The sequence below is a fragment of the Myotis myotis genome, unplaced genomic scaffold (assembly GCF_014108235.1).
Source record: "Myotis myotis isolate mMyoMyo1 unplaced genomic scaffold, mMyoMyo1.p scaffold_m19_p_2, whole genome shotgun sequence".
In the NCBI taxonomy this organism is placed as follows: domain Eukaryota; kingdom Metazoa; phylum Chordata; class Mammalia; order Chiroptera; family Vespertilionidae; genus Myotis; species Myotis myotis.
Window position 1 is genome coordinate 63,681,398 of NW_023416324.1, and position 473,578 is coordinate 64,154,975.

General features: G+C 39.8%; 8 protein-coding genes, 2 long non-coding RNA genes, 1 other non-coding gene and 2 pseudogenes across 26 annotated transcripts; 10 read left to right on the forward strand and 3 right to left on the reverse strand.

Annotated features, from left to right (window-relative positions):
* Positions 1 to 1,574: 1,574 nt before the first annotated feature.
* Positions 1,575 to 41,801, reverse strand: ODF2L (outer dense fiber of sperm tails 2 like). Of its 7 annotated transcripts, none has more exons than XM_036351855.1 (16): positions 41,621 to 41,799; positions 33,102 to 33,264; positions 30,442 to 30,571; positions 27,922 to 27,981; positions 27,729 to 27,800; positions 27,105 to 27,221; positions 23,681 to 23,866; positions 20,192 to 20,301; positions 19,631 to 19,766; positions 12,597 to 12,707; positions 11,019 to 11,123; positions 8,752 to 8,910; positions 7,425 to 7,510; positions 7,180 to 7,342; positions 4,364 to 4,489; positions 1,575 to 2,139 (listed from the first exon to the last, which is right to left on the reverse strand). In XM_036351855.1, the coding sequence occupies exons 2-16, from the start codon at positions 33,209 to 33,211 to the stop codon at positions 2,011 to 2,013; spliced, it is 1,800 nt and encodes a 599-aa protein (XP_036207748.1). In that variant the 5' UTR covers positions 33,212 to 33,264; positions 41,621 to 41,799; the 3' UTR covers positions 1,575 to 2,010. The 7 variants fall into 7 exon arrangements, with proteins under 7 accessions (XP_036207748.1, XP_036207749.1, XP_036207753.1 ...); XM_036351856.1 differs by lacking the exon at positions 41,621 to 41,799 and adding an exon at positions 41,022 to 41,486; XM_036351860.1 differs by lacking the exon at positions 27,105 to 27,221 and having other exon boundaries at positions 41,621 to 41,801.
* Positions 41,802 to 57,519: 15,718 nt separating this feature from the next.
* On the forward strand, positions 57,520 to 99,684 carry LOC118676966 (calcium-activated chloride channel regulator 2-like). Of its 2 annotated transcripts, XM_036351639.1 has the most exons (14): positions 57,521 to 57,844; positions 58,738 to 58,875; positions 71,537 to 71,687; positions 74,680 to 74,788; positions 75,764 to 75,923; positions 77,902 to 78,129; positions 81,834 to 82,064; positions 83,128 to 83,305; positions 84,152 to 84,258; positions 85,970 to 86,194; positions 88,443 to 88,713; positions 91,520 to 91,693; positions 95,371 to 95,604; positions 99,156 to 99,684. In XM_036351639.1, exons 1-14 carry the CDS (start codon positions 57,659 to 57,661, stop codon positions 99,596 to 99,598), a joined length of 2,835 nt encoding a protein of 944 aa, XP_036207532.1. In that variant the 5' UTR covers positions 57,521 to 57,658; the 3' UTR covers positions 99,599 to 99,684. The 2 variants fall into 2 exon arrangements, with proteins under 2 accessions (XP_036207533.1, XP_036207532.1); XM_036351640.1 differs by lacking the exon at positions 91,520 to 91,693 and having other exon boundaries at positions 57,520 to 57,844.
* A 14,814-nt stretch (positions 99,685 to 114,498) lies between these two features.
* Positions 114,499 to 148,110, forward strand: CLCA1 (chloride channel accessory 1). Its single transcript, XM_036351068.1, has 14 exons — positions 114,499 to 114,660; positions 122,276 to 122,416; positions 122,588 to 122,732; positions 125,046 to 125,151; positions 129,229 to 129,406; positions 132,701 to 132,919; positions 133,423 to 133,650; positions 137,528 to 137,702; positions 139,539 to 139,645; positions 141,812 to 142,027; positions 142,584 to 142,845; positions 144,317 to 144,487; positions 146,486 to 146,725; positions 147,678 to 148,110. Exons 1-14 carry the CDS (start codon positions 114,499 to 114,501, stop codon positions 148,064 to 148,066), a joined length of 2,739 nt encoding a protein of 912 aa, XP_036206961.1. The 3' UTR covers positions 148,067 to 148,110.
* A 16,449-nt stretch (positions 148,111 to 164,559) lies between these two features.
* On the forward strand, positions 164,560 to 165,283 carry LOC118674948 (annotated as a pseudogene).
* Positions 165,284 to 167,701: 2,418 nt separating this feature from the next.
* On the reverse strand, positions 167,702 to 247,221 carry LOC118676538. Its single transcript, XR_004974147.1, has 3 exons — positions 247,039 to 247,221; positions 234,277 to 234,373; positions 167,702 to 167,857 (listed from the first exon to the last, which is right to left on the reverse strand). It is a non-coding gene; the product is annotated as an uncharacterized LOC118676538 (long non-coding RNA).
* LOC118676537 (calcium-activated chloride channel regulator 4-like) lies at positions 172,320 to 216,955 on the forward strand. The gene is made up of 14 exons (XM_036350640.1): positions 172,320 to 172,495; positions 179,092 to 179,232; positions 179,377 to 179,524; positions 182,762 to 182,870; positions 184,488 to 184,665; positions 184,994 to 185,212; positions 187,125 to 187,352; positions 194,807 to 194,984; positions 208,790 to 208,896; positions 211,605 to 211,820; positions 212,394 to 212,661; positions 213,577 to 213,747; positions 215,242 to 215,475; positions 216,301 to 216,955. Exons 1-14 carry the CDS (start codon positions 172,337 to 172,339, stop codon positions 216,714 to 216,716), a joined length of 2,772 nt encoding a protein of 923 aa, XP_036206533.1. The 5' UTR covers positions 172,320 to 172,336; the 3' UTR covers positions 216,717 to 216,955.
* On the forward strand, positions 243,989 to 244,710 carry LOC118676536 (annotated as a pseudogene).
* A 6,021-nt stretch (positions 247,222 to 253,242) lies between the features above and the next one.
* Positions 253,243 to 295,954, forward strand: LOC118676964 (calcium-activated chloride channel regulator 4-like). The gene is given in 14 exon segments (XM_036351638.1): positions 253,243 to 253,411; positions 263,565 to 263,705; positions 263,847 to 263,994; positions 267,494 to 267,602; positions 269,244 to 269,421; positions 269,753 to 269,971; positions 271,911 to 272,138; positions 278,566 to 278,743; positions 287,746 to 287,852; positions 290,446 to 290,661; positions 291,232 to 291,499; positions 292,425 to 292,595; positions 294,123 to 294,356; positions 295,122 to 295,954. Coding segments are annotated over 14 exon segments (2,793 nt in total). The 5' UTR covers positions 253,243 to 253,252; the 3' UTR covers positions 295,559 to 295,954.
* Positions 295,955 to 302,306: 6,352 nt separating this feature from the next.
* LOC118677473 lies at positions 302,307 to 370,245 on the reverse strand. Of its 3 annotated transcripts, XR_004974403.1 has the most exons (4): positions 369,988 to 370,245; positions 369,517 to 369,601; positions 304,169 to 304,230; positions 302,307 to 302,853 (listed from the first exon to the last, which is right to left on the reverse strand). It is a non-coding gene; the product is annotated as an uncharacterized LOC118677473 (long non-coding RNA). The 3 variants fall into 3 exon arrangements; XR_004974402.1 differs by having other exon boundaries at positions 369,517 to 370,245; XR_004974404.1 differs by having other exon boundaries at positions 302,307 to 302,893; positions 369,517 to 370,245.
* LOC118677470 (calcium-activated chloride channel regulator 1-like) lies at positions 303,151 to 330,848 on the forward strand. The gene is made up of 14 exons (XM_036352596.1): positions 303,151 to 303,319; positions 304,142 to 304,282; positions 304,482 to 304,629; positions 304,970 to 305,078; positions 307,300 to 307,480; positions 309,467 to 309,694; positions 312,906 to 313,130; positions 317,326 to 317,503; positions 322,935 to 323,035; positions 323,851 to 324,075; positions 324,357 to 324,627; positions 325,162 to 325,329; positions 325,872 to 326,111; positions 329,628 to 330,848. The coding sequence occupies exons 1-14, from the start codon at positions 303,161 to 303,163 to the stop codon at positions 329,966 to 329,968; spliced, it is 2,715 nt and encodes a 904-aa protein (XP_036208489.1). The 5' UTR covers positions 303,151 to 303,160; the 3' UTR covers positions 329,969 to 330,848.
* On the forward strand, positions 361,638 to 362,186 carry LOC118677472 (zinc finger protein 706-like). The gene has a single exon (XM_036352605.1). The coding sequence runs from the start codon at positions 361,647 to 361,649 to the stop codon at positions 361,875 to 361,877; it is 231 nt and encodes a 76-aa protein (XP_036208498.1). The 5' UTR covers positions 361,638 to 361,646; the 3' UTR covers positions 361,878 to 362,186.
* A 120-nt stretch (positions 370,246 to 370,365) lies between the features above and the next one.
* On the forward strand, positions 370,366 to 405,090 carry SH3GLB1 (SH3 domain containing GRB2 like, endophilin B1). 7 transcript variants are annotated; one of them, XM_036352597.1, is made up of 11 exons: positions 370,366 to 370,594; positions 380,069 to 380,210; positions 383,168 to 383,296; positions 385,686 to 385,819; positions 388,721 to 388,813; positions 390,567 to 390,653; positions 392,437 to 392,460; positions 396,712 to 396,801; positions 397,178 to 397,278; positions 399,878 to 400,103; positions 400,469 to 405,090. In XM_036352597.1, the coding sequence occupies exons 1-11, from the start codon at positions 370,523 to 370,525 to the stop codon at positions 400,574 to 400,576; spliced, it is 1,206 nt and encodes a 401-aa protein (XP_036208490.1). In that variant the 5' UTR covers positions 370,366 to 370,522; the 3' UTR covers positions 400,577 to 405,090. The 7 variants fall into 7 exon arrangements, with proteins under 7 accessions (XP_036208490.1, XP_036208491.1, XP_036208492.1 ...); XM_036352598.1 differs by having other exon boundaries at positions 390,567 to 390,605; XM_036352603.1 differs by lacking the exon at positions 370,366 to 370,594 and adding an exon at positions 371,618 to 371,754.
* A 5,534-nt stretch (positions 405,091 to 410,624) lies between these two features.
* Positions 410,625 to 410,754, forward strand: LOC118678015. Its single transcript, XR_004974704.1, has one exon. It is a non-coding gene; the product is annotated as a small nucleolar RNA SNORA33 (small nucleolar RNA).
* Positions 410,755 to 473,578: the final 62,824 nt, after the last annotated feature.

A 473,578-nucleotide genomic window follows, 5' to 3' on the forward strand; every position in this document is an offset into this window, starting at 1 on the left:
TATAAAAAAGAGAATGTATTCATAGGTGAGGTAAATGCATGACTGTTGGACAAAAACATTACCTTTATTTATGAAATATATACTAGCTGTGTGTCTTTGGAGAAGTTACTTAACCTTTTTATGTTTGGGTTTCCTGAAAAGTAAGTGGAAAAAAAAAGTTAGTAGCACTCATCTCAATCAGGCATAAAGATTAAATGAGATACTATATGTACCACACTTAGAACTTTGGTTCTCAATAAATAAGAGCAACATTGCTGATGGGTGGCTGCTCTTCCACTGCTCCCAACAGAAAAAGAGCACTGTACATAGAACTTTAATTTTAGAATCAGAAGACTTGAGTTCACATGTGGATTTTAAAACGTAAAAGTTTTATACCACAACCATGGCGGTAACCCCTCTATGCTTATATTTTTTCATACCTAAAACAGGAATATGAACACCTCCTCTGCTCAACATCTATCCATCTAGCTTTCCACAAACATCAACTGAGTATCTACTATATTCTAAATATTGTGTAATGGCTGAAACAGAAATATGAATAAGATAGACTTCTACCCTAAGGAGCAATCTAGTGAATAATAAATACTCAAGAACCTTAGTTCCTTTCACCTGAGTCTTTCTTAAGGCTCACTTTGCCTTAGGACAGTGGTTCTCAACCTTGGCTGCACATTAGAATCACCTGGGAATCTTTTTAAAATCCTGATTTCTGGGCCTCATCCTCCGGAAATTCTGTTTCTTTGTTATGGGGTGGGGCCACAACATTAGTAACAAAGAAACAGAATTTCCAGAGGATGAGGCCCAGAAATCAGGATTTTAGAAAGATTCCCAGGTGATTCTAATGTGCAGCCAAGGTTGAGAACCACTGCCTTAGGAGATGAAAAAAGGACAAGGGTCAAGCATGTGTTTTAGTACAAGTACTATGATTTTTTTTTTTTTAAAGCAACACTAACATTGTCAGCAAATGTTGGGAAATAAAATTACTATATTTTGCTATTTTAAGAAAAATACCATGAAGTAGTTGGGTCATTGGGAAGTAAGCCCCTGCAGATGATATGGCATTCTTAGGAGTGAGGGGACCGGAGAAAAGCAGGCCCCCATTTCTGATGGGAGAACATGAAACATCTTGGGAAGATTGAGCTTTGTTCATAAGCTGGGCTGCGTAGTATACAACTTGCCTCTTAGAATGATCTCTTGAGACCCGAGTGCCCTTTGAATAAACAGCTCCACTGTCTGAGAGGAATCACTATTACATCCATCCCCTTTTAGAGCATTCTGTGTTGGCATGTAGGGGGGAGATTGTGGGAAGCATGTTCTTGTTATCTCTATGTCATCTCAAAAATAAAGACTTTATCCTAAAGCTTATTAGGGTGCTTATTTTGATCATCTCATGTGAGTTGGCCTTGGGACAATGTATTCAAATGTAAGTTTGCATTTAATAGTTATGACTGAAAATTGTATATTTAAACCTCACACAAATTATAATGGTATCTTAGCATATACCTGAAACAATATTAAGTACATCAAGACATGAGGTATCTTTAGAAAGTATATAACTATCCATTATTAAAAATTCATATCCAGAATATTTTCCTTTATTATATTAATACATTTATAGCTACACAATGTAAAACAATGATCTACATTATTTAAAATCATGTATTTGGCTCATAATTAACATAGATTACAATTCACTTGGATGGTGGCTACAGACACACAAAGAATGATTCTGGCTTCTTTTGTGTATGTATAAAAAATATTCAAAAAATCAATATAACTTAACTAGAAATTAAACCAGAGCTAAGTAAAAATTATCCAGCAAAAAAGAATGCTAACATCTCTTGTTTTAAGTTTCAACTGGATAATAATTTTTTAAAAAAACTTTACATAAAAATTCTAATACCACCACCCACAAATCATAAAGTATAACAACAGATAGTATATTTTTTACCTAATCACTTTTTTTTGACTCACAATAAAAACCTGTTGCTTATAGAAAATAAATTCAACAATTTATCCAAACATTGTTACATAAGAAGTTTTAAGAAACTGTAAATAATTCTTAATACTCTCATTTTGATTCTCCGACTTTTCAAGACTATGTTGTATTTCTTTCAAACATACTTCCTGATGTTGTGTTTTCTAAATAAAAAAAAATAGATAATCAATAATGACATTCATATCAAAGGATAGTCATAACATTTTATACAATAACTGACTACATGAATTTTAATTTTTTTAAAAGAAAGACTCCTAACCATCTGATGTGTTTGTTAATAACTTATCTTAGAGCTCACTTTTCTTTAAAATAAAGAAAAAGTAAATGGGTGATATTTACTGTGATATATTTTTTGTACTACATATTCTTTTAGCCCCAAATTATTACACATTTAACATAATTAACTTAATAAGTGGGTTTTATTTAAAGCTGTCCTAATTTCTCACATCTAACATGACATTTTAATACTAGTTTTTGCCATTTTCTCTACCTAAAAATTCATATTTTATAACATAAAAATGACTTTTGCTGTCTTAAAAATGGACAGAATTCCAGCTTTGATAATACAAACATTTTATTTTTAGAATCTTTCATAAATAAAATGAACTCTTAATATTATCGGTATTCTTTATTTAAAGTAAAAATTAAAAACATAATAAAGTTTTAAAATATTCAGTTGCATATAAATTTCCAAGGTATCATTTAGCTTCCAACTAAAATGTAGACACCTTGACAAGAAAAATCTTTTATCTCCCTCCCATCTGGTGTTCAATAATACCAGACACCTTCTGAAACTGAGCAATGCTCAATGTCCCTCAGGTGAAGTAGGTGGGATGAAGAAACGTGCTAGTCTAGGCTATACAAAGTCACAGAATGAATATAATGCATCTTTGCAGAACATCAATGTTACTCAACAATTCAGAGGAAAAAATACTAATACAAACCACATATTGTGAGGCAGAATGCAAAATGTGCATATATTTTAGGATAAGACTCCAAAGTCACTTCAGGCTTCAGGAAGGTTGGCCTGAGTTAAGCTGCTGAAGACACCCTTTAGTCTGTGCACCCACTCTGCCCCCCACTGGAACACTTGGGCAAAAAAAATCTATGAAAGCCTGCTACATGGGCAGGGCACTGTGGTAGACACCAGATACAATCAATTATGAGACAGGCTCTCTGGGTGTTTACGATTCAATTGGAGGTAAGGTTATGTATACAAAATAAATACTGAACTGCCCACTGAAAGGGACAGAATACATAAGCTCCCTTTTTAGCAATGTCTAAATCTATGCTTAGAATTCTAGATTTTTACTACTGTAAAATTTCTCAGGGTTAATAGAGCATCAAATATTAAATCTATTTATTTTGGCAGCTTTAGCCAAGTACTGGGAGCATTAAAGCAAAACCCATCTCATCTTAGTGTACTTATTTTATTTTTTCAGAAGCTTTAACTATCCAAAGGACATGACATATTTACAATATCAGCAATTCTGATGGTGGATAAAAAAAAAATTAGAAATAAAGGGAAGGCCTGTGCTAAATTCAAAGTGAAATATGTTTTGTTCTGATTGAAATTGCCATGGAACTTTTGATGGCAATAAAATTAAACTAATATTACATGCTAAAAAGTCATTTAACTTTTGAACCTTTCAGGTTTTCAACTCTTTAGACACTTGGGAATGAAAAATTAATTTTCCCAGAGTCTCCAGCTCCTGGAAAAAAATTAAGTATCATTATTTTATATGTCATTGTTAAGCAGACAGTTTTCAAGTAATTTAGTCATGACTAGTGCTAGCTTTCATACTATCTTATGCCAGTTGGCTGTTTCAGGAATATTTAGGAAAAAACATTAGAAGACTAATTAAACACAGACAATTTCATAATCTCATTTCATGGCTGAGTGGACCAAAGCAGCCATATCCTATGCAGATATAACAATAGTGAATATTTACTTAATGCCAACCTATAACTTTCTAAGATAGAATATTCATTATTCAAGAAAAGTATTAAAGTCTAACTCATAATAATAATTGTGAAATGAAATGAAAAATTCATAACAGAAAGAAAGTAGAATATCTGTAACTTTCATTAAGCAACTGTCATGCTAAAATAATGTGTACAGAAAGGACCCAATGATACCTCAGGCAGAAAGGTAACAGAAGCTATCGAGGATGAGGATAATAATTCTTTGGCATAACCCTACATTTTTAATTTGTGTGATTTATAGTTATCTGTAATAGTATCAATAAAGAAATGGCTCTGATTTCCCTCACTTTGTACTTTAACTGTTTAAGCAAACTAACATGGTAAGAATGTTAAGTGCTAATTTATTTTTTATGAAAATACATAAGCTATACTAATACTTACACTGTTTATTTTGCAAACAAGTTGATTTTGTTCTTCATTTTTCTTTCTAAGTTCAGTTTCCAGATCTAATATTTTAATTTGTAAAGCCCTCTCTCTAGATGACATTTTCTCTATTTCTTCAGAAACCTGTAATTTTCATTAAAAAAGTAAAGTAACTAAATGTACTTTCTTTAAAGTATAAAGCCTTGACATAGTTACATTATACCTCTTTTTTCCAAGTAGATTATTAATTGGATGCTAGACAATTTAATTAGAAAGTGTTTAAAGTTGTTGTATGTTAAGGAACACATGTAGCATAGTATCTGAAAAATGGCTTAAGATACAAGAGGTATATGCATTTGCACTATTCTGTAACTTTAGTACGTTTTCTCCCCAATACCATATTTTTATATCTTACTGAGACCAATCTCCACTTTACAGTATTTATATTCACCGTCGTGTCTAGACTGGTGCTAGAATCTAGGAAGTTCTCATTAAATGCTTAGATGGATAGAATTGGGGGACGGCAGGTGATATATACACTTCATACACAACAAAAGAGATTGAGTTTTCATTCATTCACTTTCCAAGTGGTCTGAATTTAAATTCTCACATTTCTCTGACTGCTTATTTAGTAGAAAGTCTCACTTAGCTATGTTCTTCCAAGGATTCAGATATGTGGGAGCCTATTTGCAAAAGGGTAGGGTTGGAGCCACAAGAAGGCGAGTGGAGGCAGGGACTACTTAAGGAGCAAGGAACTAGTGGGAAGAACTATCCTCTAATCTAATTCCTATGGACTAAGTTCTAAGTTATTGTAAAGTGATTTACCAAGATATCTTGTGCACAAATTCTGAGGGCAACTGTGACTGAGGCGTGCTGGCAGTTATGGGAGAAAGCTGTGGGAGAAAGAGCCCTCAGAACAAATATCCATGTCCGTGGCCATGTCCCACAGTGTGGACAATGGTGACAGTGCAGTGACAGCACGCCTCATGAAGCAGGAACTAGAGACAGCCCACAGTCCAATGCAGTGGAGGGAAAGGAAAGGGCACACGCATCTCTGGGGACTCTGAACACTATGAGCACGAATCTGAGGTCATTAGCATTTCCAAAGTCCACTTAGGCTGAACCCAAGATAAAGTCCCTTCTTGTTTTCCTCCTACAGGTTGGTGGCGCTGAGAAACCTGGGTTACAATTCTACCAATGGCAGTACATTTTATTACTTAGCTTTTATTCAATGATGTGTCCTTCAACATCCATTTAAATTAGTTTCCCAGAGTTAAAAAAAAGTATATGACACTTGAGATACAAGAGCCACATATCAAGGATATTGGATTTTATCTGACTTTTGTGGAACTGCCACTAACACACTTTGGAAAGACCATGGGTGGAAGGGAGTTTAGAGGGAATGATTCAGAATCCAGTGTTGGACAGGTTCAGTTTGAGATGCCTCTGTTAAGTGGAGATATCAAATAAGTAGAATGTCTGAGTCTAGATTTCAGAGGACAAAGAAGTCTGGAGTAGAGAGAGATATCTGAGAATCATCAAAGTATAGATCAGTGGTCGACAAACTGCGGCCCCTTGAGTGTGGCTCTTCCACAAAATACAATGTGCGGGCGTGCATGTACAGTGCGATTGAAACTCGGTGGCCACACTCAAGGGGCCAAAGAGCCGCATGTGGCTTGCGAGCCGCAGTTTGCCGACCACTGGTATAGATGATCTCTTTTTATTTTATTTTATTTTATTTTATTTTATTTTTTTAAATATATTTTATTGATTTTTTACAGAGAGGAAGGGAGAGAGATAGTTAGAAACATCGATGAGAGAGAAACATCGATCAGCTGCCTCCTGCACATCTCCCACTGGGGATGTGCCCGCAACCCAGGCACATGCCCCTGACCGGAATCGAACCTGGGACCCTTCAGTCCACAGGCCGACGCTCTATCCACTGAGCCAAACCGGTTTCGGCAGATGATCTCTTTTTAGCATCATGCAATCCTAGGAGGAAACTCATGACCCCCATTTTTTCAATTAAGAAACTAAAGTTTAGGGGAGTACTTGTCCTGGGTCAGGGTATAATACACCAGAGACAGAATTCAAATACTGTTCCTGGTGGACACCAGAGCCCACCTCACGTCTTTTCAAATCATTTCATAAATTTACCTCTTCTTTGAGATCTTCCTGAATCATTTCTCCTCGCCCTCAGGTTGAAGTACCTTGTACCCTCCCCCTCTACTGTAGCACCTACATGCTGGATGGCATGTTTGTTCACCTGTCATCTCCCTCCTGGACTATGAGTGTCCTGAGCCAGGTCTTATTCATCTTTGCATCTCAGGACTAGTAGAGACACACAGTGAGATACTTATTAAATGCTAACCAAATGAATTTAACTAGAATTTAATTCTTGCATGTATTTATGTATGCAACAATGTTTGCCCAAAGAAAAGGGAGTTGAGCTTTACTGCTCACTAGATCCTGATCGAAAACAAAATGTTCAATAATTTGCACATATGTTCTGGTTTTATTTTACTCATTTATTTATTTTTTAATGGGAGGGTAAAGGTGAGAGGAGGAGAATACTCCTTCAAAGTGTTTTCCATCTCTGCCCTTTATCCTGCCACATCATCATGATCTGGTAAAGAAACTCTGGTCCAGTAAGATATCTGTTTAGCTCCAAAAGGCACAAGTAGGTAAAAAACAAAATGTAACTGCTCTCTTCACCCTGTCATCAGGATAAAAACAATAACTAAATGTAGGTTTGGCAAGATGAGATATTGTCTGTTTAAAGAGGACTCTTTGGTAAACTAATTAAAAAGTTTCTAAATAAAGGCCATCTGTACCTTTTGTCTTCCTTCTTCTAAAGCAGCTTCCAGCTGTCTAGCCAATGCTGTATATTCTGCAGACTTCTCTTTAAACTTAAGATTGCTGTGCTTAAGACATTCTTCTTGGTTTTCCAGCTTCTTTTCAAGCTCTTTATTTTCTGCATCCATCTGTTCTAATTTTCTTTTTACAGAAAACATATATTTTAAAATTACAGTGTATAGAGAAAAATGCAACACCAATTATAAGTCAATTTAGTACTTACTGTTTAAGGTTTTCACACTTCAACTGAATAAGATAATTTTCCTCTTCCAGAGAAAGCTCTGTCAGAAGATTTTGATTTCCATCAAACTAAAAGAGAAAAATTTTTTCTTTATAATAAATTTCTAAAGAAAATATTATTATTACTCCTACACAGAGACACCAAGAAATATCACATTGGTTAAGTTTTTAAAAGCTATGCTACCTTATAAAAAATCATCTACTACAAATTTTTCTGAAAGATGGCTATTAAAACATTCTGAAAAAAATGTTCCATTGCAAAAGGTCATTTATTTTATTAAGTCAGTGTGAAGATTTTAAAAACTGTCGAATACTTAGAGTTACTCTTATAATTTTTGTTTCACTTAAGTAGTGATTGATAATTGAATATCTGTGAAGCAACTATGAAGAAAAAACATATTTGTGAAAAGCAAATTAAATTAACAAGGAAATCAATGAAAATACACTTGCCTACACCAAGACAGAATGTTCTTCCCAATGCTTAAAAAAGCTGTATTTAAATTGTTTCAGAAGCTTTGAAATAAATAAAAAAATTTTCATAATTTCAATTAGTAACTTAGGTTATCTACGTAATTTGACATTTTCTTAGAAATCTCTTATCAGGAATTTAAATTCAGCAACGTTTTGTTTTGCATGTTTTTAAAAACAGGATGCATTTCAAGATTAAAATCCAAACTACATTTGGAAGATAGGGAATCATTCCTAAAATTGTTTTGCAAATACGGAAAAATACTACCATCCTTGGACATGCTTCTTTGAAAAAAAAGTACTTAATTAAAAAATATATTTATTAAGTGCTTACTATATGTGCTAGGCATTGACTTAGAAGATGGCTATGTGGTGTTAACAGGGCATCCTTGATCCCTGCTCTAGTGAAGTGAAAAAGTATGTCCAAAAAAATTGGAAATAATCCAAGTAAACTTGATGTGCAATTCTAATTGAAATACACTCTAATTTTTGTGAGATAAATGACAATAATTAACCTTATCCTGACATCAAAAAATATATATGTACTAGTAAACATAGCATTGCTCCTTCTCTTATGCTATTACCATGTCCTCAAATATCTAAATATAGATTTATATGAATAAACCAAACAAGCAATTAATTCTGCTTACAATTTTTTTACTATAAAATACTAGCAAATAGCTTGCAAAATAATAGTACTGTATCTGATAAACTGGTACTTTATCAACTGATATAGATGGCAGTAAAATAAATCAATCCCTGACATGAGTGCCTCAATTGGTGAAAGCATTCATAAGCGTTGCTTTAACACAGGTAGCAAAGTGAGAATGACGGCTGGACACCTGGCCCTGAAGCTCCCTAATGGTGTGCGCTTGGTCCGCACACGTCTCCTTGTAGTGCTCCAGACTCTCCTGACACTCCTGAAGCCTCCGTTCCGCCGCCGTCAGGGAATCTCGGACGTCCTCTAACTCCTTCAGATGAGACTCCATCTGGCCTCTCATCTGAGGTGCGGCATTAGGGAAATAAGTGTAAGATCACACAGCATTACTGTTTTCACTACCTTAAATACTAGATACGCTGATAACATAATATATAATTTAGGAATAATGGTTTTAAACAAAAAGATTCCATCAAATAAATGTGAATTAACATTAAGTTAGACTCTGCTAAGTAAGAACATATAACTCAAAAAGTGGGTTATACTTTAGTTTTCAAAAAGTTTGTTGAATAAATGAACATAGTAATATTAGTGTGGAGGGAGAATGTTTAACCTCCTTAGGAAAAGAAACTTTTGAATCCTGTCATTTATGTACTGATAAAGCTGGCATGGTAGCTTTCTAGCCTTCAATCTAAAGTAACTGTCACTTTTTGTCATTCCATCTTCTAATTCAGATATTTCAATTAGAGCAGCCTTGCTGCACTCATCTTAGTCCAAATCGGTGGGCTTTACTGTATATTATTTTAAGATAGCTAATATCATCAGTCCTCAGTAGACTATTTGATCATTAATGGTACTACGAAGTAAATCTCTTTAATTTTACCTATGTTAATCTCTTTGGCTACTGCAGTTCCTTACAGTAGCACTTTTGTAGAGTTATGACAAGAAGCAACCCTAAGATATGCTTGTACTGTTAAGAAAAAAAAAATAACCATTTAGGACAGGGGTCCTCAAACTACGGCCCGCGGGCCACATGCAAATACAAATATTGTATTTGTTCCTGTTTTGTTTTTTTACTTCAAAATAAGATATGTGCAGTGTGCATAGGAATTTGTTCACAGTTGTTTTTTTTAAACTATAGTCCGGCCCTCCAACGGTCTGAGGGACAGTGAACTGGCCCCCTGTTTAAAAAGTTTGAGGACCCCTGATTTAGGATGTTCATAGGGAGGAAAAGCAAGCACCATCTCTTTCCCTGACATAGGGACCACCTAGAGCTACTATGCAACATCTGGCATTCTTAATCACAAAAGGTAAAACTAGAACAAAGCACACCTTCCAAACATCTAAGAGCCCATCAGAAAACCAGGAGACTTAAAACAGTGGAAAAATAAAAGGAAGAATTTCACTTAAAAACAAAGAATTTTCTGGTTTAATACAAATAAGAAATCACTGTAACCTCACAGTATCTGAAAAACTCAGCTCCTGCTCCATCTGCCTTTGGAACAGGGTGTGTAAATGGGCTTTTATTTACAGTGCTGCCTAGCGAAACAGGAGACAGGTGCATTGGTAAGTCTCATGAGAAAAGGAGACCAAGATATATGAAATGATTTTTCCTCTAAGGTGCTAAAAATAGGAAGAGTAATTCTAGGAAAGTAGTAAACTGCACATTTGGTGGGTTATCTATCTCTGTCTAAACAGCAGAATGCCTGTGCTGGCTGAACTCTCACACTGATTCCTCACTTGAACTTCTCAGTCCCAACATATGGAGAAAATCCAGAACAGAGACCATGTTACACTCAGTTGGAACTGAACAGTAACATCCCATGACCTCTCCAGCCAGGAGCGAGCATCCCATGGCTTTCACTGCTGCTTGACCAAAAAACATAAAAAGACCCAAAAAGGGATGTGGTTTCATTTAAAAATATTCACAAAAACATCATAACTTGCCAACATTGGCCTTCCTCTCATTCTGTTGAAATAGGGTGAAAAAAAGGAAATGATGTGGGGTTTTTTTCTATGATATCATTTTTCTTCCAACAAAGCATTTGGCAGAGAATATTTACTTTGCTTTTTTAGACACAAAAGATTTACTGTCAGAAAAACAGGTGAGATTAAAAATAAGAGGTACTCAAGTTTGCATACTTATGGTTGATGAAGCTCAGTGATAACCATTTATTTAGCTATTTAAGTCTGCTCTTGAGTAAAAATAATTAAATGTTTATGTGATCTTCCAAATATTAAAGAAAAAGTGAAAAAACATTCATAAAAACAAACACCATTTCAAGCCTGGAAGAAACATTATTTCCTCAGAAAATAAACTCCTACAGAGACGGAGAACAGATCATTCCTAGGTCTAAAATAGAGAAAATAACCACAGTGAAAGATATTTGTATAATATTTATAAAGTCTAAAACATAAATATTACTTTATTATTTAAAATGTCAAACTTACCTTCTCTAATTTTTTATTTTTGTTTTTTGTTATAAGGTTATTTTCACTTAGCAAATTTTCACATCTGCTTTTCACCATTTCAGCTGCTTCTTGCAATTTTTGTACCTGATAATAGAGTATTATTAGAGTAACATCTATTATTTTATTATTAGAGCCATAATATAAAATTAAAAGCTAAAAGTTTGAATTTTCAATTTCAAACAAATCATTATTTCCCTGTTAATATCTCAGTAGGTTTATCTAATGTTACTCTTTCTTTAAATACAGGAATCACTCAGTGCTCTCCTCTAATTAACAATCCTTTTATGATTTACCCGTCTTTTCCCATTAATACTTCTAGACCAGGGGTGGGCAAACTTTTTGACTCGAGGGCCACAATGGGTTCTTAAACTGGACCGGAGGGCCGGAACAAAAGCACGGATGGAGTGTTTGTGTGACCTAATATAAATTCAAAGTAAACATCATTACATAAAAGGGTACGGTCTTTTTTTTCAATAGTTTTATTCATTTCAAACGGGCCGGATGCAGCCCGCAGGCCGTAGTTTGCCCACGGCTGGTCTAGACTCTTCACTTGAGCTCTGAATATTAGAGAGATCTTCACTTGCAGGTCAATGTCACTTTAAAGAACCAGCCTCTGGTTCAAACTAGCTCCCATACCAATTGTTTTACCCTCCAAATCAAAACCTGCTAAAAACAATAGCTGACTGAGCACTTTGTGCAAGGCCCAGAGCCTAGAGTAAGGTAACTCACCCATGATATTCCTACAAAGGAATTAAACCCAAACAACCAGTTGGGATGACATTCTTAGTAACATGTGCCACCAACCTTCATAGGCTCCATTTCTACCTCTGGCTTGGATGACTCACTGGATATCTCAACTCCATCTTCCCATCTAAGCCATCCAGATGCAGCCCCTTCCTACTTACCTACACTATGCCCCCTTTAAGCTTTTATTTTTAGTTCATTACTCTTTAATTTAAATGTTCTCTTCCCATAAAATCAAACTCTTTATTGACTATTGTTACCCATTATTCACAGACCTACATAAATCCCATCTTTCTCATAAAGTTTTTCTTGAATACCACATTTCCCAAACCTACGATTTTCTGTAAATTACGATTCAGCACATGCTCTACTCCATATATATTGTCATATGTACTTTTCAGGCATTTCACAGGAGTAAATCTGAATGAAACTTTGTTTATTGGGAAAAAGGGAGTCTTGGGCTTTAATGACCCTAGAAAGGAGTCATATTCCAAATCAATACCATTAAATATACAAGATGACAAACATAAACAAGATTATACATGAGGTTTACATTACATCTATGTAATTAATTTTAGATCTACTTTTAAGAATATCCAACACATACATAGGCAATGAATGTTTAAATCAGGAATCAGCAGTCATCTATTAATACAAATATTTGGGACCTTAAGAAACACTTAGGACATGTCATGTTCTATCACCTTTCTAATAATAGCTCCACCTTTCTTCAGTTCTGTTTATGTAGATCATAAACAAATGCAGTGTTTTAAATTGTCTACCTACAAACATTAAAATAATTGCAGTGGTCACCTGAGTTTTATACATTTCAATAAGGTTTTTCTGTTGTTTTTCTACTTCTTGCAATTCTGAGAGTTCATTTTCAACAGAAACAACCTCGTCCTTCAAAGCAGCAAATGAAGTCTAACAAGAAATATATAAATAGGAATTATAAATTATTAAAATTAATTTGTCCTCCAATGCTATAGGATTATAAAAACATAACTCATTTATCAACAAAGTTAATAATTATTTTTGATTGAATATAATTACCATCTAAAAATTCATAAGTTTATAAAAGTTAGTAAAACTTATAAACAACTTTAAAAGATTTTTGCAAGACATATTTTTAAAACTTTTAAAATTTACTGACAAAAACGACTTGGAAAATAGACCAGGTTCCTAGATGGGAAGACGCATACCAGTTTTTTCCAAATCAATAAAACTTTAATGCAATTTCAAACAAAAGTATAACAGTTGGGAGAAGGGAAATATGACAAAATTAATTTAAAATTCATATAGGAAAATAAATAGGAAAGACTAATGAAATTTGAAAGAAATACTAAATGGAAAATCTCAGTACTTATTACATATTAAAATGTATAAAAAACGAATAATAAGATGTTAATATAAGAAATATAGAGGTTGATTGAACAGAAGAATGCACTAAAATTATATTTAGTATATGACAAAAATTGGATTTTTAAATCAATGAGGAAAATATGGATCAGTAAATAACAGTAGTATATAATTGTTTAACTATTAGAATAGATTACTTACCTCCATGCAACATTATTTTTTAATTTTTTTTTGCAACACTATTTTTTATATGTACTAAAAATAAAAAACTGCACTGGCCAGTATGGCTCAGTTGGTTGGAGCACTGACCCATAAACCGAAACGTTTAGGGTTCGATCTTTGGTCAGGACACATATCCAGGTTACAGGTTCCTCTCAGTTGAGGCTTGTGCAAGAGGTAACGTATCAGTGTTTCTCACATCGATCTCTCTCTCTCTCTCTCTCTCTCTCTCTCCCTCCCTCCCTCCCTCCCTCTCAAATCAATAAAAACATATCCTTGAGAAACGAAGATGGCGGCATAGGTAAACACCGGAAATTTCTGCCTCACACAACCACTTCAAAATACAACTAAAAGACAAAACGGACATCATCCAGAACCACAGGAAGGCTGGCAGTGTGGAAATTCTACAACTAGAAGGAAAGAGAAAAGCACACTGAGACTCAGAGGAGGTGCGGAAGTAAAGTGCAGAGGTACGGAGGCACACGTGAAAAGGGCTGGCAACTGAGGACGTGGTTGTCTTTTTCAATCGGGAGGGAGACACAAGCTCCCGACTACTCTGAATGCCAGTTCTGGGCCAGTCTCTGGGGACCCAGACTCATACGGAGAGAAACTGGACTGTCTGGCATCAGGCAGAACTTGAGGGCGGCTTTCTCTCAGAGGAGCTTGCAGCAATTACCATGGAACAGTGAGACCCGGGGCCGCTTAGAGCAGGGCTGAGGATCAGCCATAGCTGTTTGCTCCACCCTGTTGAGTCCCCGAGACACCGCCCCACCCAAGTTGTGCGCAGAGGCTTTTGCATATGAATGCCCTGGCCCTTTGCATTCTAAAATTACCTAACTAACTGCAGCTGGGTCAGAGAGACCCAGAACATCCAAAAGAAGGCCCAAGGCCCCACAGCAGCTTGCATTGCTTCACAGCTGGGCCTCATCTGGGCACCTCCAAACTCCAAACAAAGAAGAGGAATCTGAAGATCTCTCCATAGCTCCTGCTGGGTAGCCTCAGGCAGAGGCTAAATTAGCACCTCTTTAGAGATCCAAGAGCCAGTATACCCAGTGGTCAGAGTGGACCATCCAGATTACAACTCCTCAAATCCATAAGGGACACACTCAGGGGGCAGACTCAGTGAGCATCAAAGCCCCGCTGAAGCAAGTCTTGCCCCATAAGTGTGTCTCCAGCACAGAAGTTCTCCCACCATAACCACAGCTGATTCTCACAGCCAATTGGCCAGGAGGTCAATTCCTCCCAGTGATACCTAGAACAATCAAGGCTTATCTACAACAAGACTGTGCACACAGCCCACAAAGGAGTGTACCAAGAGTGTCCACCTCAGGTAATTGGGGAGGCTGAGCCACTGGGCCCTATAGGACACATAGCATAGAAATCCACTCTACCAACACAGGGAAGCAGGCAAAATACGAAGACAAAGAAACAGGTCACAAATGACAGAAATGGAGGAAAGCAAACAACTGGATATAGAGTTCAAAACCACAATTATAAGGTTTTTCAAGAATTTTTTAGAAACCGCCGATAAATTTAGTGAGATCCTCCATAAATCTAGTGAGACCCTCGAGGATACGAAAAAGGACCAACTAGAAATTAAGCATACACTGACTGAAATAAAAAATATTATACAGAGATCCAACAGCAGACTAGAGGATCCCAAGAATCAAGTCAAAGATTTGAAATACGAAGAAGCAAAAAACGCCCAACCGGAAAAACAAAAAGAAAAAAGAATCCAAAAATATGAAGATAGTGTAAGGAGCCTCTGGGACAACTTCAAGTGTACCAACATCCAAATTATGGGGGTGCCAGAAGAAGAGAGAGAGCAAGATATTGAAAACCTATTTGGAGAAATAATGACAGAAAACTTCCCCTACCTGGTGAAAGAAATAGACTTACAAGTCCAAGATGCTCAGAGAACCCCAAACAAAAGGAATCCAAAGAGGACCACACCAAGACATATAATTAAAATGCCAAGAGCAAAAGACAAAGAGAGAATCTTAAAAGCAGCAAGAGAAAAACAGTTTGTTACCTACAAGGGAGTACCCATACGACTATCAGCTGATTTCTCAATAGAAACTATGCAGGTCAGAAGGGAGTGGCAAGAAATATTCAAAGTGATGAATACCAAGAACCTACAACCAAGATTACTTTATCCAGCAAAGCTATCATTCAGAATTGAAGATCAGATAAAGAGCTTCACAGATAAGAAAAAGCTAAAGGAGTTCATCACCACCAAACCAGTATTATATGAAATGCTGAAAGGTATCCTTTAAGAAGAGGAAGAAGAAGAAAAAGGTAAAGATAAAAATTATGAACAACAAATACATATCTATCAACAAGTGAATCTAAAAATCAAGTGAATAAATAATTTGATGAACATAAGAAACTGGTGAATATAATAGAATCAGGGGCATAGAAAGGGAGTGGACTGCCTATTCTCAGGGGGGAAGAGGTGTGGGGGGTGCGGGAAGAGACTGGACAAAAATCATACACCTATGAATGAGGACGGGGGCGGGGGTAAGGGCAGAGGGTGGGATGGGAACCAGGTGGAGGGGAGCTATGGGGGGAAAAGAGGAACAACTGTAACAATCTGAATAAAGATTTAATTAAAAAAACAAAAACATATCCTTGGGTGAAGATTAAAAACAAAACAAAAAAACCCACAAAGCTATAAAAATTTTCGCAAAAAATTTTATTGAATCTGAAGATAGCAAAACCCCATTAAACATAAAATCAAAAAACGATATCAAAAACTTTAAGGATCTGAGATTTTACCCTCCAAGTTAACTTGTGCTATTTTACAAGTCAACCGAGCACAGTTTCATAGATGCCAGCAAAAAGCATGAGATTCATAGATTAGAGACACAGGACTTTATTACTCCCAGCAATAGCAATGGCCATGTATCAGCATTTGTGTTAGTTTCCTAAGCCCCATTTCCTACAGGGCAACATAAAGAAGGCTGGATGACACTTGTACATATAGTGGGATGCATTACAGAGAAGCAATGCTGAATTTAGGGGACTCAAATCTCTTATAACAGGCAGCCATCATGCCTGCCCTTTGGTAGAAGGAAATAATGCTATCTTCCAAGCATTTGCAAGCAAGCATTGCTATTTTTCTCTATACAAACTGAATGCTTACTGCAGGGTCAACGAAAGCAGCAAAGCAGGGTCAGTGTAGCAGCCAGATGATGGTGGCTTGAACCAGGATAATGGCAGTGGTGCTGGTAAGAAGTGGTCAAATTCTTGGTATATATGAAGTAGATTTGCTGACATACTGGAAGCAAATGTGAGAGAAAGGAGTGAAGGAGGACACTAAGTAATACAAAGTATGATTGGCATTAACTGAGATGAGGAAAGAGTAGGAGGAACTATTTTGAGAAATGCAGGAGGTTGTTTTGGACATAACTTTGAAATACCTGTTAAACATCCTAGTGGAGATTTCAAGTAGGCAGTAGAATACATGTTCGGAATTTAGGGTCAAGGTCTAGGCTAGGGACATAAATCTGAAGCCTTAGGATATAGATGGTATTTAAAGACCCAACACTAGATGAGATCACCTATCAAATCTGGAGAAATTTGTTTTAAAATTGCCTAATATTTCCAGAAATATCGGTTTTAACCAAACCTCTGTTTCCAGGCACAATTCTGCACATAAATCTGATCTGTGTTGAGCAGTAACAAATCCCAATTTTTAATCTGGATTGTATTACTCTCTTTGAAAGGTAACTCTAACACTGTGATACAGGGTGGCATCCATTCAGATCATCAAAGGATAAGGTCAGTTGAACTTACGTTGAACTTCTGAGAAAATAGTATGTTTTAAAATAGAAAGAAAGAATAATAGACATTACATGTTGAAATGGGGCAATCTCTAGAACAGCGGTTCTCAATCTGTGGGTCGCGACCCCTTTGGCAGTCGAACGACCCTTTCACAGGGGTCGCCTAAGACCAGCCTGCATATCAGATATTTACATTACGATTCATAACAGTAGCAACATTACAGTTATGAAGTAGCAACAAAAATAATTTTATGGTTGGATCACAACATGAAGAACTGTATTTAAAGGTCCAGAAGGTTGAGAACCACTGCTCTAGAAGGATTGACATGAAACTGTGAGCAGTGGTTACCTCCTGGGGGGTGGGATTTAGTACTATCTATGTTTCTGTATTGTCTGAATTTTTACAATGAAGCATGTGTTGCTTTTATAATCAGAAAATGTAAGAAAGATATTTCTATACTGAACAAAACTAAATAAAAGGAACAGTTATGAATGATTTTCACAAGCAAAAATACATACATATATACATACCTAAAATTACCTAATATTGAAAAAAGTATAGGGACCCATTTATGGCTGATAATTTAGAAAAGTAAACCAACATTAAAAACGGGCCTCCCTTTGACCACGTAATTCCAATTCTAGAAATTTATCCTAAGAAAATAGATATATTAAAAGACTGAAACTTTTAAAATTTATAACTGCAAAAAAAATGGAAGTAGTCCAAAATCCCAAAAATTATATATATGCTAAAATAGTAACTTTAGTTATATTGTTCTGAGGTTACAGGTGATTTTAAATGTTTTCCTTTTGTGCTTTCCTGTTTTTCCAACTTTCTGTAATAAATAAATAGAACTGTATAACCCTCTAAATAAACTTGTGTTCTTTTTAATAGAGGAGTTCACTGGGCTTGGAAGCATTAGAAACTTTAAAATATAAAATTATCCTAAAGCAATTAAAAATAATAAAACATGACTTTTAGGCAATTATACATTATAAATAACATATACCAAACATACCTGGATTTTCTTCTTAAGTAAAATTCAAAGACTAATGCATTAAAAATACATGTTTCTGCATTATTGATAAAATATGATATAAACTTCAACTCAATGACTTTATACCTATGTAATACAAAATAGAATTCCCATGTAATTAAAAACTAGATTTATAATTAATGAAATATTCATCTAATCCTTTATCTCCAAAAAATATCAAGGAAATTAAGAAAATAAACATAATAAATAAAATTTCCTGTTCCTGGATGAAACATTTAAAGCATTTCTTCAATAAATATTCATTGATAGGTAAGTATATGCCACACCTTCCCTGGGCATCCTATGCTGACAAAGATAAGAGTTTATAAGGAGAGATTTCTAAAGATTCTGAGCTGACCTTTAAAGGAAAGGTTAGATTTAGATACTGAAAAAAAAATAGAATTCCAAACTTTAAGGCTAATTAAACTATAGGAAAAGATACAAAACACCTTGAACAAATTGCAGGCTATCATAAATATTCAAATTTGGCTAGAGCTAAGGAGAACCAGTATACTACATCCCCTAGTTTCCTTTGCAGCTATGTGGGACCATATGTCTAAATAAGTAGAAAAGTAGAGTGACATATTGCTTGAAACCTGACTACATGGCAGGAGCTCCAGGACCCATTTTAACCATGAAGGATGAGCTCCACAACCTTGGAATGGCAGAGTAGTAATATCTCACAGAGGCTAGGTTATCTGATGCCATATCAGCTTTGAACTGCCAACACTGGCCTTGTTTTACATAAACAGATTCTTTTCTGTTTTCTACTTACTGTCCTCCAAAAATAACATTATGAAATTGAAAATTATACCATCATTTTTAGTCAAGTCTCATCTGGTTACATGAATCTCTGATTGAGAACTCAAAATATCTTTTTTCTCAGAAAACATAAAAGCTTCTTCCTCATCTATTCTCTGGTACACATACAAACCAATCACCCCTTGGATTTGATTAAGTTGGAAAATTCTTTCTGGTTATGAAGCAGCCAAGAACATACTTTCTGGTTTCAAACAGACCACGGCAGAGGTTATATCATATCGTAACCATGACACCTACAAATAAGCTTATGCATTAAAGTTCATGTAATTTTGAATGGTTCACTTAACTGCTAAAATTGTAGAATAAGTAAATTTTTTAGGTTGAGACAAAGAGAGTCATTCAACTTCTTAAATCTTGTTTAATACTGCTAAAAACAATTTTAACATGTACCTTTATATACAACTATAAAACTTAATACTTATGTACAAATATGTGTGTATAAATATGTATAATCAGATATGTAGATAGATGTAAATTTTTAGAAGTTTCTTATTGTAATACACTTTAATACTCTGAGAAACATAAAGGACAAAATGATATAACAGCATTATTCTAAATATACTATTATTTTAAGTTACTTGTTCTAAGTAGACTAAGTGTCATCACACACACAAACACACAGTACCTTTAATTTTGTATTCTCGAGATTCAGAATTTCACTTTCATGTTCAATAGAGTGAAGTTTTCTAAGAATTTCTTCACATGAATTTTTCCCCTGGTCCTCCATTTTCTTCAGGTCTTCCAAAAGATTATTGATTTGCCTTTATAAAATAAATTATATATTTTATAAAAGTTACTAAAATTTCAAAGAATACATTGTAAGTGTTTCTGAAATTATTTTGGTAGGGATCACTGTTTCAAAATTAATAGAAGTCATAGAACAAGGGAAATAGGAAGCATTCATCTATATAAAGTTACTATTAAGAAACCTTGAAAATACCAATGAAAAATTATACAACATTCTCTTCGCTATTCAATAAAACAACTAAATTCTCATCTAGAGATATGTCACTCTCTCTCATTCACACACATACCATTTCAGGACAAGATTAAATAAAAGAATCAAGTGAGGCAATAACTAATCTTTTGAAGCAAGTTATATATGATAGTTTTCAATGATAATACTGAAGAGAATATATAGAAAATAAGACACTTAAAAGCAAATATTCAGGGTTTATTTTCTTACTTTTTCATTGTTTCGATCTGAACTTCCAATTCGGTTTTTTCTATTACAATTTTCTCATAATGACTTTTCCAGGCATTGGAAGCTGAAATTGCTTCAGACAACTTGGCTTCCTAAAAAATACATAAAGTACTCATCTTGTAATTTAATAACACTCTGGTTTTGTACAGGGCCCTAAACACAAATATGTTATAAACAAGGAACAATCCTATAAAGCATGGAACTATTCTTATAGAAAATTGCAGTATACAACTCTGTATACAGGAAAGAATAATATCTTTATGTAACTATTATTTTATATGCACGTAGTGGCAGTTCTAACTTAACATTTTAAGGATGTTGCTGAAACTATTTTCAAACAATGTTTCCTAACTAATGAAGATATCTATTTACTGTAGTTTTCATTTTGCATTCTATATACAGAAGACATCAACAACCACACAAACATCAGAGGAGAAAGAAACTATCTGTAATTCCATAATTCCACAGCATTTAATAATACAGTCTTATTTTATAATGATGCCAAGCTGTTTTGTAGAGGTCACCCCACTGGCCTTCAAACACTGTTACTATCAGCAAAGAGATGAAAGTGGTAGTGGTGGCTTATCCACTTTGAATGTGAGCTCCCAAAGGTAGAGATTTTTGTTTTATTTGTTACTAGGGCCTTGAATAGTGCCTGGCATAAAACAGATTCTTAATGTCAAATGAATCCACTCTTTACAAATCCAGTGAACTGTATAGCCATTGTACCCCATCTACATTCTATAGAAAATCAAATTCACTGGAATGACAACAATGCCAACAATCACTAATCAGAAGATCCAGAAGTAAGTAGTCCCTCCTTAGTTGCAGGGGATCCGTTCCAAGACCCTGAATGAATGCCTGAAACCACAGATAGTACCGAACCCTCCATATACTATGTTTTTCCTAACATACATATCTCTGATAAAGTATAATTTATAAATTAGGCACAGTCAGAGATTAACAACAACTAATAATAAAACAGAATAATAACAATATCCTATAAAATAAAAGGGTAATATGCAAATCAACCGAACGGTGAAACGACCAGTCTCCATGATGTGCACTGACCACCAGGGGGTAGACACTCAACACAGGAGCTGCCCCCAGCCCGCAGGACCCGATCGCCTGATGGGGAATGGGGAACTGGGGAACTGGGGATGGGTGATGGCGAACACGGGCCAGAAGCCAGGAAAGATGGCCCTGATCGCAGGCCAGGCCTAGGGACTGTACCTGTGCATGAATTTTGTACGCTGGGCCTATAGTACTGTAATAATAGTTATGTGAATGTGGTCTCTCTCTCAAAATATCTTATTGGACCATACTCACTCATCCTTCTTGTGATGATGGGAGATAATAAAATGTCTTACTAAGTTGAGAATTTCACCTTTTCTCTTAAAGGAAGCACTTTATGGTTTCTCTTTGGAGTACCAGAATTGCTAGCATACTTAGGGATCATTATTAAGTAAAATAAGGGTTACTTGAACACAAGCACTGCGATACCATAATAGTCAATCTGATAACCGGGGCTAAATAAGTGACTAAAAGGCAGGGAGTGTATACAGTGTGGATATGCTGGACAAAAGGATGATTCATAACCCAGGTGAGACAAAGCTGGACAGCACGAGATTTCAGAACGGCAAGTGATTTAAAATTTATGAACTGTTTATTTCTGGAATTTTTCATTTAATATTTACAGACCACAGTTGACTAAGGGTAACAAACTGTGGAAAGTGAATCAACCGATAAGAGGGGGACTACTATAGTAATGGTAATAGTTAACACTTATTGGGTGCTTGCGCCTTTCCTTCCATCATTCATCTGATCACTGAATAAATACTTACTGAGCATCTACTGTGCACAAGACATTTTTGTTTATATTTGTAGTTACATTTTTGCTATATTAAAGAAGAGTATTCTGTTTTCAAATTCTACGTAAATGAATTTTAATATGCACTGTGAAGTGTAAGTTGGTTAGTTATGTTATATTATAAATAAACATACTTAGAAATTTTACCTATAAAATAAATGCTATGAAAAAGTTAAGACATGATATGATTAATTGTTGTGGGACTACTTTAAAAGGAGTAGTCAAGGAAGGTTCCTCTGAAGAGATGTCAATTTAAAAGACAGCTGAATAATGCTGCAACAGCAAACAAAACAGTGAAACAAACCAACTCCACACATTAGAGGGGTAGAAAGGAGGCTAATATTGCAATTTATAGTATGGCCATACACTGTGTTTTGACATATATTTTCTCATTGTTTTCCTCCCTATAGTCATATGATAGGCAGAATTATTATGACATATATTTTCTCATTGTTTTCCTCCCTATAGTCATATGATAGGCAGAATTATTATTCCCTATTTTATAGATAAGAAAAGTAAAGACTAGAGAGATTAAGTACCTTACCCAAAGTCACAAGGTTAACAAGCAGAGGAGCTTTCCTATACTATTATCTGGGGTCTGGGGGATATGACGCTTTTTAAATAGGAAATCCCAAGAATGTTAATGAATTTATTGGTTTGATTTTTATCACTCAAGAATATTTTCAGGCTTTTAACTAGGTCTACAGTCATCTAGATTTTGAACCTAGTCTTCAACTCTTTTAACTAGTTAAAGTCTTCTGAATGTAGGTAGGTTAACTATTAGTCTTAAAATGTTAATAATTGAGCTTATAAAATGTTGTGTTGTTTACATAAGTGTTTGTGCAAGTCTGTTTTCACTTCGAAAAACCTCTAATAATTCTGTAAGTCTTAACATAAGGTTCTAAGAGGTGGGATACCAATGAGACATTAAAAAGTAAATATTTTATTAATTGGTATCTGAGTAAATATAATAATTTGTTAAAAACAACAAAGCACTAAGTCCATTTGCAACTTTGTACTACATGCAAAGATAACTTTCACATGGTGTGTTTACGTCAGAGAATGGTTTTAAATGCATTACAGAGTTTAAATGAATTACTGAATAAAGACATATGGTCAAATAACATAAATCAGCATTTCCCAAACTGGTGTTCCTCAGAAGCAGTTCCAAGAGTTGTTTTGTGGGTAAAAGAAGAGTTCTGCGGTTAAGTAAGTGGTGGGAAATTCTGAGTTCAATACCCTTCATTCCACTGCTTCACTCTTACTGAAGTCTTCGCTGGGCCTCTAATATGCTAATGTGCACTGTAAGTTTCCAAAGGGAAATATGTATGAAATGTTACCCTTAGTTGGCCATAGAAGCTTTGGGACACACTTAACATAGCCTTGAAGTTCCCAAGGAAATGCTGATATAGTTCCATATGTAAATTTCACATTTTATGTAATCTTTCAAGAGAAAGACTACAGCAAAAAACTATGAGTAGAGTTTTTCTAGTATCAATAACCTTAAGAGAAGAATAAAATTATTATATTAAGCATCATGACATTAACTGCATAAACTAAGTACATAAAATAGTTCAGTAAAAAAGAATCTATATACTAACCTGGTTTCTAATCTGGGAAGTAAGGTTTTCAATGTCTCCAGTAAAATGTTCAAGCCTTTGTTTGTATATTTTAGATGCCTTTTTCAGGGCCATAGCTTTTTGCCTACTTGACTCTTTCACTGCTGCTGTCTCATGCTTATTCTTTTTCACTTGCAAGTTCCATTGGGCTATCTTGGTCTCTAAGCTCTAAAAAAATATTAGCAACAATTAAACTTTTAGAACTCCAATGTTTATGTAAACATTGCAATAGTATGTAAATAATCTTCCACATGAGATTATTAAAGGATTCATCACACGATTAATAAAAAACAAAACAGTGAAGATAGATGATTTCACCAGTGTTTATCTCTAACCAGTTATAGAATGCAAATTTAAAGTACATACTCTACATAAAACAAATGCTACTCTCACTATGGATAATAATATTGCTGATTATAGTACAAACACAAACTTCCTTGAAACTGTTGTGATTAACTAGAAATTCACATCTAGACTATTACACATAGCACCAGTTATCTTGAATTTAAAAAAAGAACAATAGTTAAGCTAGAGACAACTCAAACAATAGGTATACAAAGCTCAAAGGAATTGGTAGTTCACCAAAAATATGATCAAAATCTATAGATCATGAAGGGCATGGATGAGATAAGCATACAGGTATTTACCAAACTTTAATTTAGCAGAATTAAGGGGCATGCCTTGACACTTAAAAGCGTTCATCAAGGACAATAAAAGTACTGCTTTACCCAATGAGTAGTAGTTGAAGTTATTCTTCTAACACTGAATGAGGTTACATAAAGGAATGACTACCAGTTCTGAAGAGTGAGGGTAAAGAGACGTCTGAAGGCATGTTTCAGTCTATTGAGTTTGATGGTATTAAAGAGCATGACTGTTTTCTTGACATATCTCTTGACAACATAAGGAGAGAGGCTACTAGGCTGGGTTAATGATGAATATGATTTAGTGTGACTACTCTCATGCTTTTCCCCAAAATAATTTTAAGAGTTTGTATTTAAAGTATTGGAGTACTAAGTATCTAAGAATTTAAAGAATTAAGATTTTAATGCTTTTATGTATTTTCAGAAAGTTGTGTAGTACTGAAAAGAATTTAGTCTCAATGAGACAATCATTTTAATTTTTTAAAAAGCAAAGAAGTCACAGTAGAAAATGGGGCTTTCCTACTTAACTCTATGACCAATAACTAACTGCTTTATAACTTCTACTAAAATTGAGATCTTAAATAAGATTTAAAGACTTGATTTCTTTGAAGAGTGACTAGGTAGATAGGAGAAGCAAAATATTCTTAAGCTGTCTTTAAAAATCTATCTTAAACTAAAAACCCCAGGTAATGTTTTAATAAGTAGTTGGGGGGGAACAAATAAGAGCAGTACCGTGTCTACTTAAGAGAAACAAAGGCCCCACAGGAAATACAGCTGTCATTCCTCTATGAGACCACAGGATGTCATCATCACACCATGAATAATTGCTATACTATTAACCTTTTAAAACACCAAAGGTGAAGCACATTTTCTTTTAACAGGTTCCAGTCAAAGCTTTCTCACTAGATTTATCAAATCCCACACTTAAGCACTAGGAGTATAACGAAACTATTGAATTATTTTTAGTTTCAGAAAAAATAACCCCTCACAGTCATTTGCCAAATAAATAGACACACATTTAAAATCAACTATTTGCCTTTTCACAATTCCAAAGAACTATTAACACTGGATATTATAAACGTAATTATTCTCTGTCTCTTCCAAAATGTGAAAATATTCTAATAAAGATCTAGAAAAAAATGAGTTCAAAGAAACTTTGGGGTAGTTCTCAGAGAATTATAATGTAACTTATATTTTTAAAAGGTCCAATATAATGAATTGCGTCAACAATACTAAAAGAACCTGAGATTTATGTTGCCAAACTGAGTTCATTTAGAGTTGTTACTCTAAAATAAGAACTTGTTAAACCTAAATCAAAGAAATGAATTCTGACCTGCAATTACTTCTTAATGCCTTAAATTCCAAAAGTGTGTGGAAGATGGGATGTAGAAAAATCAGTAACCAAATGCAACTTCTTTTAATCATTTATAAACAGTTTAATTTTTAAAAAGTAAATTGAACTTCAATTATTGGACAGGAGGCTGTCCTTGCAAAATCTTAGGAGTTTGGCCTTCCATTTTTTTCCTCAAATTATCAGGAATATAAAAAGTAACTGTTAACTTCTTAAAATCACTTAATAGTTCATTTCTGAATTGAAGAAAATAATTTCAAAAATTTCCCCAACTGCTGCTTGAGGGCATAATTAAAAATTGTGTAAGTAAGGTAAATTATAGTAGATGATTACTTGAGATATTAAATCACATGTAGTCCCTTGTATTTACCATCATGAGCAATGCAAAAGCAACTCTTAATTGATAGGCAGTGCCCCAAGACACTGATGCAGAGGACACAGGGCATCTATGGGGGAAAGTGCTTAAAAGCATACGTAGGGGGACAGAGGACAAAGTTTTCCATCCCCTATAAGCCTGTTAATGTGCCTTTGATGGGCAAAAGCTCATTGAAGGAAACAAAAGAAACACGCCAAGTGTCCTCTTGAAACATGTGCCACAGATTGCAGATGTCTGCTAAGATTCAGGAGTGCAAAAGCAAACTAATTTAACCCAGAAGTCCTCACCCTCAGTAGGGGTTTGTACACTTCTCTTCTGAAAGTGAGAACACTACTTATTTTCCTTTGGCAAATAATGGCAGCAAATCCAGATAGCTAGTGTCGTATCATAGCAACCTCAACTTCTTATAGCAAGTGACTGTGAGGCTTCCTAAACAATATTTAAACCATCCAGTTAAAACCAAAAAATGCCTCTTATTTATACTGCTAAACTACATAACAAGGAGATCACTTGCTTATCTAAACACCAAACCTAGGATGACTGATTTTAAAGTTATTACCATTAATGAACACAAAAATAATAAACATTTATTGAATGCTTACTAAATATGTGTGAGAGTATGTATGTATGCATAGATGTGCTCTCCTCCCCCCCAATAAAGACTGGAATGCTATATACCAAAATGTAAACAACTGTTTCAGTTTGTGAGTTATTTTAATTTTCTCTTTAATGTTACAAATAATTCACAATAAACATAAATTAACTACATAATGGAAAAGGATTTTTAAGTAATTCAAGCTCTACAAACCCTTCCTAGAGTGGTATTAAAAAGAGATAGCATTTTAATATTAGGGTTTGAAGGCAAGTCTTTAGGCAGCCCAGAAATCTTAAGATTCAGATTTGCCTCAAATATACATTTCCCATAGCAACACTTAAGTTGAATTCTTTCAAAACCACCAAATTCCAGAATTAAGGAAAGGCTTTATAGTAGACCATTAATTTAATCACAAACTATAAAAAAGGATTAATATTTATAACCTTTATGTACTCTTTTAATTTATCATTTTCTGCTTCCTTTTTATGTATTTGGAGCTGTAGTCGTTCATGAACTACTTTAACTGATTGTGAAAAACGGCTAGCTTTCAAAGCATTTTCCTAAAACAGAGAAGAAAAAATGTGTTATTTGATCTACTTCTCCACAATCTTTAACTTTACCTTTATTTAAACATTAACTAAAAAACTGATAAAAAGCAAAGTAACACTTTACATAAACCATGATACTCACACCCAATTACATATGTATTTTATGCACAGCTATCTGGGATGTTTTCTCCTCCCTCCTTTTATTTAATTATCTCTTTTTAAAAATTCCCATCTATGCTCCTAAGTAAAATTATGGGTATGTCTAAAATGCTCTATAATACAAATTTATACACAGTTCCTAACAAACAGTGATTTAAGCCAAGTACCCCAACAGAACACCATAAAAATCTAACAGAAAAAAACTTTTAAAAATTAAGATAGGCTATTGCTATGTAAAATACCCAAAAAAACCAAAAAACTTTTTTGTGTCTATTTCTGAGGATATGAGAGCCAGGATGGAAAGAAGGGAAAGGAGTCAATATTAAGAAAATAAATGAATTAAACTCAAAATCTGCTTACCTTTTCATTCTGAAACAAACATAAAAGTTCTTGGATATAGGTCTCCTTTTCAAGTACCTTCTTCTTAAGATCCTTCAACAAATATAATGTTAGCGTTAGGAATATCATAACTTAACATTAGTTAATTTTATAAAGCAGAGCAGCATACAAACAAAAATGTCAGGAGAATAGACACAAGTGTAAAAAGACTTACAGTATTTTCACTTTCATTATCAGTTAGCTCCTCTAATATGCTGGATAAACTGTCACCTATCTGTGAAAAAAATGCTATAATCATTTCTCCATATAAATTACATTTCTCCATATAAAAAATAGAAAGTGGAATAAGCATCAATTAAGAAATTAATATGAACAACTGCAATGCACAGTGCAGATTTTTTAAAATGTTAACATCAGAAGAATTTTTTTTTTTTAAATATATTTTATTGATTTTTTACAGAGAGCAAAGGAGAGAGATAGAGAGTCAGAAACATCGATGAGAGAGAAACATCGACCAGCCGCCTCCTGCACATCCCCCACCGGGGATGTGCCCGCAACCCAGGTACATGCCCCTGACCGGAATCGAACCTGGGACCCTTCAGTCCGCAGGCCGACGCTCTATCCACTGAGCCAAACCGGCTTCGGCAACATCAGAAGAATTTTTGCCTAAGTGTCCGAAATGATGTTTTGTCCACAATTCATTAAATTAATCAATTTACTAAATTAATCTCTAAATAATGTCTCAGAAAGTAAAAGGTAAAGTTAAAGATTGTGGAGAAGTAGATCAAAGAACACAAGCCAATGAAATAAAAATCACTAAAAAATCTTGCATGTAGAGGAAGCTCACAGTGCTATTAATAAACAGGTAAAAAGTAGAAACAACCTAATTTTACCAATAAGAATTACTTTTAATTATGGTAAGTCAGTAACAGAATCCTATGTAGACATCTGAAATGAGAACAAAGAAGAATGTTTATCCATTTGAGCATTATACTTCTGCTTGAGAATGTGAAAAAGCTATGTATTTCTTGCACCTACAAGCACTTATGCTTGTAACCTGTAATGCAAACTGTATACACAATTTCAGAGAGTTCATGAACTTTTGTGAAACCCTTCCATATGCTCTATAAGGTCACACAGTGGAATTGCTTGGTACACGTTTTCATTTCTCTGCGTGTACACAATTTATAAATGAATGTTCACAGCAGCTTTATTCATGACAGCCAAAAAGTAGAAGCAACTCAAATGGCCATCAACTGAGGAATGGATAAATAAAAATGGTATATCATAAGTACTGATACATGCTCCAACATGGATGAAACTTGAAAACACTATTAAATGAAAGAAGGCAGTTACGAAAAACCACATACTAAATGATTCCATTTGTATGAACTATCCAGAATCAACAAATCCATAGAAACAGAACGTATATCATAGGCTAAGGAGGGCTGGGAGGTGAGCTTCTAAAGGGCATGAGTTTCTTTCTGTAGCGATGAGATGCTCTAAAATTGATTGTGGTGATAGCTACACAATTCTGTGAATATACTAAAAGTCACTGAGTTGTATATTTTAATTGGGTGAATTGTATGGAATGTGAATTATATCACAACAAAACTGGTACCATGAAAATACATGAATGTATAAATGTAATGTACACAGAGCTTAAATTCTGAGTATTTTATTATAATCGGCTGAAATGAATTATAACATTATAACAAAGTTTTTGAGACAGATAATGAAAATATATTTCTACAAAAATATGCTGCTCTCACGTAGAACTATTTCTGAAACATTAACAGGGTTAGTTTAATGTTTGCCATTTCAAACAAAAATTCAAAAATTCCACCTCAAATATATCAACATTTTAATTTCTACAGTTTCAAAAATAATATAGCCTTAAGTGAGACATATCACTATTAATTAGTGATTAACGTTCCTTAATTAGTGATTAACATTCCTTACTTGTAGGTATTCTGTCTAAGAAGGTGTTCTAAAGCTCGTTTCACACGTTTAAAAGTATCTAATTCTTTTGTTAATACTTCCTTCTGTTTAAAAGTTCTTCTTCATATTGGATGCAGAAAGGTTAGCCCGACAAAATATAAGAACCACATACATAGTTAAGACATAGTATTAAGACACTCTAAAATATACTACTGTTATCAAAGAATACATTTTCCTTAGTAACAAAATCATTCTTTTGTACATAGTAATAGTAAATACTGCCAAGTTTATTAAGAGTAATAGACTCTATTACATAGTACATTAAGTAAAATGAAATCAAAATAAGAGCTTAAACTATAAAATATTTCTGGCATTTATTTTGATAAAACCAATAGTTTACAATCTATTTTGTGTCCCTAACTCAAACTTTAGTGCACTGAAATTTTAGAGATTTCTATTCCACAAAACATTACAAAAATAGATATATTTCATCTTTCAGAATATTTTGGTTTTAAACTCACTCTTGAGAAAAGCTGACTCTCTAATTCAACTCCAGGTAAATCAAGCACCAAGGTAAACAGTTTCTAGCTCAGCCTCTTACCAAGTGCATGCCTGAGACTATCTCTGAGGAAAAGAATTGTGGAATAAAGGACACTGGTAAGCCTGCATTTTTTTTTATGTCAAATACCAGTATATGAGCATAACTACTTTAAGGTATGAGATCTCAGTTAGTGCAAACTGAATATTATGCTAACTTTTCATTTTATTAGATGTTCGCAAGTCAAGTACTCACATTTTCAAAACTAATTTCTTCAATGGTGTCCTTACATGATGAAAGTGATTCTACAGCATAGGCTGCCACCTCAGCTTCCTTAAATGTTGCTTCCAACCCAGTCTTTTCATTTAGGATGTCCTCCTTCCGACTAATTAGATATGCACAAACAAAATTTAAGTTAAATCTGTTACATAAATGAGGTATATTTTTATGCATATATAACATAGCTGACCTAAATATTACAGTTCCATAAATTGCTCTGCAAAGTATAACAGTAAATTATCACTGAAAATGTAATGAACTTTTCAATACTCCCATATTTTTTCTACATTTACTGTAAACAGAAAGACAGCTTTTAAAATGATAAGATATATAAAACATAAAGAGCACCAACAGCAGTGTTTTCACTGTGCCATTTGGTCATTATTCAACACCCCTTTTCTGGTTTGTAAAACAATTTGTGGGAGTGTTTGTCTTTTTTTTCTTCCCTTCCTTCCCAAAATATTTCTCTTTCTAGACCTTAGGCCCAAACCCTTTCTTGAAACTTACTACTCTTCAAACAAAAATTGCCCAGGGAGAATGAATACTCTAAACAAGTGGAAACAAAAAACTACAGCTCTCCAAATATCTAAAAATCCTTCACATTTGGCTTTATCATAATTATCATTCAGGACAAAACTGATAGTATTTGCCTTCTTCATTATGTTTTACCTAAACACTACTGGTTATCAGTCTAAATTTTTTTGGTGGGGGAGGTCACATTGTTGTACCCTGAAATCAGGATGCTTTTCACCACCTTTGTCACTCAGGAGGAAGTCTTTAGCTGTCTATCCTGTACGTGCCTCATGCTTATAGAATAAGGGTCTCATGCTTTGCCAAATATCCCAGAGATGGGGTGCAGCACTTTTTTAACCTCTAGGAATGATGGGTCATAGAAAAGGGCTGAGGGAGCTGGTGAACAAGGAATGTTTAGCAACATTACAGAAGCAAGACTTCAATGTAAGCTTGCTGCATATTGAAATTTAGAGTGTAGCAGCAAGAAATTTTATTTCAGTTAGAGATGCTCCTAAAAAATGCCATTATCACCAATAATCTTAAAAGCAAGGACAACTCTTTTTTTTAAAATATATATTTTATTGATTTTTTACAGAGAGGAAGGGAAAGGGATAAAGGGTTAGAAACACTGATCAGCTGCCTCCTGCACACCTCTCACTGTGGATGTGCCCGCAACCAAGGTACTTGCCCTTGACTGGAACTGAACCTGAGACCTTTCAGTCCACAGGCTGACGCGCTACCCACTGAGCCAAACCGGTTAGGGCAACAAGGACAACTCTTGAGTCAAAAAGTGACTTAGAAGAGTTGGACTTAAGTACAGAGAAATTTTGAGAATACCTAAACTCATTTATTATACGTACATTTTTATAAAAGCACAGTTATTTGGAATAAAAATCTATGTATAACTAAGGAGCTTTTTCAATATTTATAAATAAAATCCCATGTCTTTCTTTTTTTTTTTTCAATATATTTTATTGATTTTTTACAGAGAGGAAGGGAGAGAGATAGAGAGTCAGAAATATCGATGAGAGAGAAACATCGATCAGCCGCCTCCTACACATCCCCCACTGGGGATGTGCCCGCAACCAAGGTACATGCCCTTGACCGGAATCGAACCCGGGACCTTTCAGTCCGCAGGCCGACGCTCTATCCACTGAGCCAAACCGGTTTTGGCCCCATGTCTTTCTTTAATTGGCAGCTTTTCTCTTTCTTTACGGAACACATATAATGGCTCATCGGCATTTGATGGCATCTTAGAGACTATATAAAAAAGTAGATTGTGTTCTTAAGCACCACTGGCTTAAAGTGATGGGCCTAAGAACATGCTGGCCATTAATGACAACTGCCTGTTATTAAAAACCATGGGCAGAAAGTCAAGAATGATTACACATGACTGAATATTTTCATTTATAACAAGCTAAACTAGAAGCTGGACCATACCAACCATACTAACAATGGTATGTTAAGATTGTCATTTAGGGGAGCAAGATGTCATATAAATAATGAGTATATGCCTCATTCTAAAAAAGCAAAATATGGCAGGTATTTGTTGAATAACAATATAGCAAGTGACAGCAAATTGGTGCTCATGAAGTACATTTCCAGTATTTCAGAATTTATATCTTCATTTACCTTAGTTAAAACACTTTATACCTTATAAATTCTTAATAAATAAGGTTTTCGTTTTTAATTTTATTCAATGAGATCCCAAAAAACAAGCCAAATTCTGCTAAATGAGTATATTGTAATAAGATTAAATAAATGGCCGAAACCGGTTTGGCTCAGTGGATAGAGCGTCGGCCTGCGGACTGAAAGGTCCCGGGTTCGATTCCGGTCAAGGGCATGTACCTGGGTTGCGGGCATATCTCCAGTGGGAGATGTGCAGGAGGCAGCTGATCGATGTTTCTCTCTCATCGATGTTTCTAACTCTCTATCTCTCTCCCTTCCTCTCTGTAAAAAATCAATAAAATATATAAAAAAAAAAGATTAAATAAATGTTAACTACTAGATTTGAAGATGATATTCTAGGAAGAATGCTGTATTTAATTCAAATAATTTACAATATAGGCAAAACATGAAACACTGAAATCAGAAAATTAGATATCCCCTATTGTTGAGAATACCAGCTGAGATGACTTTCACTGATGTGCTGTGGTAAATGTTCTTTTTCTGGTCTACTTTTAAAATGGGAAATCAGTTCTGAATGACTTCCATCATTTGCAGGCTTCTCCATAAATTCGGTCAATGAATTTATAGATGGCTTCCACAACAACTTCTCCACATAAGCTGAAAGTTAGGAAATAATTTCGTTATTAAACTTATCATTTCATTAGATTCTTTTTTATGTCATTACCCTATAATAAAAATCTAAAGATGTGTAAAAAAATATTTCACAGTCGAAACTCAACAAATAGGGATTTTAACTGCTACTAATTGTGATACTAATTTAAAATAGTATCAAAATTGCACAGCACACCCATTCAACAATTGTCAATATCCATACACAGTTTCCAAAAGGTCCACTATTTTCTATATGATCACAGGATGTAGAAACTTTTATAAATCAATTTCTTGAAGTATTATAATATCTTAATCCAGTCAGACTAGAAAACGGATATAAAAAACATGGGTCACATACCACAGTTTACCACACATTAATGAAACTCCAAAAAAATATCTTTAGAGTATATTTGTATTTATAAAAAACATATTTATATAAAAAAAACACCATGGGTTAATGATAGTGCTATTTCATTAGATCCATCCAATAAGAAATACATATTAATTATCATAGACCAGTAAAATTTAACATATTTTTGAAAGTATTTGACAATAATAGTTACAAAAAAAGGTAAGTCATTTCTTTGAAAGTAGACCTTTCAAAATTAAATTCACTTACTCCTATTTCCAAGCTTAATCTAGGATAGTTTTTGGTGGTGATGATTAGAGAGATGCCATTCCTTCTAAATTTTACTAATCTAATTTTTTCACCCAAACTTGGAGATGTCATTTTTTAAATGTGAATATTAATTCCTTTAAAATGGTTCCAGCCCTAACTGGTTTGGCTCAGTGGATAGAGCATCGGCCTGCGGACTCAAGGGTCCCAGGTTCAATTCCGGTCAAGGGCATGTACCTTGGTTGCGGGCACATCCCCAGTGGGGAGTATGCAGGAGGCAGCTGATCGATGTTTCTCTCTCATCGATGTTTCTAACTCTCTATACCTCTCCCTTCCTCTCTGTAAAAAACCAATAAGATATATTTTTAAAAAAAAATAAATAAAATAAAATAAAATAAAATGGTTCCAGTTTAAGTAATGTGTTAGTATTTCAGCAATCATGAAGGCTGTTTTCACAACTCTAATATATAGTAATGTGTCTTGACTTCAGTTTATACAAAATCAAATATTATATTTAAGACTTTCTGCATTTCTTCAGAGATAGCTCTTTGTAATTTATTTTTATATATTTGTGTTATAAAATACATATGTTTAAGAATTTTCAATACTTTAGGTAAATGGAAGATTACATGTTGAGAGTTATTCACAATATTTTATTAACAATTCATAAACCTTCCAAAGTGTCTGTAAAAAATGTATCTACTTTTGTGTGAAGATTCTATATGTATCAGAGAGGCAAATATTTAGGATACAGACCAATGAAAAGCATACTCATATTTTGGAAATACCAGAAACTCATGTCCAAATGGAACTGCTGAATAAACCTACAGATAGTCTAAGATGATCTACTTGAATGCTGCCAACATGCAACATCCATTATTAGGGAGTAACAATATTTGAGCTATCTATAGTTTAGAAGAATTAAAAACACACACATACACAAAATTAAATAAACCAACTTAAGGATGAAAAGAGTATGCTCTGGATAAGTCACTGCAATCAAGAGAATTTTATCATCTACTGCTTTGTTCAGTTGCAATAGCTACTCCACTCAGAGAGGAACTATATCTTTCAGGCATTAATTTGTTTAAATATTTGCTTCTCTGTACACTAGAATCTCAAGAAAGAATGTCTTATTTATATTTGAATTCTCAACACCAATAAGCCTTGTACAAGTTAAGCAATAATTGAAAGAGAGGACTCAAGACTTAAAGCAATTAATGAATAGGATGAATAAAAACTTTACTTAGTCACCCTTTGATTGATCTTTTGGGGGATCATTAAAAGAAAAATGGTTCCTATATTTGGAATAAAATTTTTAAAATCAATGTGAGGGGTTAGGGATCTTCAATTTGTAGGAAATATTTTATAAGATTCAGTTTGGTATTGTATTTTTAATGAGTTCTTACTTGGTTTTGTTGGCTACTGACAGCTACTTATACAATTTTTCTAAAAGTTTTATCACAAGATAAAATCATACAACATTTTTCTGCTTCATCACCTATGAAAGTAATTATGTCTTATTTTAAAGGGTAAACAAATAAAATTAAAACATTGTAAAAAAATAGAGACTTTAGAATGACTTTTAGCCCAACATTAAAATGGTTATCTTCATTACTGATTCCTCAAAACAAAAAAATATAAATCAAATCTCAGATATTTCCACTGAAATATCAACAATCACAGTCTTACAATCTAGAAGTATTTTCCAGGGTAAAAATTGTTCAGAGGTTCCAAGGCACTCCACTATTTTTGTGTTGTGACAATACTATAACCAAAAGCATATGTGTGCTGAACAACAATGTAGTAATTTTCTTTAGCATAAAAAGCCCTACCTTCATTAAAAATGCTATCATTATAGTGGACCAAATGTATTCTTGTATGAAAAGCAGATGTTTCAAAAGAAAATAATTTCAATTATGTAGAATATACTGCCAATTGACAAATGTATAAATAATACTTTTGAACAACTTGTTTGTGGTTAAACAAAGACACATATTTTGCATATATACTTAATGATCAAATCCCTAAAGATTAGCAATTTTAAAATATTTTTAATGTTTAAAGAATTAAATTTCCTATACAGTAATGACTTTACCAGTCCTCTACCAAAAAGGCATGTTCTTAAAGTTTTTTCCAGGAGTGGTCATGGGTTTATGCTGATCCAGCTACACTCACTAAACTATGTTCCATTTTGGACAGTAACAAACATTTGAGGGATGGCTGTTCAGGGACTGTGATGCTGGCCATGGTCAGAGAAAAGCAAGATCACAGTCCATGAGACCTTTCTTAGCACCTAGATTGTTCTAAACTAACCATCTGCAGACAACTAGGTATTTAAAATTAATCTCTCTGATGAAAAAAGCATATTAATCTTGCAGATATTTTTTTGCCAAACATTAATTCTTGGAAAATTAGCTCCCATTGGCTTCAAACAAAGGCACACAAAGCTTCTACAGAAAATTCACTATGAAATATTCAGCAAGGAACACAAAATAGATATAGGAAAGCTTCTCCTTTCTCTCACTATTCTAGACACTAGTCAAAAGTTTACGAGAGAAGTAATTGTAAGGCTTTTTAGACTCCATAATGGAAAAAAAAAATGTACGTATAAGAAATTTGAAAATAGGCAAAAAGTAAAAAATAACCAAAAGTAGAAAATTGATCTTATGAGTAAAAGCTACTATAAATAGAAAAAAAATTTTTTCTCATAGAGAATTTCATACACCACTCAGTGATGGGGATACATTCTGAGAAATGCGTCAGGTAATTTTATTGTTGTGTGAACAACATAGAGTGCACTTCACAAACCTGGATGGTATAGCCTACTGCACATCTGGGCTCTATGGTACACTCCATTGCTCTTAGGCTACAAACTCGTATAGCATGTTACTGTACAAAACAACTTGAGATTACGCCAGACACAAGAGAAATGAAATAGTCAAGAAACACGGTAAATAGATATATGAGGTTCCTGCCGGCATAACATGGCATACTGTTTTACAGCAAATTTTTTTATAAGTAGAAAGAATACACTCTAAAATAACAAAAAATTGTAGTACAGTGAATATATAAACCAGTAACATAGTCGTTTATTATCACATATTATGTGTTGTACAACACTGTATGTGCTATACTTTTATGTGACTGACAGCACAGCAGGTTCATTTCACCAGCATCATCATCACAAACACGTAATGTGTTGTGCTCCAACATTAGGATGGGTAAAACAGCACTAGATGACAGAAAATTTTCAGCTCCATTTTAATCTTACTAGAGGCTCGGTGCATGAAAGTGTCCCTCAGCCCAGCCTGCACCATCTCCAATTTGGGACCCCTCGAGGGATGTCCAACTGCCCGGGATCAGGCCTAAACAGGCAGTCGGACATCCCTCTAACAATCCAGGGCTGCTGGCTCCCAACCGCTCGCCTGCCTGCCCGATTGCCCCTAACCACTCCCCTGCCAACCTGATCGACGCCTAACTGCTCCCCTAATGGCCCAATTGCCCTAACTGCTCTCCCCTGCAGACCTAGTCGCCTCTAACTGCCCTCCCCTGCTGGCCTGGTCACCCCTAACTGCTCTCCCCTGCAGACCTGGTCACTCCTAACTGCCCTCCCCTGCAGGCCTGGTCCCCCTCAACTGCCCTCCCTGAAGGCCTGGTCCACCCCAACTGCCCTCCCCTGCAGGCCTGGTCACTCCTAACTGCCCTCCCCTGCAGGCCTGGTCCCCCTCAACTGCCCTCCCCTGAAGGCCTGGTCCACCCCAACTGCCCTCCCCTGCAGGCCTGGTCCACCCCAACTGCCCTCCCCTGCAGGCCTGGTTGCCCCCAACTGCCCTCCCCTGCCACCCTCATCACCCCTAACTGCCCTCCTTTGCCAGGCTGGTTGCCCCAAACTGCCCTCCCTTGTAGGCCTAGTCCACCCCAACTGCCCTCCCCTGCAGGCCATCTGTGTCCACATGGGGGTGGCCATCTTGTGTGTTGGAGTGATGGTCAATTTGCATATTATTCTTTTATTAGATAGGATGGGACCATCATTGTGTATGGGGTCCAATGTTGACTGAAATTTCATTATGCGGAACATGACTGTAAATAATTACCTAACTCCTCTGTCCAATAAATAAAGAAATTTAAATATAAAAGGGTTGCAGATTTGATAATATAGGAAAAAGTTGACATCAGGAGAGACTGATTTGTAAATACTGATTACTTCAAGGCCCGTCCCTCCTCCTTCCCAAAATATCCCTGATTGCTCCAAACCACCAAGAATCCTAAACGTTTAATATTTGAGAATCATGCAGTTTAGAATTAAATTACTCCATAAATGCTCAAATTTTTGTTTTCTTTTAACTTGCTACTAAATCTGTAGTAACAAATATATCCATCACCTTCTGCCCTAAAAAATTACCTAACACACTGAAGGACATAGTTCAGGATCTAATATATGTTAGGGTGATCAAATAATTTAGACTCAAATGGGGACACTTTTGAAAAGGAAGGAGCCCCATATAAAACCCAATTATCCACTAGAATACTGGCCAAAAATTGTTCAGGACATTGTCTAATACCAAGTAAAGTCAGCATCCTTTGCCAGATAAACAGAAAGCTTTTTCCATTTCTTCAACATGAGGACAACTTCTGTCATTTATTAATGGAGCACTGACTGACCTTATACACATCATCTCACATAAACCCTAATCAGGTTGCTATTAATATCCAAAAGCTACAGATGAAAAAAAAAACAAGTTTTAGAAAAGTTAAATAGCTTGCCCAAGATACAAATAAGTAAGTGATAGAACTCAGTTTTCAACCAAAGCCATAAGATACTAAAATATTAATAAAAATAAGAATCTATACAGCAGAAAATAAAAAAAACTTGCCTTAATCCAGTCAGGTTTTAATAACACTAGTATTATAAATTCTGTTTATATTAAAAAGTAAAATATGTTCTGTACAAGGAAATGAAGGATGAATAAGATTGGGCTCCTGGAAGGCAGAGAGTGCAGACAGTAAGCAGACCACTAAAGTCTAGTGTGCTAAAGGCTGTGACAGGGAACTCATGGGATGCCATGAAAACATGTAAGAGGATACCTAACACCAACTGGCAGGATCCTGGGAGACTTCCCGGAGGAGGTGGAACCCAGCTGAGTCCTGCAAACAAGTTTGAGGGTGGCAAAACAGAACAGCAAAAGTCATTCCGGGTAAAGGGTAAAGCACCAACCAAAGCAAGGAATCATGGGGGAACATGAACTGCAAGGGCAAGTGGCAAAAGATGAGACTGGGCACACTGAAAACAGTAACTGCATGCCAAACTCAAGAGCTTGAATTTTTTCCTAAAGGTTATAACAAACTATCAAATAAGTTTAAGCAGGGGAATGACAGATCAGAAGTGCATCTTTAAAAGACAAATACAGGGGTATTTTGGAGAATGGAACTAGGCATATGGAAGGGGGGAGAACAAAAGCAGTGAAACTGGTTATTAGGGTCTCAGAGAGATGAAATTTCAACATCTTTCTCTATAAAAATTTTTGAAGAAATCAAAAGTTGTTTCCACTGGTGATAAAAACATGAAGAAGAGCAAAGGAATTAGAATTAGAATGCCAGAATAGCAAGAGATCAGTACAGAAAGAAGTAATCAAATGTAACACTTCATTTACCCATAACTATCTGAATCAATTGCTCCACGTTTCAGAAAATGATAGCTTATCCCTTTAAGTATCAAAATTAACTTAGACCAGACTGAAGAAAATCTTTTAAAAGTATTATTTCTTCCTTTTCAAACAGAGTACAGGGCAGAATATAATTTAACCATTCCTCGATGACCCAGATGCAGCATATTAAAATGAAAGAATATTGAGCAAGATTCATCAGTTTTTTGTCCTTGTGAGCCACCTGACATGGGCAATCCTTAGCCACAATGTGCCTGGTTTTTTCCTTTTGTAAAATGAGACTAACCTTTGCCAGCCAAAGCTGTGGTGAGGTTCAAACAAAACTAAGCTGAAGCACTTACAGGCGAGGGTTTTTGTGTTTGTTTTATTTAGGACCTCTTTGGCTCATTCTGTTGGGGCTGCCCCCCCCCCCCCAGTCTTCCCTTTAAATGTTTTCATCTTTTTTTTAATTATCATCCCAAGTCAATCGATAATGATTCCTAAAATACTTGCAGGCCTGAATCATCTGTACAGAACCAACTCTATCTTTAAAACAGTTTTTGAAACCTATTCTTTGCAGAACTGTTACAAATCATCTTCAACGTAGTCATAAACTGACTACTAAACCAGAGCCCCGGGGAAAACAATTATTGACTTCCAACAGAATTGTGCTCAGTGGGTAGATGTTATGTCAAATTCATTGCTATACCCAGATTTTTGGGTTTCATCATTTGTACAGACCAAGCACAATGATTAATAATAATATAAACAAAGCCATTTGCTCATACCTTTGGGTGTTTAGGATACAAAAACCACATTAATACACGTCAACTGCTAAATCAAAGGAAAGAAAGGAAAAAAATGGACACCTAGATGTTAAAGAATTAAAAACATGACCATGGCATTTTTATTGCAAGCAGAAGGGAACCAAACTAATTTTAAAAGCAAACAGGCTCTCTGCGGCATGTTCCTTTCACCACAATGAACCCAGTGGTGCTTCAAACTACTCCAAGCACTTCATTCAAAACCACCTGAAACCTTTCTAAGCATGAGGCTATAGGGCAGTGGTTCTTAACCTTGGCTGCACATTAGAATCACCTGGGAATCTTTTTAAAATCCTGATTTCTGGGCCTCATCCTCCGGAAATTCTGATTCTTTGTTACTAATGTTGTGGCCCCATCCCATAACAAAGAAACAGAATTTCCGGAGGATGAGGCCCAGAAATCAGGATTTTAAAAAGATTCCCAGGTGATTCTAATGTGCAGCCAAGGTTGAGAACCACTGCTATAGGGAAACTGTCTCCTCAACAGAGTTGATTCCCAGCATCAGCCACCTCTGGCTTCTAGGTCAACAAGCAGCAACACCTACTAAGCACCTGCACCCGAAACCTGGCCCTGGTTGAATCTCCTGTGTTACAACCACTCCAGAGGGGCTGCTGTCCTCATTCCACAGCAGAGGAAACTGAAGCGGGGACGTTACACCACCTGCCCAAGGCCACACACCTGGAGGGGTTTCCTAGCGCCTGGAACATAGGACCCTGGAGAAGGGATTGTGTCCCGAGGCTTCCAGGAGCATTTCCCACGCACAGCGCCCAAGGGCCTACGACGCACGGACGGTCTGCTACGTCATAAGGCGGGCGCTTAAAAGTCAGCCGCAAGGCTAAGAGCGCTGTTCCGTGAAGAAATCCCGCCGTGCCCGGCCGGCCGGGTCAGGACTTCGTTCTGAAGGCCGCTCCGCTGTCCCAGGGACTTACACCCCTCCTAGGACGAGCCTCCCGGCCCTTCTCCCAGCACAGGCTGCAGCCAGGCTCGGGGAGCGGAGGGCGTGGGCCCAGCGGGATGGGGTCTAGCCCTGGGTGAACGCGAGAGTCTTCCACTTCCGGGAACCATCACTGCCCTTGGCCCCTTGGCCCCAGACCCCCAGACCCGCCGCTGGAGCAATCGCCCACCCGCCTGGCAAACTCAAGCTTCCCTCCCCCATAAGCGCGCCTGCGCTCCCACCGCTGCGTCAGCACGTCGCCGTGACGTCAGCCCGCCGCCCAGCTATGAAAGGGGTCCCAAAGGGTGGGTCCGCGAGTGTTGGGGAGACCGGGCCAGAGTACCTGTGCTCTCCAGCCCCAGGTCGGCTGGGAGGGGGCGGGTCGCAGCGGGCAGTGCAGCAGGTGAAAGCTAAGAAGGAAGGCAGGGACCTGAGCGGAAGCAGGCGAGCCCCTAGAACTGCTGGCCGTGGGACTGTGCCCGCTAAGGCGCAGAGGGACCAAAGCAAAGCTGGTAACCAGCGGGTGGCTTCTCTGGCAACCGCTGCCCCGCCCCGCCCCGCCCCGCCCCGCCCCGTCCCGCCCCTTCCGTCGGGCCCGCAGCCGGCGCAGCCCATTGGTCGGACTCGGGAAAACGGGCGCCGGCGCCTGTTGCTATTGGCGGGAGTGAGGGGCGGGGCCTGGAAGCGGTTCTTTGTCTCTTTGTTGCTTCTCAGTTTAAACACTCCGCGCCTTCCCCTGCCCTCCAGTCTTTTGTTTTATGGAAGGAACACAATTTGTTACTGAAAGTCTTACCTGAACTCAACTAGAATGGGAAATAAAGTTGATAGATTCAGAATTATCTGCTTGGCCTGGAAGTGCCCTGCTTTTGCTTGTTAAAGGGAAGATTTGAAAAAGCCAAAGCAACCACCACTGGAAGACCTCATTTTAAATATGTGGGCCTCTGTTTTCTTCAGTTAAATGAGAAAATAGGGCGGTTATCTCCAAGACGCCTTCACGTCTCAAATTCTTTTATCTGTGCTACAATCAGCTGCTATGGTTTATAAACACCAGAACAAGCAAGCCAGATTTTATTTGGAAAAGTATAAAACTTTATCCAACACTTCAACTTAAAATTTATGTTAAGGATGTATGCCATCATATTCACAAATAGAACAACAGTCAGCTGAGCATTTTAACTGTAGTACTGCTCATTATTGATTTTACTAAAAAATATTTTCCATTGATTATTCCAGCAACACACTTTTTCCCCAGCAGTGTGATTGTCCAGCCAAAAGTTCATGAGAATTACAAGTTCATTCATAATAAACACAACTTTCATATATGCACCTGGTAAAAGCACTAGGGAATGGAGATATAAGTATCTACTCTCTCACTGATGTATCTTGACCTCCAACAAGTTAACTAACTTCTCTGGGCCAGATTAGTCACAAAAAAAGAAAATAAAAATAAAGACAGTGGAGTTGGGGCAAAATATGTAATTTCGAGGGCCTTTCCACCACTAACCTAGGATTCTAGCTAACCTTGCTAATTTGTCACAATTAGAAAAATAATTATATGTCTCTGGATATATTTTGTGCATTAGTTTATTTTGCTCATTAGATTCCACATATGAATAAAATCATGTGATACTAATAGAGTATAGAGACATTGAAGCATGGAATAGACCAGCCGTGGGCAAACTACGGCCCGCGGGCCGGATCCGGCCCGTTTGAAATGAATAAAACTAAAAAAAAAAAAAGACCGTACCCTTTTATGTAATGATGTTTACTTTGAATTTATATTAGTTCACACAAACACTCCACCCATGCTTTTGTTCCTGCCCTCCGGTCCAGTTTAAGAACCCATTGTGGCCCTCGAGTCAAAAAGTTTGCCCACCCCTGGAATAGACTGTTGCATGTCAGAGGGAAGGTGGGGATGGGAAGAGATTAACTTAAGAATTTATATACATATATGCATAACCCCTGGACACAGAGAATAGTGTGGTAAAGGCCTGGGAGAGGGCTAGAAGGGGTCAATGGGGAAAAAAGGGGGCATAAGTAATACTTTCAACAATAAAGTTAAAAAATAATAATTGTAAATATAAGTTAGGCTAATCTTATGAAAACTACTTATTTTTAAATGGTATTAGAGGAAACATTCACAAAATCTCAAAAAGATTCCATAAGATTCACAAATTAACTATTTTAACCGAATTGTCAAAGTAAATATGGGATTCCTCATCCTCTAAATCTAATCTTTTCCTGAAATCTGATTGGATATGAATTTTTCTTAAGACTGCTTATTCTATTGTTAGTTAAATGAGCAATAATTCATTCCAGCACAACCAAAAACCACAATCAAGAGACCTAGCAAGTTCTGCTTTCCTTTTAGAACCCAGGTACCATATAAGAAATCATCTGATTATCTTGCTGTAGAGCAAAATGCAGCCAGATCCCAGCTATTTAAGCCACACACCTGAGGTGCCAGACACAGGAGCCATTAGCTCTCCAGACCCAGCCATGTTCCCATCGAATGTACCTCTGTGAGTGACCCTAGACAAAGCCATGAACTAAGGCAGTGGTTCTCAACCTTGGCTGTACATTAGAATCACCTGTTTCTTTGTTACTAATGTTGTGGCCCCACCCCATAACAAAGAAACAGAATTTCCGGAGGATGAGGCTCAGAAATCAGGATTTTAAAAAGATTCCCAGGTGATTCTAATGTGCAGCCAAGGTTGAGATCCACTGATCTAAGGGGATGAACAGTGAAATAGCTTTCATTTTGAAAGGACAAACTAATATGTCCCAGACCATTAAATCCAAAAAAATTCATTGAGGTACCAGAACCCTAAATTTTCGTAGGGTTAATCCTCCATTATCTTTTCCATAAAGCAGGGGTGGGGAACCTTTTTATTGCCAAGGGCCATTTGGATATCCTATCTAATAAAAGAGAAACATGGTAATTGGCGTACAACCGCTACCCTTCACATTGGCTAATCAGTGAGATATGCAAATTAACTGCCAGCCAAGATGGCGGCCGGCAGCCAGGCAGCTTAAACTAAACATGAGACTTGCTTGCTTCAGTGACGGAGGACTCCAATGTTCCCTGCCTGCTTGCCGGCCTCTGAGCCTGCAGTTTGAAACATAGTTACAAATATAGAAGCTAAACAAAACCACAGAAACCAGCTTTCAGTGAGCTGGGATCTCAGAGCTGGAGTTGATACAGAGTTTCGATTATAGAACGCAAACAAACCAGATACCTGCTTTCAGCAGCAGAAGCCTCAGAGCTGGAGCCAGGCTAAAGCTGGCCCAGAATAAAAAAAGAAAAGAAAAAAAGGAGCAGTTGGGAGCTTCAGTCCCAGCCTGAAAAAAGCCCTCAGCCCCTCACCCAGACTGGCCAGGCACCCCAGTGGGGATCCCCACCCTGATCCAGGACACCCTTCAGGGCAAACCAGCTGGCCCCAACCATGCACCACGCCTCTATTCTATATAGTAAAAGGGTAATATGCCTCCCAGCACCGGGATCAGCGGAGCCGCGAGGCCTCCTGGCACCAGGATCAGCGTGACAGGGGGCGGGGCCACAACCTCCCTATCTGCCCTGCTCTGTTCCTGACAGGGGAAGGCGCCCCAACCCCCTGATCGGCCCTGATCTGTGCCTGATAGGGGGGAGCTCCCCAACCCCCTGATCGTCCTGTGGCTCTGTGTGTGACAGGGTGCGGTGCCCCAACAGCCCCCCCCCCCCACGGGCCCTGCTCTGTGTATGATGGGGTAGAGCCATAACCTCCCCATCGGCCCTGCCCTGAGTGTGACAGTGGCGGCGCCCCAACGCCCTGCTCGGCCCTGCTCTATGCGTGATAGAGGGCGGTTCCCCAACCCCCTGATACGCACTGCTCTGTGTGTGACAGGGAGCAGTGCCCCAACTCCCCTATCGGCCCTACTCTGTGAGTGACACAGGGGAGCTCCTCAACCCCCTGATGGGCCCTGCTCTGTGCGTGACGGGGGGGGGGGGGGAGCTCCCCAACCCCCTGGTGGGCCCTACTCTGTGTGTGACAGGGGGGAGCTCCCCAACCCCCTGATCGACCCTGCTCTGTGCATGACAGAGTAAGGAGCCCCAACCACCCTGATGGGCCCTGCTCTGTGCATGACGGGGGGGGGGAGGTGGAGGGGGGCGGGGGGGCGGTGCCCCAACCCCCCAATCGGCCCTACCCTGAGCATGACTGAGGGTGGCATCACAACCTCCCAATCCGCCCTGCTCTGTGCATGACAGGGGGCGGCGCCCCAACTCCCCAATCGGCCCTGCTCTGAGCCCGACCAGGGGCTGCACCTAGGGATTGGGCCTGCCCTCTGCCACCCGGGAGCAGACCTAAGCCAGCAGGTCGTTATCTCCCGAGGGGTCCCAGACTGTGAGAGGGCACAGGCCAGGCTGAGGGACCCCCCCCCTCCCCCCCCGAGTGCACAAATTTTTGTGCACCAGGCCTCTAGTTGATAATATAATTCAGTTAATATAAATCTATGTTGCTATTTTTTAAAAAGCCCCTAGATTTATTGAATTTCGGAGTCCCACCTGTGGTTGCCTTGTCAGGGCCAGACCAAATGATTTCACTGGCCTTAGTGGGGGAGAGGGGGGAGATGGGGGCAGACAGTCCCCACCTCAGCTATAAAGGATCCCAACAGAACCACCTCCTTCTCCTCCATCTGCCCACTGCTAGCAAACTACCCCTTGGATTATTGGCTGGAGTCAGGGTCACATAGTGGTACCCCAGTAAGAGGGAGGCTTGGGAAAATGCAGATCAGACATGTTTGAACCCTGTCATAAGATGGGCTCTGCCAGCATGAAAGAGGAAGGCTGGCTCTCAGGGTAGGAAACTAACAGTGCTCAAGCAGGGGCCACACACACAGGAGAAAGGCCATAATTAATAGGGATTAATATTTGTTAAACTGTTACTCTGACCTCAATGCTGTTTCAATCACTATGTGCTCTTTAAACTTTACGTCAATTTTACAGATGTAGAAGCTGAGGCATAGAGATATTTAATAACTTACCTAAGGGGCATGCAACCAGTAAAAAGCAGAACTGGGATTTCAATCCAGGCCATCTAACTTCAAAGCTCAATCATTTAACCACTTAACTACTGCTTCTACACAATTGTTATTATACAGGATTAAAGGTGAATGCCAGTAAAAATTTATATAATTCAAAGCAAAAGTGGCAGAAAATGCTAACATATTCTGAGACTCTGACATTTTAATATTTTGACTTTATCCCCTGCATAGTAAGCCATCTACAATGTGTGACATATTGCTATAATCTGTGATAGCTCATCCATGTGGAGATAAAACATGTATGTGATATAAAGGCATTTAGGATAAATCATGACACACAAAAAATTCATGTATTTATTCTTGGCTGAAAAAGACAAAATACTCCCTGAAAATTTTCTTTTTCTTTATTTATTTTTAATATATTTTTTTTATTTCAGAGAGGAAGGGAAAGGGAGAGAGAGATAGAAACATCAATGATAAGAGAGAATCATTAATCGGATGCCTCCTGCATGTCCCCCACGGGGGATCAAGCCCACAAGCCCGGCATGTGCCCCAACCAGAATTGAACCCTTCAGTAAGCAGGCCGACATCCTACCCACTGACCAAACCAGCTAGGGTGAAAATTTCTTTTTATTTATTTATTTTTTAAATATATTTATTGATTTCAGAGAGGAAGGGAGAGGGAGAGAGAGATAGAAACATCAATGATGAGAGAGAATCATGGATTGGCTGCCTCCTGCATGCCCCCCTACTGGGGATCGAGCCCGCAACCTGGGCACATGCCCTCGACTGGAATCGAACCTGGGACCTGTCAGCCCACAGGCCGATGCTCTATCCACTGGGCCAAACCAGCTAGGGAGAAAAGTTTCTGTTTAAAAATTTGTCAGTTCCTTATAATGATTGGTTTTTTAAATACTCTTAATACTTTTATAATATGAACATTTGATTTTGGCTAAAATGTATCATTCAGTATATTTTTTATTTTTAAAATTATTATCTTTTAGGAACCAATTCTAGCATTATATTACAAAATTGATTTTTTTAATTTTTTCTACCTTTGTGACCCTAGCAGCCATGGGCAAACTACGGCCTGTGGGCTGGATCCGGCCTATTTGAAATGAATAAAACTAAAAAAAAAAAAAGACCGTACCCTTTTATGTAATGATGTTTACTTTGAATTTATATTAGTTCACACAAACACTCCATCCATGCTTTTGTTCCGGCCCTCCAGTCCAGTTTAAGAACCCATTGTGGCCCTTGAGTCAAAATGTTTGCCCACCCCTGCCCTAAAGAATCATTACTCAGAAACATCCCATTACTTTCTTTTTTACTTCTTTATTGTTGAAAGTATTATATATGTATCCGTTTTCCCCCATTGACCTCTCCCAGCCCTTCCCCCGCCCCCCAGCACAGGCCCTCACCCCCCTACTGTCTGTGTCCTTTGGTTATGCTCATATGCATGCATACAAGTCCTTTGGTTGATCTCTTATTCCCCCCCACACACACACCACCACCACCACCCTCTCATGCTTTCCCTCTGAGGTTTGACAGTCTGTTCGATGCTTCTGTGTCTCTGGATCTGTTTTTGTTCATCAGTTTATGTTGTTCATTATATTCCACAAATGAGTGAGATCATGTGATACTTATCTTTTTCTGGCTGGCTTATTTCGCTTAGCATAATCCTCTCAATGAAGACAGCTGTATAGTAAAATATGCATTCTAATAATATATTTTTTTAAACTGCTCCCTAGCCTTTTTGGAGGAGAATAGAAAAAGGCAGAGGAGTTTATTCATATGGAAGACAAAAAAGAAAAGGTGAGTAGTAAGGACTAAAGAAAGGAGATCAAAGACTGTCTCAATTTAAGCAGGGCCTTCATTGGAATTTTCAAGTAAGCCACAGCCAAACCTCTTGAAATAATCACAATTGGAGATTATTCAAGAAAACTGGAATCAAAGTAGGATTCTAGAAGCTGTGGGATTTGGGAAAAACTTGAAACCTAAGCCATGCCCAATTAGTTAAAGGGAAAATAGTAACATTAAAGAATAGAAATGACAGCACAAGAAAAAAGAACAGAAGAGTCATTTTTTTTCTTTGAAAGGTTATTTTCATTAGAAGTGTCACAATTTTCTAAATTCGTGGGAAACTTACAAGAGCATGGTGCACAAAGAAGAAAAGGTCGTTATTCTGATAAAAGGTTCTCAAATTTACCTCTTTAAAATAAGATACTTTGATTTCATTTTTTAAATTTATTTTCTTTATTGATTACGGTATTACATATGTGTTCGTATCCCCCCCCATTACCCCCCCCCCACTCATGCCCTCACCCCCCTAGTGTCTGTGTCCATTGGTTAGGCTTATATGCATGCATACAAGTCCTTTGGTTGATCTCTCCCCCTTCCCCTCACCTTCCCGTGGTTTGACCGTCTGCCTTTGAATTCAGAGGAGAAGAAATAGAGATGAGCTGGAGTGGCTTTGAAGCCATCCAGGAAAACGAGTGCCTAAGCCAGAATGGTCTTTAAAAACTCTCATGGGCTATATCCCTCTGGGGAGAACACTTTAGACATGTTTGAGGTTGGGGGCGGGGAGGGGGGGGGGCTCCGTCTAACCCTGCCTGCAGGGTGCACAGGATTGAGAGGAGCAGGGACCTGGCTCTGCATGAGGCCAGGCATGGATTTTGTTGGTGATGGTTAGCTGGTTGAGTTTTCTCCTGAAAGGAAGGGAAAGAGAGAAAGAAGGAGATGAAGACCCCTCGAGATAGAAAGGTGCTGAGGTAACTTGCTTGGAGGCCAGGGTAACTTGCTTGTAGAAAATTATTTAAAGAATGCTGATACCTTCAGTGATGTAAAAGTTTTGTTTTATTTTCCTGTGACAAACACCTCTTTAGCTTTCCCTATGAACTCTTCAATGAAGTCTAAATTTCTCACAAACAAAATTTGTATCTGTTTCTTTGGAAAACTCTAAACAATACCTCGGAAACAATGTGAAGCACAGCAGCAGCACATGTGGATCTAGGAAACAGGACTTTTAATATGTCAGGTGTCCAGGTAGTTGCAGGGATCTGGGAGGGGGACTTGTCTTCCACAGGCCATGGAACCAACATGGGTAAAAGCCAATTATACATAGGCCTCTGAGGAGCAAGGGGACCCCAGCTGGCAGTAACTGATAATTACATTGATAATATTAACTATAGCTACCATTTATGGAGCACTGTGCCTTGTGCGTTTGGACTATATTTTTACATCATTTTGTTATTGGTGAAAGTGAGGGATACCCTTCCCCACTGGGTGCTAGTGGTTGGGTCCTTATGATATCTTGAGAAAAAATAATTTTCTGACACTCACACAGGAGGATGAGTGATTTTTATTAGCATGGAATTACATCTCCATGCTAATACAATTTCTCTTAATCCAGTCTGGGGACTCAGCAGTGCTAGAAGTGAAGCCAGTGTCCAAAGTTTCCTGTCCATGATGGAGCTGGGCCCGACGCAGCATTAGGCTAGTTGCAGTCCATCAGTCCATTGTGTGGGGTCCACATGGCTGTGAACCATGCAGGTGAATGCAGGGAAGCCAGAGCAAACGCCTTTGTTTAGTAGATTAAATATCTTAAATCTTCTGGTGCTTGCCGTGGCCACTCCTACTCTGGCCAAGGACCTGTTCCCAGGTGTGACTGACAGACAAGTTCCTTTCCTATTTCAGCCAGACTTTACTGGGCATGCGTCTAAACAGTTTCCTGGCAAAGCTGCACAAATGAATGCCTATAATATTTGGCCTTCCCTTTGCTCCTTTCCAGTTTTTAATAACTAGGTTAAATTACATGGTATTGCTCAGTGTGGCTCAGTGGTTGAGAATTGACCTATGACCCATGAGGTCATGGTTCAAGTCCCAGTCAAGGCACATGCCCAGGTTGCAAGCTTAGTCCCCTGTAGGGGCTGTGCAGGAGGCAGCCAGTGAATGATTCTCATCATTGATGTTTCTATCTCTCTCTCCCTCTTCTCTCCTCTCTGAAATCAATAAAAATACAGTGGGGCCTTGACTTACAGTGTCCCAACTAATGAGTTTTTTGAGATACCAGCTGTCTCTCGGCCGATTTTTTGCATTGAGTTGACAGAGTAATTTGAGTTAACGAGCTCCTTAACGAGCTCGGTCTCAGAATGAGTTAAACTCGTAAGTCAAGGCCCCACTGTACATTATTTTAAAAAATTACAATGGTATCAATTTGACTACAGATAACTACAAATCTCAGGTTATTTTCCTGTCATTGTTTCTCATTTTATCTCTCTGTTGCCAACATTATACCAGGCACCTTTCGGCAGTCAAATAAATACTTAGTGATTTTTCTCTTATTAAGCTTATGAGCTGAAGGGCTTTTGTTTCACCTCCACAGAAAAATTAGTTAGTGCAGAGGAAAAAGAAACTCCTAGGAAGCTGAAGAAAGGCTAAATGAAGATAATCAAAACTGTTCGCTGAGCTCTGAACACCTCCACTGTCTCACCTGCATCCAACAATGAACCCCTCGCTGGCCCCTGCTTCTACCCTTGGCCTCCTCGCAAAAAAAATTGGAAGTCTGAAAGTCAGATCAAATCTACCGTGTCACTCCACTGTGCACTAGACAGGACCTCCGTGCCATGGCTCCCTCCAGTCCCAGGACTCCTCTAAGGCAACTCTCGGGGCTCTCTCCTGTGCTGACTCCCCTCCAGAAACCCTCCAGCTTCAGGGCCTTCCCACTTGCCCTGCCCTCTTCCTGCATTATTTATCTCTCAGATATATGCATGGTTCCTTCCTTCACTCCAATGATCTTATCTGTGAGGCCCACCCGACCCCCTGATACAAAATAGCAGCCCCCAACTTCCACTCTCTCATTTCCTCCTGCCCATTACCTGGTTTCTTATTCTCCATAACACCTTCACTACATATCCCAGTAGATTTGTTTGCTGTCTCTCTCCCTTATCTGGGATGTAAACTTCCCCAGAACAAGGACTTGGCCCGTTTCATTCACTCTTCTATCCAGCACTTAAAACAGTGGCTGGCATCAAGTAGAAACAGTGTTATCTTTTTAACAGCTTTCTTTGGGTAGATTGGGCACAATTTAATTTTTGAATAAATGAATGAATTAAAAAAGAAAGAAATAAAAGTTAAGGAAGCATTCCCCAGTTGTGTAATGTACATCTTTGGGAATTACTTGCTTGAGGCTACAAATTGGAGGTCATTAAAAGAACCTTATCACGGCTCACATATGATTAATAAGAAAAAAAGATTGAATTTGAGGCAGAAGCTTTAATAATAGTGATTGTGACTTTTGAGATTTAAAACCTATATGTCTGTGTTGTTGGGCGTTGTTTTTTTAACTCTATTCTGTAGTTGTTTCTTTACAAATAACAAACACTGGTGTCACCATATAATGCATAAGTAATAGAATATTTTTTTTTCCTTAGTCCTGAAGAAAACACAGGCCTTTCCCATCAGATAAAAAAATATATTTAAAGACTACAAAGACTGCCACTTTCTGGTGAAAGGGCTGTAATCACCAAGTACATCCCTGGATGTTCCCTGGGAGCCCTTCTGATACAGAGTTACTCCAACTGTATGGCTCAAGGACCAGCAGCCTGAGCAGCACCTGAGAGTTTGGTAAACCTGCACTATATTGGCCTCACCTTAACCTACAGGGTCAAAATCTGCATCTGAACAGGTGATTCTTAGGTACATTAAAACTTGACTCAAGTATAAGCCCTGACCTGGTTGCTCAGTTGGCTAGGGCGTTGTCCCCATACACTGAGGTTGCAGGTTTGCACTCTGGAAGCAACCAATGAATGCATAAATAGTGGAACAACAAATCAATGTTTCTCTCTCTCTCTCTCTCTTCCTCTCTCTCTCTCTTTCTCTTGCCTTCCCTTCCTCTCTCTAAAAATCAATTTTAAAAATACTTTAAAAACACTACTCTAAATAGCACTCTTGAAGGGAAGCTCCTGCAGATCAATTTTGTCTGGAGTTTTTTCTGGAAATTCAGAGCTCCAGGTACCTGCACCCCAAGAACAGAAGGGGGAGCCCTAGTGCCCCAATTGCTAGACCTTTTAACTGGTTGCAGTTGCTTTCTGCTTTTCACGGGGCTGGTGTGGTTAAATGGAGTATCAGAAGTAGCAGAGGAGAGGAAGGAAAACCAAAAGACCTGATGCCCTTCGGGGTGGAGTTGGGGCAGCGGGGAATTCTGGCAGAGCCCTTGAGCTTTAGAGACTTATTGAGGTCAGAATCAGAGCAGGAAGAAAACAGGAGGGGAGACTAGGAAAATAGAGTTCAAATTCTGTGCTTCTGCTTTCATTTATTGTTCTCTGAGTCTCCCTGGTTATTTTTCATCTCTTTAAAAAAGTTCCCTTACATTTCTACTTTCTCTTTCTTTTTTTCTCTGCAACATGATGATAGGAATAATGATAACAGCTTATCTTGACATGATGCTATTACAATCAGATGTAACAGAGAAGAGATTTTATACGAGGCAGTTTTATGCCCATTTGGCAAATGAGGAATATTCCACATTTTCTTTATTGGCTTATCATTAAAAGTAGTTCTTGTTTCCCATTTATTTTGGCAAACTTTGGAGGGGTTTTTTTATGTACATAGTCATCTGCAGAGTTATTGCCACAGTGTGGGTGTGGAGGAGGCTTCATAGCAAAGGCCTGGAGGTAAAAGGCTGCATGGGAAGAATTCAAGAAACTAGAAAGGAAGTGTAAGAGCTCCATGCTTTGGCATTGTGGTGAGTCACAAAACACTTCCTGGACCCCATCTGGACCATGCACTTCACTCCTTTGCTTTGAAAATGAGTACAGTATTTCCCCTCTACCCACAGGGTGCAGTCCAAGCCCTCTAGTGGATGTCTGCAACTGTGAACAGTACTGATCCCTAAGTATACTGTTTTTTTCCTATCCATGCATATCTGTGATAAAGTTTAACTTATAAATTAGACATTGTAAGAGATTAACAATAACAATAAAATAGAATAAGTATAACACTATCTTATATAATAAAAGCCTAATATGCAAAGGGACTGAATGGCAGAATGACTGGTGGAACAACCGTCCACTATGATGTGCACTGACCACCAGGGGGCAGACGCTCAATGCAGGAGCTTCCCCCAGTCCGCAGGCCCCAGGCCAGCCAAGGCGGGTGCCAGTGGGGATCCCCCCATAATCCCACCAATTGCACCACAGAGGGAGGCGATTGGTGGCGGCAGTCGGGGGTGGTGCCGGCCAGCGAGCGAGCCAACGCCACCCTCCTGATCACCCCGCTGGTCACCTCCAACACAGGTGCCAGCAGGGCCCCCCTGATTGCCCTGCTGGTCGCCCCATAGATCGGCCCTGATCGCGAGCCAAGCCTAGGGACCCTACCTGCATGAATTTCATGCACCAGGCCTCTAGTACTATAATAAAAATTATGTGAATGTGGTCTCTCAAGATAGCTTACTATACTGTGCTCACTTTTTCACTTAAAGGAAGTGCTTTATGGCTTCTCTTTGGCATATCCAGATTGCCAGAATCACTACTCTTGACATTTTGGGACCATTCTTAAGTAAAATACAGATTACATGAACACAAGCACAGTGATACTGTGACAATCAATCTGAAACCAAGATGGCTCCTAAGTGACTGAAGGGTAGGTAGTGTACACAGCGTGGATATGCTGGACAAAGGGATGATTCACTGCCTGGGCAGGCTGGCGCAGGACAGCATGAGATTTCATCACGCTCCTCAGAACGGAGCACAATTTAAAATGTATTAATTTATTATTTTTGCAAATTGTCACTTAACATTTTCAGACTGAGATTGACTGCAGGTAACTGAAACTGCATAAAGTGAAACCATGGATGAAGAAAACCGGTGAGGAAGGTATGAAACGTGCCTTCTGAGTCCTCGGCAAACTTCGGCTTTCAGATTCTTAGTCTTAACAGTTTGTCTCACTTCCATTTTTTATTTATTTCAAAAACTATAGTGGCCATAAATCTTATAGCCCAGTTACACAGTGGACTCTCCTCTCCTCTTCTGAGTGGGATTGCTGCAAGAACTGTAACAAAAGCCTGAGACGTAAAAATCCACAGCCTTTTTGGACTCCTTGGGATGTGAAATCGCCTGACTTCTCTGACACAAGATACATATTTTACTCACTTTGGTTGTGGGTCTCCACCAGCAGACTCTAAAAAGAAACAGACAGAGAGGCCTTTTGGGAGCAGGTTTAACTGTGCCAACAGACAATGAACAAAGATGTGCTTTAGATTCTTTAGTTACTGAAACTGAATAACTTATTTTCTTGAAATCAGATAAGAACAGAGCAAATTCCTATAGTTTCTACAACATTGAATAAATGCTTAACATTTTATTCCCATTTTTTTTCACTTCAGGCATATTTCATTTCTTTGATATCATAAAATCTGAGGACATGAGCATTCAGATCTAAGGGCATGAATATTTTTTTAATGAAAGGATATGTTGTTCTTTCTGTTCTCAAAGTCACACTTTATCAGAAGTGGATACTCTGTTCAGAAATAACTCTTAAGTCACTTAATCAAGTCAGTTTTCTCCTGCAGGGTCAGCCCGGCCAAAGGAGAAGGCTGTAAAAAGAGATCTTCAACAGGCCTGGTTGCTGACAGCAAAGAATTGTTCTGAGGGCAGGTCAAAACAGAGGTGGTGGGAACAGGCTTTCAGGAGTGAATGTGGCTCTCCAAGAGAATAGGTCAGTGACTGGGAATCTTGTAAGGGACAGATGATGAAAGTGAAATACAGCCAAGTGGCCAGACCTGGGGATTGGGTTCCAGAACCAAGGAAGCAAAAAGCAGATAGACAGCAATGAATGTCATGCCCAGGCTCTCGGCCCAGGGTAAGCAAGGCCTGAGTAGCTTGTTCAGGTTTCAACCCAGGTGGAGTTGAACAGGATTGTTCACTTATGTCTGTTCTTTATAGAGCTGCATGCACTCTATAGCCAATATTCTCGCACCCACATTCTAGGAGAGCCATTGTAACTGTCAATAAGTGAAGAGCCCGGCTGACATGGCTCAGTGTTTGAGCCTCTTGATCTATGAACCAGAAGGTCAGGGCACATGCCGGGTTGCTGGCTCAATCCCCAGTGGGGGGCGAGCAGGAGACAGCCAATCAGTGATTTTCTTTCATCATTGATGCTTCTATCTCTCCCTCTCCATTCCTCTCTGAAATCAATAAAAATATATTTTTTTTTAAAAAAAGAATAAGTGAGAAATTAGTCCTCAATGGCCCTTCAACCAGTGAACTACTTATACAAGTTTGCATGGTGGCAAGAAGAAACTCTTCCCTTATTCTTGGCCAAAAGCTACTCTCACATTGTGGCTTACAAGTTGAATTTTTAAGCGCATTTCTTTGCTGATGGAAATAATGTTTTCTTAAAGTCACAAGAGATTGGCATAAGAAAATAAACTGCCAAGGAAAGTTGAAAATAAAGAGCATTGTTCCATTCATTGAGTCACAGTTTCAGGCAAAGCCTTTGGACTTGCCACGCCTATGGATTTCCATTCTGCAGACACAGTGAGCGAGCAGGAAAAACCCACAGCTGGGAATGAGCCGCTGAAGACAAGACAGCTAAGCCGATTTCTGAGCAGTAGAGTGAGCAGCTTTGGCAGCAAGTGATGACGAGCGACATTCCATTCTCCTCCACACCCATGGGGAGCACCAGTACCAAAGAGCTGTCTGCCAAGAGGGAGCAAGAGGGAAAGTTCCAGAACTTTCTGGAAGGGACACCTTCTGGAAGGAATACCATCAAATAAGGGGCAGGGGGAGTATTGTCACACTATAATTCATGGCGCTTTCATAATCTGGCTTTTATTTACTTCTCCTGACTCCATTTATTCAGTCAACACGTATTTACTGAGAGTTTACTGAGCTAGGTGCTGAGGAGGTAAATGATCAAAACAGAGGCTCCTCTCTCACATGCCCTTCAGCAGGAAGCAGGCAACCAATTGCACAGTATAAATGTGACATCATAACCATAAACATGCTTCAGAGGAGAGGGGTCTGATGCTAAGAAAGCGGGGGTTTGAAAGTTAGGGAGCTCGGGGCCAGGATTGGAATGTGAAGGAAAGCAGGTGAGAAGCAGTGAGAGAAGAGGTTCTAAGCAGAGGGACAGCAAGAGAAAAATAGCCTTCAATACCCGTCAACATTGCAGCTCTTAACATTTCATTTCTAGTGTCTTGAGAACACGCGTGAACATGATATAGTGGAAAACAATGGAATTTAAAGTTAGTTGGTCACATTCTTGCACTATGACAACACCTGTGCAATCTTGAACAAGTTACTTAGATTTTCTGAGCCTGATTTTTGTCATAAACTTGGGGCAATAAAACCCGTCACACAATAAATGCTAGTTCCCACCCCCATTGGCTAATTTTCATAATCTCTATGAGACTCAGTGCCTTCATTGAAAAAGTAAAAACTATACCTGCATCAGGGAATTTACATTTAAGTGTGTTCATTTGTAAACTCTAAAGCATTATGTAATTACCAGGCATTATTGACCACTCATAAAATAGTTGAGAGGCCTACTTCAGTCCAGAACCTGTAATAGGTACTGGAGGAATGGAAGGCTGACTGAGGTAGAGTCTCGCCCTCAAGAGAGTTGCTGAAGGAGAAATTCATTGTTTCCCCAGCTCCAGAGGAAAGAAGGCAGACAGGGCAGAGGGACAGGCCCCTGTGGTCTGTTCAGGCATCCAAGTTCCCGGCACTTGGCGCTCCCTGGGGGATACCTGATACCCTGCCCCAGCCATTAGCTGAGAGCTTGCTCAGACTATCTGACCCAAGGCCCTAGGCACAGGGCCGCAGGATGGCTTTCTAAATCTTCAAAATAACCAGACAGAGGAATCTTAACAACAGAGAAAATATGACTCGAGTGCAGTGGGGAAGTAGTTGTGCTGACGGATGGAGAAGGCTGTCAAGGATAAAGAGAGGAAAATCACTGTAGATTTTTGTGTGTCTGGTGAAAGTGGAGAGACCAATCCAGATTCTCTGATTTCCAGCCCGGCCACCCAGGCCTCTCTCTTTCAAGCTCCTTTTGTCTTATTTTCCTCTTCCTTCAGAGAAATATAAAATGAATATGAGGTGGAAGATACATTGCCCAACTATGATTCAGGAGAAAGCTCAGCCGCAGAACAGGCAAGTGTGGCATTGCCTGGAGAAAAGGGACTTGCAGAGGCAGGTCTCAGGTAGATCCACCCCTGATTTTGCAAAGAAGGCACCTCCTTCACTACAAGTTCTAGGGCCTTCAAGTTCAGAAGGAAACTATTTTGCCCTGTCACCTGGCACAATGCATCTAGCAGGACCAGTGTGAGTAAACCAGTCTGAGGCTTCTCTACAACATGACCCACGGGGACAAAGCAGGTACTGTTTGCTGCCTGAAGATTGCGACTCTCCTGGTGGCTCTAAGTCCAGAACTCCTATTCCTGGGAGCTGGAGTGCAGCTTCGAGACAACGGCTATGATGGGTTACTCATTGCAATCAATCCTCAGGTGTCCGAGGATCAGAACCTCATCCCAAACATCAAGGTGAGTGGCAAAAATGAAGTCAAGTTCATTACCCCATTTGAACAGACCTGTAGCCTTCTGTAAGGAGCTAACAACCCCGTCTGATTTGTAATTTGAGTTGTAAAGAGAGCAGCATTTCTGAACGATTGCACCAAACGTTATGATTATGGGCAAGCCAGAGTGTTCACCTAATTCTGTGTAGTCTCAGTTCACAGACTGTTGATCTAGTCCTCTTTTATTTTTTGTTGTTGATTACTACTAATTTCAGTGTTTTTTGTGTTCCTGCATGACTGTTTTGGGATGGCAACTTAAGAAATAATGTACTGTGGCAACAAAGACCAGATGTTTGACTGATGAATAAGCATGATTTTGTGCTTATTAAATCATGTGCTTGGATTCCTTCCTGAGGGTGCGAATTCTCAGACAGAAAGAGTGGTAGTCTGGATGGAGTGCCAAAGAGCAAAGTTCTTGCTTTTTACCTGAACGTTCTCTAATTGACTATTTTCACCTTACAACAAGGAAGGATCACAACTCCATTACTTATGAGCCTCCTTTCATTAATGCTTTAGTGAAATTAGTAACATTTATAAGGTGTGGTCTTGAACATGCCCACAGGTGTGACATGAAAAGGATTTGTTTGGTAAAAGCTTAAAAGCCTTTCACAAAATTGGAAAATTATATAGGCAAGCCCAGACACCCAATTACTGTCCTAAAAATCTCTTCCAGACAACCATTTAAGTTTAGTTTGTTCCTAAGTTTTCACAGTCTAATGCTGTCTCTAACAGAAATGGGCTCCTTCAAAATGTTTCCATTATTTGTTACTATTACTTTATTCAAGTGTGACTAGCAAACTCAACCATAAAAGACTTACAAGGATAAAGGATAAAACAAGCTTTTCTTGTATTTGGTTATAGGAAATGGTAACCGAAGCTTCTTTTTACCTGTTCAATGCTACCAAGAGAAGAGTGTTTTTCAGAAATATAAAGATTTTAATCCCTGCCACGTGGAAAGCTAATAATTACAGCAAAGTTAAACAAGAATCATATGAAAAGGTAAGAATTCAGATTCATTAAATGAGCTTAAATCAAGGGTGGGAAGGTGAAACAACCAAAATATACTGTATTTAAAAGTAAGGACTTAAGCAAAAACAAATCATTGATATTAATATGCAAATAACGGTATTGGGAAGATTGTTAACCATAAAATATATAGATATATAATAAAGGAGTACAAAATTTGCACTAAAAGGTAAGCAAAATGCCATTGCTCAGGTAGCCTTTCAGATCGCTTTACTTTGTAACCTACAGGGTCTTTCCTGAAATTTCTGGTTAAGGACCAAAAACTAGCTTTATCTACGGAGTCTGAGTTGTAAAGGGAGCAATTCCAGTTATGACTATCTTTATAATCTGTCAGTCAGGGCAGTAAACAGGCATGTCCAGAGAGAAACATTGGCCACCCATGCACATAAAAATATGACTGTCTTCTGCCAGAGTGTAAATTAGGAAAATTTCACATTACCTCATATCGAGGACAGCTTTCGAGGAGTATGTTGGAAAGAAGGAAGGCAGAAAGTGAGGAGGGGTGGGGTGGCTATTTTCTCTTTTCCAACCAAAAATGAATTTAACCTTCAAAGGACTCTGATAAGCTATAAATCATAGTTAAACATCCATGCTGATGTCTGGCATAGACTAGTGTGCATGCTATAAATAAATGGTAAGTAAATCTGGTAAATCACTGTTTGAAGTTATTGTGAACAAGAGCCATGGCAACTGCCCATAGCCACAGAAGCAGAGGCATTGAAAACGTAGCTCAGGGCTCCAGCAATGGAGTGGGTTCGAGATCTGTAACTACAGCTCAAACAGAAGGACTGGGGCATGTGTAACCATTTCCCCTCTGCTCATTTGTGTCACTGGTATGAGACTTCCTAAGCCTGTTTTAATTCTTAGCCCTCCTTTGAAGTTACTCTCTCAGTAATGGACTGGTATAGCAATCTAGATAGGCACCTCGGTGTCCTGAAAAGGTTACAGAGGCTCTGAGAAGCATTTGATTTATGACCAGAGGAGAGCCTTTTGCAATTCTTGAGCAGAGGTAGGAGAGATGGAGGACCTGGGATAAACTGGAGAGAGAGCTGCTGATTTTTTAAGCTGCAACTAAGTGCCAGGAATTCTACACATACATATTGTATAATTCCCCCACACCCTAATATTGGTTGTTATCACAAATTGGGAAATTGAGGCTCAAATAAATTAAGGATTTTGTTTCAAGTCAAACAGCTAGTAAATTTCAGAGCCACAATTTGGATCGGTATCTATTTGATTCCCAAACCCATGTTCTTTGCACTTAGCCATGTTGTCTCTAGCTGTCTATACAGATTGCATTAACCAGTTTGGCCATCTGTGGAACAAAGAAGTATTGGAGATAACCAACCCCCTAACCAGGTAGTATTCCTGATCCCAATGAAGAAATAAATAACCAAAGCAAAAATGAGAATATGACTGAACAGAAAGATTAAAGGAAATAATAGTCATTAAAGGTTGTTCATATATCTGTTGGATACCAATTTCTTTAACCTCATAATATCAATTAAGGCAACTCTTAGTGGATAATAATTATGCACAGTGTCCATTCTAGGCACTATGGAGGACTCAAGGACAAGCAAAGTGATTCCTGTGAATCTAGTTTCATGTAGGTGGGAAGACAGGGAGGAGAGAAAGCGTTAAGAATAGTAGGCTGGTGCTGGGTTACTATGGTCTAAGGTAGAATGTTAATCCTGAACAGCCTGAGTATTCCATCCTATGCAAAGCACCTTCTCTTTTGCTTTGGGACAAATTTCAGGAAATAGGAATGAGATTTTGTCCAAATGACAAGGGCATGGCATCTGTAGCTCTTTTTGTAGGTGTTGCCTTGCATCCCCATGACATGCTTTATATCTGAAAGTTTATACCTTGATCCCCTTTACCCATTTCCACACCCAACCCCCCTCTCCTCTGACAACCACTAATCTGTTCTCTATGAGTCTGGTTTTGTTTTTTAGATTCCACATATAAGTGAAATCATGCAGTATTTGTCTTTCTTTCTGACTTCTTTCACTTAACGTAATGCCTTTCAGGTCTATCCATGTTGTCACAATGGCAAGATTACATTCTTTGTCATTTCATTGTGTGTGTGTGTGTGTGTGTGTGTGTATTTATTATATATATTATATATATAGTACATCTATAATAATAAAAGCCTAATGCACTTCCTTCCTTTCAGACAAAGCCACAGTGGTGGCAGGGGCCAAGGCAGAGGCAGCCACTGTGTCAGCGGGGGCCAAGACCTTTGCATGACTTTCGTGCATCAGGCCTCTAATATATATATATATATATATATATATATATATACTAGAGGCCCGGTGCACAAAAATTTGTGCACTCAGGGGGGAGGGGTGTTCCTCAGCCCGGCCTGTGCCCTCTCGCAGTCTGGGACCCCTCGGGAGATAACGACCTGCTGGCTTAGGCCTGCTCCTGGGTGGCAGAGGGCAGGCCCAATCCCTAGGTGCAGCCCCTGGTCGGGCTCAGAGCAGGGCCGATTGGGGAGTTGGGGCGCCGCCCCCTGTCATGCACAGAGCAGGGCGATCGGGAGGTTGTGATGCCACCCTCAGTCATGCTCAGGGTAGGGCCGATTGGGAGGTTGGGGCACCGTCCCCTGTCACACTCAAGGCAGGGTCAATGGGGAGGTTGCAGCGCCACCCCTGTTACACACAGAGCAGGGTCAATCAGGGGGTTGGGGCACTGCCCCGTCACTCACAGAGCAGGGCCCGTAAGGGGGATTGGGGCTCTGTACCCTGTCACGCACAGAGCAGGGCCCATCAGGGGGTTGGGGCGCCGCCCTCTATCACCCACAGAGCAGGGCCAATCAGGGGGTTGGGGCGCCGCCACTCTCCCACTCAGGGCAGGGCTGATGGGGAGGTTATGGCTCTACCCCGTCACACACAGAGCAGGGCCCGTGGGGGGGGGGGGGGGGTTGGGGCGCCACACCCTGTCACACACAGAGCAGGGCCGATCAGGGGGTTTGGGCACCGCACCCTGTCACACACAGAGCCGCAGGGCGATCAGGGGGTTTGGGCGCTGGCCCCTGTCACGCTGATCCCGGTGCTGGGAGGCATATTACCCTTTTACTATATAGGGTAGAGGCCTAGTGCATGGGTGGGTGCCGGCTGGTTTTCCCTGAAGGGTGTCCTGGATCAGGGTGGGGGTCCCCACTGGGGTGCCTGGCCAGCCTGGGTGAGAGGATGATGGCTGTATGCAGCTGGTCACACATCCTTCAGGGTGGGGGTCCCCACTGGGGTGCCTGGCCAGCCTGGGTGAGGGGATGATGGCTGTTTGCAGCTGGTCACACACACTTCAGGGTGGGGGTTCCCACTGGGGTGCCTGGACAGTCTGGGTGAGGGACTGAGGGCTGTTTTCAGGCTGGGAGTGACTGAAGCTCCCAACTGCTCCTTTTTTTCTTTTTTTTATTCTGGGCCAGCTTTAGCTTTGAGTCTTGGCTCCAGCTCTTAGGCCTCCACTGCTGATAGTAGGTTTCTGGCCTTTGCTTACAATGTTGCGATCTTGCTGGCTGAAGCCCGGTGAACTAAAGCAGGTTTCTGGGGTTTTGTTTAGCTTCTATATGGGTTACATAGTCGCTTAGAGTTGCAGCTCAGAGGCCTGCAGCGGCAGGCGGGGAACGTTGGAGTCCTCCGTCACTGAAGCAAGCAAGCCTCATGTTAGTTTCAAGCTGCCTGGCTGCTGGCCGCCATCTTGGCCGGCAGCTAATTTGCATATCGCCCTGATTAGCCAATGTTAAGGGTAGCGGTCGTACACCAATTACCATGTTTCTCTTTTATAGATAGGATAATATTTATAATATCTTCTTTATCCATTCATCCTTTGATTGACACTAAGGTTTTTTCCCATATGTTGGCTATTGTAAATAATGCTGAAATGAACATATGGTGCATCTATCATTTTAATTAGTGTTTTCATTTTCTTCAGATAAATATCTAGGATTGGAATTGTTTGATCATATGCCAGTTTTAGTTCTCATTTAATGAGGAAACTTCATATTGTTTTCCATAGTGATTGCACCAAGTTACATTCCTGCCAACAGTGCATAAAAGATCCCAGGTCTTTACATCCCCATCAATTGTTATTTCTTGTCTTATTTAATAACTAGAAGCCTGGTGCATGAAAATTCGTGCTCTAAGGGAGAGGTCCCTTAGCCCAGCCTGTGCCCTCTCACAGACAAGGAGCCCTCGGGAGTGGGCCTAAGCTGCAGTCTGGCCTCCCTCTGTGGGAGGTGACCCATGGGCTGATCGAGGGACAGGGCCAGCTGGTGAGCGGCCAGCCCCACCCCGACCACCCCTCTGCCACCACTGGTTGCTGCTGTGCCCCCACCCCCCCCACCACCACCACATCGACATCCCCTCCCTCTGCCTGCTAGCACCCGCTTTGGCTGGCCTGGAGCCACCTGCTCGCCAGCCCCACCCCCCGCTGACTGGTCGTTCCACCATTTGGTTGATTTGTATATTACGCTTTTATTATATGGGATAACCATTCTGACAGGTATGAGGTGATAGCTCATTGTGGTTTTGAATTGCATTTTTCTGATGATTAGTGATGCTGAGCATTTTTTCATGTGCCTATTATCCATCAGTATGTCTATGGGAAAATGTTTATTCAGATACCCTGCACATTTTTTAATCAGATTGTTTTTTTGTTACGGAGTTGTATGAGTTATTTATATATTTTTATATTAACCACTTATTGGATATATGGTTTGCAAATATTTTCTCCCATCTTGTAGGTTGCCTTTTGTTTAACTGATGGTTTCTTTCCTTCACTGTGCAGAAGCCTTTCAATTTGATATAATTTCATTTGTTTATTTTTGCCCTTGCCTTAGTGAGATGTCCCCTCCAAAAAAAACACCCAAAATTACTATGTATTAAATTCAAGTCATTAATCAATGTTGAGTTAATTTTTCTATGTGGTGTAAGATAATAATCCAGTTTACTTCTTTTGCAGGTAGCTGTCCAATTTTCCATCACCATTATTGAGAGATTGTCCTTTCCATTGTATATTTTTGCCTCGATTATCATAAATTAATTGACCATATATGCATGAATTAATTTATGAGCTCTCTAGTCTATGGATCTATGTGTCGATTTTTATATGGATCTATGTGTCGATTTTTATACTATTTTGATTATTACTATAGCTTTGTAGCATAGTTAAAAATCAGGACGCATACTTCCACCTTTGTTCTTCTTTCTCAAGACTGCTTTAGCTACTCAGGGTCTTTAGTGATTCCATACAAATCTTAAAATTATTTGTTCTAGTTCTGTGAAAAATGCTATTGGAATTTTGATAGGGATTGCATTGAATTTATAGATTGCTTTAGAGAGTATGGATATTTTAACAATATTAATTGTTCCAAAGTATGAGCACAAAATAGCTCTGCATTTATTGCTGTCTTCTTCAGTTATTTTTATCAGTGTCTTATAGTTTTCAGTGTACAGGTTTTTAACCTCTTCGGTTACTTTATTCCTAGGTATTTTATTCTTTTTGATGCAGTTGTAAACTGATTGTTTTCTTAATTTATCTGATAGTTTGATGTTAGTATATAGAAATGCAATCAATTCTTATAGTAATTTTGTATCATGCAACTTTATTGAATTCATTTATTGGTTCTAACAATTTTTGGTGGAATCTTTAGGGTTTTTTTATATATATAAAGTATCATGTCATCAACACATAGTGCTAGTTTTACATTTTCTTTCCAGTGTGGATGCCTTTATTTCTTTTTCTTGCCTAATTGCTCTGGCTAGGACCTGTACTAGTGCTAGAATGTGGATTAAAAATGGTGAGTGTAAAAATCCTTATCTTGTTCCTGATCTTAAAGCAAAAGCTTTTAACTTTTCACCACTGAGCATGATGTTAGTTGTGAGAGCTTATTGTATGTGGCCTTTATTATATTGAGGTACATTTCTCTATACCAACTTTATTGAGAGTTAATGTTTATCATAAATCAATGTTGAATGTTGTTAAACACCTTCTTTGCATTTATTGATCATGTTATGATCATCTTTCATTTTGTTTTATTGTGGTGTCTTACATTGATTTGTGGATGATGAGAAATCCTTGTATCCCTGGAATAAACCCCACTTGATCATGGTGTGTGGTCCTTTTAATATATTATTAAATTTGGTTTGCTGATATTTTGTTGAGGATTTTTGCATCTATGTTTATTAGGTATATTTTCTTTTTTTGTGGAGTCCTTGTCTGGTTCTGTTATCAGGGTAATTCTGGCTTTGTAAAATGAGTTTGGAAGTATTTCCCCCATCTCAATTTTTTTTGGTGGTGTTTGAGAAGGATAGTTATTAAATTTTCTTTGAATGTTTGGTTGAAATGATCCATTAAGCCATCTGGCCCTGGATTTTTCTTTGTTGGGAGGGTTTTGCCTACTTATTCAATCTTCTTACTAGTAATTTGTCTATTCAGATTTTCTCTTTCTTCATGGTTCAATCTTGAGAGATTGTATGTTTCTAAGAATTTATCCATTTCTTCTAGGTTGTCTAATTTGTTGGAGCATAATTGTTCATAGTAGTCTCTTATGACCCTTTGTATTTCTGTGGTATCATTTGTAACTTCTCTTACATTTCTTATTTAATTTGAACTTTTTCCTCTCTCTCTCTCTCCCCCCCCCCCCCACCTCCATCTCTCTTTCTCTGTTAAGTCCAGTTTAAGGTTTGTTAATTTGGTGTATCTTTTCAAAGAAGGAGCACTTAGATTCATTGATTTGTTTTTATTTTTGTTTCATTTCCATCTTATCTTTAATATTTCCTTTCTTCTAACTTTGGGTTTTGTTTGTCCTTCTTTTCCTATTTCTCTTAGGTGTAAAATTAGAATATTTCTTTGAGGTTTTTCTTGTTTCTTGAAGTAGGCTTGTATTGCTGTGAACTTCCCTCTTAGAAATGCTTTTGCTGCATCCATAGATTATGGGATGTTGTATTTCTCCTTTAACTTTCCTCTAGGTATTTTTTATTTTTCCATCGAGTTCTTCAGTGACTCAGTAGTTTTTCAGTAGCATGTTGTTTAATTTCCTCATATTTATGCTTTTTCCAGTTTTCTTCTTGTAATTGATTCCTAGATTTATACCATTGTATTTTAAAAAGATGCTTGATGTGATTTCAGTATTCTTGAATTTATTGAGAATTGTTTTGTGGCCTAACATGATCTATCCTGGAAAATATTCCATGTGCACTTGAGAAGAAGGTGTATTCTGCTTCTTTTGGATCAAATGTTCTGAATATATTTTTTAAATCCAGCTTAATAGATCTAAAGTTGTCTTTAAGACTGATGTTGCCTTATTGATTTCTATATGGATGATCTCTCCATTGATAAAAATGGGGTGCTAACGTCTCTACTATTATTGTATGCTGTCAATTTCTCCCTTTAGGTATGTTAATATTCACTTCATATATTTTGCTACTCCTATGTTGGATGCATATATATTCACAAATGTTATATCTTCTTGCTGGATTGGCCTCTTTATCATTATGCAATGACCTTTGTCTTGTATTACAGTCTTTGTCTTTTTAAAAAGTCTTTATGTCTTATATGATTTGATTTTTAAATTTCTATTATGTGAAACATTTTTTCCCATCCTTTCACTTTCAGTCTGTGTGTCTCCTTACATCTGAAGTAAGTCTCTTGTAGGGAGCAAATAGACACATTTTGTTTATTTACCCATTTATCCATTCTATGTCTTTTGATTGGATAATTTAGTACACTTACATTTAAGTAATTATTGATAAACTAGAGGCCTGGTGCATGAAATTCATGCACAGGGGTGGGTCCCTCAGCCTGATCTGCACCCTCTCCAATCAGGGAGCCCTGATGGCTTAGGCCCACAACCCGTGGTTCTCTGCTCTCTGTGGGGCCTGGCCGCTCCATGCCCACTGCCCAGAGGCTCTCTGTGGCCCAGAGGCTCTCTGCAGCCCAGAGGCTCTCCACGGCCACCCCAGCTGCTCCGTGCACATGCGCGCGCTGCCGAGAGGTCCTCCGCAGCCGGGACGGGACGCTTGCCTCGTCGCTGCAGCGATGACGCAAGCATCCCGCCCCAGCCACTTCGCACCTGCTGCCCAGAGGCCCTCTGCAGCAGGGGCGGAACTCTTGCCTCCTTGCCATGGCGACGAAGTAAGCATTCTGCCAGGCCACTCATGCTGCCCCCTCTCAGTGGCCGCCCCCAGGACTGGGAGACTCTGGCAAGGCTGAGGGGACTAGGCGCTGTCATCTTGTGGCTATGGGCACCACCATCTTTGTGATGAAATGATGGTTAATTTGCATATTCCCCTTTTATTAGATAGGATATGTAATTATTGACATTTTGTTAATTTTTTATTAGCTGTTTTGTAGTTTCTATGTGTTATTTTCTCTTCTCTTGCTCTTTTCCCTGTGGTTTGATTATTTTATTTGCTATTATGCTTACGTTCCTTTCTCATTATCTTTTGTGTATCTGCTATGGGTTTTTGTTTTGTGGTTACTATAAAGCTCACATAGAGCAGCCTATATCCATAAAACAGTCTGCTTTAAATTGATAGTAAGTCACATTTCAGCACATTCTAAAACCCTACACTTCTACTCCCCTTACCATGTTTTATATTTTTGATGTCACATTTTATATCTTTTTATTTTATGCATACCTTAACTAATTACTGTGATTTTAATTTTACTACCTTTTCCTTTTAACTTCATAATACCTTTATAAGTGATAACTCCATTGCTTTAAGTATATATTTACCTTTATCAGTAGGATTTTTACTTTTATGTGTTTTCTTGTTATTAATTAGTGCCATTTCTTTTCAGCTTAAAGAAATCCCTTAACATTTCTTGTAAAGATAAATTAGTGGTGAAAAACTTCTTTGGATTTTGCTTTCCTGGAAGACTCTTTATTTCTCCTTGAATTCTGAATGATAACCTTGCTGATAGAGTATTCTTGGTTGAAAATTAATTTTTTTCAGCACTTTGAATATGTCTTGCTACTCCCTTCTGGCCCATAAAATTTCTGCTGAAATATCTTCTGATCGCCTTATGGGGTTTTCATTGTATGAAATAAGTTGTTTTCTCTTACTGCTTTCAAAATTGTCTTTATCTTTTGCCATTTTAATTATAATGTGTTTTGGTGTGTATGTCTTTGGGTTTACCCAGAACCCTCTGGGATTTCTGGACCTGGATGTCTGTTCACTTCCCCAGATTAGGAAGTTTTCAGCCATTATTTCTTCAAACACTTTTCTGCCCCATTTCTCTCTCTCTTTTCGCCTTCTTGGATCTGTAAATGCAAATGTTATTCCTCTCAATGCTGTCCTATGGGTCTTTTAAGCCATATTCGCTTTTTAAAAATTATCTTCTCTTTGTGTTGCTCTGCTTGTGCAAGTTCCAATGCTTTGTCTTACAGCTCACTGATCTGTTCTTCTGCTTTATCCCATCTGTTTTTGAACCTCTCTAGTATATTCTTCAGTTCAGTTATTGTATGCTTCAGTGTTATATCTTCTGTTTGATACTTTCTTTTATATTCTCTTTGTTGAAGTTCTCACTATGTTCATCCATTCTTTTCCCAAGTTTGATAAACAATGTTATGACCATTCATTTGAATTCTTTATCAGGTAGATTACTTCTTTATATCATTAAGATTTTTCTGAGTTTTTGTCTTGTTCTTTTATTTGGAATATATTTCTTTGTTTCATCACTTTGTTTAACTCTGTTTCTTTGTATTAGGCAAGACAGCTACCTCTCTCAGTCTTGAACGAGTGGCCTTGTATAGGTGATGAACCTGGTTATTCACTTTGCCCTAGTTCTTGGTTGTCTCTTAAATCTTTGTGATGTTTAAACAGTCTGATTTATTCTTAACAGGTCCCCATTGTTGAGGGGGTGGCAAGACCTGTCAATTTCTCAAGGAGAAGAATCTTATTTAGCACCTAGTTTCAAGTCTTTTTGGAAGCCAGGCTCTCAGGCAGCAGCTTTTAAGGTGCTTGAATATATCCACAATCATTAGCCCTGCTGGTCTCCAGATCAGGAGATCTGGAAGAGTTTCCTAGGTGATGCTGCCTGTCTTCAGTGAGGCAGCAAGAAACCCTTAACTGTCATGCCTGGGCTTCAGTGATGCCTTGAGAAAATGTCTTGTCTGTGTGTGCACAAGCACACATGCTGCCTTTAGGGAGGGAGCAGGGGGATGCTGTGATGTTGGTGCTCGCAGGCCCCAGCCAGGGAGTGGGAGAGTGTTGCAACTGGCTTTGCTGGTGGCTTTCTGCTCATCTTCTCCAGCCAGGGAGTGGGAGAGTGTTGCAACTGGCTTTGCTGGTGGCTTTCTGCTCATCTTCTCCAGCCAGGGAGTGGTTGAATCTTGCAACTCCACTCTCCCATTTCAGCAAGGTGGTGGGAAAGTGTGGAAACTACTCATCCTGCCCGTTCCAGCAATGCAGGGTGTGTGTGTGTATGGGGGGGGGGGGAGGGTGCAACACCCAATCTCACTCACTTGTGCTAGCAGGGCAGGTGGAGAATGCAAAAATAGAATCTGCCAGTGCCTCCATCTCCAGAGAGAGTTTCAACTATTCTCTGCTCCATCCACAGGTGCTTTAAGATTAGTGAATGAATCTCCTTCAGCAGTTCTCAACCTGTGGGTCACGAGCAATAAAAATACATCCTGCATATCAGATATTTACATTATGATTCATAACAGTAGCAAAATTAGTTATGAAGTAGCAACAAAAATAATTTTATGGTTGGGGGTCACCACAACATGAGGAATTGTATTAAAGGGTTGTGGCATTAGGAAGGTTGAGAACCACTGGTGGTGCTTTGCAAACTTCTTCTTTTGTATTGGGTCCCCGGACAAATGAAACCTCACATGAGCCCTTTAAAAGAAGAACCTCACTTCCCTAAAGCCCTTTGGGCCCCTTGAACATCAGCCCCATTGGTTTTCTAAGCCAGACATGTGTGGGGCTTGTCTCTCCAGTGCAGACCCCAGGTGATGTGAAGCTCTCTCCTCCGGGGGAAGCACCAGACTGGTGTATCCTCCCTATCGTGTGTCGCTACATTAGAGATGCTTGTCTCCGCTTCCCTACCCATCTCAATGTGGTCCTTTTATCTTTTCTTCATGGAAGAGCAGTTTAGTTTGCAGATTTTTTGGAGGAAAATGACCCATATGTAGCTATAGATTCTGTGTGTCCATGTCCAAGGGAGGAGGCGAGTTCAGCATCTTCCTGTGCTGCCATCTTGGACCCCCATCTGAAGGTGGCACAGCTCAGTGCAATTTCAGAAAATGTTAATCTGGGAAACTGGGAGGGCAAATGGAAGAAATGAAACTCTGTGGGAATTTGCTAAACTGTTAAAATGTAGATGGTTTGTGTTTTTTAAAAAAATTTTATAGGGGTGACATTACTCAACATGAACATATAGGATTCATGTGTGGATTACTAATTGACAAAATTTGTATATAAGACCATGTGCTCACCACCCAAAGTCCCAAAGTCAAATCTCTTGTCATCACATATTAGAACCCCTTTCTTCCCCCACCGTCCTCCCTCTGGCAACCACCACACTGCTGTTTGTGTTCATAAGTTTCAGTATTATATTCCACATATGAGTTAAATCATATAGCTCTTAGCTTTTTCTGTTTGACTCATTTCACTTCGCATAATATTTTCAAGGTCCATCCATGTTGTTGTAAATGATGCTATTTCATTCTTTCTTATGGTCGTGTAGTACTCCATTGTGTATATATACTACATCTTCTTTATCCAGCCCTCCATTGTAGGGTACTTTGGCTGTTCCAACTCTTTGGCCACCGTGAATAATGCTGTAATGAACATTAGGGTACATATATCTTTGCATATAAATTATTTTGAGTTTTTTGGGTATATACCAGGAGTGGGATTGTTAGGTTGTATGATAATTTTTAATTTTTTGAGGAATTGCCAAACTGCTTTCCATAGTGGTTGTACCAGTATACATTCCCACCAGCAGTGAGTCAGGGTTCCCTTTTCTCCACAACCTCTCCAACACTTGTTGTTGCTTATCTTGTTGATAATGGCCACTCTAACTGGTGTAAGGTGGTATCTCACTGTAGTAGAACATTTGATGGACTTGACCCCAAAGGCAAGGGAGTTAAAGGCAAAAGTAAATGACTGAGACTATATCAAACTGAAGAGCTTCTGTACAGCAAAAGAAATGGACAACAAAACAAACCAGCAGCTAACAAGATGGGAGATGATATTTGCAAACAGTAGCTCTGACAAAGGTTTACTTTCCAAAATATATAAAGAACTCATAAAATTCAACACCAAACAAACAAACATACCAATCAAAACATGGGCAGACGACCTGAAAATACACCTCTCCCAAGAAGACATACACCCAATAGATATATGAAAAGATGTTCAACCTCACTGGCAATCAGGGAAATGTAGATGGTCTTTAAAGTGCCAAATAATTTTGTTGATATTTAGTTGTGAATGCATTTTAAACTCCATCTATAAGGCACTTTAAAAATATGTTTTTAAATTTGAATATAATTCATACAGTAAAATGTACAGATCTTAAGTGTACTGTTCAAAGTATTTTAATGTGTATATGTTTATGTCACCAACATCACAGTTGAGCTATAGAGTGTCACAAGGTATTTCTTTTAATTTAGGCAAATGTTATAGTGGCTGCCTCATCTGGGGCACATGGAGGTGATCCATATACCCTACAATATAGAGGGTGTGGAAAAGAGGGAAAACACATCTATTTCACACCTGACTTTCTACTGAATGATGACTTAACAGCTGGCTATGGATCACGAGGTAAGAAATAGACATTTGCCATTACTTTTTACAATATTCTGGGCTTAGTGCTGAAAAGGACTCAGAGGACCTGAAATTTGCCAAAGACTTCCCATATGGTTGGGAGATAGGCCACACACCCATGAAAAAATGAAGAACAAAGTGGGCCAGAAAGAATTAAGCACCAGGTTAATGGTCCAGACAGTTAGTACTGTAAGAATTTAGTGAAAGGAGAAAACACTTTGAGCTAAGGATGGTCAGAAATGGCCTCTTTGAGCAGAGGATCTTCAAGGTTGAATATCATTTTGATAAAAGGAAAAGGGGGAGAGAACAGTGGAAATAGTATGGATAAATTTGTTCTAGCAGAAGAATCCAGGGCATATTTAGACATGTGAGCAGTAGATCCTATGAATGGGGCAGAGTGACTGTGGGCAGTGAAGTAGTAGGTGGAAATGCTGAAATACACATGGGGGTTAGTGATGGAGAGCTTCAAATGCCCAAATTAGTAATTCACCCCTGAAAGTTTATAAACGCAGAGGTGCCAGCATCAAAGCAGTGCTTTGAGATGATGAACTGGACTGTGAGGATAATCTGGCTTCCTCATATCAATGAGGGAAAACCGGATAAAAGGAGAACAGCTAAGAGAAGGTCAGGTACAAGGCCATGAGACTGGAATGTGGAGGCAGTGAGATGAGAAGGACAGGAAAGGTAGTAATAACAACCATGAGAATTTTCCATGTTCTAGGTGCTGTGCTGTTTGCTTTTCAAATGTTATCTTGTTGAATCCTAACAACTAGAGATAGATATTCCAGAAGGGAAAAGGAGAACTAGAGGTCTGAAGTGCTAAAGTATGAAGGTTAAGGGGGATGTATGTGAGCAGCATTAGGGACACACCAAGTTTTTGGCAGAAATAGAAGGAACCAACTTAAAGGGGGAAATCCACAAGTATGGATCAAGGCAAGTTGATTGTGAGGAGCAGTGAACTATCCTGGTGGGAAATAAAAAACAAAAACAGCCTGTGGTTGAATGTGTGTGGCTGAGGTTTGGGAAAGTAGTCAGGTTTGGAAACGCATTTAGTGGGTGAGATCTAAGGGAGAAACTATGGTGAGAAAAGAGCAGCAGGTCAAGGACCAACCATCCCAGTCTTAATTTTTTGTTTTTTATTTTAACATACTAGAGGTCCAAGCCATGAAATTTGTGCAAGGGGCTTGGCCCTCGCAGCCCCGACTTCATCTGGAAGGTCGTCCAGAAGGACATCTGGAAGGTTGTTCGGCTGTTTGGTCTAATTAGCATATTAGCTCTTTATTATATAGGAGGATAGTATTGCCTTCCAATGATGTTACTATGATTACCTCCATTTAAATCTAAATAGATTCTGTTATCCTCTATATAGCTAGCAGGAGTTGGGGCAACATGCTCTATAAAACACATTTTATAAGACACTTAAAACTTTGTAAGATTTTTTTTTCTGGTAACTGTTGCTGATAATCACTGCATAAATATATAACTTCATCAGCATTTCTAAATTCCATGAGCAGGCACAGACTTTTCCTTAACACTTTCAACTTACACTATTCCCTTCCTTCCTTTGTCCCAAGGTCAAAAAATTGCACAATATGCCACAGCTTGAGTCAACTGAGCAAACACTTCCTGGGTTTTCATAACTTTAACAATTTTTTTTTAAAGTGCACTTTGAAAGGGGAGTTAAACTGAAAAGCATCATGGAGGGAGAAGTCAGTTTTGACCTGAATGTTGAAGGAAATGCAGTATTTAGAGAGGTAGAGAAAAAGTTACAAAGGATTGTATGCTGAGGATGAGGGTTTCCATGAGCTAAGGGTTGCAAATAAATATAAATGTGAAGAATCAGGTATAAAAAAAAGGAAACATCTATGCTAGAGAAGAAGTTCTATGATTTCTTTGTTCCTTCTTTCTCCCTGACTGCAATATTTTAATCATCGTTCTAAATAGAATTATTCTTCATCATTCTGAAGAATAAGAAAGGTTTATTTGCTTATTTGGTATCTTAGTTTGTCTGGGCTGCTATAACAGACTATCACAGACCAGGTGGCTTATAAACAGCAGAAATTTCTCACAGTTCTGGAGCCTGGAAGTCCAAGATCAAGGCACCAGCGGTGATACTGAATATACCCTTCCTGGTACATAAACAGCCATCTTCTCATTGTGTCCTCACCTGGCAGAAAAGGAAAGGGGCACTCTGGATTCTCTCTTCTTTCTTGTTGTTCTTAATCCTCACCCAAGGATATTTCTTGCATTGATTTTTTTTTTTAGAGAGAGTGGAAGGGAGGAAAAGAGAGAGAAAGAGAGAGAGAGAGAAACATTGATGTGAGAGAGTCATATCAATTGGTTGCCTCCCACACACGCCCCAACTTATGCAGGGGATGGAATCTGCAACCCGGGTACGTGCCCTTGACTGGGAATCAAACCTGAAAACCTTCTGTGTGCAGGCCAACACTCTAACCAACAAGTAACATCAGCCAGGGCTGGAATCTCTTTTATAAGGTCACTAATCAATTATGGGGTTCCACCCCCAAAAGGTCCCTACCTCCTAATACTATCACATTGGGGATTAGGATTTCAACATCTGAATTTTGTTGGCATGTAAACGTTCAGTTCATTGCACTTAAATATGCTTCTTTTCTTTCCCCCAAATCCTGACGTTATAGGCCTATATGAATCTCAATAGAAGCCTGTTAGGCAGCTTCATTGAGGAAATGAGAAGATGTAGGACTGCTCACTAGTTTCAAATAGATGTACAAGTAAATCACCAGTTTGCATTTATGGGACTAGACATGTGGGACTCTGCCTCTTTTATGATGGTTGGGGTAAAGGAGAGGTGATGAAAATGGGGTGAGAAAGATGAAAGTGGAAGAGAGAATTGTACTTCAACCCTTTGGCATGAGTATAGATAGTCAAGTACTGTTACATCTTCACTGATTAGCAAGTCCATTGCTGAGATTTTAGGAACTCAAAACAAAAGCTCTCTCATCCACAGGCAGAGTGTTTGTCCATGAGTGGGCCCATCTCCGTTGGGGTGTGTTTGATGAATATAACCATGAAAAACCTTTCTACATAAATGGGCAAAATCAAATTAAAGTAACAAGGTTAGTAATTTTCTCATGCTAAAAATTCAGTTTATTTATTTTTTACTCTACAGTTAAGCTTATAATGGCAGCTAAAACTTAATTGACATTTTTAGTTTTGTAATGTTATTACATTTTTAAAATGCTTACGTGACTCAAATATCCAAAAGTTATATTCTTAGATATCTCACATCCACCATTGTCTTTACCCTGTGCTCTCTCATTCCCTCTAGATAACCATTTTTATTAGTTTCTTATTTTTTCATGATTTTGCTAGAAGATTTTTTTAAAATGTGTATTTTTCTTCATTCTTTTTTTATAATTACATAGTGTTTTATTATGTGGATGTAACACAATTTTTCAGTCACTCTCCTGTTGTATGAGTGGGTTGTTCCCAATCTTTTACTACCAATATCACTACAGGTGATAATGCCATATATGTGCCACTTCTCATGTATGCAGGCCGATCTGCATATCTATTAAATAACTTCCAAGAATTACTGACTCAAAGGGTACGCCGAGCTGTAATTTTGGTAGGTGTTGACTGAGTCCTCTCCTAAAGGTTGTATTGTTTTTCACTCCCTTCAACGATTTGAGATTACCTATTTAGGAAGGAATCCTTTCAAATATCATTACGTGTCCATTCTCTTCTTCCTCTGATGTCCAATGGCAATGAGCTCAAAGGAGCCCTGACTTGGGATACTGCCTCTCATGCTCTTCCATGGACTTCCAAAAGTTCACGTTGATTTCCTGGTAACTTTTGCTTTGACCTTGTTTAGTTGGTAAAGCCCTTGGCAATACAAAACCTCTCATCAAGATCAAATTCTTTAAAATAAAGTGGAGGCCATTTCTAAATTGAACTTTAATAGAGCAGTTTTAAAAATATTTTATGTGTTTTTAGCAAGCTACAGTCTTTGCAACTCATTATTATATGAGCTAGTGAAGAAGAAACACAAGTATTTCTAAAATAGACCTAATTTTTCTTTCTATTTTTAGGTGCTCATCTGACATCACGGGCATATTTGCGTGTGAAAAAGGCCCTTGCCCCCAAGAGAACTGTATTACCAGTGAGCTTTTCCAAGGAGGTTGCATGTTTTTATACAATAGCACGCAGAATGCAACAGCATCAATAATGTTCATGCAAAGTCTATCTTCTGTAAGTATGGCCTTAGAATGACACAATTCTATAAGATCTCATCTCTTCCCACGGCAGACTGATATGTTTTAAACATTTAAACAAAAAATATAAGATTCACTATTTTTTAGAGCTGGGGGACCTTAGAATTCATCTACTTTTTATTTTACCGATTATAAAGTAACTGAGGCCCCAAAGATGATCACCAAAAATAGATTCCTTAAGAAAAGTGATTATTTGCTTTCCAGAGAAGGTGTTTTAACAATGAGAGCCCTATAAACCCAAAAATAAATTGCTCACATGGTGGTGTTCCTGTATCTTTTCTCAGGAAAGTGAACTGGGTTAATGAGGGATATAACATAGATCACTGCTCTCTTTTGAGGTAGCAATCTACTCTTATTTTAATTGCACTAATTCTCTTCCCATTGTTTTTGCATAGTCTAGAACTTAAAAAGAAATTCAGGTCTACCAAGGGAAGTCAACTAACCCCTGGCTTTGCAGGTTGGGAAACTCAACCTTGTCATCATTACACACCAACTGGCAAGAGACTAGTGTATAAATTCAGAACGCCATTCTAAAAATTATTTTAAAAGAGTACTCTGCCCTGGGCATCCAATACTTGCCTCCTTAGTCCAGTCCATTTTCTCTCTGAAGGAAGCAGCATGGAACAGTCCAGTCCTCACCAGAAGCCTGCTGTGAGAGCTTGGAATCAGGAAGGAGGGACTTAGGTGATACAGGGGTTCAGTGGCATCAGCCTTCCTGACTAGATGTATCTATCCATCTTCACAAAAACCTGAAGGTCATGTCTGTGAGTCATCTCTGCTCCACGGAGTTTAAAGCACCGTGGGCATGCGTCTCTGTGAAGTTGTCTGTTCCCACAGCCGACCAATACCCCTTGGATGGACACACTGTTTTTTTAGATAAGTTTTTTCTTCAGTCTGGTTTTAGTCAAGACGGAGTAATTCCCTAAATTTGAAGTGATATTTCTTAGTATTTTTTTGTGATCCATTACGTTTTTAATTTATAGCTTTAGTGTATGAAGCCAATCTAATTACATGTATTTCACCCACAGACACTGTGGGTGACTAGACACTGTCCTTGTGATCCTTTGAAAGATTGACGCATTAATACCCAGTCAGATAAGCTTTACAATCACCTAACCACAGTCATGAAACAGAAAGTTAAAAACAAATAACAACAAAGAAAGTAGGTTCTACTCCTGACTCCCCATTCTACTAAGAAACTTGTGTTCTTACGCAATTATTAAACCTTTGGAGCTTCCATTTCCTCTTTTATGAAATTAGAACTGGGACTAAGAGATTCTTCTGGCTGTAAGTGCCCCTGGTTCCATTAATAGGAAGCAGCCATTCTTTGAAGGAATATAGCCATTGGGAATAGATGGTAACACATTACTTTAAAATGCAAACCACACCCTTACAGGGCTGTTGACACAGGCCTAGTATTATTAAATGAATTCTACCTATATTTCCAAATAAGGAGAAAGATCAGGAAGTAGATTTAAGTTGGTTTGCTCCTTATCCTGTTTTTACAGAGATCAATATTTGAACTAGGTCAATATATGTTGACTGATCCATAAAGGAGCAGTAGTCATTAAACATGATTTCAAGAAATAAGCTGACCAAGATATCATCTCCAAGGGTGTTTTCTTTAACACAATATCATGCTAAGGAAGGTGGAAGATTGTTTTGTTTTTTTTAGATTAAGATATATATATGTGGTCTGCTCTCTATTATCCAAGTGCAAATAGACTATAACAGAGCTTGATCTCGGTACAAGGGTGCCAGTGTTTCAAGCAAAGGGTGCCAAAGGTTAGGTATATATTTGATGTCAGTTTTGAAGTAAAGAAGAACATTACTGTGGCACTTATTCCCCATGTTTCAGCTCGCCTTCCCTTTTACCTTTAGTTGCTTGAACATTAGCCGCATGGCTAGCATGACAGAAGAGCTTTAATCTCTCACAGGTTTTGCTCTTCTTCCAGGTGGTTGAATTCTGCAATGCAAGTACCCACAACCAAGAAGCTCCAAACCGACAGAACCAAATGTGCAGCCTCAGAAGTACGTGGGATGTAATCTCAGACTCCACTGACTTTCATCACAGCTCTCCCATGAACGGGACTGAGCTTCCGCCTCCTCCCACCTTCTCCCTTGTCCAGGCGGGGGACAAAGTGGTCTGTTTAGTGCTGGATGTGTCCAGCAAGATGGCAGAGGTAACATTTTTGAACCACAATGACTGTAAAACACTCATCATTTTATTCCTATCAGTTTTTAATTCTTTTTTTATTTTCAAAGTCTAAGGGCAGAGGAGGGAGAGGCCAAAAATTTGAAATAGTCATAGACATCATCTTTTCCTGGGGGCAGGAGGAACAAACTCAGAATGTATCCCAGAAATTGAGATAATGCAGATAAATGAAATATACAGATAGTTCCTAACCTTTATTTTTATTACTAATTGCAACATTTTCCCACCAAGACCCTTTTCCAAAACTCTTACATGTAACGAAAGGCTCTGGTCTGTCCACATTCCACTCACTAGGCAAGATCCTTGGTGGAGGCAAGAGGCTGTGAATTGGCAGCGAATGTGCATATCCATTATGTGTACATTTTCCATGTCACTGTGGACAGAAAGCCGTATCTCAGTTGTCTGACAATCTAGCAGCCCTCCAGAAACCCACCAAGCCTGAGACATCTACTACCTACCCTTTTGCGGAAAATGTCCACTGACCTCTGATCTATGCTCTTGAGGTCATTTCTGCTCTATTATATACCTGTATGGGTCTGCTACACATCTCTTCCAACTGTGCATTCAGTGACATCACATGGACAGCTTGACATCAGCCTTAGTGGGAGTATTTACTCCACAGAAATTGTCAACTGCAACAATCAGGGTTTTCCACTTTCTCTCTCTCTCTCTCTCTCTCTCTCTCTCTCTCTCTCTCTCTCTCACACACACACACACACACACACACACACACACACACACCAGAAAGCCAGTTTTCAAACATTTACAGCATACCACTATCTACTTCATAGGGTTGTTGAGATGAAATAAATGAGATAATATTAAGTTTTTGGTTCATAACTGGTAGCTATTATTTTATAATAATATTTGTCCTAAGGGAGAGTTTATCCTCTTTTATTGTCTGAATCAGCAGTCCTAGAAAATTTGCCTTTCCTGGCTGGTCTCTGAAATATTAGGAACACCACTAATACATTCAACTTCTAGGTAATTTTGCAATCTTGCCTACCTGTAGTTTGACAAGGGCATAGTCTTCTCCAATATGGCCTCAGGGTAATTTATATCAGCTATCTGCCTGTGTTGAGTAAGCATGGATTTAGTGAAAGGAAAGACAGGTGTACTTGAAAGAAGCAGATGAGAAATAAGCCTAAAGTAACAAACTCATGGGAAAGCCTACTTCCCTTCCTTTTCCTGATAACACTGTCCTTGATATTAATTTACTTACCAGGGGCCTAAACCATGCTGGCTTGGGGGATACAGAAATGACAGAATAGTGTCTCTGCTTTGAAATACAACGTGGTGAGGGAGACATGACATGTGTGTGAATAAATACAATTGAGTGTGATGAAGCTTCACAGAGTTGTGAAGCAGCGTCTAGCTCTGTAGAAGAAAGGGACAGAGGAAGACTTCACTGAGCAAGGGAACTTAGCATTGAAACTTGAAGGATGCAAAAGTACCTGCTGGGTTGGATGAAGTGAGGGAGGTGAGGGAGAAGGACATTCCAAGGTAGGGAAGAGTATGTGCAATGACTGAGAGGCAAAATTAGAAGGATTTGTTCAGGGAAGGTGTATCAACTAGTATGGCTATCACTGACATTGGGTGGCTCTAAGGAATTGGCAGGTAAGATGGAGATATGGAATGAATTTGAGAGAAACTGAACATATCAAGTTGATAGGACATGGTTAGGGATGTGGGGGCTGGCTGGTAACAGGGGACAATAAAAGAGAGCTCCAGCCTGCTAGTTTAACTTGTTAGGAGTAGAGGGCATAATTGAAAATAATGAGATGATGACTGTGATGTGAGCAAGAGCAAATTTGCTAAATGGTTACTATGTATCCATTTTGCAGATAGAAACCTGAAGCTAAAAAAATAAGTAATTTCTCTCTGGTCACATAGTTAGCAAAAGTTGAAGGCAAGTCCTTGTTTTATCCACTCTACGAACTTACCTCTCAGTATTCTAAGAGAAATAATAGTTTGGAAAGAAGGCAATGAAGTCAAAGTGTGTAGAGTTTGAGATACCCGTGGGGCATTAAATTGGTGATGTTTCCTAAGCAGTGCAAAGTGCAGGTACAGATGTTGAGAGAGATGCCTGGGTTCTAGATGGAGACCATGGTTATCACTGAACAGGTAGTCACTGAAGCTCAGCTTCTGGTTCATGGCCATCAAAACAAGTGACCCTAATGAATTAATCAGCATCATCACCTGCCCCAGACTGGTCACTAATATTACTTTATACTTGGTTAGTAGTTCAAGGAGTAACAGTAGTCGTACATATATCTCAGTTGATCCTCATAGCAATTCTATTTTAGGAAGTAAGAAATATATTATTACTAGAGGCCCAGTGCATGACATCCATGCATGGCTGGGGGGTCCCTCAGCCTGGCCTGCACCCTCTCCAATCCGGGGCCCCTGTGGGATCAGGCCTAAACCAGCAGTCGGACATCCCTCTCACAATCCAGAACTGCTGGCTCCTAACTGCTCTCCTGCCTGCCTGCCTGATCACCCCTAACTGCCTCTGCCTGCCAGCCTGATTGCCCCTAACTGCCCTCCCCCCCCCCGTCTTCACCCCTCCCACCCCCCCGCTGGCCTGATTGTCCCTAACTGTGCTCCCTGATGGCCTGATCACCCCTAACTGCCCACCCCTGCCAGCCTGATCACCCCTAACCACCTCTCCCTTGGCCCCTGCCGCCATGGCTTTGTCTGGAAGGATGTCCAGAAGATGTCTGGTCTAATTAGCATATTACCCTTTTATTAGTATAGACTAGAGGCCCGGTGCACAAAAATTTGTGCACTCGGGGGGGGAGGGGGGTCCCTCAGCCCGGCCTGTGCCCTCTCGCAGTCTGGGACCCCTCAGGGGATGACCACCTGCTGGCTTAGGCCTGCTCCCCTAGGGGTTGGGCCTAAAATGGCAATCAGACATCCCTCTGGCAGCCCGGTAGCCCTCGGGGGATGCCCACTTGCGAGCAGGGAGCAGACCTAAGCTGCAGTCGGACATCCTTAGCGCTGCTGAGGAGGCAGGAGAGGCTCCCACCACCACCGCTGTACTGGCAGCCATCAGCCTGGCTTGTGGCTGAACAGAGCTCCTCCCATGTGATAGCGCCCTGACCACCAGGGGGCAGCTCCTACATTGAGCGTCTGCCCCCTGGTGGTCAGTGTGTGTCATAGTGACCAGTCATTCCCAGTCCTTCTGCTGTTAGGGTAAGTTTGCATATTGCCCTTTTATTATATAGGATTCCCACTTTACAGATGATGTGCCCAGCCTAAGATGAACACTATAATAGAAGTTAGTGCCAGGATAGATACTTCTGAGTGCCACTCTCCACTTCTTTGCAATATTTTATCTTACCCAGATTGAATTTTAAAAGAAACAGCTGAGTTTTAAAAGAATTCTGAGTTGGAGAGAAATGGTGAGGATGTGTATTCTGAGAGAGTGGTAACTATGAACAGTTTGTCAGGGACAGAATCCCAAACTACTCTCTTCTCCCAGAAAAGCATCCATTTTTGAGCCTGGAGTTAATCTAACAATATTCTATCATGGTGTCACTCTTTACAACTCAAAAAACTTGCAAATCAAAACTCTAAAAGATTAGCAGAGATCTTTGCTTATTAGGTAGCTTAATCATACTTTTGTTTACCAACCAAATGTTGTTACCTTTCCTCCTTTTGGGGACATAGGCTGACAGGCTCCTTCGACTGCAGCAAGCGGCAGAATTGTACCTGATGCAGATTGTTGAAAGTCATACCTTTGTGGGCATTGTCGGTTTCAACAGCAAAGGAGAGATCAGAGCCCAGCTACACCAAATTAACAGTGATGACGACCGAAAGCTGCTGGTTTCACATCTGCCTGCCACTGTGTCAGCTGACCCAGAGACCAGCATCTGCTCAGGGCTTAAGAGGGGATTTGAGGTACAGTACCCCAAGTCTGGGATCACTATCACATTCCTTTCCTTCATTTTTTTATCCGATTTGGGGCAATCTGTTACAATGTGGTCATACAGCCTCACTATAGGAGAGCAATGATGGCTCATCGTTAAGGTCAGGAACTATGTCTTGTTCACAATTGTATTCCCTGTGCCTAACAAAGTACCTGACATGCAATAGTTGCTTAATAACTGCTTGTTGAAGGGAGGAGTGAATCAATGAAAAGAATGGCCCAGATGGGGAGACTTCAGCATCATCTGGACACTTGCTGAAACTGTCCCTGTCAATTCTGGGACTATCCTAGCTGTGGTCAATCTTACCCTTGGGTTTTCCAGTCAAAATCAGCCTATTGGCTCCTGCCTGCAATCATACTAGACTTCAAGCATATACAACTCAAGAACAGAGATATGTTTCAGGAATGTTAGAGTTCATCTAAATTAGCATAAGTTTGGATTCAGCGTCTGGGATGCAGCCATCAATCAAACATCTGGTATCAAGCAAGACACATCAATTGCCATTGTTGCTGCCTATAGGCAAATGTTGCTCAACCTTGGCTGCCCATTGAAATCACTTGGGAATTAAATCCTGATGCCTAGGTCTCATCTCCAGAGAGTCTGATTTAATTGATCAGGGGTGTGGCCTGGCCACTAAAAATGTTAAAGCTCCCCATCTGATTCTAATGTGAGCCATAGCTGAGAACCACTGTTCTAGGGCCCTATTGGTCACTCACTGGCTCAAAAAGGCCAGATCTCACACGGTCAAGTTCCCTCATATCCTCCATGGGGCACTCTATTCTGAACTAGTGGCACATCATGGTGACTGGAACAGAAAGAGTCCCTGAGCACAAGCACACGGGCGAGGGTGTGTAGAATGACAAGTGCTGTGATGGGTGGTGAGGACTAAATGAGGATGAGCACGGAGGGCAGGAGCTACAGAGGACCTCAGAGAGGCATAGGCCCACTGGTGGGGAATTTCAGGATGAATGTTTCTCCTCAATAAGACAATTTGAATTGCATTTCCTTCCGAATGACTGATACTCCATGTTCAGGTAGCTGAAAAACTGAATGGAAAAGCCTATGGCTCTGTGCTGATATTAGTGACCAGTGGACATGATGAGCATATCAGCAACTGCTTACTCACTGTGCTCAGCAGTGGTTCAACCATTCACACCATTGCCCTGGGGGCATCTGCGGACAAAAACCTGGAGGAACTTTCACATCTTACAGGTAAATAAATTCCTAAAAACTTATGTCTTAAAGCACTTCCTTTCAATTTGAATATTCAAAGCAAATATTATGCTTAGATTATGCTTTAACAGTAACACCAGATTATGCCAACAGAATAGATGGCTGAATTGAAAAAAATGCAAACCGCTTTCTTAAGGAAAAATACACACGAATCGTTGCTAAAAGTTGCCTAAATTTTGCTGAATATTTTTTTCCATTTTACTTGGAAGGTGACAATTATACTCATCCAATGAAAATATTTTTTTATAATTTCTTTGTTAAACTAGCCTGAGCATGTATGATCAGGGAACTAAAAATATATTTAAGATGAAATGCACTGACTTCTATGATAAAGACACATATTGTATTGTAAGCCACATGTCTTTTTCTAAATGAGGCATAGAATAATCTTATCTTACATTCTTATATTCAATAAAAATGGGTATGCTGACTTGAAAACTGAAAGTTAAGTTTTACTGAATTACTTCTGAAAATGTTTTCAAAATGTAAATATAAATATATAGCAGTATAGGTCACAATTAACCTAGATTATCCAGGAATTATATTCATTATAAGACTAATAAACATGTATTTATTGAGTTTTTACCATGTACGGAGTATAGTTCTAGACCCTCATATTACATCTGTGGACAGAAGAGACAAAACCACCGCTTTCTGCGGCTCACTATGTGATTGTGAGGGCGCCATGCAAAGCAAATCAAGCACTGCTCTAGCTCTCCCGAATCAACCCCCTTATGCAAAGAAAGGTTGTTGGAAACGGCCTAAATTTTATTTTTGTATTCTGTAGTACATTTTAAGAGTTAACATCCAAATCATGTATTTCAGGAGGTTTAAAGTTCTTTGTTCCAGATAAATCAACCTCCAATAGCATGATTGATGCTTTCAGTAGAATTTCCTCGGGAACTGGAGACATTTTTCAACAATGTATTCAGGTCAGAATCCCCTCAATGTTATACTTACAGCTGGTGGGGGGAGGAGGAGGAGGACAAGGAAAATAGATGAATTGGGTTCATTGCCTCATTCACCTTATTTGAATATGTAATGAGCTTCCTGGCATCACCAGAGCCAGGCTTTATTTCTACCTGATGTCCGTACTTCTCAGCCCTAGGAGTCATTTTCTGTAATTGCTTTTCAAGTTCTATAAGCAGAACTTGCTCCTTCCTCATAGCTCAAAATGGGGGTGAGGATGGGAATGCAGTGGAGGTAAGGCCCAGAAGAAAAATTAAAAATCATGTATTTAGTTTCAGTTCCATAATAACTTTCCATAAATCAGAATCCATTTTACTTTAGCTTATCCAAAAACTTCTTTGAAGTTCCTCTTGCATATAAAAAGTATCAACTATTCCATTAAATTCTAAAAATTCCTAAATATCTTTTTAACAACCACAGTTTATTTGATTTTGTTCACAAAAGCATCCTCTAATCAGGCTAATTTTTAAAAGTGCCCAAATTTTTCTTCTAAGTAGTTTAAAGATATTTTGAACATAACTGAACAAAATTGCATCTGCTGTTACCTCACAGATGGTAAGTGAACCTGCCAAGTTAATGGCTTCACAGGAACAATGAAGTCAGTAAATTATTCCTAGAAAAATTTTAACATAATTATATGTACACAGTAGAGGCAATAACCATCATCCCATGATTAGAAGTGTAAAAGGGAGAGGGTGTTGGGGGTTATCTGTAATACTGTCAACAATAAAAAAAAATTTTTTTAAAGAGAAGTGAAGAAAGGTGAATTATAAAATGACAATATATATTAGACTACAATTAGCTTTCTGAATGATCTTCCACCTGTGATTTCCTTTTTGATAATCCTATATAATAAAAGGGTAATATGCAAATTGTCCCCTCTACTGGGAGTTCTACTGGAGTTTGACCAGGGGGTGGGGCCAGCCTGCCAACTGCCCAGGGCCCTTCCCCCTGACCCTCTCAGCCCTATTGGCCCTGATGGGTGCTGGTTGGCTGGACACCATCTGTGCACGAATTTGTGCACCGGGCCTCTAGTGTGAAATAAAAACAAATGTGTTAAAAAGTTATTATTCATATGGCTCAAATCAAAATATTATTCATATGGCTCAAATCAAACTTATGTTTCCAAATTTGGCCACCTCTCCCCACTTGCTTTTGTCATTAGCCCCACTAGACTGTGAGCAGAAACCACATCTAAGCTCCTCCAAGAGCTCAGGGCCCAGCACAGAATATGGTACAGAGGCCAGCAGTTCACAAACACTTGTTAAACTGATTTTAGCAAATAGCCCACAATGTCTCTGCTGTCATCCACCAAAAAAGTTTATATGCTTTCCAAGTTTTAGAATTTTACAGTGTTACTAATGTATTTATTGAATAAGTATAATTTTTCAGTTATTTATAAACTTGTATCCATTGTGAATACACAATGATTAAATGCTGTTGTGTGACACTTATATTAACTGTAACAAAATATTTTATATCTACTATACTTATATAATATACTATATTTTGCTTTGGCAATAGATTTTTACATGAAAAATGATTTATGTAAATATAATATATGTCAGAATTAAGTGATTATTTTTTACTATTCATTTTTGTCACAAAAGAAAAAGATGGAATGATTATGCATACACTAGAAACCTTCATATATATATGTATTCTTTTGAACAGCTTGAAAGTATGGGTGAGAATGTTAAACCTCACCATCAATTGAAAAGCACCGTGACTGTGGATAACAGTATGGGCAATGATACTACCTTTCTAGTCACATGGCAGACCAGTGGGCCCCCTGATATTGAACTGTTTGAACCTAATGGGAGAAAATACTACACACATAACTTTACCATCAATCAAGCTTTGAAGACTGCTCGCCTCTGGATTCCAGGAACTGCTCAGGTAGGTGTTCTGAGCTTGTTCATAATGACAACATTTAGTCGAGTAAAACACTTTCAGTTGAATCACATAATTAAATGCATTGTGTAAAGGAAATCCTATTCTGAGATAGCAAAATTTTACTTTAAATTTATGAGGGCATTTTGTGAATGCTAAAATTTTAAGGGGAACAATTAATGTATGTTCAAAACTTTAACAAAGGAAATTAGTATGTATGCAGTAAAAATAATTTATTTTTGCTTACTTCCTTCTTTACAAAATCTACATAGACAGACTTGTCTGTGCACTTAGAAAAACCCTCTACTTAGAATTTATATTATGAATACATGCAATACATATTTTTGAGCACCGACTATGTGTTGAGTCTTGTTTTAGGTGCTTCATAATAAAATGCCATGACATGAACAAGAACAGGGTTCTCAGACATACAGGAGGGATATGCAGATGGGATGGGTGTGGGGGTGGGCGAATGCTTCCCGAAGTGAAAATATAAAAATGGAAATATGGAGGATAAAGGGGACAAAGGGGTGAATGACATTCTGAGCAGAGGGAACAGCACACAGGAAGGCTCAGAGAAAATGAATATGGCTCCTTGTGGAACTGCAAGTGGTTCAATATGGATGAGCTACTGAGTAGCATGTAAGATGCGTATTTAGGGGGAGAAAAGTGGAGGGAGTGATGAGACCAGACAGATAAACAGGAGGGGGCTCCGCAGGACAGTAAAGGGAGTAGAAGTTTGAATTCTAAAGGTAAAGGGAAACCACTAAAGGTTCTAAGCAGGGTGGTGAATTGACCACAATTACTCTTGCACTAACTGAATGCAGTCTCCCCTCATAACTGGTGGTTCTCCGTCCCCCAGCCTCCCTGCCTCTAGCATTTATCTCTCTATCAGGTGATCCTTCTGAATTGAAGCACTACCCAGGTCAAACCTGCCTCCTATTCAAAAAGCTTTGGTGGTCTCAGGATAAAACCCATGTGGTTACTTTTATATACCAAGCCCTTCATCTTCCGGCTTCTGCCCAAATTTATCTCTTAACCCTTCTCCCAAAATCCTGTGCTCTGTTTCTACTTAACTTTTCTTCAAACTCACACGTTCGTACACACCTGTGCACAAGGGCCAGGAACACTTTACCTACCTCTCACTGCCTTTGCCTGACGTCTTAGTCTGGATGAGGTGCCCTATAAGGCTTATAGGGACGCACTTATTACACCCAAAGAGTAGTTTCTGATGTGAAGGTTCCTGCTATGTATCTGTTACTAATTTCATAATTACAATAGAGATAGGTAGGTAGGTAGATATAGATGATCTTGATGCCTGAAACGTGACTTCACTGGAAAATGGTAAAGCACGTGGATCTCACAAAGAAGGCTGGGTAAGGTGTGGCGGCGTCTTACCTTTCCACACTGAGTCACAGTCACACCCCAACCCACTGTTTCCTCTCTTGTTCCTCCTGCTCGATTGTGTCCCTTCTCCTACTTCCAGGGTTTAAGGAGCAGCAGGGGGAAAGAGAGGAAAAGGAGGATTTGTGTACAGTTTAGTCAAAAGAACAAATTTCTGCTACATTGCAGTTTCAGCTTTTTTTCAGACATTATTTTGTATGGCTCCCCCGCCCCCGTAGTTTAGACAAGCAAAATAGGATGACATTTAGCAATATTTTTATAAGGTACTGAACAAAGATGTTATGGAATCCTGACCAATTAAAAAGACTATTCCTTTTCTTCATCCCTAATAGTGTATGTGAGCTTTGTTGCTTGAGATTTTGGGGTATGTTGAGGGTTTGGGGGAAGTGGAGGAAAGGGAGGTTACTATTGCCTTTAGGAAAGGTTATCCATGTAAATCACAATTGTCTGCTTAATTTACCGTAATTTTCTCCCTTACATAAAAGGAATAAAAACATTGACTATCCTTTTGGATGAAGGGGCTCAGATTAATATTTGCAAAGTACTTTAAAGCTCTGAAACACTGTTATCATCTTCTAAAATGTGACTCAAGATGTGTTCTCCACAGATAAATCAGGTTATAATTCCTTAAAGAGGTGCCGAGTAATGTAAATGGGTTGTGCTGTGAGAGCCATGTAAATACTGAATTTTAAGCAATATTACTATTCCTGACATTCTTTTGTGGTATTTTAGAAAATGCAATATCAATAAGAAAAGAACAAAAAACTCTAGGCACCTAGATTTATGGTTTAAAATGAAGGGTTTACCTTTTTCTTCACACCTGACCAAGCAGAACCCCTTTGTTTTGCAGCCTGGACCCTGGACTTACGCACTGAACAATACCCACCATTCTCTTCAGTCCTTGAAAGTGACAGTGACCTCTCGTGCCTCCCACTCAGCCGAGCCTCCTGCTACTGTGGAGGCCTTTGTAGAAAAAGACAGCACCTCCTTTCCCCACCCCGTGATGATCTATGCCAATGTGAGGAAGGGGTTTTACCCCATCCTCAACGCCACTGTAACTGCTTCTATTGAGTCAGAGACTGAAGAGCCCGTTACGCTGAAACTTCTTGATGATGGAGCAGGTAACAAGCAATGTCATGTCCTTTTTCATGTGCTCAGGAGCTGCTGTGATGCTGCAGCATCCTTATCAAGCTCATCTTCAATATTCTTTCAGTTCAATCATTTTGCTCACCAAGTCGTGTGAGGTTCTCAAATTCTCATAGCATCACTGATACACAAGTAGCTACAGGTTACAGATGCACAAGGAAAGCGAACGTGAACTTGGAAAAGAGAGTATCCATGAAGTTCTGCAGTGTCTGTGCGTGATCGAACTGGTGGGAGAGTCGCTAGGTCTTGGCTTCCACCTGCCCAGTGACGCTGGCCACACTCAGTGAGGCCACACACGGGAGCAGGTCCTGTGCTCCTGTGACATGCCCACATTCCGCCAAGACTCACCAGCTTCACTGTTCACTGAACTCATCAGATTGAGCAATTAAAAGAGCAAACGGAAACCCAAGAAGGGGGATGCAATGACAGTGAACCCGTTTTTCTCTCCTTGAACCCAATAGCGAAGAGAAAATTGCAAATTGAACTTGTGACCCACAAGATTACCCTGGACTTTCTTTAGCCAAGTAGCCGGGTCAATAAGAGGGCATGGCCAGTGCCTTTTGCACGTGTGATTTGGTCACAAGAAGGCCAAGCCAGCAAGCCTAGTGGAATCCAGATGGAGATTTTGCCACTGCTGGGGAAACCTCAGTAAATTACAGTAAAGCAAAACAAAACCCGACTTTAAAGCACTCACTCCGCACGGGGAGAGTTCGGAGCTTCCTCCTCACACACAGACGGCACGACATCCAGCTGGCAAACGGCAGCATCTGGGGCTCTTCCTGATGAACTTTCCTGACCTCCAAAAACAAACTCCTTGGCTGTTTTATCTTTCCTGTTCTGGTCTTTTTTTTCCTAAACTAAATTCTCAGAATGACAATGGGCCTCAACGTCTATGTTAGTAACCCCAAAGTGTATGATCTACTGATAAAATCATTTTCCTTCCCTCTATTGTTTCAGAGAATACCCATTAATATGTTGCCATGGCAATCTTGTATGCCATTTATGAAACAAACATTCATTTAAAGGATTTTAGTTCAAGTCTACCTCAGAGAAGTCCTCTTGTTTTGTCCATTGGAATGGATCCGAAGGACCTTGCATACCCTTGATTGCTTACCCTTGGCCACACCTTTCATTTTTTGTATGGAGTCCAAAACTGCACTTTGCAGAATGTTCCCACTTTGCCCAGCCTGCAGGCTGGCCTCCAGGAGAATGTTATCTTAGGAAAGATCACTTGAATAGACTCAATAGGCTTTAATATTTATTCCCTGGAACCATTTTGTTTGATGTCTAAATTTATACTCTAATGAAAGAAACAATGAAAAAAGATTGTGTAGGCATTAAAGTGTCAATTTAGATTTTTTTTCCTTAGCACACATGTATTGTCTAGTACTTATTTTTATATTGGAAGTGGTATTTATCTGCTAAATGAAATCGATAAATAAGCCACGGCTTAGAGAAATTTTCCATTATCATTTCTCAACAACGATAGACCTTATTCAGCATTAAATCACTAGTCAGTACACAAAACAATTTCTAAACCTACTATGATCATAAGTTGCTCAGCACTTTTTATTTTAATTAAATATATTCTTCCTTTTCTCGTGCTGAGGAGCAGCCCGTCCTCTGCCGTAGGGACTCTAGGACACTCACTTCAGTGAAGATGCAAAGCCAGAGGGCAGGCTGGGTGTGAGGTATGGGAACAGGACAAGCTGCTTGACCAGTGTGGCCACTACACTTGCACAGGGACTGTGATCTGCACTTGGGCTGAGCTGTACCTCCCGGCTGCGCTGCAGTCTAAGCCTTCCTGCCATTCAGTCCTGGACTTGGTTTGGAACCGAACTGCTCCCTGAGGTTCCATACAAAAGGAGAAAAGTCGAGCGCGGGCCAAGCTTTCAGCATGTCTCCTGAAGCAAGGCAGCATTGGGTGGAACCAAACCCTGTCAAACGCCAAGTCAGTGAGCCCCTCCCAATCAGAACAGCAGTTCCATGTGCCCTCTAATGAAAAAGTTAAGTGATTTCACCCTTTAAAAAATCAACTACAAGTATTTTTTTCAATCAGGATTTTTTTTAAATCAGGGCTTCAAGGATATTCATAAACTCCTTGAAATTATGTGAACATATGCATGTGGGCATGCATATTAATTTCCTGGGAACAGATCACTTTTATCTTAAAAGGATCTATGACTGTAAATAAGCTTTAAACTATGCTTGGTTTCTGTGGGAAACTAGTATTATTCAGGGATAGGAAGGAGAGCTCTAAAGGTGATAATTAAATGCTTTCTTAGCACTGAAGCAGGTACAACTCATTTACCTTTAGAAAATAATTTTTCATAGGTTAAGGAACCACAGGGAGAAATTATGGAGTCATTAGATTTTTAATCACCTGATAATATCAAAAATAGTTATGACCATTGCTATGGTCATAAGGGGAGTGAATCTTATTTCTTTTTTTAAACATATTTTTATTGATTTCAGAGAGTAAGGGAGAGGGAGAAAGAGAGATAGAAACATCAATGATGAGAGAGAATCATTGACCAGGGCTTCCTGTTGTACGCCCTCCACCCCCCACCCCTCCTCCTTACCCTCCTCCCCCGCTCCACTGGGGATTGAGTCCACAACCTGGACATGTGCCCTTGACCCAAATCGTTCAGTCCGCAGGCCAACGCTCTATCCGTTGAGCCAAACTACTAGGGCATGACTCTTATTTCTTAATGATTTAATTAAATATTAGTATTCAGCTGTGATGACATGTTGACACTGAGTTTTTTTATATACCTACAGGTGCTGATGTTATAAAAAATGATGGAATTTACTCGAGGTATTTTTTCTCCTTTGCTGTAAATGGTAGATATAGCTTGAAAGTTCATGTCAATCACTCTCCCAGCATAAGCGCCCTAGGCCTCCACTCTTTTCCAGGGAGTCATGCTATGTATGTACCAGGTTACATAATCAATGGTAAGAATCATTAGCATTGCTATTTGAGTAACATCATGTAATATGTATATAACTGATGAGTGTGTGTGTGTGTGTGTGTGTGTGTGTGTGTGTGTGTGTTTGAGAGAGGAGAGGAAAAGAAGTGAAAGACAAAGAGAAATGGAATTTCAAAACTTTATACTTAAGTCAGTGCATAAGTTGTTGACTATCTCTTTACTCTTCAAAGATTCATGGTAGTAGATTACAGGAAGGGAATAGGTAATTACCACAGATGTCTCCTACCTCCATTTTAGTCATTATTTTGAGCTCCTTCTTGGGACTGTTTCATCAGAATTACTAACAGATAAAGAGATTTATTGAGTTTTCTCAGTTCCAGCTCCTGCATTTCCTCTACAGAGGTTTAGGCAAGAGAAAGAGGCACTTAGTAGTTAGCAGTTATGAGAGGGAAGCAAATAACACAAACAATCCACACAGGAAATGAGTTCCTGAAAAAACAAGAGTTTGGATATTACAAATAACTGAGTGCTTCCTGAAGATGCTACGTCTTCCTTCAAGATAAAAGGGCCAAATAAATAGAAGATTCACATCTTTTCAACACCATTATTATAGTTCCTGATAGGAAACAGTGAATAAAGTATAACAAACAGAAATATACTACATTATTTTATAAAATAAATCTCAGAAACATTTCTAAGTGCTTTTATTTTCAAAACTGCATAATGTTTACGAATACTTTTCATGTATTTTATCAGCTGTAATGAATTATTTTGTATCTAAATATAATACTTCATTTCTAAATAGAAATTCCCTCTTTCATTTATGAATCAAAGATTTTTGAAGGCCTACCAGGTGACAGGCTCAGTCCTAGGATCTTGGTATAGCAGGTAGAATGAGACTTGATTCCACTCAAGGAGTTTACAGGTTACTGACTGGACTGAGAATCTTTTTAAAACTCATACTCTGACAGGATAAAAATATCATCATCTCGCGTACAGTGAGATTAGAAACGTAATATTCAACTGTGTTTTTATCTTTGTCCTTCATATGGGCCCTTAATAGCCTAGAAAGGAAAGTTAGGTTTCCCTCGGCATGCCTGCCATACACAATACTCACTAATTTTCAGCTAATTTTCAGATGATGACCTTGAGCACACACTTCACTGAAAAGTGAAAGCTGCTGTTTACACCACCAAATCTCCAGACACAATAGCATCTACTCCTTTCCTCCTCCCAAGGGCTGGCTCTGCCTCGTGTGTGCGCCCCTCATCCCTCTGAGCAGCAGTCAAGCATGATGTATTACTTCCTGTATTAAAATATTTTTTGTTGGTCCCTCTTCAGCTACTGTCCACCTTTCTAGTCCCCATCGTCAGGTTCCTTGAAGTAAACCTGCTGTCTATACTTTCTCACCTCCCATTTACTACTCTGTTCACTGCGACGACTTCATTCGAATCACTCTCCTATTCAAATCACTCCACTGGCCTAGCTCTGGCCCTAGTCACCAATAACCTCCCTACTGTTAAATACAAAGGACACAGTTCAATCCCCTTTTTACCTGACTTTAGCAGTATCTGACACAACTGATTGATTTCTCCTTTGTCATTTCCTTGTTTCTCTGATAGGACCCTCTCTTGATTACCTCTTATGCTCCTGAATTCTTTGCTGTGTGACTTTGGGCAAGTTACATAGCTTCTGTGTACTTCAGTTTCATCATTAGTAAAAATGGGGGTAATAATTATACCCTCCTCATAGCATTGCTGGGAAAATTAAATATTTGATACACATCAGATACTTAGAAAAGTGCCTGGCACATGGTAAGCCAGGCACTCAATAAATGCAAATTATCATTATAGTTGAAATTGTTATTAGATAACCTCATTAATCCATATAGTTTTCATAATATCTATAAGACTCTAACTTCCAAATTCATAACTTCTAAATTATTAAATCCAGCTAAACCCTCTTTGGGAGATTACAATCTGTCTCTAACTGACTGACATTTCGATTAGATGTTTTCCAGGAATCACAAACCTTGTAAACCTTACAGTTTCAGTCTCCTTCACTTTAGCCTGCTTCTCCTCCCAAGTAGCTCACCCTTTTTGTTGTTTTGTTAACCCTCACCCCAGGGTATTTTTCCCTTTGATTTTTTTTTAAAGAGAGAATAGAAAGGAGGGAGGTGGGAAGGGGGGAGAGAGAGAGAAACATAGATGTGAGAGAGACACACCATTGGTTATCTCCCACACATGCCCCTACCAGAGTCGGGGATTGAACCTGCAACCCAGGTATAGGCCCCAAACTGAGTCAAACCTGCAACCCTTGGGTGTGTGGGCCAACTCTGCAACCACTGAGCAACACTGGCCAGGGCCCAAGTAACTTGCTTTAAAAAAACTGGGAGGTACTTTTTGTTGTTGTTGTTCACCAATTTTCTCTTTTTTTTTAAAAAAAAAAAATATATATATATATATTTTATTGATTTTTTACAGAGAGGAAGGGAGAGAGATAGAGTTAGAAACATCGATGGGAGAGAAACATCAATCAGCCGCCTCCTGCACATCTCCTACTGGGGATGTGCCCGCAACCCAGGTACATGCCCTTGACCAGAATCGAACCTGGGACCCCTCAGTCCTCAGGCCGACGCTCTATCCACTGAGCCAAACCGGTTTCGGCATCTTTTGAAAGATTCAAATCTACCACCAGCTTTTGCTGATTTCATCTCCAAAATACACCTCAAACTGCCTACTTCTTGCCTCCTCTCCACTGCTCTCGCCCAGCCCAACCTGCCATCTTTTCTCGTCTGGACTGTCGGCAATGGCTATCTCAGTGGCCTCTTTGCTTGCTGTGCTTGAATCCATTCTCCATCGAGAGCAGCCAGAGTAACCTGTTAGACTCTCAACCTTCCTAATGCCGCGACCCTTTAATACAGTTCCTCATGTTGTGGTGACCCCCAACCATAAAATTATTTTTGTTGCTACTTCATAACTGTAATTTTGCGACTGTTATGAACCATAATGTAAATATCTGATATGCAGGATGTATTTTCATTGTTTGCGACCCACAGGTTGAGAACCGCTGTGTTAGAGGACAACTGTGATCATGTTACTGCTCTGCTTCTGCAGTATGAAAGATTAAACTCTAAAACCACTACATGGCCCACAAGGTCCTGCATGAACTTTTCTCCTGTCTCAAGTCAACCTACTATCCTCCTCACCCTAATTAAGTTTTTCTAATCTGCATATCTCTTCTTCACCTCAGACTTTTATACAACCTCTTCCCTCAGCCTAGGATATTCTTACTTCTCCACTCTTTACCCAGCCGACACATACTCATACTTTAGGAAACCTTTAAACATAACTTCCTTGATAACACTGTAAATTATATACTTGTTTTGTTTCATTTTATTTTATAATACCCTGCCTTTTTTCCTTCTTACATTTATCACAATTTGTAAACATATGTTTACTAATATGACAATAAATTCCATATGGTACTGTTTTGTCCATGATTACTGGCACAGGATATGCCCTCAAAATAGTTATTGAATGAATGAATAGATGAATGAATGAATTGTGGACTAAACAAACTCAGTTGTTCTAAAAATGTAGTAAAGAAAAAAAGTTTTAAAATATCAACAATCTGTCAAAAACAAGCTATTCAGGAGGTTGTAATTTGTTGTTCTGTCTATTCTTTTCTTCGGTGTCCCAGGTAATATTCAGATGAATGTCCCAAGAAAATCACTGGGCAGGAGTGAGGAGGAGCAAAAGTGGGGCTTTAGCCGAACAAGCTCGGGGGGCTCCTTTTCCGTGCTGGGAGTTCCAACTGGCCCCCACCCTGACGTGCTTCCACCATGCAGAATTCTCGACCTGGAAGCTGTACAGGTGGAAGAGGAGGTGACTTTATCTTGGACAGCGCCTGGAGAAGACTTCGATCAGGGCCAGGGTAGGTTTCTTGGTTTCATTACCTATTTTTCTACCAAGAGGCATTTCTAATAATTATATCAGGTGTTAACTGAATAAGAATAACTTCGGGAGTTTAGAGATGACAAAGTGACAGGGGGTTGTCATGAAAAACTTTTTATTGCTATGGCTTCATATCATGAAGTCCAGGAATGAGAGTGTGCCAGCTCCCTCAGGATTGGAGAGGCCTTCGTATACTGACCAGCACTAATCAAACAGAAACCTTGACTGGAAACATAAATACCACATGCAATGGTGGTCTTATCAGCAGAAACAGATTCTGTATCACAGCATGGACTGCAGGAAATTCGTTTTCTGAAGATTGGATAGTGACTACTTGTTCAGATTTAGAAGAATGGGTTTAAGACAATAATTTCCATAAGTCATGTAAAGTTGGCACATTTTCCTCTCCCACTTCTGGCCATCGTTTTGTTGGGAAGGCTGGGACCAGTTCCCTGGCTCAGGGCTTTCTTACCATTGCTTGGGCGAATGTTGATGAAGTTCCTTTTTAACTTTCCAGCATTCAGGCTCCCACCTACCTCATCTTTTGATCTCCATGGTAATTCAACAGAATAACTTTTCTCAAAGAAAATCTTCCCAATCATTTTGCCGTCACACACACAAAAAAGGTTATCATTGATTACACATTAAATGGTTTATTTCCTGATGCCTCTGGAAGCCTAGAGGAGCCAATTTTATTGACTGCTGGTGTTTTGTTTTGTTTTGTTCAATATCTGACAATGATAGTGACCACCTTGAACCTTTGCCAGTCTTGCTCAACTTTGACCATCTTTCTTTGGCTTATAAGTCTCAGTTTACTACACTGTTGAAAAGTCTCAATTACAAATAATTCTGTGCCGCTGAGAAAAAGTTAATATTGTAGGTTTATCCTCTATTCTTTTATCAAAATCTCTGTTCTTGCCAGAGAAGAAAGGAGTGAAACTGTGGGATGGACATGCCCCTTACATAGTGGAAACAGCTGTAACTTAGATGTAAGGGGAAAAAAATCATTCCCACTCTGACCTTAGGTTTGGCTGTTTCCTCTTTGGCAGGTTGCTTAAATTCTATTGGCCTCGGTTTCCTTATATGGAAAAGAGGACTAAAGCTCTCTATTTCATAAGACATTGTGTATAAGAAATGAAATGATACATATGAAATCAGAAAAGGAAGAGAAGGTGTGCCCAGTAAGTTCCCTGGGCTACTAGTTTGCATTGCTAGAAACTTCTCTAGTGTCTTATTCGGCATAAGGGCCACAAACACTCAATCCCATTTCTATTTAAAGATAAGAGTGAGCCCAGCTGGTGTGGCTTAGTGGTTGAGCATCAACCTCTGAATCAGTAGGTCATGGTTCAATGCCCAGTCAGGGCACATGCTCAGGTCGTGGGCTAGATACCCAGTGTGGGGCATGCAGGAGGCAGCCAATCAGTGATTCTTTCTCATCATTGATGTATCTATCTCTCTCTCCCTCTCCCTTCCTCTTTGAAATCAATGAAAATATATTAAAAAACAAATAAATAAAGGGAAGAGTGATGCCTTCTCTCTAGTATTTCCCCTTTTTCTCACTGCCCTCAGAAGCATGGCAGTGTGTCAAAAGAGACAAACAGGAGCTCAGACTCCCATTACTTCTAGGAACCATTTTTTTTTTTTCAAAACCCCCAATAGTTTTGACTACACCACTGTTAAAAGAGAAGAAAGAAAGTGAAGATGTGGAATTATTGGTTTTTAATGGCTTGAAAAGAGTAACTACAACCAAGTGGGACTTTAGTATATAATTGATATCATAATGGACATTAGAAGGGAATAGAGAGAACTTTTCTCCAATAGAGAGACCTTATTGATAAACATGATGATTCAAACTTGTTACACAAAACCTCAGAACACAAAAAATACCTGGGGGGAATGGCTGGATTAAGTTGCTGAGATCACTCAGCCATAACTGATTTAGCAATCAGCAATGCTAAACTTAACCAACTAGCCATGAATAAACCAACTAGCAAGAAGGTAAACGTTTAACTCATAAATATGTGCTTTTGTCACCTCTTTCTTTTTTCACAAATTGTTGGCTAGTAATTTTTTGGTATATATTGGACATGTGGTTTCAAATTACAGACTCTGGAATCCGATATTCTTCTGAAGAGTTTTGCAGTTTTTCTAACTTGGCAAGACTCATACTCCATACTCCGTATCTCCCCTGTGGTGGGCATTAGCATAAAACTCTGCTCAGTTCTCAGCTTCCAGCTATTGCTTTTCCCTTGAGCCCTTGATGTTTCACCCACACATGCATAATATTGAGTCTTCAAATGATCTGAGAGAATATTTTGAACTCGTCCTTCTGGGCCTCCTTCCACTTTCAAACAGTCTGGTCATCCCATACTTGGTTCTCTCACTTCTTAGCCCAATAAGATAGTGGCTTTTTGTATCAGTGTCAGTTATATGTGCTGAGTGGTAAGTGCCCTCAGAAGAAGAGCTACATAAATATAAATCATTTCCAGTCTGGTTCCCTTCTTTTAAAGGTTATCTTTCCTCTGGTTTCTATCTGCTTTTTATCCAAGTCCAGTGCTTCTATAGATTTTTTCCTTTCTTCAGAGTTCATGCCTGTTATCTGCTGGAGAGTTAGTCCAAGAGAAGCCACTCAGCTATTACCAGAATTAAGCTTTCCATTTGATTTAAGTCGTAAATATTTTTGTGACTTAACATTTATGTTTATATTTTGCTTAAGAGGTGGGAATTTTTCCCCATGCAGAAGTTTTTCATTTTATGTACTCAAATTTATCAATTTTTTGTTTATGTCTTCTGAATTTTGTATTTTAATTAGAAGAGCCTCTCGCATTTCAAGATTAACTGGAATTCATCCATGTCATCTACTAAATACTTAATATTTTTATTTTTTACATCAAACTTTTTGATCACTTCAGAATTTATCCTGAAAGGAAAAAGTTTGTAGTATAGGTCACATTGTTTTTCCAGCTTTTTACCCAATTATAACACCACCATTATCAAGAAATTTGTATTTCCCCCATTAATGAATTCTATCTCTATTATTTATATACTAAATTCCTGAATGGATTTAGCCTGTTTTTGGTATGTCTATTCATGTACCAGTACTGCCATTTTTTAGTTATTAAAGCATCATAGTGTTTTTATATCTGATAAGGTTAGTCCTTCAACATTGTTATTTTTTAGACTTCATATGGCCAATCTTGATTATTTATTTTCCATTAAAACTTTGCAATAAGCTTGTTAAAATAGAAACTTGAGGCACTATTAATAGAATCCTATAAAATTCAAAAAATAAGAGAAAACTATCTTTATTATGCTGAATCTTACTATTCAAAAAAAAATGTCTTTCCTCTTGTTTAGGTTTTAATATTAGTTCTTAGATAATGCATTAAAGTTCTGTTGATGTGTATATTTCTTGTTATGTTTGTTCTTAGATATTTTGACTTTTTGTTGCTATTCTCATTAGTCATTTGTACCAAATTAAAAAACCTACTCAGAATGACTTAACCTTCCCATTTATATTTTTCATTTCAGCTAATAGCTATGAAATAAGAATGAGTAAAAGTCTACAGAATATTCAAGATGATTTTAACAATGCCATTTTAGTGAATACATCAAAGCTAAATCCCCAACCAGCTGGCACCAAGGAGATATTTACATTTTCACCAAAGCTTTTCATAAATGGACCTGAACATCAACCTGATGGAGAGACACAAGAAAGCCACAGGATTTATGTGGCAATACGAACAATAGATAAGAGCTCCTTAAAATCTGCAGTATCTAATATTGCTCAGGCATCATTGTTTATTCTTCCAAATTCTGCTCCTGTACTTGCCAGAGATGATCTTATATTGAAAGGAGTTTTAATAGCAATGGGTTTGACAGGAATCATTTGCCTCACTATAGTTGTAACACATTGTATTTTAAACAAGAAAAGGAGAGCAGACAGAAAAGAGAATGGAATAGAATTACTATGAACAAAATTACCTTGGTTCTTAAATGTAAAACCCATGCCCTTTGCACTTTACAAAAACATACCAATAAAAACAAATTAACATCAAAACTGTTAAAAGTGCTTTGAATTTTGCATACTACAAATCATGTTTTTACATAATAAAAAGACAAAAACTCTTTTATAACCCTCATTTTGAGGGTAAAGTAGAAAGCCCTTACGTTTAGGCTATGAATAAAATAATAAAAATTATTTTCCAAGATAATTCTTTAAAGACAAACAACGCAAGGTCAAAGTCGAATCAGAGTCAAGAAAAGCTCCTTTTATTGAAGAGAAAAAAATAGCCCAAAGTAGAGAAGAGGATGTTATGTCTGAATGATATAAGCAATTGTTTAGTTACTTTAATTTTTCATTCTCTCTATCTCTTCAGAACAGATTGCTTGTTTATGACTAAAGATCAACGTGCATTATATATATATGGTGCCTCTTGTAAAATTCTTTACCTCTAGCCATTTGGTTAGCTATACACAGATCACTGTGAAAATTAACCTTAAAATTAACCTTTTCCCCTGACACTGGTTTTGTAACAGAGGTCTGTTGAATTTATTGTTTCTCAGTTTTTACTCTCATCAAAGTAGCTTTCCAAGTTATTGTCTTAGGTGTTATTTGAAGCAAATGGTTATAATTTTCAGAAGGCTTTAAGTAATAAATAAAAGACATAGTTCTAAACTTATTTTAATACATACATAGGCTACATAGTTTCATTCAATTTCAACCCAAGAAGAGGTCACAGGAGAAAGGCCTTTAGAAATGATTAACTGATTCTGTTTTTTGTTCAACTAAGACTCCAGGAATCCTTTCTTAATCGGGGGTTATTTATATTGATCAAGGGGATGGGAAACAAACAGAGAGGGAAGCATAAGTCAGAAGGAATTAAAAATCATCTTTCATCCAATCTTATTTCTCTTATTTTTAAAGAAAGATTATTGAGCAATAGAATCACTTGCATTATATATTAAAGAACTGAAAACTTTCTTGGGTAAATACAAACAACTATGTGGAATAGATGTTTTACAATCAGGACCAAATAAAAGAAAAAATTAGGTTAAGTTTTGGGGATGGGGGAAGAAATTGTGGTGAATTGGGACAAGAAAAAGCAACAGAGAGGGTGAAGCCTTGAGTAAGAGCCTCAGAGCAGCACCGGGGGAAAAAACAACCAACAAATCTCTCTACCTAAGCTGCCTCCTTGCAGTTCAAACTACACCCCAGGTCCAGCCTATCACATTCTAAGTCCATAGTGCCTAAATTCTTGCAGATGGGAGAGTTTCAAGTACTCACTTGGTAGTCAGTCTCTCCTCCCTCTAATGCCTGCTAACTTGGGATTTGCTTCTCTGTAATTTCAATAGGCTGGTAAAATATTAAAATGGGGAGTGGTAGGTTTTATGTCCCCAAATGTTTTCCTTATTTCACAGAGAGGGAAATGGAGGCTAAAGTGAGTAAACCAAAATATTGTGCTGGTTAATGGCAGAGCCATATAGGAGTGCTGCCAGGTTCTCACACTGCTCCTTCACTCCTGTATATAAGAAGGTGTGGGCCCGGCCTATGTGGCTCAGTGGTTGAGCATTGACCCAAGAACCAATAGTCACTGTTTTGATTCCTGGTCAAGGCACATGCCTGGGTTATGGGCTCGAGCCCAAGTAGGGGGCATGCAGGAGGCAGCCGATCCATGATGTTCCCCTTATCCATGTTTATCCGTCTCCCTTCCTCTCTCTCTAAAAAAAATAAAAATAAATAAATCAGTAAAAATATATTATAAAAAAAGAAGTTGTGGGAAGATGCCAGGAATTATGACTAGAAATATTTAACCTTTTCAAGCTCAATTAGCAGATGAATGGGTCTGGGAACTGGGTCGTTGTTTTTCTTTTCCATCTTGGTGTTGGAATGAAAAATAAATGAACTTAAGTCTATGAATTAGTGATTTGGAAAAGGCAGAACAAAGTAAAGGATGCTAAGTGACAAACTAAAGTATATCATAGCAGGATAGAAAGGGGGATTGTATCAAATGTTTAGGCCAAGCAATATTCAGTGGCTGTGAGGGAATGAAGCATTATAGAACAAAATAAAGATACGGTAAATGTGGAAAGCTATTGATTTAGAGAAAAAGAAAGTTAACTTTCAATGAGAGGGAGATGGAAGCAGGAGATAGGAGATTTTTTAGGGGATAAATTAGTATAGCCCCTGCACTGAGCAGATTGCTGTTTATGGGTGCACTGTTGACTGCTCTAAAATTACCTTTCCATCTGCATGTTATAGTACAAGAAAGCTTACAAAAAAATATATGTTATTTGCTTTTGCCTTCTGCTATAATGTAATTATTCTTAGAAGAGCATTCATTTGAAATTTAATGTGACAAATAATGATAGCATTCATTTAAAACATAATGTGACTAATTCAATAATGGCAGAGTTGCTCATATCAAACTAATCCTTTTGCTGATAACAGTTATAACTCTAGAAAAAATATAAAACACTCTTGGAAGGCACTGGACACCAACAAAAACAGGTAGAAACCGAAGGCACTACGGCCTTGAAAAAAGGCAAGCGATCTCAGTGAGATCCACATTTAATCAGCTTCCCACTTAAAGGCATTCCCAGTTTGCTTAGAGTGTCTGGATAAGCTCAAGCAGAGTACAGCAGTCTTACTGGGTTGACTAGACAAAGGTAAGAGTTCTGGGGCACCAAAGCACTTGGAAACCCCAGAAAGAAAGCAACTGCCAAGGGAAACTTCCCTAATGTCTGCTCAATCTTTGGGTGAGTTCTAAATTGCAAAGGAATCTAAAGCAGTGGTCTCAACCTTGGCTGCACATTAGAATCACCTGGGAATCTTTTTAAAATCCTGATTTCTGGGCCTCATCCTCCGGAAATTCTGTTTCTTTGTTATGGGGTGGGGCCACAACATTAGTAACAAAGAAACAGAATTTCTGGAGGATAAGGCCTAGAAATCAGGATTTTAAAAAGATTCCCAGGTGATTCTAATGTGCAGCCAAGTTTGAGAACCACTGATCTAAAGGAAAACAAGAGATTGGGAGCTAAAATTGCTGAACAGAGATTTCAGCAACTGCCCACTTCTGGAGAGAAAATGTTTATTTTTTTAATCCTCACCTGAGGATATTTTTTCATTGCTTTTTAAAGAGATTGGAAGAGAGAGGGAAAGACAGAGAAATATTGAGGTGAGAGAAACACATTGATTGGTTGCCTCCTGCACGAGTCCTGACCAGGGCCCAGACCAGGAAGGAGCCTGCAACTGAGGTACGTGCCCTTGTCCAGAATCGAACCTGGGACCCTTCAGTCCGCAAGCCAATGCTCTATCCACTGAGCCAAACTGGCCAGGGCGAGAAAAAATTTAAGGTTTAATTTCATCAAAGTTAGAAAGCTTGATAAGCACCGTGTGTTTCCATTGAAACTCCATAAGGGTCACTCACATTAGAGGTAAGAACCATGTACCCAGTCTAAGAATTATGCCCTAGAGCCAATGGCAAAATTGAAATAGATTTGCTTTGACAAAACCTAAAATCACATCTCCACAAAAATCAAGATGATTTACCAATAATTTAACTGCTACTATAACATAACTCAGAGGAAGATAAAATAATACAGCCTCTATAACATATCATCTAGTATATAATAAAAATTTAATAGACATGCCAATGAGCAGGAAATGAGTCCCATTATTTAAAAGAATAACATAATTAACACGAAGGAGGTAGGTAAAAAGCAATAAAGGCACACAAAAAATAGAGGGAAATTATAGAAATCAAATAGCAAGATGGTAGACTAAAGCCAGCTAATCCTATATAATAAAAGTATAATATGCAAATCAACCCAACAGAAGAACCAGTTGGAAGGGGAGGAGTGTTGGTGGTGGGGCTGGTGAGCAGGCAGCGCCAGGCTCACCAAGGCGCATGCCAACAGGCCGAGGGAAGGGACAGTGATGGGGGGCAGGAGGCAGCAGCAACCATGGCGGAGGAGGGGCAATGGGGAGGGGGAGGGCATGCCTGCTGGTGCCATCCCCTGATCACCTGCCCGGTTGCCTCCGGCAGAGGGAGGCCAGTCTGTGGCTTAGGCCCACTCTCTGGGCCTAAGCAGTCAGTAGGACATCCCTTGAGGGCTCCCGGACTGTGAATTTTCATGCACTGGGCCTCTAGTTAAATAGAAATGGATTAAACATTTTAACTGAAAAGCAGAGACTTTCAGATTTAGTAAAAAACAAGACTCAGTCATATGGAATTTATAACAGATGCATTTTAAATGTAAAGACATATACGTTGCACCCTATCCAGTTTGGCTCAATGGATAGAGCATCAGCCTGTGGACGGAAGGGTTCTGGGTTCGATTCCAGTCAAGGACACATGCCTGGGCTGTGTGCGCGATCCCCAGTAGGGGTGTGCAGGAGGCAGCCAATCAATGATTCTCTCTCATCATTGATATTTCAATCTCTCTCTCCCTCTCCCTTCCTCTCTCTCTGAAATCAATAAAAAAAAGACATATAAATTGAAAGTGAAAAAAATGAAAATGATATGATATGCAAACACTAAGCATAAGAAAGTTAGTGTTAGTGTATTGTTATGAAATAAAACAGACTTTGAGAAAGAAGAGACAAAGAGGGCCATTCCATAATGATAAAAAAATAAATTCATCAAAAAGATATAACAATCCTAAATGTGCATATACTCATTAATAGAGTTTTAAAATACCAAAAACAAACAAACAAAAATCTAGAACTAGAGAGAAATAGACAAATGAACAATGGAAGCTGGAGATTGAACTCTCCCACTATCAATAATTGTAGACCATCCAGATGGAAAAACTCATTAAGAATGGAAAATATTTTAACAATACTATCAACCATTTGACCTTGACATTTACAAAATACCACACCCAATTAGTGCAGGATACACATGATTTTTAAGTACGCATGTAACATTTACCAAATTAGATTATGTGTATAAAATACATCTCAGAATATAAAGTTCAGAAACAGATATGCACACCTATGGTCAATAGATTTTCTATAAAGGCATGTGCAAGTCAGTGGGGAAAGGCAACCCAATGAGTGAAAGAGTTCTTGTCAATAAATGATATTGGAACAACTAGACATATATTTGGGAAAACATTTTTATTCCAACCTTAATAAAATATGAATTCACGGTAGATTATAGAAATAAATGAGTTAAGATATAAACTTCTAAAAATAGAAAATAATATCTTCACAGTTATAGTGTTGAAAGACTTCTCAGAACAGACAAAACACAAAGCATAAAAGAAAACATTAGTTGGACTGCATTAAAACTAAATATTTGTGCTCATCAAAGGTCAGCATTAATGCCTGGCCAACATTGCTCAGTGGTTGAGCATCAATCTATGCACCAGGAAGTCACAGTTCGATTCCCAGTCAGGGACACATGTGGGCTTGATCCCCAGTAGGAGGCATGCAGGAGGCAGCCAATCAATGATTCTTTCATCATTGATGTTTCTATTTCTCTCTCCTCCCTTCCTCTCTGAAATCAATACAAATATATATTTTTTAAAGGGCAACATAAATAAATGAAAAAGGCAAGCTACAGAGTGGAAAAAAATATCCACAACACACATATCTGACAAAGAAATCATAACCAGAATATATAAAAAATATTATAAATCAGTAATAAAAAGACAAAGAAGCCAAAAAAAATGGGCAAAAGATATAAACATCATACTAGTGGCTATCTCAGAGCGAAAGTGTGAAAGTTGACTGGAAGGGGCACAAAAAACATTCTAACATTCTGGATCAATGAAAATGTTATATTTATTGATTGGGATGTTGGTTACATGGATGTATATATTTTTCAAAATTAATTTATCTGTGTATATTTGCTAAGTGCATTTTATTTTATGTAACTTTCACTCCAAGAGAAACTTAATATGAATAAATTTATTGTATCCTTATCTGTTAGCAAGCTTTATAGCAATGGTTCTCAGCTTGGTTGATTTTATTTCCCAAGGGGACATTTGGCAATGTCTGCACACTACAGTGGATCTATTGAGTAGAGGGCAGGGATGATGATAAATATCCCACAATCACAGTAGAGTCCAAACAAAAAATTACTTGGACAAAAATGTCAACAGTGCCAAGATTGAGAAATCTTGCTTTATAAAGAGGAAGAAAATGGGTCATTTATAAGGATATTTGATTCATGAAAATAAAGTGGCCTTAGTGAAAGGAACAAAGGTCACAATACTGAGCCTGATTTAAATGAAGATGAGAATACAAGAAAGAAGAGAAAAAATATTTTTGATAAAATGAAGATGGTCCATGTTAAAGAATTGGATTCATAAGGCTGGTAGAAATTCCAACTGATGAAAAAATGAAGACAGGGAATGGATATAAAGTTGGGTAGATGCTGCATTATGTGTTAAGATCTGTGTTATGGCCCAGCCAGGGTGGCTCAGTTGATTGAGCGTATAGTCCCTGCAGTGAAGGGTTGTGGTTTGATTCCTGGTCAGTTTACATACCTGGGTTACTGATTTGATCTCTGGTTAGGGAGCGTGTGGAGGATGGCTGATCAATGTTTCTCTGTCAGATCAATACTTCTCTCTCTCCCTTCCTCCCTCTAAGCATATCATCAGGTGAGGATAATAATAATAATAATAATAATAATAATAATAAATAGATCTGTGAATGTAAAATACAGGGAAATAGGAATAGAAGCAGAGAGGAAGTCAGATGAGTAGTGGGCTCTGAGGAATTGAGAATCTGATTTACGGTGTATGTATCATAGGAAGGAGAAAAGGCACAGATCAGGCACAAAGAAAAAGACAAAATAAAACATGAAAGTGAGGGATACAGATGATGGTAGAGTGAGAAGCAGTCAAGGACAAGAAACAGATGATCATATTACCAGGAAGGTAATTAGAGCTTGTCCCCCAAAGGTCAAAAGGAATGGCACCCTCTGTAAATCCCTCCTGTGTGTAAACGTCTAGCTCTTATCAGCAAGAAGGTTTCTGGGATGAGTGGGGAGTGACCCAGATGGTGGCCAATTTCATTTCCCACTCCCTCTCAGCTACAAGCTGATGAGTCTTATCAAAACACTACTTTCTGAGATCAATTGCCTCAAAGCAATTGACTCAACTGCACAAAAAGAAGAAAGCTATCCCGTACAGTGGGCAATTGCTTTCTATCTACTTGACACTGTGGAACAGAAGCATTATAAATGAACAAACACCCAAAAGAAACATTTCTTAAAATTGACATGACCTTATTTCACACCAATAAAGGAAAGAAGAAGCGAGAGCCCAAAAAAAGATAAAAGGAAAAGAAGAGAGTAAAATGGAAAAGAGGGGGGAAAAAAGATTAGAAATTAAAAGTAGAGAAGACAGGACCACCACTCTTGTGTTAATATGTTAGGATTTCAAAATGATGGCCGTTAGTCCAATATTTTTATTTTTATGTATAAATTTATTTCCATTACAAAAGTAATACATGCTATTATAAAAAGTTCAGATGTTTAAGTAAGATGTGACAAACAAAATAGATATAAAACAAATAAGCTTACTTCTTATTTTATTAATGGACATTGGTAATTCAGTTTCTTATTATTATAAGGTAGGCTTTGAGACAAATTCTATTACCTTTGTACATATAATTGTATGTTCCTGTGTGTTGTCCCTTGAATATGTAACCTTGTGTACCTGTGTGAGTATTATCTGTAGGGTAAATTCCTAAGAGTAGAATTGCTATGTTAAAAGATACACATCATTGCCTGGCTGGTGTTGCTCAATGGTTGAGCACTGACCTATGAACCAGGAGATCATGGTTCAATTTCTGGTCAGGATACATGCTGGGGTTGCAGGCTCAGTCCCTAGTAGGGGGCATGCAGGAGGCAGCCAATTAATGATTCTCTCTCATCCTTGATGTTTTTATCTCTCTCCTTCTCCCTTCCTCTCTGAAATCAATAAAAATATATTTTTTAAAAGGATACTCATCCTTAAATATTGATAAGTATTTCCCTCTAAAACATCTATACCAATTTTTCTTCCACCAGTAATTATGAATACCTGTTTCCTCATGGCCTGAAACAAGTAATGAACTGGGGGTTGCACATCAATGTCCTTAAAATATACCTTGGTCATCCTTACGTGTTGCCAACTAATGTAAAGTCCCAGCTTTCTCCATCTTAATGGATTCTCTCCTATCTCTCCTTTCAAAGCTAAGACTTAGATAATTGAGAGGGAAGGGGAAGTGTAAGGATGTTTTGCTTACTGAATGAATTATGCCTGTCAGGCATTGTATTAGTTGAGTTGTAGTTGTTTTGTTTTAAATTTTCAACCTTCAAAATACCAGTATGCCATAGCAAATATCCTATAAACTAGATTTTGATACAAGTGATATTATTAGAGATAGAAAGACATTTTGTAATGCAATCCAAAATTTGCATGCACCAAAAGCAAAGCCTTAAAATATATAAAGCAAAAGTTGATGGAACTAAAAAAAAAGAAATGAACAAATTCGCAATCATAATTGGAGATTTTAACACACCTCACAGTCACTGAAAGAATAAGCAGACAATAAATTGATAGGAATAGAGAATATATGAATCACATGATTAACCAACTTGGCCTAACAGACTAGAATGCTTTCCCACCAACTACAGCACACACACTTTTCTCAAAAGCATATGGAATATTTTACCAAAATAAACCATAAGCTGAGGCAAAAAGCAAGTCTCAAAAAATTTCAAAGGATTTAAATCTTAGTATGTTTTCTGACTATAGTGGAATAAAAATAGAAATCAATAATGGAGTAACTAGAAAATCCCAAATGTCTGAAAATTAAGCAACACAGTTCTATATAACTTATATGAAAAAGAGAAAGAGAGAGAGAACTCAAAATGAAAGTTAGAAGATGATCTGACTTTGGGTGGTAGGCACACAACTCGATATACAAATCATGTATCATAGAGATGTATACTTGACACCTATATGATCTTATTAACCAATGTCACCCAAAAAATGTAATAAAAAAGAAAATATTTGGAATGAAATGATAATTAAAATATGGCATATCAAAACTTACATGGTAAAACTAAAACAATATCAGAATGAAACTTAAGAAGTACTACAGTTTTAAATAAACTGTTCCAGAGAATAGAAAAAGAGGAAACATGTCCCAACTCATTTTATGAGGCCAGATAGCCTTAATACTAATATCTGGCAAGGACATTATAAGAATGGAAAAGTAAGACCACTCTCTCACATGAACATAGGTGCAAACATACTGAACAAAATCTTTGCAATTTGAAAAAGATACAACATCATGATGAAGTGGAATTATTCTAGAAATAAATAAAGAAGAAAAATCGCACTGCCCTCTCAATAGATGCATAAAGAGCATTTGATAAAACTCTGCACCTATTCATGATTTTTAAAAATGAAACTTCTTAGGAAACTAGGAATAGAGACTTTCTTAATTTGATAAAAGTATCTACAAAATATCTCTAGATAATAGTATATTTAATGGTATAATATAGAATGCTTTTCCACCTGAGTTTGTAAACAAGAAAAAAGATATTTTCTCCATTTGTAATCAACATTTACAGGAGGTCATAGCTGGTGTAATAAGGGAAGGAAACAAAATAAAAGATATGAGATTGGAAAGGAAGAAGTATTCACAAATTACATAATTATCCTATATAATAAAAGCCTAATATGCTAGGTGTCCAATTGTCTGGTCAGTCATTCAGCCAAAGTGTAATATGCTAATGATATGCTAAGGCCACTCAACCTCTCACTATGATGTGCACTGACCACCAGGAGGCAGATGCTCTGACGGGTAGGTTAGCTTGCTGCTGGGGTCTGGTTGATCAGGACTGACCAAGATGAGCCGGACATGCCCTGGAGCCCTCCTGCAGTCCCTCCCCAGCTGGCCAACCTCCTGCATCCCTCCCCAGCCCCAATCCTGCACCAGTGGGGTCCCTCAGCCTGGTCTGCGCCCTCTCATAATCCATGCTAAGGAACCCCTCCCCCAAGTACATGAATTTCATGCACCAGGCCTCTAATTAACATATAAAATACAAGAGAATCTACAAAGTACATACTAGAAATAATAAGTGAATCTAGCAAGCTCACTAAATATAAGGTCAATACATAAAAATCTATTATATTTCTACATACCACCTATAAACAATTAGAAAATGAAATTTTATAAAAATACCACTTACAATAGCACCAAAAAAAACCCCTAGAAATAAATCTAATAAAAGATGCACAAGGCTTCTACCCTGACAATTATAAAACATGGTTGATATTAATTAAATAAAACTTAAAATGAAGAGATATGCCATGTCCATAGATTAAAAGACTCAATATTATAGAGGTGTCTGTTCTCCTCAAACTGATTCAATGCAATTCTATCCAAGCATGCAGATTTTTGGGGGTAGAGTTTATAAGCTGGTTCTAAATGTTATATTGAAATAAAAAGGATCTAAAATAGCAAAAATAATTTTAAAGAAAAACAAATCTGGAGTGTTCACACTACCAGATATCAAGACTACAAAGCAGCAGGAATTAAGACACTATGACACCGAGATAAGGACAGTCACATAGACCGTAGAACAGAACAGGGAGTCCAGAAAGACTTGAGCATCTGTGGTCACATCATTCACAACAAAAGAACAACTGCAATTCAGTGGAGGAAAGTGTTGTCCTTTCAATAAATGATCTGGGCCTATTGCTGTCCATAAAGGAAAACAAAACAAGACAAAAATCCTGAATTTACATAATATACACAAAAATAATTTGAGGTAGATCATGGACCTGAAAGTGAAAGGTAAAACAATAAAGCATCTAGTACAGAATATTGTATAATATCTTTAAAAAATATATATTTTATTGATTTTTTACAGAGAGGAAGGGCAAGGGATAGAGAGCTAGAAACATCGATGAGAGAGAAACATCGATCAGCTGCCTCCTGCACACCCCCTATTGGGGATGTGCCCGCAACCAAGGTACATGCCCTTGACCGGAATCGAACTGGGAACCCTTCAGTCCATAGGCCGATGCTCTATCCACTGAGCCAAACCGGTCAGGGCTGTATAATATCTTTATGAACTTGGTAAAGCTATCTTAAATATGACCACATAAAACATTATCCATAAAAGAAAAGGCTAAATTGGACTCCATTAAAATTAAGAATCTCTGCTCATTCAAGGGTACCATTAAGACAAGCCACAAACTTGAAAAAGATATTTGCAATACATATATCCAATAAAGGACTCAATAAATCAGTAAGATAAAGACAACCTGATTAAAAGTTGGGCAAAAAAACTTGAACAGGCACTTCACAATAGAGGATATCAAAATGAAAATAAGTATCTGAAAAGGTATGTAACTTCTATAATAATAAAAGCGTAATATACTAATTAGATTGGACATCCTTCCGGACGACTTTCTAGATGAAGCCACGGCAGCGGGGGCCGGGGCAGAGGCCGGCAGCTGCTGCGGCAGGTGGGGGCTGAGCCCCTTGCACAGATTTCATGCATCGGGCCTCTAGTTAGTTATAAAGGAAAATGTAAATTAAAACCACAGTACAATATGATTTCACTTGTACCAGGGTAGCTAAAATAATAAAAACTGGCAGTACCAGGTACTGGTAGAAATGTGGAACAACTGGTACAATCACTTTGAAAAGAGTTTGGCAGATCAACTGAAGTTAGGCATATATACAACCTGTAACCCAGCAATTCCACTCTTGGTACATACCCAACTAAAATCAATGCTTGCACCTATGGCAGTTTTACTTATAATAGCCCAAACAGGAAATAATACACATGTTCACTAACAGGAATTGGTAAGTAAATTGTGGCATGTTTTTATGATGAAGTACAATGAAAAAAATAACATATTACTGCTACCTAAAATAACATGGCTGAACTTTATGCAGAAAATCTTATGTGAAAGTAGCCAGACACAAGAAGACATACTGTATATTTCTGTTTATATGAAATACAAAAACAAATAAAATTAATCTATGTGGCAATGGAAGTCAGAATAGTGATTACCATTTGGGGGTTTTCCCTAGAAGGAAACATAAGAGAGATCCGGCATATCTTTGGTAAAAGTTTGTCTCTCAGGGTGTTAACTGCCTTTTCTTCAAGTTTCCTCCCTGTCATCTTGCCCATCTGAACTGCCTCCAAGAAAGCCAGATTCCAGGTGCCATGGTGCAATGCTTTATGTGAGCAAAAGTCTGAGAATCTGTCTAAACTGGACTTGGGCACCAGAGATTATGGTGCTGCCATCACAGCCTGCCCAGTGGAGGTCATGCCAAACTAGGCTCTCTCCCTGGGGTAACAGAGACACGCCTGTAGTGTTACAAGATGAAGCAACTGTGGCAGCAGCAAGGACTCTCCACTGAGCAAGCAGCAAAGGCCTAGCCAGCAGGGAAAGCCAAGCACCTAAACTGGGTCCGTCACACCAGGTGACCCTATCATAGGCAACTGCGGGAGCTACAGCCCAACAAGAGTTTAGAGCCCTCAGAAGTGAAGGGTTGAGTTACAGCAACAGGCAAACAAACAACACAGATCAGCCAAAATGCTGACTAAAAGAGGGAGATTGGTGATGAAGATGAAGGAAGGAGGAAATAAATATCTATAATGGCCTTGATTCACGCTGTAGCATTAGGCACGACCATTTATTTCAATAACTCTTGCTCTAGGTTTCTCAGGAGATTGCAGTTGGCCACCACCTGGAGGAGAATCTATGAATGATTGGACCTGTACTTTCTCTCAGGGTATAAGTGAAACTGCTTGCACACACACACACACACACACACACACACACACACTAACCCAAACTCTACATTATAATATTGGAGCTGGACATGAAGGAAGGGTATGAGTGGATCTGAGCAGTTCAAGCAATGAGTTGTATTGGACTCGTCTCCTGGAACCTCCCTGGGCTTGGCTTCCTCTAATCCAGTGGTTCTCAACCTTCCTAATGCCGCGACCCTTTACTACAGCTCCTCATGTTGTGGTGACCCCCAACCATAAAATTATTTTTGTTGCTACTTCATAACTGTAATTTTGCTACTGTTATGAGTCATAATGTAAATATCTGATATGCAGGATGTATTTTCATTGTTCGCGATCCACAGGTTGAGAACCGCTGCCTAATCTACTGGATCCTCGGTCACTTGCTCCACCTCTATCACTACACACTCCTTGCAGGCCTGAGTGGTTCCACTGCCAGAGACCAACCAAGCACCACTGGGAATCCTTGACTCCTTGTACACCACAGGGCACGGGATTTCTCTGTACAGTAGCTATTTGAAAGACTGGATGGCCCAGCCAGGAAGTTCAGGGAGGTTGATCACCTGTAGGATATGAGAAGGAGGCAAACACTTTCCCTCCCTCCCTCCAATGGACTGTCCCAAGGCATGGTTTCTTTGTATATATAGCCTGTTAGGAGACATCCCAGATGGCAGGGCAGGTGCACCAGCAGGTTGATTTGCTGGGTTTCTTCATTGTACCCCAATAGTCTCTTAGTAACACTTTATCTTTCATTGCTTCTCAGCCTTCCCTGACTCATTTCCCCTTTCCCTCATTCTCACTGCTCTGGGAACAGACTCTCAAATCATTAACACATAAGCTTGCCTTATGTTTTTTAGGGAACCCAGGAAAGATACCTGTGGTTGGGGGTTTGAGATATTTTAGAATCTAAAAATTTTATATCATATGCATAATAAATGCATACATTTATTGAATAAATTATTTTTATATAAAAGCATTTTAGGATTATCTGGACAAACAACTTTAAAATTGAGTACATCCACTCTATTAAATGCTTCACTTTTGATTGCTTAAGTATTATATACTTAAGCAATAATTATTAGTGGTAAGTAATAATTTAATTTTTATGAGCCAATGTTAACAAAAAGGAACAGACAAGTTGAAACTGATGCTTAGCATCCTGTGAAGACCAAATAAAGTGATGGGATGAAGGGCTATTTCAAGTAATCTGAATACTACAGGAAAGTGGTGAACTAATTTGATTTTTCATCTAAAGTTTGGCAAACTTCAATGAATCTAGGTAGTAGCTGGCAGCCCATAGTTCATGTTCTGAGAGACATTTAATTTCAGTAAAATAATGGTGTTAATTTGAATTTCAGTAAAATAATGTAATATTGCTAATTTGAATTTTATTGAGCAATAGAGGTCTGATGAGAAAACTTGAGTTTGCTTTGCACAGTGATATATAAATTTTTATCTATTCTCACAAATAGGAAATATTCAATAATATCTATGTTGTTTGCTAATGCTTTTGGTACAAGTGGACTATCTAAGGAAGCACCAAGAAGTGCTAAGGTTATGTCAAGATCGATGAGGATAAAAATGACCACATTGAGGGATAACTGGATATAAGACTCACACTTAATGAATAGTTACTGTACGCATAAAACAGCCAGGCCTCCCCGGGGCAGGCAGAGGTGGGAGGGTGACCTTGTGTGGGCCAGTCTCCCTGGTTGGGCAATCATTTATAAGAAGTAAACATCCTTCAGTGGCTAAGCCGCTTGACACCTGTGAATCCTTCTAGGGAACCGGATGTGGTCTTCCCACCCTTTCCCAGCATCTGGCAAAGGTGAGGGCAAGGCTAATGATCCTCTCAAACAAAATATTTAAAGTACACAAAATTTAAGACTAAGGCATTGTTCCTCATATTGGAGACAAATGCAAAAGTGAAACAATTTTGGGTCCAGGGGTTAAAGTCTGGTGATAAACCACCTCTGATAACTTGGGAAAATGTGTGTCTCTCTAGTCATATAAATAGGGGTAAAGAAGGATGCCTCTAGAACCAAAATTTTTCCAAGAGAATAATCACAGGGAGATGTGTAGTAATGGGGCCATTTAAGAGTTCTGTTTTCATCTTGGTCCTTCACCTTCTGGAAGGGGCCCTGAGCAACTCACTCATTCAGCTGAATAACAACGGCTATGAAGGCATTGTCATTGCAATTGACCCCGATGTGCCGGAAGATGAAACACTCATTCAAGAAATAAAGGTAAGGTGGAAACGGTAACTACCCAGGCTTTAAACAATTTAAGTGTAATGTGTGGAGGGCAAGCATGAGTTCTCTAATGCATCTGTGTGATATTGGCAAAGTATTTTTATGTCTAAGTCTCAGTATCTTTGGTTGCAAAATGAAAATAGAATAGTTGACCATTAGGATTCTTCTTAGGGAGAAGATAATAAATGTAATGCACTTAGCTAAGAGTTTCATACATTGTTGGCGCTTAATAAATGATTTTCCGCATTTATTGATTGGGGATGATTCCGCTAGGGCAGAGCCAGTGGTATTTGGTAGATATTGAGATGTCCAGAGAATAATTCCTTTGCCTGGCTCATGTTAGATGTCTCCTTGTGTTCTTCTAATTACAACTCTTTTCTCTGTGATTTTAATAGAGAAGCCCAGGATACAAACCTCTAATTTAAGAACAGCCCTGATCCTTTCAATGAGAGGAAACTCTGCATTTTACCAGCCCCGATGCAAGGGATCCTCTTAGATTGCTGAGCGGCCTTGCCTTACTTATTACTTCTTCTCTGGGGGAAGGAAGAACTAGGGAGGAAGACACTCCCTGTCTAGGGCAGAGGGCCTAACTGTTATAAGGTGGAGAGGTCATGTACAACAGCAAACAACTAAGAATAAGAGGGAAATGCCTTATAGATAACCACCCGGGGATCTGGCTGTAGCACATCCAGAGGCAGTAGTGTGTAATGAGGAAAAGTACTGGTGTGTAAGATGGGGCAATAAGCTTGGCGAAGGGTATGTGGGAACTTTGTACAATTTTTGCATGTTTTATAAGTCTAAAATTATCTTGAAATATGGTAAAGAACTTTAAAAATGCATGCATAGCGTCTGGCATGTAGTAAGAGCTCAATTAATGGTAGGCATAACCATAATTCTTTTAGATAGAAAGGGTTCAATTTTTTAACCAAGCCAAAGTTCCTGAGTGTGAGCCCAAAAGTTAATATCACAAGAGTTCCATCGGTTGCCCTCAAGTGTTCCTTGCTCTGAGCAGAAACAAACCCAGAAAGATGGAGTTTGGAGAGAGAACCAGCTCTACCATCTGGAGGAGTTTGGGGCTGGAGAACCGCAGTAGTTGAGGAAGGAGGGGGATCTTATCTGTTTAACCTGTCAGATACTACTGCTACTGATGAAAGGGAAAGCTTTACCTTTTGAAATCTCTCAACAATCAGATAGCTTGGGTAAGTTTTTGATTGCATCTAACCTTAGAAATGGCATCAGCAAACATGAACGTGCCCCTTGGAGCAACAGACAAGGAAAGTGTGGGAGAAAAAATATAGCCAACAAGTTTCTGTCTCTGGCTAGACAGTCAGGAATGTGCCAGAAGAACATAAATTCCTTACCCAGAATGGCAATGCTAATGCACATTTACATGGTGCTTTAGAGCTTCCAGACGCTTTTACCTCACTCTTGGGGGTTTTCCTCCTGAGAAATCTACTTCTTATCACAATTATTAAATTGGTTTTCTGGTATGAGTCCTACTAAATGAGTTGGGTTTGAGATAAGTTGGTTTCCACATATTGTAAAGTATATGATGGTCTAACCACTGTGCTATACACCTGAAACTACTACAAAGTAACATTGAATGTACACTATAATTGAAAAATAAAATTAAAAAGTTAAGGGCAATAGTGTACTCAGAACCCCTAACTAAGTAGTTAATAAAAGTGAGTTCCTTACTACTAAGGTTCAGCTCTGCAGAGTTAAGGACCTTAATTGTGACCTTGTCTGCCTTTCCTGGCCATCCCTCACTCTGTTTTCTGAGAGGAGACTCTCCTCTGGTGCTCTTGTGGGAATAGAAGCCTTTAAGTCAGCTCTTAAATACTTGCTTCTGTTCAGGGCATTATGCTAAGTGAAATAAGCCAGTCAGAGAAAGACAAATACCATATAATTTCACTCACATGTAGAATCTAATGAACAAAATAGAAACAGATTCATAGATGCAGAGAACAGACTGATAGCTGTCAGAAGGGAGAGGGACTGGGGGGCTGTGTGAAATAAGTGAAGAAATTAAGCAAAAAAAATAAAACCCTCATAGACACAGACAACAGTGTGGTGATTACCAGAGGTAATGGGGGGATGAGAACAGAAATGTACACTTGAAACCTACATAATTTTGTTGACTAATGCAACCCCAATAAATTTAATTTTAAAAAATTGAATGACAGTCCCTAAGGTTTGTCCACCTACAAATTGCATCCACTGCAATTGCCCTGTCAGTGTGAGTTGTAGAGGCAGAGAGAGCACACTCCATAAAATGAGAGAGTGAGAGTCAGGAAGAAACACTCTCTGTGTCTCTGTCTCTAAAACTCTCTCTCTCTCTCTCTCTCTCTCTCTCTCTCTCTCTCTCTCTCTCTCTCTCTCTCACACACACACACACACCCACACACACACACACGATACACAATGGGAGCAGTGTATCTTGGAGGTATCCTCAATGTATGTGGGTCCAGGAACCTCTTTTCTTGGCACTCCTGGACAATTTGCCATTCATCACAACCATTTCATTCATTCATTCATTCATTCATTCATTCATTCATTCATCCAACAAATATTTACAAAGCTGGTACCAGAGGAGAAAGGGACCATTTCTTTACCATTATGTCAGGTACCAGAAATCCAGTGGTGAACAATATACCATCCTTATCACTAAGGCATTTCCAGCCAACCCTATAAACTGTCATCCGTGACCTCTCCAGGCCTCAAAAGTTTAAATGTCTATTTGGATACGAGGTTGCCTTCTCAAAATCAGGAACAGAGGCCAAAGCAAAAAACCATTATTGATGTTTCTGTTAAAACATGGAAGACAAGTGCACTTCATGCTGCTGCTGCTGCTTCCTAGGAGACATTGAAAATTCACATTTCACTAGTCAGATTCTAATATAATGCTCTAACACAGAGAGCTTTATACCTACTTTTTAACTTTTTGGTGATTTTGACTGCGTGTTTTTATTTTTAAAATGATACATTGTTAAATCTGCCAGTGGTTGATAAAAATCTCGCTTTTTGGAGTAATGAAATGCAAATCATTATAAGAAGCTTTTTAGAAGGAACAAGGCAACCATTATTACTACCTGAAAAGAGGGAAACTGAAGCTCGGAAAATAATATAAATTCCCCAAGTTTATCCCCTTAGGAAGTGGTAGAGAGGGATTCACCCGGCACCAATGCCCACGTGCTGCTTCCCCCTGTGAAGGGGGACTGGTTCTGTGCCTCATGCCCACCTCATGTATAAGTGAAACTGCTTGTACACACACACACACACACACACACACACACACACACACACTAACCCAAACTCTACATTATAATATTGGCGTCTAAGCACTCTGGTCTGCTCTGGGAAGGACTTTCCTCCTGCAATGGTCCCTTTTTTCTCTGGCTTTACCAGTGTTCCCCCCCCCCCCGGCCATTATCACATGCATATGTTATAATAGTTCCCATTAAAAAACAACAACAACAAAACCAAAATTCCCTTGCCCTGAAGTGCTCCTTCAGCTATTGCATCGTGTCTCCATTCTCCTTTAATTTACAAAAAAAAAAAAAAAAAAATCCAAAAACAAACCTGCTTGCACTGTTGTCGATATTCACTGCCTCCATTTCACCTCCCACTGTCTTGAATTTACTCATTTGGAGCTATCATCTCCATTCCACTAAAATGGCTCATCCACGCTGCCAAATACTTCTTATCCTCACCTTTCTTTTTTATTATTATTAAATTCATTGGGGTGACTTTGGTTAATAAGTTTATATATGTTTCAAGTGTATATTTCTATGGTGCATGATCTGTATATTGTATTGTGTGCTCACCGTCCAAAGTTAAATCTTCTTCTGTCACCATATATGCAGTCCTGCCCCCCACCCCCTTCTCTCTGGTAACTACCATACTGTCTGTCTATGAGTTTTTGTTCGTTTTTCCTCTCTTAATTGCTCAGCATCCTTTGACACCGATAATCATTCTCTTCTCCCTGAAACACCTTTACCCCGTGCCTGCTGATTTCCTTCTGAGTCTCCTTGGCTGACTCCTCCTCTTCCTATCACTAAATACTAAATGCCTGTGGCTGCCAGGGCTCAGTCTTCAGCCCTCCCCTTTCCTCTGTCCACACTCACTTTTGAGGGCAGTGATTTTCAGTCCTAAGAGACCCTATGCCTTTTCCAATAATAAATCTCCTATAATACCCTCTCTACTGTCTTCATAATGCATCTCAGGGGCATTTGTAATTAAACTCTACAGCTCCTTCATTTTAGAGAAATAAAGTTGGGTATAATTTGAAAATAAATTATATAATTGTGCCACTTCCTTAAATCTGACAGTACTACACTAAAAATAAATACTACCATAACATTTAGCTAGTCCTAAAATTACTGCAGGATCCAGCAGGTGAAGTCATATTCATTTTAATTTGAGTTTCTCTCCACTATAAGCTGGTGTGAGACCTTGATACTTACACACTCTAATTCTCAGCTTCTCCCTTAAAGGTTTATTGATCCTCAAAGGATCAAATGAGATGACACTCACAGCTAACATTTCACAAACATTTGTGCTAAGTAAACATGGTTCCCAGGACTTTCTTGACTTTACTTGATCCCCACAATTTCTTATGAGCTAATCACCATAATATTTTCCATTTTATAAATGGGATAGATAATTGAGGCTCAGGAGGGCTCAAGGAAATTGCCAGATGACGCACAATAAGTGCTGGAGCCAGGATTAGTGTCAGCCTCTGAAATCTGCATTGTCAATCATCACACTCTGACACAGAGCATGTGATAAGTGCTCAAAAAAGGTTAGCTATTATCCTATACTAGGGGCCCAGTGCATGAATTCATGCACCTTGAAAGGAACTGTGAGCTGTGAGGCTGCGGTGGGCACAGGGGCGGGCGGGTCTGGCCCCTGCCTGGCCCCTCCTGGCACAGACCCCAGTCTCCTGTCTGCTGGCAGCCCCACTCCCACTGCCATCGCTCCCACATGCTGACAGCACCAGCCCTGCTTGTACCCGCTGATGGCACGGAGCGATTGGGGCCAGCACCAGCAGTGGGTGTGAGCAGTGGCTGCTGCCCCGATCGTCCCTCAGGAGCAGGGGGAACTGGAGAAGCCCTCAGGGGTGATTGGGGCCAGCAGCTCTTGCTCGTACCTGCTGACGGCGCTGAGGGATCCGGACCAGTGCCAGGTGCCCGCAGAGGGTGCGAGCGGGACCATTGCTGGCAGCAGGGGCAAGAGGCGGCTGCTGGCCCTGATCGCCCCTCAAGAGCAGGGGGAGGTGGAGAAGCCCTGAGGGGTGATTGGGGCCAGCACCCGCCGCTTGCCCCCGCTGCTGGTGCCCGACGCCGGCCCCAATCGCTGGGCACCATGAGTGGGTGTGAGCAGCGGCTCCCGATCCCGCCAAGGCTGACACCCACCTTGTTCTGCATGCACCCCCTGGTGGTCAGTGCATGTCATAATGACCGGGTTTTTAGTTGTTCGGTTGTTTCAACGTTCGGTCTATTTGCATATTAGGGTTTTATATATCCTATATAATAAAAGGCTAATATGCAAATAGACCGAGTGGCAAAACAACTGAACAACTGGTCTCTATGACATGCGCTGACCTCCAGGGGATGTGCATGGAACAGGGCGGGTGTCGGCAGCAGGCGGCAGAGCGTGGAACATGGCAGCTGTCAGCCACGGCGAGATGGTGGAGCAGGTGAGCGGGGGTGCCAGGCCAAGGCAGGGCACCGGTTGCTGTCATTGAGCAAGCATCTGGTGGTTACTGAAAATTCTTTGCTCCCACACACTGTGGTCCTGCCTGGCGCTTGCATCAGCTGCCAGCACAGGAGCCACTGCTCTCACCTGCTGCTGGCGCCCGGTGCTGGCTCCAATCACTCAGCACTATCAGTGGGTGTGAGCAGCAGCTGTTGGCCCCTATTGTCCCTCAGGGCTTCTCCATCTCCCTCTGCTCCTGAGGGGCAATCAGGGCTGGCAGCTGTCTCTCACACCCTCTGCTGGCAAACAGCCCTGCTCGCACCCACTGCTGGCACCAGAGCCACTGCTTGCACCTACTGACAGCACCAGTCCCGATTGCTTGGCACCATTAGTGGTGCAAGTGGGGCTGGCACCCATCAATGCATGGGACTGGCAGCAGCAGGGGCGGGGCTGCTGGAAGATAGGGGACCATGGGCCATGGTGGGAGGGCCTGGGTGGGAGTGTGGAGGGTGGGCTGAGACCTGCCCCTGTGCCCACTGCAGCCTTGTGGCCCACAGTTCCTTTCAAGGTGCACGAATTTGTGTACTGGGCCCCTGGTATCCTATATAATAAAAGCCTAATATGCTAAGTGTCCAGTCATCCAGTTGGCCATGCAACCAATTAAAGTGTAATATGCTAAAGATACACTAAGGCTGCTCAACTGCTCGCTATGACATGCACTGACCATCAGGGGGCAGACAGTTGGCTGGTTGACCAGTCGCTATGAACCTCCCTGGAGGTTTCCTAATCCTCCAGGGGACAGACGCTCGGACCAGTAGGTTAGCTTACTGCTGGGGTCCAGCCAATCGGGAATGAGCAAGACAGGCCAGACATGTCTTGGAGCCTTCTCGTAGCCCTCCCATTGCCCCTCCCTGGCTGGCCAACCTCTTATGTCCCTCCCTGGCCCCAATTGTGCACTGATGGGGTCCCTCAACCTGGCCAGTGCCTTCTTGCAATCTGGGACCCCTTGGGGGATGTCAGAGAACCAGTTTTGGCCTGATGGCAGAATGACTGGTCGCTTTGATGCACACTGACCACCAGGGGCAGACGTTCAACACAGGAGCTTCCCCCTGGTGGTCAGTGTGCTTCCACAGGGGGAGCACCACTCAGCCAGAAGCTGGGCTCACGGCTGGCAAGCACGGCAGCAGTGGTGGGAGCCTCTCCTGCCTCCGTGGCAGCGCTAAGGATGTCCAACTGCCAGCTTAGGCCCGCTTCCATGGGCCTAAGCCATCAGTCAGACATCCCCTGAGGGCTCCTGGACTGCAAGAGGGCACAGGCTGTGCTGAGGGACACCCCCCCCCCAAAACACACACTCACCAGTACATGAATTTCATGCACTGGGCCTCTAGTAGATAATAAAAGGCTAATATACAAATCGACCGAATGGCAGATCAACCGGTCGCTATGATGCGCACTGACCATCTGAGGGCAGACACTCAACACAGGATCTGTCCCCTGGTGGTCAGTAGGCTCCCACAGGGGGAGTGCCACTCAACCAGAAGCCGGGCTTACGGCTGGTGAGCACACTGGCAGTGGCGGGAGCCTCTCCCGCCTTCGTGACAGTGACAGTGCTGAGGATGTCCTACTGCTGGCTTAGGCAGGCTCCCCATGGACATCCCCTGAGGGCTCCAGGACTGTGAGAGGGTGCAGGCTGGGCTGAGGGACTCCCCCTCAAGTGTACAAATTTTGTGCACTGGCCTCTAGTTATCAATAAAAGGTATTTCTACATCTCCCCTTCCAGTCTTATAAATAACTGGTCTTTACTAACTAGCTTTTCTAATGTGAAATACAAATGTAAATTTGAATGATTGATAATTTAGTCTACAGTCCTACTTGTGCTTGCTAGATATGTTTTCTTTTTTTCCCCCAGGACATGGTGACTCAGGCATCTCCATATCTGTTTGAAGCTACAGGAAAAAGATTCTATTTCAAAAATGTTGCCATTTTGATTCCTGAGAAATGGAAGACAAAACCTGAGTATATGAGACCAAAACTGGAGACCTACAAAAATGTGAGATTATCAAGTTCTTCTTTCAAATTCAATTTCCTTCGGCGATTTAGATTTTTTTTTCATCATAATATTCTAGAACCAAATGAAATTTGTTCACAATACTCCAGTGTGAATAAGGTCAATTCATTTGCTAAAATTTTGTAATGATGAAAACATTTTCTTAAATTTCAGGCTGATGTTCTAGTTGCCGAACGTAATCCTCCAGGAAACGATGATCCCTATACTGAGCAGATGGGAAATTGTGGAGAAAAGGGTGAAAGGATTCATTTCACTCCTGACTTCATAACAGGAAAAAAGTCTCAATATGGACCACAAGGTATGGGTAGAGAAGAAACATTCCACTGTGTTCCTCATAACTTAATAATTTTATATTCAAAGTAGATCAAAATAGCATTATCTTTCCGAGTAAGCACATATAAGCCAAATAACGTTACAGCATGCATTTTCACTTAAAGCAGGGGTTCAGAATAGTGTGTTTCTCGGTTAGAAATTTAATTTTTCATATTCTGCATAAATGTGTAACTATAGTGTTTTTAATTTTAAAAAGTTATTACTATCAGAAAATAGCTGTAATCGTTTATTGAAATGTTATTAGGTTTCTATGGATCTGATAAGGAGACTGCTGAATTAAACCTCCTGCCTGTAATTCACATAGTAGCCACCAGATGGCGGAGACTCACAGTGCTCTCAGACTTCAGCTCAAGCAAATTGAAAAGGAGGTTGTTAATCAGATTCTGATTCAGTAGGTGTGGGGTGGGACTCAGCAATTTGCATTTTTAACAAGCTCCCAGGTGATGCTGATACTGCTGGACTATGGACCACACTTTAAGGAGCACAGAGAATATCCTTGCAGTTCAGCTCGCAAAAAAAACCTGTAACTAAAGAAAAACATCCAATTTTCCTTCACAAAATAAACTCTTTATCATGCCCATGAGCTATATAGAACAATCTTTAGAAGAAAATATTAAAACAAACAATAAGGAAGTATATATAAAATATGTACGCTCCAGGTATAATCAAATGTGATTAGTATTAGCTAATTAGGTTACTTAATAACTACTACCAGGTATCTTTATTATCTTGAAAGTATTAGAACCAGCTTGATTTTCTTCACTCAAGCAAAAGGGCCCTGGTACCTCCATGCCCCACCCCGCACTCACTAGAGCACTACAGACTTATCAGGAAGATGTATCAAACATACCTCTTGTGCTTCGACAACACTCTATTTCATCTCCATAACAGAACCAGAAAATTCCCAATGTATGGCTCAATCAATAGGTGCTGAATTGATATACTAATTGCCCCATCTCACTTCTGGGCCCACTCCAGCCATCTGAGTCACCATATAGAATGGCAATCCTTCATAATCTCTCCTTTCTGTACTGTGACTCCACTTATGTTCTCTCCCATCTTCCCTTACCTCAAAGAGGCCATCCTCTGCTCCCAGCACCTACAGAATAGGGTCCAAATCCTCAGCGTAAGATACTAGCATTTCCTCAGGTGTACCCCCTCACCTAACCCTCCAAATGCAGCCTATCTGGGAATTTACATTCCAGGAAAACTGAGCTGTACATAAGTCACTAATTCCTCTAAATTTAACAAATACTCACTGAGTACCTATTAAGCTCTGGACATTATGCACCCAGGCATGACAATGAAGAAGTCATGGAGCCTGTCCTCATGGAGACAAGCGTTTAGTGTGGGAGACGGGCAAGAAAGCAGCAACTATAATAGAATGGAAGTGCCATATGGAATATAATGACAGAGTAAAGGAGGGATACTGGGTCTAGTCTGGGGATGTCAGAGAAGGCTTCTAGGTGGATATAAACTTGATTTTGAAAGAAGAGAAGCAACTATCCAAACAGAACTAGGGAACGTATCCCAAGCAAAGAAAGACTACATGAAATGAACCAGAGATGAGAAGGGGCCTCGAGTGGCTCTGGAAAGTAAAAGCAGTGCAGGAATTCCTTGTGATTATAGAGTTCTGGAAGTAGGTGAACAGCAAGAAATATGGGTGCAGAGAAGAGCAGAGCTGGGGTCATCAGGGACCTCATACTAAGGAGCGAACTTAACCCTGAACACCATAAGGTAGCCACTGAAGACTGGAGACATGGAGAGCAGCTGGGTGGCTATGGCAGTAACTCAGGAGTAAGTGGCAATAAGATTGGAAAGATGGGAATAGAGAAGAGGTGAGGTAGGCAGACCTTGGGGTTTGAGCCACTGGGGGTGCTGCCTGGCTGCCCTACCAAAGCTCCAGACCTCACAGTAGCATGTACTGCCCTCCATCACTGCACTTGCCCCAGTAAGGATTTTAGTTGTCTGATTGGCATGTCATCCACTGGACTGTATGCTATGCAAAGGGCAAAGCAGTTGTTTTATCTTTGAATTAAAAACTCTCTGGCACTTCCTATGTGCCTCATATGCATTTTGTGAGCTAAAATAAGTAGTTATATTTTTCAGAAATGTGGCGTTGTCATATTAGAGTTTTCTTTCTAAGGAAGTCAAAACTTAAAAAAAAAAATTAACATAGCAAAGCATAATAAAAGTCTGGAGAATTACTTTCTCCCAGCATTAGGAAGTAATTTTGCCATTCTTACTGTAACCGGGTATTTAAAACATTTTCTCACAGGAAGGGTATTTGTCCATGAATGGGCACATCTACGATGGGGAGTATTTAATGAATACAATAAAGACCAGAAATTCTACTTATCTAATGGAAGAAACAAAGCAATAAGGTATGGATATATTGACTTGACTTTTCCCAAACTATTTTAAATCACAACCCATTTTTTCTTGATTGCTTTAAAAATGTCCCATTTTTTTGCCTTGTTTTCTGTCTCTCATTCTTTGTTAGTGCCTCCTGTTGCAGAGTTCCACAAAACTACCACTTTTGCTTAGCTTACAAGCACTTCAATTAGTTGAGTTCTTTATTCTTCAGTTACAAACCATTTGCCTTTGTGAGTGTGCATATACAATTATAAGAAATCCACAGGTGCTATGTTCAGTGACTCCATCTTCCTGTGTCTGAGTCAGTAAAATAAACAAAGCTAATGGAGCTATTCAATGCCTTGAAAGCAGAATGATATCTGTGTGGACTTTGTCAGCATGAATGGGCCTGGGAGAGACTGTGGAATTTACCTGAAAGACAGTCAAAATATTAAAAGAAAGCAGAAAACTTCTCACAGTTTAATTAACTATTTCAATGCCAATGGAAAGCAAACTGAACATTTGGAAAGTAACCTTGGCTTCCATGATTGTATGGGTGAATTCTTGCAACCAACAGTTTCAGTGAACTGTTTTAGTACAACATAAAAGATAGGGAACTTCACAATTTATTTAAAAGAGCTAGCACATTTCAGATACTAAAACCCAACAGAAGACATGAAAAAGAATTCTGCAGATCAGATACAATTTTCTAAAAATATTTTAAATAAAAGAACAGTAAGTTATATCTGACAGAATCAAAGGACTAACAAACACACCAAGCCCACATAAGAAGTCTTCCAGAAATCCCAAAATGCTGTGATATTAGGTAAGTAATTAATATAGTATTTTGAGTCAAGAAGACAGATAAACGATTTTTCCAATAGATTCTCAGGAGGAACTTGAAAACCTTGAACACTTATGCCTGAGTCAGAAAATAACAACTGCTTTTTTAAGACGGGAAATTGCTGCACCGCCCCTCTCCACTTTTGCTTCCAGTTCTCTTGCCTGATGACCCCGTAAGGAGATGTGCTCAGCTTTGGTTTGGTTACTCTTTATTTGCTACTTGCTTCCAAGCAGAGCTCAGCCTTGGCCTCCCATTCTCCCAGAGGGACATTACTGCTCTCCACTCCTCCCTTTCTTCATTACATTCAGACTCTGTCAACTTGGTCCACTTCCATTATATTCCCCCTCATTGTTATATCACTTCAGGCATAAATAGACTAAGTGCCACGTAGAGCCACGCATAGTGTACCAGAGTCCTTTAGCTGTTCCCTCTGCACTGTATAAACTACAACCCAGGGCCACTTCCCTGATGTGATCATTTGTTGGATTAACCTCGCAAATCCCAGCCAATGAATGTCATTCTACATCTGTACCTTTCCCACTTCTCTTTTCTAAGTTTCTATTCAATTAGACACTGTATATTCCTTCAAGAGAAAAGCTGAATAATACATATTCCTTTCTAGAGATATTCTAGAAATATCTACATATGTAGCATGTTCTTCCTTCCACAGATAAGATTAGCAAATCTGGCTAATTACCATGTCCTCTGAAAAAGAAATTTTATTGTAACATATTAATAATTTATTGATTATTATCTTCTAAATTTAAAAAATTATTTTAAGGCCTAGAAGCAATCACAAAATGACAATACTGCCCACAATAGAAGGCTATTTCCTTAATATGATACAAAACATTAATTGAAAGCCAACAGCCTACATCGTATTTAATAGGAAAATACTAGAAACATTACCAGGGATAACATAGGATGGCCACTATTAGCACAGTTATTGAACCTTTTTTAGAAAGTGGTATCCAATGCAATAGCACATGAAACCGGGGAGGTTAAAGAATGGGAGGGTGGGGGAAAAGCTATGAGAAAGAGAGAAAACTGCTTTTATGCAGATGATATATGGTCCACTTAGAAAACCCTGGGGAATAAATAGAATTAAAGACAGGGGGAGTCAACAAGGTGACCAGATACAAAATGAAAATTCAAATTGTCTTCCCAAATATTAACAAAAACCAGTTCACAAATATTATGGACAGAATACTCCATTGAAGATAGCAATTAAAGGTATAATGAAGTGTAAAACTCTAAAAAAGGTAGATGTCATATTTTAAGAAAACTATAAAATCCTTCTAAAGGCTTTAAAAGAAAATCAAGAAAGATTGAGAGATTTTTCCATTCATGAATGATTTAAATTCAACCTAAATTAATATACAGGTTTTATAAAACTAGTCAAAAGCACATCCATTTTTACCTTATTTTTAAAAAATATCAGAATTCACTCAATAGATAGTACCTAAGAACATTTTTTTAAAAAGTAGTAATAAAGGGAATTTTTACTTGCTGAATTTTAGATATATATAATAAAACTATATTAACTAAAGCAATGTGAATTGACAGACACATATACAATAATTTACTATTTAATACAGCTAGAATTATAAATGTATGAGAAAAAACAGAATTTCTTAAGATATCAGGACAATTTGAGCTGTGTGGGGAAAATATTAACAGATCTTCTTCCAATTGAATAGACTCATTAAATATAACTATCATAGTCACAATGACAACTAAAGGAATATTAATAAAAACCATACTCCTATGTGGTGAAGGTCTTTCTATGCATTCAAGAATTGTACAAAGATATAACTAAAAGAATAATAAATTTGGCTATATAGTCATTAAAAATTTTGTTGCATATAAATCAAACATAAACTAAATAAAGAGGTAAAAAATAAAAAACATTATTTGTAAAAATTAATAAAAAACACCTTTTAAAAGCTTAGTATTGTAACACATGAAGAACCTTTGAAAACCAGTAGGAAACCAATAACATCACAATATAGAAATAGACACAGGAGGAGAATAAATAATCCACAGAAGAAGAAATAAAAATGGTGAATAAACATATAAAAATGTTCAGACTTACTAGCGATCACAGTGGTGCAAATTTGACAAAGATAAGAATCGTTTATTACCTAGTAAGTAACTGTTAGTGGGTGAGATCTCCTACAAATGGTTGTTAGAGACATAAGTTGGCACAAGTATGGAAAACAATTTGGTGACACATATCAAATCTCCAAAATATTTCCTTTTTCTTCATCCAGTAATTTCATGCTTAAAGCCCATTATAAGAAAAATGGTAGAATAAGCTGTATCAGCAATCTATAAAATATTCACACTTTTGATCTGATGATTTAGTCTGAGAACCAATCACATTGCAAACTTGGAAATAGAGTCAAAATTTTATGTGAAATTTTATTTATTCATTGAAGTTTTATTTTTAGTCCTGACAAGTTGGGGGAAATCAAGTGAAATATATTAAGCTAAATTTATTTTATACTATGAGAACATGCAATTATTAAGATCACAGTTTGAAAGAATGTTATAAAATTATAATTAGGTATTAAATTTTTAATTATACTAACATACTACGTTTTTCAAAAGCCTGAAGCAAAACTCTATGCGCCATGTTATGCTGATACAGAGAGAGGAAATGCTTCAACATGTTGACAGTAGCTTATTTCTGATTGTGGAACATGATGTTTTTCTTTTCTTCTTTATACTTTTTTGTAATTTTCCAAATTTTCTATAGTGTTCATATATTGTTTATATACTCAAATAATAAGATGTTAGAGAAAAGCATTCCACTTATGATAGCAATAAGACTCACAAGCATATAATATAAAGGAAAATCTAAAATACTTAGGAACATATAAGAGCTATGTAAAAACTGTATGACATAAACTAATGAGAAACACAAAACCCAAGCCTTTTGAGGGAAACAGAGGCCAGATTTTCCAGGAAGGAGGGGACTACATTAGGCGGTGCCTCAGGTCTGCAACCCTTGTTTATCCTAACAGCAACCATAAACCAGACTTCGCTTTTCTGCTGCAGAGAAACAATTTCTGATACCATTTGGGGACTCTTCAGATACATTCTGGCAAACAGAAATAATTTTTCTGTTTAAGGATATATCTGTCTCTTGAATTGTGAGAGGACATCGTGGACAAGGTCATCGGTGGAACTCGACCACAGAGTCAAGCCCTTTGAAATAATTATGTCACTTGAGTATCCAACCTTAATATATTTTCAGGTGTTCGGCAGATATTACTGGTAAAAATGTAGTAAAGAAGTGTCAAGGAGGCAGCTGTGTGACCAAATCCTGCAAAGTTGATAAGGTAACAGGGCTGTTTGAAAAAGGATGTGAGTTCCTACCTGATCGTGAGCAGACGGAGAAGGCTTCCATAATGTTTTCACCAAGTGTTAATTCTGTAAGTATCTTTTTTTTCTCTCAACACTATGAATCAATGAGGTTTTTATCCCAGATGCTGCAGGAGAGGATCAAATTTTAGGAAGGCATCACTGAGCAGCTGATTCTCTGTGGGGCCAGCCAAGAATGCACAGTCAGGGCAAAGTCCTGTCTCCCCCTTCCTCTTCTTCAGGTTTATTCTTGCTTCTCCATCCTCTCCTTCCCACTAGCTTTTAGTTTCAGTGTTTAGAATGACTTCAAGTATCCTTAAAGGCAGACAAACACAAAGTTTTTTCATTAAATAAGAAATTTAGCCAGGGGGATTCTTTTAATTAGTTAATAAGGACAAGACCAGTAGCCTTTAATTTAATTTTCAGAGATCTCTTTTCAGCCTGTCTATTTACTTTTAGTTGTTAAGTAAAATTTTCTCTCTCCTTTGTTTTTTGTGTGTGTTGTTTTTTGTTGTTGTTGTTGTTGTTGTTGTTGTTTATAAGTTTATCTGAGCCACGCTGACAACATATGCAAGGGAGCAAGATCTCAAATGCTCCTGAAATTTTCTCTTTTTAAGAGTGTCGGTGCCCTTACGGAGTTTGTACATAGTTTTAATAGCTTACAAATATTTCTTAATGGTTTTTTAATGACAAGTTGGCCATAAGATAAACTTGAAAAAATTACCCTTATTAATGCTAAATATGTACATCAATGAATTTGCACAAACTAAGATTAAGTGCTTCAGTTAACTGACTTTAGTGAGGAGTCCCTCTTATCTTCCAGGCTCTTACATAAAGTGATGTTTTCCTCTTGGAATAGAGCAGCGGTTCTCAACCTGTGGGTCGCGACCCCTTTGGCGGTCGAAGACCCTTGCACAGGGGTCGCCTAAGACCATCCTGCATATCAGATATTTACATTACAATTCATAACAGTAGCAACATTACAGTTATGAAGTAGCAACGAAAATAATTTATGGTTGGGTCACCACACAAGGAACTGTATTTAAAGGGCCAGAAGGTTGAGAACCACTGGAATAGAGGGTGAAGTAACTTGTCAATAACAACATGATACACCATGGTTCCTAGGCCCATCCTTCACTCTGGTTTCGCAGTCCACCTCCAGACTTGCTCAGGAGTTTTCCAGAATATATGTTCTAAATTACCAAGCTAGAGTTGAAGTTGATGCACAGTGAAGTTTGGGAACCTCTGCCTGGGGTTTTACGCAGAAGTTTTTCAGATTCCCTTACTCAAAAGTAAATAGAATGATAACATGGAAACACTACCAAAATGATCTGAAAAATGCAAAGAGAAAATTGTTTTACAGCTAATGATTGCATTCTAAATTATAGAATCACAGGTATTTAAGATTTTTAATTGAATGATAATACTATAAAATCACTGAGAAGGAGGACCTAAATTATACCTACTTTAGGTATACTATGCTTCCTTTTTTAATCCCCCAAATGCTAGCAATGAAAATGCTAAATAAAAGGAAAAAACACTATCACTTATTGGCTGCATTAGTATTGACCCTATTGCATATGTTCTTATGTAATTCTTGCATGGTAACTACTACCATTTTGTAGATTAAAAAGCTGATGTGCAGGTTTTTTTATATTGAGCTTTTATTACGTGTCACATACTGGACTAGGTTTTGAGGAAGCAAAATTTAATAAGACAGGTTTCTGACATAGGTGGATTTACAGCTCAGTAAATGCATTACAATGTTGAAGGGGCCTTACTAAAGTTTCTATAGGGCTCCGTGAGGCCACAGGGTTGAGTGAAAATTTCGCTTTTCTTTGGTGGAAAGGTAGAAAATGAGAAACTATTTTGAAAATGAACTTTTGGCTGAAACATGAAGGTGAGGTTCACAATGCAGAGGACAGAAGAAGAGGCATCGTTTACAAATGGGGATCATGAGCCAAGTCAAGATATACAACAGCCTGACAAGGCTACCGTGGGGGAATCAAAGACTTGGACTGCACAGCCAGAGTGAAGTGGAGAGTGAAGGAAAAATGCATTTTATAGAGACTGCTGTTTGCTATGTGACGTAGTACAGACTACTTCACAATTATGAGCCACCAAAGGGTCTTAAATACAGGAATAAGAATGAAGATGCCTCTGACAGCTATGGAGTGGACCAATTGGAAGGGGAGTGAACCGTGTCCAGCACAGCCAGGGGTGAGCCTAAGGAGGGGCAGTGAAGGATTAAAGAAAACAGACAAGAGAATACAGTTGGGGCTGGGTGGATCACTGCCTGGATGAGGAAACAGTGACATAGCCTGTAAGCTGAAGCTTTATTTTATAGTCAGATCACACAAAGCAAAACAAGGGGAGTGGTCAACATGTTTACAATGTTCTTATAAGTTTCAAATATATTTTGTTACTCAAACCTTGTTTTGGCAGCACTTGCTGCACCTCTCACAGCTCATTAGCTACCTAGAAACAAGGGAGGACTATCAGGTCAAGCTTAATTGTGCTAGGAGGGCTCTGCCCTCCAAGCTGGACTTGTATGTGGCTCTGCCACAGGTCAGTCCGAGGCTTGACCCTATAGCCGCTCCGTACAGGGGAGCAAGGGAGAAAAGTCAGCTAGGAGACTGCAATAGTGTGATGAGGGACCGTGAGGGCTTGAATGATAGAGAGTCCATTGGAAAAGGAGAAAAGATGATGAACTGGAGAGACAGTGAAATGGTTATTTTGTAGGTGGGGGAAAGCTAGAAAAACTCTCAGGTTCCTGAGTTAGAAGACTGGGTGAACAGTGGTGGCATCAAGCTAGGAAATACATGAGGAGGAGGAACAAAGTTGGCGGAAAGGTGACAAGGTGATGAGTTCAATTATGAACATGTGCGGTTTGAGGAGCTGGCAGAAAATCCAAGTGGATTTTGGAGAGAGCTGAATGTTGGGTGTTAAAAGTTGGACTGTGAGGTGTTGGCAAGTGACTGGGAAGGAAAGAAGTGAGTGGAAGTGAAAGGATGGAAAGATAAGATGGTACCACGAGAGAAACGTTGCAATGCAGTTGTCTTGGTGATAGTGGTGATGGCTCAAAATAGAAAAGTAGGAAGGAAGCCAAAAGCAAGCAAATGATTGCTGTGAAGCCTTAAGGTTTCCACAAGGTTGAGCGCATGTTTGGAGATAGGAATTCTAATTGTGACTGTGATTTTCTCCAGCAGTTCTCTGCAGTGATTTGGAGATTGGACCAAGATTATGAGTGAACAAAGCAGACTGGGGAGGAGGGCAAGGAATTAACATACTTTAAAATAATCAAATCATTAAAGATTTTAACCAGTAGTTTATTGTTGTCTATGTCATTTTACTGACAATTTCAGGTGGTCGAATTCTGTACAGAAAAAAACCACAACAAAGAAGCCCCAAACCTGCAGAACCAAAGATGCAACCTGCGAAGCACCTGGGAAGTGATTAGCGGCTCTGAGGACTTTAAGAAAACCACTCCTATGACGACACCACCACCCAAACCCACCTTCTCATTGCTGCAGATCGGACAGAGAATTGTGTGCTTGGTCCTAGATAAGTCTGGAAGCATGAAAGTACGTGCAATGAGCCTCAGTCTCTGGATGCAGACCTCATATTTGCATACAGTATAATCTAGCCAGCCTAGAGAGTCCGATGTTACAGCGCTCACACTGCCATCAGGAAGGCATACCGCCACTTTAGTCAACAAACATTCAGCATCAAGTGTCTCATTTGCCAAATTAAATTAGCTTTCGATTTGTGAATGACACAGCCTTAACATATATGTTTCCCTGACAGTGCACAGGTCTATAGACCTGTTTCTAAAGCCTAATGATTGAACTAAAGCCTAATCTGGTTTTACCTTTTAGGGCTATTTTTACAAAGGCCCAAAAATTCTACTCCAAAATACTACTAAATATAAAGGAGAGTTCTCCCATAGAAGGATATGCCTTGAGTAAGCTTGCTGCCATTTACTCTCTGTTGAGACAACCCCTTCCAAATTCCCTCTAACCTGTTCTGTTATTAGTCTGCCCACCTAAACACAACCTGACTGCCTGTCTTCTGCTTCTCCCTTCAGAGTGGTGACCGCCTGAAACGAATGAATCAAGCAGGCAAACTTTTCCTGCTGCAGACGGTTGAGCAAGGGTCCTGGGTCGGCATGGTGATGTTTGACAGTGCCGCCCAAGTCCAAAGTGAACTTGTACAGATAAACGGTGGCGCGGAAAGGGAGGCGCTCATCAGAAAGCTACCCACAGCGGCCTCAGGAGGAACATCCATCTGCAGTGGACTTCGATCAGCATTTACTGTGAGACAAGTTCCCCTATTGAAGTTCGGCAATGGTTACAACTTATGGTTAAGAAATCCAGTGTTTCCATACATGCCTAGTATCTGGTTGAATTAGACAATTAAGGGTAGAGCAGTGGTTCAAATGATACAAAGACACCGCCCTGCAAAACTATTGTTAACTAGTTCATTCATGCTTTCGTGCTTTTCTACATCAATGCATTCCTGCTTTCCTACATGCATACCTGCATTCAAAATATTCATGTGTGCCTGCGATAAGCAAGGCACTGTGTTGGGCATTAAGAATACCATGAGGGCCAAAGAGACACCACACATCCTCCTGTCACAGAGCTTATAATCTTATTGGGCATATACATTAACCACATAGTCACACAAATAAGTTAATATGCATAAGCTATAATGATTGCTATGAAGGAAGGTACACAGGGACACAACAGGGTATCTTCTATGAGAAAGAAACATGAGCTCTGAGTTATGGTTAAATTTTGAGGGAGCTTAGCACTCCAAACTTCTGGGCACAGAAGGACCTCCTTTTGTGCAAGCAAATGGTTTATTTATTGAAGCAGGAGGCCTTAGGAAATATAACTATAAATGTATCGGGGGTATAACCAAAGGTCCCATCTGACCACACCCCATCCCTCTACTTAGATATCAATATCTCACCATTTTCAATAAATTTAAGTAAAAATTTCTCCATCTAACATTTAAGGCATTCAAAAAATAATCCCTACTTCCCTCACAAGTCTTAAGGACCAGGGACTCTCTTCCAGATGTTTAAGCAAGTGAGACCACTCATCCTTCAGAGCTCCTGCACCTTTGCCAGGCTAGCTCCCCACTTAGAGTACTTTCTCCTCCCTCCTGTGCACCTCAGAGCACTCTTGTTCTTCAAAGGGCCATACTTCTTGACATCTTTCCTGATCCTTCTAACTGTGTAGAACTGCTCTTTCTGAATCCTATGACCTTTAAAAAAAATAGCTCTTATGACTTCAGGCTCTTCTCTCTCTTATTTTCTAATCACGTGCTTCTCTTAAGCAAACTTTAGGAGTAAGATTTCTCTTTTTACCTCCGAGGAAGCTGGCACAATATCTTGTATGCAGGAGGTTCTCAAGAAATAAAACTGAATTGAGTCAATTGATTGCATCTGATGCTTAATTGCTCTAAATACAGAATATAATATTCTGTATTATTTAGAGGCTATTTAGCTCCATGAAACAAAGCTGGCAGGCCTAAGGGCTGAGAGTCTCAGCAACGTCTCAGGCAGGTCTGCACGTGCCTGCTGTGGACACAACACATCATTGGGGCTGTTCCAGATTCCCAGGCAGCAGCAGAAACATTGAATTTCATGTGGACAATGGCTCAAACATTCCCTCAAATGCAGTCTGTCCCTCTGGCCCTTTTATTCTACTTTGAAGGCCGGTTCCCTGAAAGTAGTTTCTATTGTGTACACAGTCAGCTGGAAAACCCTTAGCCAGATGCCTATGTGCATCTGGGTTCTCTTGCCTCTGCCGCTCATTCAAGCATTGATTAAAGAAGCAAATGAGGGAGGGAAACTGACAGTGAAATCACTGACGTATACTGAACTCCTGTTATGCAAACCCTGAGGGAGATGACTAATGCCAGATGGCCTGGCGATGAGGAGAGAATGGTTCTGCATTTTCCACTTGGATGGGTGACACAGTGTGAGGGATGCAGTTGGAGTTTAAATGCTTCTCTTTCCCTATGGAATCTGAGTGCAGGGTCAGAAGGAGCTTATGGGCGGCTTCAGGGTGATGAGGTAAAGGCCTTGGATCCTACACTGTCCTCAAAATCCCCCACTGGTCCTTGCTAGAGGACCCTGGACAGGTCTGTCCTGGGCTCCTGGGAGTGGTGTCTGGTGAGGTGTGGCCTCTGTGCTTTGCTTGTTCTCTTGGCTTGATTGGGCCCAGTGGTCCTCCCCAACTAACTCAGCCCTACCCTGGCTGTCACTGTTGGAGCAGAGCCTTGAGCATACCTACGTCCTCCATTCAGCCCCCAAGGAAGGCTGTGCACCTTTTTTTTCTTCCTTTATTGATTAAGGTATTACATATGTGTCCTTATCCCCCCTTTTCCCTCCCACCCCACCCCCACTCATGCCCTCAGCCTCTAAGGCAAGATAACCTGTTCTCTTGCTTGCCGACTCTCATGTTAGCTGTCTTCTATCTCCCCAATAGTGTGTGTGTGGGAATGTCTGCATGTTTTCCATGACCTGTAGTAGTGATGGGGAGTGTTGGCAAGGGAATCCAAATTAAGCTCTTTCTCTAGCTTCTAAGATCCTACAGCTCAGGCAGACCAAGCTCAGGCAGACCAAGCCCATGGCCATGGCTGATAGGCTCCTGGGCTCTGGGCTCCTTCACATGGCAACAGTCTTAGTTCTGCTCTCTTTCCTTGTGTGGCTGCCCCTCTCAGAGTTCAAACAGAGCGGGGAGAAAGTCTTCTCTGCTCCCAGCTTTCCTTTCAACCTACTTAAGACACATTCGCTTTCTGAGAGTCTGGTCCAGAGAAGGGAGGCTTAATTGCTTGTTTTCTCTCCTTCTGGGTCTTCCTTCCACTCTTTTTTGAGGAGTGGGACTCATGCCTCCCTCTTCTTAAAAGGATAACACTGTTGTTTTATGTGATTTTCCTTGCATCATAATCTTATTCAATATTGTCCTCTCTACACCACATAACAAACTATAGTCCATGTCTAGCAGTTACAACATAGGTGTCATAGGACAAATAGGAACTGGGATTACTAGGAATAAAATGTTTTGCTTTAATCACAGGGTACATTAAATTTTTTATGGCTACAATTTCTTTTCCTTTATTGATTAAGGTATTACATATGTGTTCTTATCCCACCATTGCCCCCCACCCCCCCGCTCATGCCCTCACTCCCCTGGTGTCTGTGTCCATTGGTTAGGCTTATATGCATGCATACAAATCCTTTGGTTGATCTCTCCCTCTTACCCCTGCCCTCCCCTACCTTCACTCTGAGGTTTGACAGTCTGATCGATGTCTCTCTGTCTCTGGATCTGTTTTTGTTCATCAGTTTATGTTGTTCATTATATTCCACAAATGAGTGAGATCATGTGATATTTATCTTTCTCTGACTGGCTTATTTCGCTTAACATAATGCTCTCCAGTTCCATCCATGCTGTTGCAAATGGTAGGAGTTCCTTCTTTTTTCTTACCACAGCATAGTATTCCATTGTGTAGATGTACCCCAGTTTTTTTAATCCACTCATCTGCTAATGGGCACTTAGACTATTTCCAAATCTTAGCTATGGTAAATTGTGCTGCTATGAACATAGGGGTGCATATATCCTTTCTGATTGGTGTTTCTAGTTTCTTGGGATACACCCTGAGTGGCACAAAGGATACATTAAATTTTTTTAACAGCTCATGTGAGCTGGGTATTGACCAGTCAGAACCAATGTCAGCCATAAACCATTGGTATGCTCAGACAGGTGAGTATCATACAAACTAAAATCTACCCTAGGTCTAATATTACCCCAATATTATCCCCATTAAAAGAGGATGGTTTCTGAGGGTTTCTTGGAACCCCTGAAAGCTCTTGAGGAGAGATTATGTGAAGGAAACTTCTTTCCTGCGTCCCCAGGGCTGCTCACCTCTGGAACTGCCCTGAGCCACACTTTATAAAACTCTCACTGCAGCAGGTTCGTCAAGAGAAAAGAGCACAGAAAAGTACCATGAATGTTTCCCATTTAAGAGTGTGTCATTTCAAAAGGGAGAGACATTTGACCATCCCCAGACACTTTTGTTATTTTGGAATTCCTTTTCTTGTTCTCTATACATGCAATTTTCACAAACACTTTGTCCGCCCTGAGTTTGGTAACTCACTCTCTTAATTATGTCCTTAGGTGATTAGGAGGAAATACCCAACAGATGGAGCTGAAATTGTGCTACTGACTGATGGGGAGGACACCTCCATAAGCACATGCTTTACTGAGGTGAAACAGAGCAGAGCCATCATCCACACTGTTGCCCTGGGGCCCGATGCAGCGAAAGAACTGGAGGAGCTGTCTAAAATGACAGGTGAGGGGCAATCTGCTGAGCCCCACTGATTGTTGCTTCCACTGGACTGCGAGCTCCAGTGAAGTGGGGAAGAGGGGAAAAGTGGGAGAGGGACAAAAGGGGTCATTTTACTGGCCTTATCCCCAAATAACCATTATAACCTACTCTACCCATTCATTGTAAGGCCTTGGTTCTAGGATTAGGGCAGTCTGGAGAAGATGGGACCAGATGGCACCCTAATGAGGACCTGGAACTCTCTTCCCAGGAACTTTATAAGAGCTGGAAGGAATCTACTAGTTTAGCCAGGAACCACTCACTTCCAGTTGGCAGCTGCCAAGAGACCCATGAGAGACACCAATTACATTATACCATGACACAGTGCTCTGTTGGCAATAGAAAGTACAATGAGGCACAAAGAAGGGAAGGAGGGGGCCCAGAAAGATGACATCTGAGTTGGGACTTTTAACAAGGAGTAGCAGGGGGAGAGCAGAGGGTCTGCTCAGCCACATGGAAGGTCACTCTGAAAATGTGGAATACAAAGCACTTCTCTGTAAAACATTAATCAACTGTGCTTCTAACACAACAGATGGTAAAAATAGATCCCATATGCCCCTGGCTTCTTTAGCGGAATGGATGGACACGATTTCTTTTTATGTATTTGTTTTACTTAGGATCAGCATTATGGATAGCAATGATTATGCTGGGTTTCCTTCTGAGGCAGCTAAAATGACAGGGAGGTTTGCTCTTAATACTAGCTGTCGTAGGCTGGGTTTCCTAGAGAAAGAAACTGAGGCAGGGATTTAGGTGCATGTAATTTACAGAGGGAGACCTCTCATGAGAGGGAGGGGGAACAAAGGGTAGGACAGGGGAAGGAGCTACGTATGGATCCGACTGGACTTGGAGTCCAGCTGAAGCCTGACTCCACAGAAGACTCAGAGCTGGAACTGCATTGCAAGCTTGGTCCAATTTTAAAGCAAGGGCACTGGCCTTTTGTGCCACTGTGTCCATCAGTCCATGGCTGTGGACTGTCAGGGTGGGGCAGAGATGAGGGGGCAGGTTATTTCCTAGCTTGGGGCTTGGGTGTCCCCTTTTGGTAAGGCCATTCTCTGGAAAATGGGGCAGCTATATGCCATTAGCAGCTAACAGAGCAGCTAAGAAAAGATGCACTCACCTAGATAAAAGGATCTAGGTAGAGCACCAATTGTATTATCAACAGTATTATCAAAACACTTTCCTTAGACTGGATGACATTAATAGTTTAAAAGTGCTTTCATATCAACTATCCCAGTTACACCTATCCTAAATAGCCCAAAACTGCTTGGTGTAGAATAGTATCATTTTTATTGCATGTTGTACTTTTCTATAACGGTTCCTCGCCAGCTGTTATTTCTTCCTTTGTCACATGCACAGCTTTTCTGATTTAGGAGAAAACGCAAAAGTCATCCTTCTTAGAATTATGTCTGAAATAAGAATAAATCAGTAGGCTTAGAGTAAGGCTTCGTGGATTCTCTACTATGAAAGTGCATGGTCCATAGGTCGACGCTCAACCACCAAGCCACACCTTCTGGGCAAAACAAGAATTTTATATCAGTTTGGGCTTGTCAGCTTCATGGTTGCTTTGCATATAGCTGAAGTAGCCATACAACGGAGATGTTGCTGGAGTTATTATTTAGTAGGATTAAAAAGCTAGTATCAACTTCTGAGTTAATCTGATTACTTATTTGATTTTGATCTGTTCATACTTTAATAACACAGTAGAATATTTATTTTGTGTATTCTGTTACCTTAAGAAGAGCAAAAATGTTGCACATACTTGATTTCTACCAAGTAACTTCTGATGATGTAATTTCTTCTCAGGAGGTTTGCAGACATATGCTTCAGATCAGGCTCAGAACAACGGCCTCATTGATGCTTTTGGGGCCCTCTCATCAGGAAATGGAATTGTCTCCCAGCGCTCCATCCAGGTCAGACTTCTTCCTCTGCGAGTTTTCATGTTTATAAATAATGCTAGCCAAGATGGAGAGTTTACTGGTTAAAAGTTTTAAGTTCTACTTTCTTCTACTAGTGACTTAAAATTAAAATACATGTTTCAGGCTGATATTAAACATTAGTCCTAAAATGCAACACTACTCATTTAAACAAAGCAACAGTGTTTACTTGTTTGGAAACAGTACTAAAATGACTTCCTCATAAAAACCAGCAACATAAAATATAATGGGTCCAAGCATTCTTTTTTAACATCTGTTAACAAGCACCCATAGCAATCTAATTGGCTCAGAATTTTCTTCAGAGTAGATCATCTCAATACAAATTTTCCAGGAAAAGTGTTCAGGGATTACTTGCTCTATTTTTCCATTACCACAAATCTCTGATAGTGGCCAAGATTTTCATATAATGGATGGAAAGTGCTTTGTACTGTGAAAAGCCCACGCCGTCAGTCCAGACACCTGGATTCTTGTCCAGGGTCGGTCATTAACTCTATGACCATGGGCAATGAACTTCATCCATCTGGGCCTCATCGTCTCAGTCAGATATAAACCCGAAAACTTCTGTTTTTCTGAAAAATCAGGCCCTTCTGATTCTAAAATTTCAAGAAAATAAAATTTTCTTTTAAAAATTATGGTACTATTTTTTAAAAAAACTGGACAAACATTTTAAAATGCTCTTCTCTAATAGTGCAAAAATTACTCACATGATTTTTTTGAACTAGAGAGAGTAAACAGTCAATACTCATACCTGTGTGAATTATAACTTTTATTGTGAAAGTTTGGATAAAAGTAAAGGAATGCCTGATGTCAAAGCCAAATAATGATAAGAGTTCAAAACAACAGGCTTTCTGGTCTACCAATATAGCAATTATTCAGTCAAAGAAGAAAGCAATTATACTCCGTTGGGTTATCCTAGTTCAAATTTAGAAAATGAAACTCAAGAGCCTGGTTTAGAAATGGGAGGAACGTGTCTTAGAAAAGTATTAAACTGATGAAAGGGTAAGTTCACAATCAGGCCATTTCTGCCCATTTGTATTTTATTTAAGAAACCTAACAGGAAGAGTGATGAAGAAATGAGTGTGATTCATTTACCCACTTGTCATAAGAATCAGATCCAAGATCATAATCTCCCTATGGAACTAGAAATTCTGGCTCCATGACTAGGCCACCCTATCTTCTAATACAAGTTCAATTTAAGGACAATAAGTAATAATCTAAGCCATAATCCTCAAAATCACACTTTTTACAAAAGTCTTACTAACCCTTCCCCATCTTAATCCCAGCTTCTCAGCTCCATTCTACTCCCCCAAACAGACAACCTTGGCAACTGACTTAATTTATCTCCACAGGGACTGCAGAAATACTCAACTTAACACTTAGTTATTTGCAATCCAGACAATCCATACATGGGTGAAAATAAGTCCCAGTCACAGTTATAGGATAGTAAGTAAGATGAGCTCTGTATACCAGTAGGTATAAAGCAAAACACAATGTGAGAATATCAAAGGACTGACAGAAACAGTCCTCTGTGGGAGCTCACAGGAGGGAGCAATTACTCTCAACTGGTAAGTGAGATGGACATCTGAGAAAGCTCTGTGGAAAAAGTGACATTTGAAGTGAAACTTGAAGGATAGGTAAGGCTTACCTGTGGTTCTCAACCTTCTGGCCCTTTAAATAGAGTTCCTCATGTTGTGACCCAACCATAAAATTATTTTCGTTGCTACTTCATAACTGTAGTGTTGCTACTGTTATGAATCGTAATGTAAATATCTGATATGCAGGATGGTCTTAGGTGACCCCTGTGAAAGGGCCGTTCGACCGCCAAGGGGGTCGCGACCCACAGGTTGAGAACCGCTGGCCTAGACAAATACAGATGAGCACACATACTTCCAAGAGAAGTGACAGTGTGATAGTCACAGGGTCACTAAGGAAGTGGTCTGGTTTGGGTGCAGGGATCAACATTCTGGTAGCTAAAGCTGGAGAGGGAATTTAGAATTAGATCATAATAGCAAAATACCAAACCAAGGGCTTAAGCACTCAGGGCTTTTTAATGGGACAACTGAATGTTGGGGGGCAGAATGGAAGAGACCCTGTGATGGGAGCTGTAGTCTCCAGAAAATAAAGAGTTGTTTTTCTGAACAGCTTGAGAGTACAGGAGTAACTCTCCAGGCCAGTCAGTGGATGAATGGCACAGTGATTGTGGACAGCACCGTGGGAAACGACACCTTGTTTCTCATCACCTGGACAATACAGCCTCCCCAGATCCTTCTCTGGGATCCCAGCGGAAAGAAACAAGATGGCTTTGTAGTGGACACAGACACTAAAATGGCCTACCTCCCAATCCCAGGCACTGCCAAGGTATGGACTCAGCATTTCCGCTTCTCACAATTTGACAAGGTAACGTTTTTATAGAATAACCATAGCTTTTTAAGCATGGATAGTTGCTAAAAGGAAAGTCAGTGTTGAAGGAAAGAGAGCACCACGAAAAATCTCCATCCAAAGGAGATCACTCAATATGACAGCAAGTCAAAAGAAGGAAAGCGGTGTTGTTTTCTCCAGATACTAAAAGGAGAACCTTCAAATTACATGGTGGTCACGATGCAACATCATCCTTAAAGAGTCAGGTTCATGAAAACCGTTTCTTCTACCCCAAAAACCCAGCCATTTGATCCTGCCCTTCAGAAACCAAGGCAAAGATAAGGATAGTTTTCAGACTTCATTTTCCCCAATTAGGGCTTTCTTGACAGTAAGAACCATGTAGTTAGCTCACGCATACCAAAGTTTCCCTTGGCTGCGAGTAGCAAAGACCATCCTAGATATGCTTTAACATGCTCATATGAGATAGGCTCCTCACAGAAGTCAAGTCTGTGTCACCCAGATCCTAACTGCAAATGTTTCCATTTGTTGTGGTCAGGTTGGCATTTGGAATTACAGTCTGCAAGCAACCGCCCAGACCCTGACTTTGACTGTCACCACCCGCGCATCCAGTGCTACCTTGCCTCCAGTTACAGTGACCTCTAAAATGAACAAAGACAAAGGCAATTTCCCTAGCCCTATGGTAGTTTATGCAAAGGTTCACCAAGGAAACTTGCCGATTCTGAGGGCCAGTGTCACAGCCCTGATAGAATCAGCAAAGGGAAAAACAGTTACCTTGGAACTATTGGACAACGGAGCAGGTAACCACCCAAGAAATTTGCAAAACACATCTTCCTTTTCCAAGAAGCAACAGCAGGAGGGCGTGGCCTGCTGAGGACACTTAGAAACAGGGAGTACAGCACTGAGGGTCTGGTTGGGAGAGCTTTCTGCTCCCCCCACCAATTCCTGTATTTCTAAATGTTGGACATGAAAAAGGACCTACTTTTAGCTTCTGCAAAGCCCAAACATATTGGTGGCTCAAGCTCAATAGCTCAGAGATTCTAGGGAGCTATCAGAGTGTATTCATACACTCCAAAAATTTAATACCTATCTTACATTAGGGTTTGTGTGACCAAATATATGTATATACAGTGGGGCCTTGACTTATGAGTTTAATTCGTTCCGAGACTGAGCTTGTTAAGGAGCTCGTTAAAACACATTGTATGCGGGAAACGTATTTATACGTTTTACTTATACGTTTTACGTTGACTAGTAGTAGAGTGCGGGACACGTATTAATACGTTTTTTATAGACTAGCGGTAGGATGCGGGTAACATATAAATACGTAAACTAAAGTTATCGTAATTTTACTGAACGTTGCTATTTGCGCAAAAAATTAGCAAAAATGGCCTGCACCACCTGTTATTGTGCGATAAAAACTACCCGCAAACAATGTGTTAAGGAGCTTGTTAACTCAAATTACTCTGTCAACTCAATGCAAAAAGTCAGCCGAGAGACAGCTGGTATCTCAAAAAACTCGTTAGCCGGGACATTCGTAAGTCAAGGCCCCACTGTATACATTTTTATCTGTACCCCACACTGTTGAGATATCACTATCCCTACGTTACAAATGAAGAAACCGAGGCTTTCACATTCGGAAAGCATCAGAGATAAATTCAAGTACAGTTATATGTGACTCCTATATCTATGCAGACTCTATATTATCTTGTTCCCAAAGTGAAAATCCTGCCCATTATTTTTTTTATTTAAGAAATCTAACAGGAAGAAAAGAAGAAAAAATTCTACATTTCTTTTTAGGAGAAACTTTGCTGCTTACTGTGATGCAAGTAATCTTTTTAGGACAAAATCTATAAATGAATTTCCTTCCTAAATCCACCCTGGGAGAAGCCATGAATTTTTGAAAAATAATCACATAACATTTTTTTCTCCTCAGTAACATACAGCAATTCAATTCAATACAACAGCTACCTATCGAGTAGTTAGCCTGCACTGTGTTGGATATAATACACATGTCATGATCTCTGATTTCAAAAAGAAAGACAACTGTTCAGGAAGCTAAGGTGTACACATATGAAACTATACACACTTACACATCACACACACACGTAAAAGAAGTTGACCTTGTTCTTTACATAGTCAAATCCTAAACTCCCTTGAAGAGCATGCTGGATTCTCCTTACTTTGAAAAAGTTAACTCACCTTTGATTTGGAAATATACAAATGCCCAGTTATTTTTAGGATATTCATTAATTCCTTCATTTCCCTATCAAGGTGCCGATGCTACTAAGGATGATGGTATCTATTCAAGATATTTTACAGCTTATGATACAAATGGTAGATACAGTGTAAAAGTGCGGGCTCTGGGAGGAGTGAACGCAGCTAGACGGAGAGTTACGGCCCAGCAGAATGGAGCCATGTACATACCTGGCTGGATTGAGAATGGTAAGCAATCTGTAATGACACACCTGACTTGAGTAAAAGGCTTGTGATCAAGAGGAAACCGTTAAACCTGTGGGGAGAATGGTGCAGGATTAAATTAGGGTTTCTCAGCCTTGGCACTATTGTTCTTTTGGGCCACATAATTGTTTGTTGTGGGGGGTTGTCCTGTGCTTTGTAGGATGTTTAGCAGCATTCCTGGCCTCTACTCACTAGAAAACAAAAACAACTCTCACAGTCATAACAATCAGAAATGTCTCCATACAAAACCCACTGTCCCCTGGGGGCAAAATATCCCCCAGTTGAAGACACTAGGTTGAATGTATTTGTTGACTGCCTCAGTTCAAATTCCAGCCCTCTATCAAGTCAATTATTTTAGTTAAATTCTTTTTCTTCATTTTCCTCAGTTGTAAAATAGGGATATTAATGGTTACTACCATATAGAATGGTTATAAGGAATAAACAAGGAACTATATATCTAATAAGCTATTGCCGGTAAACAGTAAGTATTCAATAAATGCTTATTATATCTAATAAATTTAAAAATATTTTGTAATGAAGCTCTTTCCACTGATATAGGCATTCCCAAAGAATAAAAATAATAATAACAATTTAAGGCTTGTTATTTATATCAATGTTTTCATAAGCCCACCTTCTCCCTTCCTTCCTCTCTTCTGCACAGACCAGGAAGAATAGTAGGTGAATGTATGCTTCTCGGCACTTGGATGTATGCTTAGGAAAGGGAGTATCCTGAGACATGTGGTGTCTCCTCATGCAAATATGATCATAGGAAAAAATGCTTTAAAAGATACCACTGCTTGAAAAGCTCTGTCTAAAATTGTAGCTTATTTTATTCTCATGTGTCCTTTTTTTTGTCTTAGGAGAAGGCAAGAGGGGACTGATTTAGTGGCTGTATCTGGCCTATGCTCAGTGTCTTAATTACATTATTACATTTCATTCTCCTAATTATCCCATTTTACAGATAGAGAAACAGGCTATAGAAATTATTGATTCACATAACTAGTAGTAATAGCACCAGGCTTGGCACTGGGAAGCCATGTTCTTCCCTCTATACCTTGATGAACCTTAATAACAAGAGAGATGGTCTCTACTGGTGAATCCAATACTAACCCTTCACCTGCTGAGGTACCTACTTCATGTTTGCCCAAGCCCAGATTCATGGGTAATTTTTAAGGGCTAAAAAAGTAGAGTTTATGAGAAAGTGAATTTGCTACAAGAACTAGGTTTCCATACATTCATTGAGAAAATCAGAAGTCATTCAAAAGCATCAAATTTTAGAATCCCTAACACAGAACATTTCATGCACAGAACAAATAATCAAGGCAATTCTTAAAGGTCCAGGTGATTAATTACCAAATAAATAGAAAAGATAATGGAACCCACAGTATTGTTTAGATCAGCCGTGGGCAAACTACGGCCCACGGGGTGGATCCAGCCCCTTTGAAATGAATAAAACTATTAAAAAAAAAAGACTGTACCCTTTTATGTAATGATGTTTACTTTGAATTTATATTAGTTCACACAAACACTCCATACATGCTTTTGTTCCGGCCCTCCGGTCCAGTTTAAGAACCCATTGTGGCCCTCAAGTCAAAAAGTTTGCCCACCCCTGGTTTAGGTGGAAGAGACTTCTTAAGGGAATCTGAGGAGGTTTAAAAAAGAAGTAGTATTTATACTGCCTGTGGAAGGGTACGATCAGGATAGGCTAAAAGTTGTAAAAAGAAACAATTCCAGGACAAATGTCATGAAAATAAATTATGAAAGTCATTCCACTAAATATCTGTGAGATAAAGAACTGGGATTCTCTCTTTGCTTCTTCCTCTCTGATCTGGGATCTTTACACCAAATAATTAAAATGAATTTTGTGTGCGGGAGAAAAGAAGGGGAAGGGTAAAGTCGGAAGAGGTTAAGCCAATAACAAAACAGAGGAAAGTGTAGCCAGTTTGTGCAGCTTACCATGTACTGAGGAATATTTTAATGCAGGCGAAGTAAAATGGAATCCACCAAGACCTGAAATTAGTAAGAATGATCTTCAAGGCAAGCAAGTGTGTTTCAGCAGAACATCTTCAGGAGGTTCTTTTGTGGCCTCCAATGTCCCAAAGGCTCCCATACCTGATCTCTTTCCACCTTGCCAAATCACTGACCTGACCGCAAAACTCCAAGGGGACAATCACATCAATCTGACATGGACAGCTCCTGGGGATGATTATGATTACGGGAGAGGTAAGCTGAATGCGGTGTGGACCCTGTGAAGGAGTTTAGCAGCCCAGCAGAGGTGCAGAAGGGAGTGAGGCAGGCAGGTGTTCTGTGATGCAAGTGGAAGACAGGGGGCAGGAAGGATTTTGATTGTTCTCTGAGATTAACGGGGGTGGGTCAAGGGCAAAATGGGGAAAGCGGCTCTAATATATGATAAATAATGGAAATTAGACTTTTGGTGGCGAGCATACAACAGAGTATACAGGTGGAGAATTATAATGCTGTACATCTGAAATTTGTATAATATTATTAACCAATGTTACCTCAATTTAAAAAATTTATTTAAACAAAGATTTAAAAATGGGAGGTTTAGAATCTGAAGAGCTGGCCTACTTTAGGTGTCAGAGGTTTCAACCAGGAAAAGGCTATCTTCAGTTTTTTCCTGAAATCTTGCCAAAGTGCCCTTTAATAAGCCCCATGATTAGTAATGACTCCTCGAGAGGATTGAGAATAAAGCACAGATATCTATGGAGCAGAGCTCTCCTTTGGAAGAAGCCTGCCAAGGCATCGTTTTCAAGGCTGCAGCCTGGGCATCACACGAATCCTTGTTAGACACTGTACAATTTCACCCCCAACCGAACTAGAATCTGCACTTCAAGATCTGTATGCACATTAGAGTTTAAGAAGCACTGGTACCAAAAACTCCTGTAGAAATAATAAAATAATAATCAAACAACCTCCTGTCTTGGCCAGGTACTATGCTCTAAAAGACTGACTAAACCTGACCCAGCTTACATTTATTACTCTGTCGAGATACATAGACAAGAATGTAAAAAGATACTACTGCTTGTAAAAATGAAGCATCAATTGCATTTACCCATTGGAACTTTATGGGATGGCGATATAAAGTTTCTAATAGCCTTTTAAAATTTGAGAATTGCAAGTTATGTCTTTTTTTTTTTTTTTTTTTTTTTTTTAGCTTACAAGTATATCATTGGAATAAGCACAAGTATTCTTGATCTCAGAGACAAGTTCAATGAATCGGTTCAAGTGAACACTACTAATCTCATTCCAAAGGAGGCCAACTCTGAGGAAGTCTTTGTGTTTAAACCAGAAAGCATCCCTTTTGAAAATGGCACAGATCTCTTCATTGCTGTTCAAGCTGTTGATAAGGTCAACCTGATGTCAGAAATCTCCAACATTGCACGAGTATCTTTGTTTATTCCCCCACAGACTCCTCCTGAGACACCTAGTCCTTCCCTTCCTTGTCCTGAAATTAATGTCAACAGCACCATTCCTGGCATTCACATTTTAAAAATTATGTGGAAGTGGCTGGGAGAATTGCAGCTGTCAGTAGCCTTGGGTTGAGTTTTCATGAGGTAAATAAAGCATCCATCCTTTGGATCATAAAAGTTTCTAAAGTGTATTTTAGACTTCCTGCAGGGGATGAGTTAATGAAATAAAAGGCTAAACAACTGGATATGTATGTATAAAAACTATCCATTCACATCCAAAGGTTTAATCATCACTTTGAATACTAGAAAGGAATGCTTACATTAATAAATAAAAGTAAGTTTTAATTCATTTTAAGGAGTGTTGCCAGTTAAAAAGAACAAGTAATTACATATGAAAGATGCTATAAATGTCCAACTAGATCAGTCAGTGACGGCCAACCTATGACATGCGTGTCAGAGGTGACATGCAAACTCATTTTTTTGGTTGATTTTTCTTTGTTAAATGGCATTTAAATATATAAAATAAATATCAAAAATATAAGTCTTTGTCTTACTATGGTTGCAAATATCAAAACATTTCTATATGTGACACGGCACCAGAGTTAAGTTAGGGTTTTTCAAAATGCTGACACGCCGAGCTCAAAAGGTTCGCCATCACTGAACTAGATCAAACTATCTTATATAATAAAAGGCTAATATGGAAATTGTCCCCTCGGGAGTTTGACCGACCAGGAGTTCAACTGCTCACTATGACATGTGTTGACCACCAGGGGGCGGTGTGGAACAAAGGAAGGCCCCGACCGGCAGCTGGCAGCTGGCAGCTGGCAGTCGGGAGAAGGAAGGCCCTGGCCTGCAACCGGCAGCTGGGGGAAAACCCTGATTGGCCCTGATCACCAGCCAGGCCTAGGGACCCTACCTGTGCATGAATTTTGTGCACTGGGTCTCTAGTTTAAATATATGTCATAGCTTGTTATAGAGAAAATTTGAACCAACATCATCAGGAATATGTATTATTTTCTCTGGGTTTGAGCAATTATGATGCATTTAAGGAAGAGACTACATGTAGAAAGAACAGCATTTATATTCCATAGGCATAGAAATGTATTTTATGTGCATAAAATTATGAATCATTGGTGATTAAAGTCACAGTGGTGGGAGATAAGGTGGGAAAAGTAGGTTCCTGTAAAGTGTGAAGGGAAAGAGATTGAGTAGTAAACTTTTTTTGTGCCAAGGGCTCTACTAATGCCTTACATGTATTATGTTATGTAATACAATTCAGTCCATTCAACATTCATCAGCTGCCTATTATATTCCAGGCCTATGCTAGGTCTTGAATACAAAAAGATGAGTGAAATCTGGCCTTTTTCCTATAGGCAATAAAAAACATTTGACAATTTTAACTTTAAATCAGGGGGCATATATAATCAGAACTATGCTTGGAAAGGGGGACTTTGAGGACCACATGAAGGACTGACAAAGGTGGGAGAGTCTAGGAGCGTGATAGACAGAGGAGGAAAGAGAAGAAAAGGAAAAAGGAGCCAAACAGACTTAGCAGTATAGTAGTCCCCATCAAGAACTAATCACAGACACTAGTGTCTCCAACAAAAAGTATTCAGATGAAAGACTTTTTAAATTCTCCATTTTAGCCTGGCCAGTGTAGCTTTCAGTGGCTGAGCTTCAACCCATGCACCAAGAGGTCACCAGTTCGACTGCCAGTCAGGGCATGTTCCTGGATTTCAGGCTCGATCCCCAGTAGGGGGGGTGCAGGAGGCAGCCAATTTGTGAAAAGCCACATCCCACGTGGCTTAGGGTTCAGGATCTTGAGAAGGGCTGCATGCAAATTATGAGACTAGATAAGAAATATGAATTTGGAAACAGGGGCCAGGCGGAGAGTCTTTCTGAAGAAGAAAGACTTTGCTGGTGTCCAGGACCTGCCAACCTTCCATTCAATTCTAGATACACATATTGCCCTTAGTCAGGCAGGCAATTCCAGTAGCAGACAGACTATCTTAAAGGTCAGTATATATTAGTAAAGATTTACTTTGAGACTGTTTGGTCAGGAAATTGATTGAGCCACCATTGTCTTGACTAAACAATCAGTGCATAGCTTTGGCCCTTGCCAGAGCTCAAGTTCCACCAGCATTCTGGGTTCCTTGTTTACACTTTCCTGATAGCATAGACAATGGGTAGCTTCCAACACCAATTGATGTTTCTGTCTCACTCCCTACCCTTTCCTCTCTCTCTAAAACTCAATAAAAACATATACTTTAAAAAATTTTTCCATTTCATTAGCATAATGAGCTGAAGCTGTGGGTGACTCTCTGATTAAAAACAAAATAGACGATTGTTTCTGCATATACCCCAATTTTATTTATTTATATATCTTCCTTGTTTCCAAACAGAACTTGAGGTACTTTACAGATACATACAAAACATAAAAAATTATTTAAAAAGGAAGTGGAGTGAAGTAAATATATAATGAAAACTAAAGGAAGGTTCAGCACATTCAGGCCTAATATAATGTTCTGTACAATTGCTACAGCTTTGTCACACATTTCATTTTGAGCTTCCCAGCTGGCATAACAAAGGAGACAAAAAGAGTAACAAGATTAATTACAACGAAAAACAAACCTGAGGCTCAGGAGAATGGCTTTTTCTAGTAGAGACCCATGAGAAGTTTCATCTATAGATCCTCAATACATTAGGGTACTGTGATGTTAAAGACAGTAGTCTGAGCAACATCCAGACAATACTCACAACAAGTGGAATATAGCACACTGATCACAAAATCCTTCACCGTAACCACATTTCACTGCAGGGTTACAATGGAGTGACACCCCAGCACTGTTCAAAAAAGACAGTTATAAAGGGGTTCAAACAATGCAATTCTAGCAAGTAGCTCTTAAGTTTGCTCCAAAGATAAAATTTGTAGTGAGTGGATTACATATACTTCAGGCCATTTTCTATGACTAGTTTTGTTTTTTTAAAATGTATATATCTATATATATATATATAAAGGGCTAAGCAACCAGCTGACCAGCCAACCAGCTAGTAGGAATGACACACACTGACCACCAGGGGGCAGATGCTCAATGCAGGAGCTGCCGAGGGACAGCAACTTTGCAGAGTGCCCTCTTGTGCTCCAGGACCTCTTGGTGGATGTCGGACTGCCAGTTTCGGCCCAATCCCCTCAGGCCAGGCCAAGGGACCCCACCTGCTGGAGGGACCCTGCTCACTTTACAGATGCCCTTCAAGCTCCAGCACTGCCCCAGGTGTGGCTGGACAGGGAGGGACTGAGGAAGGTTGGCTCCAGGGCATGTCTGGCCTGTATCACCCAGTCCCGCCCCACTGGCCACCTTCTAATTAATTTCCTTTCAATGTGCATGAATCTGTGCACCAGGCCTCTACTCGTATCTAATAAAAGAGAAACATGCAAATTGACCATATCTCCGCTACACTCACAAGCCACGCCTACCAGCCAATCAGAGAGACTATAGGCAAATTAACCAAACCAAGATGTTGGCTAAGATGGCCATCCGCAGCCACGGAGCTGGAGCAAGCAGGAGGAATTTCTGGTCACTATGATACACACTGACCACCAAGGGCAGACACTCAATGCAGGAGCTGCCCCCTGGTGGTCAGTGTGCTCCCACAGGGGGAGCTCTGCTCAGCCACAAGCCAAGCTGACAGCTGCCAGTACAGTGGTGGTGGTGGGAGCCTCTCCTGCCTCCTCAGCAGCGCTAAGGATGTCCGACTGCAGCTTAGGCCTGCTCCCCACTGGCAAGCGGGCATCCCCCGAGGGCTCCTGGGCTGCCAGAAGGATGTCTGACTGCCAGCTTAGGCCTGATCCCTAGGGGATCGGGCCTAATCCAGCAGGTTGACATCCCCCAAGGGGTCTCAGACTGCGAGAGGGCACAGGCTGGGCTGAGGGACCCCCCCCCCCACCAAGTGCACAAATTTTTGTGCACCGGGCCTCTAGTTTATTATAATAATGGAACACCAGAGAGTTCTGAGGCTAGGAAGACACTGATATCCTAAAATGCAGTATTGTTTGTTGTGGGCACATCCAAGTGGTTTGCCAACAAATGGACAGAGGGTCAGATTAAAACCTTCTTCTGAAAGTTATGAAACCAAACTAGAAGCACATGCCTGACTAGGGAACCATTCGCCTGCCCATTTGGATAAATGAGTCTGAGGCTCCAAACTCAGCCCCATGAATATGGCTGACATGAGTTTTGCCTTGAAAATTCCTAAGTCAGAGAGAAGGCAGGGGAGGGTGGGTGGGTGGGAGGTAATCAACCAAAGACCTTGTATAATAATCTATGGACATAATTAGGTGGTGAAAGCCTGGGGGAAGGGGAGGGGCCAGGCTAAAAGGGGTTAATGGGGGGGAAAGGGGACATATGCAATACTTTCAAAAATAAAGATTTTGAAAATAATAAAATAAAATTTCTAAGTCACTAATTAAGATTTTTAATTTCCATTTGGGTAAACTCAGTGGAATGTACCTTGGGATATCATGAGGAACTGCACGGGGATATATAACGTTACTTCAGAGAAATGAGGTAAATGTCAGTATACAAATAAGACAGAAAGTAAATAACAGAAAAGGAAACATTCTTATGTACTCTGGGTTAAAGGCCAGCTTATTGCAAAGTGAAAACTGGGTTGTTACATATCTTACCTAATAATATACAAACATGCAAATTGACCAGCCTGTGTACTTTTGCTATGCCTTAAGCCATGCCCACCAGCCAATCAGAGCGACTATATGCAAATCAACCCAACCAAGATGGCGGACGGTAGCCATGGAGCTGGAGCGAGCAGGAGGCTTGCTTGCTCCAGTGATGGAGGAAGCCAGCCTGCCGTGGGCTCTGAGCTCTACTCAAAAGCAACAAAGTTTCAATTATAGAAGGTAAATAAACCCCAGATACCTGCTTCCAGTCACCATGGCCACGGAGCTGGAGCGAATAAAAAAAAAAAAAAAAAAAAAAAAAAGGAAAGGCTGGGAGCTTCAGTCGCCAGGGGGCTTGGTCAGCCTGAAAACAGCCCTCAGTGCCTCACCCAGGCTGGCCAGGCACCCCAGTGGGGACCCCCACCCTGAAGGGGGTTTGGGCAGCCGGAAAACAGCCATCAGCCCCTCACCCAGGCTGGCCAGGCACCCCAGTGGGGACCCTCACACTGAAAGGGGTTTGGACAGCCTGAAAAAACATCCAGACCCTTCCATGAGAATAAGGAGCCTGTGGGGCAAAGTACAAATAGAGACCCACATACCATAGGTCTAAGTTTGCAAATATTATAAATCAGGTTAACCAGCTGTTAAAATGTGTAATCTCCTATTTTGACAAATATACCCTCATAATGACTTGGAAGGCCAGGTTCCAATTTAAAACTCTTGGACCCCTCCCATATCCTGTTGGAACATGGTGGCTCAGGGACAGATGAGCCATGGAGCACTGTCTTCTTCCTATCCTGCCCAACTCCACTCCTCACCCTCACTCACCCTCAGGTACCTCACCTACACGGGTGTGGCCCCATCAGCCCACATACTACATCAACACTTGCCCTTTATCCTCTCTCCTGTCTGGGCATTTATGCACCATTGAGCAATCAGCTCTAGGCAGGACTGACCCTGGCATCCAAGTCAGTTCTAGTCTATGCAGGTCATGAATGGATCATGACTTATCAGGGAATATCAGATGTCAGGTATTTGCTGTGTGTTCTCAAAGGGATGATAGGTCACTCACTGGGTGGGCACAACCCTTGGCCTATGGACTACTCACCCCATAGAAAGAGCATGGGGCCAACTCATTAATTTGGGGGACCAATGCAAAATGAAAATGCAGGACAACCTTGTTCAACAGCATTGAAAATGCTGTGATCAAAGCTACTAAAATATAAAGACTTTTTCCTTTCTTCTATAGTTTTTCTAAGCTTGTCATGGTGTTTTCTATTTGTTCTTTAAAGTTGTTCTCAATAAAGAAAAATTGCTATTTTAAAGTATTCATATGACTTTTACCATTCTTCTTTATACTGTGCAATGTCAGTTCTAAATGTGAGTATAAGACATTTAACTTGTATATTGAATACACAATTTATATATTTTTATAGCTCATTCTTGCATGTGTATTTCATTCTTGCTAAAGCAGTAAAAACACTGCACAAAACTGACTCCAGTATTTTTATATATTTTTATAGCTCATTCTTTCATGTGTATTTCATTCTTGCTAAAGCAGTAAAACACTGCACAAAACTGACTCAAGTGTTTTTATTTCATGTATTGCTATATGCTACTTACCTTAGGCTCCCTGATAAGGAAGGAAGGGCTGAAAGAAAAATATACTATGGGTTGTCCTCGTTTTCTCTTTTCTTCTCGGTCATCATCTTCAACGTAACTAGTTGGATACAAAGGGAAATAGCATAAGTAATAAAGGATACGATACAATTTCTGGGGCATTTGTGGTTCTCAGAATGTCACTGCCTTCTTTCTGCATTCAAACAAAGTTCTTAATCAAACTGGAATCACAGCTTCACTAGGCTGACAGAGAACTGCTTACTCAGCCACAAATGCAGCAGGTTCACTTTGTACTCAGTTCGAGTCTCACTGAACTCCACTACATTGGGTATCTAACCAAATTCTGTAGTCATGAGACATCATGAATGTTATTATAGGCAAATGAAGTGGCAAGAAATGGAAGACATACCTATTGCATGCATCTCCTCTACTTAAATGCATGATGCAACTCAGGAGGAAAAGGAGACATATGTAGTGCTTTAAACAATTAAATAAATAAATAAATAAATAAATAAATAAATAAATAAATAAATAAATAAATACATGATGCATTATCCCATCAGACTTCACTTACAAACATCAGCCCAAAGACAAAATCGTTAAGAATTTCAAGACAACTACAGCAGAGCATTAAACCAAACACAGATCTTTCTGAGTGCAGGGTCGTCTCTAACACAGGTCTCTCGTCCATGAAGCCAGGCCTGGAAGAGGCACAGTCAGCAAGGCGCCAAACCACTGCCTTCTAAAGGGAAGTCATGTCACCCTAAAAGGCTGTAGAGATGGGCAACTAGAGCTCAGAGTGAAGTAATCTGCCTGCAATCTGATATAAGTAGTATTTACAATGAAGTTATTCAAAATCTTGAGACCAACCTCCATAATGAGAAACCATACTCCCTCTTGAAACAGAAGCCCAGCTGCATGAACTGGGCCAACACTGTACGAGCCTCAGATGTTCAGGTGTTCTTTTCGCCATGACCAAGAAGTACTTCCAGGTTGACTAACTGGCAGACTGACTCCAGAAACATAGTTGCAATTATGCTAACACTATGTATAAAGCCTTAGCCTGACGAAGAGGGAGGAGTCAAGCAACTTTCTTTAGTAGTAATAGTTGGAATACATAGAATAACAATATCAAGAATACTTATTATTTAGTAACTAGAGGCCTGGTGCACAAAAATTTGTGCACTTTGCCCTCTCACAGCCTGGGACCCCTCGGGAGATAACGACCTTTGGCTTAGGCCCACTCCCGGGTGGCCGAGGGCAGGCCCAATCCCTAGGTGCCTGCCCTGCAGCCCCTGGTCGGGCTCAAAGCAGGGCCGATTGGGGAGTTGGGGTGCCGCCACCTGTCATGCACAGAGCAGGGAGGATCAGGGGGTTGGGGCGCCTTCCCCTGTCAAGAACAGAGCAGGGCGGATAGGGAGGTTGTGGCCCCACCCCCTGTCACACACAGAGCCAAAGGGCGATCAGGGGGTTTGGGCGCTGCCCCCTGTCACGCTGCTCCCAGTGCCGGGAGGCCTCGCAGCTCCGCTGATCCCGGTGCTGGGAGGCATATTACCCTTTTACTATATAGGATAGAGGCCTGGTGCATGGGTGGGGGCTGGCTGGTTTGCCCTAAAGGGTGTCCTGGATCAGGGTGGGGGTCCCCACTTCGGTGCCTGGCCAGTCTGGGTGAGTGGCTGAGGGCCGTTTTCAGGCTGGCGGGTAACTGAAGCTCCCAACTGCTCCTTTTTTTCTTTTTCTTTTTTTATTCTTGGAATTATGGCTGTCACTGGAGCTGAGAGACGGCTTTAGCTGTGAGACCTCACTGCTGAAAGCAGGTTTCTGGCTTTGTTTACTTTCTGTATTTGAAACTTTGTTGCGACTCCAGCTCTGAGATGCGGGCTGACTGAAAGCAGGTTTCTGGGGTTTTGTTTAGCTTCTATATTTGTAACAATGTTTCTTAGCAGCTCAGAGCCCAGCAGCGGCAGGTGGGGAACCTGGCTTCCTCCGTCACTGAAGCAAGCAAGCCTCCCTGTTCATGTCAGTAGCCTGGCTGCCGGCCGCCATCTTGGCTGGCAGTTAATTTGCATATCGCCCTGATTAGCCAATGGGAAGGGTAGCAGAGGTATGGCTAATTACCATGCTTCTCTATTATTAGATAGGACTAGAGGCCCGATGCACAAAAATTTGTGCACTCGGGTTGGGGGGCAGGGGGGGTCCCTCAGCCCGGCCTGTGCCCTCTCGCAGTCTGGGACACCTCGGTAGATAATGACCTGCTGGCTTAGGCCTGCTCCCGGGTGCCAGAGGGCAGGCCCAATCCCTAGCTGCAGCCCCTGGTTGGGCTCAGAGCAGGGCCGATTGGCTAGTTGGGGCGCCGCCCCCTGTCATGCACAGAGCAGGGCGGATTGGGAGTTCATGATGCCACCCTCAGTCAAGCTCAGGGTAGGGCCGATTGTAGGGCTGGGGAACCGCCCCCTGTCACACTCAAGGCCGGGTCGATGGGGAGGTTGTGGTGCCACACCCTGTCACCCACAAAGCAGGGCCAATCGGGGGGTTGGGGCGCTGCCCCCTGTCACGCACAGAGCAGGGTCAATCAGGGGGTTGAGGAGCTCCCTCCTGTCACTCACAGAGTAGGGCCGATAGGGGAGTTGGGGCACTGCCCCGTCACACACAGAGCAGGGCGGATCAGGGGGTTGGGCGCCACCCTCTATCACCTAAAGAGCAGGGCCGATCATGGGGTTGGGGCACCACCACTGTCACACTCAGAGCAGGGCCGATGGGGAGGTTATGGCTCTACCCCACGACACACAGAGCAAAGCCCGTGGGAGGGGGGGGAGGTTGGGGCACCGCCCTCTATCACCTACAGAGCAGGGCCGATCTGGGGGTTGGGGCGCCGCCACTCTCACACTCAGGGCAGGGCCGATGGGGAGGTTATGGCTCTACCGCGTCACACACAGAACAGGGCCCGGGGGGGAGGGGGGGGCGCCGCACCCAGTCACACACAGAGAAGGGCCGATCAGGGTGTTGGGGCGCCGCACCCTGTCAAACACAGAGCTGCAGAGTGATCAGAGGGTTGGGGAGCTCTCCCCTATCAGGCACAGAGCAGGGCTGATCAGGGGGTTGGGGCGCCTTCCCCTATCAAGAAAAGAGCAGGGCGGGTAGGGATGTTGTGGCCCCGCCCTCTGTCACACACAGAGCCACAGGGCTATCAGGGGGTTTGCGCGCTGCCCCCTGTCACACTGATCCCAGTGCCAGGAGGCCTCTCACCTCCGCTGATCACGGTGCTGGGAGGCATATTACCCTTTTACTATATAGGATAGAGGCCTGGACCATGGGTGGGGGCTGGCTGGTTTGCCCTGAAGGGTGTCCTGGATCAAGGTGGGGGTCCCCACTCTGGTGCCTGGCCAGTCTGGGTGAGGTGCTGAGGGCTGTTTTCAGGCTGGCGGGTGACTTAAGCTCCCAACCTGTCCTTTTTTTCTTTTTTTTTTTTTTATTCTGAGCCAGCTTTAGCTCTGGCTCCAGCTCTGAGGCCTCTGCTGCTGAAAGTAGGTATCTGGTTTGTTTGGGTTCTATAATTGAAACTCTGTATCAACTCCAGCTCTGAGATCCCAGCTCACTGAAAGCAGGTTTCTGGGGTTTTGTTTAGCTTCTATATTTGTAACAATGTTTCAAACTGCAAGCTCAGAGGCCGGCCAGGCAGGCGGGGAACTTTTGAGTCCTCCGTCACTGAAGCAAGCAAGCCTCATGTTAGTTTCAAGCTGCCTGGCTGCCGGCCACCATCTTGTCTGGCAGTTAATTTGCATATCGCCCTGATTAGCCAATGGGAAGGGTAGTGGATGTACAGCTAATTACCATGTTTCTCTTTTATTAGATAGGATAGTAATAAGAATAGGTAATATTTATTTAGCACTTACTGTGTGCCAAGTACTAAGAGCTTCTGCTAATTATCTCATTTTTTTCCTCACAGAAACTTCATGAGTTTGATAATAGTATTATCTCCATTTTACAGATAAGTAAGCTGAGGCAAAGAGTACTCCAACAAATTGAGTAAAGTCACACAGCTAAGTCAGCATTTTTAACACAGGCAGTTCTGCTACTTTGAACCATCTCTCTCTAAACATAAATCCATCCCTATATTAGCGACATCTACTTGAAGGCAGTTGAAACTAAACCAACAGACCCAACAAAATGATCAGTAAATATTTCTAGAGTAATAATACAGGGAACTTTAACAGCATTTTAGTTTAACTGACATAAGTACAACCTCACATTAACCAGTTTTTTCTTGCATGTTAGTTTTCAGAAAAGAATTTCCAAATACTGCCATTATAGGCCCAAGTTTTACCATGTAGCCAACATTCCATATACAGGAAACATTGTATATTTAATTCAATTTCCTGCATACCTTCCTTATCTACACTTACTGTACAGCCAGGAACCAGAAAATTAGGGGAAATCCCTGCTGACTAACAGAACTGTTACAAGGGACTCTTCTCAACATTGCTATTAACTTTTGAATTGAGTGCCAATCAAATTTGCTAACAATGTACACAGTTCATTGCCTAGCTTGCTTGCTTGTTTTTCCTGTTTTAAGGCTGGATAATGTGTGTATCAAACTTAATGTAGTGTAACCTAGTTGTCTAGTTAGGTTGTTTTGTTCCTCTCTTTTACTACTAGATAGGGTTGCATCTATGTAGAAACTCATGTATCAAATATGCATACCTGGTAGTGAATCAGTGCTTATGAATAACAAGCAGTGACCAAGGTTACCAAGAAGAATAAACAGAAGATACTAGGCTCTAGAACTGATTTATTCATTACATTTTCTCATCGGAGATTGGGGGTGTCGTCCATCCCTAATTCTCTGTGTGCTGTGAGCAGTCCCACTGATTGGTAACAACAACAACAATAAAATTCATGTTACTAAATTTAAAAAATATATAGGACGTATTTTTACTTTTCTAACTAATAAAGATATCATTAAATGTTAATACTTATAAAGTGTAATAGGATAAATATATCCTCATATACTATCTCATGGACTATAAGTGGAAACTGTCTTCCTAGAAAGCAATTGGCAATGTGAAGGGCCATAAATATCTTCAACCCTTGGCACATCAGTTTATGTCCAGATATCTATCATGAGGAAATAACTAAAATTGTCAACAAAGATGTTCAGAACAGCATTATCTGAAAGGTACCCAAACTGGAAATAATCTCAATATCTAACAATTATGATGTATTCATGCAATAAAACTCTACTCAGGCATTTAAAATGAGATTTATGAAATATTCAATATCATAAGAAAATGCTTTAAAACTATTCAATTACTAGTTATGGAACATTGGACAAACTACCTACCTGGCTGTCCTACTACTTTCTTATCTGTAATAGAGGATAAAGACATCACAGGATTGATATGGAGATTAATTTTAAAAATATATGCAGAATGGCTAAAACAGGGCCTGGAACATATGAATCACTAAGTCAATATTATTTATCTCATCACCTTCATTATCTTCATCCTCATTCCAAAAATGTCTTTCAAAGGAATGCTTATATGTACCCAGTTTTTAAATGTATGCAAAAATAAACAGCATAGTACTCGCAATCAGTACTCACAATCTCCCACAACCCCATCAAAATGATAACTAAGTACAGAACAACCATTATTCAAGAATTGCTTGAAATCTAGAACAGCAGTCCTATAACTGAGGCTATAAGGAAGCAGCCACATTGAGACTGGTAGGAGGGGTGGAGACAAGGAAGAGTCTGGTCCCACACCCATGGGTGGTAGTTAAAAGTTGGGAGGGTTATTTTGGCTACAGAGGCTCCCCTGAGAAGTGAGGGGTCCCAGGCCCACTGCAGGCACCCCATCCCAGAGTTCCAATGCCAGAAAGAGAAATCCTAATACCTGGCTGGGTTGTTCAGTTGGTTGAGCATCATCCCATACAGCAAAAGGATTGCAGGTCAGTCCCTGGTCAGGGCATGCATTGGAGGCAACCAATTTATGTTTCTCTCACACATCAATATTTCTCCTTCTCTGCCCCCTTCCTCTCTCTCTCAAATCAATAAAGACATATGCTTGGTGAGGCTTGAAAAAGAGAGAGAGAGAGAGAGAGAGAGAGAGAGAGAGAGAGAGAGAGAGAGAGAGAAGTCCCCATAACTTCTGGCTATAAAGACCAGCAGGGATTATGTCTGAGTGAGATGGAGGGCTGCTGGAATCTCAGGCATTCTTCTTAAAGGGTCCCACATACATGAATATAAACTCAGTAACTCTGAACTCCAGCTTTGGGCAGCAGCTCAAAAGCCACCAGAGACACATGGGAAGGAACTGAATTGTCTGGCTTTGGGGTAAGAGTTGGAGGTGAAACCTTTTCCCAGACAGAGAAGTTCTGGCAGAGTCCATTGTTCCTTGATGAGTCCTCCCCACACAGAGATGAAAGGCTAACAATGTTCCCTCACCTTGGTGATTCCCTGAGACCCACCTCACCTAAGTTATGGGCTCAACAGATCCTTTTCCGTGGCTTCTCCATACAAGTGGCCAGTCTTGGCTCATGCTGTGGACTTCCCTAAAATCTCTCAAAGATTCACAAACCCCAAACAAGCAGTATCTGGCCTTAATATGCCCCAATCGTCTTGCTAAGTTACCCCATCCCCAACACTAGTGGCAGCCTGCCTTTGTTCTCAGTTTGGCCTCACCTAGGCACCTCTAAGCCCAGCATAAGTAGCAGCCAAATGCAGATCCCTCTGTAGCTCATGCTGGGTGGCCCTGAGCTGAGCAGAGGTGGCAGATGGTCTTGGTCTGTACCTCCCAGGAGGCCCAGAACCAGTGGTCAGCTACAGACCACACCAGAAGACCACCCAACCACCTCCACAAATGACACACTCAAGGGGCAGACTCACTGAGTACCAGAATCCCACTGAAGCAGTCCTGCTCTATAGGGTTGAGCAGTTCCTCCCCTGAAGTCACAGCCAGTTCTCCCAACCTATCAGTCTGTTGGGGGGGGGGGGGGGGAGGGAGCGGTAATTCCCTCAAATTGACATGCCAATAGCAATCAAGGCTCAACTAAAACAGGAGGATGCACACAGCCCACAAGGGGACATACCTGGAGTGCCCAGCTCGGGTGACCAGGAATGTGCCACTGGGCCCTAAAGGGTACTTATTACATAAGACTACTCTACCAAGATTGGGAGATGCAGCATCTCTACTTAATACTTAGAAACAAAGACAGGGAGATAGACAAAATGAGAAGAAAAATAAACATGTCCCAAATGAAAAAAAAACAACAATACAACAGAACAAGCCTCCAGAAAAAGAACTAAATAAAATGGTGACAAGCAATCTACCAGAAGCAGGGGCCAAAAACACTGGTTATATAGATGTTCAATAAACTTAGGGGAAGAGTAGATGCACTCAGTGAGAACTTCAACAAGGAAAGAGGAAACAAGGACAGGGATAGAAAATATAAAAAAGAACCAGTCACAAATGAAGAATACAGTTACTGAAATGGAGAATATATTACAGGGAATCAACAGTAGGTAGATGAAGCAGAGGATCAAATCAGTAATTTGGAGGATAAGGAGGCAGAAAATACCCCATCAGAACAGCAAAAAGAATCCAAAAATATGAGGACAGTTTAAGGAGTCTCTAGGACAACTTCAAGCATACCAACATTTGCATCATGAGGGTACTAAAAGGAGAAGAAAGAGAGAAAGAAATTGAAAACCTATTTGAAAAACAATGACAGAAAAATTCCCTAACATCATGAAGAAAATAGACATATAAATCCAGGAAGTACAAAAAGTCTCAAACAAGATGAACCCAAAGAGGCCCAAACCAAGGCACATCATAATTAAAATGCAAAAGGTCAAGGACAAAGATAGAATCTTAAAAGCAGCAAGAGAATAGCAGTTAGTTATCTACAAGGGAGCTCCCATAAGACTGATTTCTCAAGAGAAGCATTTCAGGCCAGAAGGGATTGGCACAAAATATTCAAAGTGATGAAAAGCAAGAACCTACAACTAAGATTACTTTGCTCAGAAAAATTATCATTTAGAATGGAAGGACAGATAAAGAGCTTCCAGACAAGAAAAAGCTAAAGGAGTCTATTACCACCAAACCAGTATTACAAGAAATGTTAAAGTGTCTTCTTTAAGAAGACGAAGAGAAAGAGGAAGAGGAGACCGAGGAGGAGGAGGAGGTGGAGAAGGAAGAAGAAGAAGAAGAAGAAGAAGAAGAAGAAGAAGAAGAAGAAGAAGAAGAAGAAGTAGAAGAAGAAGAAGAAGAAGAAGAACAACAACAACAACAACAACAACAACAAGAGGAAAAGAAGATAAAAAACATGAATAACAAAATGGCAATCCTATCTAATAAAAGACAAATATGGTAGTTAACCGTACCTCTGATATGCTTCCCATTGGCTAATCAAGGCGATATGCAAAGTAACTGCCAACCAAGATGCTGGCTGGCAGCCACGCAGCTGAAGCGAGCAGGAGGCTTGCTTGCTCCAGTGATGGAGGAAGCCAAGGTTCCCCGCCTGCCACAGCCTGGCTCTGAGCTCCGAAAGCAACAATGTTTCAATTATAGAAGCTAAACAAACCTCAGATACCTGCTTTCAGCTAGCTGGCCTCAGCGAGCAGGACCGCAACAGTGTTTCAATTATAGAAGCTAAACAAACTCCAGATACCTGCTTCCAGCAGCCGAGTTCTCAGAGCTGGAACTGGGCCTCAGAACTAAAGCCGGCTCTCAGCTCCAGTGACAGCTATAGTAGGTAAATAAATCCCAGAATAAAATTTTAAAAAAAAGAAAAAAAGGAGAGGTTGGGAGCTTCAGTCACCCACCAGCCTGAAAACGGCCCTCAGCTCCTAACCCAGACCAGCCAGGCACCCAAGCGGGACCCCCACCCTGATCTGGGACACCTTCAGAGCAAACCAGCTAGCTCCCACCCATGCACCAGGTCTCTATCCTATATAGTAAAAGGGTAATATGCAAACTGACCCTAATAGCAGAATGACTGGGAATGACTGGTCACTATGACACACACTGACCTCCAGGAGCCAGGCACTCAATGCAGAAGCTTCCCTCTGGTGGTCAGGGCGCTCTCACAGGGGGGGAACTCTGCTCAGCCACAAGCCAGGCGGCCAGCTGCCAGTACAGTGGTGGTGGTGGGAGCCTCTCCTGCCTCCTCAGCAGTGATAACGATGTCCGACTGCAGCTTAGGTCTGCTCCCTGATAGCCAGTGGACATCCCCCGAGGGCTGCCAGGCTGCCAGAGGGATGTCTGATTGCCAGCTTAGGCCAAATCCCCCGAGGAGCAGGCCTAAGCCAGCAGGTGGTCATCCCCCAAGGGGCCCCAGACTGCGAGAGGGCACAGGCAGTCTGAGGGACCCCCCACCCTGAGTGCATAAATTTTTGTGCCTGGGGCCTCTAGTAGATACATATCTATCAATGATTACTTTAAATGCAAATGGATTAACTGCTCCAATCAAAAGACGTGGGGGCTTGAATGGATAATAACATAAGACCCTCACAACATGCTATCTATTGGAGACTCATTTCAGATCAAAAGACAAACAGACTGAAAGTAATGAATAAAATGTTTCATGAAAATGGAAATAAAAAGAAAATCCTGGGGTAGCAATACTTATATCATACAAAATAGACTTTTAGACAAAGGCTATAACAAGAGATAAAAAAGGACCCAGGATTCTACTTATTTATCCAAAGATACCCAAAACAGTAAAGCAAAAAGACATATTCATTGATATGTGCATTGCAGCATTATTTACAACTAGAGGCCCAGTGCATGAAATTTGTGCATGGGTAAGGTCCCTAGCAGCTTTTGGCTGCCAACCGGGGCCTCTCTTACTGAAGTTGGCCAGCTGGCCCTGCCCCCTGGTCAAACTCCTGGTCAAGGGGATAATTTGCATATTAGGCTTTTATTATATAGAATAACTAAGACACAGAAGCCATTAAAAAAATGAAATCTTATCATCTGCAACATCGATGAACTTAGAGGTACTATGCTGAGTGAAATAAATGAGACAGAGAAAGACAAATAACGTTTGATTTCACTTATATGTGAAACCTAAAAAAATAAAATAAATGAACAAATGGACCGCATAGATACAGAGAACATTTTGATGGTTGTCAGATGGGAGGGGGCTTTGCAGGATGGGTGAAAAGATTAAGAAGTACAAATTGAGGAAGAATGTGAATCCTGGTGGCCTAGAAACATGAGGGTCAAGTGACACAACCAGCTGACTCCTGTAGAGGAAGACGCTGTGGCTGGGTCTGTGGCAACCAGGACTGCCAGGCCTAGCACCGGAGCCGAACAGTCATCGTAAGAATGTCGGGCAAAGACCGAATTGAAATCTTTCCCTGTCAAATGGCACAGACCATCATGAAGGCTCGATTAAAAGGAGCACAGGCAGGACGAAACCTCCTGAAGAAAAAATCTGATGCTTTAACTCTTCGATTTCTGTAGATCCTAAAGAAGATCATAGAGACTAAAATGTTGATGGGTGAAGTGATGAGAGAAGCTGCCTTTTCATTTCCTGAGGCCCTGTTCACAGCAGAGAACTCAGCACCAGTTATTCAAAATGTAAATAAAGCCCAAGTGAAGATTCAAGCAAAGAAAGATAGTGTAGCAGGTGTTACTTTGCCAGTGTTTGAACATTATCATGAAGGAACTGACAGTTATGAACTGTCTGGTTTAGCCAGAGAAGGGGAACAACGGGCTAAATTAAAGAGAATTATGCTGGAATTCGCCTCGCTGCAGACTTCCTTTGTTACTCAGAATACACGAAGCTGTTAAGATAACAACAGTCATGTAAATGCCATTGAACATGTCATCATTCCCAGGATGGAACATACCCTTGCTTATATCATCACAGAGCTGGATGAGAGAGAGTGAGAAGAGTTCTATAGGTTAATGAAAATACAGGAGGAAAAAAAAGATTCTTAAGGAAAAAACTGAGAGGGACTTGAAGAAAGGGAGGGGAGCTGGAGAGGTGATGGAGCCTGCCAATCTTCTGGCTGAAGAGAAGAATGCGGATCTTCTGTTAGAATAATTTTTCCTGCTCTGCTTCTTTCCGAAGTCCTAAATTTAATGACACCAGTTTAGTTCAGTGTGTAGGTTTGGTTCATGTGGCTATTTATTGTTTGGCCTAATTTCACTGGTGGAAAAATTTCCCTGCATGTCCATTTAACCCAGTGGTTCTCAACCTTCCTAATGCCGTGACCCTTTAATACAGTTCCTCATGTTGTGGTGACCCCCAACCATAAAATTATTTTCGTTGCTACTTCATAACTGTAATTTTGCTACTGCTATGAATCGTAATGTAAATATCTGATATGCTATATGTGTTTTGCGATGATCGCGACCCACAGGTTGAGAACTGCTGAATGGGATTACTTTTGCAGAATCCTAATTTACCAACCATTGATCACAGATGAGATTTAGAGAACCTGCCCAGGAACTTGTAGAATTTATTCTGCAGAAGTGTCTCCCTACCCCAATTATGAATGGTTAAAAGTGATCAGCTTACCAAGCATATTAGGAAATTCCCCTTAGTAACCAGTAGTGGTCTCAGGCCAATATAAGTAGGCCAGCTACTGTAGGAGCACCCTCCATTCCTCCCACTCACACCCCCTGGCGCTGTTATCAGAGGGAGCTGCAGCCATCCTGTGTTTCTGTGGTACTTCTCCAGCTTTAGGAAAGCCTTCACTTAATTTTACTTTGCATGACAGGTCTCTGTTCTCTCTGTCATGGAACAATTTTGCCAATTTGAATGTGACTGTGGTATAAATAGTAAAATGATTTTTTAAAAAAGAAGTTCAAATTGATAGTTACAAAATAATCATGGTGATGTAAAATACAGCATAGGGAATATAGTCAATAATATTGTAATAACTATGTATAGCGTCAGATGGGTACTAGATTTATTGGGGGGCACACTTTGTAAGTTATATAAACATTTAATCACTGGGTTGGACACCTGAAACCCTGAAACTAATATAACATTGCAGGTAAATTGTAATTGAAAAGTAAAAATTATTTCAAAATAAATAAACATACGGTATGGTCTTAACGATTCAAGAAATTATATATATATATATATATATATATATATATATATATATATATTAATAGGTAATTAAAATTTCCTTCTCTAAATGTTGTAATGTCTTCTAATTTTTTACAATAAGCACATATTATTTATAAGCAGTACAAACATTTTCACATATGAAAAAGAAACAATCTCAGTAATACAAAAGCCAAACATGATTGGGGGAGAGGGGAGAACCACAGAAGGATAATGTCAGAAATTCAAAATGGCAACAAAAAATGGGTATTAGGAAGACAGAAAATAACAATAAATGAGGAAAAGGAGAATATACAGGTCTGCAGCATAAGGACAACATTTCAGCAGTGCCTTCAGGGGCCGATGTGTCATGCTAAGGCCACATGGGACACCACACACCTCTGAGATTAACTAATTTTCTTCCTGAAGGAGAAACAATTCAGCTGCCTCCAGTACATCTTCGGACCACATAGAGGTGGCCTTTGGCTTCTCTAGTTTCATTACAATTCAAATGGATAGTTGCGGCTTTAGAAATAGTACAGCCATGTGTTCAGAAAATGAAAGGAAAATGCTTCAACATAGAGAAGCCATATTCCTTAAAATTACTGTACCACTAGAATAATACAGTCAATGAAATTGCAGATCATGTAATAATAACAATCCCAGAAAGTGAATTGATATCACCACAGGATATCATGGAACAATAGAAGTTACCATGTTCAATATCCAACAGTTTAAGAAAGACCATCTGGGGAAAACACAATGGGAGTGGGGAACAAGGAGGAAACAGATCACTGGTTTAGAAAATGAGAATTTCCAGGAGCCAGTAATTAGTGTTTGGGCTATGAAATAAGAGTAAAGGAACTTGTTATAAAAAATGATGGGACAGTAAAGGGAGTTGAAATGTCTATTCCTTTGCATATGTGACAAACTATTCCAGAGAAAAATGCGAATGATATTTCTCTGCAACACTTGCTCAAAAAGAAAATTCCAAAACTTTTTTAAAACATTATATTTTATGTTTTAAACACGTAGGATGATCTTGCAAGTATTTTCACGAATTATTTCTGCTACCACCTAAAACCAGGTCTAATTCTCCCAACCTCTGAAGAAATAGAGAACAATTGTCCCTGGTTAATGTGTCCCATGCTCCTCAAATTTGAGTGTGTACATAAATCACTTGGGGACCTAAATGCAGATTCCTGTTCAGTAGGTCCAGGGGCCCAAGATTCTTAATTTCTATCAATCTCCACATGATCTGGAGGACCTCACTTTGGGTGGCAAGGATTGAGACTGTCCCCACTTCTCATGTCTTTGCTATTTGAACCTGCCCTCCTTGCTATCATGGATTCACCCAGGATAGGCACCTGACTCGGGCAGATCAGGGCGTTCTCCTGGCTGCAGATGACTCCTCGGGATGGCCACTTGACTCAGAACAAGCTCATCAGAGCTCTTCTCCAGGACTTTTGAACCCGAAGTAGGGAGGATGATTAATGTCTCCATGGCAGCAAAGCTATCTGTTGTGAGGCTCAGGACTGGTCTCTGTCCATTTTTTTCCTGCTGAAAGAGGGAAGGCCAACAGGCCGAGAAATGAGCATATTCACATCCTTAGCATTCCCAGCTCTGGGGCCAACTTCACCTTTGCAGTGTAATGTGAGTTTTGCCCAATAGCCTTCCAATAAATAAGTAAATAAATATGCAAATAACTTATTTGAATTGGTTTTCTGTCACATGCAACCAGAGTGCTGCTTAAAATACTCATACAATTAAGTTTTAAAAAAATAACTTGTTTCATTTGATTCTTTTTTTTGGAACTGGGAAAAAAACCAACCACATTCATTGTAGACTTTATACACAGAATCTATTTTCTAAATTTTTGTTTCTTGCCTATTGGTCTGAATCTAGTATCATAGAGCCTGGAACATAATATTTGTTGACATGGATGCCTTTAGTCATTGTATTTTATTGTATGAGAGGCATCATGCTGAAGACTGGGACCACATAGTCCCTGCTCTTCCAGTGACATAGAGTTTAGTCAAGGAAACAGACAAAGTAATTTGATGTGATGAGATGTGATATCATATACATAATTATAGGAGAATAAGGGAGAAAGCACTATGGAAGAGATTGTACCATATATAAGTCTTGAAGGACAAGTAGAAAAGAAAGAAGGAAATTCTAGTCAAAAATTGCCAATAGACAAAGGCATACTGTTCCGTTTGGAAAAATGTGAACCTTCTGTTTGCCTAAGGCAGGAATTGTAGAGGGCAGGTGGCTGTATTGGGAGGCAATGGGGAAGTACCTAAGCTACAAATCAAGGAAGGTCCTGAATAAAAGATTTAGGACTTTACCCTGTGGGGGGATGATAGTAAAAAAGCTACAGCAGTACAATTTCATGCTGTAGAATATATTGGGATCTATCAGAATAGAAATAAGGAGTTCTGTAAAAACAGAGATTGCAGTCTTTGAGTTAATCAGTTAGTTATTGTGTAAAGTTATAATGAAGTAAAATAAAATTAGCGTCAACTGATTTTTTTCTTTTTTACTACTTACTGTTACAAGTATCCTATCTTTCTTACATTTCTTTACACATATGCAATGCAGGAATTGTTATAACATTACCATTTTACATATGTCTCTAAGGACAGCATATTATTTCATCTTTTCAAAATCTAAGCTGAGATTCTGTCTTACCAAAAGAGTTTAACCAATTCACACAGGTTTAATGATTTTTTAGAAATTATTTGCCATCTTTTTCCATTTCACATACTTTTTGTGTGTCTCCTGTTCCTCTCCTTTCCTAACTTCCATCGAATAGATTAAATTTGACACCGCTGGCTTAAAAATTACACATTATGATTTTTGTCTTCTGATAATTATCTCAACTAATTAAGATCCATTCTTATATGTACTATTTATTTATTTATTTCCCATGGTAATAGAATTCAAACACTTATCTATATTCCCCTTATCCACTTCACTTCCAATAGCAATGCCTTAGCAAGCCCTTGTCTCTAACTGGATTCTGACACCAACCTCCCTCATGTTGGCATTTTCTGGCTTAAATTGTGAATTAATAAATGTTTGTTGTTTTATTTATTGATTATTTAGATAATAAATTTTACTAAATTATTTATTTCTCATACCTTATTATTTTTTATTTATTTTGCTTCTTGCTGGAGGATTTCCTTCAAGAGTGTTTTTAGAGTGTGTATTAGATGGTCTGAGGCTAACCTGAAATATTAAGTTTAACTTTTTTCTTTCAACACTTGGAAAATATTATTCCATTTCTTCTTTCACCTAGGGTGGTTGGTGAGGAGTCTGGGCTGGATGTGTACTTGTTCATCATCAGTGTACAGAGGAGAAGTAAAACCATGCGTAAGAGTGAGATCCCCATATGGAACATAGAGAGAAAGAAGAGAAGGGAGTCAAAAATGAACTCTTGGGAAGAGTCTACACTCAAATGGGGGATAAAGAAAGAGGCATTGTGAACTAGACTGAGAAGGAACAGCCAGAGATTTACAAAGATCATCAGGAGTCTGTCTCCCAAAGAAAAAAGGCTGTTTCAAAGAAGAGGGAATGATCAACATCAAATATTACAAAGAGGTCAAGTAAGATGAAATACTCCAAACTGGTCACTGCATGAAACACTATATCTAAGTTACTAGATTCTCTTTTTTAAAATGAAAATGGATTGGAGTAGGAAGGCAATAGAGAGGGAGATACAGAAAAGAGAGTGGACAAATGGTGGATACAAGTCACTAGTAGCAAGGAAAGAGAAACTGGTTTCCAGATCTACCTCTACAAGGCAGGACAGGAGGCTTAGCACAAGGAAGCTAGGATAGATTAAACACAGGGACAGAGAGATCCAAATGCAAAGGAGGAGGAAATGAAGTCTCACCCAATGAATCCCAACCTATTTATACCCCAGGTTCTGTGTTAATGGTGAAAGAAGTCAGTCAGAGAAAGACAAGTATCACGTGATCTCACTTATATGTGGAATCGAATGAACAAAATAAATTGACAAACAAAATAGATCCAGAGACATCAAAGCATGCAACAGACTAAGGATCCTCAGAGGAAAGTGGGCGGGGGTTGGCGGGGGGGGGGTGTTCAACCAAAGAACTTACATGCTTATATGTATCACCCATGGACACAGATAATAGTGGGGTGAAGGCCTGGGGAGAGGACAGGAGGGGAGGGAAAAGGGGGACATCTGTAATACTTTAACAAGAAAGATAAAATTTTAAAACTAGTTAATAACTCATAATAGAATTCAGTGTTGCCTTCAGAAAATTACATAAGGATGAGTAACTGCTTTGCAATTCAAAAAGAAGCTTTCATCTTTTAAAATGAAAATATCCCAAGTATTTTTCCATGAAATCATAGATCATATTCCTGCCTCAATAATATTAATCCAAATCGTCTTCTCATAAGAAAAAAAATTGGCTATTATTACTCTATTAGCATGTTACTGACCCACGATTTAAAAGTCCCATGATAAGAGACCTCTGTGTTGCCATAGTTCATCAGAATCCTGACCCTCCCTGAAGAATTCAGAGTTATTCAGCTAAATTCTTGGAGAAGAGAAGAATCTGAGATGAGATGTTAAAAAGAAAAAAACCATAACATTAATATCCCATTTTCTTGACTTGCCATATTCATTATCTCTGTGAGGAATACAAGATACTTTTTTACAGAGAGGAAGGGAGAGGGATAGAGAGTTAGAAACATCGATGAGAGAGAAACATCGACCAGCTGCCTCCTGCACACTCCCCACTGGGGATGTGCCCGCAACCAAGGTACATGCCCTTGACCGGAATCGAACCTGGGACCTTTCAGTTCGCAGGCCGACGCTCCATCCATTGAGCCAAACCGGTTAGGGCTTGAATTTTTATTTTAAAGATATTTTCTTACTATGATTCTTTTTTTTTTTTTTTTTTTTTTGGTTAGTTCTCTAGAGTTTCTAATGAGTTCTGGCTAATTTTGCTTTAGGTCTAGACATTCTTAATTCATCGTCACAACTCCTAAAGTGACTCCCTTCCTCCTTTTTTAAAAAGTCGTATTATATTATTTGTCATATAAAACAGCATTGCCTTATTGTGAAGTAATTAAATCCATGGACTCTAAGGTAGGAATGCTGGGTACAGAGCCTGACTCTGCCAATTACGAGCTACTAGATCTTGGCAAGTTCCTAAAACTCTGTGTTCCCCATGCTTAATGAAGATCATATTCAGGCTTAACCTTAGAGAGTTGTGGTGAGGATTAAGTGAAAGAATCTCTGCCCTGGTTGGCACCAAATAAATATTATCTATTAATATTATTCATTCTGCTTTCAAAGAAACCAGTACACTACCAGACTCTTTTTTGTTGTTGTTGTTATTTATAGTCCACATTCTATCAGTCTTTTTTGACATGCTTATATAAAAGCTAATTCTATTCATTATTTTCTGGGCAGGAGTTGTTAAAATTTTACTCTAATAACTTTATCAAATCTTCCTTAATTTATCAAACTACTTAAATTTTTTTTTAATTTATATTTCAAAGACATCTTACCTAATTTGGTGTTATCTACATTTAATAATCTTACATTTTCTTCCATTATTTATACTTTTGGTAAATAATTAAAATAATTCGGTTCCTTTGTAAAACTAAAAAAAAAACATTAGCATTATTTCATCTATTCATTTCATTATGAAATTTTATTAATTTTCACATTGTACTCTACAGAAAATACAAAGTATATGTTCATATTTAGGAAGTTAAGCAAAATTAGAAAATATAGAAAAAACTTCCCAAGTAAAAAATTGAGAATGTATTTTATAAAATGATCTGATTACTTCTATTTTTCTTATCACTTTTACAGTAACAGACAATAAAATGATTACGTAAGTTCAAATATTTTGTCTCATATGTAACACTGATCTTTGTGCAGTCTGCAACCCATAATCAGCCCCACCTATAAGGATTAGGAGTATATATACAGAGAGAGAAGGGTCTAGGAAAGCCCCTTCAGCCAGGATCAACTGGAGAGGAGCAATGGTGTTATTCAGAAGTTTTGTCTTCCTCTTAGTCCTATACCTGCTGCAGGGGTCCGATACTTCCTTTGTTCAGCTGAATAACAATGGCTATGAAGGCATCATCATTGCTATAAACCCTGGTGTGCCAGAAAATGAAGCACTAATTGAAAAAATAAAGGTAAGAAAGAAATGGGATCTTCTTCTGTTTGAATTCTAGAAAAGGAAAAAAAGTTAGTTGTTAATAAATATTATGGAAACTTCTGAATGCTCCAGAAAGTTTAAAAACAGCATGTGCAGTGAGGGCAGTGGGAATTGGAGGCTGTACACGGGGTTCTCCACTGTCTCAATGGAAGACCAAAGACAAGGCACAGGACCTCCCTGATCCTGTTTCTTCATGTGCAGATGAGCAGTTGGACTTGTCTGTTCTTTGCTTTTGTTTTTTTAATTTATTGATTTGAGAGAGAGGAGGGGGAGGGAGAGAGAAATATTCGCATATTTGTTGTTCCACTTATTTATTCATTCACTGGTTGATTCTTGTATGTGCCCTGACCAGGGATTGAATCAGCAACATTGGTGTATCTTGACAATGTTCTAATGAATTATGTTACCCAGCCAGGGCTTGGACTTGTCTGTTCTTTAAACAATTATTGAATGCTTATAGCAAGACAACAGTGAATGAAAGAGCCCCTTCCCTTATGCAGTGTACATTCTTTTCAGATACAGATAATTAAACATATAAATGTATAACAGAACAGTTGGTGGTGAGTTGCTATGGCATAAAAATAAACCAGCAAAGCGGGGTAGGCACTGTTGGTCGGGGTGGGATAGGGGGAGAATGTAGGGAAGACAGGGAAAGCCTTGATGTTGATGTGACCTCCAAGCAGAGACCTGAGATGAGTGGGGGAGGGAGCCCATTGAAAATCTTGGGTACGGAACAGAGGGAGCAGCAGCATGGAGATGATAGCATGCTTATTTGGACCAAGGAAACAACTGTAAATGAGCAGGAGGAAGGGTGGGAGAGCTGAAGTTGGAGAGGTAGCAGGGCCCAGGCCCATGGAAAAAAGTGGGCTTTTACTCTGCGTGGGACAGGAATCCATGGAAGGATTCTGAACAGAGGAGAGGTGTGCTCCCTCATACATGTTCTAAAATCACACTGACTGTAGTGTTGAGGAAACTCGGTAGACAGCTTCCACTTGTCACTAATCCTGTATAAGCTCTGCACAGCATGGAGGTGTAGAGGGACATCAGGTAGGAAGCTGTTGTAGGGGGGAAGGGTTGGTGATTAGGAACAAGGATATTCTGGTAGAGATCTATAAAGTGGTGTGATTCTGAACATATTCTGATGGTGTCATAGACACATTTGTTGATGATTTAGATGTATGTGGAGTAGGGGAAGGTAGGAAGGCGAGATAGGAGTCAAACAAGACTTCGGGGGTTTTGGCCTATACACTTGGAAAGATGGGATTATCATCAATAGGGAAAGAGAAGACTTCAGTGATCATCTGGCAGCTGAGATATCAGGAGTTAGTTTGGGATATTTTGAATTGAGATGCTTATTAGATACCCTCGTAGATGGAGATAGGAATCAGAGTTCTGGAGGAAAATCTGGGTGCAGATAAAAATTGGGGAGTCATCAGTGTGTAGGTTAGATTTAAAGCCAGGAGAACCAATGAGTTCATTAGGTAGTGTGCACAGTGAAGAGAAAGACAACAGAACTGAACCAAGAACTGTATTTCTAAAGGTTCTTTCAATTGTAACATTCCTTGTAATGAAGAGATTGGTGTTATAGTCATGTAGATTTCCCCTGTCCCTGACATCAACATCTACTAACTCCTTCTATTCAATTCCTCCACTACTGCGGCCTTATGCTCACTGTTTTAGCCTTCTGCATGGATACTGTTATCCAGCAAACACTGATAGGCATGACCTGAATTGTGAGCAGGTGATTCTGTAGGTGCCATTTATCACTCATTCTGTATAAACTCTTTAAAATATATATTGATTTCAGAGAGGAGGGGAGAGGGAGCGAGAGAGAGAAACATTAATGATGAGAGAGAATCATTGATCAGCTGCCTCCTGCATGCCCCCTGCTGGGGACTGAGCCTGTAACCCACGCATGTGCCCTGACTGGGAATTGAACCTTGACCTCCTGGTTCATAGGTCAATGCGCAATCACTGAGCTACACCTCCCAGGCTGTATAAACTCTTGTAGCCTAGTAAAAAGTCACTTACTGATACCTTTTGAATTCCAGGGGAAGATGAATATCCATTACTAAAGAACACAGGCTTGAATAGCAGTTAATGCAGCTGATTCTGAATGATGGCTTCTTCGTGTCCAGGGACAATAGATCAGTTTGAAATACTTCTGAACCTCAGAAATCAGTATTTGGAAGACTTATTTGTAGGGGTAAAAAGAATTGCTAAAATGGTCCTCTACTGAAAACATAGCTAAAAATTCAATTGTTAGCAGACATTCCTAGATTACACAATGTTTCCTAACATTCATTCAGTCCTCTATGAAGTCCTTGCATTTACAATATCAGAAAAGCATGTAAAACACTATCATCCACATTTTAGAAAAGAGAAAACTTGGATTTGGGGAAATTAAATGATTTTTCAAGGGTTTCCTATGTAGCACAATCAGAGCAGAGATCCAGTACATAGGTTTTAAAGACTTACAAACCAGAGTTTGAGTTCTGGCTTGTGTAAGATGACAAAAATTACTCTTTTTATGTAACCAGTGAACCAACATGTGAACATAACTTTACTCCTGGAATAATATCTGATCACTATAAAATTTATCATGAATCAATTCATAATTTATGACATGAGATGTCAATTGTCAACTTTCCTTATTCCTTATTTATGTCTTTTTAGTTTGAGAGTACGTAGTTTTGGAAACACTGATATCTTAATCTTCTTTAATACAATTAGAATACTATAGGAATTCTGAGAAACAATTTAGAATGAAATTATAGGGATTTTGCTTGAAAAGCTTGCAGGAACAATTATTAGCCACCCTACTATGCTCCAGGAGATCACAGTTATCTGATATAGGGTCTCTGAAATACCTCCATGACCTGAGAACAAACCACTATCCAAGACTGTCTAAAGGACCATGCAGACTCCAAGTAAATAAATTCCTCTGGAGTTATACAATGCACAGCCCACACAACTGTATGTTAACAACCTTACATTTCCAGTTGTTACTATATTTCAGACCACCCTCTATACCTTTTAAAAATTTTTGAGATATAATTGACATATTATATTAATTTCATGTGTACAATGTAATGATTTTATATTTGTACTAGAGGCCCGGTGGACAAAAATTTGAGCACTCCGGCAGGGGGGTCGCTCAGCCCGGCCTGTGCCCTCTCGCAGTATGGGACCCCTCAGGGGATGACCTCCTGCTGGCTTAGGCCCGCTCCCCAGGGGATTGGGCCTAAGTTGGCAATCAGACATCCCTCTGGCAGCCTGGCAGCACTCAGGGGATGTTCACTTGCCAGTAGGAAGCAGGCCTAAACTGAAGTCGGACATCCTTAGCGCTGCTGAGGAGGCAGGAGAGGCTCCCACCACCACTGCTGTACTGGCAGCCATCAGCCTGGCTTGTGCCTGAGCAGAGCTCCTCCCATGTGAGAGCATCCTGACCACCAGAGGGCAGCTCCTGCATTGAGCGTCTGCCCCCTGGTGGTCAGTGTGTGTCATAGTGACCAGTCATTCCCAGTCTTTCTGCTGTTAGGGTCAGTTTGCATATTTCCCTTTGACTATATAGTATAGAGGCCTGGTGCACGGGTGAGGGCTGGCTGGTTTGCCCTGAAGGGTGATCCGGATCAGGGTGGGGGTCCCACTTGGGTGCCTGGCCAGCCTGGATGAGGGAATGATGGCTGTTTGCAGCTGGTCACACCCCCTTCAGGGTGGGGGTCCCCCACTGGGGTGCCTGGCCAGTCAGGGTAAGAGGCTGAGGGCCGTTTTCAGGCTGGCGGGTGACTGAAGCTCCCAACCTCTCCTTTTTTTCTTTTTTTTTTTAATTCTGGGATTTATTTACCTTCTATGGCTGTCACTGGAACTGAGAGCCGGCTTTAGCTCTGAGGCTCGGCTCCAGCTCTGATACCTCAGCTGCTGAAAGCAGGTATCTGGGTTTGTTTAGCTTCTATAATTGAAACACTGTTGCAACTCCAGCTCTGAGGCCCGGCTGGCTGAATGCAGGTTTCTGGGGTTGGTTTCGCTTCTATAATTGCAACATTGTTTCTTAGAGTGCAGCTCAGAGACCGGCAGCGGCAGGTGGGGAACCTTGGCTTCCTCCATCACTGGAGCAAGCAAGTCTCCTGTTCGCTTCAGCTGCCTGGCTGCCAGCTGCCATCTTGGTTGGCAGTTAATTTGCATATCGCCCTGATTAGCCAATGGGAAGCGTGTCGGAGGTACAGTTTATTACCATGTTTGTCTATTATTAGATAGGATAGGATAGGCAGCATGCTGAAGACTAGGACCACATAGTCCCTGCTCTTCCAGTGACATACAGTTTAGTCAGGGAAACAGACAAAGTAATTTGATGTGATGAGATGTGATATCATATACATAATTATAGGAGAACTAGAGGCCTGGTGTACAAAAATTTGTGCACTCAGGGGAAAGGAGTCCCTCAGCCCGGCCTGTGCCCTCTCGCAGTCTGGGACCCCTTGGGGGATGACCACCTTCTGGCTTAGGCCTGCTCCTCGGGGGATCTGGCCTAAGCTAGCAATCAGACATCCCTCTGGCAGCCCGGCAGCCCTTGGGAGATGTCCATTTGCCAGCAGGGAGCAGACCTAAGCTGCAGTCAGATATCCTTAGCGCTGCTGAGGAGGCAGGAGAGGCTCCCACCACCACTGCTGTACTGGCAGCCATCAGCCTGGCTTGTGGCTGAGCAGAGCTCCCCCCGTGAGAGTGCACTGACCACCAGAGGGCAGCTCCTACATTGAGCGTCTGCTCCCTGGTGGTCAGTGTGTGTCATAGTGACTAGTCATTCCCAGTCATTCTGCTGTTAGGGTCAGTTTGCATATTACCCTCTTACTATATAGGATAGAGGCCTGGTGCACGGGTGGGGGCCGGCTGGTTTGCCCTGAAGGGTGATCCGGATCAGGGTGGGGGTCCTGCTTTGGTGCCTGGCCAGCCTGGATGACAGGATGATGGCCGTTTTCAGGCTGGTGGGCGACTGAAGCTCCCAGCCTCTTTTTTTTCTTTTCTCTTTTTTCTTTGTTTATTCTGGGATTTATCTACCTTCTATCGCTGTCACTGGAGCTGAGAGCCGGCTCCAGGTCTGAGGCCATGGCTGGCTGAAAGCAGGTATCTGGGTTTGTTTAGCTTCTATAATTGAAACACTGTTGCCATCACTGGCCACTCTAAGCTCTGAGGCTGTGGTGGCTGAAAGCAGGTATCTGAGGTTTATTTAGCTTCTATAATTGCAACATTGTTGCATCCGGAGCTCAGAGCTGGGCCACGGCAGGCGGGGAAACTTGGCTTCCTCCATCACTGGAGCAAGCAAGCCTCGTGTTTGCTTCAGCTGTGTGGCTGCCGGCCGCCATCTTTGTTGGCAGTTAATTTGCATATCCTGCTGATTAGCCTATGGGAAGCGTAGCGGAGGTATGGTTAATTACCACTTTTGTCTATTATTAGATAGGATAGTCACCAAGCTATGCATTTTATTACCATGACGTATTCATAACTACAACTTTGTAACTTTTGACCCCCTTCACTGATTGAGCCACCTCTCCCACCCAAAAGCATCTGAAAACTACCAATTTATTCTCTGTACCTATGAGCTCAGTTTTTGTTGTTGTTTTTCTTTTTTTATTCCACATATAAGTGAGATTGTGCCATATTTGTCCTTCTCTGATTTATTTTAGGCATAATAACCTCAAGGTCCATCCATGTTGTTAGAGATGGCAGGATTTCCTTCTTTTTAGTGGCTTAATAATATTCCACTGTTTATGTATACCACATCGTCTTTATCCATTCATCCATATATGGACACTTAGGTTGCTTCCATGTCTTTGCCACTGTAAATAATGCTGCAATGAATATGGGGGTACATATATCTTTTCAAATTAGTGTTTTTATTTACTTCTAATAAATAACCAGTAGTGGAACTTCTGTATCAAATGTTAGTTCTATTCTTAAGCTTTTTCTGGAACCTCCATACTGCATTTCATAGTGGCTGCACCAACTTACATTTCAATCAACAGTGCACAAGGGTTCCCTTTTTTCCACATCCTTGCCAACACTTATTATTTCTTATCTTTTTTATGACAGTCATTCTTACAGGGGTGAGGTAATGCCTCTTTGTGGTCCTACTTTGCATTTCCCTGATAATGATATTGAGCAACTTTTTATGTACCAGGTGGCCATTTGTATGTATTCTTTTGAAAAATGTCTTTTCAGATCCTCTGCCTATTTTTCAATTAGTTTGTTTTTTGTTTCTTTGTTTGGGTTTGTTTTTGTTTTTTTGCTATTACCTTTGCTTTTTGATGTAAAAAATTATTGCCAAGACCAATGTCAGAGAGCTTATGTTTTCTTCTAGGAGTTCTATAGTTCCAGATCTTTAATGCATTTTGAGTTAGTTTTTGTATATAGTGTAAGATAGTGGTTGACTATCATTCTTTCACATGGGTATTCCAGTTTTCCCAACACCATTTTTTTTAAAATTAAAACAAAAGTACTTTTTAAATCCTTACCTGAGAAATGCCTGTAATGAACCTCTGCTCATTCAGTTCACTGCCATATATTCTTTTATAACAGAACATGGTGACTGCAGCTTCTACTTACCTATTTGAAGCCACAGAAAGAAGATTTTTTTTCAAAAATGTATCAATATTAATTCCTGATACTTGGAAGGAAAACCCTCAATACAAGAGACCAAAACATGAAAGCTACACACATGTAAGAGTAAAAACAAGGCTCTTAAAATATTATATCTTCTGGTGCTCCTCCATTGAACTGCAAAATGATTGTTTTACAGTTTTTCTGACTAAATGTTATCATTTCTATTTCTGATGTTTTAAAAATCTTTTTAAACCTTCTCAGGCTGATGTTTTAGTTGCACCACCTACCCTACCAGATAGAGATGAACCATACACCAAGCAATTCAAACTCTGTGAAGAAAAAGGAGAATACATTCATTTCACCCCTGACGTTGTACTTGGAAAAAAACAAAATGAATATGGACCAACAGGTAAGAATTAGGTTAACATATTTTGTAGTGATTCCAATAAGCAGGTGTGTACCCAAGTTAAATGCACAAACCCTAGAGCCAGTGTCTATAGGTTCAAATCCTGGCTCCCCTATTTATCAGCTCTATGTGACCTTGGACAAGTGAGATGGACTCTCTGTGCTTTTTTCCTGTAAAATGGTGAATAGAGGAGCTACTACTGTATAGAATTGTTGTGAATATTAAATTAGGTAATCCATGCACCTGTTCTCAGTAGAGTGTCTACAGAGATTTGAACACAGGGCAATAATAATAAATATTTTTCTTAAGAATACTTTTCAAATCTTAATATTCCAGTTCTTCACAGCTGGATATTAATCACATGCCACCTTAATGGAAGGCAGATGTGTGAAAAGCTGAAAAGAGACAAGATTACAGTTCCTGGCCAAGAGAAAACACTCAGGGGCTGTAATTGCTATACTATTATTCAACCTATTTGGTTGAACTAGATGTACTTGTCTGTCAGTGATCATTTTTACCTATAAAAAACGGTAATTTCATCTAGTTCAGTCTAAAAGTTAAGGTCATTGGTTCAAATGAACTTAAAGCGCATCATTTCACATGTCACTACACAGGAAAACATTCCTGAACACACATACCCCAAGATCACCTCTCTTCCACTGTCCCTTCAATGAGCATTCATTAAGTCCCTTGTTTTTGTCAAACACTCAACCCTGGTTCTCATTACCTGTTTCCCAAACACTCTTGAAAGATCCATCATCTCATGCCATCTGAATTTTAACTCTCCTCATACTTTAGTCCAATCACATTTCTTCCTCTTGGCACCTCTAACCTTTGCTTCCTTCTAACTATAATTTTTTCTTTATATGGCAGGTCCAGCAAAGTGTAAATAGCTCAATTCCCTCACCACTCTTATCCTTATGTTTCATTCAATTTGCCAAATCCTCTCTACTAAATTTCCAGCTAGTTTCCTTTGCTTCTGTTAATGTTTTCAAGATTGTGAAAGAAAATTACAAAGCTAATCGGTATCATTGCAAAAATACATTTTTCAAACTTAGTGAAGTCCTCACAGCTACTCAACAACGTTGTACTTGCATCTTCTCAACTCCCTTTCTCATTCCTAAGCAGCTGTTTTAAAACTTGTACCATTTTTCTCAAGATCTGTAGCCACTTTTTTTCAATCCCATCAATCAACAGATGCCTTGATTGAGAAATGGAACCCCTATCTTTTTCTCTACTTCCAAATTCATGTCTACCTGCACCTATATTAGACAAGAAGGATTTTCTCTAATTTTAAAGCTAACATCCCCACTTGAGCTCTTGCTCTTTTGTCATACCCCCACCTCAGCCCTATTCCATAACGGGTAGCTTTCCCCCTTGCTCTTAGACAGGAGCTTTTCCTATAATGTGATACATGTGTTTGTGAAAAACTCACATGCTGAAAAACAATGTTCTAAAAACAACACGGCTCTTGAACAACAAGATTAAGAAGAGAATCCTCAAAATATATGCAATTTGTAATAAATATAGTAACAACAATAACAATAAGTACCTGGAAAGAACATTTAAACAATCTTGGCCATAGCTCAGTTTGGCTGGAAGCTGCCATCATAGTAGATATTAAAAGTACAGATGCAAGCACACCCATAGAGTGAAATGCTATTAGAAATGAGAACAGGGCTAGTAGGAATTGAGAAAATGATATAGACGTGAACGAAATTCTGTTAGAGGTGATGCTTTTCTTGCAATAAAAAATTATATACATTTAAGGTATACAACATGTTTATTTGCTATGCGTATACATAATGAATGGTGAAATTAATACTATAGTCAAGCTAAGTAGCATAACATCTCCTCATATAGTTACGTGTGTGTGTGTGTGTGTGTGTGTGTGTGTGTGTGTGTGTGTGTGTGGTGAGATCCGAACTCTACTTTCTTAGCAAATTAAGATGGGCTTGGGAGGCAGGGCAACCTGCCATGAGCTGTGAAGAAAGCAAGTGTAAGAGTAGACCACTGCAAAAAGGAAGCCACAGGTGCAGGCAATTTTATGTTTTCTTAAAATTCACCAAATTTCTATGATCTGAGGAATTTAAGTGATATGAGGGGTTTTTTCCCCTCCTATACTGAAGGTTATATATAATTCCAAAATCACTAATCTGACTCCAGTTGCTTAGAAAATCTTACACAAGTGCTTTTAAAGTTTAAAATTTAGAAGAATTACTTAGGGACCAGTTTCTGATTCAGTAGATCTAGAGTAGACCCGAGATTCTGCATTTCTTGTTATCTCCCCCATGAAGCTGATACTGGTGGGTCAAAGAAAATATTTTGAGGAGCAAGGACTTAAAGAAGAAAAATGACTTTTGCTTAATACTGACATTTTCCTCTAATTTTTGGATCTTATGAGTTCATTTGAGTTAGAGAAACACAAGGTAGCAGAACAAACTATATTTCCATCTTTTCCTTCTCCATTTCTATTTCCTTTGAAGTTTTTCCTAATATTGATAAAGCAAAAAGTCTACTCATTTTTTCTTTCTGCATTTCAAGCTATGGGTGTACCTTGATTCTTCCATTAATTCTGAAATTATTAGAAAACATTTTTTTAATTCTGACTCCTTCTAAGTCTATTCTAGTAAAGGAATACATCCTACTCATATTTATATTTCCTAGTATCTAGTATAGTGTTGAAAATATAATTAATAAAACTTAATTTCATATAATAAATTAATCACTTCATTTAGATAGCCTCAACATTATATATAATCTATAGCTATAGATTTTATTTTTCATTATCAAATGCCTTAGGAATATTTGTAGACATTTTTAAACATTTAATTGTTCCCTCATGAAATTTTAGTACCACAAATTTTATATATCTGTTTATGTTGTCAGTAGGAGTGAACTTTGTAGAACCATAAAACCATTGTAATATGTAAGACTTTTTGTTCTCCACCCCCATTACCAAAACCTAAAGCCCAGTCTATTCTGTCCATAGCATATACATACATACACAAAAAAAGTTTCATTGATTTAACATTATAGAATAAAAAGATAACATACTATATACCATATTATAATTCAATATAATGTTATATGCTTTTTTACAAACAAAATATAAATATTGGCAGTTATTTAAAACCTAAGTATAATTATTTTTTATTTAAAAACCCATTGCTTAAAATATTTGAAGGGCAAATTTTGTCACTTGAATTATGATCATATATTTGAAATATTTTCCCACAGACAGACTACTTGTCCATGAATGGGCCCATCTCCGCTGGGGAGTTTTTGATGAGTACAATGAAGATGAACCTTTCTACAGCGCTTCGTCTAAAAGAATTGAAGCAACAAGGCATGATCATTTACATTTTCTTCAGTTACTGCAAGCTATCACTTTCTTAGTTTGATTTATATTTATTTGAAATGCCAATCATTCCTTTGTCCCAATGCAGATACTAGACGCTATAACATAAAAACAGTGTCCTTTAAAAAAAAGAAAATGTATCTAAAAGTGGCTAGTTTCCCATTTAAAATACACATAACTTCAAGAACATTTGGAAGCCAAGTTGACATATTTTTATACCTCTCCACCATGGCTACCAGAACTCATTAACATTAAAGTTGGTCTCTGTGTAAAGGATTGTACTATATGCTGGGAGATCAAAACAAGAATGAAAAAATGGTTAATAAACTGTGGTAACTGTAGGCTGAGTAAAAAAAATCAACCAACTACAAGGAACCATAACAGATATTTCCTGAGATTTATAAAATTCACTTTAAAAATACCAATCTAACATCACAGTTAATAACAGATAATCCTCTTGGTTCTGAGGTTAAGAGTGCAGAATGGGTGGAGGAAATCTATCTAAAATTGTCCACCATCAGTTTACTCAATCTTAAATGCCCTGCTGGGGCTTGGGACTTATCAAAAATGTATAAACTCTAAGATATATGATTTCAATGAAAGCCCTTTATTAGCCATAGCACCACTTTCAGGATACATATTTTAGAGAATATTACATTGATTATATTTGTTTCATTATATTCCCCCTAAATGTCTAGTTTATACTGTGCAAAATTCATCATGATTGTTAGTAGAGATAACATCATTATATTCACTGAGTTCTGAGGCAATAGTAGCATACATATTTGTAGGAGACTCTCTAAATTACTGAATGAAAGCTAGTCATTGTTTTTTTAAATTAACTTATTATTTAAGGTATTACGAATACTAGTACATATGTCTCCTTTTTTTCCCCATTGACCTTCCCCCAGCCTCCCCTACCCGCCGGCCACTTGCCATCACCCCCCATTGTTTCTTAAATATGAATTGGAAACACATTGAATAGGTGGGATATATTCACACACCAGCATGTTTGTTATAATCACTGACACCTGTGGCCAATTCCATGCAACAAAACCTATGTCTAAAATGCCTCCACCATTGTTTACTGTCCTAGGCAATACTTCAGTCTTTCCTTCAGGCCACATTTCACTTTGGACAAAAATGCTCCTTGAGTAATCAAAATACTTATAGTTATGCCACATCCCATGGTTTTAGAGGTAGCTTTTGGGGGGAAAGGAGGAATCTATAAAGAATTTTAAGCTAAGGTGGTACCAAGAGGAAATGGTTTCACAAGTTATCTTGCCCAGATGCCTGCAATGCATTTACTTCCACAAGGCTGCCAGGAGAGATGTTTGGAAAAGGGGAGCCTAGAGTCATCAGTGTTAACAGGTCAGCAGCAACAATCTCAGCAGATAGCTCAGCCATTGCATACACTGGGAATACCACTTAAAATTTCCCTCTGAAATTTCTTGGAGAACTGCTCTGGTAGAAATCCTTACACTTTACTGTCAAATAAGAATAAAAACCTTGATATAAGGATCATTGTGAATAGAAACACTTAAGATTTTCAAGAAGTTGTTACTGGTTAGATTGCCTCAAAGACTAACTGTCACTTATTTTCAGGTGTTCCACAGGTATTACAGGTGTGAATAGAGTTTATAAATGTCAAGGAAATAGCTGTGTATTTAATAAATGTAAAATTGACCCTAAGACAAAACTATATGAAAAAAATTGTCAATTTTTCCCTGACAAAGATCAAACTGAAATGACATCCATAATGTTTATGCAAGGTATTACTTCTGTAAGTATGTCAATTATTTCTTCATATAGTGTATTTATAATCAAAGGGCATGTTATCACGTTTATAAAATATCTGTGCAGGTGACCTGAGAGATTAAATGTATTAATACAGAGTTCTTTGAACATTGACTGGCACATAATAAGTACTCACCTATTGCTATTTATTATTACTACCATTGAAAATCCACTTTAGTATTCTATGATTCCTCAATGAATCAAATTTCATTAAACAAAATGCCTATTTGCATAGATTTTATATTTTTATCAAATTTTTAGTTGAATGTTTAAATGCATATGTAACACTTTTTTTCATCTTATTAACCTTTTAGGTTGTTAAATTCTGTAATAAACAAAACCATAATGAAGAAGCTCCAAGCCTACAAAACAAGAAGTGCGAATTCAGAAGCACATGGGAGGTGATCAGCAATTCTGAGGATTTTAAAAACACCACACCTATGGTGGAATCACCCCCTTCACCTGTCTTCTCATTGCTGAGGATCAGAGATAGAATTGTGTGCTTGGTTCTTGATAAATCTGGAAGCATGGGGGTATGTTCATGGGCCCATTTTTCCTAAATATAGTGACTAATGGATGATTGAATGCCTAAGAACACTCTGAACTCTACCTTCACCTGGGTTGTTCTAAATTGCATGGTGGGATAAGACCCGTCATGTGCTATGATTACGACCTCAGGATGGGCAGTGAATATTGTAATGAAAGCAGGATGACAATACAGTTGAAAAGACTTAACATTAAAGACTCTTTTTTCCAGAAAATGGAAGGTTTACTAAGGAGAACTTTTAGGCCCATTAGTAAAGATTTAGTTAGAAGATCAGAAGGAGAAATTGAAATACAGAAATGTTTTCTTACCCGCCTCTTTGATCTCCTGGAAATACTTGACATGAGGATACAGTGGATTGCTGAACTCCATTCAGAGTCAATCTTATTTATCATCTATATAAGTGACTCTTTATGATCAAAGATACAAACAAAAAGCACCACCATAAGGAAGCTATGGTCAGATTCAGCCACTTATGCCTTCTATCACTTAGTAAACAGTAAGCCTTGTGCTAGGCTCTAGGAATAAAGACCCATATCCTTGAAGGGTTCACAGAGAAAACTTTCTTTTCCCCATTACCACATTAACTCACACTCCTCCTTCAAAATTTGGTACAGGCACCCACCTCCTGCAGGAGACGGACTGGTCTTCCAGGCTGAGCTAACGGCCCTTCTGCTGGTTTCCCACAATAAACTGCAAACCTCTATTCTACATATTATATTGAAATTACACATTTTTCTCCCACTAGACTAGGAGCTCCTCTAGTACTTGGAACTGTATCCTCTAGAAACCATGTCCTCTAGTACTTGAAACCATTTCTTATTCATTTTCATCTCCCTTTTGTCTAGAACAGGGTTTATCACATATAGGTGCTTAATAAATAATTATTGAAATGAATGGACTATAAAGAGCAGGCATAATGTGATAAGGCATCCAGAAGAATGGCACATTTGAGACAGGACTGAGCATACTGAAGACCAAAAAGAATGTATTCAACAAATGGGGGTTTGCCTGGTTACAGAAAGGGCAGAGAATCATCCACAATAGCACAGGTCTTCAGAAAGAGCATCAGTGCTAGACACCAGCACATAGAAGTGTTCTAGGAGGTGTCATTGGGAAGAGATGACAGAGCCTGGTTTAAAGGTAAAGCAAAGTGGTAAAGAGAGCCCTCAAAGATGGGGCTGAAGAAGTCTCTCACTGTGACTTGGATCTAGGGAGTTCGGAAGGAAATTTTGGCATGTGTTAAGGGGAGGAACTACAGATAAGTTGGTGTTGAGGGATTGAAAAAGGCAAATGTATGAAGAGATTTACTTCCTGGGCAATCACCTAGGTAAGAGGGATTGAGTCTTAATGGGTTACCACAGAACCAATGCCAATTAATCTATTGCTGGAGAAATGTTGGAGAGAGGTTAGGAGCAGAAGTAGGAACAGAGCCTCTCAGAAATTTGGTGCAACTCAAGAAACTTTTTAACTTTTGAGTTGTCTAGTCTCCAGTGGGTAGGGAGATTTAAGTCTCTAGTTGGAGTCCATGACAGTCTGGTTTGATATTGTGGGACATAGGGAGTGATTGCATCTTGACATCCCAAGAGTAATTAGGAAGTCTCTAGGATGTGAGTCATCACCCCCTCAATTCCAACCCAAACCCCTGAACCTGCACCTGTAATTTGGGTGGTAAGCAGCCAGGAATCCCTTCTAGTTAAAAGCCTGTGTTCCTTTCCATATGTTCCATAATACATGTAACCATGTTTTTAAACTTTATCAATTAAAAAATTGCTTTCTTTAATGACACCAATTACTAATAGAAAGTTCTTATTAAATTCTGTTTACTCGTTTTATGTAATCTACTATTATTTTCCAGTCAAAACCAATTGGTTGTTTTTCTTTTGTCCTTTTTCATTTAGGGTTATAACCGCCTAAATCGAATGAATCAAGCAGCAAAATATTTCCTGCTACAAGTTGTTGAAAATGGAACCTGGGTGGGGATGGTGCATTTTGATAGTACTGCCAACATCAAACGTAAGCTAATCCAAATAATAAGCACCAACGAAAGAAATATGCTCGTGAACAGCTTGCCTACAGCAGCTAGTGGGGGAACTTCCATCTGCGCTGGAATTAAAGCAGCATTTCAGGTGAAAATCATACTGCATATAGTATAGTTTGTTTTTTATCATGGAAACATTTTTCTGTTAGTGCTGCTGCATATACTCACTAATTTTAACATAAATAATTCTAAGAAATACAGAACTAAGAACTTTAAAAAGTCACTTGATTTTCTAAATGGGTCAGTGAATCAATGAATAAACTGATGGATAAATATATTACTACTAGAAGCCCGGTGCATGAAATTCATGCATGGGGGAGGGTCCCTCAGCCCAGCTTGCACCCCCTCCAATCTGGGACTCCTCAGGGATTGGGCCTAAGCCAACAGTCAGACATCCCTCTCACAATCCAGGACTGCTGGCTCCTAACCGCATACCTGCCTACCTGCCTGATTGCCCCTAACCACACTGCCTGCCTTCCTGATTGTCCCTAACCACTCTGCCTGCATGCCTGATGCCCCTAACCACTCTTCCTGCTTGCCTGATGCCCCTAACTGTTCCCCTGCCTGCCTGATCACCCCTAAGTGCCTCTGCCTGCCTGCTTGATCATCCCTAACTGCTCCCCTGCCTGCCTGATCACCCCTAACTGCCCTCCCCTGCCAGCCTGGTCTCTCCTAACTGCCCTCCCCTGCTGGCCTGATCGCCCCTAATCACCTCTGCCTTGGCCCCGCCACCATGGCTTTGTCTGGAAAATGTCCAGACTAATTAGCATATTACCCTTTTATTAGTATAGATAAGAATGCCACTAGAATATAAGTCCAATAAAGTCAGAAACTTTATGGTTTGTTTATATGTTCTTTTACCTTGCAATAGTCAGTGCTCAACAAATGTTAATTAAATAACTGAGTGATTGAGCATCAAAGTCATCAACTTTTAAGGCAATGAAACAAGTTAAATGGTGTGATTCTACTTTAGGCCAATCGTCATTTCAGTCTCTGTGACACTCAGATAATCTGATGTTTGTCTATTAAGCAGATGTAGCAGGGACTGTTAGTCATAGGGAAAGAATACTGGTGAGAACATGAGTTTTAACATCAAAGTACTGACTGCTGTTTACCAGTTTTGTGGTCTTAGGCAACATTTTCAGTATCTTTGACTTTCAATGCCTTATCTACAAATATAGGCAAATAAGAATGTCTACTTCATAGGATTATCATGATAATTAAATGCAATTATATATTTACATACATAGAATAATATTTATTATATTACACAGTAAATATATAATTTACAACTATTATTATAAACCTTATTTTCTTCCAAACTGTATATTGAGCTTATAATTAATATTAAACGTGTCATTTTCCTGCTTAGAAATCTTCATGCTTCCCTCACAGTCTATAAAATTATATCTGAATTCCTTAGTCTGATGCTATTCAAAATGTCTACCACCCCCTCAGTAAAACTGCTCTCATCTCTTTCTCCAGACTATAATTCTCAATTCTCCTTTCTGATGCCCTATGCTTTAACCCAGTGGTTCCCAACCTTTTTTTGGCCATGTTCCACCTAAGCATCTCTAAAATACAGATTCCCCCTCCCCACCGTGACATATAATTCTTATTATTCAAAAATTGAACTCATATTCATGTGGAGGAAGCTTAAAAGGCCATTAACTTGGTCTGAACAAGCTTCCAAAGAATATGTTATTCATGAGAGAGAAAAATAAAAGAAAGAAAGGACAGCTGAAGTACTAAGGAAGAAGTCACTAGGAAATTGTTAAAAAGAATAATAATAATAATAATAATAATAATATGAAGTGATATGAAAAGATAGCAAATAAAGTCTCAAAACATATAATAGAGTACTGAAATGCATAAATATCTCACAATATGTATTTACATACTGTGTATGATGCCCTAGAACCAAAAAATTCACTGTTAATAACTTAGTCTCGAATTGCCCCCTTCAAAATCAAATTACCCCCTGTGAGACCTGTGCCCCATGTTGGGAACCACTGCTCTAACCCAATTATTGCACACATTGTTCTCCAAGCCCACCATGTACTAACAGCCTCTATTCCTTTGCCCAGGCAATTCCTCTACCTAAAATGTTCCCTTCTTTTCATTTTTGCGTGTTAAGATTCTACCAATTCTTCAAAATTCTTGCTCCTTCATGTAGCACTTCCTGCTATTCTCAACCCTATTAAATCTCTCATTTATAATTTGCATGGCATTTTAGTGTAGCTTTCCAGCATGAAGTCCCACTTAAAACTAATTATCATTACTAGTTGTAACACTAAGCATGATTCTTCATCTCTATAGTCATCAATTACCTCATTAGTAATAAATATATGTTTATAATGGAGTAATAAATACATGTTTGTTCATGTTTTAGTTTATTTAAGATACTAGAGGTCTGGTGCACAACATTCGTGCACTGGGTGGGGGGGTTCTCTCAGCCCAGCCTGCACCCTCTTGCAGGGAGTGGGCCTAAGCCGCAGTCAGACATCCCCTGAGGGGTCCTTAGTGCTGCCACAGAGGCAGGAGAGGCTCCCGCCACCACTGCTGCCCTTGCTAGCATGAACCTGTCTTCTGGCTGAGCAGCCCTCCTCCTGATGGAGCACACTCACCACCAGGGGGAGGCTCCTGCATTGAGAATCTTCCCCCTGGTGGTCAGTGTTCATCATAGCAACTGTTCGTTCCACCATTCAGTCGATTTGCATTATATAGGATATTTATTATATTAAGTAGAAGGTAAACATTAATATATTATAATTTATTCAAAGCTTCCTTGTTCTTATGGCTTATGCAATTTCAGCAGGGAACCGATAGTACATAGGTAGATAAATGAATAAAAAAATAACTATAGATTGTGAAGATAGTATTGTGAAGAAACCAAACAGGGTGATGTGACAGACTAACTGGGAAAGGAAGGGCAGTGCCTACTTTAGGTGAAGAGGCCACTGAGACTCTCTCTGAAGAGTAACATTTAAGCTATGACTTGAAGGATGAGAAAGCCATTGTTTCAGGCAGAAAGGAAAGTGCAAAGTCCCTTAAGAAAGAGGTGGAAAAGGAGAAACTAAGATGGCGGCATAGGTAAACACTGGGAAATTGCTGCCTCTCACAACAATTGAAAATTACCGCAAAGGACAGAGCAAACATCATCCAGAACAACGGGAAGGCTGGCTGAGTGTAAATTCTACAACTAGAAGGAAAGAAAAGCACGCTGAGAGCCAGAGGCACTGCGGAGGTGAAGTGCAGAGGTACGGCGGCTTGCGCGCGCGCTCGCGCGAGGAAAGGGGGTGGCACCTGAGGACGCGGCTGTCTTTTTGAATCACAAGCTCCCAACTGCTCTGAACTCCGGTTCCGGGAAGTCTCTGGGGACCCAGGACTCATACGGGGAGAAGCTGGTCTGTCGGGCAGCGGGCGAACTTGAAGGCGGCTTTCCCTCAGAGGTGCTTGCAGCAATTAGCAGGTCACTGAGACCCGCGACTCCAGGCGGAGAATCAGCCATAGCTCCTTGATCCGCCCTTTGATTCCCTGAGACCCCGCCCCACCCAGGCTGCGGCAGAGGCTTTTGCATGTGAATGTACCTAACTGCAGCTGAGCCAAGCAGACCCGGAACTTCCAAGAGAAGGCCCAAGGCCCCGCAGCGGCTTGCATTGCTTCACAGCTGAGCCTCTTCGTGGCTCCTGCTGTGTGGCCTCAGGCAGAGGCTGAATTAGCACCTCCTTAGATCCAGGAGCCACTGTACCCAGTGGTCAGAGGGGGACCATCCAGACTGCAACTCCTCAGATCCATAAGGGACACACTCAGGGAGCAGACTCAGTGAGCACCAAAGCCCCACTGAAGCAAGTCTTGCCCCAGAAGGGTGTCTTCAGCACAGAAGTTCTCCCACTTTAGACACAGCTGATTCTCACAGCCAATTGGCCTGGAGGTCAATTCCTCCCAGTGATCCTACAACAACCAAGGCACCAAGAGTGCACCAAGAGTGTCCACCCCAGGTAACTGGGGAGGCTGAGCTACTGGGCCCTACAGGACACCTGGCGCGCAGGGCCACTCTATCAACACAGGGAAGCTGCCAAAATGCGGAGACAAAGAAACAGGTCACAAATGGCAGAAATGGAGGAAAGCAAACAACTGGATATAGAGTTCAAGGCCACGTTTATAAGGTTTTTCAAGAATTTTATGGAAACCGCCAATAAATTTAATGAATCCCTCAATAAGTATAGTGAGACCATGGAGGACATGAAAAAGGACCAACTAGAAATTAAGCATACACTGACTGAAATAAAGAATAATTTACAGAGATCCAACAGCAGACAAGAGGATCCCAAGAATCAAGTCAAAGATTTGAAATACAAAGAAACAAAAAATACCCAACCGAAAAAGAAAAAAGAAAAGAGGTTCCAAAAATATGAAGATAGTGTAAGGAACCTCTGGGACAACTTCAAGCGTACCAACATCAGAATTATAGGGGTACCAGAAGGAGAGAGAGGGCAAGATATTGAAAACCTTTTTGAAGAAATAATGACAGAAAACTTCCCCTACCTGGTGAAAGAAATGGACTTACAAGTCCAGGAAGCGCAGAGAACCCCAAACAAAAGGAATCCAAAGAGGACCACACCAAGACACATCACAATTAAAATGCCAAGAGCAAAAGATAAAGAGAGAATCTTAAAAGCAGCAAGAGAAAGACAGTCAGTTACCTACAAGGGAGTACCCATACGACTGTCAGCTGATTTCTCAACAGAAACCATGCAGGCCAGAAGAGAGTGGCAAGAAATATTCAAAGTGATGAATAGCAAGAACCTGCAACCAAGATTACTTTATCCAGCAAAGCTATCATTCAGAATAGAAGGTCAGATAAAGAGCTTCACGGATAAGAAAAAGCTAAAGGAGTTCATCACCACCAAACCAGCATTATATGAAATGCTGAAAGGTATTCTTTAAGAAGAGGAAGAAGAAAAAGGAACTCTTACCATTTGCCACAGCATGGATGGAACTGGAGAGCGGATAAATACCACAGGATCTCACTCATTTGTGGAATATAATGAACAACATAAACTGATGAACAAGGACTGATCCAGAGACGGAGAGGCATTGATTGGACTGTCGGGACTTGGAGGGAAGGTAGGGGAGGGTGGGGGTAAGGGGGAAAGATCAACCAAAGGACTTATATGCAAGCATATAGGCCTAATCAATGGACATGGACAACGGGGGGGGTGAGGGCATAAGCGGGGGGTGGGGGTGGGGGGTAGAGGGTAACGTGGGGACAAGGACACATATGTAATATCTTAATCAATAAAAAATATATTAAAAAAAAGAAAAGCAAAAAAAAAAAGAGGTGGAAAATAACTGGATTATTCTAAAAATTGATAGAGCTAGTGGCACTGGTGTTTGATAAATGAGGGCAGGTGAAATGTAGTTGGCAGGTAGATAATGGCTAGATCTTTCACAGCTTAAAAAAAATAAGAAGTTTTATTTTATTTTTAGCACCACAGAAGGGTTTTAAGCATCAGAAATAGATCATTGCCCCAGCCAGTTTTACTCAATGGATAGAGTGTTGGCCTGCACACTGAAGGATCTCAGGTTCAATTCTGATCAAAGGACATGCCTGGGTTGCAGGCTTGACCCCTAGTAGGGGGCCCGCAGGAGGTAGCCAATCAATGATTCTCTCTCATAATGTTTCTATTTCTCTCTCCCTCTGCCTCCCTCTCTGAAATAAAAAAAAAAAAAAATTTAAGTGGTCATCAGTAATGATTTAGGAATATGATTCTGGTTGCCCTGTATAAAATGAACTGTGGAGAATAAGAGCAATAGTCAGGTAGTGGTCTAGCAACAGATTGGAAGCTTGGACTTGGATTGAATTACACGTTATATAAGATACATTTAACACTTAGCAAATGTTCCAGGAAATGTAGCACTATAATACTGTGTTTTTCTGTTGAACTACGGAATATATTAATTGTGTCTTCATCAATCATCTCTGTATCTCCTTAGTCACTCACCTATACCTCAATACATATTTTTTTAATTTAATTCCATTCTTTCCAGGAATGCAGGAACCATGTAGTTCCTGTTGAATCTCCAGCAGCCAGGACAGTGACTAACATATATTAAATGCTCAGTGAATAACTAATACAAGAAAGGGAGAGGTGAACAAAAGAGAAATCTATTTCATCTTTGGATATTTGTTTTTCAATGAAATGTGTAGGGGGGAAGTGATGGGGATGCTATATAAATATTATAAATGTATAAAAACATTTCCTACTTTCCAGTGTGGTTTTAGTGCATGTCAGAGCATATTTCCCCAAAAATGCCATATATATGTGTGTGTGTGTGTGTGTCATTATTTGCCTCAAAACATGAAAAAATTTAACCGAGGATGTTCATATTGTTCCCCGACCCCAAGTTTATTAGGGATTTCTACATTCAAACCCTTTTCTGCAAATCTCCATTCTAAGTCCATGAAAGCCACTGATAAATCAGTCATATTTACCTCTTGGCCTGCACTGTTTCTCAAAATGGTGCACCAAGAAGAAACTGCCAATTAAACCTGTCAGAGAAAATGAAATGTAGTTGCTATCCTGTGACAAATTCTCTTTATCCTTTTCTACAGGAGCCTAGACTCAGAAATCTGAGTGTAAACTGATTGGCTCCATAGCAGTGGTTCTCAACCTTCTGGCCCTTTAAATACAGTTCCTCATGCTGTGACCCAACCATAAAATTATTTTCATTGCTACTTCATAACTGTAATGTTGCTACTGTTATGAATCATAATGTAAATATCTGATATGCAGGATGGTCTTAGGCGACCCCTGTGAAAGGGTCGTTTGACTGCCAAAGGGGTCGGGACCCACAGGTTGAGAACTGTTGCTCTATAGGAAAAGGGTTCAAGCTACCAATAGAATTCCATCTCAATAACCATAATTCATGTAATCTCGGAGCACCATCAATATTCTTAGTTTTGTGCTTGTTAGATTTAGAAGTAAAATAAAAGTTATATAACAAGAACCCTAATCTTGACCTGCTTAGAATTTCCTATACTCTTTTTCTATAAGTATACTGAGGGTTTCCTAATTTGCAATCATAATGTGTTTTTTTAATGTTGAAGTGGTTTCTTAATGCATTTAGCTGTCTATGCAACAGATTTTATACACTGAAGCCTTGTCAGAGGGAAGTCTGGTCAAAGAAAGAAGAGAAATATTTAATGCCACACTGCAATTATATTTTTGTTATCTGGTTGACCTGAGTTCCCAGGCTGAGATATCATTGATTCTTAACCCAAGTAAGATGATCCAAAGCCCTGCTCCCTCATAACTTCATTTGAGCAAACATTCCCTAAAGCAGACTGACAGAAAATAGAGTCATGTTGAAGTTACCTTGGGGGTTGCTGACTGCAGATCCTACAATTTTAAAACAGAAGCTTTCTATTCTTTTCTGGATACTTTTGTTTATTTTCTCTGTACACCTTTTCCTAATATCCCATAAGTCTAATTGATTTAGGAACCTGTGGTAATTATTCTCTGATTATGTTTACAGACAATAAGAGAAATATACTCCCAACTAGATGGATCTGAAATAGTGCTGCTGACGGATGGGGAGGATGGCTATGCAAAAAGTTGTCTTAATGAAGTAAAAGAAAGCGGGGCCATTATTCACTTCATTGCTTTGGGACCATCTGCTGATCATGCAGTCATAGAGATGAGCGATGTAACAGGTAAAATATGACCTATATATTCTAGTCCTTTAATAGCAATGTGTAAGTGTAGAGACTGACAACTCAACTTCTCTTGAGTTCTGAAGGCACTGTGCCAGGAACTAGGGAACACAGTTAAACCAGACCTGATCTCTGTTTTCAAGATGCTCAGAGTCCTGCTGGCTAGAGACAAATAAAACTACTAATCAGGTACATATTCAGAAAACATTCCTCCATAACGGGGGAATCTATAGAAGTCAAGCACCATGTGAGTTGAAGAAGCCATTAATTCTCCCAGGGTTGTGTAAAATCTGAGAAAGAAGGCATGAGAGACAAAGTGACTTCTAAGCTGGGACTTGAATAAGATGTTAAATTTCTCTAGAGGGAAAAGGGGTTAAAAAGGTGATCAGGTCATGAATAAAGAAATCATGTTGGGATGACAATGAAAGGCACAAGGAGGGATAGTAAGAAATCCATGAGATGAGAGAGTCCTTTGGCTACAGGTGTAGGGGGGGAATGGGATTCACAGAGGCTCAGAATGAATAGATGTTAATAAGTTTTTAGATAAACATTTACACTGGTAGCTGTGATCTTAGATACAGAGACAAATGTTTAAAATAGACTACATGTGCCTTCTTAAATATAGTAGGGAATACATAATTTACAACTTTATGAATATCAATTATTATATATTGAGTTGGCTTCTATTATTACCAAATACATACTTGCTTTTAAAAAAATTCTTTATTGTTTAAAGTATTTCATATGTCTCCTTTTTCCTCCATTGACCTCTCCCTGGCTCTTCCCACACCCCAGCATATGCCCTCACCCCTCTACTGTCTGTGTCCATGAGTTATGCTTATATGCATGCATACAAGTCCTTTGGTTGCTCTTGTCCTCGTCCCCCCCCCCCCCCCCCGCTTCCCCTTCTGACTTCCCTCTGAGGTTTGAGGGTCTGTTTGATGCTTATATGACTCTGGATCAATTTTTGTTCATCAGTTTATGTTGTTCATTATATTCCACAAATGAGTGAGATCATGTGATACTTCTCTTTCTCCGACTGCCTTATTTCACTTAGCATAATGCTCTCCAGGTCCATCCATGCTGCTGCGAAAGGTAAGAGTGCCTTCTTTTTTACAGCAGCATAGAATTCCATTGTATAGATGTACCACAGTTTTTTAATCCACTCATCTGCTGATGGGCACTTAGGCTGTTTCCAAATCTTAGCTATTGTAAATTGTGTTGTTATGAACATAGGGATGCATATATCCTTTCTGATTGGTGTTTCTGATTTCTTGGGATATATTCCTAGAAGTGGGATCACTGGGTCAAATGGGAGATCCATTTTTAGTTTTTTGAGGAAATGCCATACTGTTCTCCATAGTGGATGCAACAGTCTGCATTCCCACCAGCAGTGCACAAGGGTTCCTTTCTCTCCGCATCCTCGCCAGCACTTGTTTGTTGATTTGTTGATGATAGCCATTCTGACAGGTGTGAGGTGGTACCTCATTGTCGTTTTGATTTGCATCTCTCGGATGATTAGTGACTTTGAGCATGTTTTCATATATCACTTGGCCTTCTGTATGTCCTCTTTCCAAAAGTGTCTATTTAGGTCCTTTGCCCATTTTTTGATTGGATTGTTTATCATCCTTTTGTTAAGTTGTATGAGTTCCCTATAAATGTTGGAGAGTAAACCCTTATCAGAGATAACATTGTCAAATATGTTCTCCCATGCAGTGGGCTTTCTTGTTTTGTTGATGGTTTCTTTTGCTGTGCAGAATCTTTTTATTTTGATGTAGGCTCATTTGTTTATTTTTCTCTTTAGTTTCCAATGTCCTAGGAGCTGTATCAGTGAAGAAATTGCTTCGGCATATGTCTGAGATTTTGTTGCCTTTGGAATCCTCTAGTATTTTTATGGTTTCCCATCTTACATTTAAGTCCTTTGTCCATTTTGAGCTTATTTTTGTGTATGGTGTAAGTTGGTGGTCTAGCTTCATTTTTTGCATGTATCTGTCCAATTTTTCCAGCACCATTTATTGAAGAGACTGTCTTGACTCCATTTTATGTTACTGCCTCCTTTGTCAAATATTGAGCATATTGGTTTGGGTTGATTTCTGGGTTCTCTATTCTATTCCGTTGATCTATAGGTCTGCTCTTGTGCCAGTACCAGGCAATTTTGAGAACAGTGGCTTTGTAATACAGCTTGATATCTGGTATTGAGATCCCACCTACTTTGTTTTTTTTCAGGATTGCTGCAGCTATTCGGGGTCCTTTTTAAAAAATTAAATCTTTATTTTTCAGATTATTACAGTTGTTCCTCTTTCCCCCCCACCCCCATTGCTCCCCTCCACCCAATTCCCACCCCACTCTGTGCCCTTACTCTCACCCCACTGTCCTCCTCCATAGGTGTATGATTTTGGTCCAGTCTCTTCCCATACCCCCCACACCCCTTTCCCCCTGAGAATATTCAGTCCACTCCCTTTCTATGCCCCGATTCTGTTATATTCACCAGTTTATTCTGTTCATCAGATTATTTATTCACTTGATTTTTAGAGTCACTTGTTGATAGATGTGTATTTGTTGTTCATAATTTGTATCTTTACCTTTTTCTTCTTCCTCCTCTTCTTAAAGGATACCTTTTAACATTTCATATAATACTGGTTGGGTGTTGATGAACTTCTTTAGCTTTTTCTTATTTGTGAAGCTCTTTATCTGACCTTCAATTCTGAATGATAGCTTTACTGGTTAAAGTAATCTTGGTTGTAGGTTCTTGCTATTCATCACTTTGAATATTTCTTGCCACTCTCTTCTGGCCTGCATAGTTTCTGTTGAGAAATCAGCTGACAATCATATGGGTACTCCCTTGTAGGAGTCTGGCCCTTTGCAAGAGAAAGAATGACTGTCTTTCTCTTGCTGCTTTTAAGATTCTCTCTTTGTCTTTTGCTCTTGGCATTTTAATTGTGATGTGTCTTGGTGTGGTCCTCTTTGGATTCCTTTTGTTTGGGGTTCTCTGCGCTTCCTGGACTTGTAAGTCCATTTCTTTCACCAGGTAGGGGAAGTTTTCTGTCATTATTTCTTCAAATAGGTTTTCAATATCTTGCTCTCTCTCTTCTTCTGGCACCCCCATAATTCGGATGTTGGTACGCTTAAAGTTGTCCCAGAGGCTCCTTACACTATCTTCATATTTTTGGATTCTTTTTTTTGTTTTTCCCTCTGGGTGTTTATTGCTTCTTCATATTTCAAATCTTTAACTTGAGTCTTGCGATCCTCTAGTCTGCTGTTGGAACTCTGTAATATTCCTTATTTCAGTCAGTGTATGCTTAATTTCTAGTTGATCCTTTTTCATATCCTCGAGGGTCTCACTAGATTTACTGAGGATCTCACTAAATTTATTGGCGATTTCTAGAAAATTCTTGAAAAACCTTATAACTGTGGTTTTGAACTCTATATCCAGTAGTTTGCTTTCCTCCATTTCTGTCACTAGTGACCTGTTTCTTTGTCTCCACATTTTGGCTGCTTCCCTGTGTTGATAGAGTGGCTTTCTATGCTAGGTTTCCTATAGGGCCCAGTGGCTCAGCCTCCCCAATTACCTGAGGTGGACACTCTTGGTGCACCCCTTTGTGGGCTGTGTGCACAGTCTTGTTGTAGTTAAGCCTTGATTGTTGTAGGTATCACTGGGAGGAATTGACCTCCAGGCCAATTGGCTGTGAGAATCAGCTGTATCTACAGTGGGAGAACTTCTGTGCTGGAGACACCCTTATGGGGCAAGACTTTCTTCAGTGGGGCTTGGTGCTCATTAAGCCTGCCCCCTGTGTGTGTCCCTTATGGATCTGAGGAGTTGTAATCTGGATGGTTCCATTCTGACCACTGGGTACACTGGCTCTCGGATCTCTAAGGAGTTGCTAATTTAGCCTCTTCCTGAGGCTAACCAGCAGGAGTTATGGAGAGATCTGCAGATTCCTCTTCTATGTTTGAGGTTTGGAGGTCCCCAGATGAGGCCCAGCTGTGAAGCAATGCAAGCTGTTGTGGGGCCTTGGGCCTTCTTTTGGATGTTCTGGGTCTCTCTGACCCAGCTACAGTTTGTTAGGTAATTTTAGATTGCAAAGGGCCAGGCCATTCATATGCAAAAGCCTCTGCACACAGCTTGGGTGGGGCAGGGTCTCAGGGAACTATCAGGGCAGAGCAAACAGCTATGACTGCTCCTCAGCCCTGCCCTAATAGGCCCAGGGTCTCAGTGTCCCGCCGTAATTGCTGCAAGCACCTCTGAGAGAAAGCAGCCCTTGAGTTCCGTCCGATGCCAGACAGTCCAGTTTCTCCCCGTATGAGTCTGAGTCCCCAGAGACTCACCCGGAACTGGAGTTCAGAGAAGTTGGGAGCTTGTGCCTCCCTCCTGATTGAAAAAGACAACCACATCCTTAGTTGCCAGCCCTTTCCTCTTGTGCCTCCGGAACTCTGCACTTTACTTCCACATCTCCTCTGAGTCTCAGTGTGCTTTTCTCTTTCCTTCTAGTTGTAGAATTTCCACTCAGCCAGCCTTCCTGTGGTTCTGGATGGTGTCTGCTTTATCTTTTAGTTGTATTTTTGAAGTGGTTGTGTGAGGCAGCAATTTCCGTTGTTTACCTAAGCCGCAATCTTGGTTTCTCCTCTTGGGGTCTTTATTTATTCCAAATAAATTTTGGAAGAGTTTGTTCTAGGTCTGTGAAATATGCTGTTGGTATTTTAATGGGCAGTGTGTTGAAATTATGGATTGCTTTGGGTAATATGGATATTTTAATGATGCTGATTCTACCAATCCATGAACATGGTATGTTCTTCCATCTGTTTATTTCTTCCTCTATCTCTTTTTTCAATATCCTGTAGTTTTCTGAGTAGAGGTCTTTTACCTCTTTAGTTAAGTTCATTCCTAGGTATCTTAATTTCTTTGGTGTTATGGTAAATGGGATTGCTTTTTTAGTCTCTCTTGTAAGTTCACTATTGGTGTATAGAAATGCCATAGGTTTCTTGGCGTTAATTTTGTATCCTGCTACATTGCCAAATTCATTTATTAAGTCTAATAGTTTTTGATGGAGGCTTTAGGGTTTTTATGTACAATATCATGTCATCTGTGAATAAGGGCAGTTTTACTTCTCCTTTTCCAATTTGGAAGCCTTTTATTTCTTCTCCTTGTATAATCACAATAGCTAATACTTCCAGTACTGTCGAACAGGAGCAGTGAAAGTGGGCATCCCTGTCTTGTTCCTGTTCTTAGGGGAAATGGTTTTGGTTTTTGCCCATTGAGTATGATGTTGGCTGTGGGTTTGTCATATATGGCTTTTATTATGTTGAGGTATGATCCTTCTATTCCCACCTTGTTGAGTTTTTATCAAAAATGGGTGTTGGATTTTGTCAAATGCTTTTTCTGCATCAATTGATATGACTATGTGGTTTTTTTCTCTCAATTTGTTTATGTGATGTATCACATTTATTGACTTGTGGGTATTGTACCATCCTTGCATCCCTGGGATAAATCCTACTTGGTCATGGTGTATGATCTGTCTGATGTACTGCCATATCTGATTTGCTAAGATTTTGTTGAGAATTTTGGCATCTATGTTCATGAGGGATATTGGCCTGTAATTCTCTTTCATTGTGTTGTCTTTACCTGGTTTTGGTATTAGGGTGATGTTGACTTCATAGAATGAGCTTAGAAGTGTTCCTTCCTCTTGAATTTTTTGGAATAGTCTGAGGAGGATAGGTTTTAGTTCTTCCTTGAATGTTTGGTAAAACTCCCCTGTGAAGCCGTCTGGCCCCGGGCTTTTGTTTGCTGGAAGTTTTTTGATTACTGCTTCAATATCTTCCATTGTTATTGGTCTATTGAGATTTTTAGATTCTTCCTGATTGAGTTTTGGAAGGTTGTATTTTTCTAGGAATATGTCCATTTCCTCCAGGTTGTCTAGTTTGTTGGAGTAGAGTTGTCCATAGTATTTTTTGACAATCATTTGTATTTCTGTGAGGTCTGTTATTTCGCCTCTATCATTTCTGATTTTGTTTATTTGGGACCTTTCTCTTTGCTTCTTGGTGAGCCTGGCTAGAGGTTTGTCAATCTTGCTTATCCTTTCAAAGAATCAGCTCTTGGTTTCATTGACCTTTTGTATTATTATTTTTTTTTTTTGGTCTCTATGTCATTTATTTTTGCTCCAATCTTTATTATCTCCTTCCTTCTGCTCACTCTGGGCTTTTCTTGTTGCCCTCTTTCTAACTCTTTGAGTTGTAGAGTTAGATGATTTACTATCATTTTTTCTTGTTTTTTGAGGTAGGCCTGTAGAGCTATAAACTTCCCTCTCAGGACTGCTTTCATTGTGTCACATAGGTTTTGGATTGCTGTGTTTTCATTGTCATTAGTTTCCAGGATATTTTTAATTTCTTCTTTCATCTCATTGGTAACCCAATTAATATTTAATATCATGCTATTCAGCTTCCAAGTGTTTGAATTTTTTGGATTGTTTTTATTGTAGTTTATTTCCAATATTAGGCCATTGTGGTCTGAAAAGATGGTTATCAGAATTTCAATCTTCTTGAATTTGGGGAGACTTTGCTTGTGACCAAATATGTGGTCTATTTTTGAAAATGTTCCATGTGCACTTAAGAAGAAAGTATAGCCCTGATCAGTTTGGCTCAGTGGATAGAGCATTGGCCTGGGGACTGAAGGGTCCTGGGTTCAATTCCGGTCAAGGGCATGTACCTTGGTTACGGGCACATCCCCAGTGGGGGGTGTAGAGGAGGCAGCTGATCAATGTTTCTCTCTCATCGATATTTCTGACTCTCTGTCCCTCTCTCTTCCTCTTTGTAAAAAATCAATAAAATACATTTTTTAAAAAGAAGAAAGTATATTCCATGGCTTTGGAGTGAAATGTTCTGAAGATGTCAATTAAGTCCATCTGATCTAGTGAGTCATGTAGGATTGCTGTTTCTTTGCTTATTTTTTGTCTAGAGCCGTGGTCGGAAAACTGTGGCTTGCATGCCACATGCAGCTCTTTGGCCCCTTCACTGTGGCTCTTCCAGAAAAATACCACGTACGGGCATGCACGTACAGTGCGATTGAAACTTTGTGGCCCGTGCGCAGAAGTCGTTGTTTTGTGGAAGAGCCACGCTGAAGGGGCCAAAGAGCCGCATGTGGCTCGCGAGCCGTGGTTTGCTGAGTTGCAGTTTGCCAACCACTGGTCTAGAGGAGTTATCTAGTGATGTCAGTGGTGTATTAAAGTCCCCTACTATGATTGTATTGTTGTCGATCTCTCCCTTGATATCTTCCAGGAGTTTTTTTTTATGTATTTGGGTGCTCCTGCATTGGGTGCATATATGTTTATCAGGGTTATATCCTCTTGTTGTATCAATTCCTTTAGTATTATGAAGTGGCCTTCCTTATCTCTTGTTATGGCCTTCACTTTGAGGTCTATTTTGTCTGATATAAGTATTGCTACCCCAGCTTTTTTTCATTTCCATTTGGCTGAAAGATATTTTTCCATCCTTTCACTTTCAGTCTGTGTGAATCCCTTCTTCTGAGGTGGGTCTCTTGTAGACAGAAAATATATGGGTCATGATATTTTATCCATTCAGCCACTCAATGTCTTTTGATTGGAGCATTTAGTCCATTTACAATTAAAGTTACTATTAAAAGGTACTTGTTTGTAGCCATTTTTATTTTTTGTGCCTGTTTTCTTTCTTAGCTTTTTATTTCTTCTTTTTACACCAGTCCCTTTAGCATTTCTTGCATTGCTGGCTTGGTGGTGATAAACTCCCTTAGTCTTTTTTTGTCTGTGAAGCTTCTTATTTCCCCTTCAATTTTGAATGATAGCCATGCTGGATAGAGTATTCTTGGATTCAGTCATTTGCTTTGCTTCACTTTGTAAATTTCCATCCATTCTTTTCTTGCCTGATCTGTTTCTGTTGAGAAATCATTGGATAATGCAATGGGAGATCCCTTTTATGTAACTTTCTGTCACTCTCTTGCAGCCTTTAAGATTCTCTCTTTGTCCTGAACATTTGCCATGGTAATTATAATGTGTCTTGGTGTGGGTCTTTTCAGGTTCATCTTGTTTGGGACTCTCTGTACTTGTGTGACTTTTTTCTTCCTTACCTCAGGGAAGTTTTCTGACATTATTTCTTCAAATAGATTTTCTAAGCCTTGTTTGCCTTCCTGTTGTTCTGGCACCCCTATTATTCATACGTTGCTTCATTTCATGTTGTCCCAGCTTTTGTTTTATTGCTATTTGCCTGAAAATTTTTTCCCATCCCTTCACTATCAACCTTTGTGAGTCCTTTGTTTTGAAGTGAGTCTCTTGTAGATATCAAATATATGGGTCATGTTTTCTTATCCATTCAGCTACCATATGTCTTTTGATTGGAGCATTTAATCCATTTACATTTAAGGTTATTATTGATAGGTATTTGTTTGTTGCCATTTTTATGCCTGGGTTCCTTCTTCCCTTTCTATTTCTTCTTTTTATAGAAGTCCCTTTAGCATTATTTGCATTGCTAGCTTGGTGGTAATAAACTCCCTTAGCCCTTTTTTGTCTGTGAAGCTCCTGATTTCACCTTCAATTTTGAATGATAGCCTTGCTGGGTATAGTATTCTTGGATTCAGTCCCTTGCTTTGCATCACTTTGTATATTTCATTCCATTCCCTACTGGCCTGATATGTTTCTGGTGAGAAATCAGTTGATAATCTAATGGGAGATCCCTTGTAGGTAACTTTCTGTCTCTCTCTGGCAGCCTTTAAGATTCTTACTTTGTTGTTGATGTTTGCCAATTTAATTATGATGTGTCTTGGTGTCAGTCTTTTTGGGTTCATCTTGTTTGGGACTCTGTGTGCTTCTTGGACTTGTGTGAGTTTTTCTTCCCCAAACCAGGAAATTTTTCTGTCATTATTTCTTCAAACAGGTTTTCTATTCCTTGCTCAGCTTTCTCTCCTGGCACCACTATTATGCAGATATTGTTTTGTTTCATGTTTTCTCAATGCTCCCTTAGGCTCTCCTCCTGCTTTTTAAGTTATTGTTTTGTGTTTGTTTGGGGTTTTTTTTTTAGTTACTGCTCTGCTTGTGTTGTTTCCTACCTTGTCTTCTAACTCACTGATGCAGTCCTCAGCTTCTTCTAGTCTACTGCTCATATTTTCCATCGTGTTCTTTATTGTTCTTTATGTCTTTCTTCATTTCTTCTTGATTCTTCTTCATTTCCTCTTGATTTTTACACGTGTTGTTGAATTTGTCATCCATCCTTTTGTGTCCTTTAACCATTGTTCTGAATTCTTTCTCTGACAACTTGCTTGCCTTCATTTTGTTTACTTCCTTTTCTGGTGATTCTGCCTTTCCTTTTTTATGGGGGTTCATTGTCTCCCCATTTTTGCTGTTCCCTTGTGACTGTTTCTATATAGTAGATCAAACTTGTTTGTCACCCAGGTTTTTTTGAGTTTGTCTTATATAGTAATAAAAGATGTTTTGTGATAAAAACAAGCACAGAGAGTCCCAAACAAGATGAACCCGAAAAGACCCAGACCAAGACACATCATAATTACCATGGCAAATGTAATTGTAATAAAAGATGTTTTGTGGGACCCCGTGGTGCAATCTCTCAGGTCTTCTGGACTGGGTGTCCTAGGGATTCCCTGTACTTGGTGTAGTTTTTGTCCTGTTCATGGATGGAGTTTCCTACCAGGGTGTCTGGTTATGTGGCTCACTTTCTACCACATTGACTGAATAGCACAAAATACAACTCGACAAGACATGACACAAAGGGAACAAAACATAAATGTACTCATGACACTGATAACCCCAATAAAAGTGACCAACAGAGAAAAGAGAATTAGGAGAGGGAAAGGAGAACAAAAATTGTATTGAGAAAAGGAAAAAAATGTAATAGAGAAAAGAAAAAGAAGAAAAAGAAAAAATAAATGGGGAGAAAACACCAGAAAACAAATAAACCAAAAAAATGCAAACAACAAACACCCAGAAAATGGGGGGAGGGGGGTTGCAGAATCTGTAGAGGCAGAGTTTATATATGGAAAGTAAGGTTAAGTAATTGAATGAATAGGGGAAGGACCATGGTTCAGTATAGAGTAGGTAGAAAGAGAATGAGTGGATGAAAAGAAAATAAAAAAATCAATAAATAAAATAATAAACAGATTTTTTTTAAAATTTTTAAATTTACCTATTTTTTCAAGAGTTTTTGGAAAAGAATAGAGGAGAGAGCAGACAGGCTTGAGTTTAGTGAGTTAAACTAATTAAACAATTAGGAGAAGAAGAGATAAAAGTGGAGGGGAAAAACAAAGGCATTAAAAAATTGAGTAGCAAAGAAAGAGAAAAGAGAAGGGTGCATGGACGTGGAGCAGTGGAGAGGAAATTAGATACATGAGTAAGCCAACAAAGACTACAATAATAATAACATGTCAATAAAGCAGATAAAGGTCAATTTTTAACAAAGGATAAAAATAAGGAGAGAGAAAAACTAAAGTGGGGACAGGAGCAGAGAAAACAGGATGAAAAAGGGAGAAGTGAGGAAGAAAAGGGTGGGCAAAAAAATAAAATAATGATCAAAAATTTAAATAGAATAAATAAAAATAATACAAAAAATATATATAAAAAAACAACACAAAAAATAAAGAAAAGAAATTGTAATAAAAGATGAAAAAGTGAAGTGTCGTTCGCTTTGCTGAGTTTTAATGCCCCATGGGGGCTGGTTTAAGACCCCACTCTTCTGTTGTGCCTCCCACTTCTCAGTTTCCTGTTGGATAGTCAGCACCGTGTTGAAGTTCCAAGAGATCCACCACTCCCCTGTGTCTGTCTCCACAGCCTTGGTTGCAATCAGGCAGGACCAATATGCCCGCTTTGCCTATCTGCCAGCTGTCAGTTTTAATCACTCAAGCATCTTATACACTTGCTTTTTAAATGCCTAGTTGTACAAACTTCATAGATTCAAAGGACTTTAATGGTCACTGTAAAATTTATTTCTGTCTCAAGCCCCCCAAAGTAGTAATTCTTTTGGACTTGTCTCCATTGTTTACTGTTTTTCTATCTCTTTATTGCCAGCTATTGTCAGAATACCTCAATATGGCATCTCTTGAACTATCCTAGTTTTCTGATTCTGATCCACTGTGGCTGGAATACCTGAAGTCCACATTGTTAAGAACCATATCAAAAATAAAAATGAATAAATCCCTTAAAGAGCTTTGTGAAGTCTGTGAGCTTTAATGTATGGAATTTTAACATCTTTTTTTATTATTACTACTAGAGGCCCAGTGCACAAAAATTTCTGCACTAGGGGGAGGGGGGGTCCCTCAGCCCGGCCTGTGCCCTCTCGCAGTCTGGGACCCCTCGGGGAGATAACGACCTGCTGACTTAGGCCTGCTCCCGGGTGGCAGAGGGCAGGCCCAATCCCTAGGTGCAGCCCCTAGTCGGGCTCAGAGCACGGCCAATTGGGGAGTTGGGGCACCACCCCATGTCATGCACAGAGCAGGGCGGATTGGGAGGTTGTGATGCCACCCCCTGTCACGCACAGAGCAAGGCCAATCAGGGGGTTGGGGCGCTGCCCCCTGTCACGCACAGAGCAGGGCCCATCAGGGGGATTGGGGCTCCATACCCTGTCATGCACAGAGCAAGGCCAATCAGGGGGTTTGGGCGCTGCCCCCTGTCACGCTGATCCTGGTACCGGGAGGCCTCGCGGCTCCACTGATCCTGGTTATGGGAGGAATATTACCCTTTTACTATATAGGATAGAGGCCTGGTGCCTGGGTGGGGGCTGGCTGGTTTACCCTGAAGGGTGTCCTGGATCAGGGTGGGGGTCCCCACTGGGGTGCCTGGCCAGCCTGAGTGAGGAGATGATGGCTGTTTGCAGCTGGTCACACACACTTCAGGGTGGGGGTCCCCACTGGGGTGCCTGGCCAGTCTGGGTGAGGGGCTGAGGGCTGTTTTCAGGCTGGTGGGTGACTGAAGCTCCCAACTGCTCCTTTCTTTTTCTTTTTTTATTCTGGGCCAGCTTTAGCTCTGGCTCCAGCTCTGAGGACTCTGCTGCTGAAAGCAGGAATCTGGTTTGTTTGGGTTCTATAATTGAAACACTGTATCAACTCCAGCTCTGAGATCCCAGCTCGCTGAAAGCAGGTTTCTGGGGTTTTGTTTAGCTTCTATATTTGTAACAATGTTTGAAACTGCAATCTCAGAGGCTGGCAAGGCAGGTGGGGAACGTTGGTTTCCTCCATCACTGAAGCAAGCAAGCCTCAAGTTAGCTTCAAGCTGCCTGGCTGCTGGCCGCCATCTGGGCTGGCAGTTAATTTGCATATTGTCCCGATTAGCCAATGGGAAGGGTAGCGGATGTACCCTAATTACTATGTTTCTCTTTTATTAGATACTAGAGGCCCAGTGCACAAAAAGTTGTGCACTCGGGGAGAGGAGGGGTCCTTCAGCCCGGCCTGTGCCCTCTAGCAGTCTGGGACCCCTCTGGAGATAACGACCTGCTGGCTTAGGCCTGCTCCCAGGTGGCAGAGGGCAGGCACAATCCCTACGTGCAGCCCCTGGTCAGGCTCAGAGCAGGGCCGATTGGGGAGTTGGGGAGTTGGGGCGCCACCCCCTGTCATGCACAGAGCAGGGCGGATTGGGAGGTTGCGATGCCATCCTCAGTCACGCTCAGGGTAGGGCTGATGGGGGGTTGGGGCGCTGCCCCGTCACACACACAGCAGGGCTAATCAGGGGGTTGGAGCGCTGCTCCCTGTCACACACAGAGCCAGAGGGTGATCATGGGGTTGGGGAGCGCCCCCTATCAAGCACAGAGCAGGGCTGATCAGGGGGTTGGGACGCCTTCCCCTGTCACGAACAGAGCAGGGCGGATAGGGAGGTTGTGGCCCCGCCCCCTCTCACACACAGAGCCGCAGGGCGATCAGGGGGTTTGGGCACTGCCCCCGTCACGCTGATCCCGGTGCCGGGAGGCCTCTCGGCTCTGTTGTTGATCCCGGTGCTCAGAGGCATGTTACCCTTTTACTATATAGGATAGAGGCCTGGTGCACGGGTGGGGGCTGGCTGGTTTGCCCTGAAGGGTGTCCTGGATCAGGGTGGGGGTCTCCACTGGGGTGCCTGGCCAGTCTGGGTAAGGGGCTGAGGGCTGTTTTCAGGCTGGCAAGTGACTAAAGCTCCCAACCGCTCCTTTTTTTCTTTTTTTTATTCTGGGCCAGCTTTAGCTTTGAGGCTAGGCTCCAGCTCTTAGGCCTCCGCTGCTGAAAGCAGGTTTCTGGTCTTTGTTTACCTTCTGTATTTGAAACAATGTTGAGATCCTGCTGGCTGAAGCCTGACGGACTAAAGCAGGTTTCTGGGGTTTTGTTTAGCTTCTATATTTGTAACATAGTTGCTTAGAGTTGCAGCTCAGAGGCCTGCAGCGGCAGGCGGGGAACATTGGAGTCCTCCGTCACTGAAGCAAGCAAGCCTCATGTTCACTTTAAGCTGCCTGGCTGCCGGCCGCCATCTTGGCTGGCAGTTAATTTGCATATTGCCCTGATTAGCCAATGGGAAGGGTAGCAGTCATACGCTAATTACCATGTTTCTCTTTTATTAGATAGGATGATTCCATGATTATTTGATGCATTTCAACCAGGTGAAATTTCTATAAGTGAGGTATAAAGTTAGCTTACACTTTCTGGTTTTGACATTTTTAAGTTAATGTTTCAGAGTTAACCTTTACACTTATCTGGTTTGGGTCTATTTTAGTAATATATACTGAAACTATTATTTTGTTTACTGTTATCTTAAAAATCACTAAATTGTGATAAGTACTATTTTCTAGAAAGCAACCTAATAAATATATTTACATTTTAGGAGGAAAGCATTTGTTTGTCTCAGATGAAGTCCAGAACAATGGCCTCATTGATGCTTTTGGGACCCTTGCATCAGGAAATGCTGATATTTCCCAGAAGTCTATTGAGGTCTGAGTTCCAATTCCAGATTTTTGTGTTTGTATTTAGTCATATCAAGAAAAATACTTTGGTTATTATAATTTTGAGTTCTATATTTTCTCAAAGTAAGTTAATAATTAAAATCAAAAGTAAGTATGTAATGGAAATTCATGGCCATTCTTTAGATATGGCCAAATTAAGTAGTGAAATAGATTTTTTTTTTTTCTTTTTCTTCTTACATAGAGTTTGGTTAAGGAATAACATCAAAATGTTAAATTTTGCCCTAGTCAGTTTGGTTCAGTGGACAGAGCATCAGTGTGCGGACTGAGGGTCCCGAGTTCGATTCCAGTCATGGGCACATGCCTGGGTTGCAGGCTCAGTCCCCAGTAGGGGGCCTACAGGAGGCAGCGGATCAATGATTCTCTCATCATTGATGTTTCTATCTATCTCTTCCTCTCCCTTCCTCTAAAATCAATAATAATATTTTTAAATGTTAAATTTTTCATAAAATATAGACTTTGCCCAATAATTCAGCATCCATTTTTCTATGAATACATAAAAATATATCATACTTTCAAGATTTCTCTCACCTTTCACTGCTGTGAAATAAATTTAGGTTAGATGAATGAACTCAAGAACCTGGATTAGAAAAGGAAGAAAATTATCTTAGAAATTTATCCAAAGAAAGAGAATGAATAATCATTACAGATCTAAAAATTAGGGTTTCCTTTATGTCTTCAACCACACTTTTCACTGGCTTTCTATTTTATTCATCTCTCTTCTGAACCCCACTTATTTTTTCACCTGTGCTTAAATAACAGCCTCATTTTCTGTTACTTAGATTCAAAAACTTTGACTAAACTTTGATTCTTCATTCATGTCCAATGTAAAATGTCAATGTAGACTTTCAATTTCATTGAAAGTATTTTTTACAAAATTCTGTTTTTATCCCTATCCATTCCCACATAATCTACATCTTCCAGTTCATTGGGTCTATGCCTACATTAAAACTTGACATGATCACCTAAACAAAACTATTTTCCTCTCGTCTCCAACAGTGAAGAGCACATAAATTATAGAATGCCGGATTAGTGCAGGTTGATGTTGAGATCTGGTTTGTAGCTTCACCTTGCAAACAGATCAAAAATCCATCTGGGATCTAGCTAGGCAATGTATAGAGAATAAACTGAAGGAGAATAAAACTAATTACTGAGGGTTTCAACCTGGTTGACTTAGAAAATGATGATACTACTATCTAAAGTTAACAAGTAAAGGGGGAGAACTGATCTTGAAGATCTTGTTTTGTGTTCTGTTTAAACCTTAGTGATTTTTAGTGGATGGTGGGACATTAAAATGGAATATCCTAAACAAATTTTAAATATAAGAGTGGGACGTGGAAAATCAGCCAGAAAAAAAAGGTCATTTGCATATAGGAAGTGGTCATTTTCTGGATGTTTGTTGTTTGCATTTTTTTGGTTTATTTGTTTGTTTTGTGGTGTTTTCTCCCCATTTATTTTTTCTTTTTCTTCTTTTTCTTTTCTCTATTACATTTTATTCCTTTTCTCAATAAAATTTTTGTTCTCCTTTCCCTCTCCTAATTCTCTTCTTAAACTGTATGGAAGGGGCAGAAAGGTTTTGTTTCCCCCACTTAAAATGGCAGCTGGAATACAGAGGAAAGGTTGCCTCCCACTCTTTACTCAGTTATTGTCCCCTAGTACTGCTATGTAGTCAAAGCTTTCTAACTTTCTTACACGTTCTTGATAGGGAGTCTAAAAAAAAGTCACTCACATTCAGATTAACTTGATATTACTTTGTCACTTAACATAGGACTGAGATTTTTGACATTGCGATGGTGTTCCAATGGTAGAATTCACTCTCTTATCTCAGTACTGATATGGAGGTATTTTTGGTTAAGGACTAGGTTAGAATAGAAGTTGAATTTCCCATCATTTCCTGGAATGACACATCTGTAGAAAGCACTTTCTTTGTCAGTAGATAAAATTTGCTGTACTTGACTAAGAGCCATCCTCAAAATCTTGAAAAAGTTTCTTTGAGGCTCCTCTCAAAGAAAGATCCTAACATGCACTTCTCAATATTCCAACCTTCATAAATATCCTTTTGCCCTATTTACACTCTTGCTGAACATGTTTATTGTTCAGGGCTATTAACTCTAGGATGTGTGAAAAAGTTCATGAAGTTTTCACATCAGGAAAATATCCATGAGTGCTGGTCTCATTACTTGCTGGTCCTTACCTAACTATGTCTCTACTCAAATACTAGTACTATAGCCACCATCATGAAGATGGGTAAACTGAGGATATCTCTCTCTCTCTCTCTCTCTCTCTCTCTCTCTCACACACACACACACACACACACACACACACACACTACAGCTAATTCTTCTTTTACATTGTAGCATCCTTAAATGCTAAAATCTCAGGTGGGTGTATACAAAAACAACTAGGAAAAAAATAATACAGCCATGTCTCCAAATGTAAAACCAATTCTCCTGCTCTAATGGTTTTAACTCAGATCCTATATGTCCATACTTTCTGACTAACATCTGTCACATCCCAAACAGCTTTCAAAGAGATCATAAGGCTACGGAGGTATGCCCTATATAAGCTTGTTTGCAGGCCAGGAATTAAGAACTATGTTTTTTAAAAAAAGAAAAAAAGAAAAAAGAATTAAATTACTATTTTCTCCAGTCACTAATTTTAAAATATATATTTATACAGATCGAAAGTAAGGGATTAACACTCAATGATAATCACTGGATGAATGGAACTGTAATAATTGATAGCACTGTGGGGAAGGACACATTCTTTCTCATCACATGGCTAAAACAGCAGCCCATTATTTCTCTCTTGGATCCTAATGGAACACCAATGAACATTTCCACAGTGGATGCTACTTCCAAAATGGCCTATTTCAGTATTCCAGGAACTGCAAAGGTAAGCAATCAGATTTTTTATTTCCACATAAATCTGTTTCATAGCTAAAAATACATTGTTTAATATCATAAATATGAGACCAATACTTGTATGATCTTCAAAATTTAGATAAAATACAATGTGCATTCTATGCCTGTATGGTCCTGAAAATTATGGTGGCAGGAAAAGGAAAGAAGAATGTATGCATTAGGAGGAAGGAAGAGAAGGGGAAAATTAGATAGGCTAAGAATAACTTTAAGGAGGCAATGTAGGGAATTGTACAGCTTATTAGATTACCAGATCATAGAATAAAGAATTAAAAATCTCTGAACTCCATAAGGCCAAGACCAAGGCAAACTTTCCAAAACTTATTTTTCCCAGCTGAGATTTCACAAAGTTTGGACACCATGCATGACAATAGCCAGGATGCCCTGTCCAAATTGCCTTGCTTTTCATCCATTTACCTTAAAATAAATCTCAAAAATTTCAAAACCCTGTTTCTCTGCAACATATTTCTAAGATTGATTTTAGAGTTAGATAATGGAAACACAGAAAATAGCTTGATCTGATACTCTACTTCCATTGAATTTTTAGGTGGGTGTTTGGACTTACAGTCTTCAAGCCAAAGCAGACTCAGAAACATTAACTATAACAGTTAATTCTCGAGCAGCAAATTCTTCTGTGGCCCCAATCACAGTGAATGCTAAAATGAATAAAGACACAAACAGCTTCCCCAGCCCAATGATTGTTTACGCAGAAATTCTACAAGGGAATATACCCATTCTTGGAGCCAATGTGACTGCATTCATTGAATCAAGTAGTGGAAAAACAGAAGTTTTGGAACTTTTTGATAATGGTGCAGGTAATTTACAGTGTTTCCCTTTTTTAAAGAATAAGCCTATATTTTCATAACTCAGGATATGTTATGGGTCCCGTGACAGTATGGGGGAGTGAGAAACACCAAGAAAATTGATGCAGATTGTGAACAACAGGGACAGCAAGAAATTCTGTTCAGGTAAAACCTACAAAGTGATTAGCAAGTGTCTTGCACATAGTAATACTCAATAAATGTTATTTACTGTCATTATTGTTCATCATCTAGGGAACCAATGTCTATCACCAGATAGAAAGGTCTCACTCAACAAACTGAGGACAGCATCAAGAATTCTGAGCAAGTGTTTCTTGGGGGCACATCATCAAGAAAGTCTGGCCAGAGAGAGTGAAACACAGCGGCCATGAGGGGTTAAGGGATAAACCTGGGCCCCCAGCAGGGAAGAGGGACAGGAAATAGTAATTCCCAAACTGCAAATACAGTCCTGGGAACTGAGGCTCAAGGGCAGGCAGAACTGCCGCAAGACAGGAGGGGACATTACAATGGCATCGGATACCAGGTTTGACTGGCATGAAACAAGATACAGTGTGGGCCGTGCTCTCTCCCTGGTGTGCATGGGTGAGCAGTGCTTAAAGATCTTTTCACAGACTCTGGGTTATTCTGGGAACTGAACCTTCTTTTGAGAGTTCAGTGAGCAAGGGGGAAAAAAAAAACAAAAAACCACCACCAATTTGATAGACATCCGGATTACCATGGATTTCTATCAGTATCTTATGCAATGGTATTAATTCAGACCGTTTATAATCCTATCCTCAAGAGCTGGCCCGTGAAAAATAGGGAGCTCATTCTAAGGGGTATGCTTACAAAGGATATATGCTTGACTTGGAAAATGCATAAATTTCTTTTTCTGACAATAATAATTCATTCCTTAATTTCTATAACAAGGTGCTGACACTTTCAAGGATGATGGGGTCTACTCCAGATATTTTACAGCTTATTCAGAAAATGGCAGATATAGTTTAAAAATACGAGCTCATGGAGGAGCAAACACTGCCACACAAAATTTAAGGCATCCACCAAATAGAGCTGTATACATACCAGGCTGGGTAGTGGATGGTGAGTAACTCATGATATCTGAAACACAATGCTGGCCAGAATACTTGTGAGATGATATGGTTAAGGCTTCAAACATTTTACAACTCAAAGTATAGCTTTTCCCATTTCTGGAATGAAATATTCAGTCATACTGAGATTTGCCTTTAAATTAACCTATGTTTTGGTACAATGTCTGGCATGTAGTAAGCATTCAATAAATGTCAGCCATTAAATTAATTTGGAACACCTTACCTACAGCAACAATAATATGCCAGATTTTCAACTGAGGGTGAAGGAAATAGGCTAATATGTTATGTACCTAAGCATAAGCCAGTGAGTAAACATTTATTTTGGATATTTTTATTAAGTCAAAAGAAATATGAGAAAGGTGATGATAAGGATTAAGAATTTATTCCTTATTAATTTTCCTTTGTTTTGTCTCTTATCTTGTGGCTTTTCATGGGCTTTCTGTTGACAATTGGAATATAACCTGAAGTATTACCCCTCAGCACTTGCAACAGGGAGGAAGGGAAGAACGTGGTACAGTGGTTAGAGGGAAACCAGAACCAATTTATCCAGGTTTATTCCCAGCTTAAAGATAAATTGAGAAACAAAGAATTTCCATTAAAAGCATACATTGAATTTTATAATATTATTTCCATTCAGGGCAGCCTTAATTCCTTAGCAATTCATATCCAATTATATCCTACAATTCATTATCCTACAATATCCTGGTCAGGATACTAAAGAAAACAAGTTCTCCCACCAATTGGATGCTTATGACTTTGTCACTAAACTTAGTAAAACATATATATATATATATATATATATATATATATATATATATAGGCAAAAGTAGATTTACAGTTGTTCATGTGGAAATAAAACAATAATAAATAATATAAGAATAAACTCTGTTTTGCTTAGTAATATATAATATGTATATGTTATATATATATTATATATGTACATATATATATATAATGGGGCAAAAGTAGATTTACAGTTGTTCATGTGGAAAATAAGACAATAATAAATAATATAAGAACTCTGTTTCATATACTCACAACTGTAAAATTACTTTATCCCAACCCTTTTATATATATGCTAGAGGCCCGGTGCATGGATTCTTGCATCGATGGTGTCCCTCGGCCTGGCCTGCACCCTCTTGCAATCTGGGAGCCCTCAGGGGATGTCAGAGAGCCAATTTTGGCCCAATCCCTGCAGGCCAGGCCAAGGGACCCCACCTGTGCATAAATCTCTGCACCAGGCCTCTAGTATGCATAAAAGATCTTCGGTTAATCTCTTCCCGCCCTCTCCACTCCCTCCTTCCCTCTGAGATTTATCAGTCTGTTCCATGTTTCCATGCCAGTGCACTGAGTGTCTGCCCCCTGGTGATCAATGCATGTCATAGCTACTGGTCAAATGGTAACTTAGGCTTTTATATATATATAGATTCAATTGAAAGTACTAGTAGTGCTGTGCTCATTATAAACAAGGAAATTTTTAATGCAGGGAAAATTGAAGGGAATCCACCAAGACCTGAAATTAATAAGGATACTCAGACAAATTTGGAGAGTTTTACCCGAGCAGCAATTGGAAGTGCATTTGTGGTTTCAAATATTTCAACATTTCCCTTGCCTGACCTGTACCCACCAAGTCAAATCACAGACCTTGAGGCCACACCTGATGGGGATATGATCAATCTAACATGGACAGCACCCGGAGACAATTTTGATGTTGGAAAAGGTAAGGATGAGGTGTCATGCAGTGTTGATTAGGCGAAATATGCTCATGCAAAAAAACAAAAGTATAAGGGTGGATGGGAGAGCAATTTTTAATTAAAAACTCAGTAAAGTATTAATTTTATAATCTGACTAGAGGCTCAGTGCATTAAATTCATGCACAGGTGTCCCTCAGACTGGCCTACACCCTCTCCAATCTGGGACCACTTGGGGGATGTCCAACTGCCAGTTTAGGCCCAATCCTGCAAGTAGTCAGACATCCCTCTCACAATCCAGGACTGCTGGCTCCTAACCACTCGCCTGCCTGCCTGCCTGATTGCCCCTAACCACCTCTGCCTGCCAGCCTGATTGCCCCCTAACTGCTCCCCTGGCAGCCTGATCGCCCCCAACTGCCCTCCTTTGCCAGCCTGATCGCCCCAACTTCCTTTCCCTGCCGGCCTGATCACCCCCTAACTGCCTGCTCCCCTGCTGGCCTGATCGACCCTAACCACCTCTGCCTCAGCCCCTGCCACCATGGCTTTGTCCAGAAGAAAGTCAGATGTCCAGAAGATGTCTAGTTGACCTGGTCTAATTAGCATATTACCTTTTTATTAGTATAGATATTCTAAATCAATCAAATATAACACATTTTAACTGGTCCCATTTTTAAACAAAAAAAGGTAGTAATGGCAGTTTAAAAATAAGAATTCAGCTTATATTGAAAATTATTAAAGCTTTGGATATGAGTATAAACATGGAATAACTAACAATATTTTGAGGAGAATGAATAAAAAGGAATTTAACATGGTATGATCTAGTTTCTAAACTATATGTACTTTTCTTTTTTTAGTTAAACAGTATATCATAAGAATAAGTGGAAGTATCCTGGATCTAAGAGACAAGTTTGATGATGCTCTGCAAGTAAACACTACTGATCTGCTACCAAATGAGGCCAACTCCAAGGAAACCTTTACATTTAAACCAGGAAATATCTCAGAAGAAAATGCAACCCACATATTCATTGCCATTCGAAGTGTGGATAATAGCAATTTGAGATCAAAAGTATCCAACATTGCACAAGTAGCTTTGTTTATTCCTCAAGGAGATACTGATGAAATCCATCCAAATCCTAATCATGGAATTAGCATTTCTTCTTTGGTGCTGTTAGTGGTTGGATGCGTGGTCCTTGTTAGTATTATTTTAAGTGTCACTATTTGTATCTTAAACAAGAAAAAAATTCCAAACCAACCTAGAACAGCGTTTTAAAAACACATCAACAACAAAAGTGAAGGATATTTCTGAATTTTTAAATTCATCTTGTGTGATCATGAACTCCTAAAAATAACTTCAGAAGTTCTAGAAGGGATACTTAACTATAAACACTCAGGAGTATTTGAAAAATTGTAAGTCAATGCTAAAGTTATTAACTTTGTTTACTCATTATTTTGTTTATCAGAAAACGTGATGAATAATAACATTTTTTACATTCATGCCAGGTTGTTTGTTATTTGATACAACAGCTGTCTAGAATAATACTTCAAACTTCATGAAAAAGTTAAAATTGTCTATGTGAATAGTCAAATACAAGTGTAAGAAAGCAAATAAACTATATTTGAGTAAAAATGAATTTAGTCTTGGAAGTTTTAAGTGTAAATTGATGTTATTGTATTTGCCCAAAGTTTCCAATTATATTCTACTATATACAATATAAGTATAATGGCATGTTTACTGCCATTCACTGACATGAAGGAATCTAGCAAAAAAATCAGTTACTACGTGTCAAACCATAGTCTCCCTTATTTTAGTTCAATATAATCATATATACTTCAAATAAAGAAAGAAAACTAAATTTTAAAAAATATCTAATTATCACTGCATCATAGCCTAAGATTAACAACCATAGTGATGAATAAGATCAATTAAAGAGAGAAAGTAGGTTGGGATGAGCAGGTTCACATGGTAGGCCATGGCCAACCCTGCCAGAAATCCTAAAGATGCAAACAAAATGAAACATAGAGCATATAACCATGGGCCTATTATGGTACTGAAAGAATTTTCATCCAGGGAGTAGGAGGACTTAGGAGTCCAAGTTTACAAGCATATGGTTACCTTGTTCCTCCAAATGATGGCTTTTTCACTTTGCAAAGAGTTTTGCCACCAGAACAGGCACGAAGATCAGCAGCGTCACTTGTATCCTTGTCTACTGTAGCCTTGGCAGGAATTATTTATAGGTTTGGAAGTAAAGCAAAATGAAAGCCATATAAACTGAGACCTGGGGTCACTTTTAACCATCTTTAGACATAGAACAAACTTTTTGACCTGACATATTTAATTTGGTATAATTAGCAGGGCTGACAAAAAGGGCCTTGTGGTTTAAATTGAAGGTAGTAAAGCAAAGAAAGAGGAAATAAGTGGGAGACCTCTAATTACTGGATAGTTTGAATTACTCTCAAAGCAATCTTTGGAAAAGAAGCTGTGCAGTAGGGCACTGAGACACAGTGCTGATGAAGCAGAAGGTCTATTAGCACTTAAGTTCCTTTAGTGGGCTGGCACCTACTCAGCCAGTGCTAATGGTTATGGATGCACAGGTGAACCTGAAGAAAATGTAGAAAAGGGGTAAGTGTAGGACACCTGGACCTTTACTGAGAGGGGACTAAAAGCCTGAAATTTTGTGTTGGAAACAGAAATAATACACAACAGCTAGACTTTCCTTGTGTCCTTCCCACCCACCCACCCCACAGCTCTAGCAAAGCCTTCCAGCCTGGTTATTATTACCCTCCCATATGCTCTGGTGCAATAACTATGCTCTGGTGAGTCTCAGTAGTGGGCTCTCCCCTTCCAGATCAGGCGTTGGTTTAGATCTATCTCCAGGACTGCATCCAGTAGCTAATTGTGAATTAGTAAGATTCAGAAAAATAACAATGACTATCATTGTTGTAGCCCCTGTTCAACTAAGACTCCACGTTCAAAAACCAATAAGACTTTTAAGACAGCAACAGCAAAGTATTAAACCCAGTACAGGCACCTTCTAAGCACAGGATTCTGGACAAATGCATGGATCATGCCCACTAAGCCACCCTCTTTCACTATGGCACAGGATCTCTCATTGCTAGGATGTGAGGTACATTTCAATTCCAGGAAAACCCCTTGCCACCACCCTACACTTCTAATTTCTACAGTCACATGGATGATACATGTTCATCCTTCAGTTCTTAGAAGAGGTGTCACTCTTTTGGGAAGCTTACTTAACTCCTCCAGTCCCCCTCTGACCAGGTTAAATTTCTTTCACAATGCTGCTGGTGGAAATGGGATCCTTTTATGGGATTGCTAAAAAAGCATTTCAGGAGACTCACACATGGGAGGTTGAGGTTTCATGGTAAGATTCATTGTAGAAGCTAAACCAAAGGACTACACCTGGGTTCCCAGTGTCTCATCTCTGTTCCACCACGGACAAAGTTCATCCTTGTCTTCATCAGGCCCAGAAATAGGGCCAGTTTCCAGACATTTTACGCCCAAAATAAATCCAAGCTTACACAGTCAATTAACATTTGACAAAGGAAACAAGAACAAACAATGGAATAAAGACAGTCTAGTCAATAAACAGTATTGGGAAAACTTGACAAATACATGTAAAAAAAAACCTATATCACTTTCTTACCTTCTTATACAAGAACAAACTGAAAATGGATTAAAGACTTAACTGCATAATTAATAGAGATATAACTAGAAAAGGCAGACATGCTCATGAAGGTTGATGGAAAAGAGCATTGAATACACCACTTTATTGTATACAGTGTTTCATGTGCTTATATCAGGCAGAAGTAACCCAGTCTAAGGGTCATAGAAAGTCTCTCTGAGAATGTAAAATTTTATCTAAAACTTAAGGGATGAGTAGAAAATCACCAAGAGGTTAGAAAGTAGTCGCCCAGGCAAAGGAAATAGTATGTGCAAAATATCTGGGAGAAAAGCTTCAGGCCATTGAGAAACAAAAAGACTAGTCTGATCAGAGTGGAAGACAAGGATAAAGAATTAATATGTGGGTTTTAGTGGGGTGGGGACCTTGCAAGCCTCACTAAGGATTCTGAACTTTATCACAAAGTGGTCCAATCATAACTTGTTTCCAAAAGCTCACTAGGTGGTTTAACATATCATTAAAAGTGTCTGTGGGGACACAGAAATGGGAAAGATCAACTGACTTGGTAGCCTTCCCAGAGAAGAAACATTTGAGTTGAGCATTGAAACATTTGAGTTGAGCTTTGAAACATTCATGAGATTCTACCAGGCAGCAAAAGAGAAAGGGCTTTGCAAAAAGAGGGAACAATGACAAAGGCACCAGCATATAAAAAGAGCTGGGCATGCTGGGGAACCGGAAGCAACTATACAGTACTATGGTAGAAAGTGGAGAGAGGACAGTGGAAAATAAACCTAACAGGCACATCCATAACATTTTTATGTATAAATGGTACAATATGGAACAAATGCCATATGTTTAAATATTTAAAAGTTAAAATCATGCTAACAAATTATATGAAATTTGTTCTCCCTACATACTGTCATATTCAAAAGATGGTGAATGAGAGTCTGTATAGTGTAGGTAAATACGGTAAATTTACTTTCATATAGGCCTTTATTTACACTTAACAGTCTAAATGTTATTATATCTTAATGGGAGACTTGCCAAGTCATACAGTTCTAATGCAAAAGTTCATCAACTTTATGACTAAGAAAATTACATAAATCTCCTCAGATCACAATGACTAAGAGTCACCACCAGGTTCTACAGCTAGTTGTTTTTTGTTGGTGGTCGTTTTTTTTTTTTCAAGTAATTCCAGTAATCACTGCATATCTGACATGAATATTTGGATACAGATGTGAAATACTGAAAAGTTTGTGAAACTGTTTATTAAATGTAAAACTAAAAACTGCTCTTGAGTGAGGTTAGCCCCACTAGAATTTTATAGAGTCTTGCAAGATATCTAAACAAATTATATACCATGAAAATCCAATTATTTCATTTTTTTATAACAAAGTCTAACAATATCATGGTTTCTTTCGTCACTTCTGTTGATTCTTCCTCAAATTCTCTCATATCTACCTTTCGTTTTCTTTGTTTATTACTCTAGTTCATTTACACCTCACTAATTACAATAAACTCATGTCTGATGTTTCTGTTGCCTAATTCTCCACGTCTATATTGAAGCTCATATATCTTTCCTAAAACATAATTTTTATCATGTCACATCTCTGCTGAAAATCAGCAAGCTTCCCCTTTCCATATGATAAAATTCAAACTCCTCACTAAATGTCCATCTTATCTACCTCCTTTCCCTCCTTGTACTATTTTCATAGCACAAAATTAGGTATCCATCTTTCAAGCCTGTATTTCAGTCATATCTTCTTACCTTATCCCTGAGTCTAAATTCATCTCTCTCCCTTCTTTGAATACTATCTGAATCACACATTTTAGCATTTAAATATACAACATATGGGGGTGATATGTACATACAGTATATTAGAATTTAGAAAGTTGTATGTACAAAAAGTATAAAAGAACTAAATTGCAGAGAGAAACACTTCTTGCTTCAGGCAGAGGGACTGTGCTGAGGAAAGGCGAATCCACCAGAGCCTTTTTATTTTTTTAAATATATGTTATTGATTTTTTGCAGAGAGTAAGAGAGAGGGATAGAGAGTTAGAAACATTGGATGAGAGAGAAACATCAATCAGCTGCCTCCTGCACGACCCCTACTGGAGATGTGCCAGCAACAAAGGTACATGCCCTTGACTGGAATCGAACCTGGGACCCTTCAGTCCGCAGGCCGACACTCTATCCACTGAGCCAACCTGGTCAGGGCAACCACCAAAGTGTGTGTCATAGTGACCATTGATTCCCAGTCTTTGTGCTGTTAGGGTCAATTTGCATGTTACCTTTTCTATATATAGGATAGAGGGCTGGTGCATAGTGGAGGCTGGCTGGTTTGCCCTGAAGGGTGTCCTGGATCAGGGTGGGGGTCCCACTGGGGTGCCTGGCCAGCCTGGGTGATGGGCTGATGGGTGTTTGCAGGGTGGTCACACCCCCTTCAGGGTGGGGGTCCCCACTGGGGTGCCTGGTCATCCTGGGTGAGGGGCTGATGGCTGTTTGCAGGCTGGTCAAGTCATCCCCCCAAGTGGGGACCATTACCCCATGGAGGTTTGGCCAGCCTGGGTGAAAGGGGCTGAGGGTCGTTTTCAGGCTGACCAAGCCCCACGATGGAAGCTCCCATCCTCTCCTTTTTTTCTTTTTTCTTTTGTATTCTGGGATTTATTTACCTTCTATAATTGAAACTTTGTAGCTTTGAGAGGAGCTCAGAGACAGCCAGGGTGGGTGGGAGGGAAGCCTCCTGCTCAATCCTGCTCCGTGGCCACGGCCTGCTGAAAGCAGGTATCTGGGGTTTATTTATCTTCTATAATTGAAACTTTGTTGCTTTGAGTGGAGCTCAGAGCTGCCCATGGCAGGGGGGAAGCTTGGCTTCCTCCATCGTTGGGGCAACCAAGCTTCCTACTTGCTCCAGCTCCATGGCTGCCGGCCAACATCTTGGTTGGTTAATTTGCATATAGTTGCTCTGATTGGCTGGTGGGTGTGGCTTAAAGCATAGCGAATGTATAGTCAATTAGCATGTTTGTCTTTTATTAGTGTAGATAGGCATAGAAATGTATTTTATGTGCATAAAGTTATGAATCATTGGTGATTAAAGTCACAGTGGTGGGAGATGAGGTGGGAAAAGTAGGTTCCTGCCAAGTGTGAAGGGAAAGAGATTGAGTAGTGAACTTTTTTTTGTGCCAAGGGCTCTACTAATGCCTTACATGTATTATGTTATGTAATGCAATTCAGTTCGTTCAACATTCATCAGCTGCCTATTATATTCCAGGCCTATGCTAGGTCTTGAATACAAAAAGATGAGTAAAATCTGGCCTTTTTCCTATAGGCAATAAAAAACATTTGACAATTTTATCTTTAAATCAGGGGGCATATATAATCAGAACTATGCTTGAAAAGGGGGACTTTGAGGACCACATGAAGGACTGACAAAGGTGGGAGAGTCTAGGAGTGTGATAGATGGAGGAGGAAAGAGAAGAAAAGGAAAAAGGAGCCAAACAGACTTAGCACTATAGTAGTCCCCATCAAGAACTAATCACAGACACTAGTGTCTCCAACAAAAAGTATTCAGATGAAAGACTTTTTAAATTCTCCATTTCAGCCTGGCCAGTGTAGCTTTCAGTGGCTGAGCTTCAACCCATGCACCAAGAGGTCACCAGTTCAACTCCGTGTCAGGGCATGTTCCTGGATTTCAGGCTCGATCCCCAGTAGGGGGTGTGCAGGAGGCAGCCAATTTGTGAAAAGCCATGTCCCATGTGGCTTAGGGTTCAGGATCTGAAGAAGGGCCTCATGCAAATTATGAGACTAGATAAGAAATATGAATTTGGAAACAGGGGCCAGGGGGGAGTCTTTCTGAAGAAGAAAGACTTCGCTGGTGTCCAGGACCTGCCAACCTTTCATTCAATTTTAGATACACATATTGCCCTTAGTCAGGCAGGCAATTCTGATAGCAGACAATCTTAAAGGTCAGTAAATATTAGTAAAGATTTACTTTGAGACTGTTTGGTCAGGAAATTGATTGAGCCAACATTGTCTCGACTAAACAATCAGTGCATAGCTTTGGCTCTTGCCAGAGTTCAAGGTCCACCAGCATTCCAGGTTCCTTGTTTACACTTTCCTGATAACATAGACAATTGGTAGCTTCCAACACCAATTGATGTTTCTGTCTCACTCCCTACCCTTCCCTCTTTCTCTAAAACTCAATAAAATATATATACTTTTAAAAATTTCTCCATTTCATTAGCATAATAAGTTAAAGCTGTGAACTAATTTTACTCATCTCTGATTCAAAACAAAATAGGAGATTGTTTCTGCATATACCCCAATTTTATTTCTTTATTTATAGATGTTCCTTGTTTCCAAACAGGCCTTGAGGTACTTTATAGATACATACAATAAACATAAAAAATTACTTAAAAAGGAAGTGGAGTGAAGTAAATATATAATGAAAACTAAAGGAAGGTTCAGCACATTCAGGTCTAATATAATGTTCTGTACAATTGCTACAGCTTTGTCACACATTTCATTTTGAGCTTCCCAGCTGGCATAACAAAGGAGACAAAAAGAGTAACAAGATTAATTACAATAAAAAACAAACCTGAGGCTCAGGAGAATGGCTTTTTCTAGTTGAGACCCATGAGAAGTTTCATCTATAGATCCTCAATAAATTAGGGTACTGTGATGTTAAAGACTGTAGCCTGAGCAATATCCAGACAATACGCACAAGTGGAATATAGCACACTGATCGCAAAGTCCTTCACCATAACCACACTTCACTGCAGGGTTACAATGGAGTGACACCCCAGCACTGTTCAAAAAAGACAGTTATAAAGGGGCTCAAACAATGCAAGTAACTCTTAAGTTTGCTCCAAAGATAAAATTTGTAGTTAGTGGATTACATGTACTTCAGGCCATTTTCTATGACTAGTTTTGTTTTTTTTTTAAATGTATATATCTATATCCTATCTAATAAAAGAGAAACATGGTAATTAGCCATACATCTGCTACCCTTCCCATTGGCTAATCAGGGTGATATGCAAATTAACTGCCAGCCAAGATGGCGGCCGGCAGCCAGGCAGCTTGAAACTAACATGAGGCTTGCTTGCTTCAGTGATGGAGGACTCCAATGTTCCCCGCCTGCCTTGCCAGCCTCTGAGCTTGCAGTTTGAAACATTACTACAAATATAGAAGCTAAACAAAACCCCAGAAACCTGCTTTCAGTGAGCCGGGATCTCAGAGCTGGAGTTGATACAGTGTTTCAATTATAGAACCCAAACAAACCAGATTCCTGCTTTCAGCAGCAGAGGCCTCAGAGCTGGAGCCAGAGCTAAAGCTGGCCCAGAATAAAAAAGAAAAAGAAAAAAAGGAGCAGTTGGGAGCTTCAGTCACCCGCCAGCCTGAAAACAGCCCTCAGCCCCTCACCCAGACTGGCCAGGCACCCCAGTGGGGACCCCCACCCTGAAGTGTGTATGACCAGCTGCAATCAACCCTCAGCCCCTCACCCAGACTGGCCAGGCACCCCAGTTGGGACCCCCACCCTGATCCAGGACACCTTTCAAGGCAAATCAGCCAGCCCCCACCCATGCACCAGACCTCTATCCTATATAGTAAAAGGGTAATATGCCTCCCGGCACCGGGATCAGCGTGACAGGGAGCAGCGCCCAAACCCCCTGATCACCCTGTGTCTCTGTGTGTGAGAGGGGGCGGGGCCACAACCTCCCTATCTGCCCTGCTCTGTTCGTGACAGGGGAAGGCACCCCAACCCGCTGATCAGCCCTGCTCTGTGCCTGATAGGGGGGAGCTCCCCAACCCCCTGATCACCCTGCAGCTCTGTGTGTGACAGGGTGCGGCACCCCAACCCCCCCACACACACACTGGCCCTGCTCTGTGTGTGACGGGGTAGAGCCATAACCTCCCCATTGGCTCTGCCCTGAGTGTGAGAGTGGCGGCACCCCAAACCCCTGATCGGCCCTGCTCCGTGGGTGATAGAGGACGACGCCCCAACCACCCCCGCCCACGGGCCCTGCTCTGTGTGTGATGGGATAAAGCCATAACCTTCCCATCAGCCCTGCCCTGAGTGTGACAGTGGTGGCGCCCCAACCCCCTGATCAGCCCTGCTCTGTGGATGATAGAGGGAGTCGCCCCAACCCCCTGATCTACCCTGCTCTGTGTGTGACAGGGGGTGGTGCCCCAACTCCCCTATCGGACCTACTCTGTGAGTGACAGGGGGGAGCTCCTCAACCTCCTGATAGGCCCTGCTCTGTGCGTGACAGGGTACAGAGCCCCAACCCCCCTGATGGGCCCTGCTCTGTGAGTGACAGGGGGAAGTGCCCCAACTCTCTGATTGGCCCTGCTCTGTGCGTGACAGGGGGTGCCCCACAACCTCCCCATCGACCCTGCCTTGAGTGTTACAGGGGGCGGTGCCCCAACCCCCCATTCGGCCCTACCCTGAGCGTGACTGATGGTGGCATCACAACCTCCCGATACACCCTGTTCTGTGCATGACAGGGGGCGGCGCCCCAACTCCCTAATCAGCCCTGCTCTGAGCCCACCAGGGGCTGCACCTAGGGATTGGGCCTGCCCTCTGCCATCCAGGAGCAGGCCTAAGCCAGCAGGGTGTTATCTCCCGAGGGGTCCCAGACTGCGAGAGGGCACAGGCCGGGCTGAGGGATGCCCTCTCCCCACCGAGTGCACAAATTTTTGTGCACCTGGCCTCTAGTATATATATAAAGGGCTAAGCAACCAGCTGACTGGCCAACCGGCTGGTAGGTATGACATGCATTGACCATCAGGGGGCAGATGCTCAACGCAGGAGGTGCCAAGGGACAGCAACTTTGCAGAGTGCCCTCTTGCACTCCAAGACCTCTTGGGAATGTCGAACTGCTGGTTTTGGCCCAACCCTCGCAGGCCAGGCCAAGGGACCTCACCTGCTGGAGGGACCCTGCTCACTTTACAGATGCCCTTCGAGCCCTGGTACAGCCCCAGGTGTGGCTGGCCAGGGACGGACTGAGAGAGGTTGGTTCCAGGGCATGTCCAGCCTGACTCACCAAGTCCCACACCGCTGGCCACCTTTTAATTAATTACCTTTCAATGTGCACGAATCTGTGCACCAGGCCTCTAGTCCTATCTAATAAAAGAGAAACATGGTAATTAGCCGCATGTCCGCTACCCTTTCCATTGGCTAATCAGGGTGATATGCAAATTAACTGCCAGCCAAGATGGCAGTTAATCGCCAACAAAGATGGCGGTTAATTTGCAAAAGTAGGCACAATGCTGGGAGGTGAAATGGGAAGGAGGGAAGACGCCGCCTGCCGCTGACTGCAATCAGAAACCCAGGTGGCAGCCAAGAGCCAGAGAACAGAGCTGCCTTTGCTCGGAGTAGCCAGGCCGCCTTTGCTGGCTTCTGTGATAGGAGAACCTGGCTGCCTTTGCTGGCCCTGGGCCAGTAATCAGAGAAGCCGGGTGGGGCAGGGAAGAGGCAGATGTCTGCCTCTTCCCTGCCCCGCCTGGCTTCTCAGATCACTGATCACCAGGGATGGGAGAACACCCAGAGGCAGGGCCAGAGACCAGGCTGCATAGCTGCCTGGGGACACCATCTGGACCCCAGGGGCGATGCAGCCAGGCCCCAGCAGGAGACCCAGGCACCCGGGCTGCGTTGCAGCTGGGGCATGCGATCCGGTGCCCAGGCTGAGGAGACCCAGGGCCTGGGGCTGCCTCGCAGCTGGGGCACGCGATCCGGTCCCCGGTGGGTGACGCAACCAGGCTCCAGAAGGAGACCCAGGCACCAGGGCTGCATCGCTGCTGGGACACGCGATCAGGTGCCTGGGCTGAGGAGACCCAGAAGGAGACCCAGGGGCCTCCCAAGAGGAGAGTCTCCATGGTCAGATGGCGTGGTGTCGGGACAGGAATAAAGACCTGAGGTTACTCAGATGCCTGGCCACAGGGTTAGACCAGCCAGCAGGGCCTTTCAGTTGGGACTGGGGTGGAGGTGGGACGAGGGAGGCAAGCTGGAAATAGAGTACAACTCCCAGGAGGCTTAGCAGCCAGGCCTGGGTGCCTGGCTGTGAAATCGGATGGGCTGTAGTTTTGCAAGCCACTTTAAACTAGAGGCTTGCAAGGTTGGAAGTTCTGCGCTGGGAGCCAGGGAGAAATGGAGCTGGAGCAGAGAGAGGGGTCCATGGCAGCCGTGGGCTTTGAGGAGTTCTCAGCACCTCCCGGCTGGGAGCTGGCGCTGCCTCCGCTGAAGGTGGTCACATCCTGGAGAACGAACATGAGACCCAAGTAGAGTTCGTGTCTGGGGGTCTGGGCAGCTCCAGCCTCCAGGAGTGAGATGAAGAGGAGGAGGCAGCCTGAGGCCGGCAACTGCAGCGCCCACGGGAACTCAATCCCAGGAAGTACCAGGCGCTGGGTCGGCGCTGCAGGGAGATCGAGCAGGTGAACGAGTGGGTCCTGAATAGGTTCCATCAGATACAGAGGATAACACGGAGACTCCAGCAGGAGCAGAGGTTCCTCATGAGGGTGCTGGACTCCTACAGCAACAACTACCAGGCCAGCCAGTTCACCATCTTACTGGAGGACGAGGGCAGCCAGGGCACAGACGCCCCCACCCCAGGCAATGCTGAGAACGAGCCTCTGGAGAAAGAGGGGCTGTCCCCGCCCAGGAGGACGCCAGCGCCCACAGAAGCCAGCAGCCCGGCCCCAGGCGAGGGTCCCAGCGGTTGGAAGAGGTGGCGAGTGCCACCGGAACGGGGCTGGGCAGGAGTCCCGCTGACTCCGGAGCTGGCCCCATGCAGATAAAGGTGGAGGAAGACTTTGGCTTCAAAGTGGTGGAGGCTCTGGACTCAAGTTGGGTTTCTCGGGGGCCAGACAAGTAGCTGCCCTACCCCACCCTAGCCAGCTCCCCCTTTGACTGACCCCCCAATAAACGGACCCCATGCTCTCCTCAGCAAAAAAAAAGCGTATAGAGGCATGCTTATAGGATCAAATAGTATAAATATAGATGTAACAGGATAATAAAAAAAGAACCTGGCTATGATGATCACCTGAACGCTGCCTCTGTGTCATTCCTTCTTCACTGACTCCGTCCACACCTTTGGGAACCCCTGGACCTGCTGAGGCAGGACCCCAACATTCCTCTTCTTATAAGGACTTCAGTGAGATGGGCTAAGGGTCCTACTGGAACTGCCTCAATTTAATGTAATCCCCTCTTTAAAGATCTTCTCTCCATATACAGGTACATTCTGAGGTTCTGGGGATTAGGATTTTAACATACATTTTGTTGATTACCCAAATCAGCCCTTAACAACCAACATGTTTCAGAAAGTAGATTCCTACAGGGTTATTTACCAAACATTCAGAAGTATTTTTAAAAGAGCTAAGCCCCTCGCCCACTGCACGGGTCCCTCCCAGCGAAGAGCGAAGGCCTGGGTTCCAGGCACCGGAGGAAAACTGGTGCCAGCAGCCAGGGGAAGGGGCCCCAGATTGCGAGAGGGCACAGGCCGGGCTGAGGGACCCACCCGAGTGCACAAATTTTTGTGCACCGGGCCTCTAGTTTATTATAATAATGGAACACCAGAAAGTTCTGAGGCTAGGAAGACACTGATATCCTAAAATGCAGTATTGTTTGTTGAGGGCACATCCAGGTGGTGTGCCAACAAATGGACAAAGGGTCAGATTAAAACCTTCTTCTGAAAGTTACCAAACTAGAAGCACATGCCTGAATAGAAAGCCAGTCACCTGCCCCGTGTGAATAAAGGAGTCTGAGGCCCCAAATTCAGCCCCATGAATATGGCCGCCATGAGTTTTGCCTTGAAAATGTCTAAGTCAGAGAGAATGCAGGGGAGGGTGGGTGGGTGGGAGGTAATCAACCAAAGACCTTGTATGTATATATGCATAATCTATGGACATAGATAATTAGGTAGTGAAAACCTGGGGCAAGGGGAGGGGCTGGGCTAAAGGGGTTAAGGGGGGGGGGGGGGAAGGGGACATATGTAATACTTTCAACAGTAAAGATTTTGAAAATAATAAAATAAAATAAAATAAAATTTCTAAGTCACTCATTGAGATTTTTAATTTCCATTTGGGTAAACTCAGTGGAATGTACCTTGGGATATCATGAGGAACTGCACAGGGATATATAATGTTACTTCAGAGAAATGAGGTAAATGTCAGTATACAGATAAGACAGAAAGTAGATAATAGCAAAGGAAACATTCTTATGTACTCTGGGTTAAAGGCCAGCTTGTTGCAAAGTGAAAATGGGTTGTTACATATGATAAAATAAACCAACGTTTTGCTTTAAGCCATCATTACTGCACAATGACCTTAGTTTTTTTTTAGTGTCTGATAGGTCACTTAAGTAAATGGGTAAATCTGGTGAATAGATCCTATGCATTGGTAACTTAAAATTTTCAAATTAAAGCTTCTCTCCTACCTAGGCTTTCTCTTCTGGAAACACAGCTTTATCCTCCTTCCTCTGAGAATGTCTTCTCTGCCTCCTTTACTTAACTGAGCCTGAACTTTGTTCGTTTGATAATCCTCACCAAAGGGTTTTTGTTTTTTTTCATTGATTTTTAGAGAGAGTGCAAGGGAGGGGGAGAAACAGAGAAAGCGAAACATCAATGTGAGAGAAACACATCGATTGGTTGTTTCTTGCACGCACCTCGACAGGGGCTGGGGATGGAGCCTGCAACCAAGGTACATGCTCTTGACTGGAATCAAACCTGGACCCTTCAGTCCACAGGCCAACACTCTATCCACTGAGCCAACCCAGCCACGGCTGAACTTTTATTTGAAGACTCCCTTTCTTCTAGAAGAGTCTGCTGGGGAGAAGTATTCTCTAAGTTCTCCTCTGCAACTTCCAAACGAGGCATACTCCTATGGTCTCATGGCTTTGTTGGTGTTGTTTTCAACGCTTCTATCCTATACCATGCCATCCTTCATCCCTCTCTTCACTGTCATCTACCAATCTCACCCAAGACAGGCACCTGAGTCACAACACTCCTCCCCACGTAATCTCCTACAGTCACTCTACCTGGTGTCAGAACCTATATGAATAACTTTATCAATATCTTAATTTTAAAAGTTCATGATATTCACCCCATCTACACTAGACTTCATCAAACTATTGGACTTCATCATGAAAGGGCCTTTTGTAAATAAAAAGCGGGAGAATATTAGCAACTCCACATGGTTTGACCTTAATACCTCCAAGGCATACTACAATCTAGACATAGCAATGACCTAAAATCGCTCCCCCAATGAAATCTTAAAATCCAGTATCTTACTCTGGCCACAACCTCTCCTCTGAGTTGTTCACTTACTACCCCAGCGAACTGGTTTTTTTAATTTCATGGTGACCTCTCATCATTTGATTGACTCTTTTTACCCTGTCCATAATCGCCTCCTCTATAGAGCCCCTACATATCTTAGTGTGTCATTTCAAGTCCCTTCAATTGTCCAATAAACTTGTCTTCTCATGACACCTGTCCAAAACACCCATAGCTTTGCATTAAGCGTACTGTCTATGTACTTGAGGTAATTATTTATCTAGTCAGCCAAAATTTTAAGTATCCACATAGTACTGCAAGTGCTGTGTTAGATGCCAAGGACACAATGGGTAAAGAAGCCAGGTACGGATTCCACTCTCAAGGAGTTTATAGCCAGTTGACCTATAAACAAGCAAGCAGGCAATTAACAATGCAAGTAGGCACTATTGTATGAGAAGCATCTATTTCAAGAGTCCAGGGTTTGGGAGGCTTTTACATGTGGTGTCTGCCAGAGAAGTGAGGATTCCACTTTCATGATGTCTGGCTATAATTATAAAACAAGGAGGTGAAACCAAGTGGGAGAAACCTCAGAAGGAAGGTAGGGGAGGGTGGGGGTAAGGGGGAGAGATCAACCAAGGGACTTGTATGCATGCATAAAAGCCCAACCAATGGACACAGACAACAGGGGGATGAGAGCATGAGTAGGAGGGGGGTAGTTATGGGGGGATGAGGTCACATATGTAATACCTTAATCAATAAAGAAATTAAAGATTGGAGAGAAAAAAAACTCCATCTCTGCATCTTACATGCCGGGCAAATTCTACTGCCAAACGTCCTCTGGAATGATCCTAGAGATCTAATTCTTTCCATTCGCTCAGTGATAATTGGTGATATCAACAGCAGCAAAAGAATGAGAGAGAGAGAGAGAGAGAGAGAGAGAGAGAGAGAGAGAGAGAGAATATAAGCACTGTGCTTTTAAAACTATACTTTAAAAAACTACTAGACATATCGGGGGGAGGGGGAGGAAGGGCATGTGCTGGGGGTTGGGGGTGGCTGGGGAGAGGTCAATGGGGGCGGGAGAAGGAGACTTATGTAATACATTAAACCAGTGGTTCTCAATCTTCTGGCCCTTTAAATACAGTTCCTCATGTTGTGACCCAACCATAAAATTATTTTCGTTGCTACTTCATAACTGTAATGTTGCTACTGTTATGAATCATAATGTAAATATCTGATATGCAGGATGGTCTTAGGTGATCCCTGTGAAAGGGTCGTTCGACCGCCAAAGGGATCGTGACCCACAGGTTGAGAACCGCTGCATTAAACAATAAAGAACTTAAATTAAAAATCTATCTATATAAAACCCTAATATGAAAATCGATGGAACAGCAGAACAACTAGGGAACAACTGGTTGCTATGATGCACACTGACCACCAGGGGGCAGATGCTCAACGCAGGAGCTGCCCCCAGCCCGCAGGCCCTGACCAGTGGCAGCGGGGGTGGGGCCAGCAAGCAGGTGGCACAAGGCCAGCCAAGGTGGGTGCAAGCGGGGCTCCTAATCACCCCGCCGGTCGCCCCACAGATTGGCCCTTATCATCAGCCAGGCCTAAGGATGCTACCCATGCAAAAATTTCATGCACCGGGCCTCTAGTAAATAAATAAAATAAAAAATAAAAAATAAATAATCAACTACCTGACATATGGCCTGAAAGGATTCTACCTACCCCCAAATAATTCTACATGGTTTCAGATTTTTGAAGAAAGGCCAAAATCTTTCCAAAGAATACACTTCCCGACCATGTTTTTCAGAGGGATTCATAAAACAAAGAAAGAGAAGGCAAATCAACAAAACAGTGTTCAAAGAGGTTCACATTACATTTTCACACAAGCCATCAAAGATGACAATCTAGGTAAGAAGTAAATAATGAGGACAGGAAATTCATTGAATTATAAAGCCTAAGCAATGCATAGTTATTGTAATTCAGAAAAATCTTTTTTAACTCAGTTCCTGGCACCCAATTAAAATGTGAAACATGATAAATGGTTCTTCTTAAGCCTATCTTAACTGTCACAGAGATAAATCTTTCCTAAATTTCAAAAATAATTCCAAATGCATTAGGAGAAAAACAAAATGCAGGTGATTAGCTGCAGAAAGGACAGCACAATTCAAACTGCAGAGGGCATGCTGGGCTCATGCGTGATTCAGGCAGGCCCAGGACCCAGCTAATCCTACTCACAGGGCGTGGCTGTGGGACCCAGGGCAGTACTTTAAAGATCCAGGCAACCCATCCAGAGCAAGGCCTTAGTAACTGGGGTCTGTAAAGCAGAACACAATACTGCCACTATCACGATAACCCCACTGACTGGAAGTGAGGAAGAGCTGTAGAGGGGAGAGAGGTGAGCAGTGTTTCAGGACCTTGGCCAAAGGAGAGAATGTGTATTTCGTATCTTTGGGGTGAAATGTTCTGAAGACGTCAATTAGTTCCATCTGATCTAGTGAGTCCTTTAGGATTGCTGTTCCTTTGTTGATTTTTTTTTGTCTAGAAGATTTATCCAGGTGTGTCAATGGGGTATTAAAGTCCCCTACTATGATCGTATTGCTGATGATCTCTTCATTGATAACTTCCAGAGGTTTTTTTTTTTATGTATTTGGGTGCTCCTGTATTGGGTGCATATGTATTTACCAGAGTCATATCCTCTTGTTGTATTGATCTCTTTAGAATTATGAAGTGGCCTTCCTTATCTCTTCTTACGGCCTTCACTTTGAGGTCTATTTTGTCAAATATAAGTATTGCTACCCCAGTATGGTGTTACATTATTATCATTGTTATTTGTGATATTATCTGATACTGATAGTGGCCAACATTTACTGGGTTTTTACTAAGTGCTAGGCACTAAGTGCTCTACACACTCCATGAGAATAAGGAGACCTTCCATGAGAATAAGGAGCCTGTGGGGCAAAGTACAAATAGAGACCCACATACCATAGGTCCAAGTTTGCAAATATTACAAATCAGGTTAACGAGCTGTTAAAATGTGTAATCTCCTATTTTGACAAATATACCCTCATAATGACTTGGAAGGCCAGGTTCCAATTTAAAACTCTTGGACCCCTCCCATATCCTGTTGGAACATGGTGGCTGAGGGACGGATGAGCCATGGAGCACTGTCTTCTTCCTATCCTGCCCAACTCCACTCCTCACCCTCACTCACCCTCAGGTACCTCACCTACACGGGTGTGGCCCCATCAGCCCACATACTACATCAACAGTTGCCCTTTATCCTCTCTGCTGTCTGGGCATTTATGCACCATTGAGCAATCAGCTCTAGGCAGGACTGACCCTGGCATCCAAGTCAGTTCTAGTCTATGCAGGTCATGAAAGGATCATGACTTATCAGGGAATATCAGATGTCAGGTATTTGCTGTGTGTTCTCAAAGGGATGAGAGGTCACTCACTGGGTGGGCACAACCCTTGGACTACGGACTACTCACCCCATAGAAAGAGCATGGGGCCAACTCATTAATTTGAGGGACCAATGCAAAATGAAAATGCAGGACAACCTTGTTCAACAGCATTGAAAATGCTGTGATCAAAGCTACTAAAATATAAAGACTTTTTCCTTTCTTCTATAGTTTTTCTAAGCTTGTCATGGTGTTTTCTATTTGTTCTTTAAAGTTGTTCTCAATAAAGAAAAATTGCTATTTTAAAGTATTCATATGACTTTTTGCCATTCATCTTTATATTGTGCAATGCCAGTTCTAAATGTGAGTATAAGACATTTAACTTGTATATGGAATACACAATTTATATATTTTTATAGCTCATTCTTGCATGTGTATTTCATTCTTGCTAAAGCAGTAAAAACACTGCACAAAACTGACTCAAGTGTTTTTATTTCATGTATTGCTATATGCTACTTACCTTAGGCTCCCTGATAAGGAAGGAAGGGCTGAAGGAAAAATATACTATGGGTTGTCCTCCTTTTCTCTTTTCTTCTCGGTCATCATCTTCAACGTAACTAGTTGGATACAAAGGGAAATAGCATAAGTAATAAAGGATTCGATACAATTTCTGGGGCATTTGTGTTTCTCAGAATGTCACTGCCTTCTTTCTGCATTCAAAGTTCTTGATCAAACTGGAATCACAGCCTCTCTAGGCTGACAGGGAACTGCTTACTCAGCCACAAATGCAGCAGGTTCACTTTGTACTCAGTTCGAGTCTCACTGAACTCCACTACATTGGGTATCTAACCAAATTCTGTAGTCATGAGACATCATGAATGTTATTATATGCAAATGGAGTGGCAAGAAATGGAAGACACACCTATTGCATGCATCTCCTCTACTCAGGAGGAAAAGGAGACATATGTAATGCTTTAAACAATTAAATAAATAAATAAATAAATAAATAAATAAATAAATAAATAAATAAATAAATAAATACATGATGCATTATCCCATCAGACTTCACTTACAAACATCAGCCCAAAGACAAAATCATTAAGAATTTCAAGACAACTACAGCAGAGCAGTAAACCAAACACAGGATCTTTCTGAGTGCAGCGTCGTCTCTAACATAGGTCTCTCATCCATGAAGCCAGGCCTGGGAGAGGCATAGCCAGCAAGGCACCAAACCACAGCCCTCTAAAGGGAAGTCATGTCACCCTAAAAGGCTGTAGAGATGGGCAACTAGACCTCAGAGTGAAGTAATCTGCCTGCAATCTGAAATAAGTAGTATTTACAATGAAGTTATTCAAAATCTTGAGACCAACCTCCATCATGAGAAACTATTCTCCCTCTTGAAACAGAAGCCCAGCTGCATGAACTGGGCCAACACTGTACGAGCCTCAGATGTTCAGGTGTTCTTTTCGCCATGACCAAGAAGTACTTCCAGGTTGACTAACTGGCAGACTGACTCCAGAAACATAGTTGCAATTATGCTAACACTATGTATAAAGCCTTAGCCTGATGAAGAGGGAGGAGGCAAGCAACTTTCTTTAGTAGTAATAGTTGGAATACATAGAATAACAATATCAAGAATACTTATTATTTAGTAGTAGTAATAAGAATAGGTAATATTTATTTAGCACTTACTGTGTGCCAAGTACTAAGAGCTTCTGCTAATTATCTCATTTTTTCCTCACAGAAACTTCATGAGTTTGATAATAGTATTATCTACATTTTACAGATAAGTAAGCTGAGGCAAAGAGTAGTCTAACAAATTGAGTAAAGTCACACAGCTAATCAATGAAAAGTCAGCATTTTTAACACAGGCAGTTCTGCTACTTTGAACCATCTCTCTCTAAACATAAATCTATCCCTATATTAGCGATATCTACTTGAAGGCAGTTGAAACTAAACCAACAGACCCAACAAAATGATCAGTAAATATTTCTAGAGTAATAATACAGGGAACTTTAACAGCATTTTAGTTTAACTGACATAAGTACAACCTCACATTAACCAGTTTTTTCTTGCATGTTAGTTTTCAGAAAAGAATTTCCAAATACTGCCATTATAGGCCCAAGTTTTACCATGTAGCCAACATTCCATATACAGGAAACATTGTATATTTAATTCAATTTCCTGCATACCTTCCTTATCTACACTTACTGTACAGCCAGGAACCAGAAAATTAGGGGAAAACCCTGCTGACTAACAGAACTGTTACAAGGGACTCTTCTCAACATTGCTATTAACTTTTGAATTGAGTGCCAATCAAATTTGCTAACAATGTACACAGTTCATTGCCTATCTTGCTTGCTTTTTTTCTTGTTTTAAGGCTGGATAATGTGTGTATCAAACTTAATGTAGTGTAACCTAGTTGTCTAGTTAGGTTGTTTTGTTCCTCTCTTTTACTACTAGATAGGGTTGCATCTATGTAGAAACTCATGTATCAAATATGCATACTTGGTAGTGAATCAGTGCTTATGAATAACAAGCAGTGACCAAGGTTACCAAGAAGAATAAACACAAGATACTAGGCTCTAGAACTGATTTATTCATTACATTTTCTCATCGGAGAATGGGGGTGTCGTCCATCCCTAATTCTCTGTGTGCTGTGAGCAGTCCCACTGATTGGTAACAACAACAACAATAAAATTCATGTTACTAAATTTAAAAAATATATAGGACATATTTTTACTTTTCTAACTAATAAAGATATCATTAAATGTTAATACTTATAAAGTGTAATAGGATAAATATATCCTCATATACTATCTCATGGATTATACGTGGAAACTGTCTTCCTAGAAAGCAATTGGCAATGTGAAGAGCCATAAATATCTTCAACCCTTGGCACATCAGTTTATGTCCAGATATCTATCATGAGGAAATAACTAAAATTGTCAACAAAGATGTTCAGAACAGCATTATCTGAAAGGTACCCAAACTGGAAATAATCTCAATATCTAACAATTATGATGTATACATGCAATAAAACTCTACTCAGGCATTTAAAATGAGATTTATGAAATATTCAATATCATAAGAAAATGCTTTAAAAATATCCAATTACTAGTTATGGACATTGGGCAAATTACCTACCTGGCTGTCCTACTACTTTCTTATCTGTAATAGAGGATAAAGGCATCACAGGATTGATATGGAGATTAATTTTAAAAATATATGCAGAATGGCTAAAACAGGGCCTGGAACATATGAATCACTAAGTCAATATTATTTATCTCATCACCTTCATTATCTTCATCCTCATTCCAAAATGTCTTTCAATAGAATGCTTATATGTACCCAGTTTTTAAATGTATGCAAAAATAAACAGCATAGTACTCGCAATCAGTACTCGCAATCTCCCATAACCCCATCAAAATGATAACTAAGTACAGAACAACCATTATTCAAGAATTGCCTGAAATCTAGAACAGCAGTACTATAACTGAGGCTATAAGGAAGCAGCCACATCGAGACTGGTAGGAGGGGTGGAGACAAGGAACAGTCTGGTCCCACACCCATGGGCGGTAGTTAAAAGATGGGAGGGTTATTTTGGCTACAGAGGTCCCCCCCTGACAAATCCTAATACCTGGCCGGGTAGCTCAGTTGGTTGAGCATCATCCCATACAGCAAAAGGATTGCAGGTCAATCCCTGGTCAGGGCATGTATTGGAGGCAACCAATTGATGTTTCTCTCACACATCAATATTTCTCTCTCCCCACCCCCTTCCTCTCTCTCTCAAATCAATAAAGACATATCCTTGGTGAGGCTTGAAAAAAAAAAAAGAGAGAGAGAAAGAGAGAGAGAGAGAGAAGTCCCCATAACTTCTGGCTATAAAGACCAGCAGGGATTATGTCTGAGTGAGATGGAGGGCTGCTGGACTCTCAGGCATTCTTCTTAAAGGGTCCCACATACGTGAATATAAACTCAGTAACTCTGAACTCCAGCTTTGGGCAGCAGCTCAAAAGCCACCAGGGACACATGGGAAGGAACTGAATTGTCTGGCTTTGGGGTAAGAGTTGGAGGTGAAGCCTTTTCCCAGACAGAAAAGTTCTGGCAGAGGCCATTGTTCCTTGATGAGCCCTCCCCACACAGAGATGAAAGGCTAACAATGTTCCCTCACCTTGGTGATTCCCTGAGACCCATCTTACCTAAGTTATGGGCACAACAGATCCTTTTCCAGTGGCTTCTCCATACAAGTGGCCAGTCTTGGCTCATGCTGTGGACTTTCCTAAAATCTCTCAAAGATTCGCAAACCCCAAACAAGCAGTATCTGGCCTCAATATGCCCCATTCCTCTTGCTATGTGACCCCATCCCCAACACTAGTGGCAGCCTGCCCTGGTTCGCAGTTTGGCCTCACCTAGGCACCTCTAAGCCCAGCACAAGTAGCAGCCAAATGCAGATCCCTCTGTAGCTCATGCTGGGTGGCCCTGAGCTGAGCAGAGGTGGCAGATGGTCTTGGTCTGTACCTCCCAGGAGGCCCCAGAACCAGTGGTCAGCTACAGACCACAGCAGAAGACCACCCAACCACCTCCACAAATGACACACTCAAGGGGCAGACTTATTAAGTACCAGAACCTCACTGAAGCAGTCCTGCTCTATAGGGTCGAGCAGTTCCTCCCCTGAAGTCATAGCCAGTTCTCCCAATCTATCAGTTGGGGGTGGGGGGGGGAGGCGGGTAATTCCCTCAAATTGACATGCCAACAGCAATCAAGGCTCAACTAAAACAGGAGGATGCACACAGCCCACAAGGGGACATAGCTGGAGTGCCCAGCTTGGGTGACCAGGAATGTGCCACTGGGCCCTATAGGGTACTTATTACATAAGACTACTCTACCAAGATTGGGAGATGTAGCGTCTCTACTTAATACTTAGACACAAAGACAGAGAGATAGGCAAAATGAGGAGACGAATAAACATGTCCCTAATGGAAAAAAAAAGGAATAGAACAGAACAAGCCTCCAGAAAAAGAACTAAATAAAATGGTGACAAGCAATCTACCAGAAGCAGGGGCCAATAACAGTGGTTATATAGATGTTCAATAAACTTAGGGGAAGAGTAGATGCACTCAGTGAGAACTTCAACAAGGAAAGAGGAAACAAGGACAGGGATAGAAAATATAAAAAAGAACCAGTCACAAATGAAGAATACAGTTACTGAAATGGAGAATATATTACAGGGAATCAACAGTAGGTAGATGAAGCAGAGGATCAAATCAGCAATTTGGAGGATAAGGAGGCAGAAAATACCGCATCAGAACAGCAAAAAAAAATCCAAAAATATGAGGACAGTTTAAGGAGTCTCTAGGATAACTTCAAGCATACCAACATTTGCATCATGAGGGTACTAAAAGGAGAAGAAAGAGAGAAAGAAATTGAAAACCTATTTGAAAAACAATGACAGAAAAATTCCCTAACATCATGAAGAAAATAGACATATAAATCCAGGAAGTACAAAAACTCTCAAACAAGATGAACCCAAAGAGGCCCACACCAAGGCACATCATAATTAAAATGCAAAAGGTCAAGGACAAAGATAGAATCTTAAAAGCAGCAAGAGAATAGCAGTTAGTTATCTACAAGGGAGCTCCCATAAGACTGATTTCTCAAGAGAAGCATTTCAGGCCAGAAGCGATTGGCACAAAATATTCAAAGTGATGAAAAGCAAGAACCTACAACTAAGATTACTTTGCTCAGAAAAATTATCATTTAGAATGGAAGGACAGATAAAGAGCTTCCAGACAAGAAAAAGCTAAAGCAGTCTATCACCACCAAACCAGTATTACAAGAAATGTTAAAGTGTCTTCTTGAAGAAAGAGAAGGAAAAGGAGGAGGAGGAGGAGGAGGAGGAGGAGGAGGAGGAGGAGGAGGAGGAGGAGGAGGAGGAGATGAGGAAGAAGAAGAAGAAGAAGAAGAAGAAGGAGGAGGAGGAGGAGGAGGAGGAGGAGGAGGAGGAAGAACAACAACAACAACAGCAACAACAACAAGGGGGGGAAAGATCAAAAACATGAATAATAAAATGGCAATCTACACTAATAAAAGAGAAACATGGTAATTGGCGTACGACTGCTACCCTTCCCATTGGCTAATCAGAGAGATATGCAAATTAACTGACAGCCAAGATGGCGGCCGGCAGCCAGGCAGCTTGAAACTAACATGAGGCTTGCTTGCCTCAGTGACGGAGGAAACCAACGTTCCCCGCCTGCGGCAACAGGCCTCTGAGCCTGCAGTTTAAGAAACTATGTAAAAAATACCTCTGGACTTCAGCCAGCAGAATCGCAACATTGTATGCAAAGGCCAGAAACCTACTTTCAGCAGCGGAGGCCTAAGAGCTGGAGCCAAGCCTCAAGCTAAAGCTGGCCCAGTATAAAAAAAAAAAAAACAAAAAAAAACAAAAAAAAACAAAAAAAAAAAAAAAAAAAAACGAAAAAAGGAGCAGTTGGGAGCTTCAGTCACCCCTAGCCTGAAACAGCCCTCAGCCCCTCACCCAGACTGGCCAGGCACCCCAGTGGGGACCCCCACCCTGAAGGGTGTGTGACCAGCTGCAAACAGCCATCATCCCGTCACCCAGGCTGGCCAGGCACCGCAGTGGGGACCCCCACCCTCAACCGGGACACCCTTCAGTCAAACCAGCCGGCCCCCAACCATGCACCAGGCCTCTATGCTATATAGGAAAAGGGTAATATGCCTCCCAGCACTGGGATCAGAAGAGCTGCGAGGCCTCCCGGCACTGGGATCAGCGTGACGGAGGCAGCGCCCAAACCCCCTGATCGCCCTGTGTGTGACAGGGTGCGGCACCCCAACCCCCCTCCCCCACGGGCCCTGCTCTGTGTGTGATGGGCTAGAGCCATAACCTCCCCATCAGCCCTGCCCTGAGTGTGACAGTGGCGGCGCCCCAACCCCCTGATTGGCCCTGCTCTGTGGGTGATAGGGGGCGGTGCCCCAACCCGCTGATCCGCCCTGCTCTGTGTGTGACAGGGGACAGTGCCGCAACTCCCCTATTGGCCCTACTCTGTGCGTGAAAGGGGGGAGCTCCTCAACCTCCTGATGGGCCCTGCTCTGTGCATGACAGGGGGGAGCTCCCCAACCCCCTGATGGGCCCTGCTCTGTACATGACAGGGTACGGAGCCCCAACCCCCCTGATGGGCCCTGGTCTGTGTGTGACAGGGGGTGGCGCCGCAACCTCCCCATTGACCCTGCCTTGAGTGTGACAGGTGTCGGTGCCCCAACCCCCCAATCGGCCCTACCCTGAGCATGACTGAGGGTGGCATTGCAACCACCCCATCCGCCCTGCTCTGTCCATGACAGGGGGCGGTGCCCCAACTCCCCAATCAGCCCTGCTCTGAGCCTGACCAGGGGCTGCACCTAGGGATTGGGCCTGCCCTCTGCCACCCAGGAGCAGACCTAAGCCAGCAGGTCGTTATCTCCCGAGGGGTCCCAGACTGCGAGAGGGCACAGGCCGGGCTCAGGGACTCCCCTCCCCCCCGAGTGTACAAATTTTTGTGCACCGGGCCTCAAGTAGAAACATATCTATCAATGATTACTTTAAATGCAAAAGATGGAGAAACCGAGATGGCGGCATAGGTAAACACCCGAGTTTGCTGCCTCAAAAAACCACTTCAAAAATACAACTAAAAGACAGAACGGACATCATCCAGAACCACAGGAAGGCTGGCTGAGTGTAAATTCTACAACTAGAAGGAAAGAGAAAAGCATACCGAGACTCAGAGGAGGCACAGTGCGGAAGTAAAATATTAAGGTACAGAAGCGCACGCAGAGCTGGCTGGTGGCTGAGGGAGTGGTTGTCATTTTTAACAGGAGGGAGTCTCAGGCTCTGAACTCCAGTTCCGGGTGAGTCTCTGGGGACCCAGACTCATATGGGAGAAGCGGGACTGTCTGGCATCAGTCGGAACTTGAGGGCAGCTTTCTCATGGAGGGACTTGCAGCAATTGCGGAGACACTAAGAAGCGGAGCCTCTGAGAGCAGCCATAACTGCTAGCCCTGACCTGTTGATCCTGTGAGACCCGCCCCACCCAAGCCCTGCAGGGAGGCTTTTGCTGGATAGCCTAAGGCAGAGGCTAGATTAGCACCTCCCTAGAGATCCAGGAGCCAGTGTACCCAGAGGTCAGAGTGGGACCATCCAGTTTGAAGCTCCATGGAACCATAAAGGACACACTCAGGGGGCAGACTCAGTGAGTACCAAAGCCCCATTGAAGCAAGTCTTTCCCTGGACGGGTGTCTCCAGCACAGAAATTCTCCCACTGCAGACACAGCTTATTCTCACAGCCAATTGGCCTGGAGGTCAATTCCTCCCAGTGATACCTACAACAATCAAGGCTTAACTACAACAAGACTGTGCACAAAGCCCACAAGGGGGTTCACCAAGAGTGTCCTCCTCAGGTAATTGGGGAGGCTGAACCACTGGGCCCTAGAGGACACTTAGCACAGAAAACCGCTTTATCAACACAGGGAAGCATAAAAAAAGTGGAGACAAAGAAAAAGGACACAAATGACAGAAATGGAGGAAAGCAAACTACTAGATATAGAGTTCAAAACCACGGTTATAAGGTTTTTCAAGAATTTTCTAGAAACTGCCGATACACTTGATGCGACCTACAAGAAATCTAATGAGATCCTCGAGGTTGTGATAAAGGACCAACTAGAAATTAAGCATACACTGACTGAAATAAAGAATAGAGAAAGAGAGAAAGAAAGTCAGTTACCTACAAGGGAGTACCCATACAACTGTCAGCTGATTTCTCAACAGAAACTTTGCAGGCCAGAAGGGAGTGGCAAGAAATATTCAAAGTGATGAATGCCAAGAACCTACAACCAAGATTACTTTATCCAGCAAAGCTATCATTCAGAATTGAAGGTCAGATAAAGAGCTTCACAGATAAGAAAAAGCTAAAGGAGTTCATCACCACCAAACCAGTATTATATGAAATGCTGAAAGGTATCCTTTAAGAAGAGGAAGAAGAAGAAAAAGGTAAAGATACAAATTATGAACAACAAATACACATCTATCAACAAGTGATTCTGAAAATCAAGTGAATAATCTGATGAACAGAATGAACTGGTGATTATAATAGAATCAGAGGCATAGAAAGGGAGTGGACTGACTATTCTTGGGGGTAAAGGGGTGAGGGGGATGCGGGAAGAGACTGGACAAAAATCGTGCACCTATGGATGAGGACAGTGGGTGGGGAGTGAGGGCAGAGGGTGGGGTGAGAACTGGGTGGTGGGGAGTTATGGGGGAAAAAAGAGGAACAACTGTAATAATCTGAACAATAAAGATTTAATTTTTAAAAATGCAAAAGACGTGGGGGCTTGAATGGATAATAACATAAGACCCTCACAACATGCTATCTATTGGAGACTCATTTCAGATCAAAAGACAAACAGACTGAAAGTAATGAAAAAAATGTTTCATGAAAATGGAAATAAAAAGAAAATCCTGGGGTAGCTATACTTATATCATACAAAATAGACTTTTAGACAAAGGCTATAACAAGAGGTAAAAAGGGACCCAGCAATTCCACTTATTTATCCAAAGATACCCAAAACAGTAAAGCAAAAAGACATATTCATTGATATGCGCATTGCAGCATTATTTACAACTAGAGGCCCAGTGCATGAAATATGTGCATCGGTAAGGTCCCTAGCAGTCGCCGGCTGCCAACTGGGGCCTCCCTTACTGCAATTGGCCAGCCAGACCTGACCCCCGGTCAAACTCCTGGTCAAGGGGACAATTTGCATATTAGGCTTTTATTATATAGAATAACTAAGACATAGAAGCCATTAAAAAAATGAAATCTTATCATCTGCAACATCGATGAACTTAGAGGTACTATGCTAAGTGAAATAAATCAGACAGAGAAAGACAAATAACATTTGATTTCACTTATATGTGAAAACTAAAAAAATTAAATAAATGAATAAGTGGACCACATAGATACAGAGAACATTTTGATGGTTGTCAGATGGGAGGGGGCTTGGCAGGATGGGTGAAGAGATTAAGAAGTACAAATTGAGGAAAAATGTGAATTCTGGTGGCCTAGAAACATGAGGGTCAAGTGACACAACCAGCTGACTCCTGTAGAGGAAGACGCTGTGGCTGGGTCTGTTGCAACCACAACTGCCAGGCTGGGAACCAGAGCCCAACAGTCATCATCGTAAGAATGTCGGGCAAAGACCGAATTTAAATCTTTCCCTGTCAAATGGCACAGACCATCATGAAGGCCCGATTAAAAGGAGCACAGGCAGGTTGAAACCTGAAGAAAAAATCTGATGCTTTAACTCTTCGATTTCTGCAGATCCCAAAGAAGATCATAGAGACTAAAATGTTGATGGGTGAAGTGATGAGAGAAGCTGCCTTTTCATTTCCTGAGGCCCTGTTCACAGCAGAGAACTCAGCACCAGTTATTCAAAATGTAAATAAAGCCCAAGTGAAGATTCAAGCAAAGAAAGATAGTGTAGCAGGTGTTACTTTGCCAGTGTTTGAACATTATCATGAAGGAACTGACAGTTATGAACTGTCTGGTTTAGCCAGAGAAGGGGAACAACGGGCTAAATTAAAGAGAATTATGCTGGAATTCGCCTCGCTGCAGACTTCCTTTGTTACTCAAAATACACGAAGCTGTTAAGATAACAACAGTCATGTAAATGCCATTGAACATGTCATCATTCCCAGGATGGAACATACCCTTGCTTATATCATCACAGAGCTGGATGAGAGAGAGTGAGAAGAGTTCTATAGGTTAATGAAAATACAGGAGGAAAAAAAAAGATTCTTAAGGAAAAAACTGAGAGGGACTTGAAGAAAGGGAGGGGAGCTGGAGAGGTGATGGAGCCTGCCAATCTTCTGGCTGAAGAGAAGAATGCGGATCTTCTGTTAGAATAATTTTTCCTGCTCTGCTTCTTTCCGAAGTCCTAAATTTAATGACACCATTTTAGTTCAGTGTGTAGGTTTGGTTCATGTGGCTATTTATTGTTTGGCCTAATTTCACTGGTGGTAAAAATTTCCCTGCATGTCCATTTAACCCAGTGGTTCTCAACATTCCTAATGCCGTGACCCTTTAATACAGTTCCTCATGTTGTGGTGACCCCCAACCATAAAATTATTTTTGTTGCTACTTCATAACTGTAATTTTGCTACTGCTATGAATTGTAATGTAAATATCTGATATGCTATATGTGTTTTGCGATGATCGCGACCCACAGGTTGAGAACTGCTGAATGGGATTACTTTTGCAGAATCCTAATTTACCAACCATTGATCACAGATGAGATTTAGAGAACCTGCCCAGGAACTTGTAGAATTTATTCTGCAGAAGTGTCTCCCTACCCCAGTTAAGAATGGTTAAAAGTGATCAGCTTACCAAGCATATTAGGAAATTCCCCTTAGTAACCAGTAGTGGTCTCAGGCCAATATGAGTAGGCCAGCTACTGTAGGAGCTCCCTCCATTCCTCCCATTCACACCCCCTGGCACTGTTATCGGAGGGAGCTGCAGCCATCCTGTGTTTCTGTGGTACTTCTCCAGCTTTAGGAAAGCCTTCACTTAATTTTCCTTTCATGACAGGTCTCTGCTCTCTGTCATGGAACAATTTTGCCAATTTGAATGTGACTGTGGTATAAATAGTAAAATGATTTTTTTAAAAAGAAGTTCAAATTGATAGTTACAAAATAATCATGGTGATGTAAAATACAGCATAGGGAATATAGTCAATGATATTGTAATAACTATGTATAGCATCAGATGGGTACTAGATTTATTGGGGGCACACTTTGTAAGTTATATAAACATTTAATCACTGGGTTGGACACCTGAAACCCTGAAACTAATATAACATTGCATGTAAATTGTAATTGAAAAGTAAAAATTATTTCAAAATAAATAAACATACAGTATGGTCTTAATGATTCAAGAAATTATATATATATATATATATATATATATATATATATATATATTAATAGGTAATTAAAATTTCCTTCTCTAAATGTTGTAATGTCTTCTAATTTTTTACAATAAGCACATATTATTTATAAGCAGTACAAACATTTTCACATATGAAAAAGAAACAATCTCAGTAATACAAAAGCCAAACATGATTGGGGGAGAGGGGAGAACCACAGAAGGATAATGTCAGAAATTCAAAATGGCAACAAAAAATGGGTATTTGTGAGATAGAAAAAAAGCAATAAATGAGGAAAAGGAGAATATACAGGTCTGCAGCATAAGGACAACATTTCAGCAGTGCCTTCAGGGGCCGATGTGTCATGCTAAGGCCACATAGGACACCACACACCTCTGAGATTAACTAATTTTCTTCCTGAAGGAGAAACAATTCAGCTGCCTCCAGTACATCTTCGGACCACATAGAGGTGGCCTTTGGCTTCTCTAGTTTCATTACAATTCAAATGGATAGTTGCGGCTTTAGAAATAGTACAGCCATGTGTTCAGAAAATGAAAGGAAAATGCTTCAACATAGACAAGCCATATTCCTTAAAATTACTGTACCACTAGAATAATACAGTCAATGAAATTGCAGATCATGTAATAATAATAATAATAATCCCAGAAAGTGAATTGATATCACCACAGGACCCTGACTTAGAAGTTACCATGTCCAATGTCCAACAGTTTAATAAAGATCATCTGGGGAAAACACAATGGGAGTGGGGAACAAGGAGGAAACTGATCACTGGTTTAGAAAATGAGAATTTCCAGGAGCCAGTAATTAGTGTTTGGGCTATGAAATAAAAGTAAAGGAACTTGTTATAAAAAATGATGGGACAGTAAAGGAAGTTGAAATGTCTATTCCTTCGCATATGTGACAAACTATTCCAGAGAAAAATAATGAATGATATTTCTCTGCAACATTTGCTCAAAAAGAAAATTCTAAAACTTTTTAAAAACATTATATTTTATGTTTTAAACACGTAGGATGATCTTGCAAATATTTCCTTGAAATACTTTCTGCTACAACCTAAAACCAGGTCTAATTCTCCCAAACTCCGAAGTTTAATGCGTCCCGTGCTCCTCAAATTTGATTGTGTACATAAATCACTTGGGGAGCTAAATGCAGATTCCTGTTCAGTAGGTCCAGGGGCCCAAGATTCTGAATTTCTATCAATCTCCACATGATCTGGAGGACCTCACTTTGGGTGGCAAGGATTGAGACTGTCCCCACTTCTCGTGTCTTTGGATTCACCCAGGATAGGCACCTGACTCAGGCAGATCAGGGTGTTCCCCTGGCTGCAGATGACTCCTCGGGATGGCCACTTGACTCAGAACAAGCTCATCAGAGCTCTTCTCCAGGACTTTTGAACCCGAAGTAGGGAGGATGATTAATGTCTCCGTGGCAGCAAAGTTATCTGTTGTGAGGCTCAGGACTGGTCTCTGTCCATTTTTTTCCTGCTGAAAGTGAGAAGGTGGTATGAGATGATAAGGCCAACAGGCCAAGAAATGAGCATATTCACATCCTTAGCATTCCCAGCTCTAGGGCCAACTTCACCTTTGCAGTGTAATGTGAGTTTTGCCCAATAGCCTTCCAATAAATAAGTAAATAAATATGCAAATAATTTATTTGAATTGGTTTTCTGTCACATGCAACCAGAGTGCTGCTTAAAGTACTCATGAGCCTAGAACATAATATTTGTTGACATGGATGCCTTTAGTCATTGTATTTTATTGTATGACAGGCATCATGCTGAAGACTGGGACCACATAGTCCCTGCTCTTCCAGTGACCTACAGTTTAGTCAAGGAAACAGACAAAGTAATTTGATGTGATGAGATGTGATATCATATACATAATTATAGGAGAATAAGGGAGAAAGCACTATGGAAGATATTACACCTTATATAAGTCTTGAAGGACAAGTAGAAAAGAAAGAAGGAAATTCTAGTCAAAAATTGCCAATAGACAAAGGCATAATGTTCCGTTTGGAAAAACGTGAACCTTCTGTTTGCCTAAGGCAGGAATTGTAGAGGGCAGGTGGCTGTATTGGGAGGCAATGGGGAAGTACCTAAGCTACAAAGCAAGGAAGGTCCTGAATAAAAGATTTAGGACTTTACCCTATGGGGGGGATAATAGTAAAAAACCTACAGCAGTACAATTTCATGCTGTAGAATATATTGGGATCTATCAGAATAGAAATAAGGAGTTCTATAAAAACAGAGATTGCAGTCTTTGAGTTAATCAGTTATTGTGTAAAGTTATAATGAGGTAAAATAAAATTAGGGTCAACTGATTTTTTTCTTTTTTACTACTTACTGTTACAAGTATCCTATCTTTGTTACATTTCTTTACACATATGTAATGCAGGAATTGTTATAACATTACCATTTTACATATGTCTCTAAGGACAGCATATTATTTCATCTTTTCAAAATGTAAGCTGAGATTCTGTCTTACCAAAAGAGTTAACCAATTCACACAGGTTTAATGATTTTTTAGAAATTATTTGCCATCTTTTTCCATTTCACATATTTTTTTTGTGTGTCTTCTGTTCCCCTCCTTTCCTAACTTCCATCGAATAGATTAAATTTGACACTGCTGGTTTAAAAATTACACATTATGATTTTTGTCTTCTGATCATTATCTCAACTTATTAAGATCCATTCTTATATGTACTATTTATTTATTTATTTATTTCCCATGGTAATAGAATTCAAACACTTAACTATATTCCCTTTATCCCCTTCACTTCCAATAGAATTGCCTTAGAAAGCCCTCATCTCTAACTGGATTCTAACACCATCCTCCCTCATATTGGCATTTTCTAGTTTAAATTGTGAATTAATAAATGTTTGTTGTTTTATTTATTGATTATTTAGATAATAAATTTTACTAAATTATTTATTTCTCATATCTTATTATTTTTTATTTATTTTGCTTCTTGCTGGAGGATTTCCTTCAAGAGTGTTTTTAGAGTGTGTATTAGATGGTCTGAGGCTAACCTGAAATATTAAGTTTAACTTTTTTCTTTCAACACTTGGAAAATATTATTCCATTTCTTCTTTCACCTAGGGTGGTTGGTGAGGAGTCTGGGCTGGATGTGTACTTGGTCATCATCAGTGTACAGAGGAGAAGTAAAACCATACGTAAGAGTGAGATCCCCATATGGAACATAGAGAGAAAGAAGAGAAGGGAGCCAAAAATGAACTCTTGGGAAGAGTCTACCAGGGGTGGGCAAACTTTTTGACTCAAGGGGCACAATGGGTTCTTAAACTGGACCGGAGGGCCGGAACAAAAGCATGGATGGAGTGTTTGTGTGAACTATTATAAATTCAAAGTAAACATCATTACATAAAAGGGTACGGTCTTTTTTTTTTTTTTTTTAGTTTTATTCATTTCAAATGGGCAGGATCTGGCCCGCGGGCCGTAGTTTGCCCACGGCTGGTACACTCAAATGAGGGATAAAGAAAGAGGCATTGTGAACTAGACTGAGAAGGAACAGCCAGAGATTTACAAAGATCATCGGGAGTCTGTCTTGTAAACCAAGAAAAAAGGCAGTTTCAAAGAAGAGGGAATGATCAACATCAAATGTTACAAAGAGGTCAAGTAAGATGAAATACTCCAAACTGGTCACTGCATGAAACACTATATCTAAGTTACTAGATTCTCTTTTTTAAAATGAAAAGGGATTGGAGTAGGAAGGCAGTAGAGAGGGAGATACAGAAAAGAGAGTGGACAAATGGTGGATACAAGTCACTAGTAGCAAGGAAAGAGAAACTGGTTTCCAGATCTACCTCTACAAGGCAGGACAGGAGGCTTAGCACAAGGAAGCTAGGATAGATTAAACACAGGGACAGAGAGATCCAAATGCGAAGGAGGAGGAAATGAAGTCTCACCCAATGAATCCCAACCTATCTATACCCCAGGTTCTGTGTTAATGGTGAAAGAAGTCAGTCAGAGAAAGACAAGTATCACGTGATCTCACTTATATGTGGAACTGAATGAACAAAATAAATTGACAAACAAAATAGATCCAGAGACATCAAAGCATGCAACAGACTAAGGATCCTCAGAGGAAAGTGTGTGTGTGGGGGGGGGGGGGCGGGGGGGGGAGTGGGGAGGGAGCGGAAAGATCAACCAAAGAACTTACATGCATATATGTATCACCCATGGACACAGATAATAGTGGGGTGAAGGCCTGGGGAGAGGACAGGAGTGGAGGGAAAAGGGGGACATCTGTAATACTTTAACAAGAAAAAATTTTAAAACTAGTTAATAACTCATAATAGAATTCAGTGTTGCCTTCAGAAAATTACATAAGGATGAGTAACTCCTTTGCAATTCAAAAAGAAGCTTTCATCTTTTAAAATGAAAATATCCCAAATATTTTTCCATGAAATCATAGACCATATCCCTGCCTCAATAATACTAATCCAAATCTTCTTCTCATAAGAAAAAAAATTGGCTATTATTACTCTACTAGAGGCTCGGTGCACAAAAATTTGTGCACTTGGGGCGGAAGGGAGTCCCTCAGCCTGGCCTGTGCCCTCTCCCAGTCTGGGACCCCTTGGGAGATAACGCCCTGCTGGCTTAGGCCTTCTCCCGAGTGGCAGAGGGCAGGCCCAATCCCTAGGTGCAACCCCTGGTCGGGCTCAGAGCAGGGCCGATTGGGCAGTTGGGGCGCCGCCCCCTGTCATGCACAGAGCAGGGCGGATCGGGAGGTTGTGATGCCACCCTCAGTCACAGTCAGGGTAGGGCCGATTGGGGGGTTGGGGCACTGCCCCCGTCACACTCAAGGCAGGGTCGATGGGGAGGTTGTGGCGCCACCCCCTGTCACGCACAGAGCAGGGCCAATCAGGGGGTTGGGGCGCCACCCGCTATCACCCACAGAGCAGGGCCAATCAGGGGGTTGGGGCACCGCCACTCTCACACTCAGGGCAGGGCCAATGGGGTGGTTATGGCTCTACCCTGTTACACACAGAGCAGGGCCCATGGGAAGGGGGGGGATGGGGCACCACACCCTGTCACACAGAGAGCAGGGCCGATCAGGGGGTTGGGGTGCCGCACTCTGTCATACACAGAGCCTCAGGGCGATCAGGGGTTGGGGAGCTCCCCCAATCAGGCACAGAGCAGGGCTGATCAGGGGGTTGGGGCGCCTTCCCCTGTCACAAACAGAGCAGGGCGGATAGGGAGGTTGTGGCCCCGCCCCCTCTCACACACAGAGCCGCAGGGTGATCAGGGGGTTTGGGCGCTGCCCCCTGTCACGCTGATCCTGGTGCCGGGAGGCCTCTCAGCTCCGCTGATCCCGGTGCTGGGAGGCATATTACCCTTTTACTATATAGGATAGAGGCCTGGTGCACGGGTGGGGGCCGGCTGGTTTGCCCTAAAGGGTGTCCTGGATCAGGGTGGAGGTCCCCACTGGGGTGCCTGGCCAGCCTGGGTGAGGGGATGATGGCTGTTTGCAGCTGGTCACACCCCCTTCAGGATGGGGGTCCCCACTGGGGTGCCTGGCCAGACTAGATGAGGGGCTGAGGCCTGTTTTCAGGCTGGCGGGTGACTGAAGCTCCCAACTGCTCCTTTTTTTCTTTTTTCTTTTATTCTGGGCCAGCTTTAGCTCTGGCTCCAGCTCTGAGGCCTCTGCTGCTGAAAGCAGGTATCTGGTTTGTTTGGGTTCTATAATCAAAACACTCTATCAACTCCAGCTCTGAGATCTTGACTCGCTGAAAGCAGGTTTCTGGGGTTTTGTTCAGCTTCTATATTTGTTACAATGTTTCAAACTGCAGGCTCAGAGGCCGGCAAGGCAGGCGGGGAACGTTGGTTTCCTCCGTCACTGAAGCAAGCAAGCCTCATGTTAGTTTCAAGCTGCCTGGCTGCCGGCGGCCATCTGGGCTGGCAGTTAATTTGCATATTTCCCTGAATAGCCAATGGAAGGGTAGCGGTCATACACTAATTACCATGTTTCTCTTTTATTAAATAGGATTAGCATGTTAAGGACCCACGATTTAAAAGTCCCATGATGAGACCTCTGTGTTGCCATAGTAATCAGAAGTCTGACCTGCCCTGCAGAATTCAGAGTTATTCAGCTAAATTCTTGGAGAAGAGAAGAATCTGAGATGAGATGTTAAAAAGAAAAAAACCATAACATTAATATCCCATTTTCCTGACTTGCCATATTCATTCTCTCTGTGCAGAATACAAGATGCTTCTCCCATTGATAAATTTAACATGGGAAAGGACAAATCTCATTTTTTTGTGGCTTTTGAAAAAGTGTTACTCATTCAGCTGTGAACTCCACCCTTCCTTATCACAGCAATAAAACATCCATTTGAGACAGAAAGAAAGTATCCTATTTGAATTTTTAGTTTAAAGATATTTTCTTCCTATGATTCTATTTTTTTTTTGGTTAGTTCTCTTTTGAGTTTCTAATGAGTTCTGGCTAATTTTGCTTTAGGACTAGACATTCTTAATTCATGGTCACAACTCCTAAAGTGACTCCCTTCCTCCTTTTTTAAAAAGTCGTATTATATTATTTGTCGTATAAAACAGCCTTGCCTTATTGTGAAGTAATTAAATCCATGGACTCTAAGGTAGGAATGCTGGGTACAGAGCCTGACTCTGCCAATTACGAGCTACCCAATCTAGGCAAGTTCCTGAAACTCTGTGTTCCCCATGCTTAATGAAGATCATATTTCAGGCCTAACCTTAGAGAGCTGTGGTGAGGATTAAGTGAGAGAATCTCTGCCCTGGTTGGCACCAAATAAATATTATCTATTAATATTATTCATTCTGCTTTCAACCAGTACACTACCAGACTCTTTTTTTGTTGTTTCGTTATAGTCCACATTCTATCAGACTTTTTTGACATGCTTATATAAAAGCAAATTCTATTCATTATTTTCTGGGCAGGAGTTGTTAAAATTTTACTCTAATAACTTTATCAAATCTTCCTTAATTTATCAAAGTACTTAAAGTTTTTTTAATATTTCAAAGACATCTTACCTAATTTGGTGTTATTTACATTTAATAAGCTTACATTTTCTTCTATTATTTACACTTTTGGTAAATAATCAAAATAATTAAATTGTTTTGTAAAACAAAAAAAAACATTAGCATTATTTCTTCTATTCATTTCATTATGAACTTTTATTAATTTTCACATTGCACTCTACAGAAAATACAAAGTATATGTCCATATTTAGGAAATTAAGCAAAATTAGAAAATATAGAAAAAACTTCCCAAGTAAAAAATTGAGAATGTATTTTATAACATGATCTGATTACTTCTATTTTTCTTATCACTTTTACAGTAACATACAATAAAATGATTACGTAAGTTCAAATATTTTGTCTCATATGTAACACTGATCTTTGTGCACTCTGCAACCCATAATCAGCCCCACCTATAAGGATTAGGAGTATATATACAGAGAGAGAAGGAGCTAGCAAATCCCCTTGGGCAGGATCAACTGGAGAGGAGCAATGGTGTTATTCAGAAGTTTTGTCTTCCTCTTAGTCCTATACCTGCTGCAGGGGTCCGATACTTCCTTTGTTCAGCTGAATAACAATGGCTATGAAGGCATCATCATTGCTATAAACCCTGGTGTGCCAGAAAATGAAACACTAATTGAAAAAATAAAGGTAAGAAAGAAATGGGATCTTCTTCTGTTTGAATTCTAGAAAAGGAAAAAAAGTTAGTTGTTAATAAATATTATGGAAACTTCTAAATGCTCCAGAAAGTTTAAAAACAGCATGTGCAGTGAGGGCAGTGGGAATTGGAGGCTGTACACGGGGTTCTCCGCTGTCTCAACATAAGACCAAAGACAAGGCACAGGACCTCCCTGATCCTGTTTCTTCATGTGTAGATGAGCAGTTGGACTTGTCTGTTCTTTGTTTTTGTTTTTTTAATGTGTTGATTTGAGAGAGACTGAGAGGAGGGGGAGGGAGAGAGAAATATTCGCATATTTGTTGTTCCACTTATTTATTCTTTCATTGGTTGACTCTTGTATGTGCCCTGACCAGGGATTGAATCAGCAACATTGGTGTATCTTGACAATGTTCTAACGAATTAAGCTACCCAGCCAGGGCTTAGACTTGTCTGTTCTTTAAACAATTATTGAATGCTTATAGCAAGGCAACAGTGAATGAAACACTAATTGAAAAAATAAAGGTAAGAAAGAAAGGAAGGATCCTTCCCTTCCCTTATGTAGTGTACATTCTTTTCAGATACAGATAATTAAACATATTAAAGTATAGCAGAAGAGTCGGTGCTGAGTTGCTATGGCATAAAAATAAACCAATAAAGGGGGTAGGCACTGTTGGTCGGGGTGGGATGGGGGAGAATGTAGGGAAGACAGGGAAAGCCTCGCTGTTGATGTGACCTCCTAGCAGAGACCTGAGATGAGTGGGGGAGGGAGTCCATTGAAAATCTTGGGTACGGAATAGAGGGAGCAGCAGCATGGAGGTGACAGCATGCTTATTTGGACCAAGGAAACAACTGTAAATGAGCAGGAGGAAGGGTGGGAGAGCTGAAGTTGGAGAGGTGGCAGGGCCCAGACGCATGGAAAAAAGTGAGCTTTTACTCTGCGTGGGACAGGAATCCACGGAAGGATTCTGAACAGAGGAGAGGTGTGCTCCCCCATACATGTTCTAAAATCACACTGACTGTAGTGTTGAGGAAACTCGGTAGAAAGCTTCCACTTGTCACTAATCCTGTATAAGCTCTGCACAGCATGGAGGTGTAGAGGGACATCAGGTAGGAAGCTGTTGTAGGGGGGAAGCGATGGTGATTAGGAACAAGGATATTCTGGTAGAGATCTATAAAGTGGTGTGATTCTGAACATATTCTGATGGTGTCATAGACACATTTGTTGATGATTTAGATGTATGTGGAGTAGGGGAAGGTAGGAAGGCGAGATAGGAGTCAAACAAGACTTCGGGGGTTTTGGCCTATACACTTGGAAAGATGGGATCATCATCAACAGGGAAAGAGAAGACTTCAGTGATCATCTGGCAGCTGAGATATCAGGAGTTAGTTTGGGATATTTTGAATTGAGATACTGATTAGATACCCTCGTAGATGGAGATAGGAATCAGAGTTCAGGAAGAAAATTTGGGTGCAGATAAAAATTGGGGAGTCATAAGTGTGAAGGTGAGATTTAAAGCCAGGAGAACCAATGAGTTCATTAGGTAGTGTGCACAGTGAAGAGAAAGACAACAGAACTGAACCAAGAACTGTATTTCTAAAGGTTCTTTCAATTGTAACATTCCTTGTAATAAAGGGATTGGTGTTATAGCCATGTAGATTTCCCATGTCCCTGATATCAACATCTACTAATTCCTTATATTCAATTCCTTCACTACTGTGGCCTTATGCTCACTGTTTTAGCCTTCTGCATGGGTACTGTTATCCAGCAAACGCTGATAGGCATGACCTGAATTGTGAGCTGGTGATTCTGTAGGTGCCATTTATTACTCATTCTGTATAAACTCTTTAAAATATATATTGATTTCAGAGAGGAAGGGGGAAAGAGAGAGAGATAGAAACATCAATGATGAGAGAGAATCATTGATCAGCTGCCTCCTGCATGCCCCCTGCTGGGGACTGAGCCTGTAACCCAGGCATGTGCCCTGACTGGGAATTGAACCTTGACCTCCTGGTTCATAGGTCAATGCGCAATCACTGAGCTACACCTCCCAGGCTGTATAAACTCTTGCAGCATAGTAAAGGTCACTTACTGATACCTTTTGAATTTCAGGGTAAGATGAATATCCCTTTACTAAAGAACACAGGCTTGAATAGTTGATTCTGAATGATGGCTTCTTTGTGTCCAGGGACAGTAGATCAGTTTCAAATACTTCTGAACCTCAGAAATCAGTATTTGAAAGACTTAATTGTAGGGGTAAAAAGAATTGCTAAAATGGTCCTCTACTGAAAACATAGCTAAAAATTCAATTGTTAGCAGACATTCCTAGATTACACAATGTTTCCTAACAGTCATACAGTCCTCTACAAAGTCCTTGCATTTACAATATCAGAAAAGCATGTAAAACACTATCATCCACATTTTATAAAAGAGATAACTGGGGTTTGGAGAAATTAAATGATTTTTCAAGGGTTTCCTAAGTAGCACAATCAGAGCAGAGATCCAGTACATACATAGGTTTTGAAGACTCACTTACAAACCAGAGTTTGAGTTCTGGCTTGTGTAAGATGACAAAAATTACTCTTTTTATGTAACCAGTGAACCAACATGTGAACATAACTTTACTCCTGGAATAATATCTGATCACGATAAAATTTATCATGAATAAATTCATAATTTATGACATGAGATGTCAACTGTCAACTTTCTTTATTCCTGTATTTATATCTTTTTAGTTTGAGAGGACGTAGTTTTGGAAACACTGATATCTTAATCTTCTTTAATACAACTAGAATACTATAGGCATTCTGAGAAACAATTTAGAATGAATATTATAGGAATTCTGCTTGAAAAACTTGCAGGAACAATTATTAGCCACCCTACCATGCTCCAGGAGATCACAGTCACCTGATATAGGGTCTCTAAAATACCTCCATAACCTGAGACCATACCACTATCCAAGACTGTCCAAAGGACCATGCAGACTCCAAGCAAATAAAATCCTTTGAAGTTATACAATGCACAGCTCTCACAACTGTATGATAACAACCCTATATTTCCAGTTGTTACTATAATTCAGACCACCATATATACATTTTAAATTTTTTTTGAGATATAATTGACATATTAATTTCATGTGTACAGTGTAATGATTTTATATTTGTATATATTACAAAACAGTCACCAAAATAAGTCTAGTTAACATCCATCACTACAACATAGTTACAAAATTTTTTTACTAAAGACTTTTGGTTTGCTATTTTAGTGACTTCTAATATACAATACAGTCTTATTAACTACTAGAGGCCTGGTGCACAGATTTGTGCACATTGAAAATAAATTAATTAGAAGGTGGCCCGTGGGGCAGAACCGGGCGAGATGGGCCCGACACACCCTGGAGCCAACCTCCCATGGTCCCTCCCTGGCCGGCTGCACCTGGGGTGGTGCTCAAAGGGCATCTGCAGAGTGAACAGGGTCCCTCTGGCAGGTGGGGTCCCTTGGCCTAGCTTGTGGGGATCTTGCTCCTTCCTCTCTATTTCCAAGGTGCGTCACCCGAGAACTGCTGCTGACAAGTCACTGCAGCTTGGTAGCTCTTGCATTGAGCATCTGCCCCCTGGTGGTCAGTGCATGTCATACCTACCAACTGGTCAGTCAATGGTCACTTAGCCTTTTATATATATAGTCACCAAGCTATGCATTTTATTACCATGACTTATTAATAACTACAAGTTTGTAACTTTTGACCCCCTTCACCCATTGAGCCACTTTTCCCACCCAAAAGCATCTGAAAACTACCAATTTATTCTCTGTACCTATGAGCTCAGTTTTTGTTGTTGTTTTTATTTCTTTTTTTGTTCCACATATAAGTGAGATTGTACCATATTTGTCCTTCTCTGATTTATTTTAGGCATAATGCCCTCGAGGTCCATCCATGTTGTTAGAAATGGCAGGATTTCCTTCTTTTTAGTAGCTTAATAATATTCCACTGTTTATATATACCACATCGTCTTTATCCATTCATCCATATATGGACACTTAGGTTGCTTCCATGTCTTGGCCACTGTAAATAATGCTTCAATAAATATAGGAGTACATATATCTTTTCAAATTAGTGTTTTTATTTACTTCTAATAAATAACCAGTAGTGGAATTTCTGTATCAAATGTTCTATTCTTAAGTTTTTTCAGGAACCTCCACATTGCTTTTCATAGTGGCTACACCAACTTACATTTCAACCAACAGGGCACAAGGGTTCCCTTTTCTCCACATCCTTGCCAACACTTATTATTTCTTATCTTTTTTATGATAGTCATTCTTACAGGGGTGAGGTAATGCCTCTTTTTGGTCCTACTTTGCATTTCCCTGATGATAATGATATTGAGAAACTTTTTATGTACCAGGTGGCCATTTGTATGTATTCTTTTGAAAAATGTCTCTTCAGATCCTCTGCCTATTTTTCAACTAGTTTGTTTTTTGTTTCTTTGTTTGGGTTTGTTTTTACTTTTTGCTATTACCTTTGCTTTTTGATATAAAAAGAGAAAATTATTGCCAAGACCAATGTCAGAGAGCTTATGTTTTCTTCTAGAAGTTCTATAGTTTCAGATCTTTAATGCATTTTGAGTTAGTTTTTGTATATAGTGTAAGATAGTGGTTGAGTACCATTCTTTCATATGGGTATGCCCAGTTTTCCCAACACCATTTTTTTATTTCTATTTATTTTTATTTTTTTTAAAAGCTGATTTATTTTTTTTATTTTTTTTAAATATATTTTATTGATTTTTTACAGAGAGGAAGGGAGAGAGATAGAGAGTTAGAAGCATCGATGAGAGAGAAACATCGATCAGCTGCCTCCTGCACATCTCCTACTGGGGATGTGCCCGCAACCTAGGTACATGCCCTTGACCGGAATCGAACCTGGGACCTTTCAGTCCGCAGGCCGACCCTCTATCCACTGAGCCAAACCAGTTTCGGCCCAACACCATTTTTTTAAATTAAAACAAAAGTACTTTTTAGGCAGTGCAGAAAATACAAAGGTGTGGAGGTGCGCGCGGAGCAGGCTGTCGGCGCAGGGCACGGTTGTCGTTTTCAATCGGGAGGGAGTCTCAGATTCTGAGCTCCAGTTCTGGGCAAGTCTCTAGGGACCCAGACTCAAACGGGAGAAGCGGGACTATCTGGCTTCGGTCGGAACGTGAGGGCAGCTTTCTCTCCGAGGTTTGCAGCAGTTGCTGAGACTCTGAGAGGCAGACCCTCTGGGGACGGGACTGAGAGTAGCCATAACTGCTCCCTCCACCGGCTCTGTTGATTCCGTGCAACCCGCCCCGCCCAAGCCCTGCGCAGAGCCATTTGCCAGATAGCCTCAGGCAAAGGCTAGATTAGCACCTCCCTAGAGGACAGAAGTTTTCCCACTGCAGACACAGCTGATTCTCACAGCCAGTTGGCCTGGAGGTCAAATCCCCCCAGTATTAACTACAACAATCAAGGTTTAACTACAACAAGACTGCGCACAGGACCACTAGGGGGTGCACCAAGAAAGCATAAAAAATGCGGAGACAAAGAAATAGGACAAAACTCTCCATGGAGGATATTGAGTTCAGAACCACACTTTTAAGGTCTCTCAAGAACTGTCTAGAAGCGGCCGATAAACTTATTGAGATCTACAAGAAATCTAATGAGACCCTCAATGTTATGATAAAAAACCAACTAGAAATTAAGCATACACGGACTGAAATAACGAATATTATACAGACTCCCAACAGCAGACCAGAGGAGCACAAGAATCAAGGTACAGATTTGAAATGCGAAGAAGCAAAAAACACCCAACCAGAAAAGCAAAATGAAAAAAAGAATCCGAAAATACGAAGATAGTGTAAGGAGCCTCTGAGACAGCTTCAAGCGTACCAACATCAGAATTATAGGGGTGCCAGAAGATGAGAGAGACCAAGATATTGAAAACCTATTTGAAGAAATAATGACAGAAAACTTCCCCTACCTGGTGAAAGAAATAGACTTACAAGTCCAGGAAGCACAGAGAACCCCAAACAAAAGGAATCCAAAGAGTACCACACCAAGACACATCATAATTAAAATGCCAAGAGCAAAAGACAAAGAGAGATCTTAAAAGCAGCAAGAGAAAGAAACTCAGTTACCTACAAGGGAATACCCATACGACTGTCAGCTGATTTCTCCACAGAAACTTTGCAGGCCAGAAGGGAGTGGCAAGAAATATTCAAAGTGATGAATGCCAAGAACCTACAACCAAGATTACTTTATCCAGCAAAGCTATCATTCAGAATTGAAGGTCAGATAAAGAGCTTCACAGATAAGGAAAAGCTAAAGGAGTTCATCACCACCAAACCAGTATTATATGAAATGCTGAAAGGTATCCTTTAAGAAGAGGAAGAAGAAGAAAAAGGTAAAGATACAAATTATGAACAACCAATATGCATCTATCAACAAGTGAATCTAAGAATCAAGTGAATAAATAATCTGATGAACAAAATAAACTGGTGATTATAATAGAATCAGGGACATAGAAAGGGAATGGACTGACTATTCTTGGGGGGGAAAGGGGTGTGGGAGATGCGGGAAGAGACTGGACAAAAATTATGCACCTATGGATGAGGACAGTGGGGGGTAAGGGCAGAGGGTGGGGTGGGAACTGGGTGGAGGGGAGCTATGGGGGGGGAAAAAGAGGAACAAATGTAATAATCTGAACAATAAAGATTTAATAAAATAAAATAAATAAAAAAATAAATAAAAAATAAATAAAACAAAAGTACTTTTTAAATCCTTACCCGAGGACATTTTTAGAGAGAGGAATCGAGAGAGTGAGAGAAATATCGATGTGAGAAACATTGATCAATTGCCTTCTGTACATGCCCTGACCCCTGACCTGGGATTGAACAAGCCAGAAACCTTTTGGTGCACAGGACAATGCTTAACCAAATGAGCCACTCCTGGTGGGCCACAACACCAATTATTGAAGAGATGGTCCTTGCACAAGTGTATATTCTTAGCTCCTGGTCATAAATTAATTGATAATATAAATGTGGGTTTATTTCTGGACTTCTGATTCTTTTCCACTGAACTATGTGTCTGCTTTTATGCCAATACCATACATTTTTATTACTACTGCTATGTAGTATAGTTTGAAATCAGGAAGTGTGATGATTCCAGCTTTGTCCTTTCAAATTGCTTTGGCTATTCAGAATCTTTTGTGGTTTCACAAAAAATTTAGGATTAGTTGTTCTATTTCTGTGCAAAAATAAAATGGCATTTTTCATAGGGATTGAATTGAATCTGTATATTGTATTGGCTAGTATGAACATTTTAACACTATTGATTCTTCTAATTCATGAGCAAGGAATAGCTTTCCATTTATTTCTACCATCTAGATTTCTTTAATCAATGTCTTATAGTTTTAAGTGTACAGAGATTTCACCTCCTTGGTTAAAATTATTCCTAGGCATTTTATTCTTTTGATGCAACTATAAATGGGATTATCTTAATTGCTCTTTCTGATAGCTCGTTATTAGTGTATATAAATGAAACATATACTTTATATTATATTTATATTTTGTATCCTATAACTTTACTGAATCCATTTATGAGTTCCAACAAGTTTTTTGTGGGTTGTTTTTTGTTTTTTGTTTTGTTTGGTTTTTTTTTTGGTGTATTCTTAGGGCTCTCATATATAATTTCATGCCATCTCCAAATAGTGATAGTTTTTTTCTGCCTTTCTGATTTTGATGTCTTTTATTTCTTTTTCTGGCCTAACTGCTCTGGCTAGGACTTCCAATGCTGTGGCAAGAGTGGGCATCCTTGTCTTGTTCCTGACCTTAGAGCCGCGGTTCTCAACCTGTGGGTCGCGACCCCTTTGGCGGTTGAAAGACCCTTTCACAGGGGTCGCCTAAGACCATCCTGCATATCAGATATTTACATTACGATTCATAACAGTAGCAACATTACAGTTATGAAGTAGCATCGAAAATAATTTTATGGTTGGGTCACAACATGAGGAACTGTATTTAAAGGGCCAGAAGGTTGAGAACCACTGCCTTAGAGGGAAAGCTTTTATTTTTTCACCATTGAGTCTGATGTTAGCTATGGACTTGTCATACACGGCCTTTATTATTTTGAGGCACATTCTTTCTATACCAACTTTGTGGGGAGTTTTATCACAAATGGGTGTTGAATTTTGTCAAATGCTTTACCTGCATCTATTGATATGATCATATGATTCTTATCCTTCATTTTGTTAATCAGGTATATCATGTTATTTGATTTGCAAATGTCAGACCATTCTTGTATCCCTGGAATAAATCCCAATTGATCATGGTGTATGATCATTTTAATGTATAGTTGAATTCAGTTTGCTAATAGTTTATTAGAGTGTCATAGAGAATTTTTACATCCATATTCATTAGGGATATTAGCCTGTAACTTTCTTTTCTTGTGTCATCTTTATCTAGTTTCAGTATCAAAATAATGCTGGCCTCATAAAATGAGTTTGGAAGTGTTCCTTCCTCCAATTCTTCTTTGAATGTTTGATATAATTTGCCAGTAACGCTGTCTGGTCTTGGACTTTTGGGCAGGGGAGTGATTACTGATTCAATCTCCTTACTAGTAATTGGTCTGTTCAGATTTTCTATTTCTTCATGATTCAGTCTTTGTATGTTGTATATTTCTAGGAATTGTTTCCATTTTTTCTAGGTTGTCCAATTTGTTGGCATTTAATTGTCTCATATAATCTATTGTATTTCTGTGGTATCAGTTGTAACATTTCCTCTTTCACTCTGGTTTTATTTCAGTCCTCTCCTTTTTCTTCCTGGTGAGTTAAACCACCATTTATATTTTTATCTCATGGGCACAAGAGAGAGCCATCACTTCAAGCAGAAGATAACAATCCATTGAGACCTAAATATTCCAAAACACAACGGGGGAGGGGCGGTATCCTTAGGGAACAGGTAGAGAATTCTTTCATCTGCTTTAGGCTAGTGATGAGGTAACCTCCAACCTACTACAGGAGCTCTTCAAAGCTCTTTTCCTGACTCCCAGCTAGTCCTCTGGGCCTTCAGTTCTCTGAACTCATGGCTCTGAACCCAATCAGTTTGCTATTCTTTTCAGTACATATGAGTCAGCACCCTGGCCTGTCTTCAACAGAAAAGAAAATAGCACCCTGGAATTCCCGAAGAAGGACAGTGCTATCCTGGGCTTATGCTAGGTCAGGAGCATCACAGAGGACAAGATCCTTCCTTGAAGAAAATATCAGTATAGACTGGGATGTTGCCAGCAAGATGATGAGGTTGACATCATCATCTAGCACCCAGGATTTCTTATTCAGTGGGTTTGATCATGTAGATTAAATTACCATAAATCCCTTTCATTCATCTATTTCCCCCACTACATAGTAAGCTCTAGGGTGGGGCTATTTCTCTTATTAATCATTGCATTTTGGGTTCAGGATACTGAACAATATGGAATGATATTATTTTCACCTTGATAACAGGGGAAAAGTTATGTCTATGATCAAAAAGCTCTATCTATAAATTGTTCCACCCCCCACCACCACCCCCAGGCTCCAACTCAACCCAGCTGCTTCTATTAGGGGAATGGACATATAATGAAAAACCTCTCCTATGACTCATGCCTACACACTGTTCTAAACATGCATCAAATAAGGCTATTCTCTACTAGATTTATAAACAGTAATGATATCAACAGTTTTATGACTATGTGTAGAGCACTTGTTTCATGCTTATGCCAACCTTAAAGATAGGTAGTAATAGTCTATTTAAGAGGTAAAGAAACTAAGGTTCAGAGCATTATATAAGTGGGCCAAAATCTATCACCCAGAAAGTGCTAATGCCAGCATTGGAGCCAAGTAGATGACTCTAAAGTCTATCATGGAATGCAATTTCTCTTAACACCAAATAGAAGCATTTGCCTTTTGATGCAGAATTATACCCAAAACCTTTACATGTGCAGGAGTAAGCTGTAATTTTGGACTGAAAGGTAGCAGGGTTGGAATTCTGAGGCAGAGACTCTGCTCACTAGTCAGTGGCTTTTTCTATCCACTCTTGATCTGAGAAATGCCTGTAATGAACCTCTGCTCATTCAGTTCACTGCCATATATTCTTTTATAACAGGACATGGTGACTGCAGCTTCTACTTACCTATTTGAAGCCACAGAAAGAAGATTTTTTTTCAAAAATGTATCAATATTAATTCCTGATACTTGGGAGGAAAACCCTCAATACAAGAGACCAAAACATGAAAGCTACACACATGTAAGAGTAAAAACAAGGCTCTTAAAATATATTCTCTGGTGCTCCTCCATTGAACTGAAAATTGATTGTATTAGAGTTTTTCTGACAAAATGTTATCATTTCTATTTCTGATGTTTTAAAAATCTTTTTAAACATTCACAGGCTGATGTTTTAGTTGCACCACCTACCCTACCAGATAGAGATGAACCATACACCAAGCATTTTAAACAGTGTGAAGAAAAAGGAGAATATATTCATTTCACCCCTGATGTTGTACTTGGGAAAAAACAAAATGAATTTGGACCAGCAGGTAAGAATTAGATTAATATATATTTTGCAATGATTCCAATAAGCAGGTGTGTACCCAAGTTAAATGCACAAACCCTAGAGCCAGAGTCTATAGGTTCAAATCCTGGCTCCCCTATTTATCAGCTCTATGTGACCTTGGACAAGTGAGATAGACTCTCTGTGCTTATTTCCTGTAAAATGGTGAATAGAGGAGCTACTACTGTATAGAATTGTTGTGAATATTAAATTAGGTAATCCATGCAACTGTTCTCAGTAGAGTGTCTACAGAGATTTGAACACAGGGCAATAATAATAAATATTTTTCTTAAGCCTACTTTTCAAATCTTAATATTCCAGTTCTCCACAGCTGGATATTAATCACATGCCACCTTAATGGAAGGCAGATGTGTGAAAAGCTGAAGAGAGACAAGATTACAGTTCCTGGCCAAGAGAAAACACTCAGGGGCTGTAATTGCTATACTATTATTCAACCTATTTGGTTGAACTAGATGTACTTGTCTGTTACTGATCATTTTTACCTATAAAAAAGTGGTAATTTCATCTAGTTCAGTCTAAAAGTTAAGGTCATTGGTTCAAATGAACTTAAAGCGCATCATTTCACATATCACTACACAGGAAAACATTCCTGAACCCACATACCCCAAGATCACCTCTCTTCCACTGTCCCTTCAATGAGCATTCATTAAGTCCCTTGTTTTTGTCAAACACTCAACGCTGGTTCTCATTACCTGTTTCCCAACCACTCTTGAAAGCTCCATCCCATCTCATGCCATCTGAATTTTAACTCTCCTCATACTTTAGTCCAATCACATTTCTTCCTCTTGGCACCTCTAACCTTTGCTCCCTTCTAACTATAATTTTTTCTTTATATGGCAGGTCCAGCAAAGTGTAAATAGCTCAATTCCCTCACCACTCTTATCCTTATGTTTCATTCAATTTGCCAAATCCTCTCTACTAAATTTCCAGCTAGTTTCCTTTTGCTCCTGTTAATGTTTTCAAGATTGTGAAAGAAAATTACAAAGCTAATCGGTATCATTGCAAAAATACATTTTTCAAACTTAGTGAAGTCCTCACAGCTACTCAATAATGTTGTACTTGCATCTTCTCAACTCCCTTTCTCATTCCTAAGCAGCTGTTCTAAAACTTGTACCATTTTTCTCAAGATCTGTAGCCACTTTTTTTCAATCCCATCAATCAACAGATGCCTTGATTGAGAAATGGAACCCCTACCTCTTTCTCTACTTCCAAATTCATGTCTACCTGCACCTATATTAGACAAGAAGGATTTTCTCTAATTTTAAAGCTAACATCCCCACTTGAGCTCTTGTTCTTTTGTCATACCCCCACCTCAGCCCTATTCCATAACGGGTAGCTTTCCCCCTTGCTCTTAGACAGGAGCTTTTCCTATAATGTGATACATGTGTTTGTGAAAAACTCACATGCTGAAAAACAATGTTCAAAAAACAACACGGCTCTTGAAAAACAAGATTAAGAAGAGAATCCTCAAAATATATGCAATTTATAATAAATATAGTAACAATAATAACAATAGGTACCTGGAAAGAATATTTAAACAATCTTGGCCATAGCTCAGTTTGGCTGGAAGCTGCCATCATAGTAGATTTTAAAAGTACAGATGCAAGCACACACATAGAGTGAAATGCTATTAGAAATGAGAATAGGCTTAGTAGGAACTGAGACAATGATATAGATGTGAATGAAATTCTAAGTTAGAGGAGCTGCTTTTCTTGCAATAAAAATTGTATACATTTAAGGCATACAACATGCTGATTTGATATACATATACTTATTGAATGATGAAATTATTACTACAGTCAAGCTAAATAGCATAACATCTCCTCACATAGTTACCTGTGTGTGTGTGTGTGTGTGTGTGTGTGTGTGTGTGTGTGAGTGTGTGTGTGTGGTGAGATCTGAACTCTACTTTCTTAGCAAATTAAGATGGGCAGGCAGGGCAACCTGCCATGAGCTGTGAAGAAAGCAAGTGTAAGAGTAGACCACTGTAAAAAGAAAGCCACAGGTGCAGGCAATTTTATGTTTTCTTAAAATTCACCAAATTTCTATGATCTGAGGAATTTAAGTGATATGAGGGTTTTTCCCTCCTATACTGAAGGTTATATATAATTCCAAAATCACTAATTGGACTCCAGTTGCTTAGAAAATCTTACACCAGTGCTTTTAAAGTTTAAAATTTAGAAGAATTACTTAGGGACCAGTTTCTGATTCAGTAGATCTAGAGTAGACCCAAGATTCTGCATTTCTTGTTAGCTCCCCATGAAGCTGATACTGGTGGGTCAAGGAACACAGTTTGAGTAGCAAGGACTTAAAGAAGAAAAACGACTTTTGCATAATACTGACATTTTCCTCTAATTTTTGGATTTCATGAGTTCATTTGAGTTAGAGAAACACATGGTAGCAGAACAGACTATATTTCCATCTCCTCCTTCTCCATTTCTATTTCCTTTGAAGTTTTTCCTAATATTGATAAAGCAAAAAGTCCACTTGTTTTTTCTTTCTGCATTTCAAGTTATGGGTGTACCTTTATTCTTCAATTTACCTTGAAATTATTAGAAAAAAATTTTTTATTCTGACTCGTTCTAAGTCTATTCTAGCAAAGGAATACATCCTACTCATCTTTATATTTCCTAGTACCTAGTATAGTGTTGAAAATATAATTAATAAAACTTAATTTCATATAATAAATCAATCACTTCCTTTAGATAGCCCCAACATTACATATAATCTATAGCTGTGTTTTCAATCTTTATTTTTTCATTATCAAATCCCTAAGGAACATTTGTAGACATTTTTAAAAATTTAATTGTGCTCCCATGAAATTTTAGTACCACAAATTTTACCTCTATGTTTATGTTGTTAGTAGGAGTGAACTTTGTAGAACCAAAAAAACCATTGTAATATGTAAGACTTTTTGTTCCCCACCCCCATTAACCAAAACCTAAAGGTCAGTCTATTCTGTTCATAGTATATACCAATGATGGCGAGCCTATGACACGCATGGAAGAGGTGACACTCGAACTCATTTTTTTGGTAGATTTTTCTTTGTTAAATGGCATTTAAATATATAAAATAAATACCAAAAATATAAATCTTTGTTTTACTATGGTTACAAATATCAAAAAATTTCTATATGTGACACAGCACCAGAGTTAAGTTAGGGTTTTTCAAAATGCTGACACGTTGAGCTCAAAAGGTTCGCAATCACTGGCATATACATACATACACAAAAAAAAAAGTTTCAATGATTTAACGTTGTAGAATAAAAAAGATAATATACTATATACCATATTATAATTCAATATAATGTTATATGCTTTTTTACAAACCAAAATATAAATATTGGCAGTTATTTAAAACCTAAGTATAATTATTTTTTATTTAAAAACCCATTGCTTAAAATATTTGAAGGGCAAATTTTGTCACTTGAATTATGATCATATATTTGAAATATTTTCCCACAGGCAGACTACTTGTCCATGAATGGGCCCATCTCCGCTGGGGAGTTTTTGATGAGTACAATGATGATGAACCTTTCTACAGTGCTTCGTCTAAAAGAATTGAAGCAACAAGGCATGATCATTTACATTTTCTTCAGTTACTTCAGGCTATCACTTCTTTAGTTTGATTTATATTTATTTGAAATGCCAATCATTCCTTTGTCCCAGTGCAGATACTACTAGGCACTATAACATAAAAACAGTGTCCTTTTTTAAAAAGAAACTATATCTAAAAGTGGCTAGTTTCCCATTTAAAATACACATAACTTCAAGAACATTTGGAAACCAAATTGACATATTTTTATACCTCTCCACCATGGCTACCAGAACTCATTAACATTAAAGTTGGTCTCTGTGTAAAGGATTGTACAGGTCTCTGTGTAAAGGATTGCTGGGAGATCAAAACAAGAATGAAAAAATGGTTAATAAACTGTGGTAACTGTAGGCTGAGTAAAAAAAATCAACCAACTACAAGGAACCATAACAGATATTTCCTGAGATTTATAAAATTCACTTTAAAAATACCAATCTAACATCACAGTTAATAACAGATAATCCTCTTGGTTCTGAGGTTAAGAGTGCAGAATGGGTGGAGGAAATCTATCTAAAATTGTCCACCATCAGTTTACTCAATCTTAAATGCCCTGCTGGGGCTTGGGACTTATCAAAAATGTATAAACTCTAAGATATATGATTTCAATGAAAGCCCTTTATTAGCCATAGCACCACTTTCAGGATACATATTTTAGAGAATATTACATTGATTATATTTGTTTCATTATATTCCCCCTAAATGTCTAGTTTATACTGTGCAAAATTCATCATGATTGTTAGTAGAGATAACATCATTATATTCACTGAGTTCTGAGGCAATAGTAGCATACATATTTGTAGGAGACTCTCTAAATTACTGAATGAAAGCTAGTCATTGTTTTTTTAAATTAACTTATTATTTAAGGTATTACGAATACTAGTACATATGTCTCCTTTTTTTCCCCATTGACCTTCCCCCAGCCTCCCCTACCCGCCGGCCACTTGCCATCACCCCCCATTGTTTCTTAAATATGAATTGGAAACACATTGAATAGGTGGGATATATTCACACACCAGCATGTTTGTTATAATCACTGACACCTGTGGCCAATTCCATGCAACAAAACCTATGTCTAAAATGCCTCCACCATTGTTTACTGTCCTAGGCAATACTTCAGTCTTTCCTTCAGGCCACATTTCACTTTGGACAAAAATGCTCCTTGAGTAATCAAAATACTTATAGTTATGCCACATCCCATGGTTTTAGAGGTAGCTTTTGGGGGGAAAGGAGGAATCTATAAAGAATTTTAAGCTAAGGTGGTACCAAGAGGAAATGGTTTCACAAGTTATCTTGCCCAGATGCCTGCAATGCATTTACTTCCACAAGGCTGCCAGGAGAGATGTTTGGAAAAGGGGAGCCTAGAGTCATCAGTGTTAACAGGTCAGCAGCAACATTTTAATCTCAGCAGATAGCTCAGCCATTGCATACACTGGGAATACCACTTAAAATTTCCCTCTGAAATTTCTTGGAGAACTGCTCTGGTAGAAATCCTTACACTTTACTGTCAAATAAGAATAAAAACCTTGATATAAGGATCATTGTGAAGAGAAACACTTAAGATTTTAAAAAAAATTGTTACTGGATAGGTTGCCTCAAAGACTAACTGTCACTTATTTTCAGGTGTTCCACAGATATTACTGGTCTGAACAGAGTTTATAAATGTCAAGGAAATAGCTGTGTATTTAATAAATGTAAAATTGATCGTAAGACAAAACTATATGAAAAAAATTGTCAATTTTTCCCTGACAAAGATCAAACTGAAATGACATCCATAATGTTTATGCAAGGTATTACTTCTGTAAGTATGTCAATTATTTCTTCATATAGTATATTTATAATCAAAGGGCATATTATCACGTTTATAAAATATCTGTGCAGGTCACCTGAGGGATTAAATGTATTAATATAGAGTTCTTTGCACATTGACTGGCACATAGTAAGTACTCAACTCGTGCTATTTATTATTACTACCATTGAAAATCCACTTTAGTATTCTATGATTCCTCAATGAATCAAATTTCATTAAACAAAACGCCTATTTGCATAGTAGACTTTTTATTTTTATCAAATTTTTAGTTGAATGTTTAAATGCATATGTAACACTTTTTTTCATCTTATTAACCTTTTAGGTTGTTAAATTCTGTAATAAAGAAAACCATAATGGAGAAGCTCCAAGCCTACAAAACAAGAAGTGCGAATTCAGAAGCACATGGGAGGTGATCAGCAGCTCTGAGGATTTTAAAAACACCACACCTATGGTGGAATCACCCCCTTCACCTGTCTTCTCATTGCTAAGGATCAGAGATAGAATTGTGTGCTTGGTTCTTGATAAATCTGGAAGCATGGGGGTATGTTCATGGGCCCATTTTTCCTAGATATAGTGACTAATGGATGATTGAATGCCTAAGAACACTCTGAACTCTACCTTCACCTGGGTTGTTCTAAATTGCATGGTGGGGTAAGACCCGTCATTTCCTATGATTACGACCTCAGGATGGGCAGTAAATATTGTAATAAAAGCAGGATGACAATACAGTTGAAAAGACTTAACATGAAAGACTCTTTTTTCCAGAAAATGGAAGGTTTACTAAGGAGAACTTTTAGGCCCATTAGTAAAGATTTAGTTAGAAGATCAGAAGGAGAGATTGAAATACAGAAATATTTTCTTACCCGCCTCTTTTATCTCCTGGAAATACTTGACATGAGGATACAGTGGATCGCTGAACTCCAATCAGAGTCAATCTCATTTATCATCTATATAAGTGACTCTTTATGATCAAAGATACAAACAAAAAGCACCTCCGTAAGGAAGCTATAGTCAGATTCAGCCACTTAGGCCTTCTATCACTTAGTAAACAGTAGGCATTGGGCTAGGCTCTAGGAATAAAGACCCATATTCTTGAAGGGTTCACAGAGAAAACTTTCCTTTCCCCATTAACACATTAAGCCACACTCCTCCTTCAAAATTTGGTACAGGCGCCCACCTCCTGCAGGAGATGGACTGGTCTTCCAGGCTGAGCTAAAGGCCCTTCTGCTGGTTTCCCACAATAAACTCTGCAAACCTCTATTCTACATATTATATTGAAATTACACATTTCTCTCCCACTAGACTAGGAGCTTCTCTAGTACTTGGAACCCTATCCTCTAGAAACCATGTCCTCTAGTACTTGAGACCATTTCTTATTCATTTTCATCTCCCTTTTGTCTAGAACAGGGTTTATCACATATAGGTGCTTAATAAATAATTATTGAAATGAATGGACTATTAAAGAGAAGGCAAAATGTGATAAGGCATCCAGAAGAATGGCACATTTGAGACAGGACTGAGCATACTGAAGACCAAAAAGAATGTATTCAACAAATGGGGGTTTGCCTGGTTACGGAATACAAAAAGAATGTATTCAACAAATGGGGGTTTGCGTGGTTACACAGAATCATCCACAATAGCACAGGGTTTCAGAAAGAGCATCAGTGCTAGACACCAGCACATAGAAGTGTTCTAGGAGATGTCGCTGGGTAGAGATGACAGAGCCTGGTTTAAAGGTAAAGCAAAGTGGCAAAGAGAGCCCTCAAATATGGGGCTGAAGAAGTCTCTCACTGTGACTTGGATCTAGGGAGTTTAGAAGGAAATTTTGGCATGTGTTAAGGGGAGGAACTACAGATAAGTTGGTGTTGAGGGATTGGAAAAGGCAAATGTATGAAGAGATTTACTTCCTGGGCATTCACCTAGGTAAGAGGGATTGAGTCTTAATGGGTTACCACAGAACCAATGCCAATTAATCTATTGCTGGAGAAATGTTGGAGAGAAGTTAGGAGCAGAAGTAGGAACAGATCCTCTCAGATATTTGCTGCAACTCAAGAAACATTTTAACTTTTGAGTTGTCTAGTCTCCAGTGGTTAGGGAGATTTCAGTCTCTAGTTGGAATCCATGACAGTCTGGTGTGATATTGTGGGACATAGGGAGTGATTGCATCTTGACATCCCAAGAGTAATTAGGAAGTCTCTAGGATCTGAGTCAATTCAAACTAAACCCCAAACCTGCACCTGTAATTTGGGTGCTAAGCAGCCAAGAATCACTTCTAGTTAAAAGCCTGTGTTCCTTACCATATGTTCCATAATACATGTAACTATGTTTTTAAACTTTATCAATTAAAAAATTGCTTTCTTTAATGACACCAATTACTAATAGAAAATTCTTACTAAATTCTGTTACTCATTTTATGTAATCTACTATTATTTTCCAGTCAAAACCAATTGGTTGTTTTTCTTTTGTCCTTTTTCATTTAGGGTTATAACCGCCTAAATCGAATGAATCAAGCAGCAAAATATTTCCTGCTGCAAGCTGTTGAAAATGGAACCTGGGTGGGGATGGTGCATTTTGATAGTACTGCCAACATCAAACGTAAGCTAATCCAAATAATAAGCACCAATGAAAGAAATATGCTCGTGAACAGCTTGCCTACAGCAGCTAGTGGGGGGACTTCCATCTGAGCTGGAATTAAAGCAGCATTTCAGGTGAAAATCATACTGCATATAGTATAGTTTGTTTTTTATCATGAAAACATTTTTCTATTAGTGCTGCTGCACATACTTACTCACTAATTTTAACATAAATAATTCTAAGAAATACAGAACTAAGAACTTTAAAAAGTCACTTGATTTCCTAAATGGGTCAGTGAATCAACGAATAAACTGATGGATAAATATATTACTACTAGAAGCCCAGTGCATGAAATTCATGCATAAGGGGGGGTCCCTCAGCGCAGCTTGCACCCCCTCCAATCCAGGACCCCTCAGGGATTGGGCCTAAACCAACAGTCAGACATCCCTCTCACAATCCAGGACTGCTGGCTCCTAACCGCATACCTGCCTACCAGCCTGATTGTCCCTAACCACTCTGCCTGCCTGCCTGATGCCCCTAACTGCTCCCCTGCCTGCCTGATCACCCCTAATTGCTCCCCTGCCTGCCTGATCACCCCTAACTGCCCCCCTCTGCTGGCCTGATCACCCCTAACCACCTCTGCCTGGGCCGCCGCCACCATGGCTTTGTCCAGAAGGACGTCCAGAAGATGTCCAGTCTAATTAGCATATTACCCTTTTATTAGTATAGATAAGAATGCCATTAGAATATAAGTCCAATAAAGTCAGGAACTTTATGGTTTGTTTATATGTTCTTTTACCTTGCAATAGTCAGTGCTCAATAAATGTTAATTAAATAAATGAGTGAGTGAGCATCGAAGTCATCAACTTTTAAGGCAATGAAACAAGTTAAATGGTGTGATTCTACTTTGGGCCAATCCTCATTTCAGTCTCTGTGACATTCAGATAAACTGATGTTTACCTACTAAGCAGATGTAGCAGGGACTGTTAGTCATAGGGTAAGGAATACTGGTGAGAACATGAGTTTTGACATCAAAGTACTGACAGCTATTTACCAGTTTTGTGGTCTTAGGCAACATTTTCAGTATCTTTGACTTTCAATGCCTTATCTAGAAATATAGGCAAATAAGAATGTCTACTTCATAGGATTATCATGATATTTAAATGCAATTATATATTTACATACATAGAACAATATTTATTATATTACACAATAAATATATAATTTACAACTATTATTATAAACCTTATTTTCTTCCAAACTGTATCTTGAGCTTATAATTATCAAAAGTGTCATTTTCCTGCTTAGAAGTCTTCATGCTTCCCTCACAGTCTATAAAATTATATCTGAATTCCTTAGTCTGATGCTATTCAAAATGTCTACCACCCCCTCAGTAAAACTGCTCTCATCTCTTTCTCCAGCCTATAATTCTCAATTCTCCTTTCTGATGCCCTATGCTTTAACCCAGTGGTTCCCAACCTATTTTTGGCCACGTTCCACCTAAGCATCTCTAAAATCCAGATTCCCCCTCCCCGCCGTGACATATAATTCTTATTATTCAAAAAGTGAACTCATATTCATGTGGAGGAAGCTTAAAAGGCCGTTAACTTGGTCTGAACAAGCTTCCAAAGAATATGGCATTCATGAAAGAGAAAAATAAAAGAAAGAAAGGACGGCTGAAGTACTAAGGAAGAAGTCACTAGGAAATTGTTAAAAAGAATAATAATATGAAGTGATATGAAAAGATAGCAAAAAAGTTTCAAAACATATAATAGAGAACTGAAATGCATAAATATCTCACAATATGTATTTACATACTGTATATGAGGCCCTAGAACCAAGAAATTCACTGTTAATAACTCATTCTCGAATTTCCCCCCTTCAAAATCAAATTACCCCCAGTGGGATGTGTGTGCCATGTTGGCAACCACTGCTCTAACCCAATTATTGCACACATTGTTCTCCAAGCCCACCATGTACTAATAGCCTTTGTTCCTTTGCCCAGGCAATTCCTCTACCTAAAACGTTCCCTTCTTTTCATTTTTGCGTGTTAAGATTCTACCAATTCTTCAAAATTCTTGCTCCTTCATGTAGCACTTCCTGCTATTCTCAACCCTATTAAATCTCTCTCTTTTATAATTTGCATGGCATTTTAGTGTAGCTTTCTAGCATGAAGTTCTACTTAAAACTAATTATCCTTACTAGTTGTAACACTAAGCATGATTCTTCATCTCTATAGTTATCAATTACCTCATTAGTAATAAATATATGTTTATAATGGAGTAATAAATATATGTTTGGTCATGTTTTAGTTTATTTAAGATACTAGAGGTCTGGTGCATAACATTCGTGCACTGGGGTAGGGGGGGTTCCCTCAGCTCAGCCTGCACCCTCTTGCAGGGAGTGGGCCTAAGCCGCAGTCAGACATCCCCTGAGGGGTCCTTAGTGCTGCCACAGAGGCAGGAGAGGCTCCCGCCACCACTGCTGCCCTTGCTAGCATGAACCTGGCTTCTGGCTGAGCAACACTCCTCCTGTGGGAGCACACTGACCACCAGGGGGAGGCTCCTGCATTGAGAATCTTCCCCCTGGTGGTCAGTGTTCATCATAGCAACTGTTCATTCCACCATTCAGTTGATTTGCATTATCTATACTAATAAAAGAGAAACATGGTAATTGGCGTACAACCGCTACCCTTCCCATTGGCTAATCAGCGAGATATGCAAATTAACTGACAGCCAAGATGGCGGCCGGCAGCCAGGCAGCTTAAACTGAACATGAGGCTTGCTTGCTTCAGTGACAGCGGACTCCAAAGTTCCCCGCGTGCTGTTGCAGGCCTCTGAGCGGGCAGTTTGAAACATAGTAACATATAGAAGCTAAAAAAAACTCCAGAAGCCTGCTTTCAGAGAGCTGGGATCTCAGAGCTGGAGTTGATACAGAGTTTCGATTGTAGAACACAAACAAATCTGGGCCGGAGGGTTTCCGCTTTCCCAGCAGCAGAGGCTGCAGAGCTGGAGCCACAGCTAAAGCTGGCCCAGAATAAAAAAAAAAAGAAAAGAAAAAAAGGAGCGTTTGGGAGCTTCAGTCACCTGACAGCCTGAAAACAACCCTGCAGCCCCTCACTCAGGCTGGCCAGGCACCCCAGTGGGGACCCCCACCCTGATCCAGGACACCCTTCAGGGCAAACCAGCCGGCCCCCACCCATGCACCAGGCCTCTATTCTATATAGTAAAAGGGTAATATGCCTCGCAGCACCGGGATCAGCGGAGCCGAGAGGCCTCCTGGCACCGGGATCAGCGTGACAGGGGGCAGCGCCCAAACCCCCTGATTGGCCCTGCTCTGTGTGTGACAGGGTGCAGCACCCCAACCCCGCCCCCCATGGGCCCTGCTCGGTGTGTGACGGGGTAGAGCCATAACCTCCCCATTGGCCCTGCCCTGAGTGTGACAGTGGCGGCGCCCCAACCCCCTGATCAGCCCTGCTCTGTGGGTGATAGAGGGCAGTGCCCCAATCCCCCCCTCCCCCCCTACGGGCCCTGCACTGTGTGTGACAGGGTAGAGTCATAACTTCACCATCAGCCCTGCCCTGAGAGTGACAGTGGCGGCGTCCCAACCCCCTGATTGGCCCTGTTCTGTGGGTGATAGAGGGCAGCGCCCCAACCCCCTGATCGGCCCTGCTCTGTGTGTGACAGGGGACGGTGCCACAACTCCCCTATCGGCCCTACTCTGTGAGTGACAGGGAGGGGTTCCTCAACCCCCTGATGGGCCCTGCTCTGTGTGTGAAAGGGGGGAGCTCCCCAACCCCCTGATGGGCCCTGCTCTGTGCATGACAGGGTATGGAGCCCCAACCTCCCTGATGGGCCCTGCTCTGTGCGTGACAGGGGGTGGCGCCGCAACCTCCCCATTGACCCTGCCTTGAGTGTGACAGGGGCCAGTGCCCCAACCCCCCAATCGGCATGACTGAGGGTGGCATCGCAACCTCCCAATCTGCCCTGCTCTGTGCATGACAGGGGGCGGCGCCCCAACTGCCCAATTGGCCCTGCTCTGAGCCCGACCAGGGGCTGCACCTAGGGATTGGGCCTGCCCTCTGCCACCCAGGAGCAGGCCTAAGCCAGCAGGTCATTATCTCCCGAGGGGTCCCAGACTTCAAGAGGGCACAGGCTGGGCTGAGGGACCCCCTCCCCCCCCCGCGAGTGCACATATTTTTGTGCACCGGGCCTCTAGTATAGTATATTTATTATATTAAGTAAAAGGTAAACATTAATATATTATAATTTATTCAACATATATATGTAGCAAGCAAAGTTTCCTTGTTCTTATGGCTCATGCAATTTCAGTGGGGAACCGATAGTACATAGGTAGATAAATGAATAAAAAAATAACTATAGATTGTGAAGATAGTATTGTGAAGAAATCAAACAGGTGATGTGACAGACTAACTGGGAAAGGAAGGGCAGTGCCTACTTTAGGTGAAGAGGCCACTGAGACTCTCTCTGAAGAGTAACATTTAAGCTATGACTTGAAGAATGAGAAAGCCATTGTTTCAGGCAGAAAGGAAAGTGCAAAGTCCCTTAAGAAAGAGGTGGAAAATAACTGGATTATTCTAAAAATTGATGGAGCTAGTGGCACTGGTGTTTGACCAATGAGGGCGGTTGAAATGTACTTGGCAGGTAGATAATGGCTAGATCTTTCACAGCTTAAAAAAAATAGGAAGTTTTATTTTATTTTAAGCAACACAGAAGGGTTTTAAGCATCAGAAATAGATCATTGCCCCAGCCGGTTTCACTCAATGGATAGAGTGTTGGCCTGCACACTGAAGGATCCCAGGTTCGATTATGATCAAAGGGACATGCCTGGGTAACAGGCTTGACCCCTAGTAGGGGGCCCACAGGAGGTAGCCAATCAATGATTCTGTCTCATCATTGATGTTTCTATTTCTCTCTCCCTCTGCCTCCCTGTCTGAAATAAAAATAAAAATTTTAATTGGTCATCAGTGATGATTTAGGAATATGATTCTGGTTGCCCTGTATAAAATGAACTGTGGGGAGTAAGAGCAATAGTCAGGTAGTGGTCTAGCGACAGATTGGACACTTGGACTTGGATTAAATTACACATTATATAAAATACATTTAACACTTAGAAAATGTTCCACGAAATGTAGCACTATAATACTGTGTTTTTCTATTGAACTACGGAATATATTAATTGTATCTTCATCAATCATCTCTATATCTCCTTAGTCACTCACCTATACCTCAATACATATTTTTTAAATTTAATTCCATTTTTTCCAGGAATGCAGGAACCATGTAGTTCCTATTGAATCTCCAGCAGCCAGGACAGTGACTAACATATATTAAATGCTCAGTGAATAACTAATACAAGAAAGGGAGAGGTGAACAAAAGAGAAATCTACTTCATCTTTAGATATTTGTTTTTCAATGAAATGTGTAGGGGGGAAGAGATGGGGATGCTATATAAATATTGTAAATGTATAAAAACATTTCCTACTTTTCAGTTTGGTTTTAGTGCATGTCAGAGCATATTTCCCCAAAAATGCCATATATATGTGTGTGTGTGTGTGTCATTATTTGCCTCAAAAAATGCAAAAATTTAAACGAGGATGTTCATATTGTTCCCACTCCCAAGTTTATTAGGGATTTCTACATTCCAAACCCTTTTCTGAAAATCTACTCACACCTCCATTCCAAATCCATGAAAGCCACTGATAAGTCACATTTACCTCTTGGCCTGCACTGTTTCTCAAAATGGTACACCAAGAAGCCACTGCCAATTAAACCTGTCAGAGAAGATGAAATGTAGTTGCTATCCTGTGACAAATTCTCTTTATTCTTTTCTACAGGAGCCTAGATTCAGAAATCTGAGTGTAAACTGATTGGCTCTATAGGAAAGGGTTCAAGCTACCAATAGAATTCCATCTCAATAAACATAACTCATGTATTCTCGGAGCACCATCGATATACTTAGTTTTGTGCTTGTTAGATTTAGAAGTAAAATAAAAGTTATGTAACAAGAACCCTAATCTTGACCTCCTTAGAACTTCCTATACTCTTTTTCTATAAGTATACTGAGGGTTTCCTAATTTGCAATCATAATGTGTTTTTTTAATGTTGAAGTGGTTTCTTAATGCATTTAGCTGTCTATGCAACAGATTTTATACACTGAAGCCTTGTCAGAGGGAAGTCTGGTCAAAGAAAGAAGAGAAATATTTTGTGCCACACTCTGCAATTATACTTTTGGTATCTGGTTGACCTGACTTCCCAGGCTGAGATATCATTGATTCTTAACCCAAGTAAGATGTTTCAAAGCCCTGCTCCCTCATAACTTCATTTGAGCAAATATTCCCTAAAGCAGACAGGCAGAAAATAGAGTCATGTTGAAGTTACCTTAGGGGTTGCTGACTGCAGATCCTACAATTTTAGAACAAAAGCTATCTATTCTTTTCTGGATACTTTTGTTTACTTTCTCTGTATACCTTTTCCTAATCTCTTATAAGTCTAATTGATTCAGGAACCTGTGGTAATTATTCTCTGATTATGTTTACAGACAATAAGAGAAATATACTCCCAACTAGATGGATCTGAAATAGTGCTGCTGACGGATGGGGAGGATAGCTCTGCAAAATATTGTCTTAATGAAGTAAAAGAAAGCGGGGCCATTATTCACTTCATTGCTTTGGGACCATCTGCTGATCATGCAGTCATAGAGATGAGCGATGTAACAGGTAAAATATGACCTATATATTCTATTCCTTTAATAGCAATATGTAAGTGTAGAGACTGACAACTCAACTTCTCTTGAGTTCTGAAGGCACTGTGCCAGGAACTAGGGACCAGAGTTAAACCAGACCTGATCTCTGTTTTCAAGATGCTCAGAGTCCTGCTGGCTAGAGAGACAAATAAAACTACTAATCAGGTACATATTCAGATAACATTCTTCCATAATGGGGGAATCTATAGAAGTCAAGCACCATGTGAGCTGAAGAAGCCATTAATTCTCCCAGGGTTGTATAAAATCTGAGAAAGAAAGCATGAGAGACAAAGTGACTTCTAAGCTGGGCCTTGAACAACATGTTGAATTTCTCTAGAGGAAAAATGGTTTAGAAAAGATGATCAGGTCATGAGTAAAGAAATCATGTTGGGATGACAATGAAAGGCACATGGAGGGATAGTAAGAAATCCATGAGATGAGAGATTACTTTGGCTGCAGGTGTTTGTGTGTGTGCGGGGGGGGGGGATGGGATTCACAGAGGCTCAGAATGAATAGATGTTAACAAATAAGTTTTTAGATAAACATTTACACTGGTAGCTGTTATCTTAGATACAGAGACAGATGATGAAAATGGACTACATGTGCCGTCTTAAATATAGTAGAGAATACATAATTTACAACTTTATGAATATCAATTATTATATACTAGAGGCCCATTGCACGAAGAGATTCATGCACTAGGCCTTCCCTTCCCCTGGCTGCCGGCACCAGTTTTCCTCCGGCACCCGGGACCCAGGCCTTCGTTCCAGCCCGGAGCCTTCTGTCTTTGCTCAGCCCCTTTGTGCTTACGTATGCAAATTAACTGCCACTTTGTTGGGTTAATTTGCATACTCTCCTGATTGGCTGGTGAATATAGCGGAGGGATGGTCAATTTACATGTTTATCTATTATTAGGTAAGATTGAGTTGGCCTCTATTATTACCAAATACATACATGTTTTTAAAAAATTCTTTACTGTTTAAAGTATTTCATATGTTTCCTTTTTCCCCCATTGACCTCTCCCTGGCTGTTCCCACACCCCAGCATATGCCCTCACCCCTCTACTTTCTGTGTCCATGGCTTATGCTTATATGCATGCATAAAAGTCCTTTGGTTGCTCCTGTAGTCCCCACTTCCCCTCCCCTGATTTCCCTCTGAGGTTTGAGGGTCTGTTTGATGCTTCTATGACTCTGGATCAATTTCTGTTCATCAGTTTATATTGTTCATTATATTCCACAAATGAGTGAGATCATGTGATACATATCTTTCTCTGACTGCTTTATTTCACTTAGCATAATGCTCTCCAGGTCCATCCATGCTACTGCAAATGGTAAGAGTTCCTTCTTTTTTATAGCAGCATAGAATTCCATTGTATAGATGTGCCACAGTTTTTTAATCCACTCATCTGCTGATGAGCATTTAGGCTGCTTCCAAATCTTAGCTATGGTGAATTGTGCTGCTATGAACATAGGGGTGCATATATCCTATCTGATTGGTGTTTCTGATTTCTTGGGATATATTCCTAGAAGTAGGATTACTGGGTCAAATGGGAGTTCCACTTTTAGTTTTTTAAGGAAACTCCATACTGTTTTCCACAGTGGCTGCATCAGTCTGCATTCCCAACAGCAGTGCATGAGGATTGCTTTATCTCCTCATCCTCACCAGCACTAGTTTGTTGATGATAGCCATTCTGACAGGTGTGAGATGGTACCTCATTGTCGTTTTGATTTCCATCTCTCAGATGATTAGTGACTTTGAGCATGTTTTCATATGTCACTTGGCCCTCTGTATGTCCTCTTTCCAAAAGTGTCTATTTAGGTCCTTTGCCCATTTTTTGATTGGATTGTTTATCTTCCTTTTGTTAAGTTGTATGAGTTCTCTATAAATTTTGGAGATTAAACCCTTATCGGAGATAACATTGGCAAATATGTTCTCCCATGCAGTGGGCTCTCTTGTTTTGTTGGTGGTTTCTTAGCTTTCTATTTTGATGTAGTCCCATTTGTTTATTTTTTCCTTAGTTTCCATTGTCCTAAGAGCTGTATCTATAAATATATTGCTATGACATATGTCTGATATTTTTCTGCCTATGGATTCTTCTAAGATTTTTATGATTTCCTGTATTACATTTAAGTCCTTTATCCATTATGGTGTAAGTCAGTGCTCTAGTTTCTTTTTTTTTTTTTTTTTTTTGCATTTATCTGTCCAATTTTCCCAACACCAATTATTGAAGAGACTGTCTTGACTCCATTGTGTGCTCTTGCCTCCTTTGTCGAATATTAATTGAACATAATGTCTTGGGTTGAACTCTGGGTTCTCTGTTCTGTTCCATTGGTCTATATATCTGTTCTTGTGCCAGTACCAGGCAGTTTTGAGCACAGTGGCTTTGTAATATTGCTTGATATCTGGTATTGTAATCCCTCCAACTTTGTTTTCTTTCTCAGGATTAATGCGGCTATCTGGGATCATTTTTTATTCCAAATGAATTTTTGGAGAGATTGTTCTAGGTCTGTAAAATATGACATTGGTATTTTCATAGAGATTACATTGAACCTATAGATTGTTTTGGGTAGTATGGACATTTTAATGATGTTGATTCTACCAATTCATGAACACGGTATATTCTTCCATTTGTTTATGTCTTTATCTCTTTTTCTCAACGTCCTGTAGCTTTCTGAGTACAGGTCTTTTACCTCCTTAGTTAAGTTTATTCCTGGGTATCTTAATTTTTTTGTTGCAATGGTAAATGAGGTGGGTTTGTTTTGGGTTTTTTTTAGTTTCTCTTTCTGTGAGTTCATTATTGGTGTATAAGACAGCCATTGATTTCGAGGTATTAATTTTGTATCCTGCTACACTGCCAATTTCATTAATTCTAGCAGTTTTTTTATAGAGTCTTTAGAGTTTTCTATGTACACTATCATGTCATCTGCAAATAATGACAGTTTTACTTCTTCCTTTCCAGTTTGGATGCCTTTTATTTCTTCTTCTTGTTGTCTGATTTCTATGCCTAGCACTTCCAGTACTATGTCCAACAGGAGTGCTGAAAGTGGGCATCACTGTCTTGTTCCTGTTCTTAGGGGAAATGGTTTTCATTTTTTCCCATTGAGTATGATGGTGGCTGTAGGTTTGTCAAATAAGGCTTTTATTATGTTAAGGTATGATCCCTCTATTCCCACTTTGCTGAGTGTTTTTATCAGGAATGGGTGTTGGATTTTGCCACATGCTTTTTTCTGCATCAATTGATATGATTATGTGAATTTTGTCTCTCAATTTGTTTATGTGATGTATCACATTTATTGATTTGTGGTTATTGTATCAGCCTTGCTTCCCTGGAATAAATACCATTGGTCATGGTTTATGATCTTTCTAATGTAGTGCTGGATCCAATTTGCTAGAATTTTGTTGAGGATTTTAGCATCTATGTTCATCAGGGATTTTGACCTGTATTCTCTTTCTTTGTAGTGTCTTTATCTGGTTTTGGGATTAGGGTTATGCTTGATTCATAGAAAGAGCATAGAAGTTCCTTCCTCTAAATTTTTGGAATAGTCTGAGGAGGATAGGTTTTAGTTCTTCTTTGAATGTTTGGTAAAACTCCCCTGTAAAGCCATCCGGACCAGGGTTTTTTTGTTTGCTGGAAGTTTTTTGATTACTGTTTCAATTTCATCAGTAGTTATTGGCCTATTCGGGTTTTTTATTCTTCCTGATTGAGTTTATTTTTCTAAGAATATGTCCATTTCGTCTAGGTTGTCCAGTTTGTTGAAGTAGAGTTGTTTGTAGTATTTTTTATTTTTTAAAATCCTTTATATGTCTGTGGGATTGGTTTTTACTTTACCTCGTTTGTTTCTGATTTTGTATATTTGGGTCCTCTCTCTTTGTTTCTTGGTGAGCCTGGATAGAGGTTCATCAATCTTGTTTATCTTTTCAAAGGCCCAGCTCTTGGTTTCATTGATCTTTTCTATTGTTTTTTTTTTCTTGGTCTCTATGTCATTTATTTCTGCTCTGATCTTTATTATCTCCTTCCTTCTGCTCACTCTGGGCTTTTCTTGTTGCTCTCTTTCTAATTCTTTGAGTTGTAGAGTTAGATGATTTACTACCTTTTTTTTCTTGTTCTTTGAGGGAGGCCTGTAGAGCTATAAACTTCCGTCTCAGGACTGCTTTCACTGTGTCCCATAGGTTTTGGATTGTTGTGTTTTCATTGTCATTAGTTTCCAGGATGTTTTTAATTTCTTCTTTGATCTCATTGGTAACTCAATTAATATTTAATAACATGCTATTCATCTTCCAAGTGTTTGAGTATTTTGGATTGTTTTCATTGTAGTTTATTTCTACTATTATGCCCTTGTGGTCTGAGAAGATGCTTGGTATGATTTCAATTTTCTTGAATTTGGGGAGACTTTGCTTGTGACCCAATATGTGGTCTATTTTTTAAAATGTCCCATGTGCACTTGAGAAGAACGTATATTCTGCAGCTTTGGGGTGAAATGTTCTGAAGATGACAATTAAGTCCATCTAATCTAGTGAGTCATTGAGGATTGCTGTTTCTTTGCTGATTTTTTCTCTAGAGGATTTATCCAGTGATGTCAGTGGTGTAATAAAGTCCCCTACTATGATTGCATTGTTATCTATCTCTCCCTTGATATCTTCCAGGAGTTTTTTTATGTATTTGGGTGCTCCTGCATTGGGTGCATATATGTTTATCAGGGTTATATCCTCTTGCTGTATCGATCCCTTTAGTCTTATGAAGTGGCCTTCCTTATCTCTTGTTATGGCCTTCACTTTGAGGTCTATTTTGTCCGATATGAGTATTGCTACCCCAGCTTATTTTTCATTTCCATTTGCCTGAAAGATATTTTTCCATCCCTTCACTTTCAGTCTGTGTGAGTCCCTTATCCTGAGGTGGGTCTCTTGTAGACAGCAAATATATGGGTCATGTTTTTTTTATCCATTTAGCCACTCAATGTCTTTTGATTGGAGCATTTAGTCCATTTACATTTAAAGTTATTATTGAAAGGGACTTGTTTCTAGCCATTTTTAATTTTTGTGCCTGTTTTCTTTCTTAGTTTTTTATTTCTTCTTTTTATACCAGTCCCTTTAGCATTTCTTGCATTGCTGGCTTGGTGGTGATAAACTCCCTTAGCCTTTTTTTGTCTGTCCAGCTTCTTATTTCCCCTTCAATTTTGAATGAAAGTTTTGCTGGATAGAGTATTCTTGGATTCAGTCCCTTACTTGGCATCATTTTGTAAATTTCCGTCCTTTCTTTTTGGGCCTAATGTGTTTCTGTTGAGAAAGCATTTGATAATCTAATGGGAGATCCCTTGTATGTAACTTTCTGTCTCTCTCTTGCATCCTTTAAGATTCTCTCTTTGTCCTGCACATTTTCCATGGTAATTATGATGTATCTTGGTGTGGGTCTTTTCAGGTTCATCTTGTTTGGGACTCTGTGCTTGTGTGACTTTTTTCTTCCCCACCTCGGGAAGTTTTCTGACATTATTTCTTCAAATAGGTTTTCTAACCCTTGTTCCTCTTCCTGTTGTTCTGGCACCCCTATTATTCGTACGTTGCTTCATTTCATGTTGTCCCAGCTTTTGTTTTATTGCCATTTGCCAGAAAATTTTTTCCCATCCCTTCACTATCAACCTGTGTGGTCCTTTGTTGTGAAGTGAGTCTCTTGTAGATATCAAATATATAGGTCATGTGTTCTTATCCATTCAGCTACCATATGTCTTTTGATTGGAGCATTTAATCCATTTACATTTAAGGTTATTATTGATAGGTATTTGTTTGTTGCCATTTTCATGCCTGTGTTCCTTCTTCCCTTTCTATTTCTTCTTTTTATAGAAGTCCCTTTAACATTTCTTGCATTGCTAGCTTGGTGGTAATAAACTCCCTTAGCCCTTTTTTGTCTGTGAAGCTCCTGATTTCACCTTCAATTTTGAATGATAGCCTTGCTGGGTATAATATTCTTAGATTCAGTCCCTTGCTTAGCATCACTTTGTATATTTCATTCCATTCCCTTCTGGCCTGATATGTTTCTGTTGAGAAATCAGTTGATAATCTAATGGGAGATCCCTTGTAGGTAACTTTCTGTCTCTCTCTGGAAGCCTTTAAGATTCTTACTTTGTTGTTGATGTTTGCCAATTTGATTATGATGTGTCTTGGTGTCGGTCTTTTTGGGTTCATTTAGTTTGGAACTCTGTGTGCTTCTTGGACTTGTGTGAGTTTTTTCTTCCCCAAATCAGAAATGTTTTCTATCATTATTTCTTCAAACAGGTTTTCTATTCCTTGCTCAGCTTCCTCGCCTAGCACCCCTATTATGCAGATACTGTTTTGTTTCATGTTTTCTCAATGCTCCCTTAGACTCTCCTCCTGCTTTTTAAGTTATTGTTTTGTGTTTGTTTGTTTGTTTCAGTTACTGCTCTCCTTGGGCGTTGTTTTCTACCTTGTCTTCTGACAAACTGATGCAGTCCTTAGCTTCTTCTAGTCTACTGCTGATATTTTCCATTCTGTTCTTTATTGCAGCTATGTCATTCTTCATTTCTTCTTGATTCTTCTTCATTTCCTCTTGATTCTTACACATTGTTGAATTTGTCATCCATCCTGTTTTGTCTTTTTTTTTTTAAATATATTTTATTGATTTTTTACAGAGAGGAAGGGTGAGGGATAGAGAGTTAGAAATATTGGAGAGAAACATCGATCAGCTGCTTCCTGAACACCCCCCACTGGGGATGTGCCCGCAACCAAGGTACATGCCCTTGACCGGAATCTAACCTGGGACCTTTCAGTCCACAGGCCGACGCTCTATCCACTGAGCCAAACCGGTTAGGGCCTGTTGTGTCTTTATAACCATTGCTCTGAATTCCTTCTCTGACAAATTGCTTGCCTTCATTTCGTTTATTTCCTTTTCTGGTGATTCTGCCTTTCCTTTTGTATGGGGGTTCTTTGTCTCCCCTTTTTTGCTGTTCCTTTGTGATTGTTTCTATATAGTAGATCAAACTTGTTTGTCACCCAGGTTTTTTTGAATTTGTCTTATTTTAGTAGATGTTTTGTGGGACCCAGGGTGCAATCTCTTAGGTCTTCTGGACTGGGTATTTTAGGGATGCCCCTACTTAGGATACCCTAGAGATTCCATATACTTGGTGTAGTTTTTGTCCTGTTCGTGGATGGAGTTTCCTACCAGGGTGTCTGGTTATGTGACTCACTCTCTACCACGTTCACTGAACAGCACAAAATACAACTCAACAAGACATGACACAAAGGGAACAAAACACAAATGTACTCATGACACTGATAACCCCAATAAAAGTGACCACCAGAGAAAAGAGAATTAGGAGAGGGAACGGAGAACAAAAATTTTGAGAAAAGGGAAAAAAATGTAAGAAAGGAAAAAGAAGAGAAGAAAAAGAAAAAATAAATGGGGAGAAAACACCACAAAACAAACAAATAAACCAAAAAAATGCAAACAACAAACACCCAGAAAATAGGATTAGGGGGCAGAATCTGTAGAGGCAGAGTTTATATACAGAATGTAAGGTTAAGTAATTGAATGAATAAGGGAAGGGCCATGGTTCAGTATAGAGTAGGTAGAAAGAGAATGAGTGGATAAGAAGAAAAAAAATCAAAAAATAAAATAATAAAAAGATTAAAAAATTTTTTAACTTACCTATCTATTTTTTCAAATTTTTTGAAAAAGGAGAATAGAGGCGAGAGCAGATATGCTTAAGTTTAGTGAGTTAAACTAATTAAACAATTAGGAGAAGAAGAGCTAAGAGAGAAGAAAAACAAAAGCATTAAAAAATTGAGTAGCAAAGAAAGAGAAAAGAGAAGGGTGCATGGACTTGGAACAGGGGAGAGGAAATTAGTTATACGAGTAAGCCAAAAAAGACTATAATAATAATAACATGTCAATAAAGCAGATAAAGAAGATCAATTTTTAACAAGGGATAAAAATAAAGGAGTGAGAAAAACTAAAGTGGGGACAGGAGCAGAGAAAACAGGATGAAAAAGGGAGAAGTGAGGAAGAAAAGGGTGGGCAAAAAAATAATGATAAAAAATTTAAATAGAATAAAAATAATAAAAAAGGATAAAAACCAAAACAAAAAATAAAGAAAAAAAAATTAATAAAAGATTAAAAAGTGAAGTTTCATTTGCTTTGCTGAGTTTTAATGCCCCATGGGGGCTGGTTTAAGACCCCACTCTTCTGTTCTGTCTGCCACTTCTCAGCTTCCTGTTGGATAGTCAGCACCGTGTTGAAGTCCCAAGAGATCCACCGCTCCTCTGTGTCTGTCTCCACAGCCTTGGTTGCAAGCAGGCAGTACCAATATGCCCGCTTTGCCTGTCTGCCAGCTATCAGTCTTAATCACTCAAGCATCTTATACACTTGCTTTTTAAATGCCTAGTTGTACAAACTTGCATAGTTTCAAAGTGCTTTAATGGCCTCTGTAAAATTTATTTCTGTCTCAAGCACCCAAAAGTAGTAATTCTTTTGGACTTGTCTCCATTGTTTACTGTTTTTCTATCTCCTCATTGCCAACTATTGTCAGGATAACTCAATATGGCATCTCTTGAACCATCCCAGTTTTCTGATTCTGATCCACTGTGGCTGGAATACCTGATGGCCAACATTGTTAAGAATCATATCAAAAATAAAAATGAATAGTTCCCTTAAAGAGCTTTGTGAAGTCTGTGGGCTTTAATGTATGAAATTGTAACATGTTTTATTATAATTATTATTCCATGATTATTTGATGCATTTCAAACAGCTGAAATTTCTATAAGTGAGGTATAAAGTTAGCTTACACTTTCTGATTTTGACATTTTTAAGTTAAGGTTTCAGAGTTAATCTTTACACTTATCTGGTATGGGTCTATTTTAGTAATATATACTGAAACTTTATTTTGTTTACTGTTACCTTTAAAATCACTAAATTGTGATAAGTACTATTTTCTAGAAAGCAACCTAATAAATATATTTACCTTTTAGGAGGAAAGCATATCTTTGTCTCAGATGAAGCCCAGAACAATGGCCTCATTGATGCTTTCGGGGCCCTTGCATCAGGAAATGCTGATATTTCCCAGAAGTCTATTGAGGTCTGCATTCCAATTCCAGGTTTTTGTGTTTGTATTTAGCCATACCAAGAAAAATACTTTGGTTATTATAATTTTGAGTTCTATATTTTCTCAAAGTAAGTTATTAATTAAAATCAAAAGTAAGTATGTAATAGAAATTCATGGCCATTTTTTAGATATGGTCAAATTAAGTAGTGAAATAGCAGATTTTTTTTTCTTTTTCTTCTTACATAGAGTTTGGTCAAGGAATAACATCAAAATGTTAAATTTTGCCCTAGCCGGTTTGGTTCAGTGGACAGAGCATCAGTGTGCGGAGTGAGGGTCCCGAGTTCGATTCCAGTCATGGGCACATGCGTGGGTTGCAGGTTCAGTCTCCAGAAGGGGCCTACAGGAGGAAGCTGATAAATGATTCTCTCATCATTGATGTTTCTATCTCTCTCTCCCTCTCCCTTCCTCTAAAATCAATAAAAATATATTTGTAAATAATGTTAAATTTTTCATAAAATATAGACTTTGCCCAATAATACAGCATCCATTTTTCTATGAATACATAAAATATATCATACTTTTAAGATTTCTCTCACCCTTCACTGCTGTGAAATAAATTTAGGTTAGAACAATGAAATCAAGAACCTGGATTAGAAATGGAAGAAAAGTATCTTGGAAAGAAATTTATCTAAAGAAAGAGAATGAATAATCATTACAGATCTAAAAATTAGGGTTTCCTTTATGTCCTCAACCACTCTTTTCACTGGCTTTCTATTTTATTCACCTCTCTTCTGAACTCAACTCCTTTTTTCACCTGTGTTTAAATAACACCCTCATTTTCTGTTACTTAGATTCAAAAACTTTAACTAAACTTTGATTCTTCATTCATGCCCAATGTAAAATGTCCACACAGACTATTTCATTGAAAGTATTTTTATAAAATTCTGTTTTTACCCCTATCCATTCCCACCAAATCTACATCTTCCAGTTCATTAGGTCTATGCCTACATTAAAACTTGACATGATCACCTAAACAAACCTATTTTCTTCTGGTCTCCAACAATGAGGAGCATATAAATTACAGGATGCAGGATTAGGATTGTATGTGCAGGTTGCTGTTGAGATCTGGTTTGTAGCTTCACCTTGCAAACAGATTAAAAATTCATCTGGGATCTAGCTTGGCAATGTATAGAAAATAAATTGAAGGAGAAAAAAACTAATTTCTGAGGGTTTCAACCTGGTTGACTTAGAAAATGATGATACTACTATCTAAAGTTGACAAGTAAAGAGGGAGAACTGATCTTTAAGATATTGTTTTGTGTTCTGTTTAAACCTTAGTGATTTTTAGTGGATGGTGGGGCATTAAAATGGAATATCCTAAAGAAATTTTAAATATAATAGTGGGACGTGGAAAATCAGCCAGAAAAAAAGGTCATTTGCATAGAGGAAGTGGTCAGAGTTTTAAACATGGACTTCTTGAACTGTATGGAAGGGGCAGAAAGGTTTTGTTTCCCTCACTTAAAATGGCAGCTGGAATACAGAGGAAAGGTTGCCTCCCACTCTTTACTCAGTTATTGTCCCCTAGAAGTGCTATGTAGTCAAAGCTTTCTAACTTTCTTACACGTTCTTGATGGGGCGTCTAAAAATGTCACTCACATTCAGATTAACTTGATATTACTTTGTCACTTAACATAGGACTGAGATTTTTGACACTGCGATGATGTTTCAATGTTAGAATTCACTCTCTTATTTCAGTACTGATATGGAGGTATTTTTGGTTAAGGACTAGATTAGAATAGAAATTGAATTTCCCATCATTTCCTAGAATGGCACATCTGTAGAAAGCACTTTCTTGGTCAGTAAATAAAATTCGCTGTACTTGACCAAGAGCCATCCTCAAAAACTTGAAAAACTTTCTTTGAGGCTCCTCTCAAAGAAAGATCCTAACATGCACTTCTCAATATTCCAACCTTCATAAATATCCTTTTGCCCTATTTACACTCTTGCTGAACATGTTTATTGTTCAGGGCTGCTAACTCTAGGATGTGTGAAAAAATTCATGAAGTTTTCACATCAGGAAAATATCCATGAGTGCTTATCTCATTACTTGCTGGTCCTCACCTAACTATGTCTCTACTCAAATACTAGTTCTGTAGCCACCATCATGAAGATGGGTAAACTAAGGATTTCTCTCTCTCTCTCTCTCTCTCTCTCTCTCTCTCTCTCTCTCTCTCTCTCTCTCTCTCTCTCTCTCTCTTTCTCTTTCTCTCTCTCTCTCACTACAGCTAATTCTTTGACATTGTAGCAACCTTTAATGCTAAAATCTCAGGTGGGTGTATAAAAAAACAACTGGGAAAGAATAATACAGCCATGTTTCCAACAGTAAAAGCCATTCTCCTGCTCTAATGTTTTTAACTCAGATCCTATATGTCCATACTTTCTGACTAACAACTGTCACATCCCAATCAGCTTTCAGAGAGATCACAAGGCTACAGAGGTATGCCCTATATAAGCTTGTCCTAAGGCCAGAAATTAAGAACTATGTGTTTTAAAAAAGGAAAAAAAGAAAAAAGAATAAAATTACTCTTTTCTCCAGACACTAATTTTAAATTATATATTCATACAGATTGAAAGTAAGGGATTAACACTCAATGATAATCACTGGATGAATGGAACTGTAATAATTGATAGCACTGTGGGAAAGGACACATTCTTTCTCATCACATGGGTAAAACAGCAGCCCATTATTTCTCTCTTGGATCCTAATGGAACACCAATGAACATTTCCACAGTGGATGCTACTTCCAAAATGGCCTATTTCAGTATTCCAGGAACTGCAAAGGTAAGCAGATTTTTTATTTCCACATAAATCTGTTTCAAAGCTAAAAACACATTGTTTAATATCATAAATATGAGTACCAATACTTGTATCATCTTCAAAATTTAGATAAAATACAATGTACTTTCTATGCCTGTATGGTCCTGAAAATTATGGTGGCAGGAAAAGGAAAGAAGAATGTATGCATTAGGAGGAAGGAAGAGAAGGGGAAAATTAGATAAGCTAAGAATAACTTTAAAGAGGCAATGTAGGGAATTGTACAGCTTATTAATATTACCAGATCATAGATTAAAGAATTAAAAATATCTGAACTCCATAAGGCCAAGACCAAGGCAAACTTTCCAAACTTATTTTTCCCAGCTGAGATTTCACAAAGTTTAGACACCATGCATGACAATAGCCAGGATGCCCTATCCAAATTGCCTTGATTTTCATCCATTTTCCTTTAAAAAATCTCAAAAGTTTCAAAACCCTGTTTATTCAGCAACAAATTTCTAAGATTTATTTTAGAGTTAGATAATGGAAACACAGAAAATAGCTTGATCTGATACTCTACTTCCATTGAATTTTTAGGTGGGTGTTTGGACTTACAGTCTTCAAGCCAAAGCAAACTCAGAAACATTAACTATAACAGTTAATTCTCGAGCAGCAAATTCTTCTGTGGCCCCAATCACAGTGAATGCTAAAATGAACAAAGACACAAACAGTTTCCCCAGCCCAATGATTGTTTACGCAGAAATTCTACAAGGGAATATACCCATTCTTGGAGCCAATGTGACTGCATTCATTGAATCAAGTAGTGGAAAAACAGAAGTTTTGGAACTTTTTGATAATGGTGCAGGTAATTTACAGTGTTTTCCTTTTTTAAAGAATAAGCCTATATTTTCATAACTCAGGATATGTTATGGGTCCCGTGACAGTATGGGGGAGTGAGAAACACCAAGAAAATTGATGCAGATTGTGAACAACAGGGACAGCAAGAAATTCTGTTCAGGTAAAACCTGCAAAGTGATTAGCAAGTGTCTTGCACATAGTAATACTCAATAAATGTTATTTACTGTCATTATTGTTCATCATCTAGGGAACCAATGTCTATCACCAGATAGAAAGGTCTCACTCAACAAACTGAGGACAGCATCAAGAACTCTGAGCAAGTGTTTCTTGGGGGCACATCATCAAGAAAGTCTGGCCAGAGAGAGTGAAACACAGCAGCCATGAGGGGTTAAGGGATAGAACCTGGGCCCCCAGCAGGGAAGAGGGACAGGAAATAGTAATTCCCAAACTGCAAATACAGTCCTGGGAACTGAGGCTCAAGGGCAGGCAGAACTGCCGCAAGACAGGAGGGGACATTACAATGGCATCGGATACCAGGTTTGACTGGCATGAAACAAGATACAGTGTGGGCCGTGCTCTCTCCCAGTGTGCATGGGTGAGCAGTGCTTAAAGATCTTTTTCACACACTCTGAGTTATTCTGGGAACTGAACCTTCTTTTGAGAGTTCAGTGAGCAATGGGAAAAAAAAAAAAAAAAAAAAAAAACCACCACCAATTTGATAGACATCCGGATTACCATGGATTTCTATCAGTATCTTATGCAATGATATTAATTCAGACCATTTATAATCCTATCCTCAAGAGCTGGCCCGTGAAAAATAGGGAGCTCCTTCTAAGGGATATGCTTACAAAGGATATATGCTTGACTTGGAAAATGCATAAATTTCTCTTTTTCTTTACAATAATAATTCATTCCTTAATTTCTATAACAAGGTGCTGACACTTTCAAGGATGATGGGGTCTACTCCAGATATTTTACTGCTTATTCAGAAAATGGCAGATATAGTTTAAAAGTACGAGCTCATGCAGGAGCAAACACTGCCGCACGAAATTTAAGGCATCCACCAAATAGAGCTGCATACATACCAGGCTGGGTAGTGGATGGTGAGTAACTCATGATAACTGAAGTGCAGTGCTGGCCGGAATATTTGTGAGTTGATATGGTTAAGGCTTCAAACATTTTACAACTCAAAGTATCGCTTTTCCCATTTCTGGAATGAAATTCTCGGTCATACTGAGATTTGCCTTTAAATTAACCTATGCTTTGGTACAGTGTCTGGCATATAGTAAGCATTCAATAAATGTCAGCCATTAAATTAATTTGGAGCACCTTACCTACAGCCACAATAATATGCCAGATTTTCAACTGAGGGTGAAGGAAACTGGCTAATATGTTATGTACCTAAGCATAAGCCAGTAGTAAACATTTATTTTGGATATTTTTATTAAGTCAAAAGAAAAATGTATTGAGAAAGGTGTGATAAGGATTGAGAATTTATTCCTTTTTAATTTTCCTTTGTTTTGTCTCTTATCTTGTGGGTTTTCATGGGCTTTCTGTTGACAATTGGAATATAACCTGAAGTATTACCCCTCAGCACTTGCAACAGGGAGGAAGGGAAGAACGTGGTACAGTGGTTAGAGGGAAATCAGAACTAATTTCCCCAGGTTTATTCCAAGCTTAAAGATAAATTGAGAAACAAAGAATCCCCATTAAAAGCATACGTTGAATTTTATAATATTATTTCCATTCAGGGCAGCCTTAATTCCTTAGCAATTCATTATCCAATTATATCCTACAATTCATTATCCTACAAAATCCTGGTCAGGATACTAAAGAAAACAAGTTCTCCCACCAATTGGATGCTTATGACTTTGTCACTAAACTTAGTAAAATATACATATAGTGGGGCAAAAGTAGATTTACAGTTGTTCATGTGGAAAATAAAACAATAATAAATAATATAAGAATAAACTCTGTTTTGCTTAGTAATATATATATAATATATATAAATATATAAACTCTGTTTTACTTAGTAATATATATAATATATTATAATATAATATATATATATAGTGGGGAAAAAGTAGATTTACAGTTGTTCATGTGGAAAATAAGACAATAATAAACAATATAAGAACTCTGTTTCGTATACTCACAACTGTAAAATTACTTCTGCCCAACCCGTTTATATATATACTAGAGGCCTGGTGCATGGATTCATGCACTGGTGGGGACCCTCGGCCTGGCCTGCACCCTCTTGCAATCTGGGAGCCCTCAGGGGATGTCAGAGAGCCAGTTTCAGCCCAATCCCTGCAGGTGAGGCTGAGGGACCCCACCTGTGCATGAATCTCTGCACCAGGCCTCTAATATGCATAAAAGATCTTTGGTTAATCTCTTCCTGCCCTCTCCCCTCCCCACTTCCCTCTGAGATTCATCAGTCTGTTCCATGTTTCCATGCCTGTGCATTGAGTGTCTGTCCCCTGGTGATTAGTGCGCATCATAGCTACTGGTCAAATGGTCGCTTAGGCTTTTATATATATAGATAAAAGGAGAAAATAAGTAGGATGGGGATTCAACTGAAAATACTAGTAGTGCTGTGCTCATTATAAACAAGGAAATTTTTAATGCAGGGAAAATTGAAGGGAATCCACCAAGACCTGAAATTAATAAGGATACTCAGACAAATTTGGAGAGTTTTACCCGAACAGCAATTGGAAGTGCATTTGTGGTTTCAAATATTTCAACATTTCCCTTGCCTGACCTGTACCCACCAAGTCAAATCACAGACCTTGAGGCCACACCTGATGGGGATATGATCAATCTAACATGGACAGCACCCGGAGACAATTTTGATGTGGGAAAAGGTAAGGATGAAGTGTCATGCAGTGTTGATTAGGTGAAATATGCTCATGCAAAAAACAAAAGTATAAAGGTGGATGGGAGAACAATTTTTAATTAATAACTCAGTAAAGTATTAATTTTATAATCTGACTAGAGGCCCAGTGCATGAAATTCATGCACGGGTGTCCCTCAGCCCAGCCTGCACCCTCTCCAATCTGGGAGCGCTTGGGGGATGTCCAACTGCCGGTTTAGGCCCAATCTTGCAGGCAGTCGGACATCCCTCTCACAATCCAGGACTGCTGGCTCCTAACCACCTCTGCCTGCCAGCCTGATTGCCCCTTAACCTCTCCCATGCGGGCTGATCGCCCCAAACTGCCCTCCCCTGCCGGCCTGATCATCCCGAACTGCTTGCTCCCCTGCCGGCCTGATCAACCCTAACCACCTCTGTCTAAGCCCCTGCCACCATGTCTTTGTCTGAAAGAAAGTCGAGTGTCCGGAAGATGTCCAGTTGAACCAGTATAATTAGCATATTATCTTTATATTAGTATAGATATTCTAAATCAATCAAATATAACACATTTTAAGTGGTCCCATTTTCGAACAAAAAAAGGTAGTAATGGCAGTTTAAAAATAAGAATTCAGCTTATATTAAAAAATTATTAAAGCTTTGGATATGAGTATAAACTTGGAATAACTAAACAATATTTTGAGGAGAATGAATAAAAAGGAATTTAACATGGTATGATCTAGTTTCTAAACTATATGAACTTTTTTTTTTTTTTTTTTAGTTAAACAGTATATCATAAGAATAAGTGGAAGTATCCTGGATCTAAGAGACAAGTTTGATGATGCTCTGCAAGTAAACACTACTGATCTGCTACCAAATGAGGCCAACTCCAAGGAAACCTTTACATTTAAACCAGGAAATATTTCAGAAGAAAATGCAACCCACATATTCATTGCCATTCAAAGTGTGGATAATAGCAGTTTGACATCAAAAGTATCCAACATTGCACAAGTAGCTTTGTTTATTCCTCAAGGAGATACTGATGAAATTCATCCAAATCCTGATGAGATCCATCCAAGTCCTAATCCTGGAACTAGCATTTCTTCTTTGGTGCTGCTAGTGGTTGGATGCGTGGTCCTTGTTAGTATTATTTTAAGTGGCACTATTTGTATCTTAAACAAGAAAAAAAATCCAAACCGACCTAGAACAGCGTTTTAAAAACACATCAACAACAAAAGTGAAGGATATTTCTGAATTTTTAAATTCATCTTGTGTGATCATGAACTCCTAAAAATAACTTCAGAAGTTCTAAAAGTGATACTTAAGTATAAACACTCAGGAGTATTTGAAAAATTATAAATCAATGCTAAAGTTATTAACTTTGTTTACTCATTATTTTGTTTATCAGAAAAAGTGATGAATAATAACATTTTTTACATTCATGCCAGGTTGTTTGTTATTTGATACAACAGCTGTCTAGAATAATACTTCAAACTTCATGAAAAAGTTAAAATTGTCACCCTGACTGGTTTGGCTCAGTGGATAGAGCCTCAGCCTGTGGACTGAGGGGTCCCGGGTTCATTTCCGGTCAAGGGCATGTACCTTGGTTGCAGGCACATCCCCACTGGGAGGTGTGCAGGAGGCAGCTGATCGATGTTTCTCTCTCATCGATGTTTCAAATTCTTTATCCCTCACCCTTCCTCTCTGTAAAAAATCAATAAAATATATTTTTTAAAAAAAGTTAAAATTGTCTATGTGAATAGTCATATACAAGTGTAAGAAAGCAAATAAACTATATTTGAGTAAAAATGAATTTAGTCTTGGAAGTTTTAAGTGTAAATTGATGTTACTGTATCTGCCCAAAGTTTCCGATTATATCCTACTATATACAATATCAGTAAGGTCATGCTTACTGCCATTCACTGACATGAAGGATACTAGCAAAAAAAAATCAGTTACCACGTGTCAAACCATAGTCTCCCTTATTTTAGTTCAATATAATCATATATACTTCAAATAAAGAAAATTAAATTTTAAAAAATATCTAATTATCACTGCATCATGGCCTAAGATTCACAACCATAGTAATGAATAAGATCAATTAAAGAGAGAAAGCAGGTTGGGATGAGCAGGTTCACATGGTAGGCTATGGCCAACCCTGCCAGAAATCCTAAAGATGCAAACAAAATGAAACATAGAGCATATAACCATGGGCCTATTATGGTACTGAAAGAATTTTCATCCAGGGAGCAGGTGGACTTAGGAGTCCAAGTTTACAAGCATATGGTTACCTTGTTCCTCCAAATGATGGTTTTTTCACTTTGCAAAGAGTTTGCCACCAGAACAGGCATGAAGATCAGCAGCATCACTTGTATCCTTGTCTACTGTAGCCTTGGCAGGAATTATTTATAGGTTTGGAAGTAAAGCAAAATGAAAGCCATATAAACTGAGACCTGGGGTCACTTTTAACAATCTTTAAACATAGAACAAACTTTTTGACCTGACATAATTAATTTGGTATAATTAGAAGGGCTGACAAAAAGGGCCTTGTGGTTTAAATTCAAGGTAATAAAGCAAAGAAAGAGGAAATAAGTGGGAGACCTCTAATTACTGGATAGTTTGAATTACTCTCAAAGCAATCTTTGGAAAAGAAGCTGTGCAGTAGGGCACTGGACACAGTGCTGATGAAGCAGAAGGTCTATTAGCACTTAAGTTCCTTTAGTGGGCTGGCACCTACTCAGCCAGTGCTAATGGTTATGGATGCACAGGTGAACCTGAAGAAAATGTAGAAAACGGGTAAGCGTAGGACACCTGGACCTTTACTGAGAGGGAACTAAAAGCCTGAAATTTTGTGTTGGAAACAGATATAATACACAACAGCTAGACTTTCCTTGTGTCCTTCCCACCCACCCACCCCACAGCTCTAGCAAAGCCTTCCAGCCTGGTTAGTATTACACTCCCATATGCTCTGGTGCAATAACTATGCTCTGGTGAGTCTCAGTAGTGGGCTCTCCCCTTCCAGGTCAAGCGTTGGTTTAGATCTATTTCCAGGACTGCATCCAGTAGCTAATTGTGAATTAGTAAGATTCAGAAAAATAACAATGACTATCATTGTTGTAGCCCCTGTTCAACTAAGACACCACATTCAAAAATCAATAAGACTTTTAAGACAGCAACAGCAAAGTATTAAACCCAGTACAGGCACCTTCTAAGCACAGGATTCTGCACAAATGCATGGATCATGCCCACTAAGCTACCCTCTCTCACTATAGCACAGGATCTCTCATTGCTAGGATGTGTGGTACATTTCAATTCCAGGAAAACCCCTTGCCACCACCCTACACTTCTAATTTCTACAGTCACATGGATGATACATGTTCATCCTTCAGTTCTTAGAAGAGGTGTCACTCTTCTGGGAAGCTTACTTAACTCCTCCAGTCCCCCTCTGACCAGGTTAAATTTCTTTCACAATGCTGCTGGTGGAAATGGGATCCTTTCATGGGATTGCTAAAAAAGCATTTCAGGAGGCTCACACATGGGAGGTTGAGGTTTCATGGTAAGATTCATTATAGAAGCTAAACCAAAGGACTACCCCTGGGTTCCCAGTGTCTCATCTCTGTCCCACCACGGACAAAGTTCATCCCTGTCTTCATCAGGCCCAGAAATAGGGCCAGTTTCCAGACATTTTACGCCCAAAATAAATCCAAGCTTACAGAGTCAATTAACATTTGACAAAGGAAACAAGAACAAACAATGGAATAAAGACAGTCTAGTCAATAAACAGTATTGGGAAAACTTGACAAATACATGTAAAAAAAAAAACTATACCACCTTCTTACCTTCTTATACAAGAATAAACTGAAAATGGATTAAAGACTTAACTGCATAATTAATAGAGATATAACTAGAAAAGGCAGACATGCTCATGAAGGTTGATGGAAAAGAGCATTGAATACACTACTTTATTGTATACAGTGTTTTGTGTGCTTATATCAGGCAGAAGTAACCCAATCTAAGGGTCATAGAAAGTCTCTCTGAGAATTTAAAATTTTATCTAAAACTTAAGGGATGAGTAGAAAATCACCAAGAGGTTAGAAAGTAGTCTCCCAGGCAAAGGGAATAGTATGTGCAAAATATTTGGTAGAAAAGCTTCAGGCCATTGAGAAACAAAAAGACTAGTCTGATCAGAGTGGAAGACAAGGATAAAGAATTAATATGTGGGTTTTAGTGGGGTGGGGACCTTGCAAGCCTCACTAAGGATTCTGAACTTTATCACAAAGTGGTCCAATCATAACTTGTTTCCAAAAGCTCACTAGGTGGTTTAACATATCATTAAAAGTGTCTGTGGGGACACAGAAATGGGAAAGATCAACTGACTTGGTAGCCTTCCCAGAGAAGAAACATTTGAGTTGAGCATTGAAACATTTGAGTTGAGCTTTGAAACATTCATGAGATTCTACCAGGCAGCAAAAGAGAAAGGGCTTTGCAAAAAGAGGGAACAATGACGAAGGCACCAGCATATAAAAAGAGCTGGGCATGCTGGGGAACCGGAAGCAACTATACAGTACTATGGTAGAAAGTGGAGTGAGGACAGTGGAAAATAAACCTACAGGCACATCTATAACATTTTTATGTATAAATGGTACAATATGGAACAAATGCCATATGTTTAAATATTTAAAAGTTAAAATCATGCTAACAAATTATATGAAATTTGTTCTCCCTACATACTGTCATATTCAAAAGATGGTGAATGAGAGTCTGTATAGTGTAGGTAAATACGGTAAATTTACTTTCATATAGGCCTTTATTTACACTTAACAGTCTAAATGTTATTATATCTTAATGGGAGACTTGCCAAGTCATACGGTTCTAACGCAAAAGTTCATCAACTTTATGACTAAGAAAATTACATAAATCTCCTCAGATCACAATGACTAAGAGTCACCACCAGGTTCTACAGCTAGTTGTTTTTTTTGTTGGTGGTGGTTTTTCAAGTAATTCCAGTAATCACTGCATATCTGACATGAATAATTGGATACAGATATGAAATACTGAAAGTTTGTGAAACTGTTTATTAAATGTAAAAATAAAAACTGCTCTTGAGTGAGGTTAGCCCCACTAGAATTTTATAGAGTCTTGCAAGATATCTAAACAAATTATATACCATGAAAATCCAATTATTTCATTTTTTTATAACAAAGTCTAACAATATCATGGTTTCTTTCGTCACTTCTGTTCTTTCTCAAATTCTCTCATATCTACCTTTCGTTTTCTTTTTTTATTACTCTAGTTCATTTACACCTCACTGATTACAATAGACTCACGTGTTGCCTAATACTCCACGTCTATAAGCTCATATATCTTTCCTAAAACATAATTTTTATCATGTCACATCTCTGCTGAAAATCAGCAAGCTTCCCCTTTCCATAGGATAAAATTCAAACTCCTCACTAAATGCCCATCTTATCTACCTCCTTTACCTCCTTGTACTATTTTCATAGCACAAAATTAGGTATCCGTCTTTCAAGCCTGAATTTCAGTCATATCTTCTTACCTTATCCCTGGGTCTAAATTCATCTCTCTCCCTTCTTTGAATATTATCTGAATCACACATTTTAGCATTTAAATATACAACACATGGGGGTGATATGTACATACAGTATATTAGAATTTAGAAAGTTGTATGTACAAAAAGTATAAAAGAACTAAATTGCAGAGAGAAACACTTCCTGTTTCAGGCAGAGGGACTGTGCTGAGGTAAGGCGAAGCCACCAGAGCTTTTTGCACACCTCCTACAGGAGATGTGCCAGCAACCAAGGTACTTGCCCTTGACTGGAATCGAACCTGGGACCCTTCAGTCCGCAGGCCGACACTCTATCCACTGAGCCAAACCGGTTAGGGCAACCACCAAAGCTTTTAACAGCCAGACAGGGTGGTATGATCATTGGGAATATGTAGGAGCACAAATACAGAGGTCATTCTCCAGAAAAATATCTTTCAGGCAGCAGGGAAAGCATTAAAAAATCGCATTTAATACAGCTCATTTAAAGAAAGTTGGTTAGAGATTAAGTTTCTGATCAATTTTATGACAATTTTTACTCCTGATGTCCACTTCAATTTTAGATACAATTTAAGAATGATTTATTGAGCCATAGCTGGTTTGGCTCAATGGATAGAGCATTGGCCTATGGACTGAGGGGTCCCAGGTTTGATTCCGGTCAAGGGCACATGCCCGGGTTTGCAGCTCAATCTCCACTAGGGGGCATGCAGGAGACAGCCAATCAATGATTCTCTCTCATCATTGATGTTTCTATCTCTCCCTCTCCCTTCCTCCCTGGAATCAATAAAGAAATATACTTTTTTTAAAAATAAAATAAATGTTTTTAAAAAAGACTGATTTATTGAAAGGTTTTCTGTCCTCAAAATTATCCAAAAATAAATAGCTATTAAATTCTGAAAGACTTGTATTGTATTTAACTCTAAGTTTTCATGGCTAAATAGCCAAAAGAAAATGTGATTATTCAACCTAAAATTGAAACAATATTTTAAGAAATTATATTGATTCATAAAAACTGATTAAGGAAACCAACATTCTCTTGGAGTTTCTGCCAACAACTACTCTAAATTAGAAACAAAATAAACTACTTACACAATAATTTTCAAAGGTGACACTGATTCACTTTCTTTAAGAAGCATTACGGCCTGGCCAGGTGGCGTGGTTGGTTGGAGTATCATTCTGCACACCAAAAGGTTGCAGGTTTGATTCCCAGTCAGGGCACATGCCTAGGTTACATGTGTGATCCCCCCAGTTAGGTCATATGCAAGAGGCAATCAATTAATATTTCACTCTCACATAGATGTTTCTCAATGTCTATGTTTCTCTCTTTCTCTCTCCCATCTTCTCTCTCTAAAATCAATTAAAAAAATTATATCCTTGGGTGAGGATTTTTTTTTTTAAAGGTAGTATACGTCACATATACTTAAATACATAGATTCTGAAACTGGATGGCATGAGTTCAAATCCTAAATTGCCCCTTCCTGAAAGTGTGATTGAGGGCAAATTAATTATCTTCTTTTCCTCAGCTTCCCGAAGAATGGTCTTTTTCTAAAACCTTTGCTGATTCCCTCCATCATATAGAATCTATTCCTCAACTTTTGGCTCCTTAGCACTGTATTTGTAACTCCCTTATAGAACTTTTCTTACTTTACCTTGTATTTCACTCTTTTTTAGTCCAATGTAATTCATGCAATGAATCTGCAGGTTCTTGGGAGGCAGTGTTTGTGTTTTACTCATTTCTATTCTTCAAAGAGCAAAGCACTGGACCTGGTACATAAATAGAACCACTTGTATATTTTTTCATATGAATTAAAAGGGATAAGGAAAAACAAGGATAAACATCACCTGAGGGTCCCACTATGTACCAGGCACTATGTAAGTGCTTCCACGCACGTTCTTTCATTTAATCTCCACAACATTCCACCAAGATAGGTATTACTGTCTATATTTTACAGTTGAGGGAATTCAGGTTGAAAGAATTTAAACTCGGAAAAAATAATCTCTTCCTCCAAGATGTTTATAATCTAGTAGGAAGTTGTAGTGTGTGTATTAGTGATAATAAATGTACTACAAGTAGTATGTAACAAGTGGTTCAAATGAATTCAAAAGAAGGAAAAATTAATTCTAACATGGAGATTTGAGAAGATTATTATGAGTGAGCCACACCTCAACTGGACTGGCAAGAGGAGGACACTGTCAAAGAAATTATAGTTTCACTTCCTTCTCTAGCCTTTTCCAGGCAGGCTCAGGCTCCTCATTCCCCAATTAAATGCTGAAAGACTGTATTTAAAATTTTACAAAAGAAACCAATGAAAACGTAGGATATAGCAGGAAAATTTTTACAATAAGCTTTGTATTCATAATACATAATGTTTAATGATGATTGATAAAATTTAGTGAGTGCTTATTAGGTGCCAGGAGTCTTGTAAGAAGTGCTTTTCATAGATTATTTCATTTAAACATCCATAATTATTCCAGTATCACAAAGGAAAAACTAGACCTAAAAAGATCTGCAAACTCTTAGTAAGAATCACATAACTCTTAAATGATCAAAGCAAGGGTCAGGTTTCCATTCATCTGACTCCAAAGCCAGTTACAATTCTATTTCAATCTAAGAACAATCAAAAAAAATTTTTTAATTGTAGCATATTTTCCCAAGTTATTCAAGGACTTAAAAGTTTCAATGCTATTTGAAAAATGACATACACAGTAGTCATCACAGACGGTAACAAAAACAAAAACAAAAACATTTTCCCTTGCATCACAGCTGTCCCTGAACACTGTGTTTTTATTACTTCCATCTGGAAGAATTTAAACCATACAATTTACTGCCACACTGACTCCATTTCTTTTATTCATTTTCTTCTTTTGTTTTGTTTTTCAAATGGGCCTTTTTCATCTGCTCTTTCTTTGTGCTTTCATTTTAATTCTTCTTTCTTCCATAGAGTGCTTTCTGTAAACAGATCGAGGAGGAAGTGGAGGAGGATTGGCCACTGCAATGAGGATGATGATTACATAAAAAATCTAAAAGAACTGCTCAATTCAATGAGTATTTAACAGCTTAGTAATCTTAGAGAGTATGACTAAAGTGTTCAACATAATCCCCATTGAGTAAGATAAGGAAGTTCATCAAAATATTTTAGTAGTTTATTGTATTATATCTATGCAAATATTTTGATCTAGATTTAAATTCCCAAGTTAAGCAGATATATAAATACTCTCCTTACATTTCAAAAAGGTCTATCGTAACATGAGCAAAAATGGTGCTCAATCTAACCATTATTCTGTTCCTAGTTTTACATCTCTTGCCTGAAGTGAAAAGTTCAATGGTAAGTTTGAATAATAATGGATATGATGGCATCGTCATTGCAATTAACCCCAGTGTACCAGAAGATGAAAAACTCATTCAAAACATAAAGGTAAGAAAATAAATTTTATTATCCACTTATTTTTATTTCAATAAGTATTTTCAACTCATGTTGGTTGTCTAGTAACATACACGCACTCACACAGAGTTATAACTTTCCAAAATTGCTTTGACAGTATATATCAATTATAGAATATGTCAAAATTAATATATGCTTAATTTAAATATGATTTGTCATATATTAATAATATTAGTCATTACCTAATAAATTATTTTAAAGGCTGAACTACTAATAGTTTTTTCAACTCCTTTGACTAAAAGAAAGACCTTAGAGCTAGTGAAAAATTCTTTTCAATTCATCTTTATTAAGCTACTTTTATAATATTTCAATAACTAACTCTTAAGCCTTAGGGGGTAAGTATCTTATACATTTTTCAATTGTTTATACTTTTTCAAATATTAAATACTCAAAACTCTTTTGTATTTGATTTTAAAGAAAATATTACTTCTTTTTTATTTTTATTTACTTCCTCATTTTGTTAGTATAGTTTTTTAAAATTTTATATATAGCACTTTAATATATACAATCTTCTTTGGTCCTTCCAATATCCCTATGAGATGGTCAAGAACAGAGATGCATATACACTTCAATATGGATCTGTATTAAAGTAAAAAATAGAGTTGGTTTTTAAGTGTATGAAAATGAGTTCACAAACTAGAGAGATATGGTAAAAATTCACCCTATTTTTCAATTAGTCTTTGCCAAAATATTTTGGGAAAGGGAGCTTGGATTTGCTATTTCTTGTATGTATATACACTTTTATGCTCATTTCATTGTGAAATTGTTACCACACGGTATCTTAAATTTTGTCAGGAAATGGTAACTGAAGCTTCTACTTACCTATTTCATGCAACCAAACGAAGAATTTATTTCAGGAATGTAAGCATTTTAATTCCAGTGACCTGGAAGTCAAAATCAGAGTACTTAATGTCAAAACAAGAATCATATGAACAGGTAAGGTATTTTATCTAGCTCCTAAACTGTTTCTTTCTTCTTCCTGTTCTTTAAAATTTAATACTAATAATACCTTAGCAATTACTAATCATTACATTAGTAATTAAATTAATGCTATTACTTCTCTTAATTTGGATGAAGAATTCCTTGTTTATATTGCTATTAAGATCTGCTTTGGTTTGTTTGTTCTGCTTTTTAGGCAGATGTTATAGTTGCTAATCCTTACCTAAAATATGGAGATGACCCCTATACACTTCAATATGGACAATGTGGAGAAAAAGGACAATACATACATTTTACTCCTAACTTTTTATTGACTAATAATTTGCATACCTATGGATCTCCAGGTAAGGATATCCATTTTATACTTCTATTGTTATTTCTACTGGAAACAAATATAACATTATGATTAAAGGTATTTTTAAGAGAGAAAAATACGTATTAATAGCTTTGTTTGGAAATATACTAGTTATTTTCAACCTAATAATATTTCTTTTTCAACATGAGTATAATAAATTTAGTCACTTATTGATACTAACCCATTTTAACTTTTTTGGTTTAATGAAAGTCGTCCATTTCTAGAGTTCCTTGACCCAATTAGGTTAAAGGGAAGGGAAACTTAAAACATAAGAAGTTGAATTAAAACACTGTAAATATAAATTTGTAAGTGCAAATATTCTCTCATAGGCAGAGTATTTGTCCATGAGTGGGCCCATCTCCGATGGGGAGTATTTGATGAGTACAATGTGGATCAGCCATTCTATATTTCCAGCAAGAACACTATTGAAGCAACAAGGTATTGTTGTATTGAGCAAATCTATTTTTAAAATTTCACCTATGACTTTTTATTTTTATACTAGGCAAAGAAAGGCTATCTCCAGTGGCTGAATGTTCATACAGTCAATTGCAATATCCAACCTACCCCACTATGTATAGGTCCAACTACTGGGAATTCCACCTTGGAATCAAGATCAGTCAGGAATTGGGAATAATTTTAATATTCATGGGTTTATCCCAAAATTTGTTATTGTCAGAGGAGAAAGAAAAATCTGTAGCCTACACCTTAAAATATCTAAGAATTGGAGTTCAAGTTCCTACCCAATCTTTTATTCCATTTGATTCATAACTGTTCAAGATGAATCTGTTCCATTAAAATCAAGTGAACTCCTAGAGCTTCATGCTAAAGATAGATTATTATTCATTTAATCTTGAGATTAAAAAGAAAAAAGGTACTTCTCAAAAGGATAAGTAAGTAAATTTGTTTTTAAGAAATGTAATTCTGGGTAGATTTAGACAGGTCCTATTTATTAATAGATAAGATATTTAAATTAAAAATATCAAGAACCTGGAGTATTTAAAGAACATCAAAGAGCAATTAAATCAGTGTAACAGAAAATAAGTCTTTGGGATTAAAAAACATGTTAGAGGAAAGAACTGTGATTTTTTAAAAAAAATGTCTCCCCATCTTATTTGTGTTGTTTGCTTTACCTCTGCTGAGTTGCTTAGAGTCTCATATGGACTGGGCTCTCAACCCAGGACACTCATTCCTCTGACTTCATCCCATACAACTTCTCCCGGCACCACCTGCCTTATCCAAACAACACTGTTCAGTCTTCAAGACTCAGTTTAAATGTGTCATTACTCTCCATTTGGGGTTATATATCCTGGGGAATATTCCCAAAGGAATATGTATGAGCTTCTCTCACACTGGGCAGGAATTTTATTTTCCCCAATTGACTTTAAGATCTTTGAGGGCTGATTTTTTTTTTTTAATCTCCTGGCCTTGGCCTGGCATAAAATAAGTAAAAGCTAAACAAATAATGTATCAAACAACAAATTTTTAATAAATCAATGAAAAATGAATGAGTTTCTTTATCAGGCATAGAAAGAGACAAGTTATTAAAAAGAAGTAGCTAAAATAACATTTATTGAGCTCCTACTGTGTGCCAGGCACTGTCTGAGGTAGTATAAGTTTAACTTTCAGGCTTACTTTAGAGCTAACCCTCCTGGAATATATGACTCACCATCTTCTTTAATCCTTGCAATACAAATAAATGTATTAAAGTGGATTAATGATATGAAGTGGGTTTTTAAAAAATATATTTGTATTGATTTCAGAGAGGAAGGGAAAGGGAGAGAGACAGAGAAACAGCGCTGATGACAAAGAATCATTGATTGGCTGCTTCATGCACACCCCCTACTGGGGATCAAGCCGCAATCCGGGCACGGGCCCCAATAGGGAAACAAACCATGACCTCCTGGTTCAACCACTGAGCCACGCTGGCCAGGCAATGTTATGAAGTTTAATATTAACACAGAACGGAAGTAAATTCTGCAGAAACAGGAACTCTTCAGAATATTTTATACATACCACACCCCATTCCCTGCCAGGTGATTGACAATTATCATGAAGACCAAATGATTGAATGCACAAGCATTTCCATGCAAGGCTTATTTTTATTTCTTCCTTCAATCTAGCTCAGCATTTTTCAAATTGTAAACTGAAAAATGCTTAAACCACATTTGACTTTGGATGTATGGTATACATGCATATATATATGTATATATGTATATGTATGTATATGCATATATATCAGTATATATACATATATACATATATATATATTTTAATGTGTGTACCATCCATACAAATCTAAGAAGGTTTTAATCATAATGTTGATTCTTTCCTCCCAACTAGGAAGCAACTCCTCTGTATCTCTTAACTAATCTAATCTTCACAACATCCCTCTCAGGAATTATCATCTTTAGCTTAACATAACAAGAAAAATAGATTATTGATCACAATAGTAAGCAATTAATGCTAATAAATATGAACTGACATCATTATTCTTGTTTAAATTGATGGTAAATATGGGTAGGACATTGAGCCTACTTCTGCCAAAATATTTGGCACATGACCTATAGCAACTATTAAGGGAAAAATTGTAGGACATTAGTCTTTATTCATGATTTGTCTGGTCCTCATATGTAAATGTAATCTAATTCTTTCATCATAGATGTTCAACTCAGATTACTGGAATTAATGTGGTTTTCAATAAATGCCAAGGAAGCAGCTGTATAATAAAGCCGTGTGAACGTGACTCACAGACAGGGCTGTATGAAGCAAAATGTACATTCATCCCAGAAAAATCCCAGACTGCAAGGGAATCCATAATGTTTATGCAAAGTCTTGATTCTGTAAGTACATTCTCTTTCAAGTATCACAAAAGAATTCTTTGAGAAAAACTAATTGGGGAAGCTGGATTTTCTACCATGAAATTATGTACACCAATAGAAACGCGGAAAATTACTCAGTTAACAGCCATTTTCTCCAGCCTGTGTCAGGTGTGTCTGGAAAACATTCCACCCTTGTTAACCTATTTCTTTTCTTCAGTTGTGGAACTGTACCCTTTTCATTGGTGTCACATACTTTCTTATAACATCCCTTCCTTCACTTGATTCTGTAGGCTTGTGTCTAAAACTACAACCTTTACTTTTAATTATCTCTTCTAAGTGTTAGTCATACTACTTTTCCAAAGTAATTTATTCTGTAGTTTAGAAAGACGAACACTCTAGACTTTCCATTATCTTCATATTAAAGCATACCAACCTATTGCAAATGATACTGTGGAAACATATGGCTCTGTCTCTACAGAACAAAAGTTCACAATTACATACCTGACCAATTGAAAATTAACAACACAGTAATTCAAGTTCCAAAGCGAATGTTGACCTTAAATATCTGGTTTAAATGTATAAAGCTCAGTGCAAAAGAAAAGGTGCCTCAGAATCAGATAAATTTGATATAAAAACAGCATCTGTCATTTTCAAGCTGTATTAAACTGCTAAATCTGAGATTTAGTTATCTCACCTTTTAAATGGCTTCACAGTGTCGTTGTTGTTAGGTTTATAAGAGCTAATATAAGTAAAGTATTATCACAGTGCTTAACACAAAGTGTTATATGAGTTAAGAAAATTCAATTTAACCTGCTAAATCTGGATCAGCAAAGGCTAGCCAAAGAATTCAGCATCCAAATAGACATCAGCTCATGTTACATAAAAGGATAATTGGAATATGTACTGTCTGTACCAAACTATAAATCCCAAAAGTATTTGACTATTAGGCGATAACTCGTGCGCCTACCTGGGAGATATATAATAATGAAGAAGATCCTATAGCTGAAATAGAGAAGGCAACTAATTATATAAGATGTGGCTCAGAAATAAGTACTGCACTTAAACCATACATCTTGTCCAGAATAACACTAACTTCTAATTATCATAAATTTATTGCATATTATCTATATCCATAGAATAAGGTCAGACTCAGGAGAGATATGATCTGAAATATTAAATTAGTTTCTATAGTAATGAGATATTTGGCAGAATTACTAGATAAAACTCACCATTAGAAAATGAAAGAGAAACAACTGTATTTCCTCATTTTTTTCCTACATTTTCATTACTTTTATAGGAGTACTAGAGGCCCAATGCACGAAATTCATGCAAGAATGGGCCTTTGCAGCCTTAGGCAGCTGCCTGGATCCTTCCCTCACAGCTGCTGGCAGCTGCCTCGATCCTGTGGCTGCAACCCCAGCTTAGTCCAGAAGGACGTCTGGTCTAATTAGCATATTATGCTTTTATTATTATAGATTATTTTATTCATGTCAGCATTCACCAGAGACAATAACAAACCCTTTTGTTAGAGTATCTGTTCTCAAGTTTCATGATCAACTATAAAGAGATAGAAAATATTTAAGCAATTAAAGAATGCTATTGTTATCCCACTTTTAGGGTGCAGCTAGAAATTACTGCAAACCCTGTTCCTTCTTCCACTAAATTGAATTCAAGGCTTGAGTCCCACCAAGAGTCTAGAAGGGAAAGTAAAAAGGTAACTTAAGCAGTTGTACCAGCCACCACCATACCACACTGCTGTACTTAAAGAATGACCTATACCTTAAAGAATGACCAAAAAATTTTCCAGTGCATATTAATGGTTTTACTTTGCATCCTCTCCCCTCAGGTATGCGAAATTAATGTCAGAATATTAGATCATAAAATTACTTTTAATTGTCAGGAGATAAACTCTATAGAATACGTATATGGCAGCCAACTGCATCATGGGAAAGGAATGTATTGCCTCACCAGTTACTGTAATATCATCTTCTAATTGATTTTTTCCAGGTGACTGAATTTTGTACAGCAAAAACACACAATACAGAAGCTCCAAACCTACAAAACAAAATGTGTGATCACAAAAGCACATGGGCTATAATCAGCAAATCTGAAGATTTTCAGAATGCACTTCCCATGACAGGAACGAATCCACCACCTCATCCTACATTTTCTTTGCTCAAGTCCAAACACCGAGTAGTCTGTTTAGTACTCGATAAATCTGGAAGCATGGATTCAGTAAGACATTTATTTGTCAGCTATCTTAAACTAAGATTTAAGCTAATAAAAATATAACTTAATCTTAGATTTAGCTAATTAAAATGCTTATTATTATAATAAATTTTAGCATAGAAATGTACATGGACAAGTGCTAAGACATATATTAAAAGAAATTGCTATATTAAGGTTACTGAGTTATGGATAATGTTTATTTTTAATTTTTAGTTCTAACAAACTAGAAATAATGTAACTAAAAAGAAAAAATCATCCATAATTACACCATTGAGCCTATGTCATTCCAATCTTTTTCTGTTTGTGTATTTGTTTTTCATCTTCAAAATGTGATTACATTTTATATGTTTTATAATATAAATTTTTTACTTACTATACCTTAAACACTCCCCATGGGGAAAAAATGATTCCATGACATAAATTTTAATGTGTATCATATGCACATATCGTAATTTAAATAACTTCTTATTGTTGAACATTATGGCGATTTAAATTACTAAAATTCATGTTGCAATGAACATTTTTTTTTATTTTTTAGTTTGTTTTTTGTTTGTTTGTTTTAAAATTTTTATTGTTCATATTATTACAGTTGTTCCTCTTTTTTCCCCCTATAGCTCCCTCCCACCCAGTTCCCACCCCACCCACTGCCCTTACCACCCCCCCACTGTCCTCATCCATAGGTGTAAGATTTTTATCCATTCCCTTCCTGCACCCCCACATCCCTTTCCACCCAAGAACTGTCAGTCCACTCCCTTTCTATGGCCCTGATTCTATTACATTCACCAGTTTATTCTATTCATCAGATTTTATATTCACTTGATTTTTAGATTCACTTGTTGATAGATATGTATTTGTTGTTCATAATTTTTATCTTTACCTTTTTCTTCTTCTTCCTCTTCTTAAAGAATACCTTTCAGCATTTCATATAATACTGGTTTGGTGGTGATGAACTCCTTTAGCTTTTTCTTATCTTTGAAGCTCTTTATCTCATCTTCAATTCTGAATGATAGCTTTGCTGGGTAAAGTAATCTTGGTTGTAGGTTCTTGCTATTCATCACTTTGAATATTTCTTGCCACTCCCTTCTGGCCTGCATAGTTTCTGTTTAGAAATCAGCTGACAATCGTATAGGTACTCCCTTGTAGGTAACTGACTGTTTTTCTCTTGCTGCTTTTAAGATTCTCTCTTTGTCTTTTGCTCTTGGCATTTTAATTATGATGTGTCTTGGTGTGGTCCTCTTTGGATTCCTTTTGTTTGGGGTTCTCTGTGCTTCCTGGACTTGTAAGTCTATTTCATTCACCAGGTAGGGGAAGTTTTCTGTCATTATTTCTCCAAATAGGTTTTCAATATCTTCCTCTCTCTTCTTTTGGTACCCCCATAATTCATATGTTGGTATGCTTGAAGTTGTCCCAGAGGCTCCTTACACTATCTTCATATTTTTGGATCCTTTTTGCTTTTCTGATTGGGTGTTTTTTACTTCTTTGTACTTCAAATCTTTGACTTGATTCTTGCGATCCTCTAGTCTGCTGTTGGAACTCTGTATAATATTCCTTATTTCAGTCAGTGTATGCTTAATTTCTAGTTGGTCCTTTTTCATATCCTCGAGGGTCTCACTAGACTTATTGAGGGTCTTACTAAATTTATCAGCGGTCTCATTAGACTTATTGAGGGTCTTACTAAATTTATCGGCAGTTTCTAGAAAATTCTTGAAAAACCTTAAAAGTGTGGTTTTGAACTCTATATCCAGTAGTTTGCTTTCCTCCATTTCTGTCATTTGTGACCTGTTTCTTTGCCTCCAAATTTTGGCTGCTTTCCTGCGTTGATAGAGTGGTTTTCTGTGCTAGGTGTCCTATAGGGCCCAGTGGCTCAGCCTCCCCAATTACCTGAAGTGGGAACTCTTGGTGCACCCCTTTGTGGGCTTTGTGCACAGTCTTTTGTAGTTAAGCCTTGATTGTAGTTGGCATCACTTGGAGGAATTGACCTCCAGGCCAATGGGCTGTGAGATTCAGCTATGTCTACGGTGGGAGAACTTCTGTGCTGGAGACACCCTTATGGGGCAAGACTTGTTTCAGTGGGGCTTGGTGCTCACTGAGTCTGCCCCCGAGTGTGTCCGTTATGTATCTGAGGAGTTGTAATCTGGATGGTCCCACTCTGACCACTGGATACATTGGCTCTTGGATCTCTAAGGAGGTGGTAATTTAGCCTCTGCCTGAGGCTACCTAGCAGGCACTACAAAGAGATCTGCAGATTTCTCTTCTTTGTTTGGGATTTGGAGGTGCCCAGATGAGGCCCATCTGTGAAACAATGCAGTCTGCTGTGGGGCCTTGGGCCTTCTTTTGGATGATATGGGTCTCTCTGACCCAGCTGCAGTTTGTTAGGTAATTTTAGATTGCAAAGGGCCAGATCATTCATATGCAAAAGCCTCTGCGCACAGCTTGGGTGAGGCGGGGTCTCAGAGAATCAACAGGGCGTAGCAAATAGCTATAGCTGATCCTCAGCCCTGCCCTAAGAGGTCCCGGGTCTCAGTGTCCCACGGTAATTGCTGCAAGCCCCTCTGAGAGAAAGCTGCCCTCAAATTCTGCCCAATGCCAGACAGTCCAGTTTCTCCCCGTATGAGTCTGGGTCCCCAGAGACTTGCCCGGCACTGGAGTCAGAGCCGTTGGGAGCTTGTGTCTTCCTCCCAACTGAAAAAGACAACCATGTCCTCAGTTGCCAGCCCTTTCTACGCGTGCCTCCGTACCTCTGCACTTCATTTCCGCACCTCTTCTGAGTCTCAGTGTGCTTTTCTCTTTCCTTCTAGTTGTAGAATTTCCACTCAGCCAGCCTTCCTGTGGTTCTGGATGATGTCCGTTTTGTCTTTTAGTTGTATTTTTGAAGTGATTGTGCGAGGCAACAATTTCAGGTGTTTACCTATGCCGCCAACTTGGTTTCTCCACTGCAATGAACATTTTTGCAGGCATTTTAAAAATATTTCCTTAGCAGAAATTCCTGAATATAAAACTGTTAAGTAAAAAGTATGTATTTTAAGGCTTTTCTAAATAGAACATGCCTGAGTCTTAATTTTTTCTTTAATATTACTTTTTTTAATAAAATGAAGGAATTAAATTCTAAAATACAGTAATCAATTATTATCATGATCTTTGACCCATAAACTTTCTTTCACCAATATGTCAAGATTTGAGGAGACTCGGGAATTGTTCAGACATCTTTTTCTTACAGGAAAACCGTCTCTTTAGAATGAATCAAGCAGCAGAACTATACTTGATTCAAATTATTGAAATGGGATCACTGGTTGGGATGGTCACATTTGACAGTTCGGCTACAATCCAAAATTATCTTACAAAAATAACTGATGAGAATGCTTACCAACACATCACTGCAAATCTGCCTCAAGTAGCTGATGGTGGAACTTCAATTTGCAATGGACTCAAAGAAGGATTCCAGGTAAATTTTTAAAAATGTTTTTCTAGCCCAAATGGTGTTGAGTGACAACCCATGAACCCGGAGGTCATGGTTGGATTCTGGGGAAGGGGGTTGGGGGTTGTAGTCTCTATCCCCAGTAGGGGGCATGCAGAAGGCAGCTAGTTGATGATTCTCTGTCATCATTGATGTTTCTATCTCTCCCTTGCTCTCCTTTCCCCTCTGAAATCAATTTTAAAAAAACATATTTTTAAAATGCTTTTCTAAACATCATCTGTCATTTACCATGGCTTTTATTTTTGTCCAACCATCTTTGTACAAGGGTCAAGAACTCATTTAAAGATTTTTTTTTAAAGACTCTCCTAAGTCTGTTATTTAAAGCTGGAGCCTCTCTGAGTTGCTTTGGGAGTAGTTAAGTAAGGAAGGAAAGTTTAGTGTGTACATAATCACCATGATTTTATTGAGGAGCTCTCCATTTCTTTCTCACTCCCATCTCCCACACTCAGAATTTTTATGAGTAGAAAATAATGCTGTAAAGGAAATTGTGAAAGAAAAATAATAATAATATTTCTGTATTATGGAATAAAGAAAACCCAGTTCTTCAAATTAAATTGATATCTGACAATCACAAATATAGAGGTAGTTATTAAGTAGTATAGTACCAAACTCAAGACACACAGGTGGAAGTTTAATGAAATAAAATTGTGAAATCAGAAATTAGAGTGGAGCCTCTGGTACTCGTTTGCATTTCTTTCAACCTAAAGTTAGTCTATATTTAAGCCTATTTATTGTCATTCTTTAAGTCACAAAAATAGTAAAATGCTTTCTTTCACTGATCTTTTCACTGCCTCGGCTAAAATGTAGAGATTGTCTGTCACCCTTATCCAGACCACTAACTAATACCTCTTCTTAGCTTTCTTCATGATGTCTATTTGTTGTAAAGCATATTAGTTTAAGAAGGCACTCATGCTCTGGATTCAGGCAAACCTGAAATTCTGGCTCTACTATTTATTAGCTAAATAACCTTGAAGTTACCCAACTCAGAAACTCTGTTTTCTCATCCAAGGAAATGTGGAAAATAATAGAACTTATCTCATTTAATTGTGAGAATTATGTAAGATAGAGAAGTGCTCAAGAAAGAATTGCTATTATTATAATAACCATAATTCTTATTACATATAAACTATCTATTCACTTCTAAAATATGACAGTACTATATATGAAATGTGTCATAATGTTTTCACATATTGGTTCACACATATTTTTCTTAATATATTTTGATATATATATTTTGACCACAGAGTCTATTGATGAATAGATCTGTCAAATCACATTCAAAGCTATAAATACCTTATAATCACTTATGTAATGAAGTCATATCAACATATAAGCATTTTACTTACATAATCATTACAGTAATAATTAAAATTTATAGAGAATATACTACATTAACTACTAGAGGCCTGGTGAACAAAATTAGTGCACTGGGTGGGGTGGGGGGGTCTCTCAGCCCGGCCTGTGCCTTCTCTCAGTCCAGGAGCCCTCGCTTCTTACCGCCTGAGCTCCTCTCACTGCTTCCTTGCACTGCTGCAGAGGCGGGAGAGGCTCCCGCCACCACTGCTGCGCTCGCCAGCTGTGAGTCCAGCTTCTGGCTGAGCAGCACTCTCCCATGGGAGCGCAATGACCGCCAGGGGGCATTGAGCGGCTGCCCCTTGGTGGTCAGTGTGCATCATAGTGACTAGTCTTGGTCGCTTAGGCTCTTATTATATAGATATTAAATGCTTTACATACATAATCTGATTTTACCTCATCATTACTTTTTTAGTTGGTTACCATTATTATGTCCATTTTGTACCTAAGGAAACTAAGGCTCAGGGTAATTAAATATCTTTTTCAAGATCATATAGTCAGTAATTGGCAAATCTAAGATTCAAAACCTGGTCTTCCTTACACCAAAGTCCAAAAAGTTAATCACTACACAGAGCTATTTATAGAACTCTATTATGTGTCAGAGAGAGAAAGAGGCAGAGAGCAAGAAAGAGAAACAGAGAGTGAGATTAACACTAGCTATTCTATTTAGCAAAAGGCCAAGCTGGAGTTTACCCTCAATGTGTCTGACCAAAGATCTTAGCCAATATGCTTGGTAGAAGTCAGGAAAAGATTAAAAAAGAAAAGCAATATTTGATGTATTTATGAACTTCCTTCCCCATGGCAAGTCAATGTTTTCTTCCAGGAAAAAATGAGATTCTTCAATGATCAACTAACATGCCTAAAAGGCACACGTCATATCATTTAACCTTGTTCACCTGCCTTTAGCCATGAATTTGCAAGTGCTATCTAGTCTAGTCAGCAGCCTTTTAAAACTGCTTGGGTCATATACCTCCAACCCAAAAATCTCCTGGGATAATAACAGCTAACATTCACTGAGTACTTACTATGTGTTAAGCATTGTTCTAAGTGTTTTATTCTTCCTCTTTTCTGTAGTTTGACTATAATGGAAAGGAATAGAACTATTAATACCTTATCTCTGAAAGTAAACAAGAACATTGTACTCTTTTTCCATGCCAACTCAGCCTGGAGTGGCAATGCAAAACAATTTTCTTTGGCTGACTCTGATGCAAAGGCCTGAAGGCTTTTCTAAGACTAAATAACAAGTTTATTCTTAGTTTGAATTTATTTAGATACTAGAGGCCCAGTGCACAAAAATTTGTGCACTCGGGGGGGTGGGGGGGTCCCTCAGCCCGGCCTGTGCCCTCTCTCAGTCTAGGACCCCTTGGGAGATAACGACCTGCTGGCTTAGGCCTGCTCCCGGGTGGCAGAGGGCAGGCCCAATCCCTAGGTGCAGCCCCTGGTTGGGCTCAGAGCAGGGCCGAATGGGGAGTTGGGGCGCCGCCCCATGTCATGCACAGAGCAGGGCGGATTGGGAGGTTGCGATGCCACCCTCAGTCACACTCAGGGTAGGGCCGATTGGGGGGTTGGGGCACCGTCCCCTGTCACACTCAAGGCAGAGTCGATGGGGAGGTTGTGGCGCCACCCCGTCACGCACAGAGCAGGGCCAATCAGGGGGTTGGGGCGCTGCTCCCGTCACGCACAGAGCAGGGCCAATCAGGGAGTTGGCACACCGCCCCCTGTCACACACAGAGCAGGGCGGATCAGGGGGTTGGGGCGCCGCCCTCTATCACCCACAGAGCAGGGCCCATCAGGGGGTTGGGGCACCGCCTCTGTCACACTCAGGGCAGGGCCGATGGGGAGGTTATGGCTCTACCTCATCACACACAGAGCAGAGCCCGTGGGGGGGGGGGGGGTTGGGGCGCCACACCCTGTCACACACAGAGCAGGGCCCATCAGGGGGTTGGGGCGCCTTCACCTGTCACGAACAGAGCAGGGCCGATAGGGAGGTTGTGGCCCCACCCCTGTCACACACAGAGCCGCAGGGCAATCAGGGGGCTTGGGCGCTGCCCCCTGTCACGCTGATCCCAGTGCCGGGAGGCCTCTCAGCTCCGCTGATCCCTGTGCTGGGAGGCATATTACCCTTTTACTATATAGGATAGAGGCCTGGTGCACGGGTGGGGGCCGGTTGGTTTGCCCTGAAGGGTGTCCTGGATCAGGGTGGGGGTCCCCACTGGGGTGCCTGGCCAGCCTGGATGAGGGGATGATGGCTGTTTGCAGCTGATCACACACCCTTCAGGGTGGGGGTCCCCACTGGGGTGCCTGGCCAGTCTGGGTGAGGGGCTGAGGGCTGTTTTCAGGCTGGGACTGAAGCTCCCAACTGCTCCTTTTTTTCTTTTTCTTTTTTTTATTCTGGGCCAGCTTTAGCTCTGAGGCTTCAGCTCTTAGGCCTCTGCTCCTGAAAGCAGGTATCTGGTTTGTTTCGGTTCTGGAAACTCTGTATCAACTCCAGCTCTTAGATCCCAGCTCGCTGAAAGCTGGTTTCTGGGGGGTTTTTTTAGCGTCTATATTTGTTACAATGTTTGAAACTGCAAGCTCAGAGGCCGACAAGGCAGGTGGGGAACGTTGGAGTCCTCCGTCACTGAAGTAAGCAAGCCTCATGTTAGTTTCAAGCTGCCTGGCTGCCGGCCGCCATCTTGGCTGACAGTTAATTTGCATATCTCCCTGATTAGCCAATGGGAAGGGTAGCAGTCGTATGCCAATTACCATGTTTCTCTTTTATTAGTGTAGATGATATTCTGTAATTAATAGTTTGGTTTTTCACTATCAGGCAATAATCCAAAGTAACCAGAGCACTTCTGGTTCTGAAATCATATTACTAACAGATGGGGAAGATGCTGAAATAAGCTCATGCTTCGAAGAGGTGAAGCAAAGTGAGGCGATCATCCACACCATTGCTCTGGGACCTTCTGCTGCCAAAGAACTGGAGACCCTCTCAAATATGACTGGTAAGCCTTTAAAACACAGTTTGAATAGAAAATATAACACATTTTCAGTCTCTCTCATTCCAGAGGCTCTTTCTCCTCAAACTACAAAACTGCTAAAAAATTTCCTATCCTAAAATTAATCTTTGTTGCTTTCTTGTAATTGTCCTTCAAATTAATAGCTTTCCCTTTCACACCTTCACTTCTCTCCATTTCTACCTATACTGAATTCTTCTAATATGAGTCAACATTTGCTGTCATTTACTCATTTCTCACCATTTTTTACCCATCTAAATTGAAAAATTTTTCTAAATGGTTTCTAAAGACTTACTCAACTGCAATTCCAAAATTCTTCCTCAGTATCTGTCCTTGTTATCAGAGAAATGTGTGGATGGTCTTTTTCTGTTGCTAGTGGGAGTGGGGATCTTGGAGTACTGCTGGAATAAGCATTTCTGGAGGCCCCCATAGGAGGATGAAATGTGACAGAAAGCTTTATTTTCATGGAATTATGTCTCTCAGTTTTCAAAGTCCCATTTCCTTAAGTCCAGTCCTGGAAGGGGTGCAGCTGGGGATTCAGCAGAACTAGAAGCAAAGCCAGTGTCCACAGTTTCTGTTCCATGGTGGAGATAGGTCCAGTACAGCATTAGGCTGTGGGCCATGTGGGTGAATGCAGGGGAGGCAGGAGAACATACCGCATGCAACAAGAGTTCCAAGAGTACACACGAGCAAGAGAGCAAAACAAAAGTGCAAACTTTGTTTACAGCGGTTCTCAACCTATGGGTCGCGACCCCTTTGGGGGTCGAATGACCCTTTCACAGGGGCCGCCTAAGACCATCGGAAAACACATATATAATTACATATTGTTTTTGTGATTAATCACTATGCTTTAATTATGTTCAATTTGTAACAATGAAATTGGGGGTAACCACAACATGAGGGTCGCGGCATTAGGAAGGTTGAGAACAACTGATTTAGGAGATTATCTCAAATCTTCCCTCGCTTGCAATGGTTACCCCCTACTTTGGCCAATGACCTGTTCCCAGGTGTGACTGACAGGAAAGTATCTTCCCTATGTCACCCAGACTTTACTGGGCATGACTCTATTCTCTACCCTGTTCAGTCTCTTCTGCCACTGAGACGGATGGCTTCCCTGAAAAGTGTTACAACTCCAGCTTCCTGGCAAAGCTGCACAAATGAATGCCTATAATATTTGGCCTTCCCTTCTTTCAAGTTAATTAATAACTGGTTTAAGTAACAACAATATCATTCCTACAGATAGCCCTGTTTCATAGATAAAGAAATGGAAACTAGAGAATACAAGGTTAAGTTAGAGTCCTGATTATTCATTCTTGCCCTCTGCAACCTGTTCTTTTCCAACTCCTCACACCTAAGTAAATCTCTCTCTTCCTTAATTCCTGCATTATTTATTTATTTATTATAAATTACTCTTTGATTCTCAATTGTCATTCTCTAATTTTTTTGGTATATCTTAGCTATAACTAAAAAATTAGCTGCTGATTCAAAAAAATGTCTTTGGGGGAAGAGGACATAGAGGGGATAATTGGTGTTGGAAAAAAAATAAAATAAAAATAAATAAATAAAATGCAAAGGGAAAAAGTTGTCTTAAATTTCATTCTTACAATATTATTTCATGATTAGATCAGCTTTACTAATGTGGCAGGCACTATGTCTAATGATTGATATAAAAACAATAATATTTGGCCAAAAAAAATGGCGGCAGAGTAGGAGGATGCTGCACGGACATGCTCCCAGGAACAAGCTACAATTACACCTGAAATACAGAAACACTTCCTGAATAATCAACGGAAAACTCACAGGAAAGAACCTGATACACAAGGACCAAACGTGGAGACTGCATAGAGACTGGTAGGAAGGGCGGAGGCACGAAGGGGCTGGCCAAGCACCAACAGATGGCAACTGAAGTCCCAGAGAGATATCTCAGCTGTATGTGTGTGTGTGTGGGGGGGGGGGGGGGGTAGAGGGGGGTTGCCACTGACAACTCTGGGATCTAATCCCAAAGCTGGGTACCCCAGCAGAGGGCACCAAATCTGAGGAGGGGACCCACATAACATCTAGCTGTGAAAAGCAGTGGAGTTCTGTCTGCTAGGAAGTGGCAGCTGAAAGTTTGGGTACCCTCTTGAAAAGCCAACCCACAAAAATTCCTGTGGAGTCACCCACCTTGTGCTTGGGCAGAAGGAGGGTGAAGTGGACTGGAGCTGTGAGAGCAGAAGCCAGGACTGGGGACTCGGGGAATAGAGCTCAGAAGGCAGATACCCCATATTTCCTGGGCTGAGTCATTCCCTCACACAGGGGAGGTCATCTTTCTCACATAGATATCTGCCTTGCCTGGGGAGAAGACAGTCTACTGGAAAACACCTTGCCCTGAGGCCACTTAAGAGATTAAAAGTAACAATTAGCCTCCAGGCAGAAGCAACTGCCCCACCCTGTTGAAAAAACTCTCACCACATCTGAGGGCAATTGTCTGGGGGCAATTTAAGTCAGAATCCTATTAGTCTGTAGACAGAGGCAGTCTCTGGAGGCTTTGAGTCTTTGCCTGGTCCAAATAGTCAGAAACAGCCTTTAACACTGTCCTGCACTAGAGACTGAGAGGTGTAGAGGATCAACCTAATACATAGTCACAAACCCAAACAGACAACTAAAATGAGAAACCAAAGTAACAACCCCCAAATGAAGAACTAGAGAATTCTCCAGAAGAAGAGATAAATGAAGCAGAGGTAAGAAATTTATCTGAACAGAGTCCAGAGTAATGATGTTAAAAATGCTCAACAGTATGAAAAAAAAAAGATATAGAACAGTATGAGAAAAAGAATGACATAACACAAAGAACACATTGGAAGGAATACATAGCAAACTAGGGGAAGCTGAGGATCAAATCAGTGAATTAGAACAGAGCTGAAAATACCACTCAATTAGAGAACCCCAAAAGTAAAAACAATTAAAAAACAGGAGGACAGCTTAAGGAAGCTGTGGGACAATGTGAAACATAACAATATTAGAATAGTAGATGTACCAGAAGAGGCAGAAAGGGAGAAAAGAATATAGAAGGTTTTGAAGAAATAATGGTAGAAAATTTCCCTAACCTGGCAAAGGAAAAAGTCACACAAGTTTAGGAGGCACAGAGAACCCCAAACAAGAGGAACCCAAACAGACCCACACCCAGACAAATTATAATTAAAATGCCAAAAATTAAAACAAAGAGAGAATCTTAAAGACAACAAGAGAAAAGAAAACTGCTACCTACAAAAAAGTTCCCATAAGGCTGACACCTGATTTCTCATTAGAAACTCTACAGGGCAGAAGGGAATGGCGTGAAGTTCTCAAGGTAATGGAAAGCAAGGATCTGAAACCAAGATTACGAGATACAGCAAGGCTATCATTCAAAATAGATGGTCAAATAAAGAGCTTCCTAGACAAAAAAAAAAAAAAAAAAAAAGCTAAAGGAGTTAGTTCATCACCACCAAGCCAGCATTACAAGAAATGCAAAAGGGATTGCTGGAAGAGATTGCTGAAAAGAAGAAACAGAGAGAGAAATGTAGCCATACAGAATTAAAATGGCTATAAATAAGTACCTTGCAATAATAACCCTAAATGTAAATGGATTAAATGCTCCAATCAAAAGGTGTAGGGTAGTGAGTGGATACAGAAATATAACCCAACTATATGCTATCTACAAGAGACCCACCTCAAAACAAAGGACACACACAGGATGAAAGTGAAGGGAGGAAAATTTTTTTCCATGAAAATGGAAAAGAAAAAAAAAACTGGAGTAGCAATACTCACATCCAACAAAATAGAACTTAGAATGAAAGCCATCACAAGAGAACAAAGGTGACTACGTAATACTAAAGGATTAATCCAACAAGAGGATATAACCCTGATAAATATTTATGCACCCAATATAGGTGCACCTAAATATATTTTAAAAAGCCCTAACCGGTTTGGCTCAGCGGATAGAGCATCGGCCTGCGAACTCAAGGGTCCCAGGTTCGATTCTAGTCAAGGGCACGTACCTTGGTTGCGGGCACATCCCAAGTAGGGGGTGTGCAAGAGGCAGCTGATCGATGTTTCTCTCTCATCGATGTTTCTGTCTATCCCTCTCCCCTCCTCTCTGTAAAAAATCAATAAAATATATTTTAAATATATATATATATATATATATATATAACTTCTAAAGGACTTTAACGGAGAGATTGACAACAATACAGTCATAGTAGGGGACTAACACCCCTCTCACTTCCCTGGACAGATCTTCAAGACAAAAACTTAACAAGGAAACAGAGACTCTAAAGGACACACTGGATCAGATGGATTTAATAGACATTTATAGAACATTTCATTCCAACACAGCAGAATATACATTCTTCTCAAGTGCACATGGATCATTCACAAAAATTTGGAGTTTCCTCAAAAAATTAAAAATGGAACTCCCATTTGACCCAGTAATCCCACTTCTAGGAATATATCCCAAGAAACTAGAAATGCCAATCAGAAAGGATATATACACCCCTTTGCTCATAGCAGCACAATTAACAATAGCTAAGATTTGGAAACAGCCTAAGTGCCCATCAGCAGATGAGTGGATTAAAAAACTGTGGTACATCTATACAAAGGAATACTACACTGCAGTAAAAAAAAAAAGGAATTCTTACCATTTGCAACAGCATGGATGGACCTGGAGAGCATCATGCTAAGCAAAATAAGACACTGGAAAAAGATAAATATCATATGATCTCACTCATTTGTAGAATATAATGAACAACATAAACTGATGAACAAAAATAGAGCCAGAGGGGGAAAAAATACCCTAGAATATAATAGAAGTAATCCTGTTATTTGCAGATTTTTAATATTTCCTACAAATTTTATGATACCATACTATGTTAGTAGAGTTTGGGTAATATTATTAAACTTAAAATCCTTTCATTCTTGAAATATTAATGTTTATTGCATATAATATTATTATATGTAAGATCATCTTTCTTAATTGGTGTTTATTGCATGTAACATATTTAAAATTGTTTTTCTTGAGATATTAATGTTTATTGCATGTTACATTATATTTAAGATCATTTTTCTTGAAACATTAAGGTTTATTGCATGTAACATTATTATATTTAAAATCATTTTTCTTGAAATAAAAAAACTGAAAAAATATACTAAAATAATAATAATAATAATTGGCCAGTTCCTTATAGTTTCTTCATCTTAACTTATTTTGAGCAAGGTTTTAGTTGTTATAAGATTACATCTTGGAAACTGATATGCTAAAAGTTCCTAAGGTTCTGGGAAATATATTTTTATAAGTTTAAAATGAAATTTTAAAATATTTTAAAGTACATCAATAACAGCACAATAGAATATTATTTTTGTATTTTAAATTAATATTCTAAAAGTAAATAAAATTCCATTTTAGGAGGACATCGGTTTTTTGCTAATAAAGACATAAATGGCCTTATTGATGCTTTCAGTAGAATTTCATCTAGAAGTGGCAGCATCACTAAGCAGGCTATTCAGGTTGGTATCTCAGAAAAATTTCTAGCCTTTGCACATCTTACATAATAAAAGCCTAATATGCTAAGTGTCCGGTTGACCAGTTGACCATTCAACCAATCAAAGTGTAATATGCTAATGATATGCTAAGGCCACTCAACTGCTTACTATGATGTGCACTGACCACCAGGGGGCAGACAATCAACCGGTTGACCAGTTGCTGTGACATGCACTGACCACCAGAGGGCAGACACTCTGATCAGTAGGTTAGATTGCTGCTGGGGTCCAGCTGATCGGGACTGAGTGAGATGGGCCAGACACACCCTGGAGCCCTCCTGCAGTCCCTCCCAGGCTGGCCAACCTCCCATGTCTCTCCCCTGCCCCGATCGTGCACCTGAGCCCTCTAGCAAACCAGGACTCCTTGGGGGATGTTGGAGAGCCAGTTTCGGCCCGATCCCACCGGCCAGGCTGAGGGATCCCACTAGTGAATGAATTCGTGAACTGGGTCTCTAGTTTGTAATAATTTCTCTCTTGCTAAATAGTCACTTCTTCCTCAAATAAATAACTTTTGCCTAAAAATATTTCAGGTATGCAGAAGAAAAAAAACATCCTTACTGAATTTGCTTTTCTGGGACACTTATAGTCAGCTTCCTCTATTCATCCTTCTATTCTTTATAATTATAAATGCCTTTTATTTGCAAAATTTTTCAAAATAATTCTTAGTTATTTTAATTGAAATTTAAAAATAAATTTAGAATTCCTCTAAACTGACCAAACTTTGAAATGCTATTAAATATAATAACAAATCAGTTTTATGTGTTTTTGTTTTTACATAACAGTTGGAAAGTAAAGCCTTCAATATTACAGGAAGGAAATGGGTAAATGGTACAGTGCCTGTGGATAGTACAATTGGAAATGACACTTTCTTTGTTGTCACTTGGACAATACAAAAGCCAGAAATTATTCTCCAAGATCCAAAAGGAAAGAAATATAAAACCTCAGATTTTAAAGAAGATAAACTAAATATTCGATCTGCCCGTCTTCGAATACCAGGTATTGCAAAGGTAAGAAAATTCTTTTCTTTCCCATGCTTTACCAATCAATTTGGAGAGAAAAAAATACAGATAACATCTTATACATTGTCAATATTAAAATAGTGATAGATCATCTGTCATAAAAAAGGAAGCCAAATAGAATAATTAAGAATTCATATCCATACTATTTACTAGCTTATAACATCACATATTAAAATCATTGCTATTACTCTGCTAAATTCCTAAATTCTGTTATGTTCCAAAGAGAGTAGGAAAATATTACAAAATCTATCAAAGATATTTTTTTTCAGACAGGTACTTGGACTTACAGCCTTCTAAATAATCATGTCAACCCTGAAATGCTAACTGTCACTGTGACTACTCGAGCAAGAAGTCCTACCACACTCCCAGTAATTGCAACTGCTCACATGAGTGGAAATACAGCACATTACCCTAGCCCAATGATTGTTTATGCACGAGTCAGCCAAGGGTTTTTGCCTGTTTTGGGAATCAATGTAACAGCCACTATAGAAACTGAAGATGGACATCAAGTAATATTGGAACTCTGGGACAATGGTGCAGGTAATAAGAATCTGCATCAACTTTCACTGAATTTAAAATTCTACTATAGTCACATCACTTAAAAGTTAATATTTCCTGTGTGATGAATCATATTTTTTAGAGAGTTAAATTTAATTTTAATGCTTTTAAGATGTTTTACTCAATTACCTTGACTAGGCATAGACATGAACACGTTTATCTTCTTTAAATTTTATGAGCAATTTTACTTTTCTCATGGAATTTTACAGAAGTTTTCTCTATTTTCATTGGTGTGCCTATGCTTTCTCCAGTTTATATTTTCCTGATTAAGATTCCTTTATGAAATAATAACAGCTAATATTATTTGAATGCTTACCATGAATTATTGTTTTACAAAGTCAAGGGTTACCAAGTTAGCCAGGTTTTGAACCTAAGCAGTCTGATTCTAGGGTTCATGTACTTAAAACACTGTTCAGTACTATTTGCCAAAATGGTTGATATCTCTAGTATTTATGAACAGCTAGGACAGTCATTTTTACTTTGTTGGATGGCTAATTATTGTATTTCAATATCAAGGTGCTGATACTGTCAAAAATGATGGCATCTACTCAAGATATTTTACAGGTTACCATGGAAATGGTAGATACAGTTTAAAAGTACATGCCCAGGCAAGAAAAAACAAGGCTAGGCTAAATTTAAGACGACAGAACCGAGCTCTGTATATACCAGGCTACATAGAAAATGGTAAGTGGCCTTAAAATAGAAATGTGTCCTTTGTTAAGGTAAATTACAGGTGTCAAGCATTGAAAATACAATGTCCTATGGAAAACCTAAGTAATAGTTATAAAATCACCTGCATGTTTCAAAACCATAGTTATGTAATGGACCTAGCATTGGGCTATGCTTCTAACGTGTTTTGTTTTGTTTTTTATATCCCCCTCAGTTCATTTCATGTACATTGAAAAAAATTTACTCAGCACTTCCTATGTGGCAAGCATTATGTTAGATGCTGAAGCTACAAAGCTATTAAATAAGACACTATCCTTGTCCTCAAAGGATTTAAAGACTAGTAATAAAAATAGGTTAAAAGATAGTACTAATATTGCATAATGTCTCCTCACCAATTTTAACATGACACCAATAAAATAAGCTTTTTTTCACCAAAAGGTATTCCATTTTCAGTGTCTGCTATCAATCAATATTAACCCTCTACAGCTGCAAGATGAGATGACAAGATAAAAATAGATATAGCAATATTGCAAGTCACAACATTACTGTTTTGTTAGGTACAATTATACTGAACCCACCCAGACCTGAAGACAAAGATGACATGGAAGAAGCTGAAGTAGACGATTTCAGCAGACTAACCTCAGGAGGGTCGATTACTGTATCAGGAGTTCCTCCTTCCGTAGATCTCACTCAGGTGTTCCCACCCAATAAAATTACAGACCTCGAGGCTAAGTTTAAAGAAGACCATATTCAACTTTCATGGACTGCCCCTGGCAATGTTCTCGATAAAGGAAAAGGTAAGTTTGATATTATTTTAAAACATACTGAAAGAAATCCCATTGGCTTTCATCTGCTAAGAATTTTCTAATGTCCTATTTATAAATAACATGTGTGGGAGTGTCTACGATGGGCCATTAGTTACCTATTTTTCAGATGCAAACACTGAAGCTCTAAGAGATAGTTAACTGCCCCAAATTGTCAGATTCTATTGGGCCAAACTGCCTTTCACAATATGAAACATCTTAGAAATTACTTTGAGAAGATTAATAGCTTTCTGTTGCATTCTTTTCTCCCTAACAAGGAAAACTTTTTCTATGTATTTCTGTACTTGTACAATTGTATTCGTTCATTGACTTTCTTTGAATTTTCAAAGATAGTAGGTTCTTACAAAATAATCCCTACTCAGCATTCAGTTGAGTATAGAAGACAATTTATGTAAGAAAATAGATAATTTTGTAGAATGTGGTAAGTGATAATGTTATTATAAGCACAGGTGATATGGAAGCACATTGGAAGGCCACAATTCCTGGTTGTGGGTTAGAACACAGAATATATTTTAAAAGGCTTCCTAAGGAAGTTTATCCCTGACCTCAATCTTGAAGAATGAGAGAAGTTAGCCAAGTTAATTGAAGGTATTCCATGAAGAGAGAGGATTATGGGAAGAGAAACTCAACTAGTTTGAGAGATTTGACCATTGAGTTTGAATAAGGTTCAAGGCAAAAATATCTCATTCATTCAAAGTTTCTTAAAATAAATTGCTCTCATTCCAGAAGGTTAAATCACTTTTATCTTTGCTTTAAATTTACCTAAGTTTCATTAGTATGTGTTGAATCCCCACCATACTTCCCAGTATTGTGCTAGATTAGTGGATTCTTATGAGATAAAGCCAATCTTGCATTTTCCTTTAAAGGTGGAAAAGTGAAAACAATATCCATTATCAATACAGACAATATCTCAGGCATTGTCAGTGCTGAACAGCCGCATGTTCAGTGCTCTTTCTCCTGGGTTAAAATAAATACCTCAATAGAAAATATGCTTTTCAATCTTTCATTTCCTATATAGCATTTCTCAAAGATATAATTTTTATCATGATACAAAGGAAAAATCATTCTAAAGCCAAAGAAAACATAAAATACCCATGAAGAGCTCTTTTCTACTTCAATGTGGAAAACTCATCATGAAAACTTCTGAAATACATTATTTTTCTATGCTATTACCCTCAAATATGTGGCAGAATTTTTAAAAAAAGACAAAAACCTTCTACTGGAAAAGGCTTAAGTGAAATTACCTGACCAAATGTTTAGTTCTAAATTCTATTCAGTCAAGACCAGCTTTCAGCTCAAGAGTGGGTTCATAGTAAATGTCTCTCAAGCTGATTATAGAAACTAAAAATGGGAAGACTAGATTATTATGGACACTGAGACAGGAAGAACTTCACTGTATTTCAGCACAAATGCCTAAAATAGGTGGAATCCAATCTCCTTCTTTCCTCTGTGACAAATTAGAAAAGATTGTATTTGCTATGAAATGTTGCCTTCAGATATTACAAAAGTAGGTAGAAGAAATGAACATATAATCTCAATACCAAGTATTTAAATTCCCTGTGACCTAATTTCCATTCCTGTTAAAAAAGCAAATTAGACTAGATTGCGTGGGTTACTAAAACAAATAGAGGTAATTCTAATATTTTATTATTCTCTAGTTCCATCATTTGGTGCCTCAACTTAATAACTGTATTGTTGACCAACAAGTAATTAAGTAGATCAAATGCGTGTCTAAAACAGTACTATGTACCAAAAAAAAAAAAAACAGTATAAAACATAGTTTTTGCCATCAAGAATAATATGGCCTAATTGAAAAGATAAACTGAACCTCCATAAAATAATCTGGAAAACAACATTATGTGCAATAAGGTTCATGGAAGAGCCCAGGCCAGTGTGGCCAAGTGGTTGGAGCGTTGTCCCATGCACCAATAGGTTGCCAGTAGGATTCTGGTAAGGGCATACACCTAGGTGGCAGGTTCAATCCAAGTCAGAGCACTTTTGGATGCAGCCAATTGATGTTTCTCTCTATCTCTCTCCCTGCCCTCCTCCTCTCTCTCCAAAATCAATTTTTAAAACCTCAGGTGAGGATTTTAAAAAAATAAAGAGTTCATGAGAGAGTCATCAAGGTGGATAATTAACACGACTTCATGAAGAAGTTGGGCCTCTTATTGGACCTTAAAAAATAGTACCATTTGCACAGATAGGGAGAGAGGTACATTCCAGGGAGTTGTGACAGGGAGAGAAGGAACAAAATAATATGATCAAGGTCAAGAAACCAAAATTTCACAATGGAATATCTGAAATAAAAAGAGAGAGATAGACTGAGAGACTAGATAGATAGATAGATAGATAGATAGATAGATAGATAGATAGATAGATAGACAAACAGGCCCATCTAAATGGAGTACAGGGTGTGTGTGAAAAGTAGTAGGCAGAATGGATTAATAAGGCCTACATATTGAAAAACTAGAATGTTAAGGCAGAGGGTTTGAATTTTTTTAAAACCGCTTAATCGAAGTTATTCACCACACATTTATAACACAAACATTTCATTACAAAATAAAGTCTTCACTTCAGAAAAAGACGTTTGCTGTTTTATTGTTTATGGCATTTCAGAATGTGAGAATTTATTTTTACATTGATGGCTGATAGATTTCTAAAAGCATTTTGGAATGAAACACTTATATCAGCATCTTTCTTTCCTTTACTGATAAAATAACAGTTATAATAGCTAATATGTCAAACATTTACTAAGTCCTAGACATTATGCTAAACACTTTTCCTACATTTTCATATATAATTCTCAACACTAAAACAGTAAATATTCAATAAATATGTGTTGAATGAATTGAATGACTGAATCTCTATTAAATGGATACGAAAATTAAAGGTAAAAAAATGTTAAATAAAATTGTTTTGTTATACAACTAGAAAGTAGTAGAATTAAGATGTTAATCAAAGTCTACCTAGCACTTAAGCACATAAAAATTAGTAAACATTCCAGGCTCTCTGACTTCTTTTGCTCTTTGTCCTCAGTCCTGTCTTCCATTCTATTTATCTGCTCTCTTATTTTCCCCTCCTTTTACTCCCTCTCTCAACTTATTGAGAAATAAAACAGATGTGCAGTTCTTAATGTCTTTATTTAAACATCATATGTTCCTAGTTCTAAGTTAAAAGTGGATTCAGCTCTTTATTGTTCTATTTTTAAAAATAAATCTAGATTCTGGTTTTTTAGTTATATAATTTTAGTTATATGTAATTGTGAATTAAATTTCTTGTAATTAGATAACTAGATAGAAACTGTTCATGTATTTGTCCTTAAAATAAAGAAGATGGGATAACCCGACAACAGCCACAACTGAGATTTCCATGAACAAAACCCAGTGTGCATTTCTGACAGGGCCCTAAATGTAAGACAGTGTGGTGGCAATATGGCATCCTAGTGATTTTAATATACATTAAAAATAGAAATGTTTATTTCCTTTCCAGCCAAACACTACATTATAAGAATAAGTAATTATCTCCAGGAGCTCCAAGAAGATTTTGACACTGCTACTTTAGTAACTACTTCCAGTCTGATACCTAAGGAGGCTGGCTCAACAGAAAATTTTGAATTTAGACCAGAACCTTTCAAAACAGAAAATGGCACCAGATTCTATATTGCAATTCAAACCATCAATGAAGCCAATCTTACCTCAAAAATTTCTAATATTGCACAAGCAACCAAGTTTATTCCTCCACAGGAACCCAGTGTCCCTGATCTGGGTACCAAGATTTCTACAATCAGCTTGGCAATTTGGGGATTAGCTGTGATTTTATCTATGTTTTAAAATAGAAATTACATTAGAACTAAATTCAATGTTATACATATTTGGTACACACTTATTTAGAATTTACTATACTTGTCTATTATAAAACTCTTTGTAAGATAAAAGTGAATGTACAAAAGTAAATTTCCCAATTACTTGAGTTCATTAATACTAATTAGTTGCTAAATGTTTAACAAAATGAGTATGCTATTTCTTATCTTTGAAAAATAAGTTTATTAACTCAATATAAAAAAGAAAATGCATATTTGTACTTGTAGATGTTTTAAGAAACATTTTTTGGATGTGCCACAAATTCATTTGGTATATTAACAAAGTCAGAATTTATCTGAGCTATTTCAAAAATATTTATGTACCCACAATAGAAATAATTTTATGGTAGAATTATTTAGGTTTTATTCTTGATTCTGAATGATTACTTCACATTTACATAAACTGTAATCAAAAAGAACTATAAAGATAACTTTTCAATGAGAAATGGTCTAGAGCAAATTTGCTTTGTGTCATTGATTAAAAGTGGTATCTCAAAGTTATGACTCTAACATGAAATGACTATTTGATCGCAAGAATGCTTTTTTTGTATAAATTTTGTAACATCACAAGAAGTCCTGTTTATATTATTAGGTCCTAAGAGTATCACCAAAATGTTCCATCAGGGCAGAAATTTTTTTTCACTGCTATATCCTCAGTATCTAGAATAGTACTCAATACTCAATGCATTGTAAATATTCAATAAATATTTGTTAAACAAAGTAATGAATATTTTTATAGCATCAACAAATTCCAAATTTGATCCATTACATTAAAAATATCCACAAAGTATGATGTGTACTTTATGAGGACCTGATATAATGAAAACTAACCAGTTAATAACAGTGATCTGAATCAACTCAGAACATATCTTCAGAATTTGTAAACCATCTGATAAAATTAAAGTTAAACAATTAATAAAGTAATAATGTGATTTTTTTTTTCTGAGAGACAGAGACAGAGGAACAAACAGTGACAGTTAGAGGAAAATCATTTGTTTACAGGCAGGAAGATTTCAAAAACTCTTTGAATGTCTGAAAGGAGGAACATATAGATGTATCTTTAAAGTCAGAAAAAATCATAAAACATTAATAAATTAAATCCAGAAGAATATATTACAAAAAATAATATATTTTGACAAGTTGGATTTATCCCAAGAATTCAAAAATTATTTAATGTTAGAAAGTTGATGTAATTCACCACATTCATAGATTAAAAAGGATTATATTGTCATCTCAATACATGTGTAAAAGTATATTACAATTCAACCACCATTCTTCATTAAAAATGAAACCTTTGAAAACTTCATTAATTTGATATTATGAACCTTAATGTCCAAACTCTATCATTTAAAAATGAAAAAAGGGCATTAAATCTTCAAGTAGGGATGAGAAATCAGATACCAAAGAAGGAGAATTCTAAATTTCTAGGAAAATAAATCACTAAGAGTCTGTAAATCATTTTTTAAAATACTGTTGATTATGAAAGTCTCACAAGTTCAGAAGATAATCTATTCTCATCTACATGGACACTATACTAAGAAATGATTTCTAGAGCTTTAGCAGTCACTGAGGAAACTGATATTCCTATGCAGTAAGGGAAAAAATAGAAGATACAATAATAAGGAAGAATGTTACAAAACTATTTGCAGGTGACATAGAAAATGAAATAAAATTAACAAATAATGAAAACTAAAGAAAAAGTCTGGCAAAGTTACCAGACACAGATTAATTTATAAAAATCAATAGAGCCAATCTGAAATGTTAAGACCCTCAAAATCATCACTCCCATCCTCACAACAAGGGAAAACTCTGAAAACTGAAAATCAACAATTCTTTTTAGATCCATCGGAGAATTAAGGTCACACCACAACCTGCTGCCCCCCAAATTAGAGGGTCAGGCAAATACAGAGAATCACAGCTTACCATGATCAGAAGTCTGCCAATGAAGCCAGTGACAATAGGAGTTCAAGCTACAAACGATGATTTGCTAGAGGCTCCATGTGGCTGAGCTTGAGAATTAAAAACTCAAAGAACAAAAATAAGAATTACAGAAAACTTTTCTTCAGAAACCATATAAACAAGAAGAAGGTGGAGTGACATATTTAAAGTGCTGATAGAAAAACCACCAATTCCTCTGGGTTCATATACATTGAAATTGAGAACTTCTGTCCACATAGAAAATTATAGGAAAAATTAACTTGACAGACCAGAGAAGAGATTTACAATGTTCAAAACCTGGTAAGGAATTAATATATGGCATGTATAAAGAATGGCTGCAAATGGATAAGACAAAGGAAACAACAGGAAAACAGGCAAAGGATATAAGTAGGCAAATCATTTAAAGGGAAGCCCACTGGCAAATAAGTGTAGAAATTAGAGATGTACACCGAATCAGAGAAATGATAATTGCCACAACATTGATATACACAGATTAATAACATTTAGACATCAGATAACATAAATTGTAAATAAGAAAGTAGAGAAAAAAATATTTTGCATCCTCTACTGGCAGGAGTATAACTTGAAGCAGTATTATGAAAAATAATTTGATGGTATTTTATTAATTCAATATACATATTGTCCCATCCTCCAACAATCACACACCTGAGGATATACATCAAAGAAACTAGCACATAAATAAAAAAACAACTTGAATGAGGCTCTTTAACACAGTGTTATTTGTAGTTGTAGGAAGCTGAAATTTACTTTAGGTTTCCATAGCTATAGAAATAGATAAGAAAAAGAGGGTAAAGGTAGGATAAATGGTAATGGAAGGAGACTTGACTTGGAGTGTTGAACAAATCATACAATATATAGGTGATGTACTGTAGAACTGTGTACCTGAAACCTACATAATTTTTTTAATCAATGTAACCCTGATAGATTCAATAAAAAATATTAATATATTTGGAATACAGTACAATTTAACAAAAATTCAGACTGATCATGAACACCAACATGTGCTGTGAGGAAATTCTTCCACATGGCACAATGCTTTCTTGCCACTTCAGAGAGAGAACATATTAATGGGGATTTTTGGCACCAATTCTATTGACTATAGTGGGGTTTCTTCATAACTAGTCAGTAATCCTCTGTAGAGCTGAACAGTAATCTGAGAACTTCTATACAAAAATGAGAAAAAAGAGAAATAGATAAGCAAATACAATCTATATATATAAAAGGCTAAGTGACTGGCTGACCAGCTGGTAGATATGGCGTGCGCTGACGACCAGGGGCAACACTCAATGCAGGAGTTGCTGCTCAACAGCAACTTTGCAGAGTGCTCTCTCAGTCTTTGGGACCCCTCAGGGGATGTCAGACTGCTGGTTTCAGCCTGATCCCCCACAGGCCAGGCTGAGGGACCCAACCTGCTGGAGGGACCCCGCTCACTCTGCAGACATCCTTCAAGCCCTCGCACCACCCCAGGTGCAGCTGGCCAGGGAGGGAATGAGGGAGGTTGACTCCAGGGTGTGTCCGGCCTGTCTCACCCAGTCCCACCCCGCCGGCCACCTTCTAATTAATTTCCTTTCCATGTGCATGAATCCATGCACCGGGCCTCTAGTAGTTATATAATCTAAAATACTATACTACACTTAGAAGCAATATAGAATCTATCTATATAAAAAGCCAGTGGCTGTAATGACCATAACAACCAGTTGCTATGATGCCCACTTCATCCAGCCAACTGGACTTATCCTGGGGTGAGGCCAGCCAGCCAACCTCCCATGGCTCCTCCCCCCAGCTGGCCTTGCCTCTGATTGGCCTCTCCCACCCCATCAAAGGTGGGGCAGCCAGCCAACCTCCCAACTGGCCATGCACGTGATGGGCCCCTAACACGCCGATCGGTCCGCAGCCCCTCCCACAACCCGGCCCCACCTCAGATTGGCCTCCCACCCCCATCAGGGGCAGGGCCAACTGGCCAACCACCTGTGGCTCCTCCCCCCAGCTGCTGGCCCGATTGCCTCCCCCCAGGGGAGGGCCGGCCAGCCCACCATCCACAGCCCCTCCTCGTGGCTGGCCCCAACCCCGATCGGCCCGTGGCCCCTCCCCGCAGTCAGCTCTGCCCCCGATTGGTTCCCCCCACACCAATCGGGAGTTGAGCTGGCCAACCAACCTTCCAGAGCTCCTCCTCTGGCCACACCCCAGATCAGCCCTCCCTCACCCCATTCGGGGGCAGGGCTGGCTGGCCCACAGCCTCTCCCTACAGCCGGTCCCACCGCCAATCGGCCCCCCCTACCCCAATCAGGAGCGGGGCCCACCAGCCAATCACCTGAGGCCCCTCCCCCCAGCAGGCCCAGCCCTGATCGGCCTGGCCCTGATTAATCCGCTGACTTGGGCCGGGCCGGCTAGACCTCACCCGTGCTCGAGTTCATGCACTGGGCCTCTAGTATACATATAAAGCTATCTTAAAGATGTAGTGTTGAGTGAAAAAGATTGAAACAAAGTAAGAACTGTAAGACAACAACACTTACATAAATTCATACATAGATGCACACACAAAATAATACTTTATTTTACCAAGATACATAACAAACACATTAAAGTAAAAGCCTTTGAGGGCAGGAGAAATGGAATTGGGCTGTGGATAGTAAAAATAAAAATATGTAAAATGGTACAATACAGGAGCCATGAACCAATGATGATAGTGTAATATCTATTGAGGAGAATTGTTCATTGAGTTTCAAATGAAATGAATAACTAGCAATAATAAAAACTAAACAATAATAACGAAAGAAACTCTGTCATTACAATTCACCATATTAACAAATTAAAGGAGAAAAATGAGTATCTCAATAGATGCAGAAAAGTCATTTGATATATTCAAGTTACTATTCACAATTTTTTTTAAAAGAAAAATGTGAAGAACTGGGATTTAAACAAAGCTTTAAGGACTACCTAGACAATTCTGTACCAAGCATCATAATTTATAGGAAACATTAGAATTATTTCCATTATAGTCAGGAATGCACCAGGATACCTGCTAGCATTGAGACTAGCCAATATTATGCTGGAGGCCCTAACCAAAGTAAAAAGACCAGATATTGAATGAGTGATATAAACTGACAAAACTGTCTTTATTTTCTTCATCTTCATAGAAAATCTTGAGATATGTAAGCAAAACAATATGAATATGAAATTCAATAAAGTTCCTGTTTATAAGCAAATAAATTAGAAATAGTCATTTTGAAAATTCTCATTCACAATAGGAATAAAACTATAAAATACCTAGGAAAAAATCTAAACAAAAATGCAGAAAACTATAAATATTACTGAAGTACATTTTAAAAGATCAAACAAAACAAAGAAATTCATCACATTCATGTTTTTAAATACTCAATATTATGATTTCAATTCTTTGAATTTTTTTTTGTTTTTTTTTTAATTTATTTTATTGATTTTTCACAGAGAGGAAGGGAGAGAGATAGAGAGAGTTAGAAACATCGATGAGAGAGAAACATCGATCAGCTGCCTCTTGCACATCCCCCACCGGGGATGTGCCCGCAACGCAGGTACATGCCCTTGACCGGAATCGAACCCGGGACCTCTCAGTCCGCAGGCTGACGCTCTATCCACTGAGCCAAACCGGTTTCGGCTGAATTTTGATTACATATAAATTCAAGATAACTTAATGAAAAAAATTAAAGACTAAAAGTTCATGACAAATAGGAAGCAGATATTTTCAGACTCAAAAAAAAAGAGGGGAGGGAATATTAACAACTCACAAAAAAAAAAAATGGGCAAAGAAGATAAACAGCCAAGAAAAATTAAAAGGCCAATCACATTAGGAAAAGATTCTTAATCTTAAAAGTAACCAGAGAATAGCAGATTAAAAAAATAAAAAGATAATATCTACCAAGTTGTGATGAAAATGAAAGAAAATAAGGACTTTCTGCAAAAGCATTTGGTTGTATTTAGTAAAATAAAAAAATTTCATGTATTTAAAGGTAGATCCCTTAGAGAAACTTATATTTGTGTTCTGGGATTTATGAAAACATTCAGCATAGTTTTTAAGAGTGGAAACAGGAAATAATCCTAACTGTCCAGCTGTAGGAGACTTGACAAATAAAATGTGGTGTATTCATGAGATGGGCTACACAACAGCTAAAAGAAACAGATTATATCTATCTATATCTATAATAAACAGATTTTGAATATACAATATTAACCAAAACTGCCAGTGCTAGTTACAGTATGATATCATGTGTAAATTAAAACCACAAAAAACATACAAATTATTTTGTAAGCACAGATAAGTAAAACTATTTTTAAAATCATTTGAATAGGAAACACATTAAATTCTTCCTAGAGGACGCTTCAGAGTGGGTAGAAAGGTGAATGGGATGTTGGTTTAGTTCCTTAGGGCTTAAACTTAAACAGTCATGTTTCCTTCAAAGTATGATACAAATTAACATATATCAGAGGAATAACAGTATTGTTATACTACTGTTATACTATTCTTTGTATTTCCTGAATTTTAAAAATTTCTTGAGCCACCATGACCACCCAAGGAGCAAGCACCACCTGCAAAAGCCCAAGGAGCAGCCATGGCCAGAGACTGTGTAAAAAGCCGCGCAAGCAGCAGCAGTCAGGACCGCCCGAGGAGCAGTTGCCATCACACCTGTGTGACCCATCATCAAGCCTACAGCTGTAACCACAGGCCCTACATGAATAGAAACCTAGATCCTTTGGTGAGAGCAAAAATGGGGAGATAGAAGAACAACCCCCAAACAAAAGAAAATAAGGCATTACCAGAAAATTAACTAAATGAAATGAAGGTGTGCAATATGTCAAAAAAAACTTCAGAATAAGGGTCATACAGTTCATAAACCGGATGGATGAGAAAATCAACAACCTATGCAAGGTCAAAAGGAAATAAAGACTGATATAGCTACAATAAAAAACACTATGGAAGCTTTCAACAGTAGATTGGGAGAAGCAGAGGACCAAATTAGTGAATTAGAAGACAGGGAAGCAAAACACACCCAATCTGAACTTCAATTGAAAAATAATCAAAAGACAGGAAGAGAGCCTAAGGGAGCTTTGGGACAACATGAAATGAAGCAACATACATATAATAGGGGTGCCAGAACAACAAAAAGAGGAACAGGGTTAGAAAACCTATTTGAAGAAATAATGTCAGAAAACTTCCCTGATTTGGGGAAGAAAAGTCACACAAGCATGGAGAATCTCAAACAAGATGAACCTGAAAAGACCCACACCAAAACACATCATAATTACAATGGCAAACATTAATGACAAAGAGAGAATCTTAAAGGCTGCAAGAAAGAGACAGAGTGTTACCTACAAGGGATCTCCCATTAGATTATCAAATGATTTCTCAACATAAACACATCAGGACAGAAAGGAATGGAAGGAAATATACTAAGTGATGCAAAGCAAGGGACTGGATCCAAGAATACTCTACCCAGCAAGGCTATCATTCAAAATTGAAGGGGAAATCAGGAGCTTCACAGATAATATAAAAAAGGCTAAGGGAGTTTATCATGACCAATCCAGTAATGCAAGAAATGCAAAAGGGAATGTTGTAAAAAAAAAGAAGAAGAAGAAGAAAAGGGGGAAGAAGGAACATAGGCACAAAAAATAAAATATAAATGGCTACAAACAAGTACCTTTCAATCATAACTTTAAATGTAAATGGACTAAATGCTACAATCAAAAGACATCAAGTGGCTGAATGGATAAGAAAACATGACCCATATATGCTATCTACAAGAGTCCCACCTCAGAACAAGAGACTCACACAGACTGAAAGTGAAGGGATGGAAAAATATCTTTCAGGCAAATGGAACTGAAAAAAAAAAAAGCTGAGGTAGCAATATTTATATCTGATACAATAGACCTCAAAATGAAGGCCATAACAAGAGATAAGGAAGGTCACTTCATAATGCTATAGGGATCAAAGCAACAAGAGGATATAACTCTGGTAAGCATATATACAATCAATGCAGGAGCACCCAAATACTAAAAGAACTTTTGGAAGATATCAAGGGAGATATCTACAGCAAAACAATCATAGTAGGGGACTTTAATACCCCACTGACATCACTGGATAAATCCTCTAGACAAAAAAATCAGCAAAGAAACAGCAACCCTACATGACTCACTAGATCAGATGGACTTAATTGACATCTTCAGAACATTTCACCCCAAAGCTACAGAATATACATTCTTCTCAAGTGCACATGAGACATTTTCAAAGATAGACCACATACTGGGCCACAGGCAAAGTCTCTCTGAATTTAAGAAGACTGAAATCGAAGAGGAGAAACCAAGATGGCGGCATAGGTAAACACCGAAATTGCTGCCTCCTACAACAACTTCAAAAATACAACAAAAAGACAAAACAGACATCATCCAGAATTACAGAAAGGCTGGCTGAGTGGAAATTCTACAACTAGAAGGAAAGAGAAAAGCACACTGAGAGTCAGGAGCTGCGGAAGTAAAGTGCAAAGGTACGGAGGCTCGAGCATGTGCGGGAAGGGGCTGGTACCTAAGGACGGGCTGTCTTTTTGAATCGGGAGGGAGTCACAAGCTCCCGACTGCTCTGAACTCCAGTTCCGGGAAGTCTCTGGGGACCCAGGACTCATACAGGGAGAAACTGGACTGTCTGGCAGCAGGCAGAACTCGGAACTCGAGGGTGGCTTTCCCTCAGCGGTGCTTGGAGCAATTAAATTACTGGGACACTGAGATGGGCGGCCCCTTAGGGCGGGGCTGAGGATCTGCCATAGCTGCTTGCTCCGCCCTATTGATTCCTTGAGACCCTGCCCCACCCAGGCTACGGCAGAGGCTTTTGCATATGAATGCCCTGGCCCTTTGCAACCTGAAAATTACCTAACAAATTACAGCTGGGCCAGACAAACCCAGAACTTCCAAGAGAAGGCCCAAGGCCCCACAGCAGCTTGCATTGCTTCAGAGCTGGGCCTCATCTGGGCACCTCCAAACTCCAAAAAAGGAAGGGGAATCTGCAGATCTTTTCGTAGCTCCTGCTGGGTAACCTCAGGCAGAGACTAAATTAGCACCTCCTTAGATTCAAGAGCCAGTATACCCAGTGGTGAGAGTGGGGCCATCCAGATTACATCTCCTCAGATCCATAAGGGACACACTCAGGGGGCAGACTCAGTGAGCACCAAAGCCCCACTGAAGCAAGTCTTGCCCCAGAAGGGTGTCTTCAGCACAGAAGTTTTCCCACTGCAGACACAGCTGATTCTCACTGCCAATTGGCCTGGAGGTCAATTCCTCCCAGTGATACCTACAACAATCAATGCATAACTACAACAAGACTGTGCACAAAGCCCACAAGGGGGTGCACCAAGAGTGTCCACCTCAGGTAACTGGGGAGGCTGAGCCACTGGGCCCTACAGGACACCTAGCACACAAAACCACTCTACCAACACAGGGAAGCATAAAAAAATGCGAAGACAAAGAAACAAGTCACAAATGACAGAAATGGAGGAAAGCAAACAACTGGATATAGAGTTCAAAACCACGTTTATAAGGTTTTTCAAGAATTTTATGGAAACTGCCGACAAATTTAGTGAGACTCTGGAGGATATGAAAAAAGACCAACTAGAAATTAAGCATACACTGACTGAAATAAAGAATAATATACAGAGATCCAACAGCAGACAAGAGGATCCCAAGAATCAAGTCAAAGATTTGAAATATGAAGAAACAAAAAATACCAAACCGAAGAAGCAAAATGAAAAAAGAATCCAAAAATATGAAGATGGTGTAAGGAGCCTCTGGGACAACTTCAAGCGTACCAACATCAGAATTATAGGGGTGCCAGAAGAAGAGAGAGGGCAAGATATTGAAAACCTATGGGACAACTTCAAGCATACCAACATCAGAATTATAGGGGTGCCAGAAGAAGGGAGAGGGCAAGATATTGAAAACCTATTTGAAGAAATGACAGAAAACTTCCCCTACCTGATGAAAGAAATAGACTTACAAGTCCAGGAAGTGCAGAGAACCCCAAACAAAAGGAATCCAAAGAGGACCACACCAAGACACATCATAATTAAAATGCCAAGAGCAAAAGACAAAGAGAGAATCTTAAAAGCAGCAAGAGAAAACCAGTCAGTTACCTACAAGGGAGTACCCATACGACTGTCAGCTGATTTCTCAACAGAAACCATGCAGGCCAGAAGAGAGTGGCAAGAAATATTCAAAGTGATGAACAGCAAGAACCTACAACCAAGATTACTTTATCCAGCAAAGCTATCATTCAGAATTGAAGGTCAGATAAAGAGCTTCACAGATAAGAAAAAGCTAAAGGAGTTCATCACCACCAAACCAGCATTATATGAAATGCTGAAAGGTATTCTTTAAGAAGAGGAAGAAGAAAAAGGAAGTCTTACCATTTGCCACAGCATGGATGGAACTGGAGAGCATTATGCTAAGTGAAATAAGCCAGTCAGAGAAGGATAAATACCACATGATCTCACTCATTTGTGGAATATAATGAACAACATAAACTGATGAACAAGGACTGATCCAGAGACGGAGAAGCATTGACTGGACTGTCGGGCCTTGGAGGGAAGGTAGGGGAGGGTGGAGGTAAGGGGGAAAGATCAACCAAAGGACTTATGTGCAAGCATATAGGCCTAACCAATGGACACGAACAACGGTGGGGGGGGGGGGGTGAGGGCATGAGCGGGGGGGTGGGGGGGTACAGGGTAACGTGGGGATAAGGACACATATGTAATATCTTAATCAGTAAAAAATATATTTAAAAAAAAAAAGAAGACTGAAATCATGTCAAGCATCTTCTCAGCCAACAATGGCATGATATTAGAAATCAACTACAATAAAAACAATCAAAAAAATTCAGACTCTTGGAGGCTGAATAGCATGCTATTAAGTTGCATGAGTTACCAAAGAGATCAAAGAAAAATTAAAAACATCCTTGAAATAAATGACAACGAAAACACAACAATCCAAAATCTATGGGACACAGTGAAAGCAGTCCTGAGAGAAAAGTTCATAGCATTATAGGAGAAAGGGAAGGGAAGGGGAGGGGAGGGGAGGGGAGGGGAGGGGAGGGGAGGGGAGGGGAGGGGAGGGGAGGGAAGGGAAGGGAAGGGAAGGGAAGGGAAGGGAAGGGGAGGGGAGGAAAGGAAGAAAGAAAAGACAGAAAAGACAGGAAAGAAAGAAAGAAAGAAAGAAAGAAAGAAAGAAAGAAAGAAAGAAAGAAAGAAAGAAAGAAAGAAAGAAAGAAAGAAAGAAAGAAAGAGAGGGAGGACGGGAGGGAGAGAGGGAGGGAGGTAGGGAGGGAGGGAGGAAGGAAGGAAGGAAGGAAGGAAGGAAGGAAGGAAGGAAGGAAGGAAAGACAATAAATTATCTAACTCTACAACTTAAAGAATCAGAAAGAGAGCAACAAGAAAAGCCCAGAGTGAGCAAAAGGAAGGAGATAATAATGATAAGAGCAGAAATAAATGACATAGAGACAAAAACAAACAAACAAAAAACAATACAAAAGATCAATGAAACAAAGAGCTAGTTCTTTGAAAGGATAAACAATATTGATGAACATCTAGCCAGGCTCAACAAGAAACAAAGGGAGAATACCCACATAAACAAAATCAGAAATGAAAGAGGCAAAGTAACAACATATCCCACAGAAATACAAAGGACTGTAAAAAAAAATACTATGAAAACTCTATTCCAACAAACTAAACAACCTACAGGAAATGAACATATTCCTAGAAAAATACGACCTCCCAAAACTCAATCAAGAAGAATCAAAAAATCTCAACAGCCCGATAACTAAGACGGAAATTGAAGCAATCACCAAAAAAAACTTCCAGCAAACAAAAGCCAGGGGCCATATGGCTCAACAGGGGAGTTTTACCAAACATTCAAAGAACTAAAACCTGTCATTCTCAGACTATTCCAAAAAAATTCAAGAGGAAGGGACACTTCCAAGCTCTTTCTATGAAGCCAGCATTACCCTAATCCCAAAACCAGATAAAGACACTACAAAGAAAGAGAACTACAGGCCAATATCCCTGATGAACATAGATGCTAAAATCTTCAACAAAATACTATCAAATTGGATCCAGCATTACATTAGAAAGATTACACACCATGACCAAGTAGGATTTATTCCAGGGATGCAAAGCTGGTACAATATCCACAAATCAATAAATGTGATACATTACATAAACAAATTGAGAGACAAAAATCACATAATCATATCATATCAATTAATGCATTTGACAAAATCCAACACCCTTTCCTGATAAAAACTCTCAGCAAAGCGGAACTAGAGGGATCATACCTCAACATAATAAAAGCCCTATATGACAAACCTACAGCCAACATCATACTCATGGGCAAAAACTAAAACCATTTCCCCTAAGAACAGGAACAAGACAGGGATGCCCACTTTCACTGCTCCTGTTCAACATAGTACGGGCAGTGCTAGCCATAGAGATCAGAGAAGAAGAAGGAGAAATAAACACATCCAAATTGGAAAAGAAGATGTAAAATTGTCATTATTCACAGATGACATGATATTGTACATAGAAAACCCTAAAGACTCCATCAAAAAACTACTAGAATTAATAAATGAATTTGGAAATGTAGCAGGATACAAAATTAACATCCAGAAATCTATGGCTTTTTTATACACTAATAATGTACTCATAGGAAGAGAAACTAAAAAAAAAAAATCCTGTTTACCTTTGCAACAAAAAAATTAAGACACATAGGAATAAATTTAACCATGGAAGTAAAGGACCTATACACAGAAAATTATAGGACGCTGAAAAAAGAGATAGAGGAAGACATAAACAAATGGAAGACTATACCGTGTTCATTAATTGGTAGAATCAACATCATTAAAATGTCCATACTACCCAAAGCAATCTATAGATTGAATGTAATCCCCAGTAAAATACCAACAACATACTACAAAGACCACAAACTCTCCAAAAATTCATCTGGAATAAAAAAAGACCCCGAATAGCTCCAGCAATCTTGAGAAAGAACAAAGTTGGAGGGATCACAATACCAGATATCAAGCTATACTACAAACCCACTGTTCTCAAAAATGCCTGGTACTGGCACAATAACAGACATATAGACCAATGGAACAGAACAGAGAACCCAAAACTCAACCCAAGCCATGATGCTCAATTAATATTTGACAAAGGAGGCAACAGCATACAATGGAGTCAAGACAACCTATTCAATAAATGGTGTTGGGAAAATTAGACGGATACATGCAAAAAAAATGAAACTAGATCATGAACTTACACCATTCACAAAAATAAACTCAAAATGGATAAAGGACTTAAACATAAGATGGGAAACCATTAAAAATATTAGAAGAATCCATAGGCAGCAAAACAGCAGACATTTGTCGTAGGAATATCTTTACCAATACTGCTCCTAGGGCAATGGAAACTAAGGAGAAAATAAACAAACGGTACTACATCAGAATAAAAAGCTTAGGCACAGCAAAAGAAACCATCAACAAAACAACAAGAAATTCCACTGCATGGAAGAACATATTTGCCAATGTTATCACTGATAAGGGTTTAATCTCCAAAATTTACAGAGAACTCATACAACATAACAAAAGGAAGATAAACAATCCAATCAAAAAATGGGCAAAGAACCTAAATAGACACTTTGGGAAAGAGGACATATAGAAGTCCAAGAGACATATGAAAACATGCTCAAAGTCATTAACCATCCAAGAGATGCAAATCAAAACAATAATGAGTTACCATCTCACACCTGTCAGAATGGCTATCATCAACAAATCAACAAACAACAGGTGCTGGCGAGGATGTGGAAAAAAAGAAACCCTCATGCACTGCTGGTGGGAATGAAGACTGGTGCAGCCACTGTGAAAACAGTATAGTTTCCTCAAAACATTAAAAATGGAACGCCCATTTGACCCAGTGATCCCACTTCTAGGAATATATCCCAAGAAAACAAAAACACCAATCAGAAAGGATATGTGCACCCCTATGTTCATAGCAGCACGATTTACAATAGCTAAGATTTGGAAACAGCCTCAGTGCCCATCAACAGATGAGTGGATTAGAAAATAGTGGTACATCTACACAATGGAATACTACACTGCTTTAAAAAAATAAGGAATTCTTACCATTTGCAACAGCATTATTATCTATCCCTTATCCCTTCCTCTAATTCCAATAGTCCCTCCTCTGGTCTAAGTGTCAGAATGGCTGTCCTACATAGGGTGATCCTGATTCTGTTGCTAATAGTAATGGAGATGATGATGGTGGTGGTGGTGGTGGTAGTGATGCTGATGGCATTTCCTATTGGGCAGTCATTAAGCAAACATTGTACATGGATTATCTTATTTGATTATCATAATCTGGAGAACTGGAGAACATTATGGTAAGTGAAATAAGCCAGTCAGAGAAAGATAAATATCACATGATCTCACTCATTTGTGGAATATAATGAACAACATAAACTGATGAATAAAAATAGACCCAGAGTCATAGAAGCATTGAATAGACTGTACAACCTATGAGGGAAGGTGGGGGGAGAGGGAGTAAGACTTGATCAACCGAAGGACTTGTACTTGTATGCATGCATATGAGCATAACCAATAGACAAAGACAGTGGGGGGGGGGGCGGGGGGGTTTGAGGGCATGTGCTGGGTGGTGGATGCAGCTGAGGAGAGGTCAATGGGAAGAAAAGGAGACTCATGTAATACTTTAAACAATAAAGAATTTAAATCTTTTTTAAAAAAGAATAAAGCAGGTTAAACTCCAGAAAAAATTCTTAAAGTATAAAAGAAAAATATATTCCCTCCAAACCCATTAAATAAGTTTATAAATAATTTTGAAATATTAAATTATATTGGGGACATTAGTTTGTGTGCCCACATATCTTGATCCTGCTCTGGATATATGCAAGAGCATATCATATTAAAAAGGGGAGAAACATATGGAGGCTGCAGAAGCTTGAGCAAGTCGTCTTATGGTTTGAGCTGTGCTCTGAGAAGTATTCATCTTTCAAACTTGTGTAAAGGAGACTGAAACAGAGAGATGATTTTGAAGGCTATTAAAAAGATCTATGTAAGAAGTGATGTATTACTATTAATAAATTGTAAGTACTAATAAATATGGAAAAAAGAGTGAAACTCTTCTCTCTCTCTACTTCCTTTATTATCATAACCAAGTACAAAAGGTAATTGAAAAATGTTGACTAAGTATGAGTTATATAGTCTTAATTCTTAGCTCCTCAATGGAAATATTCTCTCAAATTTTGAAAGTTAATTAATCTTTGTACGTAAACAGACTATAGAGAAATTTTAAGTCATTAAAGTATGAATGTGACATTGCTATTTTGCATATTCATCTACCATGATCAAAATATGAGTTTTTTTACCCATAGTAGTCACAAAATTAATGATTTTCTTAGACTGAGACATTTATAACAAAAGTAATTTAAAAAACCCTACGATTTATTGAACTATAATTTACTATATGCCAGGCACTATAGTAGGCACTTTCCATATATTTTCCCATTTAACCTTTACTTCAGCACTGTGAGGCAGGAATTTTATTACATCTCCACTTAACTAATAGAGAATTAAGGCTCAAAAATATGTAATAACTTGCCCCTAATCAGACTAAAGCTAGTAAATGGTGATACTGAGATGCAAGCCCAGGTGTACCCAATTCCAAATCTATGCTCTTTCCACCACCATCTTAATCCCTTCTACTAAACAACATCATTAATTTAGCTGTCACATAAACAAAACCCTGAGTTCCAAGTGGCAGTGAGTTGACAAGTCCCCCATTATTAAAATACTTTAAATTTATTTTTATAAATAAAGGCCCAGTGCATGAAATTCATGCACAGGTAGGGTCCCTAGGCCTGGTCGACGATCAGGGCCAATCTGTGGGGTGACCAGCAGGGTGATCGGGGCGTCCCTGCTGGCACCCACTTTGGTTGGCCTGGGGCCTGCGGGCTGGGGGCAGCTCCTCCATTGAGCGTCTGCTCCCTGGTAGTCAGTGCACATCATAGCAACAGGTCATTCCACCAGTCATTCTGCCGTTCAGTCGATTTGCATATTAGGCTTTTATTATATAGGATAATTGTGATATGTTATGCTATTTCTTTTAGAGTTTTTAAAACAGCTATTTCAACTCTTTAAACTTGACTTTTTAGTAAACTTGAGGTTAGTAATACTACTTATCTCACAGGACTAGAAGCCCAGTGCACAAAATTCGTGCATGGGTAGGATCCCTAGCGGCTGCCAGCTGCCAGCTGGGACCTCCCTTCCCTGGCTGCCAGCTGCAGATCAGGGCCACCTTTTGTTCCACGCCTCCCCGTGGTGGTCAGCACACATCATAGCGAGCAATCAAACTCCTGGTTTGTCAAACTTCCAAAAGGACCCTTTGCATATTAGGCTTTTATATATATAGACTAGAGGCCTGGTGCACAAAAATATGTGCACTCGACAGGGTTTCTCAGCCCAACCTGTGCCCTCTTGCAGTCTGGGACCCCTGAGGGGAAGTCCACTTGCTGGCTTAGGCCAGCTCCCCGGGGAGATTGGGACTAAACTGGCAGTCAGACATCCCTCTGGCAGCCTGGGAGCCCTTGGGGGATGTCCACTTGCCAGCAGGGAGCAGGCCTAAGCTGCAGTCGGACATACTTAGCGCTGCTGAGAAGGTGGGAGAGGCTCCCACCACCACCACTGTACTGGTAGCCATCAGCCTGGCTTTTGGCTGAGCAGAGCTCCCCCTGTGGGAAAGCACAGACCACCAGGGGGAAGCTCCTGCATTGTGCTTCTACCCCCAGTGGTCAGTGTGTGTCACAGTGACCAGTCATTCCTAGTCGTTCTGCTGTTAGGGTCAATTTGCATATTACCCTTTTATTATATAGGATAGAGGCCTGGTGCATGGGTGGGGGCTGGTTTTCCCTGATGGGTGTCCCAGATCAGGGTGGGGGGTCCTGCTGGGGTGCCTGGCCAGCCTGGGTGACTGGCTGATAACTGTTTGCAGGCTGGTCACAGCCCCTTCAGGGTGGGGGTCCCTGCTGGGGTGCCTGGCCAGCCTGGGTGAGGGCTGATGGCTGTTTGCAGGCTGGTCACAGCCTCTTCAGGGTGGGGATCCCATCTGGGGTGCCTGGCCAGTCTGAGTGAGGGTCTGATGGCTGTTTTCAGGCTGCCCACAGCCCCCTCAGTGTGGGGGTCCCCACTGGGGTGCCTGGACAGCCTGGGTGAGGGGCTGAGGGCCTGTTTTCAGGCTGGCCACACCCTCTTCAGGGTGGGGGGTTCTGCTGGGGTGCCTGGCCAGTCTGGGTGAGAGGCTGATGGCTGTTTGCAGGCTGGCCAAGCCCCCCAGAGGAGACCCTCACCCCATGTCCTCATGTGGACAGCCTGGGTGAGGGGCTGAGGGCCGTTTTCAGGCTGGCTACACACCCTTCAGGGTGGGGTTCCTGCTGGGGTGCTGGCCAGTCTGGGTGAGGGGCTGATGGCTGTTTGCAGGCTGGCCAAGCCCCCCAGCTGGAACCCTCAACACATGAGGGTGTGGCCAGCCTGGGTGAGCGGCTGATGGTTGTTTGCAGGCTGTCCGCGGCCCCCAGCCACCCAAGCTCCCATTGGAGGCTGGCTTGAAGCAGGTATCTGGGATTTATTTATCTTCTATAATTGAAACTTTGTTGCCTTGAGCGGAGACCACAACTGGCTAAGGCAGGCAGGAAGCTTGGCTTCTTCCATCACCAGGGCAACCAAGCCTCCTGCTCACTCCAGCTCTGGGGCTGCCGGCCTCCATCTTGGTTGGGTTCATTTGCATATAGTCACTCTGATTGGCTGGTGGGCATGTCTTGGGGAGTAGCAGAGTTTCAGTCATTTTGCATGTTTCTCTTTTTTTAGATTATTTTACTGAGATACTTTTAGTAATGTACTAACTTATTAATTGAGATTAAATCAGATCAAACATTTAAGCATTTGACAAGTTATCTAACATGTATTTAGTGCTAAGCAAATATCAGCAGCTTTATTATCACACTAGAGGCCAGATGCATGAAATTCATGCAAGAGTAGGCCTCCCTTCCCCCGGCTACCGGCACCAGCTTCCCTCCGGCACCTGAGACCTGGACTTCCCTCGCAGCGCCAGCTTCGTCTGAAAGGTCATCCAGAAGGATGTCTAGTCTAATTAGCATATTGCACTTTTATTATTATAGATTATTATATTTCATAAATATCTTATGACTGATAGTCCAATTCTTTGACCAAGAACCCAAAATCTCCATTACCTTCTACAGCACAAGAGAATTATATCCTTGGTTCTCAATATACAATCATGTAGCACCCACAATCTTAATTTCAAAGGTATCACAAAAAGTATCTTTCTTCATTAAATTAAAAATGAGGAAATTAAGAGCTCCACTGAACACTGGAATTACAGAGTGCTTCAATTTTACAGCAGTTAATTTTTTAGGTTAGCCTGACATCTAGTGGAATGACTATAGCCCTCCAAAACATTTAAAATACATACTTTTTTAAAAACCTAAGACATTGCATTAAATGAAAGGGCAGTATCTTATGTAAAATGTTTAAAATAAAAAATAAGCCCTAGCTGGTTTGGCTCAATGGATAGAGCATCAGCCTTTGGACTGAAGGGTTCCAGGTTCAATTCTGGCCAAGGGCACATGCCTGGGTTGCAGGCTCAATCCCCAGTAGGGGGCATGCAGGAGGCAGCCAATCAATGATTCTCTCTCATCATTGATGTTTCTATCTGTCTCTCCTCCCTTCTTCTCTAAAATCAATAAAATATATTTTTAATTAATTAATTAATTAAAAAGTAAAATCAACATGAGTATTGCTTATGTCAGGCACTGTACTAAATGCTTCCATATATATTATCTCACTCATTTATTTGTTCAAAATCATTATTTAGTACCTGCTATGTACTAGGCACTTAAAATTTTTAAAAAGCAGTTATGATCCCTGTTCTTTTGGAGTCACAGATTAGTGGAGAATAGGTTATTAAACTAATCATTATATAAATTAATAAAATTATAAATTGTGTTTGAATCTATGAACCACTTTAGTAGAGAATCCTAAATTTAGTAGGGAGTTAATTTTAGGAAGGGCATCTCTGAAGAAGTGATGTGTGAACCAATGTCTAAAGAATAAATAGGAATGGGTATTTAAGACAGAGGGAATAATATATATGAAGTTCCTAGGGTGGAAAAAGGTTTGTTGAGCAAATAACTATAGACAGTAGGTCTATAGTTGCAAGGGAGACAGCAGTACCAGATAAGCTTAGAGAGGTATAAGCAGGGACTTTTTTCTGTTTAAGCAGGTCAATGGCCCTGGCCGGGTGGCTCAGCTGGTTGGAGCATTGTCCCACGCACTGAAAGGTTGCCTGTTCCATTCCAGGTCAGGGCACACACAGATTTGATTTCCCAGCTGGGGTGCTTATGGGAGGCAAACAAGCAATGTTTCTCTTTCATATTGCTCTTTCTTTTTCTCCCCCCCCCCCCCCCCCCCCGCTTTTCTTCTCCCTCTTCTTCTTCCTCTCCCTCTCCCTCATTCCCTTGCTCTCTCTAAAATCAGTAAAAAATATCTTTGGGTAAGGATTATTTTTTTTTAAAGTTAGGTCAATGTTAAGAACTCAGGATTTATCACTTTATCATAGTTATAAATGGAAGCCATTTAAAGCATTTAAACAGGGAGAGATATATGATGAAATATATGGTTTTAAAAAAACACTGGCTCCTATGGTGAAATGAATAGAAAGGCGGTGAATGTGAATGTCAGAACGATTAGGACCAATTGGGAAAATATTTCAATAGTTAAAACAATAGATGGTTAGAGCTCAGACTATCGTGGGTGCTGTCAAGTTATATACAGAGTATGGCAAAAGTAGGTTTACCGTTTATTCTTCTATTATTATTATTGCTTACTGTATTATTTTCCATACAAACAACTGTAAACCTACTTTTGCCCAACCCTGTATTTTTTATACTAATAATTGGCACTTTTGAGTGTGTGCTAGGCATTTACATGCATTACCTCATTTAATCCTCACAGTGACCATATGAAGTAAGCATTGTTAATATATTGGTTCTACAGACTAAAAAACTGAAGCTCACAGTCAAAGACAAGTACCATATGATTCCCCTCACATGTGGAATTTAATGAACAAACTGAACTACCAAGAAAAATAGAGACAGCTCATAGATAGCAGGCAGACAGTTTTGGTAGGGTGGGGGAGGGTAGGTGGGGGGATTAAGCAAAAAAGAAATAAGAGAGAGAGAAACTCATGGACGAGGACAGCAGTGTGGTGATTGCTGGGGGGAGAGGGGTAGGGGTAGATGAAGGCTTAGAGGGGATAAATGGTGATAGAAAAAAATAAAATGACAGAAGCAGATGTAGGCAGGCTGGAAAGGATGTTTCCATTCTCCCTTCTCCAGGAAAACAGTTCTCTGGAGTATATTTAGTGGGCTTTCAGTATCTAAATCTGCAGAATTTTCTGTTCTCATTTTCTGGTGCAATATTTAATACTGTAGATCATTACTTTCTTTAAAACTCTCTAGTCCCTTTTAAAAGTAGACAAAAAAGTCTAAAAAATATTATAATGAATGCCCATACACACTAGTTTAAGCAATCCAAATAAAACTCCAAATGAATTCTCTTCCCTTATCCCAGAGATAATCACTATTTTTAATTAGGTGTTTCTCTTTTTTTTATGCTTTCTTTTATCATTTTACCACTTATGTATATTGTATAGGTGTCATATGAATACATGTATAATATGTATGAATACATGTTTAATCAATATATACTACTGATGTGAATATTTTAGTCTTTCAATTACAATTTGTGATAAATTTTTTTAGTCTGTCCAAAAGTACCAATTTGGGAACTCCTAAGGGATAGTTTAGTTGCATATTAAATTCTAAATTTATTGATTTCTTTTCCCCCTCAGCTCTTTTAAGTTACTGTTTAATTAACTTCTGGCTTCCACTATTGTTCTTGAGAACTCTGTTGCTGCTCTATTTAATAGTTATTTATTTGTAGGTAATCTGTCTTTTATATTTTACTAGAGGCTCAGTGCACAAAATTTGTGCACTCAGGGGTCCCTCAGCCCAGCCTGAACCCTCTCACAGTCTGAGAGCCCTCGGGGGATGTCCAACTGATGGCTTAGGCCTGTGGGGAGCAGACCTAAGCTGGCAGTCGGACATCCTTAGTGCTGCCACGGAGGCAGGAGAGACTCCTGCCACCGCCGCTGCACTCGCCAGCCATGAGCCCAGCTTCTGGCTGAGCAGCGCTCACCCCTGTGGGAGTGCATTGGCCACCAGGGGGCAGCTCCTTCATTGAGCATTTGCCCCTTGGTGGTCAGTGTGCATCACAGTGATCAGTTGTTCCACCGTTTATTTGCATATTCGCCTTTTATGCGTGTGGGATCAGGCCAAAACCAGCTCTCCAACATCCCCCGAAGGGTCCTGGATTGCAAGAGGGCGCAGGCCAGACTGAGGGACCCTACTGGTGCACGCTTGGGGCCAGGGAGGGATGCGGGAGGTTGGCCAGCTGAGGAGGGAAGTGGGAGGGCTCCAGGGCATGTCCAGCCTGTCTCATTCAGTCCTAATCAGCCGGACCCCAGCAGCAAGCTAACCTACTGTTTGGAGCGTCTGCCCCCTGGTGGTCAGTGCACATCATAGCAAGTGGTTGAGCGGCCTTAGCATATCATTAGCATATTATACTTTGATTGGTTGAATGGATGACTGGACACTTAGCATATTAGGCTTTTATTATATAGGATTCATTTCTAGATTTTACCTTTGTCTTTGCAGTAGTACAATTTCACTGCCTAGCATGTACTTCTTTTTATTTATTCTGCTTGAGACTCCTGATTATTGACTTTGAGACATTATTTTATCAATTCTGGAAAATTATCAACCATTGTATCATCAAATTTGTCCCTCTTCTTTCTTATCTTTCTTTCTGAAAATCTTGTTGGATAATATCCTGAACTTTCTCTCTCTTCATTTTTCTTAATTCATGTGGGGTTTTTTATTTCCTATTTCTCCATGCTACCTACTGTATAATTCTCTCAGAACTATCTACTATTTGCTAATATCTTTACATTAACCAGGCCATAAGATTTTATTTTAATGACTGTATTTTAGTTTTTTTTTAATATGTGTTCTTATTTTCACAGTGTCTTACTATTTTCTTTAGATTTTATTCTTCCTTTCCTTCTCAGTCTCTATATCTCCTAATGGAAATCTTATCTATCATATCTATGCAAATGACTCCAAAGTCTATCTTTAACCCAGTATTCTCTCCAAGGTTTAATTACATATTCCAATTACCTTCTAGACGTTACCAAATGTTTCATGTCTTATGCTATCAATTTACCTGACTACTCCATGAGTAGTAGAGTAATAATGTGCCCTTCCTGTGACTTTCTATAGCCCTTATTTGTTCTACTCAATTAATACTTAGCAATACAGCTTCACAGTTGGTGTTCTTTACATATGAATAAAACTAGATTATATGCCCTCAGAGAATAAGGATCATGTTTTGTGCTTCTTAGCAAGACTTTGAATATCCTTAACTCTACCACAACCACATGAATGCCTTCAAAGCTAGACTTTCTTAGATTTGACTTCCCATACTTTACATGTACCTGTCCTTTAACAGAAGGAACAATCTTACATTGGTTGATGTCCTCCATCAAATTTACCATAGGGATTGTTCATAATATGTACTTGATTGTTGATGTAATTGGTAAATAACACATAAGTGGGACCTTTTGAAATTTCCTTGGGAATTTAAGAGTTTAAATTTATGCCACTCCTATACCTCAAACCATCAGTGAATAACTGATATGTACCTTTCAATGTAGAAAGCTTATATCTAGTGTAAGTTATATTAACCTAAATTACAACAATATGGGCTAACCTATTATTTTATGCTTCCTTTTAGTCTTCATCCCAAGTCACAAAGTAATATGACTATCTAAAATATAAAGTAAAATTATAATTAAGCTTTATTTTACAGTGGATTCAGTACTCCCAGTGAAAACATGGGCATAAAAGGCAAGATAATTTTAGAAACTTGGAAACGAGAATACTATTGCCAGTAACCTAGGACTTTTATTCAAGATCAAAGGTTATAGTGAACTAAATTATTCCAAGATTCTAAGCATAATAAGAAAGAAATTGTATCTTCTTGAGGTGAGGGAAAGTTTCAGCTTATTGGGTAGTATCTATGGCAAGTAAGGTGGATTGTGTGAAAAGCTGGTTTGTTTAGTTTTTTTATTTAAAACTAGAGGCCTCATGCACGAAATTCATGCAAGAGTAGGCCTTCCTTCCCCTGGCTGCCGGCACCGGCTTCCCTCTGGCACCCGGGACTCGGGCTTCCCTCCGGCCACCGGCAGGCAGGCACCCGGGACCCAGGCTTCTCTTCAGACCCAGGCTTCCCTCGCAGCCCTGGCTTCATCTGGAAGGTCGTCCAAAAGGACGTCTGGTCTAATTAGCATATTACACTTTTATTATTATAGATGTAATGAAGATTTAATCATTATATTAATTCTTAAATATAAAATACTAGACAAAATTAGATTCCTTAATCTTGCATAATAAACATTTGAGAAGACAATGAAGTTGTTTTTTTCCTCCCTCTCTCTTTTATACAATGTACACATTCCGTTTGTAAAATAGGAAAGCAGTTTTTAAGTGTACATGTGTAAATTCCTCTTCATCCTCCTAGTCCCCTTCCTCTCTCTGTCTCCTCTATATGTACCATTCTGAACCAACATGGGTGTATGAATATATATATATATATATATATGCACACACACATACATATACTGTATATTCTTTTTAAATAAATAAATGGAATCATACTAAGGTTATATTATATGAGTTGCTTTTTTATCTTAATATAATTTAGAATTTTTTCCATTTTAGTGCATACTTATCTCCATAATTGTTTTAATAATGTATAGTGTTCTAGATTATGAATGCACAATAAGTCATAAAACCATTTCCTTACTAATTAACATTTATTTCCAGCTTTTTAGTATTAAAATTAGTGTTACAAAAAATATTTTTGTATAATTATCTTTGTACACATAGAAAGGGTTGAAAAACATTTTAAATTTCTATAACTATGCAAATTACTACTCCAAATGTATCTATCAATGTGTGTTTCCCCCAACAGTGTATGTGAGTGCTTGTTTTCCTTGGGATGAAGACTAAAAGGAAGAGTAAAATAATAGGTCAATAATGTCAATAACACTGGACATTAATGCTGACTCTGTTTAACTCCCTACTGAAAATATTTCCATTTTAAATGTTAAAAATAATATTTTGGCACTTTCCGATATGTGTGCTCACTGCTAGTCCTTGCTGCCCCACTCTCAGTGTTCACAATAACCTGTGAATAAAGAAGACCAGCAAACCAATGAGAGTACAGTAAGTGGTGTAGATGCTACCAACCGCTTATACTTAAAGTGATGACGGAAGGAAAGGGCAAACCATAATTCCTCTTCCTTTCGGTCTTCCTTACTCATCAGTAAGCCAAGGGTAGAAAATATTGGTAGAATGTACATAAATTAAAAAAAAATGAAGTTTTAAAAATTGAGTTAGACTTGTGTAGCATTTGCACTATTTTGGTAAGAATAAAATGCAGACATGTGCACACTATGAAATATAAATAGTGTCATTTCAATGACCATACATGTTAAATGCTCTTATATTTGCATTTTAAAACTGGCATTGTAAAATGTATGGTAAAATGTATTGAAGATGTATGGTAAAATTCAGGCTAATAACTTAAAATTTTTAATTTTTCTGTACTTTGAATGGCATTAAATAGCAAATAAAAATACTATAAAAGTTGAGAGAATATAAAAGTAAGGAAAAAGTTTTGGAGTTTCTTTAGTATTTTTTCATGGCACTTTTCTCCTGCTTCTTCAATAAGGGGCTCCTTACTTTCATTTTGCACTGAGCCCTGCAAGTTATGTTGTCAGCCCTGTTTATCAGTCTAAAAACTGAAAGGAAGTTACAGTACAGTAGACTTTCAGTTCCTGCCTGGCAGATATTAAGAATTACTTATTCTACAACTACTAGAGGCCCAGTGCACAAAAATTCATGCACTCAGGGGGTCCTTCAGCCCACCCTGTGCCCTCTCGCAGTCCAGGAGCCCTCGGGAGCAGGCCTAAACTGCAGTCTGGCCTCCCTCTGCGGGAGGTGAGGCGACCCCCCTGATTGCCCCTCAGCTGCCCCCGGTCACCACAGCCACCCCCTGCCCATCGCTGGCCCCTCCCTCTGCCTGTTGGCACCCGCCTTGGCTGGCCTGGCACCTCCCACTCACTGGCCCTGCCCCCCGCTAACCTGTAGCTCCACCTTTTGGTCTATTTGCATATTACACTTTTATTATATAGGATTCTTCCCTTCTTCTTTGCTAACAGTACCCTTGTTTTGTTCAGGATGACAATGTGTCTTGTTGAAAAATGAGTGTTTTTAACATGGCACAAGCATTTATCAAAATCTATTGCATTTACAAGGAAACAAATGACCGAGGTCTGGACAATGAGATGTAAACAATAATTGTTCTTTGGGGCTTACAAAAGAGCCATTTTGGAAGGAAGGAAGGAAGGAAGGAAAGAAGGAAGGAAGGGAGGGAGGGAGGGAGGGAGGGAGGGAGAGAGAGAGGGAGGGAGGGAGGGAGGGAAGGAGGGAGGGAAGTGAGTCTGTCTCAGGTGGCAAATATCTTTTGCCTTTACCTTTCAGCCTTTTTCTGCTGTGAAAATATATGTGATGTCTAGAAGTACAGGAGACGTCTTGAGATACGAGAATGAAAGCTACAGGCTATGAAAAGGAAGACAGAAACACAGAAATCTGATTGCCTCTGAACTTTTTAGTAGGTGAGAAAATAAATCCCAATTTGGGTAAGTCACTATAATCAGGTTTCTGTTATATGAACTGAACACAATCAATCCCTAACTAATACAAGCAGACTAGATAACATGAAAACTCTTCCACTACAGACACCTACTAATGCTGGGTGCAAAAAATATATTTTTTTAATCTATACTTGAGCTTTTTTAAAAAGGCAGAGAAATACTTAGGTGGCAGAAATTAAGAAGGAACTGAGCCTCTGAGCCGAAAGCATATAATATGACCCCGTCTTGAGTGAGGAGGGGTTTGGATGAAGAATGTGCTTCAATTTTTAAACTCATGTGGTAACCAGAGATAAGACTTTGGGCCCTTAGTGCAAGCAGAAATTAAAAATTATGAGTTCCTCCTCATTCATGCCCTTCCTCACATATATAAATTGAAAATCTGAGATCTGTAACCTCAGTGAAAGGGTAAACTAGATAAAATTCACTCCCTAGCACAGCAAAATGACTAGGAAGCTTTTCTATCATGGTATGAGCTTGAAAAGAGAAGGGAAAAAAGGTCTCCAAGAGAATTTGTATTCATGATTTGTGCTCCTGCTGATTAAGATTTCAATTTTACAATGTCTGAATGACTTTGGGACTTCTAAGTCCAGAAATAAATTCATATAAAAACTGGTCACTCACCAGTGATAATTTTAGGATCTCTGACAAAAACATTTTTTTGAAGTCATTAAAAGTGAGTTGATTTTTTTAAAAAGCTACAAGACCAAAATGGAAACAATCCAAAAACAATGGGGATCAAGAGACAAAACAAACAAAAGAATTAGACATTGGTCCTGATTGAAAAAGGATACATCTATATCATACCACTTATATAGTTTAAAAATATAAAAATAGTATCATTTATAAATATATATAATCAGTAAAAGTATAAAAACGTAATAGAAATTGTTCATATCAATTTAAGAACAGCAGTTAACTCTCAGAAAAAAAGAGAGAGAGAGAGAAAGAGATCAAGTTTCAAAAACAGAGTGAAGGACTGCCCCAGCCATTGTGGCTCAGTTAGTTGGCTGCTGGTTGATTTCCAGGTCAGGGAACATATCTGAGTTGCATGAATATATCCCAGGTAGGGGGTGTATAGAAGGCAGCCAATGGATGTTTCACTGGCATATTCATGTTTCTCTCTCTTTCTCCATCTCCCTTTCTCTCTAATTATCAATTAAAAATAAAAAGACTGAAGAACTGATTCTGATTTAAGGAAAATTGAGCATCATAAGAACTGGATTTAACACCTGATCTTGGCTTGCATGCTTTTGCTATAAAGACATTATTAGAATAATCAGCAAAACTTGAATGAGGTTTCTGGGCAAACATGTACATAAGTTTTGTACTATTCCTGCAAAAGTTTTGTTAGTTTAAAATTGTATCAATATAAAAATTGTTTTTAAAAAGAAGAGGATGGGTTCCTGTTCAAGATGGCGACTTAGGAAGATTCTTAACTCACCTCCTCCCATAAAAACACCAAGTTTACAGCTACATATGGAACAACTTCCTCTTGAAAAAAAGAAAAACGTTGCTGGCTGAACAATGACTACAGATCAAGCAAATAAAAAGAAAACCACATAGAAATGGGTAAGGGAAGCTGGGCCACAATATCATCATAAACCCCACCTCCAGCACGGCAACTCACAATCTAGAGGGAACTCAAATCCTGAGAAACAAAGAGTTGAACATCAGACACCTCAGCTTTTTATTATTATTATTATTTCAGAGAGGAAGGGAGAAGGAAAGAGAGATAGAAACATCAATGATGACAGAGAATCATTGATCAGCTGCCTCCTACACACCCCACACCAGGGATCGAACCCACAACCCAGGCATGTGCCCTGACTGGGATGAAACCATGACCTCCTAGTTCATAGGTTGATGCTCAGTCATTGAGCCACGCCAGCCAGGCCACCTCAGCTTTTAATAACCATACCTGAGAGGTAAGCCCCCAAAACATCTAGCTTTGAAAATCAATAGGGCTCACATCCATGATATTCACAAGTCTATAGTGGTCAGAGAAATGGCTCATAAAGGGCTTGTTTGCTAGGACTCACCCATTCCAGGACCCAGCCCACTGGCAGCCAACAGTGCTCTGACTTTCAATGATAGAGGCTCGCTGCTTATATTAAAGTATTGGCCTGAGGGATTGGCATCTAATTGATCACATACACATCTAAGAGACTGCTGGAACACTCTCCAGGGACAGAGGCTGGTGGGCACTATCTCTGTGTTCTTGCTCTGCCTTGTTTAGGCTGAGGGCTCCATCTTTCTTTTTTTCCTGTGGGTCCCATCTTATGCGCTTCCTCTGCCTCATTCTAGCCAGCGGTTGCCATCTTTGGGCTCTTGCTCTGCCTTTCTCTAGCCAGGTGGTACAACCTCTTTTTTTCTTTTTCTAGCAAGTGCCATCTTTACACTGCCCCTTGGCCTTACTACAGCCAACTAGTTGGCACCTTCTTTGTGCTGTCCCTCTGCTGCACTCCAGATGACAGTACTTTCCTGAAGGGGGTTTTTAAACATCTCTGGTACCCTGATTTGTGTAGCTATCACACATAATGCCCCTTCATTTCCTAGCTCTGAAGACCAAGGGGGGCTTGCATTCCTGGGTCCCATAGGACTATAACTAATCAGAGAGACCATTCCTGACAAGCTACCACTCCTAGATATTGCACAAACAACACACTGAAACACCACCCTCACCCCCATTCTTTCTATGAAATAGGACTATTTGCTGGTGCAGGAGCTTTGACTTGAGGGTCAGGCTTCTGGTTTGACACATATGTAAAGCGTTAAGGAAGTGCTCTTAGGGAACAGAGGCCAAGGGGTGCCATCTTTGTACTCTCCTTCTGCCTCACTCCAGCTTGCCAGCATCGTGGAGTAAAAAGCTTATACCTTTATCTGATGTTCTGATTTTTGCTATTGCTATCAGGAGACACTTCTACATGGTCTAGTCCTGGTGGCCAGTAGGGCTTATGCTCATAGATTCCATAGGACTATAACCAATGGAAAAAGAGTTCTTAATCAGCCACCACCCTCAGGCCATAGCAAGAGGTAACAGACCCAAAATCTCTATGAAAGAGCCTATTAGCTAATCATCATTGATGTACCCTGAGAGATAGGCTTACAATGAAACACAAATCTGAGGACTGACTATAATCCTTTCCATAGACCTCAGAGAGCAAATACTATCTCTGACCTCTCTCTCTGTCATGCTTTAGAGCACCAGTATCTCCTGGAGGGGAACACTTAGGCGTGTCTGGTGCTGTGAGTTTTATGTCTGGTGCTCTAGTTTCTACACTACCACCCAGGGGACACCCCTTGACAACCTGGTTCTGGTGGCCAAGGGGCCTTGTATTCCTGAATTCCATGGGACTATATAATAATCGGAGAGAAGGTTCTGGGCAGGCTTCTACCCCCAGGGCACTGCAAAGACAAGAGACTGAAACACATCCCCAATATTTCTATGAGACAGGTCTACTTGCTTGTCCTGGAGCTTCAGTCTAAGGGGAAGGCTTCAGGATTGGCACACACTGAGGCTTTAAGAGCTACTCTCAGGGAACAGGCCAATGGACACCACCTTTGCACTTTCCCTCTGCCTCAGTACAGTTCACTGGTATCTCCAAGAAAAGAGCTTATACACTTGTCTGAAGCCCCTATTTCTATGACTACCACCCAGGGGACACCTCCATATCACCTGGCTCTGGTGGCCAGTGGGACTTCTGCTTACAGTCCCATGGGACTATAAGGATAAAGATATAAAGATAAAGATAAAGATAAAGATAAAGATAAAGATAAAGATAAAGATAAAGATAAAGATATACTGCCTGAGTGTCTAGTTTCCAATCAGCTTCAATCTGCCGACTGAGATCTTCCCCTTTGGGACACTAAAAAGTCTTGACACACCCTCAACTACTAAATAAAAAAAGGTTGCTTGGCCTTAACCGGTTTGGCTCAGTGGATAGAGCGTCGGCCTGCGGACTGAAAGGTCCCAGGTTCGATTCCAGTCAAGGACATGTACCTTGGTTGCAGGCACATCTCCAGTAGGGAGTGTGCAGGAGGCAGCTGATTGATGTTTCTAACTCTTTATCTCTCTCCCTTCCTCTCTGTAAAAAATCAACAAAATATATTTTTTAAAATAAAAGGTTGCTTGGAAAATTACAAAGGTTTGAGAGACAACAAAGAGTTAAGGCAGGACTGAACACTGAGCTGCATCTGCTACACAAGGGCAACCCTTTAAGAGTGGAAGAAGTGAGTGTTTCATCTAAAGCATATAAACCAGCACAGAGTCAAACAAAATGAAGAAACAAAGGAATATGTTCCAAACAAAAGAATAAGACAAACCTCAAAAAAATTATTTGAAAAATAATGGCTAAAAACTTTCCTAATTTGGAGAAGGAAACAGACATCCAAATTCAAAAAGCCCAGAGAGTTCCAAAATGAAGAACCCAAAGAGATCCACACCAAGGCACATATAATCACAATTTCAAAAGTTAAAGACAAGGAAAGAATCTTAAAAACAGTAAGAAAAGTATAACTTGTTACATACAGAAAACCCCAATGAGCTTAGCAACAAATTTTTCAGCAGAAACTTTACAGGCTAGAAGGGCATGAAATGATATATCAAAGTGCTGGAAAATAAGTATTTCCAACTAAGAATTCTATACCAGGCAAAATTGTCGTTCAAAATTAAAGAGATCAATTGTTTTTTCAGACAAGCAATAGTTAAAGGAGATTATCATCAGTAAACCAGCCTTACATGAAATGTTAAAGAGACTTCTTTAAGCTGAAAATAAAGGGTGCCAATTAGTAACAAGAAAATGTATAAAAGAATAAATTTGACTGCAAAAGCAAATGTATAAAGGTAGTGAATTAATCATATATAAAGCCAATATGAATGTTAAAAGACAAAGGTAGTAAAAAATAACTACAATAATTAATAGTTAAAAGATACACAAGATAAATAGATACAAAATGTAACATCAAAAACAAAATGGGGGCCAAACCGGTTTGGCTCAGTGGATAGAGCGTCTGCCTGCAGACTGAAGGGTCCCGGGTTCGATTCCGGTCAGGGGCATGTACCTTGGTTGCGGGCACATCCCCAGTGGGAGGTGTGCAGGAGGCAGCTGGTCGATGTTTCTCTCTCATCGATGTTTCTGACTCTCTGTCCCTCTCCCTTCCTCTCTGTAAAAAATCAATAAAATATATATATTTTTTAAAAACACACACAAAAAAAACAAAATGGGGCATTGACCCATGAACCAGGAGGTTTATTACAAAGATGGAAGAAAGGTTCAACAACACAAATCAATCAACAGAACACATCATATTAATAAAACAAAATATAAAAATCATATGATCATCTCAATATATGCAGAAAAAATTGCTAAAATTCAACACTCATTTATTTATTTATTTTTAAATATATTTTATTGATTTTTTTACAGAGAGGAAGGGAGAGAGAGATAGAGAGTCAGAAACATCGATCAGCCGCCTCCTGCACATCCCCCACTGGGGATGTGCGGTATCGAACTTGGGACCCTTCAGTCCGCAGGCCAACGCTCTATCCACTGAGCCAAACCGGTTTCGGCTCATGTGTGATAAAAAAAAAAAAAAAAAAAAAAAAAACTTTCAATAAAAAAGGTATTGGGGGGGAGGGCCAGCGCAACCGGAGGCCTGCGCGCGTGCTGGGCGGGAAGAAGCCCGCTGCCAGAAGATATGGCTCGTGGACAGCAGAAGATTCAGTCTCAGCAGAAAAATGCCAAAAAGCAAGCCGGACAAAAGAAGAAACAAGGACATGACCAAAAGGCTGCTGCCAAAGCTGCCTTAATCTATACCTGCACTGTCTGTAGGCCACAAATGCAAGACCCTAACACCTTCAAGCAGCACTTTGAGAGCAAGCATCCTAAGACTCCACTTCCTCCAGAATTGGCTGTTGTCCAGGCATAAAGTTGTTTACAGGTGAATTCATGACACCTTTGACTCTTCTACTGTCTCAGACCTTAGGTAACAAACCTGCAGCTGCTTTTCTAACAAACTGTTGATCAGCAAAAATAAAGGGGCTACAGAAACACTCATTTTCATGCTGTTCCCTTTTGGGCTTCATGCAAAGACAATTCTGTGTAAAATGTACAGTTGACTCTAATTTGGAAATCTGAAAATCAGTCCATCCTTGTTATAAAAAATTTTTTACAATTGTAATTATATTGATGTTCATATTGTGTAAAATAACTCATTTAATAAAGTAGTATTTTGATTAAAAAGAGGTATGGAGGGAATATACTTCAATATAATAAAGACTATATATGACAAGCTCAAAAATGACATCATCCTCAATGGTGAAAAGCTGAAAGATTTTCCTCCAAGATCGGGAACAAGGCACGGATGTTCACTCTTGCCACTTTTATTTGACATGATGTTGAAAGTCCTAGTCACAGCAATTAGGCAAGAAGAATAAATTTTAAAAATCCAAATTGGAAAGGAAAACATGAAACTGTAATTATTTGCAGAAGTCATGATACCATATATAAAATACCTTAAAGACTCCACTGAAAAGAAGGTTAGAACCAATTTAAAAATTCATCAAAGTTGCAGGATACAAAATTAATGTTTTAAAAATCTGCTACATGTCTATACACTGATAACAAACTATCAGAAAGAGAAATGAAGAAAACAATTCAATTTTTAATTATCCCCAAAGGAATAAAATATATAGGAATAAATTTAACCAAGGAGAAAGACCTGTATAAAGAAAACTATAAAACATTAATGAAAGAAGCTGAAGAAGACACAAATAAATAGAAGGATATCCCATACTCATGGATTAAAAGAATCAATATTGTTAAAATGTCCATACTACCAAAATCAATGCACAGATTCAATGTAATCCCTATCAAAATTCCAATGGCATTTGTCACAGAAATATAACAAATAACCCTAAAATTTATCTGAATAACCAAAGCAATCTTGAGAAGGAAGAACAAAGCTGGATGCATGACACTCCCTGATTTCAAACTACATTATAAAGCTATTGTAATACATTGTAATACAGAATGGTTTAGGCATAAAAACCGATACATACAGCAATGGAACATAGTTGAAAGTCAAGAAAAAAATCCACGTATATATGGTCAATTTACTTATGACAAAGGAGTGAAGAATATATAATGGGGAAAGTTTCTTCAATAAATGGCCCTGAGATAACTAGACAGCCACATGCAAAATAATGAACCTGAACTACCATCTTACACCATACACAAACATTAGGTCAAAATGAATTAAAAACTTAAATATAAGACCTCAAACCATAAAATGCCTAGAAGAAAACATAGGTGGTAAATCCTTGGCATAAATCTTGGCCATGTTTTTTTAATCAAAAAGCAAAAAACAAAAATAAACAAGTGGGACTACATCAAACTAAAAAACTTCTGCACCACAAAGTAATCATCAACAAAATGAGAAGATAACCTACTGAATGTGAGAAAATATATGCAAGTCATGTATCTCATAAGGGATAAATATCAAAAATATATAAAGAACTTGTACAACTCAGCAGCAAAAAAAACAAAATCCGATTTTTAAAATTGGGCAAAAATCTAAATAGACATTTTTTCCAAAGAAGACATACAGATGGCCAAATGTAGAGGAAAAGATGTCCAATATCACTAATAATGAGGGAAATAAAAATCAAAACCACAGTGAGATATCCTTCACACCTATTAGAATGGCTGTTATTAAAAAGACAAAAATTAACAAGTGGTGGCTATGATGTGGAGAAAAGGGAAGGAAACTTTGTACATTGCTGGTGGCACTATAAACTGGTATAGCCACTATAGAAAACAGTATAAAGGTTCCTTTAAAAATTCAAAACGGAACCATCGTCAGTGTGGCTTAGTTGGTTGGAGCATCGTCTCGTGCACCGAAAGGTGGCAGGTTCAATTGCACATAAGGGCACATACGCAGGTTGCAGATTCTATCTCAGTCAGGGTGTGTATGGGAGACAACCAATCAATGTTTCTCTCTCTTTCCCTCCCTTCCTCTAAGATTAAAAAAAAAAAATTCAAAATGGAACTACCATATGACCCAGTAATTCCATTGTGGATCCTTACCCAGGAAACTAAAATATTAATTAAAAAAGATATATACACCCCCATGTTGATTGTGCATTATTTGTAACAATCATGATATGGAAACAACCAAAGAATTCATTGATGGATGAATAAAGAAAATGTGACACACACACACACACACACACACACACACACACACACACACGAATATTACTCAGCCATAAAAAGAATGAAATCTTGCCATTTGAGACAACAGGGACCTTGAGGACATTATCCTAAATGAAACAAACCAGCAGAGAGCGACAAACACTGTATGATATCATTTATATGTAGAATCTAAAAACAAAACAAGTCCTAGCTGGTTTAGCTCAGTGGATGGCACATCAGTCTGCGGACTGAAGGGTCCCAGATTCAATTCCAGTCAAAGACACATGCCCGAGTTCTGGGCTCGATCCCCAGTGTGGGGTATGCAGGAGGCAGCTGATCAATGATTCTCTCTTCATTGATGTTTCTATCTCTCTCCCTCCCCCTTCCTCTCTCAAATTAATAAAATATATATATATATTTTTAAATAAATAAATAAAAATGAAAAACAAAAAAGCGAAATTCATAGATACAGAGAGCTGATTGATGGTTGCCAGAGGTGGGAGTGGGATGTAGGACAGAAGAAATGGGTGAAGGGGGTCAAAAAGCACAAACATCCATGTATTTTTTTTTTGTTCCTCTTTTTTCTCCCCGTAGCTCCCTTCCACCCTGTTCCCACCCCACCCTCTGCCCTTACCCCCTCCCCCACTGTCCTCATCCATAGGTGTACGATTTTTGTCCAGTCTCTTCCCGCACCCCCACACTCCTTTCCCCCCAAGAACAGTCAGTTCACTCCCTTTCCATGCCCCTGATTCTATTATATTCACCAATTTATTCTGTTCATCAGATTTTATTCACTTGATTTTTAGATTCACTTGTTGATAGATGTGTATTTGTTGTTCATAATTTGTATCTTTACCTTTTTCTTCTTCTTCCTCTTCTTAAAGAATACCTTTCAGCATTTCATATAATACTGGTTTGGTGGTGATGAACTCCTTTAGCTTTTTCTTATCTGTAAGCTCTTTATCTGACCTTCAATTCTGAATGATAGCTTTCCTGGGTGAAGTAATCTTGGTTGTAGGTTCTTGGTATTCACCACTTTGAATATTTCTTGCCACTCCCTCTGGCCTGCATAGTTTCTGTTGAGAAATCAGCTGACAGTCATATGGGTACTCCCTTGTAGGTAACTGACTGGTTTTCTCTTGCTGCTTTTAAGATTCTCTCTTTGTCTTTTGCTCTTGGCATTTTAATTATGATGTGTCTTGGTGTGGTCCTCTTTGGATTCCTTTTGTTTGGGGTTCTCTGCGCTTCCTGGACTTGTAAGTCTATTTCTTTCACCAGGTAGGGGAAGTTTTCTGTTATTATTTCTTCAAATAGGTTTTCAATATCTTGCTCTCTCTCTTTTTTTGGCACCCCCATAATTCAGATGTTGGTACATTTGAAGTTGTCCTAGAGGCTCCTTACACTATCTTCATATTTTTGGATTCTTTTTTCTTTTTGTTTTTCCGGTTGGGTGTTTTTTGCTTCTTCGTATTTCAAATCTTTGAGTTGATTCTTGCTATCTTCTAGTCTGCTGTTGGAACTCTGTATAATATTCTTTATTTCAGTCAGTGTATGCTTAATTTCTAGTTGGTCCTTTTTCATAACCTCGAGGGTCTAACTAGATTTCTTGAGGGTCTCACTAAGTTTATCGGCAGTTTCTAGAGAATTTTTGAAAAACCTTAAAAGTGTGGTTTTGAACTCTATATCCAGTAGTTTGCTTTCCTCCATTTCTGTCATTTGTGACCTGTTCCTTTGTCTCCGCATTTTTTATGCTTTCCTGTGTTGATAGAGTGGTTTTCTGTGCTAGGTGCCCAGTGGCTCAGCCTCCCCAATTACCTGAGGTGGACACTCTTGGTGTACCCCCTTGTGGGCTTTTTGCACAGTCTTGTTGTAGTTAAGCCTTGATTGTTGTAGGTATCACTGGGAGGAATTGACCTCCATGCCAACTGGCTGTGAGAATCAGCTGTGTCTGCAGTGGGAGAACTTCTGTGCTGGAGACACCCTTCTGGGGCAAGACTTGCTTCAGTGGGGCTTTGGTGCTCACTGAGTCTGCCCCCTGAGTGTGTCCCTTATGGATCTGAGGAGTTGTAATCTGCATGGTCCCACTCTGACCACTGGGTACACTGGCTCTTGGATCTCTAAGGAGGTGGTAATTTAGCCTCTGCCTGAGGCTACCTAGCAGGAGCCCAGCTGTGAAGCAATGCAAGCTGCTGTGGGCCTTGGGCCTTCTTTTGGAAGTTCTGGGTTTCTCTCTATCCATGTATTTTTTTAAAAGTCATAGGAATATAATGTATATCATTGTGACCATAGTAAATAATACTATATTGCATATTTGGAAGTTGCAAAGAAAGTAAATCTTAAAAGTTCTCATCACAAGAGAAATTATTTCTGTAACTATGTAAGGTAAGGGATGTTAACTAGACTTATTGTGGTGCTCATTTGACAATGTATACAAATAATGACTCATTATGTTGTACATTTGAAACTAATATAATGTTACATGTCAATTACACCTCAATTTAAAAGTAAAAAAGAGGAGAAGAGGAGAAAGAGTTCAGAGAAAAAAATTCCAAAGATTTGATCAATCAGACATGGGAAATAAGAGGAAATCATCAAAGGAGACTCAGATTTCTAGCTTAGGAGACTTGGTGTATATAATTCAATTTGCCATTATAGGAAACCAGAAAAAAATAACTTTCAGTAAAAACAAACTACAAGAGGCTCAGTACTGGCAATACTGAATCTATAGCTGGAAAGTTGGGTTGGGGAGGAGGGGTTACAAATGAACAGTATACATCTTGATTTGATTATTTTATTCATTGAAAAAATTAACTGAGAGTTCTCTAAAGTTGCCAGTAGACCATTAAATTATAAAAATGAATAAGAAATGGTCACTGCCGTTGAGCAACTCAATCCAGTAAGAGAAAAGGAATCTATCTGTAGGCAAAGGGTAGAGACTGGTGGAACAAGTATGTACTCAGAGGATGATGGGTTCATTACCAATCTTGGCCACATTTTAGCATCACCTGGGGGAACTTCTAAACATCCCAATACCCAGTCCACACTCTGAAAGTGGAATCCAGGCATAAGTGGTTGCTTAAACTCTCCAGGTGATTCCCACATGCAGCCAAGATTAAAAGAGCAGTATCTTGCTCAACTCAGAAGAAAACACCTGGGACACCTTTCGTCTGAAACATTTGGCAATAGTGTGGAGAAGGACAAGAGGTGGAAAGAAAAGAGTTTGGTTAAAGGAGCTCTTGGCTAATAATAGCTTGATGATTTATCATTCCTTTGTAAAGAAAAAGTATCAATGGCTAAGAATAATAGTATATGAGAATAAGCTAGGCATGTTAAGGAAAGGGTCAAAGTTTTGTAGAAGGCACTGCAGAGAGTATAAAAAGAATTTGATTAGAAAGAAGTAAAAGCTTTTCTAGGTAGTTATAAAGGTTTAGTGTAAGTAGGCAATCATTCATTAGTAGGTAAGTAGCATCCATCTACAAGGCTGTGCAATTTTCCCTAACAATGCTGGGAGTTCGAGAGCAGAAACAGAGAAAACATTCATCTGGGAATGTAGATTGATGGGTCAGAAGGACAGAGGCAGCTGAGGGTGCTGGTGAGAGTTAAAAAAAAAAAAAAGAGGGGAAAGTGGAGGGAGAGTAATGAGGCATGGGATTACAGGCCTTGATGATGATAAGAACATACTAAGTGAGTAAAAGAGAAACAGATGTCCAATGAGAGGGAATTTTGGTCAAAAAAATACTTTCAGTTTTAAGATAACAAGATAGCAGAGTACATGGTGAGTAATAGCAACAGACTCCTAATCAGTCTTTCTACCTGTCTTTGCCCCTCTACAGTCCATTATCCACACTGCCTAAAATGTGATCTTTCTAAATTAAAGTCTAATCATCTCTCCCCACTGACAGATGAATTCAGTCAGAAGCCAGTTCAAAAAAGTCTTAATTATCACCTCCCCTACCCTGCTGGTTAATACCCAATTCCTCTACAAATCACTCCAGCCCAATCTTATACAAGCTTTTCTAGTTATAGTTCTCATACTATGTTTTACTTTACAAGTCTATTTCCCACATTAGATTCTAAGTTCCTTAAAAGCTGGAACCGAGTTTTAATCACTTTAAAATTCATATTTCAATGTCTTCCTGATAAATTCAACATTTAGAAGTATCAGCTCTGGCATTTCTGGTTTGCTTGTGCTTGTGTAATTACCTTTTTTTACATATATATGTGTATATATATATATATATATATATATATATATATATATATATATATATATTGATTTCAGAGAGGAAGGGAGATGGAGAGAGATAGAAACATGAATGATGAGAGAGAATCATTGATTTACTGCCTCCTGCACCATCTGCATGAGCCTACAACCTGGGCATGTGCCCTGACCAGGAATCAAACCATGACCTTGAGGTTCAATCACTGTATGTTTCTTTGGTGATAACTCTTTAGGCAACTTGTCCATTTTTGTGAAGATTTATTTAGTTAAAACTAGGTAGATAATATAATCTACTAATACACTTAGTCACACTGTATTATGTGATCATATGCAGAAGCAAATATTATAGCTATAGAAGGCTCAACAGGAAGAAGTGAAGATTTTTTTCAAGTTAGGTAGATCTACACCTTTGAGGAAGGGGATCCAGAGTTTTTTTCTGTAACAGTGGATGTGGTGTGGTGAGCCTTCTGTAGAAATAGACATAGATTGTAGCAAATACACTTATTGTGAAGATAGACATCTACAAAGATAGTAAGTGCTTAAAAATCTAAATATGGACAATAAATGAAAAACAACATTAATTATATATTTCCTTTTCTATATTTCTGGAAAAGTTAAAGATATGTGTAGTATTTGGGGTCTAGGAGATTCATTTTACTGGAGTTATCTTAGAAAAAAAGTGGTTATGTCTGTCACCACCACCAAGAATAACCCAACACAAACAAATCTCTATGTTATCTGCTGTTCCTTAAAATGCCTTTAGAGCTAACCTTTCAGACTTTAACAACAGCTACTGCTTCTGTTTACTGCTGTTATAGTAAAACACTGAATGAGTTATGTGAGCTCATTCCATTGCCTGCAGGGCTGCGTTTTCCCAGCCCTAATGTAACAAAAGGGCACAGCCCACACAAAAAACGCACCCTGTTTTCTTGAAATACTAAGGTCTCCCTCTCTCTCCTTGCTTGCACCTGTCTTAACTTAGTTCAAACATAGGCTATATCACAAAGACTGCTTAAGAAATTAATCAGAATCATGGTGTGTGTGTGTGTGTGTGTGTGTGTGTGTGTGTGTAACAGATTTCACATCATATTCTCATTTGTTATCAAAATTCGCCGCGTTGAATCTTTAAGGATTATTCTACCTCACTCACCATTTTCTACTTCTTTGTGACCTCCGCTCGGCACTCTGTGTCCTGGGCATCATACTTCGCACACAGTGGGCACCTAGGGTTGACCCTGTAAGGCAGTCACAAAGTCCTTGCGTCAGCAAATGGTTACAGAGCTTCTGCTGGGAGTGAAGTCCCCTAAGGTGGTCAAGTTAAAGAACCGAGAGCATCTTGAAGGCAAGGACAGTGTTTTGAAGCACAGTATCTCCAGCACCCGATTCAGCTCTGGTACACGGTAGACATTCGATAATGCTGAATGAATGAAAACCGGCTGGGCGGGACACTAACTCAACCCTCTTCTGCCACTTCCGAGACCTGCGGGCGCGGGTACAAGATGACAGGGAGCTGCTGGTTCTAATGACACAGCTACTGCAATCCTATTTTCCAACATCCATATTTTTCCTCCAAATAAAAAGAGGGGCCGGAGTCGTCTGCTCTTGGTTCTCTGGGACTAACCACATAGCGCCGCGCTGCTGCGACTCCGCGGCGCGCTCCTCCCAGCGACGCGGACCTTCCCACGGGCGGAGCGAGCCAAGTTCCCGGCGCGCCCCGCGGCGGCGCCGCGACGGTCCTGAAGGGGTCGCTGTTCCCGAGATCACCTCGCCACAAAGGCTCCGCCCCGCGGCGCCGCCCGCTTCCTCCGCCGGGGAGCCTGACCCGGAGGCCAGAACGCCAATCCGTTTCCGGCTCGCCCACCGGGGCCAGCGCCGACGTTAGCGGCCGCGCTCCGGAAGGGACAGGCCCGGCGTCCCGGCTGCGGCGCCCGGACGCGGGGGCCGCTGGGAGGCGCTCGTCCTCTCCCCTCGCCCCACCCTCCCTCCCCCCGCCCCCTGCCCTTGACGGAAACGACAGCTGCGGCCGCGGGGCTGGCGCCGCCTCCCTCCACTCACCACGTCTGCCCGCGCCACTCCCGCCCGGCGCCCCAGCCCGGCCGCGGCGCCTCCGCCTCCCCGCTAGGTCAGCCGGCAGCTCCGCCCGGCTGCGGCGCAGGATGAACATGATGGACTTCAACGTCAAGAAGTTCGCGGCCGACGCGGGCACTTTCCTCAGCCGTGCGGTGCAGGTAGGCGGTGGGGGGAGGGGTGGCGTCTCCCCGAGGACCGGGTGGGGGCGATGCGGGAGCATCCAGCCCGATCGCCGGGGCCCTCGCTCCCGGCCTCGCCGACCACAGGGCCTGCCTGCGCCGGCCCGAGGCCCGGGAGATGGGCGCGGCCTGGCGCTCCTGCGGGCCTGGCCGCCGTCTCCCGTGCCCCCCTCCTGCCCAGCCGCCGCCCCCGGGGTGAAGGGAGGCGGTGTGGAGACGGGGCCCCTGGAGGACACCTTGAGTTCGGCCTCGAGCCGAGGCGGCTCCGACAGCACCGCCCGCCTGGCTGGCCCCCACGACGCGGGTGCTGTGTGACCTCCCTCCGGGGGCCCCGGGCGGAGGCCTGGCGAGTCCCGCGGGGTGAGCCGAGAGACGGACTCTGCTGACGCCACCGCCGCCCTTTCGGTCCCTTCCTCGCACCCTCCCCGCCGAGAAGGAGAAGGAAGTGCCCTTTTCCTGCCCCTCTGCCCGGAGAGCCGCCGGCACGGTTCCCCCCAGCGCCTCTCCCTCCCGGGAAGGACGGCCCTGGGCTGAGAAATGGAGGTCGCCAGTTGGCGCCCGGACTTGGCCGCGGCCCCGGGAAGGCCGGAGCGCGGGGGTTCCCGCACAGTCCCAGGCCCGGGGCGTGGCGCGGGGGAGGCTCCCGTGGGGCCTGCAGCCACTTTAGGGGGGAAAGGCGACCAGCGCCGGGTACTCCGCAGTCAGGGAAGGGTCGGTCCTCGGGAACTTGGACGGCTTTCCGCCGGCGTCACCCACACGATGGCCACTCGGTTCAGTCTGCGAACAGATGTAGATTTTACCGCAACATGGGTTGTCAACAATCGGGTGTTTAAGCTAAGGCCATGTCACCGTAACAACGGCGTGCTCTTTTGGAAAGAGGACACAGAAACAGCTCTCCGAGGTGCATGCCGCATTGATACCGAGAGGCACAGCGGTTGGTCTGGCTTTGCTGCTTGATGCCAGTTTTACTGGCACAGTCGCTGTCACGTTGCCCCGTGCTTGGCGAAAGAATGGTAGAACTAGAGGTAATAGCTGCCTTATATTATGAAAGAAAAAACAACAACAACAACTACAACGATGTCAAACATTTCATTTGACATTTGGCAGATTATCTCCAGTCCTTTCTGTAACTTTGCCAGGTAGGTGTTATTAACCCCCTTTGTATGTGAGGCCGCGGCCTCAGGGAGGTGAGTGACTTGCTTAACCTGCAGGGCTAGTAAATAGCGAGCGCTGTCTGACCTGCTGCTTACTGCAAGCTGCCTCTCTCTTCTTGGATGCGCATTGCAGGTTCAGGGCACATGGAGTGTTACCGCCCAGAAAGGGCTCACACATCAGCTAGGACACGCTGAGCAGTTACCGACATTTGTTTCCATAGCGCTTAGGCAAGTAACGCTGAAGAGACGGGAAATTCCTGCTAGGTCTTGATTCCCAAGTTACAGACTCTGCATGGTAGGTAAGGTGCAAGCTGCCTTAGCCCTCTTCTCGCCTTCCTCCGCTGAAATACAAGGTATATTGAAAAGACACTGAGCCTTATAGTTAAAGTAATTTTTTAAATTTAAATTAGCCTAGTACTCATAGTTCAAAGACTAGGTGCAAGAAGAATGTAGTGAGTGAAGGTCTGAATTGAATTTTGATTCATAAGACTTCATGTTGACGGCAAAAGAGGCCGAGACTTTGGTATTGTTTCAGTGCTAATCCCCTATGAAGATGCTGGATGCAGCTATGACACCATATAATGCCACTCTTTAAAATACAGTTAGATATATTTCAGGTACATAATCCACACTGCTTAAATATAGGAACATAAATTGTCAATAGACTAGATTTTGAATAGCTGTCAAAGCCTTCAAAAGATGTATTATTTTCCAAATGAATTCTAAATTACTGATTGTTTCAAATTCTTTAGGAAAGAATTTTCAAATTCTGTTCTACTCTGTTAGCTATCAAATAATTTTCAGTATTTAATACTTAACTGCATACTCCATGACTGCCTCTCGCTACTATTTTGAACACTGGTGATACAGTAATGAATAAAATCAAGAAAATATCTGCCCTCCTGGAGCTCACAATCTAGCAGAAGAGGACAAACTAGTAAATAAATACATCAGGTGGTGATGGAGAAATAGGCCGGTGGGGATAGATTAATGGTAGAAGTGATGGTTGTTGCCCTGTTGTGTAGACATGGTGGTTAAAGCAAGCCTTTCTAATAGGATCAAATTCAAAGAGGCCTCAAGAAGTGACAGTTTCCAGTTTTTTGAATGAAAAACATTTCAGTCATAGGGAACAAGTATAAAGACTGAAGTTTCAGGGGGTACTAGGGAGACCAGTTAGGGAGCTGTGGACATAGGGCAGGCAAAAAGTAAAAGGTGATGTGACATAAGAGTGATAGCAGGGAAGTTCACAATCTATCCAGTATTGCTTGTTAGATTGGCTTTGCGCTATGAGAGAAAAATGAGTCAAGGATGACTCATTGACACTTGAACCATTTACTAAGAAAGGAAATATTTCAGGAGGAGCAGGCTCCTTATGTTGAGTCTGTATCTTTTAGAGGTATATTCTGAAATTTGTATAAATTGTACCATGTCTGAGAATTACTTTAAAATATTTCAGAAGAAAAAATGGGAACAGTTAAAACAACATTGGCAGAATGTTGATAGTTTGAAGCTGGGTTGTGGGTTCATGAGGTTTCATTATACTATTATGCTTTTGTATATGTTTGACATTTCTATAATACTTTTTAAAAATAAAATATATAAGGGAAAAAAGATGGTTCCAAAAATGTAACATGTGAAATTTGGGATGCTGTCTGGTAATTTTCAACAAAACACTGCTTATCAGTATTTAGTCAGTAACTGAGTTCCTACTTTAAATTGAATTGACATCAGTATAGTGCCAAAGTGCCAAGTTTCATGCTAAGAATAGAGTAAGAGTTATGTATGCCAGTTACTCATTATAAGTAATAAGAACAATAGGAATGGAATTCAAGTTCACATTTATACCTTAAGGAATAGGCCATTCTCTGGTTAGCAACTGCCATACATTTTTTCATTTTACTTAAAAAATTTTTTTAATTAAAAATTGAATTGCCCCCTATTTTTTTTAAAGTAAAATCAAACTATTAAAGCATATAAATGGGTCTCATCACTCCATTCTCACCCTTCTAAAATGTATGTTCCTTAGTACTTTAAAAAAAGTATGTTAAGGTAAAATATACACTGAGTGGCCAGATTATTATGATCACCCCATCAGTACTTCATTGACACTTTCAAAAATGCTGAATATTGAAAACTTTCTAAGCAAATACTCTCAAGGTTTTATTATTATTATTTGCATAATTAATTCACTTCGTTGTACTGATGGGGTGGTCATAATAATCTGGCCACTCAGTGTATGAATGAATAGGAGTATCCATTCCTTAATAGTCCATTTGGGTGGTTTTGTTGTTCTTACCTCCCTCAAAACTATAGAATACAAGAGCATCAAGTTACTTATCTTCCATCAGTTGTTACTTTATTAGTGTCTTAAAAACCATTTATTAATTCATGGAATCTGTCTCTTCAGTCCAAACTCCTTTGTTGAGCATTAAATACTCTCTCCCAGCTTTATATTTCCTCTTACTCATATATAAACATTATTCCTATCAAATTATTTTCTAATTTCAAAAATATCTTATACTTTTCTAATTCTAGACTTTTGTTCTTAAGTAAAACTCATCTTGAATGCCTGCTGCCTCTTTGTCATCTTTCTTGCTCTCAAGATACAACTGCAAGTCCATCTAAGACCACAGGTGCTTAGTGTGAAATCCTGTGTCATTTATCAATTCTGTATGTGGCAGTTTTCTCCTCGTGCACTGTTATGTAAGGCCCCTTGGAGCTCTAAAATTCTGTTATTCTGTGGCTTTCACATCTTTAATAAGATTGTATGTCTTAAAGAATTCTTTCTTATTCCCTTCTCACAACATCCAACATGGTTTTTAATTTTTTATAAATTTTCTCCAAGCAAGGCAGTAACCATAAGTAAAGTTTACTCTTTGAATCATTTAGCACGTTAAATAATTTTGTTATTTTCATTAGTATTTTTCTAATATTGTATCTGCTGACCTTGAAGTTGATTAATTCTAAACTTCAACTTCAACTCACCTTATATTTATTGAGTACCTCTTAGGATGTTTGGCATTGAAGAATTCAAAGCTGAATAAGACCTAGTTGCTGCCCTCAAAGGACTTCATAGTCTAGTCGTAATTTGTCATAATTAAATATTTTACTCTTTTTAGTAAATACCTATTTTATGAATTACTGTTCTCTTACTTGGTTTAATAAATATTTCAAGTGTGCATATTTTAAATTCAGAATTGATATTGAAGCAAAACTGTGCTCACTTTCTTTAAAACGGGAGTGTATACTTTCTAAAAAATTTTCTCAAACTAAATTACATAGGAAGAGGGTTTATATTAATTTCCTTTGAACTGACTACTGAAGTTACGTTATGAACTTCATGACTGCCAGATATTTTCTGAGGGGGAAAAATGTCTATAAAATTTAGTTGCAAGCTTGATCTCAATCTCCCACTTAATTTACCAAGCATTAATGGTGGGTCTAAGCTGGTGATATAAAGATGAGTATGATGCAGCCCTCAACTAGCTCCTATCAGGTGTTATTTGGATGGAATTCCAACTTGGCCAAATACTTTCAAGCCCTTCTGAAATTCCATTTCCTTCATAGAATTTAAACTGCAAATAACTTCACCGTGTCTCTCAAATTCTAATATATAATACATGTGACATTCAAAGTCCATACATTTACTCATTATGTAAAAACTGTGTATTTAGTGCTTCCCAAAACTGTGTTCACATCCTTTGGTACTATTTGGCATTAACTTAACAGACTACTAAATAGAAGATGGTTTCTTAACCTGATGTTAGAATAATTATGTATGAGTTTAGAACAGTGGTTCTCAGTCTTAGCTGCACTTAAAATTAACTGAGGGATCTTTACAAGCCGCACCCTAGTCCATATTAAATTAGAATCTTTGGGGTTTGATTCAGCATCAGTGTTTTTGAAAATTCCCGCAAGTAATTCCAAAGAGCATCCAAAATTGAGTACCAGTTGAGAAGAATCTACTTTATAGTTTACTAATACATTATATTCAGAATATTATACATTCCCCCCCTCAAGAACTTTGTTACTTTTAAAATATTACTTTACCCAGAGAATTGATGGTTAGACTTTATATGAAATAGATGTCTTGGATCACACAGCCTTTTTACTTGTGGTTCTTTTTTCTTTCTGATAAAGCAGGGTAGGGAATTCAGGTTCTTTATGTCATACTGTAGGCTACATTCCTGTCCTGTAGTGAAGGAAGGATTACAGGGCCTGGCAAAATATGGCTGACTCAGAGACAGTCCTTTACAGTAAGTACTTGCTGTCAAAAAAATTAATACTTTAAATTAATACTTTCTATTACCATTATCCAAACATATTCTGTGGTTCCTTGTCCCTGTGTCTTTGTTCACAGCACTCCTATCCTACAGTCTCCCTCTGCTCCCTACATGATAGTCAATAATCCAATTAAAGGTAACCTTAATCCTACATAGAACAAACAAAAAAAGAGTGGAGAAATAACCATATTGCTAATGTTACATATTTAAGTTGAAATTATAAATATAAATTATTATTACTTAAATGTGCAATTGTAGAAGGCTTGATCATTCCCATGATTTTATCATGGGGGCATAAGGATTTTTCCCATTGTTAATCAGAAGGCATGACATATTAAAATAACAAAATAGTACAATATTAATAGATACATTTTTGTCTAAAACATTTTTAAGAATGCATCTACTGCAGAAAATGAGTTATATCAAATAAATTAAAGAGGTTTAGATTAATGAAAATATGTATGGAGAATATAGTATATATTTTCTTCTCTATGTGAGATGTATAATCACATATGACATGGTTCTTGCCCTCAAGGCTTTCATGATCTTAACAGTATTGCCTAAAGGTAAACATAAAATTATAACGTACCTTTTTCATAAGGACAAAAAAACCTATTCTTTAAAAAAAAAAAAAAAAGATTCCTTTCCTAATTACCTAAAATTTTGAATTTTACCCTTAAGAATTTTAGTTTTCAATATCTTTCAACCCAAAATTATTAACTTTGTAGAATTTTAATAATAGTTGTAATTAGAAACTACAGTTGATTTTATTTCTCAATAAAATCCTTTACTAGACCCTTTTTATACTTCTGTATTTTTGATAGTGTCAGGGTTTTGATATATGTTAGAAAATGCCATTTACTAAGCTATGCATTTTATATCAAACTGTCCAAAAATCATTATATAGGTACGTATCATAATTTCAGTAATGAGCCCTAACCGGTTTGGCTCAGCGGATAGAGCGTCGGCCTGCGGGCTCAAGGGTCCCAGGTTCAATTCCGGTCAAGGGCATGTACCTTGGTTGCAGGCACATCCCCAGTGGGGAGTGTGAGGGGGCAGCGGATCGATGTTTCTCTCTCATCGATGTTTCTAACTCTATGTCCTTCTCCCTTCCTCTCTGTAAAATATCAATAAAATACATTTTTTAAAAATATTTCAGTAATGAAGAAGTTGAGGATCAGACTATTTAATAGTTTGCCCAAGGTTTCATACTCATACAAATACATGATTTGTTGCAAATACTCATCTTTGCTCTAGTATACTTTCACACTTAAAAAAAAAGTATATTTAATTAAAGATACCTGTAAGGTAGTGTTATGAGAATCACAAAGAAAATATTAAATAATTAAGCAAACAAGCCTTTTGACCTGAAGATTGAAATGTTTTGTTTTTCAAATAATTAACTTTGTAAGTGTTGGTTCTCTGAAATATTGGGGAAAAACTTGCCCTGAAACCTAACTTGTATCAGGTAAACTAAATGACTTTCTTAAATCACTATTTATAAACATTATTTAGTAATGTCTAGCCCATTTGTTTAATTCCATTGTGTTTCTAAAAAAAACATCAATATGGCCCTAGCTGGTTTGGTTCCGTGGATAGAGCATCAGTCTGCGGACAGAAGGGTCCCGAACTCGGTTCTGGTCAAGGGCACTTACCTTGCTTGGTGGCAGGCTCCTCCCCGCCCCAGCGTGTGTGAGGGAGCCAATAGATGTGTTTCTCTCACATCAATATTTCTCTCGTGTCTTTTCCTCTCTCTTCCACTCTCTCTAAAAATATGTAGGAAAATATCCTTGGATGCATATTTTTTAAAAAAACTCTATAATAAAGTTTACCATGATTTTATGTACTGAAAAAAATAGGCCTGCAGGCTTATAATGTTTGGATAATATTTTTCCTTTAGCTCTCTTATAATAGTTCTTAGCAGAGTGCTTTGCACAAAGACTGACTTAATAAATACTGGTTCTTAATTATGGATCTGTTGATTGTTGTATTAATCTAGTCTTGGGTTTTAAGTATAAATTAAGGCTTCTACCAAAAAAAGTAATAATATTTAGAGCCACTAATGATCCTCCAGAAATGCAACTGGAAGATAAATCATCAGAGGACTCTATACTCTTCCTTGTGTCTTTACATAGCTCATTTTTTATCATCCCATCTCAGTTGTTACCAGTTCAGAGAGGCTATTTTTCTTACCATTCACATCTGGCAATCCTCAAACTCCTGCTCCCTCTTCCAGGCCCAGCTTGCATATCCCTCTGCCTTTTAAACCTGATTCTCCTGCCCTCCCTCTCCCTGCAGAATGAATTCTTCAGTTCTCTACACTTGAATTCATTAATCCAAGCAGTTAATCATTTAGTAACTCACTCAAGAAATAATAGGACCACCTATGTTGGTCCTCTGTCCACCTTCCTTTTATCTTTGTATCCTTATCAAAGTATTTAATTACTTGTTTATTGTCTCAATGATCTACTGGTGGATCATCCTTTGTAGATAATGTTAACCTGTGTGAATTAACATGTAAAATTCTAATCTATATCTCTACAGTAGGTCTGTTGCTTAGCATCTCATGGATCTGAAAGACTAGAGTTCTCTCTTAAGATCGAGATTGCATAGTTACCCAGCTGACCTTGGGAGAAGGGTTTTGGTTTTTGCCTAATGCCGCTCCTATCCTCAGTTACCATACACTCAAGTTTATGGGCTTAGGGCGGCAATACCTCTGGAACTGCTTTTCTCAGTCCCACCCATTGGGTCAGGGCTTGGCTAAGGCCTAAGACTTTACAAAAACTATTAAAGCTGTTATTTCTAGCACCTGAACAAGACCTTGGTGGGCGTTTTAAAGCCTAAAAATAACATTCTAGAGGACCTTTCAGCTAAAAGTGCTAAGTTATAATCAACTGAAAGTATTAGACCAAAAACAAGGATGCTGGAAGAAACATAATAAAACAGGCAAGTGGAGCAGAAGATATTTTAAGAAATGAGAGGGGGGAGGAAAAGCAAGGTGAACATTATATTTTGTTACCCAGAAATGAGTCATGATTAATGAGCATAGAATTAGTGCTAGTAGTATGCCTGTGTTATGGTGGGAAAAGCCATATGTTCTAGAAAAAAAAAATATGCATGATAAGCAGGCTGAGTCATCACTTCTAGTATTTAATGAAAAATATCCAGAAGTCTTCATAAAATCTAAAAGGAAGGAAATCTTTTTGCTTCTTTATTACTGTGTGTGCAATGCTGCTTTTCCTGAAAAACCAACACAAGATAATGTACACTGAGTATATTTAACTACATTTTATGATCTTTAAAAGATGCCTCCATAGTATGGATAGGATATATTCCAAAAATTAGTCTATACATCGATTGCTGGAACGTATCCTGAAGAAACAACTTGAATGATAGTTTTTCAGAACATCTCATAAAAGCCTATCTAACTAGGTGTGATTAAAGTGCCAATAATATAATGGCACATTAAACATAAACAGCCCTTTTTAAATTCAATAACAATGACCAGACACTGAACAATGTGATTTACATTCATACTCTTAATTAACTTTCAAAGTACTGTAAGATATATACTGACTCTTCTTTATGATAGAGGGTACCTAAGGAAAAAATATTCAAAAGCTTGCTCAGATAACACAGCATTGCAGTCAGGGTATGAATTCATATCCAACTGACTCAAAGCTCTTACTCCTTACTGCTATGCTACCTTTATAAGTCAGAAATATTTATATACCAGACAGTGTGTTCGATTTTCTGTAGAATTCACATCATATATTTTAGCAGAACTGAGGATATGTGTTAAATATAAGATAGGATCATAATAAATGCTACAAAAGAGGTATAGATAAGGGCAAAATTATCGTAGGAGCAAAAACAGTAACATTTACATGCAGTGGTTTACAAATAATTGTATGTTTGGGATTGTTTGGATTTGAGTTTTGTTTTTAATTATTACTATAGGTTGCTAAAATGTATTTGCAATATATTTAATATTGTTTTAAAATAATCACTAACAGTTCACAGAAGAAAAGCTTGGCCAGGCAGAGAAGACAGAATTGGATGCTCACTTAGAGAACCTTCTTAGCAAAGCTGAATGTACCAAAATATGGACAGAAAAAATAATGAAACAAACTGAAGTGTTATTGCAACCAAATCCAAGTAAGAAAATTTTTACCTTTTGCCTACCTTATTGACTATTCCTATTAAAAGTTCTGTTAGTAGGATTTTTAATGTTAAAAAAGTTTTAATTTCTATTGGAAAACAGAATTTTTTGTTTATAGCTTTGAGATTATGGTTATTTTTTGTGTGCCTTGTTTAAGAAGAGGGTGATAAACATTTCTTTGTGTATCACCTAACAAACTGACAACATTTTTCAGGCTTTTGTAAAATCCTCTTGAAAATTCAATTTCAGGCAGTGACTTTGAATTTTAAGAGATATAAAGGTCTATGAAAATAAATTACTCTTCCTGCTTCATCCAAGGAAGAATTATTCCTAAATAATTAAGGGGAAAGTTAATTCATTACCACTTGTTTATGTTAAGTTTTATGTTTTTACAGAAATTACTCCATTTGATTTTCTGACAACCCTAAGCAGATCACTAAATAACCAAATAACCTTGCAAATAAGATGCACCATAATTGTTTATTAATTGAAACTCACAAGTTAGCATTTTGTCTAATTTAGTATAGCTAATTAGAAGGGGAACTTGAACTAGAACCAAGCACATTGGCAGTCTTTACTGGGAGCTTACATATCAAAATTGAAGGACAAAGGCAACAATGCATGTTTTCCTTCCTCTTTTCCCCCAGTGTTATTGTGACCATGTTGTGAGTGCCATAAACTTATTTTTAAGTACTTAAAATTCCAACTTTGTTGCTATTGCATAAAAACTCAAGCACTGTACAAACTATTAGTAATTCTGTGCAGTTTTATTTAAATTGCAGTGACTTTTTAAACTAAGCCTTTTACACTTTGAGGCCTAGTCTTGGGATACTATGTGGTATTTGTTATTCACTTAAGGTTACTTAAATTATATACCATGGCACCTAAAAAAAAAAAAAAGTAGGTTTTCCTCTTACTCCTTGCTCTATCCAGAGTTCCTCGCACACATAGTCTGTTCTAAAACATGTTTTCCAGAATGGCAAATAAAGTCATGCATGACTGGTAAACAGGAATGGTGTTCTAATAAAGAAATTATAATGGCTCATAAATATTATTTTATATTAGTGTTTTAATTCAAAAGTAGTAACAGAATTCTTTTTATTTTTTTGTTTGTGCTCTGGTTATAAAGTTACTTAGGTTTTGTGTGGTTAAACCAGCTCTTTTTCTGTAAGCCCTGTTATTTTTAGTGTATGATTTTTTAGAAACTAGGGTTTTTCAGAAATATATATTGAATTATAGCAGAGTTGCATAAATGTTTTTTAAGACTTAGCGAAATGAAACATTTATTTAAAATATACCAAATGTTTTATTAACTGAATGAAATCAACATGGGATTTATACTTTTGACCAAATAGGTAGAAAGCAGCAAAGCTAAGAAGTACTGTGGTGGTCAGAAAATGAGATTCTGAAACTTAGGTAACATCATCTAAATGATTCATTTTAAACTGACTCATTTTGGTTTTAACTAATTTAATGGTTTTTAAATTCCTGCTTAAAACCTCTTCTGATATGTTTTTATAATGAACACTTTTGCCAACTCCTGAAGTGTTTCTGTATTGGTTTAGCTTATTTTTGAAATTTCAGTGCACTGTGTAAAACTTACACTTGTGGAGGAATTATGTGAGATAATTAAAAGGAACATATTTAACTTCTTTTTGGATTATAATTTTAATTTATATTTAATCATTGTTTCTGGAAATTTGGACTTTTTCTCATTTGTCTCTGAAATACCTCACTATTAGGCAGCAATGTGAATGTGAGTTTCTTGACTATTACACTAAAATGTTTATTCATATTTTTCCTTTCCATTTATACTAATGTTCTATAATTGCTTTTAACCTTTTGTCTTGTATTTTAATCTTATTTGTAATGGTGAAATCTTGAGTGACTACATGCTCAGTGGTATCTATGTATCTATATACTTTAAATATAATTAAATACAATTATGCCAAGGCATCATATTGCTGATTTCTGTCTGCAGACCATTCCAAGCCTGGATTACTCTGTTCTTAAACCCCTAGGCCTATATTTAGACTCTAGGAGGGAGAGACAGCTTTGAGCAAGCAAAAGCCCAAAAAAGATGTCAGAAGTATATGACTCTTTGGTTCTTAAAGGTACCTTATATCCATATTTTCATAGTTGAAAATCGTGCTTTTGAAGTTGCAAACATATATTCAGAGATAAAAGTTAGACATTATATGAATGGGGCAAATGCAATTTCACTAGATATAAAGTGAATACCAGCCCTTTTTTGGAACTTAAAATCCCATAAAATACTCATATAATGGTTTTACTTTACTTTAAAATATTTTTTGCCAAAATAATTTTCATATTTCTAAAATAGTAAGTTTCTTAGAGCTATATAATACTCAATATATAAATTAAAAAATTATCCTATATAATAAAAGGGTAATATGCAAATCGACAGAACGGCAGAATACCCAGTGGCTGTGATGTGCACTGACCACCAGTGGGCAGACACTCAACGCAGAAGCTGCCCCGTGGTGGTCAGTGCTCTACCATAGGGGGAGCGCCACTCAGCCACAAGCTGGGTTGATGCCTGGCAAGCACAGCGGTGGTGGCGGGAACCTCTCCCGCCTCCGCCTCCGCCTCCACAGCAGTGCTAAGGATGTCCCACTGCAGCTTAGGCCCACTCTCCAATGTCCCACTGCAGCTTAGGCCCGCTCCCCGTGGGGAGCGGGTCTAAGCCATGAGTCAGACATCCCCCGAGGGCTCCCGGACTGCAAAAGGGTGCAGGCCGGGCTGAGGGACACCCCCTACTATAGAGTACATGAACGTTGTATGCTGGGCCTACAGTATATTAATATAAGTACTTGAAAGCATGCTAATTTCATATTAATTTTCCAGGGTGATAAATGTCTGGTAGTGGAACAAAAGAGTCTTTTAAATAGTTTTGCTATTTGAAATTGGTAATTTTAAACTTTTCTTGTAGATGCCAGGATAGAAGAATTTGTTTATGAGAAACTGGATAGAAAAGCTCCAAGTCGTGTAAACAACCCAGAACTTTTGGGACAATATATGATTGATGCAGGGACTGAGTTTGGCCCTGGAACAGCTTATGGTAAGTGAGAGGCAAAAGGTCTATTAACAAATATCTTGTAGATTTTTACTACTTAGAGACATCATTAACATTTACCTAATATCAGTGGAATCACTTTTAACTTCAAAATTTTTATGTTAAAATTTTCAGTGAAGTGAGAATTATCAGTAACAAATAAGTATGTTCATTTCAATTTAATTTAATTTATTTAAGCATATGTTGTTCTGAGATTTCATATGATCTTTTTAGGTTTAAAATGTTAAATGGATTCTTCACTTGCACTCTTGCAATATCTCTGTTGTGGTACTTAAGATACATTGTAGTTTTTGTTTACATATGTCTCCTCTTTTTTTCAAGCTTCTTGAGGGCTTATTTTATAAGTTAGAATCACTGTTGCTTTCATTACACATAATGTCATTAGTATAAAAATGTTAACAGTGGTTATCTCTGGATGTTTGGATTACATTTCATTTCTATTTTCTTCATATAGTTTCATTTTTTTATGATCATGTTTTACAGTTTCTCCAGCTTTGTTAGTTGTTATACTGACTCTTTTAATGTATAACTCTGGAGTTCAAAGTTATATACTGTTATCCTTCAAATCTAATTTTTTCAGAATATACGGCAATTTTGGATTTCTATAGCTTTTTTCCTGTTGTTCGTCTTTTTTTTTTTCTTTTTTTATTGCTTAAAGTATTACAAAGGGTATTACATATGTGTCCTTTTTTTTTCCCCCGCCCTTGACAATCCCCTGGCCTCCCTTGTTCGTCTTTTTAAGACTTCTGCAAGAAATTGGTTCTAAAAATGGATATGAAATGATAGGTAAAATAAATGATTTTTTATATATAATCCTGATTTATGAAATAACTCATAAATTCTGGAACTAAATGAACTTAAACTTTAGTAGGTCTCTTCTCTATGTCAGAGGAAATAACCTAAATACTGTGTAATCAATGCCATTTAACCCATTTAGATGTACAACTTTAAAATTTTTACATTGTGTTCTTCAAAATATAATTTTTTTCAGAAGTAGGGAGATACTTTAAATCTTTACAGTTTTATTTCTAAAGTTTAACTATTAATTTTAGAAAAACTATATACATTAAGCAGATTTTTTTATTATCTGCTTATGCCAGGCACAGTTTTATGGAGTCATAAAAATTTAAGGAAACCCAAGTCTTTCCTTCACCAAAATGAAGGCCCGGTGGAACATGATCATTTGAAAGGCTTCTAAATTTTTTCTTTTATAATTTACTTAATCTGTTTTTATCTCTAATAATTCCATTGAATATACCCTAATTATTGGAATTGGGCTTTGAGAATATATATTATTAATTGATAATAGCTAACAATTGAGTATTCCAAGCATTAGAATACTGTATATAAGTATTATTTCAATAAATCCCCATTTTATATCCTACTTATAAATTCTATCTCCATTTTTAAAAAAGGAAACTGAGTCTAAGAGAGGTTACATAATTCATCCATGATCGTATACCTAGTAATTCAAATGTAGATCTGTATCCAGAAATTGATCTCTTAGCTGCTATGTTATATTATTACTTCCTTACCAATCAGATCTAATCTCATTCTAACGTGAAGGAATTAAGATCCACAGAACTAAAGCTTATTAGAGATAGAACTGGGAGTAGAATCTTGATCTTGTGGTTCCCTTTTCTTTCACTATTTTCCACAGTAATTTTCTTTCAAAACATGGATTTTTTCTTTAACTTAAAATACAAATATATGGCATACTGTTATTTATAGATATTTGAAATAAGTACATAAATATAGAAACAGAAGTCAAATTTTGACTTGATCTACTTAGTAAAATATTTTAAGCACTATACTTTTATAAACAAATCTACACTATTTGAGCTGTGATGGTACATACTTTTCATTGTATCCATCCTCTTTCGTCCCATTGATACAATTAGTACAATTAACTCTGACATGAGTTTAACCTTGTCATTTTTATTTTGATATTTATAATCTTAATAACTTTTAAAATAAAACTGCCTGCCCTAACCGCTTTGGCTCAGTTGATAGAGCGTCGGCCTGCAGACTCAAGGGTCCCAGGTTCGATTCCAGTCAAGGGCATGTACCTTGGTTGCAGGCACATCCCCAGTGGCGGGGGTGCAGGAGGCAGTTGACCAATTTTTCTAACTCTCTATCCCTCTCCCTTCCTCTCTGTAAAAAATCAATAAAATATATTTTTTTAAAAAATAAAATAAAACTGCCTTATTTTACAGTTATTTTATTTAAAATAAAAGTTATTTCTATTTGATTTTTACTTAAGTAAACAAGTAACAACTATGAAGCAGATCAAGTTGCTGATTTACATTGACATGATTCTGTTTTCCAACATTATCAGACAATAGTTTAAAAAAACCTTTTTTTTTCTTTTCAGGTAATGCTCTTATTAAGTGTGGAGAAACACAAAAGCGAATTGGAACTGCAGACAGAGAGCTGATTCAAACAGCAGCTTTAAATTTTCTCACTCCTTTAAGAAACTTTATAGAAGGAGATTATAAAACAATTGCTGTGAGTTGAAAGTGCTTTAATTTTTATTAAAATATTTAGATATATATTTACAGTTTTTAGTGAATAATTTGCCATCTTAACTATGTAGATGTCACAGATTAGAAATTTTAAATAACCTAGCTAGGTATGTATTTAACAGAACACAAAGCTAATTAAAATACAGGACTATTGATGATACGGACTCCATTTTTGTGTCCCTGTTATTGAGATACTCTTACATCATTCTTACTTATTACCAGCATTAAAATCTATATAGAGAGGTTCCTGCAATGATTATTAAAATACTAGAGGCCCGGTGCACAAAAATTTGTGCACTCGGGGGGGAAGGAGGATCCCTCAGCCCGGCCTGTGCCCTCTCGCAGTCTGGGACCCTTCGGGAGATAATAACCTGCTGGCTTAGGCCTGATCCCGGGTGGCAGAGGGCAGGCCCAATCCCTAGGTGCAGCCCCGGGTCAGGCTCAGAGCAGGGCCGATTGGGGAGTTGGGGCGCCTTCCCCTGTCATGCACAGAGCAGGGCAGATTGGGAGGTTGCGATGCCACCCTCAGTCACACTCAGGGTAGGGCCAATTGGGGGGTTGGGGCACCGCCCCCTGTCACACTCAAGGCAGGGTCGATGGGGAAGTTGCGGCGCCACCCCCTGTCACGCACAGAGCAGGGCCAATCTGGGGGTTGGGGCGCTGCCCCCTGTCATGCACAGAGCAGGGCGGATCAGGAGGTTGGGGCGCCGCTACTGTCACACTCAGGGCAGGGCCGATGGGGAGGTTATGGCTCTACCCCGTCACACACAGAGTAGGGCCCGTGGGGTGGGGGCGTTGGGGCGCCGCACCCTGTCACACACACAGCCGCAGGGCGATCAGGGGGTTTGGGCGCTGCCCCCTGTCACGCTGATCCTGGTGCCGGGAGGCCTCACGGCTCCGCTGATCCCGGTGCTGGGAAGCATATTACCCTTTTACTATATAGAATAGAGGCCTGGTGCATGGGTGGGGGCTGGCTGGTTTGCCCTGAAGGGTGTCCTGGATCAGGGTGGGGGTCCCCACTGGGGTGCCTGGCCAGCCTGGATGAGGGGATGATGGCTGTTTGCAGCTGGTCACACACCCTTCAGGGTGGGGGTCCCCACTGGGGTGCCTGGCCAGTCTGGGTGAGAGGCTGAGGGCTGTTTTCAGGCTGGGACTGAAGCTCCCAACTGCTCCTTTTTTCTTTTCTTTTTTTTTCTGGGCCAGCTTTAGCTCTGAGGCTTGGCCCCAGCTCTGAGGCCTCAGCTGCTGAAAGCAGGTATCTGGTTTGTTTGGGTTCTATAATCGAAACTCTGTATCAACTCCAGCTCTGAGATCCCGGGCTCGCTGAAAGCAGGTTTCTGGGGTTTTGTTTCGCTTCTATATTTGTTACAATGTTCAAACTGCAAGCTCAGAGGCCGGCAGCGGCAGGCAGGGAACGTTGGAGTCCCCCGTCACTGAAGCAAGCAAGCCTCATGTTCAGTTTAAGCTGCCTGGCTGCCGGCCGCCATCTTGGCTGGCAGTTAATTTGCATATCACCCTGATTAGCCAATGGGAAGGGTAGCGGTTGTACGCCAATTACCATGTTTCTCTTTTATTAGATAGGATGTCACAAAATATCACCATAGTATAGCCATTAAACTGGGAGCCAGAAACCTAATTATTAGAAGCTGTATTTCTGGCTATTAGACTTCCTGTCTTTTTGCATCCCTAGAAGTCTGTTTTCTTTTCACATAGCTGTGTTATTTGCTGATGTGTAAGAAATATCACTTTCCCAAACCCAATCTATTAGTCTATTATTAAGTGATGGAGGATGGAGATTTAGGTGGCTATTTTTTCTAAGATTATTGCAAGACTGCTCTATTTTAAATATTAGGTCAAACATTGCTTGCAGGTTTCGTGTTATAAAATATTACAGAAAACATATTTACAATGAATTTATCTCTAGGTAAAAGTATTTGGCTGAGACAAAGGAAAAATCAGCAAGTTGAAATACAATTTAAAAGATATTAGATTGTCAATAGGATGAAATTTGATATGTGAAATCTGTCTAAAAATAAAACGAACAGTGACTATTTTATAGAAGCTTGAAGTTCCCATGAGGAATTCGATGTTTATTCATTATCTATTCTGTAAGTTGGAGTAGTAGAGTTGCTCTCCATGCTATGGTACATGTGATCACATAGCGTATCAAGCAGCTTTACACTAGGCCTATACTTCCTTCATCATAGGCACTTTCTAGATAAACTGTAATGCTGTAAAAGTTTTTCATTCCAGTCTGGCCGGTGTGACTCAGTGGTTAAGCATCGACCCATGTACCAAGAGGTTGTGGTTCGATACCCGGTCAGGGCACATGCCCGGATTGCAGGCTTGATCTGCAGTGTGGGGCGTGCAGGAGGCAGCCAATCGATGTTTCTCTCCTTCTCTCTGAACTCAGTAAAAACATTTAAATTTTTTTTAAGTTTTTCATCCTGGGCACTACTGGCATTTTAGGCTGAATAATTCTTTGTTGTGGGAGCTAGACTGCATTGTGGGACGTTTAGCAGCATTCTTGGCTTCTACCATTGGATACTAGTAATATTCCTCCCCCAGTTGTGATAACCAAGAAGATATTGCCAAATATTTCCTGGGGAGCAAAATCCCAAAGTATTAAAAATAATATTTCTGTTTTCACTGTCACCTGCCATCTTACCCAGATATCTAGAATGTCTCTATTGTTTTAAAATTGAAAACAGTAGGAAAAAGGAATCAAATACTGTATAGCCAGTTTTGTAATTATAGATCTCAGTTTATCAGATGATTCATATATTTATGGAAAATAATACTTTAAATACTAATGTAAAATAATATTTTAAAAGGATGCTCTTTCTGGCTTTTAATATCATTAGCCTTTATATTTTTCTTATAGAAAGAAAGGAAGCTACTACAAAATAAGAGACTGGATTTGGATGCTGCAAAAACCAGACTAAAAAAGGCAAAAGCTGCAGAAACTAGAGCTTCAGTAAGTAGTGTTCTTTAATTTAAAAAACATTTTAGGTTAATAATTTTCAGACTTGTAAAATATTTTACTCATATACAGTGCAAGCTACAATTCATCAATAAGACTAGAATATGACTTTAGAGTGTTGTTTTTGTTATCAGAACTTAATATATCCAAATCAGTGCAAAGTAGTTATATCAGCAGACAATGTTCTTATTTCAGTGATACCCCTGTTGCTAAAAAACAAAAATTATGAGAATTATGAGCTCCTCAAGCTGTGTCATGTTGTTTAAATATCCTCAGTCACCAGTGATGGCAAATAGATTTTTTCGAGATAGCTTGATTATATTTGAAATAGAAAAATAAGTAGTAATTAAGATGAGAATGAATCACACTAGAGAATGCTTGTGTGTGGCTTAAAAGATAGATGTAACTCTTTCCACATGTGACTCAAACTGACTAAAGGAGTTGTCACCAAGAATAGCTCCAAAAACATTCAAACAGCGGCAACAGGGACTGACAGGTGACTGCTTTGCAGGGAAGGAAACCTATTTGGATAAATAAGTTCTTGTATACTTTTCATAAAAACAATCTCAGATAAAACTGAGTGGGTATATATTAAATGTAGTAATTCAGTGGTAATGTATATAAAACTTTGTGTAAAGGTTTTATTTATAAGCTTCTTATTTAATCTAACATTTATATTGTTTAAATGTTTATTCCAAAATTTGAAGAGATGAGTCAGATTTGAATTGGAACAACTTTATGATGGTACAAATATAAACAAGTCTGGATTTATTAGAGGACGCTAATAAGTTAATTCTTAATTTGAGCTAAGAGATATCTTTTGTTAAGAGCCTTACTACATTCCCACTGCCTTCTGTTCACAATTCACTACTACTACCACCATCAAAAATCATTGCCTTAAGGAGCATGTTACCACAGTATTGGTAAAAGTCTCTTGTGCCTGTCATTTTGGGAAAGAAAAGACTGAAACTTGATTTTGAATGAAATTTAAAACTGGTAACTTGGTATTGGACAGTGATGTCTTATGAGATTACCCCAGTACCTTGTATGTGCAAAATAAATTATTTTCTTCTATACTGTTTCTCTTTTGGAGATTCTGTATTAGTTACTGCAGGAAACGTGCTATCTTTGACAGGACAGTAATTCCAAATTCACTGTCAATTTTACCTCAGAATTATCCTGACATCATCTTCAGGAACAGCCTAACTTCCTTAAATAGGCTTTTTGCATTTACTTCCGTTTACTTAGAGAATACAGAAAAATAGAAACCATCAGAAGTTTGGGTTTGCTTTATTCTTTTCTTCTTTGACACATTTCCTAGTTTTAAGTGGCAGCTGAAGAGGTTACTATAACCTCAGACTTTCTTTGATTTTACTTATTTATAAATTTCCATGGATTGTTTTATGACTAGTTTATTCCTTTGAATGGGAAAGCTGTGGGTAGGCAAAAGGACTTTCATAGTGAAAATTTTAATAAAAATTATAGATAATAGCAGCAGTTTTTAAAGTGATGCATTTTCCCTAAATGATTTTAATTTTAAATCAGACATCAACCATATTTTTTGTCTTTGAAAATTTAAATCTTTTGGAAAAATAGAATAGGTTCCACTATGAAATTCCATAGAAAAAATAGAGAATTTTTTTAAAGTAATAATACCTGTTTGTGTGTTCTTTATTGTGCAGAAAAAACTTATTTCACTGTGTTCATTGGTATAATGTGTTCTTTGTCTCTTACCTATGTATTTAAGCAACTAAACTCAGCTCACCTTGAAGGAGATAACATTATGGTAAATTTCTCTTACATGCTCAACTTCCTGCATGTAAAATGGCTAAAGGTTTGTTGGCCTACTGTGTTTTCTACATCTTGAATAAAGTGCCTTCTCCTGCTATCATCTGCATTTAATGGTCTAAAATATTCAAAAAGACATGCATTCATTAGTTTAACAAAATATATGTGGAATAATAGCTTAAATAATATTGGAACTAAAAAGAAAGAATGTGTTCTAATTGCCAAATATATTAGCTATGCCAAATTCAGATTTTACAGTCTGAATTTACACATAAATTTATTGTGCCTTTTATGCCCTATAAAAGATGTTAATTTAGCTGGCACTTTATATGTTCACTTTTGGCAAAGAAAATTAACAAAACTTACTTAACTTAGAGAAAGGGATAAGGTATACATATTTATTTTGTTTCTCAGTATCTTCAACGTCCCCTTAATTTTCACCCAAACTCAACATAGAATGAATCTTTTGCAATTCCAGGCCAAAACAAACCTCAATAGTTTTGGTATTTATGTAGTGGGAAGGCCCATTCCTCCATATGCTCACTTAAGAAAATTGCAGAATAGAGACAATGGTGGACAAGAATTGAAAGTGAGAATTGTTATATATAGTATCCAAAGTATGTATTGAGCTTGATTGGAGGAAATTTAGGAGATGCTGGAAATTTTTTTAAAATATATTTGTATTGATTTCAGAGAAGAAGGGAGAGGGAAAGAGAGATAGAAACATCAATGTTGAGTGAGAATCATTGATTGGCTGCCTTCTGCACTCCCCCTACTGGGGGCAACCCAGGCATATACCTTGACTGGGAATCGAACTGGTGATCTCTTGGTTCCTTGGTCAACTGCTGAGCCACACCTGGCCGGCTGGGAATTTTTGATTTTTTAACATGATGGAAATATGAAAAATCTGAACACTGCCCAAATCTTAAAAGTGTTAGCTAGTAAAGATTTATGAGTATTTGGTATATTATATTCCTACATAAATTACTTCCACAGAAGTGACATGGAAATTGTAGTAAAGTTGATAATAAATTGGCAGTTAAACTAGCTGCTTTTATTCCCAATATTAGCATTGAATTAAAAGGGGGGGGGGTGCAATCCATGAATCACTGACTAAATGAGGGCTTTCCTGAGATAGCAAGAGAATGCATTTATTTATTTCCATTGTCCTATCTGTAGGACAATGAAAAGTGTGAGACTATTTCTTTCTGTCATTGGTAAGTTAGTATATAAATTGTAGGTTTTCTTTTGTAAAAATATCCTAACCAATTAGCAAGACTGTTTCATTAATTAGGCACTTGTCTTATTACTGATATCATCTACTTATAATAAGATGTATTTAACTCTGGTAATTTTAAATTCATTATAGTAGTATCTCTAGTTTATTGTCTCCCCCCGCCCCCACCATCCCAATGACTATATCCGTGTTCAGTGTACATTTACCTTTGCTTTATTTTAATTTCCTAAAGTTGTAGAGTTTAGGCCTAATGAGGAATTAGAAATCATTTGGTCCAAACTTTTATAAATAAGAAAACTAGAACTAAGAGGGGTTAAATATTCCATTTTAGATAACTGTTATTCTTATTAATTTAGAGAATCAGTATAAGGTTCAAAAATCAATAGTATTTATACATATGAAGGCATACTTTCACAGTATATTAAGCTGTACTAATTTAGTTACTTCTATATTTCACCTGATAATGTGATCCTGAGAAAAGGAGTATGCCATTTGAATTAAAATATTTACATTTCTCTATACTAAGTTGTAGAAAATGTTAAATTCCAACTTTCATGCTGTATATTTTTCTCTAATTTTTAATGCTGGCTAGATTTGGGCAGAGGAAGTGACAAAAGTAAGTAAATTATTAAACTACAGAATTATGAAACAAATTTAATTGTCATTCACTCAGAGAATATTGGACGATAACCGTGGGGCTAGTCACAGTCTTTGTTACTGTATCTTATAAAATCTGAAAATGATTATGGAACACTCAGGTCCACAGAGCAATAGAACAGTCCTGCAGAGATATTGTTTGCACACACTATTGATACCTGATAGATTAAGTGGTAATCTTTATAGTGCCTTGCCAGAGACAGTTTAAATACTTGGTTTATTCATATGGCAATTATGTAAAATATAGTTAACATCATATTCTCTGTGTTCATGTCACACAAGTAAATTTTCTAGGTAACTGAAACTTGTTCTCTCCAGCACCAACGCTTATTTTTCTGTCACTTTAATTAAAAACATTTGTACAAAAAGTTTCTTGATGCTGCATTAAGCAGGATAACATATATTGAATTTTACTTAAAGTTAGGGTCTTTATTATGAATATTCATTATTATACTGTATAACAATTAGATCTTTTGTTTTTGAAGTGTGTTGTCTTCTTGTCAAACTGTCACTTTTAGAAGTTGTCCATATGTCTGCGACTAGCCTGTTGTTATCATTTCTAATCTTTCTGGGCTGGGAAATCAAATAACTAAGCAAGAATTTAATAAATAAAATCATGACTTTAATGCAGATTTGTTTTAAATGCTATTGGAAATCTTCAGAATCGTTTTTCATTTATTTTTTGACAGTAGGATTGCTGACTATACAATCTGTTCTGTGCATAGGTTATGGAGCTGTTGATTCTATGACTTGGCAATCCAGTGTGAAATTCTTAACTTATATTCTCATCCCCTTTTGTGGAATCTATTCATCAATTTAGCTATAGTTTCACCCTGGCCTCTGATATCTTTTAGAACTTCTAGCATGAAAAGATGGCAGAGTAATATAGAAGAGAATATAGATTAAGCAAGAAAACCAGGGTCTCTTCCACTTTGGTTAGCATGCAAGTATACTTAAAAAATTTATTTGATTCAATCTCTGCAACTTTAGGAAATATTTGATATAATGGGAAACAATTCATGAAACAAATACTTATATTATGTATATATGAGAGGAACTTAAGAAATATATCAAAAATTCTTCTGTAAATCTCACTTTTGTCATAATTTAAAAATGTTTAATTTATGTTTCTGGAATATTTTAAAGATTTAAGCCCATAGGATAAAGTAAGTAACACTGACGAAGTTTGTCACAGAAAATACATGATTTAAATTTCTAGCTGATATCACAGACCAACAAATTCTTGCCCTTTTCCCAAGTTACATCTTAAAAGGACTTTTCTTGCTTTTCTGATACAAGTTATGCTACCATATACTCTAGATCAGTGGTTCCCAACGTGGGGCACATGCCCCACAGGGGGGCAATTTGATTTTTAAGGAGGGCAATTCGAGAATGAGTTATTAACAGTGAAGTTTTTGCATTTCTTATGGTTCTAGGGGCCTCATATACAGTATGTAAATATATTTTGTGTTATATTTATGCATTTCAGTTCTCTATTATGTGTTTTGAAACTTTATTTGCTATTTTTTCATATCACTTCATATTACTATATTTTAAATAATTTCTTAGTTATTTCTTCCTCAGTATTTCAACTGTCCTTTTGTTATTTTATTTTTCTCTTTCATGGATGCCATATTCTTTGGAAGCTTGTTTAGACCAAGTTAATGGCCTTTTAGGCTTCCTCCACGTGAATAGGACTTCACTTTTTGAATAAGAATTATAGGTCACAGAAGGGGCATTGGGATTTTAGAGATGCTTAGGTGGGGCATGGCCAAAAAAAGGTTGGGGACCACTGCTCTAGATCAATTAGCCCAGTAACAGTAATCTAAGCAGTAATTCTTTTCTCTAGAACTCTACCTTTCAATTGTAAACTTAAGTCAGGGAATGAGATCTTCTGGAGGACAGAATAAAAACCCTTTAAATTTATTGTCTTTCTTTAAACCCTTTTTACCTGTCTAGTATGGATCATTTTCTTCCTAAGTAAATTGATTATGCTGAGCCTAATTTCAGTTAACCTCTGCCTCTCAGATTCAATTATATGTGTAGAAGTAGAAATTATTTGGGACTTTCATCGCTTGCAACTACCCCAGTACACACTGAAACTTGTTTGTTTGTTTTTTAATGAGATTTTTTTCTTCCTATCATTTACCTTTTCTAAATATAAGGCCTAGGTTGCTCAAACCTGGAAGTCTGATCCCTTGTCCTTGAGATTATTTTATTTTTTTATTCAGTGTCTTAGCTTTAAAACACTAGTTCCACATCTCCACACCAAATCACCAAAACCAAGTTCTTCAATCTGAACCTTGAAGCCTTCTTAACATCCTCACTCTTTGGAATCCATTGTCATCATTAACTTTGGTTATGTGTAAGGCAATCATGATAGCATCCCCCTTGAAATAAATTTGAGTCTTCTTTTCATATTTTGACTCACTGCCAGGTTATTAAAATTATTTGAAAGAGAAAAACAAAACAAAACATTATTTCTACTTCAGACTCAAACTTCCATGTCACTTTTAATCTACTTAGCATACTTGTTTATACCTTGTACAAAAATATTGTCACTTAGTAGGCTTTTCTGCCATTAAAGCCTACTAAAGGTTATTAATTCAAGTTGTACATGGAACTAGCCTCATTTATTTATTTTTGGTTTGTTATGGTTATTTGTATTAATCAAACTTTTTGCATTCAAGCAAGCAGAATAGTAAATAGTGCAAATGTAACACTGAAGTGATTGGTTTTCCTTAACATTTTCCTTAAGAAGAACATTGATTCTTCTCCTGGGACTTTCTTCCACTTCTTACTAGCTTCCAGATGAAGGTTACTTCAGCCCTGTATCAAAGCAGCATGTCTTCATGGTGGTTTTAGTCAAGTAAATTTAATTTTAACACCATTTATTGAGTAATGTAAGCTTATTTCTATAAATCCAATCTACTGGTCAGTTCTTAGTTCCCTCTGCCAGGCCTGTTGCCAGTGAAATTAGAATACTTAAGCAACTGATTATCTATTTTGCTGCTGCTTCCTTGTTGATTGGTTCAATAGGCTAACTGTTGCCACCAAGGGTGAAAGAGAGGGAGATGGGGTATGAAAGGAAAAAGCTCAGACTTTTTATACTTAAAGTAGTTTTACATAGTCCTGGAAATATTGCAATTATTTGGCTGGGGGTGGGAAGCTGTTTATTCTGGAGAGGTGGAAAATACCATTATAATGTTATTAATAATGATGATCCCCAGTGAGAGAGCTATTTTGAGTGACCTACTCACTTACTACTAACCAACTCTTGCTAAAAGTTTGAGAAGATGGTTTTGCCAGTATTTACTGTTTTTATATTATGTTGATTTTTTAGTGATCTGTTTTGTCCCAGCACTAAACCTATATCAATGGTTGAAGCTAAGAGTGGTGTACTATTATACACACACCTCTTTCCAACTCCAAGTTCAGGGACTTGAGCTTGGTGGCTTGAAATCAACTGTGTAGGAGTATTTACACCATAAAAATAAACACATTAGTGCTTTTGTATTTCATAGAAAGTCAGTTTACCCCAGCACACCACTGATTAAAGGGAACCCATTACTTGCAGAAAAACCCTAGCATATCTTTTGGGTAATATTTCTGCTTAAAACATTATTTCATGCAAAGTTTGGAAAGAAAACTTAAAGACACTTATGTAGGTTAAAGAATCCTTAGAAGAAACCTAAAAACTATGTTCTAGAAACAAGTATATGTTTGGTAACTAAACATCCGAGTGGTTAAAATCCTGTGATTTTGTTCTGAAGTTGTTCATTTAATATTAAAGACTATCTTTAAGTTCAAAATAAAGTAACTATAGTAGTAGTTTGAGGATTTTTTGAAATATTTTATACATGTAAACTAGTGATTTTAAGATTTTGTAAAATGGCAAAGTTGATACTTGGAAATATATTGCTTGTCCCAGTAGTTTTTCTAGACTTTCATGTGTATGCCATTAAGCTTTGGCATTAATAGATTCTTTTGAGTCAGGTACTTGTAAGGAATCAGTTCTGTCTAGATTGAGTAATATAGAAAAACTAATGTCTAGAAACCAGGGACCAATTTAGATACAAAAGCAGAATCAGAGAATTGCCAGATTATCATTTAGGATTTGTTTGGGGTTTTTCTTTGACAGTCTACATAAATGTATGTAAAATGGACTAAGTCCTCTTAATGAGGTTCTAAAACTATGTTCCAATTTAAGTCTGAACAGGAATTAAGAATAACTCAAAGTGAATTCGATCGTCAGGCAGAGATTACCAGACTTCTGCTAGAAGGAATTAGCAGTACACACGTGAGTATTCATTTATTGGAAATTCATTTGGAACAAAGGACTTTGATAGTCCTCAGGCAATTTGCGGAAGAAAACCTGAACTTCCTTTTTAGTTATTTATCAGGGAAATTTAAACTGTGACACTTTTTAAGATATATGAAGAAATATTTTAAATTTTTATTTACACTCTATCACCTAGTTCTCCCACCATAATCAACCATTTGTTGATTTTTGTTGGCTAAACAGTTTGTTATTACACAGTTGGCCATGGTCAGTCTTAATAAGCCTTGTAGTAAAGTGCTAGATACTAGTGATTCTCCCTGAGTACAGTGTTGTATTCTGTTTCCCCTTATGATAGATTATAGAGCTAAGAAGTGACTGTAACTTTCCTTCACAGGCCCATCACCTCCGCTGTCTGAATGACTTTGTAGAAGCCCAGATGACTTACTATGCACAATGTTACCAGTACATGTTAGACCTTCAGAAACAACTGGGAAGGTGGTAATTTTCTTTTCTCATGAAATTCCTGATAAGAAAAGAAATTCAGGTCTTTTCTTATAAAGTAGTATTAGAGATGAAGATTAGAAAAATTAAAGGCTTTTATTAGCTTGCTTTAAGTCAGGTTTTTTATTTTTTAAATTTTTTAAATCTTCACCCAAGGATATTTTTCTATTGATTTTTAGAGAGAGGGAAAAACAGAGGTATCGGTGTGAGAGAAGCACATCAGTTAGTTGCCTCCTGCATGAGCCCCAACCAGGGCCCGGACCTGGAAGGAGCCTCCAACCAATGTACATGCCCTTGACCAGAATTGAACCCAGGACTCTCGGTTCCACAGGCGACACTCTATCCACTGAGCCAAAATGGCTAGGGCAAAATCAGTTTTTTTAAAAAAGAAACCTATTATCAGACTTCTAAGGTTATAAAAAACATTTTGAGCTCTTCTAACACAGAAGAATATTAACAGAGATGAGAAGATAATTTAAGTGAATACCTTTATTGCGCTATGTAAAAATAGCTTCAAGGGTGTTTGAAGTTTACTTTTCAAGGAATAAGGCAAAAAATGTCAACACTTTGATGTTCCTTTCTGCATATTAATCTTTCAAAACTAGACTTAGAACAAAATTAAGCACATTTACAAAACAATTTTAGATCTTAAAAATTAATTTTATCCTAATACCATTAGTTATTCTAATAGGATTTATAGAAGGATTTACACTTCTTTTATATTTAAAGTTTTGTTAGTGGTATTAATATCTAAAAGCCGAATACCATTTGCTTCCCCACGTCACTATAACTATTTTAAGTCCAAGAAGCTTTACTACTTCCTATTCACTTTGTCCTAATACTCTGGGAGTGCTGCAGAGGAGTTGCTATTGTTACCATTCATACTTGCTTTCTGCTTAAAACCACACAAATGCTTGGAATTCAGCCATTCAAACAAAATCTAGTTTCCTTGCTACACTTTACGATAACCTCAAACATTACAAAGTGAAAATAGTGCTATTATTCGGAGAAAGAATGTCTAGCCTGTCTCTCTGCCCTCAGTGAATTATATTACTGGTAATGACCAGTGGTTGAGAGTGGGAAAACTTGTAGGTCTTTAAATGTAGAACTTGAAAGTCATCCAAATCCACAGTAACAAATTCAAGAGCTATTTCTGAAGAGTAAAACCAGGTTGTAATGCTAATGGCTAAAATAGCAGTGTTGTTAGTAATAGTAACTGAAAAGCAGCAATCACTTAGGAAGGGCTCCAGTGTCCCCAGACACTCTTTTAGACACCTCATATGTAATAATGTTATAATCCTCACACCAGCGAAGTGGGTATTAATACATCCACATTTTATAGACAAGAAAACAGAGCACTTCTCACAAGATTAGTAAATGTATTCTTAAATAACTGGGAGGTTTTAACATATCAGGTTATATCAGGAAGTCTAATTTTTTTTAGTGTGTCATTAAAGTTCTTAAAAGGTGAAAAGGGCCTTTCAGGTTTTTTGGTTGGTTAGTGTTGTGTTTTGTTTTTTCCATAAATTCCCCAAAATTAACATAGGTAGATCTTAGTGGCTAAACAACAGCCAAACATACTAGTAAATTTGAAAGTAAAATTCCATGGTTAGAGACTTTTAAAACCTCATAGGTGGAGAGAGAGGGCTTTATTTCTATCTTCAGAAATGTGTATATTTAATCACTGCTGAGGACTTGAGTTCACTCAGGAAGGAATGCTAGGAAATGTATTCTTAACTTTAGAGGGAAACTTGAATTAGAAATGGAACCTACATTCTATTTGGGGGTAGAGGGAAGTAGAAAAATCAGTGTATATGTGAATTACATCATATATTAGAAGGTGATAAATGCTATAGAGAAAAATACAGCAAGCTAGTACCTTGGTTAGGGTAGCTGTTTGTCAGGGAAGACAAAGACTTAGAAGATGTAAGGAAGCAAAATATGCAGCTTCTGAAAGACGATGCTCCAGGAAGGGTATAGCAGGAACAAAAGCCCTGAAGCAGGGACATGGCTGTTACATTCAAGCAACAGCAAGGAGGGCTTGGTTGGAGATGAATTGAGGACACAGAGCTGGAACACACAGGGCTCTGGAAGCCACTGTTTGGACTTAGGCCTTTATTCAGATATGAGGACCCTTTAGAGATTTTGATCTATTGAGTGACATGATTTGATTTTAGCCTTTTGGAGAATTGTTCTTGCTGCTCTGTTGAGGATAGTTGTTAGAGGGCATGGGATGGAAGCTGACAGACCTGTTTGGAACCTTTTGGAATGATTTGGTCACTCAGAAAATGATGGTGGCTTGGGTCAGGGTCATTGTGGTAGATGTGGGGGAAGTGGTCAAACTCTGGTTGTGAATTTTAAAAGTAGAGGCAGTAGGATTTGTTGACAGACTTCATGTGCATGAGGCTTAGAGGAGTCAAGATACTGCAAGAGGCATAATAAGCTGGTCAGCACACTTTGTCATTAAAATATCAGCATCCATAAATCTCTGTTCACAGTGAAAGTTGGTAGCAAGTAAACACTGCCATCAAGTGGTGGTATCCAGGAGCTTTGGTTGCTCGAAATAGTTAATTAGCCATTTTCTTCTCAACAGTTTTCCATCCAGTTATCATTCTAACAACAATCAGACTTCCGTGGTACCTGTACCATCTGCTTCATCAAATGTGATTGGTTCTTCTGCCATGACTTCAAGTGGCCTAGTAATGACCTCTCCTTCCAACCTTATTGACCTTAAGGAGGGCAGTGGCAGCAGAAAGGCCAGGGTTCTATACGATTATGATGCTGCAAACAGTAGTGAATTATCACTTCTTGCAGATGAGGTGAGTAAAGTGGGTATAAGAAGAAAACTATTGTAGATTGACATATCTTCTAGTATAACAAAATGCAAATTCCTCATTACTTATTTGGAAATAGTTTATCATGAATGCTTTCATAGATTTCAATTTTATAGAATTTTAACTACTATTCTTTAACAAAATATAACATCACATAAATATTTAAAGCTTTTAACTGCTAAATAACTGGAAGATTTCTAAAACTGCCTCTAAAAAATATCCTTTAACTTTTAGCAAAATTGACAATAATGTTTAAAGTCCCTTGATAGTGAATAGTTAAATACAAATCTGATTAGTTTCCTATGTGTTTATTTTTTAACATAGTAACTGGAAATATTTTTATTTTGTAGGTGATCACTGTGTTCAGTGTCGTTGGAATGGATTCAGACTGGCTAATGGGGGAAAGGGGAAATCAGAAGGGTAGGGTGCCAATTACCTACTTAGAACTGCTCAATTAAATAGGTGGACTATGGAAAGATTATCCATCATGACACCCTATTTATATACAACTAACTCTAAATAAAGCAGGTTTAGTATCTTCCATGTTAATGTCTTAAAGAGACTGGAAAGAAAATACCAGCCATCAGAAACGGGCTTTCTGCCAATAAAATTGCTTGGTAACTATTTCATTACAGAATTTATGTTAGAACTTTCATACCAAGAATGTTTTCTTACAAAATTCTCTTTCTACTGAGGTTTCACTAATAAGCAGCTTCTACTTTTGAGCCCCAACTTAAAACAGAAGAACTGTTTTCTACTGAATTTTTCATTAATGGCAAGCTTTTTCTTTTCTGTAAAATAAATTTATTGTGAATTGATATCAGTGACTCATTTATTAGGTATAGCCAAAGAATAAAATTAAAATTTGTTTTTAACTTTTGGTTTCAGAAGAGACCTAGGATATAAACCTCTTTTGTGAAGAATGTGTTTCTGAATGTTTCCTTGAACAGAAATGCAATTATACCATGTTTACCTTGTTTTCCAACAGAAGTTGAATGATTTCAATAACATATTTCAATGGGTTATTTTGAGGGGGGGGGTTGTTTATTTTATTAAACACTACTGAATGATTTAAATTTAAGAACAACTAGTCTTTGAAAAGCACTACCATACTTCTCTGGTATTTTTGCAGTAAAGGTTCTAAAACATCTGAGGCAAGTTCAATTCACTAAGCAATGTTTTAAGATTGTTCAGTTGGCACAGTTTAAGCATGATCAGAATTGGACTCATTAAGAACATACTGCAGTACAATACAGAGAATTTGTTTTTACTGAACAACAAATCTTTATAAAAATACAAACCAGTGAAACTACATTCATCATAAAGTGTATACAAACAATCCACTTTTGGTTACTCTGAGCTTACTAATAAAATTTTGAAAACTTATTAACTTATAAAATATTGATAAACTTAGTTTATCTTGATCAGGATCTGTAGTTATGAAACACACACTTACTGAAATTATTAGTGACACACTTTGAGTCAGAAAATTGTTATTTGGACCATTGCTGTGAATCAACAGATTGTGTCCATGTTAGAACTTCTGTCATTCTTATTCTATCATTTATTAAGCATTTGTTGAGGTCCAGGTACAAGATGCAGAATAAGTATCACTGTCATGATAGGATAAGGTACTGTGTTTCGGTGCTTTGGGCGTCACCTGATTGAGATTTGGTGAGTGGGAGGTAGTTTGAAGAGGAAGTGCTTCATAGAGGAAAAGATGTGCCAGGCCAGGAGCCGAAAGAGTATAATACATTCTGACAATGGAAAGTAATTCAGGCTAACTTACACAAGAATTGCAGAGATGTAGCTCATTTCAGGGAATGTTAGTGCATCAAAATATTTTTTTGGTACTTTAAAAAATGATAAATACTTAACACAAAAGGATGTTTCAAAATGGTGTTTTAGAGTTCCTAATAACTTGGTAAACATGTTGATAATTTAACTCAGTCTAAACTTTTAACAGTAGTTGTTACCCTTTTATTTCGGTGCTATGAGACAAATTATAGTTGAGATTTTATAGTTGTACAAGACACTTTGATTCACACTGTGAATTGCCATACTCAAGCCAAAAGCTGCTCAAGCTGGTTAGCTATAGAACCAAGCGAGCAAGCTTCCCCCGCCCTACCCCACCCCCCCCCCTCCCACCCCCAGGAAGGAAGTTCTACAGACAGCCTAGAGTACTACCTATTATGTTTTATAAAGTCAAGATTTAGGCTTTAAAGATCATTTTTAAAAAAAAATTCAGGTCAACTTTTAAAACAGCAACTATAAATCTGGTTTATAGGAAGTAGAGTAATGAAGGGGAGAGTACGACCACTGGAATGGAATGGTCCCTGGATTCAAATCCAGTCTTCCTTGCATACTGTGCTCTCTGAACTTCAACAGAGATAACGCATGAACTGCTGTTTCCTTATTAGTAAAATGGGGATAATTATGCCACCTTAAGGTTATTATTATCTTGTATGTTAGGCAATTTTTAGGGAAAGTTTTGACACACAGGAAATTCTCTACCAGTTTTCACTTTTTAGCCCTTGTAGCTTCCTGATCTACAAAGACTGTAGGCCTCGTTTATGACTGAACCAGAGATACCTCTTTTATATATATGATATGATATGATCTGTTCTACTCTTGTCCTATCCTCCACCCTCTTTAAATCAGACTCAGATCTAGGTTTAACCCAGCCGTGGGCAAACTACGGCCCGCGGGCCGGATCCGGCCCGTTTGAAATGAATAAAACTAAAAAAAAAAAAAGACCGTACCCTTTTATGTAATGATGTTTACTTTGAATTTATATTAGTTCACACAAACACTCCATCCATGCTTTTGTTCCGGCCCTCCGGTCCAGTTTAAGAACCCATTGTGGCCCTCGAGTCAAAAAGTTTGCCCACCCCTGGTTTAACCTCACCACAGTCAGTGCAAAATTTTATTAGACCCTTCTGCCTTCCACTAAATGAGTATTGACTATAGTAACCCAGTGATGTACATTAGCCTTCAATAATATTATGGTTCTAAGGCTTCTTGTGCCTTTGTTTACTACAAATCTACCACAACATGTGGGCTTATTCTTCTGTTTATTGCTTTTTATTTTAATGGTTTTTTGTGTGCTTGTTGGGGATGGGGGTTAGTTTTATTTTGGTTTTGGCTTGTTTTGTAAAGTCATAGATTTAATTTTTACTCAGGTAAAGGCCCATAAAGGTTCTTTAGGCATAGAAGAAAAGCTTGGGAAGCCTATTAATTCACGGTGCAATTCAGAATTATTTAAATAAACTTTGTGCCCCAGAGCTTAGGTATAGTAACATGTGAAGGATACTCATGAATAAAAAATAAACTTGGAGATAACTGTAGGCTCTTTTACAAATAAAAATAAGTGGTTGGGTTGTCTCTACATTTGTCCTCAAAGTAATCTAACCTAAAAGTCCATGGTGTTAAATCTTTGTTTATGGTGCTAATTAAAAGAATTCATATTATAGAAGATTAGGGAAATAGGAGTGTGCCTCACTCTGGGTAACGTGAGAAATAAACCTGAATCCAGTGGGTTAGAGTCCATCCTCCTAGGATGCTGTTACCTTCCACCAGTACAAGCGAACAGAATGTGAATGTAGGAGCTGGTGTTGGGAGGACATTTTCTGAGATAAATGGGGGGAGGGTGATGGAATGCTGGACAAGAAGCTATAGCTTTGTTTATTTAGGCTCAGCTCTGTTGACAGGAGTCCTCAAAAATCTCTACTGTACTTCCCAAATGCCTGAACTTTTGAAATATGGTGTCGTAGTGTGTAGCACTTCAAGCCTGGGTGAGGAGCCATATAAATAGATGGCTTTGCACTTCGACCTACAGCCAGCTTTGTCTCAACCCCTTCTCCACTTCTTGAGACTCAAAAGGGGAGGAAGGGTATTTAAGAGCACACCAGCCCTTTTCCCCCCGTTGTCCTAATTAGGAAGCCTACTCAGTAGGGCAGTGGTTCTCAGTGTGAGACCCCAAAATGGACAATAGCAGCATACCTAGGAACTGTCAAAAATGCTAATTCATATTTCCAAGTACTTCCTACATTAAGTTGTACTGATTTTTTTTCTTCAAGGGGCTGTAGAACTAGTCTTAGTTCTTCATGTAACATTTTAAGACAAAAATTGTCTTCTAGCATTAATCAAAATTATAGTTACTTTTATAATTTGTTTAGTATATATTGATCACTTAAGAATGCAGGCTTTCTGAGATGCAGACCATAATTCTTTTGATCACAGTTGTTAGCTTAAGGCTAGCACATAGTGTGTACTGTCACCTTCAGGCCTATTATCTGACATCACTTGAGAAATTCCTGCCTTCTGTACCTGTACCAACAACAGTGCTGTCTTCAGTGTAGAGGAATCTTGTTGGGCTATATTATAAAGTGGACGTGAATGTAGAGTATAGAATGCCAGTACTTGGTTGCTGTGGGAGTTAGTGGGATAGTCTGAGAAAGGTAAGCCCAACAACCCCCATTTCCACTCAGTGCAGTGGCAGTTTGACATCAAAGCACCCCAACAAACCATTATAGTGGTATCAGACTAACATGCATCTCTGACTCAGGTTGCTAAGCTCTGCTCTCATTCCCACTTCAAAGGAAGTTTGTTTAAGAATTGTTAATGCTTAATAAAAGTCAGATGTGTTGATAAAAAGGAAAAAAATGTGAAAATATAGCTTAAAAGATAAAAATAACCTATAATACCACCATCCAGGGAGAACTGTTACTTAGGTGTATAGCCTTCCAGACTCTTCCATGCTTTTGTAGATATTTTTAAGTGGGATCAACTTGTACATACTGTTTTGTAACTTTTTCACTTGACAACACCATGACCATCCTGCTGTGTCAAATGTATTGCTGCATCTTTTTTAATAGCTGCATGGTATTCCATCATATGTGCCACATTTTACTAAACGACTGTCGATTTCTAGGTTGTTTCTAATTTTTCACTAATAAACTGCTTTAAAGAACATCGTGTTACTAATCTTTTATGTGTTCTTAATATTCTTTAAGATGAGTACGTGGAAATGGAATTGCTAGTGGAAAGAAGATGCCAATTTTTAAAAGCTTTTCTTACTGCCACTTTGACCCCTAGAAAACTTAATCAATTTATACATTTTTATTAGCAGTGTATGAAATTGTTTCTTTTTGGAGGGCTTCCAACAATGTTTTATAGCCTTCTGTTTAAAAATAAAGGGTAGGAGGACGATAAAAGGACTCTGCAGCCCTAGCCTGTGTGTTCAGTGGTTAGAGCTTCAGCCCACACACCATAGGCTGGTAGGTTTGATTCCCAGTCATGGGCACATAACTTCAGTTGCAGGTTTGACCTGGTCCCAGTCAGGGCGCCTATAGGAGGCAACCAGTCGATATGTCTCTCTCACATCAATGTTTCTTCCCCCAACCCCCACCCTACTCTGTCTCTGAAAAGCAATGGAAAAAATATCCTCCAGCGAAATTAAAAAAAATAAGGACCCTGCAAAATTGAAACCAAGATCAATCTTAAATTATTCTAACATTACATAGTTTACTGGTCTACCTTCTATTATGTATTTTGTCATTCTTTGGGAATGTTTGTAGTATTAGCTTGCCTCTTTTATTCGATCTTCTGGAACCACTATCCCCTTTTTGACTTTTGCTGAAATGGTAGGAACACAATCTTAAGTAGACTGGAATCTTGTAAATTTGATGCAGGCTTACTGTTGGTTTGGGGGAGCATGGCCATAATAGAGAAAGGAGAAACTTCGAAGGGCAGACAGACACTGGCTCTCCCACTTGGTTTCCTGGCTTTGTGTCAGTCAACCTCTTTGAGCTTGTTTGCTTATCTCTAGAAATATAAGCCTCTGTAAGATTGAAAGGAGTTGCCATATTATAGACAAAATGCCTAGCACTTTGTAGATAATAACTTATTAGGGTTTCCAGCTGAGTATGTTAGATCCGTTGCTACTACCAGCCTCTGTGGGGTAAACACCACTGCCATTGCCAAATAAAATCTGCCCTAAAAGCTGTCACAGTAAGTGGACATTGCCTCGTACATCCTGTACCTACAAAATCTAGTTCTTAAAGATTTTCCACACTCCAGTAGTCAAGTAACCTGACCAGATAAAACTCCCCAACAAGGTGTCTAATGGAAAATTTCAACTCCTTTGCTTTTATAGTGGTGTATCAAAGTGATAATCATTCTAAAATGGTGAGCTTGCATGGCAGCCATGCCTTTTAATTGAGACTGCCCCACCTTAGCCCACAGCTGCTCTTTGTGCTTTGGAGGGCACGTTTCTACCTACCCCATGTTCTAACAAAACTTGAGCTGTAGTAGGTAGTCCCCAACATCCACCTACCTTGATACCTGCTTGCCTTTTGTATGCAATTTTGCTGAAATGGTAGGAACACAATCTTCTACAGCCACTGTGGAAGACAGTATGGAGTTTCCTCAAAAAGTTAAAAATGGAACTCCCATTTGCCCCAGTAGTCCCACTTCTAGGAATATATCCCAAGAAACCAGAAACACCCATCAGGAAGGATATATGCACCCCTATGTTCACAGCAGCACAATTTACAATAGCTAAGATTTAGAAACAGCCTAAGTGCCCATCAGCAGATGAATGGATTAAAAATCTGTGGTACATCTACACAATGGACTACTACGCTGCTATAAAAAAGAAGGAACTTTTAACATTTGCAACAACATAGATGGAACTGGAGAACATTATGCTAAGCAAAATAAGCCAGTTGGAGAAAGATAAATATCACATGATCTCACCCATAAGTGGGATATAATGATCAACATAGTTTGATGAACAAGAATAGATCGATCTAGAGACAAATGATGGGGGAGGCAGGAGTTAGAGAGCAACCAAAGGACTTGTATGCATGCATATTAGCATAACCAATGGACACACACACTGGGGTGGTGGGGGCTTGCCCAGGATGGGAATGGCTTGGGGGGGGGGGTCAATTGGGGGAAAAGGAGACATATGTAAGACTTTAGACAATCACTTATATTTAAAACCACTGTTTCAACACACACACAAATATATATACTGAGTGGCCAGATTATTATGACCACCTGACGTTTGTAGGCAAAGTAGCTATACTTTCCTGCTGAAGTTGCTAGAGGGCCAGATCATTATAAACATCTGAATAGTACAACATACCTAAGTATCATTGCTGATCAACTTCATCCTATCATATTGATGGTGTATCCCAATGGATATGGCTTCTTCCAACAAGATAATGCACCATGCCACGGTGCTCGTATTGTGCAGGAGTGGTTTCAAGAACATGAGGGAGACTACCTTGCTTAGGTGGCCCCCACAATCACCAGATCTCACTCTAATTGAGCATTTGTGGGACAGTTAGAAGAGCCATCAGGCAGCTGGTTCCACAACCATCAAATCTCACAGAACTAGACAGTGCTATTCATCAGGCATGGTGTCAGATTCCTCACATCACCTTTCAACATCTCATGGAGCCAATGCCAAGAAGAATCACCGCAGTATTGAAGGCAAAAGGTGGCACAACGAAGTACTGATGGGATGGTCATAATAATCTGGCCACTCAGTGTGTGTGTGTGTGTGTGTGTGTGTGTGTGTGTGTGTGTGTGTGTATACTGTGTTTCAACACACACACACACAAATAGATGGTTAAGAAAATATATACCATATAATGGGAAAGTAAATGTGCAAATGAAAAATGAAAAAAAATAGTCAAAAATGCACAATATATCTTGCTCAATTGTCATGCATGAGTGACAAATCTGACTCAGACTCTAGCAGCCAAAGTAAAGAAGGAAGCAAAGCATGATCAACCTTCAAACAGCAGAAGGCCACTCACTAGGGCAGACACTGAAGACAATGTCAAGCACCAAAGCAGAGCTAACTTACCAGACCAGAGCTCTTGCCCTGATTCAGGGTTCAGTGTTTCGCAACTGCTGTATTGCAGTTTTCATCAACCTGGGAGTACAGATGAGCAAAAAATGCCTCACTCTAACACCCTGAAATACAATGACGCTGAGACCTCACCTGTCAGAGCATAAGGAAGTGAGATTCCCCTTCCCTAGAGATTACTACCAATCTCTAGGATACTTATGTCCACAAACCAATGCTCCTCCTTCCTACCTCCTGATGGGACTCAAGGGCCACCCTCCTGTCTCATTCCAGCACAGTTTTGGCCTCCTCACCATCTCACACTCCTATCCCAGTTGCCTTGCAAACTTTCCGTGGCCACTGCCAGTGAAGCAAGGTTTAGCAGGCTGTACATTGGTTAAGATAGGAAGGTCACCACTGGCCCCTGAGGCAGCATTCTACAGAAGCGGGTATGGAATGCCGTTTAATATACAGTAGTTCCATTATACGCAAGTTGCTCATAATGACTCAAAGTCTTACAGCAGTTGTATGATAGAGCTCCTTTTGTCTCCTACACAACTCATGGGGACCCACTGCCTCAATAACCTCATGGTGACAGGGATCTTACCCAGGCACCTGTGCTTCTTGCTAACCCCTAGCCCACCCCCTTCTTCAATGCCATCTACAATCCCCAGTGCCTGCTTCTTCAGACAGATACGGAAGTCAGAGCACTATGGCATGGTAACAGGTCATGTCTTCCTGTCTCTCAAAGCACAACCCCAAGCACAAGAGCTCTTCCAGTGTACGCACACACAGTTCTTTCAGGAACACGTCCCTATGAGGACTGCGGTGGAAGACAAATTGCAGTACTGGACACTTTGCAGACCTGAAAAAAGGTTCTTAACATAAAGTGGCTATAAACTACTGCTTAGCCAACTAAAAAAATCTACAGAGTTCATTAAGCCAAGAAGAGATCTTTCAGCCCCATTGCTACGACAGCTGAAAGTGCAGAAAAATCAGCCTTGACTTGAAACAGGTGCTCTCAACTGCAGCCTGGAAGTCTCTGGGGGTGGGATCCAGCGTCTTGTGTTTCAAAAAGCCCTCTAACTGATGCTGATGCACATGTTTGAGAACCACCTGTTTAAAAAACAAACAAACAGCAACAAAAAAACCCAGAGATTAAAAATACCTTTTTTGTCTTTCACTTTAAAGCTGACTTACCTGAAGGAACAATAAAAGAGAATGACAGGCCCCCAAAATATTGCTGCAAGCTACTAAATTAAGCTGGATTGTAATACCATTTTACTGATTCTATTAATTAAATAGGTCATTGCTAATGAGTAATTTGGTGAGCAAATGAAAATGCTTAGAGTATAATTTTGCCAGGAAGAAGGGAAAGAGCCCATGGATAAAAAGAGTTTATTCCAAAATTCAGCCATAATTGAATATATACTCTATAAATTAGTCTCTTTTAAAGGTAACAAATCTATATAATCTTTATTGTTCTTTTTAGCCAGAGTCATAGTTTCCACTGAGGGGCTCTTATGCCCTCTTTAGTAGGACAAGAGAACACCATTAAAATAAAATATAATAATAATAGTAGTATTAATAATAATAGGTGCCAGCTGGAGTGGAGTGGCTCAGTTAGTTGAGCATCAGCCTATATACCAAAAAGTTGCCAGTTTAATTCCGGTCAGGGCACAGTCCTGAGTTTTGGGTTTGATCCTCAGTAGGGGCACATATGGAAGGCAACCTATCGATGTTACTCTCTCTCTCTCTCTCTCTCTCTCTCTCTTTCTCTCTCTCTCCCCCCCCCCTCCCTCCCTGCCTTTCTTCTTCTCTGTAAGCATGTCCTCAGATGAGGATTAAAAAAATATATAGGTGCCATTCATTTACAATATGCCAGTCATTGTATGGAGTACAATACTTTACACTCATTCTCTAATTTCATTCTTACAACACTATGAGATAGAGATTGCTGTCCTCACTCTGCAGATGAGACAACTGAAACTTAGATAAAACCATTAAGTGGTGAACCTGCTATGCTCATGATAAGGTCCCAGAGTTTCTAGAGATGGTAAATTCTCTAAGCTTTCCTCTCCTTCTCTCACACTAATCCCTCCCATATCTTTAGTCCCAACACCATCAGGTACTAGAAGCCAGTGGTCTAAGCCTTCCTTCACAACCCATCCCCACTGTTCCTTTACCTCCCTACACAATGCCCACTGTGGCTACTTGTAAGCCTAATTTCTGCAAACTCTAGCCTTAGAGCTTCCAGGCAGCATAATTCCTGTTTCCTTTTCCAGCAAACCCCTTACCAGCATCACCACCAAGACCCATAATAAATTGGCTTGAGTCCTTCCTCTTTGTTTCTGCTTCTGTGCTCTCAGAGGTTAGGGCTAAGAAGCTATGAGATGGGGGGATGCAGGTTGGCAGCAGGAAGGAGGCAGTCAAGCCAGGCAGACTCAGAATAATCAGGCTGGAGAACAGGTCATAATTTACTCTAAAATGGTCTCCATTGGTAAAGGTGGGGAAGGGAGGAGAACAGAGAAGGGAAAACAGATGCCCCTTGAATGTTTCATCAAAAAGCTAATGAACCATACTTCATGAATGCAATGGAGTTTTATGATCTGCTGTGCAATTCTTTAAAATGTCTAGGTCCAAAGCCAGCCAATGAGTCTGCTTACCTGAATGTGTTTTTGCAAAAATTTAGAGAAAGCTGGCAATAGTAAAGCCATGTTATGAGCCTTAAAGACATCCAAATCATTAAGGACTCTGAAAATGGCTATAAAAAATAAACAATAAAAAAATAATAAAATGCCCAATGCCTTCCAAAGCTTGTTTGAGCCTGAAGGCCTAGCATTCCCTGGAATACTCAACCAAACAATCTTTACTTTGCTGCCTTTTCTACCATCCAGTTCTCAGCTCAGAGTCAACGCCCACCTTTTCAGAGGACTTTCCCAGATCACTATAGCTAAAAAAAAACACAGCTTTTTATTAAAAGTTTCTATATCACTCTGGTTCCTTTCTGAATAACACTCATCACCTGAAATCATCTCTCTTACTTGTTCACTTCCTCCATGAGAACAGGACCTTGTTTATCTCATTAATCACTGTATCTTCTTTACTTAGAAAAGTAAGAACAGTGCCTGATCCACAGTAGATATAATAAATATGAAATAAATATGAAATATTGAAGGAATTTCATATTGCTATTACACTCAAAGATTTTTTTCCTTGACAGATTGATCTCAAAGGAAAAGCAAGATGTTTGTCATCCTATATAATAAAGAATTAATATGCAAATTGACCCTCACTCTGTCACATTGTCACAAGATGGCTGCACCCTCCACAGGGTTCCCATAACACAAAATGGCTGTGCCCACAGCAGGGGCAGGGTTCCCGTAACAAGCTGTAATGAGTGATCAGCAGGGACCTGAGGCTGCACCCCCTACCCAGTGGGGCTTGACAGGGGCCCTCAGGCCATGCCCCCAGCCCAGTAGGGCTTGAAGTGGGACCTCAGGCCATGCCCCCCACTCTGGCACTGGGCCAGGGAACCTGAGGGTCCACTGGGGGACCTGAGATTGCACCCTGCCCCCAGCAGGGCTTGACTGGGGACCTGAGGTTACGCCCCCTGCCCGGTGGGGCTTGACGGGGGTGGGGCCCGGCCGGGTCTGGGTCTTGCGTGATTTGGAGGTGCACGCTGGTGGGCAGGGACTTGACTCTGGGTCCTGTGGCATGCCCCAGATGTTCACAGGAGGAAGATTTTCATATATATTTTACTAATTTTCTTTCATCTCTGACACTTCTATTATAGAGAAAGGGCAAATAGAAATACTAAAATATTTTCTCTAATTAATTCCCTTTTAATGTGCATGAATTCCATGCACTGGGCCACTAGTATATATATATATAAATATTACAGAATCTTAAAGGTGACCTAGTCCTAAACGTTCCAAAGCAAATTAATAGGCAAACCAACATACAGAGCTATTCTCTGTATCAAATTTTACAACTGGTGAACCTGGCTGGAGAACCTGGCGAGAACCTGGCTGGAGAACCTGGTGAGAACCTGGCTGGAGAACCTGACTCGAGAACCTGGCTAGGCTGCTGATCAACTGAACGCTGTCTCCGTGTCATTCCTTCTTCGCCAACTCCATCCACACCTTTGGGAACCCCTGGACCTGCTGGGGTAGGACCCCAACAACTACCAGTTTCCAAGAATAAAACTTCAGTTATCCCAAAAAAAATTAAAAAAAAAAATTTTACAACCGATCTTGATTTTTGTACTAGAAAGTGACTCCATTTCAATTCTGCTTTTCTTAAAATCACTAACATGTATTAACAATGCTATTGTGAAGCACATATGCTTTTCCAACAGTGCTTAAAGGTATACATATATGTATTCTGATGAGAAACTGTAACCAATTAAGATTATTCTGGCACATAGTGTATCTCAATAAGTATTTATTCAATGACTGAAATTTTAATGTTTTTTTATCTGTGCAATATTACTGAACAAATATTCTTCTCTGGCTTCAAATAAGGCAATACCTTTGAAGTATCAAAAATCAATTCTTGCCCTGGCTGCTTTGCTAGGTGGGTTGGAGCATTGTCCCATACACTGAAAGTTTGCAGATTTGATTCATGTTGAGGGCACATACCTAAGTTGCAGGTTCAGTCCCTGGCCAGGGGACCTATGGGATGTTTCTCTATCTCTCCCCCTTCCTCTCTCTCTCTAAAATCAATTTTTTAAAAAAACAAACAAAAAAACACATCCTCAAGTGAGGATTAAAAAATTTTTTAATTAATTTGTGGGAAGCCGCCTATTGTCTTCTCTAGCAGAGAGGTATGGACAAGGAGCCCAGAATGCTGGTGACCCTTGAGCCCTGGCAAAGGTCAGAGCTATGCACCAACTATTTAGTGGAGACAAGGGTAGCTGAAGCAACTTCCCCACCAGATAGTCATGTAAATCCTTACTCGTTAGATAGTCTGTCTGTTACTGGAAACTGCCTGCCTAAGGCTTATAGGTGTAACCCAAACTGAATAAAAGGATGGCAAAGCCTGAGCACAAGTGGAGTCCTTCCTCTTGGGATGGGCTCCCGCCTGGCCCCCCAGTTTCCAAATTATTATTTCTTGTCTCTGTCATTTGCGTGTGGCCCCTCTTCCAGAGCCTGAACCCTGAACCACACAGGACATGGGTCATTCACATTAATTCTTAGCCCCAAAAAAGAGTAAATAGAACCTTTTATTAGTGAAACAAGATGATTTGTTATATTCCCAATGAGGCCTTTTCCCCCTATAAATGAGGCAAACTACTTTACAATACTTTACAACAATTTAACTTACTTTTTAATATTTTTAAGAAGGAAAGATTTCTTTGTGAATTTAGGAAAGTAAACATTAGAAAAGAATAACTATGGGAAGTTACTTTTTCAATTTTAATATAATAACAGGCCTGTCTACCAGGTACATTACCGAGCATTTTTCCTCTTAAAGGATCCATCAAGTACTAAACAACCAAGAACCTTCCTTTAGAAAATGAGGCAGGAAAGGTTTATATTTAAATAGGAAACAAGCAATCTAAAATACCAATCACATGTCACTTTTAAAAGGCAATTTATATAATTATGTGTAAATTATTAATTCTCTTTATGTTGATAAAGGTCCTAGCAAAAACTCAGCTGGTCTGTCCGTACCTCAACTTCAAACTGCACTCATTTGGCTATAAAAGTAAGTATCACGATGGGCTCTGGTCCGTGTAGCTCAGTCCTCCTGTGCACTGAAAGGTCGCAAAAGTTGCCGGTTGGATTTCTAGTCAGGGCACATGTCCAGGTTCTGGGTTCCGGTTAATGTTTCTCTATCTTTATCTCTATCTCTATCTCTATCTCTATCTCTATCTCTATCTCTATCTCTATCTCTATCTCTATCTCTATCTCTATCTCTATCTCTCCCTCCCACCCTCCCTCCCTTTTCCTTCCTTCCTCTCTAAAAGCAATAAAAACATATTTTAAAAAATAAAATAAAAGTGTCACAATGGAATTGGACCCCTTTGACTAAGGGGGAAAATATATTCAATATTACACATTTTCTTTCATTAAAAATGAGGATTTTAAGTCAGGGTCATCTTTGGTTCTGAATCTTTCGTCTTTTGTTGGAAGAAGATTCATCATCTCTTTACTAAGTTCTAGCTCCACTTCTATTTCCTCGGCAGCCTCAGGGTGCTTTTCGCAGTAGTCAACAATACGTTTGTAATGCCCCCCCCCCCCAAAAAAAAAAATTGTCTCCGTCCAAAGCCAGCTCTCTCTGCTTGTTTCCATCCTGCTGCCGAGAGAAGCATTGCTATCTTTGCTACTGATGTCATTCTTTGATTGGAAAGAAAGAAAGAAAGAAAGAAAGAAAGAAAGAAAGAAAGAAAGAAAGAAAGAAAGAAAGAAAGAAAGAAAGAAAGAAAGAGAAAGAAAGAAAGAGAAAGGAAGGAAGAAAGAAAGAAAGAAAGAAAGAAAGAAAGAAAGAAAGAAAGAAAGAAAGAAAGAGGGAGGGAGGGAGGGAGGGAGGGAGGGAGGGAGGGAGGGAGGGAGGGAGGAAGGAAGGAAGGAAGGAAGGAAGGAAGGAAGGAAGGAAGGAAGGAAGGGAGGAGGAAGGAAGGAAGGAAGGAAGGAAAGGAGGAGCCATGATGGATGGCTCCTAAACTTAACATTTGGTGTTGCCTCCCCCTGTTATATATTAACTGAAGAGACTTTGGAAGACACAACAGAGACATTATATATAAATCAATGACAATTTTTCTTTTGTGTTCAACCCATGAATACTGACTAGCTAATTTTCATGACATCTCTATAAGATAAGTGAGTTGTATTATCCTGTTTCAATTCAATTCTTCTTTAGCGTTTTAATTAGCCTAGGCAATTTTATTTTATCTCCATGAAATGATCTTTAGCAGCACCCCACATTTTCATCAGATTTTCTCGTCATAACCGATACAACTGGCCAAGCAGTTAAGTGCTACAGAGTGGGGCAGACAGATGAGAATGGAGGCTCAAAAAAGGCATTGCCATGGGCCACGTGGATGGTTGAAGGAGCCAGGTGAGGGGCATGACCCAGCTGGAAGTGTCAGGAAGAAAGTTGGTGTCTACAAAAGTGTTAGCACAGTTAAAAACGGGGAACCCAGGCAATGGTCACAACAGTTGAGGATACAGAGCATTTGACAGATGCAGAGGATTGTCCCAAAAAGTGGGCATACCCCTTTCCCTCACCTGCATGGACTGCCCCACCCTACTAATGTTGAGCTTAGCCATGTGACCTGCTTTGTCTAGGGCAGTGATGGCGAACCTATGACACGCGTTTCAGAGGTGACACGCAAACTCATCTTTTTGGTTATTTTTCTTTGTTAAATGGCATTAAAATATATAAAGTAAATATCAAAAATATAAGTCTTTGTTTTACTATGGCTGCAAATATCAAAACATTTCTATATGTGACACGGCGCCAGAGTTAAGTTAGGGTTTTTCAAAATGCTGACACGCTGAGCTCAAAAGGTTCTTCATCACTGGTCTAGGGGATGCTAGAAGGCACACGAACAGAGGCCTGAATATGTTCACACAGTTGGGCTTGCCTTCTTGGGCTTGTGCCAGCATCATGGGAAGAGCCTGCTCTGGTAGCACTAGTTCAAACAGGAAGATAGATGGTGCATCAGACCTGGACCACATCTACAGCTCTGAGCAAGCCCAGGCAGATACACATTACTGAGTACATTATACATATCAAGGTCTTTGGGACTTCAAGGCCTTCACAGTGCTATCTTTTATGCCTGCATTGCTCTTGCTGTATTCTTCCAATGGAAGACGCATGCTTTCTCATCCTTCCAGTCTCAACTTCAATGTCACTTTCTCAGAGACCCCTACCCTGACTCTCCAATTTAAATTATATCCCTCTGTAAATTCTAAACACACCTGGTTCTTTTCCTTCATTGACCTTACCACAGTTTATTTGTTTATTGTTTGTCATTTTCCACTAGATTGCATTCTTTGAGAGCAAGGAGTATTCCTTCAACATCACTTAGTTTGGGCACAGTCCTAGCATATAGTAAGTACTTAGGAAATATTTGTGGAATGAAATATGCCAAACACTCTGATGAGAGATGTGGCAATAACTACTACAGTGATGAACACAGAGCCCTTCTTTAAGGAGCTTTGACTCTACAAGGCCAGACCATCAGCCATTGCACAGTGGTGAACTAAAGCTACTTAATCTCTTTCTACCTATTGTCAGAATTGACCTGAGAGATCGAGGCAGGATGACTGAGTGGCTACTGCTACATAACAAATGATGCCAAAACTTAGTGTCTTAAAAGAATGCAGATGCTCAGGCGGGTAGGTAATTTGTATCTACTCCATTGCTGACTCCTCGCCTTCACTTCTTGTGGCTCTGTGGTCTCCCCATGCAGAGCTCTCAGTGCCTTCTCTTTTTCTTCCTGGAACGCAGCCTTTTGTCCACACAAGTTTATCTGACTCCCATCACACTTCCTAACCCACCCTTTACCTCCTTTTCTCTCCATCCACTCTTACCCACCTTGTATCCCATCCCTTTAGGCTTAGAGAAACTCTACAACAAACCAGATAGGTGCATCTGGCTTTCAGAGAAAGGACCATTTATAACTTAATAGAGACTTTCTATGCCTTAAGTCTACAATGACAAACACATGTCAAGTTTTCCATAGTGAATTCACAGGGGTACTATGGGATATTGTAAATTTTAGAGGGAAACACAGCGACATCTACTGCACAAAGTACTACAAATTAAGTATTTGAACCTGACTACTTAATAAATAGAGCTGTTAGATATTTCTTTCATCCTATAAGAGCCATGAAAAAAAATAAATGTGCCATGAGCTGAGAAAGTTTGGGAAATTCTGCCTTAGGCCAAAGAAGTCAGTAAAGGTAACCTTTGGAGAACTTTGCAAGTTCTGAGGAGAAGTATTTGTGGGGAGGAGAAGCCCTAAGACACACTCTTCCAGTGGCTTGAGATGTTCAGCTGTCAACAAATTCCTGACTCCAGAACCATCTGCTTTCTAAAAGGGCAGCCTGATCATAACCCTGTGGACAAAGAGCCATGCACTTAGGGATTATGATGTTCAGAGGTCAGAGATAGGGAGAGTCTGCCCTTTAAGCCCTTCTTGTTGAGGGAGATGAACAGAAGCAGTCAGATCCTGGATCCATTTCCATACAGCCTGACCTTCCCAGACCATGTTAAACAGCCTCCCCTTCCCTTCCACTATCCAGATTCCATCTCTTTCTTTATGATCCAGGAATAGTACTCCTGAAACTAACATAATATATATGTCAACTGTAACTAAAAAAATAAATGGCAAAAAGGATCCAGGTACATAGCATACTTACTGTTTATTCAGCTGACCCTTGAACAACATGGGTTTGAACTGTGCGGGCACTGCACAGTTCACTTACACAGCGATTTTTCCTATTGACCTGCACAGCGCAGTTCAAACATATGTTTAATGGGCAGCTGGAGGTTGGGAATCTGAATATGCAGAGGGCTGACTTAAGTCTTATATAGATTATCCACGGGCTTAATCCCTGCATTTTTCAAGGGATTTATTCTTATATTATTATTTATTAATCACTGTATTATTTGCCGTATGAACAACTTTAAACCTACTTTCCCCCACCCTATTTATATGTATATGCGTACATATAGCTCCATCCCGAATCTGAATTCTCCACTAGAGTGTACGTTCCATGAGGGCACGGATCTGTTTTGTTCACTGCTGTATGGCCAGCACCTATAACAGTGTCTGGCACATAGTAGGCATTTAGTACATACATTGAATAAACAAACTTTAGTTTCATGAGAGAATTAGGTCCTAATGCCTATTACCCACTGAATGAATTACCTTCCCTCCCATGCATCAAGAATGTCACTGCCTATGTCCCATTCTTGGGAGGAGAAAACGGTCAATCAAATCAACCTTCTGTGTGCTGTGGTTCAGATGGAGAACTCTGGTTGAGAAAGGCTGAGTTCATGAGTGAATGCATGGATGCAACAAGTCCCACTTCTTCCAAACTGCCCTCTCTGGCCGACCCATTTCAGAGTCAGTTAATATGTTAACAGGATTAACAAAACTTTTTAGTAACTCTCCCTGCCTCTATTAAGTGTGCATTGGGTTGGAAGTGGTTAAGAGTAAAAGGCTCCTGCCTAGTGATTTGTGTGCACTTAGGAGAAGGTTGCTCAACCATTTCTGTAAGGTGACTTTTGGGACCCCATATTTAATGGCCCTGTAAGCAGATCCAGCCTTTTAAAGATTTCACAAAAGGGCCCACATACAATCAGGCTGCAGTTCTAAGTACTGTCTGGTCCTGATAAGGCTGGCTGGGAACGCCCTGTTCTAGCCTTTCCCCAAATCAAATGCTCTTTGAGAGTCAGCCAAGCATTTGAGACCAACCAGGCAGTACTAAGTGCATTATCTTGTCTAAGCAAAGCATGAGAAATAAATTAAGATTCTTGCTGACCTCACCAGCTTAAAAAAAAAAATCTCTGCTCTTACCTAATGTCTGGTCAATGTCCTAAAGAGACTCTTCCTCCTTCCCTTAAAATTGTATTTAGGCTGAAGAGATTAGATTTTTATGCAGTCAGTTCCATTCCACAAGGATGCTTCTGTTCAGTGTTCTCTGGCCATTTCTAACCCTATTTATGTACTAAATAAAAGAAGGAAACTTAAATTATTTTTCTAGGTTTGCACTTTCAGGATGTTCTTTGTCAGCTGAAGTGACCCAATGATTTCAAGAAAAATCATTTTTTAAACCTAGTTGTTTCCTTGAAGTGTAGCTTTTTAACTACTGCATAGCCATCTGGGTGTAAGTTACATATATCAGACTTCATATACCCAACAACATAGTGAAAATTAGTGACAAATAAGTGGTTACTAGTATATGCCAAGTTGAAAGTGCAAAGCTATAGACAAAGCCCAATAGCTGATCAGAGAAGAAAGCGTTTATTTCCAGCAGAGGGGAGGGACTTGTGAGGACTAGCACAGTCCCTGGTACTTAGGACTATGGCAATGTGAGTCCTCTTTTCCTATCTCATCCCTCTTTGCCTTCCTTTTAAATTTCTTTTGTTTATTTTTTTTAACTTATTAAAATTCTGTCACTTGAGAGAAGATGTGCTAGGCACTAGTGAGAGTTACAAAGATATGTAAGAAACAATCCATGTTATTGCAGAGTTTACTGACTGAAAATGGAAGAGACTGAGATGTAAACAAATAATTGCCATGGCATGAGAAACATCCCATAATAGACAAATTGAAATAATTTTATGGGAATTAGAAAAGGAGAGAGATGAACACTGATTAAATCTTGCTTTGTTCCTATGGCTTAAAATCCAGATTATCTCCATGGGACTTTCAAAGCCTTTTCCAACCTTCCCTATTGTCAAATCTGCTCTCCCTCTCCCCAGCAAGAAAGATATCAGATCTTTTTAAGCTGAGAGGTGGCCAATGTTATTGTCCCTGCCATTCCATTGATTCCTGTCCTAAGGTGAGCTTATCAAATTACCATTCTGCCAATGGACACATCTGGTACCATCTCGAAGTGCTTGCACATGCTGTCAACATTGAACAAATGACCAGATATCCTTTTACTGCCTCTTCACTTTGACCCATTCTAACATACTCTAACCCCCAGGCCCGTCTCACTTCAACACATCTCCTCAGATTGCTCCAGACCGGCCTAGCCCCCACTGAATCCCCACAACAGCTGTCTTCAAGTATTCTTGCGTATTCCCTTACAATTAAAAAATAATAATCTATGTGCGCCTTACATAATTTTAAACTGACATCAAACAATTTTCATCCAATAACATATATGCATATATGCATAGCCCATGTACACAGACAACAGTGTGGTGAAGGCTGGGGGGAGGGGGGATATGGGAGACTGGAAGGAGGGGAACAAAGGGGAGGAAAATGGGAGACATCTCTAATAGTGTTAATCATTTTAAAAATCTGCTTTCGTTTCATCATATGTTTAATTTCCAACATATTCTATGATGCCTATAGACTCTGAATATATTTTTGTCAAAATCTTGCAGCTACACACTTAGTTTGTTCAATTTATAGACAGCATGTGTCATAGAACTTGACAAACCCAGTTTTCATTGTCAAGTCAATTCATCTCTAGCAGAATCACTTTCTGTCAGAAAAAATCTTACCTCGTTTTTCAATTCAAATAAGCATGTTATTGCCCACCCCTGTGACAACCATCTCACTTTTGAATTCTAACTAATTTTCTTGACGCTTCTGAAGTTCCTCAACTGCTTTGTCCTTGCAAGTTGTAAAGTGTCTCTCCAAATTTGATTTCTTGTTATGTGCCAATTTTTCCTGACAAATAAGACAGGTCGGAAGGCCATTTAAGTTTTGAATAAACGCTCAAGTCTCGGTCCATTCAACTTTAAATTCACGGTTTTCGTCTTCCGTTTTTCTTTGCTTCTTCTTTGTAGCCATGTCAAACAGGGCACCTAAAAAATTTTTCATTTTATAATAATAAAGCCACCAACACAAAAGAATTACAATTCTTAAATTGATGACAAAAATACCTGTAGGATTTGCAGCTGATTGGAAAAATACAGGTAACTTTATGCTTCCAGTAGGTACTTTTGTCACCCGTGTGCGATTTGCGGACGTGACTAGCACTAACCACTGCACAATGAGACTGCTGACTGGCTCACTCAACTTGTGCATGAATCGCGCACACCTCCCCCGCACTGTGTATCCTGCGGCCCGCCTGCGCCTCCTCTCCTGTCACCCCACTGACCGACACCCCCAACTTCTTCTAACGCCACTTCTTCAAAATAGACTTGCCCAGGCCGAAAACCAACTTCTGCGCATGGGCCATGAAGTTTCAATGGCACTGTACGTGCGCACCCGCACGTGGTATTTTGTGGAAGAGCCACACTCGAGGGGCCAAGAGCCGCATGTGGCTCGTGAGCCGTGGTTTGCCGACCACTGCTCTAACCACTCACCCAAAAACTACTTAAAAGTGGTTTGCAAGAGGCATTGGAAGTTGGCCACTTGGCTCCACTCTCTGGGTCGTGCCTGGTTCTTGTCCAGTTCTACCCACTCCAGTAAGTACCAGAGTTCAATTCTCCCCTCAAAAGTGAATAACTTCATGAAGAGCTTCCCAGCTGTTCTTTAGTATTGCTTCCTGGCACATTCCTTGTAAAGTCATGTCAACATTACTCTATCCAGATAACAAGATATTATTCTGTTACCATTCCATAAACCCAATCCCGGTTTCCCACCCTGAGCTCTTAAATATGTGGTGAGTAAAGTATTCTAGGTGATTTCTGAAGTATTTTCTCTTTCCTGAGGGCTTGAGAGAGCTCGCTTTGGGACATGGATCTGGAGCTTTTGGGACAGACAGCTGCTCCCAAACTTAGTGTTCGATGTAGTGACAGTTGCTACAGTTTTCACTCTCCTGTGGGCCAGTTGGCAGGAGGTGGCTGCCCTCCCTGGGGCACCTGGTTATCCTTTGAAGGAGAGGAAGTTTTGAGGAAGTAAAATCCTCTTATTTTAAGAACCTAATCAGGAGCTGGATCAGAATACCATTTGGCATTCATGCGTGATTCTCTAAGGCTAACAAAAATGTTCTGATGGCCCTAACCGGTTTGGCTGAGTGGATAGACGGATAGAGCGTCGGTTTGTGGACTGAAAGGTACCAGGTTCGATTCTGGTCAAGGGCATGTACCTTGGTCGTGGGCACATCCCCAATAGGAGGTGTGCAGGAGGCAGCTGATCAATGTTTCTCTCTTATTGATGTCTATCTATCCCTCTCCCTTCCTCTCTGTAAAACATCAATAAAATATATATTTTTTTAACAATGTTTTAATGAAACAGGTGGATACTTTTCATTTCCTACCTAGATACTTTTTAAAAAAATACTGGAGTTATAGTCAAAGGAATGGAAGTATTTATGATTCTAGATATGATACATAAAGCAAGGTCAATAATGAGGGCAGGAAGGGGTTTTTGTACCTGAAAGGTCTGAAATATCCAGTGAATGAGTCAGAACTTGGGCTTTATTCTGACTGCCTTTACAAAAAAATGTATCAGATATCTTAGGCTAAATTTGATCTGACTCAAGCAAAGTGGAAAAGTTAGAGGGAGGTATCACCCAGGAAAGATCTTAGCCTTCCACCAGGTTAACAGTCTGGAAGCAAAAATGACATCTTCTCCCCACCCCCATTTTTTTAGAATAAACATGTTTATCCGAGGGAGAAAAGAAATGAAAGCATTCTCTTTACCAACACAGCAGCTGAGAAGGCCAGGTGCAAGCTTTGGCCGAGAAGAGGAAGCTTTATTTCTCTCCTCCCCTACCACCATTCTTTCCCAATTCCTGCACCCCACCCTCCACCCCAACACCTTTCCCCATTCCACCCCCATTAAAAATCAGCCCCCCAAAATGCTATGATGAATGGCTAAAGGATTAGCGCAGATGTACAATCTTAGTACAGTTTAGGTTTGGATCCAACTGACTCTTAACTGCTCTTCCTAAAGCCCACTGATAATCCTGTGTCATCTGCCTCCGCCTGCCCATTCCTTTCCCAGGCATGCTAATTAAAGTCCCACGGCCAAGACTGAAAAGGGGCTTGAGCTGGCTCTCTCCGATGGGCCCCTTAACTATCCCAAGCCCCTGCTTCCTAAACAGACATTCCAGCAGAAATCAATGCAAAGCAACTTCTGTAGGAGCAGCTGCCTGGGCCCATGCCCCTCCCACCTGTGCCCAGCACCCCTCCTCAAAAGAGGATATTTTTCTGTGGTCACATTCCTGGGCAATATTTCAGAAGCTTACTCTTCTGCCTTCCTCCAGCCCCATTCCTCTGCCCCCAGAAGAAGACATTAGGAAGGAAACATGAGAGACTTTATTTTAGCCTAATTGAACAATAGCCCTTATTTCATCTTGAGTAAGATAAATGGGCTGTCCGACTTCACGTCTCACTTTATCTGTAATGAGGTTCCTCTCCCAACTGTTTACTAAAGTATTAAAAAGCACTTTGCAGCACCTGCTGGTATATTCCATCAAAGAGAGTCAATAGAACAGATGAAGACATATGAGAAAGTCAGAGAGATAAGGTGCCTTTTATGAAACTTCAGATTCCAGACCTATTAGAAAGAACTGCTTCCTTCTCCGCACGCCCCTCCCCACCTACCCCCTACCCCCCCCCCCCCCATCCCGGTCTATAAATTCAGTGGTGAGAGAAGAAGAAAAAAAGAAAAAAGGCATTTTTCTGCTTGGCAACAAAATAGTTTCTACAGGGCAGAACAGCACTTTTCAGGTTTTCCCAGGGTCAGACCAAGGTGGATAACTAATTGCAGCCATTACCATCCAGGTGGTAAGAGGTTGGCTGAATTACAAGACCCTAATAAGCCATTAGCATCTCTATCCTGGATGCACATTTATGGACCCTTCTCTTGCCCGCTGTGATGAAATGCATGTCTGTTCCAGCTCAGGCTCTATCTCTAGCTGTTCCTTGAAGAGATGGGCACATTCAGGTGATGGTTGCTATAAATGTGAGCACCCAGGAGCGGACCCTGCTCAAGTTTGTGACACTAAGAGCTGTGCGACCTCACGCACCTTCACTGCCACATAATTTCTTCACTTACAGATTAGGGAGGGAACATGTTACACTGACAAGTACTCTGGTATGGGTGATGAGCAACCATCTGTTTTAACTGAGATATTTATGTTAAGAATTAAATGCAGATACTTTACAACCTTACAGCCACAATGCTGTTCAAAGCTCTCATTCAACAGCAATTTGAGGGCTTATTACACGCATGTGTGTATGGTAGTGGTAAGGGAGATAAGACCTAGAAATTTGAAAAGTGAAATAAGAGGAATGGTTATATCAGAATGGAATGTCAGATTTCTACTCCTCATCCAAGCCCACCAGTGTCCTTTCCTGGCTGCCTTCTCTGGTGTCGAAGATAAGCTGTTCATTCCATAGCTCATCAAAGCCTCTACTACCTTCTACCGCCATCTGCCTGTTCAGTCTCCTTTACTAGACTGTTAGCTTCAGAAAGAAAATACTGTGTCCTATTCATTTCTTTACCCCCAGTCCGGAAACAGCGACACTAGTAGGCATGCAATGTTTGTGCATTAGTAAATGGATGGAGTGAATAAATAAATGCCAAATATTGACCGTAAGTTCTAAGAGAGGCAGTTATGTTATGGTTGAAAAAGTCCTAAAATAGAAGCCACTGATCTAGGTGTAAATCACCAACCTATCACTCTGTAAAACTTTGATTTGAGGCTCTCTGAGCCTCAATGCCCACATACGAAAAACAGGTATGCTAATCCCAGAACAGAACAGGGTTGTTATGGGAATTAAATGAGCTAACATAGGCAAAAGCACTTCTACATACATTTTAACTTTCTTATCCTGTGCCTCTTTACTCCTTTAATCGTTGGATAACAGCACTGTAGTTCAAGGAGAGACCCAACATGCAACTACACATTTCTAGGTTATTGAAAAAGTAAAAAAGTCATAAACCACAGGAGTAGATAAATTCTGAGGGAGAAAGAGAAAAGAAGGAGTGTAAAGAAAACATTTTAAAAATACCCACCATTACAGGGGATGGTGTGAAAGAAAACATTATTCTGGCACTAGTTAAAATGATAAGAAAAATGTTATTCAGGACTGCTGCAATGGCCATCAAGACTGTCACAGTAGGAGAGAGGTGGGACTCAATTCCAACTGGGGGACAGCTCTAAATGTGTGTGTGTTGGGGGGGGGGCGGTGTCAGTGGATGGAAGGGTACTTAAAGGAGACATGAAGGGGTGGGGAATTCTTGCTAAAGTGACTTAGGATTCTTCCTGAAAAAAAGCCAGGATGACCAAGGGGGCTAGGTAAGGGGGTGATTCTCACTAAAATGACTTAGTAGACTTCTTGCTACAACTGGACTAGGCAGGTCGAAGACAGGGCACAAGGACAAGGCTGAGTTGGAAGAGGGCTCAGAGGAGCCTAATTAAAGTTTCATTAAGGAGAGAGTCTTTGTCATGAGCTAAAGTAAAGACTGTAGACGGTAGTGTGTCATGGAGGCAATTCGAGAAGAGAAAGGTGAAATCTGTGGAATGTAATGACAAGGTCCAGGAAGACAAAGTCTAATCCATATCATGACTATTTTGACTTCTAGGTCTTAAGTTTGAGCCATTCATTAAAACTTTTTTTGGCTTGGTGATTATCAAAATTCTCAATGCATTTTCAATAGTCTAATAACAATGAAAGACACACTGTATAGAGGAAGAGGGAATTTACGAATATACCCTTCTTGAAATGTCATGTTCAAAACAATACACTATTCTTTCCAGGCAAGACTAGACCATAACAGGAACAGTGGTGGTATAACTTCCCTCATTCCAGGTGTGCTACTTCTATTTCCTCCTTTGGTTGCATTCGCATTTGTAGCAACCACATTTTGCTCCTGGCTCATACTGAGTCTGTGGTTGACTAAAACATTGCTTTTGTTTGTTTGTTTGTTTGTTTGTTTGTTTAACATAAATTAAGTTAGAGGTTATTTATGAGTCCTTCAACTTGCTTCATTAATTATTTTGAAACTAAGTTAAGATTCAATTTGTACTTAATAAGTCTGTTAAAACTTTTCAAAAATACTGATTCAGATATCCAACCTTTTAGTTACGGCTCCCAGATTTCTGTCACCTAAGAATTCAATTGTTATGTCTTCTGTGTCTCCATACTTTTGATTTTTTTAAAAAGTCAAATTGCACTGCACTAGAAACAGAAATCCAGTTAACTGTTCATTGATCCACCCACCTTGTGATATTTTTGTTTAACTGCTTAGTATTAATTGAAACAAAAACCCACTAAGTTGAGAGCTCCTTGAGAGCAAGAAATTGGCTTATTCATCTTTATCTGCCTTTCATCTAGATCAGGGTCTAGCAAACAGTTGTAGCCAACCCAACCCACATTTTTCTCCCCAGGTCCTTCAGGAAGTCTTGTCCAGTTCTCTGAAATCCAGGCCTACTGGGTCTGTAATTTCCCAGGGTCTCTAATTAACCCACCAACCTTTTCAAATAAATTCACCATTTGTTCCTGCCGTGTTCTTTCTGGTTCAGAGAGGTATCACTTTCTTTTCTTAGTCTGTATAAAACAACTGTTTAATAATCATACTAGAATCCTGCTAAACATTTTCTCGTGTGTGTGTGTGTGTGTGTGTGTGTGTGTGTATTGCAGACATGACAGTTCCCCCTTAAATATTTTAGTATATATCACCTAAGAACAAGGACATTCTTTTATATATTCACCATTATCACACCAAAGCAGTACATATCCAAATTTCCTCAATTATGCCCAAAGTGATTTTTATGGCTTTATTTAAAAATTCAAAATCCAATCAAGCTTCATTCACTACAATGACTATCATATCTCTTTTGTCTTCCTTAATTTCCAACACTCTCTCAGCTTTTTTGGGGGGGGAAAAGGGGGAAAAACTTTTATGATATTAACATTTTTTAATTATTCATGCTGAATTTTTTTCAGATTGTCCCTGGATTTGTTTGATTATTTCCTTATTTTTAAATTCAGATTAAACATTTTTAGCAAAATTACTGAATAGGTTATGGAGTGACAGTGCAAGATTGCAGAATAGGAAGCCCTAGGACTTGTTCCCCCATAGAGACACTAACTTAACAACAATGTGCAGCCAAAAAGCTTTATGAGAATTCCAGAAACCAGTTTGGAAGTCATAGTACCCCAGGCAAGTTCAAAGCCAAGAACAGTCAGCCACATTGAAATGGGTAAGAAAAGCTGTTTCATTTTAACAGCCTCAGTAAGTCTAGTAATGATGAACCCCTTCAGCTTTTGTTCATCTAAAAGGTTCCTTATATGTGATGAGAAAGCAGCTCATCAGTTACAAGGGAACTCCTACAAGAGTGTTAGCATATTTCTCAGCAGAACTATTCCAGGTCAGAAGGGGCTAGATTGATATATTTAACGTGCTAAAAGACAGGAAAACCTAAAAAAAAAAAAAAAAAAAAAAGAAAGGAAAGGAAAACCTGCCAACCCAACATACTATATTTAGCAAAGTACCCTTCAAAAATGAAGGAGAAATAAAGATCTTGCCAGATAAACAAAAGCTGAGGGAGTTCATTATCACTGGAACTTTCTTTACAAGAATTGCTAAATGGAGTCCTTCACGTTGGAACTAAAGGATGCTAGACAGCAACACAAAAGCATATGACAATATAAAACTCTCTGGTAAAGGTAAATATGTACATAAAAATACAGAATATTATAATACTGAAATAATTTAGCTATAGAATTTAAAATATAGAAGCATAAAAATAACCATAGTTATAAAATTAGTTAACTGATACAAATTTTAAAAGGATGTGATTTATGATATTGATAACATAAATCTAGGGAGAGATGTAAAAAGTTTTTGTATGCAATTGAAGGCCATTTCAATACCCCACTTTCAATATAGACAGATTAATCAAAGAGAAGGTCAATAAGAAAACAGACAACTTGAACAACAGAAAATACCAATTTGAACTTAACAGACATAACACTCCACCCAACAACAGCAGAGTGCACATTCTTCTCAATTGCACAAGGAACATTCTCCATGATGGATCAGATGTTAGGCCACAAAACAAGTCTTAACACATTTAAGAAGACTAAAATCATACCAAGAATCTTTTCTGACCACAATGGAATAGAACTAGAAATCAATAGCAGAAGCAAAACTCAAAAATCCACAAAATGTGGAAATTGAACAATATGTACTTGAACAACCAGTGGGTCAGAGAAGAAATCACAAGGGAAATTAGAAAATGTTTTGAGACAAATGAAAACAACACCACAATATACCAAAACCTATGGGATGCAGAAAAAACAGTACTAAGATGGAGTTTTATAGTAATAAATGTCTACATTAAAGGAGAAGAAAAATCTCAAATCAACAACCTAACTTTATACCTCAAAGGACAAGAAAAATAAAAATAAACTAAACCCAAAGTTAGCAGAACAGACTAAGCCCTAGCACTAATAAGATAGTCCTCACCCTCAGAGGCTTCCAGTCTAGCAGGTAGACACTCTATTAACTGGGCCCTCCCACTGGAGGGCTCACTATGACAGACTGGAGGGGCTTGGGGCTGAGGGTGGGGACACTGCAAGGGCACTAAGCATTTTGTCTTCAACCACAGGAGAGAATAAGAACCAGAAAATTAGGCCCAAATCATCCATGAACCAAGGCTAAAAAGAATTCAGCTCTGTCACTGGGCTAGGCTTGGCATTTTGCTCTCATTCATCCTCTGTGACCTCTTTCTCTTCCCTAATTAAGTGAGCTGACTTAAATAGAAAGTGGACTAAAATAAAGAAGAAACAGTTCATTAAAAGACCACTCATTGAGGTGAAAGAGTCAAATTATGTAGGTGCCATGAAAAAGTGGCATTAGAGCAGCGATTCTCAACCTGTGGGTCACGACCCCTTTAGGGGTTGAACGACCCTTTCACAGGGGTTGCCTAAGACCATCAGAAAACATATATATAATTACATATTGTTTTTGTGATCAATCACTATGCTTTAATTATGTTCAATTTGTAACAATGAAAATACATCCTGCATATCAGATATTTACATTACGATTCATAACAGTAGCAAAATTACAGTTATGAAGTAGCAACAAAAATAATTTTATGGTTGGGGGTCACCTCAACATGAGGAACTGTATTAAAGGGTTGCGGCATTAGGAAGGTTGAGAACCACTGCATTAGAGCATAGACCCTACATTCAGAACTGTCTGGCTTTATTGCTCACTTAACCCTTCTGTGCTTTCGTTTCCTTATCTATAAAACTAGAGGCCCGGTGCATGAAATTCGTGCACGGGGGGTTGGGGGTCCCCTCAGCCCAGCCTGCACCCTCTCCGATCCGGGACCCCTTAAGGGATGTCCAACTGCTGGTTTAGGCCCAATCCTGGGGATCATGCCTAAACCGGCAGTCAGACATCCCTCTCACAATTCTGGACCGCTGGCTCCTAATTGCTTACCTGCCTGCCTGCCTGGTTGCCCTTAACTGCCCCCTGCCCTTGCCGGCCTGATCACACCTCACTGCCCCCCCTTTCTGGCCTGGTCATTCCTAACTGCGCCCCCCCTGCCGGCCTGGTTGCCCCATGCAGCCTGCTGTTCAGTCCTTTGGTTGTCCCTCACTAACCCCCCTGACGGCCTGGTTGTAGGCAGCCATCTTGTGAGGGTGTGAGGGTTAATTTGCATATTACCTCTTTATTACATAGGATGAGACGTGACAGTACCCACCTCTGGGTTGTCCAGAGGCTACATGAGATACTATGATAAAGCATTGAACTCTAGCAAGCTTAAACACGCATATGTTAACCATTAATTTTATTATTTGGGTCTAGGCATGATCCTTTATGTAAATTATAAATAATTTATAATTAGTAAGGCTCTGGCTTCCTATAGAGGCATGTGGAAAATTTCTCCTGCTAAAATGTGAAGGTAGCTAATGCTCACTTCTGCCCCAGTGACAGAGCTGAATTCTTTTTACCCCTGGTTCATGGATGATTTGGGCCTAATTTTCTGGCTCTTATTCTCTCCTGTAGCTGAAGACAAAGCTTCTCTCCCCACAGCCCCCAGAACCGCAGCAGCTTTATCTTTTCCTGGAGCTGCATTTATAAAAATATCACCAGCACACATTTCTGCTTCAGTTCAGATTTCCTTCTGGTACTGAAAGTTGCTTTATCCAATTTTGCTTGAAATAAGTATGCATGCACTGGAACCTGGCTATCTTGTAGCTATTTGGTTGTTTTGGTAATGAGATTTGACCAGAAAAGAGCTTGGTAGGTGTATGGTAAATGGGGACATGGGCCCTTCCCAACTTCCAACTCCCCTCCCACCCTGTGGGAATATGATGAAGGCCATCAGTAAGCAGACTGTGGGACTGACCTTTGCAGCCTGGCCAGCTCCTCCATCAAGAAATGGCCAAACAACTCAGCCGGCGCTCAGTGGTTGAGCATAGACCTATGAACCAGGAGATCACGGTTCAATTCCCAGTCTGGTCAATTCCCAGGTTGCAGGCTCGGTCACCAGTGTGGGGTGTGCAGGAGGCAGCCGATCAGTTGTTCTCTCTCATTATTGATGTTTCTATCTCTCTCCCTCTCTGAAATCAATAAAAATACAATAAATAATAATAATAATTTTAAAAATGGCCAAACAAAAACTGTTTCTGGATGTGAGCCCAGACTGTAAACAGCAGAGGAAAAGCTAGAGATATAATGTCATACAGTTTGAGCACAAGCACATCCCCCGCCCCCTGCATGCCCTGTTTTGCTTTGTTTTCTGTACTCACAACCATGTACTGGGAAAGTCTGGGTTGAGGTAAAATTTCACTGGCCAGCTGCCCCTGCAGTGTGATCTGTCCACAGGCCAGATGGGACTTGGGGGAAAACTTCACCCATCCTCCGACACAGGTGCGCATGTAAGTCCTAACAAACCCAGGTCTTTCACAGCCAGTCCTCCAGGATATTTCTTTGGAATCAGCAAACAACATGCTGAGGTTTTCTGGGACCCTGGCTCTTCACATAACAGGAGGCCATATTTAAAAATCAAGTCATACATCTGAGAAGGCACTTAAAATGACATCAAGTGTCTCTCCATATCTAAATAGTGCTCTAACCTTTTAGAATGCCACCAGAAATTTTGATAAATTGGAATTCATCAACTAAGAGGAATTTCTTCAAAAGACACTATTACACTATTAATGGAATGAAAAGACAAGACAGACTGAGAGGAAATACTTGCATAGCATATCTGACAAAGGACTTGTGTCCAGAATATATAGAGTACTTTCAAAACTTAAAATTATAAAATGAACAACCAATTTAAAAAATGGATAAAAGAGAGAGAACAACCAAGATGGCAGCATAGGTAAACACCTGTACTTGCTGCCTCTCACAATCATATCAAAACTACAACTAAAAGAAAAAGCAAATATCATTCAGAACCATGGGAAAGCTGCCAGAGTGAAAGTTCTACAACTAGAAGGAAAGAAAAAAGTGCATTGAGACTGGTAGGCGGTGCGGAGGTGCGGAGGTGCAGACGTGCAGACGTGTAGAGGTGTGGAGGCATGAGCAAAGCGGGCTTGCAACTGGGTGCTCTGTTGTTTTTCTCAACTGGGAGGGAGATACAAGCTCCTAATTGTTCTGAAGTCCAGTTCTGGGCAAGACTCTGGGGACCCAGACTCATAAGGGGAGGATCTGGACTGTCTGGCATCAGGCCAGAACACGAGGGCGGCTTTCTCTCAGAGGTGCTTGCAGTGACCATTGTTCTTGCACAGGGCCGAGGGACACAGAGACCCAGGAACTTCTCCGTGCTGGCAGTCATTGCTGTTTTCTCTGCCCTGGTGATTCCCTGAGACCCCACCCCACCCAAGCTGTGCGCAGAAGCTTTTGCATATATATGGCCTGTCCTTTTGCAACCTAAAACCTAACAAACTGCAGCTAGGTCAGAGAGCTCCAAAGCTTCCAAAAGAAGGCCTATGGCCTGGCAGCAGCAGCCTTGATTGCTTCACAGCTGGGCCTCATCTGGGAATTTCCAAACCCCAAGCAAAGAGAAGGAATCTGCAGATCTCTCTGTAGCTCCTGCTGGGTGGCCTCAGGCAGTGGCTGACTTTGCACCTCCTTGGAGATCCAAGAGCCAGTGTACCCAGTGGTCAGAGTGAAACCATACCAGAGTGCAATTCTTCACATCCATAAGTGACTCACTCAAGGGGCAGACTCAGTGAGCACCAAAGCCCTACTGAAGCAAGTCCTGCTCCATAAGGGTGTCTCCAGCACAGCATTTCTCCCATTGTAGACACAGCTGGTCCTCATAGCCAATTGGCCTGGAGGTCAATTCCTCCCAGTGACACCAACAGCAATCAAGGCTTAACTACAACAAGACTGTGCACAAATTCCACAAAGGGGTGCACCAAGAGTGTCCACCTCAGGTAATTAGGGAGGCTGAGCCACTGGGCCCTATAGGATACCTAGCACACAAGACCACTCTATCAACACAGGGAAGCAGCCAAAATGTGGAGACAAAGAAACAGGTCACAAATGAAAGAAATGGAGGAAAGCAAACTACTAGATATGCAGTTCAAAACCACGGTTATAAGGTTACTCAAGAATCTTTTAGAAACCTCTGAGATTTTAGTGAGACCCTCGAGGATATGAAAAAGGACCAATCAGAAATTAAGCATACACTGGCTGAAATAAAGAATATTATACAGAGATCCAACAGCAGACTAGAGGATCCCAAGAATCAAGTCAAAGGTTTGAAATATTAAGAAGCAAAAAACACCCAACCGGAGAAGCAAAAAGATAAAAGAATCCAAAAATATGAAGATAGTGTAAGGAGCCTCTGGGAAAATTTCAAGAGTACCAACATCCAAATTATGGGGGTGCCAGAAGAAGAGAGAGAGCAAGACATTGAAAACCTATTTGAAGAAATAATAACAGAAAACTTCCCCTACCTGGTGAAAGAAATAGACTTACAAGTCCAGGAAGTGCAGAGAACCCCAAACAAGAGAAATCTAAAGAGGACCACACCAAGACTCATCATAATTAAAATGCCAAGGGCAAAAGACAAAGAGAGAGTCTTAAAAGTAGCAAGAGAAAAACAGTTATTTACCTAAAAGGGAGTACCCATATGACTGTCAGCTGATTTCTCAACAAAAACTATGCAGGCCTGAATGGAGTGGCAAGAAATATTCAAAGTGATGAATAGCAAGACCCTATAACCAAGATTACTCTACCCAGCAAAGCTATCATTTAGAATTGAAGGTCAGATAAAAAGCTTCACAGACAAGAAAAAGCTAAAGGAGTTCGTCACCACCAAACCAGTATTATATGAATTGCTGAAGGGTATTCTTTAAGAAGAGGAAGAAGAAGAAGGAGAAGGAGAAGGAGAAGGAGAAGGAGAAGGAGAAGGAGAAGGAGAAGGAGAAGGAGAAGGTAAAGATAAAAATTATGCACAACAAAGTGACAACAAATGTGTATCTATCAACAAGTGAATCTAAAAATCAAGTGAATAAAAAAATCAGATGAACAGAATAAACTGGTGAACATAATAGAATCATGGGCATAGAAAGGGAGTGGACTGACAATTCTTGGGGGGGGAGAGAGTGTGGGGGTGCAGAAAGAGATTGGACAAAAATCTTACACCTATGGACAAGGACAGTGGGGCGTGGGATAAGGGCATGGGGTGGGGCGGGAACTGGGTAAAGGGGAGCTATGGGGAGGAAAAAGAGGAACAACTGTAATCATCTCAACAATAAAGATTTATTTTTTAAAAAAATGGATAAAAGATCTGAACAAACCATTCACCAAAAAGATATATACATGGCAAAGAAACACAAGAAAACATGTTCATCATCATTAGTCATTAGGAAAATGCAGATGAAAACCACAGTGTAATACTACCAAATATCTATCAGACTGCCCAAGATTAAAAAGACGAGCACTCTCAAACACCAATGGTGGGAATGTAAAATAGTGCAACCCCTTTGGAAAGCAATTTGGCAGCTTCTTTAAAAGTTAAACATAACCTGGCCAGAGTGGCTCAGTTGGTTGGAGTGTTTCTGTACTCTACACAACCATGTACTGGGAAAGTCAACTGTACACCAAAAGGTTGGGGGTTCGATTCCCGGTCGGGGCACATTCCTCAGTTGCAGGTTCAATCCCTGGTCATCAGGGCATGCACAGAAGACAACCAATTTATGTTCTCTCTCACATCAATGCCTCTCTCTCCCTCCCTCCCTTCCCCTCTCTCTAAAACCAATAAGCATATCACTGAGTAAGGCTTTTAAAAATGATTCTAAAACAAATAGTTAAATAATTCCCATATCATGTGACCCAGCCATTTCATTCCTAGGTATGTACTCAAGAGAAGTGAAAGCATGTGTCCTGATATATAAAACCACATGGATAATAAGCTGAATGAAAGAAGCCAGATTTGGGCGGGGGCAGGGGGAGCAAGGAGAGAAGGGTATATAATGTATGATTTCAGTTACATAAAACTCTAGGAAATCCAAACTAAACTTTAGTGACAGAAAGCAGGTGGTTACCTAGGGATGGGGAAAGGGGTGTGTGGGAATGGCTGGCCATGGAAAAGAGGGCTTCAGAGAGGCAGGAGGAAACTTGCGGGGGGAGGAGGTGCTCCTGATTGTGGTGATGGATTTTCACAAGCATATGCATATGCCAAAACATAAAGTTGTGCAACTATACCTCGATAAAGCTGTATTTTAAAAAGAAATATCAGAGGGCTTACACTATTCCCATTGGAGAATGGGCTTGCCTGTGTTTCCTTACTAAATCAACCTCTTTTGCCTAATATATAATTTTTAATGCACCACAAGTAGAAATCAACACACTGCCCATTTCCTCTCCTCCTATTGCTGGTCTTGCCCTCAGTAGTTAGTAACCAGAGATCTGCTTTCACCCTCAGAATACATCTTAACAGCTGCCAGGGGGTGGAGGTCATCCAAGCCGCAACTGCTCCAACAGCAGAGGGAAGCGGGAGAGTTTGTGAGAGATGGGGGCAGGGAGGCTGGCACACACCTGCCACAGGACTCTGGGCTGAAACTCAGCCCCCACTTGGGGTCAGATAGGCATGACTCGTGCACCATAAGAAGGAGGCAGAAACCCCACCTTTTATGGCATTTCTGTTCCTTCTCTCTCCTGTCCTCTTGACCTCTTAGCCTTTATAACCTTTGGGGGAGCCCGTTGTATCTATCATCTGCCATTCTCTGAAACTTGCTGGCAGAACAAGGGCTGGTTAGCAAGCCCTCTCTTTGTTCCTTAAAGCCAGAGAAAGAGGATCTTTGACCTCCGTTTCTAAGCACAGTCAACAAAGGCCTTCTTGGCTGCCAGTAAGCTCAAAGTGCTCATTAAGCAAGAAGTTTTCTGGCCAGTGGTTGGAATGACATCATGCTTCCTCCTGGAATCCAACTAGAGATAAAAATCAGGTCATTCAATTCACAAAGAGAGAATGCTCCCTTCTCCTTCCGACCAGCATTCAGCAGTTGCTGGCTTTCAAAGAGATCAAGGAAGGGAAAAGCCTATTTGAACTGCCTTTTGAGAATGTCTCTTAAACTACCTCCACTTAATTCCTGATAATATGCAAAGGTTTTTTCCACCCCAAAGTGCCTGGTGTCACTTACCTCTCCTGAGTTTTCAAATTGAGTGTTTAACCAGACTCTGCAGTGGGCCGCTGGGTCTCATTAGCTGATAAGAACAACCCTTCAGGCCTCTCTAACAAAGTACAGTGGAAGGAAGAAATCTATTATCTTTATCTTTTGACATCATTAATCACAATTTGATGTGGGGAAGAAAAAGATATTGTGGTCTTAAAGAAGTCCTTTAAGCTAAAACCAAAAAAAGTACAATTTTCAAAGGATGGTGATCTCTATCCTGTGTTATTTTTTAAGACCAATATAGAGAGATCTTTTATTGACTTCATTCAGTGAGTTGTGAACCAGGCAGCTGTACAAAATGAAAGACTTTTATAGACAGAAAGTAGCAGAAACAAGGGAATTATGCCAGGGCAGAAAAAAAAGTGGATTGAGTATTGCAAGGTCACGTTCTTTCAGAGGATGGCAGGCACCTATCAGGCAGGTTACCTGACGAATGCTGACCAGGTGACTCCTGATTGACTGATTGAAGATTTGATTTCTGGAAGAGCTGAAACTGTGGTTAAATCATGGTTTGGTGACATGGGGCGGAGCACAGTGATTCCATTTGAGGCCTGTTGCTTTATGTAAACACTAGTATAATTGATGTTTTCTCAAAGACCCTTTGCCAATAAGGAAAATCTGGAGATCACATATTTGTAACAAGTTTCCAGATCTCGAATTTACAGGTAATTTCATAAAAGTGCTTGATACTCAATAAAAATTAAAACAGAAAAAAAACAAAGCACTTGCATGAGGGGAAGTTTGTTTTTGATAATTTATGTTATCATTTTTTTATTCCATTTAAAAATGTTCAGCATTTCTCATTTTTTAAAATGGCATCACAACACATTTTGGTGCCAAATAGGTAAAATTAATATTTTAAAATATATTACAAGCACACACATTTCACAAATTACTAAACTATCACTAAGAATGTTGCATTCATTAAGCCATAGGTTACTTACACACCCATTACTTAAAATTCTCCTGTTGTTCAGAAAAATGATTTCAAAGTTGGAAATAAGTAAAAGGATAACAGGGTGATCTTTGATCTTGCAAAGATATTTTCTAATAAGCCTATCTAATGTGGGCAGTGTCTAACATCATTTGACTATGATCAATTTATTACAGGCCCAGACCTTTCAAAAGTCTATAATGTAAGAGTTTACCTCTATAGAAAACTGATAAGTTATGATGACATTTATTCCTCCAAGTGATAATATAACTCAAAGGTTATGATGTTATTGCCCTGCGGGACATTAACCAGTTTTACACCTAATTTAGCAGTCTTATTACAGCATTGCTTTTTCTACTGACAATATACATCGAATCAGCTTTGTTAGTCTGCCAGCCGTCATCAATGAATTAACACATACTATTAAAACCTTGACACATACTATTTATCGTATGCCAATTATCTTTTTAACAGCTTGAAATTTATGCTTTGACATTCAACCAGCATTTAACAAAATTGGAAAAAAAAGTGATCCCATGTTTAACAAATAGGCCTAACTTAGTTTGGGTTCCCCGGAAGTAGGCCCTCAGGCAAGGATCTGAGCACAGTAGCTAATTCTGGAGGAGGTGGGGAAGTGACAAGGGAATGGAACTAACGGAGTTCAGAGCATGCCAGCCCAAAATACGCTGCTTCGGCATGTGGATTGTTGTGAGCTGGGTGCAAATAAGACCCAGCAGACTCGGGAGAAGTCCCTTCTTCCTTTTCTTTGAAAAGCTCGGCCTTTTAGAATACAGGTATCCGAATCTAGATCCACCCCCTGGACCAAGTTCTTTTAGGACAAACCTAATCTCTCTCCCCCATAACAATCCTTTTCACAGTTGAGACTGAAGCCCTTCCTCCAGCTGCTCCAAGTGGCAGGGTTTTGTGCTCCTTCACCACCTGCTAGCTTTGCTCACCAGCCCCTAGGAAGCCTTTATGCTGGGAATCCTGGGGCCTCCAAGGGAATGGGCTTCCTCTGTGCCCCCTGCCCCTCCCACTGCTCTGGGCTCCCACAGGAGGCAGGGGGAGCTGTTGCTGCTGGACCCCCACCCCCACCCGTTTCTCCCCTCCCCGCAAGAGGCCTCGGCTGAGGCTGTGGATAGCCCTGCTGGGACATGTCTGGGCGGGCAAGTGTCAAGCTTCCGGAACATATCTGTGGCTATTTTTCCCCTCTCACTCATATTTTTGCTCTCTGGAGGAAAGGAAATATGTGGCCACAGTTCTCGGCTCATTGGTGTCCTGGACGAACGGAACTGTCCGGCTGCTGCAGAGCCGTCTGAGGAAAGAAACGCATGTGCGGCTTGAGGGGCCCTTTGCAGAGGACATGAGTGTAAGCACGTTGTTTAGGTTCAGGCCTCAGTTTGCTTCTTAGGACTCTTTCCCTCCTGGGAGCTTTTCCTGGGCTGCAGGCAGAGAAAAGGGGGGTGAGAACAAGGACATGAGTGAAGTGAAGGCAGGAGAGCACTGCATGGCCAGGAGAGGTGGCAGCTGTCTGTGCTCAGGCCGCTGTGACCTGCCAGTGAGATACTGTGGTTCCAAAGCAAGCAAGACAAAGGGAGGATGGGGACTTTTTCAGACGAAAGGAGACAGCACAGGAGTTTTGCTTTGTTTGAAGTACTCTTTTTTTAAAAAAAAAAATTTTAACATGTATTTTTATTGATTTCAGAGAGGCAGGGAGAGGGAGAGGGAGAGGGAGAGGGAGAGGGGGAGGGGAGGGAGAGGGGAGGGGGAGGGGGAGGGGGAGGGGGAGGGGGAGGGGGAGGGGGAGGGGGAGGGGAGGGGGAGGGGGAGGGGGAGGGAGAGGGAGAGGGAGAGGGAGAGGGAGAGGGAGAGGGAGAGGGAGAGGGAGAGGGAGATAGAAACATTAATGATGAGAGAGAAACATTAATGATGAGAGAGAACCACTGATTGTCTGCCTCCTGCACGCCCCACACTGGGGATGGAGCCCACAACCCGGGCACGTGCCCTGACCAGGAATCAAACTGTGACCTCCTGGTTCTTAGGTTGACGCTCAACCACTGAGCCATGCCAGCGGGCTGAAGTACTCTTGCTCTTTCCTTTAAAAAACTAAAATATTGAAGACAAGAATGAGGTTCTAGTTTAAAAACCTGGTGACAGCAGGCGGGGCTCCTCCAGTTTTCACAGCCGGGATTGGGGCCTCCCTCTTGGTCCTGAACAGGTTCTGCCCACACGGACTCTTTGAAGGGGACGCTGAAGTGTGTTGGGCCACCCAGCCCGCTGCTCAGCATTCACATCCCACACTGCTCTGTCTTGAAGCAGGAACAACAGGGCTCTGGATGGAGTCGTGCTTTCGGGAAATACTAATGCCCAAATTCAGGCTTCTCGTTCATTTTAGAGTAGAAAATGAAGGGTTTGCCAGTGATCCTTCCTCACCCCATCATTTTAAGCCCCCTCCACGTGCCTTCACTCACCATTCCAGGTACAACCACTTCTCTCCCTGCCCTTAATCACATTTAACATCTTAGTATCTGAACTATATGCTAGCCAGGCCTGAACTATCTTTTCTAATTATTTCTCCTCACAAATCTGTAAGCTTTCTTGCTGGGAAGGGACTAATATTTATTGAGCCCTTTCTCTGGACCAGGCCTAGGGTTGGGTACTTTAAGATCTGTCTCCCATTTACAGCACCTCTATGAGATATTTCCTCTTATGCCCATTTTACTGATGAGGAATGTTCAAGTCATTCACCCAAAATCCTAGAGTGAATAGTATAGAGCCAGGATTTCCCCTCAGCCCCTGGGGCCTCTCTCCACTGCACCAGCAGGAATGCTCTCCTACTTATTACACTCTCTTCAGCACGTGTTAGGTGCAGAGTAACATTCACTCATTGCTTATTAACTACCCATTTATCGTGCCTATTTGAAATCTCTGATTTGTAGTCAACCGAGAGTATGTAGTTAGGATAAGGAAAAGAAAGAATCTTTGCAATGTTTGTCTAATGGTATTTTGCAACACGTTGTACATTATTTCCTCGTCTAGATAAGTTCTTATCCATGTCTGAGATTTCTACCAACCTAGACTATTTCCAATGCCACAAATGACAATAAGAAGCCTGGATGGCTTCCGTCTCCCATCTCTGCCTTCTTTTCAGCCTCCATTCCGGTTGTTTCTGTGAGCGATGGAAATGGCTCTCAGCTGTCTCACCCTGTAAATGAAGGAGAGGCAGTAACTGCCACAATGTCAACAGACATACAGTGTGTGTGTGTGTGTGTGTGTGTGTGTGTGTGTGTGTGTGTGTAGCTACAATTTATAGTTACTATGGTTTAGCAGTTGGAGAACCTGAGGTTCAGCAGATTTTAACTTAAGTTCCCATAATTAGGAAGAGGCCATGCTAAGACTCAGACCCAGGCCTGTCTGATTCCAAAGCCATGCTCTTAACCACTGCGTGTGTATGGCTGCCTCATTTCCTCCAGGGGGTGGTCATCGGCCTCCGATGACAGACATTGAGAAGGGTTCAAGATAAGGCAAACTGTAACAAGTAGAAGAGGCTGGCACACAGCATATTTAAGACTAGGAGAGTGAAGGAAAATGTTTCCCATGTGTAAAAATATAAAATTACTTTCTGAATATTGAGACTTGTTCAAATAGTTTTGACACCAATGACTGCTAGAAAGCGCATTAACACGGAGAACAGGCAGCAAGTTAATCATTAGAGTTTTAAAGAGGCTTTTTTTCCTGACAGCTCAAAATTGTTTTATAAATTTTAAAGAAATGTTAATAGGTGTCTGACATGAACGATTAAAGGGGAACTATTTAGTAGTGTTATAAGATGAACTAAAGCTTTAAAGTGTCTCTACACAATTATAGGTGAAAGCAAAACTGCTAAAATTGGTAACATGAATTGGGAAGTTGCTACTTCAAAAATAAAAAGAAAGTTCTGAAAGTTATCCTTCCGCAAAAAAAATAAAAATAAAAAATAAAAAATAAATGCTCTTAACCATCTTAACTGGGAAGGACCTGGGGGGTGGGGGGATGGTGTCTAAATCCTAACTAGGTATTCATAGAAAATGCAGGCTGAGCCTCATAAAAGGTGCTGTGATTTGTACAAAAAGAAGGGATACAGCATCTTGACCAGCTACCGTGGCTTCTTTCTCCCCTGGCTCCTCAGCCTTTTTCTTCCTTCTCCTTTTTTTTTTTTCAAATATATTTTTTATTGATTTCAGAGAGGAAGAGAGAGAGAGAAACATCAATGTTAAGAGAGAATCATTGATCAGCTGTCTCCTGCACGCCCCACTCTGGGGATTAAGCCCACACCTGGGCATGTGCCCTGAACGGTAATCAAACCCTAACCTACTAGTTCATAGCTCGATGCTCAACCACAGCCATGCCAGCTGGGCTCTCTTCCTTCTTTAAAAGTGCACTTTTTGTTGAGAGTATTCACTGCTTCTCACAGGCATGATGACTCACTCCTTCATCATATATTTAATACTGTCTTCCAAAATTACCACCTCATAAATGTAGTGCTTTTAAAATCATAGTTCTCTATTGAAAAGTACTCATAATGGTACGTCCTCAATATCTTCACTCTTCAGAGAACATAAAATGAAGTGAGCTTGGGAAAATAGTCATAATATAGAGAATCCATTTTCTTCTCCTCCAGCTAACCCTACAATGTAGAACTAGCACTGGCACTAAGAACTCCATTGTTATTTAGAGCACAGAAAAACTCCCATGTTTCATAGGAAAACATCTCAGAGTAGTTGAATATAGGGGTTCATCCTCAGGATGCAAAAATTGGACAGTGAGTCCTTGCTTGATGTTGTCAATAGGTTCTGTGATTTTAAGCAAAACAATGTAAAATGTAACTAATTTTATCTGAGGTGAATCAATATAAACAAGCATTAAGTTCCTAGGCATCTCAAAAATGTTATAACAAAATGAAATTGAACAAAATGACGTCACTCGGGACTTGCTGCATTCATTAAGTAGTTCTTCCTGGGGTGAATTTGATCAAATATTTGATGGAGAAGGAAACTGAGGTGTTGTTAACAGGACGGAGAGTCTTAAGGAGCCTTTGGGAACTGGAGAGTTTGGGATTTAATTCTAGTAAAATAGATGCCATAGCAATTGGAAAGGTGTTTGAAACTCTCAGACTGAATGTTATTGTCCTTGCTGATACCTCTCTGAAGACAGAGCTTGTCCATTTGGGGTGGATGGTTTAAAAAATTATGAGCTATTTATATACTATGAAGTCATTAGAAATGAAGATGCAAATAAGTCATTTTCTTGCTTTCTTAAAGCCGCCTTGTTACCCCATTCAAAAATCTTATGCAGAACCCTCAGTCATAGAGGAAGTTAAAGGGAACAGCTACGGTGGAATCCGAGTGGGGACTGGAGCACTGCCTGTGTGTTCTCTTGGGTGCTGCGGACTGGACAGTCCCACATTCCCAGAATTCTCTGGCACAGATTGAAAACTGTATTACATATCAAAATGCAATTCCAAGTTATCTAGAGATATGAGGTTGAAGGTGATTTTTTTCTCTGTATTTTTTAAAATTTCCACCAAAATGTAATTTTGTAGAGGGAAAAAAGTTAATTATTTTAAACACACATATCTAAAGAAGCTCAAAAATGTATAGAACTCAAGTTTCTCACTCTTATTGGGGGTGGGGGACAAGTAAGTGATGAAATAAAGGACTCATTTGATCGCTGTGGGGCCTTATGGGAACAGAGGAATGTGAGAAAGAAGTGTGGTCTTTCTGTGTTCTCCAGCTCATGTTTTCTTTGCCTTGCCCTGGAGATGTCAGTGGTGAATAGACAGTGCTGACTTTGACCCTGGCCTAGATGCCCTGCAACGGCTCCCAGCAGCCACAGTGGCCAAGGCTGTTGTCCTGATGTTTAAAATACAAGCAAAAGTCTGGCTCTCTGGGAAGCCCGGGGCTCTTGTGTCTCAGCTGTCTGTGCATGGAGGTGATCACGTGCCGGGGTGCGATGCAAACTGCCCACGGCTTTTTCACCTGCAACCTGTTCTGCCCTTTCTTTGGCTAAGATGCCACCATTGCCTTTTAAAGTCTGATTCTTTGCCAACCCCTTTGTTCAAGCAGAACTATCTCATCTCAGTGCTGTTTCCAGGGCCATTTTTCCCCTCAGACTGATTTCCCAGCAGGCCCCAGGCAGACCACATCTATCATTTGAGGGGGTTTAAATCAACAGTGAGCTCAAAGAATCCACAGTGTGATGGGGTCACCCCAAGAGCAAAAACCCTAGTAGTTATAAAAGTGCTAGTTTTGGAGCCCAGCAGTCAGACAAAAGCCCCTGATCAGCTGTCTATTTGCTGCATGACATCTTTCAGATTACTTAACCTCTCTAAGATGGGGAGGCGAGGGTGTTTGCTTGTTTTTTTGTTAATTCTCACCTGAGGACATCATTTCCACTGATTTTTTTTTAGAGAGAGTGGAAGAGAGGAAGGGAGAGAGAGAGAGAGAGAGAGAGAGAGAGAGAGAGAGAGAGAGAGAGAGAGAGAGAAACATTGATGTGAGAGAGATACATCGATTGATTGCCTCTTTCAAACTCCCTGACAACCAAGCCTGGAGATTCAACATGCAAACCAGGTACATGCCCTTGATGGAGAATCAAACGCACAGCCTTTCAGTGTGAGGGCTGACACTCAACCACTGAGCACCACTGGCCAGGGCGGGTTTTTCATTTTTATTTTATTTATTTTTTAAAAAGTATTTTTATTGATTTTTAGAGAGAGAGGATGGGAGAGAGATAAAGAGATAGAAACATTGATGAGAGAGATAGTCATCGATTGGCTGCCTCCTGCACGGCCTCCGTTAGGGATCAAGACCACAACCTGGGCCTGCGCTCTAACCAGGAATCAAACTAGTGACTTCTTGGTTCCTGAGCCATACCAGCTGAGCTGGTTTTTCATTTTTTAAATGAAACTAATAAAAAAAACACCTGCCTCACAGGATTGCTTCATGGGCTTGCTATACGAATTAAATGAAATCATTCATGTAGAACACTTAGCACAGTGCTTGGCATATGAGAAAAACTCAAATGATAACTTCTACTGTTATTATTATTAGTTTAATATTTAGAATCTAGATTCCAGGGCAAAGAGGGCAATGACAATGGGTGAAAAAGAGCAATGGACAAGTCCAGGAGATGTTAGCTCTAGTTGCTGTGAAATGAAGATGCTATATTGTCCTAGAAGAGGATCTCACCAGCCAGGGTGCCAGGGAGACACAGACAATACATTCAAGGGGTGAATTAAAGAGTTTCATCAAGAGATTATTATTTACAGAGGTGTGCGCAGGGTGACGTGAGCAAGCAAGAGCAGATGGAGCGTCCAGGGACTTGCCACAGCGGGCAGCATTGCCACCCCTAGCCTGTAGGGGGCAGGGTGGGGAATGATGTTAGCAGAAGTTGGTGAGAGCTGGAGCCCTGGGATAGAAGCCAGCCCACAGGAGCTGTGGTCATGGAGGAATTCAGGCACAACCGAAACCCAAGCCCAGCAGGAAGGAGCAAAGAAACACATTCCAGAAACTCTCCTCTCAGCTTCCAACCTCCTCCCGGTGCCTTGTGTCAGCTAAATCCAACCCATTGGGCAAGGAAGCCAAGTTGATACGCAGAGCAGGACAGAGAAGAGTGGAGAATGAGCATAGAGTGGCCAACAGAGTAACCAGCCCGGCAGGTTGATAATAACACAAGTCTTGAAAAGTCCTCCCTGGACTGGCCTAGAGGATTGTGGTGAGTAGGTGCAGCGGCCTAGCGATAGATGTTCTAATTTAGCCAGGAAAGTGGGAGCCCAAGTTGCAGAGGGCTCAGGAAATGGGGACCCCAAATGATCCTTGGAGTGTCGACTATAAATCTGAGAGTGACCAAGAGGCAGCTTCCAAAAAGGAAAACCCAAACTACAAACCAGACAGGTGGTTCAACCAAGGCGTGTGCCTGAGGGAGGTGAGGGGAGAGTCAGAATCCTAAGAAAAGGAAAAGGAGAGCCTTAGGTGACTGGGTTGATGATGAAGTTTAGAACAGAGGTACTAGCTAGGACTGGGGACTTTCTGAGATACTGAAATGCATTCTTCATGGCTCTTCTGTGATTCAAACATGGGTACCATGCAATTTACTTGTTCATTCATTAATCCATTCAATCAATAAGTATGTATTGATTTCCTTGTCGTGTTAGGCCAGAAGCTAGATGCTAAGGATTGAGCATTGAGTAAGACATAAACCCTGATCTGAATGAACTCAAGTCTCGTGGGCTTAACAGCCAATCACAATACAGTGTGTGTGTGTGTGTGTGTGTGTGTGTGCGCGCGCGCACAGCGATTTTCAACCTTTTTCATCTCATGGCACACATAAACTAATTCCTAAAATTCTGCAGCCCACCAAAAAAAATATTTTTGCCAACCTGACCAAAAAATAGGTATAATTTTGATGCACTCACAGCAGTTGGCTGTTGTCATTTTTTTATTTAACAATCTAAGGGAAAAGAGGTCAATGTCCCTGACTAAATAGTCATGTATCGCATGTTTTAAAAATGAGCCCAGCTGGTATGGCTCAGTTGTTGAGCATTGACCTATGAACCAGGGGGTCATGGTTTGATTCCCGGTCAGGCCACATGCCTGGGTTGAGGGCTTGATCCCTAGTGTGGGGCATGCAGGAGGCAGCCGATCAATGATTCTCTCTCATCATTGATGTTTCTCTTCCCTCCCTCTCTCTTCCCCTCTGAAATTGATAAAAATATATTAAATAAAAATTCTTGTGGCACACCGGTTGGAAATCGCTGTACGTATGCAGCATGATATGTGGTCCTGAGGGATCACAGAAGAAGGACACCCAGCCTAGGCTGAGTGGGTAGGGAAACCATCCCAGGCAAGGATATCTGACCCTGAAGGCTGCATTAACAGAGAGAAGAGGGGAAGGGAGAGGTGGGGACAACTAGAGAATTGCATGTACTTAGGGAATTGCTACTAGTTCAGTAGGGCATTGTTTGTCAAGGTGAAGACAATTAAGACAATGGTCAGCCAAAGAAGAGTTATAGGTAAGGGAGTGACACTATCAGATTGAATCTCAGCAAGCTCTTTCTGGTTTCAGTGTGAAGAACAGATCGTGGGGTGGGGGTCACAACAGCAAAGAGGGAGTGTCAGCAATCTGGTGCCCACCCCGGGAGGGCCCGTGGACAGACCCAAACATATTTAGGGCAAGAGATGGCAGGAGATGACTGGATGCCACTGAGTGGCTGCTAATGCCAATCACTGAGCCTGGAGCCACAGATGAATGAGCTGGTCAAGGGCAATGGAGGAAAATAATTCTGCAGAGATGTGTTTAGTCTGCATTCTTCATAAGACTGAGAATAAATCATTAAACAGATTATACTTCCTATGTAAATATGGTAGGGCTGCTGGGAGAACATGCCCCCATCCTCTAGATTGGAAAACAGCAAATTAAATAAAGCAAAGTAGGTTTTGTTATCTCAAAACCTCTCAGAGGCTTTAATACTAGTAGCCTAGGGCCCTACATGTCCTACACTTGGAATACAATCTGCTATATTTATCAGATCTATTTGATTCCTCCCTCCCACATGCAAGACGTATTTGTAGTTCCTGAAATGGTGTTTCTCAAAACAGTTTCAGCCAAAGCGTGGCCGGCCCACAGACCAGCACTGCTTCACAGCTGTGAGCAGTCCAGGAGGACAGAAATCGATACCATTTCAAAACTTCTAACAGCTATTTTGTCTGATTCTGACAAATAAAATATCTAGGCTTGTATGTCTGCTTTTTAATATCCTTTTTCTAGTGATTTATTTTAATTTTACAAAAGTACCAGTCAATAAAAAAATAAAGAAAAAAGCAAACACAAAAAAACCCACAGCAGGTCCTTTACCACAGGTGGTTTGAGAAGCACCCTCTCAGAACACACCGGGAAATAGATGAGCTCAGTGGCTCTCAAACTCCGCTGCCCATTTTCATCTCCTGAGGAGCTTTTTTTTTTTTTTTTTTTAATGTTTTTCTTTATTTTTCGAGAAAGAGGAAGGGAAAGGGATAGAGAGATATCATTGATTGACTGCTTCCCGCACGCCCCCTACTGGGGATCGAGCCCGAAACATGGGCATGTGCCCTGATCGAGAATCAACCAGTGACCTCTTGATTCATGGGGTTCCCAACCACTGAGCCACACCCACCAGGCCTCTCGAGGAGCCTTTAAAACATAGAGATTCTGGGTCCCACTCCCAGAGGTTATGATATAATTCTTCTGGGGTTCAGCGTGGGCACTGGAGTTTTTAAAAGACCCCTAGATAATTGTAACATGTGCAGAGAACCAGGGTGCTGAAGGAAAGCGTAGGCAAATTGTTCTTGGTTTCCCCCTGAAATGCTTAGGACTGAGCGGGGAGGGGAGGACCATGGTTCCCAGCCATGGCTGCACAGGGGAATCCCTGGGCCACTTCTGCATGGACTTGTGCCTGGGCCCCATCTAATCAATGAAATCAGAATCACTGGTGGTGGTTCCTGGGCACTGCGATTTTATGAAACAGTTCTTGGCAACAGGGGCTGAGAACCACTGGGTTAGGAAGTCTGATTGCCGCTGAGACAGTTAAAAGTGGGAGGTCAGTTCATTGCTTCCCTCGGGGTCTGGAGTCAAAAGGGATTTCAAATCTTGGACCTCTTCTGGAAGGAAGCCTGCTGGTAGCTGGGGCTGTTGGTGTGGTGGGGACACATTCTAGGCCTCACCACAGAGACCTGTGAGAGAGAAGCCAAGAGGTCCTGGCACTAAGAGCATCCTGCGTCCTTGCCCTGGGGCCCTTCCTGCTCCTGGCTGATGGTGTCACTCCTCTTCTGCTTCTTTTCCACCGAGCCATGGTGACCTCTGAAGGCAGGTTTTCTGTGAGAGGGAAAAAAGTGTGACTAGTTTGTTATGCCTGAAATTGTAGGCCTTTGAGCTGAGCAGCCACTTCCAGCAATGTTTCCGCATGTCCCTCACTTCTCAGTGTGCCCTCTGAGAGAGTCCATCAGGCAGTGAAAGACACCTTGTACTCGGGGAAATCAGAAATGCGATAGGACTGTGCTTCTGAGAGAAAAACAGAGAGGGGAGACAGAAGGCATACATACTGTAGAGTAAAGATTGCCTTTGACATTTGCTGGTAGAAGCTGGGGGGAAATAATTACATTAATATATATATATATATATATATATATATATATATATATATATATATATATATTCCTTAGCTAGTTTGGCTCAGTGGATAGAGCTTCGGCCAGCAGACTGAAGGGTCCCAGGTTCGATTCCAGTCAAGGGCACATGCCTGGGTTGCGGGCTCTCTCTCTCTCCCTGTCCCTTCCTATATCTGAAGTCAGTAATATATATATATATATTTACTTTTAATTTTTTTAAATATATTTTTATTGATTTCAGAGAGGAAGGGAGAGGGAGAGATAGAAACACCAATGATGAGAGAGAATCATTGATCAGCTGCCTTCTGCATGCCCCCTACTGAGGATCAAGCCCAACCACTGAGCCACCTGGCCGGGCTACAACTATTTTTTTTAATGTGTCCAACTGGAGTGGCTCAGTTGGTTGAACATTGTCCTGTGCACCAAAAGGTTGCCAGTTCAATTCCGGTTAGGGCACATACTTGAGTTGGGAGTTCAGTCCCTGGTTGGGGCATGTGTAACAATCAATGTTTCTTTCTCATACTCTCTCTCTTTCTCTGCCTCTCTCTAAGCATGTCCAGTGAGGATTAAAAAAAGATGCCTGTAGGAGAATGATGGTACAGGTCTGGCATAAAGAAATATGCCCATGTTGTTGGTGCGCTGCTAAGTATGCTAAGTTATTTCTCAACTCTGGAACACTCCAATGTCTTGCTTATGTGGCAAACATCAATTCTGCCAAATGCTGCAGGCTAGTGATGTTTGAAATTATCCTGAAATACAACTTTGTGTTGAAATTCTTAGTTCAAATGAAACACCAGGCTTGAAAACCAAACAAATGTTTAATAACAACAAATCGTCAATCAATGAGATCTCTTTACCTCAGGCCACTCAGTCTTGAAGGGGGCAAAAAAAGTAGTTTATTTATGTAATTTCTGGTTGGAAAAGGTCACAGGTGATTTGGGCTATGTAGACACTAGTGGTTGTTTAGGTGTGCTATAAACTGTTCAAAGTTATACTTTGCTATTATTGCTTTACATGACAATTATTCAAGAACATTAACTACCTACTGTGTGCCAGGCATTGGCCTTCTGTATGTCCTCTTTGGAGCAGTGTCTATTTAGGTCTTTTGCCCAGTTTTTAATTGGATTGTTTGTCTTCCTTTTGTTAAGATGTATGAATTCCTTATAAATTTTGGAAATTAACACCTTATTTCAGATGTATCATTGCCAAATATGTTCTCCCATGCAGTGGCTTCCTTTTCATTTTATTGATGGTTTATTTTGCTGTGCAGAAGCTTTTTATTTTGATGTAGTCCCAGTTGTTTATATTCTCCTTAGTTCCATTTGCCCTAGGACAGTGGTCGGCAAACTCATTAGTCAACAGAGCCAAATATCAACAGTACAATGACTGAAATTTCTTTTGAGAGCCAAATTTTTTAAACTTAAACTGTATAGGTAGGTACATTGTTATTAACTTAATTAGGGTACTCCTGAGCTGGCCTTTGCTAAAAACATCCTCAATCTGATTGAGGTACGTTCACTGAGGTCGACCCCTTCCAACTCTCCCATCCACACTCGTCTTGTATACTTGTTTTGTCTATCTCCTTTTGTTCATCCTCTCTCTATGTCCAAACCATCTCAACATACCTTTCTCGATCCTTGACACTACATCTTCTTTCACTCCACAACGTTCCCTAAAATTAACTTAATAAACTTTACTTAAAGTTTTAAGTCAACTTCACACTGTATGTGCGCGCCGCACGTGATATTTTGTGGAAGAGCCACACTCAAGGGGCCAAAGAGCCGCATGTGGCTCACAAGCCGCGGTTTGCTGACCACTGCCCTAGGAGATGTATCAGTAAACATATTGTTGCGAGAAATGTCTGATATTTTGCTGCCTATGATTTCTTCCAAGAATGTTATGGTTTCATGACTTACATTTAAGTCTTTTACTCATTTTGAGTTTATTCTTGTGTGTGGTGTAAGTTGGTGGTCTAGTTTCATTTTTTTTTTTTTTTGCATGTACCTATCCAATTTTCCCAGCACCATTTCTTGAAGAAACTGTCTTTACTCTATTGCATGTTCTTGCCTCCTTTGTCAAATATTAATTGAGTGTAATGGCTTGAGTAGATTTATGGGTTCTCTGTTCTGTTCCATTGATCTATATGTCTGTTCCAGACTATTCTGATTATAGTGGTTTTGTAGTATAACTTGAAATCTGGTATTGGGATCCCTCCACTTTGTTCTCAAAAGTGTTGCGGCTATTCAGGGCCTATTTTGCTTCCATATAAATTTTGGGGGAGTTTGTTCTAGAACAAATTTGGGTTTTTTAAGTCGCTTAGTTTGTGGTAGTTTGCTACAAAAGTAAAAAGAAACTACTACAATTACAAAAGGCAAGAAAAAATTACTTCACCGTGGAGAAACATGATAAATACTATCTTATGAAAGTGATGAAAATTAACAATATCATCAGACACAGACAAATAGACATTGCACAGTGCAAGAGAGGACACAATGAAAAGACATAGAACCTATTCTATTTTAGCCAAAAATGCAGAAGCTAGGTTTTATCATGAAGATAGCAGACAAGCTCAAACTGAGGAACATTCTGCAAAGTGTTAATTTTTTAAAATACCAAGGTTATGAAAGTCAAGGAATGAGTGAGGAATGTTCCAGATTGAAAGATATGAGAGAGAGAGGGAGAGAGAGAGAGAGAGAGAGAGAGAGAGAGAGAGAGAGAGAACTGGAGCAACATGTGATCCTGGGTTGAACCCTTTGCTACAAAGAAGCTACTGAGACAATTGGGAAAATTTGAGTGGGGCCTTGGGGAGAAGGACATAGGGGGTTTCTCTGTCTTATTCTTGTAACTTTTCCAAGATATTGTTTCCAAACAAACAAAAACAAGTAGATGATTATCAGTGGTAATAGCAGTCTTGTGCAAGTTGTTAGTGTGGGTGAAAGAATGTCAGACAGGTTGGGGGGAGATGAGGGAGGAGGAGGTGTTGGGGTAATAGCTTGAGAGGCCCCCTGATTTCACCAGTACAGCAACATGAAAATTCACCTCCATGTGCCTGAATGGCAGTCAGGTGCCAGCTGTCTTTGCCTGTGCGCCTTAGCTTTGAACCGAGGCCTGCAAACTTGCCCTGCTGGTCTGTCTGCTAACCTCTGGAGCGGTTCCTGAAGATACCCCAGGAAGCAGTGTGAGAAACAGTTGGAGCCTCATTTGGCATCTTGGAAAACATCAAGATGATGATTTTAACTTAATTTGGCCAGCAGGTGGCAGCAGGCAATTCAGGGAAGAACGAGAGAGCCCCAACTGGGAGGTCTGCTGCTCCTGCCTCAGCGCCCGGCAGGAGAGGGCAAAGGCCTGGCTGGCTCATTGAGTTGTTGGCAGTCTTTGAATTAAAGGGCTCCTGCCAGACAAAACCTCAGGCAGTCCAACCTCACCCTCTGGAAATAATGGGGGAAGGAGGAGGAGAACCCAGAGAAAAGTCTTTATTGTGTTTTGAAAGAAAGAACCTTTTCGTTGCTTATAATGCAACCAAGAAAAAAAAGAGGAGTCATTATGTAAGGGACTGTGAATCAGACGGCTTAAGAGTCTCAAACTTTAAGAAGAAAAGAAAGAACTGGACTCACAAGTCCTGGGGCCCAAAGTGGCATCAAGTATTTAGATAATAAAAATACAGCCTGGACTGATTTATCTGTGAAATAGGGCCGAGGAGTGTTGAGAATTTGGTAAATGAATATAGGTAGAGGTGGAGTGTTTAGAACAGTGGTAAGCATTGAATAGAAGAAAGTAGCTGCAATTGTTTATTGTTTACTGAGCACTCACCACAAGCCAAGCATCAAATTAAGTGTTTTATGTGTGTTGTATCCTTTATTTCTTAATATAGTCATATATTTTCTCAATTTTTTTTTTAGATTCAAGCTTAGACAATTTAAGTTATTTGCTTAAATTCATTTAAGCATTTATTGACTGTCTCCTAGGGGAGCCTGGCTCTTGCCCTCCTGGAACTTACTGTCTAGGTGGATGCCATATAGCTAGTTAGGAGCAGAGTCAGGTCTGTCTGATTCAAAAACCTTGCTTCTAGCCCTCCCTGGTTCGGCTCAGTGGATAAAGCATCTGCCTGTGGACTGAAGGGTCCCGGTTTGATTCCCATCACGGTCACATGCCCGAGTTGCTGGTTCAATCCCCAGTAGGGGGCATGCAGGAGGCAGCCTATCAATGATTCTCTCCTATCATTGATGTTTTTATCTCTCTCTCCTTCTCTGAAATCAATAAAAATATATTAAAAACAAAAAGACCGTGCTTCTACTGCTTTTCATAATAAAAAAGACCCAACTTACTGATTGCCTATTTTGTGCCAAGAACTTCACATATTTAGTTTTGGACCAAATGAGGTAGGAAGTATTGTTATCACCATTTTGCAAGTGAGGAAATAGTAAGTGATTTGCCTAATGGCCATATGTGGATGGGGGTAGTCAAGTGTATTTGAAGCTGATGCTCTTTCCATGGCACCCTACTCTCGATGCTTCTTAGGACCAGAAGAGATCTGTACAAGCACTACCACATCCTGTCCAAAGGTTACATCCATTCCAACAGCAATAAGTTGTGAAACAAGGAAGGTATGTGGGTGGTGAGAATCCTCTAATATCTTCAGATTCATCGCTATGTGCATGTTGGTGAGACAGGGTTCAGAATCAAAAAATCCAAGATTGAGACTTTGTTCTGCCTTTCATGAGCTGAATGACTTTAGGCAAAACATTTAACCTTCCTGGGACTCCATTTCTTTGTGAATTATAGATATCAATATGTATTGGATAACAGTAAAGATTCAATGAAGTAATTTATGTGAAACTGCTTTGTATACTTCAAAGGGAAATCTAAAAATCATGTCCATCCTTGCTGAAAATCTAGTTCAAAACCTGGTATTTAAGGTCTGTTGTGGTTTGGTTTCAAACTATCTTTCTAGTATTAACACTCTTTTACTTCTACATGTTTGTTTTTTTAATTCTTTATTGTTTAAAGTATTACATGAGTCTCCCCTCCCTCCCCTCCCGCCCCACCCATTGACCTCTCTACTTCTACATGTTTTTAAGTTGATATGAAATCATAATTAAAATTGGCTTAGGAAATTAAGGAAGTCTATTGATTAATGTAATAATTGTTTGGTTAATAGAACACTAGAGGAGTATTTCATCTTCAGGAAGAGATTGATGAGAAACCAGTTCCTCTCTGCCTTCCTCTGTGCTGGCTCCATTCTGAGTCAGACTCTACCCTCATGGTCACAAGCTGTTTGCCGCTGCTCTTAACTGTACATCCTCTTAACTTCAAATCCAGTGGAAAGAGAATTCTTACCATTGAATTCTGGCTAAAACTCTGCCACATTCAAACATAAGTCCTGGTTCTGATTCGAATTCAGAGGTTCTCAACCTGTGGGTCGCGACCCCTTTGGGGGTCGAACGACCCTTTCACAGGGGTCACCTAAGACCATCAGAAAACACATATATAATTACATATTTTTTGTGATTAATCACTATGCTTTAATTATGTTCAATTTGTAACAATGAAAATGTATCCTGCATATCAGATATTTACATTATGATTCATAACAGTAGCAAAATTACAGTTATGAAGTAGCAACGAAAATAATTTTATGGTTGGGGGTCACCAAAACATGAGGAACTGTATTAAAGGGTCGTGGCATTAGGAAGGTTGAGAACCACTGTTCTAATTGGTCTAAATTGGGTTACATGACCATCATTGAGCCAATCACTTTAGCCGCAGGGCTAGATTATGCTGATTAACTGAAATCAGTTAGGGCCCACTCTTGGAGCAAAGGTTGTCAATCTCTCTCATACCTAATGGCTAACACTAGGGAGGTTTATTCATAATCCAAGTACAATATGGGATATCATTTGTTCTAGAGGAAAGATGAATGGTTGTGGTTATTGAGTGGCAAAAACAATAGATGTCTTCCACACCTACATTATAGTCAAATTGAAGTATTTGTAGTGTCTGAAGCACACTCTATAATTTCCTGATGGCAGGCCTTAGGACATGCTCTTCTCTTGATCTTGAACACTTGATCTCCCTTCTCCAAACTCTACAGATCAATCTTCCCTAGCCTTCACAACTCAAATATTACCTCCTTATTGCCCTTCTTTTTCTGAGCATCAGTGCTTCTCATATCTCCTGTATTCTCAGTATGTCTTAGGTACTTATATGTTCATCTTAACTCAACTAACCCTACGTTTTGGATTGAATTCCTTGTGTTAATAAAAAAGACTCTGCCAAGGAAGGAATTACCATATTTAGGAATGTTAATCAGTAGTGAAGGTAAATACTTTCATGAATTACTTAAAATCTGAGTCAGTAGAATCCCAAAGAATAGTAATGTATTAGATTAAGAGGCAGATTACATTTGAACAGTAAAAATTATTTTCATATTAACTAAGGTTAACCAAATGTATCTCATTGCAACCCTTTTTGAAAGATTGATGATTAGCCGTCATTAATTTTGTAGTGCCTGAGAGTGAATCATTTGGGAAATGGGGATTCCCTGTAGAGTGAGTATACTAGATAAATTCCTCATTTTCTTGTCCTTCCCTCAAAAGTCTGTGAAATCATCAACACTGGTCCTGGGTCTGTGTCTCCAGGGCCAAGCCAATGTCTGGAGCACAAAAGTACTCCATAAATGTGTTAAGTGGAGGAGTGAAGGGATAAAAGTAAAGCAGTGCTCATTTAGTTATTAATTTTTTACTGCTTACTCTTTTAAATGTTTTGAAAGAAATTTCCAGATGCCGGTTGATTTTGTTATCTTTTGCCTAGTTCTGCTTTAAAAAGGGAGCACTAAAATAACTTCTATGATGGGTTTTGAGTCATAAGCTGAAAGAATGTTAATGCCAAAGGAACTATCCCCTGTCAGCTGTGCCTGTTATTTATCAGACATTCAAGTGGTGTAGGAATAGATATGAAAATGGGATGGGTGAACCTAAGTTTACTATGGATAGAATCACAGATTTAAAGTCTTAATAGATTATACATGTTCTGACGGCCCACTCAAAATGAGTAGAGGAGGAGTATTTAAAGAAAGGACTATTTATAAAGATGTCTACCTACACCAGCCACATTTTCTTTCTTTCTTTCTTTCTTTTTAAAATATATTTTATTGATTTTTTACAGAGAGAAAGGGAGAGGGATAGCGAGTTAGAAACATCTATGAAAGAGAAACATCGATCAGCTGCCTCCTGCACACCTCCTATTGGGGATGTGCCCACAGCCAAGGTACATGCCCTTGACTGGAATCGAACCTGGGACCTTTCAGTCCGCAGGCTGACGCTCTATCCACTGAGCCAAACCAGTTAGACCAGCCACATTTTCATTGCAAGGAGATTCCAAGGAGTGGTGATGGACCTCAGGGCAAAAACAGCAAGGACCCATTACTACTCTTAGACAGGGTTGGACCCGATAATGAAACAGTTTCCTGAAGAGGGCCACCCAACAGGAGCTGTGGTCTTTGAATGTAGCTACTGAGCCAGGGGAATCAATATCCCAACCTGTCTCTCCTTCCATTCTTTCTCTATCTGCTACTCTCTCCTATTGGCCAAACTCAACAGGAGGCTGGAGCAAAGGTATGTGGACCATCCCTACAGGCCATCCTCCCAGGACACAGATAGGCAAGGAGAGGTGCAAGAACAATCAGAGATACTGACAAAGATCTTGACGGTCTTCTAGTCCCATGGTTAACTTTTCTTTCTTTCTTTTTTTTTTTTTTTTTTACAACAGAAACCTTTATTCTTTATACTAGAGGCCTGGTGCATGACATTCATGCACTGTGGCGGGAGGGCGGGGGGGGTGTCCCTCAGTCCAGCCTGCACCATCTCCAATCTGGGACTCCGCGGGGGATGTTTATAGGGATCCGGCCTAAACCGGCACTCGGACATCCCTCTCACAATCTGGGACAGCTGGCTCCCAACTGCTCGCCTGCCTGCCTGCCTGCCTGCCAGCCTGATTGCCCCTAACTGCTTCTGCCTGCCAGCCTGATCACCCCCTACCCACTCCCCTGCCAGCCTGATTGATGCCTAACTGCTCCCCTGCTGGCCCAGTCACCCCCAACTGCCCTACCCTGCTGGTCTGATCGCCTACAACTATCCTTCCCTCCCGGCCATCTTGTGGCTGTGGGTGCTGCCACCTTTGAGGGTGTGGCTGTCAATTAGCATATTCCCTTCTTATTGGCTGTGGGTGTCGCCATCTTTGAGGATGGGACAGTCAATTAGCATATTCCCTCTTTATTAGATAGGATATTGGACTTAACAACAAACACAATAGAAAGCAATGGAGTTGATGTGATGGAATGAGTGTAGAGAGAGTACCTATTGGGTGTCCCCTTTCTCTCTATGCTCTGTAGAACATAGTTTGAATATCACTGGCAGTTTATAGATGAGAACATCCCCATTCATTTTATAGATGAGAAAACTGAGATTCCAAAAATTAATTAAACCTTGCTAATAGTTACCCAATGAGTTAGTGGCAGAGCTGTTCACTAGAACTCAGGCCTCTTGGTCACCACTTCAGTGTTCAAGCATGATTCAGGCACTGGGTGGGTGGTAGCGAATTTTCAGAAATGTGAGGCTATAACTAGGTTGGGGAAACAGGGAAGCATAGTTAAAATTTGGATTTAGATAAATCTAGGTTCCATTCTTGACTCTGAGACTTTTAGGACAAGTTATTATTAAACCTCTCATTCTTAGTTGCCTCATTAGTAAAATAGAAATAAAAATGGCTAGTTTTGGCTGGCTGGTGTGGTTCAGTGGCTGAGCATTGACCTATGGACCACGAGGTCACAGTTCATTCCTGGTCAGGCCATATGCCCGGGTTGTGGGCTTGATCCCCTGTGTGGGGCATGCAGGAGGCAGCCGATCAATGATTCTCTCTCATCATTGTTGTTTCTCTCTCTCTCTCTCTCCTCTCTCTCTCTCTCTCTCTCTCTCTCTCTCTCTCTCTCTCTCTCTCTCTCCTTTCCTCTCTGAAAACAATATACATATATATATATATATATATATATATATATATATATATATATATTTAAGGCTAGTTTTTTAGAGCTGTTGGGGAGGTAAACAAGATAATACTTATGAAGTGCTTAGAACAGTAGTTGGCTCTGAAACCTCATCAGTAACAACTGGTTGTTGTTATTAATAATAACTCCTCAAAGGTCTCTGAAATCATATAAAAGTCTCATTGATATGCTTTGAGAAATGTCCAGGACCAGAATGTGACCAACCACAAGGTGAAATGAGTTTTATAATGGACATTCATAGGTTTTGCCTTCCTAGCATTTTTCCCTCTGGAGAATCTCTCTCTCTCTCCTTTAAAAAAAAAGTATATATATATATAGTTGTTTTGGTTTCAGAGAGGAAGGGAGAGTGAGAGAGAGATAGAAACATCAATGATGAGAGAGAATCATTGATTGGCATCGGCTGCCACCCGCACACCCCCCACTGGGGATTGAGCCCACAACCTGAGCATGTACCCTTGACTGGAATCGAACCCCGGACCCTTCAGTCCACAAGTCGATGCTCTATCCACTGAGTCAAACCAGCTATGGCAAGAACCTCTCTCTTATTCCCAGGCCCTGTGGCTTGGGGGTGGTTGACCCAATCAATATAAACCCATCCTCCTAGCCATGAGGCATCAATCCAAGGATGGGTATCTCACCCAAGTGGTCAGTTTACAGTAAATCCTAGGGCCTTTACAGGTTACTGGAAAAGATGTGCTCTTTTCTACTAGCACTGTTACAAGAAAGGAATGATCTCAGCATCGACTTGCTGGGGACACATGTGAAGCCCAGGAGTGAAGCCATCTCAGAGAAGGACCATAGTCAAGAGATAGAGAACCCCAATGACATTATTTGAGCCATCTGGCCAGGGGCTGGCAAACTTCTTCTGAAAAGGGCCCCATAGTAAATATTTTAGGTTTTTCTGGCTACAATGTCTCTCATGCAAGTACTTGGTACTGCTGTTGTAGCTTTAAAGCAGCTGTTAACAGGATGTAAAAGAACAAGCATGACAATGTGCCAATGAAATGTCATTTAGGAAAACAGGCAATTGCTTATAGTTTGCCAACTCCTGCCCTAGGTCAGGCCTAAAGCCAGAAACCAGGGGACTATTCAGTTAGGTTTGCCATTAAATTCTCTTTTTGTTTTAGACTGGTTTGAGTTTGCTTTATATCTTTACAATGGAAAGAGTCCTGGTATAAGTTTCCATTTGATAAACATGAATGAAATCAATCTAGTATGTCACTAATTGCCTAATGGTAGAAAAACTAACCATTTCTGTCATAACGTGGAAACTACTTTGGGGGGTGGATAAAATTCCCTCTCTTTCTAAATCCATTCTGCAATTGCTAGATGTCTGGAGTCATGTGTCTCCGCCACCAAAGTTGGATTTTACTTGGTGTTTATCTCCTTGTCACGAAGGAGAAACAAGTATCTCTATGAGTTTTTGCCTCAGAGCAAGCCTTGGACAAGAGACCAAAATATTCACTTGAATTACTGCATGAAAGCTAAAATGATCACAAAGATCATCATCTCCAAATATGAAACTAACATAGCATTGCATGTCAACTGTAATTGAAAAATAAAAGTAATAAATATAGTAAAAAAAAAAAAAAAGAGAGTTTTCATTTACTTAAAAATGGGAGTGAACCTTGGCCCTTATGGCTCAGTTGATTGATCATTGTCCTGTGCACCAAAATGTTGTAGGTTCAATTCCAATCAGGGCACATGCCCAGGTTATAGGCTTGATCCCTGGTGGTAAGCATGCAGGAGATGGCCAAATGGTCTCACATCAATGTTTCTCTCCCACTCTCCCATTCTCTCTCTCTCTCTAAAAATGAATTTTAAAAATACTAAAAAAAAAAGATAAATGGAAGACTTGGTCGGTGTGGCTCAGTTGGTTGAATGTCAGCTGGTGCACTGAAAGGTCGCAGGTTCGATTCCTGGTTGGGACACATGCCCAAGTTGTGGTCAGGATGCATGTAGCAGGGGACTAATCAATGTTTCTCTCCCATCAATGTTTCTCTCTCTCTCCCTTTCCCTCCCCCTCTCTCTAAAATCAATAAAAAAATATTTTTATAAAAGGGGGAATGAGGGTGTGTTGTGTGAATGGGAAGAGTTGGATCTTTTAAAAAGGCAGGCCCAAATGTTCCTGTCGAGGGAATTTATCACTCTTCTTAGGAAATGATTTTGCTCTAAGGAGGATTTCATGTTCCTCGGATCAGGGCTGCGTGTTCTATCCTTTCTGACTAATTTCTTGCAGTTACCCAGACTTTCCTGGAATTAATCTAACCTATTTGAAAGCTGAGCACTGTAGTCCTGCTACTCAAAATATAAGTGGGAGCTCCTTCTGGCAAGTTGCAGATATTAGAAGCCAGAGTCTACTTAAGGAGTGTCAGGGTTCACTGAGCCACCAAATGTGTTAGCAGCAAGGAACTTAGTCAACCCTGTCATTGAAAAGGTATCACCAGTGTGGATATATTTAAACGCTAAATTGTGCAGAGCAAGCTGGAAATGCTATTCCCATTAGGAGAATGAGATTGCCTTGGTCAGTTTGGGCTTTTATTACAAAGTATCATAGACTGGGTGGCTTATAAACAACATAAAATTACATCTCACAATTCTGGAGGCTGGGAAGTCCAAGATCAAGGCACCAGCAGATTCTGTATCTGGTGAGAGCCTGCTTCCAATTACAGATTTACAGAGTCTACTCCACAGATGGCCATGACCTAATCACTTCCCAAAGGGCACACCTCCTAATACTATGACACTGAGGGTTAGTTTTTTTTACATATGCATTTTGAGCAGACACAAACACTTAGTCCACAACAGAGATTAATGTGGCCTTGAGAATCTGGAGATCAAAAGTGAGGACATTCTAGACAAAGATGTGGCCCTGGAGACTAACATTCCATTTATTTTAACAATTATTTATAAAGCGCCTTCTTTGTGCCGGACCCTGGGCACAGCCCCATGAGCACAGTGGTAATAGGAGGAACAGGGTCTCTGTCCTTGTGGCACTTACCTTCTAGCAGGGTGTGCAGGGAACAACAATATAGGGAGACAGGGTTTATTCGTATCAATGGCGAGAGGCAAAGTTGGAGAGAAGGGGCAGGCCAGATGAGCTGGAGGAGGATGGAAATGAGGTAACTGCTTCACGTGCGGACTTGATAAAAATGCATGGTATTTTAATCTATGGTGAGCAGAGGGGACTGAGGTAGCGGGAGTTGGGGATGGATGCCCAGTGAGTGTGGGAGGGTGGTGGGAAGCCTGAACTTCAGCCTTGTGCTTCTAACTGTGTCTCTTTTTGTCTGGTAGCCTGACAATGGGGGTCCTCTTTTATTTTGAACTGAGGGCAGAGACTGTTTGACTTGTTCAGAATCTTGCAAAATGAGGAGCAGTGGTTCTTTTTTTTTTTTTTTTTTTTAGTGTTATTTTCTTTTTTTTCTTTTTAGGAGCAGTGGTTCTTGAGCCAAACTGAATCAGCCCTGCTGAGCTGGTGATAGCACATCGTGCAGAAGCAGTGGTGTCTTTTTGGTATCTGCCCCCAAGAGAATTCCTCTGGTGTCTTTGTAGCAGCTTCAGGAACACATGACAACTACTGTGTGAGATCATGCATCATTTCAAGAAATTCCTCAAGAAAATAGTCTTCTATAGTTGTTTTTTTTTTTAATGTCTACTCTGAATGTACAAGGAAAAGCATCTTTCATTCGGATTCCTCTCTGAAACAAATTTTCTCATAGAAAATTGAACTTCAGTAAGAAAGGTTGTTAAACAAATACATATTTGGGAGAATAGAATCTCCAAATACTGCACTGGCAGAGCATTAAAAACTAAGATTTGGGGATGAAACAGGTGACTTCTTCCCTTCTTATAAACTACTAGAGGCCCGGTGCATGGATTTGTGCACCAGTGGGGTCCCTCAGCCTGGCCTGCGCCCTCTCACTATTCAGAACCCCCTTAGGGGATGTTGGACTGCTGGTTTCGCCCAATCCCCACAGGCCTGACATCCCCTGAGGGATGTATTAGTGCTGGAAGCAGCAGGCCACTGGGGAGGAGCCTGAGCCCGGGCTAGGTGCCTGCTGCCACAGCTGCCACTCACTGCTCTGTAGCACTGCCACGGAGGCGGGAGAGGCTCCTACTGCTGCAGTTGTGCTCAGCAGCCGTGAGCCCGGTGTCTGGTGCCCAACAGTCAGCTGAGCAGTGCTCCTGCTGTGGGAGTGCACTGACCACCAGGGGGCAGCTCCTGCATTGAGCATCTAGTGATCACTTAGGCTTTTATATATATAGACTAGAGGCCCGGTGCACAAAAATTTGTGCACTCGGGGGGAAGGGGGGGTCCCTCAGCCCGGCCTGTGCCCTCTCGCAGTCTGGGACCCCTCGGGAGATAATGCCCTGCTGGCTTAGGCTCGCTCCCGGGTGGCAGAGGACAGGCCCAATCCCTAGGTGCAGCCCCTGGTTGGGCTCAGAGCAGGGCTGATTGGGGAGTTGGGGCGCCATCCCCTGTCATGCACAGAGCAGGGCGGATCGGGAGGTTGCGATGCCACCCTCAGTCACGCTCAGGGTAGGGCCGATTGGGGGGTTGCGGCGCCACCCCCTGTCACGCACAGAGCAAGGCCGATCCGGGGGTTGGGACGCTGCCCCCTGTCACGCACATAGCAGGGCCCATCAGCGGGGTTGGGGCTCCTTACCCTGTCACGCACAGAGCAGGGTTGATCAGGGGGTTGGGGAGCTCCCCCCTGTCACGCACAGAGCAGGGCCCATCAGGGGGTTGGGAAGCTCCCCCCTGTCATGCACAGAGCAGAGCCGATCAGGGGGTTGAGGAGCTCCCCCCTGTCACTCACAGAGTAGGGCCGATAGGGGAGTTGGGGCACCGCACCCTGTCACACACAGAGCATGGCGGATCAGGGGGTTGGGGCACCACCCTCTATCACCCACAGAGCAGGGCCGATCAGGGGGTTGGGGCGCCGCCACTGTCACACTCAGGGCAGGGCCGATGAGGAGGTTATGGCTCTACCCCATCACACACAGAGCAGGGTCCGTGGGGGTGGGGGGGCATTGGGGCACCGCACCCTGTCACACACAGGGCCACAAGGTGATCAGGGGGTTGGGGAGCTCCCTCTTATCAGGCACAGAGCAGGGCTGATCAGGGGGTTGGGGCGCCTTCCCCTGTCACGAACAGAGCAGGGCGGATAGGGAGGTTGTGGCCCTGCCCCCTGTCACACACAGAGCCGCAGGGCGATCAGGGGGTTTGGGTGCTGCCCCCTGTCACGCTGATCCCGGTGCTGGGAGGCATATTACCCTTTTACTATATAAGATAGAGGCCTGGTGCATGGGTGGGGCTGGCTGGTTTGCCCTGAAGGGTGTCCTGGACCAGGGTGGGGGTCCCCACTGGGGTGCCTGGCCACTCTGGGTGAGGGGCTGAGGGCTGTTTTTAGGCTCGCAGGTGACTGAAGCTCCCAACTGCTCCTTTTTTTCTTTTTCTTTTATTCTGGGCCAGCTTTAGCTCTGGCTCCAGCTCTGAGGCCTCTGCTGGGTTCTATAATCGAAACAATGTATAACTCCAGCTCTGAGATCCTGGCTCGCTGAAAGCAGGTTTCTGGGGTTTTGTTTAGCTTCTATATTTGTTACAATGTTTCTAAAACTGCAAGCTCAGAGGCCGGCAAGGCAGGCGGGGAACGTTGGAGTCCTCCGTCACTGAAGCAAGCAAGCCTCATGTTAGTTTCAAGCTGCCTGGCTGCTGGCTGCCATCTTGGCTGGCAGTTAATTTGCATATCTTGCTGATTAGCCAATGGGAAGGGTAGTGGTCGTATGCCAATTACCATGTTTCTCTTTTATTAGGTAGAATGATGTTCCCTCTTGAGTTCTGCTCAGGTGTCAGGTGTAACAGTGTAGGTAATTGCTGGGCAGGTGATGAGGAAGAGACTCTCAGGATGCATGCAGGTGATACTTCTAAGTTGGAGAAATAGAAAAGGGACCTTTGGAAATGTGTAAGATATAAGTTAGGTGCTTTCCACTTAGTAAAATGTTGTTTGCCACATGTTAAAAAGTAAATATAAGTGAGCCGCTAGGGAAGCCTGCTTTACAGATTAAAAGTAAACCACGTTGGATGACTTACCCGAGGGACCGGAACTAAGTCAGAAATGATTGGTGTTTATTACACAGAGCTCTGCCTGTCCTTGGAGTCCTGGACAGGAAGACCTGGTTTCTGAGAACAGCCTGTCACTAAACAGTTGTACAGTCCAGTCCAATCGATGAAAGGGTTTTTGGTCAAGATGGTGTTTTAAAATGTTCACTTGTGGTGCCTTTATATGGAGTATGCATTCTGTCTTTGCCAGAGTTCTTATCACTCCTTATTGATTGAGATATGGCCTTCAGGTTACCTGCTTGGCCTGGCCCCTGATGCTATTTGAATTTCTGATGCTTGACAGAGAGAGAAGAGGCAATAAGGGACAACTTGAATATCTGTGGGGTAGGCAGAGGAAAAGTACCTGATGAAGGATAGAAGAGAACTAGGAAAAAGTGGTGTGCTAGAAGCAAAAGGTATCTCAAGACAGAACTGAAACTGATACAGAAAGTTCAAATAGAATGAGATCAAGGGATTAGCAACTAGGAGATTACTGTTCCAAGGTGGACAGAAACCAGATTATAATTGGATTAAGGAATGCAAGAAATTGAACTAGGATTGATATCTACATATGATTCGGGCTTGGAATTCAACCTTCTCACTGATCTGTAGCAATCATCACCAGACTTATATGTCGCTAGAGAAAATAGACTCTGATTCATGAATATTAGCTACAATGTCATACTGACTCTGAGGTGCATGGAAGAACCTTAACTAAGATGATTGGGGAATAACCCTGCCTGGGTGGCTCGGTTGGTTGGAGCAACGTCCCAGACATCAAAAGGTTTTGGGTTCGATCCCTGGTCAGGGCATATACGGGAAGCAACTGATCATTTCTCTCTGATCTCTCTCTCTCTCTCTCTCTCTCTCTCTCTCTCTCTCTCTCTCTCTCATCAATAAAGGCACATATCCTCCGATGAGGATTTACAAAAAAAGATCATTTCAGAATATGAAAGAGATGCCAAATAGAACACAGATCAATTTCTTGGCACAAGGAAGCATGAGGTCTTCTAGCAGCCACTAATGCGTTTTCCATGATTGCTTCATTTCAGGAAATCCTGACTCACTGCCCCTATCAAGTAATAAGCAAAGGCTGGTCTCAATTTACAATCCTGTAAACCAGCTTTGAGTAGAGCAGAGATTATTCTTGGCAGAAATATGTCTGTTCAGTGCCTATTTTAATTTTCAGTGTTTTGATATGTGTATGTTTTATTTCCTTTGAGAGAAGACAGGCTTTATTTGGGATGTTCTGGAAGTAGTTAACACTAAATGGGCAAAGTAACACCTCTGGGCTTAATTTTTGAATGGGAAATGGGGGTACCATTATAAATCTATATAATCAGACAGACAGCCCTTGATAAATGGCCCAGGTGAAGCTTGGATAAAGAAAAATGAGAAGTTAAAGAAGAGTAAGTTAGAACTAGTTTGCTAAACCAGGGTACTAATGTTGGGTAATATAAGAACCAGAATGCTGCTAATAATGTCACTGAAAATGTAACCAATACACTTTTTATTTATTGATTGATTTGAGGAGAGAGAGAGAGAGAGAGAGAGAAAGAGAAAGAGAGAGAGAGACATACATCAGTTCATTGTTCCATCCATTTATTCATTCATTGCTTGATTCTTGCATGTGCCCTGACTATGAATCAAACCCCCAACCTTGGTGTATCGGAATGATGCTCTAACCATTTTAATTTTCACAATAATGTGGAGTGTTCAGAGTAGCTATTATTAACCCTGTTTAATCAGTGAGGATAGCATGAAAAAGAATAATTAGATAATGTAGCCAAAGTCACAGAGTAGGCTAGTGAAGGGTTAGGGTTAAACCCAACTAGAAAGATCAGTGTCACTCCAGATCTGTCCTCCAGCGACTTCCTCTTCTCTTTCCTCAGCAATCGTTCCACACCTTTACAAATCCATTACTCAGCCCTTTGTCTGCTTTCTCAAATACTGATGAATGGCCTTGTCTCCTGAGAAAGCTGAGGTATCTAAAGTTTTTTTAAAAAATAAATATTTATTGTTGAAAGTATTACGTGTGTTAAACTGTCCATATTATCTTCCTATTATGTTGTCTATTCTCCAGCTCACCATTATCGCTTGCCTTCTAGGATCTCCCATCTGGTTGAAGCCAAGTCTCACCACATGTGTATTTAACCCACTGCCTCTCTCCCTCATTTTACTCCTTTTCCTTCACTGGCATCTCCTCCTTTGTGTATAAACACTCTCAAGTGGCTCTCAGGCTGAAATAAGAACTCCTCCTTTAACTTTCAAATCCAATCTAGCTCTTTCCTGTCTTATTCAAGTTTCTCCAAAAATTTGCCTCTACTTTCCACCTCCCAATTTCTCTTCAACTTACTCCTCTCCTCACATCCCTGAAACCAGGTTTCTAGCAGTGTTAAGAGGTCAACTGTGTCTCCCCAACGTGGTGCCAAATATGAAAAGAGAGGGCAGAGGGACGACCTTCATAGGTCACTGGCACCTGGGAGTGCGAGACTGAAGCAAATGTGTATTCTATTCCAAGAGAAGTCACCGGGAGGGGAAACAGAAAAGTCAAATGCCAATGGAAAAATGACAGGGAGTGAGAGACGCTCCCACTGTCAGCCTTTCCCCCCCACCCTTGGCCACTCACTGCCAGGTCCCATGATTCAGCAAGTCAGATCATAGTGGAAACCTGAAGTTGCCACTTGCTTGCCCTCTGTTGACACAGAGCCACTGAAAATAACTGAGCACAAGTACTTCAGCATCCTCAACGGCACCCACTTAAGAACTGAGGTGTTAGATCATATTTTTTCTATTTTACAAATAACTATGTAATGTCAGGCAGGATAAAATATCTGGCTACATTCAGTGTAGATTACTCCCATCATTTCTCCCTGTTCTAACAGGCCCATAACTCTGCCAAAAAAGATTACATTAATTTGACAAGACGTATTTCTTCCAGAGCTTTGCTAGTAGCTTTCCCACTTCTGTTTGCAAATCAATCACAAAACATATTGTTCCCACTATTGTTCCGCCTTTCTGAAACTTCTGAACCAAATGACATCATTGTTTACACTCAAAGATGACTTTTTTTTCTTTTTTACATCTGTTAAGTCTTTTCTTGTAAACAGTGTTAAACAACTCATTTAACAAGCTTTGATGGTATACACTCTATACAGTCAAACATAAACACAACCCCGTATGTTACTGCTGACGGGGAAGACACCACAACTTGACAAAGACATTTTGGCTGAGTGGCTATGAGGAGGAGCCTGTCAAAATTCTGTTAAAACATAAACTATCCGTCTGAACATAAAGAGCATAGAATAGTCTAGACTTACGTTGATCCTTTTTTTTTTTTTTTTTTTCTGAAAGGAGTTTTAGGATAAAATAGGCAGGTTTAGGGCGTTTTAGGAATAAGGAGGGTCTATGGGGGAGGAAGGCATAGGAGAGGGCTTGGAGCCGCCAGAAGGCAGACATTCACAGAGAAAAAAAGATAAGAGTTGCCACAGGATAAGGAGAGAGGAAGACATCCATTCACAGGAGATAGGGAAAAGCCACAGGGTATGGGGAGAAAAAGGAAACAAATTTTCACAGAGTATAGAGAAATGCTCACAAATGGGAGAAAGAGGAAAACAGATTTTCACAGGAGAATTCCACCACTGAAGGGGGAGAGAAAGATGGGGGGGCACCACATGGGGTTTGGGCTTTGAAGCTGATACTCTACCAATTGGAAGGCAGTATGAAGAGACAAAGAACTGCAGCCTTTATAAACCTTAGCAAAAAAGAGCTCGGTGGGTTACCCCCTTGGACCCCCCCACACGTGGGAGTCTGTACTTGCTTCCAATAAATGTCCACCCTTTTCACCTACCACCTTTTGTCCATGGCTTCATTCTTTGAATCCATCTGGAAAAGAACCCAGGAAAGAAATCATCCTTGCATCCTGCTCAGGAAAAACAACCAGGCTCATTGCAAATCTTTGTAAGTGAAAGTTAATCATTAATGCACAGAATATTGCAAGTGGTATATTAGTCAGCTTCTCTAGAGAAACAGAACCAATAGAATCTCTCTATTTTGCTTGTATAGAGATATATAAATATTTAGATAATACACCTATCTATCTGTCATCTATATGTCATCTATGTATTTTAAGAAATTAGATCATGAGATTGTGCAGTCTGGGAAGTCTGAAATCTAGAGCAGTACTACAAGCTGGAAATTCAGGTTGAGTTTGAAATCAATAGGGAAGGCCAGCATACTGGAAACTTGGGCAACGTTTCTGTGTTGCACTCTTGAGGCATAAATCCTTTGACTTCAGAAACCTCAGTCTTTGTTCTTAAGGCCATCAACTGATTGAATGAGATCCACCCATGTCCTATCTAATAAAAGAGTAATATGCAAATTAACCATCACTTCACAATAAAGATGGTGGCACCCACAGCCAATAAGGAGGGAATATGCAAATTGATGCAACAAAGATGGCGGCGCCAGCCAGAGCCATGGAGCGAGAAGCCAAGCCGGCCAGAGAGTGGGAGAATGGGCGGGAAGGCTTGGCTTCCTGGGTCACCCCAGCAACCAAGGAATGGGGCTAGGAGTAATCAGGCCGGCGGTGAGGGAAGTTGGGAGCTAGCAGGCTGGCAGGGGGCGCCAGTTGGGGGGCAATCAGGCTGGTAGGGGGCAATAGGGGATGAGCAGACCAGAAGGGGGATCCAGTTGGGGGCAAGGAGGCTGGCAGGGGGGACAGTTGGGGGCAAGCAGGCTGGCAGTGGGGGGCAGTTGGGCATGATCAGGCCAGTGGGAGGGGCAATTTGGGGCAAGCATGCTGGCAGGGGGGACAGTTGGGAGCAAGCAGGTCAGCTGGGGTCAGTAGGTGGTGAACAGGCTGGCAGGGGGGGCAGTTGGGGGCAAGCAGGCCAGTGGGGGGGGCAGTTGGAGTGATCAGGCTGGCAGGGGGCATTTGGGTCAATCATGCCAGCAAGGGGGGGCAGTTGGGGGGGGAAGGCCAGTGGGGGGGCAGTTGGGGGCGAGCAGGCTGGCAAGCAGAGTGGTTAGGGGCGATCAGGCAGGCAGGCAGGTGAGCAGTTAGGAACCAGTGGTCCCAGATTGAGAGAGGGATGTCTGACTGCCAGCAGTTGGACATTCCCCAATGGGTCCCATATTGGAGAGGGTGCAGGCCAGGCTGAGGGACATCCCCTCCACCCTCTGTGCACAAATTTTGTGCACTGGGCCACTAGACTACACTAATAAAAGAGAAACATGCAAATTGGTGTCACTCTGCTACACCCACCAGCCAATCAGAGCAACTATGCAAATTAACCCAACAAAGATGGCGGTTAATTTGCATACACAGGCACTGAGTGAAGACTGAAGACTGAAGACTGAAGACTGAAGACTGAAGACTGAGGAGGCTTGGCTTCTCTGCTGTGGTCAGACCAAAGGCCTGGGTCCCAGATGCCGGAGGAAAACCGGTGCCGGCAGCCAGGGGAAGGAAGGCCTATTGCGTGAATCTTCATGCAACGAGCTTCTAGTTATAAAATAATCTGCTTTACTTAAAGTCTACTTAATATAATTACTAATCACACCTAAAAAGTACTTTTACCTCAACATCTAGACAGGTGTTTGACTAAACAACTGGTTATCATAGCCTCTCTATCTTGACACATCACAAAGGGAATATTAACTATTTAAAACAAATCATTGTACTCATGAATATGTTTATTTATACCAATTACAAATAAGGGGACCAGATATATGAAATTACTGACTTGAGAGTGGGAGAGTGGGAAGATGTTCTACATAAGCTCTTCTTTAAAGTTGGGAGGGTCTTGCCTGTTGGTGTGGCTCAGTAATTGAGTGTCGACCTATGAACCAGGAGGTCATGGTTCAATCCCCGATCAGGGCACATGCCCAGATTGCAGACTCGATCCCCAGTTTGGGGCATATAGGGGGCAGCCAATCAATGATTCTATCTCATCATTGATGTTTTTATTTCTCTCTTCCTCTCCCTTCCTCTCTGAAATCAGATAAAAATATATTTTAAAATATTTTGCTAAATACAAATATATTAAGAAAATAAAATTAGGAGGGTTTTATGTGAAGTGAACTTAGAAATAGATGTTCAGATGTTCACATTGCTTTGAAAATTAACATACAAAACTGACAAAATTGTTTTGCTCTATTAGAAGTCTGATAGGCAAGTTTTCTCCTAATAAAATCACTGGAATGCCTGATCAATAGATAGATTTAGAGCCACAGGTGGCAACTGAGAATTTCTCAAACAGCACTAAAAGCAAATCTGAAGAAAAGTGTCCAGTAAGGCAAAAGGGAAATGCGCTTAAAAAAAGGAAAATGAATATCACTCAAGTGCATTGGGCTGCAGATTAATAAGTATGGAGGTTTCAAAACATCCTATATAATAAAAACCTAATATGAGAAGTGTCTGGTTGTCTGTTCAAACAATCAAAGCATAATCCTATCTAATAAAAGAGAAACATAGTAATTAGCCGTACTTCCGCTACCCTTCCCATTAGCTAATCAGGGCGATATGCAAATTAACTGCCATCCAAGATGGCGGTCGGCAGCCAGGCAGCTTGAAGCGAACATGAGGCTTGCTTGCTTCAGTGACGGAGGAAGTCAACTTTCCCCGCCTGCCACTGCCGGCCTCTGAGCTTGCAGTTTGAAATATTGTTACAAATATAGAAGCTAAACAAAGCCCCAGAAACCTGCTTTCAGCCAGCCAGGATCTGAGAGCTGGAGTTGAAACAGTGTTTCGATTATAGAACCCAAACAAACCAGATACCTGCTTTCAGCAGCGGAGGCCTAAGAGCTGGAGCCAAGCCTCAGAGCTAAAGCTGGCCCAGAATAAAAAAGAAAAAAGAAAAAAAGGAGTGGTTGGGAGCTTCAGTCACCTGCCAGCCTGAAAACAGCCCTAAGCCCCTCACCCAGACTGGCCAGACACCCCTGAAGGGTGTGTGACCAGCTGCAAACAGCCATCATCCCCTCATCCAGGCTGGCCAGGCACCCCAGTGGGGACCTCCACCCTGATCCAGGACACCCTTCAGGGCAAACCAGCTGGCCCCCAACCACGCACCAGGCCTCTATCCCATATAGTAAAAGGGTAATATGCCTCCCAGCACCGGAATCAGCGTGACAGGGGGCAGCGCCCAAACCCCCTGATCCCCCTGCGGCTCTGTGTGTGACAGAGGGTGGGGCCACAACCTCCCTATCCGCCCTGCTCTGTTCGTGACAGGGGAAGGCGCCCCAACCCCCTGATCAGCCCTGCTCTGTGCCTGATAGGGGGGTGCTCCCCAACCCCCTGATCGCCCTGCAGCTCTGTGTGTGACAGGGTGCGGCGCCCCAACCCCCTGATTGGCCCTGCTCTGTATGTGATGGTGTAGAGCCATAACCTCCCCATCGGCCCTGCTCTGTGTGTGACAGGGTGCGGCGCCCCAACCCTCCCCCCCCCCCCCCACGGGCCCTGCTCTGTGTGTGATGGTGTAGAGCCATAACCTCCCCATCAGCCCTGCCCTGTGACAGGGTGCAGCGCCCCAACCCCCTGATCGGCCCTGCTCTGTGTGTGACAGGGTACAGAGCTCCAACCCCCTGATTGGCCCTGCTCTGTGTGTGACGGGGTGGCACCGCAACCTCCCCATTGACCCTGCCTTGAGTGTGACAGGAGGCGGTGCCCCAACCCCCCAATTGGCCCTACCCTGAGCGTGACTGAGGGTGGCATCGCAACCTCCCGATCAACCCTGCTCTGTGCATGACAGGGGGTGGCACCCCAACTCTCCAATCAGCCCTGCTCTGAGCCTGACCAGGGGCTGCACCTAGGGATTGGGCCTGCCCTTTGCCACCTGGGAGCAGGCCTAAACCAGCAGGTCGTTATCTCCGGAGGGGTCCCAGACTGTGAGAGGGCACAGGCCGGGCAGAGGAACCCCCCTTCCCCCCTGAGTGAACAACTTTTTGTGCACCGGGCCTCTAGTATGCTAATGATATGCTAAGGCAGCTCAACTGCTTGCTATGATGTGCACTGACCACCAGGGGGTAGATGCTCCAACCAGTTAGCTTGCTGCTGGGGTCTGGCCCATCGGGACTGAGAGAGATGGGCCAGACATGCCCTGGAGCCCTCCTGCAGTCTCTCCCCGGCCCCGATCGTGCAGGCCTGGCCTGCACCTTCTCACAATCTGGGACATCTTGGGGGATGTCGGAGAGTCAGTTTCAGCCTGATCCCGTAGGCCAGGCCAAGGGACCCCACTGGTGCACGAATTCATGCACCGGGCCTCTAGTGGCTCTATAATTCTTTTGACACTTTCCATTAAATTTATGTCTTCTTCCTCTGAATCTGGACTATGTGACTGCTTGATCCATAGAATATGGTGGAATCTATGCTGTGCCATTTCCAGGTGTAGGCCTTAAGAAAGGGGCAGTTTCTATTTCCTGCTTGTTAGGCTGCTTGCTTTTGGAACCTAGTCACACTCTGTAAGGAAGCTTAAGCTGCCTAATGGGAAGGAATTGACAACCGGTGCCAGTTTGCCAGATGTGTAAATGGTCCATCTTGAATCCACTTGCCCTAGCTGAGTGGATTCAGCTGACACCTGGAGAGCAGAGGTGAGCTGTCCTCACTGAACCCTGTCTAAAATACACATCTGTGAGCAAATAATCATTGTTTAAAATACTTAAGTCATTAAGTTTTGGGGTGGTTTGTGCAGTGATAAAAACTAGACTAGAAGTTGCCTGGCTGGGATCTGGGCTGGGCCTGTAGGGTATGTAAGAGCTAGCTGATACTGAGTGGATAGACAAAGGGTAGAGGCAGACAAGATTTCATTCCACATGGGGAAGAACTGAAGAGTCCTGTATTGTTGGACTAAGATGAAGAGGTAAGACATATAGATTTAAAGTCGATGAGTTAGTCATTCATTGTTCATAGGATCAGGTTAGGTAGAAAAACACAGAGTTTGGGCTCTAGGTCAGTCAGTATCCAGATGTTCGAGCCAAGAAAAAAGAAATGCAAACACAATTCAGGCCAGGAGAGTAGATTTCAAAACCTCGAATTGCAAATAGGGTGTTCTAGCTGGGTCATATGGTCATTCCTGATGTGGGAAATAAGGCAACAGGAACTAGGGACTTAGGTCCAAAATCTGAGTGTAGGAGGAGATAAAACCAGTCAGAATGCTGGGACTAGTTACAGTGTTGGTGGCAAAAAGAAAGAGTCTCATAGAGATGTAGTCAAACTCCACAGCCATTCATTGGAACTAGAATTGAGATTAGTGCTTAGCTCAAAGATGGGCGAGGAGGAATGCTGGCATGGTTTGAACTAATAGGCACTTCCGTTAGCTCACATAACTGGGTGAATATTCTAAAAATCCTTTGAGTACATATACATTGGAATCTCATAAGATTTAACATTTATACTTAGGCTTATCTTTTTTGTTCTCAAAGCAAGTTGACGAGTACCTTTAAAAAGCAAATTGTATACTAGAGGCTCCTAAAGAGGTTATTAATCATTAGTGAAAGCACTAGATAAAGCATGTCGTTACACAGGCATTTTCGGATATTTGCTGATTGCTCATGATGTTTAGAGTTGGTCTTATTGGATTTTGTTATTGCCCCTGCTTAAGGTGTTTTCCTTTTCTGGTTTTATTCTAAAAGCAATTTAGAATACAGCTAAATTCTTTTTTAAAAAAAATATATATTTTATTGATTTTTTACAGAGAGGAAGGGAGAGGGATAGAGAGAAACATTGATAAGAGAGAAACATTGATCAGCTGCCTCCTGCACACCCCCGACTGGGGATGTGCACGCAACCAAGGTACGTGCCCTTGACCGGAATCAAACCTGGGACCCTTCAGTCCTCAGGCTGACTCTCTATCCACTGAGCCAAACCCGTTAGGCGTTAGGGCATACAGCTAAATTCTTAAGATGGAGTGAACTGGATCCTCCTTGCCTACCTTTCCCAACCCCATTTGCCACCATTCTTTTCTCTGCTTATTAGTTTCCAGACACATTGGCCTCCTTTCAGATATGTGAAGGTACAGACTTTCTACTAAGTCAGGTTCTTGGCACATGCTCTTCCCTCTCACTGGAAGGCATTTCAATCCGCTTTCCCCCAGGTAGCTTCTGTTCAGGTTAAATGTCACACCCTTCAGAGATCCCTAAACTCATTAGTCTCCTTTGTAATTCTCTTCTTGTAATTTTTTATCACTGCACTTACCATAATGACAATTACATATATGTACTTTTATGTAATGGTTGCCTGCCCCACTAGCATGTGATCACTATCAGATGTGGGGACATTCTAGGTATGGTTTTTATTTGTGACTGAAGCTGGGGAAGAGAAAAATGAGTTAAAATTCAGTAAAGTGATGGGAGGCAGAAGAGGCAGGTAAAGTTGAGAATAAAACATGCCATTCAAAGAATTAAAAAAGAATTGCAGTCTTAAGACCACTTAGTGGAGGGCAAAGTGCTTAACACATGTCAATGGGCCCTGATTATAGATGTAAAATGAGTACTCTTTTAAAAATATATATATATTATTGTATTTTTACAGAGAGGGAGAGGGAAAGGGATAGAGAATGAGAAACATTGATGAGAGAGAAACATCAACCAACTGCCTCCTGCACACTCTGGGGATGTGCCTGCTTCCAAGGTACATGCCCTTGACCGGAATCGAACTTGGGACCCTTCAGTCCATAGGCCAACGCTCTATCCACTGAGCCAAACCAGTTAGGGCTAAAATGACTACTCTTAATGAGAGATCAAGAAATTTAGGATGTGCAGAAATTAGAACCCATGTACATTGGTGGTGAGAATGTAAAATGGTATCTTTGGAAAAGTTTGGCAGTTCCTCAAAAAGTTAAACAAAGACAGCATTCCATTTCTAGATATATATCTAAGAGAAATGAAAACATTTCCACACTAAAACTTGTACATGAATGTGTATTATTCATATTATTTATAATAAAAGTGGAAACAACTCAAATGTCTACCCAATAATGAGTAAAATGTGGTATATTTATAAAGAAGAAATTTTATTCAGCCACAAAAAGGAATGGAGTACTGATACATGTTGGAATATGGAT

Excerpts from the sequence above, each read along its gene's own strand:
- CLCA1 (XM_036351068.1), top strand. The coding sequence starts at position 114,499 with ATGGGGCCATTTAAGAGTTCTGTTTTCATCTTGGTCCTTCACCTTCTG. Across the intron at positions 122,733-125,045 it reads GTCTCAATATGGACCACAAG|GAAGGGTATTTGTCCATGAA; the intron begins GTATGGGTAGAG and ends ATTTTCTCACAG. Across the intron at positions 142,846-144,316 it reads ACTATTGGACAACGGAGCAG|GTGCCGATGCTACTAAGGAT; the intron begins GTAACCACCCAA and ends TTCCCTATCAAG.
- LOC118676537 (XM_036350640.1), top strand. The coding sequence starts at position 172,337 with ATGGTGTTATTCAGAAGTTTTGTCTTCCTCTTAGTCCTATACCTGCTG. Across the intron at positions 172,496-179,091 it reads CACTAATTGAAAAAATAAAG|AACATGGTGACTGCAGCTTC; the intron begins GTAAGAAAGAAA and ends CTTTTATAACAG. Across the intron at positions 185,213-187,124 it reads ATAAATCTGGAAGCATGGGG|GGTTATAACCGCCTAAATCG; the intron begins GTATGTTCATGG and ends TTTTTCATTTAG.
- ODF2L (XM_036351855.1), bottom strand. The coding sequence starts at position 33,211 with ATGGAGAAGCCTGCAAATGATGGAAGTCATTCAGAACTGATTTCCCAT. Across the intron at positions 8,911-11,018 it reads AAAATAAAAAATTAGAGAAG|ATGAGAGGCCAGATGGAGTC; the intron begins GTAAGTTTGACA and ends GCCGCACCTCAG. Across the intron at positions 4,490-7,179 it reads TAGAAGAAGGAAGACAAAAG|GTTTCTGAAGAAATAGAGAA; the intron begins GTACAGATGGCC and ends TGAAAATTACAG.
- LOC118676966 (XM_036351639.1), top strand. The coding sequence starts at position 57,659 with ATGACCCACGGGGACAAAGCAGGTACTGTTTGCTGCCTGAAGATTGCG. Across the intron at positions 75,924-77,901 it reads TCATGCAAAGTCTATCTTCT|GTGGTTGAATTCTGCAATGC; the intron begins GTAAGTATGGCC and ends CTCTTCTTCCAG. Across the intron at positions 78,130-81,833 it reads TGTCCAGCAAGATGGCAGAG|GCTGACAGGCTCCTTCGACT; the intron begins GTAACATTTTTG and ends TTGGGGACATAG.
- SH3GLB1 (XM_036352597.1), top strand. The coding sequence starts at position 370,523 with ATGAACATGATGGACTTCAACGTCAAGAAGTTCGCGGCCGACGCGGGC. Across the intron at positions 390,654-392,436 it reads TGCATGTAAAATGGCTAAAG|ATTTGGGCAGAGGAAGTGAC; the intron begins GTTTGTTGGCCT and ends AATGCTGGCTAG. Across the intron at positions 396,802-397,177 it reads AAGGAATTAGCAGTACACAC|GCCCATCACCTCCGCTGTCT; the intron begins GTGAGTATTCAT and ends TTTCCTTCACAG.
- LOC118677472 (XM_036352605.1), top strand. The coding sequence starts at position 361,647 with ATGGCTCGTGGACAGCAGAAGATTCAGTCTCAGCAGAAAAATGCCAAA.
- LOC118677470 (XM_036352596.1), top strand. The coding sequence starts at position 303,161 with ATGGTGCTCAATCTAACCATTATTCTGTTCCTAGTTTTACATCTCTTG. Across the intron at positions 309,695-312,905 it reads AATCTGGAAGCATGGATTCA|GAAAACCGTCTCTTTAGAAT; the intron begins GTAAGACATTTA and ends TTTTTCTTACAG. Across the intron at positions 325,330-325,871 it reads ACCAGGCTACATAGAAAATG|GTACAATTATACTGAACCCA; the intron begins GTAAGTGGCCTT and ends CTGTTTTGTTAG.